The 556183-nt window shown below is 35.9% G+C and overlaps 3 protein-coding genes and 1 long non-coding RNA gene across 8 annotated transcripts; 2 read left to right on the top strand and 2 right to left on the bottom strand.

Annotated features, from left to right (window-relative positions):
• The first annotated feature begins 472 nt into the window (after positions 1-472).
• PHF14 (PHD finger protein 14) lies at positions 473-155949 on the top strand. 5 transcript variants are annotated; one of them, XM_048950407.1, is made up of 20 exons: positions 473-708; positions 1093-1203; positions 9757-10403; positions 14985-15129; positions 22701-22860; positions 26935-27046; positions 29112-29249; positions 30954-31100; positions 34730-35000; positions 35546-35652; positions 36794-36889; positions 38419-38522; positions 39893-40024; positions 46141-46309; positions 58268-58318; positions 58489-58610; positions 98197-98314; positions 118248-118361; positions 119989-120071; positions 152623-155949. In XM_048950407.1, coding segments are annotated over exons 1-19 (2817 nt in total). In that variant the 5' UTR covers positions 473-707; the 3' UTR covers positions 120061-120071; positions 152623-155949. The 5 variants fall into 5 exon arrangements, with proteins under 5 accessions (XP_048806364.1, XP_048806363.1, XP_048806365.1 ...); XM_048950406.1 differs by lacking the exon at positions 119989-120071 and having other exon boundaries at positions 152623-155948; XM_048950408.1 differs by lacking the exons at positions 118248-118361; positions 119989-120071 and having other exon boundaries at positions 152623-155947.
• A 47033-nt stretch (positions 155950-202982) lies between these two features.
• On the bottom strand, positions 202983-211075 carry LOC125695971 (uncharacterized). Its single transcript, XR_007378130.1, has 2 exons — positions 210968-211075; positions 202983-203410 (listed from the first exon to the last, which is right to left on the bottom strand). It is a non-coding gene; the product is annotated as an uncharacterized LOC125695971 (long non-coding RNA).
• Positions 211076-218626: 7551 nt separating this feature from the next.
• On the bottom strand, positions 218627-475203 carry THSD7A (thrombospondin type 1 domain containing 7A). The gene is made up of 31 exons (XM_048952274.1): positions 475095-475203; positions 441225-441341; positions 434762-434876; positions 408284-408792; positions 337799-338630; positions 321870-322118; positions 320122-320303; positions 314671-314826; positions 311939-312142; positions 289663-289854; positions 279162-279396; positions 276082-276197; positions 273448-273580; positions 272202-272305; positions 261936-262130; positions 259725-259988; positions 248465-248643; positions 244790-244795; positions 244261-244394; positions 243825-243978; positions 242910-243051; positions 242358-242473; positions 235323-235440; positions 234643-234788; positions 233917-234091; positions 232606-232779; positions 231562-231657; positions 227847-227929; positions 227309-227519; positions 223928-224015; positions 218627-222582 (listed from the first exon to the last, which is right to left on the bottom strand). Exons 4-31 carry the CDS (start codon positions 408441-408443, stop codon positions 222498-222500), a joined length of 4929 nt encoding a protein of 1642 aa, XP_048808231.1. The 5' UTR covers positions 408444-408792; positions 434762-434876; positions 441225-441341; positions 475095-475203; the 3' UTR covers positions 218627-222497.
• A 40493-nt stretch (positions 475204-515696) lies between these two features.
• Positions 515697-528126, top strand: TMEM106B (transmembrane protein 106B). Its single transcript, XM_048952272.1, has 8 exons — positions 515697-515886; positions 518980-519201; positions 522247-522310; positions 523625-523784; positions 524538-524678; positions 524786-524835; positions 525235-525288; positions 526402-528126. Exons 2-8 carry the CDS (start codon positions 518982-518984, stop codon positions 526538-526540), a joined length of 828 nt encoding a protein of 275 aa, XP_048808229.1. The 5' UTR covers positions 515697-515886; positions 518980-518981; the 3' UTR covers positions 526541-528126.
• Positions 528127-556183: the final 28057 nt, after the last annotated feature.

Genomic DNA, 556183 nt, shown 5'->3' on the forward strand with positions numbered 1-556183 from the left:
AAATAACAATAACAATAATAATAATAATAAAACATTCCAGGTGTGAAAAGCTAAGACGTATGCAACCCCTAAGGAAACAGGAAGGTGATCAGAGTTTTGAAGGGAACACCAGATTGCCTGGGTAGAGAGTGTATTTGGGTAGGCGTGATAGAACCAGAGTTAGGAATGGTGTATTCAAAGGAGGAAGACTAACCACGTAAACTCTTTGGGTACTTAGCACCGCTGTTTAATAAAACAATCTTCCACACGGGGGAACCGAGGGACACCCTAGTGATTTTTGTTGAGATGCTCTTCCCAATCATCAGGATTTCGAAAGTCACCGTAAACGCGCACAGGACTCTGCCGGTCCGGACGGACGGACGGACGGACGGACGGACCACTCGACTCGCACCCAGCCCCGCGGAGCCCCCGCCCCCCCGACGCGGAGATGAAGCTCCTGGCTGCAACCGGGCGGACTACGGGCAGCACCCGCCTCCTCCTCGCCTTCACCTCGCTACGCGCAGGCGCAGCGCCTTCGCACATGCGCCGTTGGGTCGGCGACGGGCGGGCGAGGGTCTGCATCCGGGTCGCCGTCGTGCCGCCGCCGTGCCCATTGTCTGGGGAGGGGGTCCGAGGCTCAGCGGTCCGCGCCCGAGGGGCTGAGGCGGCGCCGCGCTGCCGCCGCCTGGACACGTTCCCAGTCGCCGCCGCTCACCTGCGTAGCCTTTAGTAAGTGCTTCTCAGCGGCTCCTACCGCCCCTTCCCCGGGGAGAGTGCGGAGGCGCTCGGCGGGACGGGGGCAGCCCAGCGTCTCTCCGGGATGTCGGGCGGGTCGGGTCCTCCTTCTGCCGTGCCGTATCTCCGGCGCTGGATGGCGGAACGCCTGGAGGTGCTGTAGGGAAGCGGCTCCCTTCGCCAGCCCGGGCCCGGGGTGGTGCCGGTGCCGGCTATACGCGGTGCCCGGGGTGTGAGTGGTTCCCCCGTCCCTGGCACGGTGAAGCCGGTGCCGGCAGCACTCGTGTGCGGGCTGCCCCGTCGGGTTAACGCCGCACGTCTAAGCACGCTGCGTGTTCATTGTGCTGTCTAATAGGAGTACTGTGCTTCTTTCTGCAGTGGACCGCAGCTCGAAGAGGAGACAAGTGAAGCCTCTGGCGGCTTCCCTGCTGGAAGCTTTAGATTATGATAGCTCTGATGACAGTGATTTTAAAGTTGGAGATGCTTCAGGTAAATATATTTCCTCATCGCCTCTGTTGAGAATTACTTCATTTTTGTTTTAGGGTTGCTTGTTTAATGTCACGCAGGAGATAGAGTGCTATTAGTGAGCTGCTGGGACGTGGGGCTGGAAGAGCTTCAGTTGCATAACTGAAGATTCCATGCTGCAGATAGGAAACAACTGATCAAGTAAAACATACAGTGCTGCCTTTGAACATAAATTTTCCACAGTGGAAAACTCTGTTATCAAATAAGTTTTGGCAGAAGCATTTCAGCAGTTTCTGTGCTGATTGTCATGGCTATTTCTGTTGCTTTTTATTTCCTCAGTCAAAAGACAACTTTGGAAACTTTAGCTTCTTTTGGTATTGGAGTAACTGCTGTAAAGCCATTTTGTTTTGAATAAGTCTGGATAGTAATTTGTTGAGGACTGAGGAACCTGCCTGACTTCTCAAGGGTAATTCCACTCTGAGTGAACATCTTAAACAGAAAGATAATCTCTTCAAGTTTTTATTCTATATTATTATTGTTAATATTTTTTACAACAGACTTAGGATGTCTTCTGTGATAGCTGTGTAGAAAGATGTAAGCATTTCATACCAGAAGTCCTTGCTTTGGGATGTGTTCTTGTAGTGCTCTTCTCTGTGCATTCCTCAATCTGAATGAACATCCACAGAAACTGAAAGTAGACAAGATGCTGAATAAATTGAGCTCTCCTGGAGAGAGAGAGGAGGGGGAGAAAAGGGGCAGGACTCTGTTTGTTAAAAGCTGCATGGTGGATGTTTTACGTCATGCTCAGGGAAACAGGCAAAGAAAAGCAGTGTATTTAAGCTATAAGGGAAGCATTATGACACCTTGCCAAAGAACTGTATTTTCTTCGTTCTGCACTGGAGATGTTGATCTGTGTTTTCATCTGACTTTATCTTGCAAAAATATTCCCCATCTCCTTGTAATTACGTCTTTTTCTTTTTTAATCATCTATGAAGATCGTGTGTATTAATGAACTTGAGAAGAGCTCAGTGGTCATTTCACCAGTACCAGTTCTGTGTGAAGTTTTGAAGGCTTTTCTTGTTTGCTTCTATAATACTGCTTTGGGATTTTTTTTTTTTTAATCCCTCCTTTAGGTCCCAAATAAAATCTCTCCATTTTGCATTAGAAATGTAGGCTGTGTTTGAAGGAAAAAGAAATACAATATGAAACGTGGACATGCAATCCAGAGCAATGTATTATTTGATAAGAAAGTGGTTATTCATTACTTAAAAGTAATGAAAGCTTTCTGTCTCAACTTTGTGTGGATGGAAAGGACTATTTTGTTGTTGATTTTTCAACTTTCAGAATATGTATGTGTGCAAGGGGGAACAGTGTCCACCTCAGAGTGGTTCAACTGCAGTTGCATTTTGAGGAATTTGAATCTCTTTTAAAGCTACTAAATGGACTCAACTGTATAATTGGAAAAACCCAATGGGTTACTCTTTTGTGTTTGAATATCTTATATAACTTCCTTTTGCATAACATTAAGTGAAAATGTTTTTGAAACAACAGTGTTGGATGTTTTTCACTTTTTTTTTTTTCTTCAAACATTATCTTTAGTGTGGAAAAAAAACTTTGTGAGGATTTGGAGGAGTAGGAAGTTATTAAATGTATAGTATCTTAAACTGAATGAGAAGTTGTTGTACAGTTCATTTGGATAGCTGCAGAATATTTGAAATAGGGCATCTGTGATGATTTCAAAAGAGGCTGGTATAAAATACCCTTACGTTTGTTTGTACTTAATCCATTTCATGTAAGTGGAAGACGTACTAAAACAAAGGCACTTAGATAAATAAAATTGATCACTTCAAAGTTTGTAGGTATGTATGTATACTATATTTGTAGGGAAAAAAAATGGTGTACACAGAAACACACCTACCAGGCAAATTCTGGATTGCTGTTGATAGGATACTGATAGACAACGTATTTTCCTTTTGCTCTCTGCAGGATTTAGTCTTCAAAGCATAGTATGTAGTTCTCCACTAGAGTCAAGGTTGTTGCTCTTTTCCTTCTTTCAGTGGGCTCCATGTGCAGCCTGTTGCAAATCATGGTCTGTATACATACAGTTTTTAGTGGTTCTTTGAGTTCAGAATTTCACTGCACAATTTGCTTATAGAGGGGATTAAATAAATAGGGGCACAGGTGATCTTTCTACATTGTAAATGACCACTAAGTCTACTTATGGCTCAAAAAGATTCCTTATCTGTGTTAATTCTATTGCTCTGCATTGCATGTTTTATTTGAGTCATAAATATGTCTATAAGTAGCAATTTTTAAATTAAAAAAGAAGCAAATTTGACAGCTAAAGGTTCAAGGACTATCTAGACTATCTAAACACTGAATTAAAATTGTTCTGAAGTTGTTTACTCCCTGCTGATTTTGTTACATCCATATGTATGAGCTTAAGGATTTTAAGTGATATGTGGGAGTAGATGATAATGTGCAAGTCTAGGAGGACTGAACCCTTAACATTAAAATTTCTATGCATGTTCTATCAGATTTCAGGGAATATGTGATGTGGTAAGGATTTGATAAGTTGATGTTTGGTATTTATAGGAAGGAATTATAACTGCTGAATTTTGTATTCAGAATCTTGATGTCTCAGTGACTCTTTCATTACAGGAAGTTTATTTAATAGCCTAGCATCCATTTTCATTGCAAAACTTTCAGTAGGAAATATGCCCTTTACTTACTGTGTTATTTTCTTATGGGTTTATGTTACACTAACAGCAATTATTGACTTTTCTATTCCGAAGAAAAATTATAACATCAGTTTAAAGGAATTGATTTTAGGCGCTGTTATGTTATTGTCAAATTATTTAATAGAAATAATTTCAGGCCTGTTGGCTTTGTATTATTTTAATGCTAAGTAATTATTTTTTTTCCTAGCTCCTCTTTCACTGTTTCTTCATTAATTGCTTCTAAAGTTATTCCTTGAACAAGCACAATACGTGAATTTAAGGACTGAACCTCTTTTTCAGTGTAACTAAGAAAAGTGCAGTTGAATTCAGCCTTAAGGAGCTGAATTCAGTCATTACTTCTGCTAAAAGTCCCCTGGACTTTCATTTTTAGGGGCATTTTATAAATGTTTGGGATTTTTTCTTTTGTGTTGAGCATAAAGACTGACTTGCAGAAATACCATGTACTGTTATTCTCATTGAGGTCGATAGGAGCTCTGTTTAAATCATGTGATGATTTATATAAATGCATCTATTAGGTGTTCTGAAACACTTGTATTTGCAACTTTTGATTTCTCTGTTTTTATATAATTTGTTTCCTCTTCCATTGTTTCTTTCCTGTGCAGGATGTTGTCATATAAAAAGGTTTGCAGAGTATCAAATTGCAGTTGTGATAAACACAACTGAAATACAGATGAAAAAAATAAAGAGTTTTGTTTTTGAGAGTGGACTTGGGGAATGTTTTCCCGGATGGAGAGGACAAGATAATTTACTTAGTGATTAGCTCTGCTGCATTTTTTTTTTTTTTTCCAAGTAATTGCACAATATTAGTTATTGTAATTGAGTTTGAAGACTTAACTTTGCGTTAGCTATATACAATAGCTATATGCTATACTACATATAGCTGTCTACCAATCAAGGGTATTTTGGAGTGACTGACTGGTGTTTTGATCTGGTGTTTTCTTTGGAAGTGCTGAGACTCGTGTTATTCTTCCTGTGTCCTGACAGTCATCATGGCTTTCATTCTGGTAACTTAAGGGATTTATGATGAAGTAACATTGTTTTTCTTTGTTTCCTCCTGCTGTTACTTTTGCGTCTTATCTTTGCAGTAATGGTTACAAAACCATTGCTCGTACAAAACCTTGTACTTGTTCATTAAGAGAGAATGCAAATTTGAATTCATGGTCTCCTACTTAGCTATTTAATACTTCTAATTTACTTTCTCTTGCATCTCCCCTTTTTTGTGTGTGTATGTATGCCTGTCTTGCCGATTTTGTGCTGCTTAGCTTCTGAGCTTCAGTAACTCAGTGGGATGGACTGTTTACAGTGCGTCCACTTCTCAGGGAAGATACGATGTTTCAATTGTCAGCCACGTACTTGTGGCAGTGCCTCAGAGACTTAGTCTCCATTTATCATGTCCCTCTTTTAAGAGGTCAAACTCCTAGGAATCCAACTGTATGGAATATTATGGAATATTTAGCAGTGAAAGTTTGCTGAGAGAAGTCATGGGGCATATAATACTTCATCCACATGAGTTCAAAAGACAGTTCAAAGTTCAAAGACTAATCCTGAAACTGGGAAATGTCAAGTGAATTCAAGAGGTTGGGTAACTGATTCCATCTGTCTTGCAGAAGTCTGAGGCAGTTGAGGCAGTGCCTATGGACTCAAAGTTAGCTTGAAGTTTTGAGTGCTTTTAAGATTTGAATAGATATCTGTGAAGATGCTGTGATATCACTGCTGCTAGTGTAGAAGTGAGAAAACTGCTTATTAAAAACCTTTGTTTCTCCTTTTTTTTTTTTCTTCTTTCTCTTTCTATTAAATAAATACATCTTCTGAAATGATTGTAACAGTGGGTAATTGTTTTCATTTCCTGGACTTCCAGCCTCCATGGTGGTTAGAGACTTTTTTTCATCTCTTCTTTCAGAAATAAACTTCCCACCTCAGAACAGTAGTATCTTAGTTGGTTTGATTTTTGTTCTTTATGTTTACTATGTTTGTTCAGACGGTTCCAATTTTTTAATTGCTAGCATTACAGTATTGAATTGCCAATTGCCTACCTGGGTAAAGTAAAGTAATTTAAAGTAACTCTACCTTCATCTTTTGCACAATAGTTTAAAAAAGCCAGTGTCATAACATCGAAAAAGAGAATCTAGGTTTATGTTCAAAATGAAGTGTTAAGTCACTTCCATTGCTGCTTTCACTATAGCTTTGGGTTATCAGTTTGAGCACAGTGAAGCTGTATGATTTAATTCTAATAGATAACTGTGGTCAAGAGTTTACCAGTTACATAACACTGCCTATGGCAATTCAAAAGTTCATTTAAATTTTCATGTATGGTCTGGTTTTCCTTGACTTCTTACATTGCATTATTAATATTAGAGTTTTGTCATTAGTGTAAATGTTTCTTTAAGGTATTTTGGAATCTTCAATATTAATTTTAGTTTCTAGTTCATGTATTTTGGAAATACAGCTGCTTTTACCCGTGCCTGATATAGCACATGTGAGCAGCTTGACTGCGGGCTTGTAGGTGTTGTAAAGTGTGATTCTAGCAGAGATATCTAGGTAATTTCTCAACTTCATGTAAAGGATTTTTGTTCACCTTGTGATTGGGAGAAAAAGTCTACTAGGTTACTGATCGTAGTTACAGTAATTCAACTGTTTTTACCTCCAAAGAAATGAACCTCTCCTGTAGCCCTTTTGTTGTTTTTGTGGCTGTTTTGTTACTGTCCTCATAAAGGGGATGGTCTGAAGCATACTGCTAGATATGCTAGATGACAAAAAAGGAAGAAAAAAAAAAAAAAAAAAAAAAAAAAAGCCAGATGCTTCTTTTCTATTATCTGAAATTGGTTAGGCTTTGCCAGTGTAAGAGGCAAGACCAAAATTGAGTCTATGATGTCTTTTAGCTAGCTTATCCTTCAAACTGCTTTTTACAGAGCTGTTTGATAAGCTTAACACTACACTGAAGAATCAACCTGTCTTCTCTGAGTGAGTAGCCTTCTATTTCAGTAGTGTAGCACACGCTCTCAAGTATATATGGATTTTCTTAGAATGGGTAGTGTTCAGTTGCCTGCAAAATGGACATACTAAAATCCTGGTGTTTGTTTTTAAACAGCTGTAAGATACTGTAGTTTGTAACTATAGTAACTGTTTGTAACTGCTGAAAGATACTGTAGTATCTTTCCTCTGAAGTCTTGAGCACAGCATGTGTTTGAATACTGCTGTTGTGGAGCTGCTTTTGTTTACCTTTGTTTACCTTCATTATACTTTTTCTGATGTTAATTCTGGTGCATAATGGAGATTATATACTGGAGAATTTCTCAGTTACTGCTTCAGGGTGTGAGTGCCACCTGCTCCTGTGCTCAGCAGTTAAAGCTACAATTTGTACAGAAGTAAATATACCATTATCTCTAATATTTGTTCTCAGCAGAACTCGGTATTCTTCACTATTTGACAGTGTATCTGGCCCAACCTTTTACTGAGAGTAGCTTGACTCTTTTCCATAGGAGATGACATAATGTGGTTGCCGATTTGAAAGAGCCATTCTTTAAGAATTTCTTTCAAGGAGAAAATTGTATGCTACAGTCTCTTTCTAACTGAAAGTGCATCTGACAGAACTGCTACAAAAATAGCTGTTATCACAGAACCGTTCTTTTTAGAGAAATACCTATCACAGTGGATGCATTCAAATAGAGATATCCTTTAGTATAGGTATCTCTGGTACGTGCATGCATGCAGATAGAAAATACAAAATGTAACATGCAGTCAAAAGAGAATTTGAAGGTGAGAAGAGAATGAAACTTAAGTTTATTTGTTCTCTGCTTTATACTGTTTGTATGGCATATAGCAGTTAGAGTATTCTTAGTGCAGCAGTATGGATGTACAGAATTCACTGTTGGTCAATTGGATGTTATTACAAAGGAAATAATTCTCAAACAAAAATTCCACCCAAAAATGAAGTGGAAGCTTAAATTCCCAAGAAATCTAAGCCTGTTCAGAAATGCAACCACACAAAGTGTCCAGAAATCTTAAGTTACTGTTTTGATACAATATTGATATAATATATGCGTGTACGTATTATAAGGTAATAAGAGCTTGTGAAAATAATTGTAACGTTGCAAGCTCCGTACTACTTTGACACATTGTCAGTAGAAGCCTGTAATACAAAAATTTGGTATCAAACATCCATCTGGCATTTAATCTGTAGCATAAATGCCTAGTGGAATACTCTAACTTTGACTTACCTTTAGAGTGGTCATGAGATCTGGCAAGTAGGAATCCAAAGAAAGCTACTGTAATGTAAGAATTATTTCCTATACTGCATTTCAGTTAATATTGCTTTTCTTGCCTAGAAAGTATTTCACTATTTCAAAATTTGAGTTAGTTATGCTTCTACTTCAGGTACCATTATTAAGGCTGGTAGGGGAGGGGCGGGCATTACTAAATTACTCTTTGAGTAAGAGACTTTAATAAAACTTCCTTTTTTATCAGCTTGTAAGGGGCCTGTTGTTCACCTGGTAGCAGTAGCGTTCTGATCAGTAGTGGTAGCACCGATGTACTTTCTCATAATAGTTGATAATTATATGATCCCCTTATCAGATTCTTTCTGCTTCCACATATGGGTATACCCATAAAACCAAAATTGACCAATATATTCGTGTAACAGGTGAATAACCGGTCAGTCATATTCTGTGGGTGGGAATATGTGGCATGTGTGAAGTGTGCAGCATGTTCTCAAAATGTACGTGCCTTAAGAAGTATGTTGGCCTCCAATGTTTCTTTATTTGGCTTTATAAAGAGGTGGTTAAGCACAGAAATTCTCTCTTTGTAAGGTGATCAAATCAGTGTCATATTTGTGTGCGGTAAGTAAAGTGAATAAATATATATATATTTGTTTAATTCACGTACCAAAACGTTTCTTCTCTCTATTTAATAAAATCTGACAGTGCTACAAGGAGTTGAAGAAGGCTCTGAACAAACTGAAAGATGTAGCTGTTGGGCAGTTGATTCATACATTGGATCAAGCAACTTTATACTTAATTTTTTAAAAAAATCTTCTCTTGTTCTTTTTTTTTTTTTTTTATTAAAACAAATACTGTAAGTGAAAAACAGTGGGAAGATATAAGATGGAAGACAAGTCAAGGAGGATGATCTTTGTAAAAATTAACAAGTTCGCTTGTCATCTTTTTCAATAATTCTTGTGTAATTTGTACTACAGATGCCTTTATTTTTGCAATTTTTTTTTTAACATATGAATCTTTTTTTGTTCCTTGATCATGTGCAAACTGACTTGTGTTAATTAATGCACTCAGAAAAATATCATGTGGGTTATCTAAAGCTAGAATTTAGTGCTGTTGCGCAGACTTAATGCTGAATGAAGCATAGTTCATATACAGCTTGTAACTAATGTTGAAGGAAACCCCAAACCATAAAAATAAACCCATAACAGAAATGAATTTATAGGATTAGCTACATTCTTTTTTTTTTAAATACAATTTTTTTAAACTTAGAAAGCATCTCCAAAAATTAAAAATTTAATACTGTTTTATTAAAATGACGCTTTACTTATTGTTAATATTAATAATAGCTGCAGTTCAAATGAACATTTAATGTTCATTAATAAATTTTACCATCTTTTTTTTGCCGTTTAAAAATGCACTGATGTTTTAACAGATTCTCAACATAGCACTTGAAATAGCAGTATTTGGAGACAAATTGGAGAAAAAAAAATAAATAAACGTGGATTTCCTTATTAGGGAGGAACGTGCATCATTCTTTTGTTTAACAACTTGCTTCAACAGACTTTATTTTTGGGGGTACATTTGTTTTGGAACTTCTTTTTAAATTTTCATATACTCAACAGATTCTGAAGGAAGTGGTCATGGAAGTGAAGATGCATCAAAGGACAGTGGAGAAGGTTCCTGTACTGAATCAGAAGAAAATATCTTGGAGGAGGAACCAGCAGAAGAGAAAGTAGAAGAGCAACAGCCAAAGAGCTCTGCTGAAGAAGTGCCAACAGCAGACAAAGAGATAATTAAGACTGAAAAGAAAGAGCAAGAAGATGAAGAAGAGAAGCCGAAAAAGAAGAAAGAAAAAGAGAAAGCAGCTGAAACTGATCCTGTGGCTGATGAACAAGCAAGTGAACCAAAAAAATGGAATTTGCGCAGGAACCGGCCATTACTGGATTTTGTGTCAATGGAAGAACTAAATGATATGGATGATTATGATAGTGAAGATGACAACGACTGGCGGCCTACTCCTGAGAAGAAAAAAGGGAAAAATGCACTGCGAAAAGAAGGGAGTGATGGAGATAATGAGGATGATGAAGATGATGGGAGTGGAAGTGATGAGGATGACAATGATGAGGAAGGTAACGAAGAAGATAATAGCAGCACAGCTAGTGATGGAGGATCCAAGAAGAAGAAGAGTAAAGTTCTTAACAGAAATAATGCAGATGATGAGGAACTGACAAATGATAGCCTGGCTCTTTCACAAAGCAAGAGTAATGAGGTAGTGCAACCAACTTTCTATAATATATCTCTTGAGAAATGGAAACTACTCTCCAGTGCTGTTCTGTTAATTTGAAAAGTTAAAACTGATTGGCTGGCATTGTGTTTAGAGGAATAAACAAAGCAGCAAAATTGGGCTAAATAAGCACTCACTGCTTATTAAATAAACTTGCTTGGACCATTTGGCCGATCCATTGCCACTAAAGTCAATAGACAGACTTCTCTTGGCTTTAATGGGAAGGGCAATTGATTTAATTCTGAAGCAAATACAAGCTCTGGTCTGCAAATCAGCATGTAAGAGCAGAATATTTAGGTTAGTTGTAGGTTAGATGTAGCACATCTATAATGTTATAAAAATTAGAAACATCACATTCTCATAATAGCTAAATAATAGGTTATTCTGTATCCCAGCCCTTCTTTGTCACAGGCATCAAAATCTGAATGCTAGAATTCTAAGTAAATATACACAGTTGGGTTTAAAATCTAAGGATAATCATGACAATTTATGTTGGTTTTACATATAATGCATACAAGTGAAGTAATTCCCTACAGTGCTAAGAAGCATTTGTGTGCTTAATCATTACAGTAACTATTTTCTATTTGTGGAATCTGACAATATTATGGTAAGTGTCTAATAATGAAACTTTCTTTTCCAGTACAGTTACAGTTGCCTTAGAGGTTGAGTCCATGGAAGAATTAAAAGATAGTAGGTTGTCAGGATGGCTGACTTCTCCTCCAGTAGCAAAATCGTAAACAGAGTTTAAAAAAAAAAAAAAAAAAAAAAAAAGTTATTGTAAAATCTACATTCTATTTTCAGGAAACAATTGCAGCGTAAATGAAACATTTGCTAAATTATAGGGTATAACAATTAGAAGTATTGCTGCTTCATTTAGACTTTATTTTAATGAAGACTAAGCAAAATAATTGGAGGAATCAGTGGTCTCTGTTCAAGATTTTGATGTATATACTTATATACGTATGTATAATTGCAAGCCAGATGTGCAGTTTTAATAACAAGAGATAATCAAATAATTGTTTAAAAATGCATAGTTCTAGCTTTTTTTTTTTTTTTTTAATTCTCTGTAGCTATCTACTTATAAATGAATGGTGATGCTTAGAAATGTTGTTTACTATATTAGATGCTGCTTGGAGTAGTAATAAGTAATAGCAATAAGAGAATGTTCTTATTATTTTTAAACTTGTATGCAATTTACAGTCTGCAGACTTTCTCTTTCATTACACATCTAAGCTGGCCTGTGAAATGGTTTCACTTTGGCAGATATAAAGATCTTTCTATCCTGATCAGGCTACTGTTTATCTTTCATTATCAAGCTCTGTACAACACAATTCTTGTGTTGTTACCTGTACTGTCTTTGCTCAGGAGCTGAAAGGGCTTTGCCAGTATCAATGATGAGAACCAGGTCATCATTGGGAGATGGGTTATTTCCTTCCAGTGTTGTTTCTCATATCAGAATGGAAATGAAATCTTAGATTGTTAGGGATATATTCTTCAAGATGTCCTAAACTTCCATTGACTTGGAAAAAGAAGCCTACTTCAGAGACTCAGAGCACTTTTAAAATGCATCTTTTGGGAACCTTCTTAATATGCATATATTCCTCCTTGAATTTAAGACATCAATCAAAAGATAAAAATCACAATTTGACATTTTGCAGTTCGCGTTAGAATTCTGTAACTGTGAAGCTGAATGCTGTTTGTGAACAGATCTTTTAGCTAAGAGTCTTTCAACAGTGTCTATACACTGGATTCTAGAACTCATTTTTAGATTAATATTCAACTCTATTTTTAACAGCCAGTACTGTGGGGAAAAAAAAAAAAAGCTGTATTGCAAAATCTCATTACCTTGCCGAAGCTAAGTTCTTAGAAAAACAGATGTCTTAAGGCATAATTACTGCATGGAAGATTGTTCAGGTAGTTAACTCTGAATATTGTAGTATACATTGTATATATTCTAAGCCTTAGTATGCATTCTTAAATTCTTTGTGGCCCAGTTCCTTTTTTTGATTGGTGTGCAGTTTTTATTTTATTTTTCTGCACTTAAAATATTTTGAGGTGTGGATAGAGAGTCTTCTAACCTGTGCTGTAGTGAAATGCTATGTGCTTATGTACTGTATTGAGCAGAGGCAGACAAACATAGCTTTCTTTTGCAAGGTCAAGCATCATTAGAGAAATGATACTTTCATGTTTTTTATAAATTGCTACCACTTCATGGGATTCTCTTATTCCTAGTGAGGTGATTGTGATAATTACTGTTTTTTAAGATCTCATTAAGTTTATAAATAAGTAGGCATATAGCTTGAATGAAGTCCTTATTCTCACTTGGATAGGGAACAGGAGTTGTTTGAGAAGTTCCTGCCTTTTTCTCCAAGTCTGTGTCCGTCTGCATGAAAAACAATGTTATTCTCGTCTGCATTTGACCTGTTGGCTTTCTTCACATAATGCAAATCAAGATAGCTGTGAATCCTAACTCTAGATCCGACCTTCCATCACTTTTTTTGTTTTGCTCATGTTTGCGTATGTTTTTTGTTTTTTTTTTTTTTTTTACAGTGCAGATCTGTGCATTTACTGTATTTTTTTCTTTTATAATTACTAGACTTTGGACTTCTGTGACAGCAGAGATTGCAAATTAATTTTAAGTTTATGTTAATGAAGCCAAGTAATAATTTAGGTTGAAAGTATAGTCAGAAGAAACTGGTTTCTGTAGGCATGTGAGATGCTTCCAACAAGCTGGTGGTACTGAACTGTTAATCTGCCAAAGTTAGGGAGTATCTCCTATTTGAACTGCGTATATTATGTGTGATGGTGTGACACAATATTTTTGACAAATACGTGCAAATTTCTTGCTTGACTCAAAGTACTTCAGAGTTTCCTCTTAAAAGGAAGATGGAAGAAATGCTTAGTCAGCCTGTATTTATTAGGGGAAGAGCGTGATCTTATGAACAATTATGTTGTCTTTCATTTTTTTTTTAATTTTTTATTTTTATTATTTTTTTTTTTTTAACCTCTTGATGAGGTGGAATTTTTTAGTTTGTATTTTGTAGGCCATCTTTCTTTTCTTCAGAGAATATAGATTCCAAAACTAGAAGTATCTTTGCAATTTTCTACAGCTTTCTAACAAGCCACTTCTATTTGGAATAAGCCAGTTGAAATTGGCTAGAAAAAACAAAGGTGTCCCTGCCACCCTCCAAATACCTGCTCTGGATAAACCTGAAGTACAAAAAGGCTTTATCAGTGATTCATTGAAAACTTTGAGCAGAGCAGAGACTGTATCAGATTGACAGACTACCATAGAATTGCATAGACTGGTGAAAGAATTTAGGATCTTTGAGAAGGAATATCTGTTTCACTTACCATTCATAATAATTTTTATCTGCTTTGGATATGGAAGTGCTGTATTGGTACTGTGTGGTTTTTTTTTTATTATTATTATTCATTAATGGGGGGAATGGAGTGGAAAGAGGAAAAAAAAAGTTTGAAAGGCAACTTTCCACCTTAATTTTTTTTTCACCTATTTAATACACTGCAGCACTCTTGTAATATTCTCAGGCCTTTAGTGTGTTGAATGGATGCCATTTAGCCCTGAACTATCAGCCTCTGCTCTGAAAGTCTTAATTTCTTCTTTTTCCTACTTTTTTTGTTTCAGCTGTGTGTCTAGTCCCTGTAAGCCTTCATATCACCAGCGAAGATGGTCCAAACTCTGTTTGCTTTTAGTATAGGAAAGAAGAGAATTTATATAAGTTATGAAACTTTTGTGTAAGAGACAGTCAGTATACCTCACTGAAGTAATAAGATGCTGAGGTCATGGTGTTTATGGAAACAATGGAAATTCACATCCAACTTTATTTGGTTTGTGAGGTACTGCTTTGTTTCCTTAAAGAAACTCCTTTTTAAAAGGGAATTCTCTGAGTAGTGTAATACACATTGAAGGTTGCAAAAATGAGCATTAGACTTCCTTGCATATCCTATAAAAGAAAATGAATTGTTTTAATATATCATACAGTTTTGTATAGAGCCATATACATTTGCATGTAACAAAATAAAACAACTGAGTCAGTAAGTTATTACACTTTATTTATGTGAAGACTCATCAGGCTTTTGTTAGCTCATTTTTTTTTTTTTTTTTTTTTTTAAGTTTCAATACAACAATACAGGAAGGTTGTTGGTTTTTTGTCTGTTTTTGTTGTTGTTTTTTTTTCCAACAAAGGGAATCTTCCTTTCTAAAGGAATATTCAAATATTAGGATATTGAAGGTCACCTCTTTTTTTTCCTTTTTTTTTTTTTTTTGGTGGCCCTCTTTTCCTTTTTAGATGGCTTTCTGTTGTGTTCCTTGTTAGTGTCAAATATATGATTTCAGTACAACCAGAACTAGAAACCTAGCAAGATCAGATTGTATTCATTCCATCTTTTAATTTTGTGGATGAAGAGTTTGAATGTTTTCACAAGAAGTGCATGAGGCTTTTTGTTGTTCTTTTTTCCACAAAATTGAACAAATAACAGATCTTCTGTTTTACATAAAATTGAAGTTCCTGTTGTAATTCATGTGCATTCATTTTTTGATATTAGGACTCCTTGATCCTTGAGAAGTCCCAAAATTGGAGTTCCCAGAAAATGGACCATATTTTGATTTGTTGCGTTTGTCTTGGAGATAACAGTGAAGATGCTGATGAAATAATCCAATGTGACAACTGTGGAATAACAGTGCATGAAGGTAATACAGTTCCTTCATTGTTAATGCATGAAGAAAGCATAAGCTTTACTTCTATTAAAATTTTTACTTGCTTCAAAAAAAATTAAACCTTTGAACTCTGGTGAGTAATTTTTTGTAGTGCCACGTGGATTCTTTGTAGTATTGCATTCATCTATTTTAGGAAAGCTAATATAAGCAAGTACAGGATAGGTCATGGTCTACGTATATCTGTGAAATTGATGACATTTTGCTAATGCTTCTGACTGTAGATTGTATTTTCGAGACTTTAGGATTTAATATCAGATGAAATTGTCAATTTCAGTATGCAAATTTGATTCCATGATTGGGTAGAAGATAGTGAGAATAGGAGAATTCGTAGAAGAAAGGGACTTTTGCATGTATTTTTGCTGTATTAAAGAGGCAGAGAGATGAGAAAAGAATTGAATGTGGCAGCTAGCCTTGGCCTCTAATTTTTAATGGCAATTTCAAAGTTAAAATATACTTAAATTGTTGATTTGCTAATTGCTTTGGCATTTGGTAGATGTTTATACTCAGGGTAGGAGGTCTTTCCTACAGTGTATGGGGGAGGGTTTAAGAGAAATGATCTGATATTTGCTGTGAATACTGTTCTGAAGTATTAACTTGGTTGCAATTCTGTGATTTGTCTATATACTGGTAAGTTAAAAGATGATCTCAAAAGATGAGAAAAATAGGTTTCTGTAGTCAAGTTTTCACTGATGTTTTTTTAAAGGAGCGCTTCCTGGGTGATCATGAGATGAGCATGTGGAACTTTAATGGTCCTTATGGGAAAGATGAGACTGATTGTTTTTGCTCTTTCTCTTGAGGGTGGAAGATAAAGTAGATAAAAATATAGAAAGGCATACATATTTTTGTTAAAATTTAAATTCTGTATTCTTGACAACTTAGTTTTCTTTTTAATGAAAACTTTTTATTATTTCTGCCATCCTGTACTATTCTCCTTTTAAATAAGATAGGCTACTTTTAATCCTTGAAGTTAAAAGAAGGTAGACTTTTATTCTTCAAAGGCATGAATGATATTTATATAATCTGTGTATTTTATGCCCTTTTAAAATTTGTTGGAGTTGTTCACTGGTGCATGACTTTTCATGTAGGAAATGCTTTTCCTTATCTGCTATTCTACTTTTGTTTTCACACATTTAAAAATGGTTTCAAAGCAGTATTTTTCATGTACTCATCTGTGGTTCAGTTCCTTGTTTAATACCAATTAGGAAATGGCAGGTGGAATTCCATCGTCGTTTCTAGATACCTACTGCTCAGTGTTGAGATCTACTGTAACTCCTAAATTCCTGTCACAGTCCAGATCTCCCTTCACTCTTGTTCTGTGTAGTTTGGCTTTTCTAGCACAGCTAGCTTCCCTCTGTGCATACTCTGTGCACCTGAGTAATTGGTACAAGTACCTTAGCCACTAGATTTAGTATTTGCCTGCTCAGTAATGATTTGCATTCCTTTTGATTTGCTCACTTGCATTAATTGCACAATGTCTTCCATAGGATGGAAGAGTGATAACTCATCTGGGAGTAACTTTGTCAGAGCTCTGGACAAACGTTGTTATTATTTGGTCTACAAGATGTATAGGGAGATTCTAGTTTGGACATAAGATTGTGGGTGGCTAATGAACTCTTTGTTTGGCTTACTGAACAGACATTGAGATTGTTAGAAATTTATTTCCTTTTGGGGCAACTCTTTGTGTGGTGTTCGTATCATATATGTGGCCTGTGTGACTCATCCTAAAACTGCCTTTCTGGTGCAGACAGCTTGTAAAAACTCAGTCATGTTTGAAAACCAAATGGCATTTTTTTTCTAGTCAGGAGTCTGTAACTACTCCATAACCTACACAAGCAGCATACATGTATATACTAATACCCAGTCCTATAGTTGACATTTTTATGTCTAAAAAAATCTTAAGTTCAGTCTGCAAATTGTTGCATTCATCAACTACATCTGTTCTCAATTCACATATTAATCCTTTTTTCTTAAGGGGAAAAATAGCAGCTTATATTGCTAGAAAAAAAAAATCTTTTGAATTTGTAGTTGTACAGTTGTTTGTGTATTTATTTCAGCATGCAAATAATTCTCATTTATTTAAAAAAAAAAAAAAAATCATCTTCAGGCAGTAATCTGTCACTTTGGATAAATGCTTTTGTGGTAAGATCTTGTAGTAGCAGGACACCCCCAACTGTGATGTCAGTTGTCATGACATATTGATTGCAGTGTGTCTGAAGAGAATGTCTGATGCATATCATAAGATATGAACTAACTGTAGATAGTATGCTTGCCAGCTATTGCCCTTGTGTTATTTGCTGGGAATTAAACAAGAAAGAGAAGTTCCACTTTTTTCTAGCTGTTACTTTTCCATCCCCTCTGTGTGGTTTTTTTTTTTTTTTTTTTAAAAAACTTTTGCATGCTGGGTATGGTGGGAAATAAAGCTTAACTTGCTAGAAGCAGTAGTGTAGTCTACATGTGCTTTAATTTTGATGCTTATCTTGGTTTGCTTACGTCTGATGTAAACATTCATTTCTGTCTTGTAATGTACTCTAGTACTTTCCCTTATCTAAATATAGTCTTATTGTGCATGGTTAATGTCTTTATTTTAAACTTCTGATCCAGTTAAGGACTGAATGTAATATTGTTATCTCACAGCGTTTCTTTTTGAAAACCTACTGTTCACCTAAGTTCATGCTTTCATGAACTTTATAATTAGATCAGGATTTGAAGTATACATGACTGTTGTTAGCATATGCAGACATTCAGTTTGGCAAAAGATTATCCTTGGAGAGAAGGTTCTCTCTTCCCTTTTCCCTCAGTGACGTATGTTTCAGGACACTTGCTTTAATGCTAGCATCTTAAAGTGTTTGTAATTTCATTTTAATGATAATGCATAAAAACAAGCTAATGGCAGTATGCGGTGGACTTAAATTCAGGAAATTCAGTTTTCTGTATGAAATTATGTTCAGTAGACAACTGCAGTCATAATACATAGATTCAGGTTGTGGAAAAGTAAATGCTAGGAGAATTTCAACTTCTTGACTATTTCATATATTCAAATTCATGGGCTTTGCTATCATATAGCTTTATTGTTTAGTGCAAGAAGCTTTCAAGGAAATGGCAGACATAGAGTGACAGAATAATAAGGATTACTTATATTAAACATGGGCACTTCATGAGCACTGGTTGAGAAGAGGCTCTTGTAGTCCAAAGAACCAAAATTCTATGAACAGTAAGGAAAAACAGTATGCATTTTCAGTTAAGTGTTTAAAATGTTGGGGGTTTTACAGTATAGTTTCAGGTGAAAGGGGTAGATGGTGCACTTAATGCTGACTAGATTCCAGATTCAGTAACTCCAATGAAACCTATAGTTTTCATTACAAGAATTATCTTTTTCTTGTTAGCCTTTCAATCCCAAGCTAGTTACACCACCTAAACAACTGTGCTGCATTGAGAAAGAACCTGGAAGATTACCTCCTAATGTTGCTTTTGAGATAGAGTGGTAGTGAGCTGTTACATTGCTTTCTGTTTCAAAAACCACAGTTCCCAACAGTTAGTACAGGAGGGTCATCTAGAACAGCTTTGTCATGCTTATCATAGTAAATGTTCAAGAAAAAGTTTGGAAAGACTTGTCCAGCAGCTTCAGTTTCATGTCTGTGTGCCTATGCATTTTAAAAAGACATAAAAGTAGCACTGAGAATCTTTTAAAAGGACATTTTTTTTTTTTGTAATCAAATGCTTTCTGTACTGTCTGATTTTAATATACAAACTGTGTTGTAGCTCTGCAGTAGAAAACACTTTATTTTTTCAACTTAAAAAATGATGTATGTCTTGTAGGATGGTTGTTAAACTGTTATTTGAAATTAATTGACAGTCATTAAAAGTGTGGTTTAGTTTAGGACTGCAAATCCATCTTTTTCATCAGTGTTAATTGATGAATCCTGCTTAGTATATTTACTTGTTTGTATGTACTTGATAAATAGTACGCAGTTTGTGTGCATATAACATTCCATTAACTGTTTTGAAAAAGTAATATTAATCCGATCAATTTAGGCTTTCAGTTCACAGTTACTATTACAACTAATGATAGCAAGAGGAAAATATGAACTCAATATTGAGAAACTTTGAGAAATGTTTTTTTCTAAATGTTGTTGCTACTCAGCAGCTTTCTTTACCTTTGACAGAGTTTGCAGCTGTTTGGCTTTTACTTAAGCTGAAATTGAGATTTTTAGCCCAGTCCATACATTTCTACAGTAGGGTTTTGTGCTTTTGTTTTCTTGTGTCAACTGAAGTAAAACTGAGGGGATTTGTTGTTTCTTGTTTAAAAAATAAAATTGTTACAGCTCTTCCTGCACATTTGTCATCTTGATGTCAAATAATATCATTACTATTTTGTGTAGTATTTACTTTATTTAGAAGCCAATAGCATTCTTGCTGGATTTCCTTTCCTTCAGCTCTTCTAGACAAGATCAGGCAGCTTAGGACTGCACAGCTGTTTGCTCACTCCACCTCTCTTTCCTGAAGGAATGATTGAATTAGAAAATTAATGAATAGAAAGTTAAAACGTGGGTTGTGATAAAGGTGATTTAGTAGGATAGAAAAGGGAGGGAAAATAATACTGATAAAAGAATATAGAAAACAGTGATGCACAGGGCAATTCCTTGCCACCAACTGATGATGCCCAGCCAGCCCCCAAGCAGCAGCAGTACCCACCCTGGCCATCCCTTCCTCCAGCTTTATTGCTGAGCATGATATTATATGGTATAGGGCATCACTTTGGTCAGTCTGGATCAGCAATACTAGGTCTGGCCCCTCCCATCTCCTTGTGCAGCCCCATTTTCTTCCTGGTACGACAACATGAGTAAGTAAAAAGTCCTTGGCTACGTGTAAGCACTGCTCTCTAATAATAAAAACATTGTTATAATATCAATGTTATTCTGATCTTCAATCCAAAATACAGCACTATACCAGCTACTGGGGAGAAAATTAACTCTGTCCCAGCTGAAACAAGGATGTCAGCCCTTACTGGAAATCCAGTGTATTTTCTCTGGCTAATGACCATCACTTTTGCTGCTTGTAACAGTATATTTAGGTTTTGCTGAATGACAGGGAAAAGACTAAATGCCTCCTTGTGTCTGTTATAGATCTTGAAGTCTTTAAAGCTGTCACTTAGACAAGTTGTGTGAATTAGGAAAAAATACTTGAGTTATAAATCCTCATGAGAAAATGACCTAGATTTGTGGTGTTACAGAAAAAACAATTTTGATGTCAACATACATGATAAGGGTGGAAATAATTACAGCTAATGCATGTTGAAGTTTTCTAGGAAAAAGGAACAAAATATTAGCTAGAATTGAGTGATAAGTGTAACTGGCAAATCCTTCAGAGTGAAGATACAACACCATTGTAATTTTAGTAGACTGATGGTGCTTTGTTTAGAAAAGCAAATGTAATTACACTTGATTGTAGAAGAGTCACTGTTTGGAAGAAACTAATCTTATTTTGCTGTATTGACTGATGACAGTATTTCTCCTCCTGTAGTGTTATGTAATTTTTAATAAATTTATTTAGGGAAATGATTTTTTTTTTTAAAGTCTACAGACTGTTCTCAAAGTCTAGATTTTTCATCAGCTATATGATATCAGTCGGCTTTGTGTTTGTACGTTAATGTAATTGTTTAAAAGGTGCTTTGCTGGCAGTTATTCAACACTGTGGCATTACAACTTAAAAAAAAAAAAAAAAAAAAAAAGGCTACCTACAATGCTCTTTAAAGCTGCTGGGATGCTAAAGAAATTTGAATCAGTTTACAAGTGAGCTAGATGGTATTTTGTATACCTAATGCAACTTGTCTGTGGATGCACTTCTGAGCATTATTTATCTCTTGATTCTGGAATTAAAAAACAAACAAATAAAAAAAAACCAGAACATACTTTTGTCTTAGTTAAGTATTTATTGATGAACCCCATGCTGTAATGGAGGACTGTATTTCTTAAATGGTACCTATAGTGTTTCTGATTACTTTCTGAATATAGTTTTACATTATTATCTCTGTTGCTGTCATAAAGAGGGTTAGAGCACTGTTGCTATTTTACTACAGTCAGTAGAGAACCGAACTAATAAATTACATTTCTATTTAATTATAAAAATTAAAGGATTTAATTGCTCTGCAAGCAAAATTGCTACTTGATCATTCTTATCTGGCAAACAACTGAATTTAATCTTTCAGTAAGGTCTCTGCTTTGATGTTGACAGTAAAATTCTTTTTTTTTTTCTCACTGAGCAGCAGATAAATATTCAGCGTGGCATATGCAGAAGTATAGTTTTCTGGTGATAAGCTTTGAGTTTTGTCATTTACAGTAGTAGTAATAGCACTCTTACTCTTGTCCAAAATTGAAGTAACAAGCTTTTAAATCGCTTTGAAGGAAAGTTTTCCTGATCTTATGGTGATTAAGCATGCAGTAACACCTTAAAAACATAAAAACATACTGACTACACTGACTATACCAGAAAAAGAATTGAGACACAATGAATTTAATCATAATTTAAAACCAGCTAAAAGTGGTGATGATGATTGATGAATATATAAAAACATTTTTAAGTGAAACGGTCTGTCAAAACTCAATCTGTGCTTGTCAAACAATACTTTGATTTTAAAATTACAAAAGGTCTTAGATTTATGCTTCAGGGGTTTTAAGAATACGTTTGGTTTTTCTTAATGTATATCTTCTCTTGCTGAATTAGATATTGAATGTGAAGCAGAAAAGTGGAATGGATATTTGTTGTCTGCATACTGCTGGCATGATCAACTCGTTTAAAAAAAAAAAAAGGCAACAAAAACGTTTAATTGAGGGTAATGAGAGGGAGAAAGATAGGAATGTCTTGAACCTTGGACATGCTCTCAAACCTTTAACTCAATGATACACATGGATTCATGACATGCTGCTAGTACTGGAGAATTTTAGAAACCATGTTATAGTTTGGTAAGACAGTTAATTCAACTGAAAGTAAAGTTTCCAGGCTGCACAAGAAGACGTGTAGATAAGCAGAAGCTCTAGAATTGCCACAGTGGAGGAAAGATATGTAAAAGATCTAACAAGATAATAAATAGACTGAGAATTGTCTAAAGACACTAAGAAATAACGTATTTCAGTACTTTATAAAATTTCTTAAATTTTTCCTCAGATGTTATAATTAATCTGAAATGTATGCATTTAATTGAAAAAAGTGCTTTGTTTCTTGCTCAGTGTTTGTGGGTTCATTTAAGTCTTAGTTTTTTACTTCATAATGAATAGGCTGAAAGAACAGAGTGAAGTAAACCTTTTCCTTTCATTTTTTGATTGCAATCAAAGACATTCCTATATAATAATCACATTTTAGAACTAGAGCCTCTGTGAAAATAGAAGTTTTGCACTGAAGTTACTTTTGCAAAAATATTGGATGCTTTCTTGGGATTTTCATTGTCATTAAACTGTGTGTGTGTGTCTATATTTCCTGCTGAAAATTATAAACTAAGAACTGTATGCCTACTTGTCTTATATTTTCTTCCATTTCTTTTATGTGTGAAGGTTGCTATGGTGTTGATGGAGAGAGTGATTCTATCATGAGCTCAGCTTCAGAAAATTCCACTGAACCCTGGTTCTGTGATGCATGCAAATGTGGTGTCACACCTAGTTGTGAACTATGTCCTAACCAAGATGGGATCTTCAAGGAGACAGATGCAGGCAGGTAAGGCTGAAGAAGTGCCGTTTTAAATTGATATCAGCTTAAATTCAAAGGTGGAATTTTGCTCTAGTCTATTCCTATAGGCAAAAGAGTCATAAATTAAGCTGTTAGTATTCTTCTTCTCAGTTCATTTTAGAGTGGGGTGCTCACTGGATAGGCAGTCACCCAATCTATTTTTTTTTTTTTATTTGCACACCTAATATTCTTCACACTAGTTGGGAAGATGTTCTCTTAAACTGAATTTGAGCATGATGGTTTATTGATGTATGAGCAACAGATGTTTCTAAGTAAAGCAATATAACACCACTTCAGGAAGTGGTAATACTTATTACCCAACATGAAATCACCATGTATTGTATGTGTAGAGATGTCTTACTGGATATAGTAGATCTTTCTCATGCAATATCTTCCATTTCTTTATATTTAAAAAATAAATTAATACATAAGTGTTAATGGGAACTTATTTTCTGCAGTGAAGAGAAGAGCAGAGTTATCAATTATGTCTGTTTTTTGGCTAACGTTGATGAATATATTATTATTTAGATTGCAGCAATTAAGTATTTTTCCATACATTTTACAATTATGTAAATTGCAGGTTTGCAGCGACATATAAAACTTTCAGGCTTGATATGTAGGATTGCAGAAGTCTGCAGACATCTTACTGACAATTGTGGTTGAATTGGAAGGAATTCAGTTATTCCGGTATTAGTATAAATGTTTTAAAATTCAGCCCTTTCATGTTATTCAGTGTGAACCAATAGATACATTACCATTTACGTGAAGCTATATGCTATGGTACAACATATTTGGTAGTAGCAAATAGCGAAGTATAACCATATGCTTGGTCTTTCTCCATCTACTGGGTTGTAATGGCCTTCACAGTTTACTGTTTTTTGTACTTAAACACAAGGAGTCATGTTTAGATGACTTTAACTGTCTTGTAATGTAAGCCAAAACATTTTTTTTCCCATTCATGTCTTACACAATCTTGTACTGTTGCTGGGACTGTAATGGACAAATCCTCTCCTCCTTAAAAGATCAGCAGAGCTCTGGATGGTATTTTGGAAAGCTTTGTTTGACATCATCTTTGGAGAGCAACTACCTTCCTGCATTGGACTTCACCTTCTCAATTTGTAGCTGAGATGTGTCTTACAGATACACTTGTTAAATCTTTTCCTCAATCCATGTCTTCTACATATATCTTTTTTTTTTTTTTTTTTTTTTTTTTTTTTTTTTTAGTAAAGTCACCACCTTTAGCTATGCATTTCATCCAGCAACGGAGACCAGCCTGCATGCTGTACTTGTAAAATTATGTACCAGTGGAGGTGGCCCACTGTTGCCATAGCTGAAACACCTCCCACTGCTTCACTGTGCTAGTATCCACTAGTTGGTCTCCACAAACGTTAGGCAGGCATTGATGCATAATGGGTGCCATTTCTTCTGCACAGAGAAATTCAGTAATGCACCTTAGCCTCTAAGGCGTGTCAGACTGCCCCTCTACCGCCATCTGTTGCACAAGATAAAATGTAACAATGTATTCACCTAACGGTTAGGTTCCACTGCCCTACTGCCAATATCCACTTCAGATATTGTGGGCCAACATAATAAAATAGGAGGTGTTACTTTTGGAGCTGCTCTAGTGTAACTGTTACAATAGTTTAAACAATTTTTTTACTTTCATAATGTTACAGTGTGGACAAAATGTTACTAGAGACTGAAATCAGTTGTCAGACAACTTGGTAGTACTAGAATTAATATCACTTGGAAATATGTTTCAGGTTTTTTTTTTCTCCTGCATTTTTTAAGGTAGTTTAATTGCTATCTAGTTATTTCTCATATAATTGTAATATAAATTGCACAACATTTTAAGTATTATTGCTTGAAATTTCTTATAAAATGGCAGCATGTTTTTGATTGACATAGAAGTGTTTTATCTGTGATTCTGATACTTTGTGCAAAAGCGCATGCCTGCTTGGTTGACTGTGGACAGTAAAGTGTCAGTTCATTATCCCTGCTACTGTATTTTTGTGTTTGGATAACATGATACCTTGTCATGAGTAAGTAGAGGTTTACTTACAGGTGGGTAGGTTCATGTACTAGAAAAAAAAACAGTGCTAGCCAATGTAAATAATACTGTTCTCTCTTTTTTTCTATTGCTTATTAATAAATTTGAAATCTTTAGGAAATGGAACAATGCAAGCTAAGGATGTATGCTATGTCCATTGCTATGTTTCTTTATATGCATCATTGGCTGGAAATTGCAGTAAAGCGCAGCCAAACCTATTCAGTTTCCTTTCATAATCAAGTTAGAATTATTTTTTTGTTCCTATATGAATCATTAGAATAATTAGGTGCTTAGTTTCTCACAGAAGCCTTTTCACATTAACCTCTCAGTTTCATGAACATAAATGTGAATTTATGAAATTTTATTTCTCAAAATGCTATTAACCAAGAATATGAATTCTGTTCTTGTTATGGTGTAGAGTTTTTCTTCTTCCCTAATCAACATCTGTCATCATTGCTCCAAGCAAAATGGATGGTAAAGTAACAAGGAAGATTATTCTTCTTTGATTACCCAATTTGTCTTAATTACAATCTTCTAAAACATGTGCAGCTAAACAAACGAGCAGGAAAATATTTAGAACTGGTATTAAAAGCAGCTGAAATTGCTTCAGCTGAGAACTTGACTGATTTCTTTGTTTTTTAGTAAAGATTCTGGTCTGAATTCTCGTAAAGGTGACTAAAGGAATAAGGTACTTGTGTGCCAGTCACACCAAAATAGCAGTTTACATCTGTAATACTGTAATACTTGGGTGACGTGTACTAAAACATCTTGAGAAGGTCAATATGAAGTAAGTAGCCAGCTATTGGATTTACCATAGATAAACTCCTACTGAGTGCAGCACCATTTAATACACTACTGGAGCATGAAAAAACTGTGCAAGTTAAATTGAGAAGCAGATGCTTGTAGAAAACTGTATCTTTATACTGAACTTTGGAGGGTAAGTTTTAAGGCAACCAGTATCCTCAGCTTACTATCAAAATCTTCAACCAGAGCCTTGTGTGTTTTTTTTTTGTTTGTTTGTTTTTTAAGAATAGTAATTGTGAGTATGTGTAACTTCCTTTTATGCAAATTAATTTAAAGCATCTTAAATCAATGGAGATAAGTAGAAAAGAAGCCTCACAGAATTTACAAGACTTTTATTAACATCTGAGTGATCTCTGTATTTCAAGGGTACAGGTCTTATTTTGCATGTGGCATTTTTGGAGGGCAAAATTAAAAAGTAGTATCTTGATTTCTTTGTGAAAAGAATAGGTTGTGTGTTCATGAAGATGTGGTGAGGTGCTGGAACAGGCTGCTCAGAGAGGCTGTGGATACCCTGTCCCTGAAGATGTTTAAGGCCAGACTGGATGGGGCCCTGGGCAGCCTGGTCTAGTATTAAATGGGGAGGTTGGTGGCCCTGCATGTGGCAGGGGGGTTGGCGATTCATGATCCTTGAGGTCCCTTCCAACCCTGGCCATTCTGTGATTCTGTGATGTTTTTCTGAGCCTTGTGGAATACAACAGAATGAACTGATTGGTGCTAGGGCTTTGATTAGATTTACTAAGCATTCCTTAGAATGAAGTGAGTTAATGACTTGTAGGTAATTGTTAATGTTACAGGAATTTTTCTCTTACTACCTGTATGAATTTGTACCTCCAGTCTTCACTTCCACCATCTCACCCTATTGGTCTGTCTAGGCTTTGTAGGTAATGTCAAAATCTTAATATACTTTTCCTGCAGCATAAGCAGTGATGTGAAACGTTACTTAAGAATCATCAGAACAGAATGTGAAGGTAATCTTGTTGATCCAGACAAGCAAAGCAATCCCAGTTGTACCAAAAACTTGCTGCTATTCGTTTTGAGCTTTTAAATTCCAAATGCACATTCCCTCCCTGCTTCTAATGTGTTTTCACTTAGATCATCTTTTTCTAGCATCTGTATCGTTTACACAGTACTTAAAAATTTGCGAATGGTGAGCGTAATACGGGAACAAAATACTGATAACAGTAACCTAAATTTATTTGCTATTTTAGGTGGGTCCATATTGTTTGTGCCCTCTATGTTCCAGGAGTGGCATTTGGAGATATTGACAAATTGCGACCAGTAACACTTACAGAAATGAATTATTCAAAGTATGGTGCCAAGGTAAGTTAAGAAGATTCATATTCCTTACCAGTAGCTTTATTTCACATTTTTACATAGAAATAATGTGTCTTCAATCTTATTTTGTGTTTATAGCAGTGAGATTTAGAAAGGAAAATGTGATAAAATTCATGTTTCCTGTAATTTTGCTCATCCCTCTTTTTTTTTTCCTTACAGCTGTTTTTTTCCCTTATTGTTGTTCTCTGTAATTTCTATTGCTCTTTGTCTCTCAGTTTCCCTTATTTTTTTTTTTTTACACAGGTGTCAGTTACCTTCTTTTAAAGTCAGTTAGTGGCAGATTGCCAAAATGTGAATGGAGAGAGAAGAGGATTTATGGGATGTGAAATGAAGGAAAGGAAATTGAGGTGGAGGATTTGAGGATTAAGAAAGATACAGATGTATATTCAGTAAGAACTACTTTAAGTTCTTTGTAATCATAAACTAGAATGCATAGGGTTGCTAGAAAGCAATATTAACCTCCTTGCACCACCAGCATGAAAACAACATAAGAGTATGGGACTCTAAACCTGAATGGAAAATTGTCTGTAATATTAAAATGTTTTTTTACATATAAATATGCTCAGTTGTGGTCGAAGGTGGTCATACACAAAACATACAGAAAGTCATTGTAAATGGCAAAGACCAACACTAATTTGCTTGATATTATTGCTAAAACCCTGGAAACATTGCAGAGAATCTATATCTGCTGGGCTAATGTAAGGAAAGATAGCTGTGCTACTGCTTCTCTAATGCTTAATTGATGCATTGTAAATTTCCTAGGGTGTCAGTTTGTCAAGCTGAATACTAAATTAGAATATGTAATAACAGTTTAAAAATACAGAAACTTTAAAAGATAAATTAAAACACTTTGGCCTGCATGGTACTTCTTTGTGTGAGGAGCACAGTCAACATGAGTCCACTGGGGTATTTAGCATTGCTTAGAAATGTTTGCTACCTTTTTTGCCCCCCCCTTTTTTTTTTTTTCCTTACGAAGTCTTACAGCCTTATTGTTGCAATGAATCATACGTGTTCTTTTTATTGGCATTATAGGTGCAAGGTTTACTCTGAGTAAGATGAGTGAATTGCGCATATGAGGATTCATTACTCTCACAAAGCTGTAAACTCTCCTTGTTTGCCAAATCAAGTGTGGAAGTTACAGCTTACTTAGCTGAATTTCCCCCTGGAGTATCGATTTAAAATAATAATCTATGATTCAATTAGTTTATTTTCTGTTATGTGTTATTTTTCAGATAGAGTGCCTTTTAAGGAAGTGTGTGCAGTGTCTCGAGAATGTTCTGTCACTGAATTTCATTTGCAGTTCCTCTCTGTTGTTCTTTAACTATCTGCATGGGGATAATTTCTGTAGGTGATACACAGCTTTGCTTCATACTCAGCGTGTGAGAGATTAAGAAATACATGGCTGTGTAATTTTAGGTCATCTTTACGCACTGGATAGCAGCATTGCTCCCATTTGCTTATTCCTGCTTAGACACTCATTGCTTTAGTTTGCTGGAACAGCTGTTCAGTATGAATTTGTGGTGACTCAGACCAAGGAACTAATCTGGCTAAGTTTATATTTTTTCCAGGCCACATTAGTGGATAACAAGTTTGCTGTGTTGAAAACAGCTATGCTTAGAATGCATGTAGCCAAAGCCTTAATACTGTGCTTATGTGAATTGTAAACTTATTTATTGATATTTACACTTCTGTGTTACTTTTTCATCCATTGTCACGCACTGGCTCCTGATTCATAGCTTATCAAAAGAAAGTTATGTGGTTATCTATGGCTTTCAGTCATCCAGAGGATATAAGTTCATCCTATACATTCTTAAGATTGTTTAAGCATTTTTCCATTGCTTCTTGAAAATGAGGTCAGTTGTTGGGGTTTGGTATTGGTGAAGCTTTAAATAAATATTGTCATATGTTAGCAACACACCTGGTTCCTGTATTGCGCTGGAGTTAACTCATAACCTGTTTGATATCTCTACGTAAGAAGTAAACAATGAAATATTAAGCAAAATGCACCTACAGTACTTACTGTGACATTTTTCTACCCTTTCTTATTCAGGAATGCAGTTTTTGTGAAGATCCTCGTTTTGCCAGAACTGGAGTATGCATCAGTTGTGATGCTGGGATGTGCAGAGCTTATTTCCATGTGACCTGTGCTCAGAAGGAAGGCCTGCTCTCAGAAGCAGCGGCAGAAGAGGTAGTTCTGGTGTACCTATGGAAAAGATACACTCAAAGGGTTGCATGAAAAGCCTGTGAGGGAAACCTGAAATGCTGCCCTTCTTATTCAGTATTTCAGAGTCAAGTGGTAGGCCAAGCAAAAGAACTGTGCGGAGAGGGCTCTTTGTTCGTGAAATTCTCCAACTCTGACCATCTTTTGAAATGACACAGGAAAAGGAATAGAGAATGTTATACAAAAGTCAGCTTAATATTGTGTAGATAAATGAGGGATGAACTCTAAATCTATTTATTGAACTTCACCTGGATTGACATGTCACAGTGTAGTATAGTATTCTCTGTTTCATAGACTATACGACTGTCTAAGACTGTACAGATGTCTTAAGACATTTAACTGCATTGCTATTTTTTGTGCATTTCTTCCAGTGTTTCTTTCAAATTGTTGATGACTTTTCTTGTAGAAAGAAATTGAATCCACTGCAAACATTTATAACTTCCTGATACATTTTTAATCCATGTTCTTACCAGTACACTTACACAGTACACATCTTACAGGCAACACACTTATAAGCACTACCTTCACTATTGACACTAAAGCTTTTGTTTATGAAAAAACAAACTACCTAATGGTGACCCTTTAAGAGATCACAAAGTTGTGTGTATCTGTGAGATTGATAAATAGGAAGATTGCCGTTACCTCAGTGTTCCTTTCCCTAATAAATTATATTAAACAGTGATTCTTCAAAAGCCATGTTTTTCTTGTCTTTTTACCATTAAATTTTTTACGCATTTTCTGTAACTGAAATATTTTTAATCAAGACCTTAAAAAAAAAAAAAACACCTCATTTGAGGGAGCTGCCTATTTCTTAGAGTAAGTTGTTCTCACTCTGAGAATCTAAATCAAAATAAACATTTGTAAGGAAAACCTGTACAGACTTTATTATTCTGCATGTTGTAGGTGGAGTGAAGGAAAGTTTGATACTGATTATTTTGTAAGATTTTTATTACCTAATGTAGGAAGACTGCTTCAAGTTTTTCTTAATCTTTGTATTTATTATGATCCAGCAGTTTTGAAAATATGCTGGCAATAAAATGTACCTTCTCAAAGCGAATATCATCTTGGCTCAGATATTTGCAAACTACTTGCAGTGTTTGCATATACTAAAAGTTGCTATAAACTTTCAGCCATTATGATGTGCAAATTTGGTGGAACTAAGTAGTAGAAATTGGAACAAAAATAATCTGAGAGATTAATAATCAGACTAAAGTCACTGAAAAATCATTTGAGGAAATGAAATATATTGACTTTCATATTATTCAGTTGTCAGTCCCTTGCAGGATTTTATGCAAAAGATAACACAGTGAAGCAGTGAGAAGTTAGCTGTAAATGTTATATGTGAAATGCATTTGAATTTTTTTCTGCAATTTTTTTTTTTTTTTTTTTTTTCTGGGATGAGAAAATAGTGCAGAAATGAAGTAGCACTGAGCTAACTGCTTAATGCATTTAAAAATATTCAGGGTCGTGCAGTGAAAAAGATGGAAAGACCCTTTATATGGTAAACTATATCAATATGACAGAATTGATGTAGAAATGTGCATACTTGAAAAAAAAAGTCTGTTTGAACACATGATCTGTTGGCACAATATCTGTGCTTTTTAGAGCCTTTTGACATTGTATATCTTAACTTATATTTTTGTTCCTTCTCCTTTGTTTTCTCTGAAACAGGATATAGCTGATCCTTTTTTTGCTTATTGTAAACAGCATGCGGACAGGTTAGACAGAAAATGGAAACGGAAAAACTACTTGGCATTACAGTCTTACTGTAAAATGTCCTTGCAAGAAAGAGAAAAGCAGCTCTCGCCAGAAGCTCAGGTATTATATTTCTTACACAAATGTGTCTGCATCAATCATCCATGCTAAACAAGAAAGAAAGAGAATGGGTGATTGCTATTGTTGAAGGGAAATTAAATGTGAAATGTATTGATGGCACATAGTTCACATATCAGTGAATTATATACAGGTTTGGGCTTCTGAGAACTATTCTCAATCAACTTATTGTCAGCTAGGAATCTATCTTAACTGAATTAAAAAATTGTATTTGTTTGCCCAAATATGGTAATTACATTTTCATTGTGATTCACAGATTTTTTTTTTTTTTAAAGCTTTTTTCTATTCAGTGAAAATCTACTTTTGTTTTCTGTCACAATATTTTGAAATTAGCTGAACAGTTAGGTAGCCTGAAAATTTTCCTTGCTAGATCACTTTTTCACTTATTGTAGAGCTTACTGGAATTTTATGTGCAGGTATTCTCTTTTGTTTTATATGTATTAAGTATTTCTATACTAATATGTGTATGTGTGTATAGTGTGTGTGTATATATATGTGTGTATATATATGTGTGCGTGTATATATATTTATATATATATACACACACTACTGAGTAGGAGATAGCTGAAAGGCAATATCTGTATCCTTTTCTACTGACTGAACCATACAGAACTGTTATTCCATAAGTTTAGCTGGTATACATTGATATAAAGATTTCAGTACTTCCAAGGGAATCTGTGTACCTGAGTTTGTTTAAATGTGTGTAGCTTTTTTTTCCTTTATCTGAGAAGGCTGCACTGAACTCTGTGGACAAATAGTAGCTATGTAGAAAAGCAGCTTGTTGCTTGAAGGAATTGTGCCTGGTTTGTTGTTGGCCTTGGGAGATGCTTTGTAAATAATGGAAGAGTGAAATTATGGAGAGAAAAAACTTTTTCTGAACGTAGAACTGCTGTATAATAACTAGAAAATAAATTTTCATATGATCAAAATCTTTGCTTAAAAAAAATATATATTTCTAGTTCTTCAAGGATATTTAAATAGGCAAAGAAAACTTAAATTTAAAATGATCCATGTGTTCATATTCATTCTGAAACAAACTCTGTCGCAGAAGAATTTTGAATAAAATATTTCTGTGAGGCATTGAGCCTTTGTGTGAGATGGTTGAAAGCAAGTTACATAAATGTGTAGCGCTCTCAGATCTCAATTATGTGAAATATCACTATGTAGTGGAGACATCATTATGCTGGATAGTATTCATATCACTGTGGTAGGTATTGGTTGTGCAAAATTAGTGTGGGTCCAGTGGGGCTCACACTTGCTTTATTTTTTTAGGCTTTTGGTTAGAGCTCTGCATTTGTTATACAGTGCTGCTAATACTAGTAAGTTCCCTGCATTTTCTTCTCTTCCTGCTCTTTATTCCAAAGCAAGACTCCATGAGTATGGAATTTTCATGAAATAATTGTTTGAGTGGTTCCTATGCACTTTTAGAACTCCAAAGATTTCTTAATACATACCAGAAATGTTTGATTGGGAAGTTGACACAAAGTGCATACAAAATCATATCTTGCATGTGAATACATATGCATATACACACATAAAGAAACTTACTTCCATGGGAGTTTTAAATCTTAAGTATGGTTTTCAAATATTGGTAAATGAGTATGCAGTTGTACAAATAACTTGTGTGTTGCTATGAAAGTGTATTTTTGAGACACATTTCAAGAGGATAAGAAGGTGGTGCTTGATGCTTTCTATCCCTGACAGGAGTAGCTGAGCTAATGGTTTGGCAAGTCCTGTGCCCCAAAAGAAGGAAAATCCTTAGAAAGAATTTAAGTTATATATCTGTCTAGAACTGTTGATTGCTGGAAAATACTACATGTTGAAATACTTCCTTTATATCATTAAAGGAAGTGTACATTACGTGAATAAAGTATGTAATTCAAAATTACCTAAATACATTCTTACAGTTAAGAATTTTGTTTAAAGTAGTCAGTCTGATCTGTCAGCTATTTCTGGAATTGGGCTCTGACAATACGACAACATTAAATGACTTCATGACTTTCCAAACTGGGCACATCATCAAGTAAAGAGGCATCAAGACCAAGCCATCCTTGTTTATTCTGGTGAAGAATAAAGCAAGGTGGTAAATGCTTGCTGCTTTTGTTCAAGATAAAAGATTTTGGGCTAAATCTTGTGTTTCTTGGTCGTTAATGTTTGAGATCTAGTAAGGTAACGTATTAAACTGCATCTTTAACAAAACCTTAAGCAATGCTGTTTGTAATCAAAGACGTTCCTTACCCATGGCATATATAGAAATGCAAACTTTTTTGCTTTTGTCTCAGGAGTATTTCATACCATACGGTGGGGTAGTAAGATTGGGTTAGCTGCTTCTTTATACTGGCAAATGAACAACTTCTAAGTCATAGTCAGCTGAAACTTAGCCTCTGAAGGTTTGTATATTGATGTCATTTTCTGCCAGACTTGCTGCTGCATGGAGTTCCCACAAGACAATTTTTTCCAACTGTCAGCAACAACTTGATTGATCTGGGTCTGATCTCCCAGATGGTCACAAATGTACAGATGTCATCAACAACATGTATTGTGAGCTTCTGCTGATTTCAGTTCCCTTTGGGCTAAGGCTTTGGCATATTATAATAAACTAGTTTAACATTGTAAAAAGAGAGGGCATTGAAAAAGGAATTCCTACAAAAGAATGTCACTGGGAAAAAATACTGTTCACCAAATTTTACTGCTCACATAGATCTCAGAGTCACAGAGTTTGGAAGGGACTTCTGGAGATCATCTAGTCCAACTAACCTGCTAAAGCGGGTTAGTAGGTTACACAGAAAAGCTTCCAGGTGGGTTTTGAATACTTTAAGACACGGACAGTCCACAGCCTCCCTGGGCATCTTGTTCTATTGTTGTCACTCTCAAAGTAAATAAGTTCTTTCTTACGCTCATATGGAGCTTCCTGTGTTCCAGTTTGTGCCCGTTGTCTTTTGTTCTGTACCTGGGCACTGCTGAAAAGAGGCTGGCTCCATCCTCTTGGCACCCATCCAGTAGGTGTTTAAGTATTGGTAAGATCTCCCCTCTGTCTTCTCTGCACTGAACAGTTGAGGTCTCTCAGTCTTTCCTCTTAAGGGAGGTGCTCCAGATGCCTAATCATCCTTCTTGTCCTCTGTTGAGCTGTCTAAAAGTTTCCTGCCTTTCCTGGAGTCCTCACTTCAATAATGTATACAAGCCTTCTTCATATGTGGCTTCACTACAGCAGAGTGCAGGGGGTCCTCTTGACCTGATGGCCATGCTTAATGTATTTTTGACAGGTCAGCCAAGGTTTTTCCCAATGAGTTTTCATGGTTCCATCAGATTATCATTTTTGGAAAGGATTGTCTGAAGCCAGCAATAATTCATGTTAATGAAGTAACGTCATCAAGGAATCAGTGAAATCCTCTAAAACCTAGTGAAAGGGTAATGCTATTGAAATATGCTTTTTGAAGTAAAATCAAATGTCAGTGTATTTTTTGAGTCAAAATGTGGTAATTAAAACAGTATTTATTAGATTCTTCAGCTTTTAAACTGAAAATAAGATGCAGTCTCTTTCAGAAGCTTTGGAGCTCAAAAATGATTTTGAATTGTTCCCTTAAATTCTTATTTCATGGAAGTTTTTGTTGTAGGCTCGAATCAATGCCAGACTACAGCAGTATCGTGCCAAGGCAGAGCTGGCTCGTACCACCAGGCCACAGGCCTGGGTTCCCAGGGAGAAGCTACCACGACCACTCACTAGCAGTGCTTCAGCCATTCGCAAGCTTATGCGCAAAGCTGAATTAATGGGAATTAGTACAGACATTTTTCCAGTTGATACTTCAGATACTAGTTCCAGTGTTGATGGAAGAAGAAAACATAAACAACCAGCCCTCACTGCTGATTTTGTCAATTACTACCTTGGTAAGGATCAAAATCGCATATTCTTCTCAAAGAAAAATAATTATTTTGCTGTATTTGTACTTTTTTTTTTTCTCGTATTTCTTTGTTAATAGGCAAATAGGAATTTTTTTTCATTTTTGGTCAGAAACCTTATTGCCCAATATAAAGACTGTTAATGACTTTTCTTTTTAAAGGATTTTGGGAGAAGAGAAACATCTTTCAAACATAAACAGGCAGAGGCGTCTATTTTAAGAAGGGATTGGAAGCTTAGGTGCCTTTAGTATCTTTTTTATGCTTTCCTTAGTGTGTAATGGCATGTTTTTGACGTTGACTGTCCTGTGGATTAGCTGATCAGAGATCACCGTTAATAACTGTACTAGGTTATTGTATACAGCAAAAAGTAAATGTTAGGAATGTTCATTCTGCCAAGGCTGTGTAATAAACCTATAACTGTGTGGTTTTTTTTTTTTAAATGGTTTTACGCTCTTTGTTGCTCCACTTTTACAGTGTGTAGAACTTGAAAACATAGCCAAGGCTAGAAAATAAAGAAATTTTCTTTTAAATAGAGAGAAATATGCGCATGATTCAAATCCAGGAGAATATGGCTGAGCAGAGGAATATCAAGGACAAATTAGAAAATGAGCAAGAAAAGCTTCATGTGGAGTATAATAAGGTGAGGAAAAAAGGATAATGAACCATTGTACTGTTTAATATTGCTACTATTAACTTTGATAGCATTTCACTTTTTAAAAAGAATGCCTTAGAAAGAAAAAGATAATATTCAGTCTTTAAAGAAAAGTAATATTTTAAAATATTCTTCTTAAAATTTTCTGTGGTTATTGGTCCCCCCCATCTCAGTATACCAGCAGAGTCAACATTGCCTGTGCACTGATTCTTTAATTGTCCCTACAGATGGTTTCAGTAACAAATCACAGACAGAGCCCTCTCCTAAGAGCAATCTTAAGGCTGTTCATTTTTTTGTTCTTAATATGCATTTCATTTGAGACAACAGGTTTACAGTCCTTTTCCCCCCAAATTTCTAACATAGCAGTTGTAATTAAAACTTTTTTTTAATGCACATGTTTTACTCAATAATTATTTCTTTAACATTTAAATATTTTAAATAGATCATAGGAATGCTTTTGTAACGGATGACATTAAAATTCTTGCTCCATTCATTATCGGACCAATCGGTGATTACTGGTAACAAAATATAGTGTTGTCATTAACTCTTAAACTGGTAGCCATGTGTTTTAAATGAGAGTGTATGTAAATGAAGCAGCAGGCTCATATGAGTCGCAGAGTTTGAAGGGAAAGGGAGACTGGAAGAGGGAGGTTTTTATCCACGTGAAAAGGTTGCATATGCTGTATGGTTACTTCCTGAGAAAAATATCCCTTTTCTCTTTGCATCCTTTTAATAAATTGTTTCTCCAGTAGAGTGAGTGAAAGTTCTTCAGTATGGCAAATTAGAACTTTAATCATTTTGATGGTCACTTGCTATAATTTTGCTGCTTAAGTGGTAGGGGCAGTACATATGAGACACTGCTGTATTTTGAACTTTACTTTCTAATTTTATTTATGGAATCTCCTTTTTATGCTAAAATGCTTCAGATCATCGTCTTAAAACAGATGGCTGCCCACGTTTTCATTTTAAGTTGCTGAAGAATCACAGCGATCTCAGCTGTTTTGACATGCATCCATTTTTTTCAGTTTTCCTATAAAGTAATGCACCTTTGGTAGGTAAGAAGTTAAAGAAATTTTATTAAATACACTTTAATGATTTCTTTCCTGTTTTTTTTCCTTTAACTGCTCAGCTTTGTGAATCTTTGGAAGAGCTACAAAATATGAATGGAAAACTACGAAATGAAGGGCAAGGCATTTGGGCTCTGCTGGGTAGAATCATTGGACAGGTTGGTTTCATTTTGTTTTTATAGTTCATAGGTGGACCTAGTTTTCCAAGAGTGAACTTTTTTGGTTCTGCATGTCACTTTTGTGGTCAAATTGATTTGATCAGACCTAGGCTTCGTTCTCTGGATAATGTTTCCTGATTGAAATGTATAGACTCTGCAAACCACCTACTGGAAATCTGTAGTTTAATTATGTTGTAGTAGCGATCTTGTTTACAAAATTCTTGTTTGTTAGAACTGATTGACCTGTCATCTTTCTGAAGCTGAACATGAAACACAAGTTAATCTCACCATTTTTGTTCCTATGTTGTCTTTGTTTACTGCAGGCTTCAAACGTTATGAGAACTTGGTGGCTTATATAAGATACACTATGTACATGGTTGTTTTTCAAAGTGGACAGAGTAGAGTATTTGGTGAAATGAATATAAGAAGTAGGAGAACAGAAGATTTGAATTATTTCCTGTTGCCAATAGTTATCTTTTTTCCCTTTGATACAGAAAAGGTTCCCTTTGATGTACAAAAGAGAGAACAGTATTTATGTGTTTGATATATAAAAAATATTAAATGACAGTAGACATTTTAGGTTTCAGAGAGAGGTTGAAATGATTTTCTCTTACAATTTTAAAAAAGACTGAGTAAATTGTTCATTGTGAAAATGCAGATAAACATAATTTTATGATGACTTGCTACTGCTTAGTTTGTGCTGCTATTCAGGAAATGAAACTTAGCCTTTGTTTGTGGAGCTTTAGTTCATACTTTGTTAGATGTTCTTTTTTTCTTGTTCTTTTTGGTCAGCCTATTGCTCCTACATGTGAAAAAAATACTTCAAGCAATACATTGCATTGCATCTTTTAGATAAGGATTTTTATCTCCTTTTTAAGATGGGTTTGAAAAAAGTATTCACAAATATATTTCCTCATGGCAAATGTTACAAAAAAGAAAAAAAAAAAAAAGAACTCATTTGCACAGCTTGCATGACTTTTTTTTCCAGTTGGTTGAACAGATGCAGACCCATGGGGCTGCTGAGAAATGACTTTGATAGATGGCTGCTGTCTGGGAAGCCAGCGTACTGCAGATTACTAGAAATCCAAAGAGAATCTTGTCTGCTTTGTGGAAAGCTTGGTCCAATAAGATAATTTTTCTAATTAACCTATCGAGCATCAGTGTAGTAGGAATGTTGGGTGAAAAGCAAACTGTCTTACCATTATTCTGTCAGTTTTGTGAATTTTGCTTTCCTTATTTCTACTTGGTAGACCTGTACATATTTGTCCTTTCTTCTGTCTTAAAGCTTGAAATTATTTTTTTTAAGTGCTAGTAGTTCATTGTGCTTACTGAATTGAAAAATGAATATAATAATACTTTACCCCAATATAAATTTGTATTGTAAGCATCTGTAGTTGCTTTTGTTTGCAAAATAGCTGGCTGAGCCATTTCCCATTCAGTTTGAGTCCTGTTCTTCATGTATTGAGATTGGAATGAAATTCTTTAAAAGTCCCAAGACTCATTGTACTGTGTTTGTTCATATCCAATAGAAATTGAACATACCTGCAATTTTACGTGCTCCTAAGGAAAGAAAACCAAGTAAAAAGGAAGGGGGAACACAAAAGACATCTACGCTCCCAGCTGTACTTTATAGGCAAGTAATGAAGTCTTGACAGAATGGATACATTTTTTTTATTAAGTTGCAGTTTCAAAAAATTAGTGAGAGAAAATAGTTTGTTTAAATTTTGATTAACAAAATGCTTCAGAATTGTCTTAAATGCTTTATTTCTGAAGGCTATGTTGAGGAAGTAATCATTTATTCCCCTTAGCGTACACCAATGAGCTTTTCCTTTGCTAACATGATAGCTGTGCTTTGAGAACAAAGATAACTTTACAATTGATTCAGTCTTTTTTTAATGCGTGATACAAAATTTTTAACTGGTTGTATTGTGTTTTTCAACGTAATCATCCATATTGACGATTTTGCGAACTACTATTTAGTCACTGGCTGGGTGCATAATGTACCTATCATATAAAAATACTTTTTATTTGGACTGTCATGCTTTGGGATATCTTGTTTTTCAAATTTTCCTACTTGTGCTTTTTTTTTTTTTTTTTTTTTTACTTTTTTTCCAAGAAAATATTCACTTACTCTGTTAATATACACTTTATTTCACCTGCTGTATGTTATAAAGCTACTGATGAGATTTTAAAGGTGGTATATATTCTAGGATATCTCAGAACATGACCATACTTTTGAATATATTTATCTTGCTGCCAGCTGGGAAGTGGCAGTCAGTGGCTTATGGAGAGGGCAGGTGTCATTCCTCTAACCACAGAATATAAACAGTATCTTGCCCAGCTATTAGGATAAACAAAGAAGATGTAGAAGTTGATTCTAGTACTGTGAGAGGCTGAAATCTTGAGAACATGTGAGAGGGGTGAGGATTTCACAATTTCACACATGTAGACAAACAATGGAAGTTACGTTCTGTTTCATTCACAGTCTAGTCATTTAGCTCCTCCTATAAGAAGATCAATAAACGTCTGATCCTTTGGAAATAATTGAACGAAAATATTAATTCCATTAAAATAATAGTAATGAAATGTAATTTTCTATTAGCTGGTATATTACCTAGTGTAATAGCAGCACAGACCTGTTTTGAGGTCTTTGCATTATTGAAATAAGTCTGATTACTAAGACTGATAATAGTGGTATAGTTTCTCTGTTTAAGTATTTGGATGGTAAAGATAGCATTCTTTTCCATTTGCCATTAATATGTTTTGTCTGATTATCAAGTAATTGCTCACTGGTTAAAAGTCCTTAACAATTAGATTGAAGATCTCTTTATTGTTAACTACATTAGGTGTCTTTTACGTTTTACTGTATATAGGTAGAAGTTCCATAAAAATAGTTATGCACTTATGTGAAAGTAGTTGCCACATGCTGATACTGAAACTGTCATTTGATCTTTGTAATTTCAAATGTAATTATAATGTTTTTCTACTGCCTATGTTAAAAAGTTGTGGAATTTGCAAGAAGAATCATGATCAGCACCTACTATTACTGTGTGACACTTGTAAACTCCATTATCACCTTGGTTGTCTGGATCCACCTCTTACAAGGATGCCCAGGAAGACCAAGAACAGTTACTGGTAAGAATACAATTGGTTATTTATCTTACATTACATCTGTACTTAAAGCAGGACATAAGCATGAACTAGCTAACCAATTGTTTGTTTTAAATTTTGCTATCTTAGGTTAGGGTTATTTTATTTTCAGCAGTAATGACTGCAGGTAGAATGTAATGTGGCAAAGATTTCTTATTAGTGTCCTCATACAAATAGGTTACAACTTTACTTTTCTTAGCTTTTGCTTTCTGTGATTACTGATGATGATATGTAATAATATTAGAAAACCACAGGAAATGAAAAACTTGGTTTTGTTTGTCTCAGGGCACAGATACACAGCTCTTCTGTCTAGATCTTTAAGAAAATACTTGCAAGTAATTAAAAGTAAACTTGTTAGTGGTAAATCATTTTATTGCAATATAGGAAATCTTGGGTTAATTCTGTCTTCTGCAATGGCAAAAGCACATGTATGAATGTACTTACTACAATTACGTTTCCATGAATTAAAATTACTTTTGTGGAAGTGGAGCAGAACAAAAGCTAAGTGTTATAATAGAGAACTGCTAAAATGTAGAGGTGCTGATTTCTAATTGCACTAGAATTACTGTATTACTCTGTTCTGCGTGTTTCTAAAGTGCTCTGAAGTGTGTCGGAAACAGTTTTTATCTGGAAAGAATTTAGTGTACAGCGTCTCTAGGAATTGTCATCACCTAGTCTGAATGTTAAGGTACCAGATGAGTATATACACTAAGAATTCCTTCTGAAAATACAATGTAGTGATTATAATCGAGAAAACTCTGCTTCTATTTTTTTTAATATGTCACTTACATTTTTCTTTAGACTTCCAAAGAACATCTAAATAATATTTTTTTGCTTTATTTTTATGATATATTGTGTGCAGATCAAAGTGGCTGATACCTGAAATGGGAAGTCTCTTTTATTTTTCTTTATTTTTATCATAATACAATACAACCTGAATTTATACTAGTGAACTTAATAATTTGAGATTTACTTGAAAAGCTGAAAAGCTTAGATTCACTCACTAAATTTTTTTCTGAACGTAGTTTCCCTTAAATTATTCAATACATGATTTTGGACTTTAGGCTATTTTGAAGAAATTCTAATCATATCTTTGGTCAAATTTATGAAGCAGTTGCATGGAAATTTTTTATAGGATGTTCTTTTTTTTTTTTTTTTTTTTTCTCCTGCTTTTTAACTTGAGTTGAAAAGGCTCTCTAACAGCCATTGGTCAAAGATGTGAAACTGTAATTCTCAATAGGTGTTAAAGACAGAATAGGACAGGTAGCACATGCTTTTATTTCAAAGTTCTGACTTATCTTTGTTGTTAATTCATGCTTCAGTTGTACCTCAGATCACAGAGTTTGCTTTTACTTCTAATTAAGACTTATTCTAGAGAGTGAGATTATAGCAGACAAATTGATCTGTATTGATTACATTCTTTTCATCATTTACATGCCTTTATGTATTCTTTTCAGGATCAGTAGAGAGCATATTGAATGGACCCTTAATCTGAGTTGGAGTTCAGCAGGTTTTTCCCTCCTGCTGTTGTGAATAAATTTTTAATCTTTTGATTAAGCAGTGAATAAAAATGCAGATTTTTTTTATGTGCTTTCCAGATATTTCTGTAGAATATAATGTGAATTTAAGCAAAAGGTTAAGTAACATAATGGCTATTGTGGGAAATTCCTTGAAATGTTAGACAGGTTGAAATATTTTATTTGAAGTGATTAAAAGTATTGCTTAGTATTGCTAAGTAGTGCTTAGTCTTTTTTTTTTTTTTTGAGACTACTAAATGATTCAGCTTATGTCTGTGCCACTATGTGGATTGGTTAATTGTTCTTTATTTTTGTCCATTTCATGCTCATTGTTTTTTTTTAGGAATTTACATTGTGGCTTACAAAAATGGATTTTGGAATTGTTGAAATAAATCCACTATTAAATGTAAGAAAAAGATTAAAACCATGGTAATATTTAAGGGCTGATTCATTAAAGAAAACCCAAATTATAATTTCAAAGTGTTTCTAGATGTCCTCACTTCACAAAGATAATTTCAAAATGTTCCTTTTTGTTTTATTGGTAATGTAGGCCTTGTTTTATTGGTAATGTAGGCCTTAAGTTTTTCATTTTTATCTATTTCTAGGTTAAAATATATATTCATGCTCTATTTTCTAAAACTTTGCAAGAAGAAAGCACTCTTTGGTCTTAAGGTGCTTACCCTAAAGTAAAATGTTTTTGTGAGACTTAAAGCATTTTGTGGTATGAAAAACAACAACTTGTATCTGCATCATGAAGTTATGGCGGTTGTAATAATACCGTGGTAGTGTTATCTTTATTGATGAAGGAAAAGGAAATGTTTTTTGTATGACCAATACATAAACAGATGTCTGAAGATTTGAATAATACCATTACTCATGGGAATAAAATGTTGCAGTACCTTCATTTAACTTTTGTTTAAATTTGGCATTTGTATTTGCCTTTGAAAAGATGTAGAAGCCTTTTTTTTTTTTTAGTTGTTTTCACATAAAAGGAAGCAAGAAAGCAGCATTATGATCAGTGTGAAAGCTCTCAGAATTATGTATTTAATGGTCATTTAAGGAAAGTGTAAAGTCATACTTCTGTTGAGTAGGTTTTTATGTTGAAAATGTTTTTTTTGGCTGTCAAATCTCTTGTCATGTTTAGTTGATGTCCAATAATGTAATGGCTTTTACCTTAGTTATACTACAAGAATTTTTACAGTAAGTTTAAAAAAGAACAGAAAATCACATCTGAAATATAGGAAAATTCTGTTAAGCCGTGCTGTGGTGCTTTGGTGTAAGACATGGATAGTATGCCCAGAACATTATGTTCAGTTATGGTCTCCAGTTTTCTACAGGGGGCAAATCTATTTCAACATTTTAATGTGCAGCTTGGAGTAAATCACTTGCCGCTTTGCAGTTTACATTGCGGACCATGGAACATGGTTACTGCATTCTTTTCAGATGAGTCCAGAAGATTATTACATTAACTACTGATTTTCCCTGAGGCTAGATTAAGCAAATCCAGAGTAAAAGCAAAACAAAAGCCATGTACAGAAATAGAATCTTCAGCACTGTTGTTCCTATCAAATTACTTGTGCTGCATAGCAATACTTGCTAATTAAGACATAGTCTGAACAGATGGGAAGATGACCTGTTGTGATAGGTTCTCAATTCACTGATTGTCATTGAAGAGACAAAATAAAATGAACATGACTTTAGTATTGCCAGAGAAGGAATGGGAGTTCTGTGCTTTCTATGAATATATTGGGATTAAATAGCAGAATGGAAAAAAGGAGTGCTTTAAATTCAAGAACTGTGTTGAAATAAACCATAATAGGAACTGAAAGTTAAGAAGATTGTTTCCAACATAGAAGACTGTATATCTGTAATAGCTTTTCTGTGGATCCTTTGGGAGCTAACAACAAAACAACTTTATAGCTTGACTGCTTTATAAAAGAGTTGATAAGACGTAGTTACCTGTGATAGTAGAGGCTATTTCAGTAAATTAAGAGTTTCCTTGGAAGTTCGTGTTTGTTACTTTTTTCCTCTTCATCTTTGGTGTATTAGTAAGGTTTTGTTCTGTGTTTACCCCCTACCTCCCAACGTGCTGTGGTTTTGCAGCTTTCTTTTTGTGTAACTTCCTTTCTTCTTTGATTGCTATGAGACTTTTACCACCTGTTTCAGAGTAAGCTTTGTCGTAGAAATGGAATTTCAGAAACCTGCAGGAAGTATCTTCGCTTTTGGATTAAATGCTTATTATCTTCTCCATCAAAATTACAGTAACATATTTGTGTTTAAATAGGGCCCTAGTGAAATTAGAGTACCTTACAGGTCTACATAGTTTGTTTTCTGTGCAATTGCCTGAGCGTATGGAGGGCAGAGTAACATGTCTTTTCCTTTTAGCAGTTTACAGCTAAACAATGGGAATGTTAATGATACAGAATGTCAGATTCAACAGGCTAGGTTCCCAGCTCCAGACATTTTCCTAAGATCCCTATCACTGCTTTTTCTTTTACAGAACATTTTTAATGCAGTTCTTTAATTATAGTTGTTTCATGTTTTTTTTTAATTATTATTTATTTATTTTATGTACAGTACATGCTTTTAGCATAACATTGGGGATTTTTTTTTTTGTGAGAATTGCTCAGAATAGCACTTTAGGAACAGTTTCACATCTATTGCTTATGTCAGTGTAAGCAGATCATATCAAATGATTTTAGTTGTGCTTTCCATATAAATGTGACTTATGCTGCAGTGTTAACGAAGGGCTAACTTTCTTGTGGTTTGGTAATGAAATCTTCATACAGTGATAACTTTCCTGCCTTGTCTGCCTTGTAGTACTTCTGTTTTTCTAGATCAGTAAATGCCACTAGCACTATCATGTGGCCTGTTTTTAGTGGTCTGAAGTGCATTAACGATAAGAAAGATTAATCTTCATAACATTATAATGCAGCAGCAATTATCTGAATTTTACACATGGAAAAATTAAAGCAGATATTTGTTGATTTCACCAAGGTCACACTAGTAATGACTCCTCAGTCCAGGATTAGACCCTCTGCAATTTAACTTGTCAGCCACTGGTTTGTCTAGCAGCCTGCTATTGCCTGTAGCTGTAGGTGTAGCTAGTTGTTTAATTTGATTTGATTCCTATTGGAATAGACTGTAAAGACCATGAGTGGGATGGACTCTTTTTTGTGCTTTTTTTTTTTTTAGTTGGTATGTTAAAAAAAAATATATATATATGGAAACATATATCAGAAGTAGCTTTTGTTAGAAATGCAGTATAAAGGCATTTTGTATGTAGTATTTGTGGTACTCTTCTGTTGAGTTGAACAGGAATTGGAATTTGGACTAAAAGCAATATACCAGTAATCAGCAATGGCATTTCAAATAAAGGCAAGACTGTTAGCTTTTTAAGATCACATGAGTTGAAATTACAGGAGCAAAACTGTTTCTGTTGACTATTCATAGATGAAGAAATCAGTACATACACAACATTTGTTCTTTTAGCTTGTTGCGTGATGGGCATGATTTCTCTCAAGTGTTTATTAATATTTAACTACAAATAACGAAGTACATTTATTTTGGTTTGTCTCCTTGCAGAGCAAATTTGCAACTTCATTTAGATAATGTATGTATCCCTTTTAATGCTAATCAATAGCAGGACATTTTTATTTTTTAGTTAATACAATTAAAGAAATATTTTGAATATACAAAAACAGTGATGAATTAGAATTTGCTTGAGAGGCTTTATAGTTTGAATTGAAAAGTATGTGAGGAAAAAATGCAAATCCTTTATCATCAGTTTACCCATCCTCCATTGGGATATCATTTTTTTTTTTTAAATTTTCATTTATGAAAAATTTATATTCATTTATGAAAATTTATATTCTTGGTATTTTTAGTTACCATCTGCTTTTATGAATTTGTGTAAAATGAATCCTTTCTGCAAATGAGAACAAAACTTGATGACTTCCCGTCTTGGAGCTTGTAAATAGCATTTCCTCAGACAAGGTATACTTTGAAGTTCAGGTTGTGATTAGGTAGTTTCTCAGAAATTCAACAGGCATATTTTTTCAACGTATTGTTCAAAGATTGTTAATGCATAACTTTTTCTTAGATTTAAAATCTTCTCCCTTAGGAAATAGATTTTACAGTTGATTTTCAAAATGGATATTTTTGTCTAAATCCCTGCTGCTGAAGACCACTCTCATCAGAATGATGTCATCAATGTATCATTGTGGAGATTAAACTACAGCAGCGTTTTCAATAATTGATAGATTATGAGTGAATACAGTTAAAAATAGAGATATGGTAGAATTTGAATACTGAAACAAGATTTTATTCTACTTCTAAAATCTTGGTTTTTCAAAATACAAGAACTGTCAGGGGAAAAAAAAAAAAAAGCACAGTAACAGAGCATTTTGCTGCTTTTATGCGCAGATGAGTAAATTATCATGCCTTTGAGAGATTCTTTTAGTTGCTATTGGCTTTACTAACTTCTCTGAAACCCAAACCCTTTTTTTTTTTTTCTACCTCAAACACATTTGTTTTTGTGCTTTTGTGACTGCAGTTTTAAATAAAAAATCTTTCGCTTTGCAGGCAGTGCTCAGAGTGTGACCAGGCAGGTAGCAGTGACATGGAAGCTGATATTGCCATGGAAACCTTACCAGATGGGACCAAAAGATCACGTAGGCAGATTAAGGAACCAGTGAAATTTGTTCCTCAGGATGTGCCACCAGAACCGAAGAAAATTCCAATCAGAAATACGGTAAATATTAGCTGAGTTATTGTTATACTTTGTATTCATAATAGTTTTGTTTAAAATAACTTATGTTTTGGGCATCTTGAATATTATATAATAACTTTAAATATAAAAATATGGATAGAATAATTTTTAAGTCTAATGTTGAATAAGACTTTATTATGTGTGTTGAAAATGCAGTTTTGCTAAAGTAATTAATCATGAATGATACAGAATTCTGAACTGCAGAGTTGTGCAAGCTTTTCCAGTCATCTTGCTCTCTAAGGCCCTTGTTAATTACAGAAAAACAGAAGGTTCTGTTTGCACTTAAGCTTATCCTTTACAAGTGCTTTTTTGCCTTAATAGTGCAGGTACTTTGTTCTCATATGCTCAGGTAGATATACGTTACAATTGAAAAGTAACTTATTTTTTGTGTGTGAATAACCTCCAAACTCACTGCATAAATTATCACAAGACCTTGTGTGTCACTTCCTTGTCACTGTGTTTGCTCTTAACTTTTCTGCTGGATGGTGCTGTGAGTTTTTTTTCATTCATTTTTGTTTGGTAATGGGTTTTGAGTTTCTTTTTTTTGCTTGCTTTTTTTTTTTTTTTTTTTTTTTTTTTTTTTTTTTTTAGAAGAACTGTTGCTTCTTAGGCTCAAGAAATACTTAACTTTTTTTACTTGAGAGTAGAATTTAGCATTAATCTCTGTATTCCATTGTGCTTTTCTAGTGCTCTACTGCTTAAACTTTTGTTCTACTCATGCAACAAAGTTTTTTGTGTGGGCTTAGAGCTTTAAGAATAGAATTGTAGAATCATAGAATAACCTGAATTGGAAAGGGCCCATAAGAATCAATGAGTCCAACTCCTTACTCAAGCCAAAACAATTAATTTAGCTGTAACTATTTGGACTATTCACAAAATTAAATTTTATGAATAACTGAGCATCTACAGAGCAGAAACCTTTTTTTGTTCCTTTTCTTCTCATTGACTGAAAATTCCCTTTTTTTCTTACATATGAGAATCATTAGGTTCTTAACAGTAGTCTGGATGAGTTTGACTGCAGTCATGTTCATACAGAAGAGAGACAATCTGGTCTTCCTGTTTATTGAACTCTTAACATCTCTCATTTTTCTTCTTTCTCTTTCCCATGTCTAAACCTAATATAGTGGTAGGGGTTAGAGATTCATGATTATGGGAAATAAAACTAAAAGTATTGCAGGAAAGGCATTCTATCTAGTAATAGAAGGGTGAATAGAAGGCATAGTATGTGTATCTATAGGAAAGCAATCTTGCTCTATGTTGTGATTTTATGATTTTTGTTACTGGCATTCCATGTCATGACATCATGTACTGCACTGGGAGTTAGAGCTAATGCTGTAGTTCTGTGGATTGACAGTAGTTCTGTGTACCTTTCTCAGAAGAGTAGAAACTACAGTTCTCAGAAGACTTCGTTATTCCATTTCCGTTTTCCATTCAGAGGGAAAGATAAAAATTGACTGAGAGTCACAAGACTGTTCTCTTTTTGCTTGTCTCTGCGGTGAGTGCTTCCTAGCTGTCTTGCCTGTAGCGCATGTTCTCTCATATTAGTCATGGAACTAGGCCAAACCAAACTGGAACCATGTGAGTTTATTACTCTGCTTATGTGATACTGGCCCAGTTCCTTCTGTGGTAAGTGCAGAGAAGTTTGTGTAGTTGTTCTTAAGTGCATCCTTCACTGTGGTGATCCGTCACTGGTGCTGCATGGGGATCTGGTACCTCCCCTATTAACGCACATGATAGTATGTAACACACAGCTAAAATTTACTTTGAATGGGCTAGTATGTTGGGAAAGTATGACATTCCACTGCGGAGGAATTATGGCTACCTATCTGGTAAATACTTTGTTCCTCTGTTTGAATCTTTAGGGTGTCTTTCAGTTCTCTCCAGTCTTTTACTTTTCTACAAAATACAAATTTGAAAGATATGTTATCATATTATAAAGTTATCTCTGATTAAACTCTTTAGCTCTGATTGTTCAGCTTTCCTGTACTGGCCTTTTCTTTTTTTTTTTTTTTTTTTATTATTTTTCATTTCACTAGTATTGCCTTTTGCTTAACTGTGGAAGAGAAACTTCAGTCTTGATACCTTGCTTGTTTCTTTTTCTGAAATCTGCTGAATTCTTTAACGAGACTAATACATTGAGGTGGTGTAACAAAATGAGAAGTGTTGATCTTGGAAGACATAGTAGACACCTCCAAGTTGTATGAGATTCCCAGCTACCTTCATTGTTAGAAAGGAAAGATTTTATCTGATTACGGAGAGAACTTCTCTGTGGTATGGTTTAACAGTGATGACCAGATACTTGGTGTCTCTTTTGTGTATTTCTTTGTATATTTACTTGGTGTAAATATTTTAAAATTCAGAGGGGAAAAAAAATGAATAGTTTGAAAATATGTTCATTTCACAGTTCTCTCATCTTAATATCTCTGAACATTTTATTCAATTTAATTTTGTTTTGCAATAAATTGGCAAGCCCACTTACCTAGCAGTGTGTAATCATCTTTGTTTACAGCTATAATCAACAAGTGCAATTAGAGACTGTTGAATTGTATGTTTGTTGCTCTTAAGGGAATTTCCATGTGTTTTGCATAAACTTATTTTCAGTTGATTCAATTGTGAGGAGGCTTTTGTTTGGGTGTTACATACCCCAAGAAAAGAGAATGTATCTTACCTGTTTCAATTATAGCCGTTTATTGCATTTGACTCTTTTTTTTTTTTTTTTTTTTGACACAAATTGTGGATACTATTTTTATTTTGATAAATTTAGATTAGGCAGTATTAACTGATATCTATAACAATTTTACTTGCATTGTAGGAATAAGTGATTAATTCTTGATGTTAAGTATATGTAATGCTGTACTATATTAAATAGACTATCTTCTTCTAAATTTTATTATTAATTTGTCTTGCAACTACTATTTGGTAGACATGGTAAAATACAGGCTTTTTCAAGAATAATTGTAATCGGGTTGTTTTTTTTTTTTCTCACATTTCCATCTGGCTATGAAGAATAAGATGACACTTGAGAAATATTAAGAATTATACTATTGTTTCTTATTTGATCTATTTATGTGTATTTAAGTTAACAATGAGTAGTATATCTATTTAACTTCTGTAACCTATATCATCTCTTCTACTTTGCTTTGTCTGAACTTAGAAGTATTTTCAGGGTATTCTCATTTTAAGTGTCTTAACTGCTTAGCCTTAAGTCTGTCTCAAGTTGCTTCTTAGCAGAGTTTTAGAATGGGATGCTTTATGTTATTTTTAATGAGGTGCCATTTCTTTCTTTCTTCAGTCTGCTTGTGCAGAAACTTGGCTCATAACTAATTGCTGGGCTGGGAAGATTTTCCAACTGGTTGAGAGGGAGGTAGAGACTGATGAAAATGTATGTTTCCTACTAGGACTGCACTGTTCAGCCTAATCTTAAATCTGAACTGGGAGGACCAGAGACCAGTGGCAGTTGGGAATACACTGGTATTCACAGCTTCTATATAACATTGTAAATATACTTTAATATTTCAGTCTCTTAGGTTTCACAGGGTTTGGAGTATTTGTATCAAAGAACATTTATGTCAAGAGCAACCATTTCAAAGTAAATGAGACAACATTGAGAATGTGCAGTCCTTTGGACTGCATTGTTTTGAAGAGAGTGCCTAGCATGTTGTACGTGAAAGAGGAAGTTTATGAGAATGCATTTCTTTCTTTAAACTTGCCTTAAAAGGTCATGTGAGATCATACACAAATGCTCAAAGGTAAATTTAAAAATCAAAGTTCTCTGAATCGGGGTCTAAACAAGTGTTTATTGAGTGTGAATAGACTAGGTATTAGGTCTTCAGTCTATTGTATAAGAGCTGAGTTTGCAGACACAACATAAGCAGTGTTTTTGCTTATACAATTCAAGCCTTATTCAGTAATCTTAGTAATTGTTTAAGCAATTTTCTGGATTTCAGTAGATAACTTTTCAAACTAGTTCTATTTAAATCCATAATCCTTGTAATTCCAATTTCATACTTGTATAAGCTTCATAAATCATTATTGCTGCTGCTAGTGAATAGCTAATTTGCATAAACTGAGCTATCTCAACACTGTTGGTTTTTTTTTGTAAAAAAAAAAAAAGCTGAAAGTGTGTTTTAATGTTTCCTCTCAACCTATAGTTTTTTCATGTTGGATGTTTTTGTTACAAAGATTAAAAGAAAAAACTGTCTAATAATGTGTTTCTAAGAGATGCAGCTAGTACTTAAGAACAGCATTAATCTCTCAGCTTACCGTTCTACTGTACCATTATGTATGTGCAGTTTATGAGAGCCCTCATAAGATTATCCTTATTAACACAAATCAGCTTTGTATAAGTTGTAGCTTCCTTTGATATCCTCGAATGAAAAAGAAAGCACAGGTGATTGTTCACCCAAGTTGTCATCAGTTAAGTAATTTTGGTAGTCTAGTATTGTATTTCTTTTTAAAATGAGTATGCCGCTTCTGTCCTTTGAAAAAAAAATATCTAAGTGTAATTTCAGTAGTTCTTTTACTTGAAAGTATCCAGTTTATCTAGTATACATGCAGCCTTCTGGCACTATAAAGGAGTGTCTGTAAGAAAGGTCAAATCTTTTAAAGCAAAACTATGCAGCTGGGGCTGGCTGTGTGCTGTAAGAGGTGGTAGAGAATGCTTTTCCTTGTAATTCTGGGGTACTCTTAATGAGCGTATTAGCATTTGTGTGCGTGTGTGTATAGATTCCATTTTTAGTTCCTCTTAAATGCAAACATTTGCCCACTGTTGAAATGGAGAAGTTGCCTTTTTGTAAAGGATTTAGGACATCGAATAGTTTCTCTAGGGATTTAGAAATGATTCTATCTTCTGATTTTCTTATTTTCGTTACTTGAAAACTGAAAATCTGATAACTTTTTTTTTTTTTCTGTAATCACTCTGTGTAAAATCCAGTGAGTAGACAGTGGGTTTTCTGTTAAGCAGTAAAAACTCAGTGTTTTGGGGAAAAGAATTATTTTATTTGCCGGCAGTATGCTGTTCATTGTTTGGAACATGAAAGAAAACAAATCTGTGCCTGAGGGGCTACGCTTTTAAGCAGATTAGTTTTTAAAAGGAAATAAAAATACTGACAGAGCACCTACAAACTCTGTTCGGCTTAGGGAATTGTCGCGTACTTTGCTTTTGTTTTAGAAATAAATAGTATAATTTAGAATAAGTTAATATTTCCTGCTTTTGTTTGAAATACAAAAAGAGGAGTAATTATTTTCTTTTTCTTACCACATGTATTAAAAGATAAACAATTGCTATTTTGTGTTTAAGTATTTCAAGCAAGTTCTTTCCAAACATCTATTGTGTAATTTAATTACATGATGTCATAGATACAAATTTTGAATAAGGGATGGTTACAGAAATAAAATAGGAAAAACATTTCCAATTTGAGTATTCAGGGCTTCATAGAGTCAGCAAATGATATTACAACTCTTATCTGTCGTGTTAGTTGACATTGTCAGTGATTGATCAGCTCATTGAAGTTTGAGTAGAATTCCAAATGAAGCAACTATCATCAGGTAGCTGTGCCTTTGCAGTATTCACCTTGGAAGTTGCTGTTAATTGAACATGAGAAAAAACTAAATCAGGAGTTCCTCATTTTTCTGAAACTAAAGGTGTTTATAAGAAAGAATTACCTTTAATTTTACTCCTCAATACTAAATACTAAAGTTCAAACCAATCTATGGTGTATCAATTCAAACATGCAGAACCTAGATCTATCAGCCTGCCAAATACATGAATACTTGACAGTTACTGAGATAGTTATGAACTATTTGTTTGGGCTTGAAAGACAGAAAGTAAAATAAAGTAATGCAGTTCTTCAAGAAAGTTTGAAATGAATGGACTATATAAGATTATTTGGGGTTGGGGAAGGATGGGTTATTTGTTTTTAATATTTTGATTAGTATTTTTAAGAAACGAAATTCGTAGGTAACTTACTTTTACTAGGAAAGACATAAAAAGATGGATATACTCTAAATGATATTTGGATGATGTAACCATAGATATATGGCAATTTTTCAAGTAAGACCTTGTGAAAGTAAATATTTAAGTTAACTTTTACAGAAAAGAATTTCTTTCACATCAGCAAACTGACTTGTTTTTTTTCAGGTTTTTTGGTTTCTTTTTTTTTTTTTGTTTTTGCTTTTTTGCCTTTTGGATGTGAAATAGTCCTTCTAATTCTCAAACTCTTATATTGAGTTCTTAGAAACAATAGGTCAGTGTTAATTGCCAGTGATAGTAAAGCTTCACAGCATAGAGACAGGAATGTTGGAAAAATTTCCTACGAGATTTCTTACAAGAGAGGAAACTAAAAAGGGTCCCCCCTTTTTAGAGGAAATTGGAAGTCTCTGTAATTAAGCTTTATGGTTGACTTATTTGTTGGTTTAATCATGTATTGATTTACTGCCATTTTTTTGTTGTTGTTGTTCTTGCTTGGCAGTTCCCTTTTTATTACTATTTGTCAGCTTTACAGAAAATTAAATAATTATTCCAGAGATACATTTTGATAAATACCAAAGTTTACCATTCAAGGTATTCTCTTTGATCTGTGTTGAGCGAGTGTGCCATCTGGTGTCTAAATTAACTGTCCTTACCTTTATTTAAAGTAATTTTATGCCTCTGTGATTCTATCAGTAGCTTTTCTTCTTCTTTTTTTTTTTTTTTTTCTTCCCCATTAAACAGAACGAAGTCAAAAGTGTTTCTCGTTTTTCTGCAACTCTCTCAATTATAACTTTTCCATTAGCAAAGGATATTGGAAACATTGAACTCTTAATGAAGATTGGGGGACATGGATTAAAAATTATCATCTTTGTAAAATGTGGAAGATCACATTAGCTGTGCAGCTTCAACTTTTTTTTTTCACATGCTTTTGAAAACTTGTAGTTTGCTTTATGTGTGCTCTTAATATTTCATTAAGTTACTTTTCTTCTCTGAAAGTGTTAGAAGTTTTCCCAGTTCTTTGTTTAGAAAACCTACTTATAGTTTATAAAACGTAGAATTCCTTTTTTACTTGCTATAGTGCAGTGTATTTGATAGCATTATTGAAGATTCATCAGTGGTCAATGGTACTTTGTGTTTATTAGCAGTCTTTTATTCATACCTTGATACATTTGTTTTATGTAGACTTTGGATCTTTATATATATAGATTTCCACACAGGATGTCTCCAAACTTTAGACAGCAAAGAAATTGGCATTGTACCAATAGTGTTAAGAGGCAGGTATTTAGCAATGTAATCTATTTTGTAATGCGAACTCTCTGACTAGTTTTGAATTACTTATATGAAATTCTCAGACAGAAATGCATACCTTCCTAATAGTGCCATTATGTGATACAGCGTGTCTCAAAACTCCAGGAGCACTTGAAGTACTGAATGAATTTCCTGTGCTTGCCATAATGCAGAAAAGTATTATTTTGTGGTGCCATCACTATCAGTTATATTAGCAGCTCAGTGACAAAAGGGGGCCCTATGAATACAGCAGTGTTACTGCTTTAACAGTCCTGAGGTACAGAAGCGCCAGCATAGTAAAGAGCATCAATCCTGTCTACTAGCAGAAGCAGTGAGTGCAAATGTAGTGAAACCTCAGAATTTGCACAGATATAACTGCATAAGCAGATGTACTGGGCCTCTTTACAGTGCTTATGTGAAAATATTAAAGAAATTGTAACCAATTAATGTAGTAAGCAAAGGTGAAACTGAAAGCAGACCTTTCTTAAGTGCTTTTAAATGTCATCAATGTGCTCTCACACATTAAATACTTCTTCTCAAACAACTTACTGGAATTGTCATTCAGAAATTGCCATTGATTTACTAAAAAATAAAAAATGAGCTGATCAAAGCCAGAGCTATACTATTTTGCTTTCATGTTATATATACTTGAACTGTTGCTCACCACATCTGCTGACCACAGATGATCCCAATGTTTCATTTATTTTCAATTTCTTTATAATGCTGAGAGACCTCTGTATAGAAAAAGATGACAGTATAAGTTTTTATTCTCCTGTTACATTTCAGTAAATGCTTAGCATTTAACAGGAGAGCACATAGTTGTGATTTTTAGGGATTGCCATTTCCTTTTGAACAGTTCTGAATCCTGTTGATTTTCCTTTTCTTGTGGGAGTGTAAAACTGCTCCAAGAGAGCATTCTTCTTTCTGCTGCTGTCTTTGGATGAGCAGGTTTAAAGCATGCATCTTGCAGACAAAGGAGTGAGGGATAATGATGTGGTTTGCTGACAGCCGTAGTGGTCTGGGGTCATGTATGCACCAGTTCTGTCACATTCAACTTTCTGCTTTCACATTTGCAAACTAACACACCAGCTTGCTGTGTCTATGAGTGATGGCAGTCTATTTCCTCTGCTGCCGTGCTTTGCTGCTTTGTTTTCTTTACTGCTTTGCAAACAGATTATCTCCTTTCAGTGTCTGGAACTGATCCCAGGTGTGGGATCCTGTAAGAATCCTAGACGTTAACAAAAGTATTTCATTTGTTTCATGTATCAAATTCTTTTTTTTTTTTTTTTTTAATGAGAATTTTCAAAATTGTCCAATGTATTTCTTAATGTTCTTTATGTTTCATATTGTTTTCAAGTTGTTACTGAGTTGCTTATAAATGAAGGAGCTTATTTGAAAGTGAATGTTAGCCAAATTCTGGCTTTTCCAACTTGATAATAGAAACTCCCACATCAGTTTTCACTGAAGACTTCAGAGATGTTTCTCCCTCTTTTTAGTTGACAAACTGATCCTGTTGTTGGCAAATTTCCTTTGAACATTTTTTGTTTCATTTTGGACAGATTTATTAACTGTCTGATTTGGTAAGGAAGTGTTTTCAATACAATACTTCCTTCTTTGAGTTGGAATCCACATTATCTACTGATTTCTTGTCTATTTTAATACTTCTTAACATGCACCCCTAGTTATGAATCTTTCACACGTTTGTTTATGCACTGTACATTATTCATTCCTACTTTTTATTTTTTACACAGCTGCATTCAATTGGGCCTACATGGCTTGAAATTATTGGAGTTATAAATGTTCATATTGCTCATGACAGAGAATGGAGGTAGTAAGGCCAGTGCTTAATTTGATCAGAGGAAAACTTTCAGTTTAATTATAATTTATAGTGATTTTAGGTATTTGTATGTAGATAATGCATATGCCATTTTTAGCATATAAGGTAGAAAGTATTTTTATTGCAGTAATAGACTTTATATGCACTGTTATATATCAATATATCAATATTTCTAATACTACGTTAATTCAGATACTTGTAATGAATTGATTCTTTCAGATTTAGACTGATAGGCATCTGCTGTGAGACAATTGTAAGGATTGTTTACTGATACTCTTCTCCTTTAAATTCTTATTTTCTATGCTCTGCCCTTGATTCAACCTGGAAGACTGTGAAATCTAGTGAAAAATACATCATTTTGAGATTAAGGCAATGTCAGAGGGAGATGTTGGTGGTATGACAGTAGAGGTTGAACCTTGCCACTAGTATTCTGTTACATTTCTTTGTTGTGTAACAGATGGCAGCAGAGTGAGAGTCTGATGAGGTGACTGACATGGAAGTGCATATGAAGCAAAGATGTGGAACTGAATTTCTCCATGTAGAAAAAAATGGCACTCATTGACATTCATTGCTGATTGCTGAATGTTTATGGAGAGCATACAGTGGTAGTGAGCTCCCTGAGGAGTTGTGTGGTGTGCTTCAGCAGTGGTGACAACAATAGTGGATCACCTCTGCTGGTGCAGATGTTATTTTATGAGTGTGGCATGTTCAATGCTATGGTAATGGTAGTGCCTATGTTGAAAAAGTGTGTTTTGTAGCAGAGAATTTGCTCTATCAAATAGTGTTATTGTACTTTTTGTATCAGTTGTAGTTTCCATGGAAATAAGAGGTATTTCTTACAGAGTTACCTATGTGTATTTATGTGCTGAGTAAACAAGCTGTTACTTTGGAATACCTAAAAAAATTACTTGGAATAAAATCTCACGTTGTTGTGTTCTTAAGTTTTTCTGATGGAATTTCTTGATGGAATTAAACACAATACATATGGCTGCAAGCTTAGAATATGAGAGCATTCCAGTTTATGGATCTTCATGTCTATGTGGAAAATAATATTTCTTACAGGGCATTTAAAGCTCCTACTGTCCTACTTTTTTTTAATAATTGTCCTTACGGAAATGTGAAAGAAAATCTTAGCAGTAATTAGTCTTTTAAGGAGACACAAAACAAATCAGTTGTACATTTGTTTGAAGTTCCTTTTACTACAGAGTTAATTCTTCTTCAAAAGCAGAAAAAAGCTTTGCAAACACCGTGTAACTAACTTAAGCAGGTACAGTCTGCTGTATAGAGATGTATGCATTTGTTGAAATGGCAGTTTTATTTACACTACAGCTATGTTTAAATGTCTATAATAATGTAAAATACTGAACAATTTTACTGTGGAACTAGGAAGAATCCCCTCCAAGGGAGGCTAAGCAGGAAAAGCATTATATTATTAGCTTGTTGGATTTTGTTTTACTGTCCAGCTGCTTCTTAACTCTTCTAAGATCATTCTAAGATCTTGTTCACTAGTTTTTTTTCTGTGTTGACATCAAAAGTAGCTGTTAAAAATAAGTGGAATGAAAAATTAGACAGTGTGCATTTTTTTGCCACGACTTCATGAGTGGCAAACGACTTCATAGATGATTGTTTTCCCCAAGAAATATAATCATTTTGAAGTTGCTTTTAGAACTAATTTTGAAGTATGAGACGTTGTTAAGTAGAATTGTCTCTGTTTTCTACATCCTAATGCATCTGTTCTCATTTTCTCCTTAAATAAGGGGATAGTGCAATACTACCAGCTTAACAACAGTTTACAGTGTTGCTGCTTCAGAGATAAAGTGAAACTAGATTTGCTTATGAGTTGCGTGTAGTTACAGTTCTTTTTAAACCTTTGATTGTTGATACAGTTTATGGGTATGTTACTTTTTAGACTGACTTGCTTAACACTGTAGGCATTTAATTCTTTTGGCCAAATGCAATACTGAAATTAGTTCTGCCTGTCGTGTTACTCATCTGATCTATTTTGTACCATATGTTGGCATGTAGTTAATGCTGTAGATTTATAGAGTCATAGAATACCAGAGCTGGAAGAGATCTCCAAGATCATCTAGTCCAACTGTCTATCTACCACCAATATTTCCCCACTAAATGATGTCCCTTAGCGTAGAATTACAGAATTGACTACATTGAAAAATGATCTGCCACATAGCTGTTTTCATCTCTCCTACTGTGTACCTCAGCATATAGGAAACTAAAGCTAATTAAATGTTTTTGAGAATTTAATTGTCCTAGTTAATATTGAAAATATTGTACAAAAGCATATCCTGTACTGAAATATAAATTAGATTGCAAAAGGTCAATTTAATGGTGTCACGATTTTAAAGGACCAATTTTTAATATATATTAATTTTTTAAAAAAAAGTCTGATATGAAGTATTCCATTGTAACAAAAAAAAAAAAAAAGCTTATTGTATATGAAGTCTTGTGATCACAGAAAACAGTAAGGTGATTTTCTGTGTACTCTGACATAATGTATTAATTTACTGTAGTAATGTGTTCATATTGAATTTAAACTCGTGCATTTTGTAGTTGGATAGTTCATGAAATGTCTTCATGAGACTATTCTGAAGATAGTGTTCTTTAGAATTAGACTCTGCATGCACAACTCAACAAAACTATTTATATTTTCTTTTTGGCCAGTGCTGTACATTTATCTAACATCTGATATTGTAGTTTGCCCTCAGTAGTTCTGTAGTTAATTGTTTAAACGATTTCATGAAGCATATTTTTGTTGATGTTTTGAGTAATAAATAGCCAAAATGTTCTGTGTTACTTTATATTGAAATCTAAATATATTTTCTTCTAGAGAACTAGAGGACGAAAACGAAGCTTTGTGCCAGATGAAGAAAAACCTGAGGTTGGAATATAGTGTTTTGATTTTTTGTTTGTTTGTTTGTTTTAAACACTTTCACAAAAAAAAAAATTAAACTTTGGGTTGAAATGTTACTTTCAATACTGTAATTGAAAATATTTGCTTTCTTCTCCTTCTTTCCCCCCATTCCTTTCTTATGTCTACTATTATGACAGGAACGGATTCCCAGAGAAAGAAGACAGCGGCAATCTGTTCTGCAAAAGAAGCCCAAATCAGAGGACTTAAGAACTGAATGTGCTACGTGCAAAGGGACTGGAGACAATGAAAATCTAGTCAGGTAGGTTGATTTTTCTGACCTTTTGAAGGATTACAGTTCCATCTTCTTCACTTTGTTTTCATGATTTTATTGAAGAAGATGTGCTTAAAAAAAATATTTAAGAGAAACATTAGTTCAGAAACATTGACTTGATTCACTTATTGACCTGCCAAACATGTTTACACTGTGGATTAAGATGTAAATAACCAAGGTAATCTGTTTTTCTAACACAAAGGAATTAATTTTCTCCTGTCAGAGTGAGTTGTCAATGTTTTATAGCAGGTCAGAAAGATAAACCAGCAATTTAATGATAGTAAAGCAACAGGACTTTCTTAAGACTAATTAAATTCGTATTATCAACAGTTTTATGGGTTAAAGTTTGCATTATGAGTAATTCGTATTTTAAAAATGTATTAATGCTACCTCCATTAATACAGATCATAAAAGAGTTTGATAATCATATTCCTTATCTGAAATAGAGCTGAAAAAAAACCCTCTTGAGTGGTGCTTTAGTAGGTGCAGGAATCTAATTAAAGTGTAGAATAGCTATTCAGTGGCAGCTACTATTGACCACAAGTTTTGCTGATTTAAACTTTTTATTTGGCTTCCTGACCTCTTTGTGAAGCTATAACTGTTGAAAGAAGAATAATGAAGCTTAGCAACCAGAAAACAAATTCTAATTGAATCTACTGAACTTTCATTAAAATGATCTCATAATAAATTCAGATAAAAAGTAGTGTTCTACTTAGGTCCTTTATGATTCAGATAGATTTTTATGGAAAAGGTCTCCCCTTTCAGGACAAATATAATTGGTATTTTTAACTGTAGGGTTTATTCTAAAATGTATGTTTTCAGTTCATTCAAGGAATCAGTTATAGTGAAAGTCAGAATCAGTGATAAATGCAGGCAAAATGTAGCTTTAGAATTAGGATATATCCCAAATACAGATGTCTTCTGCTGAGATAGCTTATTTTATATTGTGACTATAGCATATCTTGTACTGTAAAAGTTGATGCAATTTTACAGGTTCACAGAATAATAGGGTTTGAAAAGGGCCTCTGGAGATCATTAAGTCCAACCCCGTTGCTAAAGCAGGTTTGCTTCAGTGGGTTGCATGGGAAAGTGTCCAGGTGGGTTTTGAATATCTCCAGAGGAGACTCCACAACCTCCCTGAGCAGCTTCTTATAGTGCTCTATCACCCTCTAGGTAAATTTCGTTCTTATGTTCATATGGAATTACCTGTTTTCTAGTTTGTGCTCACTAACCCTTGTCCTTTTACTGGGCCCCACTGAAAAGAGGTTGGCCACATCCTCTTGATGCTCATTCTTTAGATATTTGTAAGTATTGATATGATCCCCACTCAATCTTCTCTTCTCCAGGCTGAACAGTTCCAGGTTTTTCAGCCTTTCCTCTTAAGGGAGCTGTTCCAGGCCCCTAACTCTTTGTGGACGCTCTCCAGGAGTTCTCTGTCTGTCTTGAACTGAAGAGCCCTGAACTAGACCCAGTTCTCTAGATTTGAATTCACCAGGGCAGCGTAATGAGGGTGGGATAACTTCCCTCAGTCTTCTGGCCACTCTTTAATGCACACCAGGATACCATTGGCCTTCTTGGCCACAAGGGTATGCTGCCAGCTCATGATCTTCTCTGCAGAACTCCTTTCCACCTGATCAGCCCTAACATATTTTGATGCACACAGTTATTTCTCCTAGGGGTAGGATTCTTTTGAATTGGATTACTTCTAGGACGTCAATAACTGTTGTGAAAGTACTCTACAGCTCGGTTGGCCTCCTAGTTACTTCCCTGGACCAGGCTGAAACAGAAGCAGGATATCCTAACATCTGTTAACAGAAACATGATAATTGGTGGCAACAGTTTTTAACTCTCTGCAACAGGAAAATGGCTTTCTTTGGTTCTGCTCTCATAGCAGTTGGCAAGAAATCAGCAGTGCAAGAAAGCTGTTTGGTTATGGGAACAAATCCTGGAAGCATATACCATGCCTTACTGCAACAAGGGTAGTGAGTTAATTTTCTTCATCAGGCTTATTGTGTAAGTCAGTACCAGAAGTGAGAATATAAGGGAGATGAAGAAGTGCTTTCCAGAACCATATATTTAGGCTGAAAATTAAAAACACAGTAGAAATTGAATGGTATGTCTTGTTTATTACAAAATAGTAAGATTTTAGTAATAATTCAAACTGACCTAAACTAAACGTACTATGTGTCAAACCCTAAAAAATTCTGTTATAAACTATCCTTCTAATTAGTTTTAGAAGCAAATTAGTGTTATTTTAAATTTAAGTCGATAGCATTTTTTGTAAGAAGGACATATTTTGCCACTGTTGTTACAATCAAATGTTTCTCAGAAAACCATTATTATTATTTTTTTTCTATCATCTGTCTCTCACTCAGCAAATATTTTGTCTTTACTACATTTTGTTTTTGGTTTGTCTTTCATGAAAAGGGAGGAGGTTAGAGATTTTTTTTTTGAGTGTGCAATTTGGTCAGTAAGTTAAATGAAAATACTCTGAAACTGCTGAAACTGCAGATTTGAGGAGTGGTCTTGATGGGGCCTTCCAGGTTTTCTGTCTTATGTTACCAGAGACAGAGCTAATTACATGATTCATGAACAATCCATTTTTTCAGAAATGTTATGTTCTAAAAGATACATAGATGTCTCACTTTTGGCTGCTAACTGAGCAGACATTAGAGGAGGATAAGCAATTATTTCTCTTATTTCAAACACTGCAATGCTGCACTCTTCCTCTCCCATGTCCAAAATGTAAATTGCTTTGCTTGTCGTGTGGAGGTTTGTGAGGTATTCAGACGTGAACCCCCTTGCTTGTATACCATTTGCGATTTGGAAAATGTGTTTGAGTTGAAGACATCATGGAACAGGAAGCTACTTATAATTAAGTGGTTTCTGAACTGCAGTTAAATGCTTATTGGCTGCTAATTTGCCAGCACAGTCTTTCAGCCACGGTTCAATGAGTTTTGTAAAATACACGTTTTGTGAACAAAGATGAATATTTCTAAATCTGGAATAAAAAGTATTAAATTGTTCGACTAGCTATTACTATTTGACAAATGGAGATGCAGTTTTTTTAATCTCAGTTTTAGATGCTTATTTGCAGCATGGAATGGCTGCAGGATTATTCATTATCTATGTCTTCTCTTAACCTGTTGTTCACATGGATGCAGAATCTTTAAATAATTATCTGTAAAATGGTTTGAAACTATTCCTGAAAAGGCAGGTTTCATTTGCGTAAATCATAGTAGTTCATTATTTGGCTGAAGTTTACCTTACTGACTTCGGTTTTGTGCTAAAAAATTGATTAAAGTTAGAATATCCATATTTATTGGCTTTTTAAGAACCATACTGACACAGTACTTCTGCATGTGTGAGTAGTTGCCTTGTAATTTATAGAAATGTGAAGACTATTTTTAATCACTACCATCAGATTTCATACATAGATGTTTCCAATATGAATATGCACCATATAAAAAGTTTGCATTTTCTGGTTTTGTCCACAAAATAGGTGGACAATCTTGAAATCCTTTTGCAACACCTTTTTTTTTTTTTACCTAGGTTTATTATATTCATTTTTATGTGTATTATTTTTATTGAATAAAATACTTGTGCAGTTTTTTGCCTGTTATGAAATTAGTGGAACAGTTACTATTTAAAAGATTAGTTGGACAGCAAAAAGTTAATCAAAGCAATTCACTCAAATAAGTGTAGTGTATCATAATACTGAGGGAGAACACATTGTGGCCTTCTACTGTTTCAAGGAAGTTCATAAACATGAAGAAAATCAACTTTTTACAAGGGTAGTGATAGGACAAGGGGAAATGATTTTAAACTAAAGGAGGAGAGATGTAGAATAGATGTCAGAGGGTTGAGGTCGGTTTTGCAAATGAGGGTAGTGAGGTGCTGGAGCAAGTTACCCTGAGAGTTGTGGATGCCGCATCCATGAAGGTGTGTAAAGCCAGGTTGGATGAGGCCCTGGGTAGTCTGATCTTGTATTTACCTAAGCAATTGGCAGCCCTGCCTGTGGCAGAGGGGTTGGGAGCTGATGATCCTTGAGGTCCCTACCGACCCAAGCCATTCCATGATTCAGTGATAAATGACCATAAAGAAGCTGTATCATTGACTAGAGAACAGTGAATTTTGAATATCCTCTTATTCAAATGAACTGAATTTTGAGAAGAATAGTAGTAAAGTGTAGTGTTTTTTTAAATATTTAATACAAGGTGCAGATAGATTTGATGCGAGGCATATGTTTTGTCACTGAGAATTTGGCAGAGCAATTTACAGTGGGCACTTTAAACTAAAGCTCTGGGAAACCAGAGTCTACCTACTTACAACCATATACTGCTCAGTCTTAAGGAGGTAATCAAATGCTGAAAATATTTGCTTGGAATGGAAGACACATTTTGAGATAGGAGAGTTTCTAAAGCTTGATATGAAATGTAAAAACTTATCTCTAACACATTCATAAAGCAATTTAAAAGGTTATATTTGTTTTCAGATGTGACCACTACTGTTTGTTTTAGAAAGCGTTTATGCAATGATGCTTTTCTTTTGTTTCATTTTTCGTATCTTTGTAAGTTGTCTGCAGAGGAGAAGTTTAATGGGTTTCCTCGATGATTTATTACAGCCACTGAATCACAGAACTTACAAAGCGGTTGCTTGATATTTAAGTATCATCTTTTTTTTTTTTATAATATAAATTAGGCTAATAACTCACTGATTCATATTTATAACGTTATTATGGTATTGTCTAACAGCTCTCTTGATAATTTAAGTGTATTTATTAGAAACGCGGATAAGATAAAGTATGACTCAGTATCTAATAGGTAAAGCTTGCCTTCTGTTTTGCACCATTCTCCATGAGGAAGTAATTGTACCACTTTGCACAAAGTGCTTTTAACATATCATTGTTTATTCTGTTTTGGTAAAAGAACAAAATTAATCACAGAATCACCCGGGTTGGAAGGGACCTCAAGGATCATGTAGTTCCAACCCCCCTGCCTAGCAGGGCCACCAAACATACACATTCAGATCAGGTTGCCCAGGACCCCGTCCAACCTGGCCTTAAACACGTCCAAGGACGGGGCATCCACAACCTCCCTGGGCAGCCCGTTCCAGGGCCTAACCACTCTCCTAGTAAAGAACTTCCCCCTAACATCCAACCTAAATCTTCCCTCCTTCAACTTGGATCCATTTCCCCTAGTCCTGCTGTTGTCTTAATTTAGAAATTAAGATGAACTGCTATTCAAAACAGACAAACAAATCTATAATTTTTAGCTTTTGCCTTCCTAGTGTGCTTGGGAAGTGTTTAGGAATATATGATGTTTAAAAAACAAAAACAAAAATACAACACAAAACTGGTATTTAAATATTTAATATTTGAAAAGAAGAACAAAACTAAAATGTGGTTTATGTATGAGATCAAATCATAGTTACATTGGCCAATTTAAAGAAATGTGATAAGACATTGGATTTCTGTATATCACAACTTAGAGCGAGTGTACTTCTGACATCTTATGTATTGACTTTTTACACTTCACTGTCAGTTAAGTTAGCAGACTAGGATTCTATTTGAAAAATATTAAACCAAATTTTTTGCAAACAGATTTGAATACTGATTATTGTATTCAAAAACGTATAAAATTAAAAAGTGAGCTCCTAAGCATGCATACAGTATTTGTTTTTAATGCAGACACTTACTTGAAAGTAAGTATATCTGAAAGTATTCATTTCCATGTGATTCAAGTAAAACATGATATTCTAAATGTGCAGTCACTGTATCAAGGCAGGTCTTAAAGGGGAAGGTGAGTAATAGAAAGATAAAAACATACAGTGACAGATTTACTGAAAGAAAAAAAATCATCTGATACATTTAACTGTAACATTTGTCATATCTCAGGGTCACCAAGTCACAAAATAACTGAAAATCATGAAAAAATTATACAACATCTGCAATAATGATGCTACAAATGTGCGTATTGTATTTAGGGTAATTGACACTGAATAAAAAACAGTCCGTAAGTGCACAAAGTTATATCCCTTAATTCTATTTTTTTTTTAACAGGAAGTATATTTTAAGTTGTTCTGAGTCCTTGAAGATTTTTACTCTGAAACTGTTGCTCGCCACATTTCCTTAATTGCATTTGTCTTGCGTAAGAATATCTTTACATCATTTGTGTCTCTCCGTTCCATGTGTGGTGCCTATCAGCCTTCAAGTCAAAGATTTGTTCCTTAGCTGTTAGCTGCAAGTTTTGAAGCTCTGGATGAGCTGAAGTTTTTCAGAACAAGCTCATTAATAATGAATTACTTTATATGCACTGCAACAAAATTAACAATCTATCACAGTAATTGAAATGGTATGATTTACAATAGTTTAAGGCTGTTAATGTAGAGATTAATTATAAGGAAAATATTAGTTAATTTATCCACAATTTGCAACAGTCTTAGATTTTACGAAGGATTATAAATGCATTATCTTACTGGAATGAAATACTTCAATGAAGGGAAGCTTCATGTTTAGTTAGCATAGTTTATTTCTGCTACACAATTTATGGGGATTACATGTTAACTGCATGTTGACTTTTCTAATTGCGTAAGTTACCTGCCATATCTTTTTTTTTTTTTTTTTTCCTCTCTCATTCATTTTGCTGCCTTCTCAAAGATATTTCTTTTGATGCTAGATAGCAAGTGAACACATATATATACACTTGTATTTCAGTCACTCAGTCCTCTAAAGCTGCATATGCCTGGAACATTTGAAGTTTTATTGCAAGAAATCCATAGCAGACTCTTGAATGTTGAATTAATTAGAAACTAGTCTGTTTAACTGTGGTAACTAAATGGTTTCTTTAATACGCATGTCTGTTGTTTTATGAAAATGAGAAAGCAAAACCTGGACTGAAGCCTGGATTATTTCTTTACTCTGACACTGTCTAACCAGTTAGGTCTTAGGGAAATTCAACCCATTTAAAAATCTAAACTCAGATCTTCAGATAACTAATTTCATTTTTCAGCTGTTTAATTCTTGACACCATATGATCTTGATCTTAAAGAAAACCTGCCCAGAAAGGACTTGAAACAGAAACTTCAGAGATGCTGTCTAGATTAAGTGACATGTTTCCATTCAATTCTTTGTTTTTAGAAACAGGAAAGCCAGGTTAGGCAGTATGTACAAAGATAATCTAATGCTATTTTTTTCTAAATCATGCTATTAAATCACGCTTTTGCAAGATAGTACAAAATTTAATAGAAGATTATTCTACTTACCTGTGATCAAGTGCAGATACAGAAAAGAATGATCTTTGTACTTTCCAGGAAAAGATGATTTCTGTGAATTTCTTTTTTAAATAGTATTTACATTCTTTAATACATTATATTTCCCATTAAAATACTGTGAAGAAATTAAGTTTTTTTTTTAAATATGTAGAGTAGAAGAAGAATGTATGCTTATATCTCTCACTGTTGCAAAAGTATTATTGTAATGGAGTATTATTGTAATGTTTCACAAGATTTTTTCAGTGCTCCCATTATCAAGGGATTTTTGATTTTTTTTTTTTTTTTTTTAAATTTTTTTTTATTTCCCAAGGTTATTTCTTTGTTTTACTTTTCTCTCCGGAAATCAATCAAGGATTAATTTTTCCATGGCTACTTGTTTTTCTTCCAGTTATTTCACAGTCTGTTTAGTGATCAATCCTTGACATTTAGTGCAAGATTTATCTATCTCTTTATCTATATGTCTGTCTGTCTACCTATCTATTGTTGTATAATAAGTTCTTGGCCAGTGACTCTCAATTACTTGTATACTGGGCCTTAATCTCTTTATTGGGCTTTAAACTTCCACTGTGCAGTGGAAGTTTCTGCACTCTTCAGAGGCAAATTTGATTTAGTTGTTTAATTATCAGAAGATCTTGATATTGGTGTTTAGTCTCTTGATCCTAACTGTTTGTGGGCTTGTATCATGAGCTTTTGAAGTAGTACATTTTTTCAAGTAACTGCTTGTAAATAGAAATTCAGGCAGATCTTTCTGCAGAATTACTTTATGTTCGACTAATAATATTTTACTTTTCTTGATGAGTGAATTTTCAGAAGTAGTTATTCTTTTCTCTGGCTGCAGCTGCTTGATTAAGTCTGTGCTGCAATCATGGATTTGTACATTAGAGCTTTATACTGTATTTGGCAGTTGTCATCTCATCCCAAAACTGCTCGATATTTCAGGATTTGTATCTTATTTTTCTGGTTGCCTTAAGAAATACATGGGTCAGAGCTTCCATACCTTTTTCTTGCTCCTGAGTTCCAAAATAATTAAAAAGCAAAATACTCAGGTTCTATTGACTATCTTTGCTCTAAGTAGTGAGTTCTTTAGAGGGGAAAAAAAAAATGCCCATGTGTGAGGCGCCTCTGCAGAAGATTAAAATTACTTTAACAAAACAATATGCAGAGAATGTGGAATTACATTATCTGCAACAGCAGAGGCTGATGACCTAGCAAAATATTTCCCAACCTGGTTCCTAGTAATACATTATAGTTGCAAAAGATTTAAATGTTTATCTTGATAGGGTCAGTAGCATTTATTTTTGTGGGTATTAAGATTTTTTTCTTTAATTGTCAGACGTATCAAATAATCCGGTTCAGTTGGCATTTGTATGTGTCAGATATTCCATCGTTCTGGCCAAACAGCTTCAGTAATTTTCAGTGCAGCAAGGTTATCACATCAGAGCATTTCACAGAACAGTGTTCAAAAAACAAATGTCAAATTCTTTATCAGTTCACTTGTTCTGCATTGTTAAACTGAGCCATAGCTACAGAAACCGTGAAACTGAAACACTTAAGAAATTTTATAACCTGAGAATGTTTGTGTTCAGATATTGAAAGAACACAGTAGAAGACAGTGGCAGGAAGCCACTTTTAAACACTATATTGCAGCCTTAATTTTGGCTTGACACAATTGAGCATCTGTAGAGTCAATCTTCTAAAGTAACTGTCTGTCCATAGAAGTGTAATGCTAATTATGAACTGAGTATGGTAAATGATAATAATTCATCCTAGTATGCAGTTGATTCTGTTTCTTCCTTGTGCTACTACTGCTCCTCTTTGATCTGTAGTTAGATAACCTGTGTGCGGTTTTAATAGTAGGAGGCTTGACTTATTAGTGCAGAAATCAACTGCAGTATTCAAAATTTGATGTGAAATCAGAGAGAACATACGTTTTGCATTACTGAAGAAGTACATGAAAAGTAGGTAAAAGTACTGGGAGCTTAACTCCTTTGAGTCTTTTTTGTAAGCATCAACCACAATTTTTATTGATGTGAGTAAAATGGCATATAGTACAAATTTTCATTAATAAATTAATGGAGCAAAAGTGTGTGCAATTTCTTGTTAATTTGAGTCTAAATTGAAAATTTTCTATATGGTGGGAAATGATGATCTCTGAATAGCTGTGGATTATCTACTTGCACATGCAATATTATTCTTTTTTAGCTTAGTAATTCTGTAAGCTAAGATATTTCACAGCTGGGTACTGGAGAATATACTTTTAGAACGACAGGCAAGGAGACAAAAAAAACTCCCCTTACAATGTCTCTTTGGCACCATGATGTACTGTGTAAAGAAGGCTGTTTTGCAGAATATGTTAGAGGAGAAATTCATTTTTTGTAGTAAAACATTAATATAGCTGAAGTGATTTACACATTAAAATTTTCTAAATGGAAGTTTGACAATTTCACAAGTTAATATTAATCTTTTAATGGAATATTTTTTTCTGAAAAAGAATATAGTTCTAGGTTTTAGTTGTTGTTCCTATATTTTGGATTCACTATTAGCCATAATTTTGTCTGTTGTGGATGATCTTACTTTGGTTCCCTGTCCTTGCAGCCACTGAAATTACCGGCTGGATAATCTAGACTAGAGTAATTATGTAATTATGGTTGTTTCCTTTTATGTGCATTTTGCAATTGGATTTTTTTTTTTTTAAATCACATATATCCAAGGCTGGATTCAGATTTTGTTTTGCTTTACAATTAATAAAACTGACTTCTTTGGAGCAAGTGTGGTTATTACCATAACCTAAATGTGATGACTGCATTCTCATATCAATAAAAACTATTAATTCATATCTGCCATTCAAAAAGCCACAGATCTGGTTCCATAATAAGACAAGAATTCAGTATCTCTGCATTTAGCACATCATTGCTTTATAACAATCTCCTTCTTCTTCTTTTTCTTCTTTTTTTTTCCTAGGCGTTTATCTTTTGAAGTGATTTTTTTTTTTTTTTTTTTTTTTAAATACTTGATCTTTGTCATGAAATGTCTTTTTTTATCCTATTTGAACAAATGTTTTTTGGATGCTGTTGTCATATGAAGCTCAGAAAAGAAAAACTTCAAGAACTTTGCCATGCTATCTTGAATAAGATAGCAGCTTAATTTTCAAACCTTTCTTTGACTTCATGTTGAGGAACTCCTGGTAACTTCACTTGGCTTTTAAGAGAAAGACTGTAGAAAGGAAATGGGGAAAAGAGGGGGGAAAAAAAAAAGCCTTCATTCCCTTTTTCCATATCAGTTACTGTAATAATGTAAAGGTCAAGCACTAATTAATTTTCAGTTCTCTGATTAACTGGGTGAAACTGTCTTTTTCTTTCATTTTTATTTTTCTCATAATTGTCAATTAAACTAAGAATAACACTGCTCTTGTCTTCCATATGTATTTTGCTGTTGAGGAACATGAACAATAAATTTCTGTAATTCTGACTTTGAGGTCTTTATGTGTTGCCATATTAGGGAAATATACAGTAAAATATAAGCTGAAGCTGGAATTTGATGTCATAACTGACTTTTACCATTGCACGTAAACAGAGTAATTATTCTAAATCATACCATCGCTTTCAGCCAGATAACCACTAAAATCACTGTGCAGTGGTTTCCTGAAAATGCCACAATCCTTCAACTGCCAAATTAAGCCAAGGGAGAACAACTATCAGTAGTGCCTGCACAGTTATGTAGAGAGATACGCCCTGAACCAACAGAAAAGATATTCTGGAAGAACAGTAACCTTTCCCATGATGTGTGCATTTTCCATTACATTTCTGACACAAAATGCTGTGAAAAGATTTAATGGTGACATTTTGTTTTGCTGACTTTCCCTTTTCTCATTAAAAGAAAACAAAAGTTAGGTTAGGAAGGTAGAGGAAGGGTGGCCAAGCATTTGAATTCTATTACAGAAATAACTGTTCTCTTTTAAAGACAAAAACAAAGCCATTCTATGTGCATTGTTTCTCATATAGAAATTTACTGATTATCGGGGAAGGGAAATATATTTATCTCCAGCAACGATATTGAACGCCTTTTTCTGTGAAGTTAATTTATGTTGTTGCTCTGCAGTAATTGCATGCGAAGTATGATAATTCAGGAAAGCATCTTTTCTAATTAGCAATCACAGAGACCTTACACACGAGCTATACAGCAAAATACACTTATTTCTGCATGTCATTTTTGATATATATTATTATAAATTGTTGGAGAAGAGAGCGAAGTACCAGCAACTATATTACACTGAAAGGTCAGCATTGTCACTTGGAAATGGATAAGTTTGTATGGAGTGAGAAAGCTTCCGCCCATTGTTATCATACAGGAGCTTGTATGCATCTAAGCTAATAAACGTAAGTGTGGTTGAACAGGAAATGTTACTTGTCTGAAGTGTTGTTCTTAGATCCTTTGTCAGCTTTTGGAACTAATGAAAAATCATGCTTCTGCCTAGCACAGTATGTGCTTTCATCCTTGAAAAATACAGTTTTAGTTTTACTTTTCTTAAGGACATGTAAAGTTTTCTTGGCGTGTCTTTTTTTTTTTTTTTTCCTCCCATCCAGCTTCAATGTATTGAATGATTATTACTGCCATTGTATGTGATTAGGCTTCCCTGTGGGGGCAAAAATAAATTTCAAAGGTGCAATTGTCCAGTTACTTGCAAGAAAAAACATAGTTGTTGGAGCACGTTTGCTGTCACATTATTTATTGACTAGTCAAGTCAAGAAAATGTGCTGTGTTTGACAAAAAGTCAGAATATTGTTCAGTCATTTCTGATTTGAGATCCTCAGTTCTTTAATTGAAATCTAAAATGAAAATAATTTATTCAATTTAACTATTTGGAGTTAAAAGCGAAGAGAGACGACTAACCCTGTGCTCCTCCTGGAAGCTAGTGTGTAGAGTTGGGTTTTACTGATGGAACATGTGTCATGAAAGCTGTAGCAACTGAGAGCATTTTCAGGATTTTACAAAAGCTTCAGCATCCTACATATGATGAAATATGTTTGATGAGGTGTTTGTATTTTTCAAAGGGAATTTTATTGATAATGGGTAAGTGGGTATTGATGCTTGATATGTTGTTCAGTTTTAGCTGAAGTTGATAGAAGTAAATGCAAATATAATTCTGTGATACCAGTGGATTAATAGCTAACCTAGGATATATTAGAACATCATTTTATAGAATTTTCTCAGTTAATTGCAAAAATCCATATGTATGTAACCTAATTGATAAAAATTTGTTGCCATTTATTTGATTATAATACCTAAACAATAATTTCAGATCTAATTCTTACAAAAGGCAATTACAAATGAAATAGGTGTTACGAAGTTGTTTTGGCAGGCTTTAGCAGTTTGCAATTTCATGCAGCAATAAAAGCTAGCAATAGCAGTACCAAAATTGCATAGCAGAAGCTTGATTATAATTTGGTAAGAAAATACTGTATGAATAAAAGTGCACACTTCAGTCTAAACTGCAGCTAAGTTTTTATTTTTGGATTTAAAAATCTCATAATTTTGAAGACTTTTCTGAAGCATGCTTGTTACTGAAATTCAGCAATAAATTACACCTGATCCTGATGTTGTTACCTAGGGAAACAAAGGGAGAGGAGTAAATCTTCTGTTTTGATACTGTGTTGGTATTATGCCTTTCCAGGCCTCAAAATGGATGTCTCTTTGGATCTTATGATATGGACCACTTATTTCACATCCTGTCTCTGCTTAGCAATTAAGGCAAATAGAATATAAAAAATGGATGAGAATCTTGTGCATTTTTCCATCTAACGCAGTGCATGCTGATTAGTATAACCACCAGGGAGCACTGGCTTGTTGTCTGTGCTTGGTAAAAGGCAATTAAAATAAAGTTTAAATTCTGTCTTTATGACCTTGACAGTCCGTTTCAGAATTTCAGTGGACTTCTTGTTTCTGGTCTAGCAGCTGTACATGACTTCCTAAGGGGGAAAATTTTTGCATTACTATTCAACGATGCTGAAATTTGGAGAACCAAGTATGAAGGTGTTTGTGGGTGGTGCAAAGTGTAACTTGAGAATCCACACCAAAATGGAATAAATGAGTTTTGAAGATATTAAAAAAGAAAAACAAATTGCATCCAGTAACAGCATGAGAAATTTTGGTGAGGATAACCCTGCTTAATAAGTTTTGAAGACTATTTAATAATAAATGACAGATAAAGAGAGCAATTTCTTGATTTTTCTGGCTTGATGAAAACTAAGTAATTGTAACTGCCAAGCATGCGAGCCTGTAAAGGGATGTTAAGAAATGCATTTGAGGAAAAGATGCTTAATGTTCATTTGAAAGAAAAGTTGCATCCGTTGAGATTTTAGGTTTTGCATGAGTAAAATCAGTATTGCCAGTTTTAGCAGTCAGAGCAGTGCTCATCAGTCTAGTATTTAATTGACTTTTTTTTTTTTGCGTTTTGGAGAGTTTATGCCATTACTTGTATATAAAAAGCAGCAGTTTGATATTTTAAGATGCAAAGTAGATGAAATAGAAAAAAAAAAAGTGTTATTTTGTAACCAGTCATAGTAAAATTATTTAAATTTACATAAAAACAGCCTTTCGTCTGCTGGTACCTACTGACAGTTCTTTTAATAACACTGGCTGTGAAAAAGAGATAAGAAAACCAGCGGGCTTTTAAAACTCCAGTGGTAATCTTAGTTTTTCACATTAAAGAACAATAAGTAAACTGTAGGACTTTAATTTTCTTCAGTTCTGAAAGGCTTGTCTAAACTGTTTTTGCTTTTATAAAAACCTGAATCACAGAGCAGCTGTGATTGGAAGAGACCTCTAGAGCTTAATCCCCAGCCCCTTGCTCAGAGCAAGGTCAGCTGGAGTAACTCACTCCAGGCAGGGGCTGGCTGGGTTTTCAGTACCTCCATGGATGGGGTTTCTGCAGCTTTTCTTGTTCTGTTTGACCTTCCTCACAGTAGAGAAAACAAACAAACAAAAAATGCACACACAAAAAAATGCTGCTGCTTATGCTAAAATGTGCACTGTTTTAATTTGTGTCTGGTTCCTTTTGCCCTTTCATTCATCACCACCAGGAAGTATGTCCCTTCCCACTTCACGCAAACACAGGTCAGGTGAACTGGCTTTCTGAGGGTCTTAAGAGTACTAATACCCTGGTAGGGATCATAGTTCTTTGAAGACTTGATCTGAACATTTTCTGTGAGTTAACCATTATTTTCTGAGTCAAAACTATTTTTTCACCTTGTATGTAGCTACACATGCATGTAGGTTTGCATAGATTGTATGTATGTATGCATGTAGTGATCAGCAAGGGCAATTACAAATTGTGAGACCCGTCCCACACTCCTGTGTGCTATCATTTCATCTGGGTTCTCCTCTTAAAGAAAGTAACATTTTAGTTTGTGCTGACCCACTTCATTGATGTATGTTTATAACAATGTTTTGCATCTTTGTGGGAAAGGAAGTTTGGGTGAAGTTTATAGTACTTGGCACCTAACAGTTTTTTCAGTTGGTCCTGCTTAGTGTAGAAATCACATAAGATTAAATTTCTAAAAAACTGGAGTCCTTTATTCTGAGACTTGAATTAGTAACTTATCTGCTTAGTTCTACTTAAATATCTTAGTCTCGTTTTAATTATGAAAATAATATCTTACTATTTCATTCAAGGTTAGTTTTACCGTTTCATGAGATGCTTAAGAAAAATTCCCATTCTCATAATTTCTGCATCTAAATTTAATATTAGCCCATGAGTACAAAATGATTAATTTTTTTTAGTAATGAAGATTGATAAAATTCTGAAATTAAGCAGCATGGTGTTTTCAGTGTAGATTAATTTATATTGAAGGTATCTGAAGTACTCTTTCTCAGTCTACTACATATGAAATTGTTTACTTGAAGATAATAGACTTTATAAGTTAAAGTGATGCTGCTCAAAACTTCATTATTGTCATTATTATTGTCAACTTAAGGAAAATGATACATGAAGAAAAGGGGAACTTGTGTTTCTAGTGAAATACTTCTGCTATTGTCTTTTTCAGCATCTTGCATGTGTTCAGTATTCTCTGTCAGCCCTGGAAGTGCAAATGTTTCCAGACTGCTATTTTTGTTTTTGCCATTTCTTAAGATGTATATAACGTTTTTGTTCAAACAGCTAACAGCGCTTGGCACCAGAGCTTTGGGAAAATAGTACTTCAGCCTCCCTTGATCATTGCATTCGAGACTTTTTATCTCTGTTGCTGTCACAGAATGTTTTCTGCGATTCACTGGAGAAGTCATTGCTGAATGTTTTTTGGAAAATTTTTGGAAACATTTTTAAATTAAAGTTTTCAGTGGTTCTTTTAGAATGATAGTTTCAATTCACTTCTTTCAAATTCATATTACTGTTTATGCTTCTGAAATTGTGCAACCTACCCACTCTGTTTCTCCAGAGTCATGAATAATGTATAGTATACTTCTGTACAGTGACTGAATTTTAAAGTGCTTGCTTACAGGCAGTGAAAAGTGAAATGGTGAAATGCTCAAATGAAATGTCTGTGATTGAAAAATATCAAAACTTACTCTGAAGGTTTGTAGCTGGTCTTGGAAGAGATGAAAATTAGATATGCTAAGGACTGGTGATAATAGCAGTATTGGACCTTACCTTCTGTTCCACTCCATTTATTATAGTATACTCAAAGTAAAAGTTTATTGTATCTCTAGTGCACCTTCATTACACTGGATGTTTTTAAGCAAAATTGCTAATTGTTGATCTGTTTCTCAGATTTGGGCAAGTCTATTATCTTGTATGCACACAGGCTTTTAAGTGAATTGAAGAATTTAATCAAAGGCTTCCCTTTGTTTCCTGAGGACAGAAAAGTATGTCTGTGTCTGTTTGATGAAATCTGGACTATTGGAAGGAAATCATTAAGAGTATTGTAAGCAGAACAGATTCCTTGAAACTAGGAGAGACTTGTTACAGCTGGTTTCTAGGTCTGTTGTCACCTGTACTTACAGTATACTTTGGGCCAACTCAACGTGCTTGTCTCTGCAGTTGCAATACAGTTTGCTACAGGACATGTAGAGAAATGAGAAGTGAGAACAAATAGCTTACCGCTAATGTCAGTGACTGGTAATTGAAGCCTGTTTGATTAACATGCAAAATGGACATGTGTAGAGGAGATAAGGATAAAAGGGGGCAGTGAACTTGACCAGTGTGTCTCTCTCTCTACCTTCTGCACCATTTTGGACGTATTTTGTCATTGAGAGATGCATGCCTAATATATATGACATAGGTGATTACATATGATGAAGATTAGCACATTGCTGGTCTAACCTTGGTTTGAATATCAGAGCAAATGCAGACATCTGATGAATCTTTGAATACAAACACTCGTTAGTAAGGTGAAGATGTTTCAATGCTTGTTGCTCCTTGAAACAAGCTGATCCTGATCTTAGTGAATTGGTGTTTTTATTTGTTTTTCTTGTGTCAGTACTATTTCAAATCAACAGATGCAGTTAAATGCTTTAATTACCAAGCAGTTTGAATTCTTACATCTTAACCTAGTTTACTTAGTAAAGCCAAGCCAAGCTTATGCGGATGTGCTGTATGAAACACGGTCTTGAGTCCCAGTTGAATCCATGAGCTGTGGTAGTTTAGGTAGAAAGACACTGATTCATTGCCAAACTCAGAGATCGTGATGAAAATGTGATGAGTGGGCTGGAGAAAGATCTGAGTTTGGATGGTAAGTGTGGAAAAATGGAATTGAGACAAAGTTGTGGAAACGCAGCAAAATGCTAATTTTTCAAGCTTCAGGAATTGAGAGAAGTTAGTCTGCTTAAAGAAAGAAAACTGTGGATGGTGGTTGGAAGAGACAGAGATATTGAGACTTTTTAGAGACCCTGCGAGCCAGAGTTGTGGATAGGAACCTGTGCTGAAAAGAGCATTTTGCTGTGTTAGAGTCATTAGAGCTGAGATGTGAGTCTCAATGTTTTCCAGTGAGTGACTGGAAAATTACATCATATTAAATTTTCAGATACTTTGTGTTGCAGAGTATATGTAGTATGCTTATAAAATTTCTCTTTGATATTGGTCCTTTATTTTGAAAATACTGAAGATACTTGGAGATAAGAAATCAGCTTTTTGGCTGAACTTCTAGTCTCCATGTTTTTACATCTTTGATGTTATGTGGTACTTTTCATCTATCTTAAGCAACTAATTCAAAAATAGTCTAGGCCTCATTTGGAGTGTTTTCATTTTCCTCTTTTCCTGTAAGGAGAGATTTCAGAAATCAGTTTATCACAATTACAGATTTCACTGATTCCAGCGCTTGGCAATTTTCTTGAGATAAGTTCTTTAACTTGTTTGTATTCCCCCCCTCCCCCCCCCCCCCCTTTTTTTTTTTTCCAAAGCTTTTGTATACGTGCCATTCCAGTGTATCATTTGATGTCTGTGTTAGTTGCTTCTTGAGAGGGAAAAAAAAAACCTGTGATAAAGAAGAGAGGTATACAGAAGCATTACAGAATAACAATGAGCATTAATAACGAAAAAGGCTACATTTTCTCTTTGTAGTTCTGATGTTATGCAGAATGGCATCCAATCTTCTCTTATTTAATGCTTTTGTCCCCATATGCATGCTTTGAAGATAGAATTTTATATAGATGTATCATTAGAAAGACATTTGAGCCTGTTACTATTTACTTTAAAAAGCAGTTTCATTTCTACCTTAAGTGAATATTGAGGGATTTCTTGTTTTGTTTTGTTTTTTTCATATTTCAAAGGGAACTGTAATGTGAAAGAGATCTGGCTAAGGGTGCCACAAAGGTAACAAAAGCTTAGGGAGCTGCTGAAATGGAATAATAATTTGACTTGTTTTGCACCCAGAATGACATATGGTGAGCCATCAGTTCAGTCTACTGGTTTGTTATGCTTTAGATTTGTTTCATGCAGACTTTGCTGAAAAGGTAATATAATGAAAATATATATTAAAAATATATATATTTTTTTTGTCTGAAGAAATTACTACATTCTAATTCAATTGAAACAAACCATGCTTCATGCTTCAGCTACTCCGTCTTGTTGATGCCCTTTTACTACAAGTAGAATTCAGTTGCAAAAAACAGTGCTAAAAATCTCTTCCTTGTTTCTCATAAGTTTTTTTTTTGTTTTTTTTTTTTTTCCCCCAAGGGTCCCAAACATTGTTTGAGGAAAAAAATAGTGGTAAATGTGTTACAGTGTCCATCATGGTTTTATTTCACTGATTTTAAGTTTTCTTAGGAATGACTCTATAATACCTTGCATACACTTGCACTAATAGAGCATTTTCTTAGCACGCTTTTGTTGATTATCGTATACACTGATAATTAACAAATTTCTATTTACAGTGCAGATAGTCTTCATTGCTTTTAAGTTTGTGGATGATGTCTGAATCTTGTTTTTCCATGCACTCTTATCCATGATAAAGAGCACCATATGACATACTTGAACAATTGCTGTCCTAGATACTTTTCTGAATAGTTTTTGTTGTGATGTATGATTTTTGTACATAGCTGTATTCTCATGTAAGTGTATACTTATTTGTTAACTTGTGATTTAATTTGAAAAACTATCATTAATTATTGCATGCTCAGAAATGGTTTGAAACAGATCTGTAGTTCTTGTGGCTTTAGTGCATTTAATTTTTGTGCATTTAAATTTCTTCTTTTTAGAAAGTTGTAAAACTGAAGACTGAAAGTGAATTTACAAATTACTGTGATATATATGGAATGTTTGCATTGTAAGTTAAGGAAATGTGCTTCGAAACACTTCTCGGCCTTTTTATATCAGTTAATAAGCCAATTCTGTATCAATCTGAGCAACAAAAAAATATTCTGCCCTTTTGAGGAAAAAAAAGAGTCCCAGCATTAAATAATGTGTGTGGGTGGGTGTTGTACAAACAAATACACTGCTTTCTCCATAGTTTTCTAGCTAACTCTGTATTTTATTTATAAATACATCTAGGGAATTTTATTTAGGCTGTTTCAAAGATGAAGTGTATTATGCTAGATTTGTAAATATTCATTGATAATACTAGCTTTCTGAGGCTTGTTTGTTTTTGGATGGCTACAAATATGTATTATGTTTGGTCACAGTTATAAAACAAAGTTTTAACATGCAATCTTTGGCTTTTATTAGACAAAATGTTTATAGTTTCTAGCTTTTAATAGAATACAAAATCACTTTTCAGTCAAAGAGAAGGGCCTTCATTTATAAGTACCTTTGCATTTTGAGATGTCATTTTACTACTTCTGCATAATGAGATTGATTATGTATCACTCTTGGACAACTCTTAAAAGTAAGTATTGGCATGTGGATGGTCAGATGCTTTCTTCAAGAGGGCTGCAAAAAAATATTTCATGCTATTTGTTGCAACTGAAAGAAATCCACACACTGAGCATTACAGATTTTTTTTCAGTGTAGCTGCTTGCCATCCTGATCTCACAGGAGTCAGTAACACTTGGAAGTAATGGCTGATACAGAGATTAGTCTGCTAACACTTGAAATGAAAGCACTTAGAATACCAAGCACAAATTATCATAATTTCTTGCTTGACTACACCTACCTATATAGTAGTTTGTAGATCTGCAGGTTCTTTTCTGACCCCTTGATGTTGTTGTGAAACCGAGGTCACTACAGTACTGACCTGCCTGAGTTTGGCATTTCAGGATACTGATGATGAATTTCCTATGAAAGCATTGACCTAATGTCTCAAACTGAGCATGTTAAAACTATAGGTACGTTGCCTAATGATTATCAAAACTTATTCATTCAGAATATAACTTCACAAGAGGAGAAAGGTAGCCATATAACAGTTTGAGAAGAACCTCAGGAGGTCATACAGCTTTGTCTCTCTTTCTGAGAGGGAGTGCTTTCCCAGTGAATGAGGTTCGTGGCTGTGATAATCTGAGTCTTGAGTAACCCTCGAGCTCGCTGCATAAGGTGTCCTAATGCTGCACTACTTAGAATGGATAAGCTTTTCCTAATGTCCACTTTGAATTTGTGTCTGTCACATTGTCAGTTGTGATGGGAAAAGTTTGGCTATACTGTCAATCCTGCGGCCTTTGACGCCATCGTGGTGAGTGTTACGTGAACTCTGTTTTATCATTATCTCTCTTGAATTGCCTGAAACTGATTTGGTTATGGCATTTCAAGCTATCTTTCATTAGCATTGGGAAGATAGAAATAATAGCCTCCTTAGATTTACTGGTTCCACTTCTACTGAATCATACGGAGCTTGGTATTTACTTTAACTTCCTTTTCCTTTTTGCAGAGCTGCCTCTTAGCCAATTGGTTCTCGGTCTGTATGATGTGTGTAGTTAACCTTCTTTGATGTAGAATTTCACCATTCTGGATGAACTTCATAATCTTCTGTTGGTCTAGACCTCAGATTTCTCAAGTAGATTTTAGATTGAAGCTTTACTGCACAGTGTATCAGCAACGCTTCCTAAGTTAGTGCTTTCACAAATTTGCAGGGAGTGAATTTATGATCATCTCTGATGAAGACAGTGATCTGTATTAGCCTCCAAATCAACCTCTATGGTTCTTTATCTGTTAACGGACACCATCCAGATCCCAAGCTGTTATCTTCTGCTCTTTAGGCCCAGCAGTCTAGCTGGCTTTCAGCTTATGCATCCAGTCTTGTACTTAACTGAGTATTGCAGATGCACAGGAGATTAAAATGTATGTGTAGCTGTACGTGTTTCACTATTTCACCACCACTTCTCTTTCCCCATTCACGTAGCCAATCATTTCATAATTGAAAACAGTAAAAATAAGGTTAATAACGTTAACCCATATATGCTTGGTAAGTCTTTTATAAGTGCTGTGGGTTTGTTTCTTGTTGTTCACGTGTTTGAAAAGGAGAACAATATTCTTGTCTTTCTTGATACAGAAGTGAAGCTGAGCAGCCTATGACTTTCTCAGTCCTATTTGCTTTCTTTAAAGAGCGTTTTAAAGCTATTTGCTTTCTTTAACTCTCTAAGGTGAGCGTGTCATAGAATTTTTTGTATTGCTTGTCATGATGATATTTAGATTTTACACAGGAGCCTGATAGAGATATCAAGCACCCCTTTCAGAATCGCTGTATTGAAGTCACCATACACTGGAATATATCTAACCTAAGCCTGACTTGTTTTCTTGCAATTTACTGTCCTTCTCTGTTCTGTATCTTGCTGGTGTACATGGAAGACTGGGAGGTGATTTTCACTGAGCAAATGGAAGCTTTGAGCTCCATAACATCAAAGTACAAAGTACATCAGGTCCTTCTGTGTTATCAACTGAATTGCAATCCATATTTTCTCTGAACTTCTTTTCATTGCTAACTTTCTTGTAGAATTATTTTTCATTTCTTATTTGGTTCATCTGAGATTATGATTTCTGAATTTTGTCTCTTAAGTACTCAAATAACCTCTTAATACTCCTCCTATGCAATTTGCACTTATTTCCATTTCTTATGTTATCATCGCTCATTTTGCATATTTAGTTGAGTAAAAAGCTTCTTGCTTATCCTAGCAGACCTTCTGCTGGATTTCCTCATTTCCTGCAGAGTGGAATGGGCAATCCTGAGCTCTAAGCAGATTTTATTTTAAAAATCAACTCCCTGTCATCTAGTAAGAGCCACATGCTAGATTCTGCCTCGCACTTCCTTTAAAAAGTCAAGCTTTCTTCTTCAAAAGCCATGATGCAGCTCTTTATAGTGTTTATGGTGAAATAATAGATCTCTGTAATTTTTAAACTGTAACAGTGACAAAAGACTGTATTGCATTTTCTTTGTTCTCCCAGTAAAGTTTTAGTAGTAGTGTTAAACCTTCTCAAGCTATATAAACAAAAAGTAAAACCTGGTCTTGATTTCTGCTTTTCACAGTCATTGAAGTAAGCATAGGACAGATTTAGAACTCGCAAAAATGGCTTTATCTACTTGCCCATTAAAACAACAGAAAAATTCTTTAGACTTCATTTAATGTACTGAATTGGAAAATATATACTTTTCACCTTTTTTCTCTTTCAGACTATTTTTGAATAACAGAAAAATTTTTTTCTCAGTTCATTCTTTATAGTAAATATTTTTAGTCTATGCTGTTAACTTCATTGATAGATGAAGTCTTAGTTTTGCAGTTTTTATGCAAGGCATAATTTTGTTTAGAAGATACCCTTTAGTTACTATCATTAGCAGAAAGTGAAGCCAGCTTAGCTTACTTTGGGATCAAGCAAAATGCTTAATGCTGAGTGTTGTATTTTAGGTTCTGCATTAAAATGTTTCTATGGAGGCATTTGGAGCATGCTGCTTCAGGACAGCCTGAATGTTCTTGCTGCTCTAGGGCCTTTAAATTCTAGAACTTTAAGTATATAGATCAAGCATAAAAACTGAATTGCAGCAGGGCTCATATTGTTTTCTGAGACATAAAAATTGGAAAGGCATGGAAGGACAGTCAGAACTCGATTTTTAGCTCCTTTTTCATTGTTAGATTATCAGAAGGAGGCTCACAAAATTTGTCTTTAAGCTAGCTAGTCATGTTTAATTGGTGAAGCATGTTTTATGTGCACAGATAGTCGAAGAAAATAAGGCAGTTGGTCAGTAAAAGCCACATTAATTCTTCAGTGAAAATGTTTTCCTAATTTTTTGTTTCATTTCATCCCATCTTCCTGAAATTAGAAACAAAAGCAAGGGGAAAAAGAGTAGCAAATCTCTGAGAAGAAATAAATAGCTTTCTTGTAAGGCAAAGTTTTACTTGTTCACTTATGTAGGGGGGTCAGAATTACTTTGAAAAAAATGTTTTGATTATTTAAGAAGTACAGAGTTTTGATATAAAAGAGCAATTTTCATACAGTCAGAATTAATACATTCTGTCCTTAGATCAAATTGGTGTGTACTTCATCAGATGAAATAGTGTTTTGAATTTGTGTGCTTAAATTGCCTTTGCCTTTACTTTTGTTCATTTGGCATTTTTCCATATTTAATTTATCTACTTGGTTGAAATAATTGAACATAAAGTGTAACTTTATTGTCAGGATAGATACGCATTTAATAAGAATTGCATCTGTTTACTTTCAAAATCAAGACAGCATATGAGCTGAGAAAATTGAGCATTGGGTACAGAAGATACTTTGGAGAAGGTACTGTTTCAGGAGAATTTTAGTTGTATCTCACTGACATGTTTATAACATGGTTATTTTGACTTATTTGTACTACTGTTCTATTGACAAAATGTGTTGCGTATCACATTATAATAAGGGAAACTTATATTAGTCATTTAAACAGGAGATTGAAAAGCATTTTAGAATATACCAATATTCTTAAATATAAAATTGTTTATCACAGAATCATAGAATGGTCTGGATTGAAAGGGGCCACAGTGATCACCTAGTTTCAACCCCCCTGCTATGTGCAGAGTCGTCAACCACCACACCAGGCTGCCCAGAACCACATCCAGCCTGGCCTTGAATGCCTTCAGGGATGGGGCATCCACAACCTACTTGGGCAACCTGTTCCAGTGCGTCACCAGAAAACAAAGCAAAATTTAGGACTTACTTTTATTATTATGTAATGATTGTTATTCATCAAAATTCAGTTATTCAGGTTATTCTGAAAAAGTGAATGAGAGACAGAATTACTGAAGTTAAATCCTGATTTGAAAGAGGCTATAGTGTTAGAAGAACAGTTTGATCTATCGTGTAACATTCAAGGGTAAAATTATGATGTAAGCCTTTAAATATTTTATTATTACTATGGGAACTCCAATAGAGACATTACCTCACTCACTGGAAACAAGTAGAAGATTGTCATGTGAGGAGTTTAGTCACAGGTTTTTCAGATTGCTTTAAGATGAGTATTTGCATACAGTTTGAAAGTAATGGTGTTCTGTTTTCTATATATAATTCTTCTTTCCTTACCAGCATTCTTAATGTTTTATAGTGCATAAGGAACTGAACATACTCAAATTAACTTAAAAAAAAAAAAAAAAAGTTTAAAAAATTATACTGAATTTTAGAGAAAATGCCATCATAAGATAATACACGTACATTCAAACTACTCTGAGTTTGAAGCTCATATTAGTGTCAGTCTGTTTTCCCTTTAATTTTGATGAAACATTAGCAAGGTATCTGGTGTTTCTCACCACACCATGCTGCACATACAGGATCTATAGTGACTCACACATTTCTCCTATAGGCTTTAACTCTGCATCTATGCCACCTTTTTTTTCCCCTAAGGTTTATACTGTTAATCTTAACTTTGGTGTGAAGTTTCTCCTAATATGCCTTCTTTGAATGTCGTAAATCAGACCTGTGTGGGAAGATTTGATTTCATGAATATCTGTGTTTATAAATTCATGTTCACTGCATACAAAGTAGTTTTTTCTTTGGAAGGCATCTGAACTGAAAATATGCACAATCTGCTAAAGATTTTAGAATACAAGGTACTGTACTGTGACTGAAATTAGTACTGGACTGAGAATTAATGTGGCACAGTGGTATGACTGCATGTTTTACAATCCCTAACTCAGTATTTCAGTAAATAATAAAAAATAAGTTTGTTTTTCTAACTACTCGCACATGCTGGCAGTCACAAGACTCAGTTAAATTCATGGCATAGAGTTCAAATGAGTATTTTTTTCTTACAGAGTGTACAGAGATTAAGCTTGAAAGTGCTTCCCTTGCGTGCTCATTCTAAATAATAGCAGGAGGAAGGAAGAGTTTTGCTTGAAGTGGGAAGAGGTAGTCACTTCTTGCACTTACACACTAAATCAGATAGAGACAGCTGCAGAGGGAAGATATGCATTGCAAAAAAAACAAATCAATTGGATTCAGTCACATCCAAATGAAATTACATCAGTCAATAACCTTCCTTTCAAGTTACTGAAATCTTCCTGGCCCAAATTTCTCTTGTCAGGTTACTGAATTTTGCCAGTGATTAAAGTATCTTGAAAATTACTTCGATAACATCAAGGACCTTGTTGTGACAAGGTCTGTAAATGCAGTCTCTTAAAAGAGAAAGCTGGGTTTCATGTAGAGTATTGAGTGTATTGACTGATTTTTTTTTTTTTTTTTTCATGCATTCTCAGAAGCTTGTATTCACAAAGGCATTGAAGAATGAAGGAAAATGACACTTTTCCTACCAAATGAAATAATTCCAGATATGTGATACTGATACTCAATCTTTTGGATAGGATATGTGGTGTGCTCTGAAATAAATTGAAATAGTGCGCTTCACTTGTTTTCAGGTGGAGTACTAGTGCTACTCTTGTTTATGTCAGTCAACAGTTTTATAAAATGACCACTTCTAAATGTCACTATTTATACTCCAGTGTGCCAGTTATGAGGATGAAGCAAATCTTTTCTGTTCCAGGTGCTTTGGTGTTTTACCCTGCTGATAACTTTTTTGCAGGTTAACAACTGGGTATTAGAGCAAGTAGAGATGTGTAAACATTTATGAAACATTTGTATTTATAATTTGATCAGTACTGAGAAGAATCTAAGTAATTGATATTGTCTAGGAGACACTTTGCATATTATTTTTTGGGAACCCTTCTCGTCTTCATTTTCTATTCCCCTCAACAAAGGGGAAAGCTCTGTAACTCTCATGTACTTAATAGAGCTTTGGGTTCACGTTAATACCTGAGATCAAGAGATGTATGTTGAGCAGACCAGTTCTAAAAATTCATACTACTTGTATCACCTTCAGATGGTTTGATGTTTACTGCAGACGTGGTTCCTTGTTTTCTAAAATTAGTCTTTGTGAGCATTTTCCTCTGGATAAATAGCTCCACTTTTCTACCTCTTTCATTACCGTCATATTTCATTAGAGAAAAGTTTTCATCTGTACCAGGGCTACTGTCTCAAATACCTCTAAGCTTGAAGGAATTTCAAGGTGGGAACACCTTAGTGGTTCAGAATTCATATGGCATGCTGAAACAGTTCTTTACTTTCAAATCTTGGAAAATAACTGAAGATAGATTGAACCTGCATGGTGATTGCAGATGTGTTATACTTGTGCCCACTGAACAGTCAAAAATGCTGTTCTCAGAACAGGCATTTAAATTGATGAAAGCAGGTATGAAGAAGGCTAAAAAAAATTCCAAAACAACAAGGATCATCAAATCTTACTAGCATAAGCATTTGTTTGCAACGCATACTTTTCAGTAACTTTTACACAAACAAACAACAGCCTTTGGCAGCTCTATGAAAAAGTATTGAAATAATTTCTTGTGTTTCTTGTGCTTTAAATTCCTTTTAAAAGGAAATCTACACATATGCGTAGAATCCCTACTACATAGTATATGCTTAATTAATAAAAAGAGAGGAGACTGAGCTATGTGTAGTTTAGGAGAAAAATGAGAGTTGCTGATATGGTTTACTCTCTCTAGAGCTTGATGGAAAGTGCTCCCATAGCTCTCTTTGTCCTGAAGCAAAGGACAGCTTTATGGTAAAGAACAAATTTTCTAAGAGACCAGACTACACAATTGAGTATCTCCTTGTTAAAAACAGCTGTTACTGTTGTGCAGGGTGCTTTTTTCTATCAGATATTTGTTGCATCTACTATTCAGAAAGACAGGAAAACTGTTCAGTTTTGCATTTATCTTCATTTCAGATTTTTATGTTCATAAATCCCTTTCTTAACTGTGAAAATGTGAGCACCTCTGGGTGCTGCCACCAGAAGAAGTGAGAACAGGTGTGTAAAAAGCTCAATTCAGTGCAGAGCCTTTGCAGTGTATTTAATCATAACAGAGTGCTGGCAATTTGTTAAGAATGTAGGAATGAGTTTTTTGCTTCTGTGAGGGTCAGAAAGTGGAAGGTGGGGACAAGAAAAAAGCAAAAGATGAGAATGGAACGAAAGTGAAATGTGAGAAGTCCCAGGAAAAAGTTTTAGTAAGTAGTTCTGCAAAATCAATAGTTTTATCAGTTGAGCTTGTGGGTTACAAGCTAAAGAAAATGATTGTATTTATCAATTTATATTCCTTTATCTTTTAATAATCTGTTGCTGGTTTGAAACCTGGATAAATGTAGTTGGTATTGTTTCCCTACCTAAATAATAATCAGAAGTGAGAGGGATTAAGATAATCCTAAATCACATGCAATAAACGATGTTTAATTCTAAAAACATGTAAATGGTAACATCATCCATCCAGTTAAAAAGGAAAACTCCTTTTGATATTATAATATCCATTGAAATATCTCAGCACACTGTGTTCTGAGCAACCTGCGGGGGACTTGGGACCCTTAAAGGTCTTCTAGCCCTTCCAACTCAAATGGTTCTGTGATTCTATGTTGCTCTCAATAAAAATGAAACAAAGAAATAACACAGGAATCACTAGTGTTGGTACAATCTGTTTATACTTGCTGAATGCAGCCACCTTATGCTTATCTTGAATTGTGTACTGAGGCTGTGCTTCATTTTTCTGTCCTTGTATGCCTACTCCCATCAAGCTCATTTGCTCTGAAATGATTCAGAACAAAGACGGTTGCCCTAGCTAAGGAAAGGGGATTGCAAAAAAAAAAAAAAAAAAGATTTTTTTAGCAGCTCAAGTTTTAAAAAGTTCAAAATTGGAATATATGTAGCAGTGCAGCTCAGTACATCTGATTAAAAAAAAAAACAATAACCACAAAAAAAAAACACCAAGAAGTGATCATGATCCCAGTAAGAAATGAAGTAAGAATTGAAATGGATTTACATACACTACTTACTTACTGTCCCTTTAATTCTTACTCTGAAAATCCTTACACTCAAATGTATTTTACAAAGAATGGCTATAGGAATGTGTGGCAAATCTGTACCTGCTGTTCTTCAGATCATTACTTTTTTATTTCATAACAGTATGACAGTACTTCAGAATTACTTTAGCTTACAATTCTAATTACTTTCAAAGTGGGGCCAAAAAAATCAGTGTAGACATCATATAGATCTTTCTTTGAAAACCCGTGTATTTGATATGCCAGCACAGCTCAAAGACGACATTGACATTTTTTTCTGAAAATTTTAATGTTATCAGTCATATTAATTTCTTATGTTACTTATAGTTTTATGGAGCTTTAATGTAAAGTATCACTTCAGAATTGAAATTACTTAAAAAGAAAAAAAAAACAACAAAACTAAGCAGAAAAACCCTGCATCCTTAAAAAAAACTGCATGTCATAAGTGTCAAAAGGCTAGAAGTACAAGCAGGAGAAAAAGGTTTGGACATTTTCAAATTATTGCCTCAAAAGCATTGTTTCAGAAATGATAAAAGTATTCTGTGTATTGGATTAGTAAATTGAATTTTGAAACTTCATAACTCTTTAGCTTTAGTTTCTTTCAAAAGCTTTGCTTTGTAATAATTTTTTTTTTTTTTTTAGTCCTCACATAGTAGCAGTGCTGATTATGTTGTCACGTAGTCAATCCCAAACATACTTCTGCATGGCTTTCAAATAAGAGGAAAATGCTAGTTTACACAATGAGGCCTACTTCTATTCATTTGTTGCTAATATAATTAAAAAAGAAAAAAATAAAAAAATCAGTCTTGCATTGGACTGCATTTATGCTTTGAGCTGTATTGAGCAAAAATGAAAACAATGTTATACTTAATTTAATGTTCCGACTCTTACAAACTCTTGGTAGTTTGCTATGAGAGTCTTATACTATTTGGATCTGAGCATACACATTGCTTGAATCTAGTTTGATGTTAAAATGTTTCATAAGACAGCAGATCTGCTATGATCTTTAAATGTTAATATGTTTTTCTTATCACTTTACTGTGTAGATACCCTTCATGAGACACAACTCTGCCACAACTCATCCTCGGAGGCAATCCTGGAAACCTCTTTTATAAATATGATTTTTAAATGTGGATTAAGCAGTCGATAGAGTACCTAAAGTAAAGGAGAACAGCTACCTTGTCTCTACTATAAGCTTATTATGACAAAAAGTTGAGTTTGCTTGTAAGGCTTGGATAGAATGTAATTGATTGGTTTGTTATTTGGACTGACAAGGTAGTTTTTTTGCCTGCTTTTTTTTTTTTTTTCTTGCTCTGATCAGGAACATTTCGTGTGTGCATTGTTAAAAGATCACGGATAAATGTCTTGTCAGAATTGTCCTATTAAATAATGTCTTTCTCCCCTGTGCTTCCTTGATAAATGATGTTATACAATGCTTGAATTCACTGAAGAGTGACAGAAGCCTGTGGGACTTAAATATTGTGTGTTCCTCTGTGGTAATACTGAATGAAACAAGGTTCGCCGTCAGCCTGCTGCTCTACTCATATGCAGTTTGAAGAGAACATTTCTATATAGAACATCATGTTGTACATAGACCCTACTGTAAAAAGTCTTCAGTGATAACGAGACCTGTAAAACACTTGAGACTTACAATTCTCAAGGAATAGATTTGCCACGGAAAAATGGACTAATCGTTATACTTGAGTGAATAGAACTATATCTATATTGCATTATGGAACGTTTTTAAGAAAGAGAACATATTAAGGATAAACAGACATTGTTTTATTTGGCTCACTTCCCTGGCAGTGTTCAGAACAAGCTTATTTCCTCAAAATCCAAATCTGAAATTGTTGTGTAAGTTGGGGAAGGAAGGAAGAACTGATCACACAGTGTGACTGCTGAGATCTTCGTCTTCGTCCATATATATCCTGCTAGATGCAGACATAGTATTTTCATCTTCAAATGGTACTGATCCAGTTCTAAAATCTACAGTAGCAATGTATTGACAGCCTCATCGATTTCATCTTGAACTTGCTTGGAAAAATTCTGCTCAAATGCAATCAAACTTGTAACTTGATGGCATATAATCTTTGAATTTCTTGAGATATGGTGATTTTTGTCATCTCTGAAGGCAGGTTTTCATCTGAAAATATTTTTTAAGCATAAGAAAGAAATTAAATGCTGTAATAAGTAATAGGAGAAATATAAAGCCTGTGTATACTTACTTAAAGTCATCTCTTGCTAGGGCATTTCATGTTTGAATATTATATTGAATAAAATTAACCTGATGTCTAACACGTCGTTTTGTTTTAAAAGGGGAGGGTTGATGTCAGAGTAAGACTTTTGTTGAACCATTGCTTACCATTTTGTATTGGCAAGTTACATAAAGACACCTTTAAAGTAAAGAAATTGGCACTAGAAAATAGAGATTCATTCAGGAAATTTGTTTTTTCCTTTTTTTGTAAGGACTGCTTGTCCAGGATTTTGAAGCACAGTATAAAGTTTCATCACAACACTGTGCGAACAAGCTGGGGAAGAATATGGGTGTTTGCCTGTTTGATTTACTGTTTAGGAGGAAAAAAAAATTAAAGTATATAGTGTGACTTATGGCCGGTTATTAAAGTAACTTATTTACAAGCATTGTGAAAGGAGAGAATGATAAATGCAGCATAGCTTGGCTTTAGTAAGACTTTGAAAATAATTTTTATGTGATCTGGTAAGTAAGCAAGGGAAATATCCTGTTAATTAAGCTACAATGAAATATGTAGGTTATCAGGAAGGCAGACTAGTAACTGTGGATTTGCTGCCAAATTAGAGCCATGTTCCATTCACTGAATTCCACTAAGTCCTGTCCCGAATTGAATGTTCCTAAATTTTTTAATAAGTTTTGCTTTAACGTGTTAAGTGTTGGAATAAAGAGTTCGGTTATGATCGCAAGTGACACCAATATGATGAAAGGAATGATGAGGCTAGAATTGAAAATGAAGCTTTAAGAAACCATCTAGAAAAATATACCATGGAGGAAAGGAAAGGAAAGGGCAAATCACTATTTGTGCAGTTATCTTACAAAAATAAATATTTAGGAGGTGGGCATCCAAAAATGAAGGAATGGATAATTTTGGATCACAAACTGATTCTATGAATCACTCTGATTGTACTTGAGTGTGACGAGTGCTGTTTTAACATGTTTAACACATGGGAGTACTCCCCATTGCTCAGATTAGTATCACAGCCTTGAAAAAGCCTCAGCTGTTATGTGCTGTCCACCACAGCAAAAGAAGTACAGAAAGTCCCAAGAAAACAAAGTGAATGATGAGCAGACTGCAAGAAGCCTAACTGAAGAGGAAGGCTTAAAATATTTGGATTTCTTTAATTTAGTGAGGACTGGGGAATCCATGTCTTCAAAAGTCTAGGTTTTTAGAGAGATGAAGACAGAAGTACCACAAACAAGGAAAAAATAAAATTGTTGTTCAAGTCTGGTTAGATATTTTAGCAAGATGACTTAGAAAAGCAATAGAAAGGGTTTACAGTAATTGCATCTAATTGCATTAGAGAAGTGAGGGAAGTTGAATAAATTCTGCTATTGAAGGTTTTTAAGACCAGACTTAGGTATGTTAAAAACTGTTGTTATTCTTGGGCATGTTTACTAACCCCAAGTGGATTTCCAGCTGTATTTTATGTATCTGTCCCCCAGTAGAGTCCCTGTATAGGATTGCTTGCTTTCTTTGGCACTTTCTTCTGACATTAGGTTAGTTTTTAATCTTTCTATAATCATCTTCTGATTCATTGCGTCATTTGCCTCTCCTTTTCTGGAAAGCCAGATGTTAACACTCAATATTTCAGTTTTTGAAAGAAGTGTTGGCAATCTTCACGTCTGTAACGAGGTTTCTGTTGCAGTTCACAAACAGTGCACCATTCAGTTTAACTAAGTGTAGTCTGAACACTTGAGAATGGCACCATAGCTGCAGTCCTATATTATTTGTCAGTGGAGGTAATTCTGGTCCTATCAGAATTTTTATTCTTTCCAAGGAAAAAGGTATTTTGCACTTTTGGGAGGGCTGTAATTTGACTAACATTATCTTAATGTGTGTCGAAGGAATTGTCTTCACAGAAAGATTTAATTAGAACTTAAAAGTGCTGTAAATATAAACTCTATACAGTAGTTCTACAACATTAACAAAAATAAAAATGCATCTAACGTAGTGTTTTATATAGTGTTTCCTCTTGTTTAAGTGAGCCCTTAGCAAATTTTGCAAAATAATTTAATGAAGCCTTGTGTTTTGTAGTATTGAAGTACTATGAGAGAGAGAGAGAGAAGTGAACACTTCATGCTGAAAGGAAGCTGTTCACTTACAGGTATAGTAAATAAAGTTTCTTTATAGCATTCATGTAAATCATTATTTGTCTGTGAACTAAGTTTCATGACACAGATGAATTGCTGACAATTCAGAAAATATCTGGATTTGCATAGAAGTGTCTCATAGCTAGCTAGTTCAGAGTCTAACCTTACCCCAAATAGTCATTGTTTTTGGATTTTGCATTGTTTATTTTGGTTTCGTCTGGTTTGTTTCTGTTCATTTTAATATTAAAAAGCAAGTAGGAAAGGTGGCAGTTTTGGGTTTACTATAATAAATTTAGCTATAGAAATCTGTGCCAGATAATGCTTATTTTCTTTCACTCTTATGAATAGTTGACACTTTCTCAGTACTGCTAAAATGAAATATTCAGTGCTTAAGTTACCTAATGATAAGCATCTTGGGCAGAAGGGGGGAGTAGAAGCGACATGTGCTGTTTTTTTCTTTCTGAATTCATAGAGTGTTTCATTTAGCTTTTTGCTTTAAAGTAGAACTTTCTCCTAACTTTCAGAGCCATAGAAATTCATGCTGTCATATAACCAGCGATAAATACATTTAATGTAGGAGGTGCCAAAAAGTATAGCACAGATCCTCCAAGTGTGTGAATGTTTTGCAGCAAGATTATTGTGTGTTAAGGAGAAAAAATACTCATTAATGTTCTCGAGGGTATGGGCAAAAGTTTAAGTAAGCTAGAGATTAGTATGCAGTTTCCCACATCCAAAACCATCTGGGTACTTCATCCTGAAACTACTGTCAGCTGAGAGTTAGAAAACATGTCCTGCCGTGTGAAGACATTTTGTCCAAATTCTGTCTTCAGTAGGAGACATAAGTGTTATATTGTGTGTGTTTTATATATATATATACTATATATAATATATATATATCTCATATATATATATATGACCATATATAAATATGACTTACATACATATGAGACATATAATGTACTAATCAACCTGTTTCAGTTATATTCTCTCACCTGTCTGCAATAGCCATGCTCCCTCTCGCTTTTGGGTGTAACAGAAGAGAGTAACAGTCTGCTGTCCTATCTACTGTTACAATCTGTGCAATTTAGAAACTTCATTTTAATATGACTGCATTGTACATAACATAGTAGAAATTTGAAAGTGGCTTTTAATCGCTTTATGTAATACTATAATCATTACTTTTCTGAGAAAGAGTATTTTGTTTACTTGAAGTCAAAACTATGAAAATAATGGAATCCTAGATAAATTTAGGGCATCTGACCTGACTGCCCGCTCAAAGCAAGACTGACCACTGAGGTCAGTCCTCAGAATTACATCCAGTTGAATCTCCAGCATCTTTCGACACACACAGCTGTTCAAAATCACCAGTTCCTATGTTTCATGTGGCTGTATGGCTGAGCTATGTCCTGTTTTATGTTCAGCATTCAGTGCATGTACATTCATTTCAGTGCTGGAATCTGCCACATGCCAGATGCTAAAGTCACCTAAAGCTTTATCAGTGTATGTGAGAGCGCGGTTCTAAATTGCTTTGATGCTAATTATTTCTTATAACTGTTGGCTTGACCATCCATTTTAAGCTTTTATACCATTGGTAGGCAAGAGATTTTTTTGTTTTATTTTTCTTAAACTCGACTTGCCTGTTCAGTCTGAAAGCAAGAGTTGTGAAGGATCTAGACCTTATATTTGAAGTAAGAGTATGAATGAGAGTACAGCATCTCTTTTCCTTCATGTTTGACCTATATTGGTCATGTATCATCATGCTGTGACATATGTTTGTCACAGCAAAGTGAAAGCAATTTCTGTCAGAATCCATGAAGCTGAAGAGTTTGGAGTAGAATGGCAGTGCAAGATACGAAGTCTTGAAATAGCTTAAAATAGCTTATCTTTGTTTTAAGAGGTGTCAGAAGAGAAAACTAAAAGGAAGAATGCTTTTTTTTTTTTTTTTTTTTAACATATTTCATAATACAGAAATGTTTTGAGGGCCTTGAGGAAGTAGAAGGGTGTACTTTCCAGGCAGCACTAATAGCTGCAGCAAATGTACAGCTGTAGAGTTATATTACCATTCGATTTTATATTATTTTTTTCTTTAAATACGGGCCCTGGAAAGTGACTTCTTTGACATCACATGTAGGATTTGCTGTTACAGCCTCTTTGTTAGTACTCACTCCTGCCATCCAGAATTTGTCTGTTGTTCCCATTACAATTAAGGTGTAATGGGAGCACTGCTTACCCACTACAGTCTAAAGTCCTCATCTTGGATTTAGTGGTTTGAATTCATTTGAGCTTACTTTGGTCTTTTTTGTAATGCTTACATACTCAGAATCACAGAGTGTTTTAGATTGGAAGGGACCTCCTTGCCATCAGGTTTATCATACAGCCACTAAAAAGAAAGAGTGCCTTATACTGTCATAGATGTATTTAAAATGTTTGTCTGAACACGAGAATGTGCTACAATCTGAAGAGAACTCTTTGTGCATGTCTCCAGCTGTCTGCAATCTCAGTGGCCCAACACTTGGGCATTGAGGAATTAAAGGTCCCAAAAGACCAGTGCCTGAGAGGGAGCATCTGCTCCTGAGGTCTTCAGAACCTTTAGTCAGAAATGAAGTCAAGCACAAGCCAACAGGGAAGAATGCATAGCAGTAGTTATGTCAAATGCAGCCATATCTGGATTAGCCATTGTGTTGCATCTGCCCCACTAACAGGAGGTTTAATGCACATCCAACCCACTGTAGTTCTGAGAGTTTAAAAATTCTGCATGAGACCAGTCCTAATTGTGGTCTAATTATTTCTCATTTTGCCAGAGTAATTCTGAAATGACAAGTTCTCTAATAGTGATGATGGTTTATCAGTAAGCTAATTACCGATAGTACTAATAGCAACTAAGCTATTGTGATGAATAGGAGTTAGTTCATCAGTTTTGTGTTTTGATCAGTATAGTACCTTTTGGCATGACACTGCAGACAGTGTGCATTGATGTGTACATACATGAAAGATTTTCTGTAGTCTGAAGCATATTTGTGAAGTTGTATTTAAAGATTAGCTTGTTAATGGTGTGTTTCAGGGACATGTAGGTAATTACTTTTACAGCTGTAGATGGGTGATGCTGTCTTTTGAATGCAGAATAAGTTTCTTCATTCTAGCTGAGTCAGCTCTTTATTATATTAACCATTGACTTAGAGGCATGCCAGTGATGGGAAGGTTTTCCGTTTGCTGTTCCTCTGTAAAAGCACAGTGCTCCCATGAAGATTTCTGCAGGCCAGCTGATAAGACTTGCTCCTGTGTAGGTAGATGCAATGTAATGAAATTGGATGTGTGTGTTGAGCTTTGTAAATAAAATGAGATTGACTCCAGCCATTATCTCATTTATCTCATTTACATTGTAAAATCAGCATCTACAGTATTGATTAGAGGATAATTAGTTAATTATGAACAGGAAAACAGAGTTATGTCAGGCTTGAGCACAGCCAGCTGTACTGCCTAAAATAATAAAAATATCCAAGGACATGAACAGATGGAGATCACTTTATTAAAGAACAAAGCAGACATATTTCAGGTATAGAAATGCGTAATCAGGCTTTCTTGCTGTGAAGATGTAGCTGACCTGCATTTTGTATTTTATAAGTGAAAAATATTTTCCTTTATTATTATTTAATTTGCTAACTTAATGCACCAGAATCCACCTTTCTTCTTCAGACTCCATTTGCTTGTCATGTAGTGGGCATATATCTATCCCAATTAATTGCTGGAATGAGGAACACAACAATTTCTAATTTTGATGCATGAAGTGATTTCAGGGTTGTTAAAACATTGATAGTAAGCAATTATCTGTCAGTTAAAGATAATTTAGAAGGTTAGTTTAGCTTGTATTTGTGTGGAGCTCTGATTTTCATAAAGTTTTAGGTCCATTTGCTAGCCAGACTGAAAATGACTGGGCACTTAATTGCAGTTATAGATTATAGACTTAACAATGACAAAAAAAAAAAAAAAAAAAAAAAAAAAAAAAAGAATATCCACAAATAACTTTTCCTAGTTTAAGGCCAGTTTTGGAAATGTGACCTTGAATCTTCAAAGGTAACAACTTTAGCTTGATTTTTTTTAAAGTGGAAGAAGCTGAAGAGTTTCTTGGTTTTGTATCTTTTTTCCCTCAGCCTGATAGTTTAACACTGACTCTGTTAAACTGTTCTCAGGATGGAAGTGGGTGGTATTTGTAAATGACAATGCAGTGTAGCTCCTTTGCTCTGTAAGTGTCCAAGTTGTGACTGATCTATGAGCACATCTACTGGAAGACTGTGAGGCTGTCAGCGTGACGCTTTTAGTGACCCAGCAATTTCGATCTCTTATTTAGTTTGAAAGCGTTTTCTTATTTTTTGAATCTTACTGTGGATTTTCTGTCATTTTATATTTCTAGACAAAAGAACACAGTTGTATTTTCTTCAAGGCTTAGTCGTAGTTTAATATTGCCATTTTCTAACATGGACATAAGGTTTTCTTCTGGAATTATGAATTATGAATACCAGTTTTGTTCTCTGTACTAAGATATGTTTAAGGTTCACTTTTTGTCCCAATTCAGTGTCAGCAAACAACAGGCTCGCCAGACAGCTAACACACCATCTTGAACCACAGTACAGTCTGTATTCATCCAATTTTCCCAGCATCATGCTCCAGGAACTTCAGGTTCTGTGAAGTTGTATTCATCAATACATAATTGATACTCCAATAAAAGCAATATAAAGAAACTGTTTCAAAATATTTGACATAGTCTTATTTTTAGCTATGCTTTTTATATTTTGAGAATGCTTTGTTGTTTGCATTTTCTCAGCTGTGCAAATGCAGATAGCAGCTATCTAGTATCTGAAACCTGTTTTGTGTCTGTGCATTTTCATAAGTGTTAGCTCATTCTAGGAAAATGCAATTTTTGTCCTGTAAATTACCCAGCTTTGAAGTAATGAAAGTAATGATATAAATTGAAAACGCTCAGTTTTAATGGAGCTTTTGCATTTACTTTCTCCACATTCTGGTTATTTGAGTCCAGCCTTTGCAGTCTTTCTCAGCATACTTCTGAAATGTGGCTGAAGGTGAAGTTAGGAAATACCACTTTCTAGGTACCAAATTTTATACACACGATGAAATGTAGCAAATTGTAATTCTGAAGGGGAAGCAGCGTTTGTTGAGCATAATATGTAACAGTTTTGTGTATAGGCAATTGCTTCAGAAAAAAAATGCAACCTGAATTGCTGCTATTTAAGCCAGATGTAGGTTTTTAGGATTAAGCTCTAAAATACTCCGTGTTCATCAAAAATAGCATTGAGTCTTCATTTTATGTTACTTAGTGGATCTCAAACAGCTTACTAGAAGGGAAACTAGAGAGCTCTGGTGAGCACTGCTCAAATGTAAGTACTTAAGTGGACAGGATTATAGGTATGAAATAGGTTAGTAAAAATGTATTTACAAATGAGAGAACATTGAGTCTGAAAGGAGGTTTGGTCTTTTCTTGAAGATCACATATGTCATTAAAATACAGGAATATAATCTCCAAGTCAACCTTTTTGTTACTTTAACAAGAAATAAAACTACTTATATATTTAAATAGTTTATTTCTACATTAGAACTAAACAGAATGACTTTCTTGTATAAGTTTTCAGTGTGTTGTTTGTCCTGGAATTACAATTGTATTATTACTAAATTATCCAAAGGCCTTATGAAGAGCGGCTGAAGGAGCTGGGATTGTTCAGTCTGGAGAAGAGGAGGTTCAGGGGAGACCTTATTTCTCCCTATAACTACCTGAAGGGAGGTTGTAGTGAGCTGGGGATCAGCCTCTTCTCTCATGTAACTGGTGATAGGACCAGAGGGAATGGCTTCAAGCTGAGCCAGGGGAGATTCAGGCTGGACTAATAAAAACAGTACAAACAGGACCTTTAACAGTGCTCATGTCTTACGTACAATGTGTGAAAACAGAGGGCTTCCCAAGCAACACAGATTTGACAAGGACAAATGTGACTACTTAGATAAAGTAGTTGTCATCATAAAATAGTTACCTCTCTTGTATGTGGAGACTAATTCCTGGAGTCACTTGTGTATTTTCTTCTTTTAATACAGCAAGGTGTTCTGTTACTTCAGTCTTTCTGTGATACAGTGCTTTTCTCTTTGTTGATAATTATAACACCTTTGTCTTCTATCTAGTGGTGATCATGCCATACTCTTACTGCAGTTTTCAGAGATTTTGCATGTTTTTGTAGTGGAGAAATTGGTATCAAGGGAAGCAAAGAGAGAAAGCCCAAGGAAATTCTTAGAGATTCTAATTCTTAAATCTTTATTTCTTACTTTTTTATTATTTGCAATGGCTTTCATTCAGACTCTATTTCAGAAAGATAATATTGCAAAGTAAATTTGAAAAAAGCTTTATTTTTCATATGAAAGGCTGTAGGGGGTATGCAAATAAAGTGAAGTTCTTTAAAATATATGAGAATATGCTTTTAAAATATTTTTCTCCTTTTGAACATATTATCCTTTCAGCACTTTCCTTTTGTAAAGGACTTCCTATATTGTAGGATTTCTTCAATTCTGGTACATTAAGAATAGGTGAGCAAGGAAATTACAATATTTGTTTTGAGCTTCACATCTGGACTAAACAAAGTACAAAACAGTAACAAAAAGATTTATTAAAAAAAAAAAAAAAAGTGTTATTTATACATAGGACAGTTTTTATAAATGAAAGATCACAGTGAAATATCACAGTCTTTTTAAATAGTCATCCCTTTCCAGCACACTGGAAGAGAATCAGAAAATGTTTTGTGCCTTTATTTATGAACTACATAGTTACAGTTTAAAATACCTGATTTGTAGCTGTAAATTATACTTGAATTATTGAATGCGTGAGCGATTCACTGTTTGCCTTGTAAAAATAACTAAGTGAAATGACTATGAAAAATCAATATTGCCATTGTTTAATAAAAAATACCTGAATAAAGGACAAAAATGAACTGGCTATATTCTTTTCTTTGATTAGCAAGTCTCTTAAATAATATCATTTATATGAGATAGTGATGAAGGTGATGCATGAGTGTCTGCATTGGAATATTCCAAATTTGGCAGAACATACTTGGCATTTGAAAATTACACTTGTAGAAGATGTACTTTTTGTACCCTGACAATGGATCAAAGAATCTTGCACTGAGAATTGCAGGGAAGCTCAATGTAAAATAATACAGGAATACAATTCACATATACATAGATTTATTTATTTTTTTCTTTCACAGATGCGATGAATGCAGACTCTGTTACCATTTTGGCTGTTTAGACCCTCCCTTGAAAAAGTCTCCAAAGCAAACTGGCTACGGATGGATCTGTCAGGAATGTGACTCTACATCTTCCAAAGTAAGTTAATTCATCCTGTGAAGTAGTTGGAGTTTTTGCCATCTCACAGCTGTTGTTGAAATGCTAAATTGATCTGCTCTGAAAAGCAGGAGGTCATAAAATAATGATTTCAGATTCTCTGTAAAACAGGTTAAAAAAAAAAAAAACAACACCAGAATGTATGCAAAATGAAAATAATCAATAAAGAGAATTTTATTATCTGAGTTACATGTTTTCTCTTCATATTGTAGTGTTCTCTCTGAGAAAGGAGTGAATAATGTACTCTATCAGGATTGGTAATATTACATAGAAGTGAAAGTATTTTTGGATTAGTATAGAACAAAAACCTCTAAGAACAGAGATAGCAAATATATCTTTGTCAAAATTAATGAAGATGGTTTGATTGAATAAATCTGTTGATTTTAGTGGGTTTTGTTTGTTTGTTTTTTCAACTACTGCTAAAAATTGTGGAAGTCCTTAATAGTTTATATTGATGAGTATGCCTTGATCAAATATATGACATTTTAAAGTCAGAATTAAAATTCTGACATAGATTTAGATTTTATCTCTTAATACTATAGACAGAAATAGTACTCTTCTGCAGTACTAACTTACTAAAAAATAAAAATGTGCTTCTTTGCTTTTCTGTACAGAAGTTTCCATAGTACTGCATTCTCTTCTGTCGTCACCTTAACCTGGCAAGAAATACTATGTACTTAATTTTTAAAATTGGATTTACAAATTCATCTGGTACATGAATGTTTTGTTGGTTTTTATTTGTTTGTTTGTTAAAAAAAAAAAAAAATCTGGAATTTTAGTTTGTTCTGCTACTTTCTTGGTGTTTGCAGAATATTTTCAACTAAAAAGGACACAGCTATTGCAGAGGTGCTGTCATAAGTTATGTGTTGGCATATGTGGATGTTGCTCTAAAGAAGCAGATACCAAATGTACAAGTATAGTTTTTGACTTGCGACTAGGAAGAAATGGTTCTCAGTTTCATGTGGTGGGGGAGTTAATTTAATTCTTCTGTAAGAAAATATGAAGACAACCATCGGAAATTAGCTGTCCACTACATTTTGGACATCAAGAACTCTCTCTTGAGTACCACTTACATGGAATGGACATTCCAAGAGTGAATTGAAATTATTGAAGTTTTGTTACCTGCTTAAAGCAAAACAGGTCCTTGATAATGTTAGAATTTCCATCTCCAATTTACTTGACTTCTTCTGAGTAAACAAACTCAAAAAAGCAGAGTTTGTAACTTCTTCTTCAGGAGATTAGAACGTTATGTACCAGATAAAAAATATAGAATACTTTATTGTGTAAACTAAGTATGATTGACATCATTTTAGTGCAGGGCATGTGTTAATTTTAAATTGAAAACCACAGTGTTTTGAAGAGTAAATGAAATTTACTGTTAGATTGACAATGTATTTTGTATTATGTTAGTGATACAAATTAAAAAAAAGAAAAATGCTTGTTATTGTATCTGATTTTCTTTTTCATTCCGTAGAGACTTCTAAATGAGTATATTTAAATAATAAAGTCATTTGCACTTTCAAATTTAAGCAATTTGAATGGTATTTGAATGAAAATGGATATGAAAGGTGCTGAAAAATTGTCTTATGAGGACTCCTTGTGGTTTTGGGTAGCCACTTTCACATCGCTTTTTCACAAAGCTGTACAGAGAAATGCTCTGAAAAAGCTGCATTTTTTTCTCTGTTTTAAAGTATTTTTCTAGAACATTTGCATGATTTAAATTCAAACACTTTAATATTGAGTTACACTCATTGCAAACCTTCCTTAAAGTGAATGTGGTTTTAGGAGGTTAGGGCTTTCTTTATGTACTTCATTTTTGCATTCAGTTTTCTATGTGGTTTTACTATTGTGTTATCTATCACAATTTGATGAGACTTTTTCTGCCCCTTGCTAGAGGGGGTAGTCCCTCAGCAGTGTACTTAGAGATAGGGAGAGGAAAGCTGTAGAGAAGTTTGCTTGTTTGCTGCACTCTGCCTGACCTATGGATGAATTGCAAGCTTGAGCTCCCAGCAATTTCAATCTCTCAGTCACTTACTAAATCCAATTTTTGGTATGTCACAAGTGAAGTTTCTAGTACGGATTATAGCAGCAAAATAGGATTGAATTTCCAGCTTTTGCCAAGGAGACTATTGTTTAGTTTTCATTCCTTCAATGTTTTTCATCTGCTATGATCCAATTTAAATCACTGTTAGTGTATGTGTTTTAAAATTCTGCAGTGATGTCTTCTGCAGCAGTCTTGGCCCTTGGAAACAATTGGTAAGTAAATTACACTAATTCACTGAAGAGAGGTAATAGTGTATTGCATGTAATCTTTAATGGGTTTTTACTTATAATTACAAGTTTCAATTTTGTATGTTCAGGAAGATCTACATAGCACTGGCAGCAAAAAATGTGTTTTTATTTTCTGCTTTTACTAAACACTTGTTGATGACCATGGTGTAAGAGATGTAATGTAGTGATAATAAATGTACACTTTACATTGCCATCTATTACAAGTGTGGACGTTCTCCTTCTGTTTTGCTCATACGAGTCACAGGACTCTCAACAGTTGTGTCAGTTCTTCCACCAGCATGGAGGAAGAATTCCCATATTAACCTGCCTGTCAAACAACAGACAGGCAGAGACTGCTGTAGGGCATGAGGGCAACAGCTTCTCTGCTGGTAATACTCATTGTCACTTGATGGAATGGGTGAAGCTCACTACTAAAGTCTGACAAGGTCTCTCATCTCAAATGCCTTGTAGATTTTGCTGCATCACATGAAAGCTGAAGTGAACCCATAGGCTCTCCATTTCTGTAACACCATCCATCTGCCTGATGTGTTATGGTGTGTTTTAAGTATTGTCAAAAAGCACTCTAAATCCTAAATGTCATGATAGTTTCAAATAGTGATATTCAGAAGGAAAATAGAACATTTAAAAGTATAATTTCATAAAAACCAACAACACAAAATTTTTATTATTGTGATGTATCATTCAGTAGGAATTAATGTGGCCTGCCCATGTGTTTATGATGTGATTTAAGGGCTCATTATGGGGCCTCATTATTACTAAATGTGGCAATTCAGGAATTCTTTCTATTGCCTTCCTTTTAAAAAGTCCTGTTTGAAGCATCTCTTTCAATTTCAAAATTTTGCAAAGTACCAAGGCAGCAAAAACTTTAAAAATATATCATGCTAGTTGCAATGACCATAGTCATTGACTTCTTTGGTTTCTATTTGTTCATTTTTGTGCACAATCATTTTTGCAAAATGCTGCAGAGTGTACATGTCAGGTCATTATTTGAGTGCTGCAAGATCAGCTGCCTTGCCTGTAGACTTCTGTTTAGTTTGCTTTTATTTCATCTCCTTACAGCATTGCGTTTTTTCAGTGGAAATAAATTGTCAGAGTATGTGCATAGAATTTTCATCTAAACCCCTCAGTAAATATTTTCTGGAACTACAAATCCATGACACACCAGCCCTGGCAAGTAGTATTTTTTGCATACCTTTCATGTTGGAAAGCAATTGTGGACACTTTTACTTAGTAGCAAAGCAGCAGCACTTCTTTTGGTGTATCTGGCTTTCAAATCTTAATTTGGTCAGAAAAAAAAGGAAGTTAATTCTTTTTGTCTATAGAATTTTATGCTAATAAAATGATGTGAATTTTTAAGAAATTCTCTGAGATGAGAAGTTTCTCATCTGTTCTTGGTTTGTCAATTTCATGATGTCTTTAATTTTTAATTTTTAAAATTATTCCTGTATCTCAGAGTGTGTTTTCTCACCCTTGCAAGCGACTGTGTTCATAAATAAAAGTAACAGCAGAACTAAGAAATCCCAATGTCAAGCTCTCAGAATGTAGGAAATGCCCAAATTAAGATTGTGTGCAGCACTGTATTCTTCTTGTGGCTGTGCATGAATTTATAGCCTTTAGTAAGTTCACACTGTATTTTTTTTTTCTATAGAACCTATGCCTTCTCCCATTTAGCTTTTGGAGGTCACTGAAAGAGAATGATCTGGGTTGAGTGTTAAAAGAAAATACTGTCTTCAGGTTCTGCAAGACACAAAAACAAAAATTTCATCATTTCAGGGACAGAAAAGAAAAAGATTGCCCTTATGTTTGAAGTAGGCTGTGACTGGAAGATTGAATTTTACCCTTCTCTCACTCCAAGCTCCTGTGCATGCTAGACAAAATAAGCATTTTTAGATGTTTAGTATTTTTTTTTTTCCTCATTTGCTGCTGCCTAGCTTGGATCCTTTGGCCTAACATGCAAAAATGCTGAATTCTGAGAGCTGCAGCTGGTGATGGTGTAAGATGGTGTAAGCTGAAAGTCATCATAATGATGTGGTCTGGATTGTTGCAACTGAGTAACAAATTTATGGGATTTTTAATTCTTTAATCCCTGTGTCTTAACTTCCTGGTTGCCATTACTGTGCTCTTATTTGAGACATTTTCCTTAAATTTCAATGGATTGTTCTGTCGAGCTGCCTTTTCCTATCCATGGTCTGTAGGGGCTAAACAATTTAGATTAGTGAAGGGATTAGTCTGAGTGGAATTCTGTTTGCTTGAGTACTTGTAGAAGATGATGGAATTTACATTGCATTGACATACTTTATCCAGGCATTTACTGACATTCAGAACTGTGCATTTCCAAGAAAGTGGAAATGTTTTTAAAGTGGAAAAGTTTTTAGAGGTTTATATATACGAGAAAACACTATTTTAATATGAAATGTGAGTTTGACACAAACTGGTAATTTTATATTTGTGCTTAATCATGTCTTATATATGTTTTATAGTAATTTGTAGTTGTCACTCAGTGCAAAAGTAGTTATATTTAAAACACATCTTTCCAAAAATACGCATAAGATTTTGTATTATTAAAGGTCCTTTGTATTATCTGAAACTTTTTTTTAATTGCGTATTCTGACAAAGGGTGACTGCAGTGCTTGTAAAGAAGCTGTGACCCTAATTTAGTCAGTGCAGTTTCTTTTGAGAACACAACATACAAGTAAATGTTCTGCCACCAAGGCAAACATCACTGTACCTGGAAAATGACAAATGAATACTGCTAACAAATCTGCTAGCTGATGGCAGGCGAACATAAATTGAATTTTTTTTCCATTTTGCTTTATGCAACACTTTTCAGGCTTAACTCAGTGTTACAGAATAGTGAATTGCATACTGTAAGTGACCAGATTTGAAAAGATGGAATCTATTTTCACTTCTAATGGGTGTGGATATTATGACTTATTTTCTTATGTGTTGATCAAGAACAGTACAGTCAAACCCTTTTGTATTTGTTCATATATTTTAAAACTTTTTGAGTAGAGTTGAGTGATGCTACATAAATCACCTTGGGACGTGTTCTGTCATACAATAAAAGCTTTACAAACATGTATATTTGTATATGTATATATATATATATATATGCTAGAAAATACACATTGAAGTCCTTGTCTTCATAAATTTGTGAGCAGCCATGAGGCCTTGGACACCATTGAATGACTGTCTTGAAATTAAACAAGAAGAAATTATCCGAATGTTAAGACTGTGTGAAACTTTAGCAGTGCTTTTTTGTGAACTTTGGTAATGCCAAACCTTGTCACAGGAAGACTTTTGTGTGTCCAGACAATTCAAGAAAAAAAAAAGTCACATTACAGCGTAGATTAGTTCTTATCAGTTGGCCAGTTAATACTGCCAAGTGTGTTCTAGCATTTGCTCCCCATATTTAGAAAAATTAATTGGTGCAGCCTCTGTTATTTTCTGGCAAATAAATGTGAAAGATCTATCTATTGAATAATTTATACCATAAAATGTTCCAAAAATAATCAACCTTGAAATTAACTTAAGATGAAGCTTGATTTATATAGAGAGGATAAGTTCAGGATAGAGTTAGTTGGTATTAAATCCACAAATGAATCCAAATAATCAGATACACTCAGTTGCCAGTACATCCCATGGTGTATGTAGGAAGCTTAGGTTTTAGTGAGAAAAAAAAAAAAAAAAGGTTAAGCACTGTAAAATATGTTTGGAATGGATATTTATTTCAATCCTTCTCCACAACAAAATCAATTCTACCAGTTCCAAACACCCCGTGTCACTGGATGCCAAATCCTCATCTTGGACTTCCAGTGCTTGTGCTTCCTAGTAAGTTCAGTTTAACTGTAACCAAAAGGTATTGTGAAAAAATGGGCAATATGCTACAGCGTTCTCTTTTTCATAACCTTCTCTGAACAAATCTTTTTGACTGGTTACTCAGAGGGCAGTCGATCTAGTGCCAGCCAGAAATTAATGATATACAGTTGTTCCAAATTGAAAAAAGATTTCTAGTTTTGAAGTATGACATTGGAATAGATCAATGAGTAATAATAAAAGTGATTAAAAGATAGGGCTTTTAATTTCCAATTAGGAATTCAAAGTGAAATATATAATTTATTCTCATATTAAATTTTGAAAAACAAACAGAAAAAACAGTTATAATAAGCTTGGTAAGAGCCTGTTGTCCCAGATTTACACTGCGCAGCAGTTTTAAATAGGTATTTTTGTTACTAAAACTCCACTAATAATATTTGGTCCAAAAATTGTTTCATTTCCAAGATTCATTTTTCTTAGCTAAGAGACAGAAGTCCCGTGCTGCTTCACTTCATTCATATTCTTTCATAACCCAACAATTCAGAATCTTTTCAAAACTGAAATTTTGCACACCATTACAACTTCATTTTCTTAGTGGGGGAACAGTAGTATAATACAATGCGTTCTATTATATTGAATGTTTTATAACAAAAGTAGAAAAAAAACATGATGTTTCAAATAGTACTGAAAAGAGTGATGTTTCTTGATTCCTTATACTACCTTTAAATTGAAATGATTTAATTTTATAAGGCTTTGTGTCTTATAAGTCAAAGTATTACTTTTTTGCTTTATTGTAACTAAAAAAAAAATTAATGAAGTGTAAATAAACAGGGGTGGCTGTGTTTAGAATCAAACTTCGTCATTAATTTTCACTGTTGATAGAATACCCTTGTTAAATATTGTGACCATGCCTGGGGCCCCTAGTACAGGAATAATGCAGAGCTTTTGGCGCAGGTCCAGAGGAGGGCCACGAAAATGATTGGAGGGCTGGAGCAGCTCTCCTGTGAAGACAGGCTGAGGGAGCTGGGCTTGTTTAGCCTGGAGAAAAGAAGGCTTCAGGGAGACCTCATTGCAGCCTTCCAGTATTTAAAGGGAGCTTATAAACAGGAGGGGGAATGATTTCTTGCGTGATCTAACAGTGATAGAACAAGGGGAATGGTTTTAAAGTAAAAGAGGTGAGATTTAGGTTGCGTGTTCAGGGAAAAAGTTTTTTACTCAGAGGGTGGAGGCTTCTCAAAGAAGCTGTGGGTGCCCCATCCCTGGAGGTGTTCAAGGCCAGGTTGGATGGGGCCCTGGGTAGCCTGAGCTGGTGGGTGGCAGTCCTACCCATGTCAGGGGGGTTGCCACTAGATGATATTTAAGGTCCTTTCCAACCCAAGCCTTTCTATGATGCTTATTCATATCTAATTTAAGAGGTTCCTGATACTAGTGAAGTGTCAGGCTTAGTGATTTGAACCACTTAGTATAGCGATGATACATTTTTAATGCATCTAATCTGAATAAACACAATCTAGTGTTTAAGCATTTAGAACTCTAGATGTGGTTTAGTTTTGATAGAATAACTATTATCTAGCATAAAGTAATGATTGAGGAAAGAAAATCTCTTCACTGGGCAGCAGTTAGAAACACCGCTGCTCCTCCTTACCTTCTTTAGGTTATGCTTCCAACAAAATCTGCTTACAATTATGGTTTATCTGGGAAATAGCTTTTCTACTGAATTATGGCTTACGCTTCTTAAGCCATGACAAAATGAATTTGCAGCCTAACTTGCTCACTACCACTCTACTGAGTGGCAAGGAGTCTAAGCTGGGATCTATCTACAATTGGTAAAATCCAAAAAGCAGTTATTATTGTGTCTATAAAGCCACTAAACCTAGTTTTAAGCTAACTCATCATAAGAGAATAAAAGAAAAGGAGAGTACATTTTCAACACTGAGCAGCACCCCAGCATAAGACGATTTTATAACTCCTCTCTGGTGCACATGCTTTCAAAGTACATGAGAAGGCTGATGGAAGAATACTGCCTGAGAAGGGTAGGAGGAATGCGTCCTGTAACTGGAAATTTTATCATTTGTGCTTCTGAAAATTAATCTCTAAATATTTACAGCTGTTGATTAGCATTGTGATTGTAATGAAGGGAATACATAGAAATGTAAGCAACATGAAGATAGCAGTTTTAATCCAGGTTTGCTCAGTTTTGCATTTCCTTCAAAATGAAGTAGGAGAAGGAAAATACAAGTATGTGAAAGTCACCAAATTTTAGCTGCCAAAGTATTATAATTTACCCTACTGTAGAATTCCAAAAATAATGACTGAGCCTTTAAAGTATTTATAGGGGCTTTTTACTGATAGTGGCGTCATCAACAAATTTACCAGTAAATTGTAATTGACCAATGCTATTTTCTGTTAACATGCCAGTTGAAGATTGTGATTGTTATCTGTTTTTTAGTGGAACTCACATTGATTCTGAAAACATATGGAAATGAATAGAATGATCTGTAAATGACTTCCTTTTTTGTTTTTTGTTTTTTTTTTTTAACTTTTCAAGCCTTGATTAAATTTTTGGCTTTGATGACCAGATGCCAGGAGGGCTTTTGTAAAAGCATGTGCAGTGTACATAATCTTTTATAATTTGAATATTCATTCAAGAATTGAAGACTGTCAACAGAAAGTAGCAAGAGGTGTGTACTTTACAATTACAAAACAAACAAAAGGAATCCTGAGAAGTGCAGGTTGTATCTGAATTCTGGTGACATCCTCATCCACTCTAATTTTGCAAAGTAGAGTTCTGTTGCTGCTGAAAGCCTATTATGTATATTTCTTGCCTTACGTCTTACACAGAACTAGAAAGTATGTAATTAGAGAAGAATTATGTATCTTGATTCCTCACAACTGGTCTCAACTTTATTACTCTGAAAATTAACTTAGCACCTGTAATCAAATCCTGTATGTTAGAGGAAGAATTAGATCTTTAATTGTTAGTCTCTGGATAGGATCTGAACATTGTATTGTAGTTTCCTAATTGCCTACTCCTGTTTACTCTCAAGACTGATTTTATTTTAAAGGGTTTCAAAGAAGGGCAGCCATGTATGCCACTTTAAGAAACGTGTCACTCATCAGTGTAAACTAATAATGATGCCTATACAAAATCCAGTCATATTGAATCAGGAGAGAGAAAGGAGAAGGGAGGGAAGGGAAAAAATTAAAAAGCACACAATTGAAAAAATGCCATTTTATGAAGTGCTAAGCAAGTAATGAATTTTAGCAGAGTCAAGATTTGCTTTTTGTGGTAGTGTTAGATAGTTGTTGTGAGGTTGTTGCCATTCCCAAATAGAGATTCTTGTAGTGCCAGCCAGGTTTAATCACATTTTGCAGAAGACAGCTGGGCATTGCTGATTTGTGCTGTGTCAGCCACTTTCTGTGCAAAGGAGTGCCTCACCACTTGAATTTTAGCATTCTGTAGCAGAAAAGTTCCTTCTTCTTAAAATTGGCTCAGCAAATATCTTGTGTGGGAATATAAGAGCATTATAATTAGCTCTACCAAGAAAGTGCACAAATACTATGTGGGGTTTTAAGGTGGCTTTTCAGAAGATTTTCACAAAACCTTTAAAATGCATATTGCATTGATAAATTCTGGCAGCAATTAAGCTTATCTCAGATTTTTGTAAATGTGTCTTTGGTAACAGTTGAAAATTATTATCTGGTTCAGTGGTTTGAAACACCTTTGAGCATGTTTGAGAAGTCTTAAGTGTATTTAAACTGCACTGAACTGTACCAGAAAGGAAAAAAAAAATTATGTATGGAAAGCCTTGGAATGTGTAGATACCAAGGTTTCTTCCAGCTCCTGGTCTTGTGAAGACTGACGGGCAGATGGTATCATTCCAAATGTGGTATAAATAGCCATAGAAGAGAAGTGTCAAAAAGGAAATAAGAAGATAATTCAGTATTTATGGAAGGCTCAGAAGTGTACTTAGAGTGAGTTAATCACATTGCAGGTTTATTTTTGGAAATAGAAGGGCATCAGCAGATTGATTCAGTAATTGACATAATGGATGCTAAATGTGTAACCAGTCCTGTGCAATAAATAAGGGTACATATCAGATATTAATCATTTTATCATTTTATCCAGTGAATCCTTTTTTTCCATGCAAAGCAATCTGCCTCAACTAAAGAACAGGGAGTTAAGTAACCTCTACATAAGTATGGTTTTGAGCTCTCTTAAGCAGAAGAGAAAAGTCAGCTAGGGTCCACACTGTGATTGTTGAATGAATGACCAGTGAATTTAGGGAAGCGATCAAGCCTATTCTACAAGTAAGGTATTAAATGTATTAATGTGTCTATTTTTGTTATTTAGGGGAAGAAAAAAAAAAAAAAAAAAAAAAGGGGGGTTTAGATTCCACAGAGCTTTCAGTTCAGTGAATCTCTGGAGAAGGAAGGAAACCTGATAATCCAGAATGGTTCTGCATGCTGGTGTTCTCATTTCAGGATCTTAATCAGAGGTATCTTAGTTTGCTTTTTGGTTAAGATCAGGAATGCATTTTTGAAGCAAATCACTCAGTTGCCACCAGTTGCAACACTTTCATTTGCATTACAGCGCAGTCTCAAGAGTGTGCAAACTGGGTTCTTTTCAAGGGACACTAAAACTGGAGATGGGCAGGCAGTCGGTATGGCCAATTTAGTGATATTCTGAAACACATACAACACATTTGGCTGATCCTCAGCACAAGGACTGTTCCTGCTGCATGACAGTAGCTGCCAGTGATGGCATATCTTGGCTGTTTTGGCTATCCCTGTGTGTTGTATTGGGACTTACTTGTGTAATTCAATCTTCAGTCTTTTACGATCTTTTGATGAGGCTTATCAATACTTTAACTTCAAAATATATTAACTTCAGAATGTTGTTTGAAAATGCATTGTTTGAATATTCTAGTGCCAGTTTCTGCCTTCAACTTGCTTGCTTACTGGGAAAGGAGGATTGGGAAAGGAGGATAGGGAAAGCTCTGTTCTTTCATTCAGTCAGGGCTTGTTGTTCATTATTTCTGACAGTTGTGTTGCATTTTGTTGGTTGTTGAAAGTGGTCTATAACGAAGCCCAAAATTTGTTTCATGGAACGTAGCCTTGTTTTGAATTCATCAGCTCTGTAATTCTAGTCAGGAATTTCTTGCATGCTCCACTGCCCGCAGTAATGCATGTCTGGCACATTTGATTTGTTCCATCACGTGCTTTCCATAGTCTTGTTCGTATTAATCTGGGCTGTGTATGCCACCTTCTCCAGGTTGTGCTGATGCCAGCTGTGTAGTCCTAGCTGATTCAGAAGGGGCCTTGTCAGCACTTAGGAAGTATGTTTGCATTTTAGAACATTCTCTTCTCTCACACAAAGCTTGGGATCTGGCTGATGTTTATCCTTGGAGTAGAAGGATAAATACTTCTATGTTTGATATATATGTTTCGTGGAGATGTGAAGAAGCAACATCAAAAGAGAGTAATTTAGGCATGAAATGACTATTAAAATCACTCTTACATTTGCTGTATCAAAGGTATTTGTGTTTTAGTTTCACTAACTACAAAAGCTATTCCATTCCCATTTTAATAAGAGATTTTGTGGAACTGCATATCAGTAGTCTGAAGGTAGAAAGTCTAAAATTTAATAACACAGATATATTCAGTTCAGTTATTGCATTTTATAATTTGCATGTTTCTGTAAGCACCGTGTGCATAATGTTTTTAGCTAAAGCAACTTAGTCTTCAATGTTATTTAAGGAATTATATTGAAGAAGGTCTTGGTGTGTGTTTTTTAATACAGATTAGAAACAAAAAAGATTTTTGCTTTAAAAAGATAAAAAGAGGAAAATAAGCCCCCTAAAAATAGAGAGTAAGATCTATATTTTGAGCTAATTTAGCCTCATCATTCCATATATCATTCTTGGTGTTCTTAATTAGAGAAGAATGAGGAATTTCCAGGCCTTTTTGAGGATGCCTTCAAGCAGCAGCAGTGGGTTTGACCTTTCAATTCCTGCAGGCTCAGCAAAAGATGGCTGATAAATGTCACCTCTGAAATTGTGTCAACTGGGCTGCTCCTTCCCATTTAAGTAAACAGCCCATTGTCAGTGCAGCTCAGTCTAACAGAACAAAACATCCCTATGTTTCAGCTGGCTACTTTGCATTAATAAGAGTATGTATTTCCATTAGTAGCTTAAACTTACTTCAAAGTATTCTTGAGTTACTGCACTCTGCTGACCAGTATGGATGAATAAATCAGGGGCACTTGCAAAATAAGATTCATAACATAATTGGTTGAAGTTCATTAAAGGATATCTAAGATTTTTTTTTTTCTTTTTTTAACTTTGCACATTTTACTCCTCCTTAAAAGGGGGACATAAGAAATATTTTTATATACACGCTCAAACATAGATGGATTCATTTCTTAAATTATTTCATAGCCTTGAAGAAATGTTTTTGATCTCTGCCTTATCAGAGCAAGTAAAATATGATACCTTTTGAGATGGGGTCTAGAAAGAGAGAGAGAGAGAAGCAAAATGGGGTAAATTAATGGGACTGCAGAAGGACCCCTTGGCACAGAAGGGGAAATGTGAGCACACAAACATTCTTAGGAATATAAAAGCTCTACATGGAGGAATACACAAAAAGCCTCTCAGGGGAGAGCAGAGCGAGTTAAAAACTTGGGCTGTGGTAAAGAAGAGGGCACATAGAGCCTTCTCCCAGAGCAGGATAGAACAGCTACAAAGCACTGAACTACAGGCAGATAAGTGGATGCCATATGAGGAAAGTTCAGGGAGCTATAAAATGTACGTTATAAACTCAGAGTGCAAAATGATGTGCTATGCAGTCTCTTTATTTCCTCTTATTACTGGGGAAAAAAATCTGGAAGTGGGGAGATATGAAAACTGATTCTGATTTGATAACTAGCCTTTGACAATTCTGTGATGCTTTTGGCAATTGCGCATTTTAACATTGCTCTGTTTTGCATTATGTTGGGAAAATCTGGACTTCAAGGATTTGAAAAGCAAGAATCAGTGCTGATGAAGATTTAAGAAGCTAAATAAATATTACTTTAAGGACATCTCAAAGGAAAAAAAAAGCCCTGTGAATGTGCTGACCCTATCTTGAGAATTAAGTTAGATGGTACAATTTAAAGCTTTGTTCCGACATCTGACAGACACGCTCTGCATGCTGATGCGTAGTATTGAAGATTGTGTGCTTGAAAGAAAGTCTTTTCTGAGCTACGTTCTATTTTTGTTCAAATAAAGCAGCTGTTTTTTGAGCAGAAATCTTCTCAAGTGCTCAGTCTTGTGGTTTGAGCAGAGTGTGAGCCAAGCATTGTGAGCAAACTTCATGTCTGCTTTCCCTCTGACTGATGGAGTGGTTTGTAAAGCAAACTGCTTGGGACAGAAATCGCGTGGGTGAGCAGCTTGGCCCGAGGGGTAGGAGTAAATTTGCTGCTGTACCTTACTGCACAGCTAACAGTGCTGTGTTCCTAATAACTTTTTGGGCAGTATCCTGAATCACGGTGAGAAAAAATTACAGAACAATAACTAGGAGGAAAGTGGTGTTGAGAAAAAGGGCAAAGTACTGAGTTACTCTTATATGTAATGACAGTAGTGTTGTACAGCAGTCTGACCAGTATATTAATAGTCTGCAAACAGGTATTCATATAAAATCTGTCACACCAGATAATTACCATGTTATATAAGCCATAGGGGATATAGCACAGGAATGATAGATGTTGGCTTTTTCCTTTTATTGAAGAAATTCTAAAACTGATCATGCAAAAAGGTGCTTATATCGTTACTTTTGTCAGCAGTTTTGAGCCACGGCATATCTGTGATCAGTGGCTTTAAACCATGACAGTAACAAGAAAGGTATACTCCTTTGTGCTGTGTACAAGAGATGAGGTTAGTGTCAGACCTATACTTCAATGGTTAATCCTAGTGTTTACGTATTTTTAAAAATTATAGCACTTTAACAGCTGATTTCTTTAAGACTGCTCAGAGAATTCAGGGTCATAAAAAGCAGGCGTTGAAAGACAGTTTTCGATTGATGGGAGAGTAAAAGGGAAATATAAAAATGTGGGAGAGTTTGATTTTAAAAGGGAAGGATTCATTCCACAGAGAGGTAGGATTACCACACTGACTTAATGCAAATGTGGAAAATGTGTTGATTAAAAAGGGAATGTGAATTCAGATTCCGGAGGTGAGTGGTGATACTTTCAGGCGGTAAGATATTCTGCTGTTTGCTGTTTCTATTTGCATAAGATAAAGTTGGAAGAGTAAATATGAAAAACATTATTTTGAGAGTGCTGTTTCTACTTTTAAATATATGTAGATTGTTGGGTTGTTTTTTTTTTTTTTCATTTGAAGAATGCATCCTGAGCAAACATATGGCCCTGTTTCCTGTCATAATTTGTTCAGTTTTAATAAAATTCTAGAAATAGTAACATCTTTATTTTAAACAGCTGTGAAGGGGAGTCACCCTTTGACAGCTGGAAATGTAGGCAGATTTTGAAGATACAAACTTGCTTTTGTCAGTGCTGTAGTTTATTGGAAGTTAGAAGGATTATAAATTGAAGCAGATTGGTATTTAGTACGAACATCTTGTAACTTTATCATGTCTTCTATATTGCACACTTTGATAAAAAATAGCATGAGGCTAAAATATGTAATGAAGGTCCTATGTTTGGAAAACTGAGAATTATGAAAAGATTTCTCTTTTGTCTCTGCCTTTAAAGAGGACAGCAGTTCTAGATCCAAATTGAGGTTTGTTACCTGAAGTGAAGCAGTTGCTCAGCCATCTGCTGAGAGCCTGTTGTGTTATCGGTGTGCAGACAAAGGAGTCATCGTCCCTTCTCAAGAGAGGGATGAAGCAGTGGAGAGCAAGCACGAGAGTGCACCAGGAGTTAGCAGCCTGTGTAAAGGCTGCAGCTGTAATTTTGTATCTTTAGAGAGGGCAGATGAAGAGAGGAAATGGTCAGATGCAAAACAAAATCAGCACAAGGAGAATGTCAAAAGGAGTATAGGAGGAAAGGAAATTTTACAGATACAGAGCGTGGGTTTTGAAGCCCATATTCTTACCTCATTAAGCATTGCTGGGTAGAATGCAGGCAATGACAAAGTGATTGATCTTGCGTGTGTAAGGAGATTGAGATAAGCTCTGTTCCTGCTGGGGCTTTGCTTTGTCCATGAACTGTGGAGAATTACATATCCCTTGCATTCACTATATTTTACCATATCCTACCTAAGATATCAGAAAGACCTTCAAAGTGAACACATGGTGAGTAAGAGAGAGCAGGGAATGGTGGGAGCAGCTGGGATCATCTCCCGCATCCTGGGCTTCTCAGGGGCCCTGCTCTAGCCAAGCCAGGCGTTTCCCATGTCTCAGTGAATGTGGTGCTCTCTGAGCCTCACAGCACTGTGGCACTTGAGCAAAGATAGACTCATTTCTTCCCATAGTCCTTCAGCCCTAAGAAGCTGGCTTCATGTTTTGGAAAGAGCTTTTTTTTATTATTATTTCTTTTTTTTCTTTTCTTTTGTAAGCCTAAAGAGGGGCAAATATTTCTACTTTGCTACTATTAAAAGTCTTTGTTAGTAACTTTAGCTTCCAATTCATTACTGCAGTCATGTCCTCAGAGCCTGGTGTAAGAGATAAACCCTTTGCAAATGAAGACAGCATCCATTTTCTTTCAACCTCAGGCCACACAAAATTGATTGGGGTAATAAAATGACAGTACCATGTAATATACTGACGGCTCTTTAATTTGAAAACTGGTTCCAGGCTGATTCAAAGCTTGTTTAAAGCTAATTTATGGCTTGTGTAATTTTCAACTGGACCAAGGTAAAGGATGATACATGAAAACTGATGCAAAGTTAACATAATATATTCAAACCTGACAGCTTGAAATTATCTATAAAAGGTTTGGGGGCTTGTGAGTTGGTTCATTTGGATTCTTTTTTGTTTTTGTTTTGTTTTAAAGTAGTAGCAGCAGACTAGCTGATGCTCAGCTGGTATAAATACCATCTTAAAATGCTGTTTTTCTGTCATCTTATTTCAAATGCAGCTTCTCATGCTTTCTAGCAGTCTTTTAGGAATGCTTTTTTATACATCAGTTCTTTATTTACTTCAAAATCAGAGGCTGCATAGAGCTTCTGTTTTATACAAGTTGACATCTGTTGTTTCTCTAACATAAATGGGTAAACAGATACAATATTTCATTTCCATAATATTCGTAATGAATATAGCCTTGGTGATGTACATGTCTGTAAAGAAGTATGTATATATATGGAAAATAAGTATACAATACATATGTGTATTTATGTATGTATTGTGTATTTAAGACCTGTTCTTTTAAAGAAAAAAAAAAAAAGAAAAAAAGTCCTCAAACTAGAACTTGAAAAATAAACAAACAGAAAACCCAACATTAGCATAGCATAAAATGTAAATATTACCCTCTGAAATCTATCACTTTTATGTAGCTCACAAATGAAATCCCCATCTGTTCTGTATGCACTATTGATTTTTCAGTGTATTATATCACTACTAATTCTGCACAGCATAGAACAGAAACTAAGATAACGATGTTTACTTCCATTTCATTGGATGCAAATAGCATACACTCCAAACAGGATGAAAAAGAGGGAAAAAAAAAAACGGAGTACTTTGAGGAAATTTCATTAGAGTTGGATAAACCTTTGATTTTTCCTCCTACCTTTGATCTCTACTGACCTGAGTTAAAAAAAAAAATAAAAAGAAGTGCTGAAGGTCCAAGGTGTATCTTAAATTATATGAATATTTAGGTTGTCTGAAAGCAGACATTGATCAAGCATATTTGCCTTTCTTCCATAAACAGTAGAATGTCTGCACATGTGGTTCTTCCTCTGTTTATACGTCTCTGAACAGTCACATTATTCCTGGCTATATTTGAGGCTTACAAATAAACAAGAGGTGCTATTGACATCTTTTTCAAGATACAAAACCTTGAGAAAAGAAAGAGGTGGCATTTTTGCAAAGTCAATCTATATGTTGTGATATAAATAATAGGAAGAAGATAAGAAATTTATTTTATTTTTAAGCGCCTTTTTCCACTTCATACAGTAAAATAATTGCTTGGGGTCAGTGAAACAGATGATAGTCCTTTCCTTTACAAAAGTAAACAGTACTAATTTCAGGTGGTTTTATTTATCCAAGTGTAAGTCAGAATACTAGAAGTGGTTAGTAGAAATATTTTTTATTTGGCTGTGTACTCATAACACAATGAGAAAAAGCTTTATGAAAGTTCTCACACTTCGTGGCATTTTTGTCATTGTACCTTGCACAAATGGATCATGCTTCACTTACTGAATATGGTTATTTCCAAAACCTGTATTTCCTGTGTTGAGTACTTCATAACAGTATAGATTGCCTTTCATACAGATGTTTAGGCTTTGAATATTTTTCCTAAGAAGTGACAAAAGAGATGGCAAAACTGATGTAACAGGACAAGGAGAAACATTTTCTCTGATTGCTTTTTGTCGAACAAAGTAAATTTGATTTCTATCTATCATCTTAAAAATGGGCTACTATGTTGGCCAGCGTGTCCTTTAAACAACTAAGGAGAGGCATGGCTTAGGGGAAAAAGATATTGAGACTTGATCAGGGGAGAGCATCTGTGACATGATGGTCCTGCTGAGGAAAAAGGAATGAAATAGGAATATACACTTATCAAATTGCTGCTGCACTGATGAGTTTTGAAACCCATTTTTTTATTACTTTCAAAAAATATAACTAAGAAAGAAGCGTTGCCACCACGTATCTGGTCACAGGTATAATACCACAACATTTCTTAGGCACAAAAGACAGTCAGAATTCAAACAGACAGATCACTGAACCGAAGAATTTGGACAAGCATGCCATTTTCTCCAAGCATGTGGTTGTTACTTTTGTGTTTGTAAGCAGCACAGGAGAGCTCTTGGAAGCACACCAAGCTGATAAATTACATAGCAGTGATTTAACTTTCTAGTCCTCATGGAGTAAACAAAATAGCATGGTTCAGTTCTCTGAATCAGTTCATGGATAATTGGGCCAGCAGCAAGAAGAGATAATTTTCTTGCCATTGTTATCCAGGAACCAAAATGAGGAGGGCCACTGAGCGTGGGGACATTTGCCTGTGCAAATCCAGATCTACTAAGGCAAAAGCAGGAACTGCGAGTGTGAACACAGTGCAGAAGTTTTACGTGGCAAAGATAGCAGTGAGCTTTCATGTGATGGATAGGGAAAGATCAAATGTTTACTGTCAGAGTGCTTGAGATGTTTCTTGTAATTCCCCGTATTAAGCCAGTATGTTGATATTCTTGTGAGTAATTGAGAAAACTGAGCAAAATAGTGTTTTGCTGTTCTTATCATAAAATTGGGATGGGAGCTCTACCAAAATGTTTCATTTTGCATTTGCTAATGCCTGTAAAACAGTTCAGTGAGACTTTGTTATTAACACTGATGGAATTCTTTATTCATCACTGAAAGCTGATTTTGCCTTTTAAGTCCTCCTGGCATTCATCTTTCAACGTAAGGTGATAGACCACAGACTGGCAGAATATTTTGAGTCACAAAGAGGCAGTGCAACAAAAAAGTAGTAAATGGTTTTATTTGAAAAATTTAAGCTTAGAAGCTTTCTTTTTTTTAAAAAAAAAAAAAAAAAAAAAACAAACAGGGACTAACCTGAAAAGTTATATCAATTAGAGATATTGCATAACTCTCTCTTCACGCCCGAAGAGATTTTCCCCACTTTATAATCTCCAGCAACCTCATCTATGTATTTTACATCTGCCCTCTGATTCTCAGTGTGGTTTTCAGTAATGAGTGTTGGACTACAGCATTCATTTTTCCTCTTCCAACAGTCCAAACATATTCATTTGGCTAAACTGCAAATGCTGAATATTATTAGTATGAAGTTTCAGTTTACATTTTAGAAGTTATGTCAAAAAACTTAATAATGAGCTTTGCAGCTTGCAGTTTTTGAAAGTGCAATCTTGATTTCCTTGCAATTAATGACTATAGGAAGAAAGTGGTACATCAAAAGCATATATTCTGCTTGCTAAGCGATGACATCTAAAATATCTTATTCCATAATGAGCATTACAAGCACAGTAGAGATAGTTTAATGGATTTTTTCCTCCATAGCAAAATATCTCAATCTATGCAGATATCAAAACCACTGTGAGAAGCAGTGGAGGTATTAAAGTGATTTTGTTTTGACTGATCTATTTTAGTACCATTGCATCACAAATTCGCAGTAAAGGTAATTTAGAAAATACAATATAAACTACCTATTTGTTTTTATTTTATTTATTTGATGATAGTGTTAACACTGACAATCAACTGCTACCTTTTCTAGCTTTAATATTTTTATGTGCTATATCAGTTTAAAGCAGTTGATAAAATCTACTTGTGTTGGGTTGTTTTAACATAGTCCCAGCTGTTTTGCAGAAACCTCCATCATAAATAAAGGGATGAAATGCAGGGGTAGGTATGGGCTAAACAAGCACACTTATTCAGAACTTGATGATTCTAAAACACTAAATAGCTATTTGCTAAGCCTTAAAATGCTCTTGTGAAGAAAGTATTAGCATTTTATGAAAGTAAACGGCAGATATTTTTGTCTCTGGGGTAAAGGTGTTGGCCCAGATTAAAACAAGGTTTTAGACTTCAAGTATTCTTTGTTTCTCTGTGCTTAGAGCACGCTTCCTCTGAGAAGTCTCTCCCTTTTGGGGTACCACACCAACACGCTGCTGAGGGGTCTATTTGTCTCTGTTGCCCTCAGGACTCCGAGCCGTCAAATGAGGTGGTCTCAGAGGCCCCAGGTAATGTGGTACCCTCTACCTCAAGAAGTAGCTCTGAAGAGCTGATATCGGTGGCACAGAAACATCCAGAAGAGGTAGGACCTTCTGTGTCTATTCTGTTCCAAGGTTAACTGTTGGGGAATACACGTTTGCCTGTTTTTCATGCCTAGTGTTGCTTTACTTGTAGCAGAGACTTTTTTAAAGCTAAAGCTCAATTTTATACTCTCGTACCACTGACACCCTAGACAAGCGTAAATTTCCAGACCTTTGTTACGTAAGCCAAGTGGTCTCCAACTAGTGCATTTTAATACTGTTTCTGATTATCAGTGATTAGGAAAATATTTTTTTTTCATTATTCCTATCTTTCACACACCCATGATAGTATCAAAAAATCTGTTAGATCTGAGCATATGAAGCTTTATAAGACTAAAGAAACAGTAGCAGCAGGTGTATATAGTTATATAAGTAGATGTAAAGCATTTGTCATCCTTCCTTAACCCTAAACTTGGCTAACTGTTGGGTTGTGCAAAGGAAAGGCCCTTGGTCATATTATTGTGCCTTTCATTGTGATCTTTGTGTTCCAAGAAAATGATGCTAGATGATAATGATGTAGTGTGGGCATAAGGCCAACTCCCTGTTGTTATAAGAAAAGGTGCTGACTTGTAAGGTAGTTCCGTAACGTAGCCCGTGTCTGACTTCTTCAGACCCCGGAGTGCATGCTTGTCTCAGTGCATGATTTCTGGAGAGATGGTTGTCTGCTGAATTCAGACTTAAAACTTAATTTTATTATGAGATTCATCCTTCCAGGGAAAGGTTATTATATTTAATAAGTCTTTTGTTTGGAGTAACCTTAATACTCCTAATCTTGGCTTCCTCAAGCAGTTCAGTTATTGTTGTTAAGAATATACCACACACAAGGTAATATTAAGACTTTTTTTTTCCTCAGATTTTCTTTCTCTACAATTTTCCCTTTAAAAGAGAATATGAAATATTAGCAGGAGGAACTACATCTGTTACAGTGCCATTCACTATTTCTCCTGTGCAGCCTATAGATAATTATCAAATACCTCCACAGATTTCTGCTTTCCTCTGATGATCTTCTCACTTTGTCTGAAGAAGAGGCAAGTCCTCAGTGCAGGGCTGGGAGAACTAATTCTTAGAAGTATCTTGTGTTTTCAGACTATAGTTACTTTGTACTTGGGTGATCACATCTAAACAGTCCAGTGGAAAAAGTAATGTAAACTTTTAGTAATATTTGTGTCTATTTCCTTGAGTAGCAAAGGGATCTTAGACTACAGAGGGTCATGGATTCTGGCTCCTAAGTCTCAGCTTTTCCAATTCATCTGTTTCTTCTCTGGAGGAATTCAGAAGCAGAGCAGAAGTGATATTTAGAAAGAAAGATAAAAGTAATGCAGAAAGAAGAATGCAGCATGTTTAGTAAAAGCAGACAAGATGTCTATACAATTTTTGCCCATTAATAGTACAGCTATGCTATGGGGGATAATAAAATTGAAGAAATGTGAAAGAAGTGAAAGATGGAAATACACCTTTTGAATGTTAGTAAATATCTCAGTTTATGGTGAAGCTGTTCTGCTGAACATGGGGCCATGAAGTATTACACATGTTTAATAACAGAATGAGACTTCTCAAAACATAATTAATGCAGTTTATATCAAAACGGAGTGAGGTGAGTCAGAAAGAGTTTTGTGGTTGGATTTGCAGGAAACCTTGAGAGGGGAGAACCAGTATGCTGAATTCCCAAATTCAGAACTCACTGTGAAACAACCCATCTAAGTTACATGTGGGTAAGTCAGCACAGTAAGCAAATGTTTGTGAATTACACATTAATTAATTAATATTCAGAATTAACTATAGCTGTTAACTGATGCACTATTTCTGTAATAATGCATTCTCATCTGAATTTGACCCAAAAGATAGTGCTGGGGAAAAGGTCATGGTTGTTAATGAAATGATAAAATGCAGTCATGTATGGGGAAACAGGAAAGAAGTGCAAAAGGGGAAAAGCTATCCAGACTAAGGATTGCAGGAGAATGGAATAGATGAGCAAAGAAATAGATGGAAGTTAGTGTTAAAGAAGTGTATCAGATTTGTAAATTTGAGAACAATCTGTAGTAGGAGAAAGTCAGGAAAATCCCATGAATTGCTATTGTTGTTTATATAACCCATGTTTTTTTCTGCTTATAATTCATTTTCCTCTTAGATAGTCCTGTCTGACTCAAACACTCAATATCTTTGTGTGATGTCATTTGATCACTTACATGAGGCTTTTTGCCTGTCCAGATGTTCTGCTGGTTAAGATGATGGCTGAGTGCTGAGTTCTCTTTCTCTGTGGCTGCCAGAGGGCAGCAGGGGATTTGCTCCTGGTACTACCCCCTTCTTACCATCCTCCTTTCATGCTCTGAAATCAGATGTAACTGTGTGACACATGGACACTGGCCAACAATGTAGCATATGGCAAAACTTGCTGCATTAGTAATGTTGAGAGTTCAGCTTTCATATCTGTGAAATTTTTGTGCCTGTGAAGGATTCAGGAAAATATGTGTACTTCAGATTCCAAAATACTTGGGACTGTAAAATAACCAAGCTGTGTTTTAAGATAGGGTTATATACTTTAGCCCATGTTTTCAAAAACTGTACAATCCCTTGTGAAAAAATAATTTGTACAGATTTGAATGCTTGAATGAATTGGTATCCATACTGTAAGAAAGAAGTTACCTGTGTGCTTGGTGAGTTAATGCTGTTTATTGTCATTTTTAATAAGTAGCATGCAACATTGAAAATGAAAGAAAAGCTCAATGCATGTGAAAAGGAACAAGCATTTACCATCTGAATTTGTCACCTAATTAGACCTTCTTTGCAGTTTACTGGGAAAATGTGAAATAACTGCTTTTATTAAATGTTATGGTAATTTACATAGTCTTTAAAATTACGTTAAAATCTTAAATTATGTAAATATTTTGTCCCTACAACGATTTCAAAATTTAGCACCTCCCTATTGTTACTATTCCCTGACTCAATACATTATTGTATCCTGATACCACACATTCTTTGCTATTAGCTAATGAAAGAAAAATCTCTGAACATGTTGATTAATCAAGTTTCAGAGCTTTTAAAATGCTTTGAAAGTACAAATGCGCTTGCTTGAATAATACTGTAATTATAAAGACTGAGAAGTTACATTTCTTTAGTCTTATGCAATGAGTGCCCAACCTTTTAGTTTTCCTGAGCTTCAGTGAGTGAAGAAAAATTGTCATGGGCCACATGGGTAGCTCCAAAAGTACCCGTTATTTATTTCCTTGGAGACTACAACAGATAGAATGAGCACAGTAACTTGATAGAGCAAATTCTCAGTTACAAAACAGTGTTTTTCAACATAGTCCCGCCTGTTAGCTGTATGTTTTCATCATTGAATCAGTGACATGCCTTTGCTTCTTACACACTTCCATGTCAGATGCCATTCTGACAGACTGCCCCTCTGCTGCCATGGCAACAAAATATAATGGAATATTGGCAGGAAGATTCAACCTGTACTGCTATACCACCGCCATCCACCTCTGAAGTCATAACAGGAATTACTTTCAGAGCAGCCCTTATAATGCACCATAGAAAGAGCAGCAAAACCATAAAACTAACGGGATATTTCAGCTCATTTGTTTCTGAAATAAATGCGTCAGGCTGGTTCGATGGCAGTGGTTGCAATTTTTAGTGAGTCCTTAAGGTGCTCATCAGAGCTTTTTTATGAAACTTTACTCTTCCTGTGCTTCATCCTTGACAATGGTTGCTCACAGATGTGCGTACTGCCAAAGGAGATGATGGCATGAATAACATGCAACTGTGAAGCAATGGATATTTTTTTCTCCATTAACAGAGAGCTTATAAAAGTCTGATAAAGAGACATGAGCAAATTTCTGAGTTGGATATCTGATTGCAACTCTTTACATTCCATTTGAAAATTCGCAGGTAATGTATTTATGTCCACTGAAAATGGAATTACAAACGTAAGTTAATAATTTTTTTTTTTTTTTTTTTTCATTCTTGAAACATATTTTCAATTCCTGTACCAAAACTGAAATCCAGGCTTCATATTCTGTACTGTTCACAGGACTATGTTTAGCCAATGTATCAAAATACATACAACTACTTGCCTTGACTTGACTTAGCGCTGCACTGCGCCTTCCCCATGGCCTGGTTTCAGCCCAGGCAGTCTCAATAGCACACTGTTGTTTGGTTGCTGTGAGTGATGGGTGCGCACCTGGCTACTCAATAAGGAAGAGCTGCCACCAGGGGATGGGCCACACTGTGAGGCTTGCAGGCCATAGATTGGACATGTCTTCTTGGTCTGTCTTCTGGAGTCACTTATACTGTTCATCTGGCAGTTGGCAGTCACAATGTATTTAGTAAATATATTACTTTATAGATGCACGTTGGATAAAGTGAAGAAAAAGTTTATTGTTAAAGTACTTGAGCAAGATCGGTGGTCTGCATTTTGATACCATTTACCATAAGCAGCACTTGAGTCTGCTGAGAGAGACAACGTCAAGTGCTGGTTATGTAAGGAAGAAGAGACAAGTTTTGACAGTTCCCTTAAACCTCAGTCTCAGGAGAGGTGTATTCTCTTATTTAATTAGAAGTAAAACAGAAATGCATGAGTTATGTGTATTAATTTCTTTGCTGTTCTGGTGGCAAGTCAATTAATCATGTTTTAATAGCATAAACCTTGAGGCTAACAGAGCTGGTCTTTCTGGATGGCTGCATTGCTGGAGCAGTGCAGATACAGATAAAATGCTGTGCCACTCTCTCTATGACATTTAGCTCTGCTCACTAAAATAGATAATAACCAACCAATTCCTTTTCTGCATGGCCCCTCTCTTCCCCCTGAAAGTGTGTATGCATGGAGCATTTTAGGTAAAATATCAGTGACCTCATTGTAGCACATGAATGTGAACAGCCCATGTATCTGTGTTTCTAAAAGTACAGAAGTTGTACAGAAAAACTGTAGGATTCTGAACTAAAGAAAGATTAATCTGCTTCTGAGCTATTACGCATTTAGTTCTTGCCCTAATATCTGAAGAGAGCACAGGTTTTTCTTCCATTAGTAATACATAGCTGCATCATGGTTTTGTTTTGTAGGAAAAGATCCTAAACGTAAGTCTATACTTAAGACATCTTAGTAAGGAAGGGAGGAAGAGAGAGAGGAAGAGAGGAAAGAAAGAAAGAGAGAAAGAAAGAAAGAAAAAGAAATCATAAACTTCATTAGCAGAGCTTCCAGTCCATTTTTTTTGCAGCTTTCTTACTCTGAGGTGTTTGCTTTATAAGGAAAGTATGATGTGACATGCTTTGAAAGAATAGAATAAAAGATAATTCCGTGGCATAGCATGTAATAATGCTCATGTGGTATTTTCTCCATTTACTGTTATTGGAAGGCTGTTAAATAACTGAATTTCCAACTTTCACTTTTCCTTTGAGAAAAATCTCAGTCATTGCCTACAATAAACGTTGGCTAGAATCAGGATGAGGATTTGCAGTCTTATTAGAGAAGACATATATTCGCATGTCTTTATACATAGATACAAATCTGTCACGCTTGTAAAAAAAAAAAAAACAAAAAACAAAAACTAAAAAAATAAACAACCCACCTGTTCATTCCTTACTAAACTTCAAGGGCTTAACAGTACTTTCCCTCTGTTCTGTGTAGCTGCAAGTTTGAATTCATTTGACAGAACTGTGGCAGATTGTTGTTGCTATAAATATGTTGCTTTTCCCGGCACACTCTTAAATGAGAAAAAAAAAATAGTTACTGAAATTGAATGAATGGAAGACAGGTTAAATCTTGAACATTAATTTTTCTTTTAACTTAGTGCTCAGAAAAGTCATCACAAATTTCTATGCTATATGAATCTAGGAAACTCTTGATTTCTGAATAAAAGAGCAAATGCTGATTTACTAGTTACTTGCAATAGGCTGGAATCTCTTTAAGTTTAGAATATTTTGTGGGCTTAAGTCAGGCGCATTCTAAAGAAGATTGAAATTTTGTTACTTGATTGAAATTTGGTTATTTGGCCTGTGTTCCTCATGTCATATGAATTCCAACCGTCAAACTCATTTATTTAACAGAATTCGGTCACCTATTCAGATCATTTGGCACTCAGGAGATTTGTTTGACTTTACCTTTTATGCTTCTACAAGTAATTATTATGATTACTGTAATTTCCATTAATATTTCATAGCAAAAGTGCTAAGCCGTATGCCTAAAAAGCCTTAGAGTCCAACTATGTTAAAAGTGAATTAATAATGAGCAGAGAAGAGTGCATAATACCTTTGGCTACTGATGTGATTCCTTTGTAAAATAAACTGGGAAATAGAGTAAGCATGCTCTGAAGTTAAGAATTCATATTTTCTGCCTAGTCTCTTCACATGACTGTTTTATGTAATCTTCTTAATAGTGAAACATAAAGGTTATAAGATGGATGGAAAATATTGTCATGCAGTTCTGCTTTTGAAGTTAAAATTTATTTATGTATATTCAAGCTCTAAATGGCCTTATGGAATGAGGCTTTCTCTTGGAAGAACATCATTAATGTAAAAAAATTAATTAGATCTGTTTAAAATTTCCACAAATCCAAGACATTTTTCTTTATTTAACCTTTTCACAGTCTCTGCCCTTCTTTAAAGTACATTTAGTCCTATATCATCTGTTACTCAGGAAGGTATTTAATACATGACTTGGCATCATTTGCATTATACAAGAAGATTAACTTTACAAGCTCTGCTATTAATCTGAGTAGCTCTACATATTGACCTATGAAAGAAGATAATTAAGTTAGCTTAATTAAGTTAATTAATTGTTACACTCTGATGAACTTACTATTGAGAGAAAATTAAAGGCAAATAGAAAATGGCATTCATTGGTTTGAAATCATATTTTAAAGGATTTTACAAAGATACATTATATTTAGATGACAAAACTATCTATTGTGTAATAACCAAAGCACAGGCAATTAAAAATGTCAAAAGCTAAGAATCCCTGCAATATTCTCTTTTATTGCTTGACATTCAGCTATATTTCTAAAAGAAATAAAAAAATCTGTGCTAGAAATGGGGAAAATAACCTTTATTTCCTACTCAAATAATTGAATTCAGAAATTGGCACCACAGTCTACAGACAGGCTGCAGAGAAAAGCATTCTATACAAGTTAGATAAATTAAATAATCTGCAGTCATCCTCTCCTTTGGGGAGGAAAAAGAAGGAAAATATCACCAGGCAGCAAGCAGTACTCAGGCAAAAGTGCATACTTGCGTGTCACCTTAAGAAAGTCAGATGTTGATAAGTTGAAGGGGAAGCTTGTGTCTGCTCCACTTCTTTGGTAAGTTTACTGCAGGAAAACATTCAGGATTACATAAAAAGTTTTCTCTGTAGGCAGCCCATCCACAAAGCTTGAACATCTGCGACACGTTCGCCATTCTTGGTACGCCATGATGAGTCCATTGGATATCACCGATTCAAGGTAGCCGTAGTTAATAAAAAGTAACTAGAAAAGGAGTGAAACATGCAAAAAATGCTGGGCAATATACACTGCCAAATGAACATTCACCTGTGAGATTCATTCATTCTACTATGGCGTTTGAAAGTAATGTGTGAAAAATTATTAGTTCTGTATGACTGTTTTTTCCCTGTATTTTTCCTATATAAATACTCTGGATGGCATCTTCAGTGATTTTGGGATTTCTGGCATTCTTTCTGTTGTAAAAATGATTATTTTAAGTCAAGTGAAAACACTATTTTCCCTGGGGTATTATTCTTTGGCATTTTCAGATCTTATGAATGGGTCATTGATCTGTGGATACAATCTTTAAAAAAATAGCAGCATTGAAAGCGGGAAGCCAATGGCATTTAGAATTACTTGTGTACAGATTTGTATTCATATTCTGAATACAGATGAGATGGAAATAGTTTATTTTAAAGAGAAAAAGAATCTTTTCTTGGATGTTACCAGCGTCATTGTTATTTGAAAAACTAATCTAAAAAAATCTTAAAAATTAATAAGAACAGAAGAAACGATTAAATTAGAGCTGATTTATATTTAATAAGACTTCTCATTTTTCTGTAATACGTTGCCCCCAAAAATATTTATTTTAATTTTTGTAAATTCAATTTGAAGTTAACATGTTATATTTTGTGTCTTTAGCATGCTAATGAATTGTTTGTATTTTAAGAAAAAAAGGAAAGAAAAAGAAAGAACTAATTTTTTTAAGTTTAAACTACATAATCATGAAAAAATGTTTTTAGCTGGAGGAAGGCAGTGAGAAACATAGTGAAAAATTCTAATGAAGCAAACTTTAGGTAGTTTTTAATGAACACACTTTTAACTAACACATTTTAACTAGAAAGTAATTGCAAATTTAACAATTGAAGTCTGTTTCCCTAGAGCTGTATATTTTTGTAGTTGTACTTATGTTGATGGACCTGAATGTACCCATATATGCTATCTGGTTGGCTGTGACTGGGTGTTTTGAGGCATTTCTGCAGTGTTATGATGCCAGGTTGTGTATGTTACTGTTGTTATTTGCTGAGTGGCATGTGTGATGTACCATTGAAATTCTTTCCTGGAAGGAAGTAAATTTAATTCCTTTCTTCAGTATCTGTTTGTAAACAGTCTTTTATTTTTAATTTATTTCTTTTCTGAATGATTTGTTCTCTTATCTGTAACATTTGAATGAAAAACTAAATGAATATGTTATGTAGTCATTTTTATGTAGTGTAAATATTGTACCTTTCATCGTGCTGTATAAAGAAAGCAGTGATCATTTTTATAGGTCATATATAATCTCAGAAAAATTCTGTTTTATTTTAATATGACAGGTTAAAAATATTAGAATATTCTTTAAGTCTAGATTTCAGATGATGAACCTTGGGTACTGTTGGAAATTTCAATGTCATCTTTAAGGTAGTGAAGATAAACAGAGGTCACTCAGAAGTCATTAATAATGTAGGTTATATGGATTTTTCCCTATCCAGTTGCTTCAGGTTTATCTCTGAATTGCAGTGGAATCCCAGTAGTGTTGAAGTGCTGCTTTATCAAAGTATTGTTTCTTTAAATTACTCTCACTTTTAAACAGCATATTTCACAAGCATTGAGGAGTTCATATTACCTAAACATTTATGCACAGTAGGATCATTGATGTGTTATTTATTCGACTCCCTCTTTTTGTTATAAGCCTATATTTTTGTGATAGATCTACATACCTTATCTTCCTTAATTAACAACAAATTAAAACTGAATTTATGTTAATGTAATACGAAATGGCTATTTTCTGAAGACTAGATTAGCAAATGACATCATCTTTCATAGCCCTCATTGACCTGCTAAGTCCTTCTTAGTTGAACAGTTTTCCTACAGTTAATCTTTTTTTATTTTTAATGCATACTTAACTGTCATAGGTTTTCTAAACCTCTGGATCACATAGGATAGCCAGAAGAGTGTAGACTATGCTCTAGTTACAAACTTTGTTCTACATTTAAACAGTTAGAATGTTATTGAAAGTACAGTTAAACTCACAGAGACTTTGAATATGAGTAACATCATGGAGAAATTAGTTTTCCTATATTCAGCCCTGTTTGGTTGTTTTTTGGTTAATCTTTGTTTGTTTGTTTGTTTGTTTGTTTTTACTCTGTTAAGATTATTGGTTTTAGCCAGATTAGATTAAATTATTAATAATTTGTGTGTCTGCATGCTGTGTGCATGCAAAATCTTAGATGTGGGTATCTGCAAAGTGTTGCTTGTTTTAGTAGAGTCCTTGGGGTTGAAAGAGTGGTACTTGACATGGGAATTGAGGCAAAAATGATGCACTGTCCTTCTGAACTTACAGATAGTCCAGAAGTCACCAATTGTTCTTATTTTAGCCAGATAAGCAGCAGAGTAGAAAAAAAAAAAAAAAAAAAAAAAAAGCAAAAAAAAAAGCCTAATTTTGAACTTGTCATTATTTGAGAAAGCTTTCAATATCTGCAGAGGCAGATATTCAAAGTTATTCAAAAAAGGAAGCATGCAAAATTACAAAAAACAAGTCCAGCAGCAGAAAGCAGAAAGATAGAAAGGATGGAATTTCTTTCTTCACCACAAATGTGAGATCCTGAAAAATCTCTCTGTATACCATCAGATAAATTCATTTTCTCCCTCCACTCTTTCAAGATGTTGTGTAGGAACATTCACGGAATGACAGACAAACATACTAATGATTAAGCACAGAAAAAAAATTTAATAAACTTTTATTTTAACTATGAGCATTTTATCTGTGATTGGAAAAGTAGAAGAATTTGTAGTGTTAAAATAATGTTATTTCTTGTAAAATCTAAGTTTTCTAAATTCCTTCAGTAGTGCTAAGTAATTTGGATGAAATGTCTTTATCTCAACATAATTGAGGTAAAAGCTATTGTAGTTAGTAATAACATTTCATTTGAGAAATTAGCAAGGACAGATTTCATTTGCTTCTGCCTTCACCTTGCATATTCCTTATCTGCCTGTGGCCATTGGAGGGGACAGGAAACTGTAGTTCATAGCTACTGCAGCTTCCTACTTGTTTATGCCAAATGTTCACCTGCCAATGGATGAAGAAATTAAGCCAAAAATAATGTCAAAAAGTAATACTTTTCAAATGCAATATTGCATATATGGTGTGATTTCTGTTTTTTCTTCCAATTTAGCATGTATGAATTGCATAATATATATTGCTCACTTTTTTTAATACAAGAAAGTGCTCACACAAGTTGGCTTAGCCATTCCTTTTTCAGAGTATTAGACCTTCCATATTATTATTTACTGAGTTAATGCTAGTTTATTTTCACTTAATTTATATACATTTTAATTTGAATTTAATAAATGTATGCATTATACCCTTCCTTTGGTGACCTTACCCCAAGAGTTTGTCATTTTGATTTAATTTGAACTCCAGAATTTGTATTGTCAATTTGTTTAGATTTTGCATTCAAGGGTATGTGGTTAAAAATAATCAATCAAAAAGAAAAGCTTTTTTTTGTTTGTTTGTTTGTTTGTTTTTTCTTTTTTTTACATCAGAGAACTTCCATTTCTAGCAAAAACAAAACAAAATGAAACAAAACAAAGAAACAGACTTTTTGGATAGAACTATAACAAAAGAACCCGTTGCTGCTTTTTGATTTACACATAGTTGTTTTGGTTGTTTTTATGGTTGGTTTTTTTCTCCTTTTTAAAGTGAAAGACTGATAATATTTGATAATATTGTTTCAAATATTAGGAAATTTTACTTTTTTTTCCCTACCATCCCCATCCAACAGGAAAAAAAAAATGGATATACGTAAGTAATGGGAACAAGACAAAAGAGGGTGAACAGATCACTTAATTGAACAAATGAATTCCTGTCCTTATTGATTGCTGAACTTAAACTGGGGAAATGTTGTACTTAGAAGCTGGGGAAATGATAAGCTGTTTCCATAAATATTTTTACACTGTTAAAGCATGTCATTAATAGACTGTATCAAATCGGACCAAGGGTCTGCATCAAACAGCCTCATCATCTATGTAGTCATGAAGTGAATGTCATCAGAAATCACTGGACTTGAACACTTATCAGCTTAGTGTGATAAAAGGACTGTATTTTTGTTTATACAATAACCTGGAATCCTCTTATTAAAAAGTGGCAAATTTTTTTGCCCTTTTCTGTTCTAAGTGTGACACATGTAACAATTATTCATCATTCCATAATGGATCATTTTTATCGGAGTTCTTTGTCTCTTCTATATATATGGAATAAATATTTATGTTTTCTCATTTTTCTGAACTAGGAGATACTGATAGAATAGGTTTGAAGTGTCAACTATAATTCATTGCTTGCAAAGAAAGGCTTTATACTGATACTGTGTGAAAGGAAAAGAATATCTAAATCATTTCAGCAGCAAGCTTATAACCAAGATAATATCAGCATTTTCCTTCTTGAAAATATATCTGCCATAAATTAAAGGAGGTCTTTGGTATTTTATTAAAATGTTTGTGACAAGTTTAACCCCATCTTCAACAAGAATGGATGTATGAATGCAAAAATCTTTTTGAAGAAAAAGTGAAGGTCAAGTGAAAGTTAAAACAAGCATGCAGTAAACTTCATACTAATTCTGCAAATACTTTAACAGAACACTAAGAAATTTTGATGCTTATTTAGTACTGATCTGAAGGTGCACATTCTCTGTGGAGTAAGGTACATATTTAATATAGGGAGCATATATAAAAAATGTGATTTTATGGGATATACTCAGAATTTAGGTTTGGAATGCTGCCTAGAAATTTGATAACTGTTTTATTTACAAAATCAGATGTTAGAAGACAATTTGAGGATGAATCTTTCTTTGTCATAACTAAGACACGTGAAGCACTCCTTCATGTTGGAATTAATTTGTATGTTAGGAAGATCAATAATGTAAGGATATGTATTTGTGCTTTCTAGTGACGTGAATAAGCTAAGTGATCTTATAGTATTTGGTGCTGTTAAATTCTATTTGCATCATAGGAATGATAAGAATGTCATTAATGTGAAACAAAAATTAATTACTGTGATAAAGCAATAGGGCTTGTTTAATAGTGCATGATCAGTAGCTTGAAAGTTAGTTTTAATTTCAGTTTTAATACCTGTAAATATTTTCCATTTCTATGAGCAATGAATTTATGATTAATAATAGTCTGAGTGGAATTTACTTTAAACTGGTCACTTTGCAGAAACGAAGTGTTATGGCTGACTCAGTTGCTGTGCCACCTGTTCTTGCTTTAATGTTGCACCATCCCATCCTGAAATCATTGTGCATTATAAGGGTGATGGACATTCCCTCTACTGTCCATGGAGTACATTTGTGTAAGCAAATCTGTGACTTGGAGAGCTCAAACACAAGTATGAGGAATCCGAGTCATGGAAGCTGAAATTGGCAGCTTTTCTGTGTCAAACAGGTAAATGAATTGGTTAGCACTCTTCGCATTTTGTTCAGGTTTTTAGGCTTTTTTATTTCAAGGTTATGTTGTTCATGTATACAGAATTCTTGACAGTGTCCCCCTAGATAACACAGTACTTCAACCCAAGCAACTGCCATCAGCTGTGTTGAGAACCTTCTTTAACTGATTCATTCAACTGCTTATAAGAGAAAAGCAATGGCATCAATAGCATCTGTATTTATACATTCTATACATTTCATTTATAAACACTATAACAATAGAGACATTGTCTCGACACCATTCAGTCTGGACACTGCATCCTCTTATCTTATGAAGAATGTTAGTAAATTAATAGTAATAAAGTCAAGTAGTCAATTGAATTGATCTATTTTACAGCTATTCTAAGTGTGATTGTAAACTTTTTTTTAAAGTAAAATCTTTTCTCTCAGTTTCCTTTTCCTAGTACAAAGGAAGACATCTAATGTTGAAAACAAACCTTAACTAGGCGGACAAAAAGCAATTCTGAAAAAAAAAAAAAAATCAATCTGTCTGTATCTATATAGGCATACTTTTGGTCACTTGCACAGAATTAAGTGCAAACTAAAGCTTAGAATTCATAGCGTTTTTCTCAAAGAGTTTTTTTCTTTGAATAATAAACCAGAAACAGAGAGTTACTATATGAGGATATGTCTACTTTGAACTATGAACTCTGTTGGGAGTCAGGCTCTTACGTGTCATCAGTTTAGACTGTTATATGCATTTAGTGTCTTAGTATCCACAGTGCATCTTTTCAGAGCTTTAGCTTACTGATGTGTATAGCTGCATATTCCAGAGGCTTTTCTTGCTCTGGAAAAGCCTCAGTGTCCTTTGTTCCAAGAATATGGGTACACTAGATGAATGGATTTCATTACAAGTTGGTTGTTTTTCTTTGAATTTGAAATACTTAGAAATGCCTTGGCTATCCCTTTCTGAAGTGTGGGGCATATCTGACGCTTATGGAATAAGTATGATGCTTTCAGGGCAGACCTAGCAGGCACACATAAATGCTGCTCCCTTCATAATTTTCAGGTGTGCCATGACACTTCTAAAGCAAGAATACTACAGGATCATGTAGTCTTGTAGACTCTGAATGACTGGTGTTGACTCCTGAATTTCTTCATGAGCATTCATATCTTCAGAATGCTCTGTGAGGAACAGAAAGCCCATCATTGATCAGAAATGCAATCATGTTACTTTTTTTCATGTGTTCCAAAAAGCTTTAAGCATGTGGCTTATACATTTCAGCAAGTCAGTCAGCCAATCTCATGTTTGAAAGTGTTATTTGAAGCCCAATGGAGCAATGGGTTTTCTGAAGTGTTAATTTTTGCTAGACTGTATATGTCTGAGTGTGCCTTTCTAAGGGCATGAAAAATGTTGTTGGCTGCAGAATATCTACTTTTTGATTTTGAAGGCCTTGATAGATAAGTGGTTCGTAAACATCAGTGTAAGAAGCAGAATAATGTGCAAGCCAAGATATTGAAGAGATACGGTATTTCAAATGTTTGGACAGGCATAACATTTTGTTGTCGGCTGCCTCTTATTCTTTCCTGCCATGGGCTATAAAATAATATGCCTTAAGGAAAGGAAATTAAGTAATGTATTTAACATTTTTTTATTACTGCAAATATGTAGGTGTGGTGAAAGCAGAGTGAGTTAATCTATAGAAATTAGTTAAAAAATTATGTCAGCTGCTACAAATGTGATCACAACCTGCTGTATTTCTCAGTAACAGCTGAGACAGAGGCTTCTGTTGTCACTATTAGTATCTGAATCTTTTTTCAGACTGATGAAATATTAATGTGATGGGTGTTCTAAAATATTTAAAAGTTCGGGTTATGAAACTGGTGTCCAACGGCAGACATAACATTATCAGCAATTAGTCCACTGCAACGAGACTTGAGTTCTCTCCTCCAATCCATCCCAACTGCACTAACATTTTTGGCAATCCCTTCAGCTTGAAAAGACAGGAAGTTTAAATACAAACTACAAATAACGATAAAAAACTGGGATGGGCAGTAATTAGATGCTGTGATTTAGACATGGATAAATTCTCTACCAAAGGAGAGAATAAGAACTGACTTCTGACAAATGCTGTTATAGGCTACTGAATGGAGAGGTCTAAAAAAGACTGAATGCAAAGTTGGAGAATTATTTCTGTGTTGTATCCCTGCATTTGAAATGTTTCATTTTAAGATTCAGAGTCATTCATGGTCAGCTGTATAAACTGTCTTGCTGAACAGAATAAACCTGATGATAAATACCATTTTGTGTATTCAGAAAACAGGACTCCTGGCTTAGAAGGCCTTAACAGTGGATGAATGAGCTAAAAATAATATAAATGAAATATTCAATGAATGTCAACTGTAAAAGTGGACACCAAAGGTATTGCTTTTTCTGGTTAGAATACATCACAATAGTCTCTCTTTTAGAGCAGGTGACTGGAGACGTCTTTCTTTTTCCCCTTGATTTCAATGCTGTTTTGCTTTCCAAGCCTTTTAATGTCAGATTTAAAGAAAAAAAAAACAAAAAACAAAAAACTGTGTTTTTTTTTTTTGGTTTGTTTGTTTGTTTGTTTTATTTTTTTGTAAGAAAGCAAACTAGCTGTCAGATATTTCCTTCTAGGAACATCTCCTCAGTCACCCACTTTGACTGTATCTATAAATGGTAAGCTGTTAATTCTACCTTGTCCTTGTAAAAGAGATGTTCTTTTAAAAAAGGAAATGGAGCAGAAACAAAGAGAGAACTGTGTCTTAAAGGAACGGAGGAACGGACAGCAAAATTTTCAGGGATCTTCAGAAATCTTCCCAGTTAAAGAGATGAGAAGTAGACTGTGAAAGCTGGAAGGAAACCAGCCTGGAGATGGTGAAATGTTTGCCAGAGAGTGAATGTCTGCATGTGTTGTCAAGGCAGCAAAAGGAAGTAGCTTCTGGGAGAGAGTGCAACCTTCAGACATGTTTTGGGCACCTACTTTTGTCTAAAGCTATCAGTTCTAAACAACCAGGCTGTGTTGCATTTAATGAAACCATCCAGACAAAATAAAATTGTTAGCCCTCACCTCAATCACTCAGAGAAACAGCAAGAAAAAGACAATCACAAGTATAGCCTGTATTTTTAGATAGACTAATAATGTGAGTCCTTTCCATTAAGTGAGCCCTACTAGTTTATTGCTGAAAACCAGTGCAGGTCTTCTTCATCTTCTCACAGCTTAACTTTGAAATGTTCTACAAGGGCAGCTCTGAAGTAATGCCTGTTATTTTGTTATGTTGGCCCATGTCAGTGTCAGCTGCTGCTGATATGACTGTAAAGGTTGAATCTTCCCAGCAATATTCCATTACATTTTGTTGCCATGTGAGAGATGGCAGAAGAGGGGCATTCTGAGAGAATGGTGTCTGATATTGGAGTGCATGTGAAGCAAAGTTGTGTCACTGGATTCCTCCATGCGGGAAAAAATGGCACCCGCTGACATTGATCAATGCTTGCTGAATGTTTATGGAAACCAAACAGTAGCTGTGATCACAGTGAGGTGGTAGGTGGTGTGTTTCAGCAGTGGGTGCAGCACCAGTGGATCACCTCTGCTGGTGCAAATTTATACAAGCAGAGCATGCAGGTCGTTCATTACTAGTGAAAATGCATAGCTACAGGTGGCACCTATATTGAAAAATAATGTTCTGTAGCTGAGATTTTGCTCTATCAAATAATGTTACTGTGCTCTTTGTATTTGTTGTAATTTCCATGGAAGTAAACAGCGGGAATTACTTTTGGAGTGACCTACATATATAAGCAAAATCCTTATATCTTGTGAGAAATTGTGGAACTTATCAAGAAGCAATTCAGATTTCTGTGCTGTGTAAAACTGACAATTATGGCTATGCAAAATAAACTGCATTACAAAAATACTTCACAAATGGTACAAAATACTCCATGGTTCCTTTTTCCCAGTGACATACAGTTGAGAATTTAGCATGCATCCCCTACGATAGAATTAATTTATCCGCCTTTGGCTTTTATTTGTTGTGTTTTCTCGCTGTGAAGGCAAGTAGGAGAGACACAGTTTAGTGCTGATGGTTGTTGCAATGAGCCGCCAGTGAGCTCTGGCAGTCAGTTCACTTACTTTGTGCTTAATGAAGATTCTGATTTGCAAGACTATAATCCATTAGTTTATTGAAATCTTTTGGTTCGGGTCTGTATCCTGATTCTACCCAAAGCATGACTTAGACATGGATCTGTATGAAGAGATAAAAGTTTGGCTAGGATTAAAAGGTATGGGGCATTCAATGTTGTGATGGTAGAATCTAAATGCTGTACTTTCATCGTACTTACGTTGCTTGAAGACAGTTGGGTTTTTATTTTTAATTAAATAGCCTCTGGTGAATCTTACTGATGATGTTCTGATGCTTTTTGAGTCATCACTGGATCTGCAGAACTTCTGCAAGGGAGACACTGTGATGGTGGTTTTTCTGGCCCTTCTTTGCCAGCAGGCACAGTTGGCAAGCCCCTGGAATCCACAGTTATCTATTGTTTTCAGGATGTCATCAAATTCTTATCTGTGGTAAAGTAGTCTAAGAAAGACAAAGCAAAAACAGCAATATTAATTTACTGGGAAATCACTGTTTTATGCAACTCTAAAGTATGTATAAGGCTTTCCTTAAATGGGCTCCTAGCTGCTGAGGTGGGCTATTTAAGATGTGTATAAATGGTTTGATCTACAAAAAATTAGGAGATGATACCTGCTAATAAGGAAGCTATTGCTGAATAGGGTAGTTTATACTCTTAAAGGCTGCTACAATATACAAATCTGAGCCAAGCAGTTGGGATAAGGATTACAATCAATTATTGTGACTTTCAGCTGTCTCTTCCTTTTCTTTTTGTCAGACTTAACCTCTTTCTTGCCCTTTTGAGTCATATCTGTGTGGTAATTGTATGCACTCATAGCTAGTTTTGAAAGCCAGTTTGTGTGGAGTATGTGTAGGTTAGACTTCTGTTAATGAGGAGCTGACTGTGGGATTGGATTACTGCCTTCCAACACAAAACATTTCCTCTTTCAGTATTTTCACTACATTTTAGTCTATATTAAGGTTGAAATTGGATTAAAAGGACAAAGCGTGAAGTCATTTGCTGAAGCAAACAGTGTTAGTGCCAAATTTTGTATAAAAAGATGCTACTGAAAGGACTGCAGGGCTCTCTTCTAATCCACAGAGAATCCCTCCACCTCTGAGTTTAAGGACTTCATTTTCAAATACAATGCACATGGGGTACGTAAAGCCCTGTTAAACAGTTCATTTTGTGCATTCATCTCTTGTTTGTTTACGGTATTAAAAATGTTGTTTCAGCCTGGAACAATCCCATCCATGCAGAAATCACTTTGTAAATGTAAATACTGTATTAGTGACAGCTCTGTTCAGAGCAAGAATTTTAACCTCTCAGGAAGTGCCAATTACTCTCTTCCTGTAAAGCTTTAAATATAAGAAAGAAATATCTTCATTCTATTTTTCTCAGTGGAAAAAAAAAAAAAAACCAGGAAAAAAGATGGTTATATTGGTATTGTATGTAACAATGAGCAGTTCTCACTATTAGTGAAAATGATGTGCTGATAGAGCAGTGAATTATATCTGCTCTTGAGTGGAGGGACTGTTATATGTAAAACTTCTGCTGTCCATTCTGAATATAGCAAAGTTTGAAATGCAAGCAGAAGATAGGACAAAAATGGTACGTTTTAAAATTCCCAAATCAGAAACTTGATATCCAAAAGTTTGTGCACACAAATATGTAATCTTGGATCACAACCTTAAAAATTGCTATCACTTGATGCAGAACAACCAAAATTGATATAATTCAGGTTGACCACTGTATCATTCACAGGGGAGGTGCTGACTACTGCTAAATGCTGTTAGAATATTAGTCTTCCTTGTAAAGCAGGTACTTGTCCTCCTGGAAAAGAAGAATAGACATTATCAAATTCATTTGATCCATTGCCTGATTAACTAGTACCCAATAGAGTTACTTCATTATGCTTTAAGAATTGGCTCTATTCTCTTTTCATCATTCCATACCAGGCACTTTTTTTTTTTTTTTTTTTTTTTTTTTTTTTTTGCATTGCCTTCTGAGTGCTCTCAAAGCATATTTCCAAGTAAATCATTCTCTGGTCAAAAAAAAGTTTATGAGAAGTAGAGTAGCTTTTCATATACTTTATAGCATGCAGCATACTCTACTGAGTTTTGTATCATAAAATTCGTGCTATTAGTGGTTGTTTACTTTCTTGGAGATAAAAAATAAGCATCAGAATTTAGAACCAGACAATTTCTTGCAATAAGTATACTCGTTTTACATTTTCTGTCCTGGTTTCAAAAAGAACGTATGATGTTCTGCAGTAGAAAAGTTAATGCTTTTAAAGCCTTCTGTACTTTCTAAATGTAATGACAATGACAGCACTTAGCACTTACATAAATCTTTTCATGCATAAGACTCCATTCTGACATGGGAAGCGTTATTATTCACATTTTACTAGTAGGTTCTTTAATGTAGCAGCGAGTTCAGTTTCCATGTCTCCTCCTCCCTCCTAGGCCAAAGAGATGATAGAGTAGGATGACAAATATCAGAGTTTAGCTTGTAGCTGAGGATATCCTCATCTGAATCTCAGACCTTGCTTTACTGTAGACGCATACTTTATCTCAGTTTCTGTTAGTGACACGCCCATAGATTATAAATCTTATTATGTAGCTCTCTCTCATTTCCTCCTCCCCTTCCAGTGACATCTTCCAGCTAACCATACAGTTTTCTCAGCTTCACATAGGGATTTCGTACCTTGATCTGAACTTGGTTCTCTGCACAAAAGAGCAGCTCCACTGACTTACTCCTCAAGTCCCAGTGCTATTTTCCTAAGACACCTGCAAGAACTAACAGATTTTGTATGTCTGTTATGTACAGTTAGTTATTTTATAAGGAAATTTAAAATTATGTAGTAGCTCACATTTTGGTGATGTCTCTATCACTCAAAATGTGTCACCCATACTCAGCAAAATAATAATAATAATAATAATAATGTGAGATACATGCCCATTATCCTGATTCACTTAGCTTCTGTGATGTTTTATTTCTTATCCTTCTTTCTTTCGTAAGTTATTTTAGACTCTACAAGATCAGACTGTCCAGATGTGTTTGTACAATATGTGGCATGACTTAGATTATTAATTGATGTTAAAACTATGCCAACATATTACACTTCATCAAAATAAACTGCAAAATATTGGAAAGAGGTAGGGTACCTTTCAACTGTAGCCATTCTCTGACTCTATGATCAGTTTAAGGGTTTTGAAAGCACAAGGAAAGCAACAGGTAACAACACTTCTCAGGTTTTCCTTTTAGAGAACCTCTCTCTTGAAAGATTTCATTGAAATTAAGTGAATTAAAGATACTTCAGTTCCAGTGAATACAACTGACATTAGTGAAAGTTCTGACAAAGGGAAATATCAAATAATAGAGGACGAACAAGATCCTTGATTTGTTGTCTATCAAAATTGACAAAATAGACAGCACTTACTGTATTTTCTTCACATCCTTATCATTTTTAAATTGCATTGATATTTGAAGTAGGTAGTACAGTTACATATCTGTTTCTAAATTTAAATGCTGGTTTAAATGGTGCTACTAGCTTTTGGAGTTTCAAGATTTTACATTACCTAGGGTACGTCAAGTTAAGACAAAGCATGCAAAAGAAATTGTATCAATTGCTAGGTCATATTTGCTACAGGAGAGCATGAGCCTGTTTTGTTTTTTTTTTTTTTATTTTCTACTACCTATTCTGTACTTGCAAGTAAAATGAACAAATATGTAAGTATTTTCTACATACATCCTATAGGTAATACCTTCAGGTACAGCATTATTATGAGAGCAGCTATTGCACAATGAACAGAACAGTAACTGCTGAGCATTGGGTGAACACCTTTCAGAGACAGCGGACTGAAAGCACTAGGACTTCAGGATAAAACAGTCATTTTAAAATAGCCTCTTCTTCTTCTTAAATACTCATAATTTAAATGCTTGCTTTGTCTATTTAAATTCAGTATTCCATTCATAGAGGCCTTGTTCTACAGTATATTTCATACATAACTCCAGTAAATAGTATTGTTCAGTTCAATGATCAGATGACTTCAATGTAATGATGCATGTGTATGTGTTTGCATGTTGGGGCTCTTAATGTTGAGAAGAATATTACGTCTTGGAAGCACCATGATACAACATAATAGCAGAATGGGGGAAAAAAAAAAGAAAAAAAAGAAAACACCATTTCCTGAATGAATAGTCTTCTGAGGAGTGAAGTTTAGTATGCTTCAGCAGTTCCAACAAATTATATTGTGGCTTCAATTTATTAAGGAAATATAGATAAATAATGATTTGTAATGTGAGCATGTTAGCTCTGTAGTGAGCACTTTCACCATAAATACACAAAATACTAATTACTTATAGCCAAACTATCCTAGTTTTGGGAATCTTTTAGAATATAGCTTTTCAGTAATTATATTACAACAAAATATTTTTTCTCCTAGTCTTCTAACAGAGTTACTTCTGGTGTGGTGGAGGGCAGGAAGAGATGGGGAAGCAAACTGTTGTCAAGAGGGTTCTGATGTAGTGAACAAAACAATACTAGATCTGTCAGAAGAAAATGTACCATTAACCAGTAAGGGATCCTTTTTACAGTGATTGCCCAGACAACAGTAATAAGATCTGTCAGTTAATTTGATTCTAAACTCCTGAAAAGCAACTAGGCTTTATTTGGTTTTTTTTGTTGTTTGTTTTTTGTTGTTGGTTTTTTGTTTTGGTTTGGTTTTTTTTTTTTTTTTTTTTTTTTTTTTCTATTTTTTGCCTTCAAAATATATAAATATCATTAGAGGAAAGGTTTTGGAAGGATTTCAGAGGATGTTTGGAGGCAGATTTTTCAGAGCAGATTTTTCAAGGTTCATTTTGATTATGGTATTACTTTAAATGCTTGGACATTGCATTACTTCCAGTAGGAAGAGTTTCATCACATTATAGCTTCAGAAAAGTGCAGTGAAACATCATTATTATCATGACAAATCACCAAAAAATCCCTCAGTGTATCCACTGAATTAAATATCATTTGGCTTTAGAACCATTGGTGGTTTAACAATGATGGACAACTCAGCCTTACCACACTGCTCTCCCACTCCTCCTCCTTGGAAGAATGGGGAGAAAATGTGATGAAAAAAGGAGAACTCAGAATCAAGATAAGGACAGTTGAATTTAGGGAAAAGAAAACAACAATGACAGCAAAGTTATCATAGAAGCAAAAGAAGAAAACAATTATTCTCTACTTCCCATCAGCAAACAATGTTTAGCTACTTCTTGAGAAACAGGACCTCAATTGCTGGGGAAGACCAATGCTTTCATAATGAGAGCTCCCCCTCTTCTCCTTCACATCCCTTTTTCCCTATCCCAGCTTTTATTTCAGAGCATGATTCCATATAACAAGGAATATCCCTCTGGTCAGCTTGGATCAGCTGCTGTCACTATGTGACCTCTCCAGCTCTTGCCCACCCCAAGGCTGACTCCTGATGCCTAATGGCTTGGATTAAAGAACCAGCCTTGGTGCCAGCACTGCTCAGCAGCAGCCATAATATTAGTACTACTCTAGCTACACATGCAAAGCAGAGCACTGTATGGTCTGCTGTGGGGAAAGTCAGTTCCATTGCACCAGAGCCAGTGCCAAACCCCACCTGGAAATGCAAAGTGGAGTTTGAAGAGAATTCATTCTACTGTTAAACATAATACATTAATTTTTCATTTAGAACCTGACCAGCTTGAAACTATTGAAACATCAGTTTATTATGTTACAGTTTTGATTCAACTTTTGCTATATGTTTATTACCAATATACCTCTCAATGGTGTATTGGTAATAAACAATGCTCCTCTGTATGAAACAGGAATATATATGCATAATTACAGGATCAGAACAGTAAGTGCTACCTTAAATACAGAAATAAAGTCAAAATATAACAACAAATTTACAAATCTGTCTTTGCTGTCAAGAGAACTGAATCCCAATTTCTGAACCATAGATCTTGTCCTATTTGATGTAAGGTCCATAGCATAAATGTCTTACTCTGTAATTAAAAGAATGAATGTACATCTCTGTACATCTGATCCTGGACTAGAGTGCTCTTTGGGGGATTATATTTATTGGATGTTGAAATCATTGAAAAAATTATCTTATTATAATTGTTAAATTCTGAATTTAATCCTTTTATTGATATTGTGGTAGAACATGCAATTCCTTTTTACTAAGCACCATATGTGTAGGGGCCATAACAACAGTAAAAAGAAGCAGAATTTCTGCTTTTGTCATGCAGAATTTTTTCTGTCGAGTTATTTGACTATAAATCTAAAGACTGTTGTGTGAACAATACACAATAAATAAATAAATAATGTAATACTGGTAATCTATTAAAGTGTTTGCTCTTCAAGGATGCCTTCCTGAGAGCACAAGAACTCTGTCCCTCTGAATAAGAAAGCGGGCAGAGGAGGTAGAAAGCTGGCGTGGCTTGGTAAGGACCTGCTGGGCGTGCTGAGGGCAAAGAAAGCTGTGTACAAGCTCTGGAAACAAGGGTGTGTCACCTGGAAAGAATACAGGGATGCCGTCCAGACTTGCAGATGTGGAATCAGGAAAGCCAAGGTACAGGCAGAACTGAACTTGGCGAGGGACATGAAAAACAATAGGAAGATTTTCTACAGGTACATTAGCCAGAAGAGACAGGCCAAAGTGAGTGTACCTCCTACGGTAAATGCAAAAGGAGAACCAGCTTCAGTGGATGAAGAGAAGGCTAAGGTACTGAATGAGTTCTTTGCCTTGGTCTTCACTGGCGGCCAGGATTCCAGTATTTCTCACGTCCCTGAGCCGTGCATCCCTAAACCTCTAGGTGGGGACCGGGGTGGTAAATTTCCCCCCGCTGTGAGGACAGAGCAGGTCCAGACCACCTCATGAGACTGAATGTGTACAAGTCTATGGGGCTATATGGCATGCATTCCAGTCTTCTGAAGGAGCTGGCTGAGGTGGTTGCTGAGCCGCTCTCCATCATATTTGAAAAGTTGTGGCTGTCAGGTGAGGTCCTGGATGACTGAAGGAAGGGTCACGTCACTCCCATTTACAAGAAAGGGAGCAAGGAGGACCCCGGGAACTACAGGCCAGTGAGTCTCACCTCTGTGCGTGGGAAGATCGTGGAACAGATCCTCCTGGATGACATGCTTGAACACATGAGGATAGGGCGTGTGATCTGAGACAGCCAGCATGGCTTCACCAGAGGAAGGTCATGCTTGACCAATCTGATGGCCTTTGTGATGGAGTGACAGCATTGGTGGACAAGGGAAGGGCAACCGATGTCATTTACCTGGACTTGAGCAAGGCCTTTGACATGGTCCCCCACCACATCCTTGTCTCCAAATTGGAGGGATGTGGATTTGGTGGGTGGACCACGCGATGGATAAGAAACTGGTTGAAAGGGTGAAGACAGAGGGTGGCCATCAATGGCTCTGTGTCCAGGTGAAAGCCGGTAACAAGTGGTGTCCCCCAGGGGTCTGTCTTGGGACCGGTGCTCTTTAACATCTTTATCAATCAACATCGATGACGGAATCGAGTGCACCTTTAGCAAGTTTGCTGATGACACCAAGCTGAGTGGTGCGGTTGACATGGTAGAAGGAGGGGATGCCATTCAGAGAGACCTCGACAAGCTGGAAAGGTGGGCCTGGGTGAACTTGATGAGGTTCAACATGGCAAAGTGCAGAGTTTTGTACTTGGGCCGGAGGAATCCCAGGCATTCATACAGACTGGAAGGAGTGGTCCTTGAGAGCCCTGCGGAGAAGGACCTAGGGGTCTTGATAGATGAGAAGCTTAACGTGAGCCAGCATGTTAAGCCAACATGTGTGCCCTTGTGTCTCGGAAGGCAAATGGTATCCTGGGCTCCATCAAAAGAGGGGTGGCCAGCAGGGACAGGGAGGTGATAGTCCCCCTCTACTCTGCTCTTGTGTGTCCCATCTGGAGTACTGTGTCCAAGTGTGGAGCCCCCAGTACAAAAAAGATAGGGAGCTGTTGGAGAGGGTCCAGAGTTGGGCCACGAAGATGATCAGGGGACTGGAGCACCTTCTCTACGAAGACCAGAAGGATTGTGGATGCCCCATCTCTGGAGGTGTTCAAGGCCAGATTGGATGGGGCCCTGCACAGCCAAGTCTAGTATTAAATGGGGAGATTGGTGGCCCTGCATGTGGCAGGGGGATTGGAGATTCATGATCCTTGAGGTCTTTTCCAACCCTGGCCACTGTATGATTCTGTGATAAAACTGTAAGTAATTAACATAACTGGCATGATGTGTTCATGTAATTAGAGGTTTGAATGTCCCTTTGTTTTGGGGGGGACCTATGAAAAGGAATTGTGTTTAAAAACTAAAAAGTAAAAATTCTCTTCCAGGTCTGATTTCTTCGTCAGTAGCGTAGGTATTATTTGTTGCCATAGCTAATCCTGCTGTCTACTTACAAAGCTTTTTCCATTTCTATAATTTACTATTGGTAATTTAATGTCATTAAAAGTAGTAATTATAACAAATACAAAGGCATTTTCACAACATTTTTTTAAAGTGCTTTTTGTAAAATGGATGACTAAGATGCAGGTATTTGCTCTGTTGTCCAATTGACCGTATTATCGTATTAACTCTACTGAAAGATCCATCTTTTGTGCCTTGAGCCTGAGCAAAATACCATGAGTGTGTTCAGGTGAAGCGCTCTGATGAAATATAAAATAAAAAAGAGAAAGGTTTCTGAATTGTTAGTTATCACATTATAGAAATGTTTTCATGAATTCCCAATTTATAATACTGCAGCACACTTTTAAAAATGAATTTCCTTTAGTCATTAGGAAAAAAACTTTTGTTGTGCTTTTTACAGTAATTTAATTAAGCATTTCCTGTAAGTTCATTTCAGTATCTGTCATGCTCGCTAAAGTTAAAATTCAGAATAGAATGGTAGATTAATTGCCTTTTGTCATAGATGAAATAAGAATCCTAAATTTGCAGAGTCATGAAATTTGTGTTCCTCAATTGCTTATTCAATGCTTTGGAAATCTGAATCAAGAAAGACTGAAAAAGAGGGCCAAAGGTTGTTAAATGTAGCGAGTAACACAGATTTTGAACTTTACTTAATGAACCGAGTGTTTATTACTATGAAATAAATGCACCATTTAAAGAATTATGGTGAAAATGTAAAACATTAAAACTCTAATTAATTTTGATCAGAAGCATGCAGTGCACTCATCTTTCCTAAAACATTTTCATTAAGGTCGAGATTTTCTTTGTTATTGAGATAAATGTATTCCTTTCGCACAACATTTCTCTTCAAACCACGTACATCATGGATGTTTAGTGTGGTATATTTGACTCTAGGCTGTAGTTTGCAGAAGCATTTTTGTGGAAGTCATGTGTGCCTAGTTTTCTGTTATATGCTTTATATCACTTTGGAAACAAATAATGTTCAGAACCCTTTATCAAAGGCTGTGTGCACCCAAACTTATTTGTGAAAAAATAGTCAAAGCATGGGAAAAAATCTTCAAATATCCATCAGTAATTCACATGTAGAGCATAACAATTGAACAGCAAAAACAAAAAACAAAAAAACAAAAAATACAAAACCAAACCAAACCAAACAAAAAAACCAGCTACATTTATTTCTTTGCTTATTATTGCACTACACTTAGAAATAAAAATGTATAAAAGAACTGCTCATTTCTCATTGCTGAGAACCTTTTGTTCTCATGTTGTTGTTCTAAAAAAATGCTATTTTATTTCTCAGCATCAAAAAGTTTTGCTTCCTATAATTTGGTAAATATACACTGTATGGTAAATATTGAAAATAATCCTGATTTGATTATAACAGGCATGGAATTTTCTGTAGTCATATTGAGAGTGTATATATACAGTGGAACTTTTAAATTCATAATTCATGAAAATAATGATTACATTATGAAAATGTTATTGTGATTACCGTATGTATGTTTATTTATGCACAGATGTAAGTGGTATAATTGAGCAGCGAATCTGCCTTAGAAAGGATCTTAATCACAATGAGGTCAGACAGGAATAAGAGACGAGCATGCATCCTGAGACAGGAGCGGAGATTAAGGAAACCTGTCCTTTCAGGTACAGACACAGTACAGTCAATCTCCTTGAAGTAGCTTTCCAGCTATTTCATTGTTGATATTTCAGGCTTGTAATATTTAGCTTTTGTGGATACACTGTAAAGCACATAAACGGAAATCTTTAAAGACTCAATTTGTTTAAAAAGGAGACATTTTCCTGTACTTTCTTCAAGGAGAGCCAGCTGAACTTGTCAAACAATGGTTTGGTTTCAAGCACCACCTGCCCTGAAGAGCATCCCAACTGGAGTGGCAGGCGGCCAAAAGGGCCACTCAGTGGAATGGTTGCCTCCTAAAAGGGAGGGAAACAGATGGAGGACTGGAAATTTGGCATAAAATTCCACTTCTGTGCTAAACGTTAAATGCAATTCTGTTGTAAGGACTCTTGTGGTGGTACATTTTTCTGTATAATCAGAATTAGAAACAAGGAAATAGAAAATACAAAACAGTGACAACCATTTCCAAAAGCCTTCAAGTTCTTGTACCAGTACAAGTTAAAGGGAAGAGGCTGTGATAAGCATGCAGCTGCTTGCATCTTCTGAAGGGAAGCTGAGTGTTGGAGTGTCAGAGTGGTTCTCTTGGTCTTGCATTGCCATCTAGAGTGCAGAGCCCTGCACTGCTTCGTGAAAGGACCACCCCGCCCCAACTCCCCTCCCCGTTCCCCCCCCCCTCCCCCTCCCCGCGCAGTTCCAGTCGCTGTATTTACAACAAAACGGGATGGGGAATTGCTTCCAGTTTATTGATGTCATGTTTACTTACATTATAATGCTTAGCTCGTTGGTAGCCTCGGTTTTTTAATGTTAGCAGATCAGCAGAGATTTCGTTATAGGAACTTGGTGGGGTTTAGCAGTAACAATTAATGGAGATGGCACATTAAAAGGTACGACTGTCAACTTGCCAGTGTTCCCACAGGGTGCGTTTTCTTGATGGCTGCTTCAGAATACTTCACGAAGCAAATGTCAAACTTGTCGAGGCTGTCAGTATGAAAATGATCCATGCAGCAAGGGTCTCCTTTTCCTGGGAAACAAACAGCTGCCTTATCACTGCAGGGCTGCAGTGACAGAAAACTGTCATCCACCATGAGAAATTTATATTTGCTCTTAATATCCTTTTGTAAAGAACTGCTCCAGTTGTACTCCGTATTTTTGCACCACTCTTCTTTGTAAGGCTTGTCAGCAATATGTTTGAAGCACAGTGCACAGGGCTTTGGAAGAAAAATAACTTCTGATTTAGTGTTGGTTGCTCACTTTTTTCTGATTTAACACAGAGGCTGACTTAAGACTCAGTTTATAGTCCCGCAAACTCTTTTTTCCTCCAAGTTCAGCCTATTGCATTGGAAAGCAAGAGCTTAACTTACACAAAGAACAGCTGTCCTAGTTTCTAAAGTCCCTTTTTCCTGACGTATTTTCAAGAGTTAAGAATTTTTACCTATTTCCAGTTAATGTTTTGCTTGCTAGAATCTGTGAGGTAGGTGATGAAATACCTCCTGTCCGGGCTGAGGGTTTAAAAATGCTAGTATGCAAACATCCTCTCAATGAGATACAACCTGCAATATCTATGAACTGTCACATTTTGATTGTACATAGTGATTTTTCTTGTATTTATGAATTAGCCAATATTTAGAGTGATAGTTAGCAAGTATTTAGGCTGACTGCTTTCCACCTACCTGAGTGGGCAAAACTGCTTCCCTGAGAAGAGTCTAGTTTTCTTTCTGCTGGCAGGAGGGACCTTCCTGGTGGTGTCTCAGGCACTGAGGCAATTTGGAACTTGCATGAGGTTTGTGATGCGACCAAACAAGGTTGTACAGACTGCAATTTTGAGGAATTGCCAATATAGAGAGTCTCACAGGTCTTCTGACCATGTTCCCACTGAAGAACATTCTTTGTTCTTCTGGAGATGATTATTTTCATTATGCTTGAGTACACAACAAACTCTTTTTCTAGTCATTATTTGCTGACAGATGTTTCAAGACTTCATTTTTAGAGTTTGAAGTACTTGATGTTTCTTGTTACCAACTGCACATCCTCACTGAAGCTTAATATATTGGACATGTTACAGCTCGTCTGGGTTAATATGAAAACTAGTAGTGTCTGAATTTGATTGTGAGTGTTTTTGAGATGGTATTTCTAATTTATGAGGTAGCATGGAGAACTCCTCAGTCATTTCTTGATGTAGTAGCATACTTTTTATACTGGTCATTTTCTAACTTATTCAGATGTTTGTTTACGTCATACTGCATTCATTAAATTTATAACACAGCTTAAATTTCGCACACAACAAAAACAGCAACTTCATTAAATATACCTTTCGTAGTAGAACTTTAGAAATTGCAGGTGTGATGTAATGCACAGATCTGTGAAACTGTGCATTTCCCAGCACAATGAATTGTTGTGTGATCTGTTCTGTGTACAGAATACTGTCAGATTCCCTGTAGAGTTAAGAACTGTCTCATTCACTGTTATCTTCCAGAATTCATGTAAGTAACTAATGAAATAAAAAGAAATTCTCAGATGTTTCAGATAAAGTTGGATGGAAGGGAGAAAAAGAAAAGAAAGGGATACTCAAGACCCTATTTCTAGGAGGGAGGAGTTGTTTGTTTTTATGTCAAGATTTGTCTACATGGGAATATTCAGGAATAATTACTATAAAAATAACTTTCCAAGTGGGATTTCTTGTTCTTTGGTTGGAGCATCATTTGTAGTTGACCTTAAACATGCTTACCAAGGGAATGAATTAATACAACAAAATTGTACTCTCTCAACTGTCAAATCAAAATTTTCAGAAATTGGAACATAAAAGTCAGTCATGTCCCTCTAGTTTTTGCCACCTAAACACATCTAAATTTCAAAATATTCCAATTAACTTTAGCAGAGATACTGAATGCTCAATACTCTCATAATTCAAAATGTTTATTTAGGTAGCAAACTGTGGGCTCTCTGTTCAAAATTCTTGGCTTTGTTCTGGTTCTGTGACCCACTAATGCTCAGTTACCAGGTGTAGACTAAGTAGCATGAGCCAACAGATGCTCACAGGGCATTTGAAATCATCTGTAGGACATCCAAAGGATCTTGTTTCCACCCTGGTAAAGGCCATTTAGAAATCTGTTGGTATGGAAGGTCTTCTCTCATGAGATGTTCAGCAGCAATGACTTGAAAGCTTCTAAACTGGTGTTCCATTTAGAATGCTGAGTATAACTGTGCTTTTTAAAGCCATTAGTTCTTCTCCTTGTTACTGTTATTTTTGTAGACCTGAAAGAACAATTCCAGACTAGTAATCTTAACGCATTTCAACATGAAAATATTCTTTGGCTCTTGAATTCACTTTTTCAGTGAGAGTAGTGATAGTCTCAATAATACTATCTTGAGGGATTCACTTCTTTTTACTCCTCTTACAAATCTCCAGATCTGTGTTGGTGTATACTTTGTGTGAGTGTATTCAAAACCCACTTAATGTTTGAATTGACAGTTGGCTGTAGTCAGAAAAGATACAGGGAGGAGTTTGATTTGTGACATCTGCTAGCAAAGTCTACTTTGATGGTTTAACATTTTAATGACAAAAGAACTGTTCTGTTTCAGGATTCTTAGGGCAGAAAGCACTAGTCAGTAGAGTCATAGGGTGAAGCAAAGTAAACAATAATGTAAAATAGAGGTGTGATATACTAACAGGAAAAATGTAAACTGAATTTTGTGGAACAGAAACTGGAGTTCAATATTTCACCTGCATATTTAGTAATACGTAAACCAGTAATAGCAACTTTACACACTGCTATCACCAATTATTTTTAATTTACAACAAAAATAAAGGTTTTTCTTCATATTCCTTCAGAATTTAAAGCTTTATAATGGTAAGTGGTAATTAGTAAAACAAATATATTAAGTATGTTTAATCTTCAGTCAGCCACCATATCTTTATAATTTGGCTACATAGGTTAGTTAGCTGAAAACTCAAACATTTTTTAATGACACTAGTAACTTCAATTTAGCATTATATATGCAATCATAGCATTATATATGCAATCATTGGGATTCCTCGAGTTATTAACAAAAAGGATAAAAATTACTTAGAAATTTTGCATTGTCAGCAAACTGAAGGAACAGTGAGACTTTGCACCTTGAAGTATTGTCAGTGTATACACTCTATATTGCCAGTGCAAATTCTTCCCAAGTTTACTACAGGCAGTGATGTTGCTTTTCTTGTATGTCATAGGAGATCATGTCTCAAAATCTTCTGATAATTTTTAGTAATGAGAGAGTTGGTGGTTTTCAGTCCACCACCATCACTTTTTTCTGCAGAAAGCAGAATGGGTGTGAGAATTATTAGCTCATAATTTCCAATGTCCCCCAACAAGTCTCTTTTGTCCGCGTTGTTCATGTGGTAATGTACAGCTCAGGGAACTGATCTGGATGAAGATTCATATACCAAAGAAAATATTTTCTCCCTTTGTTAATGCATACTGTAAGAAAGAGAAACCATCTTTCATTTTGCACAAATTACCCATCTTTGGAGATTCTAAGCTCTGATTTCCATTTCAAAATAATACGTGATGCTTTCTGTTCCTGGAAAATGGAGATGGGGTAAAAGTGCCTCTACAAAAAGCTAAGATATCCAATGCGAAGCATGCAGAAAGCTTTTGTAGCTTTCTTTTTTTCAGAAAGTGTCAAAATAACAAAAAACCAGATAGCAGACAGGGCCCTTGATGACTTGCATGTAGAAGTCTGCCCACATAAATCCAATTTATACTCATCTACATTTTACTTGTTTGAATACATTTTACCTGGTTGAAGCAGCAGAAAATGAACAAAAGAAAGAACACTGATACTTCAAAATAACCCAAAGCAGATGTTTCTTTCTTTAGTATTCATGCAGAGCAAATTCTAGACTTCCTTTAACCAGTCAACCATCGTTTCTGCTTCTCAGAAAACAGTGCACACCGCAGCTGCTACTGTAAACTAGGAAATCTGCCAGATAGCAAGCATGACCTTATGAGCAGAAAATTAAAACATTTCAAGTCTACGCAAAGCTAGTTTCTATTATAAAATCTTTTTCAATGGATAAAACCTAATAAGTAGGCCCAGGAAGTCAATATTCAGCCTCATATCCCTTTGCCCTCCTGTAGTGAAGACAAGGCACAGGTCCTTTTCTCTGTAGCCTGAAATTTCTGCATGCTTCCTTTATGACTGGAACCCCTAAACACTGGGAAAGAATTACCATGTAGGGTTTACATTGCCTGTACGAAGGAGGAGGACACAGATACTGGAATAACAGCAGGTTATATGCTAGAGAGGTGAATTGGTTGGCACTGAGGTCAGCAGAAATACAACTTCTATAGGTAATGACCTTCGGAAACATACAGACTTGCTATTCCTTTATTAACAAGCCTGACTTGAAGGAACCTTGCTGTTTTTCAGTTCTTTTTCTGCTTTTTTATTCAACATTTGCTGTATTCTGTATTTGGTGTAAGCAGGCATCTGAGCTTAGCTACACATTGCTGCTTAGTTGTTTCCATGGGTGTACTACATACATCATGCTCTCTTGAATATATGCTACACTTGTAATTTCAACAAATCAGTAACCTTAGGTTTCATACATGTGCACAGACATGTTTTCACACCCAAAATAGAAGAACAGAGGTCACTATATGTTTTAAAGATAATTGAAAAAATCCAGGAAGTTAAGAAGAAAGCATTTAGCCTTTAGTAGTCAGTCATAAAAATACTTCTCAGTGCCTATTCTATCCTGGAAGGGAAGAAGATTTGGAACTAAAATGAGTTGGAGTATATCCTTCTTTAACAGAACAATGAGCTATTCAATTTTACTCTAGTATTGTGTAACATATTATTAGGCAATGTTTTTTAATAAGATTTTCTGGTCCTATTCTATTTTGTGATGTTCATGTGATCTTCCTATATGTTTTGTATCTCTGAATCTTCATTATAATTATTGTTATAAAACACTTTGATGCAGAGAAAGGAAGACTAGGGTGCAAGCAGATTTGCATAGAAAAATTAAGTTGCTGATTTAAAGCAGGAAATGACACCCTTGGTTTCTGGGTCCCATTCAACATCCCTAACATTTCTCTTTCTCAAATATTGACTATTGAAGAGTGGTGTTGTAGCAATCAGAATACTTTTTCACTCCCAAACATCTATTTCTTTTCTTTCCTTTAAGTTTCCAAAGTGAGGAAAATCCTCTGTACTGTATTGTGAATTAAAATACATGCAAGAAAACTGGACATACTTTGAATGTGTGGCTGTGACTGTTCTTGATGTGATGATGGGTTGCAAGTTGCCTTATGAAACAATTTTCTCAGACTTCTGTAATTTATATTTTGGAAGTCACAGTTTTGTACTGGACACAAAATAATATGAGTTCCTATGGAAATGGGCTTTATGATGTCACACTTCATTTTTTCAGTGTGATCCAGCTAAACCCATCATGAATTATGAGCCCAACTCTTGGAGTTGAAGCTGTAGAATATTGTAAGCATGCTGCTGCCTGACATGCTCATGTTTCCTATTTTAGACCTGACTGATCTTCAGATAACATATGGTGGTACAAGTAATTGGAAAATTGGCAGACCTGTCAAGAAAATATGCTAGATGGGACAAAAATACGATGCTGCAGCACATAAAGTGTCGCTGAAGTGAAATTTACTGTCTTTTATCAAAGGGTGAACTAAACGTATCTGGTCTCAAAAAAATGAAACATTTTTCAATGGCAGATGCTTTTCAAAAGTAATTTTTAGAACAATGATGAAAGTTCTTGCATTTGAAAATAATTTAGTGGAAACCTCTGGTCAGGAACAAAGGAAAGGTGTGAAGTACTGTCTGCTGCAGACTGTCTGTGTAGGGTTTAGTAATTTTTTTTTATGTAACCAATCTGCAGATTGGTCATGGCTATTACTGAGACTTTTACTTCTTAAATTATTTTTCTACTATGAATGTAGATGATTAGCCTGATTTAAATTTTGAGTGTTTTTATTTTTATTTCAGCTATTGAGCAGAAACACATGCTTGAATACATGATATTATTTGCTTATTTTTATATTTGTTGGTGAAGAGAAGGATGGCAAAAGTATGTGCAGAACTCTATACATATGCATAAGTATAAAAAGTGTACTTCAGCAAATTGATTAATGTTTGGGTTTTCATTTTCTTTTACAGGAAGATGAAAATGAAGCTGAGGCTGAAAATCCATCTCAGGAACTGAATTTGGAACAGAAAAAATCAAAAAAATAGGGGATTGCTGTTCTTGTTTTAAATATTTGCAAGTTGTGTAACAGTGATTATAGTTTCTCATTGTAAAATTAACAACAAAATTCTCAATAAAGTCACTGAAATTTAAATTCATTCTACACTGGGAAATTAATTATGAAGCTCCTGGTGATATTTGTGATTATATTCAAAGCTGAATTATCAAAACTGAGCACCAGACCAGTGAATTCTAAAAGCTTTTTGAACATGGTGTAGAAAGCTGATGGATTATTCATCACTAAAAACACTTCGTAAGCAAACAGTACATTATTATTATTATTATTATTTTTAATTCTACCAAGCAATGTTATCCTTAAAGGATAGTTATAAGTCAGACACATTTTGGTATTTCTGAGCAAGAGCTTTGATACTGAAAAGTGAGATGTATGTTATGTTCTTAAATTCTGAAATTTCTTCTGAACAGTGGTTAAAATAAGTGTTGTTGGGGATTGGGTGAAAGCAAAGATTTTGTGGTTTATAGTGTGTTTTCACATATAATTAGTTTTACATGTTTATGCCTTCCATGATTTCAAAGTTTTTCATATTGTATCATCATTTTCCTCCTTGTAAAACCTTTCCATCTTCACATGATCTTTGTCTTTTAATGAATGCCAGTTTTTTGTCTTGATTGGGCCATCCCACACAGTTCTGATTCCTTTGTAACAATATTTGCATTTAAATAGCATAAAATAACTTCTTCCTGCATCATCAGATCTTAAGTGAATACTGAAAATCTAAAATAATAAAAAAGAATTCTTCCTAAAAAAATCTTTTTTATTTACTTCTGCTTTTAACTCTGTATAGGTTACTTAAGTGGGAACGTTAGCACAAGAAACTCAGATGTAGGTTTATAGCTTGATACTTTCACTTGTTGCAATGAAGAGAACAAGAATATTATTCCGTTTCAGAATTGAAGCTGCATTTGCTCAAGTCCCTTAAGGGAATTTTATCTTGCTCTAGGAGAATTGCATCTTCTTCTACTGCAGATGTTTATGTCTTTTTCCCAGTCTTCCATATTATTACTGTTGTTTCTGTATATTTACTGGTAAATCAGATTGGAAATAGTATCAATTTCAATTTTCTTGCTTCTGTGTAAACTATAGTTTTATAGTTAAAAGGAACATACCTATGCTCAAGCAATATCTTTTATAAATTCTTTTCTGATTCATGAGCTTCAATTATATGTCTCTTCAAAAAATTTCAAATTTGGGTTTATCCACCCAAATTATCATACAAAATTAGCAAATATGGTCTCAATCATGCAAAATGGTCTATTTTTGTTCATTTCATGGCAGCAGTTTTCTCTAGGCTATATGGCAGCCTGAGACTGTATGGAAGGTTAAAATGAAAAAGGTAGATATTTGCTTTTCAATATTTTTATGAAAATACATTACTTGATCCTCAAACACCTGAATGAGAAAGACAGTACAGATGTTGAGAAATAGAGAAAAGTTCCATTTGTTGTATAATGCTGTAGAGCTTAAAAGAAGTATTACTGTATCTTTCCTACATTCTTAAATATTTTACATGAAAGAGCAATCACTTAAATCATACTTCTACAAAAATCCAGCTTATGTCACCAAAAGTCTACGTTCAGGCTGATAAATAGAAATTTGTCCCCTTAGGCTAAGTTATTTAATTCAGACAGTTGTAAAATGCCAAAAAACAGAGTTTTCAACTGTAAAATAATAATAATCAGCACTGTTATCATAATCATACTGTTACTACATGACGACAATCGGTATTGTGCCTCAGAAGAACTAAGTTGAAAAGCCACTGCAGAATATTGTGCCTTTTATTAAAGGTATGTCCATGCTGTGTTCAGAAGCCAACTTGGACACCGAAAGCAGTCTTATCTCCTGTAGAATGAAGCTCAAAGCATATCAGAATATGTTCAAAGGCTTAGAGAGATGAGATGAGCAAAAGTTTACACAGCTTTAATTAAACTGACTACAGCCATTTATATGGAGCAGTACATTCCTTAAATGTAAACATACACTGTCACACATATGTACTTGTGCCCGAGTAGCCAGCTTTAATATTTTATTTTATTCTTCCTCCTACCGTGCTGTCCTTGAATAATAAAAGCTGCTCTGAGAGTCTAGATTAAGAGCTATTTTTTTTCCATTCCATCCCTGTCAAGAATGACAGTGATGATGGTCCCCAGTTGGGAAACTCAGTTTTCTCGTTTACCCCAGTAATAGCTATTTTAGGGTGGCTTAGGGGATAATCATGTTTTTCATGCTTGAGGAGAAACTGTCATTTTCCCCATATTAAAGCCAATTTACCACTTTTTGTACAGTTCATGATGGATTGCTGTTGGTTTTTTATTCATTGCTCCATGTTTGCTTTTTCTCTCCTGTGGAATGCCAGTTGCCTATCTGGGATTTTGTGAGACTCCAACACTGTTTTGTTCTATTACACACAACCACTTCACTCTCAGACGTGAGCAAATTTGTTTATTACTACAATTTTTGTTTTTGGAAAGGATTTCTGACTTTTCAGCTCCCTGGTAGGCCTGCCCACTCCGATCCAGGGCAAGCACTAGGAGGTGTGGGACCTCATGGCAGTCACACGCAAAACAACCTTTCTAATTTGTAACAGTGTGTGTTAGGTTGTGTCATGGATACATATGCAGAAGGTTGCTAGTATTTAAAATATATTTCCTTAATATAATACTCCATTGCTCTTGTCACACAAGCAGGATTTTCATTCCAAACGCTACACATTTGGCATTAGCTACAAAAACAAAGCTGTTTTTGACACAGATGCTATTCATCTGAAATAACAGAATCTTAAATGTTGTGCAGTTATAAGGATACCCCATAAAAGGAAATCTATTTCTACTATATGTGTGTCTTCTTACTGGTTAAAATGAGGATTCACAGTATTATTGGTATTTTGTTAATGAAATATTGAAATCTACTACTACACTGGGTTTGTGGTGTTCTTTTATGGTTTTTCTCCTGAACAGAACTGATCACAGTGCATTACAGGCATGAAATGTGATATACAAGAGCTAATCCAAGCACAATATTTGTTTTCTGCTCATTAGAGAGCATTGTCATACTTCTACGCTAAGAAAATGATTTAAATATGATTATTCATTCTCAGGAGAATCAGTGTTTATGCAGTGAGAATTTTTAAAGCAAAATAGAATACACTGAAATAAAATTGTATCACTTTACTACTTCTTACTTATTGCAGTCCCATAAGCCTTCTACCGCTGGGTTGGTTGCTCTGCATCATGCTGCAGAAGCTAACTCTCCCTGACATTAGGCTAGATAGGTTTTACTCTCTGGAAAGTGAACATTGATTAGAAACTGGCTCTATTTCACATGACCTAAAGAAAACGAATTTTACATAGCAATGAATAGACAACTTCTTTCACCTAAGACTGTAGTGTGAAATCAGGGCAAGTTATAAATGTTTCCCCACAGTGCATTCTATGTGGATTCTACAGTGATGCTATCTGGAAAAGGAAGTAAAATGCTGAAGGCAACAGCATGAAAATGCATGCAACTATGGCATAATTCTGATTTGTTTTAGAAGAACTATTAATTTCCTTGTTACAAAGCCAAGTAAGAGCAACCCTTTAAAACTGTTGAACCATGAAAGCCATTTCCTTACGGGTTTTAATTTTGGGAACAGACTCATGAAATTTATAGCTTTGATGAGATATTCTTTGCCTGCAGTCAAAATGAGAACCAGATCATTGGTTTCCCAGCATGACACCTATGTATTCTTGTGTGCACTAGATATCATTAAACTCATAATAACACAGCTATCATCACATTACTGTCTAAAGGGTTCGGTGTTGATGTTTGGTTTAAGTCTTTCACTTATACCTACAGCATACTAAATAGCTGAATAAAAGCAAAAACTATACCATACCTATATTGTGCTACCATTCTGCACTTTAAACAAAAATGCAGTCATTTTATGCCTGATGAAATTTTTATTAATTTTGTTCTTGCCAAGCCATGTAGCTTTTAAAGAGCTGTATCAGTGAAGTAGTAGCACACCACAAATGCAGTCACAAATAATGGTACAGTGAGAACATTTTTTTTCTGGTTCATGCTGTGAAAAGAGTAGAGAACAACATGTACATATTAATTAAATAATTTTAAGTTTCAGTATATTATTGAAAGTTTATGTACTATATCTGCCATCTTGTGATAGAAGAGAACTGTATTGTAACAAGCCAATTGCACTTCACTACCTATATTCTTCAGGTAGGATAATGTAGTCTGTAGCATCCTAGCAAAGCACAAGTTAGAAGCTATACAAAGAAGAAATTACAGCTGAAAGCAATTAATGTCACCAATCTGCTGCATGCTTCAGCTGGTTTCTTCTGGAAATATAAAGTATATCCCTTTTACAATATTACATTACCGTCAGATTTTACTGTGAATATCTTACTGTTTGTACCAAATGAGCTTTTCAAAGAGAGCTACTGATAGAAATCAGTTTTCATTCTGCCATATAACTGAGCAGGTGGATAGAGTTTCAGAGAAACAACCTCATTCTCATAATGGAGCAAAAAAGCTTGAAGAAGCACCAGTATATAAAGCATAGTAATTTGTGGCTTATATACAAATTCCTTATTACCGGGATTTGAAAAGCTTTTGCCTGATCAGTGTTAGTGCTTTTATTTCTATATATGGGGGGTGATGCCCATAGGAATGCTGACTAGAGGTAGTTTGTGATTGGGGCTGCAGTGTAAATTGACTCAAAACCAGCCAATTTCAGTGATCTGGAAAGGAAAATATATAGAGACAACTTCAATCTTTAATCATCAGTCTGTTGTGAAGATTTTACAGGCTACATAATACAATCATTAGCTAGTGCTTAAAACCCTTGGGGAATATGAAACACTAATTAGCTGCTGAGGAAAAAGGATTTATAAATCCTAGATCATAACAGTTATGTTACAGGAAAGACTTTGGGATGTTTTTCTTTTAATTGTTAGAACTGTATGTCCAGTTTCAATACCTAGTATTTATTTTAAGGATCATTGTTTCACTCACAAATGTCTGATTTTTCTTTACTCAGCGCTGGATGTTTTATTTTTAGCATATTGCTATGAAACATACTTTATTAAATAATTAATTAAATCTTTCCATAAATATTTTAACAGTTAACATTTTTCATATCTTTATATATTCAGATAGTATGAGGCAACTATAATGCCCATAATCCAGCTATCAGCTCAGTACTTTCAACAGAACTTGACCTTGGTGGCAGCATGAGCAAGAATGATTTCTCTGTACTGTGACAAGACAGAAATGATGATGTGAAGGCTTGGGATCATCGTTTGAATTAGCAAAAGTAGCTATAGTTCTTTAGAATTAGCAAGTAAGTTTTTCCATTAACAATTTTAACTGACAACTAGATCTTTAGACCCATGTTTTCTAGTCATTGTTGATAATTTGGTCAGATTTTGCTATTCATACCTGAGCATGATGTAGACATCTCAGGCCTGTTATCTTTTTATCCTGAAGACTGGAGTTCTGTGTAGTCCATGATGCTGTCTAGAGTCTCAACTAAAGATAGTGTATGAATGTATCCCAGGCTTTATTTCAGAAACGGAAACGTGCACATGTTTTTAAATTTTACATTTTGTTTAGAAAAAGTAGCCTCTAATTTATACCATATATGGAAAGAAGGAAGGATAATGCTTGAGGTGCCTCAAGGTTTTGGCTGTAGTATTGATAGGAAAATCAGTCATGCCATTACTTTGTTGCAAGTATATGTATTTGTACATATAATGAATACAGTCTAGAAATTTAGATCAGTAGACAGAAAATTGTTTTTTTTTCAAATACTAAATTACATTCTGTTCATGTATTACATAGAATGAGAAGAACATGGTTTTCTAATACCACACTGCAGCTTTGCTGTTTTGAAATCTCACAGGAGAAGACCAAAAAGACTAAGCAGTTGAACATAGCGCTAGAAATACCACTGTGCATCATGATCTCAGCCCCTGAAAATGGAATAGCCTTTTTGCCTTGTTTGTCAAAGCTGGCGGTGAAGATTTAAAGAAAGGCAGCAGTTAAATAGCAGATTTGGTAGCACTGCCTTTGAACTTGTATTATGATATTTCAATGACTTTGATTTTTAGGTAAATGTATTGTCTCACAGGAGCATAATGTCATCAGAAATTCAAATTAATATGACACACTTTCACTTATGAATTGTATGTAAAGCAACAAAATGTAATGGAATATCCACCACCATCCCTGGCAGTGTTCAAGAGGCGTCTGGATGACATGCTGCTTGATGTGGTTTAGTGCTAGTGGAGGCAATGGTGATGAGGAGACAATTGGACTAGATGATATTATAGGTCGTTTCCAACCTCATGATTCTATGATTCTATGATTCTATGATTGGAAGGAAAATTTAACTTCTACTGCCATAGCACCAACATCTGCCTCTGTTGTCATGTGCCAACAAAATGAAATACCGTCAGCACAGGGGCAGTCTGACAGAATGGCATCTGACATGGAAGTGCACGTGAAGCAAAGGCATGGAACTGAATTCCTCCATGCAGAAAAAATTGCACCCAATGACATTCATTAATGCTTGCTGAACATCTGTGGAGACCAAACTGGATGTGAGCAGACTAGGGCCACAAAGATAAATAGAGGCTGGAGCATCTCCTGTACAAGGAAAGGCTGAGACCTGGGACTCTTCAGTCTGTAAAAGAGGAGATTGAGAAGGGATCTCATAACTGTTTATAAGTATGCAAAATGCAGGAGTCAAGTCATTAAGGGTAGACTCTTTTTGGTGACATACAGCAATAGAACAAGGAGTAACAGGCAGAAACTGAAACATAGGAAATTCTGTACTAACACAAGGAAGAATTAGTTACTGTGCAATTGACATGACACTGAAACAGACTACCCAGAGATATTGTAGATTCTCCTATTCTGGAGAAATTCAAGACCCATCTGGATGCATTCCTGTACAACCTATTGCAGGGAACATGCTTCAGTGGAGGAGTTGGACTTGATCTTGAAAGATCCCTCCCTCCCAACCTTCTACAATTCTGTGAGTTTGTGAGGTTGTGGGTGGTGTGTTTCAGCAACAATGCTGCCCCAGCTGCTGTGACATGCAAGTTTTATTCATTTCTTGCAAAATTGCACAGCTAATGGTGCTGCCTGTGTTGAAAAAATAGCGTTTTGTAACTGAGAATTTGCTCTATCAAATAGCGCCACTGTGGTCTTCTATCTGTTGTAGTTTCCATGGAAATAAATAAGAAGCTACACTGGAGTAAACTACATAGTTTTAGATCACAGAACCAACATCTGTCTTTTAATACTTGTTACCAAATCTGTTTCAACAAGCTGCTTTTCTAACTATATCAATGAAATATAGTATTTATATATTTATATAAATCTTATTTTGTTTCTTTTGCTTTCATAGATATATATTTTATGCAGACTCCATTCTTATAAGAGAAAACCTTCAGCAACCTGGTCTAATCTCAAGCTGACCTTTCTTTGAGAAAGAGGCTCAACTAGAGACCTTCTGAGCTGCCTTTCAAACTGTGTTGTTATATATAATTCTGAAATAATTGTTTCATGTTTATATTCTTAACAACTTGTATGTACAAACAGAAAGTGAAAAAAAATGCTTTGCTTATAAATTCCAAATGTATCTGTTTTTCCCCTTGAGAATATGAGGGAAATGTCTCTTTCTGCTGCGTAATGGTAAGCTTCATGCTGCATCCAATTTCCCAACTTTGAGCAGAATCCAGGCATTGCCTGGGTGTTGAGGAAAGTTCACAGAATCACAGAATCACAGAATCACCCGGGTTGGAAGGGACCTCAAGGATCATGTAGTTCCAACCCCCCTGCCTGGCAGGGCCAAAGTTCTTGGGAAAAGAACACACATTAACACTACATTTTAAAATAAAACTCTGCAGCTGCTGTTCATTCTCTAAAAATGATTACCAGATTTTATTACTCTTTTTGTGCTTCAGCAATCAGGGTATTTTGACTATTTTTTTATTCCTTCAGAAATATATGATACTAGAAACAGGTTGGTTTTTGTTTGTTTTAAATATATATTTGTTGTCTCTTCATAAATATACAGATATATACAGATATATCAGATATATACAGACTTAGTTGATATGATGAAGCATCTGTGTAGCATTTCTTCAAAACCATTCGTTTTCTCATTAGAGTGTTCCTCAGGAATTCAATTCTAGTCATTTAAAATTTCAGCTTCTATTTGAGAACCACTTTTCTCATGGATATTCTCCTGAAACAAGGAATATCCTTTCACTCTCTTTTTATTTCAACTGGGCTTCTGTCACTAAAGTTACTGTCAGAAATGCAGTGTTTCTTGTAATTTACTCCTTACCCACGCCACATTTTTGAGTGTCACTATGAAATCTCCATTACTTTTTCACAAGGGAGGATAAGCCACTTTTACAAATTAGGTATTACGATTTTGTGTTGCTCTTGTTTCCTCTTTATTATATCCCTTGTCTTGCTCAAGCTGACACAATTTAATGTCACTGAGTTCTGGCAGTGACAAGAAACTTAAGGACATTTTTATTTGTATTCTTAGGAATAAAACTGTGCTCTTCTTCTGTGCAGAATTGCTGCTCCACTGACACTAGTTCTGTATCTCTGGAAAGTAACTTACCTCTGGACTTTATCACAAACCACAGAAGTTTGAACTTGCAAGATGAAACATACATGGTATTTCTAAAAAATGGTGAAGAAATCTCCTAAATATACACCAGAAAGAATTTGTGGTTTTGAGTTTATGGCCAGAGAACACTGATAAGGGTATACTTTTCTGGTGTTTATCTTTTGTTGTTGCACTTTCATGAAGATAATTATTTTTTTCATATCTTTATATCTCAGCATAGATGAAGCATTTGATAATTGCCAATAAAAAGAATTTCAAATAGAAAATAATGTTTTAATCAGTGTTTTACTCCGATAGATAGCGTTGGCTGAAGAATTTCCTGCATATCCTTTTCTTCAGAAGAATGAATATAAGCTTTTGTTCTGTGAAGAGTTGCCTGTCTCACCCTATGCTGTGTTAAAACTTCTGGCTGCAGAGCCCTTCTTGTAGCTGTCACTATTCTCTGCTTTTGTGAAGGTCTCTGCTTACTGTGTTTCATTGAATCCATTTAAGGCAAATACTTTGGTAGAAATATAACCATCCCAAAATGTAATCTACAGTGTTTCTGTGAAGACTTGTGAGCTAACTTTATCTAGGAAGGAAGGAAGAAAAAGAATAACTGACATTATAAAATTGTATGTGCTGCTTTAGGGTACATCTTATACAGCCTCCTTTTAAACTAAGATGTGTTCATCTTTTGACAATCATTCATTTGAGAGTTCATGTGTGTAACATCTTAATGAAGCCCAAGGTTTTAGTGTTTGTTAAAGAACAGCAGTAAGACATAAGGTGGTAATTCTCCAGTGAATCTGTAGCCTCAGAAGCTCTGATTCAGCTGAGGCTTCCTGACATCTTTCCCTTGGGTCAGGTCAAGTGAGACTAAAAGCATTGCACATGTCACACATGGAGGGCTTTTGAAGACAGAAGTGACATTTATTTACAACCCTTTGGTGCCTGGCTTATCTTTGAAACACTATTGAATACCTCACAAGGAAGAAGCTGTATATTCTTCCCCTCCTGCCAATGCAAGGTAAGTTATATGAGCACAAGTAATGGAAGCAATGAATTTGGGGAAAAACAGAGTCATGGGTGAAATCGAGTACAACAGACACTGATGTCAAGAAAGGGGGAGTGATAAAAAAAAAACAACAACAACAAAAAAAAAACAGGGGACAATCAAAGCTGCCAAAAACTCTTTGGAGTTAAACCTATGCTAACATGGCAAGTAGTGGAACATTTCATATGACAGATTATTATATAAACTGTCTTGTTTTGCCATACTAAATTATTCTATACCGTGTCCTATGAAAAAAGATAATTTGCTGTGGCACTGTTAGTACATCACCATGGCAGAATCGTTCTAGAGACCTGTCGGTTGTCATTTTGCAGGCTTTACTTAGCAATCCGCTGCTTTATCACAGCATGCTGAGCAACAACATCATTAGGAAACCAGGAATCCTGCCCCCCACTCACCTTTCTTACTATGTAAATATCATATTCATGAGTAATCTTTTCTACCCTAACAATGAAACTCCACTCACATGGTAGAATTTTCATCCCCAATGCATCAGCCATAACCCAGATTTCATGCTTGCTCCTACTGTATTTTTATCCGCTCTTGCTATATTTTAGCAGCATAGTGTTTATGCTAGACAGTTGTATGAGGCATGCTAAAGCATTTGGGGTTGGGATAGAGCACTGCCAATGTCCATCTCCTCTGACCTCTGCTTGCCACTCTTCTCCCTGCACTTGGTGGTCTGCTTCTGACAGAGCCTACTACTTCTGAGACAAAATACCAGCTTGGTTATCATTTGAAAGAGTACTGAGCTCACAGTTAAGAGCAACATTTTTCATCTCTAGTCAATTTATTGCTAATTTATTAACTTACGGTAAGTAACATTGGTTAGATACAATGCAGCAAAGGCTGCATTTCTTAGTGTAATGAAAATGCTAAGTCATGGCCTGAACCTGTGATTGAGCACCTGGTGGGGAGGAAGGGCCAACCCAGAAAAGCTCAGGTGCATACAATGCACCTGAGTGACTGGAAAGGGTGCAGCTAGGATCGACCCATTCCCAGACCTCACTTAAGTGTTGGCAATGGCGGCTTGCTGGAAATACCTGACTACTGGAAGCATTCTGAAGGTGAACAGTTTTGTTTTTTTTTTTTGTCTTTCTCCTTTGTTTCTGTGTCTGCAGCTGCTGCATTTGGGTTTGTTCTCCCTTGCTGCAGCCTGAGCTTGTTCCACTCTGCTGTTATTGTTGTGCTTTCCGTCTCATTGTAGCATTACTCTTCCCTAAATATTTTACATATTTAAAGAAATCAATTCTGTCAATAGAGCATACATGTATAGTCATACTTTTTTTTATTATTATTATTATTCATTAACAGCCTTTTAATTTGGATCAGTACAGAGAAACCCACAGTTCTGCCCTTGTTTCTGAATCCAAAGCTGCAAACCTTTTCTGCGATGAACTACCCTGAAGTAGAGACAAAAATTTCATTCTGAATTTCCACAAACTGGAAGTGATTTGCAGTGCTGATGAGTGTCTACACAGAATTAGGTGGTCTCAGATTCACAGGAATAAGAGCGTGCGTGGGATTACACTAAAATGTGTGTGACCATTTATTTGATTTCTATTTAACTTCATGCCACAAAATATGTTAGACTCTTGTATTTTTAAAGCATGTTACAGAGTGATTTAATTTGTAGTAGGAGCTAGAATTTCAATTTCCACTATAAAAAAAACTTATTAATTTACTGGTATGGTTGTCTTCATGAGGAAACAGGAGCTAACAGAAAAGTTCTGCTTTTGTAGAGATGCTAATGCAGTGCTTCAGTAGTAATAAAAACAAACATACTTTGTAACATCCCAGGCAGTGAGTATTCATTTTAAAAATATTTAATGTGGTCAAATTACATTTATGTCATAAAATGAATTTGTTCTATGAAGAACACAAGATCACAATATCCATTTGGCATAAAAGGTAATTTAAAACTCTTGCTGTTTGTCATCTTAATTCACTAATTGAAGGAAGTGGTTTTTATGTCCTTTATGGGATATACAGAGGATGTTGCCATTGCCAAATCAACTTTTTCAAGGCAGTTACAAGGAAGACTGTAGTGGTTATTGAAGGATGAACATCAAAGTAATTCTTCTGCATTTAAAGACTAGATCTTCTATGTATTTTCTTGCGTAAAACTTAGTCTAACATGTTGATTCAGTTGATATTTATGGCAAAGCGATAGATTAAAAAACCTGACAGGAAGTTATTTTTGTATGCTAATTATACACTGTGACCAAACAGCTGCATGTAACTGAGGACAGAATATGCTGGCTCTCTGGCTAATTTACTTATATTTATTAAACCTGTCCATAGCAACTCTATGAAATAATAGGTCCACAACTAAGAGAAATGGCATATTACAAATATTCAGTTTGTTCGGCATATTAGCTCACAAAGAGAAATAAAGATGTGAGAACTTTGCTTGTGTAAGGTTTTGAGGAAACAGCATGTTTCTTAGTGCGATTCTGATTTATTTTCTGTGAAGTTCTCACTTACAAAAAAATTTCTTGAATCTTCTGTTTTGGCATTAGGCATTTTTTATTGCATTGGCCACTATATGAAATAATTTTTTTCCATAAAAAGACTTCAGCATATAATGTTAATAGTATCTAGTATCAAACCAAAACATTTTGATTTTCATACTGCCACTATATAACTCAGCAGGAAAGCTCTTATTTCTGAGTTCCCATTGGAACTAGCTCTTGTACTTCCTAATTGCTATACCACTTCCCTGAAGCTCATCTTGACTAAGATCTAAGTTACTAGCAGAGAAGTTGACTCTGAGTGAAGCTCAAATAAAGGATATTTTTCACCGAAAACAGGTACAGTGTAGTTCACAATCTCAAGATGCCTGTTATGCTGCAGGTACTCAACCATGTGCATGCATACTGTAATTACACCTGAAAAGACATTCTAGCGATACTTACCCACGTATTAGCTACTTGGAATAGCACTAACAGCCATATTAAAGAGCATATAGAAAGTATGCAGTCTGATCTTGCGTATCAAATGATGAAATATATGCCTTTATTTAAGCACGTGATAGGGCAATCTATTTTTCTATCACTTACGTATGAGGAATTCAAACAAGCGTTACGTTTAACTGTGAAGATTATTAATGTGTGAAGTTCTTTATGTCATACAAAATCATAGAATCACCAAGATCATACAGTCCAACTGTCCACCTATGACCAGCATTTCCCATTAGAATGTGTAAATGTTTCTTGAATACCTCCATGGACAGTGACCCCACCACCCTGCTGGGCAGCCTGTTCCAGCACGTGACCACTTTCTTGGAGAAGCAGTATTTCCTAACGTCCAACCTGGATTTCTCCTGGCACAACTTGAGGCCTTTCTCTCTAGTCCTATTGCTAGTTACTCAGGAGAAGAGGCTGACTGCCACCTTGCCACAACCTCCCTTCAGGTAGTTGTAGAGAGCAATAAAGTCTCCACTGACCCTCCTCTTCTCCAGTCTAGATAATTTCAGTTCCCACCACTGCTTCTCATACGGCTTATGCTCTGGACCCCTCACCAGCTTTGCTGCCCTCTGAATATGTTCTAGGACCTCTGTTTCTTTCTTGTATGGAGGGGCCCCAAACTGAACACGGTATTCAAGATTATTGTAGGCAGTCTATTTTCTTTGCTCTTTTCTCAGTGAAAGTCAAATGCTCCACAAAGCACGGATCTGGCCCAGGCTGTTTATGAAGCATGTACCGATTCGGTTTCATCCTGTCACATTCCTGTACAGTAAATATAATATCATATGAAGATTTGACAAGGGGAGGATGCCTGCTGGCACCGTTTCTTCAAGTGATTGTGATGGGTTTTCCTTGCTCTCCTCACCATTTCACAATGTTTCTTCCATTACTTATGGATAATTACCTGCAACCTTCCCCCTTTTGCTTTGGCTTCTAAGATGTCTTCCTCCAAGAAAATAAAATTACATGTTCCCTGTAATTCTATAGTGTCTTGGCACTTAGGCTTACCTGAAGTGTAGCTTAGTTTACTAAACGAGATTTTCTCATTTGGATTATTCTTGTTTTGGAGAACTTCTACTTTATTCTAAATGGAGAGTTCAGGTAGAAAACTAGGGAAGTTTCTGCAGTCAGGTTACATCTGGGGGCTAGTCAATACTAGCTATCAAGATATGACTTCTGCACTCTTTGAATATGTAATGAAATGCACAAGACCTGTACTCTGGGAAAGGTGTTTTGGATGGAGAGCTTTCTCCAGCTGCTCAGCATCAGAGCCCCAGCCATATAATCTCAAAGACTGGTTGATACACCCTTAATTACTGATAATAGGAGAAATCTTTTGATATCTCTCTTTGGAGTGCTGCCTGATAAATAACAGTATATGATGTTTTAATGGTTAAGAGAATTTTTCTGTTTGGTAGAATTTTTATTTTCTGCCTGTTGTTTAATCGTGGCAACAAATTATTCTTTATTGTAAAAAAAAAAAAAAAAAATAGAATATTACTGCTTTTCCTCCTCTGACTAGAACATTACCATTACCTTTCTACTTTTTTCACTGATCCTTAAATGACCATTAAAATGTGTTAAAGGATTGTATAGTAGGGCTTATGTATACACTGCTGATATTCTGTTTAATCAGTAAGCATTTTCTACTTTGAAGGCTGGATCTTCTGCACCACTGATGTGATCAAAAAGATGGTTAATGTGCAGTTTCATGAGCAGCTAGAGAAATCTTGCTCAGGTTTTATTCTTTGGGTTTGGTCATCCTGTACACAAATCACTGAATTGTGAAGGTATTTTTTGATGTGTTTTGAGCATGGACATCTGTCAGTGCAGTCACATCAACTCTTTCCTCCGCTGCTAACACTGCACTGACCCACGCTGATTTTTTTTTTTTATCCCAACTTTGTAGCCTTGAATGGGTTTGTCTGGTACTGTTTAAGCTTGCTTGTATTTTGTTTGTTGCTGTTTCAGGGTGGCTTTGAAGAACTGATGAATGTGCATCAAATAGATAGATGCTCTAATAAATGCTTAGAATAGACAGTACTTTCATCCTCAGTTAGCAAGCTTCACTAGATGACATCTAATTCACAATATAAAACACCATTCCATGTGCAGGGGGATCTTATATAGGTATGGATTTGTCCCTATTCTTCCCTCAGAGAATCAGTTGTAAGATAGCCTCAAAATATCTCTGATTAATATCTATTGCAATTTGTTTCATTTGCCATCCTTTTTTTTTTTGTTGTTGTTGTTTTTGTTTTTTTTTTAATCCAACTCTTTGGTATGATTGCAGGCACAAATCAGCTGAATTCCTCTCCTCATGTATGCAAAAAATCATTCTATTACCACAGATTTTCTGTCCGGATGTAGGCATGAAGTTTGTCTTACCTACATAAATTTAACATTGGGTTTCATTGGATAACTGAACCTCCAGAGTGGCTTCTCACATTTGAGGATATGAGTAGGGCTTAGGGAAATAGTATTTAGGTAACATATGGTGTGTTTTGCCATTTGCAGGTTCCTCGCCTTTCAAGGATTTAAATGATAAATTTAAATAGGCAGCTTGCTAACTTCATTGCATTTTAAAAAATTATATTAGTTTTTACAGAGCATTGATTTTACACGCTATCTGAAGCATTGGAGGATTGCAGTTTAAGTGATCATTTGCACAGCCTTCCTAGGAACAAGTCTTTTGAGATAACACACCTAAAAGCAAGGAGAGCCATGTTTCAAAACAACATTGGCACAAAGGGGTGAGGGATTACTGTGAGTGATATTGCCAAGATCATTTCAACAGCGTGAAAACAGCTGATAAACACTGTGGAAAAAACTGCGGTCCCCAGTTCACGGAGGTCTGCTTGTCCAGATAGGCTTGAACAGCTGCCAGTGGGTGAATCAGATGTCACTTGGGTTTGCGCATGAGGAGGAGACAATCTGTTCCAGCAGTGCAGGAGCCTGAAAAGAGGGAATGAATCAACAGGAAGAGACTCCACACACAATGTCCTTTTCATGTTACCAGGAAAACCATTTTTATGCCAAATTACCCTGGGATCAGGATTGTCATTTACCTTATTGGAAAGCAATAGCTCCCCTTTATCAGTCTGTACAGTACTCATTTTTATTCCCATCTTTCCTTAAAAGAAAAGGATATGGTTTCTTTGAGAATAATGTTGAATTGGGTTTCATTCTATGAGAGCATGTAACTGTTGACAAATAATTCAATTAGCAGGCACATAAATCACTGTTGTTTTCATGATAAGGAGAATTTAGATTTTTCTTTTGAGATATTGGAAATTTTATGGGTTGCAGGCTCTGTTCTGCCCCTGGGGCACTGTCTGCCCCCCCTTATAAAATGCCAAATTAAATGAGAGAAAGCATATTAATCTCAATTCTGTGGTCTGAAGATTTTTCCTCCCCAGAAAAATGCACACAAACATGCATAACCAGGCACTGCCTCTCTGAAAGGTGGTTTTGGTCATTTGAAGGGCTGCAAATGTCTTGAATTATTCAAAATGTCTGCTGAGGGATCCAGTAAGCTTTTGCGTTCAGCAGTGGACCTTTACTATGTTCATTCGTTAGCTCTAACACTCCATCTTTTCTGTAAAGGTTTGCTTTAAATGATTTTCAGGACTCTTGAACATATTCATTAATTTTCTCCAAAACTGACCTTTAAATAATGGCCAGTTTCTCTTCATCTCTGTAAAATTTGTATGTTGGGTCCAGTCACAAAAGAAGTACTTTGAATAATCTATCCTGCTAGTCAGGGAAAAGCCATCCCTGGCTTTAAGTTTCTGAGGGGAACGATTATTGCTGGGCAAAAACTTTGCACTTGATATTAAGCAAGAAGTAAGAAAGCAACCAGGATAGAAGATAGTGAGTCCTGAGCAGGCAGACATGACACAACAAGAATCTCTTATCTCACTGCAGTTCTCTCTTATCCATTCCTAGCATACATCTTTCTAAACAAATTTGTTGTTCCAGGTAGCCTGTTTGTCACTCAGAAAAATTGCTATCAGGGCAGAATTGAATGTTATGTAAAATAAAGGGAAGCTTATTATTTTATTACACCAAATTAATCCCTTTATGTTGTTTGCAAAATATATACATTATTTTTTCCACCCACACTGAGATGGCTTTCATAGCATCATCTCTTGTCACTCCCAACAATTGCACCTCACCCCATGTAGCACTTCTCAAATGTGTTAAGTGTCTGTGCTATCCTTTCTATGCATATTTTGCCTCTGATGTTAATTTGAGCCATATAGATTTGAAAAACCCATAGGTTAAAATAAACAATCAAAGATGGCGTTTGCTGTCTTCATAATATTTAAAGACACTGGTCTGAAATGGCCATGGGAAAGCTCTAGAAAAATAATCATCATTATATTTATTACAGAACTGCCTCCTTTATAATTATTATTGTTGTTGGTATTCCTATGACCGTTGTATTATTGCACCCTTGTTTTTTTACATGGAAGCCTGTCTTAAACATCAGGAAATTTTCTATTTTTTTTGCTAAAGTGTATAAAATACTGAGATGTATTAGGGCTTGCACAGAGATATTCCTGTGTCTTCCAAATTATTGTTTTACCCAAAGGTTGTAGCTTTGCTTTTGGACAAGTGCAACAGAGCTCTTCTGTAGCACTAAGCTGTGGGTGTATTCTGCCCTGGATGCGGAGAGTGGAACGTGTACATGAAAAAGCTGAGGACAGTGGCAACATTGCTCTCTTGATTATAGGCATGAGCAAATACAGCAATAGCAGTCTTATGCCCTCTATGGCCTCCAACTATGAGGTCTCCAAAGCGTATGGGTGGCACACGAGAGATAGTAAGCAACTGCTATTCCACCTCTTTCTTGACACTATTTCTGGCTTCAGGCTTTCTGTGTCACACTCATGACTTCAAACTCTACCATGAAAAACTGAATTTCCTTTGGAGTTACATCTTCATACTGTTATCCCATTTTAGGAAATGATTATGAATTTGGAACATCTGCATATAGGGATATTGTTGGCATGTTAAAAATGTACATTCCTTTATTGTTACAGCTTTACAGCTTTTTTTTTTTTTGCTTTTTTTTTTTTAAATTTTCTTAGAAGTAAGTTTTCAGAAACTATATTAGAGTTCAGAATTGAATACTCATTAATTTTATATGTCAAAATTAGATTTACTTGTTCCAATTTTGAGGCTTCACAATACAGATGCTGTGAGACATCAGCTGCCCAGACTTCAAGAGCAGTTCTGCCCCAGCTGGCTCAGTGCATTCTGTGTGGGCTGTCTACTATCTTGGAGCCAAATGCACTAAGTTATATGTAGCTCTGCTAGCTCTGACTGTTCTTAGCTGGATAGCAGCAGTAATAATAATAACATTAATAATGTGAATTTTATTGCTCTGTGGCAGGGGGACCCGACTGATTATGAATCCTGGAAGGTTTCTCTGGATTTCCCCCAGCATGCCCTTCATTGCCAGCAGTGAAAACTGCAGCTCAGACTGTGCACTGTCCTGTTGGTGGCAAGTTATATCCAGAGAGACTTTTGTGTAAACCTGTCCCCAGAACCTTAAGGTCAGAGATGGCTTAAGCCTCAGAAGTACCAGGAATGCTTCCAAGCTCAACACTTACAAAAAGTTAGCAATCTGTTTAGATTTGCTAGCTAGAAATATTTAAGATTATAATCAGAGAGCTGTTGTGGATATAAAGCCTCACAGTTTTCTGTTTGGAAGTTTATGTAGAAGGAAGTACCCAAGAAAGGGATTATATATAGTATTCTGACCCACAGAAAGGTCAGTGCTGATTTTTTTTTGTGGCTTTTCTTGCACCCCAATGCATTCACCCGTTAGCAGAGCTGACCAAACGTCATTTTCTTTTCATAAAACGATGAGATTGGGTAATCTGTTGTACTTTCTCAATTAGTTATAATGAGAGACATTTAACTATGTTCTTGGGAAGTTAATATAATTATTGGATAGTATGTTGGAAAATTCATAATGATTTGAAGCTGCTGGCAACATTTAATGAGATTTCCTGTTTTGCTTTCATTCATTCATTCATGTCCTTTAGAAGTCAGACTTGTAAAGGTTGAAATATATTGGCGTGGAAGAGTTCCTTTAAAGTAAAATTCATATATAGTGGGATCTATTTATATCCCAAACCTAATCTGAACCTAATTATTATGGAAAATATTTTTTGGCTTCCTTTTGTTTGTCTTTTTCCTCATAATTTTTCTGTCATAAATGATGAGAAAACAGTGTTTTTCCTGATATCAGATTGCTGTTTAATTTGCAAATACATTTCGAAAGAAAAAGCAACTTGGGCGTTTTCATACTTAAAATCTGTTACTGAATGGGGAAAAAAAAAAAAGGATACATTTAAACAAAAAAAGATTCCACAATATTTGTTGGATGCACTCTTGGCTTTAGGCTTTAAGTACAGCTAGGAACTGTATAATTCTATAAGGCAGATTTCAAAACAACATTTAAACAGAATAGTAACCCAAAACAAAAAAATATATATCCTACTCTGTTAGGAAAATGACTTGTGAAGAATAAAAGCTGTCTGTAGTTTTAAGCTTTGTCTTTTAGTGTAACTCTGAAATAATTATTTTTATGTTGTATAATATGACCCAAATATTGTATTTTTGTCAGCATGTCTAATAGGTTGCTCAATACCCTTGTTCTGTACAGGTCATTGAGCCCATTCATGTTCAATGATATACAGCATGAATGTTCATGGGTAGTTTGATACATCTTTAATAGTAGGTGAAGGAAATGGCGTAGGTTTATTTTTTGACCTTCTAGAAGTGTTTTCCCAGCTGAGTGAATTGCACTCCTGGTCTGATCTATGGAAAAAGAAGTTCTGGAGAAGAAAACGTTTAATTACTGCAGATAAACCTCTAAGAGCTGCCCAGTCTTTTCCTGTGATTACCATTATAAAGCAAATTAAAGGAACATTTGTTTTAGATAAATTATTGTACAAAGTGAAAGGTCACTGTGAGCATTTTCCTCTCGCTTCTGAGTTCTTGGATTAGTTTATGCTGCTTTAATGATCTCATCTCTGCCCTCGATGCAAAATACTCTGGAAAAGTCATTCTGGTCAAGGCCCTTTGCTTGATCCTAAATGAAAACACTGTGAATACTGGATCATAAGTAATATATATTAAAAAATTATGCCAGTGGATATTAAAAATATTTAAAATTGATAATTTACTTTTTAGAATGTAGTAATGTAACCTACAAAATTGTGATAAGAATTAATATGAGGATAAAAATGTCTGTGTAGCCAGCAAGATGTGTATTGAATAGATAAATACAAGAAGAATCCTGAATGTCTAGTTGAAGATGATACAGATTCACTTCGTTAATATAAAGTGAATATTATCTGTGAGTATTCTGGTCTATTTTAGAATACCAAGTTGCTCAACATCAAATTAATGAGACCCAGGACAGGCAGTCCAAGTATGTTCTCCATTTTTGATGGAGTACCAGCACTAACCAGGGAAAGGCTAGTGGTCATTACCCAAAGAATGAAAATACTTGTGCTCTTTGGTTTGTCACCAACTGATGGGAGACAGAATTAATTGGAACAACCTGGTGATGTGTGACTGTCAATCAAAAAAAGTGGGATGTCTATCAATCTCTCGATTGAGGTGCAGGGGCGATGACCCTGACCTGATGCGCAGTAACAGGAAAGACAAATAGATGCTTCTTCACAGGAGCTCTTGAACACAAGGAAGCACTTCTGTGGTGTGCAAATGCTGAAGAACTGGCATAGGTTGCCCACAGAATGTGGAGATACCTCCTCGGGAATCTTCAGAAGGTGCCTTAACGTGGGCCTAGATACTTTGCTCTGGGTGGTTCTGATGGAGCATGGCTTGGCCAGATGGGCCCTGAATAGTCTGTGATTCCATGATCTTACTTTTCATAATTTTGCATTCCTATAGTAGTTAAGGATGTTGGCTGTTGGTACACCAAATGTCAGTGCTCAGTCGAGTTAGAGAGCTCTCACAGTTTCTTGTAGTATCAGAATAGTTCTCAGAATAATTCTCCTTTATTGTGTTCAACATACATCTTATATGCCATTCACTTACAAGCCAGAAATTCCTGCTCCCTCTAATCAGTTAATTGGCCTAGATTCTCCCAAGCAACAGTGATAAAGGATGAAAGGTTTCTTATGTGTGATAAGGTTAACAGTGCATAGAAAAAGACCCTCTGTTTACACTTAGATGCAGGCAGCTGCCATTTGCTCTCTATCTCACACTCCCAACGTTTCATAGTGATAGGGTCTATCAAGGAGTCTGATAAACTCTTTGCTGACTCGCTCACAGTTACATCTTCCCCCACAACTAAATGAACAACTTCCTGGACTGTGTGTTTCACAGGTCCACTCTCATCAGATATGTGTGGTGCAGGATCCATGGGACTGAAGTAGTTCTTTTATCTTGCCTTTACCAGCTAAGTTACTGATTTGGTTAGGGATTTGAACCAAAAGACCTTTTTATGGCCCCAGGGAGTTAACATGTATGTAACCGCATGATCATTAAATATATGTCACAAATGTTCTCTGTTTCTAATTCCCTAGCTATTTTTTCTTTCTTTATTTCACAATGCAGTTTTGGTAGGCCACATGCTGAGTTTCTCACTCATTGCAGCATTTAGCAAGAACACTCTGGCAGATAGACTTGCTTTATGAATTCATTTTCATAATGTTCCAACATTCGCATCATGGCTTTTTGCTTAACAAGTGGGAAATTTAAAAAATAATAATGAAATATAAGCACATTATAACACAGCAGGAATTATTTTTGCAAAGTTAATGCAAGAACTGCGTAGAGGGAGAGTTTTTAGGTCAGTTTAATTGAGCTCTTGGTTTGGTTTTGTTTTTTTGTGTGTGTGTGTGTGTGTGTGTTTTTTTTTTTCTGCTTTAATTTCATAAGCTATGCCATTTCATACTGTTTCACAAAGACATCATAAAGAGTTATCAGATGCAGACGATGTACAGTGGTGGCTAACAGAACAGTGTGTATGCTGTGTCCGAGTGCAATGTCTCTCCAGGAAGAGTCAAACATTCAAAGAAATTAGTGTGTAAGATCACTTTTCTGTCTGTATTTTAGAAAAGCTTGCTGCTGCTGTGTGGGGGAGTTAATAGCAATCATATTAAACAGAAGGACCTGTAGTGCCCAGGCTGGAGAGATGCTGCAAGTTTATATCATACACAGGAGAAAATGACGCCATTATCCTCACAGGCAGTCTCCTAATATATGTGGCACTCATTTTTCTTCTAGGGAATGAAGCCACATATAATGGGCTAATTAAAGTTTTTTAGTGTTTAAGGAGATTTGCAAAGGCTTTCACTGATTTATAGGCTTTTTCTCTTACTCAGCAAATCGTCAGAGACTTCCCTTCAAACCTGCAAAGCATGAGAACCTACCAGCAAAATCTATGCTGTTAGATCCCTGCCACAGCCTAAGAACTGTTGAACTTCTGAATGGCATGTTTCTACAAATCAGCAGCTGGGTTTCTCCCTTCTCAATAAACTCGTTAGAATCTGCCTGGAATAATAGACAACCTTTTTTCCCTTTCAGTGCCTATGGCAGGATAAGCTACCCAGAAACATGTTTGCCAGGCAATCATCACACTGTCAGAAGGCATTACAAAAGCCTAACCAACTTCAAAGACCACTGTGCAGGGCAGCACATGTGCACAAAGTCATCAGTTGTGTCTAGATCCACTCACACTTTGAAAGACACATTTGAGATGGAAGTGCTTGCAGAATGTCTTTATTTTGATAGTGTCATGTTCTCTTTAATTTTATACGTGCAAAACACATTGTATGGAGTCCATACATGTAGTTTTAAATTATTCAATGTCCTGTTCAAATCAGTGACTTATAATATGGTATAGTGTCATGTTTATTTTGAAGGTATTTATTCTCTGTTACAGAAAGACTGTGAAAAGTGGTTATAAGTAATGAGTTATGACCTCCACTGGGACAGCTTTGATAAAAGTTGTAAACAACATGTTTCAAGAGAGATAATTTTGCATTTTCGTTAAAATAAGTATGTTCAAATTTGTTTTAATGGCAATTGAGGTTGGTGATGCAAGCCACACTAAAAACTTCATTTGGTTGAATGGATGTTTTTCCAGCCTTTTTATCAAGAAAAAAGCTTTGGACTGCAGAGAAAGTATGAAAAGATTCACAGAAATGTTGACAGAGTAAAGTGTAGAATAAATTTATGAAATATGTTGGAAGTAATAAGGGTTTGTACACTGTCTCCATTACAGATACTGTAGTTCTTGAAATATTTAGATGTGTTTTCATTTTCTCATCACTAATTCTCTAAATATTAGAAATGAAATAAAAGGTAGTCTATACTGCCTTTTAGATAGTACTAGCAAACAGGCCTTTCAAGTCTGAGATCTGACAGGTTTTCCATCTCTACATATTCCAAACCTTGATTGGACTATACAGGAAATAAATATAGGGAATTTGGTGGAATTAAAAGCTCTGTAACAGAGGAAACATTTTAAGTAAGCATATGTAGTAAATGCAGCAAAATCTTCCCTTATCCTTGGGTTTCATGCTGGCCTAAAGTGAAAGAAGCAAAAGGAAAAAAGAGAGATGACATTTTTGTTTATTCAAAATTATGTATTTTTCTAACAGAAATGCTTCAGCTAACCTATAATATTGTTTTTCTGCTTTGTGGGTAAAAAACAAAAAATACAATTATAGACAATAAGGGAAATTCCAATTTATAAAGTAATAACTGGGAGGAGTGCCACTGCTTTCCGTTTTGTAGCAACAAAGATGACACTCTCCAATGGCATACTCTTAAAACAGAGCTTTTATGCACACAGGACTTCCTTTATAGCACTCCAGCTCCCGCTAAAAATAGAAACTGAGAAATTAGGCATGTAGTCTTCTTTTTGAAACAAACTCCTGACACATGAATAATTCATGAATCTTTCTACACAGATGGAAGTAGGAAACAAAAACTTTCTTTGGCTCCATAAAATGAGCTTTGGAATGTGAGTCACTGGGCTGTTTTCTAGAAACCTCACAAAGAAGGTCTTGTGCATATTTCTGGAGAAGACCAAGCATTGAGCATGCTCTCCCAGTAGCTAAAAGAAAATTACCATTCTTTAATAATAGGAATAATCATAATAACTTGAAAATAGGAGTTTCACCTTACATGTGTACTCAGTTGTAATTATCATGTGCTTTCTTATTTTATTCTATTCCACAATAATTAAAGCTGCTTGTATTTCAAGTGCTGGTAGAGCAATTTTACCCGTAGTTCAGAGATTATAATAACAGAACTAAACCATCTGAATATTCACTGGAGGTGTAAAAGATTGAAATCTCTGCTAATTCAGAAACAACATATGAAAATTTTAAGTATTCCAAATTTACTATCTTTTCGTCACCAGAAAATCTGTGTTCACCTGAGAGAATCCCCATTATAGTCTTTGTCAAAATCCGTGTATTTCCTTTTGTCTAATTAATTGAACTGACATTTTCAACCTGAGGTAACCCAAAAAATTTCCCAGCTGCAAGAAGTATCTCTTTAATGTAGGAAAAAAAACACGCGTAATGACACAAGTAATATCTAAGTAACTCATACTACCTTGATAAAGTATGTATTTTTCTTGTAGCAACAAAAATAAGCAGCTGAGATGCTACTGAAAGTGGAAGAATAGTTATATAGAAGCTTATATGTATTATAGAGGAATCATATACAAAATAGGGCCTTGATAGAAAATGTAGAAATAATTTGTTGAAATAATTTAAATGTTGAAACAGTTCTCTTAGCATTTTGGAAGATCAAAAAAATTTCTATTTAAGATTAATTAAACACATAAAATTCTGCTTTGTGCACAACTCCATCCAACTGGGAAACATCTGGCTTTGAGATATTAGAGATCATAACTGTGTTAATAGAGAGAAGATTCTGAAAGCAGTGAGGATTATTTAATATTTGTCTCTACAAAGAATGTGAATTGCCATTTCTTAATGATATTTTGCTTCAACAATTTACAAAAAAAGAAAAAGTTTGAATAGATAAGCGACAAGAAAGTTCAGTATATATACAGAACATATTTGTAGCTCTTTAGCTACCAAGGACAAATTTTGCCATTAAGCTACAAGCAAAAAAAACGAAACCAAAACAAAACAAAAACTACCAACCAAAATATCTTTTGCAGCTAACGACTAGAAAGCTTCTAAATGTTGCAGTCTGCTGAGGCCATCTCAGGGCAATAACAAAAATTTCACACCATTTAAGTCCAAGGTAGGACATAGTGAAATTAATCTCAGAAAGTTTGCAGACTCTTGAAGGTTTCAGAAATTGTTGTCTGTTAATGTTTACCTGCAGTCTTTACAGACATTTTTTATCCATGCTTCAGCACAGTCACTCTGTTATGATCTGTCTTAGGACTAATATGAACTTATCTTTTGGTGCAAATGTTCTTTATGTAAATTGTACAATGGAGACCTGAGAAGTTTTATATTCTTTTATTGCTTGATGCTTCATAATATGGAACAAAGGTTTTATACTGCATCTAGGAGATGCAGTTACAAAGAAAAGGGTAAGGAAGCAAATGAATACATCTTTAACAGTTACAGTAATTTACAAAAGAACAAAGGATTGATGTTTACTTCATTGGCTTTTGCTAACTAATAAGGTTTTGTAAAATGATTTTGTTTGCTGTTAAGAGTCAAGTATACTCTCATACTATTTTCTGCTATATTGGTGCTGCAAATTCTTTGCAAGAAAAATGTCATTTAGACATTTAGAATTTAAATAATTTTTAAGGTAAAAATTAACTTTTCATAGTTTCAAAGTATTCTGTAATGTACCATAATTTTCCGAATGCTTCTGCCAATATCTGCTGAAACTTAATCCAATCAATGTTATAGACTAAGACAAAGAATACTTTGATCTTGGCACCCATCTAGAATGGTTTGAGTAGTATATTCTGCCAAATTGAGTAGTAGATGCTGCCACTATTTAATGCAAGAGTTATGTCATTATTAAGAAGTTATTATATGTTATTATAACTTTTTGAAAACTAATACCTGGATAAAGAAAGTTTCCAGATCAGTCTGAAAGGGTTTTGTCTGTTTCAATTCTTCTGCTTGATTCTTTTGTTGAATGTATTGTCAAAATTGTTGTATTGAACCTCCTCAGTAGTTTTCAAACTAATGATCAGGTCTGTAATTTTCTTCTACTACTTCGTTGTTGTTTTCTAAATAACTGGTGCTTTAGAGTCAATAGCTGATGGGATAATAGTACTGCATACTAGGCTAATATTACGCTCTGCTAAAACCACGTTTGCTTTCCATGACACAGTATTTATTGCCAATGGGCATGCATTTCAAGTGCCTTCATTAAATTAATAAAACTGGCAGTAAGTTGGTCCCACAGAGCTTGCTACCTAGTGCCCTGATCTCAACATGATCGTGTCTTCTCAGGGTCAACACTTGGATCAAGAATGGAACTGAGAAAACACTCTGCAAGTTTTGATGCAAAGGAGAATAAAGATAAAAAGTTGACTGAAATCCATAATGGATAGGACTGTCATTTAAAGAGAAGAGTGTTTTCAAAAACTCCTCTTTGTTACATTGCCGCTTCATATACTGAGAGTAATTAATCTTGATTTAGCCCAATATTTTTGTGCTTAGGAGTCTTCAGATGGTAACAGAACATATTGTATAGTATGCAAGGACTGCATAGAGGACAGCATAGAAGATGCATAGGAAAAAGTTTAAGAACATTAAAGGATAATAGTATGGCATAGTTAATCTTTAATATTTCTGACCATATGTATATCAGTACTAAATTAACATTATTGTAACATTATAATGACAAATATATTGGCATTATCATGACAAATTTTTGTTGTTACTCCCAAATGGATAATTATAGACTTTTTGTTGTTCATACTCTGTTTTAGATGTATTGTTTGCAAGAATGTTGTTCAAACCCCTCACTGTTCTTCCTTTGAAGTGTATGGAACAAAAAAATATCATACTCTAAATCTTTAGATTTATTATACCCATTTGAAGCTTGCACCCAGGGGAATTTTCTATCAGACTTCTCAAAGGAGTTCTATTTGTTCTGCCTAGTTTAGCTTTTTTCATACTTTGTGGTTAAAATGAAAGACTTTTCTATTAAGAGCAATTTTCTGAAATCCTCTACAGAAGTCAAAATCAGTGGGTTTAATAATCATTAATAATCACTGCCTTTGGCAAATGGCTCCTTAGGTAGCAATGTAGCAATTATAAATAATACCAATATGTTCATCTGATGGCTTCTGATAACAAGTCAATTCAGCATTCCTTTTTTCTTTTTATACTATGAGGCATTGATTGTTCAGAAAGGCAGAAATATTTGTATGAGAATGTGTGTGAGAAAGAAGAGATGATTTGCATACCAACCTACAATGTGTAAAATATTGTACAATATATATGCAATATGAAAAGACAAGATTGGAAATTTGTTTTAATAGACTTATAGAGGTGTTATGTCCATCATCTCCAAAAGAGAATAACACCAAGGAACTAAATCTAATTAAAATGATTTGGTGTCCTCTAAACAATTTGGTTGAAAAATCTAATTAATTTATATAATATAAAGTGGAAGAGTATCATAACTAAGGTTTTAAGAATTAACTTGAATACTTCTATACTTCCTTTTTATTTTATTTTTAATCCATCTGGAATTGTCTTCAAAGGTCTTGATCATTTGCTAAGGAGGCAGTCATAGATTCTTGGCTATTGTGCCTTAAATCTGACTGACATATGAGTAACTGCTAAAAAGCTTCATAAAAGAGGGAGAAGAAGAGAAAAGCTTGAAATCTATGTTCATGAACCTGTGACTATATCATGTGTGCTGCTAAAGAAGTGGTATAGATATGCATGGCAGGTAACATAGTATACAGAGTGGCGTATGTAGGTTGCTCTGAAAGTAATGCCTGCTTTTTAATTCCTTTTGTTCTACAACACATACAAAGAGCAAAATGACACTATTTATTAAAGCAAATTATCAGCTACAAAACATTATTTTTTTTTAATGCGGTTGCCACCATTAGCTATGTATTTTTGCCAGTGCTGAGCAAGAGCCTGCACAACCATGATCATAAAAATCTGTGCCAGTGGATGTGACCCACTGTTGCTGTTGCCACTGCTGAAATACATTATCCACTGCCTCAATTTGCTTACATCCATTGTTTGATCTCCATAAATATTCAGCAAGCTGAACATGGAGAATATCGGAAGGTGCTTTTTTTTTTTTCTGCAGGAAGGTATTAAATGATACACCTTCCCTTAATCTTCATTTCCATGAAAGATGCCATTTTGTCACACTGCCACTCTGCTGCCATCTGTCATATGGCAACAAAATGTAATGGAATATTGGTGGAAAGGTTCAGCCTCTACTACCATAAAATCAATATCCACCTCTGACATCATGGGCCATTATAATAAAATTGGAGGAGGCCATTACTTTCAGAGAAGCCCTTCTGCAAAGGCCTGGTATTCTAGAACGCCTGTGCATCCAAGAACTGTTATTTGAATTACAGCTAACTTACTTGCATTCTTGAAGTATTGTGTAGAAGATTATCCTGAATTGCAGAAGTACATAGAAATCTTATTTCAAATAGTGCTTCAGTAATTACAACTCTTAAATATATTTATGCAAAATGATATAGTTTTTACTTTACAAACAGTACTTCTATTATTAGACTTGGAAGTATATTATGTAACAAAATGCTGATATTAAAATGCTTTCTCATTTATCTTCTTTAAGCTGTGTATACACAATAATTTTGTTATCAAAACATTGTTGTGTAGATTGGTAGGGAGAATTTTCCTTCACAAAAATTAAGGTGATTTTATTGGATTCAGAGGTCTTATGAAGAAGTTTCATCTCTTGCTTAGAATTTTCATGGACTCAAAGAGTAGGTGATTGGCTGAATCTGTAAATCAGTAGTGGCTGTTCATCTAAATGACTGTTGTTTCCCAGGTCACTGTTTTTTCTCATCTTCAGCCTGAATAAGCAATGATTTTCAACATCTTCTTATTAACTGCCTGTAGTTATTCAGTACTTCCTAGCCAAAAAACTAAGCCTTTCAGAATGCAACTAGATAAAGATTTCAAATTAATAGTTAATTTATTATTACAGTTTTATTTTAATTATTTAATAATAATAAATAATTATTTAATGTATTTAATGTAAATAATAATTATTACAAATTAGCTCATTTATTTTCTTTGTTTATCTTGTAATTCATAAGTTACAAAATCAGGAAAGACCAAATCAAATACCTGACAGAAGACCAAGAAAACCTAAAACAGAATAAGTTCATTAAGAAACATAGAATGATGCCCCCAAAAATATACAATGCAGGTATTTTTAAAAGGTAACTATTTATCTAAGCCTTGCCTGATGCTCTAGATGTAAATTGTTTAAATAGAACACAGATGATCTATAAAATATACTCCAATCTTCTCTTCAGCAGAAACAGTAAGCAAACCAAACTGAACCCTTCCAGTACTTAATAGAGCATTATAGTCAGTAGGGAGACAGACTTCTTCCATGATTTGATAATGACAGAACAGGAGGGGATGTTTTTAAACTAAAAAAGTGGAGATTTTGGTTATGTGTTAGGGGAAATGTTTTCAGCCAGAGTGTGATGAAGCACTGGATCAGGCTGTCCGGAGAGTTGTGGATGCCCCATCCCTGGAGGTGTTCACAGCCAGGTTGGATGAGGCCCTGGACAACCTGGTCTAGTGAGTGGTGGCTCTGCCTGTGGCAGGAGAGTTGAAATTGGATGATCTTTAAGATCACTTTCAACCCAACCTATGATTTTAGTATTTTATGATCTTGTAATGCAAGTTCCAAGCACTACAGCATCAATCAGGCATTGGAAAGTAAACATGAAACTTTAATGAACTCTGTGAAGGAAGTGTTTTGAGAGCATTACACATAAATGAACAAGAGGTCACAGTCTGTTAGATTAAGTGATCAGTATGCCATAACTTTTAGATTCTGCTTCCCAATAGTATTTATCTCAGTAACACTCCATAACTGTGGGAGATATTGAAGTTACATCTTTGTATGTCAGTACATTGTCTCAAACTATCAACCAAGATGAACCATGATGGTGATTGTATTTGTCTAGAGCAGGGTTGTAGGTGGATAAGTTTCATGCAGTTTGCCAAAAATGACTAGAGTGTGGGATAATCCAGAATGGATAAGAAGTGTAAAGCCTACTTTAAATTATGTTAGAGAACAGAACAACACAGATAAGTGAATGTTCAGGAAAGTTCAGCTTCAAAAATCTGTAATATAAAGGAGAACTGTCTCCAATAGTTTTATATCATCTTATTTGAAAAGCAAAGGATTTAGTAAAACCAAAATACTCATTAAATACTGTTCTGAGTCCTCCTTTCAGTAACTGTTGTAAACAGTGAAAAGCAGTGATGATGTTGTTTCTTCACATGTTTGGATTTCAAGTACTGCAAAGGAATATTTATTTATTTAAAGCCAGGTGTTATCTCTTCACTGCTGAAGGTGGTAGGAAGGAAAGAGAAATAATTTTTCTTGTACTGATGTTGTAGTAATAGGCATTGCAATTTCCCCAGATAAACAACTAAATAGGATCTTTGAAAGCTTTTAAAGCCAGGAAAGGGAAGATTTGAGGCTTTTAAAATCTATGTGAGATTAGAAACTGAGAAATAATGTGTTCAGAACCACATAGGTTAAAAAAAAAAAAAAAAAGAGATTAAGAGATTCATTGCTATTTATTACTGCAAGTCATTCTCAGGACATCATCTCCAACCTCTCATACTCCTCTGTCTCTTATAGACAAATGCTGGTTACATTTTACAGGATTCAGAACCCACAGATAGACCTGCAGAGGCTTTTGCTTCAGTACATGATTGAGACACAAAGAAATCAGGAAGAATGCCTTAGGAACAAGGAATAAGAATGGTTGAGAAAACAGATCTATTCCCTAATTAAAGAAGGAAAGAGGAATATCTGTAGAAGTTGGAGAGTTTATGAGCTATAAACTAGAAATGGATATAAATAAAAATGGATTAGTTATGGTGAGCCAATTAAACAGCAGTGCGGAAAATACAGAGGTTCAGGGACTAATGTGCTTTTGCTGAGTATTGTGGGAAGTAATATGTACATCAAGGTACACGTGCTTGACAACGTATGATTGCATGTTTGTATGGAAAAGAGATGAAGGAGATTACTAAAGAAGCATAGAATCTGGCTTCAAATAAAGGCTGCCATGTGGTAGAATTTTGGTGCTGCAACAACAAAAACAGTATTTGGTGGTTTGTTACTGTCCTTGCAGAAAATGCAATAATTTTGTCTTTCATGTATATAAATGGAATTACAGAGTGTATAACTGACTTAATAACCAATTTCCCTTTCAAACTAAATTAATTCCAAGATGGATTCTATCTAACTAGTTTTTCATTATTTTTTTTTTTCTGTGAAAAAATACTAATCTAATTTAAGGGGTAGACAACAGTGTTTGTTATCTGTAACTTGACAAACCCATCATACACATGAGAATGCAAAATTATGTTCTATCTATAGCTAGTGGTGTTAACTGTAAGACACAGACTATTGTTTGAGTCTAAATTTAAGGTATAGATAAAATATATTTGGAAATTCTTGTACTTTGGCCAACAGTTTGTGGTACTACTATACATAGACATAACTAATATTTCTTGTGAATATATTTCTTGTGAATATATTCTGTGTCTGTGCGTGAGCACAAAAAATCCAGTGAGAGTGTTACTCCCATTAGCTGGGATTGCTTTATTCAAAGGGATTCATCTATTTCTGACTTGAATTGCAGTCTCCTCTGCAGATGAAGAAAACCTGCTACACATTTCCAGAGAGAATGCCTTGTAAGAAAAATAGTTAACGTAATGGTAAAGTCTTGTTTGTATATTAGAGTCCATGTATAAAGAGACTAACTGACAAAAGCTATGGCATGTCAGTAAATACCTGAATTAAAACTGACCAAGTGGTTAAAACTGACTAAGTGGGTAAAACTGACTAAGTGCAGGTTTAGTGGTACTAAACCTGCAAAAGTGCTCTCAATAGTGGATGTTGAGCATGCTGAAGCATCTTCACAGATTTCATTATACTGTCAGGCCCAGAAGGCACATCCTTTCTGTAGGAAATTTCTGTAGGAATAGGCTTTTCAGTTCTTCAAACAAGTGGTAATGCACTGGAACAGGTTGCCCAGGAAAGTGGTGGAGTCATTGTCCTTGGAGTGTTCTAGAAACAGGTAGATGTGGGACTGAGGGACGTGCTTTAGTAGGCATGGTAGTGATGGATTGACTATTGGATTGACTAGGTGATTTTTAGTGGTCTTTTCCAACCTTAAAATTCTATGACTCTATAATATAAAGGCTTTCTTTGTTTTTGTTTTTCCTTTTAAAAAATAAAAAGATGATGTTTCACATCATTATTTGAATGCCACTGTTTACTAGATGACTCCTTGATTAAATTGGGGACCGTGTTAGCTCTCCCCATGACCCGTCAGAAATAAAGAATTTGTTTACTGTAAATTGCTCACCACTCACTCCTATGCACCATCTGCTGCATTTATTCACAAAGAGCTGCACTTCTAATAATAGCTCTTTTAGGAAAAATAATACAAGATGTCTCATGTACTTGCATGGGATATAACTACAATTTTAATCTTCTGGTTTACTTTACGCTTCCACATTAAAAAATGATTTAGTTTCAAGAAATCAATTTATTTTTATATATGTAAACTTTTGTATATTAGTCAAAGTTTTGAATCATCGAAGCAAGTAAGGAGATGGGTATTAATGCTTTTTAGCCAGTATTAATATTTTTTTCACACAATATCTGTGAGGCTGTATTTTAGGAACAAGGGGACAGATATTAAGAGATAAGTACTAGATGTAGTAGTATACCAAATGTATGCGTACAACTTATTTACATAGTGAGTGGGTACCTGGTCCTGGAGCAGGATCCAGGCTGATTTAAATACTGGTTGGGTTTAGAAATGGGAGCTGAGTTGGAATCTCAGAAAAGAATCTTCTAAAATGACAGTTCAAAGTCACTTTAATGTAAAGGCCACGTAATAGTTCTGTGCTTGAGTCCTTTTTACAAAATGTGCTCGCTGTCTGTGAAGCACTTTGAAGCCAAGAATATATAGTATTTTTTATGTATTTGAGAACCTTAAGAAAACAGTTAGTGAATGTGAAAGGTAAATCCAGAAGTCCTGGTGTCGCTAGTATTGATAATTTATAATGGCTGCTTATCAACTAGGCTGCTGTGTTTTTGTATAAACAAATTCACAAAATATTTTTTTTAGTAATTTGTCATTTTTGAAAATTTCCTGTTGTAGAGAAGACTATTCCCCAAGAAGAATGAGAGTCTGCAATTATTTAAAGCCATTTCTGTTCCTTCCAAATGTGGTAGTCCTCAGAAAAGAGTTTGCATGGACTTGAGGCCCATCACAGAGGTAAGTTGGCTCAATTAGTTATCCCAGTAGTTGCTGTGCAGTCTGTTCCTCCATTATTTCCAAATTCATGAGTTTTTTTCCTTGGAGTTTAGCTAGAGAGGTTGCATCCATGGTGGAAAAAAAAAAAAAAGCATGTAGCTTGTTTTATTTCTTAGAATATTTTTCTAAAATTATGTAGAATTAAATGTATATTTCTTGATGTGCTAGAATTTGTATAAAATATTGTTGAGAGTGGTTGACTTGCCTCTGTGATATTTACTTTGTGTGACGGAATGAATTAAAATAATTAAGTGTATTTGTACAATGAATAAACAAACAAGTTTTCCTTCTGTGTTAAATAATTTCAAAATTATGAAACTTTCAGGTCTGAACACAAAATACATAGAGTAAAAGATTTGTTACTTTATTATATTCCTAAACAAGTAAACCAAAATCTACTAGCTGAAGGCTACACCAGTACAGACCAAGAACCAACTCTGTAATTTTCAGATGAGCTCAGACAAGTTCCTGTCTTGCTGTGTTGATTGAATTCATTCCTATCACATTATTTTTGACTTCTTACCTTCCCTTATTACCCTTTCTCATTGACTTGGTTGCTATGGATTAGGAAAAGTAATTCTTAATGAGTTAAAATTTACTTAATCAAGATCTGATAGTAAAAGAGAAAAGCATAAAGAAATAAAATTATCTATTAAACCTAGCTTATGAAAATAATTCTGAATTTAATAGCAAGTGAAAATGCATGGACTGTGATCTGGTCCAATATGCCTGCGAATTCTCATTTTTAAAGTTAATGCAATTAAAAATCAATATTATAATACACTTTTGTTTCTTTTTTACTACTGTAATACTTAATCTATGTGATTTCTTACTTCTGTTGCAAACCTTGTTTGTAGATAGCATTGATGATCTGCAAAGTCTTATATTTTTACTACTGTAGATCTACTGATAAGTAACAGCCTGTAGGATATATTTTTAAAGCATTTGTCATCCGAGTTTCAATACACATGTAATACAAAGATCAACCTATTCAGTAACAGTCAGTGAAGTTTTATGTGAAACTACTCATTTGTATTTATATTTCTTTGCCTTGGTCTTCATGCCCCATTAGACATCTTAGGCCTTTTGTGTCCCTGAATTTCTAAGCGGGGATCAGGGGAATTAAATCCCTCCCAGAGTAAGAGTGGAGCAAGATGAGACCATATCATGAGGCTAAATGTGTACAAGCATATGGGGCCGGACAGCATGCATCCCAGTTGACACAATAGGGATGGGAGAGGACACCATCCAGAGAGATCTGGACACACTTGAAAAATGAACACACAAAAATCTATGAGGTTTAACAAGACTAAATGCAAGGTGTTGTACTTGGGTCGAGGAAATCCCAGTTGTAAGTACAGAATGGGAGAAGAACTTGAGAACAGCTCAGAAGGCAAACAGTATCCTGGACTGCATCAAAATAAGGGTGGCCAGCAGGGCGAGGGAAGTCTCTGGGAAGACCTCACTGTGGTTTTCCAGTGCTTGAGGGAAGATTACAAGCAGGGGGGAGACCTAATTTTTGCACAGTGTGATAACAATAGAAGAAAGGGGAATAGCTCTAAAATAAAAGACTGCAGATTTAGTTTAGATGTTAGGAATAAATTTTTTTACTCAAGAGAGTGGTGTGGCACTAGAACAAGCTCCTCAGGGAGACTGTGAATGCCCTGATTCTGGAGACGTTCAAGGCCAGGTTGGATGGGGCCCTGGGCAGCCTGATCTAGTGGCTGGCAACCTTGCCCATGGCAGGGGAGTTAGAACTAAAAGATCTTTAATTACCCTCCCACCTAAGACATTCCATGATAATTCTATGATTCTGTGCGTAGAATGGTATAATTCAAAGACAAAAAAAAAAAAATGAAACAAAGCAATTCAGGAACAGAAGGATGCATATATATGAAATCCTAATTATTTTTGTAACTCCCGTGTTGCATCCTCATGAAGATTTTCAAGGGAACAAATCTTAGGATATGTTCCTTCAGTAGATTGACAATGCATCCTTTCTTTGAATGACAGAAAGTTCTGCTTGTGCTGTAGCCTGACAACACAAACTACAGAAAACCTGATAAGTATTTGACAAATCTCTTGGTACAGATTTTTCAGAGGAAAGAGAAGGAGGAATAATCTGTCCTCTCTAAAGATGTTATCATAATTTAGACTGGAAAAAGTGGCTAAAACTATGAAACTTGACACTGCATAACTTTTTCAGTTATTTTTCTTACCATTAAGTTATTGTTATGTCTGCATGATCCATCATGGTTACTGTATGTTGATCTTTCTCATAGTTAATATCAGCAATCCGTTGACTGATTGACAACTAATAGGTCTGTCTACACACTATGTAGAGAGAAAATAATCTTACTTAGATTTGACTACATCATTATTCAATTATTTTTTTTCATATTCTCCCAACACTGCATTAGTGAGGTCTGCCATCTTCTCTTCTTGCTATTGTCTTGTCTGCCCTGATGGCTTAGGATTTCCTGGAAGCTGCTGCATTTCTCAGCTTTCTGGTCGATACTGGAGGATGGGCCGATTTTATGCTTGCAGTGCACTTGTGCTTGATCATCATGTTCAATCTCTAAGTTCTTTCTTTGCAACTGATAAGGAAAATCTGTAGAGTTCATGTTCTTTCACAGGTGGCTTTAGACAACCCATCCGTATGAAACACTGAAACTTTGCAGATGTCAGCCTTAACCTCACTATCATCTCCAACACCAGCTAGACCTAATAATGAAGAAAAAATAGTTGTATATGGCTAAAAGTATAATTATCAGTTATAAGTTTGGAAACAGAAAGCTATCAGAAAGCAAACAGAAAACAATTCCAGCTGTCGGGATACTTGGCCTCTTGTGAAAACTCCTAGAGTTTTGCCCCTGTTCACTCTCCCCACTTTCTACCAGCCTGGATTCTTGCTCACACGTAGACTATGTTGATGAATTGCATCATGTTTACATTGATTTTTCTGCTCTTGGAGACAGATTAATTGGGTATTTATAGGTGACTTCCTAGCTCTGTTACACAGCTAATGAGACAAAAAACCTACTGTTTCTCACTCATTTTGATTTTTTTTTTTTTCTTTTTCTTGTAGGGCTGCTTGCATCTCTTTTTAAATATGGCATGGAACATCAGTTATAAATAAGCTATTTCACCACTTTGATTTCATTTCTCTACTACTTCACGTCTCTACTAGGTTCCTATAGAAATCATGCATGATGTCTCACTAATACAGATGTGAACTTTAGCAACAAATTGTTCTTCCACGTCAACGTAACAAAGTTTATGCCCTTTCCTTTCCTATTCCTATGTCCAGCATGATAGCACTCTTTATTCATTTTCTGTTATAAGCAATCTAGGATTTCTGTTGCGTTTATGTGACATTTTCCATGTTTCTAGTTGTTTTCTTCTATATTCTTTGTACAGTGCATGAACATCCTTCACACATCGGCCTTGAGTTGGACAAATCTTCTACCATTTGGCTGTTTGGGGGAATAAGATGCAGAATTTGTTTCAAACTGTGTTCAAATTTCTATTAGCAATCCTAAGTCAGTATTTAAAAAAACAATACAGATGCAATATGGGTGGTGAGGTACTGGAACAGGCTGCCCAGAGAGATTGTGGATGCCCCCTCCCTGAAGGGGATATTCAAGGGCCAAGTTGGATGGGGTCCTGGGCTGCCTGGTCTGATGGGCAGATTGATGGCTCTGCCTGTGGTAGGGGGCTTGGAGATTCATGATCCTTGAGATCCCTTTGAACCCGGGCCATTCTGTGACTGTAACACCCTCCATACAGTGCTCATGAACAGAGCTGTATTTAGAAAAAGAAATCTCATATAGCTTTTCTGTTCTGAATGGTACAAATGTGGGGTAAAACAATCAATCAAAGAAAAACAAAACAAAATAATAATAAAAAACAACTGATCCATCTGGTACTAGATTTTTAATTTTGGGTGTAATTCAGTCAAGATGCCCAGATGTTGAAGGATGGTTTTTAGTATTTAAATACTCCGGATTTTACTTTAAATCTGACTCTAGTATATTTAGCTAATGCATCAATTTTGAATGTTTCTAATGTTTTTAATATGAAATAGATACCATTTTTAAGCATATACGAGAATAATATTACAGCATAAGTATGTATTATATATCTAATTTTTAAATCCAAATTTATATATGTACATATGTATATGTGTATTTATTTATGTGAAGCCTCTCCTTTTCAATTTTGATGGTAACATATGGATTTTTTTTTTTTTTTAACCTTCCTTCTACAGTAGAAGAATGCTGTGGTAAAAATATACTTCTGTGCATTCTCAAGAAAAATGTCTAGGAGATCTCTTCTAGTCTTTTAATTATACTTCAACAACAATTTTGAAAAACAGTTGCGTATAATCATTGCCTTTGCGATTACAGCAGAATGTTCTTTCTCATTCTGCTGTTTTCTCATTTTGCTGCAGGTTGCTTATCTGTAGACTCATTCTAAAAAATAAGCTGCTTTTCATTAAGTGATTTCCAGCAGTCAAATATGACAATTAAAACAAGTAGTATAAAAATATGTGGAGATTGGGAGAATTATTAGCTATTTATTTTACTAGGTTCAAAATGGGGAAACTAATTTTTCTTTCAAAGAAAATGCAGTATACACATTCTTCCAAAGGAATTGTAATTTTTCTTATGCTATTCACTTGATTTATTATTCACAAAGAACCTTTGAACAGAAGCTGGCCAATGCATAAGTCAAACTACTAACTTTAAAGAAGTTCTTTGGCTCTAGTTCTTATTGCGTTGTGCAAATCGGTAGGGAATATTGAAAGCATGTTAAATTTTGTATCTGGAAGTTAAATCAGATAAGTATAAACCTAGCAAAACATATTTTATAAAATGAAATCAAACACTTCACTGATATTGTATGTTCTTTTTGTCCCAAGTGAAGCAGGAAATGTGTACTACTCATTCTCTCCTATATTTTTCATTGTTAATATTTTACTTACTGTTTTGTAGCTTGGAAAATAAATAAGAAAATTATTCAGTTCAATCTAACTTAATTTTAATATGGCTTAATATAATGATTGCCAAAAGATGTTGATTACACTTACTAAAATAGATGCAACATCAAGAAGGAAAATGACCTTAAACAAAAACCTTCTTATAAAATTTCTTCCACCTTGGGGACAAATTTCTGCCTTCTGAGGTAAGTCACTTACTCCTTACTACCTCAGTATTCTAACCCTTAAGTAAGAAATGTTTGCTACTGTGTTCTGGAGACTGTGAAATACATGCTTACAAACTCCTGGAAGTCCTTGGATGGAGTATGTTTCAGTTGAACAGTGCTCTCTTTTGTCACTGGTTGATGACAATTATATCATCAGAGAGACTGATGGCGTATGTGCTAAATTTTCATTGATATAATTTGTAATGGTTTTTTTACAACGTTCTTGTAAAAAGAGAAAGATCTGATATCCAGACTTACTTTCTTCCGAAACCACTCTTACGTAGCTATACATTTTTTTTTAATAATTACTTTTTTCCTCCAGAAACTCCCAGTAACCTGTCAGTGATGAGGAGGTAAAGTGGCACCTCTGCAGGATACAAACTACCAAAGCCAGCAAAATCGCCATGAGGAAGGTGCGGCCTTACAGCTAGTTAGTCTAGTCAGTAGGGATGTGACTTTCTGTGGTCAGTCTTGCTTTAAGCCAGTCTTATAAGTACTGAGGAGAGAGTTGTTTTCCTCATTATGCTTTTTTTTTTTTTCTATACCTGCTCCCCACAGTAGGAGGTATTGCCAGAATTAATAAGGAAGCAGTAATAATTACTTCTGGAAAGTAAAAATGCACATGACTAGGCAATTACATTATGATTTTTAAAATAAGAGTTTTTATTGTTTTGTTGTTGTTGTTGCTTGTTTCTGAAAAAAAAAGAAATTCAAATTAAACTTGCATTTAGCTGAAATTAGTCTGTTACTGGTTAGGTATTTGATTATTTCAACATCTGTCTTTAACAGCTGAGAGTGCTGTTGCCTTGAGCAGAAGTCAGTGAGGTGAGAACAGATAGTGGAAAATAGACAAAAATTGCTCTCAGGCTACTTGTCACATTAACAAGAAGTCTCGTTGGAGAGGACAGAAGGTGTTGGACTCAAATGGTGGATGTAATGGTAAAATCAGATACACTGCAAAAAACTACTTTTGCAAGTAGAAATAATTCCAACTAGTAGCCATTTGATGTGAATTTTTCCCTCCCTAAGAATCATGAAGGTAAAGAAAAACACCGGTAAAGGAAAGTTGAGACTTCATCAAGCATCTTATGTTTTCCCCCCTTGCAATAGTCACCCATGTATGCAAACATATATTTTCTTTAAGCAGAGTCTTTTTAAGTACAATTTATTCTATCTAATTTCCCCTAACATTTTCAGGACACAAGAACCCTGACACCAGTACCCTAAGAGACAGGTAAGATAACAAACTTTGACATTCAGAGGAGCAAAGTGATTTACTGTTATATTAAAATGTTCTTAAAAGTCCATGTTTTAACATTACTTTTCAGGGTTTTTTTTTTTGTTTTTTTTTTTAAGGAACCCCATGATTTTTCTATTCACAGAGCAGATGATGATTCTGCCTGTGGTATCCCCTCCTTCCTTCCAGTATTGATCACTCATCACTTAAGCATTTTTCTTTTTTATTTTATTTATTTATTTATTTATTTTTCTCATGTTCCACACCTTCAAAACTAAATAGGGCAAGGAGAATGAGAAGTGCAGTCAGGCAACCTCTCATAATAACTTGAGCCCAGAGCTCTGCTGTTAATCCAGTCTCTCACAGATATGCCTTTATTTGCCCCCAGCTAGGATTAGGCTGGATACATAGATCACATATGTGGCATGGGAGGTAAGAAAACAGGTAAATTAGTGATGTGTTAGATCAAACGAGGAACGCTTTGATATCTTAGAAGAATGAAGTAAGGAACATAGAACATTGCTGTTGCTATTTCTCATACAGAACAAAAACAAAACTACAGTAGATGATTGGCGTACGATCCCAAACCTCCTAGGTGTGGTAGGAAGTGGAAAAAGACAAGGTCAAACTTTGTTGCACAACTATTCAAAAGATTTTCTTTCCAGAAGTAGTGAAGGACAACACCTCCATGACTGAAAGTATATACCGTCTGCCAGCCCAGCACCTGCCTTCTGGCAGAATCCCCAGGACCTTAACCTTCAGAAGCCAAAATATCTGACAGGGAGAACATTCTCCTCTTAGTAAGACAGCAGGCATATTTGAATGATAACTACAGTTTCCTTTTACACTTCATATAACATAGATATCCTGCATCAAGAGAAAGGACAGAGCTTCTCAAAATAAAACAAATGATGCATGAACAGCAAGTAAAATATGCCATGTCATTTCTCTTCAAACCTAGAAGTGCACCATGCTTTGTTACACAGCGTGGTCCATTTCTTTCATCTCCTCTTGAAGAATGGTTAAAATACATAAAATACAAAAGAAGCAAAATTAGTGTCCCCAATCCTCATCTTTCAAAAGTGCCACAAAAAATAAATGGCTCAAATGAGACCCATTTGGAAAAAGTTTGAAGCAGGATCTCTCTGTTATACAAAGAAATGGTATTTCTATTATTTGAAAAGCTATTATTTCAATGTCATTGTAAGTTAGAACTAATAGAATCTAATATGCAGCCATGAAAACTTTCTTAGTGAATGTATGGTCCTGTACGTATGGTCTAGAGAATAATGAATTCTGGTGCTTTTCTTTTGTTTTGGTCATAGTATCACAGACTGTCACAGAGTATCTGTGAGTAGTAGAGAGGATTTTTTTTAAAAAATAGTTTGGCTACTATTCAGTCTATTATGAGCAACAAAGGAAGGAAGATACCTTTAACTGGGAATATATGTGTTAAACAGAAACAAACCATTTTACTATCCTGAGAAGCAGATTGGAATTGATTGGAAAATAGATAGAAGGCAGGTGGGAAGTGTATCATTACCTACAATGCAATTTTATGAGTGTCAAACATGGATAACAGCCCTCCAATCCTCTAGCTAGCTCATATATTGTCCCCAGTGAGTGTCAACTCACCAGCCCAATATATCTCTCAGGTATTGAAGTTCTCTTGCACTCAAGTCTTGCAAATGCCTGCAGTCTGTCACAAATAATGGGGTAGTGAAATAAGCTATTAATGATTGCAAAAGTGTGGTAACTCATGATATAAAGTTCCCTACAATATGTAATGGAGCTCTTTAGTTTTTCTGAAAAAAGAGGATTATGAAAAGCAGATACACTTTTCAACCATAAACATTCTAACAGGAAGAGAGTAAATCTACCTGCTAAAAGGGGCATATAAATGATGGCAATATAACATGAAACTTTTTTATCAGATATTTAGAAAACTTCATTTTAAAAATTTACTAAAGATAGGAAGGATACCAGGGGCCCTCTTGCTTTGCATTTGAGAAATACCTGAATTTTGCAGATTTGAATTGATTTTAAGAATGAGGAGTGAGATTTCATGAATCATTACTATACTCATTGGTGTTTTAAATATCCTGCAATTATGATTAAAACAAAAACAAACAAACAAACAAAAACAAAACAAGAAACAACAACAGCAACAACAAAACAAAAGAAAAAACCCACAGTTACTAACTGAACTGTGGGGTATGTGCTAAAGGCCCTGCAGGTCTGTGCTTTCCTCTGCTGCTTATCTGTGGTGAAGATAGGTGACCTAAACACAGGTAGCTAAGAACTAGCATGAAAACTCTAGATCTTGTTAGCGATCTTGGACTGGTGCAGTGCTAGCACTGAAAGGAGCCTTGAGACAAAAGAAAAAAGAAATAATTAGTATTTAGCAATAAAACAGTACCATATATAAATTTATTTGTCTGTCCAGTTAAAAGCCCTTTCTGGCTTCTTCTAAATCCTCTCTTTAGGCTGGGAGATGCAGATTACAGTTATTTGCATCTTTAGTTTCTTCAAAAAATGGTATGTGGCAAGATTTCTGCTGGAGCACAAATCTTATCTCAAATTTCTTTGATGAGGGCTGTCTCTGAGGTTTTGAGACTTCTTCTCAAAAGGGCAGAACACTGGTCAATGACCAGAGCTGTCCAGATGGCTTCTTCTTCACTGATGACACCCTTCTTGTAGTACAGCTCCTCTGCTGATTTAGAAAAAAAGGTCAGAAATGCCTGCTTTATTTCCTCTGTGGTTCTACCTTAACTGTTCATGTGATTGCTCTGGAAGTTAATATTGAAGAGAGAATCTGAAAGACACAGAACAGAAGGTTTGTCTCTGCAGGTATAGGGGCCAGGGGGGATGCCTGTGCAAGTGTCATGCCCAAGTAGTGATAAATACCATGATTTCTAAAAGCACTGAAGTGAATAGAGAGCCCATGTGTCATCTGCAGATGTTTTACAGCTGGTCTGATGTTAATTGACATTCTTGATAGCTAACTTTAAATCACTTTCAAAATCTTCTCATTCACCAGGCACTCTAAGTATTTAAATACTTACTTGAGGGATTTTTTCTTTCTCGCTGCCTCCCAGCATCTTTGTAAATATCCATTGAACTGGGCCTGTCTTATCACAGAACAGGGTAGTAGTGAAAAACCATGTTCAGCAAGCAGTTCATTAGCAATAAAATGCTAACAGTCAGACACGTCGTCTGCTTCAGTGTATATCAAAAGTATATCAGCCATGCTTGACATGGCCCCTTACACAGGCTCTGCCAAATCAAAGCATCAGTGTTAGACATGGACTGTTCTTCTAGATGCCAGGGATTTATTTAATGTTTAATCTGACTTCTTACCCTAAAGATAGAGCAAAGTAACCCCCACACAACTGAGTTTTTCTCATTATCATTGCAACCACTAATGTGTGGGTATGGCTTTTTTTTTTTTTTTTTTTTTCAGGTGCGTAAGGAGGAATCTCTTCTTCCTAGTTGCAGGATGACACAGCAGAACTTATCAGGTAATTCCACTTTGCTTGAGTATTGGAGATGTCATGGTGCAGACCTGTAAAGTTCTCACATAAACTACAGGTTTTTATGGAAGCGCAGAATGCAGGCAGCTAAAGGCATTTGTAAAATTCTATAGAAGCCCATAGATATACCCATCTTTTGAGGATAGTTAATGTAAAACTTGTAGTATAGTAAAACTGCAAAACCGATTTCATGCATGAACTGATAATGCCCTCAAAAAAAAAATTCTTTCCCCACACGCACTTAATTTTTACAGTGCTCTTGAGATAATTACTGAACTATTCTACCTAAAAGTATGTTCTCATATTCATTGCCTAAGTATGCATTTAAGTGTTCCACAGAATATCTGTGATACCAGTAATAGAAAAGCCACTCCTTTCCTACAAGTGAATACATTTCTAAGTAGCTGCATGGTGAACCATATTTCACAATATTTTATATAACCTTCCCTAATAGTTACCCTGTGCTTCATGTAGCTGCTTTCTACATTGTTAGCTTGGAGCAGCATAGCAGTTCAGGCTTCCTGGAGCTGCTCTTTTACCCACTGCCTGGGCTTGTTTGCATTCATTACCTTTTTGGAGCGAAATAGTAAGAGGGAAAAGGATGGCATATGAGCAGGTCCCTGCCATTTCTTTCTCAAAGCCAGGTGCATACTGCCCTCTTGTGGAACATTTTGGGTAGTTACCAGCACTTGATAAAGGCTTTCTGTTTCCTTTTTCTCCACTGAATGAGGGATATGTAGTTCATATGACGTAGCATTTCTAACTCCCTGATATTAGTGCCAGTGTTTCCTACTAACATAATATATACTTCATTGCCAGTCAGCACGTATTGTTGGCATAGCTCCATGAGATGCTTTTGGAATTAGGACAGATTAATGCTGTTTTGCAAAACCAAACCAACAAAAAACCCACAGCTATTAGTATTAGAAAATTGCCTTTTCTATAGGTGACACTAAAATACACCTCTATTTATTTTTCACTCTTTTAACTCAACTCAGCAAGAAAACAAGTGATTTGAAAAGGAATGAAAATCTAGGTGTTGATCTTTATGATGTTAGTACATAGGTGTGTTGTCTTCATTTTGGACTTTAAAGTATGTTAGGAAACCAATCAAAGAATGTAAATTATAGAACACTGCAAAATGCATTGACATCCATTCATTTGAACAGAGGAACTCTGGTCACAGAGCTGTACCACTGACCCCTGTGGACTGCAAGGATCTCCACAGGCAGAAAAACTGATGCCCGCTTTCCTGAAGACTTCTCCAAGAGGAGAACCTCCTCATACTTGCCATTCATTTCAGACATGTAGTTGAGGTCACCCTTCAGTGTGGTCAAAAATGTTATTTGTGATTGAGGAACGAGGTGGCAAAGCAGTTTTATTACCTTGTTTATAGACAAAATTTGAGATGGGTGTACTTGGGCATGAACATCCTCTACATCTTACATATCGTACAACACTTTTTATCCTAGAGGAGTACGCTGGCTAAGGACTAAACATCCTTCTGGCTCCTCCTGAGAATCTCTATCGCAAACTTTATCCCCGATCAGTTTCTGGAAAGGCTGCTTAAATTCACCAGTATAAAACACTCATCCCCCTCTGCTGAGAAAATAATTGAGCTTAGCCACACCACTTATCCCTGTCAGCACCAACAATTTTGGGGGTGAGTTATGTAAGATCATCATAGTTCTAAAAAACAGTTTTAAGCAGACTGAGTTTCCTCTTGCAAATTAAGTCCTGCTTAAAAAATTGGGTAGGAACTGGGCATTTGCTCCACTCCTACCCTTGGAGAAGTACAAACCATAACCAGAATTAAATATATAAGGCCTTAGAGGTGTCTTCAGTGCAAACTCTGCTCCCAGGAACCACTGCATAGCAAACAAACAGCACAAACAGAAATGCTAGCCCCAGTCCCTGCTCACCAGCCTCTCTGTGTAGACAAGCCTTGTGCTCTCTTGCTTGTTGACAGGGTATTCTCAGGTGAAAAGAGGGGATCTGAAGAATCAAGTCATAATCAGCATGCTTTTGTGAGCTCCATGAAATAGAGTGAGGGTTACAAAGGAAAAGCAAGTGGATTTTGAGTGTACAATATTTCAAGAGAGATTGGAAGAGGGCGTTTTTACGATATTCTATTATGTCTCCTCTTTAGAGAGAGGCAAAGTCAGTGCCAAAGGAATAGTTTCCTGAAGAGCTATTTGTTCACAGGATGGATAGGAGCTGACAAGCCGACTGTCAGAATGGCTTCTTTGTCCTTGGAGCACCAGGTGGTTTAACAGTGTAGAGAAGTTACGTGCTTTTACCAAAATGACTGCTCATTCCTTTTTAGATGGCTTTTCAGGACATTTCAGTGTATTTTCAAGGGCTTTTTAAGGAAAAAAAGTAATGAGGGGAGGGTGAAGAAAAGAAAGACAAGGTAAGACTGGGTATGTGTGGTATAGAGAGGGTGGCTTTTGCCGTGTCCAGAAAAATGCTCAGGGGAAAAACTTGAATAAATATTCAGAATACTGATAAGAATTGTGGTAGAATCATGGTTATAAACAGCTTTCCTAGCAGCAGTATTAACAAAGCTGTGCGCTTTGTGAAAGCATATTTATGGATGTAAATATCAATACTAAAGTTATGTTCCAGAGACTTACAGGATATTTTAATATAAATATAATATAATATTGTTTGTTTAATAAAATGTTTGAAATCTAAGCCCTTCATAGCTGGTAAAGCTATCAGGCTGGAACTTTTCTGAACTTTTGTCCTTCACAAATCCAGGAAATGTTGGCTGTATCTTCTTTAGGACCCTTTTTTGGGTAGAGGAGTACTGAAATTAGATTCAGATTCTCTGTCAGTCTTCTTCTCCCCAGGCTCAATAATCCATCTCCTCAAACCCTCCTTGAAGCCCTGTCGTTTTGCTTTGTTTTGTTTTTCATTGAATTCGTCTGAATTCAATATGAGAAAGTAAATTACTGACTGCATTTATTCTGGGGACAGAAAAATACGTTTCTTCAACCTGAGAAGTCTGTGGCAATTGGGGAGTGCTTTCTTCTTATGGGATGGATGGATGAAAGGATGGGTGGGTGGGTGGATGAACAGCTAACTAATTTGGGTTTATAAGCAAATAAATAAGGTCTATTTAAAGCCACGGAAGCTTGAATCAGATGGGGAGAGAGACGTTCACTAACTCTTTTTTTTTTTTTCCCCTTAATTTGAGAGTATGTAACTAGAAAACAAGAGCTGGAGAACAAATAGTGACGTTGAAATATAAGATGTGCAGCTGGAAATGCTGAAGCGTGGCGATAAGGACGGACAGCAACAAAGACAAAGGAGATGTGTTTAACTCTGATGCTTCTTGTGCCAGGAAAGGGCGGTGCACTGATGTGGAGTGAGGTTTCAGCAGGATAACTGATATGGTGAGCATGCTTGTGGTCCTTACTCCCTTCTTCCATTTATTTATGGAAAATACTCAGTAGTTCATATGATTGTTCCTGCTCTTAAGTGGTGTGAGCTCCTGTGCTGTGCTTTGTACTATTCCTTCAGAAAATTGCATTCTGTTTCCTTCCATCTTAAGACTTCCAGTTTTTTTGAAGTATATTACTGCAGCCTTCCCTTGAAATTGCTGTGTGCTAAGTAGGCTTTCTCCACGTGTGCCGATCTGATTTCAGAAGGGAGATGAGTGCACACTGGTGAGTTACAAGCAACGTCTCTAGGCGTTGCTGAATCGGCAACAGGGGAGCAGAATGGCTGGGGTGGTGTCAGTGGCGATAGCTGCAGCCACTACACCGGCAGAAGCACTGAGGCGGCGGGGTGACTGTGACTCGCTGCACTGAGGCAGTGGCAGGGCAGCTGCGCCACCTCGCGGCACAATGCCGCTACTGCCGCCCGCCGGCGGTTGCTGTGCAGGCAGCAGCTATAGAGATGCTTGCAGGCGCTTTTCATTGTGGCATCGAGACGATGGGTGGGATGAAGCTTGACAACATTCAGACATGCAAACAACGTGTAGTATTTTTTTTGTGTATTTATTTAAGTTCCTGTTTTTTTCATGTTTGTTCCTTCTCAAAGTACTATAGCCTACACATCTCAGAGTCTGAGCTCCATCTCTTTATTACTGCCCAATACTCTTCTTTCTTCCTAGCTAAGCCCAACATATAGTTCAGTGTCAGTGCCGTGATGGCCTGACTAGATTGGCAAAATTCATTTTAGCAGATGCTTACTGTAATTTGTTGGGGAGATTGGAGAGTATTCTGTTGTTCAAAAATGGCTTTGTAATCTAGCAAAAGCAGAGACATAATTTAATTCCTGTACCCTCTCTAGAGAAATATAAAGCAGGAATAACATGGGCAACAGGATGAAGGATGAAAGGGGGTCAGGACAGACTCGTCAGCTCTGCAGTTTCCATCCGAATGTGTGTTCTGTTCATTATTCACACATCCACAGTGGGAGGGCTCAAACCCGTTACTGAGGAAAGAACCAGAAATAGCTGATGTTCTTTGCAGGTTATGCTGGCATAAAGAAAGGGTAACAAAACTCTGGAAATAAAGTTAGTATCTGTAGAGTTCATATACGGTAGGAGCATATGTTTTTAAAGAGGATGTCAAAGGTATTGTCTCATATCTTTCTCTTTTGTGGACCCACTGTGAACCTTCCTAGATCTAACCTCCAGCAAAAGGCTGCTGTTTTCTGCCCAGGCACAACAGTGAGGTTCCCACCTCACCTTGCTCCAAGGGAGGTCACTCCTTGGTCTTAACTTTAATCCTGTACATAGCTTCCAAATAATCCCAGTTTAATCACTGTGGCTTTTCACTCTGAATTGTACAGCGCTTAATACTGGCAGTAAAAAGAGATGTTATTTTGCTTGGAAGTGATTGTGGTTTTATTTCTGAGGGATTATTTGATTTGTGAGATAAGAGAAAGGTGCCTGTAAATGCAGGCAGAGCTCCTCACTGGTAACATGAAGTTTAAAAATGAAAAATAATCTTCCTCCCGTTTCAGCAAATGACCAGCAGCTTGTCCTGTGGACATGACTATTTTTCAGGCCTATAAAAAAGCTAGGCAGAGTCAAGACTGCCACTGGATGCCATGCCTAAACACTGCTTCCTTTTATTGTAAGTATGAAAATGTGGCTATTATTACTATTAAGTGTTCAAAGGGAAAACAAGCACCTTTGAAAATGTGTTATTATTAAGGAGGTTGTGGATGCCCCATCCCTGGAGGCATTCAAGGCCAGGCTGGATATGGCTCTGGGCAGCCTGGTCTAGTTACTGGCAACCCTGCACACAGCAGGGGGGTTGAAACCATCATTATTGTTCTTCTCAACCCAGGCCATTCTATGATTCTATGATTCTGTGACTCTATATCTCAACACTTTTCCAATGTTTTGTGCTTGGGAATGTGTCTTGGGTCCCTGAGACCAACTCACTAGCTCTGACACCTGGTGGTATTCTTTGCATTTGCTCATATAGCTATTTATTAATTGTATTATTAGTATAGTCTCCAAAGCTAGTCCCGTAGAAAAAGATGTTGGACATACACAGACTAAAACCAATTTACATATGTAGAAATATTGAAACACTTGATGAAGTGATATGAATTGATGAAACATTTTCTTCTTCCTCCATGGCCTTGTACCAAGACATTAGAACACAATGATAGTTCCAGTACCCTAAAATATAGATCAGATCAGTTCTAAATGATATGTAAAATTTTCAGCAACAAAATAATTGCTATAATTAGCACTTGGAAAACTCTATAAAGTTTTCTACAATTCATGTTAGATGCATAAAGCCTGATGTTTATACTAAAAGCTCTGCTAGCGTCTCATTGCTTTCATTTGCACCTCTGCTTGATTGATCAGTTTTCTTGGACCATTACTTCATTAATTACGGTCCTTTGTTCTTAATTTAATGTCTTTGATGTCCTACTTTGATTCAAATAAATGAAAGTCGGATGGTAATTTTTGAGAAGATGCTGTTCTTGTTAAATGATGAAGTCATTCTGGTTCAGTTTGTTCAGTGATATTTCCCCTTTAGGATAATTGGCCTGATGAAACGTAAAAATGGCTAATATACATCAGAAAAGTGACAGATAAAATGTACCCTTAATTTGTTCTAGTGTTCTGGTAAACTTTTCTGAAGTTTCTCCTTTCTTCTTCTTTTTTTTCTTTCTTTTTTTTTTCTTTTCTTTTTTTTTTTTTTTTTTATTGAGCTGAAAACATCAGAAGGAAGCTTTATTAAATTGCTTTTACCTCAAACTACAGGGGGCTCTAATGGAGAAAGGAAAAATGTTTGAAACTGTTGAGTCTTTGTTCTTTTTTATAGGGCAAGAACATAGATAGTCCACACAACAGGATTTTAATAACTGGGCTTATTGCCTTCACAGCAGTAAAAAAGGCCTGGGTAGTGGGATTTACTGAACTGCATAAAAGGATATTGAGAAATTCCATACATTATATATTTGAAAAAGCACATCGAAGTCTAAATATGCAACTGTCAAAAGGTTAATCAGTCCTATGGAATGTACATATGAAATCTAGGAGAACATTCACAATTCTCGCTATGGAATATTTTGCAGACTTGTAAGTACTACAATGACATCTGGAAAAGCACCTGCATTTCTGAGAGTGCCTGAGTCACTAGTGCACTCTCTGGGGACTTGTGGGTCTTTTTGAGCTGCTGACAAACCATGACTAGGGTATCTTCTCTAGGACTGAGAACATGGCACATTTTGTATTCAGAGTGCTGCTTTTTTCTCCATTATCTCCATTAAAAAACGCCCTCAGGGCCCAGACACTGCCCTATAAAGGCTGTGCTGTGCCTCCATGCACATCTAGGTGTTCTGTGGGGAAATCCTGGCTGCCTCAAGGTCCTTGACAGTCAGTGCACGACCTCTGCCTGCTCTTACAAGGTGGAGTGTGAATCCCTGTTGTACATGGGACAGGGTACCTTGTTCACAAGAATGAACAAGAGAGCAAGGATATTTACATTATATGATTTTTATAGTCAAGAGTGGTGCATTCTTTAGAAAAATTATTTTTAAAATTACAATTTTATTATAAAATCAGGCAAAGAAGATCCTCTATGGCCTTGATTTTTTTTAATGACTATTTCTTCCCTTGTAATTGGAATAAATGCTTCGTAAAATTCCTGTCTAAATTAAGCAGTTATCAAGATACCACAGTACTCTCTGCAGATTCCGTATTGCAATCACCGATGATGAATCTGAAAGTCTCTGCCATTGCCTCTGGGGGGAGATAGCTGTAGATTTTGCACCAGTCTGTTCTTGCTCTTGCTACTTCGCACTGTTTCTTTTCTGGCAATCATTAGTGTTGGACAAGAAAAACATACAGTCTTGAGAGTTTTTTCGGTCAGGCTTTCAGCCCAATTGGCTTTTCACACTGTTGCTTCAGGATCTCATAAAGCTGTTGCATCTTCAGAGCACAATGCTCATTGAAACTGCAATTTCTAGTGCATGCTGTAAGATGAAAAAGAGATAGTAAAAAATTTGGTTGTCAGTTGTTTCTCTTCTCATGTCATCTGTCATCTTGTTTCCTGAGTCACTTAGTGTCTTCCTAGCCTTGTGTTGCTTTAGCAAATTCTGATGTTTTGCCATGTAAGCAGGCATTCTCATTCATTACTTTTTTTTTTTTTTTAATGAATAAGAAATAATCTGCAACAGTTACTGAGTTTTATGCTAGAAGGGTTTGTAAAGTTCCTGTGGTTACGTGTCTTATTTTCTAGCTTAGAGGGAGTCAGGCTAAATTGTGAGTTTTGTTCATCCTTAATTCACTGAGGCTGACATCTATTTCATCCTTTGAGCTTTCAAGAATGTTTTTACTTTTTTCCTGACTGTATGATAACTTATAAATTGTTCCTGTGTTTTGGCTGTAGCTTTACGCTCTGTAAGCTTGCTCTGATGTACTTCTTTTCATTGTACACCTGGGCTTGGATTTTGGTGCCCAACCACAATGTCATTGTCCTCTGCTCACCAGACCATAGAGAAATTGGTCTGAGAAACCAAGTTGTGTGGATCTATTCTGCAACTTCATTTTGCCTCAATTTACTGTTTACTTTTCCTGAGAGAAAAACACATGAGAATTTGGAGTGTTAAAGAGGACTTTATTACAGGTGGGCTGAGGGTGAAACCAAACTAGAAATTTAGCATCTTACCTTGCAGCATTAAAGTAAATAACTGGAGAAACGGAAATAGGCTTCTGAGTAGTTGCTATTGAAAGATCATGACATACGATTGTTTTCTTGCCATGGTGTCTGTAGCAGAAGAGCTAAGTCATGGCAAGAAAACAATGATTTGGCACCTGGTGGGAAGACAGGGCCACCTCAGGGGAGCTCAGATGCACTGTATGCACATGAGTGACCAGAATGGATGGAGCCAGGACCCATCCCCTCCCAGACCTCATTTCATAGAATCATAGAATCACAAGGTTGGAAAGGACCTACAAGGTCATCTAGTCCAATCATCCTGCTATCACCATTACTACCACTAAGATACTAAACCATATCTCGTAGCACTTCATCCAGACACTCCTTGAACACCACCAGGGACAGTGACTCCACTACCTCCCTGAACAGGCCATTCCAGTGCCTGACCACTCTGAGAGAGAAAAAGTTTTTCCTTACGTCTAATCTAAATCCCCCCTGGCACAACTTGTGGCCATTTCCTTGGGTCCTGTTTGTTGCCTGGGAGAAGCAGCCAAACCCCTCCTCGTCACAACCTCACTTCAGGAAATTGTAGAGTGCGATGAGCTCTCCCCTGAGCCTCCTCTTCTGCAGATTAAACAATCTCAGCTCCTTCAGCTGCTCCTCCTAAGACTCGTGCTCCAGAACACCTCATCAGTTTTATTGCCCCTTTTCTGGGCACATTCCAGGGCCTCAATGTCTTTCTTGTAGTGTGGGACCCAAAACTGAACACAATACTCGAGTTGTGGCCTCACCAGAGCTGTGTATAGGGGGATGATTACCTCCCTGCTCCTGCTGGTCACATTATTTCTAATGTAGACCAGAATAGCATTGGCTTTCTTGGCTACGTTGGCACCCTGTCAGCTCATGTTCAGCTGAGCATCGACCAAAATTTAAAGAGTTGGCAGTGGAAGCAATGGTATCTCACTGGAGATACCTGTTTACCTGAGATCTTCTAAGGGTAAGCAGATTTTTTCCTTTGATTTGTGTCTATGGCTGCTGCATTTGGGATCCTCACTTGCTCCAGCCCAGGCCTTTGCATTATAGCATGTCATTCTGCTGTGGCTACACATTCTTCTTCTGAAGTCTCCAGGAAAATTTACGTTGTCCTCTTAGATGAAGGTAAAGGCCAAGACTGGAAAACTAACAACATGTTGGCTGAATTTGTTAGCTTACTTACTAATGCATCAGATTTTCCATCCCAGAAGTCTCACATATGTTTGTTATAAAACCAGTGTACAATGCGTGAAATAGCCCACTCTAATTATAGTCTAAACAATGCCAGGAAAATTGAGCTAATTCAGATAAGCTACTATTAAGTCATCGTAACATGGCAGTATATGCCATGAGGTAAAATTGCTTGGATGTAGACTGGCAACAAGGGAAATATTATGTGGCAGATCATGCCATTTTCCTTTCTTCTTTCAGCCAACAAATTAGAAGCTCATTTAAAAAGTCAGTTTAATTTGATATACTGATGTGGTGATGCCAACTTGGATAGCATTTATCTCACAGGAAGCAAATGTTGTACAAAGGAATCTCAGTGGTGGAAAGTAGTTATTTTTCAATCCTTTTTCATTTCAACACTTAAAAATCTACAGCTGATGTAATAACATCATCAGCTTCTACTTTCACTATGTTTTAGGTCTGTCTTACATACTGAAGAATGACACTTTCATTAGAAGAAAGACATGTGATAGAAATTGACCTATTTAGTCATTTGAGAATCTGGCAATTGCTTAGATATAAAACTGTCTAGAGTTATGCAGTAAATGATATTGATAATTGATTATTACAACTCTCTTCTCTGTTTCTGCTTCTCAATTTTTATCCTCACCCCCCCAGATTTATCTTCCCTCTTATCCATAATTCTCTTAACCTTCTGTTGCTTTCTTTATATGCCATGCCAAAGAAATCCTGCAGGAATTCATCTTCCAAAGTTTCAAGAAGTTTCCAAGGGATAAATGGAAAAAAAGAAGGATAGAAGTAACTGAAAAATGCTTTTGTAATGGTAAATTTTGCACATCTTTCTCAACAGTGTAGCACTGCTTAACAATGGAGGCTTCAGTGCTTTTCCTAGCTAGCAGCACTGCCTGTCTCAGGCCATGTTCCTCTGCTACAGGCATTTTATTGTGAATGATTCACCAAGATGACACTTACACTACTTTCCTGGAAAGAACCTGCTTTAGTCTTAGAAATAAAAAATATTTATACAGAAGCTTTCTTGTTCTGGTGTTTTTTAAAGGCTGTATGTCTCACCCATATATCAAAGTCTTTTTTTGTTTTCATGCTTTTCTGTTGCATGTTTTTGCTTGCCTCATTCTCAACATAGACTGAATATTTGAATGTGCTGGAATTTAGTTCTGTTCTTATTTCTCATTCCTTCAGATCCTTCTTTCAAAAGGATCAGCTGCTGTTCAGCTGTCTTCAGTGCAGAAGATTCTTTCCAGCACATTGCTGGTGGGCAGGCACATTTCATCTGCATGCTAAGCTACCCAAGGAAAAAAACCACACTATGAGAAAGGCAAAGGCAGAAGCTGCTGCTTCTCATCTTTTATAAACATACAGCAAAGGTGTCCTCTGTAGCATATCTTGGTTCATACTCATGGACGCTGGAACCATTAGAAAGCAGTGGATGCTAGGAGATGACAATTCCAAAAGCAAGTTGGTCTCCATGGAAGAAAAAAAGTCACTTGTATCTGCTAGAGACAGAGGCTGACATACAGCTGCTCGCCCAGGAAGTCCTGCACAGAACACGTGGCTTGACTGAATGCATGAGCAATCCTTTTGGATGTCATAAAAACTAGCATTTTTAGTTGTTCTTCAAACAGCTGTTTCAAATTTCTCACTTTCTAGCTATTCAGTAAGAAGAGGTTCTATATCACTACTAAGTCATTCCTTGCTTATGTCCTTATCTTCACCAGTTCTTTGGTTCTGTACTTCAAGGCTCTGTTTGACTATTTACCATTGCAATTGTAAGTTATTTTGAAATAATTCTACTTTGCTCTTAGGAAAGTTTCACAGCACGTGCTTTATGGCTTTTATCATATCAGATCATGCTGTGGCTCACTGCTTTATGACATTTTTTCTTGTTTTTGTCCCCACTGCTATCTTGCAGTATTACAGTGACTCTCAGCGACTCCTTTGTTCACTCCAAGGCACTTTTTGTGCCAGCTGTTCATAACTAGCCCATAGGTTTCTTTCCCAAATCTGCTTAGGTGTTTCTTTTTGTTTCTTTTGTGTGAGGTTTTTTTTTTTTTTTTTTTTTAAATAGCATTAGCAAATTCTGCATCCTTAATTGATTATTTTTCTGTATTATTAGTGTATGAGTTCAGTTGTGACACATTGTGAGAACTGACTTTGTTTTCTGGCTCCAAGCTTGCTTCCTGAGGCATTTATTGTGATAAGACTCACTTATCTAGGAGATGAGAGGTGGGTGTTGCCATGTGGCAATCAGCTTCACTGTCTGAACAGTTTCACATTTGAAAGTATTTCTTTGGAGCTGTTTGTCTTCACAAGGGAGCGTTAAGAACTGTTTACTGGTGGAAGATCTATCCTGTGACCAAATAACTCCTGATTGCTATGGGAGATCAGGGACGATACCACTGTATCCTGTGAAGGCAAGATACAAGTTGGCACTTCCATACTCCCTCTTATATGCTGGCAAGACCAGGGAGATGGGAACAAAAGGAGTTCTTACTGAGATCCAAAAGCCAGAAACTGTCACTCCAAGAAGAACTGACTCAACCACTTTGGACTTATAAGTTTGTACTGCCATTGAAAATCATCACCGTTGTCACCATGGTCACTGTTGTCATCAATGGAACAACAATGCCCGATGACCCACCACTACTCAAGATCAATGACTGAACTAGGAACCATGCTGGATCCATGGTGGTGACCTCCCTCTTGCTTCCTATAAAGGCTCCTTGCTTCACTCCTATCATCCTTTTTCCCTTCCCCATTACCCTAATTTGTAATAGTGTCTGTCCTCCCCCTCCCCATCTCTCTGATCAAGTTTTGTAATAAACTGGTTGGACCAATATTTGAACTGTTGTTTCTTAACCTCACACCAGGTATACATATATCAAAGAACTTCCTCTCCCTCCAATAAATTGGAGGGAAACACACATCATCTGCTATCTCAAAACAGATAAAAGCCTTGCTAACGGCAGTGCACATTCTCTAAGTATTTCCAACATCACATTTCAACCTTATCAACTTTTTATTCTATTTTTTTCTGTCATCATGTTTCTTACACATAGCCCAGATTTAGTCATTTCTAAATTTTTGCTTCTATTCCAAATTAAACCATCTTGAATTTTTCCATTAAAAATAGGAAGATGTGTCCCTCAGGTAACCTTGCTTTCCTTTTACACTTTTCTTTAATGACTTGAAGCCAGATTCTTCTCTGTTTCTCATTCTTTTCTGTTTCTTATTTAAATTTGATATGCCAAGAAAGCATATTGATGTATATTAACTTAAAAATGTTTGAAGACTTTACATATTCTTTTCTCTCATCCTTCTGCCTGAGAAATCTATTTGCTGCTGCAGCTGAGTTACACTCAAAACTTCCTTGTGGGAAAAGAAGATTCACACCTTTTAACTAAGTAAAGCCAAAATCTTATTGTTAGTACAACTGAATTTGAAGCATCTTGACTCTTAGCACTCCAGATTTAAACATTTAAGAATGTTATACAGTGACTTCTGCTCCCTTCTCTAATGTTATGCCCATTTCTTCATTGTTGAGCTTGGTGGTTTCACACTGGTGTCAATAGGAGTGGAAGGGAGAAGGGGGGGGTGGTAATGGGGAGTTTATATTAGTGGTAACGATCAGCATCTGGAGCCATTTGTTATGAAGGATATGATGTTCATGTTGATAGCTTCTTTATTTCACTGTAGGCTTACCTCAGGGTCAATTTTATGCCTGCCAACATACTTTCGTGCCTTTGCTTATTACACCTTAATTTTTTATATAGTGTCTTTTACACAAATTATTACTTATTCGTTCTCCGTTTCACCCTTAAAACCAATTCTGTTCAGCTCCAGGTCTCCATTTCTTTAACTACTCATAAGTGAGTTTCTTACAGTCGTGAGGCTTCCAATGCCAACCCTGTGCCCCTTCATTTCAGCATCCCCCACTCATAAACCATTGCATCTGCATCCTGTCCTCACTACTCAGAGGCTGTGCTATTCTACCAGGCCTGTCTTTCTCTCTACTACATTATCATGGTAGAGTCATAAAACTTTTTACTTCTATCTATGTAAAACTGTAGCTCTATTACAAAAAGAAAGACAATTAAAAACAATTAACTTGAAACATATGATTCTGTTCCTGCTGATTCAACTTATGCTCCTCTGCTAATGCTTTTCTTAATGAGTGGTTCATCTGGGTCAAAAGACTGGTCCAGGACCTGAGAGTTAGAAACGTGGGTATGGACACATGTCTGAGGGCCTAGCTTGCAAGCTAGGCTGCATTGCATTGGCAGCAAGACAACAGGAGAAAATTGTTGTTTTTTGTTGTTGTTGTCGTCATCTTTTATTTTTTAGAAGGGCCAAAGAAATATGAAGAAACGCAATGGTCTGTGCAAAGCTTTCACTAAGCAACTGAATTTAGACTGAGCAAATTCCCTTTGCTGACCCTAGGGACTGTGTGGTGAATTGAAGTTGCTTCCTTTGAAAAGCAGTGAGAATGGAAAGATTTAAGTGACCACACAGTGAGTTAGAGGTTTTTTTTTTTTTTTTAAACAAAAAAAAAAAAACAACATTTTTTCCCTTTTTGATAGCAATTTAGTGTACAGTTAAAGCACAGAAAATCTGCTGGAGAAATTACCAGTCTTACTGAAGATGTTTTTTATACACTTAGTAAATCATTAATGTAGATCTTTTGCATGGTAAATAGCTACTAATGTAAGACTTAAAAGCTGTAAACAATGGAAATAAAATGTTTTCATCAATCACAATTCTTATCTCTGTAGTATTACTATAGCTACATAAAACCTTAAGTAATAGCAGAAATCTTTATATGCTATATCAAGCCGTTAAATATAAATACAGCTTTTTAATGAGGCCATGAAATATCCTGGAGAAACAAATTGCATTGCCATTTCGTTAAGGTAAGGCAGCAGACAGAAGTTTGTACAGAAAATGACCACTTCATTTTGAGAAAGCATTAACAGGGGTGATGCACAGTTATTTGTAATGTAGGTAATATTTTCCCTTTCTGAAAAGGCCCATTTACAATTTTAAGGAATTAGACTTTTGCCCGAGCTTCTTTGGCACTATTATTGAGGGGAGAGCAAGCTGGAGACCAACCAGTAACTTCTTGTTTTTGCTGGCAGAGCTTCCTTTTATGTTTCAGTAAAATCGAACAAAAGACCGCTACTAATGTTTTGCTCATCAACTAGTAAGTGGAGGCCATTTAAGACAGATATGTAAAGCTTAGCTCCAGCTGCTGTTCTAATGTTGCAGAGAGCTTTTGCTGCAGTTCATTAAATTCAACTTCAGGCAATCACAAAACTGCCAGCTAATTATTTTTTCCTTTGCTGAGCAAAACCTTGTGTCACAAATTTCCACTCTTAGAATTAAGCTGCAGAGCTTTTCATACTTGCAGGCTGAAAAAACAGAGCACTGAGAAGGCAGCGACATAATCCTTAAAATAACAGGTACTCTTAAGCCAGAGAAACTATTTTCTCTCAAGTTTAGACCAACTTAGAAGTCATGTTTTTATGGGTTGTATAATCAATGAATATTAAGATACTATAATTGTGAAATAAACTAGAGAGTTAGATAAAGCAGGTTATAATAACAAAAAGAGAATAGATAGGACACTTACCCATATCCTGGGCTTGCTTACAAAACACTAGCAGAGCAGATCTCCAGAAGAGATTATTCCCCCCCCAGTAGTTGGCTCCTAAATAGGTCTAGGAGAGGTGGAGCCAGGCTTCACCCCTTCCAGCAGCACAGGTGAATTGCCTTCACCTGTGCTCCCATGTCTGACTCATTGCTCACCTCAGGTGATCAATCAGAGGTTCAGGCCGTGACTCAGCAGTTCCCATACAATGGGACATTGGTTCTTTGTAGCGCACAGGGACAGTATTAATAATGAGTACTTCATGGTTTGGGGAAGAACTAGTCTCATTATCTCAGTGTTACTCAAAGCCTGTTTGAAGATAATGATTTTTGCAAGAGCTGGTACTTTCAGAAGAAGCCAATGAAAAGGACAGGGGTGCATGTCTTCCTCAACCTCCTGAAGATGCGAGTTCAGCTCTCTAGTTCAAACAGAGAAAATCTATGACTCAGAATTACTGTTCTTTAGTGGTGAGTAGCCAGAGTGTTTTAGACTTTATCTTGTTTCAAATCAGATTAAATGATGAAAGTATTTTACCTTTTGTGGTATATTAGTTCTATAGAATCATAGAATTGTTGAGGCTAGAAAAGACCTTAAAAATCCAAGTCCAACTGAGTCCAACCAAGACCTAACCATACAACCCTAACAACCCTCTGCTAAATCATGTCCCTGAGCACCACATCCAAAAGGTTTTTAAACACATCCAGAGATGGTGACTCAACCACCTCCCTGGAAGCCTATTCCAGTGCTTAGCAACCCTTTCTGTAAAGAAGTATTTCCTGATATCCAACCTAAATTTATTTTGGCACAACTTGAGGCCATTTCCTCTTGTTCTGTCATCAGTGAGAAGAGACCAACCCCACTCTCACTGTAAGCACCTGTTGATACTGGAAGAGAGCAATAAGGTCTCCCTTCAGCCTCCTTTTCCCCAGACTGAACAGTCCCAGTTCCTTCAGTCTCTCCTCGTAGGGCATATTCTCCAAGCCCTTCACAAGCCTTGTTGCCCTTCTTTGGACCTGCTCTAGCACCTCAATGTCCTTTCTGTACTGAGGTGACCAAAACTAAACACAGTAGTCAAGGTGAGGCCTCACCAGTGCCAAGTACAGGGGCAGGATTTCTTCCCTAGTCCTGCTCACCACTTCATTCCTGATACAAGCCAGGAGGCCACTGGCCACCTGAGCACACTGCTGGCTCATGTTCAGCTGGCTGTCCATCTGTACACAAAGGGCCCTTCATTCCAGCCACTCCTCCCCAAGCCTGTAGGGTTTCCTGGGGTTGTTGTGACCAAAATGCAGGACCCGACACTTGGCCCTATTGAAACTCATACAGTTAACCTTGGCCTATTGATCCAGACTATCCAGGTCCCTCTGTAGTGCCTTTCTCCTCTCTAGCAGATCAACACTCCTTCCCTATTTGGTGTCATCTGCAAATTTACTGAGGGTGCACTCAATCCCCTTATCAAGATCATTAATAAAGATGTTAAACTGTAGCGGCCCCAGTACCGAGCCCTCGGGGACACCTCTCATTACCAGCAGCCAACTGGATTTAATTTCGTTGGCCACAACTCTTTGGGTCCAGCCATCCAGCCAGTGTTTCACCCAGGCAGAGCGTATGCCCATCCAAACCTTGGGTAGCCAGCTTCTCCACGAGAATGCTGCTGGGGACAGTGTCAAAGGCTTTACTGAAGTCCAGATAGACCACATCGACAGCCTTACATGGTGTCATTAGCAAACTTGCTGAGGGTGTACTCGATTCCGTCATCGATGTCACTGATAAAAATGTTGAAGAGCACCAGTCCCAAGACAGACCCTTGAGGGATGCTGCTTGTTACTGGCCTCCACTCGGACAAAGAACCACTGATGACCACCTTCTGTCTGAGGCCTTTCAATTTTTTATCCATCAAATGGTCCACCAACCAAATCCACATCCCTCCAATTTGGAGATAAGGATGTGGTGGGGGACCATGTCAAAGGCCTTGCTCAAGTCCAGGTAAATGACATCGGTTGCCCTTCCCTTGTCCACCAAAGCTGTCACTCCATCATAGAAGGCCACCAGATTGGTCAAGCATGACCTTCCTCTGGTGAAGCCATGCTGGCTGTCTCAGATCACACGCCCTATCCTCATGTGTTCAAGCATATCATCCAGGAGGATCTGTTCCATGATCTTCCCAGGCACAGAGGTGAGACTCACTGGCCTGTAGTTCCCCGGGTCCTTCTTTCTCCCTTTCTTGTAAATGGGAGTGATGTGACCCTTCCTTCAGTCATCCAGGACCTCACCTGACAGCCACGATTTTTCAAATATGATGGAGAGTGGCTCAGCAACCACCTCAGCCAGCTCCTTCAGTACCTTGGGATGCACGCCATACAACCCCAGAGACTTGTACACATTCAGTCTCATGAGGCGGTCTCAGACTTGCTCTGCCCTTACATTGGGGGGGATTTCTGCCCTGGTCCCCACCTAGAGGTTTAGGGATGCATGGCTCAGGGACATGAGAAATACTGGAATTCTGGCTGCCAGTGAAGACCGAAGCAAAGAATTCATTCATTCATACATTTAACAAAGGAGGTACACTCACTTTGGCCTGTCTCTTCTGGCCAATGTACCTGTAGAACGTCTTCCTATTGTTTTTCATATCCTTCGCCAAGCTCAGTTCTGCCTGTGCATTGGCTTTCCTGATTCCACATCTGCAAGTCCAGAAGGCACCCCTCTATTCTTTCCAGGTGACACACCCTTGTTTCCAGAGCTTGTACACACCTTTCTTTGCCCTCGCATGCCCAGCAGGTCCTTGCCGAGCCATGCCGGTTTCCTACCTCCTCTGCCTGCTTTCTTATTCAGAGGGACAGAGAGTTCTTGTGCTCTCAGGAAGGCACTGTTGAAGAGTAGTCAGCTCTGCTCAACATCTTTGTTTTTAAAGAATGCTTCCCAGGGGATATTAGCCAACAGTCCATTGAACAGCTTAAAGTTCACTCTTCCAAAGATCAGGGTCCTGATGCCACTCTTCACCAGGCCCACATCCCTCGAGATCACAAACTCGACCAGGGCGTGATCATTGCAGGCCAGGATGCCTCCAACCTTAACTCCTTTAATGATCTCCTCTGCATTGGTGAGTAGCAGGTCCAGAAACTCTTCACCTCTCGTCAGTCTGTCCAATAGCTAGACCAGAAGATCATCATCAATGGATTCCAGGAGCCTCCTGGACCTCTTACAGCTCAGCAATCTACAGTGCAATCCATCTGGCCCCATGGACTTGTGAATATCCAACTTTCAGAGCAGGTGCAAAAACCATCTCACTGTGGATTATGCAGGGCCTGTTTGTTCCCCATCCCTATCTACCAGCACAGGGAACCATGTTCCCAGGGAGTAACAAGTCTTACTATTAAAGACTGAGGCAAAGAAGGCATTAAGTACCTCAGCCTTATCCTGATCCTTGGTCACCAAGTGGCCCTCAGCATCCAATAAGAAATGGAGATTCTCCCTAGACCTTCTCTTCCTGTTGATGTATTTATAAAAATATTTATTGTTGTCCTTTACCTTCGTGGCTAAGTTCAGTTCTAGCTGGGCTTTGGCTTTTCTAATTTTCTCCCTGCACAGCTTCACTATGTACCTGCAATCATTATAAGTAGCTTGCCCACTCTTCCAGACCATAAACTTTCCTTTTGTTCTTGAGTTCCAGCCAAAGGTCACTGTTCAGCCAGTCCAGACTCCTTGTCCGTTGGCTCATCTTCCGTGACTTGGGGATGGTCAGCTCCTGCACCTCTAAAATAACTTCCTTAAAGCCTTCCTGGGCTCTCACTCTCTCCAAAACTACCTCCCAAGGGACCCTCTCAACCATGGTCCTAAAGTGGTTAAAGTCTGTCCTCTGGAAGTCCAACATGGCAGTTCTGCTGACTCCCCCTCCATGGTTCAACAAGGATTGAGAAATCTAATGATCACTACACTTCAGACTATCCTGCAATCTTTACATTCCCCACAAGACCTTCTCTATTAACAAACAGCAGCTTCAGAATTTTGCTTACCCTCATTGGCTCCTTCACCGGCTATGTCAGGAAGTTATCTTCCACACACTCTAGGAACCTCTGGGACTGTTCCTTATCTGCTGAATTATAAATCCAGCAGATGTCTGAGAAGTTGAAGTCTGCCACAAGAACAAGAGGGGAGAGACCTTGAGACCTCTCCCAACTGTCTATAAAGTGTCTTGTCCACCTCTTCATTCTGAATGGGTAGCCTACAGCAGACTCCCACTATAATATTAGTCTTATTGGCCTTCGCTTTTATTCTGACTCATAAGCTCTCAACCCTATCATCATCATCATCACCCTCAACACCATCATTAATTTCCATACATTCACATTCTTTCTTAACATAGAGGGCTACACCATCACCTTTCCTTCCTTGCCTATCTCTTTTGAAAAGTTGGTAGCCAGAAGTGAATGGAGTTGTGAATGCATAAACACATAATAATAACTAAACAGACTCAACACTGAACAGTTTAAAATATTACTTCTTTGACTATAGAAAACAGAAGTAAACAATATCATGGATTACGATCATATAACTATATTTTAGTTTCATTACAGTGACAAAGTGAAGGGCTTTTTTTCTTACCCACACTACATGTCAGTGTTTACCCCATATGCCCACAACTGATGACTGCAAATATAAGGCTGCCATAAATCTAATTTGAACTTCAGGGCTGAGGTGGTTAGTTTGAAACTAATGTAATTGTAAGTAATTTCTGTGGTATGAATGGGAAATATATCTGAGAAGTTTGCTAAGACAGTTCTAACACTGGTCACTGTCACCATATGATTAAGGAAAGGTAATGGATACCACCACTAAAATGGCTGACAAGCAGTCAGACTGAAAAATCTGTCACTAGCATTTGTGCATTCTGAAATACTTTCCACAGAAAAAAAAAGATCCTACTTTTTCTAACAGGAAATCCATACATTTCACTGTTAAAAACCCCCTACTGAGATGAGGATTATGAAAAATACCGCAACTCACAGATGGCAAACCACTTCAGGGACAGCTGCAAGAGCCATTTCAAGATATGTGAAAAGAAACTGTACTAAATATGGACATTCAAATATCCAGCAGGAAAGCATTAACTATTGTTAAATGATGAATGCCAGAACCATTCACCATTCATCAGCAAAAGCCAGGACAGCTGAGATTTTTAGGAAGTAATGAAACGTCAATATCATAGCACACAGGCTCCATGCTGGACCCATGACAAACATCTGCCAAGACCATGAAAGGGTAAGTGCCATGTACTCCTTGCAATCTCCTCTAAGCAGTCCTGTGCTCAGGAATCTCACAGAGAGCTATGCTCAGAAAGAAAAGGCAGAGTGATTGAGAGTCCTTAGATATAAGAGCACTCACTGCTGAGTTCTTGCTTTTATGCTCCAAAGTAAATTGTATTGTTAATGTGGAAGCAATGCATGCTCCATTTGGAGGCCAAAAAATTATTCTGAGGGTACATCTCAAGTGAAATTATTAAAGCAATTTCAGGAATTCTAGCTCCAATTTACTTTGGCAAGAATAGGAATGACCTGAGATGCATTAAAAAGAAGGTCAAGAGAGGTGATTCTTCCCCTTCTATGCTGCCCTGTTGAGGCCATATCTGGACTACTGTGTCCTGTTCTGAGCTCCACAGTACGAGAAAAATGTATACAGTTGCCTTGCTTCCAGCCTTTGTGATAGAGGTTTGCATGGCTAGGCATGTTGTTCACTAGAAACTTCCGATTCCTTTTGGTCCTTAACCACAACATCCCCAGCAGGGCCAAGCAGGAGGAGGCAGCATCTAACAGTATCAACTTGTCAAGGCAGCTCAGAGTATTAATAACAGAAATGCCTCACACACAAGACTGACAGGGTAAGCTTGAAGTATAGCCATGCTTGGGTACCAGTAGACCACTGTTAATGCCATGCCACTCACAGACCGCAGTGCTCTTGTGAAACTAAAACATCTCCCAGTGCAGAGTTGCCAGACAGCAGAGTACAATAGGACAAAAACTAAGAACACTAGAAATCTGCCAAATAGAGCCAAAGATTTGCCTCAGAATATGCCTCTCACCTTTTAGATCAAACCGAGACACAGGAAAACCGCAAGTTTCTGGGCATATAGGAGATTCTTCACCAGCATGTTGCCAGAGAACAACACTCTGCATGGCCAGATATACTGCCCACATGAAGGAAAGCAAAATAAATCAAATGCTCCCTCTGCTAAACCATAAACAGTTATGCAAAGACAAAGGCAAACACAAGCCCTTCTCCTCCTACTCCCAAAATTCAAGTTGTTCGTTCATCTGTCCACTAGTTGCTATTTGGATACTCATTTCAGCTTTGATGTGTCAAAGCAAACAGCCAGAAGATGCAGAAATAATATTTTACTTAACCAAATTACTATTAATGATGCCAAACAGATCCCAAATGTCTGCCTCAGCTCAGTCCTATTTCAGCAGGACAAATTCCTAGAATCATTACCATAGATCTTCATATTAGTAGAAGGCTAAAATATGCGCAGTGCCTATCTAAGTTTCCTGACTTAGCTCTCGATTCATCTCCTTTCATTATACTTGTATAATGAAAATTATATTCTTCTAATATTTTTTAAATAAATATTTAAGCCACTACTCTAAAGTCTTGCAACAAATTGCCAAAATTCTCCCAGAAATTTTCTTTACTGAATATGAAGAATTTATGATTTTCTTAGTGCAGTAGGTAATTCTCTTCCACAGACTTGAAATAAAAATTTTACTTTTGTTCTTCCAAGTATCTTTCTAAATTGGTTGTAAAATTCTGCCTGTACTGGGTTGAACAACTTTGCATTATCTAAAATCTTCAACAATTAAATTGCATGTGGAAAAACAAGATTAACATTTCTATTTTACTGTAGATTCCAGCAAGAGAAAATAATGTATACAAGAGGAACTTCTGAAAATCCTGAAATTCCTCTAAAATCAGAGTTGCGTGCTCTCTAAGTTGGGTTAAAACTTGTTTAGGGTAAACAGTGAAGGATTACTGGAGAGGTAATTAATAAAATTGGACTGGCATGTAAATATATGCTGCAGAAATTTACATGACAAAAAATAATTTGGAGAACATAGAGACAGAATTTGAACAGTTATGAGAAAACTGATTTCACTTTTTTTTTTCCTAGTTAATAAGCCACAAAATCCTGATTGTAGAAAAAAAAAAAAAAAAGATAGGATTTGATACTGGCTATTCAACACTGGGAGATTGAACATGTTTGTTCAATTGGGGGAGGGGGATTTTGTTATCTGTTCTTTTTCTTGTAGGGACAGGGACAAATTCAGATTAACTGAAATGAATAGTTGTCTTCAGTGAAATCTAGATTCACCCTTCATCCTCCACACATAGGTTGTTTTTCCAGACCTAAAAATGGCAATAAGGTAAGAAAATTTAAAATACAAATGATTTATTGGATATTTATTGATCAAGTAAATATGCGTTGTAAACTCTTATGTCAACAAGACTGCAAGAACAGGTTTTAACTGTATGTTAGAAAGTATTTTTCTTTATTTTTTAAGAGAATGATATTTAAAAATATGTGTACTAATTTCTTACAAAAAAAAAAAAAAAAAAAAAAAAAGAGACTATTTAAAGGGTGTTCATATTTCAGGGACCCGGTTTTTATTGTGGCTCTATCACAGAAGACTATACTTTATCAGTTAGAAAAAGACATGAAATGATTTTGTGTTTATATTTATTGTCAGCAATACATCAGTTGTTTAAAAATAACCCAAATGAAAACGTAAGACTTGTTACATTTTCATGTCATCTGTATTAACTGAATAAAGCTTTGTGACAATATACACAAATTTGCAGTAGTTGAAGGTAAACATATTGTGCTTTTTAAAAAAGAAATATACATAATTTAAAAAATAAAAATGCATTACACAATTTACAAATTAACATTAACAAAAAAAAAAAAAAAAAAGAAAGAAAGGTAAACATTCCTCAGACACAGCTGCCTCCTTGTTCTACAAAATAAATATTCAAGTAAATTAAGTTAGGCAAAATAAACTCTTAACTTTGGGTGAGCACAATTTACATAAAGGTTAAAAGACAATTTCCATTTAATTCAAGGAATATTTTACAGTGATTTATACACAGAATTTTTAAATTGGTCTCTTCAGATTGTAAAATATTGGAAAACAAACTTTATTACATTTTGGCAGGAGAAAGGGAGTTTCAAAATGGATGCTTCATACTAAATATAAACAAGCTTGTGCAGTCGCAACAAAGATTCAAAAAGGAACTAGTCCAGGACTCAAAGCAGACACAGCAATCTAGAAACTACAGGTTTAAAAAGGAAAACACAAACCACCACATCAACAGGAAAATGTCTACTTTGCTATTTTCTGAACGGCTTATTTGATCACTTTACTTTCACAATCTAACAATCTACAGTAGTGGCTGCTTTAGGCACTGGATTTGTAGAACCACTCTGATTTTTAAAGCAAATTGCTTTTCATTCTATACTGATAATTCACTTATTATTTCTGTTTCAATGCTAAAGGGCTTAGTCACCTTTGCAACATTTAGCTTAACATTTCAGTCCTCCTTATAGACCAATTTTTTTTTTTTTCTTGATAAAGAGGGAAGCCATTTTGGCTTCATATTTCTGTGCACTTTGTAAAAAATAAAAATAAAAAATGCACTCTGGATTTTAAATGCAGCACTAGTATGATGCAGATGTGCATCAGCAAAATTCACTGAAGCAAGAAAACATGTATTAACATACTAAAATACTTGCATGGATTGCAAAGGCCAAACATACTTAAATAAACAATCTCCCTTTCTTCAATTGTAAATACTTTATGGTAAGAAACAGGAGATGGCATACCTTTAGCTTCACATTATTAACTTCTTAGATTTAGGGAATACAAATCTTCAAGGTAAGAACTAGGCAACAGCTCCTGCTATGACCAGCCAGTATATTAAATAAAGATGATGCATTACCATTGAAAAAAGCCCTGTTCCCTCAATTGCCTATTGGTCCAATACAATTTGGTAACACAGAATCAGACTTTTTAAAGTACAAAAATCATGATCAAGCTTCATGTTTCCACATATTTACTGTTCTTCAAAACTTTATAACTTTTTCATTTAATTTTTTTATGCTTAATAAGATAGGAAAATCAATTAGGTTTTTCTTGCTTCTTACTCAAGAATTCTGACTTAATTACAGTTAATTACAAGTAATTAAATACATTGAGATTTGGTGGTCTTCCTCCCTTCCTCCCTTCCTCCCTTCCTATGGATATTCACACAGAAATGCAAGACCGAAGCCCCTAGTTCTGCAATACATGTATGAATGAACTACTACTGAGGTAGGGGGCCATGGCACTTCACCAGCTGTGGATCAAGGTATAAAATGAGAAAATAAACATGTACAAAAAGATTGTTACTGTCGTTCCTCTCTGCTTACCATTCCCATTAAGGGGAATAGGGGAATACTTATGCAGTGGCAATAAGATCTTTTTTTTTTTTTTTTAATGCAGTAATTCCACATTGGTAATTTAATATAGCTAAAAGTTGGATCATTTTTACTTGGATTGCACAAAATGCACATTGATTCCAAGAACTGTTTTAAAATACCTATAAAGATAGGTATTTTTAAGGACTGATGTCATCCTCTGATGTCACTGAGAGCTGTCACTGATTTCAGTGAACCTGGGCCAAAATTTGCAAAGCTGCAATTTTATTCAACATGCAAAAATGGGTGCTTCTTGAGTAAATAGTATGATGAATAGGCAGAAATGGTTTAGGTTATAAAAAAGACCTGAGAACCTAATACTGAGCTTTGTAGAACAATTATTTTTGACAGGTTGCCTGATAACATTTTGTAATTGTATTGCTTAGTAGTGGCACAATCAGTTATATGTTTGCTTCAGACTATACATAGAAGCCATTTTATGAGAATTACCCTTCTCAGGTCATGAATGTGTATAGATACAGTGGCAAGCCAACGAGCTTGATGTCAGAAGCGTAACACTGAAAAGCCATAAATATGGAAGAGGTTAACAGTGAGCTTTCATACTGCCAGAATTCTTTAAAAAGTTATGACAATTAAAATGGCAGAACAATTATTGTTTACTTGCCAGTACACTCAAGAGTTTAAATGAATAATTAAAAGAGTCTATCCAACTATCCTAATTAGAAAAGATAAAAAGGGCTCTGAATATTGCAGTCAGCAACAGTGAAAATGCTCTCACTAGTAGAAGGAAAAAAAAGAAAAAAGCAAAACCTTTTTCTTTTAGCTAACAAACAATCAGAATACCTTTTTAGACAATATCACTCAAGATTAGAGGGCAAACGCTTTTCTTTCTCTTTTCTTTTTTTTCTAACAAAGTTAACAAATATAAAAAATCTAGTCATAAACAGCCTTCAAAGTACAATTAGAAACCAGCAGGACAATCTATACTTGTATAGGTAGATGGGGCAAGAAACTAGACACTTGTATTACTGCCATGATATAGACCACAAATGGCCACTGTGACGAGGATCGGTGCGTACAGTACATGTTGTTAGCCGATTCCATCCAGTCGCAGTCCAAACCGAACGCTACTCTCTTCAGGATTCAAGACCTGTCTACTTGACACTCCTTGCACAAGATACATCATCATCTTTCTGAAAAGAGGCGGTTACTATGGCAATACTAGTTAAGTGCATATCATGCTGCACTAATATAGTGCAAAAAATTGCCTTACATGTAGCAAAAAGATGCAGGCAACAGTTTGAGTTAGAGAAAGTAGAAATGTATTGTAACATTTACTGTGGGTATTCTTTTTCCAGACAGCAACCGCTAGAAAATACTGAATCTGAGAATGCCTCCTTTCTGTATGTGTATAGGAGGCCTTTATGTTTTGGAGTGATAACAGGGCAGAATTTTGCAAGTGAGTCATTGCCCTCTGAAATGCAGGTTAACACAAGTTGTCATCAACTGCCAAACTGTTGAACTTGCTCATGGGTTAATCTCAGTTAAAAGTTAATGTAATAAGCACTAAATTGCTCTTTAACAAGTATATAATCTGATAGAGTAATACATATTCTTCAACTGAGTATATGCACTCTGCTTGAAAAGAGTCATACAAACTCTTGGTACAAACTCTTCATGCGTACTGATTATGCTTGGTTAATGTTGCAGGGGCTTTCAACTGTTAATACAATACCAGTTACAGTATTCTGGAGACAGAAGTGGTTCTTATAGCTTGTAAGATTGAGGAAAGACCACAAATATCTCCCATTGTAGTGTCTATTAAATTGATTCTGCTAGATTTCTCAGTGTTGATGGTCTAAAGTAAAGCAGTAATGCCTTGAATATCCATAGGCATTATGAAATCCATCCATTTTTATCTACAGTACAGTTACAAAAAAGAAAGTCAAAACAGTCAAATCCACTCCATATAAAATCCCTGTGGCTTTGGATACCTTCTGATTTCAATCCAATAATTAAGACTCCATTTGTCACTGTGAGTATATTTTACATATCTGCATCTCCATCATAAGCCAAGGTTAAAGGTTTCAGCCGGTTGTTCTGCCTTCTCTGGGGCTTCTTTGGCTTTTTGCTGAAACAATAAGATAATTTGTAAATAGAACAAGAAACTGATAACAGCAACAACGGATTTCATTCTTAAATGAAAGATGACTGTGTTGTAATAAGACAACACATTTGATCATTTGTAAAAGCTATGCACTCAAAACCTTCATGTAGTTCATTAATTATCACTATCAACCCAAAGCAAAACCTAATTCAAAGTTCAGTTGTTCAGAAACAGGCTGTTACGATACTGACATGACTTGATAATATTTTTGGGACATAATCATACAAGATCAGTCATTTTTCAGAAAAGCCCATAAGCTACAGTGCAATATTTGATTGTGTATCAATGGAGCAACCCATCCAGTTCTTTTAAATTATGTGACTGAAATCTTCTCTTGACATATCGGGAATTTCCACCTTAACTAAAATATATGAGCCTTGGTTCTTGCCTTCTTTTAGAGTATATTATAAGCATTTATATAAATCAGCCCCTGCATTCTGTTGTCCAATAAACTTTTACTGGATATTTATAGGATATGTCAATCAGCCTGCCCAAACCAAAATCTTTGTTCCCAAAACAGTTGTTACGAGTGCTTTCAGTGGCCACAATCTAAAGAATTTGCAGTGAAGTTAAAAGCTTACGGATTTTCTTTCTTTCAAAAAATATTTTCTTTCTTACCTACACATTAGTGAGATTTTGGAGAAAGTTTACTAAAAAATAAATCCAGAAGCCACCCAAATGTTAACTTATGCAGTACAGCCAAGATCTTGATGACTAAGACCATACTTTCCTCATCTTCTACCTTCACAATCATCTGGATCAGAAATTCCAAGCAGAATCCAATTAATTTCAGGGAGAACATTCTCAAAAATTACTTGCTTTTGCAAAAATCTTCTCTTTTTTTCATGCAGTAATATTTTCAAATGTATCATTTATGAAAACACATGAGAAAACCTCCAGCCTTATTTTAGTTGTATTTCTCTATATCCCACCAAATATCAAATCAGACTTGCCTGACAATTAAGTTTCCTTTTTGATACTTCTCTTTGCGTTTTGTGATATAGCTGCAATGAAATCACCATGGACAGAGTACAGTTATTCTCAACAGAGATAAGTGAAAATAAACTATCCACTAAGATATGCCATATTTGCAATAAGTTCTCCTGATCTCATGACAGTCTTATCAGTTTATCTATCATCAGGGCTACAAACTGAGCCCATGAACCTCAGCTTGGATGAAAGTACATAGAAATCTAAACATTACAGTTTATAGAAGAAGTATTTGCAGCTCCTAAAGCTGCAAATATAAATGCTTGCATTATTACAGTCTGCAAGGGACTGCTTGTTGGTAAATAATTAAAAAACTCACCAGGCTAGATAGATCATAGAAACAATAAAGATGAGTAAAACAAATGCACCAGCAGCTACACCATAAACCCAGGTCTTCAGCCTCCCATCTAAAAGGAACGAATGTTAGTCAGTAGTGTTTCAGTTAGTCTTGCTGAATTATTAGTTCTGATATGGTATAGAAATACTCTTATAATCCAAAATAAATGTATTCACAAGCAATTACAGCTTAATAAGAGAAAATACTGTTAAACAACTGAGTGATAGCTCCTCTGTGCTCTTTTGTTCTGCTTTTCAGCTAAAGTCCAGTAGTCTGAATGATGCTGAGACACAGGACAAAAACAGCATGGCAGCAAGTTAGAGCCCCAGGGTGCTCAGACCCTAGGTCCATTGCTAAGGGGAAACCCTATCAGCTGGATAGAAAGGCAGAATCACTTTCTAGTCTACCTCTGGGAATTCAATCTACTATTTTCATTCTCACTGCTATTTAATTTTCCATTTAAAAATAAATTTAACATGTTTTCCCTCATTAGAACTTTAGGTACAGATACGTAACTTTACTGCAAAAAGTAGTTAATACATTTTAATTTCATCTAATATCATACACAAGTTTTGTTGTTAGAAAAACCACTTCTCACGGAATAAACCAAAAAAAAAAAAAAAAAAAAAAAAACCACCAAAAAAACCCAACAACTCATGCTCAGGGATAGAGCAATAGCCTGTTGCTAATAAGACCTGTACTTATGTCCAGCCTGTGCAGTTCATATTTTGGATGCGATATCCCTGCAGTCTGATGGATACATCCCACTCTCCTTTTTTGTCTCAATTCTGGACGCACTTGCTTACCCTAGCAAAACCAAGGAAGAGTGATGTGACTTTTGGGGGTTTTGCTCTGATCCCTAAATGAGTACGTTGCAACATAAGGTCAGTGAATGCTGTTGGATTTGCTATTTTTTTATGACTCAGTTTACACATTTCTAAACTGCTTGTTGAAAACATTCTTTTACAGGGGCCTACCGCCTTGTCAAAGAAAATTCCATTGAAAAGCTGAATTATTTCATTTATGAGTGGCAAAATTGTTCTTCCATGAAGCCTTGCATATATTTTCAATATTATGGTAAGTAAACATATCTGATCTTTTTCTGACAAAATACGTATTGCTTTCTGATGCTTTTGTAGAGGCATAAGGCATAACCAATGCAGCTGATGTTTTTCCAGCTTCTGATAAGAACAAAAAGCATGCTGAATTTATTCTAATTCAGAGTAACCATTGCTATTGGTATGCAGTTAATTTTACTCTTTCTGCAAGGTGTTATAGTTATGAACAACTCAAATAACATTAATATAAAAACATTTTTGCTTCACTAAATTAATGTACATAATGACATTATAACTGATAGTAACCAATATAAGGGAAATAATTGGTCAGTTGTAGGTAAATTGAACATATCCAAAGATATAATAGCAGGAATGAGAAGAATTCAGATTTCGTTATTAATATACAGATAATTTTCTTCCTTTGGTTTATTTCCACTGATAAATGTAACAGGTTTGGGGTTGTGACGGGTTTGCTTGTTTTAAAATAATATTATCTCCATGAAGAAAAGACAGGCATTATCTTGTGTATGGATTTATGTATTTTTGTCAGAATGGGGAACTGCGTTAATGAGGTCATTTATATTATGAAAACATGGACATTACATCTCATACAAGCACTCTGAATTCCCTTGGACAGATTATTTCTTGTGTATGAGGTAATGGCATCTATTTGGCAAGATAAATCAGCAAAGACAGCTGTAAGGATAAAAACTTTCCTTTCTGGAACTGTAGTATAGTCTGTTGAAGATTGTTGAAGAATTACTTTACACCTAGGCTTGGAAACTGTATTGAAAGAAATGATTATAGCAGAGTAAATCAAACCTTTCTAGACATCAGCTAATCATGGAATGAAAACAATCAATCATAAATCAAGTATTAATTCAATTGAGTATCATTGTTTTTATCTAAACTGAACTGCCTTATTTAGTCAAACCAGGAATTACTGGAACATTCATGAGGTTTCATGAAATCTCTCAACTATTTCTTGTTCCAAAAAATATGTCTGAACTCACATGAGCATCTGTGTTCTATAACGTTCAACACAACTACCTGGTACCTGCTTATCGTCAGCACTGTGACTGCTACAACACACCCTACGGCATTTTAATGTGGAATTAGAGTGAATTAAAAACAGCATATTTGTTAAAATGTTGTGGGGTTTTTTTGTTTCATTTTGTTTTGTTTTGTTTTTAAAGAGGACCAGGAAATCTTAATTTCTTTTTTAAAATTATTTTTATTGTGGATTAAAGAAATAACTAATTGGAGTAAAGACCATTCTCTTGGAAGTATCATGTATAGAATCAAAGTACAAATAACAGTCAATACTACTAGGATTAATTGGATCTAACTAAAGTATTTATAACCCAAATCTGATTTAATCTGTTTATTGTAAGTACTGCTGTTCTCAATTTGCATTGTTTTAGTTTTTATGCAAGTAAAGATACTGCTTTCAATCTTCAGATTTAAAACTTTCATGGAAACCTTAGAAATAAACACTAAGACACAAGCGTGTAAAAATATTTAGCTCTATGTGATTAAAAGGCAAGAAAATAGTTAATTGTTCTCTATATAATTGACATTTTTGACAAGAATAAAATCTCTTTCTTTTTCTCTGTCCTTTCAGTGACAAAGGATTTTGTCACTGAAACTTTTATTTGTATCAGTGATAGTATCAGAAAATCTGATTACATGATAGACTTTATGAAATATTTTTAATGGCATAACTCTGAGCATATTTCTTACAACTTGAGTGCTTGTTCTGCTCTAAGGAACATGGTCAAACATTTCCTAGTGATTTAAAGCATGTTTATGCTAAATATTATTGTTAGCTCTTGCCTAACATGAAGTAGTTTAGATATGAAAGAAAAAGATGCCATATCTATACTGATTGTTTCTCCATGATTCATGCCATGGCTGTAAACTTCAAGCAATACTTATCCTTTACAGATCTCTGTGCCACCTGTTCACACCTTTCTCAGTAGCATTATCAATTATGGTGGCATAATCTAATATCCTGGCTTGCACCTTTGCTATTAATGCCCTTCTGAAGTCACATTTTGAATAGCTTCTGTGAATTCTAACAAGTATCATGAATTAAAAGAAGCCTTTTGGAATGCAAAATGTCATTAGATATGCAGCAGAAAATGGCAGCAGTTTACTATTGTCCCTTTCTCTGCTTTCAGTCAGGTCTTTGTCTTCTTAAATGAGCACTTAAGGATTTTTTTTCCCTGTCATCACAAATGTGTGAATGCCAGGCCCTGCAAGAAGTAGTTAGCATAATGAACTGCTCATTGCATGACTTCACCTGGACCAAAAGGCTGTAGAAACCAGGTCCTTCCTCGTCCTGACTGGTTAGTGGAGGGCTGGGTGGGGTTCACAGCTCGACTGGTTTTCACATCTCCCTTTTTGTCCTCCATGGTGGGAATCACCACCACTGGGATGAGAGTGCACTGTTCAAGTGTGCCATCAGAGGACATAACTTCAGTGTATCCATCTTCGCAACTGCATGTTCTAGTCTGTAGGGAACAAGTGTTTTACACTGTGTAGAAGAAAAGTTTTCTGTGGGCTATAAAGCATAACAACAAGGATGACTAGAAGAGAAGATTGTTTTGAGGAGTGCTAGCCTGGAGAGTACCTCTTCATATATTTTTATGAAGTATAGCAAATGAACAGAGATTATTCAACACTTAACTGAGAAGTAGAGAATAGTCTAAGGTTGATTTTATCAAAACAGTGATAAAAAAATCTCTGAAAATACACTTATTGGCACAATCTTTAAAATGCTGAGATGTGTGGGAAAGCCCTCATGGGGTTGTTTAGTGCTCTGATGCATTAGCACATACCTCACTGCAGTAAGCGTGGGGTTGGCTGCATGGTGGGTTACATGACCTGTCAGCATCTGGTTGGCGCATCACTAAGCAGCCTCCTGTAGGACAGAAAATCATATTTTGACATGGTAATACCTCTCCTCTGATGAAAATACTGATGCCATTATTTCCTACAGTATGTCACAGATTGCCATTTTATTATTAAACTGAATTTAAGACTCTTACTTTTAATGCTAGGGGAGGGATAATTTGTCTCAAGTATTTTTTATTGCTACAATAAGGATATAGCATGTCGATTTCCACTCATTCACATTTTGGAGAACTAGTATTTGGCAAGTGATCTTCTTTTCACTTTTTGTTCCTTTCCTTTGCACAAATAGTTGTGTTTTTTTTTATTTGCACAAATAAGTTTAAATATTTTGTTGTGCTTGAAGAAACAGATTTGGGTTTTCTAGGGCCCCCTAGTAACGCATATTAAAACTGTGTCCACAAAGAAAATAAAGGCATATTTTTAATCTATCTCTTTGCTGCCAAACTTAAAACAAAGTATTCATTCACTTTATGTTTTCTGATATTCCTCATTAGTTAATTTTACTCACGTTATAGTTTTGCCTCATATGAAGCCATACTCCATTCTAGTTTAAGAAAACTTTTTCAGAAGTGAAGAACATATACTGAATGCTATGATAGAAAGTGGCTATCAGTGTTCCTTTCCTTTCTACATGCCCTAGTTCTCATTGCTACATCTTTATTTACAGCGCAGTTATTGTTATGGACCAACATACACAATCAGGCTTTCACTATCATTTCAGCCAGGTTGACTTCAAAATATACTTAGAATCACTTTGAATGTATTGAGTTTCCCTCTGTCTTTCAAAAAGACACGCAGTACATGCTTTAACATTCATACTGCAACAGGACAACTTATCTTGCATCTCCCAAATTAACTATATTTTTATGCTGGTGTGACATGATGATGAAATCCCGATAGCTGACATTGGTCACAATCATAGCGGATGCAGTTAGATGTGGTTATATAGATCAAATTGTTAACAGGATGGCTGATGAGGAACAAAGTAAACCCTGCTGGTTGCCATCAGTTTTTCTCACCCTCAGAAAGGAAAATTGTGCATCCTAGCATATAAATCACATGCCTGTGAGAATCTATGTAATAAAGTATCAGTCATCCAAGCAAGCTGAAGAAGGAAATAGTAGCTTCATCGCCCGTAGGAAACAACACCTTCAAGTAAAAAACAACTATTCAGCACAATAATATTGTACAAGGAAATAAATAAACAAAGGCCTTAAAATAGGAGCAGGACTCACGAAAACAATATCTGAATTTAAACGCACTATCTTAGAGCCAGATGTGCAGTGAAAAGGCATTAAAGAAATACAGTCATCTAAGATATGGGTTGATTCTAGATCAAATTAAATAACTTCCATTCAAATCAATCATATATGTGTATCTGCCACTTCTGGATTTTCAATACTACAGATTATACAAACCATGTTCAAAAAAACTTTGAATGTGAATTTACAGTCTGCTTCATAATTGTATAATTCCTGAAGAGAAGTTCATTCAAGAAAATTACATTTAAGTACTTTCTTTGAAATAATATATCAAAAACAGTTTTGTACTGCATAGGAACAGTTGATCACAGTCCCTGGAATTTTCCATTTGACTTCATTTCATATCAGAAAAGTACAACCTAAAACCACATACAGAACAACTTCTTAAAAGAGATACAATGTAGAACCTAGGTTGGTTTGCCATGGAGGTCCGGGCAGCATTTAGAAAGGTGCATGGATTCATTTTCTCCTCTCTCTGGTAGGCTTTTGCTCCTGTTATTAAGACAATAATCACTTAAGATGTTCAAAGTGGAGAACTTCCCATCTTTCTCTTGTCTGCTTGTCTTGGAATGTTTTTCCTTAAATTGGATTATCAAGGCAGGCATTATACTATGCTAAAGTCCTACCACTGCAAGAGACAAGTATGTGAGCTAGCACTTCTTCAATTAACTTTCCGTTTATTTCATTACTCAGTCTTATAGATTCCCACTCTTTTCATGTAACATTGCAGTTCTCCTTTGTGGTGAGTATATTCTCAAATATTTCATAAATATGGCTAGGGAAATTTGATTAAATTAATAAGGTAAGTCTTTAGAGGCTAACTTACCCCCATAACCATCCATTCTCATCTCAGTTTTGGTCTCTTAACATCTGTCTTTCTGATAGATTGTTATCTGCTTTGCAATTTCCATCTTTTCTAGATTGAGTAATGCTAATGCATATTTCTCTGGCATTCTAAATAGACGAGATTTAGATCTATCACTTTTCCTTATTAAATAGGTGATTTCCATAGTCTTGTTTCTCTGTTACAATATTCTTTAGGTAATTAATACTAATTTATTACTATAGTTGTTGATATTATTTCCTAGTTTTCATGCATGCCCATGTTTTATGAATGCCAAATTATCATTTAATTTAAAGCAGTTTTGAAGAATAAACAAATTTTAGAATCAGAAAATAAATACTTGGCCCCGTTAAGTTATGTGAAACTCACAGAACTTTAATTTCAGAAGAATCAGCTCCACTTACATTTATTTATACTTATACAAGAAAGCATCATGAAAAATCTGCCAGCAACACAAAGTTTTGAAATTTATCACATGGCTGTATTCAGAACAAACTATTATTTATATGTGAATTACCATGATTTATAAATATACTTTGCTTTTAATATCTTAGAGCCTTAATTCCCAAAGTGAGAAATTTAAAATTCTCTAGGACATTTAATGGATAATTTCATATAGTTATATCAATAAAAATTGTGACTTAAAGATGCCCTGTTGCATCTGATGTGAAGATGATGTATTTTAGTAATTTTACATTGCAAAATGACACTTAGAAAAGAGACTTTGTACTACCAAAAGTTATTTCAACACCTTGTAAAAATGATACAAAGAATTTATTCCTAGTAACAAATCAGACAATCATGATGTATTCTACCATGAATCAGAACTTCCCCCTTTGACCTGACAGGAGCTGGAATTGAGGGTGTGTTTATAAACACCATACTTGATATTAAAATATTTTTAAAAACAAATGCATTGCATAATTCCTAATTCTGATAAATAAACTCATGCAAATAAAATATGTATGTAGACTTTCTGGAATTTAGGCACCTCAGTCATTCATTTAAGATATTTTGTAGCTTAGTTTATGTCAAAAGAAACTCCTTCCAATCACTGTCTACTAAACTATCCTGCTATAAATTTATGTCATTGATGTAAAGCAGCAAATTTATATTAACGTATTTATTAAAATCTGTTATAATTTTCAGAATGTATATATGTCTGTTATTGTCAAGCACTGCATCTGTTTCTGCCTCTGTATCTGCATTGTACTTCAATACATAAAAGTTCACTTTGCTGCAGGGCTAGAAATGTGAAATTTAGAAATATATAGATGCTTGTAGAAATATAAAATGTGCAAATCAAATATAGAAGATAATACTTGTTTTTACTTTTACTGTTACATGCTATATAATTCTGTAACAGAGCTGACGTTTTTAGTCTGCAAAAACATGACCACTCAACACAACAGCATAGATCAGGAACAAGCATTTTTATCAGATTGTTTTTAAAAATTAATCCCATTTTCGGGAAAAAAATGTATTATCCACTTATTTTCCAGGCTTTTGTGTATATGTAAAACAAATAATTACCTGTGACATTTAAGCCATCTGACCTTTGGCACCACACAGTTCGAGAAGATCCCTTCCAGGGGCTAGCCATCCACTTGTATTCATAGCAGTGGCCATCTATACAGAAGACATTCATTTTTCAAGAGATTAAATGAAAAGACTTCAGCCTACCACTAGCTGCAAGTGGACAGCATACATTAAGTTTAATGGGTTTTATGGTGTCCTTCTTTCACCCAGCAACTCAGAAAGGCGTACTGCACACACAGAAGTCTGCACTTACTGGATGCATACAGAATAAAACGGATGTCTTCTGGACTGAACAATAATGTTCATACACATTGCATGTGGAGTAAGACCAATATAGTTATCGAGCAAAACAGACATTTTCAACAACCTCATAATGGATGAGGCCTATCTGTTGTGAAAAGTAATTTAGGAGTCAGCTTTCTTTCTTGGTAAAGCTATGCTTTAGTTACTATTCCAGTGTATGGTAAAGTAGGCTTGGCTGTATCTGACTTCACATCTCTACTCCACTGTACACATCTCATATAATCTGGGATAAAATGTGAAGTCTTTCTGTACCTTAGTTGCCCAATAAAATTTTTTTTTTTATTCATCTGTCTGGTGTCTAAATGAACAAGAAATGTCTTTTCTTAGGCATTTTGCTTAGTACTAGCAGTAGGACAAACTTTTTAGTCATTGTCATGTGATAAGAGCATACAGGATTCTAAATTTGGTTATGCATCATAATATCCTTTTTTTTTTAATTAAGAAATTATCAAGCAGATAAGGCAACTATTTTTTTTTCCCCAAATCTTGAAAAGGTATTTCATTATTAAAAAGGGATTTTAAAAATGTGTTTGAAGTGGAAACATACGATAGTTAAATTTTCCAAGTTTTTCTGGTACATAGTTGATATATGGAAAATACAAAGTTAAGTGCATTTCTATGTCCACTAAATCCATAATTTCCTAATTTTGATAGCCTCAGCAGAAAGAAAAGAAACATACTGTAGTTCTGTATTTTGTTTATTACAGGAAGAGTGATATGTATTTTGGTACTTACCACTGCATGGTCTTGTTTCCAAAGCTTGTTCTGGACAAAGATGTTGATTCTCTAAATCCTGAATGATTACTGCCCGAGATCGGACTTGTATGCCTCCAAAGCCAAGATCCTCACCATTAACACAGGTTAGCTGACAAAGGCTCCATTCTGACCACTCTTTCAAATAACAGTCCCCTGAATTTTTATTAGAAGATAAAAGATCATCAGCGTATGTGACGAGCTCATGACAGTGAGTAGGACTTAGAAAAACTTAGAAATTCTGAGCTATTCTAAGTATCTGCGAGGCTGAAAATAATAACAATGATAGTCTATTTGTTGGAAAGCAGAATAGGTTTCTGTAGCATTCCCATAAGGTCAGACTCATTTTCAATTTCTGATGACACTCCACACAATGCTTGGATTTAACGAATGTTAGGGAATTGTACACTGTGTACCTTAGGCTAATTTTATACATCTTATTCATTACTTCTCTTTGACACTACAAAGAGAAAGCACTGTGGAGTTTTAAAAAGATTGTCACATATCCTCATGAAGAAGCACTTTAACCAGGCAGTAAAAACTACTACTGATGCATTCTTTATAAGAATAGGAAATGAGAAAGTGATTAAAATGTCTATTCCAGTTATTCCAGGGTAGTATAACAGAGTTTTGCAAAACGTAATTTTATGGAGTAAAAAGAAAAAAAATAGAATTCTACTAGTTAGATAAATTAGTGAGACTGGCTAAAGAAAATTTAAGGAAGATCTTCAAAATAACATAAACAGACCATTTTGTAAAAGATGCAGTATCAAATGGACTATACACAGACTCATTAATAAACCTCTTACTTCTCATTATGTCAGTGAAAGAGCTATTAAAAATTAAAGCTACCTTCTACCGTACTGATGAAAGATGTAATCAGCACTGTGTTGACCAGATGCCTGATTAATGAAGGTATTTTATTTGCCAACATTAGGAGAGCATGTGAAGAAATGAATAATTGAAGAACTGATGTATACACAATAGGAAAGCAAGCAGTGATTTTTGGAAACATTAGCTGAAACTTATCATTAGCACATCCCCATAGGGCAGTTATTCTTACTGGCTAAATATGAGACTGCTGAAGAACAGGTTCATGCTCAGCAAAATTTAAAATCTAATAGTAAGCAGTAGTGAATCCACCACCAGAGTAACTCAGCCATTTTCCCTATTGGTAAAGTATGTGAAAAACATTTTATTGCCTGTGGCTAATCCTAGATACTGATAACTGTAAGCTGAAGGAGTAAACCAAACGATCTTGAAATGTAACGTTTATTTGAATAGCTTTCTTACCTGGACAAGGAACAGTGCATGTTTCCTCAAGGACCATCTTTTTATTACCATCTATAATAGGCTCTATTTCTCCACAGAATTCCTCATCCACTATTTTGCCTACATCTTCAGTGGATCCATCAAAAACCACACAGGAAATATTCCGCACTCGTGTGCCCTCTCCACACTGAGCAACCTGGGGAAGGAGGATATGGATGCTGTATGTTGGAAAGTATCAAAAGACTGAATTTGAGCTACATATCATTGCATCTCCTATTATTTTTTTGCCAAAATACATATTCATTTGAGTAGGGAAAATAAAAATACATTTTTTTTTTTTTACATTTGAAACAAACAAAAAAATATGCTGTCACCGTTGTTTCTTAATGTATGGATCTAGCTTGTGCTTTTAAATTGCAATCATGGCAGTATCTTATGAGAAGATCTTTTCTAGGATAAGACTTTTTTTCCAACAAGGATGCTCATCTGTTACCACATATACTCTTTTACAATGTAAGGATTTCAGTTATTAGCAAAGATGTCATTGAAATACCAAACTTTTCCTTTCTACTTTGAATGTCTGTAGGACATTTTTATACCTGTTGACAAATATGAACTAAAAATAAATCTTCACATTTTTGTATAAAATATGTGGAAGTAAACTGACTACAATGCTTTGAAACAGATATTCGGGCATATTTCAAACATGCCTAGCTCCATAATTTCAGTGTCCACTGTGGGTCTTACCTCCACTTTGCATGCAGACCACTGACCATACTGCCATCGATAACAAGGCTTTACTGGACAGGGTTTGAATTGCTCCATCTGAGAAGGACAAGGCCTCCCATCGCCCTGAAATGGTTGATTTATGGTCCTTCTTCTGATCATTTTTCCTGCAAATGAGAAAAAGCAATATAGGTAATAGCAAAGTAGCTAGGCTGATTTAATCTTGAAGATGGTTCTATGTTGGTGAAAAGCATAGTGTTTGAATAATGTAATTTTTTCAAATTTGACAAATTGGACAGTAAAGCAAATCTGTTGGCTCTTGCCTGTTGTATGGATTTTCTTATTATATATTTTCTGAGTCAGACACTGTATGTTCAGTACAGCATGAAGTACTGCATGAAGGAGGATGTCTGATCAGGATTTCAGATTACTCCTGTAATAGTAAAAAAAAATTAGTAAATACCCAGTTCAGAAGCTTGGGGAAGAATACTCTATCTGAAGATGATAAAATGTTTATGGCAGTTCTGTGGAGATACTGACTATTCATCTGGAGTTTGCTGCTGTTTTTCCTGAGTTAATACAGAATTATGTGTAGGGAAGGGAAAAAGGAAAATGAAAGGGTGAGGGGAAGATGAAAGGAAACAGGGAGGGGAAGGGAAAGAAAACTCAGTCTTTAACATATTCCAAGGTTATATGCAGACCTGTAAGGCCACATGCTTGAGAGCAGTCAGACCAAGACGACCAGTCAGAAAGCTGACAATTCACGGGACATTCCACCACACAGGATATATTCATTTGCCACGTCTTTTCCAAACCAAGCTAGAAGAAAATATCCAATAGTTAGCATGTAATGTTCAGTCTGTGCCAGCAGTGCTCAGTATGCATTTGGACAGAGTGAATTTGAAACAAGTAAGCTTTAAGTAAACATGAAATAATTCCTAAATAATAAGTAAAACAATTAAGCTATTTTAAATCTCATTTCACAGAATCATAGAATAACCTAGGTTAGAAACTATCTTTAAATTCTTCAAGTCCAGCCACAAAACTGATGGAATGAATCCCATCACTAAACTACATCCCTGCCTCTTTAACACCTGCAAGGATGAGGATTCCAGCACTTCTCTGGGCAGCTTGTTCCAGTGCCTGATCATACTCATCAGTACCTAACCTAAACGCCTTTAAGACAGCTTCCTAACACAATATTCCTCATCACCTGAGAAAAAGGGCTGATGCTTTCTTCCTGTAACATTCTTTCAGGTAATTGTAAAGAGCAATGAGGTCTGTCTTCATCCTTCTCCAGACTAAAAACTGAAGATCCCTCAGTTACTCCTCATACGTCCTGTTTTCTGTTCCTTTCAGCAACTTCACTGCTCTTCTCTGCATGCACTCAACCAAATCAGCATGCTCCTTGTAGTGAAGGGACCAAAACTAAACATGATATTCAAGGAGTGGTCTCAGCAGTGCTGTGTATGTGGGGACAATCCCTTATTCCTACTGGCCACACTACTTCTGATCATCATAGAATCATTTGACTTGGAAGGGATCTTTAAAGGTCTTATAGTCCAACACCCCTGCAATGAACAGAGACAGCTACAGCTAGATTAAACCCTGAATGTCTCCAAGGATGGTGCTTCCACCACCTCTCTGGGTAGCCTGTTCCAGTGCTTCACTAATCTCATCACAAAAATCTTTCTCCTTATATCCAATCTAAATCTCCCCTCTTTTAGTTTGAAACCATTTCCCCTTGTCCTATCACAACAGACCCTGCTAAAGATTTTGTTATCTTCTTTCTTACAGCCACCCTGTAGATACTGAAAGATTGCTATCAAATCTCCCCAGAGCCACAACTCTCTCAACTTGTCCTCACAGAGGAAGTGTTTCATTCCTTGGATCATTTCTGTGGCTCTCTTCTGAACTCACTCTAACAGGTCTGTGTCTCTCCGGTACTGAGGACTCCACATCTGGATGCAGTACTCCAGGTGAGGTCTCACCAGTGCAGAGTAGAGGGGCAGGATCACCTCCCTTGAATGCAGACCAGGATGTCATGTGCCCTTTTGGTCACTTGAGCATGCAACAAAGCATGGCAACACAGTCCTAATGGCATATACTGACTTTTAAATATATTCTCAAATCTCAATTTAAATAAATATTTTCTAAATAATAACTTGTAAAATGAGGGCTTCAGCTTGTATTTTTACTTTATACTGTGGTGGTAAAATCATTAATATTTAGAATAATAAAATCATAGAATACTCAAAGTTGAAAGGGACCTACAAGAAACTCTAATTGAGTTCATCTGTTGGGTCTTTATGATTTGAGAGATTTGGCTAAGAAGTTTATCCTAACTAAAAGAACACTATTCTCAACTAAAACCTAGCAATCTGATTGTTTCTACCTTCTGCTTCTGAGCTAACACTGGGTGTGGCATTACTACAGACTCCACCAAGAGCCATTTCTCCATACTGTCACATTTTTCTATTTGATTCCTTCTCAGAAATAGCAGTGAACAAACTATTTAAGCAGTTCATCCCTCCCAATTTTTGTTAATATATAATTGATTTTTTGCAGTCCTTCCCTTCCAAGAACGGATATCTGGCTTTTTTTAACATTTGAATGATTGTTTTTCTTCAACTCTTTCTTTCTCCTGAAATAGCACGTATGTTGAGTCTCTGCAAACACTTGGCAGAGAACGTCGGCATAGAGAATGAGATGCTGTCCAAATGTTCTCTAACTGATTACAGTTGATAAATCTTCTCTCTGGCCTGTCTTAAATTCTAAGCGCATTATGCAATTGGAGGCCCTATAGTCTTCAACTGTACAATAGGTAAGGGACAAAACAGTTTATGATGTGTCATTAAAGTATTTTGAAATAGGAGTGTATCTTAATATTTATCTTAATATTATAATATTATATATGTGTATATTATTATATTATATAAAATATATAATAATATATTAATAATAAGTTAACTATCAGGCATTAACAGCTTAATTCATTTCAAGGCTGGCCCCTGTCATAGAAAATGCTATTCTAAAATTAGTATTACTTAGCGACTGATGCTAGGAGCTGAGTTCAAAACTAAAAAAAGGAAGAGATTGAGCATAGATTTGACAGTGTAGAAGACTGCAGATGAAGCAAGTTTCTAAGAGCTCAATAGAAACTGAACAAATTAATGGCAGAATCTGGAGGTTTAAATACTCAGAAACTACATCTGGCAAGCACAGTCCAAGAGCTAAAAACAGGTGGAGGATGAGAGAATATATGGAAACTGTGCATGTTTCTCTGCCTTATTCTTTGCTTGACATCTGCTTACGCCTCTCATTTGTTTCTTTGTAGGCTTTTGCTGTTTTTTTTTGTAACGCAGTTTGTAATCTTATTACACACAATAAAACCATCCATACTACTGCACGCAATAACAATGACATGACATTGACACTGTAAACAGACAGTGAGAATGACTTGATCTAAAAAAAAGTACATCAATATATGTTTTTCTGGAAAAAAAAAAAAAACCCACAAAAAAAACCACCTTTCTGTACAAGATTTCACCAGTACCTTTGATACAAAAACTGCAAACAGTGGAAGAGAATGAGGAAAGGCGATGTGGGAACAGACTCGCATGCTCTCCCAAACACAGGTTCTGTACTAAGTTCTAGGGGCTGAATTCAGTGAAACACTAAAAAGTGATGCAATCCCCACAGGGAAGTGCCAGTCTGTGCCTAGAGACAGTGGTCTGCAGGGGTCTGATTTTGTAAAGCCATTTCTATGTTCTTATGAGTCCTGTGCTCCAGATATTCCCCAGTCAAGAAGGAAGAGATATTCTGGCTAATACTCATGAGAATACGTAACACAAGATGGAATACAACTGGTGGCATAAATATTATCATGACAATAAAAATCCCTGCAACCTGCATAGCTTCAAAATGAGTTATAAAAGGTATGATATAAAATGCAAACGAAAATCAATTCTGCTAATATGAAGAGATCTGCAGTTTCCCAGCATAAAAGATGGTCCTATTCACTGACCTTCATCAGTGAACCCTGATCTTCATTGACACCTTTTAGAATTCCAGAAGGCTTCTGATATCTTTAAGTAGACAAATCCTACCACGTGTTGTTTTTCTTTTAAAAAAGCCAACTAGGCTTTTCAAAACCTATTAATTTTAACAACTGCAAAGGTTAATGGCATGAAACTAGCAGTTAAGGCTTTAAAAAGGAAATAAACTCACAATTTTCTACTTAAATGCAAGCATAAAGCAATAATTAGGCACAACATTAGCATGCATTTCATAAATAAACTACCACAAGTACTGAAAATGTCTTACCCTGGAAGACTCACCAAGTCTTAAATTTGCATTTGTAGTACTATATATTGAGACAAACGAGATTTTAGACCTCTGTTCTGCATTATACATCAAAGAATGAGCTCACAGCTTTTTGCTGTTACACAGTGTAACCTTGATTATCCAGCTATTGCACACGTCAACATCTGAAACTTTGGGTCATCTGGAACTTCGATACTTACGAAACCATAAAGTAGTCTTTGAAGTCTGCTTTTTGGGTCAAATCTTCTGACCAAAGGCTCAAAATCTACATAATTGATTTCTGGCAATTGAATGAACGTGAATGTTCTATTTTAGGACTGACCTTCTCAGCTGGACCTTGGCAGCTAGAGAAGCAAATGTCCAAGACATTAAAGGTGAAGAGGAGAAAGTTGAAGGCCAGACTACTCCTAGGGATCTGCCAGCCACATGTGTTAGGCACTGACATGCTGCTGAAATGGATGTGAGGAACAATTTGTTTGCTCTAATTTGATATTAATCCCACATTCTTTTTTCATCCCTCTCCTTACTTTGATGAATCAGAGTTCATAATGCAGATCTTAGAAAATGTGACTGGAAAAAAATTGGAAATGTGATCTGAAAAGGTTGCTGGACAAGCTATGGATGATTTGTGGTTTCTGATGAGTGAACGGCAAGTACTTAAGTTACACCTAATAGTAGCACGGAGTCCTTTATTTTTGGCTTTATATGACACGGGAGGCAGATTGTCAGACCAACATGTACCATAAATCCTGTGATAATCAAAAATTTGTTTATGTTTCATGTGACAGATTAACCTCTGTAGGAGGTTAATCATGTAATCTGTTAGACAGACTATTTGCTAAAAAAAAAATCAAAACATTTTGCATTTGCTATCTGATTCAGACAAAATTGCTGGTTTCTAGTCTTTTCTGATGTTTAATTGCAGGTAAATGAATAAAACTAAGTCCCTAAATCTGAGAATGACCAGAGCCAACTTGCTTTAGGTGATCTGATTTTCAAATATGAAAAGACAATTTGAGTACTTGTGACATGCTAATTTTTTAGAGTTAGAGACCAAGTAATCTAGTATTACTGTGAGAGTTTGAAGGGAACTATGATAACATAACTAGGACTTGGAAATAAGCTCTACCAATTAGTTTACCCTGACAGTAATCAGGATGATTGGCCAGCTTCTTATCAGATTGACTAAAAGAAACACAGGATCACATGAAATGTGTTATGAAAGCAATAGCCAGAAAAATGGAAAAAAATAGCCAGAAAATGGAAACTTGGAAGAAAATTCAGTCTTTGATGACACTGATGCTCATAAATGAAAAGGGTGATAGTTAAAAGACAGCATGAAGGGGATTTTTAAAACAAGGCTTTTATTAGTTTTATGAACCATGTATTATCAAGGAAATAAGACCTTCATTTTTTAAGGGATCAGAATAGGTTTAGCTAGTCTAATCTCCCTTCCTTGCATATAATAATAAGAATCATAATTCTGTAAATTGATCTGCACATAAATTAGATAGAACTTTTGCTTTATTCATACAGTCAATATAAAATTTTATAATAGCCCAGGGGAAATTCCATTAGCTAAATCATTACAGAATTACTTAGTGTTCTACCATCAACATCTCTAACCACACACAGCTTATTTTGAACTTTACACAATATTTCTGTACTGTTTTTATAATGCAAAAATACAGATTCCTCTCTCCCCCACAAAAAGAAAAAAAAAAAAAAGAAAAAGAAAAAAAGAAAAAAAAGCAAACAACCACAAAACAAAACAAAAACTGAAGGACCATTTGTGATTAGATTAGTGAAAAGTGTATAGTACCTTTATACATGTTTTGATAACTTCTTCAACACTCTCCTCTTCTGACCCAGAAGGTCACAAGAGTTCACTTTCACATCTTTAGACTGAAGGATCCAGTAAAACTGAAACAGCCTGGCCTTCTTGCTTATCAGGTTAACTGGTTTTACTCCTCACACTTATTGGATCAGTCTTTGACCTTGCTGTAACACTGCTTACACATCCAGAATTGAACACACAGTCTTAACAGTGTGACTGAGGAGTGGATCAGATCTTTTACACAAGGATGTACCTCTACATGGTACAGCAGATCAAAAAGGTAAATAAAACTGTGTCACAGTAGCTGTTGTAAAGTGAGAACTTCAATTCCTTGATGCCAATTCACCAATCATTTAGGGCAAGTAGTTTTTGAGACCCCTGTATGTTATCTCTGTTGCTCTAGATAGTTCCTGAGTAATAAGCTCTCATTTCTTCTGGAGCAGGAGAGCTCCAGAGGTTTTCTGCAATGAGATTCCAGTGTAAAAAGTAGCCACTTATTTTAAAGGTTTAAATTCTTTGGTTAACAATAGAAACAATTTAAGGGCTTCATGGTATAAGAAATATATTTATCCTAAATATCTAATGAAGTACATAATTTTTTCTAATGGGATATTCATGTGGATGGATATTTTATATCATGTTCTGGTTTGAATTAATCTATACTTCTGCCTCTTACAAAAAAAAAAAACCCACAGGAACAATACTTTTCTTTCAATGCCCTGAAACATTAAAATAATGCATTCCTGTATTAATTTCATTTAAACTTGCTGGTGGGTAACTAAACTCTGATGTTTTTCCTGAGGCATAAATTAACCAAATATTAGATTAGATTATAATCCCAAAATCTACATGTAAAGGAGTAATTTGGCACAAAAATAGGTACCAGTCTCAACTGAAAACTTCTCTCTATTGTTTTCTCTTTTTATTTCAAATTACTACCTCTATGTGACTGAAAACACTTAGAATGATGGACAAATGCCAGAAAAAAATAGTCCTGTCAAATTTGAATTTAATTTGAACATTTGCAGTATGGCTCTTTCAAAATTTTAGGGTTCTTATCTGTTGAGTGAACCTCTATATATGCTCCTATTTCATTAATATTTCCTTCATACTGCTCATTTTTTCACACTAGTCTGGGTACCTTTTGTGTTGCACAGCTGAGTACATGAAGTTAACATTCAACCCAGCTGCAGAATGGCACGTGAGAAATATTTTCCAACACATTGAGTAAATGATTGATAATGGCAGCTGTCCAAAGCTCCATGCAGACATTATATCAAATTAGAATGATGATTAGTATACTGATTAAGATTTATTGCCTTTATTCTACTTTATTAATTATTGTTTCTAAGTCATTTCCTTCAGGACATAATAATTAGCATACCTTCATGGAGGCACTTAAAAGGGAATTGTATAAAAATCACTATTGATGGCATAGTTCATTTCAGAGGTACTTAACAATCCGTGAGTAGTGTTGTGAAACAGCTGGCAATGATGGGTTATATGCTGTAGATGGTAGATGGCTCAGCATTAATTAGCATTAGTAGAAAGAGTCTTACAGGTACTCACTCACCTCCTCACAGTATTTCAGGTCAACTGATTTGCCATCACTGCGAACACAATCGAGCATCCGTGTTTTGATTCCGTTACCACAGACAGCCTTCTCACTGAGCTGACATGTGCTCCAGTCTGGAAATAAGGAATTCATTAGGGTACCAGACATTTTAGAAAAACTCATAATGATCCTGTCTCCCATTTAATTCTAATTTTGTTGAGATAAAATAATCCCCATAGCAACTTTTACACGTGCAATGCTCATGGAGGGAAGCCAGCTGCTACTTGTTTTTGGAAGCAGGCACTGTTCATATTCAATTCGATCTGCACAGCTTCTGAGGAATTAACAAAATGATAATTTAAATAAATTTCCTGGTGTTAAAGCATGCACCCTACATCCCAGCTGCAAAGTCTTCAATAATATTTTGTATGAATCAAACAGACTGCAACAGTCCTCAGTATGAGACTTATAGCTCTGGATAAGAATGAAAAGCTGAAAAAACTGTCCTGGAAAATGAATGGAACTAAGCCATAGTCTGATGATGCCACTAGATGATAAGACCTCAAATACCTGTCACATTGTAGTCATAGTGGTAGCAGTTTTTGTTCAAAGTGCAGACTTCTGTCTCAGTGGCAGCAGGGCAAGACTTTCCTTCCATTGGTTGTCTCAGAGATTCTGATGACCTTTCACGGACACTGCTTCCATTGCATGGCTTGAAAGAGAAATGAGAAACATCTTGATATTATGGCAACCTGATACATTTCCATGCAACATTATAACATCCTTTCAAACAACCTCTTGACAGAATGTAAATTTAAAATAACAGGCTCGTGTTGTTGCCTATGAGAAATTATTTCCTTTTTACTTTAGAACGAATTTAATCTGCTGTTTAAATTTGGTACCAAGCAAGCTGAAATATCCTTCAAATGGATAACACCGTGGTATTTTCCCAACTAGTTCATATCTCAGTATTGTGCTTTGAAATGATTTCATTCACAAACTGGATATTTAGAAGCTCATTTTGCAAATGCCCTACTGCAGTGCACTGGAGTCTGAATACTCAGACGTCCTGAAACTTTTTTTATGTTTGAAGTTTTTGGCATTTCCTTCGGAGATTCCTGTCAGGAAGGCAAGAAAAGATCCAAAATTATCGTTCTGTGTTTAACTACAAACTTTGCTCTTTCCAGAACAGTGACATTTTCAGTATACTGGCTACCTTCTCCTGCAACAGAGAGGACCAAAGCTAGGCAGAAACCACTGAAGAAATGATTTCACCATACAGAACCTACCCACACTGAAGAATGTCCATTTGTGATATTTTTATTTATGAACTTTTGGGAACAGTTTCACTGAATGAAAAATACCTGCACAGCTTTATTTGCATCTAAGTGTAAATTATGATAGTAAATACAAATATTTACATATGTACTTAGTGCTCAGTTCAGCATCTTAACACAATAATTCATATATGAATACACTGCTTACCAAAGAACAGCGAGACCATGATCCCCATTCAGACATAACACAGTCTTCTGGACATGGCAGTGTGCATTTCCTAGCACCAAGTGGCATCTCTTCAGGATCACACAGGTAGTCCTCTACAGTGTCAGAAGGACCATCCACAGTGTTCAGCATGCATCTGGAAAAAAGAGCTGCACATAAACTGCATTTGCCATGGATTTTATGCAATGACTATAATCCATGCTTTTTAAAGCATTTTAACATTTTGTCAGCACACAAGACATAAAGTAATTGAAGTAACAGAATATTGATCTGTGAAAACTCAAGTCAAAGAGACGAAAAGAATCTTTATTTATACATGATGACTGCCATATAAAAAAAATGTACAGAATGTAAATGTTCCTTGTTAATGATGTGCCAAGAGGTACTTTAGATTGAAAGAGGAACAATATTATTTTACCTGACTTTCCTTGTTTGAACACCTTCTCCACAGTTCTCTTTTAAGTCCACATTGGTCACCTTGCAGACGCTCCAGGGCTCGGTAACCCATATGTATTGGCTGCAGTCACTGTGGCATGGAACTACCTCATATACCTGGAATCCACACTGAGTGTCAGTTTCATTGTACACAGTCAAGATAAATATGCAACAGAGATCATGCCGAGATATAAACAAAAAAAAGTTAATGAAATTTCTGATAAAAATAACAAAAGTAATTAATTTGACATCTATAGAACTTGCTGCTGTAAAGGCTGTAATAATAATATTGATAAAATACTTGATATAAATCTACAAGAATACCAGCATTAGTATTTTTTACAGATTTGAAAACAGACTTTGAATAGCATCTTGTATAATAATTTATATGTAAATTTTCCATATGTTTTCCTAAAGATACATTGTAGAGAAAAACAAATAGACAATGTATGCACTGAAGCACTATCAGGGAGCCCATGTTAAGGTTATTTCACTGCTTTAGAATCTCTTACCTGAGCCTGAAGAAAGTATTTTCATGAACCCAAAAGAAAAAAAAGATAAAAAGAATGATTAGAGTTAAACATAGGTACTTAAGAAGCATTCATTTTGTTTTCCTTACGAACAATACTCTATGACTTCTGAAAAGCAAAACACATCATTCTTTTCCTCTTGGATCTTCCTTATTTTTTGAGGCATTTTTGAAGATGTATTCTTTGGAATAAAATAGAACGTTATAAAACATAACTACTAATAATTATGTTACAGATCACTTAAAGTCCCTTTCTTTAAAATTAACTTATATCAGCTAACTTCACATGTCATTCTGGGTATTAGGTCAGCACAACAAGAATTTCTAGAGAATCTAAGACTTTGTTTTAAATAAGACAGCGTTCATGTCAGGAACACTATTTTGATAGAAGAACAGAAATGTTAGTTTATGAACCTACAGACACCATTGTCAAACCTACAGATAATTGTCAAAAGCCACCAGATTGGTCAGGCATGATTTGCCTTTTGTGAAGCTGTGCTGGCTGTCGTGGATCACCTCCTCATCTCATATGTTCCTTAAGATAGCTCCCAGAAAGATCTATTTCATGATTTTCTCAGGCACAGATATGAGGCTCACATGCCTCTAGTACCTTGGGTCCTCGTTTCCCCCTTTCTTAAAAATGGGAGCGATGTTTCCCTTTTTCCATTCACCTGGGTCTTCACCTGACAGCTGCAATTTTTCACACATGAAGGATAGCAACTTGGCAACTACATCAGGCAGCTCCTTCAGGACCCTGGGATGCCAATCTTCTGCATCCCATAGAGTTGTAGACATTCAGTCTCATCAGGTGATCTCAAATTTGATCTTCTCATAAAGTGCCTGAGAAGAGGCACTTTATTTGTTTTTTTTGAGGATTTCCAGAATGAAAATAGTGAAGCCTTAATTCATTAAAATATCTGTATATATCTTGCTCTGGTTGATGTAAGAAAAAATACATAAAACTTGTATATTCGTGTATGTGCTTAGTGATGTTCTCCTGACCCTAACTGCACTTCTGTAACTATGACTGCAGGCCACAGTAACTGGTTAGTGTAAGGAGTGCGTATCCATCTGCTGGATGACTGAGAAAATAATACCTGGAGGCAAGGAGAAGAGGGATGCCCTTATCCTTCTATTTCCTCTAGCAATCTCAGATTAGTCTCTTCACTTGAAATCCTCTGAAGACCACTGATGCAATTTTATAATAATCCTGACTGTATATTGCTATGTCATATTACTATGACTTTTAACCTCACAGAATTCAGAGTAAGCTGCACTCAGCTGAAGCATGGTTTAGGGGCCACTTCAGCATGTGTGACCCAGGAATACATAGGAGAAAATGGGCTAAATGAGACACCTTCCATTTACTGTGCTCATTCTCCACCAAAAGAGTCATGCTTATGTTAGCCCTGATAGATGTTGAGTAACCAGCTCCTAAAACTTAACATCTTAAGCATTGTATTTCCATATTTCACTAGTCTTACCACTAGAAAAATTTCCCAAGGCTTAACCAAAATCTGCTTGCAGCATTCTAAGCCTACTGCTTTTTATTCTATTCATGATGGTCTTGGAAGATGGATTATTTTCTCCTCCTTTAAAAGAGCCTTTTATGTTCATGCTAACAGACTGCCTGCATGCTCCCTACCATCTTCCCATCCATGAGTTAGACCTCATATTGCAAGCTTTTCTCAGAAATAACATTTCTTAGCTTTCTACCTACAGTATAACCCCTCTGTACATCATATCCCCTGTATCTAAGGCCACCAAAGACCCTATCTAACCACTATGTTATGTATGTATGCATCTAAGCATATTTTATATATTTATATGTACATATAGTACCAATTATATGAAATAAATATTCTGAAGCTTTAGTAGTTTTCCAGACAAATGAATGTTGGAATAGATTTAGATTAACTAACTAACTTGTTCCTTGTTAAATAGAATGTAGGCACACCCCCTGAATATTTCTGAGATGTCCAGAAAATGAATGTATTTTAAACTGAAAGATATATCCTCTAAATTTTTTGACTTTACTATACTATATGTGTAATTCTCTCATGGAGTTTTTTTTTTTTTTTTTTTTTTTTAACAGTAATTACATTATGAATCTTCTATGATTATTTGGAAAACCTCACATTGCAACAAATCAAAACACCGGTAGAGGGCAATAGTGTTGCACATAAAAGGCCAACAGACCTTTAGCAAAATCACTTAGATGCAGGGAAAAAACGAGTCTGTCATGTTCTGTACGAGTATTAAAGAAATAAAAATATTTCTGTATAGACTACGTATTTTTTGCTATTGAAACATATTTTTTCCTTATCCTAATAATATTCCTCCTAATGATTCTTATGGGCTGGCCCAAATTCAGCAACACATGTTCTAGTCTATCTTTTGCTAGATCAGATCATAAACTTAGTTTATTAGTTTAATACATATTTTATAAATTAAAATTAATTACATTCCCTAAAGCAGAAAATTAGAACAACAAGACATTTCACTTTGTGGTAGCAAAATGTCAATAGGATAATATTAAGTACATGCATTTTATTCAAATGTAGATTGACATCACATTTACAGAGAAGATCATGTGGTCATGATCATGTGGTCATTCAACATGCCTTTGCAAAGTAAATTAAATTCAACAACAGTATTAATATAAATCGACTTCGAAAATTGTAAGTTAATTGAAAGGGTTTTGGTTTTTTTTTTTCTCCTTTCTAAAACTCTTCAAGTAAACAGGAGAACATGAACAGCCATTTACCAACCTACTGCGCTATACTACAGCTTTACTTCATACTAGCATTAGGTGAGCCATCAGACAAGCTCGCCATGTTTTGTATCTGTAATGCCTTATCCCTAGATGGGGCCAAGATCAAGGCCAGATTGGATGGGGAGGTTGGTGGCCTTGTGGCAGGGGTGTTGGAGATTCATGATCCTTGAGGTTCCTTCCAACCCAGGTCATTCTGTGATTCTGTGAACTTCGGGGGTTTGATTTGAATTAGTGCTAAACTTATTCCCACAGACTAAATGTTCATTCCTCATCAAAGCACTACCATTATACTCTAAGATCGTGTCTCTTGGCTTAGTATCACTTGAACAGGATTTAGTTTGGGCAGCTAGATTTTTCTCTACGAAAATCAATTGTGGTTATTAGGACAACGTGGAGATTGACTTCAGAAGCACACTCCTGAACTGATGTGCCATTGCAGGTATACTTGGAAGGTAAGGATTTAATTGATTAAAATGCCATAAAGGACAATATTCTGGGTGTTCGAAGTATTTTTATTATTTTCAGATCTAGGATGGTCTAGGATGCAAAGAATCTTAGTAGCTCTAGCATCCGTAATGAGAAATACTTCACCCGTTATTAAGAAATTATCTTCAGAAACATGGTCTTCAGCATGTACATTAAAGAATATTCTATTGTCTCTACAGTTCAGATTATGTACTAAACTCTTGCAGATGATTGAACAATGAAGGCAGATTGTGTGCCAGCTGAGGAAATTTAAGCAATCTCAATCTACATGCATCTGCCCCATATTTGTGTAGCCTTTTTACATTAAAAAAAAATAACAAACCCAACAATACAGCTAAAAGGGTTTTTCAAGATATGGAAAAACTACATCAATAATGTAAATATAAATAAAATTACCTGATTGACGTGATCTAGCTTAGGACAGGGTCTTCCACCATTGTAGGGCTTTTCACGGAGCCATTTTGACCGAACTTTTACCCCACTTCCACAGGATTTACTGCAGCGAGACCAATTGGACCACTCACTGAGCTTGCAGTCTGAAGGACATGGAATAATACAGGCTTCCTCAATATAACCTGTGTGAATGGAAAAGAAAGTGAAATCTCTTCAGCGTGTCATTCTGCCACTTCTCCCTGAAGCTCTCATCTGGTTCATTTAGATCGTCCAAAGTTTGACTTGACAAGACTGTGAGAATAGAGAGATTTCTTCATAATTAGGGCTAAATTAAATTCTGCAGAAAATTGACACATATAACTGGAGACTGTGATAGAGTAACAGCTGAGCATCCTCACTACTATCTGATTATGATTCACATTCATCAGGATTTCAGCATTCAAAATTTCTGACAGCAATAGTGTAATTGACTAACCCATCCCTTGTTTTATCATTCTTATACCATGAAGCAATTCATTTTTGAACAAAAGAAGGTTTAATTAAAAGCCTCTTCCATAACTGTAAAAGTAAGCTGCAGCTATTAAATATATATATATATATATATATACAACTGAATGAAAAAATTCATCTCTTGTCAGCACAGAACAGGGGAACTTAACACCTTGTGACCTTTCTAAAGCTAGGAAAAGAGTGGTCTGCCACATTAATGATGTGCCGATTAACAACCATCTGCCCCCAGTAACACACTGAATAATTGCACTGAATGGAAAAGCAGATGTTTGGTTTGGATAATTCATCAGCCCTGAGAGGCTGGAAAGGGGAGGAACATGGTCTGTTGGGAGTAACATGAAGCCTCAATTCACTGAGTAAGAGAAAATGACTTTCTTTAAAAGCAACATATGCCACAGCTCTATGAAGTGTGTCATTTATGCCAATATTTACAGCAGAAGATACAAAACCTCAGCAAAAAAGTTGGCTTTTGCAGTATATATACTACAACATCCTAAACTTTAATGACCTACCATCTTCCCTTTTTTGTATCATATCTTAAACACATTTACTGTTGGCAAATGTTGACGGTAATTATAAAAAAAACCCCTTAGTACATATAAAAGTGAATTCAAATATTTAATAAGCAGCTGGAAAATTAATACTTACATGGATAAGACAATTCTCAAATGAATAGCATAGTTATATATATTTCTCACATAACATGATTTTAAAAAATTATATTAAATACAGTCACTGCCATTTTCATCTGAGCCGATCTTAGCAGCTTTGTTTTTAACTTGTACTTCTAAATAAAGCTATCATTTCTCTTCTGAAGCAGCCAATACATAACAATCACTTCTAATATATAAAAAAATCAAAACTCTTAAGAGATCTCATTTCTATATATCTATTTCCATCTGTTTCTGTGTAAAATTCAGAATATTTTATAACCAAATTCAGATGATGGCTTTAGTCTAGCTAGTTCTCCTCTACTTGGAACTTCTAGATATTTGAATAGTTTAAATATATATAGCCTGTCCTGAAAGTGAGCATTGCAGAACTATTGTTTATTAAATGTATCTTCCTTAATATGACTAGAATGCTATTAGCTTACACTACATGTTCATTAAGTATCCCTGGCCATTTGTTCAGTGATACTGTATGAAAGGTATACTGTGTTAGACAAAATGTATTTTTGAAGATCATATCTCTGCAAATCGGAGGTGGTGACACACTTTGCCCTGCAGCAGTAGATGCAAAATTGATTACATTTCACCTTAACTCACATCTCTGTGTTAGTCTTGGAAATCAGAGGTACCTGACTGCAAAGATATATTTTACACCGAACTTCCGCTTCATAAATGTCCAACTCTGTACCTTTATCAGAAATTAGCATTCAACAAGCTTTCTTAGGTGCTATACAAAATAATGTATGCATACCATTAAGAAATTACTGAATTAAAATTCACAGCAGAAGTTAAAAGAAGTAAATAAAAGAAAAAAAGAATAGTGATATTTACTGTCTAATGAAGATCTAAGTACTCTTTCTAAACTTGCTTGAGATTCTGATATGCTGCATTAATTTTCAAAATCTTAAATTTCTGTACTGGAGAAACCTACAGTAACACAATTATACCATTTAGCATTCATTAAATTTCTGCATCTGACAATGGTTTGGTTTTTCAGTGTAAAGCCAGGAATTGGACATGATTATGCTTGTGCTTCCCTTGCAACTTGGAATGTTCTATAATTCTATGGCTCTTTACAGAAGGGACAGACTAAGGGAGAATGGTGGAAAGAGTAAATAAAGTCAAGTAGATGGAAGAGAAAAATAAATAGCTGAGAAAATAGTAAAGAAAATTGTGAAGACAAATACACATAGGAAGAGAAAACAAAAAAAAGGAGAAAAGATATAGACATTCTGCCCAAAGCAATACCTTGGCAATGCACAAACAGAATGAAATTCTCTCAAGAGTCTATTCAGGTATCAGAGCAAAACAGAATTAAGAATGTTCCCACAAATAAAAACAGTGAACTAAAGGAAGAAATAATAATGATAATAGTAATAATGATAATAATAATAATAATAATAAAAACACAATAATTTGGCATATCATTTTTATTCTCTGGAAGATTAATGTGTAGAATGAAAATGAAAAGACCCTTGTTATATCTGACATTAAAAAGTTTCTGGTGTACTCATTCTTTGGTATCTTTTATTCCTCTCAGACACTTCACTGTTTCAGCTTAAAAATCTGTTTAGTATTTAGCTATGCCCCTGGTCTCCCTTGGAACCTAGGCAGAAGCAGACTTCAAATTGCTAGCAGATATTTCTTTAGCCAAGAAAGATGGCTGAATATTAAAAGTTACATGCAGCAAATGACAGACTGTGCTCCATTTACCACTCTTCTAATGCCAATTTTTAGAAAATGTTTCTCCAAAGCAAGTCATCATCTCAGATGTCTTCTGTACATCTAATGTCAACATATCTTAAAATTTTAGGATGAATAAGGATAATAACCTCCGGAAATTCATAGCAATCACCTACAAATCAAAGAAAACTGATGTTCAGGAAGTTTAAAAACGTATACTTTTTTTTTTTGTTGCTTGTTGGTTTGCTTGTTTTCCTTTAGAGTAGGGCTGACTTTAATATATTTCTGGTACCTGTATTTGTAAACTTTGACCATTCTGTAAACATTTTATTGAGAAGAGAATATACTGTGATATAACAGAATTACACTAAAAATACAGAAACATAAAAAAAAAAAAAAGAAAGAAAAAAGACATGCAAATGAGACTAGTGATGCAGTACGTAGTTCCTGATGTGAAAAGGACATAAGTGGGGCCTTTTTTCAGTTTTCAGTCTTGTTCCTACTGATTTAATCATCCTTGAGAGGGTGCAACTTCTATTAAACACTGTAAAAGCGTATTAAAGAAACAGTTCGCTAAAGCCCGAGGGCAGAAGGATGTCTATACGATGGAATATCACACAATTATATCTCACATTCAGGTTGTGTAATACAATTACAGCAAATTGCATGCTACAGCCTTGAGGTTTAAAGAACAAGCAAAAACAGGACAGATGCAGAGGGACAAAAAGGAATGAAAGCAAGGAAGTGGCTGTGAAGAAAAACAGAAGAAAGTAAGAAGATGAGAGACAGTGAAATAGCTGACCAACTCAGCAAAGACTAAAGATATATGCATTGGACATCTGCAGTTCATGTCCTGCCTGCTGCTTATCGTCTTGCTGACTGAAGTCTTCCACTGCACACTTCCTTTAGCTCTTCATATTCTTTGTAACATATGAAGACTGAAAAGATGAAATCTTGGGATACTGTGGTACAGTATCAGCCTTCTGTCTGTAAGGTACGGAATGGTCCTAGAAAGTAACATTCACCTCTTCAGGTCTACTCTTTTTTCCCAGTCAGTAGTTTCTCAACTGTTTCAGCTCCTATCAGCTGAACTTCGCAAGGCTACAAAATGGTCAGTTGTCTACTATGAATGAGAACATGGATATTCTATCATTAAAGATTTGATACACAATTTAACAAATGCCTTAAACTGCAAAGAGTATGAACTGAATTTGTTATTAAATTGGAATTGCTTACTGCCTCACTGCTAACTGGTAACAAAACCTGCACTCCTCGAACAAGTAATTAACAGATGTGCTGGACAATTTCCAATGAGGAACTTTAATGGACTGCACACTTTGTCTAAAGACAGAACAAGTTAGTTAGGTTAGATTCCAATTTTCCCCACACAAACTGTAATTCGCAATGTGTAAGTACAGACCAACTACTTATGTTGAAGAATGCAGACGTAAAGAACATAATGGAAAGTCTTTACATTTCCTCTTTTGTCCTCAGGACTGACAGAATTATGTTCTTGCTTTCACAAATAAAATGTTATGCTATGTTTCCAAGAAAAAAACTGCAATGTCAAAATAATGATTTATGTTCTTCAGCATAGTTTTTTGGGTCTTTTTTGTTCAGTGTTTTGGTGTTCTTTTGTCCAATTGGTTCGTTGGTTTGTGTTTTTTGTTGTTTTTTTTTTGTTTGTTTGTTTTGTTTTGTTTTGTTTTTTTTTCCATGAAATACAAAGTTCTAGGATTCTATCTTCCAGGACAAAAAAAAACAAACAAAAAAACAAAAACAAAAAAACAACCAACCAACCAACCAACAAACAAAAACAACAATAATATCTCCTCCCCAACATCTGAAAAATAAAGCAAAACAATCAAAACCCACAAAATCTCATGACTGTTTGTATTTCAGTTGTAACAGGATTTTGCAGGATTACGTTTTACAGGATGAAAGTTACAACTGAGAGCATTCATACTTCTGCCTGTCAATGGAAAAACATACTGCACTTCATGTGATTATTATTTATTTTTTTTTCCAGAATTGCTCTTTCAAAACCTTAAAATCTGAGGGCAATTATTAATGCCTAACCAGCATTTCTGTCTCTGGTGAACTAAACACAGGTCTTTGGGTTGATGGGTGACTGCCTTATAATTGCTGTACTGTTGACAGACCAAATATGCTGGACCTATAATGCAGAGATCCATGCTAGTAACTTCAGTGCGGGGCAACAGGTAGTACAAGTATTCCAAGAGAATACATAACAGGACAAATACAGCATCCTGTATGTGAAAAAAAATACTGGGAGATATATATGCTATGAAACTACAAGGTATCCTAATAACAGTTTGAGAACCTAAGCATACTGCCATATTGAATTATAAGCTCTTATGGGAAATACATGAATTTTAGAATAAACACTCAACAGAAAGTCTCAATTAAATTTTAACACTCTTATTTTTTTTGTTGGCAAATTTGTATTACTTCAGGTTAGAATATTGGAAGTGTACAAAAAGATTTTTAAAAGTCCTAATACAAGTGGATATACCAAGTTCTAACTGTTGTCTTAGAAAACACAGACACTGTTATAAACTACAAGATTTTACTATCACACACATAAGCAATTAAATACAAAATTTCTTGATTCACATGGATATTCGCAGCAGCTGTTGTAAAAGTATTCACTGATACGCAGATATTCCTCTCTAATCCCCTGCATAAGCCTTGTAGCCGTGGAGGGCTTTGTAGAATCAGCACAAATCAATGCATCTCATTTAATTAATGCTAAAGGGGGAAATAACCTCACATTAATAAGGCAAGGCAGCAGACAAACTATCCTGGACTGGTTGACTGTGCCTAAGGTCTTAGCAGTAAACTGACATGAATTAAGAAGGGTAATACGACCTATATAAAAATGCTGCATCTGTTTGCCATGCTACTGTGCCTGGCTTTGCTACACACGCACAAATGCAAACTCTTCTCAGCTTATGTGGGTCATAATTTGTAATCTATGATGGAGGAAAACAAAATATTGTTGAATAAACATTATAGTTCATAAGCATGGCAGTGGCCTGCTTCTGATTTCGTCAACACAAAAAATCCAAGATATGCTTTAAAGGGAGCAGAAAGAGACTGCTTTGATTCTTTTCACAAACACATGAAAACATACTGCTGAAAGTCACCTGTTGCTATTCACAGAACTCTAGTATAGTAGCATTGATAAGGATAAAGTGATGAAAAGCAACTGCTGCTTTTCTAATGGAAAAAAAGCCCCAGAAAATCTCTCACGTAAATATCAAATCAACTGTACATTTTTTAATTTTTCCAGTAAAATTATCAAATTAGCAATGAAACAAAGAAAGAACAATGCATATGTCTTCCATTGAAGAGACCAGCTAAACAACAGGTCATTTCATCTGACAGTGCCACAGCTGCTGTCAAGCATCAGCTGTTAGCTTCTGCCCACACATTGCAGAACTGATATTACTGAAAAATACAAAAGCAGAATTTTTAAATGGCTGCTGAATGCTACTAACTCCTTTATCAAAAAATGTAACTCAAATTTGGAAAAACGAATGAAAGGAAAATCAAATTATTAGATATATGTAATAGTTGGGGAAAAAAAAACATTGAATAAAAACAAAATACAAAAAAGCATCTTGTCCTTCTGCAGCTGAAACTAAAGACTGTTTTCAGCTGCTTGGGATTTGTTTTGAACTATTTTCCAATCTACAGAAAGCTAAGGACCTTGTTCAGAAGGACTTTTCCCCTACCCTTTCACTATTCACACCTAGCAGCAACAAGAGTTAAATATTTAATGACATTTTACCTTTCCTTGTCTCAGAGTTATGGTCACTCCTGAGTTTTTGACAAACCTGCTCATGCTTGTGATTTCATAGCTGCACTCAAATTCTCATCTATTACTGCACAAAGTCTCTTACAAGTGTACTCATATAGGTGTCTTCCTCATGCTATACCCTTCCTTTAGCTCCTCAGCTTCTGTGAAACTCAATTATTTCTTCCCAAATCTTTTGAACTGCGATGTGTCAAGCAGTAAAAAAAGTTCTGAAGTATTTACTTCTGTGTTCTTGTTCATCTTTTCTTTTTTGAGGAAGATTGAACTGTGATTATAAACAAACACATTGTGCATTTTCTTTTTGGCATTGCAGAGCAGGTCTGTCTTTTGATTCTTCCCACTCAAAACAGCATGACTTGCAATGCAGACTTATTGATGGCTTCATAGATTTACATGGCAATACTTTGATTTTCTTATGCCTTTTTAGTACAGCACATGACATATTCCATGATATATTAAAAACATTAGTGTGGGGATAGTTTGTCCCTTTTGTCAGATTTAGAGGACTATGTCACAGTTGAAGTACAATTATCTCTATATTCTATCTCATTATTTCACAGTGTCATGAAATAACAAAAATTCAAGTAAAAGTCAGGCAATACAAAAAAATAATCCTTAAATAATAATCTTGATTTCTTTCTTAATTCAAGCTGATTTGCAAAATCATATCCCATTTGTGATTATATACTGTACTACTTTGAAAAGAAATAACATATTCATAGAACCAACAGTGAAACTGATTTCTGAACAAAGTAGATGACATAGCAGACAACCATTATCCTTCTTTGGACCAGTTATAAAATTAGTGAAAAATTCAGTGCTATCATTTCAGCAGGGAAATAAACAACTTTGTTAGAATTTACAAAAATAACCCAAGCAAGTTTGAGTTATGAGACCTGTCAAGTTTAGCTTGAAAACCTAAAAGTAGATTGATGGGAAGCCACAAGGCACTTTTATTTGCTAGCAGGTGGGATAACCATTTTGATACCACAGAAGTCCCTTGTTGATTTGGCATAAAATAGCTTTTATGTTTGTTCTTAAAGACAAAAAAATACAGCACGATGAAATCTAGAGATGATATCAAACTAAAGAACTGTCATATAGCAAGGGCATGAAAACAATAAGAAAACATCATAAATGTTGAAAAGATATAAAATGAGATTTAACTGGGAAAACAGCAACTTATACATGTTGAGCAAAATAAAACAAATCATTGGAACATAATCCATGAATACAAAGTAGATATTCAGAAAAGGCGAACACACAATGAAATTAGATTGAAACATCTATGTCATCTGTCCTAGCCCCTTTGTAACTGCAAAAATATGCTAAATCTGAAAAATGCTGAAGGCAGACAATAAATTAGATAACCCTTAGAAATAGTATGTACTGTGGTTATGTACAATATCTATCAATGGTAGAGTGTTGTCCTAAAAGAGCTACTGGAAACTGTAATTTTAGGGACATATTCTTTAACATCAGTTTAATTCCTTAGCATCAAAGTCAGTTTAAATATCTGATTTCCTGTGCACCTGATATACCTGTCAGATAATTTTAGAATACACAAACAACAGCAATTCCAAGTTTCACCTGCCCATACGTTACAACATAAATAAGATAGAGGCACTCCTTCCTTCAAATGGAACTGATGAGGAAATGCACATAGATGCCTTGTGCCTGAGTATCAGAAACACATAATGCATCAGGGAAAAATTAAAAATCAGAGAATAATAAAAAAAAAACCAACAACCCATGCAGAAAAAACAACAGAACAACCACAACAGGAAACAAACAAACAAACATCAAAACATCAAAGGATTCTAGCTTTCCATCCCACAATAATCACAGCAATGAATGACTCAAAAACATTTCCAGTTTACAAAGAGAGCAAGAAGAGATTTCAGATTTCCAGTCAGAAAAATGGGAAAAATGAAAACTGTAAAAAGAAAAAGAAATTAGACCTATGCTATTTTATAGTTTGGGAAGATTCTCTCTGGAGTCTACTAGTGCTAATGGCATATAAACTGTAACCCTGGGTATAGTAAACACAATAACAGTACGTTGTCAGTAATTATTTCACTTATTGTGTGTGTAGAGGACATTAACTGATAAAATCCATTAGACTGGAAACTGCCATCATAAAAAGTTATAACGGTAAAGAAAGATGGCTGAGAAATTTTTAATTCCTCCTTTTTCACTCTTTTATTCTAGCTATGGAACTCCTTTGATTTTTATTATTAATGTTATTATTATTACTTATATTATTTTACTTATTATTAAATTATTTTATTTTAAGCTCTGTTTTAAGCTATTTGCTGCTATTAAGGTTATTGAAAAATAGAAATACAGTGAGCTGAAGTTATATAGTGCAAAACCTCTGTAACATCCTGAGGAAATTCTGCATTTCACAGAAAAATGGTCTGGTATCTGGATTAGCTAAACTTCTCACCACTACTCCTGCATCTGTTTTTACCTCTCTTTGGGTTTATGAGTGTAGTGCAAAACAGAAAGTAGATATTCTAGTAACTTCCCATTCCATACAACTGTGGCCAGACACTGAATGTGCACTGCCAGGGTTTCAAAGCAGCTAAGTCCATGCCTGTTCTACATAAAAGAACAATTTCCATCTCTGTTTGCAAATTACCTAAAGCAGCACATTACTTACTATGCACAGCACCTATAATTTGATCTTGGATGGACACTTTCTATTTTCCTTACATTTTCCCTGGGCTACCGTCACAAAACCTGATAGCCCACATTCTTCAAATCAACAATGATAACAGACATTAGGCCATCAGACCCTCTGTATTGCCATAGACTTCCATTCTTTCACTAATTTCCACTTTTCACTGACCAAGGGTGCTCTGCACTCAATGCTGCAAGAATACTACTTTCCCATATGGGGTCACATTTAGTTAAAGACAATCAACAAATAAATTGTATTTTGGTGACTTCTGAACAGTTCAGATTGTTTCACACTTTTTTCAGCATTCCCTACCAATCTTTTGAAGAGCTTTCTGATTCCCTCAGGATAACCACCAAACGCAGGCAGATCTGTGCTCATACAGCTGCTGGTCATTACAGATGGCTGTTTTCTGGTCCCACAAAGAATGCAAATAGTCTCAGTCAGAATGAGAATATGTTGAATGTGCTTTTAAATCTATCTAAAAGGACAAAATTGGGCTTAATTCCTTGTGGACCTCAACACATAGAGTAAACAGCTGAGAATTTAACTAAACAATAGAACATGTACTCAGAGAGATTTTCTTTCCCATGAGAGTTTAAGATTTAGGTATTTTTTCAGCATTTTCAAAATGAGACACATAAAATAAGACAATGGAAAAAAATAAGCCAAATTCAAATTTTGGATATGTATTTAAAAACTTAGGTTTTTTTTTTTTCTTTCTTTCTTTGTTTTTTGCCTTTGGTATACATTAGCAGCAACAAAAATAAAAATAAAAGTTATTTAGAGTAAAAAGAGAAAATTCTTTACAAAATTATCTTCCAGCTTTGCTTTGAGACATTAGGATCTTAAGTGTATGCTTACTTTTCTATCTAACCACAAAGATGTCTCAGCTTAGCTTCGTACAGTCAGGAGATTGTACTGTACCCTTGCTCTATACGGAATTAATATCATTAATTCATAAGATCCCTTTAAGAAATTTAAATATTTTGTTATTAACTATTTTAACTTCATTCCGGTAAGGAAATAAAATTTCTGACACCTTAATTTAACATTATTACAGTGTGTGTATATACAAACTAAACTTACATTGACTTCTGAATTGCACCCAGCTCTTCAAACCAATAGTTCAGATACACTTCTGCACTACAAGCAGGAGAACAGACGAACACAGAAACTCCAGTGGTGAAAATTAGCACATTTCTGGCTCACTGAAAATCAGAAAGTGCCAATTTTGATCCTAACACTGCAGATGCATCCATTTCAGGAACATGAGTGTTCCCTGCAGGAGCAACATGAATACAAGGACTATAAAGTCTTTAAGGAATCTGCATTTCCACATGACAGAATTACACAGAAATAGTGTTATGCGCTGTTGATCTCAGACCAAAGCATATCTATTAAGGAGCTGAGGAGGGTAAAAAGGGTAGAGATAAGGCTATTTAAGGAGATTAGAGCTATCTAAAGATTCTGTTTTTATTCAAATTCATGGAAAGAAATAATTTTCATCTTTCTCAAAACAGTCCTGTGCTGTCCATGCTTATTTTTTAAGGATTTAACCCTCCTAAGTATTCTCAAATTTGCAAGAACAGTTATCAGGAAAAATGATAAGATTTTTCCTTCATTTCTTAAAATACCTAATTTACTATTATTTAATTTTAAATACTACACTGTAGCAATCAGTATAAAGTTCATTGTTTTGTGAATCATCAGTGAAATGTCTTTCAAGAAACATACAAAATGTGCACTGTGTTTGAAGATATCTTGTGACAAAAATCTGCCTAAACAATAAATATCAATCTGCTAATTCTACCTGTACAGATATAAACAGAACACATATGTAAACAGCTGAAAACAGAGATCTTTAAATACCATGACTGTTGCATCGTGATGTTTCCACAAGTCTACTGTTCTGATCATAGCATGCCATGGCCTGGTAACGATAGCCTTGTCCACATTCCTTGATGTCTCCTTGCACCTTCATTCCCAGCAATACTTCCACTTTGCCCTCTGGTAAAATACAGTCTGACCAATTTCCCACAGGCTGCGCACTGTATTTATCACATGGACAAAACTGATTCTCAATCAGAGGATATAACTGAGAATTTCTGCATTTATCTTTTTTCTTACTTTTTCCTGGAAAGAAGAAAAAAAATATTTTAGAAAGTTTATATTGGTTTACATCTCCAAAAAATTTCATTTATCCATTCTTAAGACAATTCCTCCAACAAAGATAAACCTCAGGCTTAAGTTAGCAAATTTAAGTGCTTTAAATCAAATATGCATTCCCAAAATTAGTTAGATTAATTCTTTTTCTTTAGGTTAATGACTTTTATTTCCTAAGGAATTAATGCCTAAAGTCTGTACACACGTAATGCTCTTTAAAAATAAAGTCATATATTTTTGTTTACTTTGGATAAATGTTCTTGTCGGGTAAGTTTTAAAAAAGTTAGTAATTAAACAAATATATGATATTTGCTCTACTAAGGGAAAAAAAAGCAGTTCAATAAAAAAAAAATTCTCTGGATAAAACTTTCTCAAGTGGAAGAAAATTGCAAGAGAAAGTAGCATACAGCTTTGTCACAGTAGTACTTTTTTTCAAAATTTGAAAACTCTTTCATTTCACTACCTGTTGTCACACATTTGTTAATAATTACCATTCCTATGAATGTAAAGAGCTCCTTCTGTGAACTCATGTTTTTCTCCTAATCTGATTTTCCTTGTTTAACTCAGTGTACCCATCTACCCATCTCTAAACCCCATTAAATTTACTTTTAATCTCCTTTATGGCAAAGTTTGGTCTATTTTCCTTCCCATATAAAACAGCTTATGTAATAAATGTAAAAGTCTTTGCAGAATAGTTTTAAAGATTCCTGTTTCTTAGATTATACTATAAATTAATATTCTGCAATATTCTCCTTGCTTTTCAAAAGCATTGGACAGAACTTTGCAGCACCTTTATGATTACATTTACTATTGCTTTTGTTTAAAATAAAAACAGGGTACTTCTAGAAAATATTTTTCTCTTCTGACAACACAACTTTTTATTAAAAATACCCCTCCCTTTGAAACCCTCATCTTCCCTTGGATAATTATGAATGCACACCCAGTTAACCTTTATGGCAACTGTGTAGCACCTATTGCAATAGGTGTAACACCATATTGCTGCTTTAGCTAGTCTGAAGAGGTAACTCAGGACAGGGAAGTACCTCACCTCGCAGAGTAGATAGTGTGATAGGATAATTGATCATTTCTTGCTTTGTTTCTAAAATTAAAAGTAAATAAAAAATAAAAAAAAAATCTATTTTTTCTCCTCGTGCAGAAGCAAATCTGGCATAAAGTTCACTGGAGTTGCAAGACAGTCACAATGAACCTTCTTGAAGATCATGAATTATTCACTCTTCATAGATCTTTTGATTTACAGCAGCATGAAGTGACTGATAGGGATTTTATGCTATCATATTCTTTCTGAAACTGCTAATGGGCATCTCCCTTAGCTAGCTTTCCTCCTCCACAGATAACACAGACTAATTGGCAAATAGTGCTGTGACACAAGCCAAGTCTTACACTTCAGGTTTCAGTTATAACTTGAAAATAGAAAAGTTTTGTGGTTTTTTTTTCCTCTTCATTTCATGCAGAAGTAAAAGAGCAGGTTTAAAGAAAGAAATTGAAGAAAAAGTGTTCTTCAAAGTGGCAGTGTGTTTATCACATGGAGCAAGTAAAAGTTTCTGGAAGAGGATTAAATGTTATTGGAAAACTTTTTATTCTGTTAATACAACCTCAGGAAATTTCAAGGGACACCACTGCCTCAAACACATAGAGCATCACAAGACAGAGTGTCTACAATAAAGAGAAAAATCACCCCAAAAAGAGTATTCTCAGTAGTGGCAAAAATAAGGCAGAAAATTAAGCAGAAGACAACAGAAGAAGTGAGAATATAAAGAACTGTAAAGAAAAAATATTCAGCTCCTTCCTGTGTTATTCTTACTCCTCTCTAGCCACCTCCCTATGCTCAAGAGTTGTAAGGGAAGCTTTAATCAAAACAGTTAATAAAAGATGTATTATCTTCCTTGTTATTCTTACCAATAAGAGTGCGTTTTCTTGTTCTAACTCCTCCACAGTCCCCATTGCAAGAAGAAAACTTTGACCAGTTTGTAAACTGACAATCATCTTGACAGGGAATCTGACATGTCTGTGTTAACGATGGTAAGGGGCCAGCATACTTAAGGCACTCACTGATGTCAGCCTGTCCTCCATCTTGTCTGCGACAAGTAATTGCTGGAAGCAAAAAACGAATTGGATTTAGTTTGGCAATTTTTCATGAACATCTATAATTTACTAAGTCTACAGCACACTACCAAAAAATCACACTGAAAGCCCAGAATATCTACGCAACAAACGAAAATTTGTTGTTTATTATATCTTAAATGAATGCATTTCATCTTTCTGAATGACTCTTTTGAGATTCTCTTTAAGTTACTATTTCTTTATCAGTACATAGCAGGAAAAAAAACTCACTGACAACTGTAAATATTATGTTACCCATGTTATCACCACGTTTTCCATACCTGTTATGCTGATTTTCACAGTATCATTACATTATTCCTGGAGAAAAGCTATAATTCTGACATTAAAAAACTTGCATTGCCATTTTCAGTAGCTGTGTAGCACATAAGAAACAAAACTCTATCAAAAGCTTATATTTTAGAAAGGAAAGACAATATTTAGAAATACATTCTGGATAATACTTTGTCACTTGCAACAGTATTGCAGCCCAACTTTTTTACCAATTTTTGGTTTTTGAAAGAAGACTGAAAGACAAATTATATTTGCAATGGGTGAAGTACCAATAAACAGAGATGCAACGCTTTATAAAAGGACAGCCACATCCTAAACAAAAGCTTTTGACAGGAAAAATAAAAAAGACATTCTTGAAAAACTACAGGTGACACTAAAGGAAGTAGTAGAATACAAGGATTTAAAAGGAATGGGGCTGTCTCATCCACTTAATCTTTAACAATGTTCTATTGTTGCTCCTCATGGATAAATTGTTTCTGTTGCTTTGTTTTGTTTTTTTTTTTTAAACATGGTTCTTTTTCCATTATTCTAACCTAAGCCTATGTAAATCTTATTTCCTAGCCCCAAACAACATAAAAGTTATTTTGCAGTAAGATTGAAAATTTCCAGTTGTTTGTTCGCACAACAGAACCACATTTATGCTTATTCACATTTCACAGCACACAGTATATGCAGTATCTCATAATGACTGAAAGTAATTTGGATCGCCCATTGCTGCAGCAACATTGCATCCAAACACAGTATATCATTCTCTAAACATATGAAGGAATACCATGCTTTATTTTACATTCTGCTCCATCATTTAAACATAGTACTTCAACTGTACTGTCAGTAATTGTTTTACTTGTATGTGAATTAAAAAAAAATGTAAATTTTTGCATCCCAAGTATTATGGTATAATCATGTTCAACTGCTGAAGAAAAAATTGGGTTTGAAAACAAGTTTCCAAAATAAAATAAAATTAGCTATAAATTATTTTTTCTTTAAAAAAAAAAAAAAAAAAAAAAAAAAAAGGAAGAATACTTGAAGAAGCAAGGGTTTTTTCTGTTTATTTGTTTGTTTTTTAAAGACTGTTGCAAGGTAATTTCAAATGTGACATGTGCAAGCCTCCCTGCTGATTTATTTCATGATAAAACAGCTTTTTTCTATTGATAGTTCTAAACTAAATTTTTATTTCATGATGACTGTAGTAAGCTGAACATGATGATGAGAATGGTCTCTTCCAAACCCATGTGCCTACTAAAATATCCAAAGGTCCTGAGTGAATTGCTTTTGCCATACTTTTGTGCGAAAACACTGAAAGAAAGGGAGGCTTGTTTTTCCAGAGACCTAAGCAAACTATTTCCCTGATCCTTGACTGCCCTTTGGTTCAGCGGTGCCAGTACTGTTTGCTATAGGGTCAGTATGGTATTAAGTTGTGCTTACTGGGGGATTGACCAGCCGTATATTGTCTAATACAATTAATCTGCCAAATTCTATTAATATTGGTGGATTTATACAAAGAAACCTCCTCCTTTTTCTTATTTTTTTCCCCAGATGTCATGGTTCAAAGAGAAAAAGTAAGTATCTAAAAACTGAAAATCCAGACAACTATTTTAATGATGTGTGAAGGGTACATGCCATAGTATTTCTACAGTTACACAAATATGGAAAACCATAGGTCAAACCAGCATCTTCTAATGCAGGCCTGGACTATGGTTTTAGATTCTTGTGAGATAATATATAGCATATATTCCAAGGTAAAAACATAGTTTAGACAAGTTCTACCATGTGGAAATTCACAGAGTCTATATCCTGTCTTGTGTTTATCCTTGGAATGTATGCACATCAGCAAAACTAATTTCATTTCGTTTTCAGCGAGACAAAGGCCAACATTTTTAGCAATGAAAACTATACTTACCAAAGGACTAAAATATACTTCACTGATTAATTCAATAAATTTTAATAATCAACCTCAGAAGTTTGATAGCCATATTAAATACTGCCTCTCCATCTTATTCTTTGATAGGCCATAAACACTGTTAATTTGAGAACATACTTCCTTACAAGCAAACTGAGTATTTTTAAAGCCAATATTCTTTCCAATTTTCTTGATTATTAAACATTACTCAGAGATAAGTATTCAGTCTGCTATAAATTATTCTTCAGAAACATATTAGTGCATCTAATTTACATCAAGCAGACCCAGGTGAAAAGTTCCACTAGGGATTAACACCAAGCCGTTTGTTTTTTGGTTTTGGGGTTGTTTTTTTTTTCAGATTAAATGTCAGTTATACTGTACCAATCAAAGGAGGAAAACTCTTCATTCTTGAGACCCAAATATTTCACCTTAATAACAACACAAATTAAAGGACAGCTTGGCATTCCAAATCAATTCCTGAATCTTAATTTTCAGAGAGCCTGTCCATAACTATTCATATTACTTCTATTTGACAGGACTTGGATACATTTTACAGATTCAGGTATCTACTTGAAAGGTTTATAACTCCATGTGACAGTTAGAAGGGTGCGTATTTTTCCATTATTTGAAGTAGGGATTTTGACAACTGTATACATAGCATTAATACATTATTTTGGCCAGTCATCAGTAATGCCCTTATTTCTAACATAGATGTTAAGAGTACAATCTACTTTTTCAACACACAGGCTAATTCGGGCAAACCCCAACCCTGCATCTTTGAACAAATGCATGGTTCTTTAATTATATTGAATAAATGTCACTGAGATCAATGGTTAACTTACTATACAGGGCAATATCTTCAACTTCTATAAAGCTATGCAGTGTCAAACTAATTATTTGGCCTATACAATCATGTCACATTTATTACTGACATTAGCAGTAAGTGGAAAGAGTGTGGCTCTTCTACTACTGAGTTAAACACAAGTAATTGTTAAGTGAAAGCATAAAGCAGGAGTTTGGCTAATAGAAAAATCAAATTTAACAAGGAAACTATTCACTTAGGAAACTGTTTTGGCATTTAACAATTATAATCCCTCAGAAGAAAGGTGTGAAACAAGCAGCAGTTTAAATTTTCTAGACAAGGAATTTTGATGTAATTAAACTTTATCTGATAGCACCGTTTCCAGTAAGCCATGAGAGATGGCAGGCTAATACATTTGTTGATGGCATAATCTAACATTAAGACTGTATTTGCACAAGTCTTCCTAAGAGTGGATTTATATAAGAATCTTTCCAGCATTGCTCCTATCATCAAGATTTCAATGAGGTGTGAGATTTATTGACCTCAAACATTCCTAGAAATTACACTGCTTTATGAATGAAAGTGCTCTAATATCATCTGCTTTACCCTATAGTTGTGCTACTATTTTTTAATTTGTTAAATATTTAGTAGTAAAATCATTGTTTCACTTCTAGAAAAGCAAAAAATTATTCCAGAAAATACTAACTTATACCTACTATCAATATTGCCTAGGCTATGACTTCATCATTTTCTGTTTCTGTTTCTGCAGGATTTGTCAGACTAGGCACTGCATTATGAAATATTTCTATCATGATGTATATTAAGCAGGAGTATGTGTCAATTATATTGGGAAAACGCAAGTGCAAGAGTACTTCATGTGACAAAGAGTAACAATGTATTACTGCTGAATCTTTTCAGGAGATTGTCTGGAGATCTGAGGTCTTGTTTTGGCAATACACCATTAATTTCTCACAGCAATAATAGCTTTGAGCATTACTGTCCAAATTCTTCTGTATGAAAACTGAAGTTGCCCACTGTTACCTGCAGTGACTTTTCAGTCATGAACTACACAGTAGGCCACTGTCATCTGATAAATCTCACTGAAGTAAATATAATAGTTTGTAGCTCCATGAAAGAGCAGCAGTCCATTGTCATTTTGTCCCTTTAACTGTGCTTTCAATAAGAGCACAAAATAGGCACAAGAGCAAACGCCCCCTCCAAGTGAGCAATGCCCAGAGAGAGAGGCTGCTGTCGCTGCTTATCTACAGTGAGAGGAAAATGGTTTTGACCACCGATTCTACCTCTGAGCCTCCTCACGGCTAAAACAAGCCTGTAAGGCCACTTATATGCTCATAGCAATCCTGGGAAGTTTCCCCCAGTTCCCCCACCCCATGGTCTTTCAAATAATTATTTACATGCTATGAATGAAGAATGGTAAGTCCTCAGGATCAGACCTTTAATAATGGCCAATTCCCAGTGACATCAAGTACAGCCATTCAGAGATATTTTGTCTGACAGCAAGCTTATTAAACCTTCTGCTTAAGTTTTATAAATAACCTTCTTGCTATTTGAGAATCTGCTGACAGATTTCACAGTTTTCATCCCATTTCTCCTACAAAACTCTGAGGAAGATTTATGGTGGCAAGGACTGCAGGCTGCACATCTTTTTTCTCTTTTCGGTCACTGGGGTAGCCCTTTCCTGTGCATCCATCCATATACATCATGATGCGATTAGGCTATCGCAGTTTGGGCATATGGGCTGTGTCTGCTATTCGTCTTCTTCACTAGCATTGGAACGCGATCCAACAAGCCCTGCTTCAATCTGCAAAGGCTATAGGCAAAACAGTCCTTTTTAGCAAGTAAGTTTCTTGGACTTTCCTATACAGTTCAAAAGGAATTTGAACTATATTTCTAAGTTCCTTCAGAGCTGAGGTTTGCCAGCATCTTAAGATACAAATATAGAATAATGTAAAACTGCTTAAGTTGTTCATAATTTCAAACTTTATATGCTAGTCAAGTAAACTGAATAGATCTCTGAAGTTATCTGTGTGCTAATAAATGTCAGCCATAAGAATTACGAAGCAGTCTCCTTAGCACATCCTAACTAGATTTCTCCTCTGTTCCACAGTGTTTTATTGCTTGTAGCACCATAAAATACTAGAAGCCTGACTTCATAAAGCATTTGTTCTACTGTTTCAGATTCTGTATGTTTTATTTTTTTCAGATGACCCATCAAGACATCTGATTAGTTTACTATTGTTAAATTAGAAACAGCACGTGATAATAAACATAACATAAATGCTGCTGCAGTAAAATATGGCTTTTTTTTGTGCTCATCAGTAGGGAAGAGGAGCCCTCAGACTCATTGCTGATGCCTTCATATCACCCACTCATGAGTGTTTTGAACTAGAGAAAGTTGAAGTCTTAAGTTACTATGATTATGAAATGCATTCTTGCTCTACTTATCCACTGTTAAAGAACATTTAACTATGACATGACTGCAAATCTTCATTCATCATAAAAAGCAAACACAATTATCACGCTTATCCACCTTGTTCAAGTACGTTCATGACTGTAACAATGAATTTATTTCTCAGGTATTAAGTGCTATGTTATTATGCTTATGTCTAGAAATAGTTCCCCATAATTTGCATGAACATTTTAAAATGGAATTTAGATTAAAAAAAAAAAAAAAAAAAAAACCTTCTTTTTTCGCTTTCCTCTGTATTGACCAAGCTTCTAATTTTGTGACATGTTCATTTATGCTGACATGACTTGTAACAAAACCTTCATTATACAAGACAGCTAGAAACAGAGCTGTCTTTAACAATGAATCACAAATCTCAATTTTATGATTCGATCAAGTATCTGTTCTGCCAAGCAAGACCAATATGACAAAAAGATTGAAGAACGGAAACATGAATAGCAAACCTGTGATGTAAAGCAAGGCATGCATATGCTATAGCTTTATTCAGACTTATGTTTAGACACAAGCAGTTGTTTTTAATGATTTCTAACTTTTAGTTTTTCCTTCAGATGTAATTATCTTTGTAACTAAAATACAAACAGTACAGTATTTTGTTGAAAATAAAGTACTAATAAAAGCATATATACCTTCATATTATTTTCTTATTTAACACATTTCTTGTTCCCACACATGTTACAGCATTCCTGTGTAGACAATCAAATCAGAAAAAGGATAGAAAAAATGGCACCCACTGACATTCATCAATGCTTGCTGAACAACTCTGAAGATCAAACAGCAGATGTGAACGAAGTGCAGTGGTGAGTGATGTATTTCAGCAGTGGTGACAGCAATGTAAAAGCCAAACCAGGTTCCAGAAAGCCATGCACAACTGTCATGTCACAAAATGAAGAGCATCTTCTCAGCTGATCTGCTTGAATCAGCTAATAGTGGTGCTTATTTTGAAAAATAATGTTTTGTAGCTGACAATCTGCTTTAACAAACAGTGTTATTCAGCTCTTTGTATCTGTTGGAGTTTCCATGGAAAGAAATAGGAGGCACTACTTTTGGAGCAATATACACACTAGAAATGAAAGTGTGATTTACAAGCATCAGAAATTTTGGAGAGAACTCTTTTTCAATTGAAAAAGAAATTCTGCTATGCCTACATACTGAAAATATAGTAAATATTTGTACAGAAATCAGCAACAAATGCTTAAATATATGTTAAAAAATCCATATTCCAGTATTATATTATAAATGAAGTATCAAAATATTATGCCAAATATATTTCATATTTCAGTGTTTAGCATTTCCTAATTCTGGGGTGGATAAAGGGCCTTCCACATCTTTTTCTGTATCTATATCAAAAAAATAACCTTTAAATAAATGATGTATAGTAAAGAATTTTTACCATGATATCATGTAAAGTTTTCCATAGCTTACAGAAACTTAATTTATAAGAAGCAAGTATTCAGGAAGAATAAACAGGGAGAGGAGGCAAAACTTCTTCCCCAGTCTTCCTTCAAATTCTGGAGAAATCTTTCTAATGCTATCCAGGGCAGAACTCAATCAGCACTGCATTCAGGTCAGCCACCCTTCTCTGAGCACACTGCATTAAACCCCCTCTTGCATAGGGGGGAAAAAAACAGAGTAATGGGCACCACTAAAAATTCACACTATTTTTATGGCAGAAATTAGTAAGAGGGGAGAAGGTATATATTAATACCTTCTGTAAGAGAAGATCTATATAAAACTGCTCAAACATACTGTCCACATTCAAAAAGCAAATTTTCTGAAGTGCAAACTAAATACATCAGTATTATAGAGAATTGAAGATTTATATTTTCCAAAGTTAATGTTATTTGGTGCAAAACCTCAGCTTTTACTTCCAAGTCATATTCATTGTAAAGCTGATGAATAAATCATGATATATCTTACTTATCTCAACCAAAATAAAAACTGAACTAGTTTTATTTAGCCTTTGCAGAATATCAATTTAGACTATTCAGCACATTGCTTGGTATTAAAACACTGAGATACATATAACACATTTTTTTTTTCTAAATTTAACATTTATAATAATTTTATCATTTATATCAATGGGAAAAGTACTGGGCCAAAAAAAGGCTATGACTTTAATGCTTATAGATTTAACCACCATAATAGTCCAGAAGATTTTTAGATGCTTGTACTAAGGCACGGAATCATTGATAAATCATTGATTATCATTGCTATTATCGATAAAGAAGAATTGATAAATGAGCCTTACCTTTCTTCATAAATTTTATAAAACTGTTGCACACTTCATAGACAAAATAAAAATAAATAATAAAAAAAATAATAATAATTAGCATAAGTAAAGAAAAATATTTCCTCCTAACCTCAGGAACAACTACAGAATTCTACAACACACACCAACTTCCTTCAGGCTTACCTGCTCCCAAGTTTCTTAATTAAGGTTTGCTCATCCTACACTCCATCCTATAATACTAGAGAGCTATCCCATTATATCTCTTGTAGGAATAAGACACTTGCTTCAATGTGTTATACTTTTTAAGACCAAATTCTAGCAGCTTGATGAAGTACCAGATGGAAATACTGCCAATCTGTTTCAACAGCTTTAGAAACTGCCCATTAATTCCAAAATATAAATTGTTCTGCATTTGTGTACTATACATGAATGGACTGTAGCATAAAAACAAGCAAATAAACAACAACAAAAACTCAACAGCCAACTAAACAATATCAACAACAACAATGAAAAAACAACCTGAAACTCAAGACAAATAAGAATTATAGAATACAATTAGCTACCCTTCATTACTAACAAGTTTGAGTCCAAGTGGTCAGATTTAGGCACTACAACACAATTATAAACTTCAGAGCAGCCCTCACAGACCACTACACTAGTTAAGGATCTCTGAAAGAATTACCGGAGTCAGAAGGCATTCATCTTGGCAGTATAGGCAAAACATTCAGGTTTTGTTTTGTGGTAAGCTCTAAATTGATCCCCAATAACACCTTCTGAGTAAACACTAGAAGTTACTAGCGTAAGATTCACTCTGTGACATTTTTACTATACTATAACTTCCTTCAGCACTTCAAGGAAATTAATGACCGTTATATTTCAGTTCTGCAGTTAACACTGTCCTTGATAAGGAATTCTACAGTCTGCTGAGCCAATGTTGTTTTAACAGGTAGAAGTTTGCACTCAGCAAAGGCAAAAGAAAAATCTTTCCTGAAATTCAGGGTTGACTAGTAGTTCAAAGCAATTCAATTACTGTAACACAGTAAGTAGGAACTGGAATTACTTTCAAACTAAGCTTATTTAATACACCTAAAAACATCTCCTAGCTATAAGGAGTCACACATATACAATTCTGATAAATACATTTTCTTCTATGAAGAGATAGACCATAAAGCTGGTTTTGGCTGTTAAAATTTTGAATTAAATGCAAATGGTAGAAAAAATGTCAGGGTCATTGCACTGAAAGGATCAGTAGATTTGAAAGCCAACTGGCAGCTGTACAAGAGAGCTACACATTAGTGGTTAATTCCAGGGCCAGTTCTATTTAACATCTTTAACAATCTACACAGAAAACACCCTTAGCAAATTTGAGGATAACGGCTTGAGAGAAGCAGTCAGCACCTAAATGAAGAGTTAGGCGACTGTTCAGAAGACTTTGACCACTTTGAGACATAGGATGGCAGAAACCTCATGAACGTTAATGGAGTTAAGTCCTACACCTCTTGTGATCTCACTGCCCTCTACAGTTACCTTCTCTATACTCGATTGGAAGGTATAAAAAAGAGAGATTCAGACTCTTCGCAGGGATATGAAGTGAAAGAATAAGGAGCCACAGACATGAATTGCGGAAATTTCAGATTAGATATTAGAAAAAAGAGCTCATAAGCAAACAAGAAATGTAGCACGTACCTAGAGAAATTGTGTGATCTCCATCCTTGGAGATACTCAAAACTCAATGGGACACGATTCTTTGCAATCTGATCCAGCCAGGGTGAGATCTAACTTTAAAACTGACCCTGCTCTGAGGAATCCAAAATTTTGGTCTTCCAGTCCAAAATTACTGTAGGTTTCTCCCACCCCTCCCATCCCTGAAAAATGCTTGCAAAAAACAAATGTCTTACATTTATTCTTATGGATATACTCATAATCATGTCTTAAAACAGTGTTACCTGAAAAATGTCCTATTTTCACAGGTGAACTTGCACAATCTTTTCATAAAAAGAAAAATTTTAAATGAACTCTTTCTTCTTAAATTCTTCTTCAGAAAATACTTTCCACAAACACCCCTTCAAAACTTGTTTCAGGTAAATATGTTGAAATAAACTTAATAAATAATAGCATGAATTATTCATTGGTACAGTATCTGTATTTAAAAATAAATTACATTTGATCCTTTATGAATAAAGCATTTGCCAAATGCTGGTTAGGATGCACCCTACTATATCAGCATTCAGTATTTTCCTCTGCTGATCCTAAGAAATTTAATTATTGTTAATCTACAACGATCGAATTTTACAGCATTTTCCACACCAGTAAAGCTTCAGACTTCTGAGGAATAATTGACAGGTTCTAACCTCTTGCTTGCAACCCAGGTCCACAAGTCTCATGTGCTCCTGGACTGTCTTGGCGCACATACCATGGTACTAGCTGGCATCTGCGCCACTTGTGGGTCTTCCATCTAAAATAAATGGAAATATAAAAAAGGAAATACAGAGAATAAATGTTTGGCATGATGCCATGTCATTAAAGCACCTCATCTACCATTCACAAGCAACTTTTCTTCTATTTAGCAAATAATTATGAACTATCCCAGGTAAAATTTGGTACTGAAAATACTAAACAGATGAAGAACAGACAGTATTTTAAAAGATATTACTCTGACTCTGGTACTGACAAGTGAAAGTTTTCAAATTCACTTCTCTGATGTCTGGAATCCTCACTATTCCCATTGTTGTTTCACACATTTTCATATCTTTTAGTTAAATACAGTATTGCCTGCCAATGAATTTGCAGGGACAATTTTTACCAGCAACGTATTGAAATGAAAGCAACATATTTCCTTAATCTCAACCTGTTGGTGCTAAAATAAAATTAAATTCCATTTGTACCTCTGAAACAAGTTCTTTCATGGGAATTAGAAAGGGCCCTTCTCTATCAGCTTGGAGAAACTAAACACTGGCCACTGAAATTAAAGCATAAAGAATCCTCATCTTTACTACTTTGTCAAGAACATCTAGGCTTTCCTGTGCTATTTATACAGGCACTGCAAAATTGCTCCAGTTTTGTCAAGAAATTATGAACCACCAGCTTTCTCTGGTGAATATTAAGTCAAGATGAGGAATTCTGCATGCTAGAGGACATATCAATTGGCAGATTATCACGGGTTTTAATGGGGAAGGAAAATAAAAAATACAGCCCTGTTGCATGGCAGTACAACTCAGTTCTCCTGAACAGAAGCTGCATTTCACTGGTTCGGACAGTTTAAAGAGGAAGGTTTTTTTACCATATAGAATTTCAAAATAATTGCCAGGAGAGATTTATCTTGAAATGTACTGTGAAATACAAATGAAATGTAATTCTCATTAGTTGCAGTGTTTTTGCAAATGAACTGAAAAAAAAAGAAAAAAAAATATCATTTTCTAAGAAAAAGAAACAAATAAATAGTGGGCCCTATATTCTGTGGGCCCAACTGGTATCCATTTAAAAATCTTGATTTAACAACGTATCCTAATTTTCATAAGAAGTGGAATTCAACAAAGTTTAGCAGACAGTAAAGGCTGAAAAATCATGCATAAGCTGTAATATGTTGAATAACACTACCTGTAGCTATAGCAGATGGGAGAAGCTTCACATTCCTTTTCCTCAAATAAAGTGTCTGGGCACTCACGACCACCATTAGCAGGGAGCTGGATAATGACTCGGTGACGGGACTGTTTCTTTACTATGACAGCTCCTGAAAAGAACAGCAGAGATTATTTTTCCTGCTATTATACAAGACTGGCAACAGTTAGAGAAAAATAGGTTTTAACATAACAGGTATTTGAGTCAATCACTACAATACTGACATACCAGTTTGTCATAAGCAGAAAATTATCCTAACAGATATAACATTTTAATCTGAGCTAAAGACTAAGAAGCAGAGCTAAAAAGAAAGAAACAATAGTAATGATATACAAATGAATATTCTAATCACACTGCTTAAGAGAACAAAACCATCTAACCATCTAAGTTTGCTGATGCACTTCAGTTTTTAAAGCATAAATTTGCTTTAATTGTTGGCATGCAGAACTAGAAACAGAAATTAAAAAGGATAAATTATTATATTTTGTTATTTTTTCACTTACTAACTGATTTAATCAGAAAATCTAATTGTGTTTTTTTTAATCTCCATAGTCAGAAATATAACAAATTTAATTTAAACTCTTGGTTCTCCCCATGCTGGGCTTTAGTTCTTCTTATGCTCTCATTTTCCACCTGGGACTAGCATTACCCTAGCTAGGTATGTAAAAAATATTTCGAAAGAGTACACATTACATATAAATATGAACTTTCATTTTCCCATTTTATATAAATTTATGGTTTATAGTTATCAAACATTACAATAACTCACTATTAATGATAAACAGCAAATGATCCCTGTAGGAATTGTTATTTTAATCAGCTTTGGATATCAGAATACAAAGGGAAATCCCTGAAATGTATATTAATTTTATAGTGATATATAATGCACTGATATTATTATGTAAAAATCTTGGGTTTTCTTTTTTCTTTACTTTTTATTTTTTTCTCTGAGAGCTGTAGCACAGACATTTGGCTGACTGGGTTGATACCAGCTTTGGTGAGTTACTATAGCAGCTGCAGTTTGTCTGCACATAGAAGCGTACTGGACCACAGCCAAGCAATCATAATTAGGAGCAAGCAGTAGGAGAACCCCAGCAGTGTTTCTCCATCACTTGGCTGCTTTTCAACACAGAGGAAAATCTCTGGTCCTGAGTCAGCCAGCTCCAGGAGAAGCCAGGGGCTGGCACATGGACAAGACAGACTTGAAGCCCATTGCTGCTGACTGGAGTGATTACACAAATGGGTAAAGCCCATGAAAAATTGTGTAGAAGTCTGAAAATATTGTTTGACTCATAGAGTAGACAAAATGCCCATGTTGGTTAAAAAATGCTCTACTTTACATCAGAATGCACCCTAGTTTGTAGTGAATATTCATGAAGATATACACATTCCATAATAAATTTTCTTAAAATCCACAGAAATGAGAACAGGACAGCACTTGTCAAAACAATCAGCTCCAACAAAAACATTGTAGAAAGAACAATCAACTCATTAGTATTGCTGTGAAAAAATATTTAACAATGAACAAATATTTCATAGATTCAGATTCAATATTATTAATTATTTGTTCTTTGTCAAAGGGTATAAATTTAATCTTTATAACATTTCATTTCTCAGATTGGACTGAGAGGTACTATGAATTACTGTGAAAACGACTTATGCTTCTGTACTTCGTAAAGTATAAAGAACTGAATGTAATACTTGAAATACGTATATTTGATGTCTTACATCTTATGTCATCGTACATTCTGATAATGTAGTAGCTGTGAGAAATCATCACAACACACAGGGATTAGCACACCATGGAACAAGAGTTATTACAGATTGTGTCTTTAATGGTACATATTAGTAAAATAACTCCTCTTTAACTTAAAAGAGAGAAAGAGATAAGACAGAACAATGCAGGCAATATAAAGCCAGTTATCACTTTGAATACAACTACAGTGTAATAAAAATTCAAGTGAGACCTCCACTGTTGTCAAGGGCTTTGTCAAGTGTATTAAAATGGTATTCCTATGTATGTTTAAATCAGAACACTAACATCAATTAAAAATTAGCCTATTTCTTTTACATTTTCCTTCATTTTTCTTTGGGTGTAAGGACAGGCAAAAGTCAGAGTTTTGAAAAATTATATGCATCTTGGGATATACAGTTTCAGGTTTTCTGATGAGCAAGCAGCACATGTAATTTCAAAGACAAAATCCAAGTGTTTTATAATACATTCAAATACATTCAAATATAATTCTGCAGTTATAGAAGTATCTCTGTTGGTGATATACAGAGAAAGCTGTTTACTGTCTGACTATTTATCAAGTGAAAATGTGAGAGAGTTTAGTAACAAAATAAATAGAAGAGAAAATAGAAGACGTTCTTGAATGGGTTTTTCAGACAAGAGTCTTTAACTAGAAGTTATGAAGAGCTTTAGAAGCTACTGAAAAAATGGTTCTACACAGTTTCATTAACAGAAACACTAGTTTTTTCCCAGCAGTTGCAATATCAGCTCTGTCAGTTGTATCTTCTGTCAGGAGGAGGTCTGTATAAGTATTCTGCCAAAACCAACTGTTAGTCTGACTACTTAAAATCTGTCCACATGGACACAATGGACAAAATTACCTTCCTGACACGAAGAAGGACACAATGTCCAGTCGCTGAATGGAGTCACAATACAATCCCTTCTACAAGGAAGCAAACAAGGCCTCACTGTTTCTGGTCGGAGGTTTTCAGGGCATCTGAAAAAAAAAAAAAAAAAAAAAAAAAAGATACATTATCAGATAAATGGTAGTTCTGCAGTGAAGTGATGAATCACAAGAGATAGTTGGATGCCTGCAGGCACACAAGGAGAGAGATAGTTGCCCAGAACTCACCAGGATAGAGTTCAGAAACAAAACCTGTTATAAATTAAATACATCTGGTGGAAGCAAGTCAAAAATGGCACATTCTACACCTAGAGACTGAAATTTAAAAAAAAAACCCTCTGCAGTATCATTCTTCTCTCATCATTCCAAACTTCTGCATTTTGAGTGCTATTTTCCAGATTCTAAACTATTGTAAGGAAAAGTCATCTGGCTTAGCTTAGCAAAATAAATATATAGCTCTTCATAAATTCACCAGAATTTTGTAAGGAGACATACCTGACATTAGCACCATTGTAAGCTCACATTTAGGTATAAGCTGACCATGGTCTTATGACAGAAGCTAGAAAGGGTTTGAAACAGGTCTGATCAATGAGACTGTGAAAGACTGTCAGAAGAAACGGGAAATCTTGCTTGCTTTAAAAAGAGGCTTGATCAGGATATAAAAGGTATTATTAAACTGCCACATATGGGGCTCATTAACCCAGGTCATTTCCTGGGTTCAATGTTCCCATTCTTTCATTAAGAGGAATCAACACTCTACACTGTGTTATGTCTTCAGAAAGATGCAATAGCTTTTGCAGAAGTACTGCAAATCTTTAAAATAATTTCAAAATGGGTATTGCCCTAAAAGCACACAGTGCAGACTGTCAGAAGATTGCATAAAGATGTACAAAAAACATCACTTCTACTTTTTGAAGCTTTTGGCTAATTAGAAAAAACACGTAACTATCATTTTCCTCTTATTGGCTGGCAGGCATTTTGGACCAGAGAGATAAGATACTAATTCTGTATTAGACTGAATCAGCTTGGAATGGTTAGCTAGCGTGAGGCATCTTTTCTGCCAGGCTGGAGGGAATGCTGGCAAGTCAAATGAAAAACTGTGAAGAAAATGTGGCCTCTGTTGCCGTATAGAATCACACCTGTGTCAGCAGGGGAAGAAGAATAGGGGAAAGGAGAAGGAAATGGTTGTTGCCACTTCACAGGAAAATGGTCTTTGGCAATAACATTTGCTAGTTGTCTGTCTCTGAGTAATTCATTTTCCATGCTTAAAATATGATGATTTATTGCAAACCAGCACCAACTTCTTGGCTGTAATAAGGCCCTCTTATAATGACATCTCCATTCTTCCTTCCTTGTCTCCTAAAATTCCAGCATGAAGGATCATCACCTCTTCATAAACTCTGCCTATTTAAGTTAAATTTTGCCTTTTTGTTTGCATGAAATTCATAAAACCAGATGATGTATGTGTGACTGTATTATATATAATCAAAATGATCTGTCAGCAGTTACATACAAGTACATTTTGAGGGTTGAAATTCAAAATGATTCTGAAGAGGCTTACTAATAGCTTTTTGCTTAAGGAACAACAGAAATTACAACCATATAGAAAAATTTGCATTATATACATTCATTGTTTCACTTACAACTTCATCTTTCAGAAAAAAAGTCATTTCTCTTCAGATCCTTGGGCAAGGCAATTAGTTCAATTAGAACATCATTTCTATCTTTTATATTGTTTGTATTTTCTATATGTGGCTTACAGCAACGTATTGATTTTTTTGGCATTTCTTACTCAAGGTCAAATTAAACAGAATAGATACAAGCTGAAGTTCGTGAGGACTTGTGAGGTAGATAAAGTGAATAATATTGATTCTATCATACCATAGTAATCTTTTTTATTAAGGGGAGTTTAAAGCAAGGTTCCTATTTACATTTTCATGTAAAATGTCTGGTTCTTTTAAAAATGATTTGGTGATTTTAATGTGACAATCTGAAGGATAAACCAAGATTTTTTTTCCTCATTTCACTTGCTTCATTTATGAAATAAAACAGTCCTCCTCTCAAAAATCTAAGGTCAGGCTAAAGGCAGAGATGGTAACATTTAAAAAAGGAAGATAAATCATTAGAGTTTTTTTAATAAAAGATATAATGATATTATGACTGAATAGAACACAACTTAATGCAGGTATATAACAATTTAGGTTATTGAATGGACTGGTATTATTTTCCATATTTCCATTTAAAGTAGATTATAGATTAAATAAGTCCACTTCTGAATAACACAAGGAATGGCTGGCACTGTGCAAGTATGTTGTGTGAGAACAGCTGTTTCATGAACTTTCTAAAAGACCTCTGCTCTCAGCTCTTCCAGCCCTAAATCTCTCCTGAGTAGGATCTACTTTCAGACTGCCAAACTGCATGGAGATATCATCAAATGTATTTAACTAGCAGCTAATCTGTACTTAACCCTGGTCATAAATAATGCTGAGAAATTAAACCACTGGGCTAAAGCAATCTCTTAGAAAAAAATATATATATATATGTGGAAAATATCTGAAAGGAAAGAAGTCAAACTAATCTTGTGTCAGAGCTTTACTGTGCTTGACCTCAGTTTGCTTCTGAACTCGCTATTCAGTAGGTTATACTGTAATTAGACCCCCCATGCTTATGTAGGGAACTACTCTAATCCTCATAGCACACTGCTTGTTTTGAACTATCTGAACTATCTCCAAATTGTGCTATACTGCTTACACACCACAAACACACCTCAGGACTTTCATCCTGATTCAGCCTGATGATGGTAAGCAGCCAACTGGGTTATGCAGTCAGATGTCAACGCAGTCACTACTCTAAATATCACCCATAAAAATCAATAGTGCGAAAAGTACTTTGCAGACCTTTAATAGCTTTAGCTTTGTATTTTTAAAATATAAATTGTTCCTTTGTAAGAGCACAAAGATTGAGAGGGGCATTTGTCTTCACATGCACTCAATGCACACATCTAGACCAGCAAAATCCAAATTAAAGTATGAAAGGATAAGTTTTTAAGATCTTTACTTTTTTGGGCCCACTTGTCCCACGTTGACCCTCACACAGATGACTTTTCTTGTCTGCATCCCCACAGAACAGGTGGCCTCCCCATTCCAGCTGGCAGAGGAGTTGAAAGCAGACACAGATGCATCCTCTATGCATTGTCCCCATGGGCCTGTCTGCCAATGATACACAGTGCAAGAGTGTTCGTTACAGCTGCGTGTTTCCTGTAGTGCACTACTATTTGGACACTGTACTCCTCCTGGAACAATAAAACAGGGCATAAGTTCATGTAATGGAGGAAAAAAAAAAAAAAAAAGTAAAGTGATTTACTAAGACAAACAAATAGACGAAAATTTATGAAATCTCATCATTTCAATCACATGAATTAAGTGTTGTCCTTTCTTCCTCATCTTCATATGCCCAATATTCACTCTGGCAAACTTAAGTTTGTAGACCACACAGAAAAAACATACTTGGACAGTAAATGTAAATTCATATTATGAGGATGATAAAATAATCATAAATCATATGACACACTATTTTACCTAATATCTTTGGGTTACTCTACAGCATTTTTATTTCGTGGTTCCCTAAAAGACATTGTAAGAGAGAACGCAGGAAGGCTCTAGGCAGAAGAAATGGTTAAATGTGCTAGTTATATATGTCTAGAGACCACTGCTTATGTCTAATTCATGGATCAATTTAAAAGATTTTTGGAGCTCTTGTCCTAGTTCCCAGTGGATATTCATCCATGTTACGTAATTACCAAAGTGGATGACACAGCTGGCAATTTCTGGTCCAGACTGAGATAACAAAGGCTGTTGCAGGTTAAGATTAAAATGCATTCATGTGTTCATAATTGTGAAGAAAAGCTCAGATAATGTTACCTTTGTTGCACCCAATTTCAGATGTGTTCAGTTTCTTACATTCAAACAACTGAAAGCTAATTTAGCCTCCCAATCCTGGATAAGTCAAGAAGAGGTCTTTCTTACCAGACTTGATCTAGGATACTAGATAGGTGCTAGGATATCTAGCACTGTGAGTACAAATCATGTTTGCTAGATCTCTGGTGCTACTACACACACAGAAACTAGGTTTGCGAATTTACTTAAGCATTCAAGAACAACAGGACTCCTATTCCCAGATGATGGAAAACCAAGGAAAATCTACTTAAAAACTTCTTCCCTAAAGGACAAGAACAGTCTTTTAGAAAGGAAAGTTAACTGAAAGAGGAGATTTTTATAAGCTGCTGGGGATGAAATACACATTTATTTTCTTTGAGGAGAAAAACACATGCTCACACCAAGCACATGTCAGGAAGCACATTAGCTTTTATGTCCTACCACAGAAATTTAGGTTGCCTTACAGACATGCAAGAGGGAATGGGTTTTAAGCACTTATCACTGGGAGTGATTAAACGACTAAATAGGTATGACACAAGAAACAACTGCTTCAAGTACTCCAACACCACTATCACAAGAGGTGAAAATGCTTTATACTCTAAGTTACTTTTGTGGAACTTTTAGTTTTGCAGCAAACGTGCTGGAAAAAAAAAAAAAAAAAAAAAAAAAAAAAAAAAAAAAAAAAAAAAAAAAAGATTATCTAACGAGATCACAGGATAAAATCCAAATTCTCAAATTTTTTCCATGGAGATATTTTAAATGTCTAAATTAAGGCTGAAAAACAGTAATGTAACCAAGAAACTGTAAATACCACATTATTTGAGAAGTCATAAAAAAGACTATTAATAAGTTTTGTAAAAGGGGATTAGGGGATTAGAAACACCTTACATCTTATGAATGTGACTAAAAAACAACTAAAATTTAATTGGTTTTGACTCAAAATGGATGTTACTAATGTCTATCAGAATTGCTTTAAATATATTTTAGTACACATAATACCAAGAAAAAATCCTGTTATTTAAATTTGGCCAAAAAAGGGAAATAAAAAAAGAAAGGGTAAAACAAAATTAACATTACATAGAAAGTTCCAAAAAGTCATTGAAGTAGCTTCCTTCAGGAAATAAGTATCCTTCCAATTATCACCAGCACAAACAAGATACAAGAATACAAGAGCAAGGAAATTAGGAAACAGAGTATGTTTTGAGATAAACAAGATAGTACAGTCTTTTTTTTGCATAGGAGAGAAGACTGATCCACAGAAGAAGGAGAATAAGCATGTTTCTCTAGTAGAAGGAGTAAAGAAACAAGAATATAGAATATAGAAGAATATAGATATATAGATATATAGAATATAGAAGAATATAGAAGAATATAGATGTATTTTTTTTAAAGTTGCTAAACTGTTTACTGACATCCAATGCTACCTCAGAAGAAACACATGGGAAATTCATAAATTGAAGACAGTTTGTTAAATTAAAAGTTTATAGGTGGGCAAGAAGTGTTTCTTCAGGAATGGATTCCATAATCACCAGTTCCTAAGAACATAAATTGAAAACTTAGAATCAATTTTGACAGCTACGCAAGACAGTATATTCAGGCAAAAAAAAAGAGTGATGCTGACTTGTAAGTAAATAGAAAACTGGAGTGTGAATGTCTGTAGCTCAGTGGGAATCCTATTCCATTCAAATAAAAATAATATTGAAAAAAAAACTGTAATGAATGAACAAAATATGGAAATACAATTGCTGAAAGATGATACAATTATCAGCAGTATTAAATATTACTAATACCAAAAACATAGTATTTAATTATGAATAAGTGTGCCGTTCTCTCCAGTAATACAGCATTTCCTTGTGCACCCTCAAATTAAGTACACTAAAAGAAGAATAGCTTGGAAAACTGGCACTTAGAAATATCCTTTATAACATCTTCATAGGAGTAAGAAGATCAGTGCTACTCAGCTTCAAGAATCAAATGAAGACAGGTTTAATAGGAATATAAAAAACAATTAATATTGCAGGGAAAAAATGGTTATGAGAAAAAGGGACAAGTGACACTAAATACATTTTATATAAATAAATAAATAGACTGTAAACTACTCCTTTGCGGTATTAAAAACAATCATTTTAAGGTATAAAAAACAGTTGGATTTGAAGTATTTCTTTTTGTATTTGAATACTTTGGAAAAGCACATTTGGAAATGAAAGGCTAGTTTCAGAGTTTTACTTATAAAATAGTACAGTTAAGATGGTAGCTTCTTGGAATGCTTTAAAAGACTTGTCACAGGCATAGCTTGCTTTTCTGCCTGATTTAAAGCTCATCATGGGAAAGACATGTTGCTCCAGAATATTCAAGGATTGGTTTTTATAATCCAGTGTGAAACTGTCTTGATAACTTATAAATTTTGAAATGTCTAACACTTTTCAAAGCATTTAAGGATCATTCTTATTAATCATTTTGTTATCCTTCATTTTACAAATGCATGTCATTGAATACGTGCATTTCAAAACAGCTAGAATAAAAGTTTTCTCAAAGTTTGAGAAAAGAGATGTGAATGACATTTCTCTTGTAATTTAGAGAGTGATTTTTTTGCCATAGGAATAAGGTAGGCGCTCCTTGAAGTAGTAACGCTTCCTGAAGACTGATGTGGTCAGCGTGTGCAGACTACTTCTGTATAAAAAGTTGATGTTGGTACATAACACTTGTTCCAGTCCTGCAGTAATTCACACTTTCTTGCATGTCACATATTAAACATGCAAATCAAGATAAACTTGAAGAACAACTCTGAGAGACCTCTCCTCTAATTCATAACAGGACAGAAGTTTGGGTGCATCTATGGAAGACAAGAAGTTTGTCGTTAAGTCTTTCCTTGCATATGATTTGAATCCCAAATCTCCAACACGAGGCAGGAATATTGCCTGGGTAATATTCTGAGTAAAAGGAAGCACCGTAATATCCTTTCCCTAGCTTTCCTTCACACACAGGTATCAAGTGACTTTGCAAGTCTAGCTTGACAAATCACCCATTTCTAAAATTACGTATTTAATGTGTTCACGTTTCAGTTGAAATCAGTTAAAACTCAAAATATCCTTGGTTTATCCAAAACTGATCCTTGGATGAATAGGGAATTTTTAGAAAAATAATTACTGAATTCTGTTTCCAGATTTAAATAAAAAATGCTGTTATTTCAAGACGGACAAATACAAAAATGAAAAACAAATCCAATAAGTACAAGAAGAATAAACAACTTCAAAAGCCCTAAGTATAAATTCTTTTACAGCCTAAGTTAAATCACACTGGAATTTTATCAGTAATAAAATTTTAAAGCACGTCAATCAGAATTTGCCTAGAGTTGAGAAGAAACTCCTTTGACCCAGCTATTCCTTACAGGTTCAGTAAATCAATCTTGTAGATATATGAAATGTATGAGCTACTGGCCTACCAGACAGAATACCTGATTAGATATATGACTGACATTTTATGCTACCTAACTCAGAGATGCATAATAGTCTGTGACATATGAGGTCATCCTGAGTAGCCTTTTTGGCATTATACTCGGGCAATATATGAACATATAACAGCCACAGTAAGACAATGGCATGCAGGCTGTAACATGCAGGGCACACATACAACTGCTTTAAGAACATTTCAAACAAAAACAGAATTAAGAACAATTCTACTGCATTCAGATTTTTAGATTTTTATTCTTTGCTTTTGATTTTTTTAATGTTTACTTTTCCAAAAGTTTTGTATTTTTACTACTGATAAAAACTTGGAATGCATCCACATTCATTTTATGCTAATTCAATATACAATCAATGTAGATTTCAATATAGAATATTCAACATGTTCTATATTGAACAAACGTAAGTTAGTCAGCACAACTAACCTTTCCAAAAAAATTTAGAACCCTTTTAGTAGTTTTTAGTCTGAGGACATGGCTTGCACAAATTAGCTATAGTGCATATTACTAATTATATAATACTTTCTGTAACAAGAAAAAAAAAACATAAGTAGAAAGCTGAACAAAAGTAGATAGACACTATATTTGAACAAGATAGGCTAAGATGTATACGATACCATTACTAGACTACATATGCAGAACAATGTCATGTACCAGGTAACGTCATTATGTCCTTTGCTATTTTAAATTTGGAGACAAGGATTTCCCTGAGTTTCTTATCCTGCCATGAAGATGTAGGAGGGCTGCTCTAGAAGTAATGGCTCTGCTTTATTTCGTTGGTCCACACTGTCAGAGTTGGATGTTGGTGGTGTGGCAATAGAGGCCAAACCTTCCCACCAATATTCCATTACATGTTGTTGCTGTGTGGCAGACAGCAGCACAGAAGCAGTCTGACAGAATGGTGTCTGACATGGAAGTGTGTATGAAGCAAACGTAAGGAATTGAATTCCTCCTTGTGGAAAAAACGACAACCATTGACATTCTCCAGTGATTGTTTAATGTTTATGAAGACTGAACAGCAGATGTGAGCACAGTGAGTGCTGCATTTAAGCAGCACAAACAGGACTGTGAAAGACCAGCCATGTACAGCTGGTATACCATGAAATCAAGAGCATCTCAATCAGCTTATCCACTGAAATCAATAATGGTTGTGACTATGTTGAAAACCAGTGTTTAGTAGGTCATTTTCTCTATTTGATAATGCTATTGTGTTCATTGTATCTGCTGTAGTTTCCATGGAAATAGATGAGACATTATCATGACATTATATGAGACCTATGTATATCTAGCACTCTGGAGAATATATTCAGATAGAACTGAGAACAGTGACACAAATGAGTTATTACCATGGGTACACTCACAGAGAGAGAAATTTATAAATAGTTTCACCCTACAAACCTTCAAGTTGAGGACAATGATCTCAGAAAAGATATCAAAATTGTTGTTTTGAGAACAGTTTCCACATGGATTCATCTCACAAACTATATAAAACGTTCTCATGAGGAGACTACTCCCTCTTCCCCTTTCCCTATGGGTGCATGTAAATAATCCCATTCCAGATGGGCATCAGCATGATGCGTTTGATGCTCTGTAGTGCATGGTTTGACCACATAGAAGAGAAATTGCTCTGGATAAAGGAACACTCATAAGAGCACATACAGCAGAAGTTAGTTTCTAGCTGGAGAAATAGGCAGCATGGGGCTGGAGAGGCAGTCAGTAGAAAATGAACTTAGTCATTCTGTACGCTTCAAACTTGCTAGGTTTGTAGACTCAATTATCCTTGGCTAGCAGTAGGATGGGTACAATCAAGGACTCGGAGAAAAACCTGGACTCCATATGCCATCTCAGAGGATACATTTAGCCTATTTATAGGTTGGCAGTAGACTTGCACATTCTTTCATTAAAATTAATGTACACATCTGATGTCATAGGAATTGTGTATTTGTATACAATCCTTTTTAATTGTCCTATAGTGTTCTGAATTAGAACTCCCAAAATCGTGGCTATACTGTACACAGATTACTGTAAAAAATCTTCCCTAGACTGGTCTTACTCTTTTATCAGCCATTCAAGAGAGAGTCCAAAAATCTAGAAGAGAATACATTTGGGACTGTTTGCCTGAATAGAACTAATTGTTTCAGGACTCAGTTTTAGCATGTAAGTGGCATTATTAGACATACATGTGACAAGTCTTGAACTCATGATTCATAATTACACAAGACATTTAGAGAATTTTCAGCACCAGTAACATGCATTTTTATAAGCTCTGAATAGAAACAGGACTTGCATTTTTTTTTTTTTTTTTTTTAAAAAATGGCTCCCGTAAAGCTTCCTTTTTATAACAGCAGGATACAGACTTTCAGAAACATGAATATATTCTCTGCCACAGAGCATAAAATGACCTGCCAGCATCAGCAATGCAATCAGTGTTTTATGTTTTGGAAACATGGCTGATGAAGTTTTGGAGGTTAAAAGTCATTCAATTTGTTCTTATTCAGCAAATGACTAAAAGATGTAAGAGGCTTATGGGAAAAAAGAGGTGTACTGGCTCTGGCTGGGACGAAGCTGACTTTCTGAACAGCAGCCCATACAATGCTGTGCTCTGCACATGTGGCTAGAGCTACTGTTTTGGCAGCGGCTGAGCAGTGCTGGCACTTCACCAAGGCTGACTCCCAACCCCCACAAAGCCATTAAGGGATGAGCAAGAGATGAAGCAGTTGACCCAAACCAACATCCTTATCATATGGCATCATGTTCAGCAATAAAATTTGGGAAAGGGGAAAAATGGGAGCCCACTTATGAAAACATCTGTCCTCCTAAACAACTGCTATGCACTGAGGCTTTGCTTCCCAAGATGTGGCTGAACTTGCCTGCTGGTGGAAAATAGACAATAATTATTTCCTCCTTCTTTACTTCTGCAAGGTTCCTTGCAATTAAATTTCCTTTTCTCAATCCATGATGCTTTTATTTAATAATATTTTTTTCCCTTGCCTCTTCCTTTGAGGAGAGGGAGTGAGAGAACAGCACAATGATATTTAGTTGGCCATTTGAGTGAAACCATGTAAAAAGCCTAATTGCAGTGAAACACACACACAAAACACCCAACCATGAACCAATGCTTTTTGAATATAATACAAGCAAAGGTGAGGAGTACAATCTAGCCAGAGTTGTGACTACACTTAAGACTTGGAAGACTTTTATTTACAGGGGCTGTTTCAAAAGTAAAGCTTCTTACGTTGGTCCACAATGTAAAAGGCAGATGTTGGTGGTATGGCAGTAGAGGCTGAACCTTCCCACCAATACTCCACTACATTTTGTTACTGTACAGCAGATAACAGCAGAACAGTGGTCTGACAAAATGGTATCTGACATGGAAGTGTGTATGAACCAAAAGTGAGTTATTTAATTTCTCCGTGTGGAAAAAATTGTACCTACTGACATTCCTCAATGCTTACTGAATGGAGACAAGACAGTGGCTGTGAGCACAGTGAAAACTGGACAGTGTAGGCAACGTTTTCCTAGCAACAACACTATCATAGCTGCTGTGAAACAGTGGGTCACCTCTGCTACTGCAAATGTTTACAGGCACAGCACACAGGCTTTTATCACTGGCGAAAATGTAGAGCTAATGGTGGCAACTACACTGAAAAATATTGTTTTGTATCAAACAGTGTTATTGTTCCCTTTTTTTTTCTGTTTAGTTTCCAAGTAAATAAATAGGAGACATTACTTCTAGAGCAATCTACTATTTATGTATTTTTATTCTCTGTTTTTACAAAGTGCAAAGGAGCAAGACTATAAGCTAGGTAGAGATGTCAGCTTCTATTCTTAAAAATGTACAGAATAATCTAATATCTGAAGAATAGTGAGGAAATCAGGATTAGAGGAAAAATAAAGTGCTACAACATCTAGGTAACAATTTCAGAAGTATTTTAGAGATTTTTTCCATTACTACCTGTTTTAGACCTGTCAATCTTTATAGTCATAACTTGATGCTGATTGTGATCATTTCACAACAGACATAAATAAAATTCTTATACTTAAAATTCAACCTATGCTTCACTGCTTTGCTGCATTTGTTGTCTTTTATATTAGCCTGAGATGTGTTAAGTACCAAAGTCAGAATAAAACAAGTACTTGTTTTGAAAAAGAAGCATAAGAACAAGGAATCATTTTCTGGATTAATTCACATTTCCACTTGTGTGGCATGGTATTCAGGATGTTAATTTTTTATTTCCAGTAAAACTGCATAAGCATATGGAAAATCAATTTTCCGGCCCTACATGGAAAAGCAAAGAGTATGTAGAGATACATCTGTTTACACTACTCTCTGAAAATGCTGCTCTGTATCTCCCTCAAAATGAGTCTATTTGACACATTATGAAAATTAAAAAAAAAGAGAGAGAGAAAACATAAATGCAGTTTACTTTCTAATGTTAAGAGCAGCTTTACTTTGTTGCTTACATTCATTCAAATAATTTATTATTTGAATCACCTACTAAAATGAGTGTAATTCTCATTGCCCCTTAACAAAGGTCCCTTTCAGAGAAAAATTTGAAAATGCCTACTCTGGTACAGCCTTTTTGAAGTTACCTGAATTCTGTCAAGTATACAGAATACACTTGGCAATTAAATTAGCTGCATTTGCAAAGGGAGAGGTGTTTCGATGTATGACACCTATTCCATTCCTTCTCCATTTGTCAGAAAGGTTCTTCACTATTTCCATATTTTCAACAAAAGTTGTTGGAAGCATGGAAAATTATCAAAGATATATATGAACCTCTACCTAAAGCCTTGTCATTCTTTTCTTTCATAATCTAGCTATATCTTCTTTTTGCAATTTGCTTCAGATGCAGAATAAGGATCATTCGCGTGAATGGAAACTACGCACAAGTGAGGATTTGCAGAATAAAACCAAATGTTTGAGACTAGTAAGGAATGTCTCAAATGAACACAAGGCAATCAACATAATTTTATGGCATTTTATGCTTGCTTCCAAATGGGAGGGCCCAGGAGTGTTTGTTGGATGAAAACTTGGTCTGTGAGCAAATGATTCTAGATTGATATAGGAAACTGAGAGATATACCATTGTATTCTGTGAAGGCAAGATACAAGATGGCATCTCCCTGCTACCTCTTACATGCTGACTTAAATTTACAAGGTCTGGAAAATTGGGAACCAAGAAGTTCCTGCTGAGATCCCGAAGTCAGAAGCTGTCACTCCAAAAGAGCAGGCTCAAGTGCTTTAGACTATAAGCAAGAGTTTGTACTGTTGTTGTTAGTCATCCACTGATTAACACTAACTTGGATGACCTGACACTACTGAAGATCAACCTGACACCAAGACATTGCTGGATTGAGGAGCAATCCAGCTGTCTCTTTCTCCATTTTCTATCTTTTCTCTTTATCTTTTATTTTTTCATTCTTTGTAGTAGCCATTGTCTTACCTGTAATGTTTATTAATTGTAATTATCAAATTAGCCAATTATACCTCCAATTAGAGTACTAGTTAACAAAGGTCTTAATAAATGATAATTGATGTGTATTATTAATCTGTGTATTGGATGACTCCATCTCAGTAGCAAGCCCTTGCTGACTAGGGGAGGTGTGACTCAGGAGACAGAAAAAGATTCACCTCCCTAGAAACTTACTGAGTGGGACAGACAAAGTATTGCTATGTATAAAAATGTAGTGACAGCAGTTACTTGTTCATGTTAAGCTACAAGAGCCATTTGTTAGCAACCAAACCCATTAAAACTTTGATCCCTTCAGCATTTATATTTGCCTCTTTGCAAAATTGGACCTATCACCTGATTCTCAACAGTCATATATAAATATTTTTCATTGCAATTTATATAGAGTAAATCATTTGCATTGTTAATTTTTAACCGAAAATAGGAAAACCAAATATTTGAAATCAAAATAGCAATGTGCAAAGCAATAATGAGGAACATTAACTGACAAAATAAGTTTCTTCTTCAAAATACTTCTAACTATCATGATTATGTTTAGAATAAACATTTAAATAATCCTATTGTTTAAAAAACAACAACAGTTTCACAAAATAATTTGTTTCTGTTGACCAAGTAATTACTTTGGCATTACAATAATGGACGAGTATTCACAATCAGACAATAGTCTGCAAAAGTATGTGACCTTACCTTCACCTGCATACGCCAGAATTGAGCGGGCACGCATCTGCTTTCCTTCTGTGGTTTTGCCGGAGCAGGTGTGTGAGCAGGAGGACCACACAGACCACATGCTGAGCACACAGTCCTTTGGGCATGGAGCTTCGCAGACAACAGGGATTGGGTAGATAGCATCTCTGCATAGCTGCCTGTCAACCTCTTCTCCTGGGAAAGAAAAGGCCAGTAGCAGTCTATCATTTGTTAAATTAACTTAAAATGAGCAATGTAGCCCAGATGGGCACACAAATAAATTAGATTCTGTTCTTCTATATAAACAAGATAAATAGATTTCTTATTACAATGACTTGTCTCCTCTCCCTTGAACACACTCAAATCTAGCTTAATTTGATATTCTGCTGAAGTCTGGATGGTCTTTAGGCTTTAGCTTTGTTATTATATATTTGATTTGAAGAAAATCCACATATGAATAACAGAGTGTGTAGTATACCTACGGAAAATCCATATACATTAATCACCTCGTCTTCATCTACATTTGTGGGAGAAGGGGAAAAGTATCATAACTTACAGATCAGCCAACTTTATAAACGATAATCTATCCTTTGAATCGGACCTATGTCTACTTACATATTATTTATATATTTATACTTAAATATATGAATATATTCATAGAAAGATAGACAGGTAGACAGACAGATAGATGTGAACCTGCAATTTAAAGGATAAATACCAGGAGTTGCAGTAAACTGCAATCATTGACATCTGTTTGGTTATAAAAACCTTTCATTAGGCAAGCTTGAGACACATCACTTTCACAGAAGTATAAAAAAAATTTCAGAATTTATATTCTGTCACATCAAAGTTCATATTTCATTGTAATAAAGACTAGTATAAATTGTTTAATGAAATACTCCCTAATGTTTAAGTACAAGTACTGCTTTAGTTTTCAATAAAGAAATTGCAGAAACACTGTATGAGATCTCTCTGCATAGCATCCTAACCACAAAGTACTTAGTTTTTAAAGTATAATATCACTTCCTGATCAAATCAGTTAATATGCATTGGGTGAGCAATAAAGGAACAACCATGTATTCAGAAGTCAAAATGTCTCACTGACAGTGACAAAAGGCTCAGGATAAATCTTCACTTTGGAGCAGATGAGAGAAACAATGAATTAAGGAGAGAGATGTTTGGATCCACTGTTTTAGAGTTATAGCTTTGTTATCATACAAACCAATTACAGAAATCACTGGCAACTAAAAGCACTGGGAACTGAATAAATCCAGTAAATAATATCAGTCACAAGGAGAACTTTGAAAAAATGTACACATAGATTACAGGCACATAGATTTCTGAGGCTCTTTTAACCACATACAAGCCAAGCATGAAAAGAGATAGTCTCACTTATAAATAGGAAATGTTTTTCTTTCCCTTAAGTTTTCTGAAAAATATGCCTCTTCAGAAGCATCTAAAAGTCATTTGTGTTACATGATTTTTGCCACACTTAGAGTAAAAAAAAATGTTATATTGAGATATGATTAGTCTGTAGAAATGTTACTGAAGGATAAGTGGTCTCAATGGAACTGAACAGGACTGTATAGCATAGTATTTGTAATGATACATCATGTTAGAATTTTTGTTTTAATGGCTAATGTCAACAAAAAAACTAACTCATCAAGATTTGCAGTGGAATACATCTTTGCTACAACAAAACATTTGTTGGAAATAATCAATAAATATTCTTTAATGTTAAATATAACAGCCAGTGATAAAAGCAACCACCTGGATTCTGACAGCTAATTGGGAAATGTGAGCAAAATTAAAGATCTATAAATACTACTTTACCGAAGCTTCAATTTAGGCTTTTATTTCTTAACGAAGTAATAAATAAATAAAACAGTAACCTAAACAAAATCTGCAAGATTTACAGAGTCTTAAAACCTCTCAGATAACAATCTCTGACAGCCTTAATTTTCAACAAAGGAGGGTTTCCTGCCTAGAAGATCAGAATGACATACTGTTTAGAGTGAAGTACGAGAGCCAGGAGCAAACAGCAAATTTCTTTTCCAAAGAATGAAGCTAGAAAAATGATGAACTTTACTCTCAGACTGTTCCATCTCCAGGTAATATTTAATGAAGTAAATGCTACATTCATTTTCACATCTTTCAAGAAACACTACTATTACAATATCAAGCTTATTTATCACCCACTAACTAAGATAGTGTTAGTGCAAAATTCAAGCTGAATTTTGGGTCACAATGAGAAATTGAGTTAACATCAGTTTCAGCCTGACTGTATGTTTAAAATGAAAAAATCCTTCACTCTGTCCCAATCTTATCTAAGCTCTTATCTTTTCCTTTTACAGGGAAAATGTTCTAGAAATACACAATTTGCATAGAGCATTTATTTTTTGTCAACAATCCAATTCTTAGCTGACAAAGGCAACAGCACAGAAATGCAGCTGAAAGATATATTTTATAATGGGTATTTCTTCAAGAAAATATGGCATTTAGACTAAATTGTTTCTGACATTTCACTAATGATTTTATGAACAATTTGACCTTTGTTAACTTCCTTATAAAGTACATAGTGTAGTCAACTGCTAGGAGCCACTCAACCATATGCTGGAGCAACACCAATATAAAGACTAAAGTCACATGGAAAAAGTCCTATTTGGGAAAATTTTTCATCTACTGTCTAATATTTTATTTGAATGTTATGCATATACATTTATGTTGCACAAGAGACAAAACAAATTCATAAACATGAGTCAAAGGTCGCTGCCTGGAACTACTTGTGTTCTAAGCAACAGAATGGCAAAAAAATAAAATTCAGAATGAGGAAAACAGAATATGAAATAAAGAAAGTGTTCACCACTGAGTAGTTGATTTGTTCATTGAAATCTCAAAGTTAAAAGCAGTCCATCTTTGGAAACAGTGCTTACGTATCTGAATAATATTCCTCTCATGCAACAGACGTATTTTGGGTTAAATTCTCCGAACTGCACTAACTGCATGAAGAAATGGCGGGAGACAAGAGGCCGTATTTAAGGACATTAAATGTCAAAAACTATTTAAAACTTAACTGGTACTTTTGCATATTTGTACCATCAGTAAGGACTACCAATCTCTTCCTTGAACTGCTACACTGGTTCCAAACTGACAAACAGCAGAGTGACTAAAAAGTCACTACAAACTCTCCTTCCAGCCTTTTTTATATTTTTATTTTCTAATTTGTGTGCATGCACCAGAACCAAAAGTAAACTACTATTTAATTAAAAAAAAAAAAAATCTAAACTTCCAGATAAACAAATTCTTAGTGATTAAAGACAGATACACTAGCAGACAGGAGGAACTGGCTGTTTGTAAGTATCAGACTATTCATATTAGTTCTTGTTTTATTACGTTCACTAAGAAGATACAGTATGCAAAAATTTGGTTTAGATGCTAAAACTTCAGCTTGCATGTTCCATGCAATCAAATCACATTCTTTTATTTTTTGTTTTTATCCTGCTCATCTGTAAAATGTGCCTTATATTTATGTTTCTTGTAATATACTTTAAGATCTCTCCACTGTGAAGCATTCTTAGAGCTAATAACACTTGAGAGACATAGCAGGAAACCTTCTTGATTCTTGTGTATCTTTTAACACGATGCATGCTCCAGTGCACGAAAAAAAATTGCTGTCAGATTCTGACCTGTAGTAAATGGAAAGGCAAGTGCTTAACAGAGGGCAAAATTATTTTAAAGCCTTAAAATGAACGGTAAAATCACTGCTGGATTCAATGAGGCATGGAGTACAACTGGGGAAAAAAAAAAAAAAAAATCAACACAAAAATGCTGTTGGGGGCCTACACTGTAAGGTACTTATTTTGGTCTCAGTCCTCTACCATCAACTATAGTCTCTGAAAGGCCAAACTGTAATAAAGTCAAAAACAACGATAATAAAATTACAATAAATGGAATAAAACCAACAGAGAACTTTGAATATTAGTACTGTAAGTGATGTATAATCAGTAAAGGAAAAGAATATCACACAGTGATATCACAAATCATGTAGTTATACTCTAACATTTCTTAATGATAGCATCTGAGTGTTAATGCTAAAACTGCAGACTTCAGCATCTGCACTGCATAGTCAAGTGTGTCCAAATTTGCTAATATTTCTCTGACTAAGAAAATAAAAAGGGCAATATCTTGTTTTTGTGGCTTCTAGTAGTCATGAGTGGTAGTCTGTTTTTAAATACAACAGATCACAGGAACTTAGCGTTACTTGTGTTTTTAAATCTACGCATTGGAAATGAGAACGTAAAAATATAGAAAGGATAAGCAGTTCAAAGCAGAGTATAATCTGAATGTGCCGGGTATACATACATTAGGGAATATATTGTATATATGTAATGATACCTGTAAACAATAAGACTATTCTTTATCTTGAATTTTCGCACAGTATGCATTTCTCCCAAATGAGGAATTATATGCGACTCTGTGCTGACTATTCAAAACTCAGCAACTGGTGGTCTGCAGTACACTCTGTTTTTCATTCAGAACTAATAGAATCACAAAGTTGGAAGGGACCTTAAAGACTATCTAGGTCCAGCTCCCCCACTACATACCCATCAAATCAGGCTGCCTGGGGTCTCATCTAACACGGTCTCAAATGTCTCCAGGAATGGATAATCCACAGCTTCTCTGGGCAGCCTGTGTCCATGTCTCACCACCTCCTGCATAAAGAAATTCTTTCTTCTACCTAATCAAAACCTACCCTCTTATACTTTAAAGCCATTATCCTTTGTTCCTGCGCTGTACTTCCTGACAGAGTCCCTCTTCATCTTTACTGTAGACTCTCTTTTAAGTACTGGAAGGCCACTGTAAGATCTCAGAGCTTTCTTTTCTCCTTCTTTTTCCCCAACTATCAACACCAATTTGAGCATAACTCTCCACTAAAGAGTCTGTGTACAGTTTTATGATTTACTGCATTATTAATTATGTACAAAGATAATTTGACTATAAGAGGGAGAAATATATATTCTTTAAAGTTTCTTACAGTTATGAAGTGCCTAATACATCCCTTTTAGTTGCAGCTCCGTGGAGAAAATATCAACTGCCTTGAAATTACAAGTACTTCATAAGTATGTTAAAATAGTATCAACCAGAAAAAGCATTAATGAGGGACTTTTTTTAGCTGACATTATTCAAAAGTAAATATGAGAAAAAAAATCAGGCAAATAACTAAAATAAGAGAACACATAGAAACTTGTACAAATTTAAAGTTCTATGTGAGACTTCCATTATCAATAACCTTGTCTGCATGTTGGCTGACTAGTCTAATACAAAATGGGCAATTATTTACAATTACAGAAAAGCTGTTAAAATCATCATTAAAAATCATAAATTTTCAGATGGTAGTTAAACACCTAAATAAACTAACATAATCATTTTAATTTCTGCTATTACTGCACTTGTTTCAAATAACTAAGTAATAACCAGTTCTCAATAAAGGAAAATTCCTGTCTACCTCACATGAACCATCAGAGCAATTTAACCTTTCCTTCTAAGCCAAACAGCTGCAGCAGTTCTGCAATTTTTTTTGTTGTTATTGATCAGAATTTTTTTAGCATTTCTTTTTTTGTTTGTTTGTTTTGTTTTTCTTACACAGGAGAAACCATCTGAGGAAATCTGTCTTTCTCACAGCACTTCTCTAATTAAAACACACTATTGAAAAAGGCTGACCCAGATTTTTCTGCAGGGAGAATTTAGAATTTAATCCCTGCAAACCTAATCAAATAAGCCCTGAAAAGGGAAACAATAATATTTACATGAAATTCATCATTTACTGCCTTGTTAGATTTACTGCCTTGTTAGGTGCAGGAATCTTAAATGAGAGTATTTAAAGGAAAAAAAAAATACACATACAGTGGTATCAGAATGATATACCATTTTTTTTCAGTTCAATACTTTATATATACTACCATACTTTGATAGGCATAATGAAACTTAAATTTTTTATTAATCCCAGCAGTATTCATAATATCCTGACAGTGTTTATTCATATCTACTCCAATGATAAAGCGTGTCAATGTAAGCTTTAGTGCCAGTAAAACAACAGCATCCATTAAAAAAAAATAGCAACACCACGTTAGCCTATGTAATTATTTTCTGTTCTAGTGGCAGGATGACCAGCTGTCAAAAAAATCATTTCTCTGCACAGGATAGGTTGACAAATTGTCAGCAACTTGAACATTTTTTAACCTCTCTAATAATTGAACATCAAGTAACGTAAAAATTTAAATTATGTTGTCAATATATTCCACTTCATTAGTTTCAAAGTATTTCAACAAACTCAATGTGAAAAGATTGGTCCCTGCTTTCTTTTTATTTTCTCCCTGTCAAAAGGCACTGAGGTCCCCTTCTGCCAGGCTGACAGGGAGTCTGAAGAGGTTTGCTGCCTTCTGGGAACCAAGATCTTGCACTCTGCCAAGAGGAGTGCAGAACCTTGTCAAGAACACAGACTAGTATCCACTATTGCTGTTTCACATGGCATGAATGACACCGGAAGGGGGAATATGGGCAGAATCAAAGACTATAAGGCCCTGGGAGTGCAAGTGAAGAAAATTGGTGCCCAAGTTATCTTCCCTTCAATTTTCTCAGTTAAAGCAAAGAGGGAAGCCAGAAATAGACAAATAATGCACATCAATTCCTAGCAGTGTAGCTGGTGCCAGCACCAGGATTTCGTTTTTTATGACCATGGGACTCTCTGTGGAGATTATAATCTGTTAGGGAGGGAAGAGATCCTTTTATCTAGAACAAGCAGGGCAATCTGTGGCAACAAGCTGTCCAGTCTAGTGAGGTGAGCTTTAAACTGAAGGACTTAGGGGGTTGGGTACAAAAGGGGAAACGCTCATGCCATTGCATCCGCCAAAGGAACATGCCAGGCCAACAAGAACAGTGACAAACGTCCTTTAGTTGCCTCCCGTGACATGAGCCAAAAGGCCAGCCACCTCAAGGGTGTGTATAGCTATGAGGGATCCTCTGCTCTCTTTTCTTCCCCAGGGTACCTGTCTACCAATTAATGCAGCATAGGGAACAAACTGGAAGAATTACACATCTGGATGTTGTCAGAGGGCCACAATCTCATTGTGATCACAGAGATGGGGAGGTACAACTCACTAAGACCAGCAAGGTTATGTAGACGAGTTGCTCTTTATGTGAGAGAACTACCAGAATGTATTGAGCTCTGCCTACGGATGAATGATGAATGAGCGGAGAGCTTACAGGTGAGAATTAAGGGGCATGCTAATATGGATAACACTGTTGGGGTGCTTATTACAGGCTGCCTGATTAGAAGGAGGATGTTAATGATGTCTACAGATAGCTGGAATTAGTCTCATAATCACAGATGCTGGTTCTCGCAGGGGACTTCAACCACCCTGATATTTGCTGGAAAAGTAATGCTGCCAGGCACGCATCATCCAGGAGACTTCTTCAGTGCTTGGAAGATGACCTTCTGATTGAGGTGGTAGAAGAGCTAATAAGGAGAGGTGCTGCTCGCCATATTGTTACAAACAAGCAGAAATCTGAAGGATGGGGCAGCCTAGGCTTCAGTGAACATGAAACAATAGAGCTCAGGATCTTATAGGGAAGAAACAAGGCAATTAAGTATGGCTTCCTACCCTGGACTTCACAAAAGCCAATTCTGACCTCTTCAAAGACTTACTTGGAGATATCCCATGAGTGAGAACACTGGAAGGTAAGGGGGCCCAAGAGAACTGGTTGACATTCAAGCACCATTTCTTTGAAGCTCAAGATCAGTACATCCCTAGGTGTAAGAAATCAAGCAAAGGTGGCAGAATACCTGCATGGATGAAAAAGGAATTCATGGAAAAAACTCGAATGGAAGAAAGTGTATGGAATGTGGAAATAGGTCAGGCTCCATGGAAGGAATATAGGAACAGTCTCTGGAAAGGACAAGGAAGGCTAAGACCCTAGTGGAATTAAATGTGAGGACAGAGGTAAAGGACAGCAAGAAAGGCTTCTTTAAGTACGTCAATAGCAAAAAGAAAACCAGAGAAAATTTGTGTCCACTGCTGAATGAAGTGAGTGCCCTGGTAATTTCCTTTATGAAGAAAGGCTGAGAGACCTGGAACTGTTCAGCCTCCAAAAGAAAGGTCTGAGGAAGGAATCATACCAATGCGTATAAATATCAAACAAGAATCAAGTGGATAGAGCCAGGCTGTTTTCAGTGGTGTCCAGCAGCAGAACAAATAGCAATAAACACAAATTGCAGTGGAACACAGGCAGTTCCATATGAACTTGAGAAGGAAATTCTTTACTTTTGAGGGTAACAAAGCACCAGAGCAAACTGCCCAGAGAGGCCGTGAAACTAGTTCTCAGGAAATATTAAAAACCCATCTGGACACATTCACATGTAACCTACCTACTCTGGGGAACCTGCTTTATCAAGGAGCTGGATTAGATGATCTCCAGTGGTCCCTTCCAACCCCTACCATTCTGTGATTCTTATAAAGCAAAGATTACTGCTTTCAGTTCTATTGCTTGGGTAGCTAGCTGGTAGCTCTAAGTGTTAAATCAGTTGGTAATTCCCTAATCACATGCCTTTCTTGCAATTGCTTTTGCTAAGTAGAATTTGCATTTAATTAAGTATGTCTTAATTAGTTGATAGTTAATATTCTTGAAGTCATTTTCTTCTATGGAGCCTAAATAGAAACGGCACTGATTTTGATGAAGACAAATACTCCAATGTTTCTCACATCTGTTGGTTATGCAAAAATATAAGAAAGTTGCTCTAATAGTTTAATGATATGAAAATACTGTTGAATTGTAAACAGTTGTGTGTGTGAAAATGTACTGTCATTTTGGTTTCACTGAAGAATTTCAAGAAATATCAGTACTCGTTACTAATAAAAAAAAAAAGAGCAGTCAAGCCCATTATTAAAAAAAAATCAACGCCATAATTTCATAAACATAGCAGGATTTTTTAAAAAATTGTGTCAGCACAAGTACATAAACCTTCATATCATTTACTCCAATTGTGACTGCATATATAGAACACACAGGGAAGGCCATCGATTCCTCCTTCACTATGCAAATAATAGGAAATGCAAAGACCTTCAAAAATATGAAGTTAAAATTTAAAATGTTTTAGACTTTTATAAAGCAAACACTTGCAATGGAAAAAAACTATCATAGCAGGAACAACTGAAACCCAAAAGGAAAATAGCTGGGAGTTTGGAAACCCACCATATCATGTTTCTTAAAGGAAGGATTACAGCATGTAAATATCTTGAGAAAAAAAAAAAAAAAAAAAATCTGAGATTTTAGTTTCTTAAACAAACATCACATTTTCCAGGCATGTAAACATGGAACACTAATTTTACAAGCAGTATTAACTTCTTGATGATGAATGATTATGTACAATCTTGAGTATTCACCTTAAGCAAAAAAGAATTTTGAGTAGTGGAAAGGTACTGACTTTAAGAATCCCCACAGAGATAGGAAAGTCTAGTTCCAAGTAAGGTATGCAAGCACTTCTATTGCTTCTGTGTAAGTAGACTAGTACATTCTTGCACTGTTCCTCAGCTCTAGTTTAAATGCTAGCATGTTTGATATCCTTCCTCACAATACAACATATTAGCAGATCTGTAGAAAGAATGCAGATACAGGTAAGACACTTGTAAAACACAGGTAATTAATAGAAAAGCTGAAATATTTGAAAACCGTTCTGCTGCTGACATGAGATAGTTCTTGTTCCAAAAAAATCTTTCCTGTCCTTTAGTTCATCCAAACTTTCAGTCTCACACAGTTTTTAAGAAAAGTGATCCTTTGCTAAGAAATCAAGTTTAGTATTCCTTAACGTATCAGGTAAAGGTAAGGTATTGACTGTTTATAAAGTTGTTACTTCTACAGTCAAACTCAGAGTTAATGTTCCTTACTTCAAAATAATGAAAGCCACAAAAGGACAACTCTGAAGCAAATTAAGAATGTGTATACTTCTTTCTTAAACTGTTTCAGGTAGAAAATATCTTCGGATGCACTTGGGCATAACTGATAAAAATAATAAACTCACACATTCATATGCATTATTAATGCCTCCTGTAATCCCATTTTCATGTCTGGTAACAGAAGAACATATGTATTTCCCTTTATATTAGTTAGAGTCATCTATCAGGATTACAGTCATGTAGATGCAGTCTAAATTTGACAGAGAGAAATAAAATGAAGGAATAGTATTTCTTTATTCAAATAATGTTTCTAGTGTAAAATGCAGTGCTGTCTGTCACATATGTAGGAAGGTCAGACCAAACAGCAATATGAAAAAAATATTAACTCAGATATTTAAAAATACAGTAACCTGAGATACTTGACTGGGAAAAGAAAGCCAAGTTTTATTCTTTCACCACAAAAGTGCAAACTTATTTACCCTTGAACTCTTTTCTCAAAGAAGATTAAAATAAGAAAGGAGAAGAAACTTCTTGTCATCTTAAAAAGGAAAACATTGTGGCAGCCATATTCAAGTTTTACTTATTATTTATCCTATTTTTTTCCACTATTCTTTTCTAGAGTTAGTCAGGTTGTACAACTAAATTATATACATTTCATCCAAAAATGTGGAGTCTTCCAATTCTGCATATATTTACATACAGAATTGTTTAACTGGTTGTGAGAGGCATGCCAATATCAATTCCACAAATCATAAACTTTGTTACATGTGAAGCTTCCAATAAAAAGGAAATATATCATTTTTATAAATGATCTCAGTTCCTCTACTGTACAGGTAGAGGCACAGCGAGGGTGACCTCCAGTGCTAACAGTGCCTTAATAAGTAACATAGCCCTTTTATCTTCCATGCAGCATGGTAAGTTACTGAGAAAATACAGTGCATTTTGTGTATTATGCACACTGTCAAGGATTATCATTACTAACGTAGACAATTTTAAATTTTTCGCTAGTTCTGATACCATCAAAGCGCTGTATTTGAATGGGCTATTGGTAATACTATGAGTCTGAATGAAAAAAAAAAAAAAAAAGACATCTAAATAGAAATACTGAAAATTAATGCAAATTAAAATATGACTTCAAAGGAGATTAGTTGAACCGTATTAACATTTTGCATGGCTATCCTTGTTCAGAATGAAAGTAAAACATCTTAATAAACAGAGTTTAGGCCACTTTAATTTTGAATAAGAGAATTCACATGTGCATTTAGTATAGTTTAATATTGCTTCTGAAGGTCTCCAAAGAGCAGACTACACTTCTCTGGGCAACTTGTGCCAGTTGTCCTTCACTTGCACAATATAGAAGCACTTACTAATGGTCATGGGGAACTTCATAGTTTGTGTCCATTTCCACTTCTCCTGGCAGTGGACAAAGAGCCTGTTCTGACATCTGCACCTTTGCATCTCACAGCAGAGGTGCTTCACGCCCTTAATCATCTGGGTAGCCCTCCACAGAACTCCAGTATGTCTATGTCTGTTTTGTACTGAGGGGCCCAGAAATGGATGTAGTACTCCAGATGTGGTGTCACCAATGCTCAGTAGAGAAGAATCAGCCGTCTTGAGCTGCTGGTAATAATGCAGCCAAGAATACTGTTAGCTGCCTTAGCAGCAAGGGCACATTAGTAACTCATGTTCAAGTTGGTGTCCCTCATGGCTCATAGGTACTTTCCTGCTGAGCTGCTTTCCAACTGGTAACTCCCAGCATGTACTCAATGCCTTAGGGTCAGGTTCCTTGGCGTGACAGCATGACCATGGGGCATATAAACCACTCCCCACTTGCAAATTAACTGAGGGTGCATTCTACATCATCATCTAGATCATTAATGAAGATATTAAGCAGGAGTGAACCCACTGCTGGCTTCCAAACAGACTTTGTGCCACTGACCAATATCCCATGGGCCTGGTTGCTTATCCAGTTTTTGATACACCACACTTTCTCCTCATTCAGTTGATACTTCAACAGGTTCTCTATGACAGTCTTAGAATGGATGGTGTACAAGGCCTTTCTGAAGTTTAGGAAGACTATATTCACTGTTCCTCCTGATCCTTAGACCAGTCATTTCATTGCATTAGCTTATCAACTTGGTCAAGCATCACTTCCCCTTGGTGATTCCATGCTGACTACTCCTGTGCAGTTCTTCTTCCTGCGCCCCAAAATGGTTTCCAGAATTAGCTGTCCCATTACCTTCCAATGGATCAAAGCTCACTGGACTGCAGCCTAGGTCCTCTTTCTTGCTGTTCATAAAGATAAAAGTGACATTTCTTCCAGTTTTCAAGCGCTTAGCTGAATTACCATGATTGACCCAATATTAGAGTACCCTTGCAACTATAACTGCCAGCTCCAACAGTGCTCTTGGGTGCATTCACTACCAAGGGTACAAAGATGATACGTTTTTAGCAAAAAATCAGCTTCACTTCATAGTACAGCACACTCTTAACACAAGAATACCAGTTCAGTATTCTCAATAAAGATCCCAGCAGAGTATCTGCACGTTTCCTAAAAAGAGGTGTAAGATTTTCCAACCTCGACAGGTACTTGAAGCATTTTCATAGTTCATTTGTTACTGTAGTTTTACTAAGTATGATAAAGAACAGAGAATGCAAGCATATTGATCATAACCAAATGCAGTTGCCTTCTAGCAATAGATAAGCCAATCAAGCAATCTTGATACAAAAGAAAAAGTAAGTTTGATGACAGGCTATGGTGCCATTGAGAATAAAATCTATATTAGTCTCGGGACCAAACAAGATCAATACGTCAGACCAATAGGCCATTTTAAGCAGAGTAGAGAAGAGAGGAAAAGTGCTGAAAGAGCTATAAGGAAATAAGAAGGTGCAAATCTGGAAGATCAGATCTCTTTAAAATTTATAGTGTATTTCTAAGAACACTTGACAACAGCAATTCACCATAAACAGATACAGGTGATCTCAAGATTAGACTTCACTATTCCCAACCACAATTTAGAAAGCAAGAAAAAGATTCTTTAAAAAGTACGGGTTTAATAAATAAATAAATAACTCAGTTTGTTTGTAAAGTGTTACAGAAATTTTACTGTGCATAATAGTGAAAAAAATGTCTTTGATTCTAGAAATATTTGCAGCGCAATTTTGAACATTGGTAAAGAATTTAGGATGTACTGATTGGAAAACAAAAGATTAATCTATTTTAAAATAGCATTATATCTGTTTGCTTATAAAAGGAACTGGAATTATTTCTCCAAGGGTATCATCAGATTTTTAAATGCATCAGACATGAAGAAGTGGAAAGCTGTACAGTTTTGAAAATTATAACATACATTTTGTTTAAGTATTATTACAGACATTTCACTCTTCCCTCCAATGACTGAATGGAGAACAAGCTTAGGAAAAAGTTAAGGAATATCAATGTTTTCAATAAAAAAAATGACTTAATTCTGATGTTCTTCTAAATTTGATTAACATTCAGGGATCTGAGCTACAAACAGAAGCATGAGAAGGAAACAACAGGCAAGACTATAAAAACTGTAGCATGAAAAGCATGACAGCTACCTTAATATCCATAGAAAGACAATGCTTGCTAGTCAATCCTTTCAACAGTCTCTACACTGAGATGCAAATCTTTATATTTTAGACAATTACCTAAAAATGCCTATTTTTGAAGAAACACTAATTATCTATAACTTTTATGATCTTCAAGCTTCTAATATTCTGCATAAATATGAATTTTGGAGGATAATTTCAAAAATTTAAGCTCAGCAATTCACAATATTGCATCACAGATTTATTAATAAATACTCCAGCATAGAAGTTTCACCAAATATTGTCCTTCAGCATTTAAATATCATTCTTCTCTGTTATGCAAAAGCATAACCCACAGATGATGAGAATGACTAATGACATACAGTTGACAGAACATTAAAGTTTTCAGTTTGTCAATTATCTAGTATCATACTGCTATAAAGTGGCAAATTCATCGATGTGGGATGCTTCTTGCAATTCATATATACCTGTAACCTAAAAAGGTTACAAGAATAAGGAAAAATATTTTATGCAGTAAAAGATTATTATAAACATTTTCTTTGTGTTATTCATTCAGCTGTAGCTAGTCACTCTAGAGACTTGTCACTCTGTATGTGATATGACAGCTCAATTCAATCACAGTTAAAACAGAGGACTCAAGAGGTGTAAAGGGGATCACTACCACTGTCATGTTTACACATTTCTGAGGAGTAGTTTTATAATTAATTACGTGGATGCTTCTGTCAGTGTCCCACTACTGCCAGATTAAATGCAGTCTTTGGAGAACATCTTTTTATCCATCTTGCAATGAATAACTTCTCATCATTACAAGTGGAAGGCACAGCATGCCCTTAGGCTACTCAGACTGTGAATTAATCTTGTCTTTTGGAAATATTTTCATAACCAATTCCTGTGTAGAAGACTAACCTGCACTTCCACTGTTTTTCTTTTTCCCAGCCTCTCAGCATATGTATTCAGAGAAAGAGCTCTCAGTAAAGCAACCAGAGGTAAATACCACTATACCTTATAAACATTTGCTAAATAAAGGAAATATCATTGCCATGCAGGAAAATGAAAAGTAATAGGAACACATTTGAGAATCTAGGGACGTCACAACTTTTAAGCTTTAGTAAATTATGCAACACTAAAAACTCTCAGAAATCTGATAGATTTACATCTGCTTGATAAATTACTTGCAACCCAGTGATAAATTAGGCTTTTTTCCTTTTTTTTAGGCTTTTCTTTTTTTACTGTGTGTGTGTATACACACACACAAACTCAAAGATACTCAGAACAAGGGATTTTAAGTAGATTGTAAGTAATATTTTTTCCTCATAAAAACACTAATGCAGCAGCTTGTTATTTATAAAATATAAATAAATAAATATATATATATATGCCTAAAACCATTAAAATAATACCAGGTATCCAATAATTCCTTAGGAAAGCTTTACACTGCTAACCCATTAATTATCGCAATCAGGAAGCTAAGCAGTAGGAAATGCTAGCATTAAAGTTGCCTTTGTATGAGGCTTTTTTTTAATTATTATTGTTTTTAAATAGTGTAATCACATGCTTCTTATTTTTCTGCTGGGTTACTTCCTCCTTCAGTTCACAGACTAGAAGCTCCTTATGGCTATCTATTTGGTATTTTCAGTTCTACTGTCTTTGTTCAAAGCCTGAGCCTATGTTTTATTTACAACACATTAATTAAAAGCATTATTAAAACAGAATTGGTAATTTTTTCCTAAGATCTTTCTATGATGGCAACCAGATGCCAAGTTTTACATTTATTTTCCAAACACTTTATGTGCGACAGGTCAGTAATATTTATATTTTGCTCATGCTTAAGAAAAAGAACAAAATTAAACCCTGAAGAATGATACAACCAAAGCTAGTTGTCTAAAAGATAAAGCATTCATTACTACGAAATGCCCCTTAATCCCCAAAGGAGATATATCTGTTTCACAAATCAGTAGCAGGTTCTGTGAGGAAAACATCATATAAGCACAATTAAATAATTAAAGACTTCATCTGCTACATCCTCCTTATGATCAGGCTAACAACTTAAATTTCCTACTTTTTAAGGTCTTGCCTTTGCAAGCTACATTTCTTAATTTTGACTTACTACTTCTTCCAAATTTTCTAGGGTTAAAACAGAAACCAAGTGAAAAACAGTAATTCTGCCATAGGTATTGCACTGATCCTGGAACATGTACTATTCTGCCCAGAGATCTCATGAGACTAAAGCTGGAGTAGACCAACACACTGCATTCCAGTTCTAAAAAGGAATATTTTCTTTTTCTCCATGCTTCTTGTCCAGCTTCATTCTCTAGACACTAATTCCAGTCCACTACCTACTGCCCCTTCCACCCAGCCCAATGAAGTTCTCTCCATCTTCTTGTCAAATCCTTCCTTGGGCTGTCAGCAGACTGAATCTGTCTCCAAATTAACTTCTAGTCTTAATTATATCCAGACATTTTATGTTTTCCCTTCTCTCACTTGAGTAAGTTCTGGAAAACACCAGGGACAAAACTTTCCCCAGCTCTTAATCACACTGCTTAGACAGTACCAGCCTCTCACTCTTGTTTTCCACTCCCTGTTTCATCAGATCTAATGTATAAAATTATTCCTTTCCCTCTGTAACACTTTTGTGGGTGTACATAGCTGAAATTCTGTCAAAAGCCACCAATCCCACAGAACAGGAATGGATCAATGGAAACACAGGAGAGCGCTTCCCATTTGTTCTGATTTGGAATAAGCATTGCAGCTATGTTTTACTCTTAGTTTGAAGGGGTTTTAATAATTCAAATGAAGGCATTTACACATTATCTTCAGGCTCTTTGAATTATCCCAAAAAATACTCATTTTGTGAAATCAAATACTTCTTGGCTGGTAAGAGGATTTTTATATTAATCAGTGCTCAACACAAATGAAAATCTGAAAGAAAGGTAAAAATGAGGACCTTAAGGCTTTAAAAAGAGAGAATAAATTCCTATTCTTTATTGTCTCAATGTGATAATTTCTCAACATATTAGTTTCAACACTTAAGAAAATACAGCATTAGTTTGCAGGAAGTGAGAAAAAAAAATTAATTAGGCCTATGAAACCCCTATTTTCCATTGGATGAAAAATTGACTCCCATTATATCTAATGATATTGTACTGTACTAGAACATTTTATCATACATATTACTGATCAGTATTTTGTAATATCTCCCAATAAAATTGCATTTATTTTATAGATATAATACTAATATAAAATTATTTGTGTGTATATATATATATATATATATATATATATATATATATGCGTGTAAAATCGTCTACAGGTATGTATTAAAAAACAACGCAAGTATTTTCTGAGCCTGGTTCTAAGCAGTTAACCCACAGCACAAATCTGAGACCAAAATTCAACACTACTGAATTCAATTCTATAATCTATATAATCTATCAGGTTCTATAAATTCAGTTTTATAATCCATCCAGAAGCCCATAAATACTTTTTTTACCTAACATAGTTGAAGCAAAATGTAAAGTGGCACACGAAAAGAATATAAAGCATAAAACTAACTTTCCCCAAACCCGAATAGTTCAAAATGCATCCACAATTGCCAGTCCTGTACATTCACTATGATAAAGCTTAAAGTCTAATCAGGACAGAGTTTCTGCTATGCTGGTTGCTATGAAAATGAAAACTTATTCATCAAAATCCCCCCTCCTAGTTTGCCTACTGTTATTGCAAGCAGTTACTGTAACTGCCTGCTTTTTCACCCAGATGTTCCATCAAAATCAAAAGCAGATTACTAGGAGTGTGCATCATTGAAAACATGTAGCTGCACTCTTTATGTTATATTTTGAAAATATTTGTGTTTCCTACTACAGTACTCTCTATTCCTGAATGCCCAACGAGTTTTAAGTACACAAATAATCCTCCACAAATATACTTCATAAGTAACAATGTAAAGCAAAATCATCTAAGATGCCAAAATTATTGTCTATGACATAATAAAAACCAGCTTAATTTAAAACTATTTTTAACTTAACCATATTCATTGTAGACTTTAACATCACTATAGGCATTGTTCACATAAAACATAAAGTGCAACTCTGTATTCAAATACATTTGATGAACTGGAAACAAAAGTGTACTGTAGTGACATCAGCTGTAATAGTTGACTGCACTACCTAGATGAAAGTCTAATTTTGTTTTACTTATTTTTTTTAATTGAAATCATCACATCACAATCCAGGCTAACTTTTTCAGTATCTGTTGTGGTAAGTGAGGTATTTAAGTGATCTCACATAAGGAAATTACATAATGTTGTACAAACACTAAAAGCATCCATTGTGATGTGGAATTTAATAGGGGTATGTTCACTTCCCTAATGTCAGGATGAGAGATAGAAAAGGAATTGGTATGATATATTAAATGCAACCTTTCATCGACAGAAGAATTATCAATTATAAAACTTCCTGATTCCATGTACTTTCAGCAGTACTGTGTGCTAAATTCTCCTTGTGTTCTTTTATATTAAATAAAGCAAGTCCCATTAAGTAGAAATGTCTTAAGAATCCAATGTATGAAACATTCCAGTACTCTAAGAATATCAATTTTAAAAACTTTAAAAAATGTATTTTACCATCAGTAACAAATTCTGATGTTTGCACCCAATAAAAACATTCATTTTTTATGTTGTCAGACAAGCCAAAACAAAGCAAGCACAAGATATCATATGTTATATATCTTGTATGTTTACAATTAAGAACAAAGCATCCATCACATCATACATTTCTTTAAAATGTCCACGATAGTCTGCCAAAAAGCTGCCAGGCAGAAAAGAACTGTTTCAATCAATTCCATAATGACATTAGCTGGGAAATTAATATTGAGAAATGATGACTAATGCACATATAACCAGGTTCCTGTAAGTGTATGGCAGTATGTGCTGAAAGAAACTGTCATTAGCCACCGTATTTTTTGACTAATTGACTGCTGAGCATTGGCCAGAATCTGTTCTTGGTTCTCTTGTGGAATTACCTCAATAATTCAATGTAATTAGGTTTTGAATTTGGCTCTTTATTCTTCTTAAAGAACTATGTCATAAAGTGACACAAAGTAGGTATTTTATTATTAAATAATCATCAAAAATCCAATTAGACTGATGGTTTCTTCTTTCAATCTGCACAGCCACATAACAGAAATGGCAAAAGAAATAGTGTCTTTAAACATAGGCATTCCTATAGACTTCCATTCAGTCTCAGCATTTTCCCTTTGTGAAACTGAATGAAGATTAACGGCTACTCATTTAGCAGATATATCAATCAAACCTCAAGTATACAGGAAGTACCATATTTTAAACTATCCAAAATATTTTAAGTAAAAATGGTTGCACCAGCAGATCAGTTTCTTTGCTTTGAAGTTTCCTCTATATATTTAAATAGATATGTATTGTAAAAAAGATAAAACCACAAGTTGGAAATTATTCAACGAAATAATAGATGTTATCAGAAATCTATGGACAAGAATTTAAAATACATGAAGATGTATGTTTTCTGCAAAAATTCAGTAAAAAAAATTTCAGAAATCAGTGTTTTCGAGTCTAGAGAAAAATAAAGTGATAACTTCCTACAGGACCATCTTATAGCTTTCTAGACGATCATGCTAGCTGAAAAAAAAAAAACAGAAATAAAGGAAATTTACACTGCTCTTCCTTGGATTGAAGTGTTGGAACCACTCCATGCAATGCAGTTAATCTAATCTGTTTGAAGTTTTTATATTTTTATATCTAATCTAAGCAAAACAGGTTCATTCCCCTTCTGCATGTTTTAATAAACTACTAACACTTACAAAAAGGGCACTGCTCACATCACCATACACTGCTGTTAATGGGGCTTTAAACTTGTTCTCAAGCCTAACAGATACATGTCATCCATATATGACCAGATACCGTAAAAGAAATTGTGGCCCTCAGCTACATAAACAGACATCTGTATATCTTTTGCCTAGATAACTTTAAAAACAATACTGCTATTTCAAAGAGTTGCAGGCATTTGCACATACACAAAGAGCCTTACTGTTGCCATGGCTCCCTCTCCAAAGCCAGCCATCACTCATGGCTGAAAGCCAGAACAGTAGAGTTCTTCCCCTTCTCTGTGGAGCCAACTGTAACCCAACAATTAGTGAGCTTGAACAAGGTCCAGAGGAAATTTCCCCTTCGAAGAAAGATCCATTTTATCAACAGACATATGCAGTGGTACGAAGGCCATTATGCTATAAAAACTGTAAATGGATATACTTAAACCTTCCTACAAAAATGAGCAAGTAATCTCACGCTAGTATCTGAAGATCAGAAACACACTAATGCCACAGCCATTGCTGGTACCTGTGCTAGACTTCAGCCCAAAGGCAAAAACCTGAAAATATAGAGAGCAAGCCATCATTTTGTAAACATTTCCACCAGCAGTTAATTTTGCAGATTTGAAGGAAAATTTGTCAGAATTTTGCTTCATTTACATACTATCAGCACTAATGTGTCCACCACAGTGGAGAATTGGCCAGCTCTCTCACTGTAGATTAAGTCTTTAAAACACACAGAAATATTTTTGAAACAACTTTTTTTCACAGATTGCCATAGCTACAGAGAAACAGAGCAAATCAATCTACTGTATTTTTCAGTACTTCAGATGGGGCCTCTGAAGGGCAGAGTAGAGAGGGACAGTCACCTCCCTGTGCCCCCTGACCACCCCTCTTCTGATGGAGCCCAGGATACCTTTTGCTTTCCGAGCTGCAAGAGCACACTGTTGATCCTTACTTTTTTTTGCTTTTTCTATACCATGCTATTCTTTCTCAGGAGTCCTAAGCAAAATCCGCCTGATATTACCGATGAAGATCACAGGACATCTTTTATTATGATAAGTAAGGGATTACGATGAAAAGATGGGAAAATCCACTGCATTATCCTCCACTGCTTTTGCATTCTGTCACAAGATATTGAACACATATCTTCATGATTGGATCTTTGCAAATGCAATATGATTTACCCTATCACTGAAGCTGTGCCCACAACTATTTAATCTCAAAGACTAACAGGCACATAGCCAAAGCTAGAATTCTCACTCCTAGAACAGATTGCTGATATACACAATGCCTATATAATTTCAGTAATATATACTGCCACACAATTCAGAAGGACTCAAACAGAAAGAAAAAGATTAATACTGGGAATAAAAAAAAATGCAGTCACAAATCTTTTGAGACAAATTTGGCCAAATTTTGTCTATGCATTGCAGAGAACAAATCCTGTAAGAATGAATCAGAATGCAATACTATATCCATAAAATACAGATAAAAGTAGCTTCATTGCATGCTCTGTATTATGTTTATAGTTAATTGTAGTTAATAAATATAAATATACATAATCTTTATCACAATTTATTAAAAAAGTTACCCTGATCAAACATTAAATATGAATAAATACCACTACTCAAAACTAATGGGAAGTCACATTATCCAGAAATCTGAAACAAAAAACTTGTGACCCAAGTTGTTAAGCATGAAAGCCCAAGATCTAAATCTCCCTATAATAACCTCTTACTACTTCTGACTGATCCAATTATCGAATATCTTGTGCAGTTATTAAAAACCAGGGGTGTCTCCTTATTTAATCCTCCACAGGGAGTTCAAATTCTCTTACTGTAACTGCTCTAAGTCAGTACAATTAATGTAATTCATATGCTATGTTTGAGCAGACTATAATACTAATAATGAATCAGGAATGTTCTCCCAACAGTAGTTCTTGAGTCTCCTACAGTTTGAAGTATTTCATTAACAGTTTTCAAAGTTCACTTTTACAATTATGTCATGCAAAAACTATTTTCCCACACAGAAGGATGACTGAATAACAGTGGTATTCTTTTTGACCTCTTCAAGAGGCAAGTCATCCTGGACTGTCATATCAACTTCTTAGCACACATCAAACTATGCTTTCCAGAAACTACATTACTGTTTTTCTTTCTAATGTGCTTACTGAAATATGTATTACTTTATTCACACTTTATTTAGCACTGTCCTCAGTAAATCAGTAAATTGTTAGTGGGATTACATCAGGGAACTCATTCAAGTCAGTGCAGGCATACATTTGACCTACTGAAAAAAAAGCTGTTCCTGATATACTTCTTTCAAAGTCTCTTCAGGAACCTCTGAAAACCTACATTGTATAGGTTGATTGCTGTGAAGAAGCTTAATTCTAAAGAAACTACTGGGCTCATCTTAGCTAACAAATTGTAACATGATAGAAAGTACAGCAATGACAGCAGAGCAGCAAGGTCTTGGACTGCAGGAAGTAAGGATTTGCACAAACGCTACAGCCACAGAAACAAAAATAAAGGAAAGAAGCTACTTACCTTTGGAAAGCCTCAAGTACACAGAGATCTCCAGCAAGATACCCTTGTCTCCACTGCCAACTGTTAAATAAGGCCTGGGAAGGGATAGATCCTGGTTCTGCTCCTTTCAGAGGATCCACCCCTTCCATGCACCTGAGCTCCCCTGGGGTGGCCTTGCCTTCCTACCAGGTGCTTAATCACTGGTTCAAGCTGTGACTTAGCATTTCCACTAATCCAATATGAAAGGACTTCTCTCTTATCAAGAACTGAGAAATCTGAGAGAAACAAAAAATGCTTCTCTTTCAGATTGCATGTTACTGAATATGCATGCATACTGAATATGCATGCATATTCAGTCTGGGCTGGTATAGAACATTAGAAAAAGCATCTTACCATCACTGTTGACACAGATGACGATAGGCACCTGAGTACCAGGGCCACATGGTTTCTCATTGTCAGGAACACACTCCTCCAGCCCTACAATCCTCCAGTCATAGCATGAGGGCTCCTCACATGGGATGGCTTCCAGCAGGTGAGGGCAGTTTCCCGTTCCTCCCGTAGGCTCATTAGTGATTCGCCGTTTCCTTAGTTTAAATCCTGAAATATCCATGAGAATATAAATGGTGAAATAATTCAGTTATAAAAAGCAAAGTGGAGAGATTTTTCTCTCTCTCTCGAGAGAGAGAACTGTTCTGTTTATCTGTGCACAAAACAAACAAACAAAAAAACCACCTAAATGCTCAATGCAACACAACCTTTTAGATGATTTGGTAGAAGAACTCATCACAGAAAGAAGTAAAGCTTAACAAGTTCTTTAAAAGTTTTGAACTGATTCAGTAAGCTTTGCCTTCAACTCTTGTTTGTCCTGGTTGTATACATTTTCGAGAAGACAGCATTTGTTTTCTGTGATTCACTCTTGCTGGATCCATCTCATTTAACAAATCTTCACTAGGTTCTGGCTTGCCATTTCTCAAAGATGGTGCTTGTTATCTTCTTAAGAATTTTCAAATAGAAATAGAATATCAAATGAAATCAGCTTACAAACAAACAAAAGTCTAACTTGCCAGTATAAATAAACTGTAGAAAGAAAAGGAGAAAAGGATGAGGTCCTATAAATTCCTATTTTGTTGCTAATTAACATAAAAATATTCCCTTCCATTCATTTACAGAATTTTCTTCAGACTGTATGAACTCATTTTGAATAGGAAAAGTTGAGAAGCCATTATGCAGTGTGACACGTGTCAGTCTGATATCAGTCTTTCAGGACAGCATGTTGAGAAAGCCATCGTTTAGCCAGAATATGCTAATCAGACTGAACAGATTCAGCAAATAACTTCTCATGTAATAATTTTCTACAGTTTCTGATATGTATGTGATCAGATTAATTTAACATTGGCAGCTTTCCACACCTTTTCATAGGTTCCTTTTTTGTCTCAATATTCAGGCAGGTTAACAATACTCAAATATTGTTATAAAGTGCTATGTATAACTCCTTTGTTTCTACTAAGAGACAAAGTAAACAGGAGAGAGTTTTAACACATTAAGTGGAAGAGTTGATTTCTCTGTTTGGAGATGTGCCTGTTAACAGATTATAACAAATAATATTTTAATAATACATTGGTATGCATCTTTGTTTTCTCTAATCTGAACAATTTGATAAAATTAAATCTTAAAGGTCTACTGAGCTTGCCACCAAAAAAGTGATATTCCCAAAGAAGCACTCCAGTGTCTGCTACAACAAAGAAGGCAAGTGACATACAGTAAAGAACCATTACTGAAATATGTAGAGAACTTAGCTTCTAAGACTGAGAGGGCCTGTACAACTTCTATATCATTTTTGAAGAACTGGAATCACACAGAAAGTTGACATATATAACATGAAAGTATAACATAAAAAGCTGACTTTATGTTATTATATGCTTGAAAATTTTACAGCATGCTGATGATAACTGTATCATTGCTATAAAACAGCCGTATCAAACAAGGAATGAATACAATAAATTACAGTAAAACAGATAAATTAGGATATTGAAAAATGCCTAGTACAGAATGTCATTTCATAGCAGAAAGATCTTGTTGAGCTTTTTCATATTTATTGATCATCTTAAGCAAAGATAACCTGTGTCATGGTTTTGTGTAAAGTACATCCTAATATATTTCCATTAGGCAGGGTTTAAAATTAACATGTTACTTGTCTACTGTACTCAGAAGAGACTCAATCCAATGGGTTTACACACTGAACTGCTTTTTCCTTTTTGGTTTGTCAAGATTGGATCACATTACATATTGTGTGACAGCATCATAAAACTTGTGTTTGCTATACAGATTGATATGTAACTAGCAGCATACCAAGAAATAGAATCCAAGCTAGCATAGTAACTGCACTTACTCCTTCAGGTGGACATACAGAATGGCCCTATCTTATGATCATTTTCAGTCAAGGAGCTAAATCTGGATTCTCAGCTTGTATCAGATAATCGTACTGCAACAATGAGTTGGCCAGTTTTTCTAATTTATGACCAAAAACCCCAAAGACTTTTTAAATGTGTTCCTTGTCACTGCATTCTTGCCTTCGTATTTTAATGTTACTCTACTACAATATGTTCTGCACAGGAATGAACTGTAAAATATATGTGAAAGCAGAAACCAGCACAGATGTACTGTTATCAGAAAAAAAAGCAAAAAAAAAAGTGTTTCTTAACAACAGTGAATGATCCCATCTCTTTATTAGTGCATGCTTCATAGTCTATCAGTGAATTCTTAAATTGTCACTGAACTGTAAAATCTTTTACTGACTTCAACACTATCTACCTCAGAGTCTGCTTCTACCTTCCGAGACAGTGCCAGAACTGTGTTGCACACATATTCAAATTATACACTTTTTGTTTGAGAATAAAGTTTAAAACTGGAATTGAACTGTAACAACCCAAATTGTCCTTGAGAGCCTAGTTATTATTTTTGCAAGCTTTCCTGGAGAAATAGTGCAAAATACTTGCAATTTGATGACTTTTTTTGATGCTGAGAGGTACTGGATGTACTATACACATTATGGTGACTGCGCAGACAGAAATGTTTTAGGAATATGAAATATTCGCCATTAAAGGTTCCACTGAATATTTACATACCCTTCTTGGCCTGAGGATCATCACAGTTTTCATAGGTGCATGGTCCCCAGGCTGACCATGCTGAGGTCTCACACTCTGTAGGACAGGGGATATGGCACAGCTGCGAGGTGCTGGGAAGAGGTCCTGTACACAGTCTACGGTCCACTGGCCTCGAGGCTGTCAAAAAAAAAAAAAAAAAAAAAAAAAAAAAATCAACATATTTCTCATATGTTGCCAGTCATGATGCTCAGCTCTAAAATGGCAAAACCATCCTTCATTCAGAAAGGCTGCTATCTCATCATTCTCATCTGAGGAAGTGATATGAAGTAAAATGCCTGTATTGAAAAAAAAGGAGACAGAATTCAGTCAACAACACACAGAGGCATGACCAGAGTCAAATCCAATTAAGTGGGATCAGGAAGACCGTAGATATTGCAGCACCCTCTTGGACTTAGACCTTTCATTAAATGGATTATGTTGTAACAATGGCTGTTCACCTTGCTGTCTGCATAAACTGATGTCCTGCTGTCTCACTGAGTTATGTTTTCACTGCGCTAACTGAACAAAAAGCTGTATAAGTCCCTTTTCTCTTATACGATACTATAATTTCAAAAGTGTGGTTCATGAATAATTGGAAGGTTATTTATAAGCTAAAACCTGAAACATAATCAAAATAGTGACAGAATTTTGTTTTTCTTTTACTCCATTGACCTCCAAGTGCACACTCAACAATAAGATTTGTGCAATAGCATTTCCAGTTCATAAGTTTGCATATAATATATAGAGATACAATTATCAAAACTTTGCCCAAGATAACTGACTTTTCATTACAGTATTATTAATTCATAAAGATGTCTGTGAAGGCAGTTTATTCTGTTTTTTAATGATCTGTAATGCTTTGTGATAGATCCAGCCATCCGGTTTCTTCCAAACTTTACAGGCCTCACTCTTTTCAATTCCTGTTTTATACAAACGTTCAGACATATCTGTTAGGTGCCAGATGAAATCACTGAATTCACAGTTTACCACTTCATTATGAGCAAGATTTTAAACCTTTTCCAAATAAAAAACTTGGCAAAATATTAGATTAAGCAGAGAATATTTGCTAGAATGCAAAGTGAAGTTTGTCATGTTCATCCTCCTTGTCCAGCTAAAGAAACTTGCAGTTCTTAAACTTAAACTCTCATCCTACTCCCTCTGGACTTCTCCACACGTAAGTTGTCTCATTAATTTTCTATCACCCCTACAAATATTCTCCCTTGGTGGAAAGACTTATGTGACAAAATATATTCTAAAATAACTTTCTACTTGAATGAAAAAAGGATGACAAAATATCATTCAGAAAAAAAGATATCAATAACAATAAATTAAATTTTAAATTAAACATCAAGTTGTTTAAGTATTTATAGATGTGCCCCCCTTTCCATTCAGACTTTCAAAGCAGATGATCTTTCATTTTAAAGAAAAAGCACTAAATTCATACTTTTTAAGGGGAAAAGAGAATGAAAAATATTAGCCTCTCTAATCTCGTTCCCTGTTTTGCCTCCTTTAGCACAGTTTTACTTTTTCTCTGAGTAATGAAGGCATGAAGATGGCAAGTGGTCATTAAAGATTACCGCCTCCAGTTTACCAATCTCTTAACACAAAATAACAGCAAAATATTATTCCAGCACTTTTACAGCACTCTGTTGGAACTAAATATTATGATAGAAAATTGAATTTTACAATAAATTTGACATGCACACTTAAAATGTATAATAATCAATACAACATGCATATCTACTGTAGAACATGGAATTAAATAAACTTAATTTGGAAGCAATTTGAATTATATTGAATAGATTCTAATAAAAAAAGAAAAAAGCAAAACAGTAAATGTTAACCATACTTTTAAACTTGATTTAATCAGGAAATTGTCCAAGTGAGACAGTTGAAATTAAGAGTCAATTACACCCATGAGACAGTCTTGCCTCAGAGAACAAGGAAAGCATTCATAATAATGCCTTGCTTCATCTCCAGCCTGCATCAGGATAAAGCACTCATCGTCACACTAGTTAATTGTATGGCACTCAGAAAAGTAACAAAGATCTTTAAGCTTTGGAAGCTTAAAAAAGCATATTTTCATATCACAGGCGTTCCATATCTCAGCCAGATTTTCTAAGAGTCTGCAAAGAGAAGGTGCTACCATGCTACTGTAATAATTCATTGTCAAAGCCATGGTGGATTCAAGCCAACCTGAGATGGACATGAAAATCCAAAATTGAAGGAACTTTGACAGCGCTTGGCTTTAGAGAGATCGACTTAAGCAACAGGAATATCACTTCAACTTTTTGAAGATTTTTGTCCAGTAAAAATTCTATCAACAAAGAGTGTTAAGTAAACTACTCATCAAAACACATACTGAAAATATCTGCCTTTTCCATCATTCATTAGTGTGTAGTGTAAATAACAAATCCTTTGGAGACTTGTAAGTGGTATCAATAAATCACTCAAAATGCTAAAATACTATATAAATGCTGGTTTCAAGAACATCATTGATGTTTGAAAGTCTAACTCGAAGTCTGTTATGTGTTTCTTTTAAAACAAATGAATTCAACACTAGGATAATTTCCAAGTTATTAAAAAGGCTTTCATCTGCAGAAGTTGACACAATTTCATATTCCTTCCTGGTTACTTGCTTTCACAGCAATCAATGGAAGGAGGCTTCTCCAGCAAAAGTGCTCTCACTCCAAGAAACACAAGAAAAATCCAAGCTCAGGACACATCATGAACAGCAACAAGGTAGTACAAGTTCCTCGCACGTTTTTCAGTAACGTTAAATGTTGTGATCAAACGACAAGTAATTCAGGACCTGATCCTCTTAACAACCATTCAACTGTATGTATGTAAGCAGTTCCTTTGTGTTTAACAGGACAAGGAGCGAGTGCTTGTAGATGTAGAATAAATTTAGAAGAATAAACTAACTCTCTTCCCACCCTCTTTCTACACCATGAGTTTTAATGGTACTTGGAAAAAGATGACACAGCCTATCTCACAGGCTTATTCTAAGAAAAACTTCCTGACTAAGCCAGTTAAGTGGACAGGTGAAGAGATGGAGAAATTAAAGTAGATGGCAGAATGACACTGGCCTCCAGGAATCTTGACTGTCAGCTAATTACTGCATCCTGCACTCCTTCTTCATCAAGTCGACATTTATAAATTCTGATAGCAGACAATACAAATTGGAATGCTCTGGGGAATACTAGTTCAGGTAAGTATTATAAGTTAAAATGCTTACTGGAACCCTAGTTTGGTGTTTTAAAGCCACAAAATGTCAGGAAATGGCAATGAAGTAATTCCCAGCACTCAGACTGGAGGGGATGTCAGTTACTCAATGAAATTCTTCAGGAGTGAGCACATGGAATTGTTTGAGCTTCCTAGGCTGGCTAATGAACTTCATTTCCTTAAGTCCAGGCCTGACATTTTCAAACTGTTCTTAAATTTTATGATAATTCACAAATTCATTAAACTCCTTTAGAGCTACATAAACATGTCAATTATATACATACAGCCAACATAGTTTCCCCAGAAGGGACATTGCCTCCTTGGTGCACTTCTGACTGAAAGGCCAGGTCAGAGGCCTTCATTTACCTACCTGTTATTTCAAAAGTGATGGATAGCAGAGGTGCAGCACTAGCCTTCGACTTGCTCTGTGACTGACTTTCTGAAATAACAGGGAAACGCCACCATGAGTATGCAAGAATGGATGTCTTCAAAGATCCCTGACTGAGATAGTATTAACTATTAGCAATAGCAAACTGCTCTGAAATGAAGGCGTTTCCCCAAAACTAACACTGATAGTTAGTTTTGCCCCATCCTTAAACTACCCCTAGTTTTCAAGTAGTATACACTGATTTGCTTGTTTTGCAGAGCACTAGAGCTCTGGCCTTCTTGAATCCATGGTGTGAGGGGAGCAGAAAGGAAGAATGGAGACACAGCACCCATTTAAACCTGCTCCCATGCATGGAAGCATCCCAGAGCTGCTTTGTAAGTAAAGATTTGCTTCACCCTGAGTTTGAGCTCTTGCAAAACTGTTCTCATGTTTATGCATCCACAGACTAGCTACATTTTAATCAGCTTTCTGGGACCTGCAGAGATTACCTCTGGATGGGCTCTGCGCCTTCCTGTCACACTCTGATAAGGGCCGATTTCACACCCGCCTAAGCCAGCGAGACTTCACAGCCTACCCAAATCCTAATCACCATACTGAACAGTAAGCTGCCACGGATTTCATTGTTACTTCTGTTTAGCTGAGAGTTCTTACTTCTTTAGTCTTTGGCAGGAGCGGCAAAACTTTGTTCCACAGAGGCGATTTACTAAAAGCCCCAGGGCATTTTGATTTGCATTAGATGAAGCAGCTTGAAAACACCTTCTTTAATAAATATAGATGTGAAACCCATTGTGCATACAAGTCACATTCTGCTAGTCCAAGTACTCAAGCTGAAAGAGATTTAGGCACTAGCACTCCCCACAAACTGTGCCTTTAAGAGCAGAAACCTTGCTACCCTGCCTCTAGCTCAGCTCCAGGTGCTGCATTACACATGGCTCTTACAAGGATATCCCTTTTCCTGGAGTATGTGGCTGTATTTATTTATCTATTTTAATGCTCTTGTATGTTTTTACAAAACAGCTACAAAAGAGGATAGATAAAATTTAATTAAAAGCTAAATGCAATTAGCTTAAGTCACTGACATACCTAAATTTATAGTGTTGCATTATCATTCAAAAATAACATAAAAAACTTGAGTTTTTTTTCCCTCAGTAAATACACTGCTAAGCTAACTACAGAATATATCTCCTAAGCTACTCTCTATTTTCCTATTAAGCCCTACAGGCTGTGACAGTGACAAAGAGTAATCTCTAGTTCAGTTTGGGGAAAAAACAAACAAACAAACAAAATTATTTTGGCCTTAAGTCTTCAAAGTGTCTTAAAAACCTGACCAAATCAAGAAAAGAAAAGAAGTCCCTGAAAATGAAATGTAGTCACATTTTCACACATTTCTACACTGAGTTTGCATTCCAGAATTGGCATATTATGTCTGCATCTCAGTCCTCACAGGTTCATCATGTAGCTCAAGAACACACAAGAGAACTGCTGTAGGCGAAGGAACAAATCTAATATTTCTGACCTTCATTCTCACTTGTTTTCTAAGTGAGAGATATCCTCATAAGACAGTGTTTTTCAGTACATATTAAGGAACAGTAATTCACAGCTAGGAACCAATATTTGCTACATAAAGAAATCTCTTATCCTGCAATTAAATATTTTCATCCAAACTAGTTTTGTTGTATTTTTTTTAATTTAAGCTTGGATTTCTGAAACCTGCGATGTAACAAGGTAATCGTGGTAGAAGACAGTGGCTGTCCAGGAGTAAAGGAATGCTGAAGTATTCTGATTTCATACTAATTGAATTGCAAGTAAATTAAATTTACCTTCTTTTTCCTTGAGGGTATTTAAATAGGAGAGGAGATTTTCATTAGCTTGCACACAGTACATTTCCCGGGTTTGAATGCCACCTCCACACAGTGCTGTTTGATTTCCTCGCCTTTTATCCTGTTGATTGAGTAGAGGATCAACGCGGCATTCTGTCCACTCTGTGGTCCGCCAGCCATACCTGGATGAAATTGAATGAATTAGGTTTTCAAAAATCATGATGCTCTTTTACACATCACTGTTACACAGGCCAAAACACCTTTATATCTTTGTCTGTTTCCTAAAAGGCCTGAGACTCAGTTTCTCATACAAAGAGGTGCATTAAGTTTGATATTTTACATGGGTGGAAGCATTTCCTCTGTTATTTGATTTCTGAAATCATTACTGCTTTGAGAGATCTGTCCTGTCCAATTTCTGAAACATACTGCACATACAAATATTTTCTTGGAGGGAAGAAAAACTTCATATGCAGAAAAATATGTGAGTATGTTCAGCTAAGCTAACTGTACTGACAATGACTCTTGGTAATCATTTAGAACTAGACAGTCTATACAAAACAAACCAAAATATCAAATAAATGTGCACGCTGAGAAACATAAGAACCAGAAAACAAGAGGTAGAAATAAAAACACAACCCACAAAAAAACAAAAGCAGAAGCCTCGAGTCTATCTTTGATAAGAGACACAGAAGTTTCTCTTGAATATCAAGGTAAAAGAATAACAATATGTTTTTATTATCTCAGGTACCATTTCAGTAAGTTCCTTTCTCACTGTCAAGACGACAGTTTCTCTGCAGTGCTGAAGCATCCTTGCTGGGTACTGATGAATGATGAGAAGCTGTGAGCATTCTAATCAGTGAATGCACAGGAAAGAAGTTCTGTGACTTGGAGCTAAAATCCCAGTCAGGATTACGAACCACAAGAAATGCCACAGAATTCTCTATCCAACAATCACTTTAAGGCTAAATCAAGCAAACTGCTTCCTAGTGTGGCTTGGAAAAGTGCAAATATGACATTTCGACTCTTAAATGAAAAATACGCACCACAGTCAAAGATGGAGATGCAAAATGGCTTAACATCAAATGACATTTCTCCAGCCCCTCCTGCTAGTCTTGTAAAGGAAGAGCATAGTTGGAACATTAATAGTAGTCTTGATAAGTATTACAGCAATCTCTTGAATGTAAGGTGCTTGCTGTCATTTCTCCTAAACACTGAACAAGGTTATTTATTTACTGTTAATGTTAGGCTCTCCCACTTTCCACTTGGGGCCCAGCTTTTCTTTTATTGGGCTCTAAAGAGTCTCATTAAAAAGTCTGGCAGCTAAAGAGATATTTCTCAGCTTTTTCTTATGTTCAGCACTTCTTGCAACAGAATACTTCAGAAAATACTGGCAAAACTGCTATGTAGGAAAATTACTGACAAATTAATACAATTGCTTTATTATGATCTTAACTCTGCCCGTGTGAACACAAACATATTGTCTTTTAAAAGTGAACACTAATGGAAAAAATAAGTATTTGGGGTTTTTGTTCCTGTATTTAGAGAAAGGAGTGATTTCACTATAATAGCTGCTACTTACAGACTTCAGGCTTTTAAGGAAAGAACTGAATTTGCAAAGGATATAAAATCAAACCTATTATTTCAGTATTACTTTAGTAATGATTTGGTTGATGTTACTGGCCACGTATGCTTAATTGAAATTTTTCATTTTATTACAGGGAGAACTGAACTGAAATGAACCAACTTACGTAATGCATGGTGCTACACCATCTCCTTGGGTAATGCACTGCTCTGTTTCTTCTAATTGCGGGCATTCACTTTCACTGCCAATAGGGAGCTGCTTAATGGTCCGTGATCTTGTACGATTCCCTTTAGGGGTTGTCATGTCAAAGCAGGTTTTAGAGCAGGGGGTCCATTCTGACCACTCTGACACCTGGCACTCCTTAGTGATCACACAGGACTGGAATGTAATTGGCAACTTGTCTTGCTTGCAAAAGCTGGAATAAAAGAACATTACAATATTCAGCATATATACGTGAAGAGAGATGTGAACTCCTACAGAAAAATGCTGTCTGTTACAACAAACAAAGTCAGTCAATATTTATAAAGCTGTTAGATTTCAATCCAAAGATATATGACCTCAAAAAGTCAAGTAAAAGTGTTTTTTGTTAAACCAATTAAATGTAGACATATTTATATCATTCTGGTGATACAATAATGATTAGCATTGTCATATTTTAATTTTTTATTAAAATACAGATCTTCTACATATGTATGAAACGCAAAAGAGAAAATAAACTTTTTTTCACAACTTATTTTCTGTTTTTGTATATACAATTATTTTTCTTGGAACAATAAAACTATGAAAGACCAATAACAGAATCAAGCCCTGTATATTGAATACTTGAACACTAACTGTTTGCTTTGTTATCAGCTGGTGTATTGCCACAGTAACACCACATGGTCAAAACCTCTCCCTTAAAATAGGGCCTTCTCTGTTAAAGTAAAACCATATCCTTAATTTCCTGTTCACGTAAGTCTGTCATTTCATTTCCATTCTCCAGTTGCTTTAATCACATATTACATAGGTTGTCAGCAAAATTTTCTCCTTCTAAAAGCCTCTGCATTTTCAAATGTCACATTCTAACTAACACATTTCTAACTTTCTGTCTTTACTCACTATAGGAAAATGAGCAATACTGAAGCTAAAACACAATTAAACCAATCATAACTTTAACTTCTTCATTATAATTGCAATGTAGGTATACATATTATGTCTGTTTTGTAATAAAATTCTGGCTTCTAAAGTAGCTAGACAGGAAGAAGTTTTATCTGCAGATGGCACAATGAAATGATCACTCCAATAATCAACAGAACAAGTGGCACTTTCACTGTTTTCATTAAAACAAACACACACACACCATCACACAGAATAATTAATGCTAGCAACAACTCTGTTGCTATGCAAAAATTTGCTATACAAATAGCCAGGATCACGGTGCACTGATATTAACAAAACTTCATAATACAAGATGTAGAGACATTTGATGAGACTAATAATCATTTCTAAAATTACCGCTTGGGACAAAGAGCATGGCACTGAGTGTGGATATAACATCCTCTATCATGTACCAATCAGCCTCTGGGAAAACTGAACAATACAATGGACTGCTAAAGACCACACTGAGAGCAGTCAGAGCTGGGACATTCAAATACTAGGATACACTTAGCAAATGTGTATCTTAGCTGAGTGAGCTAGTCCTGCCCAATCATACCTCTTATGCTCTGTAGGAGGAAATTAAGTACCTGTTGTGAACATGAAAAAATATGCTGGGAAAACAGTCTGGGTTACTCCTGCTTCAGGCAAAAATCAAGCCTATTTGTAGGATCATTTTTGTTCAAGGACCTGGGTGCTTGTGGTGGGTAACACGGAAGGATGGTAAAGTTAGGTATGTAACTAATGGGGATTTGATGTTGGGTGACAACAGCCAATAATTTGAATTGTATGAAGCGAGCAGTTGTATAATACTGCATATCGTCACTACTATGATTCTTATGTGCCTTAATAATGGTATTAGAGTAAGAATCACCCAGATTAAAGAAGAATGAATTCTAACAGAACTAGAATTAGACTCAGTGTGCAACAATCCAAAATCAGGACAGGTAACCTAAACTGGCCAAAGGGATATTCCATACCACGTGGTATCATGCAAAAGAAACCTAGAAAAATGGAGGGGAGTAGGCCAAGGGAGCAGCCACTGCTTGGACACTGGTCAGACATTCATTGATGAGTGGTGAGGAATTGCTTGTGCATCGCTTGTTTTGTATGCATAATATACATATATGCTATTCCAAAAGTAATGCCTCCTATTTATTTCCATGGAGAAAAGAGCACAATTCTAGTATTTCATAGAGTAAATTCTCAACTACAAAACACTATTTTTGACACAATTACCACTAATAACTATGCATTTTTGCCAGCAATGAACAAAAGCCTGTATGCCATACTCATAAAATTACGCACCAGTGGAGATGACCCTCTGTCACTGTCACCACTGCTGAAGCACATCACCCACCACCTCACTGTTTGGTCTCCATAAACACTCAGCAAGTGTTGAACTATGTCAGTGGGGACAATTTTTTCCTCGTGGAGTAATTCAGTGGCATACCATTGCTTCACATGCAAAATCTGTCAGATTTCCCTTCTGCTGATTCCTGTTACATGGCAACAAAATATGGAATATTGGTGGGAAGGTTCAACCCCTACTGCCATAACACCAACATCTACCTCCAATATTGTGGGCTAACATAATAAAATAGGAGGCATTACTTTTAGTGCAGATCTGTGTATGTTGTATTATCTTTTTTTTTTTTTCCTGTTTCCAAAAGAATAACAATAACAAACAAAAAGCATGCATGCCAAACACAGTGTCCTAAGCATCTTTCGGCAGAGTCCAGGGTACTATACCATGTGAAGTAAGGTTGTGCTAGGTAGATGACAGTGTCGAAAGAAAAGGCAAACCAAGTAAATGTCACAGGGATTGAATAAGTCTAAAGGCTATTATAAATGCTGAAACTATTCCCGACCTCAAAGACTTGTATTAGATAAATGAAGTAAAGAAAACATGATGTTGGCAAAAGATAGGCCATAATTGCTGCTGAACCTCTTTTAGAGATGTGTGGTTAGGAATTTGTGTTTAGTCACGTTCTGTAGCCTCTATTTTACTCTTTGCAGCAATAAATAAAAACTAAACATCATTTCAGATAAGAAGATTCCCCATGGGGATTTCAAAGTAATTTAAGGGATAATTGAGGCTACAGACAGAGAGAATGAAGCTAGAGGCATAGGCCTGGAGCAAATGCACCATAGTGCCTGTGTACTAATGAGCAAGCTGGTAGCTGAAAGTAGCCTTTTCACTGAGATTTTACATGAGTGATAAAACTGCATGACTCAAGCAGTAAATTGATTCTTTCTAAAGTACCCCAAATTTCTGTTAGAGAGCGAATCATACTTTTATAAATTTAAAAAAAATTAGAACAGTTTGGCTTTATATGCCAATGATCTGCTCAGGTGTCTATACTCTTAGTCCCAACGTTTAAGTCATATAGAAAATGGAATAATGATTGTAATTATCTTGTCTATAAATCCAACTAGAATTTTATTATTATTTTCATAGAATCATAGAATAATACTTTGTTTTATTATTATTATTATCAATAGATGAAGCTAAATGCCTTATCATGGGACTCCTTACCGATCTCTACACTGATACAGAACAAGAAGTTTTCTGTAAGTTACCTAACCGATTTTATTCCATGAGCTTATAACTTTCTTATACACGTGAGAGATTTTCCACTTTTGTGGGTTTTTTCTCCATACATTGATGGACTGATAACTGAAGAGTTAACAAGAAAAGACAAATAAGATGGGTCTATGATTCCTACCTGTCTTTGTGGTACCCAATAGAGGGCACAAATGGAAAGAGGCCAAGTGTTTGTTCATGCTTTTCCAGCATACTCCTATTTTCCAGCAAACTAGCATAAAGTCTTTCCAAGCACAAGTTACATCTTTTCACTGAATAATCTTTTTCTTCTGTGAATGAGTGCAGTTACTATCTGAACCTGGATAAGGTCCTGGCATCTATTTCATCTTGAAAGCCATGAGCTACACATCACTTTTACTCACCAATAACCACAGATAGGCTGTAATTAACACTGTTAATTTCATTTCCTGGCATTAGGCCTTGCAAAACCATAGTCTATGCATTCTTTCTCTAGCACTGATTTGCTTGGTCTTCGCATGTCTCTTTCTTATTTCCAAAAGCTTTCTTCCACTTAGTGTCACCTTGTTTTAACACAGTTATGCCTTAAAATTACAGGTTCTTTTGTTCTAAGTGGACAACTCTGATATTACATATCAGAGTTGTGATATGTATGTGATATGTAACTGGCCTGGATTTGAGGGCTCTCCAAGACTCATTCTGAGGATGCCCCAAAGTATCTGTAAATTAGAAGAAATGTGAAAAATCCAAAAGTTAGTGGAAACACGAGTCCACACATCCAGTGTTTTAAGGGGACATCATTCTGAAGATCAGTTTGGTGTTTTTCCCAGCACAACTGTTCTTCATATTCAAATGCTATAGAGCTTCAATGCAGCATTCATAATTTAAAGTTGTACAGCAGAGAGAACATTGTTACAACAATAAATTTGATTAACTTACCCACTACTGAAATTTAACAAGAACTGCTATTTACTGTTTTTACCTAAAATATTAATACAGCCCAATTGACAAGGTCAGTATAAGCCAAATAATCTCTTCAACATTTTTTCCTTTGTCTGCACTACTCTACTATGTGTTCATCATTCCTTCACCTTTATAAACATTCAGTGTTGGGTTTCTTTAATGACATTTTCAGAGCTATTACTCCTTACTTTCCACCACCGTATACGTTTTCCTGTAATACTTTTTTTTTTTTTTCTCTATTTGATTTCCCACTTAATTACATACAGAGACTTCTATACTCCTGAAATGAATAACATGGCTGTGTTTCAGCAGGGAAATTGATGCCAACATAAACTTTTCTCATTCACAAGAAACAAAAGCCAGGGGTTAGAGCTGTAATGAAAAAGGACGAAAGTAGAATTTTACACTTAAATTAAAAACTGTGATCTTTCAACCATGAATCAGTATTTGATGTGGTAGTAGACTTAATCCACAGACTCTTTGCCCTTCTGGCTCTAGAGTTCTCTGTAGGAGCACTCATATGTTTACTCAGGCTGCTCCAGTCCTGGAATGGCTGACCTACCCTCATTCCTCACGTGGAAAACAGACACATCTACATCTAGACATTGTCAGAATAGCTCAGCACACCGCTGAAGTCATCCAAAATAGGCATTTATGTTATCAGAAACTACACCAAAGCAACACAGCGATTAGATATCATACCCCCTTAAATATGTCTAAGGAATTGATGTGGATCCAGCTCTTCCCTCTGTTTGCTGAGCAGTTCTACCCCAGAATGCAAAGGAACTCGATTCGTTTTGAAGGTTACTCCACGTTTATAAAAAAATACAAACTCTCCTTGTATTCCAAAGTGAAACCCTACCAACACAAAATAATTGAACACCCAAGACTGCATGAATGAATTAAAAACTCAAGAGAAATGAAAATGACAACTAAAGACTATCTGACATGGGGCTATCTGACAGGGAGAAACCCACACTGAGTGGGAGATAAGATAGTTCAGCAATTGAGCAGAAAAAGGGAACTTCTGAATGCTTCAGATCAAAGCACAACCAACATGGTTAAAAAAATCTAGAACCCTTTAGCAGGTTATAACACGTCTTCATCTATATAATAAGGAAGAAAAGTGAAGATTCTTTTAGCACACTCGAGAAAACATGCTGGACCCCCTTAGAAAAGAATAATGTGATCCAATCCCAGTCATGCATGTCCTTCATGCAATCAGGCATTTCTCCTAACCAGTGGTATAATCAGGAAAACTAACAGTCTTTCCTAAATCCTGGCTGATCGCATCAGACGCTGTGTCATTAGCCAAATGGTGTTCAATCTTTTCCATCAGCCACAACATGAAAACCACTGTCATACAAGATCGTTAAACCAAACAAATCTGTCTGCAGAAAGACTTGAAGTTATGACAAATGGCTTAGAAGACCACCAACACTATACGTACTTGAAAACCACAGTACACACACACAAGCAGGCTTAATGAGACTGTATCTTTGACTGAAGGGCAAATTAAATCTAGAGGAAGTCTCTGACAAAGAAAGAAGATCAATTTGTTATTCTCCTCCAAAATAACAATACTTAAAAAACAAAGAAACTCTAGGCTGGTCACACAGGACTACTGCAAGACATTCTAAAACCATAAATAAATATAGGTCCAGCATCAAAGAATCCTTAAAATAATGAAGAATATAAAGATGGGGTTTGAATACAAGAATGTTTTGCTTTTCTCTTAATATTTGCTGTCTTTTATCTTTTAGTTGATAATGTACATAATCAGGTAAAATTTCATACAGCAACCTTGAATGATCACTCCATTGGTCAGATTGCACTAGAAAATCCAGGAACAATCATGCTGAATTTAGACAGTTGTGTAATTTGGAATTAAATTTATGATAGTGCTGAAGTAGCTTCTCCTTCTTTATTGACCACCATGGAACCCTAAGAGATGCCTTGTGTAAGTAATAAAGATTTTGGAGTCAATATATGGAAACAAGAAACAAACACAGTGTCCCAGTGCATCACAAGAAGCTATTGTATTATTATTATTTTTTACACAGTGTTCTTCTCAAAGAGTGCACACAGCCTGCTGAATACATTAATCACCAACATAACACAAATACAAACTACCATTCTTCCATTCAAGGTACAGTTGGATTTTGAAATAGATTGTTATAAACTCTGCTACAGAGAAAACCCAGCTTATTTTCTCATAAATAAAATTAAATGAAAAGAATAATTCTGTTTAATGAGCAGGTGCTAGACAGCAGGGATAGTAGAAAACTGATTTAAGTCCACAATTCAGATCATTCCCAAGAGTTACTGTGAAACGTAAAGTCTAGTCATCCCTGAGAGTTTCAGTTTAAGGTTGGAACACACTTGTTTCTTCAAAGGTTACTGAAAATGCACCTGCATTTTTTCCTGGTGGGAAACGTAATGAATATCCGTCATAACATAGTTCTGATTAATTTTTCCCACAGCTGCACTGTTTGTTATTGGTTGTACTGTACATTGTTCTGAGAAAATGTTAGTACCTCACAATATAATGGTCTGTTAGAATCAAACAATAAGGCCTCTCTTATTTGTTTACAGCCCAAATATTGTCCAGATAAGTGTTTCTCACAACATTATTCCCATGTTTCTTTCACAGTTTCATTAATCCTGCCAACAAATATGTACAGCCAAAATAGTTTTGAAGAAAACAAAACCACTTCAACTTCTGACACTATGGAAGAAAATAAACAGAAAATACAATTACTTTGTAGAAGGAAAATATATTGGTTAATACAGGCAAAAGAAGAAATTCTACTACACCCAAACAAGTGGCAAAAGTTTCTGTGGTGATGTTGCAGATATCACAAGATTCTGAACAGACAAGCAAGAGGAATTGGTTAGACAGAGGTAGTATCTTTCACAGTCCAGTAATACAGTGACATGTATGCACAACTCACATTACAAATAATCTTTAAATAACAAGAGGTTATTTGGAAATAGCATAGTGAAAGCACTTATGAAATTGTTTTTTGGTTGAGGGGGAGGGGCAAGGGAGGAAGGCAAAGTCAAATCTACCAGGAAGAATTTTCGTAACAAAGCATGAATTAGCATTTACTTTGTCCCTAACAATTAGACTCATGGAAAGAAAAAAGCTAAAATTTTATTATTTATTCATATCTTTTTATTATTTATTATATTATTCAACATTTAAGTTAAAATAATATAAAGTGTATTATTAATATTAGTTACTTCAGATATTTTAGATATGCTCCCTATATTCTGTCCATGTCAGTGTTCAATTCCAGTTTGAATGTCTGGATATAAAGGTCAATATTAGGAGCTAGACGGGATTTTTTATTTTTTTTTTTTACAATCAGCACCATCTAGAAGGATGCCCTTCACACATGTGGAATCTCAACATTATAAAGCTTATGAAGAAAACAAGAGTGCTGCATGTCCCAAATGCTTAGCAGTCAAAAAATAAAACAATAAATTTCATGGTGTTACTGCGAGATTGTTCAAAGACTGATAACAACATAAAGAAATATTGAGCAGTTTGCCCAGGTGAATTTCATGAGGTTCAACAAAGCCAAGTGAGAGGTCTTGCACCTTGGTCCAAGGCAAGCCCCACATACCAATACAGACTGGGGGATGTGAAGATAAAGCACAGCCCTGCTGAAAGGAACTTGGGAGTGCTGGTGGATGACAGCTGAACATGAGCCAGCAGTGTGCTCTCGCAGCCCAGAAAGCCAACCGTATCCTGGGCTGCATCAAAAGAAAAGTGGCCAGCCAAACAAGGGAGATGCTCCTGCCCCTCTGCTCTACACTGGTGAGGTCTCACCTGGAGCGCTGCATACAGATGTGGAGTCCTCAGTACAGAAGAGACACAGACCTGCTGGAGTGCATCCAGAGGAGAGCCACAGAAATGATCCAAAGAATGAAACACCTCCCCTGTGAGGACAGGCTGAGAGAGCTGGAGCTGTTCAGCCTGGAGAAGAGAAGGCTTCAGGGAGACCTGATAGCAGAATTTCAGTATCTAAATGGGGGCTATAAGAAAGAATGGCAACATACTCTTTAGCAGGATCTGTTGTAACAGGACAAGGTGAAATGGCTTCAAACTAAAAGAGGGAAGACTTAGATTGGACATAAGGAAGATGTCTTTTTACTATAAGGGTGATGAGGCACTGGAACAGGTTGCCCAGAGAGGTGGTGGATGACAGTTCAAGGTCAGGCTCAATGGAGCTCTGAGCAACCAGATTCAGCTGTAGGTACCCTGTTCATGGCAGGTGCATTGGACAACATGACCTTTACATGTCCATTCCAACTCAAAAGATGTTATGACCCTACGTATAATCAATATATATATGATCAATATATATATAATATATATATATAATATATATATATATATATATATATAATATATATATTATAATTATGAAATATACGAGAGAGCTTAGCTAAGCAAGTTATTATATCAAAAGAGTATAGATAAAATGCATACCCACATCCTGAGCTCACTGTAAAACTCCAGAGCGGAAATCTCCAGGTAGTCAGCTGTTAAATGAGGTCTCGGATAGATGGAGCCAGGCTCCACCCCTTCCAGCAGCACAGGTGAATTGCCTTCACCTGTGCTCCCAGGGCTGACTCATTGCTCGCCTTAGGTGATAATCAGAGGTTCAGGCTGTGATTCAGCAGTTCCCACACACCCTATGAGTAAAATGTTTTTTTTTTTTTTAATATTGCTTGTTTTGTATTGTATGAGTATGCACGAGGAATACTCTGAAAGTAATGCCTCCTATTTTACTATGTTGGCTTAAATGTCAGAGACATACGGTGATGGTATGGCAGTAGAAGCTGAATCTCCTCACCAATACCCAACAAAATTACCTTTTGTTGCCATGTGACAGATGGAAGCAGAGGGGCAATCTGACAAAATGGTGTCTGACATGAAAGTGCACATGAAGCAAAAATGTTTCACTGAATTACTTCATGAGGAAAAAATTGCACTCACTGACATTATTTGACGCTTGCTGAACGTTTTTGGATACAAACAGTGGATGTGAACACAGTGAAGTGGTGGATGGTGCTTTTCAACAGTGGTGACAGCAACAGTGGGTCACCTCTGTTGGTGTAGACTCTTGTGAGTGCATTTGGAATGCTAAAGTCAATTAATATACCTATTCTCTTGTGATGAGGCATAAAAGAGGCATAAAATGCAGTATAAAAGAATATTGTTAAGATGGTCAGTAATAAATGGAATTAGGCCCTGAGATCTTTGATCTCCAACTAAATTAAGAGTAGAAATTCTACTTAGAAAACATACATAGAATTAATTTGTTCATTTGTAGAATTTATGGCCAGGAGAGATTATCAAAGTATCTATTCTGTCTTTCATTATATTATGAACTATTCTATTTTGCTAGGTAAGACTAATTATTTGTATCTGAATAAAAATATATTTCAAAAAGCATCCAAGCTTGATGATTCCTGTAAAAAATGTATGAATGCTATACTTCTAAACAACAATTGTTCATTATATGAAAAGAGTTATAATACAGCGTGGATAAATAAATGGTTCGTTGCTGGTGTTTCAATTACTCAGCACAGTGTGTACTTTTCCATCTTAAATCTAGATTTTGGCGTGGTGTGTCAGATGTAGAGCAACACTGACAAGCCACTGTCAAAACAACACCCTCGGTAAGATGATGGAGCAGGTACTTAGAATAAAAAGAAAAACCCATTGAATAATATTATGCATATCCACAGCATCTACTGCCTCAAACAAAATCACATTAAAAATCTATGGGAAGTTTCTGACTTTCATATTCATGGAAATTCTAAAAACACAATGGAAAGTGGTAGGGAAGCAATTATGTTTGCATCCTGTTTCTTTAGTAATATTTTACAATTCTATATCTCAATGCATCTGACAACTACTCTTCAGTTTTTAGTTATCAGGAGGTTTTTCTTCCACAATAATTGTCTTCTTCTCTCTTCTGCATTTGTTAACAGCATGTGCTCTGACTAATTCCAAGTTAATTTATTAAGATAACTGTGTACAGCTCATTATCCAAACATGAGATATTTACAGGTGTTCTGCTATTGAACCTCTTACAGCTTCTCACAATTTGATGAGCCTGGAGACTTTCTCTACAAGAACGGTACAGAGTTACCTTTCCAGTAACACAAGAAATCTCCCTCAGACATGCAAGCATTCATGCTTTCACCAGATCCTCAATGACCAAACTGAAGTTTGCTTATGCACTTTCACCTCTACCACTAGCCCTCTCTGCATTGCTACTCATCCCTTTGGACTCCTGAAGTGTGCCTCCCTGAATCTACTTCACTATCACCACTGCCACTTTTACATGCTGCCCTTTCTGCCTTCTGTCTCAGGGGAAAGAATCCTTTAAAGGTTGTTTTTAAGCAAGGATTATATGACAGGGAACAATAAACAAAGCATTGTATGTCTGAAGTTCTGTTTTCTGTCTCACAACATATAACTCAGGATGACTTTTCTCCTTCTCCAGATTAATGGCATAAAGACAGTGACAGGTTTACGCCGTATTTTTTGTAACTCACAGTCTTCACACAAAAGATAAAGGACAATGAGAGCTCATAATGTGGAAGGAGACATTTGTTGCATGATCCGTGAGAAGAGCACTGGGTTCAGACTGGGAAAGACGAAAAGACCAATGAAATTAAAACGTCACCCTAGGGGATCAGACTGTCTTTCTTTTAGCCATTTTTGATTTCTGAGTATCACTTGTTCATCAGCCTAAATCAGACAGTCATTTTCTAACTCTCTGGGTATCCAGCTTAAGACTTATGGTCAGTATCAAGTACAGTGGATGTGCTTTATCTAAATACAGGTTTACATGAAGTAAATCTGGCATGATATACCTCAAACTGTCTGCCTGAAATTAGCAGGACACTTCAGTAACTGTTACTCTGTTATCATCTCTCTTCTCTCAGATATAATATTGGAAGAAACAAAAACTCAGTCTCTCCCGAACCCAGAATTGAAGTATATAACGTATACTAAGTAAAGTATAGCAATGATATCATTCCAAGAGAGATTAATTCATTATGAGGTACAGATATATTTCATTAGGTGTTGTACAAATGCATAGAATCAGTGAGGAGGATAAGAAATAGTAAATAATTACTCTCCAAGGAGGACAGAGGGAAATATGATTGTACTATTAAATGTATAATGCTGCTAAACCAAGCTGCCCAGGAAGACTTCAGAATTTTTTAATTTTTGAATGCTTCTATTTTCCACCACCATTACCCAATATTGTCACTGCATATGATTTCCCACCAAAGAAATAAAAGCCCTAAAAATAACCAAAATTTTACTGTTGCTTCTTGCATTGTAACTACAAGCCATCAATACTGTTCTCAAATATGCCTCTGCTACAGGGATGCTGTAAGGGATCAGTAACCACTCAGCCAAAGACCTGCAAGGGTCTGTTTCCTAGTTCTCCATTTCTTCTCCCATGCAGACAGGAACTTCTTGTTTCCAGCTTAAGCAAGATAGTAAGCTACATTCAAACAACTGAAAAATAAATGTGCAGAATGGCTGTGGTTTTTTTAAAGCTACTCATAGCTTTAACAGAACTGTTTTACATACAGTTCCACTTGCAGCCTTTTGGCCTGGCAGCCACAGCCTGTCACCATGAGCATTGGCCAACCACTAGAGGGGAACCTGATGCATTTGGTCAGAGAATTTCCAAATGTTTTGCTGAAGTACATAAACATATAGGTGAAGAAGGAACACTAGCTCTTTTCCATGTTTCTACAGTTACAAATGCTTGCATCCATAACCTGCTCCCATCATTCCAAATTTCATACGCTTTCCCCAGTCCAGAAGGATCTTACTTAGCAAACCCTCACAGTGAAATGGTCATGTGAATGACCAAAACACTATAAAAGCAAAGTATTTTTTCCTAGGCTTGAATAAAAACATCCAAAACATTTTTGCTAATATTTTCTCTTCAAGTCTGCTCAGGAAGATATTTATGAGGGAATGTTTGAGATTAAATGGAGATTAAATTGATGGAGCAGCAAACAAAAACCGAGTTTAAATTTTAATAGAAAACAACAGGCTTAACATGAGACACAAACATCACAACTTGTAATAGTGCAGAGTTGCATTCCAATTTTTACATAGACACTGTGTTCTCTGCATTGCCAGTTTTTAGTCTAATGGCTCTCTGTGGGATCTCTAACAGATTCCACTTTCATCAGAAAAAAGAGGAAACATTTCAGAGGATCAGTTCTCTACACTAAGAGCAACACTCTTTTAGTTCTGTTATATATCCAGGGCAGCCATTTTGAAGACAGCTTTAATTATTGAATTCTCTCTTCTCCACTAATTCTATTTTTAAAGTACTTTCAATGCATCAGAATTTCAAACTGTAGGCTGTGTAACACGCACCTCATTGCAGAACAAGCAATACAAAATCCAATATTTCATCCTTCACGGGAGACTATGTATTGTTCACTTGGCAATAAAGTGTATAAATTACACTTTGATTTTCTTTTTTCACTTCTCTTTACCATGACTGGTGTGCTGATGTGTCTAGAGAATTTGCCTTTTTGAAGTTTTGCTGACAGCTTTACAGAATCATTTTCTCTGGAGCATCCTTCTGAAACATGTTTTTTGTAACCCTTTTTATACTGTATCAATTTTGCTACCTCTGCAAAAAATATTACTCGCCTGAGGGTTTTTTTTCTTCCAGTCATGCTGCTAGGGGGCTGATTGTTTCTGATTACTAAAGTCAGAACTCACTGAAAATGAACTATTCAAGCTGAGGAGCATTTCACATGAGCACAGCAGGTTATCCAGTCACCTTACTTGTCATATTATTTAGTAACATGCCTACTATGGATGGAGATTATAAAATCATTTTTGCTGGCTGCACTGACAACCTACACAGAAAAATAATTCTATTGTTTGAGATTCTGGAAAGGTAACCACAGAATCAAGCGTTTGACTACAGAGTAGAGAACACAGAATAAAATAAGCTGATATATATATATGTGACACATAGTTTGGTCTTTAAAAGCAAAGGTATCAGTACTAGTATTTCTCATGGGAGTCATTTAATCATTTTTTCTTGTTTTTACTATGCAACTTGAAGAAAAAAGATTATATGCTGAACTTGATAGGAAGGCTATCATATGATAAATCCTTTCTACATTTACAACGTAAAATTGTATTCATTAGACATGAAAATATCCATTGCATCATTTATATCATTTTCTCCCCAATGAAGAATTGTTCCTACATTGTACCATCTATTGTTTCTCTGCCTCAGGCAACAGAATTCATCCATTTCCCTGCTGCAGCCTGAATATATGGTGCATATATGGTATGCTGAGGTGACTGCATTTAAGACAGCATTACTGATCTGAATTAATTCAAGAGAAAGTATAAAGATGATGAGAAATGTATGTCATAAACTGCCTATTGTATCTTATCTTTCTTGTGCCATTTATCAGAATCAGCATAGGAATGTTCCCCCCACCAACTTCCTTTTTTTTTTTTTTTTTTCCTTCCTCTAAATATTGTAGTTCTCAATTATTTGTTTAAATGTAAAAAATCTTGGAGACTTTCAAACAGAATGTCTGGCTGCTAGCTACCAGCAATAGGTGTGTTTAATAAATTATTCTTTGTATTTAAAGTGTAATGATATTCTTGGGCTGCATAATATTAGGCTGGGAAGGGAAGAGGTAAAAGCAGCTTTTTTCTGTACCACCATGGAGACTGTGCTGCAGACAAAATCTGACACTGCCTGAGCATGCTGGCTTTGAGATTCCTTCTACGGACACTAATTCAACCCTAACTCAGTGTTATTCAAAGATTACTTCCCTAACCATTCCTGATATGTGTTTCTGACCTATTCTTAGAAACCTTCAAAGATGGAAGCACCACAAATTCTTCAGGCAGTCCTTTCCAGAGCTTCTCTGTGCCTGGTATAAGGAAGTATAGTTTCATTCAGTATCACTGTGATTAAGATCATTTTTATTCTCTCTCTATATCCATGATATATGGAGATTAACTCATCCCAGTCTTTATTGTGACAAGATTTTACATACCATTATACACCTCACATCCCCATGCAGTTGTACTACCTCCCAGCTAAACAATTCAAACTTTCCAGTACTGTAGCATTAATCATCTGGACTTACACTGACAGGTACTTGGGGGTGTGGTCTGTAGCTGCACGCTGATGTTCAGCCATGGAGAAATGAAAATTCCATATTAATTTGAAGTTTTGTGATTAAATGTACTTAAAAAGATGATGTTTATCACACTTGAAAAGCTATAATGTGGCTTTTGATAGGAAAGGTTGAAGCTACTGCAAGTTCTATGACAGAATATTAAAGAAAAGTACCCTGAGAAAAAGCTAATAAAAGCCTACCTAGCAGAAATGGATGTCAACCTGATTCAGTAAGGGATCTTACTCATTTCACAAATGAAGTAAAACTGATTGATCATGTATTGTACTGGAGGGAAGAAAGTAGAAAGAATCACATCACAGTCAGAAAAAGGTAGAAGAGACAGAAAGAAGACGTCCAGTTTGACAAAGATGTTCTGGGTGGTATGCAGGAAAAACAAGAGCTAGCAGGAGAACATCAAATAAAACAAGCAAGTGGAAAATTATATAGTTGCAGAAAAGCACACAGAAGCCTATGGAAAGAGTTATGGAAACATCTGCAACGACTTAATATTTTGAAAAGCACAACAATAAATAAATAAAATGAAAACACAAAAACAGACGATAATGAAAAGTTTACCACTGAGAAATAAAAGAAGAAAAAGGTGCAGAAGCAAATGAAAATAAGTGGGAAAAGGTACACACACACAAGTTTCACCGTCTCATAAATTTCACCTTAAGAAGCAAGGACAAAAAAATACTACATGCTCTTTTTCATAACTGAAGGCATTGGACAAAACGCTGCACTCTCAAGCAGCATCTTCCTGTTATCATATGTCATACCCTAACTGTTCTTCTGAAACTTTCGTGCCTTGCAGGCAATAACATCATCTGTTCCAAACATGAACGAGTCATTAAAACCTGCAGGTGAAAACTTGCCTCAATCCATAGAAACAGAGATGGCATTTGATAAACTTTATCAAGTTTTTGAGAGAAAAACATGTAGACAGACAGAGAATATGGAGTTAGCACAGTTTAATACTGCACATTCATGCAATGCTTACTATGATCCCCAGCACAGCTTGAACATTTCTTGTCACAGAAATGTTTTAATCTTGATGAGGGATGTTCATACTGGAAATAATGCATGTGGTAAATAGTGTCTTGGGCTCTGTGAACTAATATCAGCATGCACTTATGCGTGCTTTATCTTAGAGTTAATAGAAACAAATAATAATTTGCAAATGAAGAAACATTGATTACCTCAGAGCAGCAGTTTTCCCATTTCTGTGAGTGCATGTAACCTGCCTGGTTTGATACCCAATTTGTATGTCCCAGTATTTGTTGTCCTGTCTATTTTGTCTGCTTCGATTTCTCTTCTTCTTAATTAATTCACGAGCCTCGGGATCCCGAACTGCCTTTTCTCTGTCCTTTTCCTTGTCCTTGCTCTTCCCTCGTTTTCTTGCTTGCCGTATTTGTCTTGAATGGGGCACTGAGCACATGCTCCATGGTCCCACATTTAGGCTATAGAGGCTTTCTTCAGCAGCACATGGGCTAGACTGACAGACCTGAAATTCAGTGAGATTTGGGCAAGCAGACCCACCAAATTGTGGTGGGGCCACCACGTGCCGAGTTCGATGCTGAAGCCCACTGCCACAGGTCTTAGAGCACACCGTCCAAGGGGCAAACTCAGACACAATGCAGTCCTGACGGCACGGGATAAGGCATGCCTGCTCCTGGCGGGGCTTGGGCTCAAAGTACTCACAGATGACATCCTCAGCAGGCACCCCATTGGACTTCTGGATGCAGGTGATGTCTCTTGTCTGAATGCCATCCTCCCCTCTGAGGCACTCCTGGGGCTTCTCATGGCTGCGGGAGAGGACGGGCCGGCACTGATCCCATGTGCCAATCTGCCAGTCATACAGCTCCTTGTGCCAGTCACAGACACGGAAGCAGCTCTGCTGGTTGTCTGGCCGCTCTGGCTGCTTGCAGTTGGTGGGCAGTGTTGTCCAGCCCTCCACATGGGCACACCACACTGCTCGAGTCTGGATGCCACCTGGGCCACATTCATCTCCCATGCATCTCCCCCACGGACCTGGAAAATAAGAGAAGACACTAATGTTGCATGCCTAGTTGTTCTTTGACCAGGTGCGAAGCCAAGTTGAGAGAATCAGTTTTGTATTTCCAGTATCTCTAAGAACTTCGGGCTTGGAGAAACACAAAACAAATAGTGGGTTATTCTTCATCTCTTATGATTATGGATAGATTTTGCTTTTTACCCTAGCCAAACTGAACATTTAATTTCAAGAATATACAAAGGAATTAATCCCATTAGAAAACCAAGAACTGAGCCATCAGAAAACATGTCTTTGACTGAGAAAACAGGAGGCAAAGTCTTTGCCTTCAAGGCATGAATTTAATACTTTCTCTCACTTGACAACTCTTTTTTGGACTGTCTTAGCTTTTGCTTCGCATTTCTATTTTACTCCCCTTGTACTCTTTGTGTCCATTCTTCCACTGTACTGTGTTAAATAATTAGAACAAGACTAAATATTTTGGGGAAAAAATAAAGGTAATTTCAGGTAGGCCACGTCTATTCTTCCTCTATTATAATTATAAGTGGAAAAGAAAAAGGAAAGTTAAGGAGTTTGTACCAGAAAAGCTCTGAAATGGTTATATGGAAGAAATGCTTAAGACAGAGACATACCACTCTCCAAAGAACAGAAGTTATTGCTTTTTTTAAAAATCCCTAAGGTCTATGATAAATACCCCACGCATTTCTATAATTAGTGACAGCCAGATCAATAAAAATCTATATCCTTGAAAGCTCACAAGACTGCTTTTTCTTTTATTGAAAATAGCAATATTCACCAGACACTACTCAAAAAATGCACAAATCACAGGTTAAAAACTGTATTTTTTTTTTTTAAGGCTCCCCTCATAAAGTTCTAATCTTGAAAGTGGTATTTACACATTGTGCACTGACTTACTGTAAAAAAAGCATGAGCAGTTGAGAAAAAAATATATAACAATTTGACAAAGAAAAACATCCACCTGCAGACAGTTGGCCGCTCCGAATACATTTTCTCTGAGTATGGAGTGCTACTCTTCCATGAAATATCTAGGTCAGGCCATTCAATCTTTATTCATCTAGATGACCCCAGAGACTGTACCAAGACTACTTGTGAGTAAAGTTGTGGGAATTGCAGGGTGGAGACTTCATTATTTCCAAAGCAGGCTAACAGAAGAATTCTGGTGCGGCACACCAGTAAGTTAAATTAATTATGTCTGATAAAAATTATTTAAAGCAGTTTGTCTTTGAATTACTGGAAGGAAATTTGATGCTTTGCCTTAGAACTGATTCACACTAACTTTAGAACTCTCACCAGTTTTAATGCAGATGTCAGCAATTGCAACTCCAAAAGACAATTACAGCCTGGACTGAATATAAACAAGCACAGCTAGCAGGTCATACAAGATGATCATCCCTTTCTACTCTGCTGTTCTAAGATACCACGTAGAGCACTGTGTTCAGCTCTGGGAGCTTCAATATACAAAGTACATGCACCTGACATAGTGAGTCTAGAAGAGGGGCAATGAGGATGAGCAAAGGGCTGGAACACCTCTCCTACAAAGAGCTGTTCAGCCTGGAGAAGAAAAGGCTTCAGAGAGATCTTAAAGATATCTTCCAGAACCTAAAGGAGCCTACAGAAAAAATAGGGAGTGACTCAGGAAGTGTAGCAACAGGACAAGGAGTAACGGCTTTAAACTAAAAGAGGGAGCTATATGATTTAGTAGCTTGTGGTAGCAATGGTAATGGGAGGACAGTTGGATGAGAAAAGACACTTATAGATCCTTTCCAACCTTGTGATTCTATGATTCTATGCTTATTTTTATGCAAATGCTAAAAACATCAGCATTAATGCACAGACCACTCACTACCTTTGGCAATGTAAATATATTTAAAATAAATAAATATCAAAAACTGCAATTGTGGAAATTGGGAAAGAAAAAAAAGAATGTTCTTTTTAGAATAGGCTTTTCCATCCAAAATAACAATGAGATGCATGACAGATTAAATGTCTGTGTTCTGATTTTGCTATGAAGTAGTATGCAAATTTATAAAAGCATGTCAATGAGCACCAGCTAACAACATTGATGTGGTCCTGTGAGAAAACAACTAAGGAGTACCTCTAAATTTATGTAGGTTTATAAACGTACTGCTAATATTAGTATTGTATTGGATACTCCTCTTTATCTACATAGAAATTGATACCTAATTTTACATTCAAAATAACCTGTTTAGACTATAAGGCTATGAATATTCCAGCACCTTAAATTTTCACTTTACTACGCCCTTATGGTTTGGGTTGACTTGGTTAGGTTCTCTCCTGTCAGCTTCCTTAAAGGTCTAAAGGGCTTCCACACTAAACCAAATCAATTTTCATTTGGGCAGAAAATTAAACTTGAGGAGGGAAAGAAAGCTGAAAGCAAAAGCAAGAAAGACTTGTACACAATTCTCCTGCTTGCTGAACCTCAGGGGTGACTCAGTGTTTTTAATCTATACAGTGACCAGAGGCATTAAACTCTGTTCTCAGTTCCCAGAAATCTCTCTTCTCCCACAGTTTGGCCATCTACCCCCTGACATACCCCTCACTCTCTCAAACTTTCTTTTTCTTTGTATACTCACTGTCCCCCTACCTAATGACATGGTTTTTACCAACTACTTATTTGAGAAATATCACACTAAGGAGCAAAAAGAATTGAAAGAGGTACTCTTCTTCACAACTAGCCACAATTCTGCTTGGGATTCTGGAGAATATTTATAAAATAATAATAATAATAATAATAATAATAATAATAATAATAATAATAATAATAAAAAGAAGAAACACTTTTATATTCAGCGCTTATTCAAAATAAGAGCAAGTTTTAAGCTAACCTTCAGCAAATTTATTTCAGAATATCTAGTTGTCTTAATGATGAATGAAGGAGGGGAAGGAAGGAAGGGACAGGAAGACGAATTCCCATTTTGTTACTTTCTCTAAAAAAGGGAAAATAAAATGGAGGAGAGCATTTCTAACAATAAGAACAGAAACTTTGCTCAAAGTTATTCTGATAAATAGCAAATCATTTTTCATTTCCTTTAGAGAGCAATTTCTGAAATATAAATTAATCAAAAGTTCTGTCAGCTTTCACCTGCACACAACTTTAAAATCTTCCATTAAGTTATTCCACATCTGATTATAGAACTAGGAGTCACTTTCCTTAACCACAAGCACCTACCACAGGATTCATGCTGCCATACATTTGCAATTTAGACCATGCAAAAAGTGATAGGATCATCTGCAGTTCCCTTTTCAGATACACATCGCTCTCTCCTGATGAAAAAAACAGCCTACAAAACTAATTCATATCTTAAGTATGCTCAAAGACATCGCAAGGGTCAATGCCAAATGCTGCTCATTTGAAAATAATCACAGAAAAGCAGGCAAATAAATGTCTCTGAACTGAGTAAAGTGGCTTTGCAATTTGGTGCAACTAACAAAAAAATGCACTGCAAAGTAATCCTAATCCACTGTCATTTTTGTTTTCATTGCCATAGGTTGAAGAGAAAGCACCCAGCACACATTTCCATTATTCCTTTGCCTGCTGGTCAAGACAGCACAGAAGATTCTCAACATGTGATGAAAAAAATAGCAAAGACAGAGATTTTGAATGATCAAAATGATTTTGAGGTATGAGATAATAAAGTACAGAATACCTGCAACATATTTTTGTAATAAAAAATTATTATAGGCAGTACTTACACACTTTCCTATGTATACAACTGATCTGCAGATTGAAATTGATACACAAGACTGAAGAGAACAGGAGTACAGACAGACTTACAGCCAGGAGCAAGTCAATCTGTGTTCAACATGGGCTGCAGACATTTTTATACACAATTTTTTGGGAAAAGATAATCTAGCAGAAGCTTATATAGCATAGATATGCCATTCTGCAAAGAAAGAGAAAGAACAGCAAAACATCCCACATAGATTTCAACCACCACCATCTCATGAAGGCTGCAGGGGGGTGGAGGCAGCTGCTCTTTCACAAATCCTCAGCTGCTGCTAAGCACTAGTAACAACAATAGAAACTCTTTAGGAAAGCTGTCGAGCTTAATCAAAGCCTCATATAATGTTTTAATTTGCTCTTTATGAATATTCCTTAGGTTCTCTACTTCCCACAGCAGCAGTCGTCACACACAGTTGCTCTCCCTGCCGTGCATTGATCCAGTTACAAGCAGACAACATGATACATGTTTGGCACTGGGGAGATAGCTGTTGCTGTGAACACGAAGTAATCTTTCTTGGGATTTTGTTTTAAACAGATTTAGATGGATGTGTCACGCTTTACCTGGACTGGGCTGCACTTGTCCCCAGAAAACACCATAATGTATCTGCATGTTGCTTAACTGGCATTTGACAAATGGTAAATACAGAAATAAATTGGAAGCTTGTGTCCTTTCTGCTGCTGGGAGTTGCCACTGAAGTCATAGTGAGTTTAAGATGTCATTTGTAGTTCTTTGTCTTCTAAAGAGATTACTGTAGAATACAATATTAAGATTCCTCCTAAGCTTCTGAAGGATTAACATTTATTTTTGTTAGGGAGCAGGGAAGGGAGTGAATTAGCCATTGCTACAAGTTTATACTGAAATTCCTTGAATTGATTGTGATGGAGTCAAAAATCAAGACAAATATCTCACTAAAACAACAATAACCTTGCAGCTGAGTTGTAATTAAGCTATTATTGCAACTTGTTATCTGTTTGTTATCTCATATATTATTTCAGATATTAAAATTAACACTATTTGAAAGAAAAAAAAATATTTGAGCTTTGAGCCCGGGCAAATAAGGGTATGTGAAAATCCCTTAAGCTTTTTTCCCCATACAAGTATAAAAATATAAAGCCCCAAAGAAACCAAACTTGCAACCATGAAAGTCTTAAAAGCATCAAAACAAGATGTTACTCTCATTATTAACAAATGTGATTTCAGCTGAATTTTGCCATACTTTTAGCAAGAACTGGTTTTGACCCATTTGTATTACTAGTTTGGTGTCTGTAAGTAGCATTAATAGTTTAATGCCAGAGAGACTCTGACTGCACAAGACAACGAGCAGATTAGTTTTTTAGTATTTTGAGAGGATTGTATTTAGAGAGACTACTGGGAGACTGATTAGCAGAAATCTACTTTTCGTAAGTTTAGAAACAAGCTAGCACACAGTAATAGAGACCTTAAATTTTCTTTGTATTACAAGAAGACTGTGAAGAGGGCCAGGAAGGTTAAGTGGATGACAGAGGGCTGGGAGGCAGAGGGACATAAGTATTACAAGATCCAGCTCAAGAGTAAGCAGCAAATCTCAAGAGGGGTCAGAAAGACACAGATCAAAGAGACTTTGAAGGACTCAGGAGACGACCACAAATGCAAACTGCAGCTCCTGATAGCAGAACCATCAAGGAGCAGAATGAACAGCAGCAAGCCACTGAGAATAGAACCGGATCGGAGTAGAAGCCAGAATCATTTGGCAGATCCACTCTGTTACACTGAAATGCAAGAATCGTGTGTAAGATGATACAGCACACCTATGTTGTCTACATTTGCTTTATGTAGTTGTGGTGACATAGGATAAACAACTACTGCTGCAAAAAGTATTTTTGTCACAGCAAGCAGCTAGTCATAAAAGTCTAAACAGGGAAGTCAGTCTCACTAATATAGATGCGCTGCCTATTACAATGATAGGCAATACAGCAAAATGCTGTAATTCTAGATAAATTATTGATACTTTCTTTTACTAGATAGATAGATAGATAGATAGATAGTGCCAACATGACAAGCTGTTAGTGTTTGCAAACACAGATTCGATAAATTATACTATTGGGAGTACCAAGGCAGCAGAACACTGATAGACAAAACCTTTACTTTCACATCATTCCCACCCATGGGGAGCTCCCTGGCATCTGTAGGACTTGCTGCATGCTCCGTGTGCCAGCAACTCCCATACTGGAGTGCTATGGATCACCTTGACTGTTTCTATTCAAAGCTTTTGTCTTTCCCAGATGTGTCTGAGGTTGAAAAGAACACACAAGGCAGTGTTTGCATCAAAGAAAATGGATTCCGAATATGGAGGGGAGATAAAAAAGGAAAGGAGGTTAACAGAATAAAGCACAGCAATGTCTGAGATTCAGAGGAAGATAATGGAGAATCAAATATGCCTACAAATGATATGACACCTAGGTCAAAATTTTTATTTCCTGAGAGTATAAGACACTGCCGTTCAATTTCAGAATCCGAAGGGCAAGTTCTTTCCATTCCCTAGGTTAACAAGGAAATACAAAAACTAACATTAAAAATACAGCAATATATATGAATCTAAAATGCAAATTTCCCTTTTTTCCCCCAACCTTCCAGGCATACTTTCAAACAATGAGATAAAGGCAAACTTCAAAGTCTGAAAAATCAGCTATTTAGAAATCTTTCTAACTGTGCACCTTTGCATATAATTATTAAGGTATTTTATAAGTCTATGCACTTTTGTTTTTTCCCTATTAAAATCCATTGGGAAAATAGACATGATGTTCCTAAGACTATTAACAGTACAGTAAATAACATAATTCATCACCTTGTTTTGAAATGTCACTTAAAATTATGAATGCAGAACATATGAAATAAGCTTAAAGAGAAACTGTACCAGTCAAAGTTCTGACATTGAAAATCACAAAATGTATTACACTTACTGTTTCCCTAACTGGACAGTTTAGTATTATAACCTCACAAATTCCTGGAATAACTGGGAAGAGAGGAACCTGTTGAGGTTCATCAAGAGCAAGTATAAAATCTTGCACCTGGGGATAAAGAAACACAGGCACCAGTACAGGTTAGGAGCTGACCTGCTGGAAAGAAGTTCTGAGGAGAAGAACCTGGGTGTCCTGGTGGACAACAGATTGGCTACGAGCAAGCAGTATGCCCTTATGGCCAAGAAGGCCAATGGTATTCCGGGGTGCGTTAAAAAGAGTATGGCTAGCAGGTGAAGGGAGGTGATCCTCTCCTTATACTGTGTCTTGGTGAGGTCACATCCGGACTACTGTGTTTAGTTCTGGGCTCTCCTGTTCAAAGCAGACAGGGTTCTCTTAGATAGTGTCCAGTGAAAGGCAACAAAGTTGTTAAAGGGCCTGGAAAATCTCCTGTATGAGGAAAGGATGAGAGATCTGGGATTGTTCAGCTTGGAGAACACTGAGAGCAGGTCTCATCAACGTCTATAAACATCTAAAGAGTGAGAGTCACATGGATGTGGCCAGGCTCATTTCAGTGGTGCGCAAAACAGAACAAGGAGCAATGGGAAAAAATGGAATACAGAAAATTCCATATAAACATGCAAAAGAACTTCTTTAATGGTGACAGTGACTGCCCAGAGAGGCAGTGAAGTCTCCTTCTCTGGCAGTATTCAAGGTCCATCTGGACGCTTTACTTCTCAACCTTCTGTAGAGAACCTGATTTAGCAGGGGGTTGGACTCAGTGATAGTCCAATGACTCCAGATATGCCTTACAATTCCTATGATTCTATGAACCAAATTTTCCTTGTTTTAATCTAGCAAGTACTCTTTTTGTGTATTAGAAAAGTTGTGTCACTAAAACAAAGTCATATTGTCCATAAGAAAAAGAAATAAATTCTTTTTCAATTGCTCTCTCAGTGCTGAGGGGAAATATTTTTTCATCTGTTATAAAGATGAAAAGAATAAAAAGTTCCTACAGTAAATACATAAAGAAACAAAACAGTCTCAATTATTTCTTTCTTTTGTTCTTCCTCTTCCCTGTACAGTCAGGTCTGAAAACTTAATTCAGCCTTTGAACAAACTTCCTTCTGTTTGCCACTTTTTAATATTTATTCTTTTGCTCTGTCTGTACAAATTTGAATCTTTAAATAAACTGCAATGGAGCTCATACTTTGCATATCACATACCATAGTTCTTCTCAAAGTAATGTGAATGGATGCAAGCCTAGCACCCTGAAAATCATTATGTGCACCAGAAGTATTGAGAGCCTTCAGCTAGCAGCAGTGGTGCAATATCATAACCTGAAGTACATTCTAGCATGTATGCAAACATGAAAGGCTTACAGCTCACAGTGCAGAACTATCTGGCTTTCTGTTACTGCCATAACCTGTAATAACATCTTTTCCTTTATGCTTACCATAAACTTAAGCTAGTTCTCAAAATATTATTCAGATTTTAAATCAGTTCTTTCTCCAAACTTTTTTTTTTTATTTTTTAGCTTTTTATCATCAGTTCCTCTAACTATTCATTTCTCATTTACATAGTATAGCTGTAGCAGAGAAAATGAATATTGAATGAACACAACAAATGAATACTGAATTGAAGCAGCGTGCTCTAAGGAGAAACAGAGCTGCTATGTTCTACAAAGCAATTACATTGCTTTGAGCCTGTAGTCATAGTGCAATAAATACTTCTGATATTGTAAGATACCAATGCCAAGTTTCTTTTATACTGTTTACACATAAAGCTTATTCATGAACATTTCTTAGATTCATTATAAGTGGCGTTAAACCAGACCAGTGTATTCCTCCAACTCTTCCTGTTTTCTGTCTAGTTTCAGTGCTGGCTGAATTGCCAGATAATGCTCTTCTGGCAACATGATTAGCAAACACAGTAACACTCTCATAGGCTTCATAAATTAGATGAAAGACTTCATTAACCTTTGCTTGCATCTCTCCCACATGTCTGTTTTGTTTTGGTTTGTTTTCTGATTACTAACTCTTAAAAGCTGCTCTGCATCTCTTCTAGGACGTAACAGGCCTATACATGGTCAGAACAAAGACCTTCCTAGCCCTTTGCCTGTGTCCTATAGCAATGAAAGGCAGAAGGTTGAAGAATGTATAGGTGAGTATGATGCATTCCCTGGCACTCACACAGCTTCCCAGCATTTTCAGCACACACATCACTATAGAAACATTGATACAAATTTTAGAAATAATTGAAACTTAAAGATTTGTTGTTCCTTTTTTCCCCCCTGTACAAAGCTACTAGGAAATACACCATATTCACCTAATTTTTTCTGATGCACTGAGCAAAAAAAAAAAACAAAACAACCAAAAACAAAACAATGCCATGAACAATAAACACCAGGGCAATTATGAGAAAACCTGTGAAATCAGTAGTAGATACTACAATCAGGAGTAAATCAGGAGTAGACGCGTTCATAGAGACATTGCTTTTTGATCCTTCAGTGTCAGCTCTTCTATCACTGTGAAGCAGAATTCACCAAGCATTGGATTGTTCACCCACTGATAGGGAACGTGAGCTGAGACAGTCGTGAGACAGATTAGTTTTACTAAGAGAGACTACAGTCAGGAGTAAATATTAGTATCTTACAGCAAAAGTTCTATAATTATCACCACAAATTATTCTTACCTGTGTCCCTGCATTAGAATCTACCTGAAAGGAACACATTATTGAGAAAACCAATTCAGGTTCCACTGCCTATTAAAAATTTAATTTGTGTAGACTAATATGAGGTTTTACCCTTTGTTTTGAACCCAGGCTCCCTGTTTTCCCTGTAAGCATTTTACCTTCAAGCCAGCCACAAACAGCAAAGCAAATTCAGTGTATTTTAACTGAAACTGTAACGGTCATTGTGAGCATACGTGGAGATTGAGATTTCTTGCACTAATTCAAACTCAGTCTTGCTCCTCACTTTCCATGAGAGTGAATCCCAATTAGATCAGCTGCAAAAGCACCAGTACTCCTTTTGATGACATTTATGCATCAGCGCATGTTGTAGCACTAATTGCTGGGTACTACTGGACAGTTTACTTTCATACAGAGTTCAATGCAATTGCACGACAGTCTGGTATATTGAACACTTTACAGGGACTTTAAATCAGTTCATGAATAACGTTGCCATTTCAGTTGTTAAATGTGATTTTCTTCAGTACACGCAGGCTGATGCATTAAAAAGTGAAGATCAAACATTTCTGTTTCAGTTTGCATCAAGACCAAGCAAGTAGTATTGTTCTTATGCCAGTGTCTCATTTTCTGTCCTTTTATTACTTCCCCTTGCTCATCACAACCTCCTGCTGTGCTGCTGATAGCCAGAAGTGCTGGTTGCGGGACTGCTGCTACCACAGGGCACATCCATCAGCACAGGCCATGGCACTGGTGCCAGAACTCAGTGTGCAGTCCTACTCTGCCTGCATTTGCCAAGGGCAAACAAACCAAAAACCTCCCTGGGTGAGATATGAAGAAATGTACTGCAACAGCTTTTCACAGAGCATTCAACTAGGACGCAACAGACAGATATCAGAAATTACATGTAATATCTGTGGGCACTGACTGCTTTAAAGGGTCGGACTTCCTGTGTGATATAACATTAGACAAGCTAGTGGGCAGTTTCTAATTGAGTTGCATAAAGTCAGCTAAAGATTTAGGTTGAACTCAGAGCCTGCTGGGTGATCTACGTGCACCATTTTTTTGTCTCCTTGCACTACACTTTCTCCTGCATAAAGCAAGGACAACAATATCAAATTTTAAAACTCATTTAGATATATCAATGAAAAACAGCGCGCATTAAGTAAATAGCAATAAAGTATGAAGCAGCAGCAAAGCTTGAGGTGAATACACCTTCCATCGTTTTCTTTCTGCAGGCATATGGTTTACTCAATATCTTTCCCTTGCGTTTCACTCTAAATCCTAGTTCTGTTGCACAATGGGTTTTCATAACAAAGCAAGAATTCCAGATAGGAACTGCCCCTTTCTCTTACTCTTCACAGAAGACTTATTCATAGTGTACATACTTCTCTGCATCTTCACTCTACCTCCCTAGTCATAAGAGAGCTAAAAGACACTCAAGGATCATATAAGAAGATTTTCATATCTCTAGATTCTGTACAGTTGTTTTCTTTGCTAGTAATGAAAGAAAATAGAAGACCTGAACTTCATGAATACAGCTTAAAAAATGTTCTGATCTGTCTTCATTCTTTTTTTTTCTTAATTCATTCAAGCAAAGTTTAATGAAACTGCCTTTTCTAAGTACAGAACATTACAGAATATTTTAATTTTATATGTATATATGTATATATATATAACCTTCAAATATTTCATTATTTAAATTGCCTATGTATTGGACTGAAATAATAATCAAGTCATAAATCTTTTGAAGTGCACTAAGACTTTATGTCTTGCTGAGACACATTCTCTCAAGCATATTCTCTGTTCATTTATTATTCATTATCATCTGCAGTTTGCCGAATTCCTGTGAAATCCATTTTCAGTGGCAACTTTCCCTTAAAATCGTAGTATTTTCCTTCCCATAGGTCCATATAGTGAAAACCAACTAAGCTATGAGTACATATTCAAAGTTCAGATGCCAGTGCAGATCAGAGAGGGAGTAGCTTTATATTGGTTTTGAGGAAGTCTTGTCAGGACAGTATGAAAATAGTCACGGCATCATATGCAAAACAAATAATGGATTCAATTTGAGCACTTTACAACTGATCATTTTAATTCCAGAGACAACTGAGATAAATAATTAATTTTAAAAAGTGAATATTACTTATTTCCATCTGGCAAATGTGTTGCACAAAAGTATTAAAGAAAGAGCTTTTGTCTATTTTTATGATGTTGGCAATATCTAATAAACTCTTCTATGTAAATATATTTTTGTCAAAATTTTTGCTTTAGAAATAAAGAATAATTTCTATGAAATATTAATGTGTCACTTTAGCATCTCAGACCATGATATAACTATGGCTTTTAAAGAGAACTCCCTGTTAATCACAGCAGGAACATCTGCTTAAAAATACATGATGTAACGTGGCATTATCACACTGATCTATTACAAGAATCCAACGTGTGCTATTAAAAATGAAGCAGATCACTAGTGCAAAAATTTTAAATTATACAGGTATTTTTAGAAGTGTATCACAAGAATGTTAGTAATTTCTTAAAATTCCACTCATGAGCTGAAGAAACAGAAAACAGGGACAAAGGGGCTGACCTCTGCTATTGTATTCTGCTCTAGCACAAAAAATGCTTATGTTTCCTTTGCTAGAACTACCTTTGATTTCTGAAGATATATTACTGAGGTTATTTTATAAGCATTAACACCAGAATTTTAATAGATATTTCTAGAAATATTTTTTATTTTATTTTATTTTATTTTAAATCTTGACAGACTCATCTCCAGTAGTAGGTGGAAATGTTTTTATATATTATTTATTTTTTAAACTACCACCTTATATATTATGTAGATTTCAAAACATTTTGTCAACTGTTTTGGAGGAAAACCTCTCAGTTAAGAGATGGTGAAAGATAGAGAAGGCATTAGAGCACATACATAGACCATATACAAGTTTGATTTAAAGGACAAGACATATATAGGGAGAGATATGGTTATCTGATCAATCACCTTAGTAGAGCTTTTAGGACACTAAGCACTTATTAAGAAACCAACGCAGACAGAATTAGCAAAACTGCATTTAGAAAATGCTGTTTGCAAAACAACTCAGATTAATTTGTCAAATCTACTGAAATTATACTGTCATATTAGGTCAAACATTTAGGTAACTGAATATTTTACTTAACTTCCCTCAGTTTTGTTTTTTATTAATTGGACACAAATTCTTGTGATTTGAAGATGTAATCACACAAAATATTCTATTAATATAGCCTTATAAGGATAGCCACTGAATTGTTGTGTAATATGATTAATACTTGCTTGCAACACTATAGCAGCCTTTGGATGTTGTGGATAATAACTCCAATGTAGTATTGTAGATGAGGAGGCGTGTTGTAAGGTTGTTCTACCTTAACAAGGCAAATGAAATACAGAACAATTGAAAAACTGCATGCCCTCACGCAGGGCCGAAAATGCCTAGAATGCGAGACTTTCCCCTTTGTCTTTCTTATCTGTGTGTGCAGAGACTTCTCTGGTTGTTCCTGCATTTCACAGCAATCTTTGGGACAAATTGAGTCTTTGCGTGGTGTCTCACATGGAAATAAGCCAGATGTGGAAAGTGAGTCAGCAGATTAAAGATAAGGACCATTGTGTTGAAGGTGACCACTGAAGGAACAATGAATGGACCATCATGAGATGGCCTCGGAGACCACTAAATAACGCTCTATCTGTTGGGCAATCATTGTGAGTGGAGAGGATAATGATTTGGGAAATATAATGAATATGTAACATATGTAAAAATATAATTTGTTCATGAATGATCAACTGGTGGAACATTTTTGGAACATTTATCCCAGTGCTACCTCAGCACTGCCAATAAGAATACCTGCCTAATGGTAATAAAACTTCTGCTGTTAAGTCTCTTTGCCTTGGTTTCTTTGATTCACTTCGGTGCAACTTTACAAGAGAACTTCAAGAAAAAGTGACGAATCTGAGAGTGTGATATAACAGTATTCATTTTAAAACAGTTTGAGAAAGCAACTGCAAAATGAGCAAAGATCTACTGCTACACAGCCAAAGGAGGCTCATCGTGCTAAATAACAAATCTTATCAACTTAAAAGACTGACTTAACATCATAGCACTTTAGCACAGCTCCTTTGGCTACCTCACTCAAGAAATTAGAAACGTCGGTTTCCATTCTAATTCACCTTCAGGCAAAAAGGTTAACTCACTGGCAGGGAAATTGTAATAGGTCAAATCTTTCAAAAAAATCAATAAAGAACTGGGCTATAGATATCTTTCAGAAGGGGTGACTTGAATTAAGCAGCCCTCACCAGAGATAAGGAAGAGAGAAGGAAGGTTAGTGTTGGACAAAGAAACTGTCACCCTATTGCCAAATAGGTGATGTAAAGATCCCTATCAGCCTCAATTACTCTGGAAAAAAATCTTGAAAGGGCTTTGAATAAAATTCCAACAAAAACAGAAAGGTCATTTTGTTTCAAGGAGACTCTCTACAAAAGGACAACAAAAAGGTGAGAATGACTGAAAAGTCTTCCCTACTGTTTTTAAGAAACTCATTAGCATAAAAGTGTTCTCTGAGCTCAGTAAGAAAAAAAATACAAAACCCCCCAAAATTATCATGGGAATTTCAATGTCTCAAAAGATATTTGTAGTGATCTTGTGGCCACCGTTCTGTTTTGCTTCCTGGAGGATATGTAAGAGGTAATTATCCATCCAGGCTGCAGCCATAAAAATGTCTCTTATCCTTCTCAGATGCACAGTGAAAGATCAAATTTTGTCCAAGCGGGGACACACATTCATTTGGCTTACATCTCCATTATAATGTAAAATTCGACTCAATTCCAATTTTACTTGAGAAATGAAGAAGCTCTTGTTCCATCTTAAGACATAAGATGTATGGTTTGTCTCCAGGAGAAACTGTTTTCCACAAACTAGTGATAAATCAAATGCAGGAGCTAAATATATCTTACTTAATTTGATCTTCATTACTTTAACCTTTATAACATTGTCTTTTTTTCCCCCCTCCTTTTTATGATAATATCTAGGCTAACTCTTGCTTTGACAAAAATAAACAATCACAGTCATCTAGAAAATGAGCTTAGGTGTTTGTATGGCAGCAAGTTAATGTAGGTAAGAAAAGACCCAACCCTGTATGGCACCACTAAAAAGTCATCTGGGTAGAAAAGAGAATAAAATGTTCTCTTAAGTCACGTTCATCTGCTTATTATACCCAAATAACTAATCAGTAATTAGTAAACTGTGCATTTTCCTTTCCAACTCTGATTTTTAAAGGCAATAAACTTATTCCAGAGTAGGAATTTATAGCAGGAGGAAACCTGATTTCACAGAATCATAACTTGGTTTGAGTTGGAACTCAAACTCAACTCCCCTGTAACTTCCCTGTGACAGGGACACCTACAGCTAGATCAGGTGCTCAGAGCCCCATACAGTCTGATCTTGATTGTCTCCAGGGGCAGAGCATCCATCACTTCTCTAGGCAACCTATTCCAGTGTCTCACCACCCTTATTGTAAAAAATTTCTCCTTATATTCATTCGAAATTTTTCCTCTTTAAATTTGAAACCATTTCCCCTTCTCTTGTCACAACTGACCCTGCTAAAGAGTCTATCCTGTTCTTTTTTACAGTCCTCTTTACATATTGAAAGGTCACTCTCAGGTTTCCCCAGAGCCTTCTCTTCCCCAAACTGAACAGCCCTAGCTCTCTCAGGCCTATGCTCAGTCCATATTTATCTGATTTCTGAGACTGGAACGGATATTGGTCAGACATCAGTAAATAACATTATATCTGTTCTTGTATGTAACAGTGGCAACCTTATCTGGTTTTCAGTTATCGGTGGAAAGTCACATACATCCTTTTGTGAAGCCTTCTGGGCTTTTCTGAAAAAAATTAAAGAATTGTACAGACAAAACAGGAAAAAAAAAAATGCTAGCAATCCATAAACAATTGACTAGTATTTCTCCTATATTCAGATCACTTGATTTTTTTTCAATGAAATCCAGCAAGTGAGGCTGTGCTTTTTAACCATTTAAATTGTAAACATCAAAACTTATAAAAAACGTGCAGTAATCATTACAGCACTAGTGTTACTACAGTAAATTCTTTCTTGCCTGGTTATTTAGAGTGTTGTTTGCATCCTATAAATACAAACTTGTAACGTAATGAGAGACTTTGTTTTCATTCTTAGGTGGGCTGGACTTGTATATCAGACATTTGGTTTAGGATAAATACTATTTACCAAAGAGCTTATTAAGGCTCCAAAGTTAGAAATGAAGTTTTATGAGAATGATAACGTAAAGGAGGGAGGATTTGGGTTCCTTGTTCTCCCTCTCCTTTTGTACCAGCTGCAGGTGTCCAGATACTCATCTGATTAACTGTCCAGACGACAGTTAATTTCCTAAGAATATCACAGGTCCGTATTAGTCTTATCAAAGCAGTTTATTACAAAATATCTAAAAAGTCAAAGACAAAAGGACTCAAATTAGCAATGAGATTATCTTTCTTCTTAACCACTCAGTCAATGAGAAGTGTGAGTGTAACTGAAGTATAATGATTGTGAAGAATGTAGGAAGAGAGGTTTGAACTAGTCAATAAGAAAAGGATAAGAGTTCAAAGTAGTGGATTTCGCCTACAAATTTCTCCTACTTTAGCTAGTACTGCAACTGATATCAGAGATGGGAGTTTTCAGTTGTTTCCAAAACTGAACTTATCTTACCTCTGTTGAGCAAGAATGCTACACAATTTTCAAAACAGGCAGTAGCTGCATGACTTGCACAATTTTAATGCAATGCTTTGTTTTAGAGCACACAAAGATATTTGCACAAGTTTGGGTGTTTTTTTGTTTTGTTTTGTTTTTTTTGTTTGTTTGTTTTTTTGCACCTAACCATATATTAAAAATTAAACACAGCTGAAAATCTACACTTACAAAATCTACACTTACATTTAAGTTAGGTGTTAAAGCAGAAGTAAAAACACTGTTAGGGGGCCAGAAAACTTCAGACCAACGTAATTTCCTTTGGAGCATTCTTTCAGTATTACCAACTAACCTGTCACGATATATGCTAACAGTAAAATATGACACAGAAAAACTTAGTGAAAGATGTCACCGGGAATGTTTGTCTTCTTGTCTTTTGAGGGCAAGAAAAATGAAATATGTGCTGTTGACAAATCACTACTAATTTAAAATTGCAGAGTGCATTATTTTATGAACTAAATATACTTACACATATTAATAGATTTGAATTAAATATTTAATGCAATAACATTTACTGAAAAGTATGTTTACTGTTTAAAATAAGCAGATAAAATGCACACATTACATTGAGAGCTTTGAAAAAAATCTGTTATTTTACTGTTCTCTTTTTTCAATAATTCAAACACTAATAGCTAAAATCTAACAGCAGAAGTTCAGACAGTGATTCTACTACTCCCTTGGCGACCTTTAAGACCTTCATTTCAGTCACTAATCCTGATGCTAACAAACCTTCCTCTATTACTGGGAATGATATCAGAAGCTTTCATAATTTCTCTGTAAGAAATAGAACTTTATCTGAGCAAATTCAATATTAGTTGCATGCTTCACTTCAAATACTTTTTACCATCAACAGGCTTTTCACTATCAGCTACTAAAAATGTCAACCATATTGCATAATTTTCAGAGCAGAAATAAGAACAAATCTGGATGGAAATGCAAGAGATTTTCTATAAAAGAACCTTACACTTTCTTTACATAATACAAATTATCTGAGATGGCTTATATTAAAATGGTGTATTGTTCTTCAACTGTTCTTTGTTTCTATAAAACATAAGATTTTGAAAACAACAGTGTATAAATGCCAGTTTCTCCAACAGAGAATGGTGGTATTTCAGCAGTGCTACAAGAATCAGGACCGGTGTCCAGATTTTAGTTTGAAACAATTAGGTATGATAAGACTAACCCATTTTCATCCCATATAAACCTAATTACTAAGACTTGAATCAAGGTCATTCCCTTTTTAATAGTGTCGAAGTACCTGAAAATTTGCTTAGACACACAAAATTCAAAGAACCAGGGACAAAACCAATTCATTCCACCACTGTATAGTTTTTGATTCATTGGAAGTGCACAGTGCCGTTATCTGATGAGCATGTCCTGGGGAAATAACTTGTTCAAAGCTAGGGGCTGTATGCCTTCTCTAAACCACTACACAGAGTATGCACTTCAAAACTTACCATTACAGAGGAGATGTTAGGCCATGTCTCTGTTCTCATACATATGGTCTCATTAAGAAAACTTTCCTTTATCTCATAACATCCCTGGAAAACCCTCTTTCAATAGTCAACTATTTATTACAGTTCTTGGAATGAATTAGAAACAGCTCTGTAAACAGCTTCCTTCAGTCCCTAGTACAAAGTAAAGAAAGCAGCTATGCTTTTTTCCTTCCCAGTCCTCCCCTGAGCTCTTTAGATCTTTGAGTGTCCACTTCCACATTGCATGTAAAGAGTTCGGCCAAAAACAGGCAGATCTCCAGCCCGCACCTACTTAATAAACTGGTACTTGGGAAACTTACAAGCCAAAACTGCAAGATTACATTGTCACTTTTGTTAGCTAGAGCAGGCAGGGTGGCCAGGTCCCTAAGGGAGTGCTGTATGGCTACAACTGCAGTTAAAGAGCAGCTCCTGATAAAGGTGCTGCTCCTGTCAGACAAGGATCTATGAGTGGCTGATGACCTAACAATAATGAGAAGTCTTCCCAGAAAAAAAACACAGTGCAGACAGCAAGGCTTCCCTACCTGTCCTGCTGATGTTCTTCTTCAAAGACACCAGAAGGACTGGGGCCGCCAGTACAGGAAGGACATAGAACTCTTGGAAGGGGGCCAAAGGAGGACCACTAAGATGATCAGAGGGCTGGGGCACCTCTCCTATGAGGAAAGTTTGAGGGGACTGGGATTGTTTAGTTTGGGGAAGAGAAGGCTCTGGGGAGACCTCATTGTGGTCTTCCAGTACTTGAAGGGAGCTTATAAACAGGAAGTGGAACAGCTGTTTACAAGAGTGGACAGTGATGGGGCAAGTGTGAATGGTTTTAAACTGAAACAGTAGAGGTTTAAGTTAGATATTAGGACAAAATTTTTCACACAGAGGGCAGTGGGTGCACTGGAACAGGTTGCCCAAGAAGGTTGTGGATGCCCCATCCCTGGAGGCATTCAAGGCCAGGCTGGATGTGGCTCTGGGCAGCCAGGTCTGGTGATTGGAGACCCTGCACATAACAGGGGTGTTAAAACTAGATGATCATTATAGTCCTTTTCAACCCAGATCATTCTGTGACTTCATGCAGTGCAGCCTTGTTATTTGAAGCCTGCTCCAATGCTCTGGACAAGGTCAGCAATTTCACCTAGAGAAAGCCTCTAACAACACAGTAGTCAGTAGATTATCTGCTCAATAACTGAAAACCTGTATCACTATCCTAAAAATTGGCTGCCAAATACACATATTAAAGCTGTAGAAAAACAAGAAGGCAACTTGGGAAGGGAGAAGCAAAGGGACAACCCATGTACTTAAACTGACACTGTCGGGGTGCTATGACATTCCTGGAAAATCTGGATTACCAGTCAGGTTGGCATGGTATTACCAGCCTGACTGTGGCCGTTCTCATGAACTATATAAATACCTCCTTCTACAAAATCTCCTAAGCTCTTACTGTCAACAACTTTCCCACTTTAAACACTTTCTATTTCAAAATAGTATTACATACAGTTTTAAAAACCATTATTTACTTTTCAAATACTGTATTAATAAAATTCTGCCTCTCTCTGCAAATCATCATGTGTATTTTCATAAGATACAGGAAAATCCATGATGTCCACTCCATACCAGATCTACCAGGCTTAACACAGGGAAAGGAAATGTCTTACAAGGAAGGTGATACATCAGATGGAAAGGAATTGCTTATTGAGTGTCCAGAGAAAGTCTTTAAAGGAAAAAAAAGTTCTCACCATACAAATTTCAGTATTATATAAACAATACACAAAGTGCTCTAATATGCTTTATTAATTTTATGTCTCCCCCCACCCCCCCCCCCCCAAAAAAAAAAAAAAAGAACAAATATTAGGTAGGAGGAAAGCAGAACTCTCTCAGATCTAAATAACAAAATAATTTTCTATCCATTACCATTCTAATTGATGAATAAGAAACTAAAACACATTTGGCGTCACCTAGAATTGGAATATTTTAAGCCTTCAGAGAATGACAAGCATTTTGCCTAATTGTTCCCCTCTCAGGAAATATGGAGCAGCACAGAAGACCCAAGCCCTTAAGGAGCCTGAATATTTTCCATTTAGTGGAAAATAAAACTCTCATACTATGACAGCAAGACCACATTGCAAAATGTGCTAATTGGCTGCTCCCTCTGGAAGCTTAGTGCTCTCCAGCTTTTAGTTCAATCCTGGCACTGCACCTTAGTGTGAGGTTATCACATTAGTCAGTTCCTGTTGTGAATTTCTGTAGGTGTGACTACAGTATGAGCACAAAGTGACTGAGATTCATTCTGATTAGCAGCATTAGTACAAAGTTCCTGTCATATGCTATTGAGCAAATATGATGCACTAATGTGTCATTATTCACCTCATATAAAATGGTGACAGATACTATAGAAATACCAAAACTTTTCAGTTTGAATGGCACTGTCACTTTACGAATGCCTTTTGCTACATCTTTTATATTAAGAAGTTACTGCTTTTTAAAAGAAAGGAAGAAGAAACCCACTTTTCATTTGTTCATGATGGAAAATTCTTTTTAAGCCTTAGGAATGCAAAAACCACCTGCGACAGGTCATAGCTTTTGCAGAGGTTTATCCTGGCATGTATAAATAAAGTAACATGGATGTAAGTGCACATTTTAGAGATATTCATATGCTAACAGAGCCTGCACAAGCCGTCCTCATGAAAGATGTAAAGAGAGCTAGCTGAAGAAAATCAAGAGGGACACAGTTGTGTTGTCAATCTACTAACTACTGCAGAACTGCCAATGGAATATAATAAAGCTGACTGTCCACTGTAATATGTTAATCAAAAATAACCAATTGCAACACTTCCCAATCCCTAAAGAACTAAAAAGCGCAGTCCCGAGTCCCTTAGAACACGAAATGCCAGGCTAACTACTCATGTGAAGCCTGAACATAACTTAAATAGCATCAGGTCTGTATGCACTGAACCATTCAGATAATGCAATGAGCTAACTGTTCTTTCACTCAGAGTCATCTCAGAGATCAAAAATACATACATTGTATACAACCTTCCTGAAAAACGTCTACTAGAATTTGGTTTTGTTAAATACTGAAATATTCCTTGTTTCTTTAGCTATGCAGCCTAACACGCACAAACATTCCCATTTTGTCAAACAGGCAAAAATATTTAGGAAAAAATTCTGATTTTGTTAATAGACAATCTAGCTAGTAATATGAGCTATACATTTCAAATAAAAACAAAACCACAAACAAAATCCCACAGCCAAAAAGTTTATATCTAAATTTGTGCCTCATAGGCAATTTTTGAAGTCAGTTCAGCTACCTTAGTATAAAATACAAATATTTTTGTTGACTCTCCCCATTTCAGGAAACTGAAATTAAAATCTCAAAAATCACTGTTAGCAGTCACTCTAGATCCTGCTCCCTATTTCATAGGCTTCCTAAACTTCAGAATCTTGAAATATGACACAAAATGAAACTTGTGCTATGAATCTTAGCAAAGTAAAGTTATGCAACTGGGGTGAAAAAAATATATATGTTTTTGGCATTGCTAAAATGTTTATAGCATCTTTTAATTTATGAATTATTCGTTAGTACTCACTATGACTCAAAATATGTGTCCCACTAAAATACTGTGTCCATTGCTTGGGCACTGCCACCGTATGGATGACATTCTGGGAAGCTCCCAGTCAATGCATTGGCTATAAAAAGAGAGGCTGCTATAGAAGGATTTTAGATTTTATTTTTTTAACTACCTTTTCATTCTGTAAGGAGAGAAGCTTTTAATGCTTCAAGCAGTTTATGGTATTTAGATAGACAGAAAAATGCATACATGCATATATATACATATTTATCAGCCACCAACACAGTTTAAGAATCAAAATTTTATTACTCCCACTGCTTTAGGGTATTTTATCTACTCTGATTTTTTATTATAAGCATTTAACCTAATACCTATTTTTTTGTTTTGTTTTGTTTTTCATCCTTATACAAATTCAAAAAAGTTATTTTCAGGATTAGAGTTGTTTTGGAGATTATTTTAAGGGATTAGATTGATGCATGTTTCCCTTCTCAGAATAATGATTATTTCCCTGACTTGCCAGCAAGCCTGTAACTGCATTTGATCTTTTATGATCTCATCAAATTTATACTGATTTTTGCATATAGCTTCTATTTAAAAGCATGAATAAAAGTATTTGATCCCAGATCAGCCATTTTTCTATGTCATTTTCCTTCTGCATATAAGAAGGCTATTTCATTCACCCAGTGTTTCTTTCTGTAAGTGAAGTTAGAAACACAAAAGCTTAAAATAGAACAAAATAAACTGGTCTCTAAATAAACTAAGAAGGTTGAATAAATTAGCAGATTATTGCATCTGAAGAAGTGGTTTTGTTTGTAATTAAAACTTTTGTCTTTATAATTGTTTATCTACTATTTTGCAATACTAGGTTTGCTACCAAAGAATTACAGCTCTGTTCCTCTGTGCTCCACTTAAGAATATAGAGCAAATTATATACTTGATTTCTTAGAGAAAAGCATAACTCCATTCTGTGACTAAGAAATATTAGCAGCATTAAGGAAAAACACTTCGTGAGCTTGTTTTGACAGTAAAACAAGAACTAATTGCGCTATAATTAGCAACAGTCAGAGAATGTTGGAGCAACAATACTGATTTTTGAAGTTATTAGGTTACTACTTAATTAGCAGCTTGTCACAAACATAAAGAAATCTTGATATTTAATCTATGCAAGAAGAATTTAAAGGCTAAGCCTAGCTGGATCTGTTTCTTCATTCCTTAAGCCTATTTACACAAAACTTTTGTACTGCAGAAACCACAAAAACATTTGGAAGCACGTGATTTTTTCCATATCTCTTATGCATAAAGATAAAATATAAACACTAGGCATTTTGAGCATACGAAACAAAATGCATCATAAGATGCTAATGAGGAAATAGCACAATAGAAAACATTCACGGTAACATTTCTGATGATGAAAATGGATTAAAAATAAACCTTTTCTACATGATTCCACATAAATTTTATTTCTTGACATTAAGGAATGGTTTAGAGAATCACTTAACATATTGTTTATGCTATTGCAGCTTTAAGAGAGTGTTTTCAGACCACGTAGGAGGCAAACAGTACCTTTGCAGGCTGTCTTAAATGCAAAGAAGCTATGATTAACAGAGGGAGTGTGGTCAAAGTGCAGCATCGCATAGTTTAGATTCTAAAAAAAAAAAAAATTAAAAAAATTTCAGGGGGCAAGCCAATGAGGTACTGGAATACATCAGCTAAGGAAGTATTCACACATTATCAGTGCAGGAACTCCTTAAAAACAAGTGAAGGCAAGCACTCTTCATGGTGTGCAGAGGCAGGTAAGACCTCTCAGTCATTCATGACTCTTTGCCTGTGCAGTACAAAATTTGTATAAAATTTAATTCCTGTATGCAATTCAATAAATTTAATAAAGCCCAGCAAGGAGGTGGCATGGAGAAAGTGGATACGTAATGAAGCACCAATACAAAGATCAAGGAATGGATCAGAGCCTGTAGTTGGCAGAGTAGTGTTGGCTCAGCTTGCCAGTGAATGTATGAGCTTAAATTGTTCTGAGAAAAGGGTGAGCAAATGCAGAAAATACCAGGACTGAGTAAGAAGGGTCAGAAGTGAGAGGCAGCATCCAGCAGAGCTGTGGTGGATGACAACTGAAGTCATTGAGCAGATGAGATGACAGAGGGAACAGAGAAGAGGGAATGTGCCAGAGAACCGCTTTGCAACAAATCCATGGCACTGAATCAGCTCTGTCAGTACCCTCTGTAATTCTCAATGTAATCTTCCTTTCAGGAACAGTTGACTTGTGGGATCAGCTGGGCCACAATTTTCTGATGTGCAGAAACTCTCTATGGGGTCCAAATTTCTTCAAGAAGCAAGGCTATAAATGAGCAGTCAAGCAGTCACAGATCCTGCATTTGCACAATGGGAAAAAAGGCACACACCAGAGCAGGGAAGTGCTGCTGTATTCAACAAGCAATTTCTACCCAACACTACAGCTCAGCCGAAGTGGAAGATGCAAGCAAAGGCAAATGTGGCTATTTGGGAAGAGTACTGCAGATAGATGGATCTGGATTCTGATCATGTCTGAGTGGGTATGGTAGAAATCAGCAGCAGAAGACATAGTGGGAAATCCAGCTTCTAGTCAAAGCAGTCTTAGAAGATCAGAGCCTGCCTCTCTTGCCAATCTTCCCATATTCCACAAAAAATGTATTTAAACATTTTTTGTCACCATTCATCATTTCTAAGATATGGAAAAATTTGCACAAAACCCCAAATAATTACTTTTTCATTCTGTAGGAGATATGAAACCAAGCCTACCTGTGCCATGATTTTAACTATACCTTTTACTTCTACCTTTTTGTAATCAGTGCAGATATTACTACCTGGCACACACTTCAGACACAAGGGCTCGGTGGCCTAGCAAGGATCAAGAGGCTGCATATGCAGTATGGGCAAAAATGCAGCTGAACCCGTTTGGTTCAAAGAGCAGAACACATTGACCCTGAACATTCAAGTCAAGTAGATAGCATTAGCAGAATTTATTTTTTTATCCAGAGCAGTTTAAACAGCAGTACTATATGAGAGCAATTTTCTCCTCTTTTTTTTTTTTTTCTCCCTGCAATATTTTTTCTTAAAAACAAGGATGCGGGAATGTCAGCAAACACAGAGCTCTGCTCTTTCAGGCAAATACTTCATGCACTCTACTATATAAATATTTAATAATTTTTGAAATATCTGAATTTTTCTGAAGCAAGGACCTTTGCCCTAAATGCTCCTTCTGGTACAAAACCTGGAAGCCTTTTCCTAAGTCTCCTTTTCCACTTCTGCTTGTTGCTAAATAATATATTTATATTCAGCTATTTTCAATCCATCTGTTCAAGTACCATTAGTTGTTACTTTTTGCACATACTGTTCTGACTCTTTTTTGAAATGTGTTGCAGTATAAGGTGAAGTATATTCTCTCCTAGGTTTCACTTTGCTTGAGTAAATAAAGCAACCTCATTCAAACTCTTCCTGCAAGGCAGGCTGAAGATGTCCTTGATGCTCACAAGTAGATGTTTTTATTATATGATCTTCATGAGTTACTGATTTTGCACTGGCAAAAAAATGAACATCTCTAAAGGCTTTATTTTTAAGATTTTACATTGACCTACTCAATTAGTTCAAAACCAGAAACAGTATCAGTACATAACGCCCAGAAGGCTAAATAAAGGAAGGGCCATCTGCAAAAATATTCTTTTGCTCATAACACTCTTGGCATTTCTGTTGCCATTAACCATTGTTGCTCGCATCTACTGCTAGCTTTTTGAGACTATAATTTAAATCTTCGACATAAAAATATTCTGTTACTTGTGCAGTGATCAAAATGCAAATCTTCAATGGCTTTCAAGCACTACTAAACAGTGAGAAAATATGCTTCTTACACTGTTAAAAATGCTGTGTTTATGGGAAAGGAGATTGAAAAAGAAATTTATTTATATATGATATGTATATCATATATATATATATTTTACATACGTATAAAAATATATTTTTATATACTTATATTATTTATATTATATACTCTTGTAGCTTGTACATGAACAGCAGTGCTGTCATCATGTGAGCTGCACACTGTTGTTCAGCAAGTGTATATGCATTTTCTGTAACAAAAATCTAAGCTCAAGATCAGTGCTTTTTTTTTTTGCTTTTTTTTTTTGCTTTTTTTTTTTGCTTTTTTTTTTTTTCTTTTCTTTTCTTTTTTTATTAAGAGATGCTTCAGAGCTTTAGGATAGTAACAAAACTGAAGAAAAGACTGATTTTGTTTGACGTAAAAAATCTGGAGAGACTTCTGTTACCAAAAAGATGACGACTGTTACATTTTGATTTGACAGCCTGACTCTGTCCCAAAGGCTATGATCAGTGCTGTTGTAACACAAGTCCAATCAAATATGTACCAGGCTAAAAAGTAATCACCTTCTGTGAAGACCATTAGCAGATTAAGCTTGGGATTTTAAAAAAAAAGTTACATGCATTTATCAAAGGGCAGAAAACCAATGGCTTGTACATAAGCCATCTTTTCAATTGTATTTAGGTAAGTGATTAGTCTTTCTCTTATCACTATCATCTTACTATTTGACTTCATTGTGGCCATGCTGTGACCCAAATACAGTTAGATATATCAACAACTTGATCAAGTCTGAATCCAGCTGCAGGCTTTTTAAGTATACTGATATATTAGGGATGACCGATGGTAGCTACCTTGCTTTGCTTATGAATTACTTTATTCAAATTAAGTGTGTTTATAGGAAAACTAACCCAAATTTTAGAAATCATGTTGCTGTACCAACCTGAACAATTTAAATGAAAACGCATTGCATGAATGAACACAAACAGTAAGCCTGCAAGTACACATTGTTAGCATACCCTCAAAGGCTGCACTGCTACAAAATAATGCCCTTGGACTTGAGACCAACTCCTGCTATTCTGGATTGAGAAAAACTTGCAGGGCAAATCACAAACAAGCATACTGTGAGGTTGCCCCAAAGATTTCCTTAGTGCCATCTTGTCTGAGAGAAGGAATGAGGATTTTCCAAATAAAGTAGGCAGCAATTCAGTCCATAAACCTCTTGATCCTATGAACCCTTTGAAAACACGAGGCCATCTGCCACAGTGACTTTGTTTTTTCCTCCACATTAAGTATTCCTAGTTTTGCCCTTTGGTTTACATGATGAGCTATTTCCTGACATTGCTCAAAAATTGGCAAGATTTAGATTAATCAACCTGAAACCGTACAGTAAAAGAAGATTCCTATTCTCTCCCTTTGTGTTTTTACAGTTGCTTTATATTCTGTGGAGGCCTCTTTTCACTCTCTACTATGTACCGTTATCCTTATTTTTTTCTTTACAAGCTCCTCATTTTTATCCAGTGAGACTGTTGATCTGCAGTCTTATTGTCTATTTTCATTTATTATTTCATTCATTATATCTTTTTTGTTTGTTTGTTTTTGTTTTTTCATCTCGCACAAAGTTAAGTTGGATTTTATCTTCTTTTTGCGCATGGATGCAATTCAGGCTCTATGGGCAAAGAAAACATTTTCACACTTCCTTTATGGCTAACACAGTTACAGACTTCCACCTCTCCTAGTCCTGTAAAGTATGTAATATGCATCTAATCTTTTCACTGTTAGTCTTAGAACATTGATCTTGTTATGCCCGTCAGGTTTAGTGGTCAGAGGACAATAGGAGTTACCACTGAGAACTTTTATTCTCTTCTACATGTTTGCCAGAGACTTACTTAAATAGTTTTGGAGTCTATTTTTATGAGTTTGATCACCATCTGGTATACTGCCAATGTTATGAACTCCTAAATCCTTTCCATCCATTTGTACTGCTCCCATTAAGGATCTGGCTGTGTCCCTGTCTCTAAAAATACAAGTCACATAACTACAGTTTGGTTGAATGACAGCTACCACATACGTTGCATGTTTTCTTTGTATAGTGATTACTTCTGTGACAACTAAGTCAGAGTATGATCTGGATATTCCCTTATGAACATGGAAAAAATAGAAATAATGCCACAAACCATACAGATCAATTTATGCAGTATCTGTACCCAGTGTTGAAACCATCAACCTGTCAAGTAGTTCAGACACAGACACATATCCTTTGGGACTATTTTTGTTTTATGATTCAGCTCTCCAGGTTAGGTAACAGTTGAAGTGTACACATGCCCACATGCAGCTATAATTGGTACTTAGCACAAGAGATACACAAATTGAAGAAAATATGTCAATCCTTAATACTTTGTTTTCATTCTCTTATTTCTCTAAAGCACTTTCCGCACTGAACTCAGGATCCCCAGACACTCACTGTGGTTATCTACTGGAGCCACCCATGTCAAAAAGCTAAGAACTAACCTCTTGAAGCATAAAAATAGCTGTTTGATAATGAAATCATGGAATGGCTTGGGCTGGAAGGGACCTTTAAGATTGCCTAGTTCCAACCCCCCTGCCATGAGCAGGGCAGGGCTTTCACCCATCAGATCAGGCTGTCCAGGGCCCCATCCAACCTTGAATGCCTCCAGGGATGTGGAACCTCTGGGCAGTCTGTGCCTCACCATCCTCTGAATAAAGAATTTCCTCCTACCACCTAATCTGAATTTTATTTTAAAAACATCCCCCCCTTGTCCTATTATTATCGTCAGACTACATAAAAAGACAGCTTCCATCCTGTTTATGACCCCTTTTAAGCACTAGAAGGCTGCAAACAAGGTCTCCCCAGCTACTTCTATCCTTCTTCACAAGAGATGTACTTCAACTCTTTGATCATGTTCATGGCCCTCCTCTGAACTCACTCCAACAGCTCTACAACATTTTTCTGCTGGGGGCCCCAGGTCTGGACTCAGTACTCCAGATGGGACCTCATGAGAACACAGTAGAGGGGAGCAATGACCTCCCTTACCCTGCTGACCATTCTTCTTTTGATGCAATCCAGGATACAATCGGCCTTCTGGGCTGCAAGTACAGAGTACTGGATCATGTCAAGCACTTTGTTCACCAGAACCTTTAAGTTCTTTTCTGCAGGTCTGCTCTTAAGGAGTTTTTCTCCCAGTTCATACTGTCTGTGATTACCCTGACCCATGTGCAGCACCTTGCACTTGGCCTTGTTAAGTCTTATTAGTTTCATCTGGGCCCACTTTTAAAGTTTGTCGAGGTCCCTCTGGATGACGTCCCTCCCACCTGTGATACCAACTCTTCAGAGCCTACAGAACTCCTCCTAGACCTGAGCCTATGGTCTTCTGTAAACAATTCCTTTAGTTTGCCAGAATATTCATTTTGATTTCTCTGTAGAGAAATCAGAACAAGTGGGGTCTCAGTGAAAATTATGTCACCTGAATGAACAAACTACAGTATTTAAGAAATACATTATATTGCTTCCACTGATTCATGCCAGGCTTTTACACATTTAATGTCTTCCTAACATCAATCCAGAAGTCAAAAGTTCCCTGTGTAACCAATTATTTACTTCTAATCTTTAACAGAAAGAGTGATCAGTAAGACAGCTCCAACCCCATAAATTCACAAAGAAATCCCATTTTGTTGTAAGATGTAAATAAAACCAGAAATTTAAAAACAACAGACACCCCATGCATTCAAACAGTTTGGGCTGAATGTTCAAAATCCACCACAGAGCATCTCAAATTACACAGCAATTTAGCTGCATCTCACTGCCACGAAAGCTCACAAACCTCTAATGCTAGCTCACGAGACTGTCAATAACAAGCAGATAGCTGTAAGTAAGGAAGACTGGGCATTGGGGTTTTTTTTTGTTTTTTGTTTTTTTTTTTTTGTTTTTAATTTGAAACATATACATTCACACAGTGAGCTTCCAGATGTAACCTGATATGTAATTTTATTACTTCAGGCCAATGTAACATCTTTCCATGCTTCTGCACACATACACTGTATGGGAACTCCAATGCACAGGCTTTGTGCTTTTCATCCGTATCATAGCCTTCGGTTAATGGATTACTTATTTCTTTGGTTCTACTTTAGTTGTCTGGACAGGCTATTACCTTTGCAGGGGACAAAATTCTGTTGCAGAACACGAATCACATCAAATAGGACTTACTGAAAAAAAATGAGTTGTTAATAGAGTCCCAAGTGGGTTATGTAATATATATATTTAGGTATCTGGATTTCCTTTTCAAATTCTTATATCTGCACACCTCATAGTGTCTGACTAGCTTGTAGAACCCAGTACTTCCTTCAGCTATGAGATAATTATGTTTGGTTCACCATTATGAGGCGTTCAGATTTAAAAAAAAAAAAAAAAAAAAAAAAAAAGTATAGATAGATATATCAGTACCAGAGGCCCAAACACCCCAAGGATCTTCGCAACTTTCAGCTCATCAGCACTTTTACTTCAGCACAGTTCACTGTCTTTGATCTCTGTTTGAAAAGACTTGCCTTGTGCTGAGATTCTTTCTTTGAAAAGAAATAGGCATTTGGAAAGCAGGAACTTACACAATATTAATTCATAACATTCAAAGAGAAATACCAAAATTCCCTTATTCTTTTAAAATAAATTATTTTCTTTTTTTTAAAAAAAAAATCTGTACGACAGCAAATCTTAAATTCCTGACCTTCACCTCAACTAAGAGCATTTCAAGTGCAGCTGTCATCATCAATGATTATGTTAAACATGGATACTCAATAGCACGAGACTTCCGATGCAGGAGAAAGTGTGCCAACAAGGGATCATGAAATCATTAGGCAGATCATCCTAGGGACTCTCAAGTCCCAGAATGACCCAGCAACTACTATCATTGACTATTCTTGGGGCACATACATCCTTCCAGTTTTCTGCCGCACAGAAATCCTAATTTACTTTCTGTAGTCAAAATTATTGCTCGCTCTTGCTTAGAGAGTTCTCAGTCCTAATATTAATTAAACAGTTAGATTGAAAATTCAGGGTAATCATGTGGATATATGCATCACTGATAAATCAGTGTTTCGTTGCTATTTTAATACTTTTTGTCAGTTTTCTTATTCTATATCGAGAACAGCAGGCTTGACATTGCTAGTTATCAAGTTCATGAGGATGGCTTGTAATTTGGGATCTCATTCTATGTGCACATATAGTTCTTAAAGGAGACATTAAATAATTTCCTTGTTGCCCTCTGCAATTTGATAGAGTATGGAGTAAAGAAACCTACTTTAAAAAACAACAACAACAACAACAAAAATAACCACCACACTTGACAGTAAACAAAGATCTTGCCCAAACGTCATCACTGGGCTTCCTAGGTTCTCAATTGACATTCGTTGTTTCTTGGGTAGAGAAGAAAACGTGAATGCAGCTTGATAAGGACAAACAACAGCCAGAATCATAATTGCTTATTAGAGAATTAAGCTGTTTACATATAGCTCATATATATTCAGTAGATTCAGACTGCCTCATTGCACAATTTCCACCACAAAACGGACATCCGTTTGATGAGAAAGGAATTGTTGTATGTGCATGTAGTTCCAACACCAAAGATTTATGTATGAAACACAAACCAAGTACCAAGTGTACCTCTTAATAATAGCTTCACTCTTGAAACTCCAGTTATGAAATAGATTGTTGACTTAGCCATGATGCAAATTGGATTTGTTCTTAGTTAACGTTCCATGACAGAGGTTAAAATGAAAACAGCTAACAGTTAAATTATTAGAAACATCAGAAAAAGAAAGAAAAAGATTAAACACTTTATGGATCACAGTTATATAATTTCTTCCCTCCTACAACCCACCTGCTAGTAAACCTTCCACACTGCTGCTAAAGAGATTCATCTCAAATTTGGAGTTCTTTCTCCTCACATACTCCTACAAAAATTCTGATCCAAGGTCAATTATAGGTGTTATTCAGTATTGAGCCAAGGTCCAATTTGTACTACAATATATCATTCTTTTTCAGTCTCAAAAAAAGTCAGTGCTGTTATTTGATTAGCTGAATATATTCCAATCTGAAACTACATCTGGCTTTGATATTCTGACAAGATTTCTGTCCCATTGAGCTCTAAACAATACATATCTCAATGCCAAAAGGAAAGGTAGTTTAAGGTGGTTCTGCCATCTAAAGGAAAACAGAACTAGAAATATAGCATGTACATGTGATTAAAACTACCAGAATAGCTTGACATATAAAAAGAAACATCAGGGCTTTCAGACTGTCAACATTAAAAAAAACAAAAGCTAAGACCCTAAGCAGGCATATATTTGTGACACGTACTGAAACACATTTCAGTAAAATTCAGGCAAATTTGTTTGAGTAAATTTCATATATACAGCCCTACTAAAATTTAGTTGTGGAACCATTGGCAGAATACGTTGGGGAAGAGGCTTAGAGGCTTTCTGTAGGGTACAGCAGAGGGCACAAAAATAGCTACCTTGAAAATTGGATGATCAAAAAACATATACTTGTCTTCCAAATGGATTTGTTTATTTTTCCTTGCTTTTCATCCTCTGGGATTGCGAGAGAAAGGAAATTTATCTAGTGTGACACTTAGACCTAAACAATAAAACACATAATTCAGCTTTTCCAGTAGCAGGATCAAAATAAGTTTATTTAATACATTGGTAAATAGCAACTGCTAATTAGCTCAACATCAAACAGTAGATTTGGCACATCATGTTAATCCATCAATTGTTTGAAAATCAGGTGCCTGTTCCAAAGACCCTCCCGTACAGCTTTAACTCCCACTGGAGTATACTTGACAACTTTTCCAGTTTGCCAGAAGAATGAGGAGGAAACTTGGGATTTTTAATCCCGTTATGGACAATATAGTGGTGTCATATGCTCTTGGACATGTGGTGCATAACAATTCATCTAAGTTATACCCTAAAAGACTTGGTAACGTTCATATGCCCACAGCATTTTTCAAGAATCTGATCCATAAATCCTCTAATGATTTCCTAAAGTCCTACCAGAGTAGTAGGCATAGCAGAAGAAAGCCAAGACAAGACACTATAGCACCGTAACTACCACTGTGCATTCTTCAGCAAGGATAGATGCAGAAACTTCACAACTGCAAACCAAGCACGTCCTAGTTTTTAAATCACTAACTGAAAACTTAATTTTCCAGAAGTGAGCCAGAGTGAGCCCATAATCAAAGAAGAAACACAGACTGAATAATAGCAAGCTTTGCTGCTGACAACGTAAAATAAAATCATTACTCTCATTTTTGTTGGTATCATTAGATGATATCACGCTGTGGTTATGCAGGATTGTACTGCATGCATACATACAAGCTTACCAAGATAAGTACACAAGAAGTTTCTGTACATGAAAATTTTAAGTCTAAAATGTTGAGGGTTTGTTTTTTTTTTTAACTTGAAAAAGTACAGGTTTTGACTATAAATATTATCAATAATGACAAGGAGAAGAGTACATGAGTTATTTTCTCCAGTGAGCTGAAAACAGCAATAGTTAAATACACATATTATGCTTTTGTGAAATATTGGTGGAATCATTACAGGATTTTATAACAGTGGCCTGAAATTTCAAGTCAGCTGCAGCCTTTTATTTTTTTCCTTCTCAGTAATAAAACATAGGCAAGCTACCAATTTAAAAAACAGCGAATACTTAATGCCATGCATGTGATAGCTGCACAGCATGCAATGCCATGAATGGAATGGGAATGATGACTCTGTAACTGATACAAGATGATACGACACATCCTCTTCCTAAAAAATAAGAATTATTTTTGCATATATCATGACACTGATTTCTAAGTGAAAACCTACCCGCATATTTGTTATTAGACGAGTTTATACTGCCCTGTGTTTTTCACCTTACCTACAACAACCTTCTTTATACACTTCCCCTATATATAACAACAAACATCCTTGTCTTTTATTGACATTATGGTGCAAAATACTGTGTGTTGGTTGTTTTTTTTTTTTATGTTGAGAGGTTGGAAAGTGAAATGGAGGTCACCCAGTTCCCTGAGGTCAGCCAGCACTAATAATGACAGCCTCTGGAGAGCACCAGCAGTGTCCCATTTCTCTGAAGGTCAACCAACTGCTGCAATCATTCAGCGAAGGACTAATAAGACAATTCACAAGTTCCTTTCTCTTCAGTGGTATAGGGCACAGAGCAATGCTGTTCCATTAGCTTAAAATTCTTGTAAACAAATTCCCCCCTTAAAAGAATAGAGAAACAAAAACGATAACTACAGTATCATAAACACTATGGATACTGAGAGATTCTTAGAGAACAGTTTTGCTAACTACCCAACTTAGGGATTCAGTCAGCTACATAGCTTTCTTATTAACTTGGTAAATACTTTATCATCAGCAGTAAAAATAGATATTTTTTTTTTAAATCCAAGTAGACTCTTGAATAAAGTCAACACAATGAAGACATGAAACAACAATGTTGCAAAATCATAATTTTTGCTATATTTTCTCAGCAGTATCTGTGTGATTGACTTTAAAAATGAAATAAAGAAAACAATCAGCTTATGGCTGCAAGAAGCCTGAATGGTACTAGGCACACATGTCACAAACTACAGATTTGCCACTACAGAAAAAATCTGCAAAGCTTCATCATCACAGGACCCAGATCAAATACCAGACTCCCTGAGTGCACTGTTGGGTAGTGCTCTGGAACAGTAAGTATTCTGTGGTTTATATACCACCTCTGGTAGACACTCCCCGGGAGCATTCTGCACAAAAGAATAACTGCCAAAATTCTTCAAACTGATCATCTCTTTACCTTTTCCCAGCCTGTAGTTAAACAAGTCGCTTAATTTTTCATGCTTGAAAGCTGCTGAACAGTTCTCTACCCCATGTTTTTTGACTTTTTCTTCAGTAGGGACTAGCTACACTATCCATTCATGACGTTCTTGGACAGTGTCTCTGGGATGACTACATCAAAGAGGTGCTATTCCTACAAGGATTCTCTTTGAAGTCTCTCTTACATGCTTCATTATAAAATACAAGTAACCAAATCAAATCTGTGCACTTGAGCCCTGAAAACAACATGTAACAGTAAAATTAGAAACCAAAGAATTAGGTTAATTCAGTTGTCAGAACTGTACACACAGACCTGCCCTACCCATGGTTAGTGTCCCTATGCTGGGCACATGTACATAGTCCAACCACTTTTAACACACAACCCTCCACCCACACCTCCACTGCAGCTGCATTGTGGCCAGCCTCTCTGCCTTACAGAGCTCCCCTGCACCAATTTCTCTCTCCTAAGTCCCAGCACAGAACAAAGGTGTTACTTTGCAAACTCCTCCATTCTCTCATTCAACTCGAACCACTCCCATTTAAGTCTCCCAATACTCACAGTGACCAGATATAAAGTGTATTTCTGAAGCATCCATGTGTGTGGGAAAGCGATTCACAAAGAGATTGGGCAAAGAGTAGGCTGAACTTTGGGTATCAGAAAATCTAAGTCATTGAGGTTTTGGTTTTTTTTTTGCATTGAGTTAATGCAATCCATGTCAAAACAAAAGGAAAAGATTTAAACCCAGTTTTCTGCATAAATTTTGTCTTTATCAATAGTTAACCAAAACCACACATACACCAAAAAAAAAACCATCAGAAATATTACGATCAATATGTCTCTCTATCCTTAACTAATTTAGGAAAATTCAAGCAAAAACAGTTACCACTGTGCCCAAATATCATTTTGTTCATGATAATTTACTTTTGTTTTATGATTTAGTATTTTTAGCCCAAGCACTGCTGAAGGTGAAGCTGGACAACTAAAAATAAAGAATATTACATATTACATGAACTACTGTAGTTGTACTTTAGTTGTACAGACTCACATACCAGCATGGAATATCATGATGTTGCACAAAAATAATAAGCCACAAAGGCACAGAATACCCCAAAGGTAGCCTAAAGCAATGCAAATGAAAGCCAGAGTAAGCATATACTTAAAGTTGTAGGAGCTGCAATCAACATTCACAACTTTATGATGCCTTTTATGACACTGGCATACAATCCAGAACATCACATTAGGCATAAGTAGCATTATCTAAAAATAAAACACTGCTATTATCTTATGATCACTTCAATTTTGAGCCAGTTGCATCATTTTCTTGCTTTCTTTGAAAGTATTTGGCTTCTTATTTCACCAATTACTTGAAGCCTGTGGAAAGACTTTTGAGCATCTCTGCCAAAAGGCACTGACTTTGCAGTTCTGCTCTGAAGAAATGCAATGCGCTGTGGAGTGATTTGTTTCAGACTATTTTCTCTATGAGACTGCAATCTTGCAAGAAAGACTTTGTCTTTACCTTTTCCTTTTATTCTTTTTTTTTTTTTTTCCCTCCTTCTCCTGTGTTACAACAGAAAGAAATTCACACTTTTTTTTTTTTTTTTTCCTTTGAAACTCTTAGTGGAAAGCATTTATTTAAAAATCAGCAAGGAACTTCATATGTATCTCAGTGCTAAGATGTGTCTAAGATCTTAAGGTAAAGGTGCTGGATTCTTGCTTTAATTTTTGAGGCATCTCATTTGCAATTTTCTGTAAGATGAAGCATAAAAACAGTAGTTTCAGTGTTTTTGAAGATAAAACTGCTAACAGAGACTACAAGAGGTGTATTTTTAAAGATTTGAAAAGATCAAACTGTTAAAAGTAAACAGAAATAACTTCAAATAATAATAAAAAGGTAAGAATTTCCTGTTCTACATTAGCGTTACTATTTGCACCATTCTACATTATCTCCACACATTCAGAAAGCACAAATCCTATCAGAGAGCATACATGCCAAAAGGGGACAACACAATATTATCTACAGATTGAGTTCCTGTTAGTTGCTCACTCAACATGTTATGAAAATGTCTCTTCAATGGTGTGCATCCACATTATGATAGCTAATTTTGACCCTCCCATGACAGTTCTCTCTGAGGCAAGTTAATGGGCCAGATACTTTGCTGCTTACACTTGGCATATTATGACTTTCTAAAGAGATATACACCACCTGCATCTGAACTGCATTAATTGCCAAATTTAAAACTCAAATTATTATTTGACAATTTTTATTTGGAGGAGGAGAAAAAAAATATTTCAGGTTTGTTTCATGTGTTTTGAATGTGGGGATGGGAGGAGATGGAATATGACAGCTCCTTCTCCAGACACCAATAATTACTGATCACTTGAATTTTTTTTTTTCCTCTAGAAATTACACTAAACCACAAAGCCTCCTTTTAGAGTAGTACTTCTTTAAAGTAAAACTAAGAGTGTTTACTTCTTAGAGAAGAAAGCTTAAAGAAATTCTCATCTGTATATTATTAAAAGCGGACAATATAACTATGGAAAAGAATACAATAAAATTACAGTGCTGAGGTACTATTACACCATAATTTTAGCTAAAAACTTGTTTCTCATCTCTCTGTCATTAGCAATTTCTTACATTGGAAAATTCTAAGACATCAAGTAAAATGAAAGATCACCAAGGCAAGAGAGGTAAACAATTTTTACTCCTTGAAACAGTTACTAGAGGAAATGCTTAGTACTTAACAAAAATTAAATTTCAGGATTTTCAGTATTCTAAATTCCATGATACCTGGAAAGCTTAAGGAACAGTCCCTGCTTAAGAATTACTTATCAACTTCATCAATAATTTGTTAATAAACTTTGTTTTATGAAAACTTGACATGCAGTTTTGTAAATATACTCTTGTTTCACTATACCTGGAACTGAAATAATATTTACTCTCAAGATAAACATTTCATGGTTGGTTCTCAGTCTAAATTATCTCTGCTTATCAAAACCACATAATTGTGAATCAAACATCAAGCTGCAATTGTAAACAAGTTTATCCAAAATTAAAGGTTCATTACTCACATAATAGAAAACACACTGAAGTATTTCATAATGACACACAATTTCCCTGTTGACTACTTTTGATCTTTAATCTATGTTGGCTTCAGGTCAGCTGGCAAACAGATACCATGCACTGATTTCTGTGTATATGTTAATGATGATCTAAATTATCCTAAAATTGAATTAATTATGAAGATATACATAAAGCAGGCTTCATAGGATTTTCCTAGTACTGGCTATGAACAAAATCTCAGGCACAAGAGAAAACAATTCCTGATACCACAAGGGTTTCCTAAAATTGATCCTGATACTGTTTAAACTTGCAAAGCCTAACTGTCTGTTGTCAAGCTGATACACTTGCTTGTTTTTTTTAAAACAGACGACTCTGAGATAGGAAATCAGCATAGGAAATTTGAGCCCTGAAAATACTAAGGCCCTTCTTTTTCATATGATGTAACTGTATTAGGCAATATCACATGCTCAAAAATATTTATTCAGGCAGCATGACACAAGCTTGAACAATTGCTTAAGTTCTCAATGTGTTGTGTTTTTGTTGTTGTTGTTGTTGTTTTTCCTCTCCATTCCAGCATCACTTGCTGGGTTAACTAAAAGATATCCAATGTAAGAAGTGACACTTTCCTGCCAATTAGCAGAACAAAGTCTGCATAAGAACATATAAAAAGAGTTTGGTAGTGCAAAAATTTACTTTCTCCTACAGTCATGAAGAGTTTACAGAACCACTGATCAACAACAAGTGAAGCATGTGGTCCATGCTAAGATTCCGTAAATTCATATGGACCAAATTCTAACCCCTCTATAAAGCCTTCCCTGAACAAAATATTGCCACACTTCACATTGAGAAAGACCAGTAGGCAGCGTCTGATTTTACTATCACTTCTGCAGCATTCAAGATGATAAACTGGAATAGCTGAACATTGGGAAGAACAAACTGCAAAGCATATATATTGCTCTATATGAACAGACGACTCCATGTTTAAAAAAAAAAAAAAAAACTGGTCTAATAATTGGACGTAAGTTAGTTGCCTACAGATTTAATAGAAATTTACCCATCCAACCTCAAAAGATTTCTTAAATGGTCATCTCCACTATTTATTACAGAAGCTGAATTTTCTGTACCTAAAGTAGAAAACAGACAAAAAAAGAATATCACTGAACATCAATAATTCTAATTTAAATCTTGGTTTCACCTCCAGCTATCTTTTCACCTTTTATATTAAGGCACACAATCACGCCTATATGTATCATGTCTTTTAGGTATTCTAATTTCCATATGCAAACACTCTGGGCTTATTTACATATTTGTTAAGAGAGAGGTTAATAACTCTGTTTTGATTTGAATGCAATCTTAGTACAAAAGCTTTATTATACTGATCCAGTTTCATATGCTGAAATAAGTACTATGATAAAAATAAATGGAACTTTAGAATTTTGTCCTGTTCTAATTTACACATGCACACAAAATCTTTGAATCTATTATTATAAATATTATTACACCAATAATGGATTGCAACTATCATTGCTTATAATCTAGCAAACTCTATTCTACTCCTACATACCTTACCTTGCTCATTCATTTTCATGGACTTGAAAAGAAAACTGAATTTTGCAGCTGTCACTCAATTTAAATGAAATTAATAGATTATTTTCCAAAAGAAAAGAGAATGCTCACATAAAAAGCATTTTTTTAAAAGAAAAAAAATGAGTTAAATGACATTGAAAAAGAATAATAAAAGAAGAAATAAAGCATAAAAATATTATCTTCTCTTTCAAAGTATACAACAATTACAATAACATTCAAATTCAGTTAAAGTCCTGAATACTGGATGTTGCTGCTAAATATTGTAGATTTAACTGACTAAATTGAAAGATGTTCAATTACTAAAACAAGATTTATACTGTATATGTAAAATATTTTCTAATCTATATATGTTCTGTATTTACTGTCTTTAAAATCTGTTCACTTAAGTACACAACAGCTAAAGGTAGTTAGGAGAAAAACATGGGTTGATTGTGGGATGATTAGTGAAGGATCTGATATACTTCAACACTCTCTTTTTGCCCCTTTACAAGGCCATAACAGCAGGGCTTGGATAGAGAAGCAAGAACCAGCAGTGAGAATAACAAGCCAGAAACTACTTAGAGAAACTAGACACACTGAAACACATGGAGAAAATAGGGTTCACCCATGAGCATCAAAAACTGACTGGATGCAACACTGACACCACTGTCTATGATCCACAATACTGGAGGACAGTAGGAAAAATGCTGATTCTAGGAGTGGACCCAGAAATTAGGCTCATTCCAGTGCAGTCACAGGAAAAGTCATGAAGCCTTCTTCAACATTGCTCACAAACACATGAAGGACAGCAAGGCAGTAGCAAGAACATCCAAAATAGATTCATAACAGGAAGGTTCCTACGACAAAATGTCCAGCTATAAGCATAAGGGGAAAGCAGTGCAATATAACTTGACTTCAGGAAGGCTTTTCTTCCTGACTTTCACTCTGCTCTCGTTAATGGGATGAGTACTGAATAAACAGACTCCTAGATGGTGTGAAAACAGTAGACTGCAGGGCTCAAAAACTGGTAAACTGTAATCTGACTTGTAACTGGTGCTCAGCAACAAGCACAGTATGCCAGGAATTAGCACAGTGGCTCACACTGCAGTTGAAGACAACACTGTTAGGAAGGGTGCTCAACACACTGAACAGCATTTTCAACCCTACAAGCACATTAAGATACTTGAGGCTCACTCTGTTCTGTCTTTTTCTAATTCACCTGAGCCTCTTCAGGTGAATAATGACATTCAGTACCTGGAGAGTACTTCTTGCTAAAAAGCATTTAATACCAATGAAATGTGATTTGCATTCATGCATGGAAAATAGTTCTGGTAGTCTTTACTGCATTATCCTATACTACAAAAATAAGAAGATTACATTCTCTACCTAAAATCAACAATTCAGAACCGCTTTGCAATTTCCATTAAGAGTATTCAGCCAGTAAATGCTGCTTCCCAGAGCTATCCTTGATTTGTATATACTCCCAGGTCAACTAAAAGTATATACATCCCTAATGAATGAATTGTTGCATTAAAGACTGGCCTTTTTCCCATGTTACTTGCAATGATCTGCAACTGATGAATTCTGAAGAAGGCAGGTAAAATCAAGTTTGGAACAGAAACTTTTGTGCTTAGCAGCTCACATTCTGAGTTCCACATAGGAAAAGGATCAAAAGAAGTTCAGACACCTTGGTGGCATCCTTTTGCAATAATAAATGAAGCGATACAGCAAAGACAAATGATCCAGGCAAATGCACTGAAGAAGGAAGTAACATGTTCCTCAGTAAGCAGAGCTATGGTGCAGAGCAAACATCTACCTTTTTAATCTTCTACATCATAGGCATGCAAGGAACAGCTCCGAACTTGGAGAAGTCTATAGCAAAGACAGAATTACTCATTCCAGTCCTACACGCAGTACTTCTGCTTAGTAAAAATGGAATTGAGGTTTCTAAATCAGCAAATAATGTTAACAGCAGAATTTTTTTTGGTTTTAGAGAACTAGTCCTGGCATGGTCTCATGGACCACATACCAGTTAAGAGTAGGAACCGCATCAAGTGCACTCCTAAAGAGCAACATCCAGTTTAATTTCATTCAAAGGAAATCAGTTTATGTAACTGAATTTCCAGTTATGAGTTTTTCAACTCACAATCCAGTGCAAAAGCACACTCCTCTCCCAAATTAAAGCACTAATGTAGACGTACCTTGGCCATCCTCTAGCATTGTATCTGCTTATTGTACTGGTCTTGAGAAATAAAAGCCTCTCAAACTGGCAACCTCAAAATAAAAAAAAGTTATGGAAACTTTATCAGAGGACAATGGTAACATCCAGAATGCCTATAAAATATCTCAGAATGATTGAATTTGGCTTACATTTTTATCTGTCTTCTACACATTTCTAAGCCCTTGCCTGGACATCATCACAGATGTAGCTTTTTTCTGAAATTTAAAAAAAGCATTTGAAAATCTAAACTGTTTCCTTTAGAAATGGTAGAAAAACTAAAACTAAAGATTCTAAAGGTTTAAGATTTTTTAAAATATCCTATGCTTTAAAAAAATCATATTTTATTTTTCTCTCCAATGAATGATGAGGGTCAGTTCATGAATTTCATTAACTAAGATGTCAACAACAATTAATTCTCTTTACAGTAGCACAGTTTGATCTTTCCACTTCTTCTCTTGCCCACCCACAGTTATGTATTACAATCCCATGTCTGAAACTTGAAGCACCAAGACCAACCAAATCAAGTCAAATCTTAAATCTGGCAATAGAAGGCTCCCTTCGCTCTAGGCAGATTTCCTATCTAGCAGAAAATATACATCATTTCCTGATTAAAAAAATCAAAACAGTAACAACAAAAAACACACCACAACACTACTGTTTTATTTGCACTTCAAGAGACTGCCAAGAAAGATGAAGTTTGTTATAAGTACCCCTGCTGTTGTTTCAGTGAGTGATTTATCACTTTCAGAACTAAGTAGGAGGAGGTCAGGCTGCAAAAAGGAAACAACTCATTCAAGGTAGCATTTCTCCTTCCACAGTCAGCTGCTGCTGCAAAAAATTTTACTTACTTAATGACTGCCTATAATAACAATACGATCCTGTTCATTCATGCTCACAACAGGAGGTACTGCTCAGAAAATATTCTTGAGAGATTACAACATTCTATAATGACTGATCACTATTCTTCAGACAAATGTCCAACTCAACTTAGTAAGTATCTTCCATGTCTTCTACAATCTGTACATTATTATAGAATTTCATAACTTACAATACAGAAGATGACTTAAAATGCTAGGATAGCTGTGCTTTTTTTTAGTAGTCCTGCTCTGATAATTACGAAGATTTTCCAATACGTTTAGGGACTGATGAAGACAATACTCAGAAATCAGAGATATTTATATCTGTATAAAGCAATTCAAAGATGAAATGTTGGAGGTTTAAAAAGCAATGCTGAAATGGAAATAGTCTATCATAGAGTGTAATACATGTGCCATCATATTCCTATTTAAAAAAAGCTTACATTCTTCTCTTACATCCCTTTTATCTAACCTATGTTGAAAAACAGTGATTTATTGCTCAATCATGTAGAAGTATTGAGTTCTTTTAATCTGTTGCAGTTTGGACATAAACAGGCATAATTTTCAGAGCAACTTATGACTTTTTTGTAGGAAACAAACTTATGTAATACGCAATGCAAAAAAGAAATGCATGCAATGGGGAAGATGCTTGAAGACTTAACACAAACGTTCGATATGCCTAAAAACATGCAGGAAGAGACATATAAAAACAGGTTAAACAAACCATTACACCAATCACATTTCAATTTATTTGCTATGTAAAAGTGCTTACTGGAAAGCAGTCACACCACAAGTACAGACAGGCAATAGTTGGCGTACTTAGTGATTAAAAAGGCACAGTTTTTGCCACTTCTCAGAATGGACACAAGCTTACAATCAAGTAATCCAGACAGCCTGCACCAGTGTTAAGTTACTGTAAATAAATGTTTTTTGATGCTCAGAGAGAACCTCCTGTATTTCACAGCACTGGGTCCAAGTTGAAAAGGAGCCTGGCACCACCCTCTCTTCTCCTTTCTCTCAGATATTTACATATATACACTGATAAGATTCCCTCCCAGGCTTCCTCTTCTCCAGGCTGAACAGCTCCAGCTCTCTCAGCCTCTCTCACAGGAAAGGTGCTCCAAGACCTTTAATCACCAGAGTGATCCTTCACTGGACTCCCTTCAAAATGTCCATTTCTCTCTTGTACTGGGGAGCCCAGAACTGGACCCCACGCTCCAGATAAGGGATGCTGAAGAGAGAGGAAGGATCAATTCCATAAGCCTTCTACCAGCACTCTTTCTATGCAGCTCAGCCTACAATAGCCTTCAGTTCCACAACGGATATGTTGAATGTGAGTGTTCATCTTGCTGTCCAACAGGACCCTTAGGTCCCTTACCGTTCCCTACTCTGGTGTATCAGCCACCTTCCCATTCATTTTTGCATCATCTGCAAACATGATGAGTGCTCACTCTGTTAGCACTTCATCATTCAGATTACTAACGATGATATTAAATGCTATTGGACCTAGCATTTACCAGGAAACACCACTAGTCAATGGCCAACAGTTAAGTGCCTCAAGTTCTAATCAAGATAGTCATTTTCAGATCCTTTTTCACAGTATCTGAGTTACAACACAGAACAACATAGATACCATTTTGTGTCAGGGAATTGGTTCTGTATTACATGATGTCACAAAGAGAAACATTGTCTCTTAACTGAAAAACAATAAGGCATATCTTACAGAAATCATTTCTAGCCTACAGCCAGTGAATACAAACCAGTACCCTACATGAGGAGAGCTTAAAAAAAAAAAAAAATTGCCTCACCATCATGCCCACATCAAAAGAACAAACATCCGAATGGAGAATTCATCCCCCTTTTTTGTAGCTATCAGAGCAAAGCAACTGTAGCAGCCTGAGGGGTCAACAGACAGCATATTAAATTTTTCATTATACTTTTGCTTTTTATTTTTTTATATTTTTTTTATATATATATATTTTTTTATCCTCCTCGTTCCCTCTCTGCTCTTCCCCCATCCCATCTCCAGTATCCCGTTGTACTTTTATCCAGCTTTTCTATTTCAGCAGTTAAATGTTTTACTTCACCCCCTTCTGACCTTTCCTCTTTACACATCTGTAGCTGAACCCTCCAAAGGTTTTCATAAATTAAAAAATTACTGGCTTCACATTACATTCAAATTTTTAGATACGAGGTCTGACTCATAAAACTGAATAGATCTGTAATAAGATATGTATGTATGTAAAAACTACTAGGAGAAAAAATATACAACAAAACAGCACAGCATTACATAATACATTTAGTGTCAAGAAGTGTTCTACAGGTTGCTCAGAACTTCAAGTCAAATGTCTCCTTAGCTCTTTTTCACAGTTCTGCATTTCATTACCATGCACAGCTTAGACAATATTTTTTCTCACATTCTGTTCACTGCTGTGTATTTGTGGAAATGTAGGATGCCAAAATCCAGTGTTTATATTCACTGAATAACATCAAGTCCTACCTTAAAAACAGGAGGGAAAATGTAACCTGTACAAACACTGCAAGTGCTTAACAAAGCAGCCCACTTGCCAACTGTAGTTATTAATACCTTCACCACCAGTGAAACTGTAGAATTAAGATATTTGTGCCTGGGGCTTGTAATTACCCTCCTCTTGCTGATAAAAGTCTTGTAAGCAGTTACTTACTTTATCTCGATTAATCCTTTGATTTCCATTGGCATGTCTTAGAGATGGAAGCAACAATTACAGCACAAAGGAAGTTTTTCTCCAAGAGGAGTTGCAGTTCACTTATCATGTCAAAGCAAGCAATATGCTTTGACAGGGCTCTCAGTCTTTTTCACGGATTGCTAAGCATGCACTATAACTTGTGCTATGCCTTGGATGCAAGTAGTTTCTTGATGCAACCTACAAATCTGGTGGTGGTACACAAACAATTCTCTAAAGGTTCAGAGAGGGAGGGCAAGGGATGCCCTGGCCAGTCCAGACATTAGTAGGATTTCCTCTGAATAATGTCTTCACCAAAAAGGGACAAAGGAAACATAGTCCACAGTACCAAGCCCAGTCAACAGCCAGCATCTGCCTCAAGGCAAAAGTCTTGACTTTGGTTTGCAGCATCTCAAGTCAGGGGCTAGGGAGGGACACTAAGAGGACATACGAAGAAATATTAGATACAAACTGGTAATTTAGGGTAAGTCCTTTATTCCAGCTCTAAGATGGAGTGGATAGATGATAAAAGAGAACTGCAAAAAAAATTGATAGTCAGTGTAGAAGCGTGACCAATACATGCAAAGGCAAGTTTTCCCTCAGTGTTTTCCACCTTGGATAATCACACTTATATGAGTATTTTTGTTGTTGTTTTTACTCTAATCAACATTTTAGTCTTTGAAGCTTCAACTTCTTTTAGGAAAAGGGGGAATGGTTTTAGAACCAGGGCTGATAACTTTTTAATCACCAGAGTGATTAAAAAAAAAGAGTGGTTTTAAACTAAGACAGGAGAGGTTTAGGTTAGACATTAGGATGAAGTTTTTCACACAGAGGGCAATGATGCACAGGTTGCTCAAGAAGGCTGTGGATGTCCCATCCCTGGAGGCATTCAAGGCTGGCTGACTGTGGCTCAGGGGAGCCTGGTCTAGTGGTTGGAGACCTTGCACATAGCAGGAGGGTTGAAACTAGATAATCATGATGGTCTTTTTCAACCCAGGCGATTCTATGAACTTCTCCAAGATTAGTCAAAACATGACAACAGAACAAGTTTCCAAGAAATGCATGCTATGAGAAACACAAGCTCTAAAGAAGCAGAGAGCAACAAAAAAAGAGCAGAAACATGACAAACCCATTTGCTTGTGCAATTCAGGAGCTTCTCTTTCTCAGCATATGATCATGAAAATTGAGATGGACCCAAATACTGATTTGAAAGTTGACATGCAAATATGTAGCCAAGCTCAAAAATCATACATTAGTTTTTGACTAAGAATTCACTTCAGGTTATGAGTTCTTTAACCTGGGATACTTAATTTTAATATGACAGAAAACTGAATCTACTGCTGTTGCTTGAGGGTAGGCATAAGGGCTATCCATATTTAAAACAGTTACGACAACAATTATAAGAGATGTTTAGAAATAAGATCTGTCATTTCTAAACTAGCATTCATTAATTTTACAGCATACCTTCATTCACATATATTTGCCCCCTGTACTACTTATTAGTTGACTAATCCATTACCAGCTTCCCAGACTGCATGTAATAACATTCATTAATTCCAGCAATTACAAAGGATAGGGATTCTACAGTGGCTGGATACAAACTAGTATCTTAAGAGTTTTACAGCTCTATTCCACATCACTCATTTCCAGATGCTTCATATTTACTACTTTGTTTCAATCTTATTAATCAGAAATAAGAATGAGAGAATGGCAACTATGGCAGCACACTAAAAATAATTCCATAAGCCTTTTGTCACAGGGCATTAATACTATCCTGTAAAGGACCTTGGCTTGATTCCTAGCCCTAACAGAAGGAAAAAAAAAAAAAAAAAAAATGGTGATTCACATTTGCCTTTCAACACCAAGCTGATGGCAAACAGAATAATGAACGCCTGAAGAGGAGAACGAAGCATCAGCACCATATAACCTTGAGAGTGAAGACTTGAGAGTAAACCTTCAGCACTATGATAAGAGGGACAAAGAAGAGATAGAGAGAACAAAAGCAAGGTCAAGAAGCAGGCCAACACAAGCATGTATCAGAAAGATCATACTAACTCTAAAATAATGTGATCTTATAAACATAAGATCTTAGAACTAGAAGATGAAGTCTCCTAAGCAACATATCCATGTATTCCAGAACAATTAAGGAAAATTATATATACACAGCAATTGAGGACATACAGCGTGAAATAAAACCATTCTAATTTAGGTGTTGGTACTATAGCCAGTATCATTAATATCTCAGTAAGACTGTGAAAAATTAGGAATATACAGGGAAGAAAATCAAGAGTCAGAATTATGTATTGGAACCAAAAATGTTCATGCATGAACATCTCAGAATATTTTGGTTTCTTTCTCCATTATTTTTAACCCATAAAATTTTGGTTTTGGAAGAAAACTTCACATTACTGTTGGTTGAACATTTGGCTTATGTTCAAGTAAGAGTGCACTAAAATAATAATTTCTCCATAATTTTTATGTGATCTTTAAAGCCTTACCAGAAATATTACTTATAAATGCAACAAATGAAAAATGAAAAACACATCAGAGACCAGTGGTTGAATGGGAAGAAGGACAAGTAAAAGATCTTTTGGAAGAACTGCTATTTACAACAAAGATGAAAATGTGTAGAAAATTGAACATGTAACAGCAGAGCTTTTTATTTAAACACTATCATATGTCATTTAATCATCACATTTAACACTTTACAAAATGATCTCAAATGGTTGTGGAACTATTCTTAATTTAGACATAGATATTTAAGGACAAGATTTATATATGCATTGATACTAAATGTAATAAAAATCTGTTTTCAAAGCAAAAGATGTTGCACTGATGCACAGACATTAGGGTATCTCAGCTGGAAACAGTAGAAGTTGGAAGAGACAATCTTTAAAGTTCTGGTCTACTGTAGTAAAAAGAAATCAGATAAGCAGCTTCATATGAAGTATGTAAATACTTCTGCATTATTGTTCAAAACATTGGGAAAATACGGCTTGATGTTTAAACGAATAGAGAGAATGAAAATAAAATAATTAGAAATTAAATTGAAAACAAACTAGAAGCACTGCTTTGAATTAACTACTTTCACCTACAGTATGCTTTTGTTTACCCATGGAACTTTTTTTTTTTTTTTTTTGAGGTTGAACTTTTTGCACAGTTTGGGGGACCTGTTGGGAGAAACAGCTGCTTCAGTCTCCTTTTCCTTTTGTCCCTTCACTCTTAGGTGATTACGTAAGCAGACATTTAAAGGCTTAATCAGTAAGACTGCTTCAAGATTTCCTGCCCACGTTCAAAACAGAGATATGTACATGCATGATAGAGTGAACTATTTTCCATTTTGAATTAAGCATGAGCAAAAACAACAATAAAAAAAAACCTTACAACACATGAACAAGACACCCCAGAATTCAGAACAATTCATTAACTTAGAGTTTGAATCCATTTGATGCTATTTCTGACATTTTAATTGTTAATTACTATCTCCCGCAATGGGATCCTTATCAGCGCAGTTTTCTGCAACCAAACATCCCAGCTCACACATCTCCAGTGGTGGCAATTCATTATGCAAAATGCTGCCTCATGCTTGATCATTCCTGATGATGAGCTGCATTCCAGTGTCAGCAAGGACTTGGGGTGGGAAAGCAGCTACCGCTCACGTACAGCCCATAGTTTCAGCAGTGATACAGGAGCAATCCTAAATCGTCAGATTTGCAGAGCAGCTTGCTCTAGCCCCGCACCCTCCAGGCCCAAGCAATCATGGTATTTATGACTGGATTGGTCTCTGACCCAGATACAGTACTGATTATTGCAGCTTTCATTTGGCAGCAGTAATTCTGACCTACTGCACTAATAATTTTGCTGTTGGGAACTAATTAACAACCAGAGTCTACACTTCTGCTTTAACCTACCTGTTAACAAGTTTGTAATGAAATTTCAATCAAGCTTTACTGTGCACTCATTAAACATAGATACATGTGTGTATATACATGCACTGAAATTATGAGTTCAGTCATACATAATTAAAGAACATATTATAATAAATAAAATGTGCTACAGTGTGTCTTATAATGTATTTATCTTATGATTGACCAAGATAAGATAAAAAAAATTGAAGTGATTACATTTCTAACTTCATACTATTTCATACAGGTCAAATAAGACAATTCAAATGAGGTTGAATGTCACATCTATGTGAGCACAGCCCTTGTGCAACACTTGTGTCAATACTACGAGAAATGCAAACCTAATTTTTTCTGAATATACGAGAAAATGAATAAAGATTTATTACATTACCTCAATGATATGAAATAATACAATATACCTTGTTAGTCTCTTAATAGTGAAACTTCCAAAGGATCTAAATAGCTTAGATGCCTAGAGTGGAAAGTTGTCAGTGTACCTTTTCAGTATACCGGGTTTCTTACACAACTCTGAAATAATGTTTCCACCCATTTAGATTTCAGTCTTAATGTGCCTACCCACAAGAAGTCATACAGCCGTGATTAGTATTTAGAGCAAAATCTAAAAAAGAAAAACAAAAAAGGAGAAAAAAAAGTATAATTATGATAAATAGACAATACATTCTAGAATGTACAACTTTCTAAGTTAATAATTCCTGTACATCCCGTATGTGCACAACTTCAGCAATATATCAATGATATTAGGTCAGCAGTGAAAGCAGAAGAAAATCACTGTTAACCATACACCTGATAAAACAAGATTCCATGCTAAGATTCAGAATAATCAAACAGAAAATAATCTTAATAGATTAAATCAATACTGGTTGAAGAAAAACATGCAGATTGATTGCTCTTCATTTCCCTTTGATTGTTTCTAAGTCAGCATAGCAGTAGTAGTAATGACACATGAATGTGTGAGGTTCTGCAACAGTAGAAGAGCTTCAAAAATAACCTGTATAAATTCACCAATAGACCACATTTTATCTGATCAATATAAACCAATCTTCCCTGAAGACAAACATCTGTCTCTCTATATTCCATGAAATAGTAGTTACATATGTACTAAATGTCCAGCATATCTTTATGATACAACTAAACAATTGCACATATCAGTGAAGACTGAAACTTTTACTTTGTTTGGTACAGTGCCTACAAACTGGCACTCTGGGCACTTAAAACAGTCTTGAACTCCACTGGTTTGCCTACACCAGACTCATCAATATCCCAGTTGGATACTTAGTTACACCGTGCACTTCTACCTCTGAAAAAGAACACTAGATTTACACTGCCTTAAATTATGCTCTTTGACCTTTTCTGATTACCAGTGTCCACTCAACCTTCTCAAGATGAATGGTGGGTATCTTCATCCAAGACAGTTCATTCAGCAATCACAATATTTCCTATAAGTTAGATAAATTGAACGGTCACTTAACAGGGAGAAAGGCTAACATCAATTGCAGCAAAGGTCATTCATTTCAGTTATCACATACTGTATTAAATTGTCACCCAATCTGAACAGCAATTTCATCAATAACCCATCCAACTAGAATGACTGTGAATGTTAAAAACCATCCACACACTCTCTGATGGACACAGCAGTCAAGGAACTCCTGTGGCTCTGTAAAGCAACAATAGCAAGGGCCAGCAAGTAAGGAAACACTGGTTCTCATGCATCAGCATGGGTGAGAAAGAAAGAAAAAGATAGATTCAAAAACTCATGGTGTACAGTATAGCCTCCAACTGTACTGTAAACACTGATCTGCACTACAAATGAAGAGTAAAAATTCTTTCCATGAACCCCAGAGCTCTTACAAAAGGGCACGTGTCAAGTCATAGGAAATGTGATATCCTGAGAAAACAATACCAGCAGAAAGATCTTGATTCTGAACTATCTCCCCCACTAAAATGTTGTGATTTAACACCAGCATCAGCTCAGCACCTTGCAGCCACTCATCCACTTTCCCCAAATGGGATGAGGGGAAGAACTGGAACAAAAGCATGAGAACTTGTAGGTTCTAAAGCCAGCATACTATGTAAAGTAAAAGCTGCGTGCACAAAGCAAAGCAGAGAATTCATGTGCATGAATTGTCTTGGGAAAACAAATGCCATCATTCCCAAAGTTCCCCCCTTTCTCTTTCTTTATCCCAGCTTTTATTGTCCAGCACGACACCACATGATATGAATGTCCCTTTTTTTTTTTTTTTTTTTTTTTTTTTTTAAAGTCTGAGTCATCTGTCCTGGCTCTGTCCATTCCCAGCACCTTGTGCACACTGAGCTCCTCACTGGCAGGACAACATGAACAGCTGAACAGTCCACAATTTTGTGTAAGCACTGCTCATCAGCAACCGAGACATCAGTGTATTAGCATCACTGCCATCATCAAAAATCAAAATCATGGCATCATGAGAGCTTCTATGAAGAAAGTTAACTATCCCAGCCAAAATTGTGACAGTTACTCAGCTTGAAATTTTGCTGTGTCATAATATTTTGGGTACTTTCACAGAAATATGGGAATACCCTATTCTTCTTAGTCCTCCAAAGTCACTGGTCAGTTCTGCTGGCTCTGCTTTTACTAGAGAGTATGATGCATGGAAAGCAATAGAACATCAAATGAATACGATTACTATCCTCCATCTGCCACAGAAAAATACACCATAATTATTTTGACTCCATAAAGAGAGCTTTTTTGTAGTTTATTTTGAAATACAAATAATTACTTCTACATGCGCTACTTTGCAAAATAAAAGCAAGATCTATGCTTTACAAAAAAAGTCACAACACACTGTGCTTTTATTTAGCATACAAGCTTGCAAACAGGTCACGGAAATTACAAATTAAAAAAAAAAAAAATCACACTTAGATCCCTCTCATGTTTTCAAGTAAATCATAACCTAATTTTCAGACAATCCACTCTGCCAGCAAATCTGAAAGCAAATGCCTGAGCATTTATAGACAAAATCTATATAGTCTACTCAGAGTAACATCTGGTGTTACATCCAATCAGGAAAGACATGCAATACCGTATGGCTTTTTTTTTTTTTTATACAGTTCAAAACATTGAATATCCAGAATACCATACTTAAGGAGGTAGAAGAAGAGAGATGAAATCCATCCCTCGCTAATAATTGGTCTAAATTATTTATTCCTAGCATAACCTCTCACCAGTAGTATTATGGTATAGCAATCCTATCTGATAGTCACGTTTAAGTAAAGCAAAATGATTTAGCATTGTTAAGTCCTTGTTTAGAGAAGATGGGCCAAAAGGACAGAAATAAAAGCTTATACTTCAGGTAAACTCAGTATTTTACATATTATTTTAGTAGTATTTTACAGATTATGTTTTTCAAAACCCCTGAAACACTATTTTATTTTAATTCACTACAATGATGTTATTTCTGCACAATAGGAATGAATCACAAATTTAAAGTTGCACTTCCAAGCACAGAGAGTCAGCCAGAATTCTGATGAAAATAGTAGTTAGAAGATTTGAAAAAAAGATAGATTACACCAAAACTTACAAACTTTGACAACAGAACTCTTTATTTCTTTCCAAAACTCTCAGAACTAATGATGATGGAATTGAGACCCATGCACAGCAGCATTAAAAAGGAAACATGGGGAAAAAAATACAGGCTTGATCAGCAATACAGTTTGGGGTTTTTTTTTTTTTTTTTTTTTTTTTTTTTTTTTTTTTTTACAGTGAAGCAGTTTTTATCAATTACTTAATAAAATTTTTCACAATAAAGCACAAAATGCAAGCAGATTTCTAAAATCTGCAGTAAGAAAGATTACTCTACCATTTAAAAGCAGAAGCTAGTAGTGTTTGACAGAGCTATTTAGAGAGATTGTTATTTTACCTCTGGATTCTGAGATGCAGTTATAACAACCCGTCACCAAATCAGCTGAATAAATGACAGAGTACTCTGACACAAAGAGAGCACTGTATGAAAACAACATTCTGATAAAGTAGCATTAGTAGTACTGTGAGTTTCACTTAAAACCAAGCCAAAGACTTCTTCAATAAAGATATTATACTGACAACCTTAACACATGTACTTCTCCAACAACAACCAATAGCCAAAGTCTTCTGCAGTTAACAACTTGGTATACATGAATAAAGGATATTCTAAGTATCTGTAACATTGTCAAAAATATTTCAAGACTGTATTTTTATGCACTTTAAAATTCTCATGAAGATGATTACAAGCAACAAAGAAACTACACGATATCTAAGTTGAAAAGCCATATAAAAAAATTACCATATTTAATACAGTAAGAAATTTTTTTAAATGTATAATTTATTTTCTTGTTCTTAGGTGCTAAGCTTTCCTTTTGTAAGATTTGTAAGTAATTATTTGAGTATCCCTTAAATGCTGCACAAGACTATGACAATGCCAGTTGCACTTCACATCAGTTTTTACTGTGCCAGAGTGTTCTATCTTGCAACTGCAAAAAACAGAGCAGAATCCATCTGTCCCAGTGTTATTCCATGGCTAAGAATGAAATGGATAAATTCCAAACTTTCAGCTAGAATTTAGTGATTAAAGATTGAGTCTGGAGCCATCTGCTAAATTACAATAATCTGTTAGATGTCAGAAATCCTGACAGTGAGAAATGGACAAAGATCTTCCAGCAATGAAAATTCTATTAAATAATTCTAAAGCATCATAATGACATGACTATTTCCGAGATACTTTTATTTAATCACCAAAAACGTATTAAGATTATTCTAAAACGAAAGTACCAGGCTGCACTGTTAAAGTGCATTTTTACAAATATGTCAGTACTAAATCAACTTTAATACTTTGTAAACTAAGAATCTCTTAGTTGCACTGGCCTAAGTAGAAATACTGCGTATATGTCCAAGAGGGTCATCTAGTATCTTGTAAACAACATACAAAATATTTTACTGAATGGCAGTGAAAGTGGAATGTTCACCACAGAGTTTGTGCTATTCACTACAATGCTTTGTGGTAAAAACATTGCTTAACTTTTCTCATTGTACTGAAAAACTAGACAGGGGCATTTACAGAACAAACTTAAAATTGAACGAAAGACAAATTATTTAAAAAATTATTCACAAGAAGTCATTGTACATGCATGGTCTTTAAAATGGCTTTTTTGCTGGTAGGAACAATTTCTTTATCTTTGCCAAGGCAAAAGATTGATGCAGCATTATCAATGCAGATAAAAGAAGCAGCTTGGAATCTATTAAATTGCCTTTGTCCTTGAGTGGCTACAATGAATTAAATTTTAGTTTGAAAGCTTTTCCATTAAAGAGGTTTTAAAACAATAACTTCTTGTTTTGAAACTTTTCTCGAGACCGGTTATTTCTAAACACACATGACATTCTCTTCTTCAAAAATGAAACAGCAATAAAAAGCACTCTCTAGATATAAAATCACAATCACATGCACAGCACGTGCACAAAAATCAGGCAGGCCAAAGGATTTCAAAATGGCAGGTGTTATAACTGAAGAAAGTCAGTTTATCTCAATTTATTTTGCAAAACTGAGGAGCAAACTCCTTTTTGCCTGTATTGTGAAGAAACTTAAAAGTATTTTTTTCCACCTCAGAGGTGGTAGGAACCACATGAGTACACAATATTTTCACTACTTCTTCTCTATAGATGACAATGGCCCTGAGAGATGGAAAAAGGAAACAGAAGTAGGTTAGGCACTTAAAACTGTACAACTCCTATATAAAATCATGAACCATCAGCCAAAGTATGGTAACTATTGGAACTAACAACAAGTCTATGTGAAAAACTCCCTGATGGCGCGATAAAATAATTAACAAATAAAATAGCCTGCAATCCAAATATCAAAATACCTAAACTAATTCAGAATGTGTTTCTGTACATTTACCAGGCCTACCTACTAAAATTATATAGTCATTACTGTACAAAATAAGCTCTAGCAGACATTTATATTGTTCAAGGATAAAGGAGTAATCTTTTCCATAAACTCTCCCAAAACAAGAGGATGCAATGTGCCATTAAGCTACATTTCATCATCTCCTCTTAATTTAGGGGATTAGCTGCTATTCCTCAACCGAAGCAAAAAGGCTAATATAGCTATTACATGAAATTCTCCTGAAAATGAAATAAAATCAAGGCACTAATTTTAAACATTTTTCCTTTTTTGAAGTAGTTTTTGGTATAGCAGTTAAATCAGACAACGGCCACAGTACTGGTCATTTTCTTAGAATATGTACTGTATAAATGGAAGCATCTAAGACAAAGAAAAGAAAATGAAAGATCATGAGCTATCAGAAAGATGTTCTACACTCTTACAAATAAAGGTAATGCCAATAACACAAGGAGGAATAAAACTTTAAGGAGTAATAAAACTTAAAGGAGTTTTCCATGATGGGAAAAGCTGCATCATTGTATATTAAACCTTATCTATATTAAACTTTAAACGATACACCAAGTTCTCAGCATATTGAGATTGGCACAAAGATTAATAAAGTGATACTACAAAATACGTGCTGAAGGAAAAAGAAATAAGACAAAACGTCAAAATTTTTGCATAAAATATGAATTAGAATGGGAAAAAAACAATCAGATACCTTTCAAAGTAAGTATTTCTCCCTTTCCACTCAGTTAATAGTAAACTCCATATATATATATATATATTTAAAATAAATTTTATTTAAAATAAAATTTTATTTTCTCAATGAAAAAAAATCCCACAGAAATGAACTGTTATTGTGATCTTTGTAATAAGAAGAAACATTTGTTAGGAAACTAGATGTCCTGCTAGAAAGATCTAAATTTGCCATTTCTCTTAATCAAAATCAAAAGGGAAAACTCACAGTATTAATAGATGAAATTAGGGAAAAAAAAAAGTTACTGTGTTTAAAGATCATGTAGATGTGTGCTCACACTTTTCTTATTCAGATTACACTAAAAGTTCTTCACCTTCTTACAAAGTGGGGAAAAAGATGTTGCCTCTTAATGTCATATATTTGATGATATCATGAGCACTACATGTGACAAGGTGGCTTGCAGCCTGGGAAGTAGAGCATAGCAAACCACTTTCAGCTTTATCAATTTCCTAATTTGGCATTCCAGGTCATCTGCAAGACCGCAGGCTCTACAACATCAGTAAATGTCTTCTGAAGAACCTAATATCTCCATGGAAATTCAAATCAAGTTTTGCATCGCTTTCATGATGTGACTGATGTTCAAAGTCTGTAACTTAAAAATTTAGAATACCATTACCAAAATGGTTTAGGCTTTGTATTATAATTTCAGTTTACCTTTGATAAAAATTTTCAGATGCTGGCAGGATGAGCAAAAATAAAATAAAATAAAATAAAATAAAAAATAAATTCTCTTATTCTTCTCTTGGAAATAGTATTAATACAACATGATCAAAAGGTGAACCACTATTTCTTTTTGCAAGCAGGGACCTATGGCTTCTTCTCCAAAATTCTGAGCAGTTATTGAATGGGCAGCTATGATCTAGGTCAACACCTAGGACAAACGTCTCAATACAGCTTCCATTAACCTACTGGACAGAAAATGGATAGGATATGAAAAAGCTAACACACATCAGATGAGAAATCAAAGTAATTACAAATACATAATTTCCACTAAAATAAAAGAACAAAAAAACATAGATTATACAGACATTTTCATGACTTCAAATCTTATATACAAAAACTGAATTTTAAAGAGCTAGTCTGAATGTTTCATTTCTCATCTGACTCTACTTCTTCACAACTCCACTGAATGATCTGCACTGCACCTTGCATTTAAAATATGACCACATCAATCAAACTATAGACCACATCACATCAGACATACACTGTATCACTGTGATCACTTCCAAGGAGCAAAGGTCCTCCATTCCAGTAAATAAATAGTAATAGAAAATCCTCAGTTGGAAGAGACCCAAAGATCTTCAAGTACAGCTCCTGGCTCCACACAGTAGTATCCAAAATTCAATCCCTAGGTCTGAGAGCACTATCCAAGCATTTCTTGATGTCTGGCAGGCTTGTTGCCATGATCACTGCCCTGGGGAGCCTGTTCCAGTGCCTGACAACTCTCAGTAAAGTGCCTAATGTAGTTCTGTAGCTTTTTTTTTTTCCTCCTTTCTCCTTCTCCTAATAGTTTTTCCATGAAATATCCCTACTTCCTTGTGCTATGCCACTTTATTAAAGGGGTGGTTAGCAGTCAACTATGTAACTGGGAAGTACATGTATCTGGGCAATGCTCACATAGCAGAAGAAAGTAATTCTCAACCTGAAGTTAGAATATAAGTCACATTAGAGCAACTAGGGGAACTATTATGTAAATGGCAGATACTGTGTTGTCTGGCACAACACTAATAGGTTGATTTATCAAGAAAGATTAGAGTTCACTAAGCACAGCTCAGCTAAGTGATAGCTGAGGGGCATGACAGCTGACAAATACACTTCTTGAGGAATATAGTCATGAAGTGAAGAGGAGGATTACAGAAAAAGGCAAGTCAGCTATAACATAGTGCAGCATGCAGTGTAGTCTTTCAGTTACAGTGACAGAAACCCTACTGTTTAAAATATTTACAATAAAAGTAAAGCAATGCTTGGGAAAAATATTGTAGATTGAGAAGAAAAAAAAAAAGGGAGAAAGGGTAATTATTCAGCCTCATTAAATTTTTCATCAGAAGCAGCAAACTATCATAGTTTGAACATTTCCCTTTTCATTAGAGAGCTTTTTAATATTGACATCCAACCAATTATGTTCAAACTAATTCCCAGAATACTGTGAAGATGTAGCTACTTTCAGAAGTTTTTCCAGATTAATGAACTGCATTATTTTTTCATTAGAAGCTGCAGTGTGCTCTGAGACATACATAGTGGGGAACAAAAAACACTCTGAATAGAACGCATTCTCCAAAAAGCCCTTGGCTTTCTTAATGAGTTTCTTTCTTCAGGGAGCCTTCTTCATCTTTACTTTAAAAATTCAAAACCAAAAGCCACACTACTACTTCAAATGGATTCCTTGCTTATGACCTACTACAGTGAATTAGACAATTTCTGTGCTTATTAGCAGCAGACACAGGTGAAGTGATAGAACACTTTTTTTTTTTTTAATTCTGTCTGATGTTCTACACTCCAGTTTAATCTGTGTTTCCTCTGTAGGTTAAACAAGCTCTACAGCATTCTAAAAAATTAATAAACCCAAGTCAGTGATAACTTGTTTCTTTTTAAATACTTACTCTGAAAAGACAAATTAAAATAACTTTTTGATTCATTCCAATGAAAGAAGGACATCTTTGTTTTGTAGCTTTTTAATATATTTGGTCTTTCTAAAGTATGCATCTCTCAAGTGGTAACATTTACATAAAAGGCTAAGAACATCCCTCTTAAACTGAAAAGAAACTGCAACGCTGAATTGCATTATCAAATAATATAGGCATCCCAGGAATGAAAACTTTTGTTGTTTTTTTTTTAACTCTTCCATTTAATACTTTATCTTTTATTTAAGGTGCACCTTTTTTCATCTGAATTTGTCCTTACATTCATATTTTATTTAATGAATGCCTGCCCCTAGGAGTGCTTCTAATTTCTCTAAGGGGGTTATATAGAGACAGGATTCCATTCATAGTATTCATAGTGTGATAATAGTAAGCTTTGCAGATAATGACATATTTATTTGCTGAGAGAACAATATATTTTGAAAGACATGAGTGCATACGGAAGACTGCCTTTAGTTTAGAGAAGCAAGTTGTTGTTCAAATAAATTGACATATAACCTTTTCCAGCGAAACAGACTTCAGTAGCAAGTTACCTATCAACTTCCTTCACAACAGCTCACACCCAAACAAGTATTTACATATGATCAGTAACAACGTTTACTTTAGTTACAGAGACACACATTCAGCTTCATCTGAAGTTTTAGTCTGAGTTTTAGTCTAATACTAAATATTTCCCACCAGTATGAAAATATCTAAATGGCAGTGATGAAGAGATTTTAAAATTAGTAGATTTGTTCATCTTTAACACAGGTCTTTCCTGTTTGTGCAGTAGTAGTTTTCTGTTCACTAAATTGTTATTCAATTCTTTTACGTGCAAGGCTTCAGAATAAATAGCAAATAATATAAACCAAGAGCAACAACAACAAAGCTACAAAACAACAGCAACAAAGTTCTGAAAAAATCTACTGTCCAAAAGGTAATATCCTTACTACCCAACTTAAGCTGCAGTTTATGAACTCTTCCATAAGGGCCTTAACTTCTGTGTTAAGAGAGAAACTACGCAGTACACTGTTCAAGGGAAATTTAATATTTTCAAGGGAAGACATTTACTATATAACATCCTCACAACAAAAGTGTAAATTTCCTTTACTGAAAGAATAAGGAAAAAAAAAAAAAAAAGATGACACCTTACAATAAAAATTTTGTTTAACTGATCAGACAAAATAATTTAAATCTTGCTATAAAAGCAGATCCAAGACTCAGCTATAATCTGTACTCATATATACCAAGTAGAATGCAATGCAATATCACTAGTAAATATTTAAGTTACCTCTAGAAATACAACATCATGGTAACTGCTGATATGCTTTTCAGAGAAACTATTGTCATGCAGTACAGCACATAGACTTCTCCTTTCAGCTCACTACAAAGACACAGTATAGAAAATAACCTGAAAGTCTTATGGTTCAGGTGCCCCAGGTATTCATGCTCATAAATCAAGTTGAAAAATGAAGAGCCACTAGCCATTCATCCATGTCAAGTTAAAGACTACAAATCTTCCTTGTATGCTCAGCTGCTTTATCACTCTCCCTCTTTCTCTTTTTATAATCTCTTGCATGGTATCAAGCATATCTTACAGGAACAAGCTGGTGTTCCCAATGATATTGTCTATAAAGTAACTATATAATGACTTTCATTTAGGGTTCAAAAAAATATGTGGTTACATGGACAACAGATTAACATTATGCTTCTCTTATTAGATGAGAATACAGATTCAAGATGTGCCACAGTTAGACTGTGAAGACTCGTCATTACATGCATTTTAAGGTAGTGCTATTGGACCCATAAAACAGTATTCAGTAATTGTTTCAGACTAACACACACATCTACACATGCAAGCAGGAGCCCAAATGTATGTATTATTTGAAATGTCATGAGGAAATAGATTCAAAACAGATTCACTAGAAAAAGATATTTTATAACTTACATGTTATCTAATCACATAGCAATTGCTTTCTTCTCTCAGCCTCTTGATTTTCTTAACCTCAAAATTTCTGCATTAGACAGAAACTAACTGCTGGTTGCTTGGTCTTACTATTCATGCTTACGCTCTTCACTCACATAACTTCTTTCTTCATTTTTACCAAACATCCTAATCTCATCCATTTCATCCTTTTCCACTTGCACATGGCATATCTTGAGAACCGTGCAGTAACAATACCAAAAACACACAACTCCATTTAGAATAATCAAACACATTCATGTTAAGCTCAAACAAGAGTTTTACGGCATAGATAGAAGAAGGGATGACTGGCGTATCTGCCAATGTGGAAATGTTAAGTAATATTTACACACAATTCTATTTCTAGGAATGTTTCCTACTAAAATTATCTTTCTCCTAACAATGCACATTGAAATTGCTAGGCAGACAAAACTACATTTTTCGTAATATTGTTTTCCAGGATTTTTCATAACATTGCTCTCCTCTGAAAACAATTTTCTCCTCTATTATCTTCTAGTATGACATCTTGGGCATCAACTATTCAAAATGCTTTTGTCAATTGAAGTTATTTGAATGTTCTATTACACTGTTAATAATTTATCTTTGTATCTTTGTAAACAGTCTCTTTAACAGGTCTTAATTATATAATTTTGTATAAAGATGTGGTACACAGGAACACCAACAATCGAGGAGAATTCAGTTGTGCTACGCACTGTACAAACACAAAAGTCATTATAAAACAATCTCTCTCTGTTCTGATCTTAATTTCTCTGATGGCTTAGTGGTAAAATAGCTATTCCCCAGCACACATAGGGAGAGTTACATTACTACTCAGTAATATAAACATTTCATTTTGTATATTGCAGGAAGTAAAAAGTAATAATATCTCATTAAGAAATTTCTCATTGGCTTAGTAGATGTCATCAATCTTTTAAAATGTTGAAACATGCCTCATTACATAAGAAACTATTTCCAATTAATATCATAAAAAACAACTTTGCGCAGTATACTCAAAAGTTATTATCTCCTTCAAAATACCTATGGAAGACCCTTACCAGTATTTGTTTGATTGAAAGCTGGCTGTTTCCAAGAGCACCATTCTCCACTTGGACAAGTCAGTTAGGGCCTAAGCTCTGAGCGCACCCAAACACAACAGTTTTTCCCATAATATTCCTTTGACATAAGATACCAAAACAACCTTGGGAAAACACACAAATAAAGCAAGCTCAAAAAGCAAATACTGTGGGATAGTGACAACTTGAAAAATCATTCCAAAATGCACAGTGATAACTGATGCCGAGAGTCCACTGGAATGTTTGCTGGATTTTGTGTGAAATGCCAGGCACTGATACATTTAATGCTGTATAGTATCCATATGATGGTAGTAAATAAAGGAGCTTCTAGGATTGTTTTGTGGTAACAAAATAGCTCACATTAGCTTTTATTTTACTTGTATTCAGCAGGGGGTTGGAACTAGAAGACCTTCGAAGTCCCTTCCAACTCCAGCTATCCTATGACTCTCTGAAACAGAACTTGAATAAAAGCAGCATCTATCTTACCCTGTAAACAAAAGCAAAATCAGCAAGATAAAAAAACCTCAAATCACATTTTACATTAATATTTTAAAAATCCTGAATTTCTCTTTTCATCCTCATGGATGTGGGCACCAGATCAAGTTCATAATACATTAACTAGAACTCTATTTTCCATTGAATAGGTCCTCATTGCTTTCTCTCATCGTTACAAAGGACACCACCTAAACTCCTTTTCTGTCAGTCAGGACTCGAGTTAAAGCATCTTTTCTCATTCACTATTTTCCCTGAGACTCCACATCTAATCCATCTCTTTAGATCATTCCTTCATAATCTCTTTAAAATCAAGAGTTTTCTATTTACTGACATAGGCTTATCCGTCTCTCATCTCAAGTTGCAATTACTGCAAAATTCTTTTACTCTGTTCTTGAACGTAAAAAGAAGAAAAAAAAAAAAAGAAAAGCCACAGTGCTGAAACAAAAGGGGATATTTTGTGCTACATGATGGAGGAGTTTTGGCAAATAGGTTGACATAACCTTTGAAAAGTAAGCACTTTAACCAGAGAGCTATTAGATAGTTCATTTCTCTCCCTCCTCCTTTGTGATCATGCTTGTCTGTATGCATTTAGGTACATTTTGAAATGCCTACTAGACTGAGTTCTTAGGAAGGACTTCTGCCCACTCTCAGGCATTAATATGATCCAGGAACAGTCAGGCAAAAACATACAGTCATAAGCACATAAGAAAAATAAATTAAGAACTGAAATTTATTCAGTGAAGTTCATGTATATTAGCAACCAAAGGTGTTAGATGAGAAACTTTCCTCCTTTCAATTTTACTTCCAGTACTTAAGTCTTCAATACAGAGCTTGCCTTGAAACATGTAACATTATAAATCATAGATATGCTTTTTCTATCTTTGGAAAGTATAAAAATAAGAGGTTAAAAATCAAAGGGATTTTGAGACCTGAGTTTTTAATCAAGAAGTGAAGGAGAATTATGTGGTCATTAACATCTTTAAAGAACAAGAAAGAATTGTTCTTAGGGTCTTCAGGTGAACTAAGATGCTTTTACACAGTTCTCCAAGAGGACGGAGCACAAGTAGAGATGTTACAGCTTGAAAAAGCTCAAAAAGAGCTTAAGGAGAGCCTTTGGCCTGCAGGGCCTGTAATGACCTTCTAGCCCCACTAGAAACCACTTAGCTCACTGATCTGAGAACACTGGGCGTCAGTTCTCCCAGGAGAACTTATGATACTACAGATGTTTTCTATGCCCAAATCACCTCTTGTCTCTGAATTTCTATTGCCTCCCACTTTGAGCAAGTTATTACCTAAGGATCTGTTCTTACATACCATACCAAGATACAACCATATACATAAAACTGTAGACTTGTGTGTTCTCTGGCTAGAGGCTGTTATTCACAAAAAGTATATTTAAAATTTTATCTTAGTTTGTTAAAGAGAAATAGGAAACTGCCAAAAGCAATTATTATGCAGCAGACTAAGTCTACGTGATCACACACCTGCAGACAGTCCAAATAATTCAGCAGAATTATACTGATTTATGCTAACTGGAACTTGGTCAACAGTGTTTAAAACCTCAGTGATGAATAGAATCTAGGAGGTAATACCTTTGTCAAGAGATAAGATAAGTCATATTAAGTCATATCAACTCAATGCTGTGTCTCCCTCTTGAAGAGCATAACATGCATTACTTCAAACTGTCAGAAGAAGCAATTTTACAGTGTGATCGAACCTTGCTGATTTTGTGCAACTCTTCAGTAATAATATTAGTACCTCTAGGCAGGCAACACACCCAGTGGTGACAGCACATCACAGATCACAGCAGCAGCTGACTTAAAAATAAATGAAGCACAGGGTAAAAAAGAATAAAAAAAAAATTTGATGCAGCTAGAAATGCTTATACTTAGTTGCATGTAGAAAATGGATATACATGGTCTTCACCATGAAATAAAAACCAAGAAAAAATATGCAATCTTGTTTTCAAAAGAGTGACAACTATGGCAATCTTCATTTAGGAATTTCTACCCCTCACTGCATTACGCCAAAAGTAGTGCCTCCTATTTTCACAAAAACTACAATGGGTACAAAGAGCACAATAACATTATTTGAGAGAACAAATTTTCAGCTACAAAAAAAAAAAAAAAAAAAAAAAAAAAAATTTTTCAACATTATCACCACCACTAGCTATGTATTTACATCAGCAATAAAAAAGAGCCTGCATGTCACACTCATAACAATCTGCATCAGTGGAGGTGACCCACTGTTTCACAGCTGCTATGACAACATCATTGCTAAGAAAACATTACCCACACAGTCCATCTTTCATCAGCTCAAATTTCAAAGTCAAAAGATGCCAAATGCATACTGTGCATACCAAAGGACAGCCCAGACAAGATTGGCCACATGCTCCACTCTTCCAATTGGTATGGTGCCTGGTATTGTTGTATTGCAAGAGAAAGGCTTTCTTCCTCTCCAGCCTGACACTGGAAGTTCAAGACTTCTGTTCACTTAGCACTGCTATGTTATGGTCAGAGATGATGGTCTATCACGATGCCAAGAAATCCTGAAGGATCATCCCTTCTTTATCCCAGAAGTCAGTGCACACCACTTTACCCACTGAGGACAACATCTTAAACTTTTTAATCAACAGGGGATTTACATTCTTGCCACTTCATGGACCATTGTTTTGACTCCAGCTCAGAATGGTGACACAATGTCTCATGTTCACAGGACCCAGCTGCTGCAAACTTTGTGGTATTCCAACGTTGCCACCATCCTTTCCAATGCACTGAAACAGATATCCAGATCCACAGAGAGTTCCGTAGTTGTAATCCACCAATTCGCGCAAATGAGCAAAACAAGGCATTCTTCATTTTGTGGTGCGACTGCTGTGCATGGCCATCTGGAACGTGGTTTGTCTTTTATGTTGCTGTCACCACCCATCACCTCATTGAGCTCACATCCACTGTTCAGTCTCCACAAACACTCAGCAAGCATTGATGAATGTCAGTGGGTGCCATTTTTTGTTCATGGAGTCATACAATTCCATACTTTTGCTTCATACATACTTCCATGTCAGCACCATTTTGTCAGACTGTCCCTCTGCTGCCATCTGTCACACAGCAACAAAATGTAATGGAAGGCTCAGCCTCTATTGTCATACCATCAACATCCACTTCTAACATAGTTGGCCAGCATAATAAAACAGGAGGCATTACTGCTAAATTAACTCTTGTGTTAATTCAAAATCTTGTTTATACTGTTTGCCATTAACTAAGAACATAAGTTGTTCTTGAGTATGAAAAAAACATAATGAAAATGGATGATACAATTTAATAGCAGTTAACAGTAGTTTTTACTGAATTAGGGTACAGATGTGTATTTTTTCTTTTTCTAATGCATACAGTGTTCTTCAAAGCTTTGTAACAGTTAAGGCAGAATAAGAATTTAACATGAAATATTTGAGGAACTCATAGAAATCAAACACAACAATGAATCTGAACCAAACAATTACAAATCATTCAGCTCTGAGAGGTGCAACCACTGATGAACACAACAGGTCATCCCATGCAAGCAGGGGTTCCAAGTGCTCTAGAGAAAGCATCTTTATTACTAAATAGATCATTTTATTAACACATAGATCACAAATGATTAAGTGTTCTTGGCCCACAACAAATATTTAAAATAAAAACGTAATTCAAACTCCATTTTACCATAATATTTTTAATCTTTCATGCCTCATAAAAGTTCTCACCATGCTTACCACTTTCCTACATTTGATTTGTATGCAAAATTTTGTAATATCCACAAATGCCTGAATTATTCAGATACTCCTTTAACATTCATATTTGTTAAAACTTTGTGCGCTATCGTTGTTATACTGAAGATGAAGTCAGAAGTAATTCAAAACATAATGAATAGAAACATCTTAGATCCCTCCTACAAGGGTACTCTCACTTTTGTTATTTTCCTAAATTTGCACACCATACTTTTCAGGAAATCCAGACAGTCTCAAATTCACATAACCATTAATAAACAGTTCAGTGTCCTGGCTGATAAGTATTTTTCAACTTCATAACTCCAGTGTTTAGTGACGTGTGTCTACCTCACATCAGGGAAATCACCATCTCTTAATACAGTACATTCTGTTCAATGAATATTTAAGAACTGCTATTATCTACCTCAAAACATCAAGCAGACAGACACAGCAGCTCAGCTCTGGGATCTAGCTGTTTCTTCATTTTGCTATACAGAGCCAGATATTCTGCACTGTAGAAGACTTTGCTTTGGTTTATTTTAATGAAACCAGAGGGTTTTGCCCAGTGACAAGGAAAATGAAGCCAGCTGTGTATTTCTAGCTGAAGAAAATACACAGCATAGAATGAGAACATTCAGTAAGAAAGGTGAAGTTTAAGGACTAACAACTGTGATCAACTAAACGTCATGCATTACACTGGAGGTCTACTAACACATCATAATTCCAGCATAGTTATGCAAAAGCTAATACTCATTCTACTCAGGATTTTGAGAATTTATTCAATTCAGTTTCAGTTGGAAAAGTAGAAATAATAGTAATAGCACCCATACTGTGAAACGGTAGAGACTGGAAGGGACCTCTGGAAATCATTTGGTTGAATCTCTCTTCTCAAAGCAGATTGCTTACAACACTTTCCACGCGCAACTGAAGATCAGTAAACCATAAAAGTGTTAACCTGAACTTTGCAACATTCCTTGGAATTTTATAAGTTGTAGACTGAATACTTCTCAGGGTTATAACTCTAAGTTCCAAAGTGCAGAGAATAGACCCGTAACTCATCACCAACCCTAAAATCCAGCATCAGGAAACTACACCAGGTATCATAATTGCTATTTTATAAGAGAAGGAATCCCCAACTCAAACCTCATGACATCTGCAGATTATTTTCTGAGGCATTCTTAACAGAACACACTGCAATAAGATAGTACAGAAGTAATGAAGTAGCATACACTATGATACTTTTTCAAAAACTCTTCAGAAACAGAAAACAGATACATGCAATTCAGTTCCAAAAGCTAGTGCCAAACTAAATTTAGTAACAAAATCAGCATGTTTCTCAATAAATGGACATGCATCACATAATCATAAGGGTTGGAAGGGTGCTCTGGAGACATAGTTCAACTCTGTGCTAAACCAGGTTTCCTATAGTAGGCAGCAGAGGAAAGCCTTCAGGTAGGTTCTGAATATCTCTAAATAAAACTTCACAACCTCACTGAGCAGCCCTTTCCAGTGCTCTGTCACACTCAAAGTAAATAATTTTTCTCCTCATGTTCGTATGGAACCTCCTATGTTCCAGTTTGTGCCAATTTCTCCTTGTTCTGTTACTGGGAACCACTTAAAGGTACCTGGCTTCATCCACTTGGCTCCCACCTATTAGATATTTGTGAGCATTGATTAGGTCCCCTCTCGGTCTTCTCTTCTCCAGGCTGAACAGAATCAGGTCCCTCAGAAGGGAGATGCCCCAGACCTCTTATAATCTCTGTGGCTTTCTGCTGGACTTTCCCAAGATGTTCCCTGTCTTTCTTGAACTGAAGACCCCAGAATTGCACACAGTACTCACAGTACTCAGTACTTCTAAAAACTAAAAACATGAGTTTTCAGTGATTAAAAAGACTAAAAACATGTGCCAGAAAGCACACACACACACAAATCAAGCTGATTTACTAGACACAATCTTAGCTACACATTTCTGGGACTTATATTCCACTCAAAGAAAGAAAAGTTAATATTGTCTCAGTTGTACAAGCTGACTACTGCTCAGTTCAGTTTTGTATCATCTCCTCTAATACTTCAGCTGAGATTTCAACACTGTGCTAGATATCCCTTCAGATCACTGATGAATTGTTTCACAAAGAAGAGGGGGGAGGAGGTAGGGGGAAGAATCAGTAATATCCAACTAAATATCCTTACTATACCAACTATACCATAAAGATATGACATCCACTGCTAATAAAACCACAAATATTTCATATACCACTTGAAGACAACCAGTAGATTAAGACAGTATCTGTGTGATGAACTTAAAAGAAAAACACTGGTTGAAAGCAGTCAACATATAAGGATTGCTGATCACTGTTTGGGATGATTTTGGCACCCTCTTTCTCCAGCAAAGAGGAGAGGAGAATGAGAGACAGATCAGAGACTAAGACAGTAACATACAACTCTACCAGGCTGAAAAGATATTTTATCAATTTTTCCAGATGTGTGGCAATGTCTAGTTCTCCCCAAGAGAAACACAGATAGCCCCTAAAAGCTGCAAGGTTACAATCCAGTGAAGTGGTATATTGCTTCATTACGAGCACAAGCTTATCACATGACACAAGTCCAAATTGCTCCTACAGGCTATTCTGTTTCCCCTCTTATTCCTGATCTAGCATAAGACTAATTTAATAAAATATAGGAAATTGAAAAGCAATACATTTTGTTACAAAGTCAATTTCTGTACAAAGATAGCCTATGTTTGTCAGACAAAGCTACTGGCAAGAACTCCCTCAGTGTAAATGAAAAGCACACAGCAAATGCAAAGGTATTTTTTTTCTCCTCTTTTTTTTTTTTTTTTTTTTGACACGAAGGAATAGCTAAGAAAAGGAGCGCAAAGATATAATTAGGCTTCTAATGCACTACCTTATTCACTCTATCTTGTCATTCACTGCTGGAAAAGAACTGCTCTGACTTGTTTTTCATCACATTATTGTCAAATCACTGAGGTTACAATATTAAAAATTATACAGTGAACATGCTTATACTATTCCTTACTGTGGGTTAAACAGAGCAGAGAAGTCACAGAAAGGAATGCTTAAAAGTACAAACTAACTGCTCACTAGACAACGTAATTATATCATACTTCTAAACAAAAGTCCTTACGAAAGGAAAAAGCTTGGAGGAAACAAAAAACAACCCAATTTTCTCCTGGTTTCACTGATTTCAGAGCACGTGTGCTATAGGTAAAGTAAACAGCAACTCCATAGCAGGTCAGGACCTCATTGTCATAAGTATCGGTTAACTGTAGTTATTTTACTCAATCTATGTTACTGCTAATATCTTTAAATACAATCTAATAAATGGAGACAATAAAATACCGGAGAGTTTATTCTCCAAATGCTTAGCAAATGCCTAAATGCAAAATGCTACTATTATTACTATATTTTCCTATAAACTTGTGCACCTCCCGTTAAGCATGTATCAAGTATTTCAAAATCTGTAATGGAAACAAACTACATTTGGAATTTTTCAATGGCCAAAGAAGGGAGAAAAAAAAAAAAAGAAAAAAAAAGGTTATCAGTACCATTGCACTACTCATCTTTCAGAAGGAAGTGAAAGTTGCAAAGGATTCTCCCTTCCTCAAATTTCTCTTTCTAGCATTATTGGAAAGCCTGTCTTCTTGTTTAAATGAATTCCCTTTTAATCCTTCGCTTGAGCTGCTGTATGGATAGAGCCTCTTAAAAAATTCAGGATATTGCTGTGATTGTGAATTGATCTGTTTTCATGGCAGAAGGCTCCATCCAGGAAAGAGACCATCTTCTCAAAGTTGGTTTTCAAAGAAATGATTAATTTGCACTCTCTTACTATCTTATCATTAATTAATAGAAAAGCAAATTTTAAACAAATATCTGCTTTTGGGGTTGGCTTATTACTATCAACATACAGGGAAAAAAAGCTAACTATCAAGCCAATGTGAATTACTAACTAGTTTTTTTATTTCTTAAAGGAGACTTGGAAGACTTGGAATCTTACATAGGAAATAACACTATATTAGGGAACTAAATTGCACATATTCCTCCATGTTAAGGTTCTGAATTAGTTTAACACACTGATAGACACAAGATAGACCTCATTAATTTTTAAAGCAAAGTTAAGGTTGAAACAGTGTTACAACTGCAATCTTTAAAACATACACATAATTAATTAGCACCAAAGTAAAGGAAATTAACTATCTAGTGTGGTGCTGAATTCACATAGTCTGTTTGCCTTTGGCTCTTTGGTTATGAGATCTGGCATCAGTTGGATTATTTCACCTAATCCATCATTAGCTTTCACGTGTCCTATATACTGTGCAACAAACCTAAATTTAACAAACCCAACTCCCCATCAATTACCACACTGAATATATTACATGTCAGCACACAGCATAAAGATTAGACACGCTGTGTTACATCCTTCTTTGTGAAATGCCAATATTTTTAGAGCACTGTTAACACTGCTGACTCCAACTGTAACAAATGGTCCTTTCCATTGTGAGCAGGCACTAGAGCCCTGACCTTTGCTATTTACATACAACACAGAGCTACTAAATAAGATCAAAAACCTCAACGCACCCAGAAAACACTTCACAGAGCCATAAGTGTAAGGTTTTTTAATTGCCATATTTGCTTGGCTGGTGGAACCCTGGTAAGCGACACACTTTGTTTTCCTAGAATCCTGCGCGTTAACATCACTAACACATTTAACTTTCTTTCTCTGCGCACACAAAGCACACAAAAAGGTTACAGCTCACAACAGAAACTAAACAGGCTACTACGCAACAGCAACACTGCTACTATGTTTGTACAGCATCCTTACTTACCGGTCTTCCACAGATAGACGGACGAAGTTTGGAATTCACTCTGTGCCCGAGTGCCCCAGCTCCCCAGCAGCAGGACCACCAGCACTCCCATGCAACGGGCTGGCGGGGCGGAGAGCCCCGGCCCACGGGGGAAAGCAGTGCTCCCCTCGCTCAGCCTCATGCCTCCAGCAGCCCGCGTCCAAAGCCCGCAGCCCGACCGTGAAACCTCCTCCGAATAGTATTCCCCTCTTCAAAATTTCTTCGCAGGGAGAAGTAGGCTGAAAGCCTCTATCTTGCTTTTGTGCATATCAGTTGTAAAGGAAAAACTGTTTAACGCACGGGAACAATAGAGTCCTCGCTTGCTCTCGCTACAGCGGCTGCTGCTAGTATGGTTGCTGCTCCACGCTCTTCCATTCAGCGGTTAGTAGCAGTTTTCCATCAGCTAAAAGAGAGACAGCTGTCCGCAGGGGGCTCCAGCTGACTGAGCAGGTTATCTTGCGCTGGGAGGCGGCAGCAGTCATTTACACCAGCTGGAGAGAGCGAGACAGAGAGAAACAGGGATGAGAAGGAACACAAATAACCCGGCGCTGTAATCTCAACACAGAGTGTGACTGTAAAAGCCTGGCTTCCCAGGCATCTCTCCCTGGAATAGCCCAAATGACACACACTAAGAAGAAAAGAAATCATCACCACACGTGCTTCAGAAACACAAGACCTACAGCCAGAACAGATACACTGGAGCAATATTATATTAATTAGGAAAGCATCACACACTTGTCCTGAAAGCAACATACATGCTACATTAACCATTTTGTAAGCAACAAAAAATAAATGGTTACTCATGCACTAAATAGACATTTAAGTTTCCACAGAGGGAAATGAAAGGAATAACAAAACAAAAGAACAACCTACAACTTTATTTGCATATTTGTCAAATCTGTTTCAGGTAATAAAGTGCAGCTCTCTACTGTGTGTGGATGTGTAAGCACATCATCTCTGTGGTAGATGAGGTCTGCATGTAACATATAATGCAAAATAACATCCCTTCCTATCCAGTAAGTATGTACACATATATACATGTATAAATGTCAACTGTGTAATTTAAAGTAATTTGAAGATCAAGTTATCAATCATTTTTAAAACACACACCGAGTTTTACATATGAAAGTATTCAGGATACATTAGGCTGTCATGATGATGCAAAAATGTGCAGAGAGACAAAGCTTTTAAATTAGGCATTCTTATCTCTCCCACCCATTGCCCAGCGAACAGATGCATTAACAAGCCTAAAGATCAGGTTTCAGACATCTATAAACTGCAAAGCAAATGAGAAATTTTCAAGAAATCTGTTACCATATCCAAAAAGTTCCATTCAAAATGCAAAATGCAAGCAGTCACACACACACACACACAAAAACAAAAAAAAACAAAAAAAAAAAAACCACAAAACACTGCAAGAACACATGATCCAGAGTTTTAAAATGATGGAGCTATTGTTGTTTAAAGAAGAAACCTTCAGTGAACCTCTCTTGGGACGCCTGTCATTTTTGCACAACCTTCTCAGACTCAGCCTTTTCACATGCATTTGATTAAAATCAGCCATGATCAAATAATTCCCAAGTCTTTGCCTGTTTAAATATTCTGACATCAGAGCAAATTAGCAATGTTGAAGGTTGCAAATTCGTCTTTGTTTACTTTCCACTCTGTTACGCCTCTAAGAGGGAATTAAAGGCTCAGAGAGCTCTAGCACTGTGAGGCTGTGATTAAGAGAGATAAGCAAGTGTGGATTACTGTTCCTCAGCTGTTGAAAAACAGGCAACAATCAGGAGATTATAGGTTGATAAGGGATACATAGAAAGCCATGATCTTAACAAATTTATAGCATCCTGATGCAGAACTTGCAACCTCAGCTAAAGCACTTCTGGAAATAGATTTTAATTGCTCCTACTACATCATACCGCGTTCAATTTAGGAAGCATTGGAGACCCTTTCATCCTGTGTTTTGTTGAGCTAGATGGAATACTGTCAAAACAGTGTCCTCTGAGTTAATAGAATTGTAGCAATTCCACAGGTAAATGGCAGGTTAAGTTATTCACATGCACACTGTTTTTCATGCCACATTGAAAGTATTAAAATATTCAATCTAATAGAGACAATGCAATCTTCATAATTTCTGAAAAATATTACAATAAATTTAAGGGCTTAAAAAAGTTTTGTAATCACCAGGAAATCTGTGACAACTTCATCGACTTGTTCAGTCAAATTAAAATACACATTACTTATACACTCATTTGAAAAATTAAGATTAAAGATGTTGGCTTTTTAGCTGGAAATATACACAAGGAGGAAAAAGTTATATTCTACAGGGTGACTACGGGCATAGGCACCACATTCAGAGTTCTTAACAGCAATGAATTCTACCTAGAATTTTTATGAATGTCTGAAGAAAACCTCTGAAACATCTGGAAACATTATCAGGAAACAGATCATTCATATAGTTCACTCAATGAATCAAGGTGGTTTTTGACAGCAGAACAAAGCAGTATCATGCGAGAGAATACACATACACAAACATTCAAACATTTTCTTGTATTTATGCAACAAAAGCACATACTTTTTAATTTTTCATAAAGATTATGACAACTAATATTTGCATGCTATTCCTTAGGGCTGTATTGTTTTTTTGTTCTAACAAAGATCAATAAAGTACAGAAAACTAGTTTCACCTTCGTTGGTAACAAGTTATTATGCACTTAAAACTGTTTAGAAATGTGTCAGAGAGAAAGAAAGGAGGCAAAACTGGGAATATACCTTACATAGATCTAACTGTAGTAAGGATTCTTGAAAAGCTGTCTTTTGTAAACAACTCTGAGCTATGTCACTTTTGCAGCCCAAATATCCATCTTTTAATCAGAACAGGAAAACACAAGCAAGTGAAGAATAGGTAGATGCCTGCAGACATGCTAACATATCTTCAGGAATTAAGCCTCATACACAGGAGACTGTGTATACAGATTGTATGCTTCAAATGTACTAACATGAGAGTGTTGCTGGCAGCCTTTTCCATGTCAGTGTGCCCAACATATTCTGACCTACTTGCTATAGTGTGCAAGGGTCTTTTCCCAGCACAACCACAATTTCTAGCTCACAATGATCTAATTATGATCTAATGATCATAAATAATCAATTGTTTGCAGTTTAGATGTTCCCAAATACAAATTTATGTACTTCCAAAAAGAAACCTCTGATAAAGCATAGAAATAAACTACAATCAACATTAATCTCTGTATCAGTACAAAACAATGTCAGTGCTGTACCTTAGAGCATCAACAAACGAATCTCCATAGACTTGTATTCACATACATTTATTTATTTCAGGCGCTGCAACCACATGGAGTCAGTAAAATGCTCTCATACGTGAATGACAAGTTAGCACTTTATTTGTTTTCTAGGAAAAAATGACTGATCTCGAAGACACTCATGAAAACAAGGTAGAGTTAGTCATAAAACATTAGAATTACTTTGTTCTTGTTTTCTAGCATTAAACAGTCAGAGCATGACAAAAAAAACAAGTGCATGCTATATTTTATTTAGTGAAAAGAGAAATGAGATCAAAATACAAATTGTATAGCCACCGTGTATGAAAAGTTGCCTGCCAGACAGAATCTCCCTGCTAGTGCTAGTACATTCCTGTACTAGCAGGCAGTCCCATTTCATAAACCTGTTGCTGTCTGTGAAATGCCATGATTAAGAGCTTCAAGATCATCTTATGTTCTGTGCTGAAGACATACTTCTAAACATAGTAAAATTAAAAAGCATAAAAAGACCACAACACGCACACAGCACATCTGCCTCTAGACTCAACAATACTCAATGAGATGCATGTCCAGTATCTCTTCTGTCCACCTTTAACTTTGTAGGCCCTGCATAAGCCAGCAACTTCAGTAAAGTGTCAGTCTGTTCTAGATATACAGGAGATATTTTACAAACTCTTGCATTTTCCTTTCTAAATTGTCTGTGCTGTTTAAAGACTGAAATATCAGAAAATTCAACCAGATTCTAAAGAATGAAGATTATTTCATTTCTTATGTAGGATATTTAAACTCCTCCTAATCTGAACTCTGATTATGGAAATTTATATCAGAAAAGATGTTCTCCCTTCACATAGCTATGAAAAAACAACTGTTGCTAAATATAAATTGATTACCTCTCACTACCTTTCTCCAGAAAGAGGGATTAGAGTAATAGAATATCTTGTGTTGGAAAGGACAAGGTCAAATCCTACTCCTTGTTCCACACAGAACCATTCAAAATTCAAATCCTATATCTGAGAGCACTGTCCAAATGCTTCTTGAACTCCCACAGGCTTGGTGCTGTAAACATTACCAATGGGAGCCTGTTCCAGGATCCAATCACTCTCCTGATCAAGTACCTTCACCTAACATCCAATTTCACATCATCCTCTTGAGTCATATCACTGTCACTAGAGTGCAAAAATCTGTACTTCTCCTCCACTCCCCTCATGAGGTCTTGTAGGCTACCATGAGGCCTCCTCAGTTTTCTCCAGGTTAAATAAACCAAGGGACTTCAGCTGCTCCTCATACATCTTGCTGCCTAGACACATCTTTGCTGCACACCCTTGGATGCTAATATTTTTCTGCCTATCTTATGCTGTAGGACTCAAAATTGCACAGTGCTCGCACTGAGGCTATGCTTCTGCAGAGCGGAGTTGGACAATCCCTTCCCTCAATAGGCTAGTAGTTCCCATACCCCACAATATGGTTTTAATGAGTTTCTTACAGGCAATAACCAACAAATGCCCATTTCTGAAAAGAGTTCTATATTTTTAACCTACTGACCTGATTAAGTCATATCAGGACACTCTTGCATACCACTGTAAGGATGCAGTGGGCCCTTGGATATATCCACTGTAAATTCAAACACTGCACATCTGACTTTCAGAGAAGGCATTAGGTGTGGCATGTTGCCTTATATGCTTATTTTGAAAGTTCCATTATCTAAACAACCCAAATAACAACTCAAATGAGCTTGTTTTCTCTCTGTCCCCCTGCATAAACTCACTCACCAAGACTTCTAGTTCTGCATTTTTTTAAGACCCTAACTTGCTTGTAAAAATTTTACTACAGCTGAAAGTGCGGTTAAATGATTCTCTCGAGATGATACCTTCAAGAATTTTACAAGAGAATTCCAGACCAGAATATATTGTACAGGGTCCTTTCAGGCTGTGGAGTTTTGAGCATCTCCAGTAGACTCAGAAGTGCTCTATTATTTTTCTTTATATGAAAGCTAGGGAGCCTAATTGGAGAAGACACAAGAAATACGACACATGTGAACAACCTTTGAATATATCACAATGTACTTTGTCTCTCAAAACCTGGCAGATTCATTCCTGAATTTCAAAATGAAATGTCTTGTACAAAACTTGTAGCTGAAAAAATTACTCTTTAGGGAACCTAAGCATATAGCCTCTAGGTGTCACACTTGGCCATGTCATAATATACTACTTAGGGATTTCTAAATCTTACACAGAAGATAAGAAGGTAATAGACCTTGATGTTAGCCTTTCAAAGAGTGATATTATTAAATATCTTTCTTTCAAACTTGTAATCAAAAAAAAAAAAAAAAAAAAAAGAGAGATTAGCAATTTTTTTGCCTCTTTCATACAAGTCACACAATGTTTTATTTTTGATGGACAAACTGTTTTGGAAAACATTAGTAGTACCACAGTGTATTTTAAACTTACATCATTCTTAGATTTTCTGGACAAATTCAGAATTTTTTAAGTTATATATGTAAGTTTTGTAGAAGAAAGAGTTATGCAGAAGAAAACACTAAAACATATAAACGTTTCAGTGTTTCTAAATAATTACTTCAAAATCTTCACAACAAGAAAAACTTAATTTTAGAACATGGACGAGGATTCTACATGCATAAATGTACAAACAGCAGATGTCAAGAGGGAAAGGATTCCATCCAAAGGGACTTGGACAGGGGTGGGCTCATGCCAACCTGATGAAGTCCAACAAGGACAAGTGCAAGATTCTGCATCTGGGTCAGAGTAAACCTAAGCACAGATACAGGTTGGGAGGAGAATAGCTAGAGAGCAGCCCTGAGGAGAAGGATTTAAGAGTGTTGGTTGAAAAATTCAACATTGGTCAGTAGCATGTGCTTGCATCCCAGAAGGCCAACTGTATCCTGATGATTTTAAACTGGGAGATTTAGATCAGATATTAGGAAAAAAAACTATTTATTGTGAGGGTGGTAAGACACCTGAACAGGTTACCCGGAGAGATTTTGGATGCTCCCATCCTGGAAGCATTCAAGGCCAGGCTGGATGGGCTTTGAGCAACCTGGTCTAGTGGGAAGCACCCTTGCTTATAGCAGGGGGTTGGAACTAGACAATCTTAAGGCTCCTTTCCAACACAAGCCATTCTATGTTTCTATGATCTAGCTCTAATTTGACAAATGCATTCTTTTTATTAAGGAAAATAAGTGATTCTTGGATAATTTTTGTTCTATTTTGCATTGTTTGTTCATTACTTTAAAAGCTAATTGAAGGGTAGTACATTGGTGAAAATTTGCCTAGCCAATCTTTCATTTTAAGGCTTTTTCTTCAGATGCAAAAAGACAAAATTTAGGTATTACTTAAATGATTCAACTACTTATGTGCTGCTGGTTTTGAGCAGTTTTCTCAGTTATGGAACCAAAAATATTTTTAACTAACCCCTTTGGTAGGGAAAGATCAATACCCCTGGCCTGGAACATTCATGTGAAAAAACATTCTTTATAAGAAGGCACATGTTAAAGTACTGCAAGGAGGTATATGAAGTTCTGCTTGCTAGTAGATAAAGCTAGAGAATGGCAGAAGGTCGCACCGAATTAACTAGTTCCACTTTGCTTCTACATTCTGAATGAATACTGCACTTCCTATGCAGATTACACTGGCTCCAGCAGCAGGCTGCATGAAGCAGAACTTTTGCAAGTATCAGAACTGGATGCAAAAGCATCTCTGAAGTTTCTTATTTGGAAGAGTCATCTCTATCAAGAAATCAAGCTCTGAACCTTTTCTCATCAATTCAGAGATCTCTTTAGTCACATCTGCTGCAGCTTGCCTATCTGTAATAAAGGCAGCATGCATTTTTCATTAGGAAGCCAACTGCACTGATAGTAGATTATTGAAAAAGATTGAGTTTTTCCATTTATTCAGAATCTGATGGAGAAAGCTCCTATACTTAATTTTCTCTTGAAGAGACCACACCTAAAAAGTAATTTAAATCAAACACAAAATTCAGAAGCACAGTACTACTTATGGTCAGGTTTTGTAGTGAGGTCTGAATCACTAAAATACATTTCTCTTTCGAATGCATTTCTCAGTTTAAAACTGCCAAATTCTCAGTGTCAGAGCAATGTTATCCTATAAAGACGAAGATAGGAATTAGAAAAAGCACAAAAAAGGCTTTTGTAGTTGTTCCATTCTTTATAACGAAGAGGAGAAACAATAGTTCCTTTCTTGTGCTAACAGAAAAAGAAATATTTTTCATGAGGAAATTGGTGAAATTTGTCACTTAGAAACAATTTTGGCAACCTGTGCTTTGGGGAACAAGCTTGAAATTTGCTTTTGTTAGAAGTCATCAGTGTCCTTATCACAACCTCTGAAAATAAGTTTGCACTTGGTTAGAAATCTTTTCGGAACTTGGTAACATCATGCAATTCTTTACAGGTTGTTGAGAGGGGAAAAAAAAAGCCACCTTAAAACTGGATACAAATGTGAGCATAAAAATAGGCCACTAGTATTCAAAGCTAGGTAAAGAGCAAATGACAGGAAGAACTGAGAAAATACACTGGAATTAGGATAATATACCAAATGGAGGAAGTATCGACAATCAGAATTTCTGCACATATTTTAATCTTTAATCTTTTTGCACGTTTGATACATACCTATGGTTTGTTTACCCATGTAATTATGACTTCAAAAAGAATGAAGCACTTTTTAAATCTAGCTACCTAGCTTTAGTTATCTCACTTTCAGAAAAGTCTACTACAGACTTCACCAATGAAGAAAAATAAATGGAATCAGTTCTCGATCAACAAGCCCACTGTACTGAATTTTCACACACAAATGCAGGACATCAAGGGGGCTTTCCAAGTCAGCTCTGTTACCCCAGTGTGCGCATATACTTTTCAAAATTTTTAAAATCAATGGGAACAGCTAGCCCCTATGCTGAACATGAATTTATATTGAAAATAAATAAGCTTATCCAGACAATTTCCTCAATGGTAAAAAATAACAGTTAAAAATGATAGTTGTAAAAATAAATGAGTAGAATATATACAGTACTTGAAACACAGGCAGGAACATTTCAAAGTCAACAGAGAGTAGTGAAATCCCTAGCAAGGAGAACAGAAAGACAGAGAATGGAATAAACGAAGAAAATCAGTGTCCATTATTGCTTTTGAACATCCTCTCCTGGGATAGCTTAGTAATTTGCACATACCAAATCACCTTTAAACAAAAGCCACCCTCAGTCAATTTTAAACCTTCTCCTTATTAAAATCCTATTGATTGATCATTCTTCATCTAAGTGTTTGACAAGCCAATTTCCATTTTCAAGGAGGGAAACAGTGGTCTTCTTTTTGAAGACATAAATCACTCAAACATTGTTATCAGTTCTCAAGTTAACTAATTAATACAAATTAATAAGAAAATTAAATAAGGCTGCTATTTATTTCTTTTTCTCCCATCAGCCCATGTTTTTAACGGCTTCCAGAAATTGATGGATTCAGATGTACTGACAAAAAATACGTAGCTGGAAGTAGCTTATAATGATTTGTTAACTTCATAAGAGTTCCAAATTAGCTGGCCAAAAGTACAGTGTGTGTGTTTTATGCTGACTTCAACAGATCAATAAACAGGAAGAATATAACTTGAGGAAACCGATTAAAGCATCTAACACCATTTTGACATGAGGTCAAATTTAAAACCTATTCCTATCAACCAATCTTCCCATTGAAAAGTATAGGTTACTGCCACTGAAATCAACTCTGTAGCAAATTACAAAACAAAAAGGAAGGCAACAACATGAATTCTAAGCCCATATTAGTAAAAAGATTATACCATTTAAAACCATGTCACTGTTCAGCCTTGAATATTAATAACTAGATGTGAAATGTTGAGCTGTGTCAAGAAAACCTCCCATTCTTCTAAGTGCTGCCTTTCCTTCATCCTCTGCTGTTACAGCACTGTCCTCTCCTACGTTCCACTACAGCAGCTTTTCATTGACAAAAAGAAAGAAAATAACCAACCTAAGCAAGTGCAATAGGTAACATCACAGCCACATATAATTGGATTTTCTGCATACAGATCACAAAGCAGTCTACGTGCTACAGAAAAATCTTCTCTAAACTATCAGCTTTAGCATTAAAATTAGAGCTTCACCAAGGGGATCAAACCAAGCTTAAGATGATGTGACACCTTCAAGACAAGAAAAAAAAAAACATTGAATTGTCACCATTGTTCTTTTCTATGGTGACAAAAGACATTATTGCCAGATTTCTTCAATCACAATTATACCTGCATATTCAAAAATGAGAGAAAAAGCTTTCCAATTAACTGTTAGTGGCAGCACTGGTACTTCCACAAGTTGTTCCCAAAGGATTTGAAAATAACCATAGTCTAAGTAACTGATAGCTGCCCCTATATACTATCTGTGGAATATAAGACAATTTATTTTGATATATTTTTCACTGAATAAAAAAACAGGATGGAGACTAAAAGAACAAGGATTTTTTTCAGCGATTACATTATTGAAATACTGCAGAAAATTTAAAAGCAGATAGCTCTAATTCAGAATTGAATTCAGCTGTTAGCAGTCAGCTCAGTGAGTGGACCATGAGTTCCCCACAACAAAGAAACTTAATCTACATGGATGAAGTGAGGTGAGGAACACTCAAAAAGATGAAGCACTGTTGAACTGCAAAAGCAATGTCTGAATGACACAGGTCAGGTAAAGTAACAGCCTTAGTTCAGGTAAAGTGACTCAGGTTTTATCAAAGCCAAAAAAAAAGAAGAAAAAAAAAAAAAGTACGTCATGCATAAAGCAGAAGCCAAACATAACAAAAGAATTTTCTTCCAGGAGCTATCTTTAGGATAAAGAGCTGGAGCTGTTCAGCCTGGAGGTTCCAGGCAGTCTTATAAAAGCCTCTCAGTGTCTAAAGGGGAGCTACAAGAAAGAAGGGGACAGACTCTTTAGCTGTGTCTGTTGTAACAGGACAAGGGAAAATGATTTCAAACTAAAGGAGGGCAGATTTACACTGGATATAAGAAAGGTTTTTTACAATAAGGGTGAAGTACTGTGACAGGTTGCCCAGAGAGGTTGTGGATGTCCAATCCTTGGAGACATTCAAGGTCAGGCTGGATCAGGCTCTGAACAACCATATCTGACTGTAGCATCCCTGTTATTGCAGGGAAGTTGGACTCGAGGACCTTTAAGGGTTTCTTCCAACTCAATTCCATGATTTTATTAATAATTTTGGATTATTTCATCTTACTGTTTAATATATATGTCCATTTACACATTTATAATATTTCTATAACATATATTTAATATTATATATATATATTTAACATGCACATATACATACATATAGGAATATATACAAACAAAAAACAATTTATGGCAACTTAAATTCTCTTAACATCCATATGTAAATTCAGATACAGTAAACTATTTACACCTGTCTGGCTTTTATGCTCGTATTCAAGCAGAAGCTTATTCCTTTGAGATTTCCCATATAGTTAAAGGGATAATTTTTATCATGTTTCCAAAATACTCTCATCAGTAGCCCAATCTCTGTTGCCTAAAGATGCTTCTACATACACTCCAACTTTAATGCCTCCATCACTCTTATTAACTGTAGGAAGTAATTTCTATGTATAAAAAAGGTATGTCTAGTGAGTTTTGTATCAACTGCAAAAGAAAGTCGTTCAAAGTTTCACATGAAGAAACACACAAAAAGAAAAAAGTCAGACAAATATGTTCTACATACTTCTAAACCATTGCAAACTGTTTTGAAGAGGTTGGTGAAGGATCGTACATTAAAACTCCTCACAATTTCAGTTTTTCTTACTGACATACACATAGCATATGTAAAAGTTTGCCCATATCTTTCACATACATATGTCTAAAGGAATTTAATTATTAACATTTTATTATTATACATATTTTATAAGATTTTGAATACATCCTATTTATTGAAACTTGCTGAATAGCAGGGTACATTGTACCTCACTTAGGCTAATGTGGTACTATTCAACAAATTACTTTCCTGAAAATTACAAGGTTGCTATAGCAAAGTATTACACTGATAAGATTCAGAGAAGATTTCCCTTTATTATGTCAAACAGTTTAAAGAAGCATATGCCTACAGTAATTTCCCTCTCTGTCAGCAATTTGTTTACCAGCAGCAAACTAGAAATACTGACTGACTGCCAGCCTTGTGAATCGCAATTATTGTTGTTTTTTTGTTTTTTTTTTTGTTTTTTTTTTTTTTTTTTAATGTAAAACTTAACTATATTGAGTTATCTAAGCTACCATGATCTCTAATAAAAATTATTTTTTATTTGGCTATAGGTATTTTGGCAGAACTTCTAAGCTCCCAGCCAAGATCTAATTTTCATTTCTAAAGGGGACTGGTAAAATGCACTGTGGGTTCTCAGTCTCTGTTAGAATGTTCTCATGTTCTAAATTTAGATGAAAAGCTTTGGTAAAGGTAAAAATATAAATACGCATATTGGATTTTAGAAGGACAATCCTTCTCTCACTCCCTCTTACACATACGCAAAGAAAGAAAATTGTTATTGTCTTTGGCCAACAGAGCACTTCTTACTTTCTCCAAGTTCTAAGAGAGTGCAAAGGAAGTCATCTTTTACATAAAAAGTATTTCATTGTAAGCACTGCTATGAAAGAAAATTAAATTAAAAAAATGGCACTCTAACTTACCAACACGTTCAGAATGCAATTCAGAAATCTAGTCTCTATTTCTCCTTTATTTAAAAAAAAGTTTGATCTTTTAAAAAGCACAAGAAATTCCTCTTGTGTTTCATGTTATCTTTCACACTGTCATCCCGCAGATAACCTGCAATTTCAAGTAGCAATCTTCAGATGCTATCAAAATGAAATGATCCCAAATGGTTTCATAATGAAATACAAAAGATTGCATTCATTTGATTTCAAAATGGGCCATTAGCCACTGTAGTCTTAAACCATTAAAAGAAAGAATTAGAAATCAAACAATAAATAAACCTAATGCATACCTCTAAGCAGTAAGTAATTAAAATAGATAGTAAACATTTGCTTTATTGTTTGGTTGGGTTTTTTTCCTGCTAAATTATGATTTTTGCAATAGTTCTTAAATGGTTTTAATTTTAAATGCATTGCAGAAATGAGATCATATTCATTGTATGCTCTTCATTAACTCAACTGATGGTGTTTTAATTCCTGCAACAAAGTCTGGTGTTCCTTTTACAATTCAGCATAGCTATCACATGATGAGACTAATTCGTTTCCCTACAGCAGAACAAATTATTTCTTCACAAGATGCATACTATTTTTAGCAGGAATTATTGTTAAACTTTCAATACATTCTTTGTTTTACAGCAGAGTAAGTATTTCATTTTTAATTAGCCTTCCTGTGCCCCGATTCCCTTAATGAACTAATAACCCATGTTCTCTCTGATAATAAATATGTTGAATAGACCTAAAGGAAGATAAGAAAGGATATTTAATGCAAATGTTTCGCATGCTATACTGAAATACTTCAGTATTGTTATGAACAGTAAATGCAAGTTTAAAAGACTGAGGGGTTAGCCAGAATGAAAATAAATTTCATCACAAATCACTGTATTATTATGATTTTTTGCCTAAGATTTGCCACACATGTAATTGGGCAAACATGGTATTTTAAAATATATAGATATTACATAAGCAAAGCTGAATACAAAATTATTCTCTTCATTTATTTTCAGAATTACAACACAGAAACTATGATGTGAACTCTGGAAAATTGCACCTATGTTAAAATAATAAATACTGAGGTGCCAAGGGAGCATCATGATCTTGTCCTGATGAAGAGTTGAGCAAATAAGCTATAGATAAAAGGTAGTTGAAATAAGTATTCAAAGTAAGAAACATTAGTATGGGACATGGATCAACAAGTGACAGAATGACACAAAACTGCCATAAATACCCTGATACTGTTGCTAGCATTTCCTAACATCCAGCATGAATCTCTCCTGGCTCAGCTTGAAGCCATTCCCTCTGGTCCTATCACCAGTTATATATCAGAGAAGGGGCCTATCTCCAGCTCACTACAACCTCCCTCCAGGTAGTTATAGAGAGCAATAAGGACTTGTGGATTGAGATAAAAACCACTTAAAAAGACATAAAAGGAAAATAATAATAAGCAATAATAATGATAAAACAGTGTAAAATTGTGATGCATAATGCAGTTTATTGCCACTCACTGACCAATACCAAACCAGTCCTCAAGCAGCGGCCACTCTCTCTAGCTTATCTCCTCCAGTTTTACTGCTGAGCATGACACTATGTGGTATGGAATATCCATTTGTTTGATTCGGCTGCCCTGGTTCTACTCCCACCCATCTCCTTCTGCACACCCCACCCCCTTTGATAGGACAGCACAGGAAGTTGAAATATCTTTGTCTCTGTATAAGCACTGCTGTAACAGCTAAAACGTGGCTGTTATCAACATAGTTTTTCTCCTAAAGCCAAAACATAGCATCATAAAAACTATGAAGAAAATCAACTATGTCTGAACCGAAACCACAATGGTGTGTTAACAACATTAGTGCTTTTGTAAATCCAAAACACAGCACCATACCACCTGCTCAGAACAAATATATCTTTGCATTAAGTCCATTGATTTACAGCAGATTGTAGTCCAAACATCCTGAATCACCTTTTACAGGTGAAACCCCTTCTCACCTGTGACCAGTTCCAAACCTCAGTACCCAGGACTGGGTCCAGAGAAGCTCCACTGATGTCAAAGCCATTCCTGCTACAGTTTTTCATTAGAAATAAAGATCATTATTTACAGCGTTCTCCATACATGAACATAATGAATTCTTTTAACACAAGTATATCTGAACTGACATAAACTTGAAGTTGTCTGTACTTCATTTTTTACAGTCACCTACAGAAAGCATTACAGTTTAAGATTGCGCTAAATATATATATAACATATTGAAGTATATCTATCCAGAAACAGTGTAAAATTAACTCCTTGGATCTCGTTTACTGTATAGGAACCAGAAAATATATATTTGAACTGTATCACTGTTGTCCTCAGAGATTAAAGTATTTCTTTCACAGTTTATCCTTGTCAAGTAAAAAGAAGTCAAACTATCAAATGAACACAAAATAAAAAAATGAAATTTAGCAGCTGCACAGACTGAATAAAAAGTATACTTGGGCAAGTCCATTAAAATATAATTCTTTTTCAATGGAAAAAAAATTCTACTTCATCAAAGCCAGATGTAATAAAATGCTATGAAAGTTAGCAGAAAGGAGTTCAAGGAAAGGAATGAGAGAAATCAGAAACAGTACAGTAATCCTATCTTAAAAAAAAAAAATGAGCATAAACCCAGTGTGATAAAGTGTAGATAAAGAATCTTTGCAAGGTCTTTCTGTTCCCTCATCTTGATGGTAAAACTGCTCTAATTTATGATAAAGACATTATATTTTGTAAAATTTTGCATTCAAAAAAAAAAGGGGGGGGGGGGAAGATGATATTTTAACATTGAAAAAATATTGATTTTATTGAGTCGGTGGAGATTGTCATTTTTAAAGCCAGTGCAAACTGGGTTAAATTTAAATCTCCTATTATCATGTAGATTATACTCTGATGAGGCATTTTTGCTGATATTCACTGCAAGAAATAAATTAAATAAATATATTTTAGTGATGCTCTTAAAAATAGGCTTAAATATTATTATTTGGATCCACCTGCAGGCCATTGCAGAAAGACTGCAGCTGAGGGGGTAAGACAGCAGGGAAGCCCATTCAAGCTGATCCAATTTAGATATGCAAATTTTATCTTGTGCATTTGAAAAGAACATTACGGCACAGCATAATTTGCACCTTGAGTTCCAAAGAATAATATTTCTAATCTAATGAAAACATGGCTTCATTGTTCACTTCCCCCTCTCCAGGTTTGGTCCAATCTACTGCTCTCCTACCTATTTAAAATTGTTTTCTTCCACATTTGAAACAATTAACTAACAAAGAAAATGAAAAGGAAAACAAATGTATTTATTATTGTAGTCACCTAATAAAGACGATGTTATAAGTGCTTGACTCATGTGATAAAATCTGTAACAGAGGGCCTAATATAAACACCACTCTAGGGATGAAATGCTAAATGAAGCAAGTGAAGCTTAAGATCATGTGTCTGACAGAATGCACTGTTCATTTATTTTTATTTGCCTTGGTTGTTCCTAATAGTGATATTTGCTTAATGACTAACTATTGCAAAAATATGTTTTTTTTTCCCCATCAAAAAGTGAGTGGAACAATGCTGAATGGCCCACACTGTTCACATTTAGAACTACCATCTACACATATTTCTTCTGATTCAATGGTATTATTGACAGAACAAGACTGTATGTCTTCTAATTCATGAACATATATGCTATCTTAAAAAGAACTAGCATAGCTGAACTAGCAGGAATGCTCATTACTGTTCAGTATGCAGTAAACTCAATGCTTCAAAACAAATTTTATTCTCAAAGCAGCAGACAAGATCCTTGCCACTTTCCTTATAAACAAACCCAAAGCTTATTATTGCAACAGTAAGCAACAGCATTAGAGAAATGGATAGAAATCCAGAACCTCAAATTTCTAGGAGTACATATACCACCATTGCACCACTTCTTACTAAATTAGAAAATATAAATTCAGTAATTTCTAAAATTTCACATCTTCATTAAAATGCCATTACAATATAAGTAACAATAGGTTGCATAAGCAAACTGCAACTAGAAGATAGTCCAGAAAATACATGGTTAATCTGCTGAAAATTAGCTTAATTGAGAACTCCTCCTAAACTCTCCATCCAGAACAATAACTGGAATAACCCCAGTTCTGATATGAATGGTAGCTCATACAGTCTTCCAATCAGGAAATCAGCACAGGAAAAGTGCAAGGCCAATGCTTGTGCTATTTGAAACAGAAAAGTCACAAAAATAAGTTCACAACAGTAAGTTTGCAGCTAAATGTCACTAAAAATTATGCTTTGCTGTCATATAGTCTGGGCCAGAGGGTGGTTGACTCACTGACATGTGCTGAAGCAAAAAGCTGAGGGCAGTGGCTTGACCAAAGGAACACCAGGGACGTCTGGCAGCTCCCACCTAATGACAAATAAACACGCAGTGTGCTATGGCCCTTTTCTTTAACTCTAGAGAATATTCTGCTCTTACCACCAAAACAGAAAAAAAAGTTGTTCTATATTAATGACATATTTATAGGTTCATAAAATACCATGTTACTTTGCACTTTATTCCAAATTGCTACACCAGCCTTAGCAGAAGTTTAATAACCACATGAGGAAAACTAAGCAAATGAGAATATTTCAGAAATCACAAAGCCAGATACAACTTTTCATACTATGAAAGGCTGCAGGGAAGCAAAGCTGCATTGCATCTCATTCAGATGGGGTTAAAGAAGATATGAATGAGTACACTTAGAGATATCACATGTTTTTGCAATGAGCACCATGTCCATTTGCTATTACCAGCATCCTTTGACTGCTATCTTTCTTTAAGAAAACTTTTAAATAATTTCAAAAAGGGAGTGTGGTGATATTTGATTTTTTCTATGTACAGTGAATATTTTAAAAGGAAAACTTTCAAGACTTCCCAGAGATTCAGAGGTATCAAAATAACACAGTACTTTCTGATATCCTTTAAAGAAAGAATTTAGACAAGAAAATAATTCTTATTAGAATGTGAAGTTTCATTAGATATCTTGAAAAATACTGTGTAAAATTTACTCTTTTGAAAGATATTAGGAGTGCTTGAAATTTAATCTCAAGTTGCTCATTCATATCATTATCACCATTTATTAATTTTCAAAGTGAAACGATATCACAAAGTATATACTTACTATGTTTACTAAAACATACTTTTATCCACAATGAGGCAACAAAAATATTTATTGTTAAAGCAAAACATAATTGATATAATAAAATATTTAACACTAATAAGTGCTGTTATTTAAATAAACATATCCTGTCCTGAAAGGCCTTTAGCTAACTAATTTGCAAACAACCACTCCTTTGTTTCTTGGCCATTTATGTAGCCTGTGGTTATATCAGAAAATGCATATTTTATTATATGACACAATTTGCATTTTTTTTCTACTAAAATACTTCAATGCTATAATTTAGTTTTTGCAATGACAAGTTAATACTACATTATAATTGTTTTCACTCACATCCTGTTACAATTAACACTTTCCTTTCCTGCTTTAAATATAACATCCATTTCCTTTTGAATATGCTTTCCAGGAAGATTAACAGATTAACATCCTGCAGATATTTTTCATTGTGCCAAGAGAGGTGCAGGGGAGAACAGAACTGAAGTTTTCAAAACAGACTTTGGCAGGAAACAAACTGTGCAACCAAATTGAACGAGAGGTTATTTAACTTCATTATGTCAACTTATTTAAGTGATAAAACAGCAAATCACTATTACAAAATAAAAACTGACTCTGTAAAATGAAGAAGAAAAAATCTTTTAAAATACATTTCACAGATTCACATACACATTTCTTTGTAGAAAAAAAAAAACCTGAAAGAAGTGAGCATGTTAGCAGATGCCTTTTCACAAATTTGCATTCTGTTTCAATATACATCATACACAAAATAGGAAAAACAAACAAAGTATTTCCAGTCAAAGATTTTAGTCACTTCAATCATCTTTCCTGTCATTTAAAAATGTTAAAATTATACAGGATTTCCTATTGAAATAATTATCATATTACAAGTAAATCTTCCCTTGCACTCCAGGGATAGAGAGTTTGACCAAGTCATTTGAACTAGGTACATCAAAATTATTGGGGCAGTTACCCCTACGTATACTTGATTCTTTGTTTGGAGTAACTGCCCACTACTCCCTCTCAAAACTACCAGATTATCTGGGCATCACAGCACTCTCAGTCCAGTAAATATTTACAATACATTATAGCTTCTGTTTTGGTGATTAACAAACCAGAAAGAGATTTTAAGCAAAGCTATCAGTTTAATCTAGCAGGGCTTTACATCCAGTACGCCAGACTGGGTCAGACAGTTTTAATAGTAAGGCAATGATGCAGCCACAATAACTGAAATAAGGCAGTGAATTTTTAAAAACCCAGGGGAGTTACAGCCCCATTTACTCCATCTGTGATACACTACGGGGGCAGAGAAGCAAGGTTTACTCTGTGTTTATCTGCAAAACATGTTGTCAGAAAGCTATTTTTAGTACACACACACACACACACACCAAAAAGAGTATAATTTTTGAATGTTTATAAACATCTAGAATACGTCTTCAAGGTAAAAATAAGGACCTGGAAATAAATTCAACTTTACTGTTGGTAAATCTTCCAATCAAGGTCACTAGCACTGTACCTGGCAAGTATTTCTTACATAAAATGTGAGAGTCCTAAGCTCTAAATGACTGCCAAAGCATGTCTCTTAGCTATTTATAATCCTTGTTAACTCCTCAGAAATAGAAGTAGTAACATTGCAAGTTAAAATTACAACTTATCTCTACAACCTATAAACATCTACATTAATAAATGAAAGCACATATAAATGAGAATGAAATTATACAAATCCATTGTTTTATTAACACTTCATTTTATCGCTCATGGTGTCAGGAAAAAAAAAAAAGTAAGGTTGTTCAAACATGGCGTTAAGTTAGTGAAAGGTATTCTGGGAGAGTTTTCACATTTGTATCTTGTGGTTACCTACATCTTATCCTTAGTTCCATTATCAAGACAGTGAGAGAGGAACTGACAGTGAATGAGTGAATGGAATATGTGTCCTAATACACAATGAGACTTCAAATTATTTATAAAAAGTATAAAATAATGTATCATAAGACAATTTACTGTAAGAGCTACTGAAGCAAAGGACAAAATTATACTCCATTAAAATATCTCTTGCTAGCAGTAGAACATTTAGAGCTCCAGCCCCTGTGAGTCAGTCAGAGAAAAGGTAGAGGTGAGCATTATTCATACAATAAATGTACACAGAATACAAATAAAAAAGATCCTGGTATGTGTCTGCCAACTAAAAAAATTGAAAAAAAACACAGAAATTCCATAGAATCACATAGTGCTTTAATTTATAGCCCAAGTAAAGTATATACTAAAGACTATTTCTTTTCATTATAAACACCTGTGGACATCCAGCAAGAGTCAGCTATCATACTGTGCACAAGATAAAAAAAGGATGCAGCTAGTTTGTGAAGTTGTGAAAAAAGCAAGAATAAGACAGAAGGGATTATCAAAAGAAGCAAAATAAGATTTTTGCTTAAATGGAATATATACTTTCATTTATATGCAAATAGACTTTGAGACAAAAAAATCAGCTGACAGATGAGATGAATTACAAACAAATTTTTTGTAATGTATTTTGCTATAGGTGGAGAAAGAGTTGTTGGTTTTCCTGTTGGTTGGTTATTTTTTCTGTCTTGTTTTGCTTTGCTTTATTCTGTCTCTCATTGAAAGGAGATTGTTTAAATATATATTATATAAGGTTTTATATGTATATACATACAAAAATTCCCTATTATTCTCCTGAGAACTATACGTAAACAAATGCTTCTCAGATAGGCTAGTTGGCAGATACTGAAGTCACTGAAAAACAAGTTGAAATATTATCTGAAATTGGATCCTTCCACAAAGCATTCTGGAAAGGGGCATTCTCAAAAGCTGCAAACGTATGAAGACAAAAGTTCAAACTTTTGGATAGGCTAGCAGTAATTTCCAGCACTATTTCTCACTCTTACTGTGCCTTCACATCCATTTTCTTAGTTAATTAACATCTACAGCAAAACCTTAGTTATTTTTCCACTGTTTGCCATCATCACACGTGTATGAATATGTACTTGCTTAAAAGCACAACTTTCAGCTCACAGTCTGGGAGGAACAGTGGTGGCACAGTAGGGACCTGAGTGGCAAGGTCACCAAAAGGATGCATGCAATGTCTCCTCAGGGACAGTATCTGTGGGTGATGGGGCATGTGACGCCACCGCACTGCAAGTTATGGTGACCACTTGATGCCAACACTGCATCAGGAGCAGATCTCTACAGCAAGACAGAGTACTTCTAGCAATGAGAGTGCAGGCCATTTCCTTAGACAGGCCAAATACCCGACATCACAACCAGGTGCCTGGAGTATTAGGATTGACAGGTACAGAGGGGTCACAGCAGGCACAGCATACTTGGCAACTCTGCTTTCACTTCATCAGCCCTTTCAAACTTCCTTCACAGATAGGATTAAGCTTCATGCCAAAGAACACAGCAAGAAGCATTATCTTTAACGGCAAGATGATTCTTCATTTGTAATGGGAGATTAAATAAATTCAATGGTACAATAATTTGGCAGGCACTTTCAACTCCAAATTACGGTCCATGCATATATATGCACTGACAGCATTTACAGCAAGCAAAGTATCAGGAGCTCTGTATTCCTGCAAATTCTGGAATAAGCAGTTAAATTTGCTAAGTCCAACAGAATATGTAAAAAACTGACACCAGAATAGTCAAAAAACCCACTGTACTATTACCCCCCCCCCCCCCCAAAAAAAAAAAAAAGCTTTAATTTTTCTCACGATTGTTCTGAACACAAGCATGAACTGATTCAGTACCTAGTACTTCTACCAGTGCTAGCTGGTTTTTGAAATGGAATTTCCATAGACTTTCCAAGGATCTGATGACACAATTTAAAATATATATTATGGTAGATCCCTGGAAATACTTCCCTTACACAGCGCTGAAAGCATATCTAAAATCTCAGTGATTATGTCTCAGATAATAACAAAGTAGCTCAAAGTGGCATAGTGGATTACAGAGGTAAACCAACTGACCCGATGACTACGTGATGACTTAAGGTCTACATCATTTTATTTTATTCAGGAAAAAAAAAAAAAAAAAAAAACAGTAGAAAACATTATCCTAGAATTTTAAAATTCTTTGTATTGTATTGCTGCCCAGTATGGAAGCTTGTTACTAATTCCCAGAATATATTAAAAAAAAAAACCCTCCACAAGTGGACTCATCATGCATTAAAACAAATACTCTCAGCCTTCATGTGCCACTCAGTGTTACATCTTTTATATTCAATAAATAGTGTCTGCTTCTTCATTCCTATGTTTTGAAATCCATCTACAATTACGTATTGGCTTCACAAAATTAGGAAAGAGATATGAATATGACGAAGAGGAAAGAAACTTCCATCATTCCAAGACTAAGTTGACAATGCTATTGAAAGACTTCCAATTTTTTTAATTATCTTTTTTTTTTTTAAAACTATTTTTCTTAAATTTAAACTAAATTCGTCAACTAAAAGTTTTTAAAGATTCAGAAGCCTATTGCTCAGTCAGTGTGAAAAACAACACTTCCGACAGAAGAATCCCACTGTCAGAATCCCATTGCTTATCTTCAGGAAGTCACTAAAGATCCACTATTTCAATGTACTGCATACATGCCATTAACACTAATAAAAAGATTGATTTTTTAAAAGTTACATTTACTAAATGTCTACACCCATTATTCTAACAGTTAAAAAGCAAACTGAAGCATTTGTTTGCAGAAGTTATGCAATTTTTGAGGAACTTTTAACAAATATTATAAACAAACTAACTAACGTTTGTGACTCGAGATATACCAGCTGGCCATCATTTAAAAAATTTTAGATATTCTTTATGGTCCATAATGAAGTCTCAAAAAATGCATAGAAAGTTATACCAACAAAAACAGAAAGAATAGTTAAGTAAAATATTCAGCATTCATGAATGGACAGTTTAGGAAATCATGAATCGATTCTTTTCTCCCTTAGCTCCAAAATGCCAGCTAAAGGTTAATGCTATTTAAGAGAGCTGCATTCAGAACCCAGGATATGCAACAGCAGGAGAAGCCTGCTTGGCTTTTGTCAGAAATAAATCTTTCAGGCACATATCTGTCCAGTCATATCTGAACAGAATGTTCTGAAACAAAGGAAAAGTTACACCAGCCAGTCTGATCTGCAGTCTGATCATTAAAAGATACACAGCACTTCTCAGCATAAATCAGTCAATTATACAATGTGTATGATTTTTTTCCCCCTCCATTAATGAAATGCTTGAACTTTCATGCTGCTATGCTGGTAAGAATGGATATAATTTTCTCACAACTACTTCAGAAAGTACACTCATTTTAATGGAAATGTGCAATATTTCACTGCCCGTGGGAGTTCTCTGGCACATATCTTGAATAGGATTCATCATTTTCCATCGATATTATCTACATGTAGCTATACTTCATTATAGTTAATAAAGAACTTGTCAATAAGATGGATACAATAGATTTTGGCTAGATGGATGTAAAATCTATCAGAGAAATCCTGTCCTAAAATATGAAGACACTCTTAGACTGATAAAAGAGGTACCATGTTATCCACTCAGATAAACGTGTATTGCAAGTAGGTTAAGCTTTCAGATTTGGACATTCTCCTCCTTTCCATAAGAATAAATGAGTAAATAAAAAAAAAAAAAAAAAAAAAGACATTTACTTATATGGCAATTAAGGTTCTTTGACACTTTAATTCAAAAACCACTCTTTCCTGTTCTTATGCTTCTCACAAGCTTCCTTTCAGATGGTGGCTTCTTTGGTCTGGAAGATGTTTACAAAGCTTTGACAACAAATATTCAACAATCTCCAATATCTTTTACATGCCTCCAGTTTGACTCACAAACACAGACATCTGCATAGGCAAAGAACAGAACACACTGCGCAATCTGCTAAGAGAGATATGGTTCTGCTGAATCACCTCATTTCTCCATCCCTTCATCAGTGGCTGCACAGTTATGTTCAAATACAGGCTAGAACAAAAAGACTGAAAATAAGTATAGACTGTACCATTCCCTCTCCTTGCTCTTCTGATCCAGCAGCTCTGCAGTCCTGTGAATGAGGTGCCACTACCAAGCAAATACCCTCCAAAGCCAGACTGAAATGTGGACTTGAGGGCTGAAGGGCTTGTGAGTATACACATCTGGCAAGGCAGTTAACACTGTTAACTGAAGTCTACACTGTTGCACCTCACATTTTATCTGATGAGTGGATATAGCCTGAGTGGATATTGCAAGACATTTGTCAGTAACGAACAAGTCATGGCCACCATATCTCATCTACAGCTTTTATTTAAATTAAAAGAAATCCATACACAAACCACTACATCAAAAGATAATAATTTTTTAAAAAATAAAAGTTGAACATCCAAAAATAAATAAATAGCAGAACATGATTTGAGTACCTGTGTCCATCACAACCTGTGCAGACTATAATGGGATACTTTTGTCCCCACACAGCATCTTTTATTACATGCGAAATACCAGTTTCCCAAGTTTTTCCACAGTTTTCTGGGGTTCAGAAGGCCAGAACATTTTGCTGTTATTTCAGAAATTTAAAACCTACCCAAGTATTTCCAGGTCTTTAGGTATGATCCATTTTCCAACATACACCTTCCAGAAACACATTTACTACAGCTGAACGTTTTTACCACCAAATATTTCTTCTATGAAGGGATTTATGCATTTTGCACCTAGTAATATAGTTGTTGGTAAAATAAACAGGTTTTCTGGAAAATATCATCAAGCATTGTTTATATGACCTTTTTCTACATCTTCTATTATTCTGCACCCTTTTAAATTATTAACATCAGTCACCAGGAATTCTTTCAGTATCAATGTCACAGACTAAGGAACATAGCTCTCAACCTTTCTAGTAATAGATGCCTTTCAGACCTTCCTGCACTACTTCACAGCCAAGGACAAAACTACTCTGTCACACCAGAAACACAGAAGTTACTTTGTTTGCCCTGACTCCCTATGTCCTCTTTAGTACTTTCACCAGTCAAGGATCCAGGAAACTTCCACAAATATGGCCTTCATTTCTTATTTCTAGATACATCATTTTGACTTTGGTTATATTTATATTGAGTCATACGCTGTCTGCATAAACTCATATTACCAACAAGTCTAAAATATTTGCAGGACTGATCTTTTCTGCAGGTTTCATAAACAGAAACTTAAAGTAAGGCTACTGAATAAGACATAAAATATCCATATCTTTCAACAGAAACACCACAATACTTCAACTTTCTCCCTTCCTTTTTTCTGAAGTGTGACCACAACAAGTTTTTAAACCCACTTCATTGATTTTTCTTCATACTGTGTGCTAACATGAAGACTCCATTAAGTGTCTGAACAAAGTCTAACTTCTCTACTCATTTTTTGCAAATCATAATTATTAGACCTGAGGTACCCTGCAGACTTTTAAATGACCAGTTTCTATACAATGATCTTTTAGCAACAAATTTTCAAAGCAAGTTCAGTTTTAACCATAAAGAACCAACTCCAGAAGATAAACTTAAGAGTAAAATAAGTAAACCTATCAAAATTGCCAGATGGGGACAACAAATTGTATCACTGAAGACTGATTTAACATCTTATCTTGTAATCATGCTTTAAAGGAGGAATCAGCTCAGTAAAAAAAAGGTTAGGTAAGCAAGAAATATTTTCAAATTAAAATTTCTGCGCAAGAAATAGAAAAACATCTAGGAGATGCTATAAGTAATTTATTGACAAGAAGAAGAATCTTTTTTTAAAAAGAGTGAGGACTTTGTTTCTTTGTTCATTAGTGAGTATAGACAGCAAAATCCTAACAAAACCAACAAAATTTCATGAGGTGGAGAAGAAATACACATGAAATATAATGGAGCAAGCAATGCATCTAATAAAAACAAATAAAGCTTTACAATCATTTGTTTCTACCTGCTATGAACCCCACAGTTCAAACAAAATAGAAAATTAAGCACTTATTTTTATTCAGAAGTTCCTACTTTTTCTCTGGAATGACAAGAAAAAATGACTGGGATTTTCATAAAAAGAAAAAGATGGCTTAGAGAATGTTTCTAAAATGTGCATAGAAGGCACTTCAATTAAAAATTTGGCTTCAAACATAGACTAAGCTTGCTATTATTTAAGAATTGAAACCACATTTTAAATTATTGTTATTCTCTTTGAGTTTACAAATTCAATCTAGCTATTTTACAGTCAAACACATTCCTTGGCATGCCACTTAAAGTGATGATTTCAGGGTTATTTCCCTTGATATTCTTCTACAGAGTGGTGAATTAACAAGATGTTAGTTCCAGAAAAAATAAGATAAAGAACTGACAAATTCATTCCAAAAGACTAGCATTATCATTATATCCTTAGACAAGCATGAAGTTTGGCAAGTAGAAATTGTCTAGCATCAGAGAGATACCTCTTGACCTACACAAAACAAGAACAGAACACTTAGAAATATAATAAAGGTTTAAAAAAGTCACAAATTATGCAATTCCCAAGAGAGAGAGTAAATGGAGAGCTCTGATCAAAGATTTCTTTACACCAATTATTCTCCACCTCATGTGTCAGATTAATTAGGCAGGTGCTATCCTGCCAGCAGGAGAAGCTTTGCTACAACAGCCAAGCACACACATTCCTATTCCTGGCAGTTGCTGCCCTCACTGTCAAGTGCACCTGGAGCAGCCATTCCCTGTGCTCCTGGGGCTGCCTCCACAACAGGGGGAGTTGTGGAGGAAGGAAATAAATTGTTAGACTGAAATTGCATGTAAGGAATCAGAAAATAAAATGTTAAAAAATAGGATTGGAAGGAGGAGAAGGACTGTGAAAGACACCAAATATTGGGTTGCAACTGCTGAATCCCACCTAAAATAATGTTGTAAGATCTGTAAAAAGTGTCATATACCATCAGAACACACCCTTCCAGAATCACAGTCTACTAAAGTAAGTTCTCAAGTCCAAAATTCTGTAAAATTTTTCCAGATATTTTTTCTATTTGCTTGAAACATGAATGAAATTTTGCTCCCAGACAAATTTCTCTCAATATTAAAACCAGATTAAATACTGAATTCTGTATCAGCATTTAAAATGTTATTGCTATGGTTATAATGCTATCACAGTTGAATTTTGCACTTACTAAATAAAACAATTCTAGTAGCCCAAATATTATATCAGTGGAAAATTTTGAGAAGAGTACTGTATAGGAATCTGTCCCAGGACACTGCACATTAGTTTTAAAAAAAGAAAAATAAAGTCCAGTTTCAAAAGCTTGCAGTTTGGGAAAACAAAATCTTTAATTACCTCACCTCAGATTTCTGAGCATGTTAAACATGTCGCTTCTGGTTCTCTCCCTACACAATACCATGCATTGTGTTCTTGGCTGCTGTTCCTCAGCCACATTCAGGTATGCTCTGCAAAAAACTGTAGAGAGATGAACATAATCTGAAAACAAAGCAACTTTTCTGAAAACTGCATAGATCTTATTAATAATGCAGCTGCAAGACAGGATTACAATATGATGGTTTTTTGAATATATGGGGAGTCTGAGTTAATAATAAAAGAATAAATGTTCCTACTCCAGTAAAATAATCAGAAAGAACCAAGAATCTGTAGAACTAAGGGAGGGGCCATATTCCCCCTGCTCAAATTTAGAAAAGAACCAGTCGAGAAGTGCTGTGCAATGTCTTTTCATCCTTGGGAGACAATACCATAATTTAATATATCATTTGGTAATGGCTTGAATACCTTTCACTTTTAGTAAGTATCCATTACATAACTTCTCTCCACTTTAATTACCTCACTAAGTACATTGGTATTTGCTCTTATAGCAGCACTATTAGAGCTGCAGGGCACAAGAAATAAAACTGAGGAGAAAAAAAAATAATAAAACATTGTCTTTTCCATTTAATAAGTTCCCTTTCTTTTTTATGGAAACATTTGTATTAGTAGATACTATTTCAACTTTGTAAGATAATAAATCACATGAGCCTTGTATTATTAAAGCCGAAAACTGCCAGAGAGAAGCATCATCACTCACCAACGGCACAACTTGCCTTTAAGCCTTACTCATTCTACTCTATTTCTGAGGAGTCATTTTGCTGTGGAAAATATCATTCAAAACATAGAAGCGGTGATGAGTAAGAAATCATTCTGATCAAAGCTTTTTGTTTAGGAAATAAGTCATGAATTTATTTTACTATCCTACACTGCTAACTAATCCAGACATATTTCTGCGGGGGAAAATAAGAAGGAAAACTTAAATTAAAAATTAATTTAGAAATCTGTGAATTATCACACATTCTTAGAAACAACTTCCAAGTTTCAAGGTGCTTTGCTTTTCAGCAGCCTGGATACTTAAGAATACATCCAGGATAAAATAGGAAAGATAGTTAAGTTGCTTATTACATTAACATGAAACCATGTATTCTGAGTAGTACACATACAATAGAGAGCAAGAAAAAAAGCAATGAGGAGCACCAATGAATTCACCATTGGCCATCATTACTGAAAAGGCAATTTCAAATCACAGGTTGCTGCACCATTAGTGCCAGCTGTGCAAAAGCTCCCATCCCTCTGGGGTAGGCTGTGCTGTATCAGAAACCTGAGATCTTAAATATACCGACAAAGAAAGTAAAGGAGAATCATTTTGATTATCCTTTTTGTCAAAGACCTGATTTTGTAATAGTAATAACAATTTCCTATTTACGTAAATAAGTTATCCAGGAGAACCTTATTATAATCCTTTCTGGCATCTGACTGGAACAATCCTATTCCAGGCTTTCTGCCACACTCATTAAGTCATTAAGACTTTTCTCCTTTCAGTGAAAAACGTTTCTGTTGAGATCTTTTGGAACCATCCCTGTTTTTCACTGTGGAGCAAAGCTAAGGCAACTACTTAAAAGGAAAAAAAAAAAAAAAAAAAAAAATCACTATTCTAGAAGCATAAAAGCATTCTGTAGCATGGACTAATGGTCTGTACAGGTTTTGGTGCCAAATTTTAGATATTAACCAATGTTTTACAGGATTTATTCTAAAAGTTCCTCGCCTACACAAAGTAGGCCATGTATATGGGAAAAGTTCTTCCATGGTTTAAGAGTAGTATATGATTAGTACCCATGTTGTAATGTCTTATGCTTTTAATCAAATTTTGAGTTCTCCTTGTGACTTCATTATGTCACCACAGTAATTATCTAGGAAAAACTCTGAGCTTCTACTAACATACAAGTTTCCCTGGGGTGCCTATTTGCATTGCTTGAGAAGGATTCTGAGGACAAAGAAATGCAACTCACTCAAACTGTTTATCCACACAGATCCAGAGCAAGTACACACATTGTGAAGACTCAGTTAAGCACCATAACACACAAATCACACCAATATGAAGAAAATAAAATTATTATACAGCTTTGATAAATCTTAATCTAACTTCCCGTTGTCAATAACCAAATTAGCAATAACGAAGAGATTGGGCACAGCTGCCAGTTCCTCCCATTTGGTGGAGAAATATTTCTTTCCTTTCTGAAAAATTAAACATTTCATTCCCAAGGACAGACACATGCCAGTGGTTAATTAGGGGATATTTTACAAGAAGAAATAAAATTTATCATCAGCACAGCAGGCAAATATTGACATTTTTACAAGCATGGACATGCTACAATTAAATTTTGAGTTGCAAGGCTCCTGAAAGCAGCTGCCTCCCCAGGAAGCCGGGAATCCCAACACTTACTGCCAACCCCAGTTTCCTGATATTTATTCAAACTGGCAAGAAACATTCTTCTTACATTGCTTTCAAATATTTGACAGCCTAGCCATCCATTAAATGCATCACACTGAGGTACTGCTGTATCACTACATAATTCTTCCTGCCAGCTAGCAAAAAAATAATATGATGTGCAGGATGCTGGGGGGGTTCCCAGTTCCCACAGCACTGGCTCATAGATCCAGAAGGGGGAAAGGGAGAGTAAAAGCCAGAAGGGTGAAGGCACAGGACTGATGGGAGAAGGACAGTAACAGATTACACTGGTTAATGGATACTCTTCACTGAGAAACTGGAGAGCAGGGTTAGCTACTGAGTGGGTAACAAATAGAAATCTGTAGCAAGCACTGATGCAGTAACTTGCCAGAAGTCTGGGCATGAGTAACATCACCTGCCACATGCTCACAGGGAAATAGTAAGAGTAATTGGGAATAATCAAAATACAGCAATTTATCAATAAAACTCCCAAAATGCCATTTCTTCTCCTTTCCCAGAATTCCTACAAAGTAAAATCCATGCTAGCTATGTTAACTGCATAAGCATAATTCAGTAATGCCATCTTCCTGAAGGGAAAAATGGAGTCACAACCATTGAAACGGATATATGTATATATAATCATTACACATATATATGTTTATTATACACATACACATAAAACAGATCATTCAATTACAGATGCAATTAAAGAGGACAAAAGGCAGACAAAGCTCCTTGTCTAGAACACCTCCCCTCACAGAAGATGGCTGGCTAGGGAGGAGGTGGCAGGGGTTAATTACCATCTGGAACCCAAATGCTTTCTTTTTGACAATTTACAATGTAAATCTGTTTAAGCAACATAATTTTAACTAAGCACAGAATTAACTAAGCACCTAATTTTTACTAAACTCACACTTCCCTCATTTTTAAGTTTTTCTATGGGTAGTCTTAAAAAACATGTTTTTTGATTTACATACCACTAACCAGTCAGAGGATAAAAACAAAAGCTGTCAGAAACCAAATATTTAACATAACCACGTTCAGTTTCACAGCTGTGGTATTCTGTTCAAGACATTGTTCTTTGCAACACAATGAAAAAATAAAATCTTCCATATAATTGGAAATCGGCACATGCTCCAATCACTGTAAAGCATGCGTAATTTCTTTTAGTAAAAGAAAGTCACCTTCAGTGAATACCATTTCAGCTTTTCAGAGGCAAGTTTCAGTCAGTCTGGAGGTGGTGTAAGACATAGCACACCCAGGTGCTTACCAGTCTCCTCTCACTGGGCTCTCTTCACACTGAGATACCAACTGAGGGCAGAGACATCAGTGAATAACACAGAACTTTATCTTGTTAACCAACAGATCTTTCAATTCTTTGGTTTTTAAATGCTCTTTCACTTTTGTCTAATGTTCAGATAATGTTTTCAGACTCCATATGTCCATCAAGCTGATACTTCCATGAAGCTTTAGCTAAAACAGACCAGCTAATTAGACTCAAGAAAAAAATTATTGTTGTCATTTGACACATTTTCTGAATGCTCAACTTTGTAAGCTCATTGTCACTTAATCCTCATAGCCAAGAACTTTCCTTGAAACATATAAATGCTGATTAGACAAGGCAAAATTATTAGCTGGAGAACGTGGAAGAAAAATTTTCTATGTACCACTGCAATAACTCTGCACAGAAATCAAACAAAACATTCTCATGTTTATTCTGTGGTTAATTTGGGTTTCATGTGATGTTATGATACTGGGAATTGTATAAAACAACACTGCTTATTCAACATAGTTTGTTCAACACATTTATCACCTTGTCTTCTCTATTAGTAATTTCAGGTGATAGTAAGAAATAATAAAAATGCCCCCTAATCCTGTCCAGTTTCTCAGCTATTGGTTTAGAAGCAATATTAAGCTCATTGTATACTCTTCCTGGCAGGAAGTTAAACCTTGTAAAATATTGATGTTTGGCAGTACTCAATAGGTCAAAACAAATAATTGCTCATACCATCACAGACTTCTGGGATAGAGGGAAAAAATATCCCAAAATCCTTTTGTGATATAATTAATGACGTACGTTAACGACCAAGGGAAGTTCATTAGAACTTACGTTAAAACACAAAGCAGACTTCAGTATTTAAAAATGTTATCATTGAAGTAAATTGGAGCATAGAGTATGTTTGTTTAAAAAGGGAGAATATTTAAAATAAAATATATATATTCCACTTCTCTATTATGTTGAAGTGAAATGGAAAATCAGATGTAGATGCAATCTTTTGTCCTTTTCAAGTCCATGGCCAAATTAGGAAGTGCTACCACATACGGTGAAGAATATGAAGCATGGGGAAGGTCCTCTGGGTTTGCTGTTCACCTGTCTCTTTTCAGCAGTAACAAACTCTCATTTCCTCAATTAATACCTGCCGCAATCTGTAAACTGACATTACACCTCCGTTCCTACTATTTGGTTTGACCTTGCTATCATGTACTAGAATATAATTATGATAATGAACCAATTATTCTTATACAATACAGCAATCAAAAAGACTACCACTTCCTCCATTTTCTCATGATAATATCTGAAAATTCTAGTTTCATTTCATCATCCATTATTCGCATGCCATCATCAAGATGTCGTTATATAATTAACTTAGTTTTACAAAATTAAAAAAATAATAATAAATGGAAAACACTCAGGTTTTAGAATAATCATGACAGTACACAGGATGTCTGATTTATATAGGACAGTAAACAAATATTTTAGTATTTGGAATATTTTACAGGTTATAATCTTATAAATTTTGAATGACAACACATCTCCCTCTTAGGATAACCAACTGTTAATGTTACACTTTCACATACATGGCATATTTTGCTTGAAACCCCTCCAGAATTGAATAGTTTTAGCTCTTTACAGCCTTCTGATTATGAAAATAAAATGTCCAGCTTATTATGAGCCTGGATGTGTCATACATAGCAGAAAAAAGTCAATTAAAGAAAAGTGATTTGAATAGGTTTTCACTCATTGAAAATCAGAAGTTAAAAAAAAAAAAAAAAAAAAAGTCATTCAGATTGCTGACTCTGTTAAGATACCAACTTCACAAAACACTCCTGGCTATGTCCCTTGCAACGTCAATGAATATAAAGATGTTATAATTACAAAATAAACAAGAGAGTTTGCCTAAGCAGGTTATAGGAACAGAAAGAGAATAGATAGGACGCTTACCCACACCCTGGGCTTGCTGCAAAACTCCAGAGGAGAGATCTCTTCTGGAGATCCCTCCCCACTGTAGTCAGCTCTTAAATGGGTCTAGGAGAGGTGCAGCCAGGCTCCACCCCTTCCGGCAGCACAGGTGAATTGCCTTCACCTGTGCTCCCAGGGCTGACTCACTGCTCACCTCAGGTGAGCAATCAGAGGTTCACTTCCCATACAGTCCCTAAAGAATGTGATTTTTAATCACTTTATGATATTTTAGATAGCAGAATCTTTCATCTCCTGATTCAAAATGAATCTTTCCAGCATTGGTCACCATCGGATTTATGACCAAACCACACAGATGCAGAAGTTGCTGAAGAAAGGAATATTTTCTTGCTGCCATGACTACATTTTTAGTCAAAGCTAAGTTTTCCTGGGATAGATTCATCTGTGATGAACTGTGGCAGCTTCATAATCAATTTTTGACTTGAGACAACCTAAGTGCACAATAGCCAGTTACCTATTGCTGTCTAGGAATGCTCTTTTTTACTCAGACATATTTATAACTGGAACAAAAGTATAAGTCTGAAACTTTCTACATTTAATTTAGACAAATTGCAGCTTACTGTAGTTCCCATAAGAATTCTGTCTGCTTTCTTAGTCTACCTGTAAAACTACTTAATGCAAGCACTGTAATTCTGTAAATCACGTATCTGTTAAGCAAAAATAACTGCCACTGATTAAAAAGTTTCAAATATTCTGCAATAAACATCCAAAATAGAGACAAATATTCTATACAGAATTCCTCCAGGTCTGAAAGGTTGTAAGTAATAGAAGCTAAACTTACCTTTCTGCCACAGAAAACATTCATTCTCCGCAATTAATTGTGAACTTTACAAATGACATGATTCCACTATTACAACTTTTGTAGGGGCAACCTTTGTACAGTGAATTCAGAAGAAACCTGCAAATAAGGAGATAAAAGGTCAAAAGGCAAAAATCAATCATATTACTTTATAAGTCCCTCCAACAGATGACTAAGAAGAGTCAGTCAGGGTACCAATGAACAGAGCATTGTGATGATGAACAGTCAATAATAAATTCAATATTGATATCCCCAAGTATGTAGGAACATCAGCATATTTTAATGGCTCCCTCTTTTCCAAGTTGACTTTGCCATACATACCACTGGATGCTTTCTAATTTCCCTGAATGGCTCAATATTCTAGTCTGCAGAGCTTAATCATGTCTGGAAGGTCATTCCACACATTTTTTTGTGAATGTGAGAAATTGCTGCCAGGCATCTGTTTTTAAAAAATTTTTCCTCCCTTTCTTTTTTCTATTTATGCCATCTGATCACATAACTTATATCCATCTCATAGCTCTAATTTAAAAGGACATTCATCTGAATCATGGCTTAGTCTTGCCCATACATTTCCAGATATGTTGAAAGAGAATATGATTTTCAGTCTGAGGTTAAGCTAACGAAAAGTTAAAAAGTATGCTACCTGTTAGCTATTGCTACAACAAATGAGTAAGAGTACATCTTTATAGAGGCTTATTAAAATAGAAAAAACATCCAACTTGGAGACAGATGAACTGGCTCAGGTAACCAATCAATATAAACTGAACCCAATATGTTAAATATAATGAATTCTACGGGCTGAACTATTCTGCATTAATACAATGACAACTCCAACTTGGCTAGGAGATAAGTCCAGTAAACAAAATGCTAACTGTTAGAGATTCTCTTCTACTCCATTTTTTCCATGTTACTTGCAAGATCTAGCCCATTCCATTCCTTTACTGGAGTTTAGAAACATCCTCAGCCTTGCCGCCTCAAGTTTTAAGCTACAGGATTCTACCAATTTGAACTTAAAGAAAATAAAAATAAAAATAAAAAGAGATGCATACAAGTCAGAGAACATACGTCCTTTGCACCCTCGTGTAGTCTTCTTGTTTCTTTGAGATTAAAGTCACTTAAAAGCTTTGATTTTTTTCCACCAAATTGACAATTTCCTCTGCCCACCCCCATAACACTGTGTCATAAGAAAAAGTTACTGGCGTCAAGAGCGGTGCCATCAGATCAGATAATTTTTGCTGAAAGGCCAACAAGAGAATGATATCTCTATGTATACTATTTATGTGATAATTTGGATAATAATTAGTATTAGTAACTAAAAAAAAAAAAAAAAAAAAGCACAACTAAAACATCCATAGTTTAAAGTTTAAAGTCTCATAATTGACAACCCTTTAAAGTAAACATCAAAAGAGTGTCAGATGAATCTCGCTAAAAAGCTGGTTGTATACAAATAAGTTCATTTCAGTAATATGTACAGAATGGTCAGAAGTAAAACAGATCTCTGCTCTGTATAGCCATTTTAGATGAATCTGATAACACGAGTTTGTCATGAGGCTGATACTTCAAATTCAGCTTTCACCTTGAAACAAATTTTTACACTCTGAGGAAAGGAATTATAATAAAATGCTGACATGTCCTTACAATATCGAATTGTTTCTGCCAGAGGATAGATTTCCTATTCTTGGCATTTCAAAATAAGTGAATTTACATTTTAAGAATGAGATACTATTCACATTCAGTAACTGTAAATCTTTATGGCTTTTTCTATTTGATGAAAGTGAAATAAATATCAACAAGCAAAAGTTCAGACTCTCACCCCCTCCTCAAAGTTGAAATACTACAAGGCCAGTAAGGTTTATCAAGCCTCACGTGAGGGCTGCATTTGAAGAACATTATCCCTCTCAAAAGGAGAAATATGCTTAATCCTGTGACTCATAATCCTAAACCTTATATTTTAAGTGTAACTCTAGTGATTTAATGCACCTCATAGCAGATAAAAGTTCTTCTCAACACTCATAACTTAGTTTCTTTAAATTTTCAAGAATAAAAAAAACAGTTCCAATCTTCCAACAATTATAGATTCATAGAATGGTTTGGTTTGAAAGGGATCTTTAAAATCATCTAATTCCAACTGCTCTGCTATAGGCAGGGACAATTCCCACTAGACCAGGTTGCTCAAAGCCCCATCTAGCCTGACCTTGAATGCCTCCAGGTAAGGGGCATTCACAACATGTTCCAGTGTCTCACCACCCTCACAGTAAGGAATTTCTTCCTAACATCTGATCTAAATCTGTTCCAGTTTAAATCCATTTCCCCTTGACCTATCGCTGCATGCCCTCTTAAAAAGTCCTTCCCCAGCTTTCCTGTAGGCCCCTTGCTGGTACTGGAAGGTCACTGTAAGATCCTCCCAGAAGCTTTTCTTCTCCTGAGAAGAAGAAGCCCCTGGGGCTGAAGAGCCCCAACTCTCCCAGCCTGTCTTTGTATGGGAGATGCTCCAGCCCTCTGATCATCTTCATGGCCCTCCTCTGGATCTCCTCCAACACTTTTATGTCTTTCTTGTGTTGGGAGCCCCAGAACCGGATGCAATACTCCAAGCTGGGACTCACAAGAGCAGAGTAGAGGGGCAGAATCACCTCCCTCAAACTGCTAGTCACACTTCTCTTGATGTAACCCAGAATACAGTTGGCCTTCTGGGCTGCAGGCTTACACTGCTGACTTGTGTTGAGTCTTTCATCAAACCAACACTCCCAAATTCTTCTCTTCAAAGCTGCTCTCAAGACATTCTCCGCCCAACCTGTATCTGTGCTTGGGATTGCCTAAACCCAGGTACAGGATCTTATAAATAGCAGTGCCACTAAAAGCATACAAAAGATACACATATTCAGTTACAGGCCAGCTTTTCCCACCATTTATAAAAGAATCTGCAACACACTGAAGAAGTAAACATGCGTACACTTGAAATTTAGGAAGATGAATGAACATGAATCCCATTATTTGACTTTCAAATAGAAACCTGAGTATCAGAATGAAGTCATAGTTGACTCCTGAACATAAGGATTTCAATCCTACTTATTGTTTTGTTCCTCCCGTGTAAAATCCTGAACTCCACTACCTCATAGTTTCATAGCATTCAAGGTTGCTCCCAGCCTTTATATTCCCAAACAGTTCTTCATTGTTTGTACCAACAAATGTAATAGATTGTACCAACATATCCAGTAACACACCTCTCCTCACTGATTCTTCCACCACCTGCATCAGCATGTTATCTTCCACACACAGCAGGCACCTCCTGGACTGCGTGCACCTGGCAGCATTGTTTTTCCAGCAAAAGTCAGAGCAGTTGAAGTCTCCCATGAGAACCAGTGCCTGTGATCATGAAGCTACTTTCAGCTGTCTGTAGAAGGCCTCATCAACTTCCTCCTCCCGATCAGGTAGCCTGCAGCAAACACTCACAGTAGCCTGCCCCTTACTTCCCACCCATAAACTCTCCACTTATTTGTCATACATCCCTTGGTAGAGCTCTATACATTCCAGTTGTTCTCCCACATAAAAAGCAACTACAGCACCTTGCCTTACCATCCTCTCTTTCCTAAAAAGCACATGGCCATCCATGGCAGCTTTCCAGTCACATGAGCTGTCCCATCATGTCTCCATGATCACAGTGCCATTTGCCTGTTTGTTTAAATAAAATGAGTAAAATACTTTACATATGAAAGTGAGAGTCACTACCTTCTATTATTATTATTTGGAGCAGGTGAAAAGGCAAACACCAGTGACAGTAACGTGAAAATTTACAAACATCACTATTCCAATTATTTGGAGGGCCACCATGGATAAATGAAAAGGGCAGCCATCCTCATTCTGCCTCAGCTTTCACAATGAGCATTTTATTGAAATTCCCCTTTTCTTTATTCTTTTCAATACTTCTAAAGAATGAAGGTATGAAATATTTAATTCCGATACCTTCTCATTTCCTCACATCATTACAATTCAAGATGACTATCTAGTCTGCTTTGTATCTGTTTTTGATGCCACTGAATAGCTGGTTTCAGGGAAGAGCAGCAACATTTCTGTGAAAAACAATTCTTTCATATTTTACTAAAGCAATTGACAGAAAAGGAAAAAAAAAACATTTATTTTTAATCTATTTACGGAGATTGTCCTCCATAAAATATCACTCTTTGCACTGCAGTTTCAATGCAATTTTAAATGCATCAAAGACTTGGACTATAACTTAAATTTACTAAATACACATTAATTAATTCTAATGACATTAAAATAATCTCCTATTTTGGTGTGATGACAAAATGTACAAAAAAGCTATTTATTCTTACCAGATTTTTTTCATATTAATTATAGAAGGATGTTACATGATTAAATTTCACAATAGTGTTCCACATGGAGATCAAAACAAGCCCTTCTATAGAACAGTCACTTGAACTCACTAAAAAAAAAATTAGTTTTTAAACACAAGGTAATAGCTAAAACAAATTTGCTTTATGACGTGGCTATTAGCAGATAGGGTACAGTTATTCAATTTATGTTTGGATCTTATTTCCTTCTAGATTTCAGCGCCTCAACAAGGTACTAATTACCAAGTCCTAGAACTATTTTTATTTCTCTTGATGCCTTTAAAATCTAACTAAAGAGATAATGAAGGGTTAAATGTTGACATGTGGCTATACTGAGCATTAATTAGCTATGTGTATGCATACACACAGAAGCAGTGTCCTAACAATATGTTTATCATACTAAGAGCAATCTCCCTTTGTTATTACAGACCCATTAGTAGACTGCTGCAAATTTATATCTCAAAGGACATGTAAAAGTTAACAACACACTGCAACTGTTGACCATTTAACAAAAACACTGGTTCACTTTGTTTTCAATCCACCTTTGGTCCTGACAGCAATTTAAAACCAAACAAGTTGTGCAAATCACCCTTATGATGTGCATGCAGGAAAAAAAAAAAATCACAAAATATTCATTGTCTTTTTTTATCCATTGATTGGCATTTGTGCATACAGGATTTAATGGTTTCCTCATGTAGAACTGAAAGTATAAAACCTATGCAAACCTGGAAACACATGCTCATTAAATGGTAAACTAAAAGTGAGAGTAGACTTTTTAGACAACATGCAGGGATTTAACTATAGAATTCATTAAAATGAATTAAAGTCATGCTGCTAAAATTTACTATCATTGAGAAGTTATCATGAAAACACATCTAATAAAATTTTAATATGAATTGTGGTGCCTGAATATTTTGAATAGTCACTGGAGACAAAAAGTGTTCTAAGGCTACACCATAAAGCTGAAGGACAAACACAGAGCTTTGCAGTATGTGTGTCCAGTAATCACAGCAATATCTTACATGTGATTTACAAATATCTAATTACTGGTGTTCTGTCCTTTATTTAATTTATTTTGACCACTTAAACTGTCTCAGAAGTGCCTATCCGTATTTGCATTTTAATGAATAATAATTGATATTTATTCAGCACATTCTATTTGCATCTCAAAGCTTAATTTAGAGATTAATACATCTTATAACCTAAACCAAACTCATAGATATTCAAGATCTCATTATTCAAGATAATTCTGAAGATGAGAATTATTTACTAGTGAATGAGCAAGACGGTATGCATTTTGATTTTGTCAAGATGCTGCCCTCGGTTTTAGCTGTTGCATTGCAGTTACTGTCACTGGTGATTGGGGATGCCTGGCCTTTAGGAAGTTACATTTAGGAAGATGAAAAATTAAAGAGACTGCTCACTGAGATGCCTCAAGAAAGATTTCAATTCATGCCATTTTTTGCCCAAATAAATTCTGTAAATCACCCAGGAGAAATGAGTGGTAATCACTGTTTTCCCACAACGATACTTAACAGAAAGAAAACACTGTGATCAAAAAATGAAAGATATAATTTTGCCAGAATCCTAGGCTCATGTAGGTTTACTAATCAAACTGGTAGATATATATCATGCATAATCAAGGAAGTCCAATGAAGGATGGCAAAAAGTTGAAGCATTAATTCCAAGAGGTTTTTCCCATCTGTGTTAATCTATTTGTTTATTTGATTTTTGGCTTCAAGAGTTCCCTTTCTAGAATCTTATAGCATATTTTTGAGTATATGCCTCACTATTTCCCAACAGAGTGCTGAATCTCATCTAAAACAAGAGCTTCTGCAAAGGGCCAGCCTAAGTTTAAAAACTCTCAAGTGAAGGCTGCACATTGAACACTGCTATCTTCAGATTAATCCTGTCTCATACACAAAATCTAAAAACGGGCATGATTCATTACTAGCTTAAACTATTCTCCTAGGCAGCTTAAGGATGAAGTAAGTCACTCTCCAAGTAGATCTTTAGAATGAACAAAACATACCCTGACTTTCTCCTTTGCCTCCGCTGTAGTGGAGCTTACAGTGCTCAACTCAGCCAGACATTTTACTGTAGACAATTATAAGAGATCTCCCCTTATAAAAGATAATAACAAGCATTATAATATTTGAAAGGAGTAATATGATTAATACTTAGAAGCACATTCTGTGAAGGCTTTTTACCTTTAGAGTGCTGTAAGCAGAGGAAGGTACCCTAAAGGCTAAAACCATAAATCAGGAAAGGCACTGTAAACATTTTTAAGAAATTTGGGAAATATATTAATGTATGATATAATCTCTGAGAACAAGGATCAAATCCAAAATGAAAACTGGGATCAAGTCATGCTGTTTCTGGAAGAAAAAAAAAATAAGGTTCTCAGATAGCTTGTCCTAGATATTTACTTTAAAGATAGGAACAGAAAAACAGAGCACATTTCAGGTCACACTGATTAAATTCAAAAACTACATAACACATCGGAGATGATAAGAAGATTCACTACGATTATAAACCATGGTTTTTCAAACTAAGCTTTTTTTTTCACCACAGTATCTTGCTGAGTCTTGCATCATTCCATCAGACAAAGAGTGATTCAGGGTAAAGACTGCCAACTGCCACTAACAAACAGCTGTTGAGATTGCCCAGGGATCCCTTCTACTAGAACAAAGTTAAAGAACAGCTACTGTGCTGGCATCTAACTTGCTAAGTATAAAGCTGTAACATTTTGGCAAGTAGGAAAAAACAAAAACAAAAAAAAAAACAGTGAATAGGGCCTACCTCCCAGAGCCCTTTTTTCACCTGCTTGAAGCTTTTATTACTGTCTGCAACTGTATGTTTTGCTGAAAATTTAACTTTTACCTTTCAAGAAATCACAATCAAGAGGTTGAAAACTGAAGATAAGCACAAATGTTATAACCTCTGACCTACATAGCAGTTATTATTTTAGTTGAAAGACTAAAGGAAAAAAAAAATTCTATTGTAGCATTGTATTATATATATATATATATATATATATATATATATATATATGTTTTTATTTATATATATAAAATTCTAGGCTATTTACAAGTTTAATAACTTTCCCGTGTAATTATTTTTAAATAATAAGTGAAAATTGTCCAGGGTGTATCATATATTTTAAATTAAGTGAAAGGCATATAATGAAACAAGATAAAAGAAACAAGATCATGATATATAGCAGATTTAAAGGAAGCATCTAATGCATGCATAGGATGAGAAGGTTACTGGACCTAAACAGTCTGGAACTCCTTATAAAAGTATAATAGTGATATACAGGAATGTACTGAGTGAAGTCTGTCCCATGATCTTAATGATCAAGGCATGAAGATTCACTGTTTCCCATAACTGAATCCCTATAGTTTTGCACACTGGTTCTGAGATAATATTATGATTGCTGTCGAGCTTATAGGATGAGCCTGCAGTAACTTTTTCAGTATGCTGATAGTTTAGAGAACAACAGAAACAAGAATATATAATGTAGACATTGATGCGTGGACTTTTGAAGAGGAATGGAACATAAGTAAACATAGTAAAAAGAAACAAACCATATCCTTGTAAACTGACAAAAATGATTTTAAACTAGCCAGGTAATCTGATGGCCATATATATCAATAATTCTGAACATTTAAATGCAAAGGAACATTAAGTCTGAAAACACTAATGCAGAAAAACATTTTATCACATTTTATACTGTCAGTAGTTATTAAGACTGCTTTTAGATGTATAAAGCCATTACATAGCTTACAACCATGGGACTTTTCTCTAGAAGAAAAGTGCATTTTTAAACATTACAATAATGAAGTAAATGGCATAGGCTAAAAAGAATACATGATAGGAAGTATAAACCGAGATGAAGATAGAAAGAAAATCAAGCAGAGCTCAGAAGGCAGAGCAACGTCTCTATCAACTAAGCTAATTTAAACATCCTGTAGGAGGCTTCCTGTGTGAATTCAACATTAAGAAGAAATAAACTCAGAAAGACCAAAGGCTATTACTATTACTGGAAAAAAAAATAACAAGATACACAATGCAGGATGACATTTGAGCCAGTTAAGAATGGCCAAGAGCTCCAAGTGCCCAGAAATCTGGTAGCAGCTAGAGGAACACTGAAGATGGCTGAAGCAGAAAAGGGATGTAGAACTAGAAAGATGGAAAAGAATCAACACTAAGGTGGATAAATTTCTGTTCTATAACTATTTTCATGTGCAGTTCCAATTAAACACATTTGTGTTTAAAATATGAAGTACTCAAGTCTAGTCTAGAATGAAATTCTCAGAATTGTATGTTCACTAGAAGATTAAAAAAAAAAAAGTTAAATAAGAAACAGCAAAAACTATTATTTTGAGCTTCCAGCCATTGCAGACTTCTTCATGTTTTGTATTGGAGCAGATGCATAATTTAAGAACTAAAACAATTCACTCTTCCTTCTCCACAACCTTTCTCCCCACTCTCCCCAGAACAGAAAACCCAAACACATGCTTCACTGTTACAAGCATCATCAGAAAAAAAAAAAGAAAAAAAAAACTTTTAACAAACAAATAAGACATACGTTGCTTTTACCACAAACTACTTTTGCTTTTTTCCATACCCTTTCATTCTTCCTTCAATATGCACTGAGATTTTATTCGAAGTTTTGCATATTGTAATTCATTTATGGTTGATTGACATTTTTCAAAAAAATAAGAAAAACACCTATCACAATTGAAGAATATTAAATTGGTCTTCACTTAAGCATTCTTTTTTGTGCTTCACTCTGCTTGAAACTTGTTACTATTTTTCCCCAAACAATTTAATCCCATGCAACATATAAAGGAGATAGAAGCAGATGTCATTAGAATGAAAACATTTTAAACAGTTTTCAAGCCCTCATTAAGTTAAACTCTGGAGAAACTGCAAGTGAAACCTATAAACCACTTCAGGGTCTCCTTAGAGGAATTTTTATCTTCTAGGCAAGAAAGTATAACATTTACTGCTCAGAGTCCTGTTATACCAAAGGAACAGAGCTCAAACAGTAGCTCTATAATACAAACAATGGTGACTGCAGTTCAATTTATCTATAAACAAAGAGGTTTAGTTAGTACAAAAAAAATTCCTGTAAGTAATTCAGAGAAAATTACAAATAAACACATTGTTTTCACAGTTTGAAGAAAGAATAAGCTTTTTATTCTTTTCTTCTCCAGACTCAAAGACAACACTTTTTAATCAAGCAAACAATTAAAACTTGTTTTTTTAATAACATCCAAAATCATACTATCTGGAATAAACTCCAAATGTGCCATTTCATTTTCCAAAACACATTATTTCACAATTCTTTGGGAATATCAGCCATTATTTTTCAGGATATATGGTCATTTCTATCCAATCCCCAACAATGAACAGGGCATTTAAACTGACAATTCCAAGTGAACATGTAGGCCAGACACAAGCAGAGTCTCTACAAATTCTATTTATGCAGTCATAAATCTTTACATAATATTACATTCTCTTCTATATAAAAAGAAACTTTTTGAATGTGTGGCTCAGCAGCAGACTACAGCAGTCTGATGTACATCTGGAAGCTAGATAGTGTGGGATATGCAAAATAAAACAATTATCAAAAATTGATGATCAAGGATCATTTGGTTCCATTGTTCTATTAAAAGTAATGATTTTTAATGCTGAAGTTACTAGAAATAATGACAGCACCCTATAATTTATGCAAATACTAAGGCCAGATAAATGGCTATGATAGTCATACGAGTTTTCACTAGCAAAAGCAAAGTGCTGCAGAAAGACATTGAGAGGACAGTTTTTGTTTTCTATTTTTAATGTTTAAAATTGCCTCTTGTAATTCCTACAGCCAGATGAGTAGACAGGGTGTAAATAAGGACATATCCTACCTACTGTCACTGTGATTGTGACCCCAAAGGAAATAAAAAAGAAATACAAAATCAATCCTCCCGTAGAAAGAGAATGTGTGTTATCTGAGCTTCATAACAAAAGGGCTTTTGAAGCATGGTTGGGATGCCTGACATACACTCATCACAGTGTTTGTCAAGTCTTATATTCTACACATTTACCTCAGTGCGCCTTCCCTAGAGATAAATGGTGATTTTTGCTTCACAGAGGAGAAATTCTTTACCACAGAGATTTTCTTGTAAGCCTCAGAAGCCTCAAAAGATAGACTGAAAATGTGTTGTTTCTCTGCCATTAGGAATATAGTAGTAAACATATAGGTTAAAACAATAGCAAAGAATTATCACACAAGTAAAAAGACTTCATTATTTTGGGGTTGTAACTGTCATTATGAGAGAGCACACACTTCAAGCTTCTATTTCCATTTACTTTGGAAATCATGGAAATTTCATCCTTGAAGAAATGGCTGGCATATAGGTGGGCATTTTCTGGACAGGTGGAAAATACTAAGCATGTGCCCTTCTTTGCACAAGCAGCACAAACAGGATTTTCCTATTTAATTTGCTAAACATCAGGAATTCCAGACAAATATTTTATTACAAGCCTAACACATTCAGAGAACCTAAAGCTATTACACACATTTGCACATACACATACATACACAACTGTAAATATCACTAATATATAATTTTTACCTTCACATTTTTTATTTAGGTCAAGTCTTTAGCCATGAAATAAGCATCTCACAGACCTGACAGAGAACTGACCAGAATGTCTCCCAGAGGGTACATCAGGTTTCCAAGGGCCTTTTTTGCCATTCTTGAGTATCTTTGCTCTCAATTTTATCTGAAACCTAAAGTTTGCTCTCTTTCCAGAGAAAGCTCTACACAAATGTTCCCCAAGGGATATTTTCTCCTACTACTGTCAGGCTGGTAGAGTATAGCTCAACTTGAGAAATAAAGTGTGCCCCTAGACTTGCTGAAATATGGTGAATGCATCGTTACATAGGGATTGTGGGCATTTTCAGTGCAGAGACAGAACAAATCTCATATTTGATTTAATTAAGAATCCAAAAGTACAAGCCTGTGGTGATATTAGATACATATAAAGTCTCTCACAAAATATTTAGCTACTTTTCAAGTAAATAAATCCTGAAGTGGCCATTCCATGACAACAGTCATATTTTGTTTAAGATTCTTAAATTATAATCTTCCACAAGAAATATCATAGGAAAGAATAGATGCATATACCATAAGGGCAAAATAAAAATAATATAAAAATAGATGTCAACATCTAAAACCATATGGTTGAAGTAGCATTCAATAAATTAAAAACAGTTTGAAAGTCTTATGTTGGTAGTATGAAATTTCAGTGATAAAATGTGAACATATCAGTGAAACTTGCAGGACAAGGGGAAATGGTTTTAAGTTGAGGGAGGGAAGATTTAGGTTGGACATCAGGGGGAAGCTCTTTACAGAGAGAGTGGTGAGGTGCTGGAACAGGCTGCCCAGAGAGGCTGTGGATGTCCCATCCCTGGAGGTATTCAAGGCCAGATTGGATGGGGCCCTGGGCAGCCTGGTCTAGCATTAAATGGGGAGGTTGGTGGTCCTGCATGTGGCCGGGAGGTTGGAGAGTCACGATCCTTGAAATCCCTTACAACTCTGGCCATTCTGTGATTCTGTAATCTTAAGTTTCTTCAGCTAAAAAGAAGGAAGGTTCTAGCCAAGTCTTGAAAAATTAACATTAGCTTAAAATGAAAGGAATTCTTTTTAATTTTTTTTCTCTCTGTCAGAATGAGAATTTAGGCCACACTTTTTGTTCCCTGGAAAAGTCTTAGAAATGCTTATTGTCCCCATTTACCAAATATAGCCCATAGCAATTTTCTTCTATTGTAATGCACACCTAGTATTGCTCATGTATTCAAACTAGAGTATTTACTTTACTGAAAATCTTTTCAAGAATTGACTGATTAGTATGAGTGTACAGCCTTACACCGTCTGCAGAATTAGCATATCCAACCCAAATCAATTCTCCTAGTGAGAGCTTTTTTGCTGTTGTTGGGCATACAAAGGACTTGAAAAACAATTCACCATTTGTGAGGGAAAAAACACACACAAAAAAAAACAAGAAAACAATAACAACGTTCATTTTCATCACACAGTCTTGTGATTTCATGAAAAAATTGAATAATACATTAGTCTATTCTTCTCAAAGAAAGAATATATGCTAACAGAGAATACTAAACAAATTCTGATTTCTGCCTTATCCATGCAATCCTGCTGAGTGCTCTGAACAACTGCTGACTGAACAACCATAGACATACAGTTTGGTTCATAGAGAACATTTTTACTGTCTGAGAAATACAACTCTAAATCTCTTGAGGACTCTACATCCATTAAAAATTAGGGATTTTAATTTGAACATAGTATGTAAAAGAAATGTGAGGTGTGAGAGAGGTAAATAGCTTCCTAAGCCATTCTGAAAAGAAAAAGAAAAAAAAAAAAAAAACACCTATTATTTGAAGTTTGCTATAATCAGAGACAGCAAAAAGCGTTACTCAGCTTGCTATGACATGCCTATAGGATGACTAATTTTTGGGTGAAGCTGCATCTCAAATAAAATCATCACTACTAGAACAGTGTTCCGAATTTTATCTGCTTTTTCTTTTATTTCATATGAATAACTATAATTTCAATTCTTTATTCATATCCTAATAATCTGCATCAACATAATGCGAGACATTACACATTAACACAAACTGTTCAGAGATAATGGAAAATAAATTAATCTCTGGAACAATTAATTCATATTCATACAGATAATAAAAAGGTATAAACTGTAAATTCTATTTCTATTCTGAAACATATATATAAATGTGATATGAGTTTGTCACAGCAATTGCTGCTGCCCTAGACTTATCTTGTCAAAATGCCCTGAAACGCATAGAAAACTCCAGGCAACTGTCAAATGCCCTAGAGCACAGCTATATTCCTCCATTAGTTCTCAGTAAGTGGAATCATTAGTGAAGACAAAGTCTTCATATGCATTTAAAATCAAATTTTAAATAATGAGAAAAAAAATATACAATATCATCATTTCCATAAAAATATCCTTCTGCTTTACTATGAATTACCTGCCAGATTGCCTATATTTACAAATGTGCAAAGCCAATCTACACACAATGCTACATGATTTTAAGCTTTTCACTGAGGGCTGTTGACAAGTACATTGAGTGTCAAACAGGGGATTCCAAATCAACTTTCTTATCACTCAGTAGTCAAGTAATGACAATAGAATGACAGTGTTTCAAATTACTGAACCACTGGCAACCAGTTCTGTATGTGCATTCTATCGAACTCAATTTTACCATGCTTCCACTACACTGGTCAAGGAAGGAATAAATACCACAGCTAAATGCATAGTGCAGCTCCTACCAACAATTTAAGGCTTAATACATCATGCACATAGCCATGTTACCTGACAGCCTTCCAGGGAGGGGAATACAATGCAACACAGTTAACCGCAATATTTTTCATTCAGACATGTGTTTATCTATGTAGATCCATGGCTATCCAATCAAGGAGACGAGGAGGCATCCCGAAAATGACACATCAGCAGGGAGAAGATAAAGGTCTGGGTCCAGAAAGGGATGGCTTGGATCAGACATGGTGAAACCAAAGGAAGCGTGTGGTCACTAAGTTCAGCTTTGCTACTTTTGTACATTTGTGGAAAGCTGCCAAAACAATCTCAGCTGGTAGCAGTGTGCCAGTTCCTGTTCAGTGTTGCCAGATGAAATCTCTTCCCCCCCCCCCCCACACACACATTATCAGCCTCAGTCAAGCAACTTCCTGCAAGAATACCCAAAGAGGGTTACACACTGCAGGTACAGACTCTGCTCCAGCACCTCTGAAAAGTTTTCATGCTGAACAAGCATGCTATAAGTAGAAGCAACCTTCATGAAGTTATTCCTGAGATAAATGCAACAAAACAGACCATCCATGATGAATATTTATCACAGGGTCAAAAAATACCTGAATTTGACTGAAACACTCTGCACAAAGGTAATAAAAAAAAAAAACTCACAAGCACATATTAGTACAATGCCATACACAATGCTCATCTTCAGTTGAATTCTCTAACAGCAAGGCAAGGCATAGAATAAGGAATTAAGAAGTACGCACACTGGTAAAACTGGTCAACATGAAGATGTAAAAGCATTAGGGTCATAAGACAAATTATGTTTGCGTGCTTTGGACTTAGCCATTGCACAAAGCCCAGTGGTAGAAAACATCCTCATCTCAAAGCTTACAAGATAAAGCTGTCTTATAAACATTCCATTGCGCTGCTATATTAAGAATCTGCTACAATCATTCAGAAGTTTCAATAAAGATTTTAATTACAAAAATAAGTTTGGCTAATGAGGACTCTTTTTCATTAAGGCAAAAAGCTCTGTGTGGTTAAGGACCCAATATTTCTTTTCTTGCACTTGATAACTCAGTAGCACAAGTATGTGCACTGAACAACATGCAATAATTAAATCATTCACTGTTCTAGTGAGCACAGAACAGGGCTGAATGTACTGAGTGTAATGCTCTACAGCCAGTAAGTTTAATCAACACAAAATAGTAACATTACTCTAAATTAATCAAAAATCAAGATAATTCAATGCTGCTAGCATTCAATGGTCACCCAATTTTCCATCACTAAGTTTAACATAATAACATGCTATATTTTGAACTGACATGCCCATGTACTTTAGAAAACACAGCAGTCTAACAAAAAAAAGTAGTAATAAATTCTGCTGTCTCATCTCTCTTGTAGTCAGCTGCAATCTAATGACAACTTTTGTTCCAGATCCTCAAAGTCAAGAAGAAGCTTTTCTGGGACAGCATGCCCTAATTAAATTTATTTGCCATGGCCCATTTTTAAGGATTCAAATTAAATGTTTTTGAGAGATAAATGACAGTTTTTAAATTCATTTATTATGCAAGAATCATTCTCCATAGACGGTAAATGGAATTTCAGCAAAACCATTGTGACAAGCACTGAAGTATAATTTCTATTTCCCAATATCAGTTATATATTCAAACTGCGTTGCTTCTGAGAGAAAAAATATTTCAAATTAAAAAGAGGACTTGTAGGACAAGATACTTCCTTGAGAAGTTACCCAACCTGCATTCTAATCATTATCAGTCAGGAGTGAGCATACACTGTCACTTCTGAAGTAACAGCAGCCATCTTATTGATGACCTACGCTTAACAGTTGTGAGTCTGTTGATGGACTCAATATTATGGTCAGAAAATGGGAATTCAAACATTATGGAGAGCCATTCAGTTGAGTACTTACATTCCACTGAATTTTTATTTTTTTATTTTTTTTTTAGGTTTTATCAAAAAACCTATCACAAAATTATTTCAGCTTTTTGGTAGCTATAGGAAGCCTTAAGATTGAATGGTATTATTTTTGAATATCCCTGTAAGATTTTATATCAATTCAGATTTTTTTTTTTAACTTGCTAAAAAGAGACAACCTGAATGTGAAAGTAAGCAGAATTTTTGTCTAAGAAGTGTTACAATCTTAAAAATGATACTAGTAATATGGTAAAATAAATTTTATACTCAAATATGTATTTCAGGAAGAAACATGCACCACTTAAATGATATATGTAATATGAAATTAGGTACTAGAGACAGTGAAAACAACTGTAAAAATGAGACTAAAAATAAAACCTTTGAATGACATGAACGTGTCATAACATGCTCTCTCTTGTATAGAATAATTCAACCACTCATTAATATCCACAATCTTGTGTGATTCTTAACAACTTTTATTTCTGTACTCTTCCTAGGAAGAAACTAGGACACTTGCCTTACAACTATCTTCAGTAGAGAAGATCCCAGCCAAGTTCACATTTCCAGGTAATGAAACAATTGTTAAAGCTGACTGCTCTCAAATTATTACAGACTTGCATTTTAATGTTCCTTCTTTAAAAATTGATTGAATTTATTTTTGTGTGTAGCCCTCCAAGTTACAATTCAACACACAACAAAGGGTTAACAGAGCTCTTGGAAACTTTTACAGATGGTTATCAAACACCTTGTACAGGCTTTTAATCTGGTTTGTTGTTATTTGTTAAGGAAAGAAACCTCACACATCCCAAGAGCTGACCAATGAAACACACCTTTGAAGACTCTGGCTCAACATCAGCTTGTCATTTACACCTCGGAGATAAAGACCTTCTGTTTCCAAAGTACAAAGCCCAAAACCCTCCAAGCAGTTCCACCAGGGGTCCAGAGTCATCTCAACAGGAGATCATTTTTCTACAGAGCACAAGGAGAATTCGTTCCCAACACCTAACCTAAAAATCCCCTTTCAGTTTGAATCCATTCCACCTTGCCCTATCTACCTGTGTAAATGTCAGTCCCCCTCCAGCTTGTAAGCTCCTTTCAAACATTGAAAAAAATTGCAATGAGCTCTCCCCAAAGCCTTCCCTTCTCCAGTTTAAACAATCCCAAATCCCTCAACCTCTCATCACAGGAGAGGTGCTGCAGCCCTCTGATCATTTTTGTGGCACTCCTCTAATCGTCTCCAACTGCTCTGCATCCATCGTGTACTTGGGGCCCCAAGCCTGGACACTACATATTCTACTGTCTACCAGAGCTCCATTTACTAACACAGTTAGATTTGAAAAATAAGTAAATTATAGATCAGTTTGCAGATAATTAAAATAAATAAATAAATAAATAATCTTTTAGGATCAAGCTTCATTAGACAAAATAAACCGTAACTGTTAAGTATGGCTGATAATATCCTTGATGGTATGATAATGAAATTTCAGAAATTCACAAGCTACACTGATATTTGTTATTATACTGAAAGGAATGCCTAAGTTACCTACCAATAAGTTCAGAGTTAAAAACTTGCTGCCCTTTGATGTTATTTTCAAGACTAAAAGACAGAAATGTCCAGAAGATATTTCTCCAATTTGTTAAGGAAGTAGAATAACACATTAGTATTTCACAGTGACAATGACATTTATTTAAAGAAAAAAAAAGTTCATTATAAAATATGATTTCAGTACCAAAAGGAGACACAAAAGAAAGATGGAAAGAAGAATTGTTTATCAGTGTTGTGACTGGACTACAGGTAATGACTTTAAAAGAGAGTGGAGTTAAATTAGATATAAGGAAGAAATCCTTCGCTATGAGGGTGGTAAAGAACAGGTTTCCTAGAGAAGTTGTGGGTGTCCCATCTCTGGAAGAGTTCAGTGCTAGGTTTGGTGGTGCTTTGGCAACCTGATGTAATGGAAGGTGCCCCTGGTCATGACAGAGGACTTTGAATTAGGAAGTAGATAGATGATCCATAAGGTTCCTTCCAACCCAATTCATTCTATCAAGTATTCTTTTTACGTCTCCAGAACCAGAAAACATGCACCACAAATCATTAAAAGAATACCAAAAGAACTCCTCCTAAAGCCTTGAACATTGCCTTAACAAAGTTCTCAAAGATTACAATATAACAAAAAAGGAGAGAAGGAAAAAAATAATAATAAAAGCAGCTGACAGCTTATAAAAACAAACAAGCAAAGAAGATGACCCACAGAGCTTTACTTAGTGTGACTCTGATTTCCACAAATGGAAAGCTCAATACTAAAGCCCAACTTGCCATGTTGGAATCATGTCAGTTTAATTTAGATTAAAAAAAATAAAAATACAGCCTTACAAATCTAACCTCTCATATTCTTCTTCCTATCAAACACAAATAACTGGTTATTTGCATTAATCTTTCGGTGTGAACTTGTTAATTAACATACATTTTAGTTATTAAGTTATCACTGAGTATAAAATATCAGGAGAATATTCCTCAAGAAGAAAAATATCCACATAACTTCACTTTGGAACTAAACCACCATCTCTTTATGATGAATACAAAGTATTGGTCTTCTCCAAGACATACAAGGAACAGATTCCAGAGCAATGAACTTGAAAACAGACCTGGAAGGAGACTGAGGGCTACATGGCTGCTGTCAACACTTAGCATATAATTTGAAAGAACCCATAGTTTTCTTGGTGGAGCTCTCAATCTCATTCTGAATCTAGTTAAAAGCACTGGATATAATGGAGCTGGATGCAGACAGATAAGCATTTTTTATTATTATTCCTATATTTGCATAACCATAACCAAACACTGTGACTGGGCCTATCTTCATAGGTAACTTTAAGGGCTCAGCAACATCTGTATATTTATAAAGATTAATCATTTTCATATATTAACTTCATCTACTCCATGGTTCCCACTACAAAAGGCCAAGAGTCCTTATACATGTATGAAACGTGATTTCATACATCAAAATCACTAACTGCAGGTGCAGAAGAGTCAAAGATCTGAGATTTTTAGAAGTTTTAGGATTTAGAATTATTTAAGTTGGTGAGAGATGGTTTTGAAGGATGGAAAACTTAGTAGATAAGGAGTTTAATGGATGGCCTCATCCAGAGAGTCGTAGTTGATGGTTCTTTCTCCAGGTGGAGGCTAGTGTTGAGTGGTGTTCCCCAGGGGTCAGTCTCTTCAACATCTTTACTTTGTAATGAGAAGGAGGAGCACCAAGGTGAGGGCTGGGGGTTAGAACTGGATGATCCTTAAGATCCCTTTCAGTTTTAGCCATTTGATGATTCGAAGTGATGAGAGCAGCCTAATTCCTGAATGATCTCATTTATGTAATGTAGCAGATTTACTGTGGAGCTAAACCATTTTCAAAACAGTTTATTTTCATTTGCTCTTTTCTTAGCACCACAGCATGACTATGTGCAGCTAACGCTCTGTGACAGATTTAGCCTGTTGCAAATTACTCTAAGAGAGATTTCATGGCATGCTTCTCCTGTGATTTTAAAGCAAATTAAACTGATTTAATCCTGAGGGGAAAAAAAAAAAAAAAAAAATTTAAGGACAGCAGCACTGACAGGACTCTCAGTCCATCACAGTCCATGCCAGCAGGCCAAGATGCAAGGCACGGTACTGCAGGGTGGAGGAAGAATGGAGTCAGCTACCCACATACTTGAGATCTGAGGCACAGAGAGCCAATTAAATGTCATTGAGATCACACCTCAGGGATCTGAGGGGCAAAAAAGCACCAAAAATCAAGAGGTATGATGAAAAACAACCAAGAAAACATTTTTTCACAGCAAGGTTCTTGGCTTGGTTAATGAGTCTGAAGAGGGATCCGCAATGCAACACTGGCTTCTTCAAGATTCCAAGCATGGGTTGATTTGGCAAACTTGACACACAGTACTTAACTTGAAATCAGACAATCACATGAGATAACAAAATTTCAGAAGAGAATTAATTTTTAGTTCTTCTTACCCTATTTTGTATTCAAGCTGGAGGGAGACGTACCAAGAACAGCCTACAGATGGAAAATAGCTCAGGTCTCATTTAGAGTTTAACAAGCACTCAGCACTTTCTGTACAACTTCTGGTTGGATTAAAGCAAAGGCAGGATGTTAATCTCATTCACAAAGTGCCACAAGGGACCTTTAAACATATGCCACATTACACCTTCAAGCAACATGTTCATTTTTACAAGTCTGAAACCAGCAAGAGTACAAGCCTATTTCTGTGGAGTTAATAAAAATGCAGTAAAATTACCACCATTCTTTTCCAGAAAAAAAGAAGCTAAATTCTCCCCTCACAACCTCAGGTCAGTGTGATTTAATAAATACTGGAATTATTTACCATAGTTTTATCTTCTAATTATCTCTCACATGAGAAATGCTCAAAGACTCTTATTTCTCCATCTTCATTATTTTATTTTCATACCAACTGGGAAAAACTATTTGCACATAAACAGGATTCCCAGACTAGCAAAGCAGCAAAAGCTCACCTGAACTTCTCTGCTTTTCCCCTTAATTCAGATAAGAAGCTATGGGGAAAATAGTGCTCATGACAACAGTGCAGTATTTCTGGTTCAGTCTTGGCTCCTTCTGCAGCCAACAATAGAAATGCCAACAACAGCTTCAGCCCCACAGATGTTTGGCTTTCTATTTGCCTATAAGAGCTTTTGGACCTGTGCTGCCCTGACAAAAGCTGGTTAACAGAAATCACACCAGGAAGCACAAGTGTTTTTGCTGGTAGAAAAGATAAAATCAAGTATAGATAACATGCATACGTATTTCCACTGTTACTAAAACTCTTCAGACTGTCTTGACAGTATTATTTTTATTGGAACTCTATAAGAAAAAAAACACACCCAGTAAATGGGACTATTTCTGGAAATATGCAAACATTTGGTTTCTCTCCTACCAAGCAGCAACTTTTCTCAGTATGAAACAAAGTAGTTACTTAAACAAGCCTAACCAATGCTTTGCAGTTCATTCTTTTTAAAATCAAAGGCAGATGTGCTCTAGTTCAAATTAATTATCATCAATACTGCAAAAAGTGGCCATAGTAAATGAAAACAGAGTATCAAAAAGCACATAGATCCCCCAGAAATAACAGTAACAATAAATAAACCACCTAGTTCTCATCTCCAACGGCTTGCAGCTGGAAGCACTGCAGTGCAGGGCTGAGTAACACTGGCTCGATCTCATGTCTCTCATCAGCTCCAACTATGTTGTGAAAGAAAAGTGACATTCAGATTTCAACACATTTTTAAAACTCTTCTAGCTTACATAAATACAGAGGGCATTGTTCTCCTTTTATTGTATTTATTCTGTTTACATGTACTCTCAGCTGAAAGAATTGCTTCAAGACTTTCTTGTGTATTTGGAAAGTCCAGCATTCCTTAAATCTGTTGTTCAAATCCTTTCCTCAAGTGTACTCAGCACACAGAGGCTCTTTGTTGCACTTGACTGCTAAAAACAAAACAAAACAAAACACCCAAGAAGCAAGAATGTCCTAACTCACCAAGGGCAAACAGCCATATTTTAATATTGCTTATAAATTCAAGCTTGGAAGGACACCAAAAGACACAACCATCAATGGTACCACAGTACGAAACATGGATGCATCCTCTGAATATTTGAACGCATGAAAAATAGCAGTGTTAATATTGCATACACACAATGAGGCAGATCCCTCAAACAGAGCACGCACCTGCTAGACAAAATATTGCAATCACAACACTCGATAGCACACAAACAATTTTTACCCAGGCCTAATGTTCACCCACACTAAAAGCCCTCTGCTGCCATCAAGTCCCTCCTGCTTTGGTTCATTAAACTAGGACAGGAATGACAAAGAAAGCTTCCTCTGCCCCCCGCTGAGGAATCACAAAGGGAGCACTCAGCTTCCTGTGGATCATGCCAAAACCTTCACTGATACAGCACAGCTTAGGAACAAAACATTTCAGCGGCACCGCTTACACCTCTGATGAATACACACACATTCTCAATCTGCAGTTCTCACATCACTGAGAGGTATCTCAAGAATGATGAGAAAAAACATGTTAATTATTTCTTTGGGAGAGTGCCCAGAACCACGGTCAAAGGCAAAGATACGAATTCTACCGAGTTGGGCAGAATATTATATTTTCCTTTTTGCAACTTCTGTTGCAAGACTTCAAAATTATACTTCATCAGGAAAGATTGCTCCATCCTGATGAAGTAGGGATTAAAATTGCAGTCAGAGTTTAAACTTCCTAGAAGTAAACATATTCCAGAGCCCAAGAAAGTCTCTGTCTCTAGGTAAAGAAGCTGCTCTGCATATCTTGTTCAGGTGGAATAGGACTATTAAAAATTACTTTTGATGCCAACTGCTATTTTGAAGCATCTCAGTATGAACCACAGATTCTGTGACAGCAGGATGAACTCTTCTACCATTCTGTCACAGTTTTGAAAAGAACAGCTACAAAATTAGATCAGAAAGATCCAATCTAATGGATTAAACAGGATATATAAAAGTTGGTAACAAAGCTAATACCAAATATGACTATGCTGCTTTAGTAATGCTAAGACCGAAAATAGAAGAATGTGAATTCACGTGTATGTGTGTGTACACATCTGTATACACACATACATGTGTGTAAAATGGTACTATATTCATGGAAAAATAAATGGACTATTACTAGAGCTCAATTACATATATGTTATAATAGAAGAAAGAAAATGATGAAAATACCATACAGAAGCATAAGTATGTACATCCAAATTATATATTTATAGAACACATATTCTATATGCACATAGCTACAGTTATAAGGAATTAATACATGAATGAAGGAAAGTTAAATGTTCAAAAAATATGCCTTAGAACTTCTATACATTTAATAGAATACAGTGTAGTATTGTGCTGAATTTTTAATCACCTATCAGCATGCTGAAAATAAAAACATCAGAGGTTATATAGTGAATTAAAAAAAAAGTATCTTCATCATGGATAAGAGATGCATAAAGAGAGCCAAGAACAGAGGTCCATTGAATTCCACAGAATTGTTAAGTGCCTTTGTCACAACATTCTCTGAAGGTCAAATGCAAAAGAGGAGGATTACAAATATTGGTAAAGCATAAGTCATTAAGCATGATGATCAAGCAGAAATCTATTCTTAGAGAAGACAAAACTGCTGACTATTAGAAGCCAGTAGTCTCCTCCAAACAAGAGGACCCATGGTGATACCTCTGTTTCTTACATTCATTCTTAAGAATCAATTATTTGCCAGTGTCACAAAGTTTCAGAAAACTTCCATCTGCTCCTCTAGAAATACTCTTACAATTTCTTTTCTATACCCCAACATTTCTAAGAGGAAAAATTTTTAGATTGTACATTTTATTAACTTCAGTATAATCAAAATATTTATTTTTTTATATTAGCAACAAATAAAAAAAAAAAAAGAAATCTAGCCAATGGACAACATTAAACATATTAAAAACTCCTTTATACTGAATGCATATTCATTTCTTGAAATTTTCAGGATATCAAGACTTGAAGGAAACCTCTTTGCAATGTACCGAGAACTGCAAAAAGTTACCTGTCCAGTAAGTGATTTAGAAGTCATTAAAGTGGTTATCAAACTGCTCAAAGTAAAATAAAATAGTTCCCATTTTCTGGTCTGACCCTTATTATTTCCCATACTGTAAAAACTAGAAAATATCTCTGTAGTCTTAAAAAAAAAAAAAAAAAAAAAAAATTAAAGTCTTCAAACATGAGATGAATCCCTGCAGAAGCATTAGCACTAAGATCCAAATTGAGCTCCTTTTCTTAAAGCATGAAATGAAGTTTTTTGTCTTCTAAGTGATTTTCAGGAGGAAAGTTTTTTTTAATTGTACTGAGGATGTCAAAGAATATACCTTCAGTTACCCAGCATGATATTTATCAGGACCTGGTCACATTGCACTTTTTCAGATATGCTGAGCTGCATCCTAACTCCTTCCACTTATTTACATCCTTCAGTGTCCAAGTCCAAATTTAAATACTGAAAGTATATAAGCCACTTTGTTAGAAGAACACTGACAATATGGAAGGTGAAAAGCATGTTTCATACCTTGAACACAGGCAATTCCCTCTCTAACTGTGGCCTATTATTTTCTACTGAAGAACTGCTTTCTCAAAAATGATAACCAATGACTGTTAGCTTAAAAACTGCCTTTTAAATTATTTCTAACATCTTTCTGAATTATTAATTTATTTTGGAAGTCTGTTAAGACAAAGCCCTATGACAAGACTGGTCAAATATTTGTTTTAGCTGCAACCTCAAGTAGAATTTGTTCCAAACAAACAAGCCTAGAAGCAGAAACTCAGTTTTACTTTGCACTGTAAACCTCTTTCACAGGAATTTTCTTCTCATTAGCATACTTTCCACTTTCATTTCTGAGAGAATATGTTTCTTTGTTTAGGGGAAACAATCAAGCAGAGATGGCAAAACTTGAATAAAAATCACAAAAGCTAAGCAACAGATGGATTCTAATCATACCATCTGAATAACTTGATCTTACTTTTACATGATTACAGTAAGTGCTGTTTGTCTTCGTTGTCTGTACTTTCTATTTAGCAAAAATCAGAATAAAAAGTAATTGAAAAAAGCCTCTGTTTCATCAGTAGCACTTTCATATATTCATTCAGACAAAAGTCACTGTATTCAAGTGGGAGATTTTTAATTCCAGTTTCTCCACAAGTAATTCTTCTCCTTTCATAAAACAAATTCACAATATAAAGTCGTTTGTAGCACAATGCTTGCTCTTTTTAGCCAAATATGGTTATTTCCAGTGATTTGGCAAGTTAACCAGGCTGCTGGATCAATAAAATTGCTATTTGCATGTCAAAGAACTAAGAGGCTTTCCTGAAGCCACAATTGGCTTCTTCACCAAATCAGATTCCCACAAAAATAATAATAACAATAATAATAATAAAAATCTGTATCACAGTACCATTAAACTTTTCTAAACAAAAACAAAACCATATTTGTCATAGGTCAAAAATCACAGACCACTGGAAGAGGCTTGCCTAGAAAGCACTGCAATTTAAAAGATACAGTCTAAAAAGTACATAAAAGTGGTCCAAGAGGACTCAGTCTAATCAAAGTCTTTCCATACTCTTTAGTGTCAGTGGTATCATCCCTTCAGTTTTTGTTCTCACCCATTTTCCTCATTTATGTGGACCATGCACATGTTTACAGGAAGCTTGTGAAGTCTAACTGGATCAACATGTAAAACCTTGAATTACAACAAAATACTGGTGTCAGTTTGTGCCAAAAAATCGAGAGTAGTACTCTCTCATTTGGATCGCTGGATGTTCTAATATATGACAAAGACTGAGGATATGCCATCCTTTTATATAGTGGGCTTAGAAAGGTAAGAGTTATTGGGATGTACAAGATGATCATGAAAGAGCTGGAGAAACTTGGAAGGAAAGCAACGAAGTACATCGGCAAAACAGAAGTTACAGCAACTAAGGGCAAGTATTTCTTCTCTTTTCATTAACTTCTTCTGTATTCAGGGGATAGAAAATTGGAAAAGTAGCACTACGTTAACAGTTATAGAAGCAACACACCAAGCTGCATTACCAACAGGCCTCACAGAAGTCACACTTTTACTACAGTAAAATCCTCATTTTTTCTTAAGTGCTTATGAGCTTAAATTTCTCTAAAATATTCAGACTTAATGTCAGACAAATTTAGTATTATCTGACAAATAGCTAACACTGTAAGAGATCACAAACCAGATCTGCCTGTTTTCTCTCTGAACTGCAGCCTACTAACATATTTGGAGGCAGACTTCAAGCAAACTGCTATGGGAGGAGACTTGACATACTAGTTAAAGCAGCAGTGCTTTATGGCAGAGTATTAGTCATATAATGATATGTAGTTTTTAAAAGCAAAAGATGGATTTACTTCAAAAACATTCAGTTCTATTACTGAAAGGCAACCAAGCATTTAAACCTATTTGCAAACAATTTTCAGACATACAACACACTCTTTTTGGATATGCACTTAACTAAATGCAATTTAAGCCTCCTCTGCTGCTCTTATGTAAATATAAATTATAATTAATTCCATTTAGTAATAAGACTATTGAAGAAATAAAATGCATATTTTACATATGCACTGTTTGAATGAAATGAAATCAGTGGCCAAAGACACACAAATAAAGGTTTAAAAAGCTTTATTTTCTTCACCCCAGTATCTGAAGTCCCACTTCAAAAATGTAGGTCAAGATTCATACTGATTCCAAAGTTTCTCAAAGTCAGATTGCAGCAAAAGCCTGACCCATTTTGAGCTGGCCCATCAACAATTTTAAAAAAAGCATGAAAGATCAGATGGCTGCATCACTTCTCATAATATTTTTTTCATGAGAGGACTAATATATGAAACGCATTATCATTTGAAGTCCATACTCTGAAGAAATTGCTATGACATACTTACACACACCTCAAGGATGATTAAGCAGTTCAAAGAGGAATAGGCCTTCTGTGTTTAACTTAATTCCTATAGTGTTAACTGTAGGAATTAACAAGTGTTAATATAAAGGTCAAGCACAACAGAAAATGATTACTTTTTCTGACCAACATGCATTAGTTCCATAAATAAATAAATAAAACACACACAAAACAGAAAGTATAACCTTCCTTACCATTTCTCTTTCACTTTCACTTCCATTCTGAAACTATTAACATTATAGTGCTTCATTGTTTTAGGAGGCTAATGAACAACAATTCCTAATTCTAATTGTAAGCATTTTAAGAAGAATGGCAAGCATTAAGATAAGTTTTGGATACATTTCTTCTAATTAGTACAATTGACCTAAATGCTATTCCACCTGGGAACATTAATTGGAAAATAATCTTTTGCAAAATTAATCCAGAATATTTAAGTAAGAAAAGGAATATTTAGAAGCTAAAAATCACCTTTTCTGAGGCATTTTCAAAAATACTTCAATTATGGTTATTAAACAATTTTTTTCTGAAGGCAGTTTTTTGTCCTCATCTTCATCTAAATTCAAAGTAACTACATTGGATGTACTGATTTCAGTGCAGCAGAAGAAGGCATTTACAAGTCCTCTCTCTAAAAATCCCTGCTAATACATTTTAAAGAGTTATTACAGATATAAATATGACAAATGTCTTAATACATATACTGCAGATTTACCGTGAGGATAAATGAGAAATTCAGGAAAAGTCTACTGATAGGAGCAGCTGCTCTGGTAAAAGGATTTTTATATCCTGGGAATTTCTTCTAACTTTTGCACGTTGGTGTCTCAGGTTATAAACTGGGATACAACTCATTATTAATAGTCAATTTCAACAGGAGCAGCTTTGAAGATTATTTTTAGTATCAACAGTTTGCATTTATCTAAATTTTTATTTTCAAAGACATCCCAAACATGATGTATATGCACATGTGTATATGAACTTCCAATCAGATATCATCAAAATTATAAATATATAAACATTAATAAATAGAAATGCATAATCTATCAATCATTTTGTTATATATCTATAAAAGGCCAAATGATAGAGCAAAGTAGAATCACACTGATATCAATCTCTTATGGAGAACCACCTGAAGCTCTCAGAAGACAAATATTACTTTTGAGTAGAAGACATATAGTACAAACTTCATTTATTTTAACAACATGCTATGAAAATCTGAGGGGAAAGCACAATTTGTTCTACAAAAGAATCTTGGATAAAGCTCTGTTTGCACTATTTCACTTCACACAGAACAGACAATACGATAAAAATCAGATTTTCAGAAAGATTACTTCTGTTGAACGCTCTCAACAAATATCTTCAGAATTTCCAACTGTTTGTTTTAACGTGTGTACTCAGGCCAGATGTTTTATATCAGGAAAAAAAAAAACAACTGTTAAAATATACATGTGCATGTTCTGTTCGGACATTTCCTATCTACTAAATGGCAGTAGTTCACCTTCAGTGAAATCGATTATGCTTACCATGCAATATTTGAAGGGTACGTTATATTGCAATTCACCTCTTTCCCCTTCTCTACTCATGTACTTCTCCAGCTGCAGAAATTCAATTTGACCAGAACATCTAAGAAAGACAGCCAAGACAGAAAACAACTTTCCATTTTAGAAGAAGTACATCTAAACAAAAACAGCTAGCCTTTTCCTCAGCATCAGCTCATGAATTTCAACAGAGAGGACAAAATTCCTCTCCTGCTGAAGCAAAAGGGAACTCTAATAGTGATTTCAAGAGTATCCTTCAAACTAAGAAAACACATACAGTTTCACTAATTGTTTATTTAGATAACTGATCTTTTACCAGGTTTTCTATTTACTTTTAGACGCTGCAGATAATTTAAAGTTTATTCGTCCGTAATTACTGTAAAAGCCTACTACAACCTAACATGTGTGTAACTTCTGTACCGCATCCTATTTCCAAGTATAATGAACCTCAAAATCCAAGATTGATTTTGGCTTCACCTGATCAATACTAATCTCCAAGATACATTAGGCTTTACATTGACCTAAACAAAAAAGTCATTACATGTATATTAGTCAAACTCCAAAACATTTATTAAATTAATTTCAGAGACCACAAAAGGTGTATTGTTACCATTGTTTCTACCTGGGATTTCCATCCATCATCCTTAAGAAGATTTACATGCAACTAATAACTCACATAATCACATAGTCACTATAGTGGATTTCTCAAAACATTTGACCTGTTTGCTATTATTTTGAGATTCATCTTCTTGTACCTAATTGGAGGAACAACACAAAATTACACTGTTATTGGACTATTAGAATCCAATCTTACATATACTAAAGGCAATCAGAGAATGCATCTCACTCTTAGAGACAGAACTGAATTTGAAGACAGGGAGGAGTGAAAACCACTACACTCAGACTAAGCCCCACTGAAAGCAAAGTGTTGCAAACTCTCAAAGGATTTAGCCAATACATTTTTAAACAAAATCAGAAAACTCAGAAATGCATTCATATAAAGCTTATTTTGAAAAATACAGATTTCTGACATTTTGTATTATATTGGCTAACTTCAGAATAGGAATATAAAACCTACGTACACATCAAAGAAATTGTTAGCATTATGGCAAAACTTATCGACGTATGTAGGGTAGACTCCTGGTCACCTTCATTTCCTTTTTGGAAATTAAAAAAAAAACACAAATAAAACCCACTTTGATGTAATAGATACACACGCACAAAAAGAGGGATTAATAAATATAAGCTACAATTTATAGTTTTTGAAAGTAAATCTAGTGACTTCAACCAGCACATTTTTCATTTCTTTTTATACAAAATGTAATTCTGCCTCCCTACAACATCAGGGATTTTAACAGAAGCGTTCGTATTTCAGACAGATAACACAATTTAGACTTTGCATAGTTAAGAACTCATATTGTTAATTATTTGAGGCAATAACCATGTGTTCATTCTCCCCCTCAAGCACATTAACCTAAATTAAATAAATAAGTCTACAACCTAGCTCTAATGTTATTAGACAAAACTAATATTAAACATTCCATGAATGACTGTCCAGAAGTCTTAGCACAGTAAAGAACAATGTCATACCATTCACAATACATACATACAAATATTTTTGTAAATTACTCACAGACACTTCAATAGTAATAAATACTACACGCAAAGAAGCTTAACACATCAAAAGTGTTAGCATTAAAACTCTTATGTTTAAATTTTCTGTTGTCTTGCTCTAGGGAATTTCAATACTAAATAGGAGTATGAAGAAAAAAAGGCTATTAGCAATCAAACAGAAAAAGAAGCAGTATAGGTAGTAAAAAAGACAACAAAACTGGATCTAGCCCAGGCCACACCACAAGAAGCGTAGTTAGTAAGGTGAGTGAGGTGATTGTTCCCATCTGCTCTGCTCATGTGAGATCCCACCTAGAGTACTGCATCCATGTCTAGGGCTCTCAGCACAAGAAAGACATGGAGCTTTTGGACAGAGTCCAGGGGAGGGCCATGAAGATGATCAGAGGGCTGGAGAACCTCTCCTACAAAGAAAAGTTTAAGGCACTGAACTTGTTCAACCTGGAGAAGAGAAGGCTCCATACAGACCTCATTAAAGCCTCCTAGTCCATAAAAAGGACCTACAGGAGAAATGGGGTGAGATTTTTTTATCAAAGCAGTGTAGTGATAGTACCAGGAGTAATGGCTTTTCACAAGAAGAGGGGAGATTCCGATTAAACATTAGAAATACATTTTTCAGAGGATTTTGAGGCACAGGCTGCCCAGAGAAGCTGTAGATGCCCCATCCCTGAAGGGGTTCAAGGCCAGGCTGGATGAAGCCCTAGTCAGCCTAATCAAAGATCCCTTCTAACCTAAATCATTTGATGATTCTATGTCTAATGAAGAAGTAGGAGCTATATAACAGCATCTGTTATTACCTGAAATGCAAGCAGTTTCATTGCAACTGACCAAAAAAAAACCCCACAAAATTATATTTTTGTTATAGCCATTAAAATTCTTCTAAGCTTAAGATGCTTTTTCTTTCAAAATTCTTTATTAATATCAGAGTTTCAGCTCTGCAAACTTTTGGGGAAACTTTCCTAGCTGCCCTTGGTATTTTAGTGCGAGAAAAGAATATCAGGAATTATCTACACTTTAGTTTTTTTAATATTCATCTTACAAAAGCAATTTGTTTGGAAAGCATTCAAATATTCCACAATTTCAGGGGGAACTGATAAGAGTACATTATGTCCTGCAGAGGTGGGGAGTCAGTCCCAAGCACAGACCAAGGCATGAGCCAGCAGAGACACTCATCTCAGAGTTCCTGGAGGAAAAACAAGAATATAGAGCCAGGCTGCATACAGTGTGGATTTAGCACAGAGAAGCAGCTTAAACCTGACATAGAAGAAGGGAAATCACTCAAGAGGGCTTAATCTCTGGCAAGAGCCAAAAGCAAAGATTTCTGAAGACACATTTTAAACAGATTGAAGGGGAACTGGATTGGTACATTACATGGCATGACATTTCAAGCTTTGACAGAAACTAAATGCAACTATTTCCCTGAGCCCATACCACTGCTAAACATGCAAACCCCTCTGTACAAGAGATAATCTTTATCTAACGGAGAAATGGTCTGTGAATTTTTGAAAGTAAATTTTATTCAGGTCGCTCTTGTGCTAAAAATGCCCCTTATCCTCAGGTGAGTATTTTATTTTTTTATTATTATTATTATTATTATTATTTCTAAACAACCCCCTAAATTTATGTTACAGAACAAAACTTACATATGGTAAGAACAAGAGAGCTAATTAACCATAACATCATTCCAAGGCCTCAATTTCATCATCTTGTAACATGAAAATTATAGCTTCTCTCCTTCATGCCTCCCTTCTAATAAAAAAGCATACTCTCACTGGAGCATTTTTAATGGTCTGCAAATGGAATTAGGCTGAAAACCACCTCTGATATTACTGGGGCATCCTCCTTGCCTGCAGCAGCCTAAGGACAGGACACAGTTCTGACAGGCTGCAGTTGTGATAAGTAAAGCTGACAGCTCAGGGGAGATATCGAATAAACTTATCTCATGAATAACTTCACTACTGGAAGAGAGGATAACTTTCATGTCAGAACAGTCCAGAATAGCACATTGAAATCATGATGTATGTTCACACTAGCACCTTTTCCTGCACCATCTTTACCACAAACTTAACCCTGGTTGGCAGCAATGGCAGGTAAAAGTTGAAAGCACTAAGAAATGAATGAAGAAAGGTGGGTGTTTTGGTGTTTTTTGGGTTTGTTTGTTTTTTTTTCATGTTACTAAAGGAAAAAAATCCAAGCTGTCATTAGACACTGTCATCTTTTCATGCAAATGAAAAGAAGCTGGAGAAGGTGACTATGCTATAAATACGAATTAATTTTAACACTGTTTTGCAGCTGTTAAAATTAAAATGCTTTCTTTCTGATTACACTCTGAATGCAATTTGAATACATTGATTAACTATTGATTAAGTGCAATAAAGCAGTGACTTGCACTTCCAGAATTTAAAGAGGTAAGTGAAAGGTAAGTTCCAAGGAATTTAAAACATCTGACATTGACCAAATAGTTACCAAAGGAGCTACTACAAATGTAAAGCACAGGACTTACAGTATCAAGTACAAACTCTGGTTAAAGTTATTCCTTTCTCCTCTATTCATGCTACTATTTCAGTAGGACACTGATAAAATAAAAACTTTACTGCTCTCACATGGCTTTAATGGAAAAGCTAATTTAAGTAACCACAGTTCCTTTCCTCCATTCCTATGGCCATGTGCAACACTATGTAAAAACACTGCACTACATGGTACACTGACATGGTATACAGTCTGTAGAATTACCATGTCAGAATACGATTGCTCTGACAGTTTTCCACTATAAATGTACAGTGTGGGAAGACAAATGTGAATCAAGTGCCCAGCCACAGCTAGGATTTCTGCTGTGTTGTACTCCCCAGTAAAACTAATGACAAAACTCAAGGAATATTGTGATATTGCTAAAGATGCCCTAAACTCCTCAGCATAGGAAGATAAGCCATCTAAAATATTAATCTTCAGAGTAATCCAAGGACCACAAATCTGGGCAAGGTCAAGTTCCACCTCTCCAGAGAAAACTGCATTACTTATAATCAGTAACACCAAAGTCATGTACAATTACTACATATTAATCAGTAATATAGTCAAAAGACTACCAAATCATGGACAACATGACCCTCAAACATCTCCTGCTACTGAGTTTCAACATATCATTCTCAAGCAACTTGGATGACCTTTGTCCCCATGTCTCCTAGGCGCCCTTCACAAGATCTGTTAGGAAAATGAAAAGGAAAAAAGGAAGAAAGAAAAAAAAGAAAAAAAAGAAAAAAAAAAGAAAAAAAAAAAAAAAAAAAAAAAAGGAAAAAGAGAAGAAAAAAGGATTTCTCAATAGAATCATTGACAAAAGACTCCTAAAATTAGGAAGTAACAGAATGAGTCTTCTAACATACACATCATCAGCAAGTAATTTTACAGCATTATCCTACAAACAAAGAGATGAGCTGACTGGTTTCAAAAACTGGAGATTTTATAACGAAATGGAAGAGTTTGTTTAAATAACTTTCTTCAGTGCAGCTCCATCAAACTCAGTGCTGACGCATCAATTGCTAAACGCAGCCACAGCAGAACTGTAACTCAAAATCCAGCATCCCGGCCACAGCGCTACATCTCAAACCGTGCACACTCCCCTCAAAACCACACCCACTCCCTTTATTTCAGTTTCCATCATTCCACAGACGTATGCTGCACTTGGCGAGGAGCTATTAAGAGAAAACACCATCAACACGCATGTATGCTAGCAGCGTTAAATGCGGTAGAGGTTTTTTCACTCTACCTTATCCTTCACTTTCCTCTGGGTAGTTTAAGAGTGCTCCAGAAGCAATCCCTCTCCATGCTGGACGAACCCACCCCTATCCCCATCTCCGCACTCCCGCACCCGCTGCTCCTCCCGCATCACTCACGCCCCGACAGCGCGCAGGCAGCAGCGCTCCGCTCGGGCCGGCGAAGCTCACCCGGTTGAGTTGCTGCTGGCACACACACAGCAACTCCAGCCCGGCTCCTGGCGCACGCACGGAGCGATCTGAAAAAAGAGCTTACTGCTTCGCGTCCTTCAGACAGTAATTATTTGCTTTAACAAGACAACGGGACGGTTTCACTCCCAAAGACGAGGTTGGCTAGGTAGCACCCGGCCGGCCCTCTCAGCCACTTCTGTGCTCAGCGTATCTTTGCTTTCTATAGAACTGGCTTTGCGGCACGTTTTTTTGCTTCGCCCTCCCAAGAGAGTAACCACGGCCGCTTTTAAACTCGTTCCGTTCCGCATAACAGCCCCGAGCTCCCGGGCCCCGTAAGGCACTGTGCAGCGCTCCCGCAGCCCGGCACTGGGCACAGCGGGCACTGCTGTGTGCCGGGCGCGGTCCCAGTGCCGCAGGTGACAGGCGGCCGCGCGGAGCCCCGCGCACCCTTCCGCGCACCTTTCTGCTGCCAGCCTTGTGTCACCGCGTCCCCCAGCCCGGCTTCGCAGGGCAGCTCCGGGTGCCGATGCTCCCCGTGGGGAGGGCATGCGAGGACACAGAGGAAAGGCAGCGCTGCTCGCCCCGCGCTCAGCCCGCACTCACCGCTCCGCGCAGGGCCCCCTTCTTCTCTCCCTGCCCGCCTCCTGTGGCGGGGCGGAGCGGAGGCTCCGCGCCCCCCGGTGCCCCGCACCGCCCACGCTCCCTTCCGCGGGCACTCACCGCTCCCCCCCCCGCATCACGCGGCCGCCCGCCCCTCCCGAGAGCCGCCGGCTCCATCCGCATTGCAGCTGCGGCCGCCCCGCTCCTCTGCCCGGCACCGCACGCCCCGGCCCGAACCGGCACCTGCGCACCCCGCTGGGTAACTTCGACCCCACCGCCAGCTGTGCGACGCGGGGAAAAGGGAGAGGGCAGGGGAAAAATAAAAAAAGTGTCATATACAGGAGGAGTTCTGCAGACTGTTTCTCCCCCCAAAACCTATTACTGCGGTGGACCCCAGGGACGGGGTGAGATTAATTGCTCCGCGTTAGGAAGAAAATGAGAGATGTCATTAATCAAGGAAGTTGTAAATCATCCCCGTTTGGAGATGGAATTCGGAGATTAGCTGGGGCAGATGGCTGGCAAAAACACAGCGCTCGCCAGGATTGGCGTAAATCACTCAACTTCTGAACTCACTAAACAGCCGATGACAGCACTGCGAGCGTTTTCTTAAGGAGAAGTGTTTCTTAGGAAGATGAATATTCACTTCGTATTATGGAAGTGCTGCCAACAGCTATTACGTTTCCCTTTCTCAATAATTCAAATGTTGGGTTTTCCTTCCTGGATGTCAGAAAACTCATACCTGAAGAAAGAAGACTTTCCAGACAAATATTTTCCAGACACGGCTAAGAAACAAAGCTAGGCAAATACACGAGTGCACCCATCCTTGCTTCAGTGCCCTACCTGAAATACACAGGCAAGTCTGTGAGCTACTCTGTGTCCTCAGAGGTCTGCTAGAGTCACCTTTATTTGCAGCAACTACAGCAAGACCAACATTTGTTCTAAGTTTGTTGCTTTTTTATTTTATTTTGTTTTATTTTATTTTATTTTATTTTATTTTATTTTATTTCTGTGCACTCTGAGGAAAGCAGTGAATCATTGCCACTTTTATTCATTACCTCTAAAAGAACATTGAACACACAGTGGAATCTAAATATTCCAAGCAGCTTTCTTTCATCAGTCTACCCTAAATTAGTTTCACAAAGCAAAAATGAGTTATGGCGTGATCAACTTTAATCAATCTTGCATGATATCACATTGATTACCATGTCAAATGCTTGTATAAATATAAGCTTAGCACCAATATCCATGAGCGAGTAATTGTGAAGTTGATTGCATGCCTTGCAATAACGTGATCAGTCTACAGTGGCATTCAGAAATTTACAGAAACTTCAGTGATAAATTAAATAATATCATCTATTCTATCACATGAAACAGACTGCAGTCCAAAACATGCCATTTTCAATAATTACTTGAAAATTATTCAGATGTTAACCTGATAGGCAATCTAAATATTTATTATGCTCAGCAGTTGAATTTTCATTAAAAACTTCTTTTAGTAAAAATCATTTTTTTTATTATTTTACATAATTTTAAGAAAAGCCATGTACAACATAGAAAGTTGTACTCAGTTACATTAGTATCTCAATTTACTGAACAGTGTACAGATCACAGAGTCATCTTTCAATGACTTCAGCAAGGGATGCAGAAACAGTCTTGCAAGCTTCACCATTTCTGATGAACATAATCTGAATCTGTGCTAAAATTATTTTTTAATTAAAAATGTAAAAATAATACTTCAGATGGAAAAGCAGGTCATTTTTATGTCTTAGAAATATCACTAAACACTGTCAAAATAATTTAAGTTGGAGGACCTTTCTAGACTCCTTAAGGCAGGGCAACTACAGATCTAGACTGAGTTCAATCAGGTTTCAGAAATGGAGATTCCAGCTTTTCTGAACAACCTGTTTGATTGTGATTTCTGCTTATTGTGCAGCATGTTTTAAAAAATGGGTAGCTGATATGACTTATCCAGCTTCTAAAAGAGATACTCTTGATGAAACCTACACAATACACAATGGTCAAAGTATAACTTCCTCCTAACTTCCTATTTCTGTCACAAAGAGCAGAGATTTAGGCCAAAGTCAGTTATATCCCATTTGGCCATACAAGCTGACCATGCCATAATTTTAAAGGTTGCAGCAGCATCTACAAAATAGACTTATTTTTCCCAGGTGTTTTATGTAAACAAATGTTCAGTACTTAAATGTTTTTTGTTTTTTTTTCCACTAACAATAGTGATGTTTGCTTGAGACATCATTTCTCAGCTACGAAAGTTAGTCTATCTTTTAATGGACTTATACCTGTGTACAACAGGGATACAGCTGATGCAGAGTTCAGCCCTGAACAGCAGCTCGGAGGGAGACCAAAGGGAAAGGGAAAAACTGACAGAATGGGTAACCTAGGTTGAAAGTGTTTTCTCTTTAGTTCACAGATGCTCTTGTTTGTCTGCCATCTCCACTTTTAAAAGAGAGAAAACTACAATTTCTAGCCTCACAATTGCACTCACAAATAATCATAAAATCTTTGAATTGTTTACTAATATTCTCATTATCATTTTCATTCTAAACTGTCTTCCTTAATGTAATTTGTGCATTCTCTTTCTACATATCTATATATACTCATAGTTTATTAAAAATATATATATAAGGCATGTAATCTTAAGTCTCATGAATACTGACATTTTTGTTTTTCACTCTGGTAGCAAGCCTGCAGGCATCTCTGAAACCTGCACTATTCTGCTATTGTGAAATCGCCATCTCATTCCAAACAAACCTAACAGCTTTTCAAGCTGTGCTTGTAATATCATTATGGTTTTCTTCAGGCCTATTAGAGAATATCAAGGATGAGAACTGAAAAGAAATCAGATCAACTGTTCTGATGGCAAGTCTGTAAAGAAGCAAGCAAGAAATTTCTTCTTTAATCTGTTAAGAATTTATGAAACCTTCCAGAGTTTAGAGATGCAAAAATACAAGGGAAAAACCTTCCCTGTGGAGCTTAAAGAGAAGATGTGTGCTCATAGGCAAAGAGCTAAGCAGTTCAACGTATTGGAGTAGGATAAGGAGGCTTTTACCTTATTTCAGAAATCTGTGATAAATGGACAAAGTTGTTACTATTTTACATATTCTTTGTCTGATATGACATTAATTAGTTACTTCACTCCAATTTCCATTGAGCAGAAACCTAGCCAAGAAATCACCAGCACAGCAGACACTAATTGGTGTTCCTTTTTTTCCATCTATTCATTTTCCAGGACTGTGGACACAGCATACGCAACTCTGCCACTGAATGCTTTGAAATGTTTAGGGAAAAAACAATGGTAAAATGCAGATAGAATTACATTGCCCATGTCCATGAAGCAACTCAGTGCTTACCTGCACTTCTCTGAACCTTAAAGTAAGAAGCTATTGAACGTCATTGAATATGCCTTTTTCTAACATGATATTATAGCATACAGCCATTGCATATTGCTGCAGGAACATTATTTGTCAGTCATGAGATGTGACAGCTCAAAGTCTACCTTACCCTTAAAAGGACAGTATGGAAATCCCTGTATAAAAGACTGTACATTTACAATTCAGCATAGCATCCATTCATTTTTATCAACCTTAATTTCCAATTTATCATCTTAATAAAAACAGCTTTCAAAATATGAGACCTCATGTGAGACCCCTGAGTTGGAGGACTATGACTGCACTAATGATCAACTCCCATCCAAGCTTGAACTTGTGTGGGATTTGCTGCTCCACGTGGATGCATGCAAGTCCATATCATATGGGATTTATCCCAGGGTACTCAGAGAGCTGGCCATTGTCATCACTAAACCTCTCTCAATTATTTTTCAGCAGTCTTGGGAATCTGGAGAGGCCCCAGTTGACTGAAAGCTTGCAAATGTTCCAATTTTCAAGAAGAGCAAGAAGGAAGACCCTGGTAATTACAGGCCTGTCAGTCTCACTTCAGTGCCTGGTAAAATTATGGGCAGAATTATGCTGGGAGTTATTGAAAAACACCTGAAGGACAATGTGGTCATTGGTCACTGCCAGCATGGGTTCATGAGGGGAAGGTCTTGTTTAACTAACTTAATTCCCTTTTATGACAAGGTCACCCATCTAATTGACAAAAGGAAGCAGTTGATGTTATATTTTCAGATTTCAGTAAAGCTTTCAATACTGTTTCCTTACAGTATTCTTCTGGTTAAAATGTCCTGTATACATCTAGACAAAAAACACGTGTCAGGAGAGTAATTACCTGATGGCCCAAAGGATTATAGTAAATGGGGTTCTATCAGGCTGGAAGATAGTCAATTGTGCGGTTCCTTTTTAGGGCCAGTTCATAGAATCAAAGAATCATAGAATCATAGAATCAGAATCATAGAAAGGCTTGGATTGAAAGGGACCTCAAGTGTCATTAGCTTCCAGTCCTCCTGCCAAGGCAAGGCTGGCAGCTGCTAGACCAAGTATTAGATCAGAATTGGCCAGGACACCCTCCAGCCTGGCCTTAAATACCTCCAGGTACGAGGCAACCACAAACTTTCCTGGCAACCTCTTCCAGCACCTCACCACTCCCTCAGTAAAGAGCTTCCCCCTGACATCTAATGTAAATCTCCCTTCCTTTAGCTTAAAACCATTCTTCCTTGTCCTGTCACTATCTACCCATGTAAAAAGTTGATTTCCCCCCGGTTTATAAATTCTCTGTAAATACCCGAAGGCCGTAATGAGGTCTCCCCGCAGCCTTCCATTTTCCAGGCTGAACAAGCCCTTTCTTCATAGGATAGGTGCTCCAGCCCTCCTCTGGACCCTCTCCAAAAGCTCCACATCCTTCCCATCTTGGGGCCCCCAAACCTGGACCTGGTATCCATCTGGGGCCACAGCAGAGCAGAATAGAGGGGGACAATCTCCTCCCTTGCTCTGCTAGCAGGCTTCTCTTTAATGTTTTCATAAATGACTTGGATGTAAGACTAGAAAGCATTTTGAGCAAGTTGGTTGGTTGACAATATTAAATTGTAAGAAGCTGTTAATTCTCTCAAGGGTGGAAAAGTCCTGCAGAGAGATCTAGACAAATTACAGAGCCAGGCGATCACGAATTTTAACATGAGCAAGTGCTGGATTCTGCACCTGGGAAGGAACAAACCAGGCTACATATGCACACTGGTGGATGATATGCAGGAGAGCAGCCCTTCTAAAAGGAATCTGGGGGGTCTTGGCCAACAGTGGCTTGAATATGTGTTGACTGTGTGCCCAGGCAGCCAAGAAGGCCAAACCACAGGGCCAACCAGGGGTGCATCAAGCACAGCATTGTTAGCTGGTTAAGATAAGTTACTGTCCCTTTCTACACAACACTGGTGAGGCCTGACCTTGAATACTGTGTGTTTTTGGGCATCACAGTACAAAAAGGATCTAAAAATATTAGAGTATCCAAAGGAGGGCTACGAAGATAGTGAAGACTATAGAGGGGGAAGATGTATGAGGAGTGGCTGAAGTCCCTTGATTCTTTCAGCTCAGAGAAGAGGAAATGGAGGGAAAGCCTACAGCTTCCTCATGAGGGGGAGCAAAGCAGTGGGCACTGATCTCCTCTCAGTGGTGACCAATGATAAAACCCAAGGGAACAGAATGAATCTGCTACAGTAGAGGTTAAAGTAAGATATCAGGAAAAGGTTCTTCACAGAGAGGGTGATCGGGAACTCCTCAGTGGCCTTGGCACCAAGCTTGCCAGAGTTCAAGAAGTTTCTGAACAATGCTCTAATAATATGGTCTCATTTTTTCATGGCCTTGTATAGAGCCAAGAGTTGGACTCAGTGATCCTTGTGGGTCCCATACAATTCAAGATATTCTATGATTCTTCTACTGTTTGTCTGCATAATTTTAAGAAACATATCCAGTTCTCCATGAAATGCAAATTACAGACAGAATTTTTAAACTATTAGTTTATTTTATTGATCTCGTAAAAAATTAAATGTATGTTTACAAAGAAATATTTATAAATATATTATATATAAATGTGCACATATATCCCTGATAGTTTATGTTCCACAGGGCAGACAAACTAGATGGTTTAATTCCAACTTAGTGTCAGTATTTTAAACCTTAATTGCAAAGGAGAGGTGGTACAGAATCTGTATGGATTGTACAGTCCTGAATCAAAGTTCCTGGAAAGTGCTCTGTAATGGGCTTGCACTTTTCTTTAACAAGTACTTACCTGGGAAGGTGAAATACTGTCATTCAGAGCACATCCAATGCGTACCAAACAAAAATCTGTCAATTTTAGCATTATAAATTCTGATTTATGAAAACAAGAACCTTTACTAAACACCATCAATGCACTTGTAATGGCTATATAAAACTATAGTTGGATATTACCCTTGTTAATGATAATGAACCTCCTTAACATTAGTTAACTAATAAATAGAGTATGGATAAGCTAATGAAACATTGGTTTTTTTTCTTTTTTTTAAGACCTGAGCATCTCTAGAGAGTTAGCAATTCAAAATATAAAGGTCAGTTTCAATTAACGATAGGTAGAATATACACAGAAGGAAAGAATTTTCATGAAAAGCTGGTTTGCTGTGCACTAATTGCTCATTATTCTCATCATTCCATAGGAAACATGCAGATAATCCCAATTCAAGATAAATAGCTTAGCTGAAATTTAAGGAGAATTAACAAGGCTTATATCTACTTATATCTACTATGAAGTAGTCTACTGAAGATACAAATGGCCCAAATTATTGCTAAGTCAGAAACTGTAATAATCTAGTCTAGTCACAGAAGAGCAGGGAGTTCTTCCTGGACTAGCCTGTACCAAGTTAACACTGTATCCCCAGCAGCAACCTCCAGTGTGCTTCAAGAAATCACTAATGTATTGATAAGAACAAGTACAGCATTATTCATTTCAGTCTTGATGATGTGCTACTTTCTTTCCAGAGAATCTCCTAACATAGCTATGTGGAATAAGCCCCTCTTTGACCTTGTGAAGAGAAGAGATCTCTTTAGAAGAGATCTCCTATGGCTTTTTTTTTTGTTCCAGTTTTTATTCATAAAATTATATTGGGTTCACTCAAGTGGAACAAAAGTGAGTTTCCCATGAAGACACTATATATAATACTATAAATTTCACATAAATGTTTTGTAAGATCTGGTCTGACAACATAAACATTTACTTGGGCCTTTTCATTTGCTGAAAGCAGGTACCAGGTGAACTTATCACTAACACATATGAACTGAACACGACCAATAGAAGCGATCATTTTTAATACATTATCTTTTCTGCATTGTTTTGCTCAGAAATGGCCAAATGCAAACTGCATCTCTCTGGTTTTGGCTCAAACAAATGGAAATATCACTGTTCTAAGGGATGGGATCAAAGGAGAGAGTGCCCATAAAACATAGGAATGGCACAGGGAGTTTTCTGTTTTCTTTTATTTATTTATTTATTTATTTATTTTGGTCACTTTTACCATGACAATACCTTTTGTACAAAAAACTACACTATTTTCTACTAGACTAAAACACGGCGCAGCATAAAAAAAATCAATTCCAAGACATTAAACCAGAGTACTATTCTAACACTACTGAGCAGAACTCAACATGTTATCTAAGCAAACAACCAGTAATACTGAAAGAACTCTACATGATGTAGGATATATAGGTCTATATAGGGTTATTGTGGAAATGTGGATGTAGAGTATTTATTATGTTTTTAGGTTATGCAGAATATGTAAATATTTTGTTCAAGTAGTCTTTAAAGGCACTTTACTGTCAGGCAGAGTACTGTCATTCTGTGAAGTGGTATCTCGTAAACATTACCATAACATGATAAATCATAATAAGAACAGCCCAGCAGAAATGGTTGCAAGATTGTGCATAGAGCTATGTTTGTATCTCTTAAAATCCCCTAGGCAGAAATCACTCTGCATGTTTATTCATATGACTGGGTCTGCCAAAACCTTAGGGAATTTTCTTTTCTGAGCTATAGAAATGCTTGGTGAATTTTTGCAGATTTTATTCAGATCAGTGTTGATTTTTTTTTAATTTTTTTTTTTTTTTTTTTTTTTTTTTTTTTGCATTTAAGTGATATTGAGAGGACTCAGCTTCTTGTGAAAGAACAGACATGGCTAAGAGGAAAGACAAAAATAACTAGCCTGTCTCTCTTACAAAAACTTCTAACAAAAATGCTACAACTGAGTAGCACTATCAAAACTTGAGTAAAAACATCAGAAACAGGATTTATAAATCCAAATAAGAATTAACATCTAATTCTCATCCCTGAAGTTGAAAACAAAATTTCTGGTGGCTTTGATGAAGATATTCTTTCCTTCCTGCCATCTCTGGTACATATTTACAAGTCTAAAAAGCCAAGAAAATAGATGAAGTAATAAATATCAGCAACTAACGCACTATATACATGTTTAATAACCTGATTTATAATACAAATAGCTGAACAGAAACTTTTTTTTTTTTTCAGTGTAACTCTCTAGGCCTTGAAAGTTGATGATATTTGTTTCAAATCATCAAGAAAAATCTCACACTAAGGAGTTAAATGTTAAAAAACTGGGTGCTCTCTGCTCTTTAGACAAAAGAATCCTCCGGATTAATAAGTCTACAAGGCCCCCAGGTTGGAACATGCTTGTAACAGGTATTGCTTTCTCTGTAGCTTCTAACAACAGGAAAAAAAACAGGAAAAAAAAAATCAAGAAAAAAAATCAGACCTGTTCAAAGCCTGCAATGAATCAAGAGGAAGATTGCTTCAGTAGCTGAGAGCTGGCAGGAATTGGGATTTTAGTTACAGTCTTTTCTTTCTTCTGACACATACCATGTACTGACAAGATTGACAGCCACGATCAGAAACAGGTCTATAGGATCTGAGATACATACAGAATTATGTAATTACTTTTTAATATAAAAAGAAGACAGTACTGTCAGTTATATATTCTAGATATAAACTTTTATTCTATTTTGATGCAGTGAATAAATGCATTAGAGTTATGGGTTAAAAGTTATGAGTACAATATTGACCAGCAAGTAACAATTTTCAACTTTGTTGCTTTTCCTATGTTTTTTCCTCATACAGTTGACTCAAAGATCAGAAAGCTGTTTTATGAAAAAGGATAATACATCACCCCAATAAGGCACATAGAATCCTCATCATAGACTAGAAAGAAATGAGAGATATCTAGAACCCTACATGCTATTTCACAATGAATAGTTCATTACATTTTAATTTAAAGGTATTTTAAAAAGATTTCATGGATATCAGTGTGCCACTCTGAAGTAACTCTCTTAACACAGTATGGAGGGAAGATAAAAGAAAGGTTCTGGTATCAAGATTTAGTCCTATTTTCAAATAGCAGTTATGATAGCTAATTGAAAACCTTTTGAAAATTCACAATTAGACACTCTCTAAATGAAAAAATTATATCAATCTACCTAAGGAGTGGTTTGAATTTCTGGACAACTATCTAGCATAATCAAAAGCTGTTCTTTCCCACTCCCTTTCTTTTTCTACAGCGAGAGCATGCTTCACAAAGCCCCTAGTGGCACTAATGATGCTATCGCTCCTTTTTGCTGAGCTGTCATTTCTCCTAATTACCATTTATATTGGGTTCTGCTACATTCTGATATTAATGTTGCCACATATATACTTTAATTATTAGGCAATGCTACACACTACTTATTCATAAGAGAATTCCAGGCCCCCAGACTTCCCTGAAGCCTTGAAATGTTGATAGATGCCTTTAAGATGGTCCCTGCTTAATGTTCATTACCAGGAATGAGATGGCTGTCCACAAAGCCTTTAATTTTATACATGCAAATGGCCATTGTTTGAGCAAAATGGATAATTGAGCATCTAATTAGTGAATACCTGCTTGCACCCACAATTAGTCAATTTACAAGAGCAGATGCTGGTTTATGAATACAGCAAAACTGGTTCAAGTGGCATGGAAGTTCCCTTCACAGTTGACTCCCTTCCACCTCAAATGTCAAGTTACTCTCTTTTTCCAGAGATGCAGGGAGGTAAAGAAATGTCACTCTGTCAAGTATTTCCTTAGCATTTTGCACTTGAAAATAACATGGAAATAGAGTGAAGGGTCTTAAAAATCTCTAGAAATTCCCTCATTCCTCAAAAATAACAAATAAATAAAAATAAATCCCAAGCATTTGGCTCCATCACGTTTCTGGTCACAGCACAACTGGAATAAGCATTCTTGCTCATCTTGTCTTTTCATATCAATCTGTTACATGGAAGGCTCATTGAGCTAGTAAGTACCAAGGTTTATTTAGAAAAATTCTAGGTTCTATAGCATCAGTAAATTCTATAGTTAACTCCTGCAATACATATTTTCAGACTGCTTGTTTAAATCAATAAGGCAGCCTGCTATCTTATGCATAATTTATGTATTTCTTCCTCTGGAAGGTTTCATTCGCCTTGCTTTGACCAATTCATTTTTTACCAAGGAAGTTTGCTGACTATGCTACCACAGCATAATCTGATCAAATTCATTATTTTTGCAGATTTGGTCACAGACTGTTCTCTGGTAAGCACAATTAATTTCATTATCATTACCTCATCAGAAAGCAAAAAGCAGGCTAAAAAACAAGGATAACTAGTCTCGAATCCAGATTACTATCCTCAGTTGTTCCTTTTGTTTAGGATATGTGCACGTAACATTGGCATAACATAAATTTCATTCAATATATTCACCTAAAATTACTTTAGTTGTTCTAGTTTATGATTGTACCAATCTAAGGTTAATAGAAATATAAGTGTATTGTTATATGAAATGCCCGTAAGGGACAACAAAAGTTTCGGAAATCTGAATGTCTTTAGATATCTTTACCGTCTAGTTTTCTTATTTTCTTCAATTCTCTCCTTTTCTGCCATAAGTTAAAGCATAGCAAAATAGTGAATTGTAGGGGAAGAAAAAGTGATGAAAGAAGCAAGATTAAAGTGAAACAGTAAGAAAGAAATCACTGAATCAGAAAAATCAGAAAAGTTGTTATGTGTGGACAGAATGTACATAGGTTGCTTGAAAGTGAGGCTTCCTATTTATTTCCATGGAAATACAGCAGGTAAACGAGAACAATAGCACTACAGATAGATGAAATCCTCAAGCTAAGAAATATTATTTCTCAACACAGTCGCAACCATTAGTTGTGCATTTTCTACAGCAAGAGCCTGCATGCCACACTCATAAAAATCTGCATGGCCATCTGGAAAGTGGCTTGTCTTTCACAGCTCTGTCATCACTGCAGAAACACCCACCCACCACCTCACTGTGTTCACATCCACTCTTCGGGCTTCATAAACATTCAGCAAATGTAGATGAACGTCAACAGGTGCAATTTTTTCTTCACGGAGAAATTTAGTTCCACCTTTGCTTCATATCCACTTTCATGTCAGACATCTTTTTGTCAGACTGCCCCTCTGCTGCCATCTGTCACGTGACAGAATATAAAGATTATTTGTGGAAAGGTTCAAGTTCTACTGCCTCTGACCTCCTGGGCCAACATAATAAAAATGGGAGGCATTACTTTCAAAGCAGCTCTAGTAAGATTCTTCTTGTTGAATCAAACCCACAAATCCACTCTGGAACAGTAAGTTGATGTTTAAAGTGGATTTTGTTTATGGTATGGGCACAGATGGCCTGCTAATTACTGTGAAACAGAAGTAGTGTGTTCCATAACTTCAGGCAGCACAGTGATTCACCCATATTACTAATACAATCCTGGTCAATTCTAATTTTGTTTTTTATAGAAATGAATGCGCTGATTACATCTGATTTGTGTGAAGAACATTAAGAAAAATAAGTTTGTAACATTAAATATTGAAGGACCTCTTAAGTTTCTATGATTACTGTTTTGTTGCTAGTTTTTTGTTTGCAAAGCTTAATTCTAACTCTGCTTTGTGATCTATACTGAAATTTACTTATATCCTTTTCACAAACAGTTGTACTTAGGCAATTTTTCTCAAAAGACCATCTTGTGAAACAGAAATATGTGAAAGCGTGTTTTGATTTAATACTTTGTGGTATGTTTGCTTAAAAAAATAATTGAAGATCAACTACAAATCTGTAACTACTAAATCTAAATCTGCCACTACTGTCCTTGTTGGTGAAAAAAAGAAAAAAAGGACCGAGACAAAGAAGTGATGAAGATAGACAGTACAGTGAGGTAAACAATTCACACTTAAAATGAGTAGAGAACACAGGAATATTTTTCTTGGCAAACCGAGTGCCTTCAGTTGTATTCTGGTAAATACTAACCTTCCAGAATAAGGTAAAGTAGGAGAACAAGTTATTGCAACTGGGACAAACCATCAGGGTGATTATCCAGACAACAGAGGGAAAAGAGTGTTTTATCCACTGGATCACAAGAACTCTTTAAAAGCACTTTCAGCAGCCAGTAGGACACTGAAGAAAGTCTGTAAATTAGTCAGGATTTGCTATCCGAGGAGCAATGAAATGGAAGATAATGTTATCAAGCCAGTCATCTTTCCCTAGTGAAGCAAAGGGACATGCCTGTACTATGCTCAGATACAGAGACACTCTACCCTCTGCTATGGGGCAACTATATGACTCACATCAGAATTGACTAACAGAGATGTGGTCTAAATTCGCCCTTTTCCCAGTTTTGTCTAATTTAGATGATGTGTGGTTGTGTGTGAACACATAGCACTGACTTATTACAAATCATTCCCGAGATTTTTGAGTGTTCATAATAATCTGAAGTTTGGATAATTAGCCACACTTAGTATTTTGGAAACAATACTATTTCTTAAAGTACTTGTCTTTCAAAAGAAATTCAGAAACCTCTGCACACTAATCATCAGCTCAATTAAGGTTCCAAGCATGGAAGAATGTTCTGCCCTTTACAAAATTCAGAGAAGCAACCTCTAATGAGACATAGAGTTGTGAGTGCTAAGTACAGTCATATTCACTGAAAAGCTGCCCTTTAGCCACAAGTGACTGTATTCTTTAAAGACAATATGCAGTGCATCTGCTAAGAACCAATAATGCAATTAGTAGCTTTAGAATATCAGAGATGTTGCTACTTGTGCACTGCTCTTAGGTACACTAGTTAGAGAAAAACATTTTTATAGCTTAGCAACCAGTCTCAATCATTTCGTCATCTATTTCATTGTCAGGCTTGGTCATTTTCTTTTTGCAGACTTTTAATAGATTGCTTTTAAGTCCTGGGAGTGAAATACTCCCCACATAACAGGCACTATGCCAGCATGCTGCTAACTTTCATCTGGCTTTCTGAACTTCTCCTCCAGCTGCCTTTCAGCTTGACTATTTCACAGTTACACAAGGCCATAGTTTACTTAGTAAACAGCAAGGAGAAAATTGGTGCTACATCAAAGATTAGAAAAGAAGCTTTCAGAAGAATGGTTGATCTTCTAAAGCTACAGTTAAGGCCACAGTTGCTGTGAACCTACACCCTAGCTGTATGTTAGGCTAGAATAATGCTTATTTCAGAATTTTACTTAGGGACTTCACTTGGAGCTAAATATGGAGAGCTCATTAATTTGCAAGGAAAAAAATGAACAAACAAAATATTTTGTCATAGGATTTCAATGATCAAACCAACAAGCATGAAAATAAGCTAACTAATTATGCCTAAAGTTCCCATTAATTGACCTTGAGGTTCGCAGTCACTTCTTATTAATGTCCATAGCACAGTTATTTGTTATTTCTGTGTTGTTATTCCAATAATTCATCTTGCCCTATTGCTTTAGCCACTGATAGAAGAAATGCCATTAAAAGACATTCAGAACTCCTGCATTAAAGCACTGGAAGTTATACCTTAGTTACTCTGCAAAAACCTGACACAAACTGTGAAGTGGCTGGCAAATGTCTAATGCATGGCTTAAAGTACTGTGGGTGTTTTTGTAGCATTCACTTGCTGCAGGGAAACACTCATGTTCCATACTTCAATAGAAAAGACATTAGCATCCTTCTGAATGCTCCCCTCCCGTTCTTTCCCACAACAGAGGGAGAACATACCATTATCAGCACTGCCATCATGGTGCAGAAGTTCATTTGGAAATTTTAATGTCTGTAGTTTGGGAAAAGCTTGGGATTATAAATTATTCTTGGAATCCTAACACTGTTGTGAGGCAGCATTCAGGTCACTAACAAATATGTCACCCTCTTACTTCCAAGGTCCTCCTTTCTGAGTCAAGTTTGTGTTGACAGTGATGTAGGCATGCATTCCTACATTGGGATTCCCAAAGTGGGTAATGCAGATTCTCAATACAGCATTGGAAACCTGGAAAAAAAAAGCAGTCCATATTTTTTTTGTCTTGATTCCTGTAACCTTTTGCCATGCTAGGTCATCTCTCCTTCCTGTACCAGCTGTAGATTTCTAAACCTCTGAGTAAACTTTAAATTCAAATAAACCAGAGGAAACTTGCCCTCTCTTAGTAACACCGATTAAAGGATTTAATTGAATTACAGAACCTCAGATAACATGAAATGAAAGCAGAATATATCAAGAATCACTTTTTCATGCAGAAATCCCATAAAAGTGTGTAATGGCCCACATGGTAATACTAATCTGGGAATAGATGACAGAAGGCTTTATGAGGCAGAGCTACAAGGCATGAAGGATAGAAAGTGCAATGAAAAGAAGATAAACTGACAAAGAATGTACAAATATCAACCCACTAATAACAGGCAAAACATCATTTATTTGTTCTTTCAAAAATTTTTCATTCAAAAATGAAAGTTCATGATATATAAATTATTACTTCTGAATATTAAATTAAATGTTATTTCCTGTATCCAAAGCTGAAAATATTGTCTGCACAGTATACTTCATCATTTATTTCATCTTTTCGGAACATATAATGGATTTTAATAAACCTCCAAAGAAAAAAATATTACAATGGATTTTACTTTGTATTTCTTTAGAAAAATTCTCATCTACTGATAAACATTAAGACTCTCTCCTATTTTAAATCTCCATCTAGGAAGTTATTCATTCTGAAAATGACAAATATCAAGAGAAAGCACCATCTCCATCTGTGGGCTATTGTATCTAACTGCACTCCCTGCTCCAAATCACTGCACTTTCTGCTGATGTTCTGAAAGGTGATTTGCTGATTAATACAATAAGTTACAATATCTAAAACTGTAGTCAATATAAAAATAGCTCAGATCTTATTAACTATAATTCTTACAAATATGTCTGTTTTCCAAGAGTGCTTGATTATAATGGAACTAATCAGATGTATGAAACATGTTTGTAATCATTCACAGCATGGAAGAAACATTCTTCCTATTATTTTTTAAAACACTAAAAATCCAATTGATTTATGCCTAACAGTCTATTTTAAAATCCTTTATAGAAGCAAATTTCCTTAACCATCACATATGTTTAGTATCTTTTACAGATGCATCATTATTTTTTTCAGATATTCAACAATTCTTTTTTTTCTTCCTGCTTTGTTTTTTGAACTACACTAAAAGTTAACTTTGATGCATGTCATCAATCCAAGATTAGCTTTACTTTTTGTGAGTGACCCTTGTTAACTGAAAACTGGGCTTTAACTCTGGCTTTTAAATGAATTTAATTGGAAGGTAGGTCAAGCACGACCATAAATGACTGGACAGAAAGGTAGTACTTGTTTATTCTTAAATGAGTCAGGTTCATTAGTTAGAAGCCATGTACTGTGCAGGAAAAGAGAATAATTGAGACAAAATAAAAAAAATTCCATCTTTTGGAATCTCTGGTAAAAATATTGTCTCATTAAATCAACAGCTTATTCCTACACTTACTTATATTAAATTACTTGTTCACTCACACTACCTACTCAGTGCAATAGTGACTACTTAAATTATCCCTATATTCATATGAAGCTGGATAATTTTATGGTTGGAACTCATTTAGCAAGCATTTAAGCATTCTAGATCCACCAGGATGACACAGTAGACACAGATTTTGGGATGACTCTTGAAGTAACTGAAGGCTTTGGAAAAAAAATTAAAAATTAAAAATTAAAAAGAAAAAAGAAAAGGGAAATTGGAAACAGCTTCCCAGAATGCTGGATTCAAAACAGATTCAAATTTTCTGTGCTTGTGTTGACTACACTCAGGTTGTGTTATCAGCATGAAGTGCTGAGCTCACACATTTGTCTTTTCCAAATGAATTGAACTTCTCATGTGACTTCCCAGGAACTTCAGTGTCATTTTTCTTTGTCTTTAAATATACTGCAGATGATCTTCTGGAGTGCAGCGATTCCTTTCTTGGTCAAACCTTGGTCACCAGTGCCTCACTACAGTTTTAACATAAATCTTATCCTTTCTATAAAAACATTGTTTTTAAAAAAATCCCCTTCCATATTTTTGTCTATGTGTCATTATTTCATTATTTCTAGATAACGTTGCTATCTAGACGTAAGTGTGACAAGAGATAAAATCAGATAAAGGCATTAATTACTACATTGAGATTTTAAAAACATTTAGGAGTCATGCTAATTATTGCTAAAATTTAGACAGTCCATTCCCTCTTTGCATAAATATATAACCAGGCCATCTGTTTGGAAAACAAGAAGATTAAAAAAGTCTCAAGGGATAGAATGAGTGAACTATGTAACATAACGTAAAATGATTGATTCTGAGGTGGAATTGAAAAAAAATGACACTGTCATTTCACTCAGTAAGACTAATAAAATATAGAGTTAAAACTCAACATTACATGCTGTAGTGTATCATTACTTAGCATCTTACTTGGGAATATACTTTCATTTAACATTTCCATAATGAAAGAATAGACTGTATACATAAGTGCAACCCTACAATATTTACAAAACATAGATACAATACACAATGATTTCCCCAGTATTTACAGAAAAATCTGTTGCAGTATGTAGAACAGTCTATGCACAAATTACAAGGGCTGATTTACTGTGTTAGGAGTTAACCTGTCATTACTCAGGTAATTTGCATCCCTTTAATTATTTTACCAAGACCAACAATCAAAATTCCTTCTCTCTTTGTCTTAAGGCAGTCATCAATATTTGTTTTTCTACAGAATAGCATAAAATAAGACTCTTTTGTATTGGGACTCATAGGATGAGCCCACAATTTGCCCTCCAAATCTGATGCCCCAGAACTAGCCTGACAACTTGGGAACTCATACAGCTGTGATGTGGCATTGTGAAGACACACCACACTGACTGAGAGCATTTCTAAGTTTACAATATAAATTCAGCTGCAGCCTTAGAAGTGGTGCTGATTTAGAATGTCTAAGAAAAGCATTTAAAATTTTCTATTGGAAAGCTCTAAGGTTTGCAGTAGTCTAGCCTCACCTGACACATTAAATCAGTTATTATTAATTAAAATGAACTAACGCTCTAACATGACAGCACCCACACAATTATCTTCTCCCAAACACTTCCCTGAAGAACAGGTTCTGTATCCAGCAGCCAGGCCCAAGCAGCAGTTCCTCCCATGTGGCAAAGCCTGGAGTGCAGAAGCTGCCGTGGGAACACTGCAGGGCTGTCTGCTGTATGTGCAGCAGCTCTTCTGTGATAGCTGTAAGTCCAGTTAACCTGGACTTAATTCAGGAATGCCAGTTATAAATTTAATATCTCCTTGTACACAGCCACAGCCAAAAATATCCTTAGGAAAAAAGAGCAGAGCTCCAGACAGTGCTATAGTTGTATTGTTTATGCTTCCATCACCAAGGCCAATTCAACATTTGTAGTACAGTCTGTAGCCTACAAAATTCGAGAATAATTTATGCCTTGTGGCTGCTGGTGGTTTATAGCAATCACAGAGCAAAGAGGATCCTCTGAAACTAATATACCCCATGGTGGGTGCTCCCCTATGCAGAAGCTGAGAGAAAATCACAACCAGCACAGTAACAAGAAAGGGAACTTCTACAGCACTCAGCTGCTTCTATTTTTTCTGCCATTACCCTTCCCCAGCAGGGGTGCCCAAAAGATATAAATGAGGCAAGAACTGCAGCTGCTCATCTTCTCTCCTCCTCTGCCTCAGGGCTTTCTGCTCCTCCTCAGACATGTGGTGTGCCCATGAGCACAACCTGCCCGCTGCTGTAGGCACGAATGCAGGAAACCCATTCAAAAGGAGTTCTCAGCAACTCCCTTCCTGTTGTAAGGAACTGGGACTGCAGCTATATGATTAAATTCAATGTCATTATGTTAACAGCTTAAAATGCAATAACAAAAAAAAAAACAAAAAAAAAAAAACAAAAAAAAACAACAACAAAAAAAAAAAAACCACACAATGAAGTCTTCAGGGTCATTGTATTTCTCCATGTCAAGTAAAGTAGTACAAACAATGTCAAATAATTCTTGTGCTAAATTTCCTTCATATTAGTATCTGATACTGTTAGCAAGGATAGAAGTATCTTAAAAACATGCCGAAATTTGGCAGCATCCTTTAAACAGAGAAATCCTCACCCAGGCTCTCCCACTGGGCAAGCAGGGCCCAGACACATTTCTTGGTGGTAGCTGCTTTCTGGATCCAAGACAGGCAGTCCTAAAGTGGAAAGCTTGTTAAAGATCAGAAGGACAATTCAGAAGCTGTGATTATTTCTGTTTGGATTTTGTGGATTTTATATGATCATTTATAGCACTAGGAAGCTAAAGAGATTTATTTATTTATTTATTTAAGGATAAAAATCAGTACTAACAGAAGCTAGTTTCCCATACGGCACTTTAGCAATAACATTTTTTTCGTAAGTATTCCTTTTTCTTTTTGTTCAAATAGACCCCATTGCAGCTGAAACTGCACGGCTGTCTTCTGCACTTTGAACATTTGTTTATGCACTAATGAATCTAACTAGGTGTCATAGCACACTTTAATGAGCATCACTCGCTTTCATTTAACTCTACAGCTTGCCATTATACACTTTAGAAGAGCTGTTGGTTTATTCATAGCAATCGCTAGATATTCTTTTTCATTAGATAGATACCAGTTTTCCCTGTTGTACCTTTTGTTATTAAGGGAACTATGAAATGTTAATACTGGCCTCAAAACCCAGGGCAAAAATGCCCTCGATCCTATTTGAAATGCAATTGCTTCTGTTGTAAATTACCTTAAAGATCTGAGCACAAACAGCTTGAAATTTTCTTCATTTATTTATGAAAGAATGAGAGAAAGAAAAATCAAGAGGGTGGCTCTGTGTAACCGCTTTACCTTGTTAACTGAATTTCTCTCCTACTAATTTAATCAGCAGGACTGCAGTTATGAAAGAACTTATAAATAACTATTAAGTGCTGTCATATTCCTATCATGTTCTTAACTCTAAAATTTAAACTCAGCAAAGCTTACACTTTTGAGAGTTTAGCCCTGAGTCAGATTGATAAGGGCTGTTCTCTAACAACTCATCTCTGAATTTTTGACTGCTAACAAGGAATACTCCAAAGCAGCCCCCAAGAACTGTGTATGTGTAGAATATATTGGCGCAGATTATGGCCAAACTGAGCATATAATGGTCATATAAGGTCTTATCAGATCCCAAAGGCTTAACTCCAGTAGAACTGAACTCATTTTACATGACAACGATGCCAGGCACAAGTTTATATAGAACTTACATATTTTCATGTGTTGTAAGTACAAAGAACAGACTTATTCCATTTAATTTAATAATCCTTTTATTTCCCATGCTTCAGTTCTCTTTTCTCACAAGTTTGACAAATTTAAAGCAATTTGCTAGTCAGAAGTTCTATTTCGGTCAAAACTTTGCAGAGTTCATAAAGTAGGGTGTATTTCCATTCTTTTTGTTTGTTTTAACCACTTTATCTCATATTTGTGCCTGATTTAAGGTGGCCAGCCTATAAATAAAGATAAACGTAGCAGATATTTGTATTCAAATTTCATTATTCTGCCACCTCACATATTGAAACCTGAAGATTATGCATTTATTTTACTTGACATTGCAGTCACAACATCATTGTACATAAACCGTCACCGATATTGTATCCTACAACATGTCTTAGGGCATAAATCTACCTCAACTAATTTGTTGCTTTTCAGACCCCTCCAGTAAATGTGGCTAAGCACTATTTATGTTTTATTGCAGTGCTTTAGTTGTAGTCGTGCTCAGAGTACAAGAATATTTAAAAAAAAAAAAAAAAAACCCACACAGAAACTTAAGGGTAATAGCGCAGATGTCATTTCTGTTTTGTTGTTGTTGTTGTTGCTGCTGCTTTTATATAAATCCAAAGACTGACATATTTTATTAGGTCATTATTATACTTTAGTGAAATCCTTGAGAAAGAACATGGCCATATTGTGCCTTGATTTATTTATCGTTACGTATCTTCCAAGTGCTAAGACAGGCCAAACTCTGCTTCTGGAAATTCACAGCTAATCAGATATTAGTGCCAGGAAAATGTTTGGGTTGCATTTATTTAAAGTATGCACACAAGCACTTAACAATAACTCTAGTGCAAAATGCCATTATTTTCTCATGGATTTACCTGGGTGGGGAGGAGTTTCAGCATAAAGACCTTTCATTTAAATACTGTTTTGTATATTTTTAAACTGAATTAGTAATAGTGGAACAGCTGAATTTCTAAATGAATAATGAAAAGAAATACATACATATTGTCCAAAAAAAAAAAAAAAAAAAAAAAAAGCCCCCCCCCCCCCCCCAAAAAACAAAAAAAAAACCCAGTCTTGCAATTAAGCTGTAATATGGAGTTATATACTGCCAACATGAAGTTTTTCTTCATGCAGTAAACCTTCTGATAAGGACCCTATCAAGACCACCTGTGTAGCAGTAAGTAAATCTCATACTTGAGAACATTAGTCTTTGAATTAACAACAAAGTTTGAAACATTTCTTTTTCTGCTCAGTTGAGCAGTGTAGTTGCGCTTCAATTCAGACATTTAATATTTTTGTATGTGTTTGCATTAATATCCAGTCAACTGTATTTCATATGTTATAGCAGAAAAATTGAAAAACAGCATTCATTCACTCAGGCCATTCACCAGTGTATTTGCTACATAAATAGGCAATACAGAACAGAACAAATAAAGCAGCTTAAAATTTAAACACAATTTTTTCTTGAGTTGGAAGAAATTTCTTTCTGCCCCCAACTAGTAAGAGATACAGTATCTCATTCCAGTTCCAGCCATATGGCCTTATTGGCACTGGCAACTATAATTATTGCTGAGACTTTTTCCCTCTTTGCTTGTCTGGGTGAATGTAAATACAAAATACAAAGTATCAGTGCCCTGCAGATAATTACTTAGAATAAACAACCAAGATGATTAGAATACCACCTGGGATTCTGCTACAGCAAGATGAATGGCTGAAGGAGAAGCTGTAATTCCTGAAGAACCTGAGATAATTGATAAGTAACTGAGTACATACTGAATAATCACAACAGCAAGGTATATTACCTGTTTATTACATTGGAAACGAGCAACAGGGAAGGAAATGCTTACTGAGGAGTTCATTTCATCATATGTTGTATATAAGAAATAGAATTCATCTCCATATCCATAAAGTATTTTTAGAACACTAAAATTTACTCCATCTATGTTCATATGTGTTCTATGAAGTAATAGATTAGTGGAATGATGAGGCATTCCCAAGAAACTTAACCCTAATCTCAAAGAGAAAGCTGGTTTCTCCAGTAGGCTAAAGGCATTTTGCCCAAACTGCACACCGACAACTCTAGAAATCTTCCCCTGGTCCATGCTTTATAGTCTCCCTTCAGTTTTCTCTTCCTCTCAAAACCTGGTTGATATTCTGTTCAAAAATTTCATGTCAAATTTCATATATGCTCAAATAACCCATTTAATTTCAGATTAACCATAATAATAATGAAAGAGAGAAAGAGGAAAAGTATGTTGCAGACTAGGGAGGAATTAGTAAGGAAGACAGATGTGGCACTGAAGGATTCTTCATTGCTTATACACCTTATCACTGAACGGAAGCAATAAGATTAAAATCAGGCTGTGAAACATCCATAGTTAAAGCTAGATAATCTCTTCTAACCATAGTTGAAGCTAGATAGTCTCTTCAGATTGTTTTGTGCTTTTTTTTTTTTTTTTCCTCTTCTGCCAAAAGATTTCTGAACTAGAAATAAATTGGCAGTTTCTATACTTCCATCTTGCCCATCACCATAAAATAAGGACTTGTTTCTTTCATAAAAAGCTGTCAAATGTCAGAAGAACCCATTTCTCCTACTGAGTTTTCCATTCCCTTATATAATTTCCTCTGTATTTTCTTTTTCTCTACTTATTTTTTTATTCATGTTAGCATTTTTTTTCTGACACCATTATTAGAAATTTTGAAATATTTATGATCCCGCAAAAAATCCCCAGATTGTGTTATTTTACACATTTAGAGAAGCATAGTAATAGTGTAAACATACATGAAGGATAAACTAATGATACTTGGAAATTGTTTCTGGGATGTTTACAGGGAGCTGTAGGACTCCCACATCTTTCCTGTGGAATCAATTATGAAGAAAAACTGAAAGAGCAATAAACTAAAAACAAATATTAAAAGCAATCCACATGTTGCCATCTTGCTAACATGTGGTTCACGCAAACTTCAGCAGAAATAATTTCAAATATTGAACAAATCTGTAAATATTAACTGATTTCAAGTGTTTCAGAAGTGTATTTATTTCTGATTTACATTATCATGCAAATAAATTAAGACTTTTTTTTTTTAGCCTAGGAACATTTTTAATTCATTAATTGATTGCCCTAGCGCTGTTTTCTTAATGAAGGATTTGAATTTGCATTTTAGTTTAAATCCAGAATATCAACATTATTGAATCTTAACCATTCAATTACAGTGAGTATGTAAAATCACAGGCAAATACAAGAAATATTACATACTGCATAAAATAAGTATAGCAGCCACAAGGAAGTATCTTAAAATGTAACTTGTTTGGTTTTAATATCCAAAAGAACTACAAAATTTTTAAATAGAGAATTATTTTACATATTTTCTACTTCTTTTCTTTCCACCACACTTTTCTCCTTATCTACAGTGTCTTAGTCTATTTACACTATGAAGGAAAAGATAGTAGACACATCCAGAATATTAGAAATGTGCAGTCAGTCCTGTAGAAGTAACACTAGAAGGTACAGAAAGGAGCACAGTACAGTTGCTAGACTAGAATAAACTGAACTTTACAACATTGTACCCACTTGTATTTGAGAGAAAAGGAACACTTCTTCAGTATCCCAGTTCTGAGCATACAAGCCACAAGGATTCTTACTCTTTTATTTCTCTGTCTCATCTTGACACTTTGAAGGCAGGTTCATCCACTTCATAAGCAGCTTTATCTGGTTAGCACTCATTTTCAAACATCCAACAATTATAATGCAAAAATAAAATGTACCTAGATCTAAAGAGGAAAGAGCAGGTTTACATTTGCATTAAATATTATATGCTACTGATGACTTTTCTGCTCTGCCATAAATTCACTGAGTAAACCTAGTAGGTCTACAAAATTACTTCATAACTAACCTGTAGTTAGCAACAAAAAACATCCATAGAAACAGAGCTGTATCAGTACCAACAGACCCAGCTTTGTGCACTCACATCTGCTTCACTGCCCTATAGCTCTCCAGACAAAACCCACCATAGCATTCTGCTGGCAATCCATCCACATTTAGAGGCAAAATAACCAACCTAGTAAGGAGAGGGAAGATAAATCATCCACACTCACACACCTGTGATCTTAGCCCTTCCCTGTAGGCACTGTTGTACCCGAGGAGGCTAACATATAATTAGTGCCTCTGTTCCATTAGCATGGGGCTTCTGGTGAAACAAGATTTACTAATTTAGCTAAATTATACTTTTAAAACCTTTTCAAAAAAACCTATTCAAAGGAATAGACTGGAGACTAAGTGTTGGGGTTCAGGAATGGGAGGCTACACACATGCAAAAAATAGCCTTACATGTTGCTAGTAGGAAGGACTGATCTCATGTGAGGGAATCTCAAAGCCCCTCTCAGTACAGTGAGAGATCTTTGGTGTTAAGAAAGACACATTAAAACAGGCCAGAGGAGAGCTGTAGTTAATTAGACCATGAAAATATTCTTATATTCATTTATTTCAATTATCATTACTATATATTTCATGTTAATGTATAACAAAGGAAAAATAGCTATAGCATGAGTTTGAATTGAATTTCAAATAAATTTGTAAAAAATATAAATATTGGCATGCCTAGCTTATGGAAAGTGAAATGGACCCATTAAGAAGTCATATCCCATCTCACCATTTCCTGTCCCTCTCAGACCAGCAATAAGTGCTAGCTAAGAATGAAATGTAGATCATGTAAAATGAGTTGTTAGTCTCAGGATAGATCCTAGCAGAGAGACACAGGCCTCATAGAACCATCTGCAGATAATGCTACCCCAAGTCTTTGTCCTGCAGACACTTACATGAAGTTTTGTGCTTGTGGGTAACATCACTGGCATCTCATATTCATTAAGATCAGTTCATGTATAAGCATTTGAGTGTCAGAACACAGGCTGACCACCTCAGCAGATTTGTTAGAAATAGAAGGAACATAAAAACTGAATTATCCATTCACTGTTTGTGGTGGACTTCTAATTGTTAATGGAGAAACACAACTCTGTGTCCGTCTGCCTGCTAGTATGCAAGCAGTCAGCTACCCTTGTGCTGGAAAAAATTTTTTGCTGTAGAAAAGTTGTCCTGTGGAGGATATCTTTACACTTTAAAGCTAGAAGATGGAAACTTCTGTTTTTATAAAAAAGAAAAACTTAACTATAAATCACCTTATGATTAGAAAAGCTATATTTTAAAAGTCTCTTACCTTTCTTTCCAAAACAAGTGACAGACATATTTTCCATTTCATTAACTCTTAGAGACTGTAATATTGATGCTTCTTATCAAAGTAAGATGCTTATACTAATAAGCGGAAACTCCTTATATGTATGAATACTGATTAATGTTCATTGTATCAGTACTTGAACATTGGCATTGCTCTGTGCAAGCCATGAGAACAAAAGAACCATTCTTTCACCGTATCTATACATGAACAGATAAAAATTCATGTTATTTGTTGTCATGAGATTGTAGCATATCCTGCCACAACAGCTCTGCTTTTCCATTTATAGAAAGCCAGCTAGGCTGTACCTGTTACTTTGTGCAGGCAAATCAGAGATGGTAATGCCTTGATAGTGTTAAAGCAACATTGTTATTGCCTTAATTTTAATTCCTTCCTTCTAGAAGCATAGGGATATATTTTATGCATGTGTATCTACACAAGTAGTGCTTCCTATTTATTTCCATGGAGAGTGCAACAGATACAAAGAGCACAATAACACTCTTTGATAGAGCAAATTCTCAGCTATTTTGCAATAGACACCACCATTACTGATGCATTTTCCCCAGCCATGAACAAGAGAGAGACTGCAAGCCATGCACCAGTGTAGCTGACAGTTGTCCAAGTTCCAGGAAATCCAGTAGGATCACCCCTTTCCTATCCCAAAAGACAGAGCAGATCACCTACCTGCTGAGGGCTGTGTCTTGAACATTTTCATTGACTGGGAATTCACAAGTCACTGCTCTTTGGAGTGACATTTGGTCTCTGGCTCTTAGTGGTGACACCACATCTCGTCACCGGTAATGATGCAATATAGAAAACTGTCACTATCAACCTCATATCATTTCAATAGGTCCTGACAACCTTGCACACGGTGTTCTTTTTGTTCCTGTATAAGCATCCAGAGGTAATTCTCCAATATATTCATTCTTTTTCCATAGCTCAGCAGCCGAGGACTTCCTCAACCAGAAAGTGTGTTTGTAAATAGGTTGTAATTAGACTAAAGGCTATGAAATTTCACTCTGATGTATTTCTATAAAGGTTTCTTACTGGAATAAATCACTTCAAAGTTGTAAATGGCATCTGGGACAACCATAACATATCTGGCCCTAAGAGTATAAAACCAGATCAGCTTAAAGGTGGGAAACTCAATTCCAGTGTGAACTTAATCCAGGTAAATAATGGATTTTTCTATGAATGTGTTGAATTGCTTTTGTAAAGTTCTAGATCCCTAAAAATCTATAGCAACACTTTCTTCTGAGTAATTTTAACTTTGCGAAGGAAAATCTATTTGTTTTGAGCTTGTCACTTGATAATTTCATTTTATTTCTTAGATATACTGAATAATTATTCCTTCCGTATGTATCATTACCATTTTATTCATAATTTATATACTTCTATTACTCACCTGTTTTCTCTTTCTGAGGCGAACTACTCCTGCACTGTTTTTCTGCTTCTCATATGTCTTTAATCAGCCTTGCTGCTCTTCTCTTTACCTTTTCTAATCTCACTGTCTTATGTTTAACATATTCTTTAGTTGGTGACATGTTAACTGATTTTAAACATTGATTTAGAAAATCCGTGATTTTAATCCTCATATTTTCTTTACTTCTCACATAAAACAGAGACAGCAATGTTGTCTTTCTTTTATTTTATTTTATATATATATTTTTTTTTGGGGGGGGGTAAGGAAAAGAAAAGAACAAAAACCCAAAAATAATTTATTTTTATAAAAAGAAAAACAGAACTTGCAGAAACGAACTGAAATGAATTGTATCACATGAGTCATACTGCAGTGAAAGACCACATGTTGCACGTACTTCTTCCCTAAATGTAAAAATAATCTCACATCTTAATCACATGACAACTTATAGTTCAATTTTGAATGGAAACTTGTTTTTCTTGTTCTAAGCTTTGTACTTTCACAGTGTTCTGCTGATTGTGTCACCAAATATGGTTCTCTGTTGTATGGCAGACACATAACACAGAACACCAATGGAAGAAACATGTAATTTGTGTTAGGCTCCCTTTTGGTTGAATTTAGATAAAGAATTTGTTATTTTGAGGACACAGGTGTCTGGCTGAGCCTCAACACCATTGCTAGCTCTTTAAAATGCTGAGCTCTGGAACCTGGCCAGCAGGGTCCAGTGTCCCACTAAAGTAGCATGCAACAGCCCAGTGTAGTAAGACATTAATGTAAGTACAGAACATAATATTTATATGGTATGATCTCAGAAGGAATCTATCAAATATATAGACACCTCATCTGTTTACTAAAACAAGTGAGGTGTTTTTTTGTTCTTGTTGATTTTTATTATTATTTGTGATGGTAATACATTTACATAATGTTTATAAACACCATATATATTATGAGCAATAGAAATAGTAATAGTAATAATTATCTCAAAAATTATGAACATTTTTAGTGGAATAAGTCATTTTGGAAAAGCAATGCAAGAACAGTGTTAGCAACATAAATGTTTGAAATTACTGAAAAAAATTACCTTAAGTGGGTGATGCTCCAATACTTATGTAGCCAACTGGAAACTGGGCACTGGCTTGCACAGGGTCAGAAAATTCACTCAGAATTTCACTGAGTAAAAAATATGGAAATGTGTAAAGCATCCATTTCTTTTCATGAGAGCTCTGGAATTTCAGGAAGATGGGTTTACCTGCCTTTAGGCTGTTCACATAATATGCCCTCAGGGACAGACAGGTTACAATGGTCAAAGATGGCATTTAAAATACCAGACTGATTTATTCCTGTAAGAAACCTTTAGAAGCACAGCAGTATGAAATTTCATAGCCTTTACTTTGAGTTACAACTTCATCTAAATAGATCTCAGAAACGGGGCAAAGCCTTACCTGACATAAACCATATTCAGTTTACTGAACCCAAAAAAGAGCAGGTGTTTTTTAGAAGATCCATAGAAACTGCAACCAGTGTTCATGTGCTTTAAATGTAATAAATTATTATAATGCCTCTTACCAATGCAAAGATTTTTAAACCCACTTCTATCAAAGTAAGTGCTTCCTATCAGCAGTCTCTCATTATTTGCTACCTTTATATCTGCAAACTTGAATGACATTTTAGCAAAGCGTTACCTACCCTGACTGCCATAATTAGGCTCAGCAGTCTGATATATTGTTGCCTCATCTGCCATCAACCAAAATTAAAAAGATCTCTGGTGGCAATTGTCTCATGGAACTTGCTTAATCTCTCTATTCTCTGTTTCTTATCTGCTAAAGAGTTGCATTTTTCTGTTTCTTTGTTGTTTGTTGTTTGTTGGTTTTTTTTTAGTAGACAACTCAGTTGTCAGCTAGCAGCACAATCAGAGTATAAATGAATATTTGATGTCAAGCTTTAATTTGGGAGATCATTAGTAGAATCTGCACATTGTAGAGAAACTAAACAACTGGATGTCCTATGAAATTACAAGTAGTATTAGAAACCAAACTTTAACATTTAAGATACAATTACTTCCATATACATAATACTTTATCAAGAGTTATAATAGATAACTATATTTTCATCAAAATCTTTAAACATATTCTTACCATACGTAGTTATAATACACTTGTTACTTGAGGAAAACAAACAGAAAAAGAAAAAAGAATCAGTATTTTCTCTTTTTCTCATATATGTATTTTGTACAATTTGCAATACAGTGTGAAATTGCCTCTATACAGTTTCACTGATGGTTAACCACATTTTCTGTTTTATGCAGTCAACTGCCAACATTGATTAAGTAGGAACAATGTGACTTGCTATTTTATCAGGGTAGACCTTTAAAAAGTTCATCAAGGGTTGGTCCTCTCTATCGCAATCATCATACCCTCCTCATACAGAGCTGAAAAATATGCTTGTATATGCTCTTCCCCAGGTTCTGAATGGAACCATTTATGTATAATTGAAACTGATGTGCTATATAGCATTTTGTATTTATTTTAATTTTCATGCTTATTAGAATAAGGCCTTTGTAACAATCTGTAAACCCTATTTCCATAATTTCATGCACTTATGCTCAGACCCAGCTTTGTTCTGTCTGGTCTAGTTAACACTTTAAGAGTCACTGAGCAAGGCTTTAACATCACACCATGATCCATGTGTTGTCTGTATCCTTGGTAATTCTTTTTCAGGAAAGTTGTAGCTAAAAGGTAATTGTGTTTCTGATGCCTTTATGCTTTTAATCTGGAGATAAACTGATGCAGATTAAGTGATTTAATCAGGCTGTAATTCAGCTACAAAGCCATGGTAAGAAATGGCAGTAGTGTAGCAGGAAAGTGGAACAAGGAGACAAACTAACACCAATGAGACTTTCCCCTGAAAGATTGAAAGTTGATTTGCTGTGGCTGTCTTAGTGCTCTGCAAAGCACTTTGGTGAAGTAACAGCACTGAATAATATGTGGGTTACTATGATGTTAACCTACATATGAGTCACAGTCATACAGCTAAGCACAGGGAACTTTGAGATAGGCACCACACGCCCTGGGAAGAGGGCGTGAGTAAGTGCCAGCTGTGCACCCTGACCTGGAATACAGAATCAACTTTATTTCTGTGAGTAACATAGCTGACTGTGACTATGTCAAATACATGAGCAAAGGTACGTACAGCTGATACTGAGGAATTCCAGTGGGATTCACTGGATCATGCATAGAACAGGTGAGAACCTGAATATGCAATATACAGGAGTTCACCTACAGATGAGCTGGGAAGCTCTTCTTAGAAGAAGACATGAATTCAGTGTCAATGGAGAGCAGAGCTGGCTTTGCACCCAGTCACTGACCCTGCTGGAGCCAAATGCACTGGGAAGGGCAATGCAGAGCCCCCTGGCTCTGTCTTCACCAGAACTGATGAACCTGATAAAGTGCGAGGGCACTTGGAGTACAGTCATTACAACCAGCAGTGTGCCTATGGTTTGGCCTCCTCTTGGACATTATCTACAGGTATTATTTCAGCTAATGAAAACTGAATACTAGTTACACCTGCTGGAGGTAAAATATTATCCTGCGCAATTCAGTTTTGTACACTCTGCTTCACCAATCTGTTATGTTCCTCTCAGTCTTAATCAGTAAAACAATTTGATATGTGATGAAACCGATCTGTTTTAAATTGACCTTTTCTATTCTAATTGAATATTAACAATAGCAGAACAAATATTTACTAATGAAGAAACAGAAAGTAATAAGAAATTTGCTTCTTCCAAGTGCTTTTGTTGTTTTAGTAATATGGTTTTACAAGAAAGAAGGAATCTTAAACATATTGCCTGTGTGGATATACTTGGGCGTAGTAAACTTAGGCAGGGCTACCAAAAAAAAAAAAGAAAGAGAGGGAGTGATGGGACTACACCATCCAGCACTCCCTACAGCACCATGCAACACAAGGCATTGTGTGTTGGGTAACAGAGCTGCTGTACCAGCATAGTTATGCACAGTGCACTCCCATTGGTGAAACATAACCTGGGGAAAATTCCCCACAGCATAGAGCAGCCCAAAGGACACATGCACTTTGCAGAACAAATTGCATAATATTTCCATCCTCTCTCTAGGCTGAGAAAGGCAGCTGAGAACAATAACAGCAGCTATGTATCTAACCTGCCAGCAAAAATAAACTGACACTAAAAATAACCTCTTCCTTTATATACACATAAGCTGAATTTCCCCTCTAAAATTTTTTATGTTTACTGGTGTGACTGCAGAGGCCCAGGGCCAGGCTAGATCTGGTGCAGCTGGTATCCATGCAGTGAGCTCTTGAACTGGTTTCAGAGAGGCCACTGACTTGGTGGCAGACATTCCATCCTGGCCTCAACCCAGCCCTGGCCACATGGTCCTGCCACTCTGGGGCTATGGCTGATCCTGGTGACCATTTAGTATCTCTTCCTGTCTTAAGTCATTTGTTAGGGCAATGGAAGAACTGGCATTGATCTCTTCTTTCTCTAGAGAGCAATAGGACGCAAGGGAATGGCAAGGAGCTGTGCCATGGGAAGATCAGAATGGGTGTTAGGAAAAGGTTCTTCATGAGATGGTGATCAGGACATGGAGCAGGCTGCCCAGGGAATTAGTCTTATGCCTAAGCTGCCAGAGTTCAAGAAAGATTTGGACCAAGGTTCTCAGAAATAGGGTTTAGATTTCGGGTAATCCTGTGTGAAGACAAGTGCTGAAATCAATGATCCTTGCGGGTCCCTTTCAGCTTGGGATACTTTGATTACTTTGGAAAGGCTGATAGAATATTTCATTTGAACACATGAACAGAGTAATGATCTGTTCAAGTGGAAGAGAAAAATAGAGAATGAGCAGTAAAGGATCAGGTCAGTTGCCTCCACTGATGGGAAATAGTGAAGCCAGAGCTGTCCCAGTAAGCAAAAAGGAAAAGGTTAAGTTTGGAGATGGTTGAGGATTATTAGAAATGGCTAAGTGATTCAGCTTTTGAGCAATTAAGTTACTGAATTTCTTTATCATCTTTTTATAGATGAAAACCATCTATATTGTCCATCAGATGAGTGATAAACATCTGCTTTAAAACAGAAAATGGTAAAAGCAGAAGACTATTTCCAGTTTATGAGACAAAGATTCCGCCATACTTTTTAACTTAAACCAGAATAACATTAAAGAGGTGGTAACTTCCTATGCAACAGTCTAGAGAATTGTTTGTAAAAAAGCTCAGTCTTGAAATGGTTGCAGAGAGCTGGATGCTGAGTTAGTTACTAAAAATACCACATTCTACAGGCAATGTAGATGTGTCAGTAGATAATGAGTTCAGGCAGTATTCCCCATTTGCTCCTAAAGGGAAATATTGCTGTTCTTGACAGCACTGCACATTCACAGTCTTCTGGTTGTGCAGGATAACAGGGAAGGCTGAAATCAAACCATAGTAAACCTAGCCATACAACTAGTCAGGGATAGGAAAGAAGAGCCTGTGTCTTCCTTAAGGTTGAGAAAAACCATAGCTATAAACTATGCTCAGTATCCGGAAGTGAAACAACCTTCATCTTAACTCATCTGAACTGTTCCGAGCTATGAAGGCCATGAGGATGCACTTTCAGCTTCTCTGAAGCATGACTTTAGTACAACTTCTGTCCTTTTGACAAGGACTATTATAAGAATTTCCCCTTGAGATATATAACATGCCATCCATTCAATGGGAGTTTTTCCTGATATTTACCTTGTCTAAGTCCATTACCAAAGTGATTTCTGTTTTACTAGGTACATTCAATCTTTCTCGAGGAGAGGAATCTCTAGTTCAATCAATAGGATGGTTACATTTGCATCATTCTTCATTGTTAGGTTTAAGCTGCTTGTAGTTGATAAAAGGTGAAATAGTTGGTAGCGGCCAAACCTGAGAAAATAAATACAGAATAAATTTAAACTGGCAGCCAAATGTACATTTAATCGACTTGTACTGATTTACAATTGCAAATAAACTTCAAAATCTTTTCCAAAGCTATAACCAGGCCGCTAAGAGAAGTTTTATCTTTATATGTGTTTAAGGAGGCTAGTTTACCGGAGCTTTTTGTTACACAAGAGCAAATATAATCAAGTTTAAACCCCTTACAACTAGATAGTTGAAGAAAACATTATGTATCAGGACTTAGAAGCTGGCACAAAGAATGAATGAATGTCCATGCAAATTGTAACCCTTAGTGAATCCTAGAAATTTAACAGAATAACTTAAACCTAGCTACACGTGGGAGCATGGCACAGTTGCCATTCAGCCACAGAACTGAACCTTCCATAAAGTACTGCACTAGTTTCCTTGTTTTTAAGACATGGTCATAAAACAGTATTCTTCCTACTGCTAGGTAGTAAGCTCCATTGGGATTGACACCATTCCTAGAGGATCGTAAAACATCTCAGTTTCCTAATCCAGGCTCTAGTGAGCGAAACAATTCTGCTTCTCTTTGTTAGGTCAAAATGAAAAATAGATCTCATACTGGACTGAAGCAAGTCTTTTCCCAATACTGTGGTCATTTTTGGTCTCTGTTCAAGGATGCTTAACTGAAACAAACCAGCTGGTGTATCTTTGTGTCTTTCTGCTGGAACTTGCTTATTGATTGGTTTGGGGGCAGTAATGACATATGGTCTCTCCTCTTATCTCAGATCCATGATGCAAATAAATAATCAAAAGTGGAGTCAAATTTGGCTTCCACAAAATGCTTACTGACTTTTTTGACACAAATTTCCTTTGTGTAGCTGGGAATCTTTTTCACACGTTACGACAATTTTGTGATTCAAAGATGTTGAAATAGCTTTTGACATACACTCAAATTTCACTCTCCAAACCAAGAGCGTGGCTGCTCTGAAAACATATTTAGGGAATTTGATCACACCAATACCTGAAATCATGTATTTATCTTTTCTTCTATGCCTCATATGCCCCTGTATATTTCTAGTGGCTTTTTCATGGAAATTTTAGTGTCATTTTGGTGGCACTTTCCTATTTTCCTTAATTTGGATTTCGTAGCTGTAGGAACACAGAAGTGAATGCAAAATACAGATAATATAATACAGAAATATAATTCTGCTTTCTACATTCTTCAAAAGAAAGGGAAAAAAATGTGAAAAACACATAGCAGGTAGTTTGAAAACTCCGAGTCAAAATTCAAGTAAATTTCCATTTCATTTTATTATTTCTGTATGACAGAAAGTACACATTGATGATTTTCACATTAGGTGTCAGAGAGTGTTGTATGTTTTAGAGATTATAGCTAGCTCATTCTGTCTGGCCCTGTGCCTCTTAACTCTTGAGTCATATATCAGCTGTGAGGTGTCAGCTATCACAAATCAAGTGTCAAAAGAGTATTTTCAGGAACAAAAATGAAGATAGAAAAGCGACTTTTCAGCCTGATCACGTTGATGGCAAAAGCTATGTCATTCCCAGAGATCCATGAGGTGGACTTGAAATGAGATATTAAATCAATGTGCTACTGTAATATATGAATACAGCTCCTGCAAGCACACCAAGATTTCAGAGAGACATTTCTGAAATCTCCGCTGCACTTGCACATTAGCTTAATTTATTCTCTGAAAAGGCAAGCTTTAAAATCCTGTGGCATTATGTATGTTTATAAAATCATATTACCACCTCTGAGAAGGTGCTAAGAAGCAAAGCTGTAAAATGCAGATATATAGACTTCTCCATATGGATGACTGCTTTCTGCAGTTGCTGACACCCAGCTCATCTTCTGTTTGTGTACAGTAGAGACACAGTGTAGGTATACCATAGGCTACAAAGCCAACATGGGGGAAAGGAGATTGGAATGGCTGGTAAAGCAAGCTGAAGGGAAGCTTAGCTAGGTGGAATGCAAGACCCCAGGATTTTTCTTCTGTTGATGTGCATCCTGCCATTCCCATTCCCATGTCCAATGGCAGCCAGGAAGTCCAAAGATGCAAATACTTGCATCTGGCATCAAAGGCCAACTTGAGAAGAGCAGTGATCTCCCTTGCACCCACACAGCTTCCACTTTGCAACAGACACTTGTGTTGAGTTGAACACTTCAGGTAGTTGGCCATATTCTAACCTACCAGCTAATTGGGCTCACAGGTTGCAAGCACATCTCACATATGCATGTGGGTCTCTGGGAGTTAGCTCTGTGGCATCTGCCCCCAGATCTATGGGTCACTTCAACAAATGGTCTCTGCATTCAGGAGCTGGCACTCCTGTCCAGCCACCAGATAACTTGTCATGAGGCTCACTGTCAGTCAGGCACATTCACTTGGTAAATAGACAGGAATGACAATATGCAATTAAAAGATGGACAACACAAGAGGCAGTCAAGCGCAGGACTTGGTCAGACATTGCTCACTGGTTATTGGCTTGCTCACATACAACCAACCCCTCTTACCTCCTTTCCTCTCCGTTTTCCCACTCGTTCCTGATATATCTCCACCTCTTCCTTTCCCCATATTTCACCTCTTCTCTAAACATGCCATAATTTGGCTCATTTCCACAATCATTAAAACACACCACAGTAAATTTTACAGAACTTCACAAGTCCCCTCAAAGACTCAAAACTTTCCTCATTCCCATAGTATCTATGATAATCTCATTTTGCTTGTTCTTACCAGTGACAAAGCTCTGGCTGTCCGTCTCTATTAGAAGAATGAATACCTTTTCGTTATATACTGACTAGAAACACTACTCTGTAGCAATGTACTCTGTAAAAAGGCCATTTAGACCAAACTAGTTTTGAAAGAAGAAATTAGATAGTAATAGGGTGATTAAATTTTCAATAAAATATTTTGACATCATTGTCATGATGATAATGAAAAGCATTTTAATAGGATACTATTTCAAAGTAATGCAGAAGTAGACAAAAAAGCAGATGTAACAGATTATACTCATTAAAATAATTTCATTGCATTTAAATGACAATATTTTCTGTGATAAATTGTTTTTTAGATTATGATGAGACGAAATATTAATTTCTAATCTCATCTTTATATATATCCATTAAAATTCTGCTGAATGTATTACTCTGTTGTGAATAGAAACATAAACAGTGGAATCACTTTTGTACAGCAAATATCCTAACTAAAATGACTATGGAAGTATTTTCCTGAAGAAAGAAAACATAGTTGCAAAGTACCAATCTTTGAATAGCACCTTAAAACAGACTTACATATTTTTATTTTTACTTGCCTTTACGTGTTATGATACTGTTTTTTTATGGTACAGAAGTTTATCATATAAAAAAATACAAAAGAGGGATATAGAAAAAAGAAAGCTTTTATTTAGTAAACAAATTATTAAAAGTGGAGCCAGCTGAATGGGTGAAAAAAAGAAAATAACCATAGGCACTCCATGGAAGATCCTTTGAAAGGTGAGGGAATTCAGTGTTCCATTTCTTGGACAACTTATGAATATTTATGTTCCTTTACAATGCTTCACAGTTTGGTTTAGTCAGCGATAAGTAAACCTTGTAACCACTTGAAAGCTAAACCTCTCAAACAGTAAGCAGCCCCTGTGTGCCTCAGTCCATTTTCCCAGAAGAAAAAAAATGAAAAATCACATCTTCTGTCACCTTTACCTGGCAGGTTTTCAGAAGAGGCTAAGGGCTGAGCGTGCCTGTGACTGGGAAGAGGATATCTTTATACTGATAATGTTTTGAATATTCGTCCCAAAATACTTGTATATCTCCAGGTGAGTTTTCTGGCAGGCTAAGAAACTTCAAGTTATTTTAAATCTTCAGTGAGCCATCTATCATTTTTCTACACCATGCAGTTTACTGAATAGACATATGCTACTGAGGAATACTATATTTACTGTTGCAATACCTAGAAGAGAAAGCATTTAACTTAGAAAGCCAGGGGCAAACAGGTTTCAGGCAGTATGTGAAATAATTTCCTCAATGTTATCCGCTTATACTTGTGCTTCTGATGCTGCATATTCAGTTATCTGTTTATACCATAAATCAGTATCTATGTGTAAATGATGGCATGAATTGTACAGAAAGTTGTAGATTGGCTTCTGAGTCTTCAAACCAGTCCTAAAGGCAAGAGAATATCAGACTTCTCTCAAAACAGTTTAGTGAAAAAACGTGGAAACTTTTAAGGTACAAGAGGATTTGTGTGTTTATCAAAAAAAACTTACATAACAATGAAACAATAGAACAAAATTATTTATTGCATCATGAAATACTAATTACATAATGTTGGCAAAGCCAGTGAGAAACTGGTTATCATCACTTGCATGTCTTCCCTAATGCAGGAAGTTATTTCTCCTCAAAGGTTTATGCATCTCATACATCTGTCATTACTTTTCCCAAATATAAGTAGAATTGTATATCTATGTATATACATATTTAAAGTCAAATTAATATGAATGGTAGAAGGCAAAACGTTCCATTAATTCTACTGTAGGCCACGAGCAAGTGAAAAAGCCTGCCAATAAGACTTTTAACTGCACACAGCGCACTTGGTTAAAGCTAGTCAAGCCATAAATTAGAAATAATAAAGCTAGAATCTCTTTCCTCAGATTTTGCTCTGCAAGAAATTGCACCACAAATCAGATGTAAACTAGATGAGTCAAAAATCAATGAGGCTGCTCAGTAGGTATCATTCTATGCTGGTATGTGTGGCTTAATGCAGCCACTGCTGCACCTGCTGCCATGTTTCTAACGTAAAGACAAGTGTTTGGAATGTGATTTGTAAAAATCTTATTCTGAAAGAAGCTATTCAAAAGCATTAAACTATAATCACTGGGTCATCCACCCACCTGATCAGAATTACTATTCTTTGTCTAGATCTGTGGTCATTGGCATTTTTGTATCTCCTTGTCAACATCCAGTTTCTTGAATTTCCAGTTTGTTTGTTTGTTTTTTTTCCCAAGGTGAGAATATACAAACAGGATAAAGATGGGCTACTTTTCTTCAACTCCTGGAAGCACACAATGTAGCAAGCAAGCCATAGTTAATGCATAGCATCAGAATTGTGGAAGACTGGGCACAATTTCTAATTCAATTTTCATCTATCTACAGAACATAATATCTCAATCATCAACTAATGCACAATTTAAGGTTTGCACACAGGTAATGAACAAGGAAAAACTGTAAAGTACACACTGCAGAAGACCATAGTGTTGCAAGAATGACAGTTGTTGATAGCTGTGCAATATATCAGAAATACATCAGTTATAAAAGGCTGTTTATGTTTTATTCATGCAAAATAACTCAGAGCACAGGCTCTATCATCAGAAAATACATAGCAATTAAAGTACCAGTAACAAACCATGCTCAAGCATTAAATGCATCTGAAAATATTTATCACTGAATATCATTAAAATCAGCAATTCTGAAATACAGGGAATTCTTCACAGGGGTGAAATTATTTCTGCAGCTGACTGAAATAGAGGGAAGAAAATGGTCCACATAGGCAGCTGTAACAGATCTGCAAAGCCTACTTTGCCTTATATACCAGTGGTAATGGCCAATCTAAAGCAGTTACAAGCTTACTTAAAGGCCTTCTTCCCTATCAGCAAGTGGTCAGTGCCCATGCTCTCCCACACTGCTGCTTTATATTCTAGATTAGACAGAAATCATTGCTTTCATGTTGCTTTATTTATTTATTTATTTTTGAGGGGTTTGGTAGCTTAGGTTCTTCTTTCTGGTTTGTTTGATTATTGCTGAGGAGAAGTTTGGATATATGTTGGAGATAAAAACAAAGCTAAAATGTTCTATCTACCTCAGCACTCAGGTAGCACGCCACCAATTTCTGGGCCTGCAGACTGTGTGAAAAAAAGATCTATGCAATCACTCAGTAACTTTGAAGGTGTTAGCCAGTTTCAGCTGAGTCTGAGAGATAAGAAAGTTTATACAAACTTCATAAAGATAGATAACCAGGCAGAAGAGAGACAAGGGATTGAATGTTTGGAAGTCAATGCGTAATAACTTTCTATCCAGTAAGGAAATTTCTAACAAATTCTATCTGTGAATGTGGCAGCCTGCATGTTATTGTCAGAATACTCTGCAAGAAAAGATGTGAGTTGTATGCAGTTCTTTTGTTATAATTTGGGTAAATGGTCATCTGAGAGGTAAATCTATAGGAAGTTAAGCTGCATTAGTTTCAGTGCTCAGTCAACTAGTAGCTTTTATTTCTAAAGGTGAAATAAATGCAGTCAGTCTGAAGTTTCTTCAGATCAACAATGTGATGGGGTTGAAGAAGAAATAAAATTCATTAGTCTCTCATGCATCTGAGGTCATGCAGATATGCACTGGGAGCCTCTACACTGGTGAAGTTGATTGCTCTTGATATTGCTAATTCCAGCTCTTGCAAGAACATGATTCACCTGTCATATCTGAGCTACAGAACTCAACTTGAAACCTGATTCATCACTTAGCTTTCTTTACTGATGCACTACTGGAAGTATAAAATGCGCCTGATTAGTGATCTATGAGAACTAAGAGCACTTGCAGATGCCCCATAACTCAGTTCAAAGGTGATGATCTCAAATTCTCTGTTCCTGTCATTTGATTGTTTCCATTTCATACCCCTCACAGTACTATTCATGCTGTACACTACTTGCCTATCATTTTTATTAATTTTTATATCTATGTTTAAGCATACAGTCCCAATCCAGTGGTGGTTAGCACAATCCAATCAGTTTCAGGAGCTGGTAGTACTGGATGCTGTACAGTGTAAAATGTGTAAAATACCCCTTCTATAACCACAGCTATTTTGTTTCTATCAGTCCAGGCTCAGTGGCCCACTTCAGTAACACTTTCAAGTATCTCATCTCATATTTCAGCACTTCTAATGTGTTTGTAATGTGTACTTCTTTTTATCAGTAATACCACATACTTCTCATGTTTTTCAAGCTTGCATAGTGAGTGTGAGACTTTACAGGATTTCTTATTATTGCTTATTTTCAATTTTTATCACATTAATTTAACCTGTAATAAATAAATGATATTTAAGGCAAGTATTAAGGAGCTTAAGACTAATGAGTGAGTGAGATTTTTCCAGTATTTCAACTTCTTAAATGATGTGGATCAATATAAACTTGGGACTGAACCAAAAGTCAATAGCCAGTGAAGCAAGTAGCCAGGCTTACCAAATTCACATCATCTGGCATTTGCTGCTGAATATGTCATGTTCATATACGTTCCAAACAAGCCAGTGTTCTATTCAAAGGTTCTTAGATATAATTTTGTATTTAGGAACCCACAGAATACCATGGTCATCCGCGCTGCATGGGAGCTTTGATGGGGACCTCAGGAAACTTGAAGACTGGCAAAAGTCTTGGCTGAAGAGGGACAACCACCATGACATGGCAGCTCTGCCACTACTTTCAGATGCTTGACTGTGTCTGACTGCAGAGGAGGAGTCACCAGCAAGAAGCACACAGGCCTCTCCTTTACATGAGCTGACTCACCAGGAGTGAGGATGACTCTAAACAAGACCTTTTAAACTCCCAAAAAGCAGCAGGAAGTTCCAAGGATAAAGAAAATAAATGGGGTGACATTGGTTCAGGTCATGATATGTGCAGACCATTTTTTTTCTGAGTGCGTATTTTTGCAGGTGAGTTACTTTATTTGCCTGTCCTTTTGTGGACACAGAGCCCAACATGAGCGATACTGCCAGCAGGGCTCACACCTGCAGCAGCTCTGGACTGATGTTGTAGGCCGTGTGCCCATTCCCAGCATCCAGAGCAGCCTGGAGCCATGCCCCGTCCTCATGCTCACCCCATGCTGTCATAATTTCTACTTCCTTATCCTCTCCCTTGAAGTCTGCCCTTACATTTGCCCTTGGACTTTGGTACGTGGCCTCGTTCAGGTCTTCCCTCCGACAGCCCCAGACCTGATCCATTTCTGCTGTTGGCCTGAGGCTCCCAAGCTGGGATGCATTCCTCCCTGGCCCTCTGAACGCCTTCATCCCCAGCCATGCCTCCCTGCACGGCCTCATGTCCCTTGGCTGCCCCACGCTCCTCCAGCAGCCTCCCTGGGCAGCCATTTCACGGACCAGCTGCAGGCACACAGGGAGAGCAACAACCTCAAGTTCATTCCATTCCAGTATGCTTTATTTTGCTCCGGTAAAATGCCTGGAGAAAACATCTCACTGCACTTGCCCCGAGTACACGTGGGTTGTGCAAGACCCTTGTAAAAAGCGATGTGAGTTACAGAACCAAATGGCCGCCCCCGACAGAGGCACCGTGCCTATTTCCTATTGTCTTTATGCCGGCCTGTCACAGCTCTCTTTGCCCTCGGTTCTCACAGGAGCGCGGCGGGGTAATTCACCATCGGAGGAAGAGGAAATAATGACAGTGCCTGCTATAACAACAAGCAAGCCCACCTGGCTTACTCCATGCCGCACAACGCAGGGCGCCGTGCTCCTGCCGGGCAGCAGCCACCATCGAGGCGCTCCCCGCCCGCAGCGGCACCGCCCCCCGCGCCTGCGCACGGCCCGGATCCGGGGTTAGGGGCTGGGGAAGCTGCGTCGCCCTCGGAGCCTCCGGCCCTGTCAGTCCTCGGTGCCTGGCGCAGCCCGGCCCGGCCCGCCGAGCAGGTGGGGACGGGGAGAGCCGGAGAGCGGCAGGGTCTGGGGGCGGGAGCTGAGCCGAGAGCGGCCTGGGGTTCTGAGGCCCTGCAGGGGCCGGGCCGGGGCCGGTAGGAGAGCCGCGGCGGTGCGGTGCGATGCGGTGCGGGCAGACCCGCGGCTGCCCCGCGCGCCTCGGTGCTGAGCCACGGTCAGGGCTGCGGGGGAGCAGGGATCTGCGGTGATCGGCCGCCCTGCGGGACCTCGCCGCGTTTGCGAGAGCAGCCGCCTGCGGGGCTTACCGGGTGCAAAACGTGGGGGGTGTCTGGAAGGGTCTTGGCCTGTTGGTTAGTTTTTGGAAGAGGCAGGGTTGCAAAAGACAGAAAGGTAGATGGCGAAGACTCGGTGAGAGGCAGTTTGGTGCTGTGCATCCCCAGACGTGCCTGCCCGTGCGAAGCATGTTTGTGAGTGCCAAGTCATTGCTGCGCCTCTCCTCGGTGTTTTGGATGTTAGCAATGATTCAGCCACAGCTGATGGGCCAACGGAGAATTGCCATGCTTAGGAGCCTTGTTTTGTTATGAAAAAGAAGTAGTTTCCTAACCTCGAGTTCGTGCATAAGAAGTAGGAATGGCATCCTAACTTTTTTTTGGAAGAGTACAGTAATTGAATTAAACTCAGTAAGATTTCACCAAGCTCCAAAACTAAAAGGGAGTTTCATAAGTGTTGCTTATAGTTGAGGATGTGGTTGTTTCATGTGTTGAGTTTTGTCAGTGTTGTGTTCTGTGGTGTGCATCAGCTATCTGAAGGGAGAAAACTTAAAGAAAACTGCCTTATTTCAACATTGTTTTTTAATTTGCAAAGCTATCTCTTGACAAACTCTAAATTCAAGGAAACTACAGAAGTTTAAGGAGACTGGAAAGGGAGAGACTGGGTCCTAGCACAGCTGTTACAAAAAAAGTAGGATGTGAGAATTTGTTGACAGTATAGAAGCTGTCAGATACAAAGATAACTCTTTCTCAAACTGTTGTCTGACATACAAGGGGTAAAAGAACAAGGTGTTCTTAAGTGTTGGTCGGCTGTTGTAAGGTTCAGCTCTTGTTATATGATTAAAGGGCGGTAAAGAGAGCATTTTGCAGGAATGTGTTTCACTTGAAATTGCTGATGTTGTCATCTGCAAATTGGGATATTAATCTCCTAAATCACTGGTGGTAGAAAAAGGCTATTAAATTCTAATTATTGAAGTTTGTGCGTGCTTGGCATTGAAGGATACATCTGCATTACTATTTTAATTCAAATCGAGGGTGCGAAATGAATTTGCAGCTATCTTTGCTTGCTGCTCTTCAGTTCACATCATGGTGTGATTGGAAAGTTTGTGAGCTGTCTTCCTGTTGAGAGAGACTAAAACAATGATGTGCTTCAATTGCTAGTGGTTGTTCAGTCTCAGCAAGAGATGGTATGCAATAAAACTCACAAAATGATGTACAGTGGGTGTTGGATCCTCAACAACTGTTTTTACTTCTGGTGTTTTTATTGTTCTGTCTTTGTTAATGTTGATATGGCCTAAGTCTCCCATCAGTAGAGTAGGTAAATCGAACAAGGTTTAAATGCAGAAAGACCAGGGGACTGATCTATGTGTAACAGCTGTTACCTAAGCTGAGTTCTGTAGCATAAAGGCTGTAGTTCAGCTGCAGAGATAGTAGGAAGGAAAACTGTGCGTGGAATGACTTCAACCTTTTTTTAGGAAACTTTTTTCGATAGCTCGCTGGTTTCAATTTTCGTTTCAATAATTTCTATTACACTGAATGGTTCCCTAACTTAGAATGTTTCAAAATTGCTGTAGCAACAAAAGGATAAATAGTTTTCTTTCTTGTATGGGTTTTATTACCCTTATAGTAAATAATAGTAAAATATCATGTTTGCTGAAACAGTAACTGGAACCTGCTGGTGATAACTGAGTTACATTTTTCTTGCTACATTTACCTAGCTTTTGTGGCAGTACAATTCATTAATGCTGGGCTTATGTTACCATCACCATACTTCAGATCTATTTCTGTCTGGAGTGGTTGGTCTAAAATAGTCTGACTTGCGTTTCTCTCTTGATCACCTTTCTTGTGCTTCCTCTCTTGCCAGAGTGATAATTATTAGTAAAAATTCTAATTGCAATGGAAAAAAAACGAAGTTCTGCATACTTGCTTTAAATCCCCCTGTTCTTCAAGACATCATCAGTGAACTGGGTGCCTAGTGTTTCTGTTGGCTAATTAATTAAAAGAGGTTATGGATTAAAGCTGGACCAGATGACTGCCATTCCTGGACATATATTTAGTTTTCCTTATTGAGTTGTTTCATACCTGTTGCAAATTAGCAGGGTGGCCACTTCTATTACTTTGTTGTGGCTTTTGGTTTCAACCATCTCATGGTAGTTTCAGTGTGGCTGAAGAGGGATGTTTGTGAGAAAGTTATGAAATCACATGGGTAACACAAACTGTTTTTGTGATTAGTATTTTAGCAGGCCTTTAAAAATGCTATGTATTGACAGCGTTAACTTTTTTTTTACCCTTTATTTTTATTGTGAAACAGTTCTCTTTTGTGTTAAAGAAATCATCAGTTTAAGCACCTGAGGATCTGTATTTCTATCCTAGAGATTGCCAGCTGATCCAGTTTGCCCTAAAAAGCTGATTAGAACTGACTTAGTTGCATGTGCAGGTTCTGCTGAACATTGTGAGCCTGGTTTCTGGAGCACGTTAAGTTTTAAGTCCTAAAATTATTTTATTGAGATCAATGTGTCCTGTGTCCGTTTGTCCAGTGCTGCTTGACTGATGTAACTTGTTGCCAGCAGTTGGTTGTTCTGTCTTGGGAGCCTGTCATCCACCCTTGTTTAACCCATGTGTGTGAGCACCAGAATGGGTCTTCCCTGCAGATCAGATTATTGGTTTGAGACAGACTCCAGGTTAACTGGGCCCTAACACTTTGCAAGTCTTATAGAGTCTAAGCACAACAAAAGTAATTAGGAGCCTAGTTGGAGTAATGATTATACACTAATAGTTACTTGATACGGAGGGGTAAATTACAAGCCATGTTTGAATCTTTCTCCATGGAAAAAGCTTCTTTTGCCTTTTATTTTAGAAATGGGAAAATCTCTTTCTCATCTACCAATACATACGTGTAAGGAAGATGGCTATGATGGAGGTACAGTGTCGGATAATATGAGGAATGGGTTAGTTCACTCAGAATCACACGGTGAGGATGGCAGATGTGGGGATGTGTCACAGTTTCCATACGTGGAATTCACAGGAAGGGATAGTGTCACTTGTCCTACCTGCCAGGGAACGGGAAGAATTCCACGAGGTAAGTTGCCTTCATTTCTTTACTTTTTTTTTTTTTTAAGGCATAAATTTACCTCATAGATCTGTGCAGCAGTAACTATAATGAGCGATAGCAAATAACTCTCTAGTAAAGATATTTTGTAGCCATCTTTTCTTTTTAGCACTGAGCATTTTAGTGTTATTATGCTGTGTGAACAAAATGTGTATCTAATCAGTTTTGACTGACACCTGCTAGCTCTTTCCTTGTCTATGCAGTGCAGCATGCCTTGCTTTTCTGCTTTAATCCCTAGTTTTTGCAAGTTGAATTTGCAAAAACATTTTTTGACATCTTATTTTTTAGACATTTTGATGTATTTTCTTTTTAAGTAGTAGCTTTAAACTATTTGAAAAAACACACAACTTTGCAAAAGTAATTGCAAGTATTGAGATATCACTAGACATGAGGAGAAGAGTAGACCTGTATAAATTAAAGCTGATCTGATGTTTTCATGTAAAAAAAAATAAAATAAAAAATCAGAATTAATAAAAATATTTATTGCAAAACTTGTGAGGAACAATGCAATCTTGCTCTTCCCTTGCTTACCAATTGGCATAAGGACAGCAGGCCAGCTGATTGTTTTAGAAGAACAAGTAGTGCTTTTGAAAACAGGTGGGTGTGGGCGCTGGTAAGGGTGCAAAGTCAGTAGTTAATAACACTTAGCTCTCCTTAGTAGATCATGCTTTGGTATTGTTATAACTTGGAGGAGAATTTCTTTTTTTAAAGTTGTATACTGAAAACCAAATCTCAGAATTGTTTGAAAAATACATTCTAAAACATAACATGCTTTTCCAGGATGATTGGTAAGCCTGGGATGTCCCTTGTTCTTTTTCTGCAATAGAAAGATGCTTTCAGTACAGATATGTTTTTCAACACTTGAGCAACTGGTTTGACAGGTGAACTCTGTGCATGTCAAATATCAACCAGAGTCATAACTCACTTGAAGCCAGAGTTTCAGGTTTTCATTTGGGAAGGCTGTGTCTGTAGGATGTCAATAGACAAGGTACTGGATTATTTTTTTCTAAGAGCATCTGGAAAATTGAAATCTTGGTTTGCTGTGTACCAGAGAGAAATTGAAAGCTTTACCTACAGCATTTTTCCTCGATCATGCATAGCTGTTTTTCTGCCCTGTTTTCAGTGCCCTGCACTTTGCTTCACGTTCCCTGTGTCCCATTTGCCATTGCTGGGTATGGGAACACATGTATTCTCTGGCTGTTGCAGGAAGAAGCACATTGCACCTTTGCTTTCGTGATTAACAGTTTACTTTACTTGCTGCCTTCATTGTATTCTCATTGAATATTCTCATTGAATAAAACATTTTGCTTTATTACAGTTCCTTCCTGTATGGTAATCATCCTGTATAGCTATTTAGAAATCGACCTTTTAAGGGAAAATGCAGGGTACATGAAACTGGGCAGGAGAAAGTGTTGAATGCAGTGTGCTGAAGCACAGCCTTCTGCCTTTACCAGGGGAAGGAACTGATGGAAGGCTTCGTTTTTGTTAGAACTCTTATCGTATATAGTCATAATATTGGTTGTAAAAGCTCACAAAACTGATTTTTAACTTGCAACTTGGGCAAAATGACTGCTATACAGGGATGGTGTGGCACAGATACATGTGCTTCTGTTGGATTAAGTTTTCATATAGTTCACAAATAACTTGCCTCCCTTGGAGGCAAGTGTTGGGGCACAGGATGTTTAAACAGTTGCAGATATCAGAAGGGATTTGTGTAGTAGCTGTTAAACGTTATACAACATTGTATTCTTTGAGTACTTCCAAATGTATCAAATAGGAAATTCAGTGAAGTAATGTGACAAAAAATATCTTAACCAAAAGATTACAGAGAAGGAAGTTTGTTTGCTTCCTTACTTGAAATATTTAATAATACCAATGGCAATTATTTACTTATTCTAGTGCAAGGAAAAATTCTGTAATGATGGGATTTCTGTGCTCAGAACTTATTTCTTTGGCTGGAAGATTTTTGGATACAAAGCATTTAATTTATTAAACATCTGACTGCATATTATACATATTTGTTTTTCATAAATTATAATTAAATAGTTTGATTAAAACTGAAACTTCAAGTGGGTTATCAAAATAAATAGGACTGTCTTTTTGATTATTCTTCAGTACTCTTAAGAAGGAAATCATATCTGTGTTTTTTTGTTTTTTTGTTTTTTTTTTTTTTTTTTGAGAAGAGAGATGAGAAATTAAGGGTTCTCTGGATCACTGCATGACTGTTACGGAAGACCACAGTATGGCCTGTGATTATTTGACTGTTCAATACTATCATGAAATTGCATTTTGGTACTTGGACAGCTTTAGCTTTTCAGAATAAGATTGCTAAGCTGAAAATCTGCGTTAAATCGGTAGAGCTCTTTACAAGGTTGATGTTTTATACTAATTTATGCTTAGCAAGGGCTTGGCTTTGTGATTCAGGTTGAAATCACTTCAGCATGATTGTTTAGCTAAGTGATAGTGCTGGTCAAATTCTGTATTTGACTGAAAATGCAGATTAGAGTTCTTATTGAGGTGTGTATGTACTGGTATAGATGAATCTCAATTATATCTTTTTCTATGACAAAGCACATAAAGACAGGTGCCATCCATGTGTTTTTCAATAGATCCTCTGTGCTTGTGTTCTTGATTTCTGACTCTCTGTAGTCTAATATAGAGAGCTGAAATCTGTTTGGCACCATTTGCTAGAGAGAAAAGGAAGCATCTGAGGTGTTTTGCCTCCTGTGCATGAATACAACACAGAGGCAGAATTTGTTGCTGTTGTAGTGTTTGTCAGCTTTGTGTGGGCTTGGTTTTTTTTTTTTCCTTTTGGTGTTGGTATCCATAGTCTTATTTGAGGAGGTGGCATGGGTGCACATGCTATAGCAATGTTTTACTCGAGTCATTAACTGGAATGTAAATGTTCATCCTAATTCAGTGCTGTAAAGTTGTAAAGGCCACTTTTTATTTGAAGTAATAGCAACAGTAATGACTCTTCTTGTTTAAATTCTGAAACAGTGTTTTTATTTCTAGGGCAGGAAAACCAGCTGGTAGCATTAATTCCATACAGTGATCAGAGACTAAGGCCAAGAAGAACGTAAGTTAATAGTTGTGATGCATGAATCTACAGTATTCACATTCTCATCCAGCTAAATTTAATAATTCAAAAGAGATAAGAAGAATCAAGCAAAATCGCTATTTTTTTTTCTTGTTTGGTATTGAAAGAACTCTGCTTGTACTATCAGCCTTCACCTCTAGCTCTTGCAGGAGTTATTTATTAATAGACGTGCACACAACCATCAAACTATGTCTTGTAAAGTTGGTAATACTGCACGATGTCTTCATGTCGGTATTTATCTGAATATCAACAGTTATTTTGCAACTATTTATCACTCTCTGTAGGATATTAATGGATCTGAGCAGATGCTTAGTCTTCATTATTAAAGTTCAAATCAGAGAAAGTGTTAACTTCAGGCCACTACTACAAAATAAGTCACCTAGAATTAATTTTTAAAGATCTGAGTTGCTAGTAGAATAAACAAGCGTGTCTTTCTCATATAACATAATTTAAAAAGATGTATTTTCTTCTAGGCTCTACTCAACACTGTAATGAAACGGTTAAGGGTTTCTTTTTCTCACATACGTGTTCTAAATCTTTGGGTGTCTCTGGTAAACAGTAAATAATGATGTGAAAAAAAGACAGTAAATTCACATAGTAGATAACAGATAATGAATTTGATGTAGCAGTAGTCTAAATTTGAGAAATATTCATTTAGTGTTCTGACTTCGAGAAAACTACAGCTGATGTTGAGCCTTTTATTTGTGTATTTTTATTGCTTGAAGTCCCTTCCTGCTTTTGTGTTAATTTAACTGCAGACTTGCAGTTTCATAGCAGAGTTCTAAGATGTTCCTGATGCTTTCCCAGAAAGTGTTTTTGTGTTTTGTTTTTGTTTTGTTTTTTGACAAAGAATCCCAAGTAAAACATAAGTGTTATTCCTTTCTGGGTATGTTTTGGTATGAGCACAGCGTGCTGAAGATTCTTGCAGAATGAGGAAGGTTCTGCTATAAATAAACTTTAAAGGAAGTGCTTTTATCTTAAAGCAAATGAACATTTTCCTCTTCTGTTTACCTCAAATTTGTGAATGTTGGGATAACCACATGTTTTGTAACTTATTTTTTTTAATATACATACAAGAGTATCATCTCTATTTGTGATGTAGACATAAAGTGCAGCATATTTTCCCCTCCCACCACCCCCTATGGAAATCAGTGGCAGTTCAGAACAGGCTGAATGTAGTTATATTGTTTAGTCTTGTTCCTTATCACTTAAATAAGAGGAGTGGTGTGTTATTTTCCTTTAATATGCTTTTAACTCTGAAATGTGTTCTATTTTTTTTTTTTTTTTCCACAGAAAGCTCTACGTGACTGCTTCTGTAATTGTATGTCTCCTACTTTCTGGACTGGCTGTATTTTTCTTATTTCCTCGTTCAGTTGATGTTGAATACATTGGTGTGAAGTCAGTTTATGTCAACTATGAACAGAGCAGACGTATAATATATTTAAATATTACGGTAAGACTGTCCATCTGCTTGGATGTTTGCAATATGTGGAATGAGAGATGCTGCTGGGACAGTTTAATATACATAAAATTGTGGGCTAGCTGGTGGACTTAGTGCCTTAAGAAATATCAGCAGATTCTATCAGCAATTTGAAAAATGCAACTGGACTTGTTGTGACTGCTTCCTGTAGCTGTAGCTAATACAGCTTCAGTTGTAGGCTACCACTGAGTCTTCTGATTTCATGGGAACTGTGACTTTAAAGTTGTTCTGGTTATTTTGGGAATACAGGTGGAGTATGGATACAGGGGTGCCATTCAGCAACTGGTATTGTGTATCTGTCAAAACAGGTTTTGAAGAAAAATTATTTCCTACTCATCTTAAAACTTTAAGTTCTTTCCATACACTTTTGATGGAATTCTTCATGGTGTCATTGAATAAAACAAGTAGCTATGTTAGGAAATGTCCTGAAATAGTTAAATTTCATGGAAGGGATAACTGAGTATAGTCAGTATTTGTAGGGGAAGAAAGTCATCAGTGGAGTTGTGAATGTATTGGGAAGCACAGTCTTCAGCCCCTTCTCAGGGGTACTTGTGCAGCAGTGTTGGTTCCCTTCCACTTTACCATAAGGAGACCTCAGATGACAGGAAAGTATAGTTGCATGATTTCAGATAGTATTATTTCATATGTAAATTCAAAAATTTATGCTCCTCAACATGAGAAGTTCTTAAAGTTGTTTGTTTGCTTTTTTGCTTTTGTTATTTACAGAACACGCTAAATATAACAAACAACAACTATTATTCTGTTGAAGTAGCAAACATCACAGCCCAAGTTCAGTTTTCAAAAACAGTTATTGGCAAAGCACGGCTAAACAACATCACCAACATTGGTCCTTTGGATATGAAACAGGTAAATAGCATGGGCTTTTGTAGTTGGGTGTATGTAAATCTTCATATTTGATTCTGCTCAGTTGATTTTTTTTTTTCTATTGCTTTTTTTCTTTTTTTTTTTTTCAGATTGACTATATGGTGCCCACAGTCATACAAGATGAAATGAGCTACATGTTGTAAGTATACCAGCCACTAAATATTGCCTGTGCCTTGGTAAAAGTTATGATGGTTATGATCTTGTAAAATGAAATGTATTTCAGAGCTGAAATGTGTTTATAAAGATGAGTGGATGTTGTTTTGTTTCACAAGACATTTGTTGGCAAGCATTTCATGTAAGCAAGTACACGTGAAAATACTTCTTGTAAAAGCAAGACTGTGTATAAGTAGACCTAGACTGAGTACATGCTCATGGACAGTGTTTTTTCAACAAGTGTTTTAGTTGTCATTGCTAGTGACTCCACAAGCTCTATGTGTACAGATAGTAGGATTTCTGGTTGAAGCAACAATTCTTGCTTTTTAGATAACTGCGTATAAGATGTCGATGTAAATCTAATAGCTGTTTTTCTTTTTTTCAGTGACTTCTGTACTTTAGCATCAATCAAAGTGCATAACATAGTAGTGATGATGCAGTAAGTATGGGAATTTCCTATTTGTTGGAAGCAACTTTTAAAAGCCACATGGTCCTCAATGAAATGTTATTCAGAAGTGTTCAATCCAGTTTCCTCTATCTTAGATAAAATGACATCAATTTACTTTCTAGTATACTATCTTCAGTTCTTTAAATGAAACTGTGGAAAGATAACTTCTTTTGGCAAGGTCTGGTAGCATAAAGGTACTTGAGTAGCTGCAACCATTAGTACTTGTATAGGAACTGCTGAATCACAGCCTGAACCTCTGATTGATCACCTGAGGTGAGCAATGAGTCAGACATGGGAGCACAGGTGAAGGCAATTCAGCTGTGCTGCTGGAAGGGGTGGAGCCTGGCTGCACCTCTCCTAGACCCATTTAAGAGGTGGCTACCAGTGGGGAAGGATCTCTTCTGGAGATCCCTCCTCTGGAGTTTTGCAGTGAGCCCAGGATGCAGGTAAGCATCCTATCTATTCTCTTTTTGTTCTTATAACCTGCTTAGCCAAACTCTCTTGTTTATTTTGTAATTATAACATCTTTATGTTCATTGATTATACAGTACTATATGTACTCTGCAGCTGGACTGTGATATGGAGTTCCTATGATCTCACAAATTTTGTTATGAGCTTGTGTTTATCAGCTGCTGTTCAAAACTTGCTGAAAATCTCATGACCTTGAGTCAGTCAAAGGTTTTTAGTACTCTGCCAGGATCTGCTTTTTGTAGCAGATTGAATCAACAGCTGCCTGTTTTGGGTGGCTGGAAGGGGTGGTGTGTAGAACGTTGTTTGTGAAACTTCTGTAATACTTTTTGTTCCCCTTTTAAAACCAAGTATTAATGATTAAATCCTGGCTTTACTGTCTCTAGGAAAAAACTCTGGTCGAGACTTTTGGTGGTTTTTTTCCTTTTTTTTTTTGTGACAAAAAAATCTGTGATTTGTGGAATTTGTGATGAAAAATCTGTAGATTGTGTTAACTGGTATTATTTTTTTAACTTTTAAAGAAACTTTGTTCCTAACATGTTTTGTTCTAAAACTTCATTAAAAACCTATTAATGACTTTAGGGAACTTTATAGCCCTTTACAAAACAAGCATCTCTTCTGTTTTGTGTTTCTAAGGGTGACGGTGACAACCTCTTACTTTGGCCACTCTGAGCAAATATCCAGAGAAAAATACCAGTATGTGGACTGTGGAGGAAACACAACCTACCAGCTGGGCCAGTCAGAATATTTAAATGTACTTCAGCCTCCTCAGTAAAAGCACCTGTTGGTTAGTGTGGAATGACTGCTCTTGATGCTTGCAGAAATCCTTTGAATAGGACTGGTACTTTGTAAAGGAGAGAATATGTGCGTGTTATGCAAAGGAAACATGGTGGCCTGTTCACTTTAATTGCAAGGAGGGAAAAGTTTCAAAATGTATATAGATGCACTTGTTAAATGTTGTGTTTTTCCCCTTCTGTTTGCTTTCTGTTACTGTAAACACTTCTGTCAAGTTGTGTGGTTGGAGGGAGAGGGGGAATTACAGATTCTTGAACTGAATTGGGACCTTGCTTTTACAGTGTGGTATATCAATTTAGAGTAACTGTGTGTATTTGTCTGTTTAGGTGAAATGTGTCACTAATGAGCATTTTAGAAGAATTGATACTCATAACTTCTAAGTTTATATTTTCAGTTCTTGATATTTGACTCTTGAAACTTGCAGTATAACTACTTAAGATTGCTTTGAGGGACCTCAGTGTAAAACTAATATTAGTAAACCAGTGGCAATATTTCTTTGGTTGGAATTCTACTTTCTGCTATATTTGATCAGAAGTGATATGCAGTCTGTGAAAGCCAGGGAAGCTCTCATGGAGGTCGCTATACTTGAATGTGCAACTTTTAGAATCTGGCATCCTCTTGTTCATATTGTCCCCTGCCATCTCTTGGATGTTATAAGGAGAATGTATGTTGCTAGGTTTAAAAAAAGAAATTCTCCCAGCCAAATCATTGCTGACAAAGGAAAAATTCAAGACTGGAAAGTGAAGGAGTTGAGACTTTGACAATGTCATTCCGTTCTTTTGTTTTTCAATTAAACTTTTGAGTAAAACTATTAAAATCAGAATTGTGTAGTTAGGAACTAAGTGGAAACCTGTTTGAGCATGGGTTTGGGCAGCTGGATGTAAATCTTTAGCATTTCTATTGCTGTGATATACTTTGTATCTAAGCTCCTTGTCAGTGCTAATACTTTGGGGTGTGTGTATTTAGTGCAGAGGCTCTGAAAGCAATGCATTAGTTACTTGAATCTCCTGAGTGCTCATAGTTCGCATCAGCTGTGGGGTTAGGATAAAGCAACTCCTTCTGAAAGAATAAATGTTAACTTAGAACAAAACTAATACAAAATAGTTTAATCGGTTTCATTTGCACAATGAGAATTTCTGGGGTTTCTATCAAACACAGTAATTGTAAGTTTCAGGTTCCAAGTTGCTTGACTTCTAAAAACTGACTGTTCTAAGGGCAAGGTGCAAAACTCTTTAGTTAACTAGATTGGGATTGTTTTAATTCTGAATTAAGTGAAGCTTCAAGAAAGTTCTATTGAGACACTGTAATGAATACTAAATTTTTGAAATGCTGTAGTTTTTATGCTGCCCACCTCCTGGAAATAAGCTATATAAAATGATTTAGCAATAAACACTATGTAAAAAAGCTGCAGAGTAACTTCTTGCAACTGATGATCCTTTATGCTGCAGTAGTTTGGTGAAGTTGTGTCTATTGTTCTTCATCGCTGTTCTTCAGGTGGACCTAAAGGTGGTGGTGGGGAAACATATCAGTTAGGCAAGTCTGATTTTTTTTTTTGTTTGTTTGTTTGTTTTTTTGTTTTTAAGGGGAAGGGGAAAAAAGTATAGAAAAAAATCTGTCTGAATGTAGTGAGCACTTACTCTGGATACCAATGAAAAATCTGACTATTATATTGGAATGTAAACTGTCAGTTTCCTATAGTTTCTGATAGGACTGAAAAGTTGAGTTTTGGTTTAGGAGAACTTCAGTACTGGAATCTTGAGTACTACTCAAGACCAGACTAGAAGGAAGCTGGCTAGAAGCAGAGAAGTAACATCTAGTATGTGACATGGAAGGATTCACTTCTGTTGGAGCATATGGGAAGAAATCTGTTTTAAACCATGTTGTATTTGAAGTCAACCAGTAAGCAGTATTTTTTTCCCTCTGTGTTCAAGTATTTAAGCCTTGAGTTTGTTGTACTTATTTTTTTTCTTGCTTGATTTTGATGTAGGAAAAAACAGAGAGAGAGAGCGAGAGAGAGAGCGAGCGAGAGAGAGAGAGAGAGAGAGAGAGTTTAAATCAAAATTTTATTCAAAGGAAAAAAAAGTAATCTAAAATAACTGGAATGGTGTGGTGATGTACTTATTTGGTCACAGTAGGTAGCAGATGCTGCTTGAACGAGTGTTTTTAGGGATTTTATGCTTGCTTATGTGGTGTTGTGACACAACTCAGACTGACATTTGGAAGTTTGGCAGACATGCTGAGCAAAATGCATACTTAATCTGTGAATCTCCCACTGCTTAAAATGCTGTGTTATCTACTTTAAAAATAAAATGTGCTGAGTGGGATTATCCTTTCCATGGATATGGGGGGATAAAATATTGTTTTTAATAACTACTTTTCACCTGGGATACCTAATGGGTATGAATTTTAACACTATTTATTTGTGGTGGGATTACTGAATAAATAAGATTTCTAACCTGAAAGTAGAATCTGGTAGTATTGGTGAATTTTCAGATTAAGTAATTTACAGGAGCATTAAAAGCATGTTACTTTGTGCTTGCAGTAACTGTCAGCATGTTGGTAACCAAACAAAGTTTTACAAACAAGCTATGATTCAAATGAAAGACCTCTTACAACCTCATTTATTTCTATTGATTTTTGTTTTGTAACAAATGAGAGCCTTATGGTCCACTGTAGTCCAAGTAGTACAAATTCTAAGTTCTTTCCAGAAGTTCAGCTTGAAGAACCATTGTCTTTCCTGATTTCTTTTCATCTGTGTAAGAGGTTTTCTGATGGGTTAACTTATTTATTTTTCTGAAATGATGAGTAGTTCTCTTGTAACTTATCCCTTAATCTTAGAATATGATCAAATATTTCAAGGGATTTATTTCTGGTATTCTTTTCACTTGAACTATTTCTTGCAATTCCTGTAGCAAAACCTATTGCACTTCAAAATAAAGCTCTTTTAGTTATCTGTTGAAACAGTGGTTCAGGTGTTGTAGTGCAGTGGCACAGTCCGAAACAAAAACCTTAATGTATTCCATATACAATAGACATAAAATTTCAAAATTTGAAGTTAGACTGTTATGAAACACTTAAATGAGTATGAATGTTAGCTGATTTGCTGCTCTGACCCACAGAACAAAATTAGATTTAAGTATGATGCTTTAAAAATGAATGAGTGAAGCCACTAAAACTTGAAGATTTGTTTATCCATCTTGGTGTTTGGGGGGCAATTGCTCGCTGCTTAATTTCATGTGAAAGACAAGCATTAGGTATCTTATCCTGTATAGTGCAGCTTTGAAGTTCTTACTGCACTTCTGGCTTGTGCATGACCTTGATGTTAATGTTGTGGTATATTTTGCAGCCTTGTGCTGGTACAGTTAAGTACATGCCTCAGTTGACTTTCAGTTTGTCCTTGAAGTCCTTCAAGTGAATAAATTTCTTCATAGCAATTAATTGCAAACATGACTAGTCTTTCTAGTGTGTGGCTAACCACAGAATTTCTGAGCTCTTGGATTGAACTGTGAGGGTTTTTAACCATCAGACTGAAACATTGTGCCCGCGTGATGGGAAGGATGGTTCTTGTAGTAGCATAAGAGAGATTTGTAGACTTGAAAAAATAATTTCTTTATTTGTTGTTTGCTATTTGAGGCTTCCTTCTGGGAGGTGGGGAGCTGATTGGAGATTTAGTTGTGGTTTTGCTTTTTTCCCCTGTTCTCTCTTCCCAGTCTGTAACGGGTTATCTGTGTGCTACCATCTTACAAAATGGGTGACTTGTTTCAGAGTCGGGCACCTACATAACCTTCACATCAGTGAGACTGGGCAGGTAGTTAAGATACAACTAAGACTAGCAGTAATACTCTCCTCTGAACTAAGTTTTTTTTATTGCCTCTAACAAAAACCAAAACTCTAGTAATGCTTCTAGGCTTATTATTTCTGAAAGGGAAGGATGAACAGGATGAGTGCAGCCAATGTGATAAAATCCAACCAAACACGTTAAAAACAATTATTTGGGTATGGCAAAAACATCTGGTATTTGTCTACAAGAAGCCATTTTCTTTTTCTTTTTTTTTTTTTTTTTAACTTTTAAATGGAGATTCTGGTAATGAAGGAGATTGCTTTGCTACCCCTATAGCTTTTGTCATGCAAACCTGGTTTTCTGCCTTTGGGTTGGTCTGTTAGACAGGAGCTGTTCTTTGTAAGAAATCGATACAGTTAGAGCTAGTGTGTCCAGCCCTAAGGCACAGTGTGAGACCCTGTAGTAAAGGTCTTGCAGTGTGGATGTGGGTTTTTTGGATACTGAAACTGCTTTTGCTTTGTGTAAGTAGGGATGTTTACTGCCAGACATGCAAGCATTACGGTGCCTAAATATTTTGGGCCTAACCATGAGTGATTTAGTTTTGAAGTTTTTTTTGTTTCAAGTGAACTTAACCACTGTTAACATCCACTGTACAGAGTGTGCATATAATAGCTTGAACTATGTATAGAAATACTAATGAGTTATAACTATTTTTGTAACTTAATTGTAAACCTGTTCTTGTAACTGTGTGGAAAACTATCAACTTCAGCATGATAAATAAACACTCTAAGGGATATTTGGGATACGTAAGGCACAAGCTATCTTAATGCAAGTTAACTGAGACGATGGATCTTATTTAGAGGTTCAAAATCTGAATTTAACTTCATTATGGATATTTGGTTCTAAACAGAATTGTTTGACTCAAAGAATGATATTAAATTTTCTATTAAAAAAAAAAAGTCTGGGTCATGAATCTTTCTTTTTTAATACTGGCTTCATATTTTTCTTCTTCCTCATCCCCTATACTTTTCTTGCAAGTTTTCATCTAGTTTCAATGGTGTCATTTCAATTTTTAAAATTATTGGCATTCTATAGTGTAAAAACTCTGCAGCCTACCTTTTTTGGTATGTTTTAATGTGTTAGGCCTGTAATAAAGTCTAGTAAAGCAAAGCAGCATATGTGAATGATTTACTGTTGTCTGACTTTGGACTACTAAAGAAACCGACTCAAAAGCCGAGACTGTTGTGATGGGTTAACTCCAGCAGGCAGGTAAGCCCTCACCCAGTTGCTTGTTCACCTCCACCCTTCTGGGGTGAGGGAGAGAGCCAGAAAGGCAGAGCTAAGAAAATTCATGGGTTGAGATAAAGCCAGTTTAATAGGTGAAGCAAAGCAATGTGCAGAAGCAAAAGTAAATCAGGAATTTATTTTCTGTCAGCAGGCAGGTGTTCACAATGGGAAGACGAACACTATTACTCCTAATATCCCCCTTTCTCTTACCTTCACCAAGCTTTTATTGCTGAGCATGACCTTCTGATATGATATGGAATATTCCATATTAGGGTTCAGCTGTCCTGGCTGTGTCCCTCTCAGCTTCTTTCCCTCCCCAGCAGTTTATCTCCTGTGAGACAAGGAGGAAAGGGGTGGAGGCATTGAAACAGGAAACCTCAGTGCTGTGTGAGCTCTGCCCAGCATTAGCCAAAAACACTGATGTGTTATCAACAGTCTTCTAGCCACAAACCTAAAACACAGCATCATAAGGGCTGCTGTGAAGCAAATTAACTCCATCCCATCCAGATTCACTACACCTATTTACAGTGTTATTTTATGAACCGTTATTGCCTAAAAGTTTTAATCTTTAACAAAGGCTTTATTTGATGCACTCGTAGCATGTTCTACATAGCATGCTGCAGGTAATCTGTTACAGATGTTTTGGAACGTGTGTTTTTTTTGTGCTTAGAGAAACCTATTTCTGTATATTTATGAAGGCTACATTGGTTTTCTGCTCTAACTTTAATGCATAATTAATGGAAGGTGTGGAGTTCGGGGTTTGTTTTGTTTCAGTTTGTGGATGTCTTTAAAAAAGCAGAAAGTTAACTTTTTAAACTGCAAGTTAAGAAGGGGGGGAAATAACAATCATGCTTTTTATTTTCTTTTCTATACTCCTTTTTCCTTCACAGAGTTGTCCAGTTTCCTATTCGGGCACGCTCTCTGTTGAACACTATAAATTGGAGAATGGGAAACTTCACTGTTTTGCTATGTGTAAATAAGAGCTGAAAGATGTGTGAAGAGCTGCTTTTCTCTTGTGCAACCTGTATTGCCTACCTTGTGTTACCTTTAGCAGTGAAAAGTTTGTTTGATCCAAATACTTTACATAGTTTGGATTCCTCTCAATTTATTTTCCAGCCACAGCAGTTAGAGGGGTGCAAAGGTGAGTTCTTACCAGGCGAATTTCAATCTCTGTCTCCTGACATTCTGAGGAGTGTGAAGAATACACTTAGATGGGAATAGGTAAGCAAATACAAATTTGGACAAGTTTGACAACCCAAAATTTCCTAGCACCGTATGTTTGTCAGTGTAACTAGAGAAAGATTTGGCACCTTAAAATAACCTAGTTTCAAAGATCTGACAGTGGCAATTTCTGAATGATTTTGGAGGTTTCTCTGGCTGGCTGTAGTTTGCTTTTCCTTTTATTTCTCAATTTCATACAGCTTTCTATATGACCGTGAAACTGAGCACATACCTAGAAGACATTATTGTGCTAATGTGTTCACCTGAGGGAAGATTGTGTACACCAGTGATGAATGACACTAATTGCCTTCATGTGTGAAAATGATGTCTATCTGGCAATGTAAAGAATACCAAATCACATGTTTAATTTTGCTGGAAGTCTCTTGATGTCAGATAAGGTAAAGATCCCTCTACATCTTTGTTTTGATTTTGCTTGTTATTCTTTTTTCTTCCTCCAGGAATCCCTGCCTCTTAAGCCTGAAAGCTGAGATGACTTGCTCAGGTTTCCTGTCTATGGGGAGCAGGTGCCACACAGTTTAATGAGCTGTCATGGGTTCTGCAGAGCTGACACAGCTCCATAATGGAGCTACTTTTTCTTAAGGCAGTCAATTTTCTTGAGGCAGTCGATCACCAAATACAGCAAAACTAGAACTTGATTAAGGAGCTTCAGCATCGCTGCAATGTAACATTTCAGTGACTGCAGTTATGGGTATCTTACCTGAGAGGTTTTCAGGAAGAAGAAATGCTTGTAGCTGCACCAGCCATATAGTTGAGGTAGAAGAATAAACATAATTTGCCTTTATTTCACTTTTCCTTTGACCACCATGCCACAATACTGTTGTTCTCCTAGTGATCAGAAGAGTAACGTAAGAGTTACCATGATGTATGTTAATGTCTAGAAAAACAATAGGTTAAAAATCTACTGACTGCTTTTCATATCAATTCCTGGATGTTTATGTTCTACAGGGATATGTATTATTTCTTGAATGCTAAATATGTTTTAATTTTGTTTTTTAGTAATGTTACTGGCTGTCTGCTTGCGTATCCATTTAAGTGATTGAATTTGCTCACTCAGTTTGTCACCATATTTTTCTTTCAGTGTATTTAAACAGTGCTATTATGAGTTAAGAACTATTTCACTTCCCACACTGACAGTGATTTTATGATTTTTCATTGAATGTGCGAAGAAATGTTAAAATAAATCCTAGAAGTCTAAATATTGTTGCAGATTCCAGAACTTGCACCATCTGTAGCTACTTCTCGCTGCCTCTCCTGTCCCAGAGATATGGCAGAGCTGCTATTTCTATTTTAGCCTGCTCTGTGACCCAGCAGGCCAGACTAATTTGTACACAATTTATGGTCAGGAGAGCTTTGTGGCTTTGACATCTCTGCCATTGTGCACCAGGATCCAGTTCTTCAGTGGTGGTGTTTGTGGTGGTCATGGCTGGGTGTTGCCTTGTGGGCTATGGGAGGGCCAGTATAATTCTTAGAAGCTCCCATTCTTTGATTTCTGTGGGGAAACAAAGCTGATGCATGGACATGCACACTGTCCTGCTCTGATTTGAAATGAAAGCTGGGTTTGTTTTAAATGCAGGAGGGATTCTATTTCTGTCTCAAAAGAGCAGCAGAAATGCTAAATATGACTCGGTTACTTCGTAACATTGATGAAAGAAGCAAAATTGGGAGCTGGAAGGTAGGGGTGATGGAGGAGTACATAGGGTCCTATGCCAAAGTGCAGAGCCTCCTGCCCCCCTCCCCACCCCACTATTATTGCCGATTTATTAATATATGTAATTGATGGCTGGCAACCTATCTTCCATTCTAGGGGATTCATGCTTTTTCTAAATTGGAAGCGTGCTGCGCTGCTGCCTTCCCTCAATAGGTGGTGCCGTGACCTCGCTGAGCGCCCACGGCCGCAGCCGTGTCAGCGAGATGGGATACTTCGGGTTCCGTTTGAGGAGCTGAGGGCTGCCTGAGGAGAGGAACCTGGTGAATTGTTTCCTGCTTGCCGTCCTTCTTCCTTCCCGGCCCCTCCACAAACAGCGCTTAAGTGCAACTAGGAGTAAAAATAACCTTTCAGAAAGGGGTAGAACAGTTAACTGTTCACGGGGAATGGATATTTAATCTTAAGGAGAAAAAAAAGTGGTATATGGCATTCACTCTGAATGTATGGAATGCTCTCGTTCACACATTTAGGATTATAAAGCATGTGGGACTTGAGTATGTTTTATCTGAGCAGCAGCAGGAAGACAAGCAACCCACTCTGTGTCAGTGCACCCATACAAGGCTTACCAATTCAAAGTCCATTTTCCTTCCCATTACTCTTCTAGCGACTACCCGGTAGCCACAGCCTGCTTTGACATTCAAGCTGAACTGCTTTTATTTTATTTAAGTCCCTTGCCTAGTTGTTTATGTACTGCCTTTGCACTCTGCCTGCAGTTATCAGCGGTGAATCAACAATTTGGGGCTTACTCAAAAGAGAAACCATTAAAGCAATGTGCTACCCAGATACATTGCAGGCTTATACCTGCTCAGCTCATGGCCTGCCCACACCCCAGTCCTCCTTAGCAGAGATTTATAAATTCAGCCCTTCTACTGATAGCATTTGATGTGGTTCTAATTCATGATGACAGCGTGCTTTCAGGAAATGTATTAAAAACTTATTCAGCATTGTGCAAATGTAACTGTGTGGGTATCAGTTTTTGACTCTGTTCTCTACTAGAGGCCTTCATTGATACCCTATGATCCTCCTTAGACAGCAGTAGTGAGTTGTTAATAGTACACTGAGAACTCTACCTGAAATACAGTCTCTGACATTTCCCTGTGTAGTTCATAGTGCAGTCACTTGCATAATAGACTTGAAGCTTATGTCTAGTGATTTTTAAAATCAGATGTGTTGTTCACTGGCTTGGACCCACTATTATAAACCAAAAATTTCTTCAATTTTTCTCTGTCTCTCAAATTGTGACTTCCAAAAAGCAAACTATATATTTTGAAAATGCGGATACTCTTGCCCTTTTACTACAAAGAGTCTTACATATCTTAGAGACATTGTATTATATGTCAAGCATTGCTCTTAATGCAAATCAGTTTTCTAAAAGCAGTTTTTATATGAAATTAACTAGAATATATTTGAGAGTTAGTGTGCTGGTGTATCTGGAATTGTATCTCTTCTCTGTAGACACTTCAATTTGTAGTAAATGGATATCTGGCCAATGAAAATAGCCTGGAGAGATGGAATTATTTCTTAATAGCTAGGTGGAAGGGAAGTACTCTTGGGAGAGAAGCAATGTTTAATATAGCAACAAATGCAATGAGCAAATACTTGAGTGTTTTGTGAGAGATCCTCCATAGTTCTCAGATATCCATAAGGCACGGAAGAGCATCTCTGACACTGCAGAATATATTTGCAGTGATCATACAACAGACAATCTGTTCTGGAACTTCAGGTTAATGAGGGCAATGTTTTGCTGGATTTTTTTTTTTTTTTTTTTTTTTTTTTTTACCCCCATTTGGTCTCCTGAGTTATTTGAATAATAGGCACTATCTGTACTATTACTTTATGGGATGGTATCTGACAACATGATGTGTTTATGATGGGCTTCACAAAATACATCCATGGATATATTTTTTTCTGTTTTCGGAAAACAATCTGGGCATTCTTTATATGGTGCTGATGTTATGCTACTGAGCCATAAGTAATGGATAGAATTTCAAATATGTTAATACTTCTTGATAATTGATATATTTGGTCTGTGAACTAATTTCAGCAATCCAGAGTTTTTCTTATTGTGTCTCCAGGAAAATTTGACACATTTCACAGCTGCTATTGTGAGACTCTAGCAGTTACGTTCATCTCGCTAGACACGAAGACTGTAATGAATCGCTGCAGAGCAGCTGTACAAGGTTTGTTGCTGTTGGATGGGGGTTGTTCAGGTTTTGTTTGTTTGTGGTGGTGTTTTTTATTGTTAGTTTTTCCTCTATCCTGCCCCCAAGCCTGATCTGTTCATTTCAACTAGTTATTGAAGAGACACCGCAGATGAGTGTGTGCAGGTCCCTGGGTGTGGGTTCCTGCAGGACAGCAAGCTGCAAACAATGCTGCTGTCTTGCAGCAGCAGCGGATGCTCCATTAGGATGGCTGATTGATAGCAGGAGTGGAGTGAAGCATGGGAGTGTGCAAGGAACTGCCAGGAGACATAAGTGGGATGGTGCAGAATCTGACCCAAATCTCATCTGAAATGTCAAGAAGAGCAATTACTTTATTACTGAGCTGTATGAGATGGTTGGTGATTCAGCCTGTGCGTGTGTGCACACATACACACATTTTCCCATGTGGGCTTCTGATCCATTGCATTTGCAGTCTTGCCTTTAAGCCTGTGAATGCTCTGCTGAAATCTAATGGTCAGAAAATTGATCATTAGCATAATACTGTTCTAAAACAGCTGTTTGGGGATCTGTCATTTGAAAGTAAAACAATACTTTCCATTTATCTCTGACTGTTCATTAGCTGAAGTAAACAAATTTTTCTCTTAAAAATTGATTCAGATTGTATGAATATGAAAAGTGATATCATCAGGTGACTTTAGAGCTGACTTTGCAGCTGATGATGGTATAAAAAGACACAAAAGACCTTTATTTCTACTAATCACTGCTGATCATGTGGTGCTGCAACATTAACCTGAGATCAATGATTTCTTTCACTGAATAGCACTGAGTATCCCTGAAAATAACATGTTTAGAAGTCATATATTGGATCTTAAATGAGCAAAGCAGTGTTGTAATTTATAAAATATGTGAATTTGTGCCTAAAATATCACTGAAATGATATAGGAAAAACCTTCTCTCAAATCAGCTTTCACCTCAGAGCTGATATGATAAGCTACTTAATAGATGTTTTGGCTACTGCTTGGAAAACAAGGTACCAGCTGTAAAGGTACATCCAGTACCCCAATGGAAGCTATCAGGAGGGAAGAACAGATGTGTTACCTCTGATGGATCTTTGCACTAAAATGCTGAATGAATGTTGGGTATATTGATAAGATGGGCCAGTGTTCAAATATCCCACGGAAAGCTAACGATATTTGCATTTATGTAGTGCTTTAGGAAATGAAACTATTCACTTAAAAGATAAATGAATACATCTGAGCCAACTTCCGGCTTCAGTGTTTTAATCTTGAGTGAGAATGTTGCTTCTTATTACGCATTTAAGTGTACTTCTCTGCTTGGCGACTGATAGAAAGCTGTGCAACATGTACAAATTAAACTGCAAAGAATCACTGCCACTGAACTGAGGTAATAATAACTTTAAGAGATCCTGCATAGCAGAATTATCAGCATGTAGGTGTGAGAGGGAGGAATCGTAAAGTAGGTACTTTGCTAAATGGTGCCGTGAAGTTGATTTTTGCACCTCATATAGTTCTCAGCTCATCTTTCAATTGTGGATTTTTTTTAAATCTTTTTTTTTCCTGTGCAAAGGAGAATTATGTAGAAGTTTGGGATTTTTATCTATTGCAAATCCCCCTAGTGTTCTCCTTCGTCAACTTAATCATTTAAATAGAGGAATAAAACAAATGATTTTAAGTCATTTAGGAAAATTGCAACCACTAGACAGGCTGCCCATCAAGGCCCACATCCAGCCTTGGCCCTTGCATCACAGACCTCAGTCTAAAATAGTTTTCTAGAGATTTAGAGACATATCTGGCTTTTGTCATTGCAGCATCTTGATCTTTCTTACATGGGCTTGTTTATCCTTTCTCCTCCTGCAGACATTTACAGATTGCTTCTCCAATGCTTAAGTCTTAGAATTACATTATCAGTGCTGGCTAAACGTTGGTATCAGTAGAAATATTTAGGGTATGTTTGAAATTGGAATGAAGAGAGTAGGAATTTTCCAGGAAGCAAAATTCAGATTAAAGTAAATTTTATTCTGCTCCATAGGCAGTTTCAGTGTCCCATTGTGGAGACCAGGCAAACAAAGGAATGCTGGTACTTGCATGCAACTTTGCAGGCAAAGCTGGACCCAGGAGCTCGGAGATCCCATTGGGAAGGTTTAGGATGATGGGCATTTGAATTTGGTAACAGATTCAATGCAAGATCGGTCAGTATGAGTGGTTTGTCTGCTAAATTAAAAATGAGACTAGACGCTGAGTCTGTATGTGTGAAGAGCAAGGGTGCCAACACTGCTGACATTCTGACAGTTCTCTGTGGATCTTTTTCTCTCAGTTGATCAGAAGTGCACTGTAACTTCAACCTCTGATGTGCCATGACGACATGCATATGTGTTTTCATAGGCATATATGAACACACATTCCAGTTAATAAGCACGAAAGACCCATGATGGAGTACAGGCATTGATTATATCAGAGCCTAACAATTATTCTGTGTTGTATTTTTTTTGTGTTCTTTTTTTGCTGATGAGTAAGCTATTAGGCTTTCATATTGCATTGTCTAGACTTTTTTTTTTTTCGGAAGAGTTATTATATAAAGGCTGTCTGTGCCTTCTTTGTAATATACTGATGGTCTTGACAGATTTTTCAGGAGACATGTGGGACTCATTTGTTACCCATCCCAGGAGGGATGTCATGATGATAAGTAATGACTGTATCAGCCAGCACTCTCTAGAGCAATGTTCCCCCTGGAACAGGGGTGACTGGAGAAAAAATGGCTAATGGCCCAAGCTGCACTGACATACAGACTGAAGTTTCCATGTGACAATATACTGAGCTGAGGACAGGTCCTGCATGTCAGTATACATCACCTCAGATGGGAAGGCTGCTGTCCAAACGGTTTCCTGATTTAGTTTATTCAGCAGCCTTTCCTGCTTTCCTCTGGCCTTACTCCTGGCTACAAATGATACAGTACCCATTTGCAACATGTGTGATGGAAACGTCTGGCTAGTAGGCTGTACCTGAAAGTGTATTAAGTAAAAACACAACAATGCCTGGGAGTCACAACCATGGCAGTGTCAGGTGGAGGATACTGGAAACATACTTTCTAGTTTAGCTGTCATTTGAGATGCACTGAAAATGAATAGTGAAGTTGACATTTATATAAATATCCTATGTATTTTCTGGGATATACAGACTCAAATCTTTCCATGTGCTCATACATGCAATGCGTTTTACAGCCTTCCAGGCTTTACACTGTCATACACAGGTAGGACATTGTTGCTGAAGTCATAAAGAGTGAAAACCATCAGCGATGGCTGTCCAGGCAGGCAGCCAGTGTGATATGCTGAAGGTGAACAAATATTAGAAATGTTTAAGTTCTGGAAATTAATTATTTGATATCCACAAAGTGCATTTACAGACTTGAAGGAAAAAAACGAGATTAGAAATGTTCCATCTTGCAGGTTTCTAACCTTCCCAGTCACCTCTGTGCTGGAGTATCTTCCAAGAGAGCAGTCTCACAATTAGTTCTCTTTAATCAAATATTTGTCCTTTCCAGTGAAAATAATTGTGTATTTTGCTGCCAGAAAATTGTTTGAAACATCATTTCCTCCATTGTCTATTTCCATTTATTCTTGTGAATGCATATGCCTGTGCAGGTATTCAGAATACAGAACCTGTACACTAGATTGAGAAGGGAGCTTCAGCAACAACTGTGCATAGCAATGTGAAGTCAATAAGCTTCATTAAGAAAAAATCGTTAGCAAAACTTATTCCTGTATCTCTGGCACACTCACAGCATTCAGTCAGGATCATCCTTTCATGTCACATTCTGCCTGGTTAAACAGTGGATAGAGAATAAATTGTGCATTGCTCTGCTGCAAACTAGTTATGGACTAGGTCTAAGACTCAATAAAATGCATACTCTTTAAGATATTTCATGCTTAAAATAATAACAGCAGTCTTTTTTAGGATTGTTGGTTGGATTTGCTCTTTTGTGTTTTTCTTTTAGATGTTTGGGCAAAAGTTATGGAAAGCTTTTAATTCATATAGGAAAAAAAGCATCTGTTTTGAAGCTAAAATGAATGCTGTAGATGCTAGGTAAATCTTATTTAAATATTGGTGGAGGAGTGAGAGGGGTGAGAAATAATCATCATAATTCTGCTAATGATTTTAATGTGATCTAGAAAGGCTGGCATCTTTAGAACTGTGAAAATGTTTGCATTCTGCTCAGAAGCTGTGCAGAGCTGCAACTGGAGAGAAGGGAAGTGGGAGATGCTGCTTGAACCAAGTAAAAGCCAGTGGTAGTAATGTAACGTGAAGTACTGCCCGGACATTCTGACCCCTTCCATTTGGTCATGTATGTGACGTGACAGTCCTGTTGGACAACTGGAACATAGCCCTCAGCTACAGTTCAGAGGACTTTCAAGCCTGCTCATCTGGTGGACTTGTCAAATTCACCACAGGAAATGTGAGGACTGAAGGAATGGGCAGGACTGATTGGTTTCAGGGCATCCATTTGGGTTCAAGAGCTCGCATGGTCCTTCCTGAATGTCCAGAACTTCTTGCACGCTTCTGCCTTTCCTCAGCAGGTGCCACCAGTGTCCCTGTGGATGCTCTATTGCTGTGAGGTGACATGAGGGACAAGCACACATTCTGCAGGAATGTCCCTTGAGCCCTTCCCCAGGAAACTGTTATACTCAGTGTGACAAACTCCACTTGTCAGCTCCTGTCATTTTTGGTATTTGATGTCCATAGACAGAAATATTTGTTTATTTAATCATAATCTATGCCTGCATTGGAGGCAGTGACTTTGTGAATGTTTTTACTCACTCTCATAAGCATGCTCATGTCCTTGTACCCTTGGGTCATTTTGCATTTAATTGGAATAATACATGTATGTGTTACATGCTGTTAATATTTAATGGAACTCTGAGATTTCCACCAAGATCATATTTTGAAAACCAGAGAAAAGAACAGAGAAAAACATTTAAAAAATAAAAATCCTGTAATAACAACAGTTGTAGGCAGTGCCGTTTTCTTTTGTTTGCAGAACCTCAAGTGAAATAGGTTTCTGAACTGTTAAATACAATGGGGAACATATTATTTGTGACATAGCCACACATCTTCATAAATAACTCATTTGCGGGGGCTCATACTGAAGACATAATTCCCATTCTGTTTTACATAGTCAAACGATGTATGCTTGGATGAGTTAACGTGCCAAGATAAATCCAAGCCTTCCACAGAATTGTAACATATTTTAAACATATTTTAATTATTTTACAGAGAGAAACAAATACATTCCTTAGGCTAAGAGTTCACAGAGATCTATAGGCTCTACCAGGTAAGTCCTACCCTTCACCAGACGTTATGGAGTGTACTGTCTGCAGCTAGCTTAACTGAATCAAGACTTCGAGCTGTTTGTATAGATGTGTCAACATAATATATGCCATGTTTTTCCCAAATCTTTTGCTGGGAAACTTGCCTTTTTTGTTGCTATGCTTTCAACACCATGACTGAACTGAGAATTAACAGACTTTGAGTTGCTGATTCCTGGCTCTACAGGTACTGTGCACTTTTCCAAGCTGTTGAACTGTGGAATAACGTGTTTAATCTGTGCAGCTTTTGGATGAAAAAGGATCGCTATTTCTAATTTTGAGTGAGCAAACCTCTGATAGCACTTTAGTATAGCCAACTGATGGAATGAAAGCTGAAGAGTTTCTTCTGTTTATGTGCCAGCCTTGATGGATCTTAAGGTATTCCACTTTCTTAGGTTTATCTTAGTTCCTTCAGGCCACACATTTCTTCAGCCAATGGTAAGGTCAAGTCAGCCTGCTGTGCCAGTCCATAGGTGTGCAATGGGCTTGCTTATCCAGTGTCCTGCTCTTGGCACTGTCTCCATGGAGCTGTACCACTGACCTGCCAGCAGCTCGTGGCTCTGCTCTACCCAACATGGCTGCTGCCTGAGGAGGGCCACCCTTGGAGATCAGCCCACCCTTGAGTCTGTCTGGGATGCTAGCGGGTGCTAACCAGCAGGAAGGGCTGTGCCCAGCTCCTAAGCTCCTCATAATGGAAAACTGTTTGGGCAGCTGCATTTACCCTTTCACAGGGTAGCATTTACCTTGCAGTTGCTCTGTGCCTTAATGACCATACCACTTCTTTTATCTTCCCCACTACTGTGTTTAGAATATTGTATGTATTACTGGCCAAAGCAACTCACTGCATGGCTGATCCAAGTGTTTGTACTTCAGATTAAAGGCTGCTATAGTTTTGATAAGACATCAGCTGTGCCTGTATCCTCTTAATCTCTTCTCTCTTGGCAAAAAAAAAAAAAATCAAGCCCACAGTCTCAGAAATGATATATATATATATTTTTAATGGTACTTATTAATTTAAAAGTTTCTTAAAAGGATGCTTGTTTGGGAAATCTGGGCACCCCTAATATTCCTTCTTTTAACACTTTTGTAACAGTCACAAACTTTCTTCTCCACCTTTCTTAAAAGCAGGAATTAGTCTATCAGAAACATAAATCAGCATTTAGATAGATCAGATATTTAGCAATGCCCTGGCTCTATCTTCCTTATAATGAAGATATTTTTTGGATCTTTCTCTTTTATACAGACATCAATTTTTGCAGCATGTAAGGACCTGATATCTCCACAACCTTTCCCTCATCTCTGTGTTTGGTGAATGATGGGTGGCTTTGAGGGCAATAGGCAGGCTGAGACCAGCCAGCTAGACCAAGCATACGCATAAATTTGTTTCTCTAGAACTAAGCTAAAGCCAATAGTCCCTTTTTTATTAGGATTATCTTGTATTCACTTTTTCACCCAAAGATGTGATTTCACATGATTTCAATTTGGAGAAGCCTTGCAAGTCTCCTGCAGGGCTTCCTTTGAAATGGGGCTCTGCTCTGCTTTCTCTGCTTATCTCAGCCACAGCTTCAAAACCCCTCTTCCACTGTGATTTCATGTGAGATGGCAGTTAAATGACTGGTCATGCAAAGTCTCAAAATCAGGAAAGGACCTGCAGTGTTGAGTTTCAAGCACTTGAGAAAGCAAGCAGAAGAGTATCATGCAAAATTCAGTGAATGAATGTCATATGGATGAGTGAAACTTGGCAACCTCTCTGCACTGTGCCCTACAGATGTAGGATGTAGTAATGAAGGGAGAATGGATGAATGAGCTTATTCTTGAGATACACAGGCATCTTTCATGAGAGTCTCTGTGAGTTTGATGAATCAGATTTTAATCTGACTTTTGAAACCAGCTTGATTGCTGAGTCACTTGTATGCTTGTGCAGGAGGATGGCATGAATAAACCCCAGCACCAGAGACCTATGTCCTGCTCCACCAGTGGCTAAAGCAACATTCAGCAATATTCAACATTCCCTCTGAGCATCCTCATGGCCTCCTTTTGATTCTCTCCAACAGATCTACATCTTTCTCGTGCTGGAGGTCCCAAGCCTGGATGCAGTATTCTAGGTGAGGCCTCACAAGGGCAGAGTAGAGAAGACAATCCTCTCCCTTGCCCTGCTAGCCACTCCTCTTTGGATGCAGCCCAGGATACAGTTGGCCTTTTAGGCTGCAAATGCAAACTTCTGGCTCATGTTCAACTTTTCCCACCAGAATCTCCAAGTCTTTCTATGTACAGCTGCTTTCAATGAGTTCTTTTCCCAGTTTGTACTCATGTCTGGAATTATCCCGGATCCAGATGCAGAAGCTTATACTTGGCCTTGTTGAATCTCATTAGGTTCACATGGACTCACTTCTCAAGCCTGTCCATGTTCCTTTTGATGACATCTTTTCCTTCTGTCATAGAATACATGTATATATATTGACCACATGCCAGCTGCATGTGAGCCACAAACCATAAGCCACCTGTGTTCCATGAACCACAAGCCACCTGCCATCCATGAGTGAGCCCCAAGAAACAAGCCAGGTGCCATGAGTGAGCAATGCCCATGAATCACATCCCACAAGGCATGTGCTGCATGAGTCACATCGCATGAGCTGTGTGCCATGGGTCACATGCCACGAGCCCTGTTCTCTGAAGAAAGGCTGAGGGAGCTGGTCATGTTCAGATTGGAGAAGAGAAGACTCTGGGGAAACCTCACTGAGACCTTCCAGTACTTGAGAGCTTATAATCAGGAGGGGTACCAACTTTTAAAATGGTCTAACAGCGATAGGATAAGTTGGAATGGTTTTAATCTAAAAGAGGCAAGACTGAGATTAGATATTAGGAGGGACATCTTTACTAAGAATGTGGTGATTCACTGTAACAGGTTGCCCAGAGAAGTTGTAGATGCCCCATCCCTGGAGGTGTTCAAGGCCAGGTTGGATGGGGCCCCAGGCAGCCAGATCTAGTGGGTGGCAGCCCTGCCCATGGCAGAGGGGTTGAAACTAGAGGATCCCTAGCCATTCTGTGATTCTAAATGCAGCATGCAACTAAACCTCCTTCCACAGTGTCCTGATCAACTTGCCTTTGTTGAGGTTGCAGGAAGCAGAAGCAATGCTGGTCCTGACACTGTTGCTCTCCTCTGGGCTTTCTGGCAGCAGCATTCCTAGCCTGTCACCTCAAAAAAAAAAGGACATAGCTGTGTTCTACTTCTCAGAGCAGCTTTCTAACGGTGAATTAAAACTGCAGGTGCTGTGGGAGCACTTGGCTTTTCCTGTCTCCCCAGCTGCAAAGTCAGTGCCTCCCTGAGGGCAGGAAGGAGCAAACACGTGCCCTATAGAAAGTTCAAGGGAGAAAAGAAATAGCCCATAGCCTCTGAAGAGCTTTTCCTGACAGAAATGCTCCAGTGAAACACTCCAAATGAAAACCTTCTGTCAATACTGACTACCATTTCTCCAGCTGTGTGACTTCAATTTCAGTTGCTGAGAGGCTTCACTGCTTACTTTGTGGAAGTGTGGAGTCTTGTTTTCTGATTTTCTCTGGAGATCATTTAAAACTTGGGCTCTTTGAGAAAGGAAATGAAAGTGGCCTCAACAGTCTTTGTCTGAATGTGCCTCCTGAACCCCACTCAGGAAAGCATGTTCGTGTCACAAATGGATAAAAACTACAAGGGTTCATTCAGGAATGTAGCATTCATTTAACTGATTCATTCACAAATCACAAAATCAAAGGCAAGATTTATTAGGCTTTGACATATGGATTAAGCATGGTCCTTTTGTTCCTAGATGACATCTTCCTCCTCTCAAACTTAGTTATAAATGAAATAGCCCCTCAGTTCAACACAGAGTCACAAAACTCCTTTGTCCCTTCTTGGTCAACCATTGACTCTTTGTAAAGCCCAACAAGGAATCTCAGTCTCAGTGGACAGTGGAGTATGAAAACCGTGGAGTAAGAAGAAGAAGTATCATGAACTACTTATAAAGTTATTGAGATGCAGCCACTGACAAAAAGAGTAATGACTAGCTTCTAGGTTTAACTACTCTTTTTTTTCTCTTCACATAGGCTTTTATTACCACGCCACAAAGGTGTGAGTGGGCTGATATTGTGTCTTGTACTCATAGAGTGATGAAAAAGCTATCAAGTAACACAGAGCATGCACATTTTTCATGGCATCATGTTTCATTTGTAAGTTCCAAAATAACAGCTACTTCAGAAGAATGAACCTACAGGCTCCTGTGAACATGGAAGACACTGCCTGCACCTCCTTACTTTTCAGACCACAGTTATTAGTCCTCTTTTGAATCACTGAAATGAGGGGAAGATCCAGAGGGAGAAGATTAAGCAGGTCTCATTTAATTTTAGGGTTAAGAGGGAATCTCCAGATTCCTTAGGACATTTGGGTGAGCGTCAGTGCTGCATCTTGTAAGAGGCATTTGTAGCCTATGGGAAACAGGTTAAGGAGGCCTTAAGGCAAATAAGAGCTTTTCTAAATCTGTTCTATGCTAGGGGCTGAAATCAGAATGAATCAGAGAAGGAGAATGTAACCACCGTTCTAAAATATGCTACACTTGCTGTCACTGGGACACTGCTATAGAATTACAAGAACTTCCTATTTCTGCAGCATCAGGAGCTGCTAGTTGTGCTGGTAGGCATAAACTACACGAGCCAATCCGCAGAACACAAACAAAAGATCAAAATCCTTATTTATTCCTTCTTTCAAATTCTGCTGGATGCACAAAATCCCACCATTTCCTCAGATTTCATGCATATAATTTTCTTATACACCTAAGATAGCTGAGTACTCGCAAGCTATAGCTGCTGGTAATGTGGGGTTCAGTTGAGTTACAGACCTATCAACCATAATCCCAATGAACCCTCTGCAAAGCACCTTCTCTGAAGATGCCTAGTAACTGCTCCTGGTAACTGTTGGGTGTTTTTAACCAGTTCTGCCCTCACTCCATGGCAGCCTCCACATACCAAGTGCATCTTGCTTGCCTCTGGATGAGAGCACTGCATATAGCCATGTCATGGCACTTCCCTTAAATTATGTTCACTGAGCACGAACAAGGACATACACCAGATACAGAAGCCCTGTGCAGTGAGGACATGCACTAGATACAGGAGCCCTCCGCTTCACAGCCAAGGAGTTGTAGCCATTTCAGACGCTGCCAATATTTAGGGTAAGCTCCTCAATTTCTGCTGGCTTCCTAGACATCAGGGAAGTGCTTTAATGGTCACTTGGAGGCAGCTCTCAGCCTCCATTCTATGGTCCTTCTTTCTTTCTACTGGTACAGTGCAGAGAAGTGATACATTTTCCAACCTTCATGTAAAGGTTGAAGATTGTTTGAAACAGCTATTTCAGAGAGTTTCTAGTTCATTGACTACTTTATGGCTAGCTCTAAACCTTTTGCTTAATTAACGATGTATCTTTCAGAAACAGGAGCAACTGTACTCAGTTCACTGAGTGAAATTCAGGTGCCCTGAATTTAAGTGCTTGTATGTATAATACATGCACAACTAAGCAAGAGCTTTGCCTAGAACTACAGCCTCTAGGCTGTAATAAAATCCGATTTTATTTGGGTTAATTTTAGCTGGCAAAGTGCCTCCAAAAGGTCTGGCAATAAGATATTTAAGTCAAAGAAAAAAAAAAAAAGAAAAAAATTCACCTCTAAACCTAGAGTACAAACCCCTACCTGTAAAGTCAGTTCACGGATGAAATAACTTCCCAAGAGGAAAGCAGATTTTTCCATCCCTTGAAGGATCATGAAGGGGAAATTTTTAGGAAATTAGAAAAATTACCATCACAGCTTTAAAACGATTGAACCTCACCTCACTTTAACATCTGAGCCTCTTCATTTAGCATGGCTAGTAATTAGCTCCTGCAGGCTTCAATTAGATGTACTTGTTCAGTAACACTTGTCAGCTCCTACTCCCTTGGCACCACTCAATGGAAATGCTTGAAGCTCTTAGACTCAATCTGGGTGAAAGTAAGGCCAAGCTATTCACAGCCCTGAGTTTTGGTTCTACAGCATGCACTATGTATATACTGAAACTGAAATCAGGTTCTGTTTGTTTTCTTATGAAAAGCTGTAATGCTTTGTCCTATGAACTAGTAAGTACTGTTAGGTTTTTTTTTTTGTTGATGGTGGTTGTTTTATAGGATGCTAGAGGTGCATTGGAATTTGTTTCTTTACAGTTGGTGTGACTGAACTCAGACTGAGGTCTAGAACTCTAATTCCAACAAAATATAGAAAAGAAAGTAAGAAAAGACCTTTGAAAATATATATCCATTTTGTTTATAGTCTATGTTAAATTGTAGGCTCCAAAGTTGAAGTGTTAGCCTGTCTACTTTCTGTGAGATTTGTGTGGAGATTCTTTTAATTGATGAGTTACAGAAAGTACAGTTAGTGCTTCCCATTGATTTCTATGCAAACCAGGTGTACATCTGAACTCTGAGATGGACAGCATATGGGGGGGTATTTACTGCCTCTAAAAAGTGTCTGAATGGTTGGTCTTTTTCCTAGCTATCTTGGTTATTAAGTCTTGTCGCAATACTGTGTGTTTTTTTTTTTTTTTCTTATGTGTGCATTTACTTTTGCTGCACAGATTTATTTATTTTTTAACGATTATTATATGCATTGATGACTTACCCCTATAAAATGTAGGAAAAATAATTAATGTTATGAATAATAATTTTTTCCTTTGTACAGACTGCAGCTATACCTGTGTTGTTTATACGTTAGGCTCCAGCCTGTAAATCTGATTTTAGGGGCAAAACTTAAGTGAAACGTGCTACCATGAGAATGGACTGGGAATTAAAAAGCCATTTTATTTATCAGTTCAGTATTGCTTTCCTCCTTCCTATATTATCAAGTTTACAGTCAGTAAATCAGGTGGGTCAGAATTCAGGAATTTTCTGTTTTCAAATCTCAATAAGGTGAAATAGTGGGTTGTCAGTGAATTTCCTTGGTCACAAGGCAGGGGCCTTACAGTGTGTTAGAGCAGTGCTAGGACTGCAAAGCTACATCTAGACCACAATATTAAAAGCATACACGTCTCTCTGCTGATGGACGCCAACTAGCATGATGTAGCCTGCCCCATGTGTACTGCCTCATGTGAAACATAGTGGTCCCAATAAATGCTTCTAGGCTGTATTTTTTTGTCCATGTTGAGTAGTGTGTTATGTGCTGCTTGAATTTGGTTCTTTGAAAATACTTCTTAATTATACTTTAAAACTATAATTAAGCTTAATTGTTGCTGAGTATTTATAGTGCCTATTTTACAGAATGTGAAGAGTACCTGAAGAAACCTGAAGAAATGAATGTACTGACAGTAAAGAATAATAATGTTTCTGGCCAGCACATAATCTAGTATGTTTAGGGGATTAAAAAAAAAACTTGGGGGCAAAAAGCAGCTAGCTGCCTTTAGCCAGTAAGTGGCAGGAAGTCATACTTCACATGGCACTAGAATAACACAAATGACATAGCAATGCAGAAGCTAATAAAGGCAGCCATTCTGCTGTGGGTGAGTAATTGAGAGGCACGAGAAGCACTTTTAGGGATGCCGAAAATACATCATTATTAGCTATTTGATGGAACATGTCAAAAAGCCACAATCAGCAGAAAACTAAGACACGTTTGAATAGATATATCTGTCACAGCTTGTACAGTATCCTACAGATATAGAGATAATGTCAAAGAAGGACATTTAGGTATTTACTCTACAGTTTAGCTCTGTTGTATACATGTAATGTGAGCAGCCCAGATATGAGCACTCCTCAAGCCTCAGAGAGACAATGGGATGTACTATATCGACTCTGCAACTCAGTCCATTGCAAATCCATAATGGTCAATATTGAATGCTGGGATTGCAAAGTAGACAAAAAAATACAGTCTCATAACTGCTCCATTCACTTGGCTAGACTGTATTGTGCACTGACTTCCACATCAGCTTACAGATAACAGCAGCAGAGGAAAAACAGCCATGACTATTGGGTTATACCATGATGGTGTTCTTAGAAGTAGAAAACTGTCAATAAAACTTCCTTCCAGTATTAGGCTATTTTTAAACTTACTGAGAAGTAAAACAAAAACAACAAACCAAACTTCTACAGTGATAGTTTTTGCAACTTTCCTTGTTTGGTACATCTTCAAAATCAGTCCTACTTGGTTTTGGCCATGTACTGCTTACATTGCTTATGATTACTCTCATTACCTTTACAACAGTGAAGATAAATTACAGTAATAGCATACAGGAGTATACACAGTAACAGTGAAATGAGCCTACTACTGGCTAGCACCTAGTAATGATGCTGGGTTTTGGTGGAATGATTTTTGTGTATGCAAAATAATGCTACCTAGTTTCAACTATGCTGCTCAAGAGGAGTTTGCGTTTAATTTTTCATTGAGGAAATTAATGCAAGTGTAAACAATGTAGGCTTTGACAATCTCTTTTTATATCTCCTGCCTTCTTTCTAAAGAATAAAGTACTTTTCTTAAGAGGTTGATGTTATGCACAAAGAGTTCTGAGTTTATGTAGGGATGTTGGGGCTGGATGGCTCTGGGTGTTAAGGAGGCAGTAACGGGGCGTCCTTGGAGATACCAGCCTTGTATTCTTGTATAGTAAAAATACCATTTCTAATGGTGAGTCAAATATTACCAGTGTTTTGTATTGATCACTGAGTGTAAAGGTCAGTGTAAATTGTGTCTGGAACATTTGAATGCTCCCCTTGAGCTGGCTGAAGATGAAGCAATGACCCTGTTTCTGTGATCTTCAACCCATTTCCTCCTCTGAGTACCATTACAAAGCAGGTGAAAAGAAAGATCTACGATCTACAGACAAGAGCATGACTGTTTTGTCACCTTATTCCTTGCAAATATGTACTGATTTGCGATCTCAGGGCTGACTTGTTTTAAGGTGTCAGGACAGTAAGATGCCAAGTTTATCATGGCAATTGGCCAATTTCAGAAGTTCTATCAGAAAAATGAAAATAACACTCCTGAAAGAATCAAGTCTATCATCTTCTAACAATTAATTTCCTTAGAACTGCAGTCCACATTAAGTGGTCCATAGTATTAACTTTGTAATGAAATGTTACATTGACATCTGCAACTGAAGTATTTTTGTAAACTCCTTTAGTCAGCCAATGTCTTAAAAGGAACCTCCTGACTCCAAATATGAGAAGATTCTATGTAGATAAAAGAAGAAGAACTGCTTATGCAGAATATTTTTTGAAGTATTACCTGCAAGTTAGTCAGCAGTTGTCACTGTAGTGAAATACTGTCACTGATTAGAAGCAACTTTTTATCTTTTGAAACTGCTGCCTCTGGACATAAATAACCTGACAATATTACTTATGTCATATTTATGTTTTATTTCATCCTGCAGTAGTGGTTTTTTTTTTGTTGTTGTTGTTATTGTTGTTGTTTTTTAACCTTTAATGACAGTTTGGCAAAAATACTATGTTAAAAAGGGAAAAGTATGTTCTGGCAGTGCTTAGTCATCTTGTTTAAAGCAAAAGAGATACTAAGTAATGCAGGACTAGACTTTTCATCACTGAAAACAGTAAGAAAGAAGGATGTCAACATCAGTATTAGACACTGCATAGGAAAAGAGGCTTTCATATAAGCTCTTTGCAAAATTGAGCAAGATTTTCAGATTTCAAGTTTAATTGCTTTACACTCCTCTGCTCAACATCTAAATCCTGCATATGTGGTACAGCATCCATCCATTTCAATGGGAGTTCTAAACGGGAGGTGCCTAACAACTTTCTGTTGCCCCACCATTTATCAAGTGGTTGTGCTATTCAATTATCCCCCAGGAGTGCTGTGAAAATTAATAGAACCAGGCAATTTGATAATGAACTTAAAACTTGTCATGTGCTGCTAAGCTTCTAAGTATTATTTGTTGTTTGAGTTACCACTTTCTTTGTTCAGAGGTAGATTTGAGATAAAATGAAATAATATATGAAAAACATAGGAATATGTAGCCAAGCCAAATTTATTAACCATCCACTGCCAAACTAAAGTTGTCTCTGTCTGTGAACAGTAAAGAAGTGATTGTACTTTTTTTTTTTTTTTTTAATAAGGGAGCATTCACAGTGCTGATGCTTTGAATGGATTCCAGCATGAGTAATTACATCCTACCATATCTAAATATCAATTAGATGCGGTCTTTCTTTACCCATTTCCTGTGCCACATTGCTGGGTTGTGTTGCTGAGCACCGTGGAACAGTAGACACATTCACCATAAAGTTGGCAACATCTTTGTGTCAGACAAAGTGATATCTTTATGTCTCAAAGATGAATCTTTGGATACTTCCTCAGACACTGGTTTTTGCTCCAGGGCAGCTTGAGTTGTGTCACTTTGGCTTACATCAGCAAAAGAGTGCAGGGATTACAGTACAATAATAACTATATTAGTATCAAATGATTAATACCACATTTGATACCTCATGTGAGCAGCTGATGGATACAAAGCAGAATCCTGTGAGGCCGAGATTTAACTTTTAGCACGATAAAAAATTAACTACTTCATACTGTCTGTGTGGGGGAAAGAATGTTATTTACTCTCCTGAGATTTTCTTTATCAGGATGAATTGTGAATATGGACTTTCCACTTCAATTAATTTACAGAACATTAGGTCCTCAGCAGGGTAAAGAAGAAAATAACTACTTTAGCTTGTCTTTGTAAAATACCAAGCCCTTTAAACTCCATACCATGCCAAAATTCAAGGTATTGGGAACCTTGCAATATCATGCCCTTTACTTGCTGGGATGTGGAGCATGATACCTCAGTGCTGAAGACAAGTTGGTTTCTGAATGGCTCCAAAGGCAGCTGGCTGTCATACTTAAGCATCTAGGAGTCAGTTCATCTGCACTTTGGTCCTTAGCAGTAATTTCTGCACATGAAAGACATAAGTCGAATTTGTTGAGGATGTACTCTATCCCTCAGCAAGTTTATCAGGAGGCTGTTCAGCAAAATCTGGATGGGCTGGAGAGTTGGGTGGAGAGGAACTTCATGAGGTTCAATGCAAATGCATGAGGTTCTGCAAATGCAGAGTCCTACACCTGGAGAGGAATAACCACATGCATCAGTACAGGTTAAGGGCTGACCTGCTGAAGAAGTGCTCTGCAGAGAAGGACCTGGGTGTTCTGATGGACAATAGGTTAGTCGTGAGATGTCTGTGTGGCTGAGAAGGCCAATGGCAACGGGGGTACATTAAAAAGAATGTGACCAGCAGGTTATCCCCCCCACTCCTGTCTTGGTGAGGTCACATCTGGAGTACTGTGTGCAGTTCTGGGCTTCCTTGTTCAAGAAAGGCAGGGAACTTTTAAGGAAAGTCCACCAGAAGGCCACAAAGATGATGAGAGTCCCGGTGTATCTCCTTTCAGAGGAAAAGCTGAGAGCCCTGCGACCGTTCAGCCTAGAAAAGACAAGACTGAGCAAGGATCTTATCAATGTTTATGAAAGTCTAAAGCATGGATGTCGAGGATGGGGACAGGCTCTTAGTGTTGCCCAGAGACAGGACAAGGGGCAACATGCACAAACTGGAACACAGCACCGTTTCATGGAGAGCTCTGTCCTTGTATCTGTTATGCCTTACATGGAGCAGAATCACAGCTGAGGTCCTTAGTTTGGGCTATAATGCAGGTTTGACATCATCACTGTCTTATTCTCTAGGCTGAAGAGCAACACCCCCAGTGGGGCTGTTAAATATTACTATCTATGATGCATGTAGCCAGTAAACAGAAGAATGTTCACAATCCTTCCTCAACTACTTAAAAAAGCAAGAGATGAGCCCCTGAATGTCCTGGTTCTAAAACCGCTTTATCTGCTATTCAGTTTGAAGGTAAGAGTCAAGTATAACAATTATAACATGACTGAATGTGAGTTTTCTTTGTGAAAAGTGAACTCTATATTAGCAACCTCATTAACTGGATTTTTTTTTTGTTTTTTTTAAATAAGATCCTGCTTCTAGGACTAAAACATGTCTGATGCATGCAGGCACTTCTGTTTTCAGTGAAAACCCCTGTTAATATGGTACAAGCCCCCTTAAAATGCAGACATGCACTCGGCAAATTTGATAAGCCCTGAGATGAATTTAGACGCACAAAGATGGTGAAGAAACTTAATCCTTCCTACATAAGATAATGTTTAAACAAATCTATTTCATTCAATGAAACACCTGGGCAAGCTTATTTAATATAGTCTTTGCATTTAATTAGCTCAATTGAAGGGGCACCTGCCATATTTCAAACTATGATTATTTCCTTTCTTATTAATTATTTTAAGATCCTCAAATGAAATCTGGGAAGAGATGCAATTAAAAAAGAAAGGAGAAAAGAAAGAAGGGGGGAGTCTTAATTAATCTGAGCTACCACAAGTCATCTTTTTGGAATAGAGAAGATGGGATAAGGGACTGAAAACAAATAGTACTTTAAAAATCAGACTCTCAACATGAATAATGAGAATAGTCATTAAAACCTGAAAAGAGCTTGGTGTGAATGAATTGTTGCTAGGCATTAATATCAGAAACACACACTTTCATGCTAAACCATCATAAGGAGAAAAGTCAAAAATAGAAAAATAATTATGTGAAGTACTCAGTATGGTCAAAATTACTGGCAGAACTTGAGGAACTGTAAAATTATGATGTACCCAGAGAACAATATAGTCCACAGTCAGTGTCTCCATTCTTTCTCTCGTTCTGCTCTTGTGGGATTGGCATAAACAAAGCTATTCCATTTGAAAAGAATTTATTCCCTAATATATATCTGACAAACAATTTCACCAAGAGTGCTATATCTGCACAATCCAATTACCCTTACATTTACAAAATGAATATGAATACACAACTGGAACTGCAATAGGAAAAGGATGTGGACACTTTTATTCTAGATAGTAAACTTGCCAACTATAATAACATGAGCACAAGTAATTATATCATTGGTGTTTTCATTCAGCATCAATATTACTTGAAAGGGTGTTTGCAAATTAGCAATGTATGTAATTGTGTATTGGTATTGCCTAAATTTGCTCTGCTTGCCTGGGTACAAACAAGAGGAGAATTTGTGCCCATTTTTGGCAATTAAGTACTAGTCATATAGGGTTCTCCTGTTTAATCATTTAACATGACACTTTGCTCTCTGAACGGCTAAGTATGGTTTTGCAAAGATTATAACATGTGTACCTTAATCTTTACAAAAAAAAAAAAAAAAAAAAAAAAAAGCGCTCTTTAATATTAGTAACAGATTTCCCTTGTATTTTCATCTCTCTACGAAGCATATGTTCTACACTTCACTGATATGAAATCAATTCTTTCTGACAGAAACAGGTTTTTTTTTTTCCTTTTATTCCATCAAACAATTACAAACTTCAATTTCCAATCCAAGTGAATTCAGTTATCAGGTTGTACTACTGCTTCATCTAGTCAACAAATCAAGCTGCTTCATGCCATCATGAAACAAATTCAAAGCCAAATCTCACAGCTTAAGTAAGGCTTGCTTTTCCCTGGTTTTACAGGAGATATGAGGTTTATTTCACTTTTCTGAAGAAGTATGTTTTCTCTATCCTTTGTGTGTTTTTACTGTCTTTTTATTGCTATTAGTCAATAAAACTCTTCAAAAATACTCTCTTGGGCTCAATCTCGGCATTGAAAGCATGTGCTTTCTCTGGGAAATACTTAAAAATGATAGGAAATGCTCATGAAAGATGGGCAGTAATGAGGGGGAAAACATTTTCTCTCCCTTTTTTTTGTGTGTGTGTGTGTTCTTGTACCTGAAGATATTTTCACATTTGAACTAAAACATTGGTATTTATTTGTTGCAGAATGTTATTCAAACAATATATTCCCAGAGACTTCATGCTGGGTGAGGAGCCCTCTTGAAACTTATATTCATTCTCTTTTTCCTGTCTGCAAAATGGCATTGAGTTCCATACCTCAGTCCTTTCCCTTCCTCAAGCTATCTCTGAAGCACTATGACACAGTGTTCACACCTGAGCCTGACCTTTGAGATAAAAATGAGGAGAAGTTAAGGTTTCTAGTT

This window comes from Lagopus muta, chromosome 7 (genome assembly GCF_023343835.1).
Source record: "Lagopus muta isolate bLagMut1 chromosome 7, bLagMut1 primary, whole genome shotgun sequence".
Lineage (NCBI taxonomy): Eukaryota > Metazoa > Chordata > Aves > Galliformes > Phasianidae > Lagopus > Lagopus muta.

Bases quoted from the DNA above. Each gene is read 5' to 3' on its own strand.
- THSD7A (XM_048952274.1), bottom strand. From the start codon at position 408,443: ATGAGGCTGAGCGAGGGGAGCACTGCTTTCCCCCGTGGGCCGGGGCTC. The intron at 312,143-314,670 runs GTATGTAAATAT...TGGATATTTCAG, and splicing joins TGATCCTCAGGCCAAGAAGG to GATTTAAACTAAGGAAACGG. The intron at 227,930-231,561 runs GTAATTATTTGT...TCTGTCCTACAG, and splicing joins AGATGGCTTAAATGTCACAG to GAGGCTGCTTAGTGATGCGC.
- PHF14 (XM_048950406.1), top strand. The intron at 35,653-36,793 runs GTGAGGAAAAAA...TTAACTGCTCAG, and splicing joins TTCATGTGGAGTATAATAAG to CTTTGTGAATCTTTGGAAGA. The intron at 98,315-118,247 runs GTAAGTTAATTC...TGTTGCCCTCAG, and splicing joins GTGACTCTACATCTTCCAAA to GACTCCGAGCCGTCAAATGA.
- TMEM106B (XM_048952272.1), top strand. From the start codon at position 518,982: ATGGGAAAATCTCTTTCTCATCTACCAATACATACGTGTAAGGAAGAT. The intron at 524,836-525,234 runs GTAAGTATACCA...TCTTTTTTTCAG, and splicing joins GATGAAATGAGCTACATGTT to TGACTTCTGTACTTTAGCAT. The intron at 525,289-526,401 runs GTAAGTATGGGA...TGTGTTTCTAAG, and splicing joins AACATAGTAGTGATGATGCA to GGTGACGGTGACAACCTCTT.